General features: G+C 45.5%; 1 protein-coding gene across 1 annotated transcript; it reads left to right on the top strand.

The window, feature by feature from the left end:
- The first annotated feature begins 202,015 nt into the window (after positions 1–202,015).
- Positions 202,016–483,707, top strand: RALGAPA2 (Ral GTPase activating protein catalytic subunit alpha 2). Its single transcript, XM_060031295.1, has 40 exons — positions 202,016–202,227; positions 224,571–224,681; positions 229,854–229,906; positions 249,167–249,224; positions 258,980–259,023; positions 261,619–261,796; positions 262,655–262,770; positions 265,948–266,086; positions 267,748–267,947; positions 275,019–275,249; positions 282,954–283,121; positions 284,120–284,257; positions 287,584–287,732; positions 291,887–291,998; positions 298,594–298,831; positions 302,045–302,209; positions 312,362–312,499; positions 313,968–314,065; positions 318,830–318,920; positions 320,270–320,446; positions 329,648–329,841; positions 330,648–330,746; positions 330,977–331,132; positions 353,178–353,306; positions 357,057–357,185; positions 358,283–358,341; positions 363,552–363,660; positions 367,808–367,918; positions 369,199–369,267; positions 370,041–370,178; positions 370,653–370,836; positions 375,719–376,490; positions 377,327–377,398; positions 381,921–382,044; positions 384,375–384,530; positions 390,048–390,206; positions 407,810–407,937; positions 462,091–462,212; positions 477,535–477,568; positions 480,529–483,707. The coding sequence occupies exons 1-39, from the start codon at positions 202,122–202,124 to the stop codon at positions 477,540–477,542; spliced, it is 5,628 nt and encodes a 1,875-aa protein (XP_059887278.1). The 5' UTR covers positions 202,016–202,121; the 3' UTR covers positions 477,543–477,568; positions 480,529–483,707.
- Positions 483,708–487,587: the final 3,880 nt, after the last annotated feature.

Consider the following 487,587-nt stretch of genomic DNA (forward strand, 5'->3'; position numbering starts at 1 on the left):
TAGACACCCCGTTCACCAGTCGCCAGCCCGACCTGCTGCCTTGGCCCATGGTTGGTTTACAGCCATTTCTAGTCTGCAAAGACACGAGTCCCACTCCTGCAGTGACCACTGTGGACTTTGTGGTGTGTATCTCTTAATCTTGTGGTTTGTTCTGGGAGCCATATTTTCTCCATGGACTCTCGGGAACTCCCTTTGGGACCCATTTAGAACCCCAGACTGGGGAACTTCCCCCAGCAATGGGGCAGTTCATCTGGAATGCATGTCTATGCAGAAGCGGCTGCCTGACACCTTGGCATCATTTATTCCCAACGGAGCTCTTCTCTGCAAAGGTGTGGAGAAACCTGGAAACAACAGGCTTTTATTCAGCCCTGCCGTGGAAACCCCTCTATGCAAACCTCCTGGGAAACCCCTTTCTCCTCGTTCAGAATTGACCCCGCACTATTCTCCCCACCCTCTCGAATCCCCTGTCCCACCTTTCATAGTAAATGTCAGAATGCATGAAATCTTCACGAACGCTTGTTTCTTCTGTGTTGATTGCTTCGGTGATATCTGGAAATTTAAGTTCCCAGGCCCAGCATCTTTTTATGTTTGTCTCATCTCTTTTTTTCCCTAAGACCTTTCCCAAGACCTTTCTTTAGTGTCTCGTTCAAACTAAATCTCTTTGAATTTTGCCAAATTAATGCTTTGTTTTCTTTAGGAGTTTCTTAGACCAAGATTTTGACTGGATCCACAGTTTGTCCACAAAATAAATAAATTTACCATCAATTCAGTCAAACTAGGGCATTTTCTTTTCTATTTTTCATTTTTTCCTTTGTCAAGTGAGACAAAATGATCAGACTAGAGTAGGGCTGTCTAAAGACTCTGAAACATTCTCACTGGATTGTTTTGAAATTTATATGAAAGCCTGGTTATCATTACAGGTGATTATTTTATGTATAAAGAGGTTAGTAGTTGCGAGCGGTAAAGAACAGATTTAAATAAAGCAAAGGTACACAAGTGTCTCCTGTGTTGCAGGAATTTCCCTTGCTTTCTTTGAATCATCTGCACAAGGAGGCGGCAGCTCCATGGCCCCAACGTCAGGGCGCCATGATGCTATGGGCTCTGATAGAAATCCATCATCTGTACACATTTAACCAGCATACATGTTGATTCACTAATGAAGGGAATTATACACACACACACACACACACACACACACACACACACACACAGCTATTCCAGGGAGGGCTGCTTTCAGAGAAACATGCCGCCATTTGCCTATTCAAATTCACAAATATGCCACAAACCATTGTCCTTGGTGACTTCCAGCTCAACCAGTGAGGCTGGGAACAGTCTCTGACGAGAAGGAGGAGACTGGTACCTCGTGGAACTGTGATGATGCTTCACATCCAAATGGCTTGGAACTTGCTTGGCGCGGGGGGGGCGGGGGAGGTTCTTTTACTGAAAAGGAAGATGTCCCCCAAGTGGGAGAATGATCATTTACTACTATGTTTAGGGAAAAATGTCCTCACTTAAAGCTGTGCCTTTGACCCGTTTGGACTTTGTCTTAATTCAGAAATAAAGGGAAGCATGATGAATTCAACAAATATTTCTGAATGTGTTCTATGTTCCAGCGCCTGGTAGGCACCATAGGAAAGTCAAAGATGAAGCTGACTTGACCTCTGAATTCTAGGAGGGCACCGCCTTCCAGGAAGAAATTTCATGTGTGTATATGTGTGCGCACGCACACACACACACACACACACACACCCCCAGTACCATACAATGCCTGTTAAGATATAGATTCTGAGGATCTAAGAGCACAGAGGAGGAAGACACAGCAGCAAACTACCTTCCGCAGTTCATACAACAAAGGTCTGGGTATCCCATCCTGGGTCCTGGCGAGCTGTCCTCACTCACGCAGGGGCTGGGCTGCTGGAATTGCCTGTCTTCTGTAGCTGCCTCCTCTGGATCATGTGGCTTCTGAGGTTGCTGTGGTGGGAGGAGAGAAGGACTTGAGAGCTGTGCTCTTCCTGGAAGTGTCCCCATCACTTCCGTTCACCATCACTTCATTGTCAGAGCAAGGTACGCTGGGAGGGAGGCTGGAGAGTGACAGGGATCGCATGGATAACAGCAGAGCGGTAACTGCTCTGCCCCAAAACTAAAACTCGTGAGGTCCTGCTGTGTTGTCTGCCTCCCGACCCCCCGAAGGAAAGTGCTTCTTGTCTGTGCCTTGAAGAAACAGTAGGTTCTAAAGTGGAAAAAATACATGAAGAGAAAGGAAGAAATTCTATCACAGATGCTTGTGGGGAAAGGGTTGGAAAGAAAGAATAGAGCCGCAGCAGGTACAAACTTGCAGTAATAAGACAGAGGAATCCTGGGGATGGAATATACAGCACGGTGACTATCGTTAACAATACTGTATTGTAGACTTGAAATTTGCCAACAGTAGATCTTTTTAAAAAATTAATTTATTTTTAAAAGTTTATTTATTTTTATTTTATTGGAGTATAGTTGATTTGCAATGTTGTGTTAGTTTTAGGTGTATAGCAAAGTGATTCAGTTATACATATACATATATTCATTCTTTTTTAGATTCTTTTCTCACATAGGTTATCACAGAATATTGACTAGAGTTCCCTGTGCTATAGAGTAGGTCCTTGTTGGTTATCTATCTTATATATAGTAGTGTCTGTATGCTCACCTCAAGCTCCTGATTTATTCTGCCTTCCTACATTTCCCCTTTGGTAACCATAAGTTTGTTTTCTATGTCTGTAAGTCTGCTTACAGTACATCTTAAAAGTCCTCATCACAAGAAAAAAAAATTGTGACAATGTGTGATGATGGATGTTAACTAGGCTTATTGTGGTGAGCTTATTGCAAAATATATTTAAATATTGAATTATTATGTTGTACACCTGAAACTAATAATGTTATATGTCAATTACATCTCAGTTAAAGAAAAAATGAAAGAAACTCAGAGCAGGTTTGGGAAATGGGGAGGGATCCAATCTTTAGAGACGTCAGGGCTGAGCAGCAGGTTAGAGCCGGGCCGTGAAGGGCTTGGGTGCCATAGTCAACTGTAGGTTTTGTCTTCCAGGCAATGGAAGCCTGTTGATGAGCTTCGCTCAAGGAAAGAGCACCTTAATTGTCATCGTTACAGGGGCCGCCATTTATCCAGACCGTCCAATGCAGTGGGCACCATGCTACATGCGTTATCTACGTGCATTACCTACATGCATTATCTCATTTGATTCTCATCATAACCCTGAGGGGCAGGTGCTTTTCTTATCCCTACTGTACAGGTAAGGAAACTGAAGTTCAGAGAGGACAAAGAACTTTCCCAAGGTGTCACATTGCAAGCAGGTGGTCGAGAAAACCCTATTTTCTTGAAAATAATTTAAAACTGGGTGGATTCATTGCTATTATTATGATTATAGGTATTTTTAAAAAACCACTGTTCTAGTTCCAATTTTAAGAAAGACCAAGAGCCTGCTAAGAGTCTTGTGTAATAAGATTAAAATGTGTATGCAGTTTACTTTTATTGACCAGTAACTTAAATGAACCCTGCATCTGGACAGAGGAGATGAACAAAACGGACTGCCAGGAGAAACACATGAAGGTAGAGAGTGAATGTGGAGACTATTTAATCGGCCAGGGGCACCTCCATTTCACTCTGGAAACAAGCCAAGCAATTTACATTACAAAGCCCTGTCCAATAGCACGTGATTTTGCTTACTGAATTATGGCTCCTTCTTGCAAACCTTTTTTTTTTCACTTTAACAGGGAGCTTGGGAGCTGCCCTTCTAGAAGGATCAGAGTTCCATGTGCTGCTACCCCTCTGGGATATGATTACCAGAGATAAGAATGCTTTGCTTGAGCTTTGTTGTCCAAATAGGGAAGCCACGTATAAGCAGTAGTTCCAGAAGGGAGCACTTTTCGTTTACATGACTTATAGGTGGTGGCTGCGTCAGAAAGGCTATGATTTGAAGCAGGGCAGGAAGAGTTTGTAGGGGACGTAGCTAGGAAGCAGCCCTGGGCGCCTGATCGATTCTCCACCCTATGGACTGCCTCCTGTCCCACCTCCTGGAGAGTGTAGCAGACACACGTCCTGTGGCTTCCAGTACCTTCTCCGTGCTCTTGACCAAAGACAAGGGATCCACAGGGGACCACTTTGGCAAGGTGGCTCAGCACTTTCCCCCTCCAGTTTTCAGTAACCAGCCTTTGGGACAGGACTACTCTTGCTTCTCATCAGTAAGCCCCCTTCCCAGATCCCATCCATGCAGAGCAGGTGTTTGGTGAGGGAGGCTGGGGGCAAGCTACAAAGTAGTGTTTCTGTCCTTGTTCCCCTTATGCTATAGAGGCGGAGAGAATGCACAGGTGCCTCCTACGTTACCTTAAAAATGTTAAATTAAAATGACACCTTATTAAAATCATACTGTACATATAGAGGCGTACACAAATGAAGCTCCCCCTGGTGTCCTCGTCCAGTTATTGCTGCCACCCAGGCAATCACGATCTCAACTTCTCATACCGTAGAGCAATTTTTCCTGCCTCCAAATGCTTAAAAATGGAATCCTTTTTGTACTGACCCTTGAAGTTTGGCTTCTTTCATTCAGCATCCTGTTTGTGAGATTCATCTGCATAGTTGTGGTTCAGTCGTTCTGATGGCTGTATACTATTCCACTGTAAACCAATTCCCAACCGCTTTATCCATTCTACTGTTGATGGGTATTTGATGATTTTCAGCTGGGCGCCACTCAGAAAGGATGATGCTATGAATGTTCTAGTTCACATCTTTTGTTAAACACATACGTGCATGTCTGTTGAGAATCTACCTAGGGGTAAAATTGCTGGTGTGTACGTGTCTGGTTTTCCAAAGTGGTTTTAGAAATTGACACCAGCAGTGGTTAAGGATTCTGGTTGCTCTAGATTTCATTAACACCTGGTATTTTCCAAATTATATATTTTGGCTCTGCAGCAGAATTACTCTCAAAGAGCAAGGATCTTTGATCTCAAAGAACAAGGCCTGGGGTAAGAATAATCTGATTTGGTTAATGTCCTGGAGAAGTACTCAACAACCCATCTCTAGCTGCCCTGCTCAGACCCAGCCAATGGTGCTGGTAGTGTGACCGTGACGATTTCTAAGCTCCAGCCCTCCCTGCTTCCTCGAACACCACAGAGGGTCCTGGAGAATCCTTCTAGAGGCAAATTTGTGCGGATAACTGAGAGACTAGTCAATGGCTATGCTTCTGCCAGAGTGGTCCCACCTCTTCCCCTCCCCGTCCTTCCCTCCAAGGCCAGCCCAGAAGGCTCTCGAGGAAGCCAACGGCTACGCCTCTCTCCCAATAACTCAGCATCTCCACTACCTGCCCGAAAGCCAGAGCCTCCTCTCCTGGCATGCTCTGTGCCCCGGCTTGCTCGTCAAGACAGAGCACGGCGAAGCCGCCACATAATCATTTCCAAACATTAAAATGGCCCCATTGTCATTATAGCAGGGAGATTGAATTCGTCTCATCAAAGCGGAGTGTGACAGGTGACTCAATAGGACAGTGCCAAGCGCGGAGGCAAGAAGATTAACAGGGCACTGATATCATTATTTCCGCCTATCACAGATTCGGCAGGGAGGCAATTGTAATTTCTGGGCTTATTAGTCTACATTCGGAGGGAAAAACCGAGTGATAAAACTCACGGTGACAGCCAGGCATTTGTGCAGCAAGTACCATTAGAAAATGCCAGTGTGCCTACGTCCTCATAATCCTCACTAATGGAGGTTAAAGCCGGGCACAAAGGTACCTTTATCAGCCATCAGTCCACTGATAGCATTTGCATTTTTAAGTTAAATATAGTAAGTAAAGGAGTAAAGTAGTTCTTTGCAGTTGGGACAGTTAATTTCACACTGGAATTAGAAAGCAAAGCCAAAAATTTCCAGTGGCTTCTATCTCTTCCGTCGCTTGCAGGAATCCTCCAAGTAAAGAGATGAGTGAACGGCATTGAGAACAATGTTACCAGTGGTATCTGTTGCCCGTGAAACCGTGGATATGAGCACATCACTAAACTCCTGAAATTAGATCTCTGTCCCCCCACTCCAGTCAACAGACAATGCAGCTCAAGGACTTAAAAACTAACAAATGCAGTGGAAAATATCTTCCCATGTTTAACAAACTCCCGTCTTAACCCTCTTGATGCCATCCAGAGCTATATTAAATCACATAAGGAGACTCCAAAGAGCTGGGGCCGGCGGGGAGCGGGGGAGACGGTATAACTATTGGTGACGACATGCAGTACCGCCTATTCTGAGGGCCACTTCCCAGAAAAGCCTTCCTAGCCCCGCTGATTTCCAGAAATCTCCTCTAATTAACACGTTTCTATATCAGCATTTTTCAGGGCTTTGGCAATGAAAGAGAAAATTAAGAGATTCTTTTTGGAGATAATAGCAGAACTAGAGTTTCATAGCTAAATATGTATTCATAGCTAGATGATTGAAAACATCATCTAGGTTGGGGGAAAATATTCCAATTCTGATTTTATTTTGTTGGAAAAATATTACAGGTGGCAAGCCATTACTTTTTCACATTTAAATAAATGAGACCAATTCAGAAGACTATGTAATTCAATTCTTGAGTGAGCGCCACTGAATTCAATTTGTTTCAGGTCAATGAATATAATGCAAAGTTATTAATAAAAAGGTCAGGGGCTGCATAGAAAGCACTGTACATCAGGGGTAATTAGTACACATTTCCAGTGTACTGTTGTGCTGGTATATGGTGGAGAAAATCTTAGCAGGAGTAGATGTTGATACATTTTCAAGTCCGTTTTTCCTCCCTTACCCCTCTTTAATAAAAAAGCCTTAAATTGCTCTCTCCAGCCATCTCTGTCTCTGTCTGTTCTTTCATCGTGCCCTGGAGACGGTTTAGGAAACCACCCATACCAGCGGGCAGGGCTGAGTGCACGCTCTGAGGATCCCCCTGCGCGGAGCGGCGTCTGACTCAGGAGAATGCAGGCACCCACTCGCCCCCATCCTGAGTTACAGAATCTGATCCAAGTTCACCGAACGAGACGAATGGGAGGAGCGGGCCAGGCACTTTCCTATTTTCTTTCGCGAAGGAGGAAGGAGAAACGTGGGGAGGAAGATTTGCGGCCCCAGACATTCAGGATATTGCTCAAATATCTCTGGGAGGAGGATGCACCTCATCTTCCATCCAACATAATGCGAGGCCGCGCCCTCGCCACACACCTGAGCCCTGAGCCTGGCGGTGCTCTCCCGAGCTTCCAGAATCCACTGTGGCTTCAGAGGCAGATGCGGACAAGTTCTCACAAGTCCCCACCTTGGCCCAAAGCCATCCCTGCTCAGCACTCTGCAGGCAGGGAGAGCCTGACTCTGGCTGAGTCCGGTGGGCCCGCTGTGGGCAGGTGGCGTCCAGTAGACTCTGATGCTCATTTTCCCAAGTCACCTTCCTTAGGAATAAGGTAGAAGAGGACGCTGGGGAGCCCACCACCGCCGTCCAACATCGCGCCAGCCCCTAAAGGGCTGACGGAGTTGACATCTGCCTTCCACAGCAAGTCAGGGGGGCTGAACACACCCGAGGGTCCTCCCCGGGCCCTGGCCTGCCTCACTTCCAGGACTGCCTGGCCTCACCTCCCACATAGCCCCCTGCACTTTCCTTGTCTCGGGGTTTACTTCTGGGGGAAACCAATCCCAGACAAGGGATGAGCAGCAAGTGGAGGGAAGGGGGGCAAGGTTGTGCTGACCCTCAGCCTGGGGTGGGGCTTGCTGGCCTGAGTACAGAGTGTGCTCAACCCACAGTGACTGCATCTGACGGCCTGCCCCCCGAAAGCTCCAGGGGTCCTCAGCAGTAACTGCCTTGACGGCCCATGGGCTGCCCTGCATGGGCTGTATCCCTTCCCTGTGTCCCCACCCCCTCCTCTGCTGGGGTTTCCTGGGGTCCTCTGCCAAGGGATCATCTGCTTGCACCTGGCTCCCCATCTCAGGATCTGCTTCTGGGAGAAGGCAACCCAAGACAGCCGTCAAGACACGGTCTGCAGTGTAGCCTCAAGAACTAGAACACTCCATGTCCTTCCCTGGAATATGCCAGTAGGCGCTTTTTATAACAGTTTCATAAACCAGTGTTGCATACAGGTATGAAATATTGATCAGCCTCAGTGTGTGAATAATGAAAAATAAAAACAAACCCAGCCCATTTTCCCTCCCAGAGATAATAGAGGGAAGCAGAATAACAGGAACAGAAATTCCCCATCCCCTCTGACAAGATGCAAATAGGAAACCAGAATATGAGGCTAGCGCTGCTGCTGACACATGGCTGAGACATTACTTTAGAAAAATGACTTGCTTTTCGTGCTTTTAGAGAATATTTAAAGATATCCTGTCACTCAAGATTGCTTTAAAATGGCTAACATTTTATTTAAAAATTTGTAAAAAACTGCATATTTGAAAGTAAATGAAACTGCCTTTTTTTAATGTTTAAATTTTTAATGTTTAAAAATTTTAGGATTTAAATTTTTTTAAAATTTTCTTTTCTTTTTTTTTAACATCTTTATTGGAGTATAATTGCTTTACAGTGGTGTGTTAGTTTCTGCTTTATAACAAAGTGAATGAGTTATACATATACATATGTTCCCATATCTCTTCCCTCTTGCATCTCCCTCCCTCCCACGCTCTCTATCCCACCCCTCTAGGTGGTCACAGAGCACCGAGCTGATCTCCCTGTGCTATGCGGCTGCTTCCCACTAGCTATCTATTTTACGTCTGTTTAGTAGCGTATATATGTCCATGCCACTCTCTCACTTTGTCCCAGCTTACCCTTCCCCCTCCCCAGGTCCTCAAACTCCCTTCTTAAGTGTTTTTAAGCAAGAACTTAAAAGTTTGAGTTCTTTTTTTTTTCTCCTCTCGGTTTCCATTCTCATTGTGGCCTGTTTATATGTCAATAATTTGAAGGGTATGTATGTTTTATAGGTGGTTTATATCCTTTGTAAGTGTAGTAGAGGTAGCTAGCTGTTGACCAAAATCAATACTTTCTGCCCATAAGATTTTGTTGTAGTTGGGAAGTGGCTGCCCAGGAAGGGACTATGTTTCTCAGTTTTCCTTGCAAACAAGTGTGAGCATGTGACTGGCTTCACAATGGAATGTGGGTGGAGGTGATGTGTGCAAATTCCCTGCTAAGGCTGTGAAGAGAGGGGGCTGCTCCCACTGGGCTCTCTCTCTCCGGCTGTCGACTTAGTAAAAACAGGTGAGGTCTTAGGAGATGATGGGGCCACAGGTGGAAGGAACCGGAGTCCTTGGTTCCTTGGTTCCTATGACATGGAGTGTAGGTGTCAGCCAACCGCCAGATGAATAAGCAACAGTTTCCTATTGCATTTCAGTCCTAATATACATTTTTGGAGTGTGTGTGTTATAGTAGTTTGACTTACCCTAACTAATACAGTAAGGAAAGTTGCAAGGGTAATTAAAATCTGACATGAGAAACGCACGATTCCTTGCAGCAGGATTCCTCGTCAGGCAACTGGTTTGATGATGTCCTTGGTGAGATTCCTCTGATTTTTGGGAAACCCCATTAATGTGATTGGTTTTGATGTATCTCTTCTTCTGTGTTACCCTGGGAAACTCCTTATTCCTATAGAACTGCTTCAAGTATCACCTCCCTGATGAATTCTTCTCTGAGGCTCCTCCCTCCTTTTTTCACTATAGTTAATAATTCTCTTCATTTTTAAAATTATTGCTCATCACTCTGTTTTTGCATCTTTAATATACTATTACAAATACTTGCCTACATCTGTTTCTCTAACAGACATGCTATGGATTGAATGTCTCCCCAAAATGTGTACGTTAAAACCCTAATCCCCAGTGTGATAGTATTTGGAGAAGGGGCCCTTGGGAGCTAACAAGGCCATGAAGGTGGATCCTGCGTGATGGAATTAGTACTCTTTTAAGAAGAGACATGGGAGAGCTTGCTCTCTCTCTATCTCCCTCTCTCTCCACCATGAGCAGAATCCAGGAAGAGGGCTATCACCAGAACCTGACTTTGCTGGTACCCTCATCTCAAACTTCTAGCCTCCAGAAATGTGAGAAATAAATAAACATTCATTGTTTCAGCTCCCGAGTCTAGAATATTTTTGTCACAGCAGCCTGAACTGACTGAGACAAGATGTAAACAGACAAATGAGTTCCATGAATGCAGAAATGACATAGTATTCAGTTTTGTACCACTTCAATCTATATGGTGCCTTGCCCAGAGTAGGGATGTAATATAGACGTTTAGAATGAATAAATAAATGGATCCAATATTTGCTAAAAATTGTTGATTTGATAATAATCAGAAGGTAAAGAGGATAATTCTGCAGTGGTGACTTGGAGTTTTAAATACTCTTGATCCCCATGATTCCTTGCTTGGGGGCACTGGTTTCTGACTCAGAACAAAGGTGACTTCAGCTGGCAGGCTATTCAGTTGGGTATCACAATGTGCCCAAGCCGAGATGTGTAAGGGCTCACAGAACGGAAGGCCCAGGGACAGAAGGGACCTGGCAGGATTGGTAACTGGGGATGCTTTCATCTCCATGACAGCAGGTTCAGCCCTTGGCTAGAGCAGATTTCCACCTTTGTTTGAGAAACACACAATCATGGGCTCCCTTGAATTGAGAGTCTGCTTAAGTCAAGCAGAGAATGCAAAGCGGGCTCTTAATGCGGGAAAGACCCTTAGGAATCGTTGGGTCCAACCTCTTTGCTAAGAGAGAATTATGGTTTGGCAATCTCTCATCTCTTTTCTGAGGTCTCTCTCTACAGTCCCCGCGGTTATAGAGGGATCTGCCCTGTTACTTGTGAATGGAATCTTGACTATAGTTGATTGGTGCAAAGTGAGCCAATTAGAGTCTTTCTCTGGGAATTTTGGAGCTGAAGTGTGTGTCTTCCTCTTGGGGTCTGGGTTTTATGACATACTAGTTGGAAATTATCCAGAGCTGTACAGTTTTACCTCCTGGGCCAGAGGGACGGAAGAAGTAAATCCGTATCTATAGAGAGAAGAATGCTGCGGATGTAGAGAGGGACGTATCCAGGAGATGCAGAGAGTCTCCTGGGACTGAGCTATTGCTCCTGAAGCCAGGAGTATTCCTCTCACAGCTCTAGATGGTGGCCCTTGTTCCTGCAGAACAGGGGTCGCTCTGTATTTATGCCAGTTCCAGTTGGAACTGGAATAGGGGCCGCTCTGTATTTATGCCAGTTCCAGTTGAGTTTCTGTCCCTTGCAATCAAAACAGTCCTAACAAATAGGCTCCAAGTTTTAAAGAGGAGGAAGAAGAGCTGAGGAGGAAGGATGTATTTCATCACGTGACATTGGCTGTAGATTCCATCCTGAGAAAAAGAGCATTCTTTAAATTACAAAAGTCTGTACCAAGCCACGGCTCAGAATATTAATGGCTTCTTCAAAGGGACTTTACAATAGAAAAATTTCCATCTCTTTTGTCTTTTTTTGAGGGAGAAGGTGATCATGGGGAACCTGGGCTGACATGGAGGCCTCAACCTCCTATCTGTCCATCAGTCTTCCATGGTCATCCCACAGACCCAGGCTTCCAAGGAAGTGGTGTGGACTCATGGCATTGTGTAGGGTCATCAGGAAGCTGACAGCCAATCCCCAGACACCTCCTTCACCTCTTGAGGTGTGAGCCCAAGCCAAAGAGTGATTATAATTCTCTCCAACATCTATTGAAAGAAAGCCGTTTCCATTGTACATGGGCCCAAAATGGGAAATTGGAAAGAGTTCTGAGGTACAGCCAAGTGAATTTTCACATAAGCTTTGGAGTATATTCATATAATACAAGGCACCTTCTTATCAGCTACAGGAAAGTAGGCACAGCTCTCCTCTTAAAATAAAGAGAAATTTATGGACAAAGGATTATAGCTGCCCAAGCTGCCAAAAATGCTATGTTTGTAGAATCCAAGTCCTTTAGACACTCTTCCAAATCCAAGAACTAAATTTTGCTTTTGATATTTGTGTTGGACCTGTTACCCTATGCTTCCTGCCATGTGTGGTGACTGTGCATCAGGAAAGGCCATAACGTTAAAAGATGCTCGAGGAATTTCTTCTCTGTACTTCTACTTCTGAGGTCGGCATCCTCAGAAATAAATGCCGTATAACACATGAAAATCATGGTGGTCTTCCATGAGACCACTGTAGGTGGGTAAACAAGTTAATGAAAAACGAAACAAAACACCTCAGTGGCTTAGCCATGGAATAATGGAGCAATCTGAAGCTGTAGAGTGCATGAGCCCATTTTCTACCCTGAAATACACGCCCTAAGCCTGCCTCTCATTTTAGCTAAGGTAGGTTTCTCCTAAGTACGTTTCAGTGTCTTGTGTCAAGGGCCAATCAAACAGCTCTGCATGCCTCGTTAGGGTTCTTAGAGCCATGGGAGCTCGCTCAGCCATGGGTGCCCCCAAGTAGGCTAGAACCAGGGATAACCCTCCAGCGGTGGCTGATAGGACTTAAAAGATAAATTTCTCAACTTCTAGTCTTTAGAAAAGACAATACAGAAGTACAATCTGCATGATTTCCCGGCAGAACTGAGCCTCAGTTGCCTGCAGCAATAACAATCTCAGCACACAATTTACAGAATTTTTCTCTCCTATAAGGTTCTCCCTTTTCCCTCCCTGGAATCACCTCCCAAATAAACTACCAGCACCCAAGTCCCTAACTCAGGCTCTGCTTTTGCAGGAGCCAAACTAAGGCAGTGTATAAATCTATCTCCTTGTTTTCATTATCATATTGTCTCAGGCTAAATTTCTGCTCCTTGGTAAAATCGAGCTGCCCCAAAGACACATGGTCTTTATTATATGCTGGTGCTCTTTATTCTTCTACCCCAGAGTTTCAGGTGAAACCATTCCATTCTCATAAAGCTCTCAAAATCCGAGTTGCTAAGACTGTGCCACATGGACTTTCATGGGCCGTATGAACTATGAACCATGGCCAGTGGGACATCCCATTGGTAACATTAATAGAAATGACTACTTATTTAACGGCAGCCTGCTCTGTGTCATGCCCTTCTGCTCTGTGTATTTATTTGGAATGTTTTGGCAATGTAGGCATTAACAATCCCACTGCACAGAAGATGTTGAGCCTTGCCCCACCCAGATATGTGTGGATCCAAAGTCCATGTTCTTTCTATGGGTCTGTAATTTTTGAGTTTCCTCCACATTCTTCTACAAACTTTTCCTGTGTCCTATTTGGTTTTCATTCAATTAGACCACATTGGCCATTTGCCATAATAACATGCACTAGAGAAAAGGAAATATCCAGAACTTTAGATTGATAGAAATCTGAGCTGACATGCACACCAAGGGATCCCACCCCTATTGGAGTGGGATTTATGCAGATCAGGTGACAATATGAATTCTGGCCCACAGCCTTAACACAATGTTTCCAGTGGGTCCTCCCACGCATCTTAAGGTTATTTTCCCAGTACTCACGTGCATAATCAGGATGGAGATCCTTACCAGCTGGCAGAATCTTAATTGATTCCCCATTACACAGATGGAAATATTATGAAATGGTGGACCAAGTGGAAGGCCCTGAAATGATTCCTCCCCTGTCCTGGCCAAGGTAGTGAATCAGAACACACCCCAGGAGGAATTGCATCAACTCTCAGAGACTTAAGAATACAGGGGTGGTTGTCCCCACCAAATCCTCATCTAATTTACCTATATGAGCTTCTGCAAAAACCAGGTGTATTATGGCAAATGACAATGAATACCGTGAACTTAACCAAATGATAGCTCTGATCACAGCTGCAGTGCTGCACATGGTATCTATGGGAACAGATAAATGTAGCCTTTGGTACTTGGCATGAATTGATTGCACTTGAGTATGTGTTATTTTCAATCCCCATCAGGAAGGAGCTTCAAAAGCAGTTCACTTTTACACGGGAAGGACAGCAGTACACATTTCCCTGTATTAGTCTAGTTATTAACTTCTTATAACTGAGGCTGGATAAATGATTTTTTTGAGAGAATGAATGGAAATACTGAACCCAGGAAGCATCCAGATTTCTAAAACTCAGGTCACTAGGTTTGCTCTTATCCTCAGGATCTATTTTTTCATTTATTAGCTCAGTTTAAGTGAAAGCTAGGACCTTCCCCAGAGTCCTTCATTACCAAGTAATTATGGTACAGAACATTTTTCTTTTAATTTTTTATCTTGATGTAATTTTAGACTTATAGGAAAGTTTTAAGATTAGTGCAAAGAATCAAAACTACAGTGAGCTACCACTTCACATCTACTAGGATGGCTAGGATAAAAAAAGACAGAAAGTAACAAGTGTTGGTAAGGATGTGGAGAAATTGGAACCCTCATATGCGGTTGGTGGGAATGGGAAATGGTGCAGCCATTTTTGGAAAACAGATTGACAACACCTCAAAAGGTTAAACAAAGAGTTAGCAGACGACCCAGCAATTCCACTCCTAGGTATACACCCAGGGGGAATGAAAGCTTTGTCCACGCAAAAACTTGTATATGGATGTTTATAGCAGGATTAATCATAAGAGCCAAAAAGTGGAAATAATCCAAATGCCCATCAAATGAAGAATGGCTAAACAAAGTGTGGTATATCCATGTAACAGGATGGTATCTGGTAATAAAAAGAAATGAAGAACTGATATATGCTACAAGCCTTGAAAACATCATGCTAAGGACAGAAGCTAGTCACAAAAGACTACCTATTGTGTGATCCCATTTATATCAAATATCCAGAATCAGCAACTCTACAGAGACAAAAAGCAGATTTATATTTTGTAATATTAATACTTTTGAAGGATGCTGATCAGCTATATTGTAGAAAGTCCCTTGCCCTTTTTAGGAAATAACACAAACATTGATGCACACTCAGAACAGGGACCCGGACTTTGACCCCAGCAGAATAAAACTCATTGTCACTGCAATCAAATGCTTCTCCTCTACATTGACCATTATTTGAGGCTCGGATGGTCATTTAGTCTTTGTGGTTTTCTCACCTTTCCCCAGCCTCTCCCCTTAGTGAATTCCTACACCTCCCTCAGCTCCTGGCTTAAACGTCATTTTCTCAGGGAAGACTTTCAGGACACCAGGTGCCACCCTGGCTGGATTAGCTCTAGCTGCCCCACTGTCTGATCCCTGAACTGTTCCTTTCCTAATCACACCCCAACACTAATGAACTGACATTCGGTGTGATCGTTCTGTGGATGGTGAGCTCACTCCCTAGATCTCAGGCTCCACTGTCCTGTCCCCGCTGCAGCCCTGGTGCCCCCAGCACGGTGCCCACGAATCAAGATTGTCGATGGACAAACGAGTGAACAAATGGGTGATTGACAAGCGCTTTGCCAGAATGTCCTGCATGTTGTGATAGCTGAATCACGGCCCCTCTATGGATGCCTGAGTCCTAATCCCCGGAACCTGTGTATGTTACTTTATACAGCAAAAGGGACTTTTCAGATGGGATCAAGTTAAGGATCTTGAGATGGGAAGATTATCGTGGATTGTCTGGGTGGGCCCTGTGTATTCACAAGGATCGTTAAAAGAGGGAGAGATGGGGCCATGAGGACAGAAGCAGAGTGGGAGTGAGACAGCCTGTTGTCACTAAAAACTGCAGGAGGCATGGAATGGGTTCTCCCCTGGAGCATCCAGAAGGAGCCAGCTAAGTTGACCCCTTGATTTTAGCCCGTTAAGATATGTTTTGGATTCTGACCTCCAGAACTGCAAAAGAATAAATTTGTACCATTTTAAGCCACTAAGTTTGTGGTAATTAGTTACAGCAGCAATAGGAAACTGATCCACCTGTCGAATATAACTGAGCATTTCACAGGCATTCACAGGCATTGAGATAGATGCTAATGTTGATGACCCTCACCTCTGTCTCTGAGATGCTCTTACTGGAGATCCCGAAAATATGTTTGGCATTGCGATGACACATCACATTATTTGAGACTCAATGAGCCCAGTAGAATTGCTGGAAAGAGACAATTATCTGCTAGTGAATAAATATAGAATTCAAAGAAATATTGTTTTTTAAAAAAGAATCTGTTGCAGCTTTCTTACCTCTGCTATTCATAGGGAAGGTAGATCTAATTTACTAAAAGATAATATCAGGAATTCATAACTGTAGGTTTGTTAACACTCCCACACAGGTACAGTGATCCTGTGATATAAAGCGATACAAAGACGCCTGGCATTGCCTGGGAGAGGAAGGAGCCAGATAACTCGGCGCCATGGGCTAGAGCTCTGGACTAGGACGGCTCTGTGTCTATGCTGTGCTCCGTGATTGGCTCCATCTGCTCCTTCTGGGAATGAATCGGGAGCCACAGCTCATTTCAGGGACCCAGGGGAGGTTGCCTTTCAGCAGAGCGAGGGTTAGGGGTCCATTCGTGGGCATTGTCTGCCATCCAGATAAGTTGCAGGGATGTGACTCCTGGGGGTGACCCTTGGGGGCTCGAGGCTCAAGTGTTGCAGTGGTCGGAGGGCCAAGAGGAGGCTTGGATGATGGAAATTTCTGTCCCTCCTTCTGTGAAAAGCTGCCATGAGGATGGAATGGATGGTGCTATTGAAAACACTAGATCAGTGGGGCCGTGTGCAGGGGACGCACACACCACTTCTGCATTGTCGTGGATGTGGGCATTTTGGGATGGGGGACAGCAGTCATCCGCCGGAAAGAAGGACTCTGGTGGGCACTTAGGCAAGGAGGTGCGTAGGGGCAACGTTTCAGGAGGCACTGCCCTGGCTGTCTGGCCCAGGCCTGGACTCTGGGGCCCAGCCGTGATGAAGAGCTAGAGGCAGATGCCCGGATTCCAGGCGTGGCTCTGCAGCCACAGGCTGAGTGACCTTGGGCGAGTTCTTTTCGGGGTCTCGTGAGAGCCGCTATCTCAGGGGATCTCGGGGAAATCAAACGTCAGATGCTTAGAACAATATCTGGTGTGTAGCGATGCTCACATCCTGTTAGCTGTGATGACTTTGATGATCACGACCGTTCAAGGCCATCTGAGAGTGTTTCAGATGTTGAACCTTTGCAACCAACGATAGGCAACAAAAGCAAGAGAAGACCCACACCCTCCCCACCCCCGCAACCAGGATTGTAACCAGTGGAGCTTCCTGGGAAACTGGAGGAGGAAGACCCCGGCGGAAAGGACGGCCTATCTCTCCATCCTTTTGTTCTACATTTTCCCACATTTGAAACCCGGTCACAAATGCCTTGTGATTCGATGGGCTTCCTCCCGGGCCACCAAGGGTTCTCCTTGGCTCTCCTGTCCAGTGACCTTAGACCTTTAAAAGCCCTTGACTCTCCAGCCAGTGCTCTGGCCTCTGAGATGCCAATTCCCCTGCCGACGGCGACTACGGCGCCTGCCCTTGCGAGAAGCGGTCCAGAGCTCACGGGCGCACAGGGCTGCCAACTCCGTGCGCTCAACAGGTCCTCTCTGCGGACTATTAGGGCCAAAGGATAAATATTGACACATTAGACTATTTCCTCATTTATATTCTGTTGATTGTCTGGGCAATCTGATGGGGCAAAATTCCACTTTTCTGATAACCGATTCTCGACTAATAGAAACAAATAAAGTAAAAGCTTCTGTCCACAATGGGTTGGGCAGACCCATTGTGCAGAACTGCTAATCGGATTAAAGCAACTCCTAGCTCTATTTGCAGCCACCAGACTCCCCGGAACATTTGCCACTTCCCAAGCCTACCCATCATGGTGGCTCTCTTGCCCTTGAAATCAAATGGAAAGAGGCAAGCAAAGGCTTGAGATTGCAGTAAATCCTCTCTTTAAGCAAACAAAGTGCAGGATGAGGAAATATACGTGCCTACCCCTTGCCATTAAGTGGACAGGCAGAGAGAGTGGATCTGGCCAACGAGCACAAACCAGTTTTCATTCTTGTAAAAAATTGATTTTTTTCTAATTTTCTTAAAAAAAAAACGAACAAGAAGGAGAGGAGTGAACATGGTCTGTGCATCTACAAGAAAACTAGAAGGCTTGCAAGAGTCCTTCTGATCCAGCATTCGGGGGCAATGCATCTTTCTGATTTTGCCAATTTATCTAGAAAATATTACAATTTAATCTGTGTTAATGAAAGACCAAGAGAGTAACAACGCCTGGGGTTTTATGTGTCTGGCTGGCTTCTATTAGCATTTAAATCTGCATCCGTTACATTAGTCCCTTAAAATAAACACAAACATTTATGCGAGTGACGATTCGAGTTAGCCTTAGTCAGTCTTAAATAATGTCACTCAACTCGGCATTTGGACCGAAGCCTGTGAATCATGAGGTATATTTTTGCCTACAGTCTGATAATTTTCAAAGCTATTGGCAACCTGGGAATTTTCCTTCCTTATCACCAGGGCTCAGCTAACTTCACTAAGACTAATCAGGCCGGGAATCATTCATTCAAGGATTGCGTGATCATGTTTTTCTTTAGCTGTGACAGCTGCCTCGGCCCTATTAGCAATGCAGATTAGGCAGCCTAATAGGTTAATGCAGAGCACGCGAAAATTAGGTTTAATCCCCAGTGAAATAATCTAACATTTTCACATTTCTTGATGTTGGGATAGAGACATTGCTGGTGACTCAATTAGGTGTAATGTAGATCAAAGCAAATTTACCTTCTGGCTGAACCCTCCCAATAGTTTAGACAGAAGAATGTAGCAAGGGCCCTTTACTAATTGGTGAATAGCCGTAGGGAAAATTGCACGGGGAACATGGAGGACGTGAGCCGAACTCTTCGAGCCTGGGACAGACGAGGGATGCATTTTGCAAGCATCCGCATTTATCCCTTGACTAGGCCTCCAAATGATGCTGCAGCTCGGCGCCCATGCAAGCACCTTGGACCAACCCATTCATCCTTCAGGCATAACTGCCAAACGTGGGACCACACACTCTCTCTTCCTCTGCACCTTTTGCATGGCCTGTCTAGGAGCATCACGACCGTGTTCTGAGTGGGCCTGCATTGTGAGGGGCACAGAAAGAGAAGGAGTGTGTCTAATGTTTCCATTCTGGCACATAGCACATCAAATGCTCATCTCTTTCCATCATAAAGGGAAGGAAACAAAAAATTACATGCCCTCAGTTGACAAATTATTTTTTTGCCCTGACATCTTAATTCTTAATCCTTGTGTGTGGTCAAATCAGTCTACTATAAGCAACCAATCAAGCAATTATTTCTAAATTATATTTGCCCAACTCACATTGATTGGCCATTCTTTTCTTATTGGGTTAGCTCATTAATTCTGAGCAGCTTACTTATTATGCCTTCCACATCATTTTCCTCCTGAGCCTATCTGCTCCAACCAGCCTGCTGATGTTTCAAGATGCCATACAGGGGGAAAAAAAAAAAACAAAACCCGACCAGTGATCTATGCATTGTCTCCTCTAGCAATTACAATTCACATTGCTGATTAACTTTGATGTGAGAACTAATGAGATAAGACAAGTTATCAAGGCGGGCCTGATCGTCATTTCATTTATGCAGCATTTGCCATCGGTGAGTGACAAAAAACTAATGAAGACATATCTGACAGCAGGCTGAGCCCAGGCGGATTTCGGTTCCCCATCAGCAAGAGTTGTGTTCCCTTCTCCTGGTCTATCTGAGACACGTTGGAATTAGCTTAATAATGAAAACACTTCATCTAAATAGACACATGTTTACATTAAAATAACTACATGATAAATAGATGGCAGAGATTTTATGCCTTCTTGAGTCTAAACAACAAAGTAAAAATGTGTTCTAGGATTCACTAAATCATTCGGAGGGAAATTCAATTTCAGCTATTATACTTATCACTGAGTGAGTGTCCCCCTGTTTATGGGTAACAAATGTTGTTTTTCGGAGGGTTGGGGGGAAGGGATGCGATCTAGGCAGAATAGGAATGATTTACTTTTGTTAAGATGGTAATGGGCAGATAAACAGAAGCGTAATATTAGTAAAGCTAATGAACGATGTTGACATGGTAATAACTTAGGGTTGAGAAGATCCCAAGGAATGACATTTCCAGCTGGACATTTTTATACTTTGTCTTCATTTTCTGAACCGAGACCTCGGGGTCTCTGCTTTTTTACACATGTAAATGTAGTTCCAACGTTCTCTACATGTAACATGTATGACTTTAGGAGAATAAATCCAAAGCATTTCTCTGGATATATTCATGTGTTTTTTTTTGTTTGTTTGTTTTTGTTTTTACTAACAAATACAAGGAAAGGCAGATACTAGGCAGGAAATGTAAATTTTCCTTGGACACAATTTTTTGGGCTGAGCATTAAATAATATGAAAAAACACACACTTTATTAAATTGGTTAAATAAAGTGGTTACATGTGAACTTCAATAAAATTCACAAGTATTCATATGGTGAAAAGGATTCCAGTGCATTTTTTTGTCTCTGTAATATTTTACCTTGTAAGTAGGAAAGGAAGTAAAACGCTGTTTTCACAGATGACACGGCTTTCCCAATGAGTCTTTTGTTATTTTGATAAATCAATTCTAAAAATGGAAAAAAAGGAAAAATGTTCACTTTCCTAGAAAAAGGCTTTCTTCCCTAAAACATGAATACAGAATACATGCAAGTGTATTCTGGTTTTCACATATAAACATCATGGCATAATATTACACACAAATATCATGGGAAAAGCCGGAATAAAAAAGCAAAAACAAATTGTGGCATGTTAAAACGTATTTTTAAAGTCTCCTTTTTAAAAAATTGGTGGTAGTTCTTATTTCCTTTAGTCAAATATGATCCAGAATATTTGCAGGCTACTGCTCATAAATATCATTTCCAGTTATATTTTTTTGGACTTAAAAAAAGAAGAAATACATGAATGATGTTGGCATCTATACTCAAAATTTCTCCCCCTCCCCCAGCCACTGTCCCCATCCCCAGTCATCACAGACAACAACAACAGCAACAAAACAAAACCCGGCAGGAACACAACCCTATGTTTCTTGAGGGGCTATACTAAAAATCTACCGAATCTGATGAAAATTAATCGCAAGTACTGTTTTAAGGGCGAAAAACAAATTAGGGCTCCAGTGAGGGATTAAGTGTAACAGCTCTTCTCAGAACCGCAGATAAATCCTATATATTAGAAGACACTATAAAAGTACTTTCGTAAGAGCTAAAGGCACAAGTGGAAAGTTGACCCCCAAGATGGTTTGATGATGGTGTGTGCTCAGTTTATAAAATTCTCCCTCTATAAAAGGAGCCTGTAAGTACAGTGCCCACTAAACACAGAAGCAATTGTCCTAGAAAAAGGGTTTCCAATTGTGACTCAAGTGACAAAATTAAACGCATCTGAACAAGGGCTGACAGATTTCTTCTCTGGAACCCGCCTCCTCGCCCTCCCCCCCATACACTAGCTTCTCTGGTAGCCCATCTCTCTCTCTCTCTCTCTCTCTCTCTCTCTCTCTCTCTCTCTCTCTCTCTCTCTCTCTCTCTCTCTCTCTCTCGAATTCTCCCCTGGTTGTGTTTACCACTCAATTCTAATGTTAATTAGAGACACACATCCGTATTAGTAACCCCCGTTTTCATCGGCACAGCCCAGCCTGAGGAATGAAAGCCCCGGAGTGTGACTTCCTGGGAGCCAACAATGCAGGGGAGGCTGTATTCTTGCACACATATATGTGACATTCTTTCCTCCTTGGTGTTAATTTTCCCTTTCTGTGTACTCTTATTATGCTATCTCTAACATGAGTGGCGGATTCCTTTTTAGCCTATTTCTTTAATCTATTTTAATAAATAATTACAGGCTGCAACAGAATTTATTCATTCCAGAGGGCCACCTCCTTCACATTTTTTCCTGGAGGCTCAGCTCAAGGAGACGTGGTGATAATCAAGGGGGCCTGGAATCCCTTCTATACAATGTCGCTGGGAGCTCCCATTTAAAATGAAAAATGTATATTACACTTAAAAGCCACACAAGGTGAGCGCCTCTTCCCTGGGGATACGTAATAACAAGGGATGCTCTGGTCCCGTCCTCAGGAAAGGAACCGAAGGGAAAAAAATGAAAAAGAACAGAAATCACTACAAAATATTTTAAAGCTATGAAACAAACCCCCTCCTTGAGTGGAAGAAAAAGACTCACACCCTTTGTCTTTCTTACAATCGGGACTCTTTCCCTGGGTTGTTTGAGAATTTTATTCTTAAATTAATCTGTTTTGTTAGTGTAATATTTGGGTTTTATTTTTTTCCTTTTATTCAAAATAAAAAGAGATCTTCTATTTTTTCACAATGTCTTCCATGTTCCCTAAGATGTATTGATTTAAATGCTCACAAAATAGGGTTTCCATCCCAGGGCTGGAGTCCCAGTCACCCAGCCTTTGTGACCCTCATACTACAAACTGGGTTTTATGGTGCTGAGCCCAGAGCTGAATGTTTTTCTTCATTCCTTCAAAATGCCCCCGCAGACAAACACACTGGGTACATTTCTCTGATCAACTTCACTTCTTCAAAATCAAGCTTTCCCCCGTCTTGTTCATGCATACTTAGGAGTGTCTGAAATAGGAAACTAACTTCATCGTTTTGCTGCTTAGCTGTCGAGTGGATTTGTAATATTTATCTTTGGAGGATTGAAAGTAAATTCCTTTATTAAGTGCCTGCTTGAAGTGTGTTGCTAAACAGTTCCCCCAGTATGTATCCTAAAATTTGCTAACTGTGCTCCCTTCCCATAAATGATTTGATAACGGGAAAAAAAGCCTTGCTTTGAATTTATATATATTTCAGTCCTGACAAATGTTTTATTTAAAACCATTACGGTGCACCTTTTGATTTGGCGTTTAAAGTAAATAATATTTGTACATCTGAAACATACTTAAGACAAATGAAAAGCCTCTAGATGCTTTTGTGTGAGGTGTTGAAGGGGCTCTACAAACTTAAAAGGACAACCTCGGTGAAGCTCATCTTCATCTGGAAAAAAGTAGCAACTGAAAGCTGAATATATTAGATAATACACACTTGCCGAAGAGCATTCTCTTAGTGATTTAAAAAAAAATTTTTTTAAAGGAAAAAAAGAGAGAGAGAGAGAAATATTCTTGATAACCAACCCGAAGCTGGCCCGAGGGTCGCTCCATGCTAATTTTGTTTGAAACTGTTCAACTAACTCTGAATAGAGATCCATATTCAACAAAGACATAATTAATGGCAACATTTTCTTCAGCCCTGAGACATCATAACAAGATGCAAAGTACAAAAAGATTTTTATGGGAACTAATTTAAGGACAAAGGGTTGACCTCTCCCATTTCATTAACCAACTGAGAGAGGAAGAGAGAAGGCAGTGCTCATCCGCGGTTATTTCAAGCAGCCAATTTCAAAATGCAAATCGCAATCTGCAGATGTTGGAGGCTGATACAGATATTTTAAAATATCATTTGTTCAATTTAAGGACATCAGACATTTGAATTTTAAATAAAAATCAAAACCAATTTTAGGATTCATTTTTAGCCGGGGAATGAATGTATTCATGGTGCGTCCAAGGTCTTTAGGTTAGCTATGTTTTCAAGTGTCTAAAACTATTCTTGTAAACCATTAATTTTATATATTATTTCCAAAACCTTTTAATGGAGAAGCTCCATTAAACTACACATTATTTCTGATTATTGTACCCAGTGAGAAGTAGTGTATTTTGAGTACAGAGTTGAGAAGGATGAAAGCCACCGTCCTAATCAGACACTTAATTCATGGATGTATTAAATAAAAAGCAAAGCTGTGCTCTGGACTCTACAGTTTGCTTTAGGCGGGACCTAAAATAAAATCTGAGAGATTAGCCTTTACAAAACATGCCTTGGGCATGAAAAACGGTTAAGTGCGTTACTCTTTTTAGAATTTTGACCTTTCCTAACTCCATTTTGGCTTTGATTTTTTTCTACAGCACTTTTCACTATCTGACTTACTATGTACAGTTTTGCTTGTCTATCTTTTTGTGTGTTCTCACTCCACTCACTGGGGTGTAAGTGTCAAGAAAGCAGGAACTTTTCGCTGTCCCGTTCATTGCTGAATCTCCAGTGTCTAGGCTTGCCCTGTCCAATATAGTAGCTGCTGGTCATATGCTGCCATTAAAATTTTTTTTCTTCCAGTTTTATTAAGATACAATTGACATCCAGCACTGTATAAGTTTAAGGTGTACAACATAATGATCTGACTTACATACATCATGAAATGATGACCACAAAGTTTAATGAACATCCATCTTCTCATATAGATACAGCATTAAAAAAAATTTTTTTCCCTGTGATAACTCTTAAGATTTATATTTTAGCAATTTTCGTTTATAATGTACACCAGTGTGAATTATATTTCTTGTGTTGTACATTACATCCCTAGTACTTATTTATCTTCCAACTGAAAGTTTGTACCTTTTGACTAACTTCATCCATTTCTCCCTTGGCCATTTAAACGTAATTTAAAATTCGCTAATATTAAACAAAATTAAAAATTCAGTTCCTCAGTCACACTAGCCACATTTTATGCACTCAATAATTGCACGGGCCAGCGGGTCCCATATCGGACCCTGCAGATACACAGTGCTCTCATTGTCCATAATTCTGTTGGAATGTGCTGGTCTAACAGTGCTTGGCACATAGCAGGCACTTAATAAATATTTGTTGAAATTGAATCTGAAGGTCTAGAAAAGGCTATTTCCAGGGATAAGGGATGTCTGATAACGTTCCCCTTGTGGTCATGTGCTTAGACCGAGCGAGGAAAGCATGGTTTACCAGCAAGCTCTTCCCGTGTTGTCCCATATAGTTTCATATATTCCATCAGTGAAGGTAGATGCCTGCTTCATGACCTCGCTTTTTTTCGTTTAGATTAGAAAAGACCATTCAATTCCTTTTTCATTTCTTCATGGAGGGCTTATGAGGTTGATTAGGGAAGATATTGTCCATCTCATTTTCAGATGGGAACAAGGGTTCCAGGGGGTTAATCCCCCTCCCTGTGAGACAGTGACCACTGTGGGGCTCATGCCTCCTCCAGAGTTTTCCCAATAGGGCATCCTCCGCATGTGCACCCACAGGAGTTTTGGGGAGGAACTTAATAAATGCTTCGGGCCTTCCCTGGTGACGCAGTGGTTAAGAATCGCCTGCCAGTGCAGGGGCCACGGGTTTGATCCCTGGTCCGGGAAGATCCCACATGCTGCGGAGCAACAAAGCCCGTGCGCCACAACTACTGAGCCTGTGCTCTACAGCCTGTGAGCCACAACTACTGAAGCACATGCGCCTAGAGCCCATGCTCCGCAACAACAGAAGCCACCACAATGAGAAGCCTGCGCACTGCAACGAAGAGTAGCCCTGGCTTGCAGCAAGTAGAGAAAGCCTGTGCGCAGCAACGAAGACCCAGTGCAGCCAAAACCAAATAAATAATAAATAAATAAAGTGCTTCATTGAGTTGAATTAAGCAATAACATTAAAAATAATGAAAATGGGTTTCCACTCATTAATTATCATCACCACCACAACCATGTATTAAATTTGACTATCTGGTGAGCACTGAGTGAGAACACATATTCTCTCATTAATCCTGACAGTAGTCAAATAATGTAGATAACGCTTTCTCAGACTGACCCCGGAGGAAGTGGAGATTGTAGGGAGGGAGGGGTGAGATGCAGGGAAGCATCTAGAAGAACAGTCCCGGGACTTGGACCAGAACCGTGGGAGTTGTTAGTCACTTTCTGCATGAGTGTTGAGGATCTGAGGTCAGATTTACTCTGGTTGACATTTTCACTTCCTTTCACCTTAGAACATCTTGTCTTCCTTTCCCCTCATAGATGGGGCCATGTTAGGGTGCAATCAGTCCTCCTGATATTGGGTATGAGGAAAGACAACATAGACTTTTTGGTGCCAAGATAGGGAGAAGAGTGTGTATTCATTGGGACCCGCCAAGGTCGGGGGGTGGTGCTGTCCAGAGTGATGCTGAGAGCACAGGAGAAGGGGGACCACGTGGGAAGGACCGTGTCCTCCAGTCCTACCTGCGCCCCTGCTGCTCATCAGTGCAGCTGGTTGTTATGATGATGGGGGACCCTGAGTGGGGACAGTGGCCCTGGCAATGGGAGAGGGCTTTTTGTTTATATAACCCTGGACAAAATATGTTCCCTTTGAGCCAGGCTCAAACTGTCCACACTGCCTCATGCTGGAAGGCATTCTCACACCACTGGCCCGATGAGTCTCTTGTTGCTCTGTTTTCTTCACCTTATCCTTGGTACCACAGGGAAATGGCTATAAAAATGGGGGAGGGTAAAAATACGGTTGGAACCCATGTAGAAATAGAACTCTGAGGTCTTGAACATATCAATACACAATCTTGACCAATGAACTGGCCTTTTGGAGAGATGTGGACTAAATATATATCTATGGATAGATTTGGAATGAATGTAGTAAAAATTACTAAGGAATGCTTTCTACTTATACTGCAAGGGAAGATTCTATCAGCAAAGGACAAGGGATGGTGGGAATTCATGATTCTGGGGACCAAATCTCACCACCTGGAGATATTAGCCTTTGGGATTGTTTCCAAGTAAGGGGAAGTAGGAGGCTGAAAGATTCTTGAAGACTCACAAAGAGGACAAACTCTACAGTGAACAAACATCTCTCTCCATGGCCACATATTTTAAGCCCCAAATTAGGACATCTGGTCACAACTGGTTAGCAACCAATTTCCAGGCCGCTTGAGTGACAGGCTGGGAGATAAAGTTTGAATTTCTAGGTTGTAATAATGTTGCTGGGAGCACAATTTTTAAATCAAGGCGATCCCCGAAAATTGGGGATTTACGGATTTCGCAGATCCTATCCGTTTTGGGGTTTATTTATACCCTGTTTTATTTCTAATGAACTTGTTGTGACTTCATAAATAGAGCAACCGACCACATTTTGCCAAGAAAACATCTTAATAAGAAGTATAGTTAATACGAAGTGTAATGACCCAATGGTCAAAATGAAATAAGCCTGAAAAAAGAAAAATAAAATTTAAAAGGTATCACAAGAGGTAGACTGAGCCCTGGAGACAGTCAGCTGTAAAATACAATCCAATCGGGCTTCCCTGGTGGCGCAGTGGTTGAGGGTCCGCCTGCTGACGCAGGGGACACGGGTTCATGCCCCGGTCTGGGAGGATCCCACATGCCGCGGAGCGGCTGGGCCCGTGAGCCATGGCCGCTGGGCCTGCGCGTCCGGAGCCTGTGCTCTGCAACGGGAGAGGCCGCAACAGTGAGAGGCCCGCGTATCGCAAAAAAAAAAAAAAAAAAAAAAAAAAAATACAATCCAATCAGTAAGCAACAGAAACAAAACAGCCCGGTATCGAAAGACTCATTTGGGGATTGATTTGGGTGACATTCTGAAGTGGAAGGAATCTGCTTTGCTTGAGGGTCCCACTGCTGTCCTTGTCAGCTTGTCACATGCTTCTGTCTCGTTCTGTTTTGATCACCATCAGGGCTTCCTCAGCCTCCCTCTGGCCGTGTGCTGGGTTGTCCGAAGGTGGTGGCTGTCACAGAATGGGTACTGGAGGACCGAAGAGAATCGGGGGGACGCAGGCAACTTTCGTTCCAAGGTAGGCCGTGGACGGCTGTCTAGTGGAAACACGGCTGTCGCTGGACAGCCGTGAGGACCCGAGAGGGACACACCTGGCCCATCCCCTGACTCTTTCATGTCTTGAGTGCAACCTGGCTTAGTGGTCACTGTCACGGTGCCAATTATGACTCCCAATCCACTTCGGTCTCTCCGCTCGCCCTACTTGTCTTTTATTCTTGGCATGTTTTACCCTCTACGGGACTGTGCACTTGATTTATTTCGGTTTACTGTTTACTGTCTGCTTTCCCTGCTGGGATGGAAGCTTTATGAGGGTAGAGATAGTTTTCTGTTTGGTTCGTAGAGACATCCTAAGTGCCTAGAACAGTAGCTGGCGTATCCTAGGTACTCAGTAAATATCTGTGGAATGAACGGATGAATGGATTCCTTATAACTCCCCAGCTTGGCTGTGGACAGCAGTCTGTTCTGGACTTCTCTCTTGGCTTCTGGGCCTCACCGTGGCTTGTCCTTCCCTTCCTTGTGTGATCGGATCAAGGCAACTTTCATCTTCTCTCCCAGAGCGGGAAAACTCTGCGAGTTATGCCTCTGAATCTTCTGCCACAGACCACACCCGTCAGCTCCCATCTCTCCCTTCCTTCCTGTTACCCAGGAGGCAATATTAGTAGATCTGGTTTCTGATTTAGAAAGACATGAGGCCCCCCCAGAAGCTGGAAAAAGCCCCTGGGTTTCAAGTAAAAGATTTCAGTTATTGATATTACAGACTATGATCTCATTGCATGAGCTTCAGGCCAAGACACGCCCCTTGCTGGGGGGCCCAGGCTCAGCGTCTCACCCTTTGTCTCCCCAGGGTGCTACCTTCTCCTGGGTGCCTCTCCTTGATCCCCGTCATAATCATCCTCCACCCCACTATCATCATTGCATCCCTACTGCATATTTCAACAGGCTGTTTCTCTATCCCCCACCCCCTCCCTTGAGTGTGCTCTGTAAAAGCCTGAACGGATCCAGCTCTATTGGGCATGATTCTCGTGCCATACTCCAGTTCTTCCTCCTCAGCCATTCAAACACCTCCCCTGGGTCCTCAGCAGGGCTGGTCCCTGTTACAACTATACAGGAGACCAAGCCAGGCTTCGGAATTCTCTTGCCAACATCCAGCCCTAGATGACATTCTCATGCTTTTTCTTCCTTCCTTCCTATCAAGCTGCTATGGTGACCAGAGATGCCCGCTGAACTCTTAGCAACTCCAAGAGTATCTGGATGCCCAATAAGCCTGCTAGGAAAGGGCATTGCTTACCACCCCCTAAGTTCTAAGGATGGCATTGCAGGGCGTGGGATGATGGTGGGGGGTCAGAGAGGCTTTCCTACATCCTTCATTCCGTATCTGGAGCACCGGTGCCCATTCTCAGCAAGGCACAGTGCAACAGTTTAGCCTGTGACCTAGGGGCGTGACCTAATCTCAGATGTTCTCTTTCTTTGTGAAAGCAGAGGAAGAACCTCCCGCTGGCATCGTTTACGGATGCTCTTTGCCTCCCCAAACGCCCAGCTCTGTGCTCCCGATAGTTTCTCCCCAGGGTGTGCTGAAATACAGGAAAAGAATCTGAAAAAAAAGAGAAGTGGGTCTATGTATATATATAACTGATTCACTTTGCTGTACACCTGAAACTAACACAACATTGTAAATCAATGTTTTGTAAATCAACTGTACTCCAATAAAAATAAAAAAAACAAACAAACAGACCCAAAGGTGTGCTGGAGGTGGATTCCCAAGCGCTTCTTCTGACCAATGAGAATACAAAGGGGCCGAGCAGCCATCACATGGAATCATTTTAAAATGATAACTTTGTCGATGTTACATATCTCCTCACCCACCCATATATACATACCCACCTACAAAAAGACATTTTGTGTTCAGGCCAATTAGAAAGAAATCCCATTAGAAGGAGAGCTGAGCCAGACGTTTTCCTTTTAGGTCTCAAAATGAAGCGTTCATTTTAGCAACATAAATTCCTTTTTCTCCGTGAAGGCATTTTAAGCATTATTTGTCTGGCTCTTTAATTGGTAAACGAGCCCGCGTCACCCAGTGGGAAGGCGAGTTCTGCTCTTGCCTCCAACAAAGCCAGGCCTCACCGGGAGCGAGGATGGCCACGGTCTGGCCAGGTTGCCAGCGCCCCTGCCTCTGTCATATGTCAGCAGCTCCTGCAGATGTCTCAGAGCAAAATAAATGACTTCCAGATGTGCAGAAAAGAACTGAACGCATTCACGCAGAAGTGAAGGGGGCATTGTTTTCCCTATGTTGGGGTCTCTTGGAAGGTATCAATGAACAACTGCTTCATTCTTAATATGTCACAGGAAATCTAAAATGGAATGCATTACCCAGCAAATAATTTCCTATTTTCCAGGCTGAGAAACCCAAACTTAATTTCTTGTGAAGTATGAAGACTTATATTCTTCAGGAAAACATTTGACGGCTTACCCACTAGCCTGATTTAACAGCTCATTATTCCAATTTAAATTTCAAAACAAATGCAAAGGTTGGCAGGAATGGCTTTATATGAATTTCATAAACCGATATCCCTTTTTTAGGTCTGCTCAATTCATGGAGGAAGGTCTGTTACCTTCTCGAAAATACTTTCAAAGTGGAAGTCCAGATACACACCATCTGCCTGTGTCATAAATAGATCATGTAATTTTCAGCGTTCGGGAGAAAACAAATGACTTTTTCTTCCTTCCAAGGTGCTACCATCTACAAGTTTTCATTTGGAGATGTGTGTGTGTGTGATGACGACAACGACGATGATGACGGATGTGTATTTTTAAAGTAGAAATCATGAGAACAACCAGGAAGCAAGACACAGTGAGGACGAAGCCAGCCCCAAGACAAGGTACCCAATCGTTGGCTTACGATCCATTATCTCTATAGACAGCACCAGACTCTCTTACACACACTTCCTCAGGATGGGATGATAATTAGATTCTGAAGGGCTTGTATTTCATGTGTCTAAACGAGGCATCTGAACTTGGCCTTATCCAGGTCCCCTCCGAAGTCAGAGCTCCACTGTGCGCCTGTGGGCAGCACTGCTGGATCTTCTTTTCCTCAAGAGTCAGGGCAGGAGGATGAAAAGCCAAGTGAAATACTGGCTGGAGCACAGCCCTCTGTGGTCCTCAAACCAGTTCCTGGTCTGAAATGAATTTGTTTCTTGCTTCCTTACTCTCGGTGTCCCCACCTTCCATGGGATTGGAAACCCGGGGCAGCTGGGTCTTCCTTTCCTTCACAGCTGTGTCCCTGGTTCCTGAAGTGGTTTCGGGCGCATTGTAGGTACTTCATATCTTTGCAGAATGAACGGATGTGGGCGGGTGTGACCCCTTCCTTGTGGACATCTGGAAAATCCAGGTGTCCTTTGAAAACATTATTTGGCACAAATATTTGGAAATATTGGCCAACATATATTGGGATGGGCGTGGTGCGTTCACTCATATCAATTTAGTGGACTAGAGAAGAAATTAATGTCTTCTTAAATAGAGACACAGACATAGAGAACAAATGTATGGATACCAAGGGGGGAAGGGGAGGTGGGATGGATTGGAAGATGGGAATTGACATATATACACTATTGATACTATGTATAAAATAGATTGCTAATGAGAACCTACTGTATTGCACAGGGAACTCTACTCAGTGCTCTGTGGTGACCTCAATGGGAAGGAAATCCAAAGAAGACGGGATACATGTATACGTGTGGCTGATTCACTTTGCTGTACACCAGAAACTCACACAACATTGTAAAGCAACTATACTCCAATTAAAAAAAAAGAAATTAATGTCTTCTTGCAAAGGACATCCTCAAAAGATAAGGTGGGGGAACCCTAGCATGTGCCACGTTATTAATACTGGAACGCTCACACAAATAAATGTTCTTTAAAACCAACTGGGCCCTTTAAAGACAACAACATCTAACTATGTTCTGCAAATTAATTCCGATCACATCTTGAGGTCCATTGACAGCCAAGCTCAGAGTCCTCCCCTTCCGTCAGCTGTTGACTTTCTAAGTGTCCCGGGCAGCTGCGTGTCTGTCTGTGGTTCCCTGTGATGACTGGCAAACCTCGCTTTCTTAAGTCTGCTGGCTTCTACAGGACGCCTTGACAGAGCCTCTGCTCTGTGGACGCCTCGAGGCCCCGGCATCCAGTCAGCCGGCTGCAGGGGTTCAGGGAGTCCCGAAGGCCTCTTTGAAACCACGTCACGCTCGTGGGATCACTGATCCTCTGTGCGTATTTGAACTGTCCCTCCCAATTAGTGGTAATAAGTGACTCTGTAAAGATGAGCCACCACAGCGGCTTCATTAGTCCGCACCAGCTCTGCACGCCCCCTCCCAAGCCTGCATTCCCTGCCCCGTGCCAATCAGCCCCAGAAAATCCCCAGAGCGTTCCTCCAATAGTGTTTGGAGAAAGCTAAACGCATCTTATTCCGAGAGAAACACGGACCGGCAAAAGGCAAATTAATGACAACCCATTTGAAGAGTTTGCTTGCAATTATTGTGTTCTGCCCATCCACCGCAAAATTGATTCCTCCCAGGGTAGGGGGAGAAAAGCCAAATCAATAGACTACAGCAAAATGGTCCAAAGCCATGCACGGAGCCCATTTGTTTTATCTGTTTACTGTTCCTCACTGCCCCCCTTTCCTGGTCTCCTCCCAGGCATCTGTCTGCCCCTTCTCCATCCACACACATTTTTTAAAGAAATGAGATACAATTTCCAGGGCAGGAGCTGTTTGGCCTTTCCAGATAAAGCGCTAATGGCAGACCAGGGAGAGCTGCGTGGTTGTACATCTCCCAGATGGACTGGGGCCTCTGAATTCCTCCACCCCAACTCTGCCAGAATGGAGTCTGGGTGACGTGGATGCCTCTCTCCGTGCCGGCCAGAGAGATGCGCAGATGAGCCTTTGCCTTGGGATTCCAGGCAGTGCGTGGTGCTAGCCATCCTCTTCCCCAGCCACCTGCCCAACAGGAACAGAAGAGCAGTCCCCTTGTGCCCAAGGGGGCCGGAAGCAGGTATGGCTTCTCCACGCCGGTTTCAATTGCCCCGTGATCTTGGGCGATGTCTCTGAATCTCACCTTCCTTAATGAAAAAACAAGAACGATGATAACAAATTTGGATTTTGTGCCCCCTTCCCATCTCATTAAAGAGCAGAGGGTCTCTCCAACTCTATATCAGAATAGAGTGCCACCTCCCTTACCTGGGATTCTAGCCCTCACAGTGACCTGGTGGCTTACGGCCTTCTGCACCCTCTACCCCCCTCACTCCAGCATCTCCGGCCGGCCATCCCCCTGCCTGGGCTCGTCGAGCCCTTGACCTGGCAGGCCCTCACCCCACTTCTCTCTCTCTTAAGATCTTTGCAATCATTTAAGGCCCAACTCATATTTAATAGTATCAGATGCTTCTCTGCCTGTGCTTGAATCGTCCATCAGCCCCGTCACCTGCTTGCACCCACATCTCTGTTATATCTTCCAACCTGCTTGAGCTCTTGACACATCCAAAACCTGTGATGGTATTTCTGCCCCTACCCCCAGCCCCATCTTGCGGGCTAGGGGACTGTGGGGTCAGCGCTACTGGACTCCCTGGACGGAAGTCAGATCACATCTTCCTTTTCATCAGTTGGAGCAATGCCCGAACCCATTTTAAAGGGAAACATATCTTTTTTTTTTTTTTTTTTTTTCTGGTACGCGGGCCTCTCACCGTTGTGGCCTCTCCCGTTGCGGAGCACAGGCTCCGGATGTGCAGGCTCAGTGGCCATGGCTCACGGGCCCAGCCTCTCCGCGGCATGTGGGATCTTCCCGGACCGGGGCACGAACCCGTGTCCCCTGCATCGGCAGGCGGACTCTCAACCACTGCGCCACCAGGGAAGCCCAAAGGGAAACATATCTTGAGGACCCTCAGAAGTCACTTATTTTTATTAAAATGAAACTACTTAAGTCTGTATGGATACATATTAATTAACCTTCTTGGATTATAGCTCTTGTGCAACTATTAAATATTTCGCAAATTCAAAGCAAAAGAAGCCCTGCAAAGCCAATACTGTTCAAATTGTCAAGGCTAATTTCACATCAAAGATTGTTTTGCAAAAATTTAAATCTCCACTCACAGTGCGAGCGGGGTCCTGGCCACTAGAACATTCCTTCTTCCATTTCCAGAACGGCTGCAAATCCTCTCCCCACTGCATACTCTTCCCCGATGGAATTACTCTCAGTCCTTCATCGGTCCTGCATTTGGGTGTCACTTGGGGCAGTGAGGATGGAGGATGCATTGGAAAATGAAGAGTGCAAAGGGACTGCTTAGGAAACCAGTGCATGCGATCTTGTCTCTCAGTGCCAAGCTGCTCCTTTCCACTCTGCTCTGTGATGCGAGGGCTGGGAATCGCAAAGCTCATTTCTGCTTCTCCTGGGCTCTGACAATCTGGGGGGGCTCAGAGGAGCCTGCCAGGCTAAGCAAGAAGGGACTTGCTCCTTCTGTCTTCTCACATGAACAGCACCTTTGCCACACTTCCTGTCTTCCATTCCTGATTACTTCCTGTTCTTTTTTTTTTAAATTGAAGTATAGTTGATTTACAATGTTGTGTTAATTTCTGCAGTACAGAAAAGTGACTCAGTTATACATATATATATGTATATATATATTCTTTTCCATTATGGTTTATTCCAGGATATTGAATAGAGTTCCCTGTGCTCTACAGTAGGAACTTATTGTCTGATTACTTCCTGTTCTTGACAGCATCTCCCAGCCTCACGTCGTCCCAGCAGTGGTCGCTCACCTTCCACTCAAGCAATTTGCAGATGACGTGACATTTGCAGAGCCACTCTCCTTGCTTCTGCTGGGAGACACCACCCCAAGCAGCACTGCAGCCCCGTGGAGCCCCTTCTCCATGCTTCTAAGGTCTGGTATTTCAACCTCTTCTCTTATATCCCTCAGCCCCTGAATGGTAGCTGTTTCCTGTGGTTGCTACTTCAGAGACTCCTGAGAGTTTACTTTTTATTGTTTCCATTACAGAATTTATAACTATTTCATTCCATTTCCACTAAAATATTACGTGAAGTTTCTGTCTTCTAACCACGACTGAAGCCAAGGGGGTGTCCTGGGCAAAGGAAAGAATTAGCAAGGGGAATGGTGGGAGGTGGGTGGGTTGGAAGAATATTTAGGAGGTTGATGAATAAAAAGCTCGTGGAAATTGGGGGATAGAGAAGAAAAGAAGATGAAGGCCTCAAGCTGAGCACTGTGGACTGAGCACCGGCTGGAAGAAAGTGTCAGAAACTACGGCAGGTGAGGGCTACTCTCTCCGGTACATTCATTTCCCTTTGCTTGCAAGTTGCACCCCTACTTTTGTTCCCGTATCCATCTTTAAGCTTCATTAAGATGGCACAGTCATCCTGAGGGTGGGGTGGGTGGTCCTGTCATTAGCTGGTCAGCACTTTCCTTCCCCTCAGCCATTGATTGGCTCAGGGATGAGTGGGTGGACTACATTGGTCCAATCAGGATAAAGCCCAGGAATTGATTTCATGTGGAAGAGATCCCACTGGCACCCGGCAGGAATGACCGTGTATTCAGTACTGGCCCACGAGGGTGTATCTGCCACAAATGAGACCAGCACTGAGAAGGCAGAGCCAGGAAATGGAAAGAATTATCCCGGATGCAAAGGTGGCATCAGTTTCCAGCCCATCAGGGAACAGCCGGCTTAGCCCGACTGTTATCTCTGGGGCGGAAGCACGGCTTTCACCATTAGCCCAGTCCAGCCATCCCCTTGCACCCCAAACTCGCTCTCCTCTGTATAGACTTGTGGTTGGATTGGAGGGTGGTGGTGAGGGAAGAGCATCTTTCACTGAATGACTTTTATCACACTCCTGCAGCTATAATAGTGTGGATCATGGGCTCAAATTAGGAACCAGTGGTCTACATGAGGCAAAGCGCCAAAGTGTTTCCAAGCTTATTTGAATGTTTTTATTTACAAGATACAAACGTATGATATTTCACACTATTGGTATGTTTTCCCCCTTTCTTCCTTTTACATCCGGACATTTTCATCCTCAGTGGCTAAGCCACAGCTCCCCCACTGAGCCAATTCTCACTCTTGGTATTTTCTCTCTAAAGGAACATGCATGGCGCAAATTGTACTTCCCCAAATTGGCCAAAGCGATATTTTTGGTCCCATGCACTTTTCCTGAACTTTGCCACTCTCACACCAAGAGATGGTGTCCATTTCCCCTCCCCTCCAAACCGGGCACAAAGAGACAGCAGGTAGGTTGTGGGGAAGTGACACCGTGTGACTTCTGAGGCCAGGTCATAGAAGACCATCGAGCTTCCACTGGCTCTGTCTGATTCCCAACACTGGCCTTTGGAACCCGGCTACCATGCTGTGAGGAAACCCAGGCCATGGGAGGGGCCATGAGGAGGCGTTTGGGTCACATCTCCGGCTGAGGTCTCAGCTGACAGCCGGCATCGAATGCCGTGTGTGGGTGACCAAGCTGTTAAATCTTCCAGCCCCCAGCCTTGGGGTCTTCCAGCAGAGGCTGTAGACCTTTGGGGTAGAGGCAAGCTGGCCCTGCTCTGCTCTCTCTGAATGTGTCACCCACAGAATCCATGAGTAAATTCAACGATTGTTTCATGCCTCTGAGATTTGGGGTCGTTTTTTATGCAGCTGGGCAGCAAGTCTTTCCTTGAAGGGGAGCTGGGTGGTGGATCTCTGCTCTCTACCACATCTCTGCAGGTTGAAGTCTCTAAAGTTACGGTAGGGATTTATGGCCTTTTGACCTTTTCTCTTTCTGAATAATGTGCCAGAGAAAATCAATCAGGGACCTTGAATCAAAGACAAAGATTGCAGTGTTCCCAGTGTTGCGGGGTTGGCCGGGCTGCTTTGTTTATAAACAATGGAAACAGATCTGAGTAACTCAGCAAACAGGGAGGTGCTGGAAGGCCATGGGACCTCTCCTGGGGCCCAAAGGGGGAACCAGAGCGCCTGGTCTTGGGAAGGACGGGGACCCAGACATCCAGGGAGTGGGGAGGTAATCACCGTGGGCAGCATCCTCACGCATCCTGGGGGACGGTGGCTCCATGAATTTCTCTGTCCTTTTGCCTGGTTCAAGAATCAAATTCCCAGCAGAAAGGGTCTGACTGGCCAAGTGTGGGTCACACGCCCACCCCCTGGAATGGTCAGGACACACGGACTTACGTTCCTACCAGGACTACAAGGACGGGGTGCGTGGTACTGCTCAGTTCTAACCCCAATTCAGCCCTGAGTGTGTGCCAGGCACATAGACTCAGTCACTTAACACTCAGCAGGAGGCAGTGTGTTATTATCTTTATTTTATAGACGAGGAAACTCCAGCTCAGAGAGGGTAAGCGGCTTACCCAAGGCCGCTCAGCTGGGAAGTGGTATCGCCAGGGCTCAAACACAGAAGCTTCATCTCCTGGACTCAGAATTCCTCATTCACAGCCTCTGTATAGGCCTTGTAGCTATAACACTGCTCATCGCCACAGTTCCCCAAGATAAATCAAGGGGGTACTTACCGCAGAAAGAGGAATGGGTGCTGGGTCAAGAGAAGGTACCACCGTAGACCCTAACTGCCCAGTGAGGGAGAGGAGGAGGTTTGGAGCCAAGGTCTGCGACTTAGGGCAGAGCCAGGACAGGCCCCGTCCTGAAGATGTGTGTGTTTATTTCACGTAGATTTCCTGAGTAATTCCTCACAAAGGGATGCCTACTCACCTTAGGGCCATAGGCATGAGAACTGTAGGTGGGTTGGTGTCCGTGGCTACCTGGGACCCCTGGCCTGACTCCTACACACAGCTGGATTCATCCAGATCCCCACGCGTGCTGCTCTGCCTGTATCTCTTTGTCCGCTAGATTTGCACATCCTCAGCAGTTCAACGGCGTTTCTTCCAATGGCCTTGGAAAGCACTTACAGGTGAATTCCTCCTTCAGGAGACATTAAAAGCATGTCTGGCACGCAATTCAGTGAGACACGTAACACATGCTCGATGCTCGATTCAGTGAGACACGTAACACATGCTCGATGCTCGATTCAGTGAGACACGTAACACATGCTCGATGCTCTATAGAGGGGGTGTCTCACCCCCTCAATTTATAAAGTGATTTCACCGAGAAGGGTCCTTCCAGTAGAACTTGCTGCTTTAAGCTACGCCTGTGCCACTCAGCTTAATTACAGTGGGATTCAAGAATTCGTTCTAATCCAAATGAAAGAGAATTTTGTTTAAAAAATGATAATCTCGACTCTCTATGTGCTGGTGGCACCCCTAACTCTGCATGCCCACCTGCCCGTCCTTGTTCCAAAAGGACCAGACTTGGGAGATCCTGAGAAGAGGTCCTCATCTGAATGGGTGTGAAGATAATTATGAGTGATTTTCTGATATTCCATACAGGCATCTTTTTATCAAAGACCAATGAAAACACGTTTTAAATACCTTTTTAATTTAATAAGAGGCAAGCGTTAAAACATTTTAAGTATATACAGAAATTCCCCCATCCCCCATTTTCTTTTTCCTTCTTAAAGTTTTGGGGCACCTGGCAAATGCTTTGTGATCCCGCACAGAGGCTCTGCCTTCTGAGCCAGACCAGGGAGACACATCTGTGAATCTTCCTGCAAAGGTGGTGCCTCTGGATTCCCAGTCTTGCCTGCTCAACCCCTGTAAATCGTCTACTCATGGAATTATGGGATTTTATAACCAAAATATGCCACAGTGGTTTCAGAAATGTCAATCGGGCCTTTTTCTGTGGACAGGATAAGGCGTTGGACCACGTTTGATCCACCTTCCACATAGGTGCGAGTGCTTTTGTTCAGATCCTTTGTTTTATGAACTGAAAACTAAAATCTGAAGGAGTGAAGGGAGGATGCTCATTCTAGATGTGCTTGTCCTGGATCTGAAAGTGGTGCATGTCAGGAACTAAGGCAGTTCTGGGGCTGTGTGCTTTTCCCCCAAGATCAAACCAGCGACCATGCTTTGTCAAGCTTGCTCTCCCACGGTCCACACTGCCCCCACCCCTCCACACTCCCCTGTTGGATAAGTACCTGTGATCCCTACATCCTACAGAGATTTACCTTACTTGGCACCTGTTGCCCACCCTGCTTGCTTCCACACCCACTTATTCTGCCTTATGTCTGGTTCCCTAGAGGGCGACTCGGAAATCAAGACGTGTGCAGGTGGTTGATTACGAACATGTTGCTGAGGGATCCTGGGGCGTGGGGGGATGCAGGATGGGGACAGGACAAAATCCCGGGGATGCTCCTCAGGCAAAGTCATGCGAAGGGCACTGTGAGCCTGTGAGTGTTATCATAAAGCGTATGTATAATTGATCTTGGCCTTGTTTCTGGCACAGAGCTCCTAAAACCCTGGGAATTTCCTAAATGATGAAAGGGATACCGGTGTCTTCTGTTATGTTAAGGAGGTGATTTTTGGACCCCACCTAAGGATGGGGCTGGTTGCCATGTGATTAGAGGGCTGGAACTTTCATCCCTACCCCTGACCTCCGGGGAGGGGAGAACGGCTGGAGACTAAGTTCAACAGACAATGGCCAATGATTGAATCCATTAGACCTTTGTAATGAAGCCTCCAAAAAACCCCCGAAGTTCTGGGTTGATAATCATGTGACGATTTGGAAAGAGGGGTGTCCTGGGAGAGAGCACGGAAGCTCCGCGCCCTTTCCCCACACCTTGCCTTGTGCATCTCCTCCATCTGGCCGTTTCTGAGTTGTATCCTTTTATAATAAACAGGTCATCTGGTAAGTAAAATATTTCTCTGAGTTCTGTGAACCGCTCTAGCAAATTAATAAAACCCGCGGAGGCGTCGTTGGCGCCTCCGATATCCCGCCAGTTGGTGGAAGCACAGGTGACCACCTGGACTTGTGACTGGTGTGGGCAGCCGTGTAGCACCAAGCCCCTAACCCCTGAGATCTGACCCCGTCTCCAGGTAGACAGTGTCAGAATTGAGTTTGATGGTAGGACACCCAGCTCGTGTCAGAGAACCGCTTGGTGGTGGATACTGCCCATCCCCCCAACACACACACACACACACACACACACACACACACACACACACACTCTGGAATGGGGTGCAAAATCTTGGGTCCATTTCTAGACACTCCCCAAAGCAGGGTCCAGTAGCCAGAGGGCAGTTGTCTGAGAAAGAGACAAGGGTGCAAGCTCTTGTTAGGAAAAGCACATCAAAGCCAGGAACCCCGCCTTCCCCCCAAAATGGTAAACAGTGATCTGAGGGGACCTGGGAGAAGCACCAGAGTTGCCACCACCCATTCTCAATGGAGAGAGAGAAGCTTGTGTGAGGGCGGGTGGGTGAGTGGCGGGGGCTCTAAAATGGGAAGTCTTCAGGAAAAGTGTAAGGTGCAAGGGCTCTCCAAATCTTTGGGTGTCTTCCAGATAGCCCCATACTTACTGGCAAAGTCTCATTCTCTACCAATCAGATACTTAGCCTGGATCGTGGAAAATGTTAATACTGGGAATTTGGCCCATGCTGCAATTCAGCAGTGCATATGACATTTTCAGGCTTACTCTTCAATGGACCCGTTGTGTCACCTCCAGGCAGGAAGGGCATCGTTCAGTAGGGTCACAATGTGTTCCCAAACAGCTGCACAACCCAGAGGCAGAACTCACTCTTCAGTGACTGGCAATACCTCACTGCTCTTTTGAGCACTCCTCTGACACCTGCAGCCCTGCACAGTGTATCCCCAAACCCCCAAAGCCTCACCTGCAAGGTGGTCTGAGTTATAAGAAACCACAAACTGTAGCCTGATGTACCATTGCATTGCTGTTTGAAATGGCATCTTCCCCTTCTGCCCCAGGTTATGAAGAATTTCTCACAGCCCTGGTTGCCTGTTTCAAATACCCTGCATTTCTTATGAGTGTCTGGCTCCAACAAACCCCCTCCCAGCACTAATTCTTTTTATAGCAAATCTCTTTGGTTACAGGGAACAGAGGTTCACTTGAGTGACTGAGGAATAAGGGAACTTACTGTAATTTATTACAATGTAAAGTTGAACTTGGCATGATACTGAAAGCTGCCAGGACTTCTTGAACTCTCTTGGAATCCCCGCTCTTTTTTATTATCTCTCCTCTGTTTTTCTCCGGTTGGTTGCTTCTGCTTGTTTATTTTCTCTATATTTTTCTCAGTCTCACTGGTTTCTGCCTATTCACACTTTCTGCTCTCTTATGACTTCAGCTTGAATTGGACCATCATGACCGCAAATTTTCTGTTTCCACTGGTGTCTGGCAAATCCTTGCCATTCTTTTACAGAGATGAGCAGAGGTTTGAAAAGTGCTTGCATATTAGGACTTGTCTTTTTTTGTTGCTCTTGGAACTCTTTGACCACCCTGACGTGAGTTAGCCTCCTGGAGAGGCATGTGGAAGATAACCAAGGTGCCTTTGTAATGGCCTGCCAACCTATGTCATGGGAGCGAGGCCATCCCCTATCACCCAGAACAGCTGAGCCCCAGCTGACTATAGTCATAAGAGTGAGCTCAGGCGGGAGTAGCCGGAGAACCACACGGCTGAGCTCAGCTCAGAGGACCAACCCACAGAACCATGAGCTGATACGTGATTACTGTCTTAAGCCGCTAAGTTTTGGAGTTACTTGTTATGCTGCAGGAGCAAACTGATACACCAAGCAAGTCAATGGATCAAGCCTAGTGTCAGTGGATATAATCCTATTACAGGAAGGGGAAACACGTGGTGAAGCTTGTGTCTTGGTTTTTTAATAGTCCCATCACCCCGCACAATATTGGCATCTAGTGTGTGTGATCAAATATTGGCAAGTAATTGTACAACACAATGAACAAAGGACATTCTCTGCCCTCAAGTTTCTTATTGTCTAGATAAGGAGATAAGGCACACATTCAAATAATGATCTCGGGAAGTTGAGAATCAATGGTGCCATGGAAATTCTGTAGGAGACTTGTTTGCCCTCCGACTTCTCTGTGAAGGCTACTCCCTTGGCTTGAGATGAACAGGGGGACACCCAGCTCTTTCTCGACTGCGGGAGTGCAGGACTCAAAGCAGCAACTACTCTTCAAACTTCCTCTCCTTCCTTCTTCAGTAGCCTCCAACCCCTTTATTCTACTTCTGTGGGTGAACAATTAAGAGTCACATAACCAGCGTCAACCACCTCTTTTGTAAAACCTACATCATGGTCTTGCAACTCACTTAGAATGAGCATCGATTGTCTTGAGCTGAGACCCACCTGAATATCTTGTGACCCCATGTTAAAGTTGAGGCGCCAGTGGCAGAGAAGGATGAAGTAGCTTCTTAAAAGTAAGTGGTAGAAGTGGAATCCAATCAGGAAAGTCTGGCGTCAGATCCCAGACTCTAAATTCCTCTACTGAACCATCTCATACACGTTTGCAGGAAAAGGACAAGTCTGGGAATAAACTCACCAAGATATTAAATAGATATTTTTAAGCAGAGGGATTAATTTTTATTTACTTCTGAGTGTTTGTGCATTATACCTTTTTTCAAAATATGTGTCTGTATATCTCTCTGTATTTATAATAAGTTATTTTTAAAGATTAGTAAAAGCATTCAGAGGCAGTTTGGTGTGATAGGAAATTGGAGACAAAGATAGTAGCTAAGACGATGTTGAAATAGTCAAGAAATAAGATCTACAACAAAATCAATTATAATAAAGCTCACCGAGTGTTTGCTGAGGACCAGACACTCTATTTACGTCATTCTAACTTGATCCCTCAACAGGCCATCATGCAGATACTCCTGTTATTACAAATTCATAGTGAGAACAGAGGTGTAAGTACCTAATCCCTGTCCAATCTCCTCAATTGATTGCAAGTCCCTTGAGGGCAAGAGCCAACCATGTTCATATTTTTTTCTCAGTGCCTGGGACAGAGTTGGCACATCGTGTGTGCTCAGCACATTTGCTGAGCTAAAGAGGACAAAGTGTTTTCAATAGCCAAGACATGGAAGCAACCTAAGTGTCTATCGACAGAGGAATGGATATAGAAGGTGTGATACATATATACAATGGAATATTACTCAACCATAAAAAAGAATGAAATAATACCATTTGCAGCAACATGGATGGGCCTAGAGATTATCATAGTAAGTGAAGTAAGTCAGAGAAAGGCAAATATCATATCATATCACTTACATGTAGAATCTAAAAAAAATGATACAATGAAGTTATTTACAAAACAGAAACAGACTCACAGACTTCGAAAACAAACTTATGGTCACCAAAGGGGAAACATGGGGGAGGGATAAACTGGGAGCTTGGAATGAACAAATACACACTACTATATGTAAAATAGATACCAACGACGACCTACTGTATAGCACAGGGAACTCTACTCAATATTCTGTAATAACCTATATGGGAAAAGAATTTGAAAAAGAATGGATATATCAATATGTATATGTATGACTGAATCACTTTGTTGTATACCTGAAACTAACACGACATTGTAAATCAACTATACTATAATATAGAATAAAAAATTAAATTAAAAAAATAAATTAATTAAAAAAATAAGAAAAATAAAGAAGACAAAGTGATGGAACTTGGAAGTGAAGTAGATGAGAGTAATGAAGTGGGAGGACCCATTATGAAAACAGGCAGTTGGGTGGCTGGCAGAAGCAGGGATGGACACCACCACATTCTGTAACCAAATCCCGTCATACAGAGGACTAAACACAATTTTAAATTACTTGAGTGAGAATATTAGAGAGTAGCCAAGAGCGAAGATAATCTTTAAAATGCATGTTCAAAGGTTAAGTACAGTGGGCCACAAATCTGACCTGAATTTTCTGATGGCCAGTGCAAGGAGAACAACTGGACCAGGCTCATGATTTGTGTCATAATACAAACTCGGAGTTCTTCAGGAGATTCCAGATGTCCCAGGTATTGAAACTAGAAATGATTTCCCACTCCTGGCATTTCATACAGCAATGTCCTTACAGCAGATACAAGCACACCTGTCATAAAGTTTAACATGTAATTGTCTCCAAGATACCTTGATGGGGTAACACCAAAGCATGATCTTGTAGCAACTGCCCTGGGAGAATGAAAACAATCCAGTCTTAGGATACAGCTCTGCCACCTGGGATTAATGCACAGACATCTTAGAGAATTCGGGCAATGGATGGCATAACTTTCAGGGAGTCCTCTGTAAATATTTTAATCAAGCTTTTGTTAAATATCGAGTGGCGGGAGTTCAAGGTTGCCTGGAATAATTAGAATGCAGCCATTCACTAGCCTGGCTCAATTCAGACTTTAGCAGTGAGTTTAGCTGCGAGCAGGACAGCTATGCTTCTAGGAAGTTTGACGAGCTTGACAAGGACGCCTGTCTCTATGGTGGCAATCCATCACTGCCATGGTAATGCCATGTAACAAGGCTTCCCACCACCCAGTGGCCTAAAACAGCGCTCGTTGATTCTCCACGTGTCCAAGGTGGCTGCTTCACGCTGTGTTCAGCTCCGAGAGCAGGTTGGGTCTCACTCTTCTCCACATCTCCCCTCCTTATTGCATCAGTGGATCAGCTAAGACACGTTCTTCTCAGGGTGCTGGCAGAAGTGCCGGAAGGCAAGGCTCAGGGCACGAGGACGTTACATGCTTTTGCTTCTATCATGTCCATTAACCGTCCATTGGCCCAATCGTTTCACCTGGCTGATGGGCGGGGACATGTACGCAGTGCACCATGAGAGGGAAGCTGGTAATGGTCAAGCCAAGTAATAATCTAAACAGCCATCTTCTCCTTAAAAAGCAATTAGGCCACCCTGGTGAGAGTGGTCAAAATTACAAAGGCTGATAAAACCAGATATTGGCAGGGAAGTGGGCTACCTACCTCTTGCACAGATGTAAAATGGGGCAACCACTTTGGAAAACAGGGTTTGTTTGTTTGTTTGTATATAATGTGTATTTGTAGTTCTAGAACACCTTTAATACATCAGAATATGTTAATAAAAGTTGTCACAATTAGTTTCTATGTGAGAGAGTATGAAAAAAATTTCTGGATTATTTTATGTATTCTCCTCTCTCTTACCATCTCCCTATTGAGAAACCCAATCTCCCCCTCTTCACTCTCCTTCCACAACTTGAATATTGATGGTCATCACCCATTTAAAGTACTCCAGAGGCCAACATTCTTCATACACTTTACTTTTTGAACCATTTCAGCACTCTACCACTTTCTGTGATCTCCAGCTAAATGAAGTATGCTTAATGTCGTAGTTTAAGGCATTCTGTTTATCTCCAGAATTCTCTTGAGATCTTTACACAGAAACACGGCTACCCTCATTCTCCATCTTTGAAACTGACTCCAAGTCTCTTCTTTAGAGGGTTTATTATTAAGATATTTGTCTGCATGATGTAGTCACCTAAAGACAAAATAATTTCCCGTTCCCTTTTTCCCTTTGCTTGTCCCTTAAAAGTTCCTCTTGTTTTCTTTCGATTCTCCTCTTTTCAGGCTTTACTTTTTGGAAAAGAGTTTTTAAAAGTTAAGCTATCGGCCATCCACTCCTAGGTATTTACCCAAGAGAAATGAAGATGTATATCCACGCAAAGACTTGTGCATGAATGTTCATAGCAGCTTAGTCATAAGAGCCCCCAAATATCTATCAGCAGGTGAATGCGTATCAAATTGTGGTAGATTCATCCAATGAGATACCACTCAACCATGAAAGAAACAAACTCTTGATATAGCCAACGAAATGGATACGTCTCAAAACATATTATGTTGAGCAAAAACCAAAACAAAACAAAACTAGACACGAAAGATACATACTATGTGAATACGTTTATATCAAGTTCAAGAACAGACAGAACTCATCCAAAGCAATGAAACCAGCTCAGTGGTTGCCTTTGACTGAAAGTGATATAAAGGAACTCTTTGGGGTATGGAAAACGCTCTATAGCTTGACTGGGTTGCTGGTTATATGGGTGTATATATTTGTCAATATTCATTTAAAACTAAGCATTGCACTGTATGTACATTTACCTCACTTAAAAGAAACCCCTTCCCCCAGTTTTGCGTTGATCTGGCACATGCAGAAGATTGGACTACCAAGGTCACATTTTTCATGTCACTGAGCCCGGCTAACCCGTATGTCAGCCACGTGGGAACTTCTCAGAAGGCACCCAATGGCTGGTGGACCTTGAGTAAGATACACTCTTCCGAGAAAACTGCTGTAGAACGTCCTTGTTGGCAGCTGTCTTACGGTGGGGTTCTGCAAAAGTTGAGCCTGAGACAAGGACTTGGATGCAGGTGGTTTATCTGGGAGGTGTGCCCAGGGAGCCGGGAGAGTGGGCAGGGAAGGAGGGGATGCCAGCACAGCAAGACCACGCCAGAGTCGGCCAGGCCTGGATTCCATCAGGAGCTCTGAAAAGGACACAGTGTTCCTCCCAGAACTGTCCAGAAAGGAAGAGTGGCTGGCACTCTACCACCAACTCCTGTCTGCGTTAGTTGGAATCCTCCCTCCCCTGGAAGTGTGTTTCCAGGCTGCGCTTGTGGATTTGGATGGAGCTCTCCTGCCATTTTAGGCTCCAGGACACAAAGCAGACAGTCATGGAGCACGTTCTTGAAGGCGAGGTGCTGTCAGCGTGACTCTGAGCTCACAAGGGGATGGTCCATCCTGGCTGCAGCTGACATGGGGGTAGGCTCAGGGGATGAGACGTGGGGCACCAAAGTGTCTGCCATTGTCACTGCATGGGCTGGATTGCTGCAAGGATCTGTCAGGTAAACTTGGGGGACCCACTGGTGTATTCACTTTGTGAAAATTCACTGAGCCATTTCTAATTTGTACACTTTTCTCCATATTTTTTAAATCAATTAAAAGTTTCCCCAAAAAGCAAGTGGAATTTTTTTATCCTACTTTTGAACACACACACATGCGTGTGCACACACACACACAGATCTTTATATGACTGTAAAACATGCTGGAAATGATTTAAAGAATACAAGTCAATATCTTCTAACTTCCCATCTTTCACAAAAGAATTACAAATGCAAGTTAGGAAATACACTTGCATTCAAATTGTTACATTACACTCTGATTCAGTACCAAGTCTCAGAATAATCTGGTAGATTTTTTCTTCCAGTAGATGTTATAAACCTTTGTCCCCACTTAAAAAATCACCTCCAAAACAGAAGCAGCAGAAAAACATCTAACTTTATCATTTAAGGATATTTAGAAAGCTGAACCAGAGAGGAATCTCAGATTGACTTTCTTAAGAGTTTGATATTATCTGATATTATCCTTGAGGTTTGCAGAGCAAAGTCATCTACCTTAAGAGCAAAAGGGAGTTTTTTTTTGTTTTTTTTGCGGTACGCGGGACTCTCACTGTTGTGGCCTCTCCCGTTGCGGTGCTCCGGACGCGCAGGCTCAGCAGCCATGGCTCACGGGCGCAGCCGCTCCGCAGCATGTGGGATCTTCCCGGACCGGGGCACGAACCCGTGCCCCCTGCATCGGCAGGCGGACTCTCAACCACTGCGCCACCAGGAAAGCCCAAAAGAGAGTTTTATACTTATTCTTTTGATGAGGATTTTGATGGTAAAATAGACAAATTCTGAAAACTCACATCAAACGAATTTTCCATTCCCCAAAACCAACAGGCATGCCTTCTATTCCCTCATCGCATCTCAACAATTACCTGCTTTAGACCCTGCTGAGTATCAGCTAAGGTTTGCCAAACTATCTGACCCACAGAGGGGTTGGAGAGGACCTTATTGGCTAATGCTCCCTGCTCTAGCTGTGAGTGTCTCACACTCAGAAGGCAGACTGCTCTGTGAAATGGACATACAAATAAAATATCAAAACTATGATTCTTTGCATCAAGGAAAAGCAGAATGCATTCCACAAAGAACGAAATGTCTCTGGTTTCTAGGTATGGAAATCTAAGGAAGCTGTAGGGAAGATGTTCTAGAAACCCGGTCAGAAAAATGAGATAAATCCCCAGGAATGAAAAAGTAAAAAATATAAATAAAACAAAAGCTGGGAAACAGCGAGGAGTGTCTCATGCCAAGCTGGTGGTGGCAAATCTTCCTAACAGGATGTTCCGTCCAAAGGGCGTTTCTTGTCCCTGTATTCCTTGCTGTCGTCATGGTCAAAGTTCCTTTTCAGGGAGCTGACCTTAGCAGAGCTTCTAAACCTCCTGCACAGATTTCGTTCAGCCAGGTGTCCTACCCACCCAAGACCACGCAGCTAGTTGGCAACTCAGCAGAGCACGCAGTGAAGTCAAAGGGACTTTCCTTCCACGTTCCTTTTGTCACCTTATGCTCTCAATGTCCTTCCATGAGTGGCCCTAAGTCAGTTCCTGGTGAGGAACTGGATTTCTCTTACAAATGGTGTTTGACCGTCAATTCTGAGGGTTTAAAAAGACACTTTCTTTAGTTATGTTTTCAAAAACCCTTTTTCTTAGCCAAGGAAAACCTACCTAAAGAGCCCACAGCACTGTATCGATCTGATGAATTTGTCCAAAATGAAGGCTGCCATGCGACCAGCTTCCAGGTGGAGAAGTAAAACATGACCACCCTCTTGTGCGCCCTCCCAGGCATCAGCCCCTGCCCAGGGGAGCCACTATCCGGGTTTCTGACACCAGAGACAGCTTTCCTGTTCCTGACCTTTCGGTGGACACATACAGTGCATGTTCTTTTCTGTTGGCCATCCCTCTCTCCACACCTGATCTGTGGTTCACCCCTGGGCATAAGTTGTGCTGAATCTCCTGCTGTTGAATATGCCTCCATCTGTCCACTTTCCGGTTGATGGAGGTGTAGGTGAGCTCCAGTTCGGGGTTATTACGGAATAGTGCCGCTGTTACGAACAGTCTGGGGCACGATACGCTTCTGAAAGGAAGGTCCTTAATGTTCAAATCTTGGTTGGTGTGAAATCAAGGTCCCTGGGAGACTGGACTTGCAGTGGTCAAAGATGTAATTTCTGAGCCCAACTGGCTTGGTTTGACTCCTGGATGTGTTGTCTGCTGTCCGATACTGGACATTTCACTTACCCATCCTGTGCCTCAGTCTCCACGTTTGTAATAGGGAATAATAACAGCTGCTCATAGGGTTTTCGTGAGGACTGGGTGAGTCAGTGCCAGAGAAGGCCGGACACATCCCAGGCACCTGCTGAGAGTTTTCTAATGAGTTTTCAGTTATCCTGATGCTGCCAACTTGACCTCTCATCCACCGATGTGGGATGGTCCCGGGTAGAAAGTGATGTGAAGTAAGGGGATTGGAAAGGACCACAGTAGCACGTGTCTCAGAGCTCGGCTGGGCACCACGACTGCTTGCACGTGGGCGCCAGCCTGTGGAAGTCATCCAAGCTCCCAGCTTGCCGCCTTCCTGGGGGCGCATCTGGGGTCCAGCATCCTCCCCTCCACTGCCTGCTGCCGCTGCCTGGGACCCTTCTAATGTTCTCCTAATTCCTTACCCACTGGGGAGGTTTCCACCCTGCCTAGAATACAGATTCTTTCCGGCATGACGCCATTAGCAGAAAGCAAGCCAGACCTGTAATAACTGACTGATTAAACCAGCCCAGCTGCTTCCATCGGGGGTCATAACACAGACCAAAAAACAAGGCAGCCGTTTTCTAAAATATAGTTTTATTTGAATAAGACCCGTCCACATGGGATTAATTAAATACATCCACAGTGAGTGAGTGGATGCATGCTGGTGGATTTGCTCGTCCGCCTTTCCTATCACGGCTCTGGACGGTTTAGCTTCTACTGCTTTTGTCTGCACGAGATTAAGAAGGAAGAGGTTGCACGGGGTTATTAAAAGAAAAAAGAGCATGCCTAGTGACCTAATTCCCTTCTGCATCTTTATCATGTACCGAGATGTACAAATCCCCATACGGGACAGCAATGCAAATGAGTTTTACTGGAGAATAAAACATTTGAGACAAAAAAGAAACATGAGTTTGTCATACAACATCACCACAACTCACAACGCTCAGACTTTTAAAAAATGACATTCTATTATGGCGTTTTATTTCCTGTCCCAGTGGGCGGCCAACCATGTATAGCAATTCAGAATTCAAATACTGTACGAGGATATACAGTAACTACGGTTCTCTGAGGATTTGAGCAAATGTCAGAAATCCAAGCCTGAAGTGAAATTTATTAGTTGGTGCTGATACCTAACAATTTTACGTAGCGGCTGATAAGGCCATCTGGGAATCCCTCACGCCATTAAGTGATTTAGGGGCTCTGCGGAAATTTCCTCGTCTGCTGCATTTCACGAAGCGTCACATCCCCCGTCCTGCACTGGCAAACCAGGCAAAATCAACAGCTCTAGTTATCGAGTCTTTCCAAAGGACGTATTTTTATTTAAATGCTTATTTCTATAAGACCCACAGATAGAGGGATTTCTCATGAAATCAGCCAAACCCAGAACGAATACAATTTTTCAATTTCACCACAGGGCTGAAAAAGAATGGTTCTGTGTCAGACCTACCTTCCTCCCCAGCTCACGTTTCCTGTTCGTTCCTAGGGTTCTGCCAGAAAGAAGTTGTTCCTGGTGGATGGAGGTTTCTGGCTTCATCTGGACTAGGCTTAGCTCTTGAAGGCAGCAGGAAAAAAGGCTGGGTGTCGGTGATCAGGGTTCTAGTCTGGACTGACCACTGACAGGTGAATGCACTCAGGCCAGGGGCAAATCCACGCAGGCTTTCAAGCTCTCAGCATGCAATTAATGCCTGGACCACCTGAGCCATGACATCTCCTTCTGGGTCTGAAACAGGGTTTCTAACCTGCGGTCCGCTGTTCCACCCCCGTGCTCTCGATTTCTCGTCTCCCTCCGGCTGTCATCCCCACCCCTCTTGCTTCCTTCAGAGAAATCGTCCACTCTATCATGACTCTACAATTATCTCCACCCTATAACTGCCAAAGTGTTCCTCAACGCACCCCGGTCACGTCAAGTAAATGACGAAATGTGGGGCTTTTTTCTGCTCTACATGCCTTGCATATTTGTTGAACTCGGAAACGATCTCAGAACTTAGGAATAAGTTTGAAAAGTCGGTTCAACAGCCTTTGGATTGGCAGGAGGGACAGAATAGGTTCTGGAATGTAAAGCAGAGATCTCCGCCTTCAGGACGCAGGGTGGGCAGGGAGAGGGATCAGGAAGTGGGTGGTTCCACGCCTCATGGACAGAAGCCCCCGAGGAAGGTTCTAGTGCAGCCTAGGGGGCGTCCAGAAGTGGCTTCTTGTCCAAGCTAAGTCTTAAAGGACCAGTAGGAACCATTGAGACAAATGCAAGGAAGGACTGGGCAGGCGTGAGTAAAAGAGAAGATGCTTTCACAGAGATATAAGTAGGCAGGCACTTCTGGAGAGGAAATTACAAGGCCAAAACTGGTGGGAGAGGAAATAACAGTCATGGGGCTCTCTTATGATGCCAGGGAACTTGACCTTTATTCTGTACTTAACAGGGCATGGGTCGGCTCAAGAACTTTAAAGAGCAGAGGATGTGCAGGGTGGGATTTTCATTTCCATTAGGTTGCTGTATTCAGGTGAACAGGTAAAGAGCAGATGTGTGAGGGGTTTGGAGGATGGAGGCCAGGTCAGGAGCTAATGCAGTAATAGCAGAGATGAGCCCCACAGGATCTGTGTAATAATCAAGGGCACACTGGCAGCCATAACAAATAACCCCCCAAATTTCAGTGGGCTTTGTACCAGGAAAGCTTATTTCTTACTCATGTCACAGTTCAACAGGGTGTGTCCTGGTCAGCTGGAGGGCTTTCCAGGTCCTTTCCCTCCTGGAGCTCCACAGTCCTGAGGACCTCAGGGTCCTCTGCACCGAGGCAGAGGGAGCAAGGGAGGATCGAAGTGGCCCACCTGCTTCTTGGAAACCTGGGTCTGGAAGAGACTCGTCACTTCTGTTTCCACAGTTGAGAACGGGTCACATGACCCCCTGAGATGCAGGGAAGGACTGTGGTCGTGACTGTGCTGCTGCCTATCAGGGCTGGAAAGTATGAAGTCTTAGAGGACAGTTGGGTGTCCCTGAGACAAATGGAGGGGGAGGCGTGGTGACGAGACACATGGAGGAGTTGTCTCATCAGGATTTGGGGAGCATTTCTGTTTGGCTGAAATAACACATAAATGGGGAAGGATACGACATCTTCTTTTCTGACCTAGACAGTGAAATGATACCAACTGCGAATTGAAATATGAAAGGAGGAACTATGGTTTTTGTTGGGGGGAGAGGGTGCATTTTGCTGGGTGTCTGTCTTAGGACAGGTTTGCCGGAAATGGACCTTGAGAAGAGGCTTCCTGTGCACGTGACTCATTAAGGATGGGCTCCCAGGGGGGAGGGGAGGAAGAGGCAGGACAGTGAAGGCAGTAGGTAAGCAGGGGCAAGACTCCAGGTCAGGTCCCAGCCTCAGCCTGGTCCCTCCTACAGCTCTCCGGGTGTGGAGGCAAAGTTCTAGCAGCCGGTTGTGGGCAGGCAGAGTCTGAACCACACAGAAACTGGAGAAGGAGAACCCAGAAATAATACAAGGGATCCAAGGGTGTCTGGGCAGAGCAGCAAATAATGTCTGCTACAAATTCCCCGTGGGTTGGTCCAGTAGGAAACGTGAGCAGACAATGGGATGTTTGAGGCCGGAGCCTGAAGGTTCAGGACCTGGGACGCAGACCCAAGACTCTGCACGCAGGTGGAGGTTAAAGCCGCTGCTCGGAGGAGACTGTCATGGGCCAGAATGTGTGATACGAGAAGGTGAAAGGGCTAGACTGGGGAGCACCAATGCTTGAGAGTTGGGAGAGAGATGAGACAATGAGCAAAATCAAGAATGAGCATCCGGGCTTCCCTGGTGGGGCAGTGGTTGAGAGTCCGCCTGCCGATGCAGGGGACACAGGTTCGTGCCCCGGTCTGGGAAGATCCCACATGCCGTGGAGCGGCTGGGCCCGTGAGCCATGGCCGCTGAGCCTGCGCGTCCGGAGCCTGTGCTCCGCAACGGGAGAGGCCACAACAGTGAGAGGCCCATGTACCGCAAAAAACAAAAAAAAAGAATGAGTATCCAAAGAAGCAGAAGAACCAGGAAAACAGGAGTCGCCTGTCTCAGAGGCGTTTTAGAAAGACAAGGACCAAAATTAAATCTGGGCATCAGGAACCTGTTCCCTGTTTGGGCAAGAGCAGATTTCCTTTCATTCTGCCAAACATCTCCTGTTCCTTTATTTAAAAAAAATTTTTAGTTTTTGGTTCTGATGAACCTAGGGGCAGGACAGGAATAAAGACGCAGATGTAGAGAATGGACTTGAGGACATGGGGGTGGGGAAGGGTAAGCTGGGACGAAGTTAGAGCAGCATGGACATATATACACTACCAAATGTAAAATAGATAGCTAGTGGGAAGCAGCCGCATAGCACAGGGAGATCAGCTCGGTGCTCTGTGACCACCTAGAGGGGTGGGATAAGGAGGGTGGGAGGGAGACACAAGAGGGAGGGACATGGGGATATATGTATACATAGAGCTGATTCACTTTGTTATACAGCAGAAACTAACACAACACTGTAAAGCAATTATACTCCAATAAAGATGTTAAATAAAAAAATAATAAAATAAAATAAAATGTTAAAAAAATTTTTTTATAACTTTGTATTTTATTTGGCAATGAATACCAACTTTGTTGTGACTTTGTAGGAAAATACCCTAAGGAAAGGGTTAAATAAATATTTTGGCTTATTATTAATACTCAAAGGAGCTCACTCTCTTGCACACCTAAGATATTTTATCATCCCGCAAGATAAGGGCTCCTCATTTCAATTAGTGGAAAGCTCGCCATTAGCTAACTAATTAATGCTATTCCCTTACATCTATTTTCTAATTACAGTCACCACTGAGACTTTTTTACCCAAGTGGCCAGTGATGCTGTGGATTTATTTTAAATTTAGTTTGACAATAACAAACACCTAATTAATGTTTATAAATATAATACAATCCCTCCCGACGAGTTGTGGGTATTGCATACACTAGCAACTGGTTTATTAAAACATTAATTGCATTTGGATTTGTTTTGGGATTCACACATAATCCATTTAATACATAGCGGGACTAACTCATTTTGAAGGGATTATGAATGAAATCCTCCACAAAGTCTATCGTTTAATTCACATTGTAGTCAAGGAAGGGGAAAGTTTGCCTTCAGAAAATTCTGTGGCTCTTCTGGGATCTTCAGTGTGGTCCTCCCTCCCTTCCCTCCTTTCTTCCTTCCTTCTTTCCTTCCTTCCTCCACTCAGTATTTATCCAGCATCTGTTGTGTACATAACTCTAGGAAGGTAGCCAAAATGTGTTCATGCGGTGTACAGATGAAAACTGCAAAACTCAATCAAACTTACACTCCTGGCTGTATTGGAAATTGGCACCCCCATGTTGGAAAAGTGAAAGCATTTCTTAAAGCCGAATACATGCCTACCTTATGACAGCAATTCTACTGCCAGGTACACACAGAAACGTGCCCACGTGTTCACCCACAAGACACTTATTAGAATGTTGGTTGCAGCACTATTTGTAATAGCACTAAAGTGGAAACTACCTGAATACCCACCACCAGTTGAATGGGTAAGTAAATTATAGCATATTCCCATAAAGGAATACTGTATGGTATAGCAACGAGAAGGAACAATCCACAAAGCTCAGAAACAAGCAAGACCAATGCACGATGCTAGAGTTCAGAAGAGCAGCTATCCTTGGGATGGCGAGTGAATGGAGCTTTTGGGGTCTGGCAATGTTGTCTCGATCTGGCTTCTGGTTATGTAAGTGTGCTCAGTTCGTGAAAATTCATTGATTATGATGGATGCATTTTTACACGTGTTATATACATTTTTTAAAATTAATTAATTAATTTTTGGCTGCTTTGGGTCTCTGTAGCTGCACACCGGCTTCCTTTAGTTGCGGCAAGCAGGGGCTACTCTTCATTGCGGTGCTCGGGCTTCTCATTGTGGTGGCTTCTCTTGTTGCAGAGTGCGGGCTCTAGGTACGCGGGCTTCAGTAGTTGTGGCACGCAGGCTCAGTAGTTGTGGTGCATGGGCTTAGTTGCTCTGCGGCATGTGGGATCTTCCCGGACCAGGGATTGAACCTGTGTCCCCTGCATTGGCAGGCGGATTCTTAACCACTGAGCCACCAAGGAAGACCCACACATGTTACATTTTAATAAAATTTGCAAAACAAACGAAAACTCAACACATTAGCTAGAGACTAGCCTTTGTTTTTGTGTGTTTGTGCTTATCCTAAAATAAGTGGCTACATGGTATTTTAAGTCTGATTATTCATTCATTCCACAAGCATTGATGGAGTACTTAATTATTTGTAATGCTGGTGGGGGGGATGTGTGAAGATACAAAAGCACATCAATCATGGTCTCTGTCCCCAAGGTTTTTACAAGGCATTGGAGGAGAGAATCATGTCATCAACTATAACCACACAATGTGGTGAATGCTAAGGTCACAGTGGAAGGGCATTTAGTCCAAGCTGGGTGGGTGTAGGTGAGATGGCTAGGAAAGGGGTAGAGGATGCGTCTGCCTGAGTCTCTCAGCGTCCCCTGGCTCTGTTTAGGCAGCAGCCCTGAGTTTTACCTGTGGACCAATCCATCCCATCAGCCATTGTTTCAGATGAAGCCCAAGCCCCAGGCTGCAGGGCCAGAGCATATGACCCAGGCCAAAGGCAGTGGAATATTCCTTCCTCTGGCTACACTCATTGGTTCAGAGGTGAGCATGTAACCTAAGCTGGTTTGATGCTAGCAAATTGCAGGAATTGTTTGAGAGCTGCTGGGAAAAATACCTCTTTGTTCTCCCTTGAAACTGAGAAGAGGGTAGTAGGTTAGAGCAGTAGCAGCCATCTGCCATTATCTGGAGCCTGAGAATGAAGTCAGTACACGGAGGTGAGCAGGGCTGAATCCAGAGGCCAAGAGAAATTATCTTCTGGTGACATCAACTGAGCCTTGATCAAGCTGAGCCTGAAGCCTGAAAACTACAGGACTTTGCACTTTAATGAGTCATAATTTCTCTTCTGTTCAAGCCCATTATTGTAGTCTTGTGTGTGTGTGTGTGTGTGTGTGTGTGTGTTTTAATGTGTAACTGAAAGGGATTTAACAGATACTGAGAGTTTCCAGTAGGAGGTAATGTTCAAGCTGATCTTAGAAGGTAAGAGGGGTTAGAATGATGAAAGGGGAAGCAGTACCCCCCCAAAATGCTACACTATGCCAGGAGGAAAGGGAAAAAACCAAGAAATTTGATACGGTTGTGGGTTTGATCAGAGAAAAGCATTAGGAGCTGCACACTGGGGCTGGAACACGCAGCCTGTGGCTACTGCTGTCCTGTCAGAGCCCCGCCCCGGGCGTCACCTTTGCTGTGCATGTGACAGTTTCCTCCGACAAGCGCCAGCCAGTCTGGCTGTGGGCGCAGCACTGCTCTCAGGCGGGGATGGAGTTCACACCCCAAGGAGCAGCCCTTCACCCAGGATGATGGCTGTTAGTGAATAAACACCTCTCAAGTCAGACCGCTCCCGGTCAAATTCGACCACCTCCCAGAGGCCCCGACGGACTGATCCCAGGTACCCAAACAGGACCTGCTCATCCGTGCATCTGGAGCTGAACCAGCAATCTCCGTACAAGTGCACCGCCTCCAAACGCCGGGGCTTCCAACAACACTTAGGTACTATTTCTCCCGATTCTGGGCTCGGGAATGTGTGGACTCAACTGGTTCTGCAACAGCAGGCGGGTTGGCTGGGGTCCTCACGGGGCTGTGCTCTGCTGAGCTGGAAGGTCCAGCGGGTTTCACTCCTGCCCGGCTCTGCCGCCCTGCTGCTCCACGTGGCCTCTCACCCCTGTGATGCTGCGTTGCCAGTGGTCCAGACAGAGGGGTCTTAGGGCTGGGCGGCAAGACTCCCCAGGTGGAGAGGAAGCAGACGCTGCCAGACCTCTACACCCTTGGTTGGGTGGCATTCCTGCCATAGCAGGTGGCTGGGCAGTTACAGAGCCCGCCCAGGTCCAGAAGCAGGGCACAGACTCCACCAGTGAGAGGAGCGGCGTGCTGCCCAGGCAGGGGAGCGTGGTGGTGGCCGTCCTTGGAGATGACACAAAGGCCTCTGCCACAACCCACCCCCGACTCCTCCGCCAGCACTACTTGGGGCTTCCTCCCAACCCGCTAAAAGCCTTGCCTCGGGGGACCCCAACCTAAGGTAGCCCAGTGTTGGTTTTAGACCTAATCTTTATTTTGCATCTTTAATCTCAACCTTGGAAGGCATGTGTTTATATATAAAACTGATTCTAGTGTGATGTCGGAACTCTAAGGTGGAGAATTTGCCATGCATAGTCACCAGTCACCAGGAGGCTGGTGGGATGACAGGTCGCCTCTGGGCTCCTGACCACTGACCTGCCTGAAATGTCTCTCTAAGGCAGCTCCCCTGCCAAGAGCATTTAACACAGTCTAACTTCCTTTTTTTTTTTAGGCCACACTGCGCAGCATGCAGTATCTTATTTCCCCAGCCAGTGATCTTAACCACTGGCTGCCAGGGGATTCCGTCGTCTAACTTCCTGATGGTGGCAATGCATCTTCACTTCTCTTTTTCTTGATCAGTTTTGCTCAAGGTTAATGAATTTAATCAGTCTTCAAATAGCCCACTTTTGGCTTTATGGATTTTCTCTACTGTACATTTATTTCCTGTTTCGTTGATTACTGCGCTTTTATTTCTTTTCCTGTACTTTGTGGTTCTTCGGGCTTCTAGACGTGGTAGCTTAAATCATGGAGTTTCAGCCTTTCTTCTTTTCTAATTTATGAACTAAAGCCTTCAGCTGCATCCTCCAAGTTTGATATTTCTTGGCTTATCTTAAATGCCACCAAAAGGTATCTCAGTTTCCCCCAAGTATTGATATTTCGTGACATAATTTTACCCACACGTAGTCCTACAGGCTCAGATCTGGAGGACCTCAGAGGAGGTTTCCTTGTCTTGCTTTCAGAATGGTGGTGTCTTGTCTAGACCACAGCTCACTCGTGAGACCCACTTACTTGAACAGAAACGATACCACAGAACTTCAGTTTTCAGGTTGTTTTCCTGCTGACTTATTTGATTCTATTCCAATTGTTCTTTTTTTTAAAAACACCTTTATTGGAATATAATTGCTTTCCAGTGGTGTGTTAGTTTCTGCTGTATAGCAAAGTGAGTCAGCTATATGCATAAGTATATCCCCATATCCCCTCCCTCTTGGGTCTCCTTCCCACCCTCCTTATCCCACCCCTCTAGGTGGTGGCAAAGCGCCAAGCTGATCTCCCTGTGCTATGCGGCTGCTCTTTTTGATGGTCTGGCCCAGCCTGACCACCAACCAACCGCCTGGTTCATGCCTCAGCTGAGCTACTCTCTTGGAGGGTTTTGTGTCACCCTCTCGGGCTCTTGTAACTTGGGTGTGTCACAGCCTCACTTCCGACTACAGCTGGCTTGTGTCCACTCTTTTCTTTCCTTGGCAACAACCCCTCTTTACTTGGGATGACTTGAGCCCCACTGCCCTTTCAATACCCTGCCTGGCCCCACCCCGCCCAGCTCCGCGGCCCCTGGCCCCCCGCAAAGGTCGCCGTGGCTCACAGCAGGACTCAGTTCAACCTGGTCTTGCTAGCTGGTCTCAAACAATGGAAACTCTGTAAAACTGACAGACCAGGAAGGAAAACTCTCTTTTAAACTGGGTCCTCCAGAAGCGGAGCCCAGGGGTGCTGGTACACGTGAATTGTTGAGGGAGGGGGTGAAGCAGGATGGGGCAGAGGGGGGAGGCCCCAAGGACGTGGTCCCAGCGGTAGCCTGATCCATGTGGTAGCAATGGGGTATTCAAACACGAGCTAGGCTGCACAGTTGCCCCCCCCCCGGGGCCAGGAATCCAGCCTTTTCTATGGCAGTCTGTCATAATAATAGCCGATGACATTATTGTTTCCCTAAGGGACTTAAGAGAACCACTTGAAAAATTACAACAAACAATACAAAAATTCAGCAAAGGAGTGCGATACAAAATTGATAATACGTAGAAACCAACAACTTTCATAAATACAAATACCAACCAGATCAAAGACACGACAGCAGGCCCTGCTTGTGAAAACATCAGTACAGGTGAAGCACCTACACAGGAATTGTGCATGGCCTATATGAAGAAAACCGTAAAATATCACTGCAGAAAACTTAAAGAAAGACACACCATGTCATTGGGCAGGAAATGTCAATATTATAAAGATGTCATTTCTGTTCAAATTAATTTAGAAATTTAACACTAAGCAAATCAAAATATTCTGGTTTTAAAAACTGGATTATCGGGCTTCCCTGGTGGCGCAGTGGTTGAGAGTCCGCCTGCCGATGCAGGGGACACGGGTTCGTGCCCCGGTCCGGGAAGATCCCACATGCCGCGGAGTGGCTGGGCCCGTGAGCCATGGCCACTGAGCCTGCGCGACCGGAGCCTGTGCTCCACAACAGAAGAGGCCAAAACAGTGAGAGGCCCGCATACTGCAAACAAACAAACAAACAAACAAAACCTAAAAGTAGAACTACTGTACGACCCAGCAATTCCACTCCTGGGAATATACCTGAAAAAAATGAAAACACTAATTTGAAAAGGTACACGCACCCTAATGTTCATAGCAACATTATTACAATTGCCAAGATATGGAAACAACCTCAGTGCCCGTTGACAGATGAATGAATAAAGATGTGGCATGTAAATACACACACACACACACACACACAAACACACACACACACACACACACACAATGGAATATTACTCAGCCATAAATAGAATGAAATTTTGCCATTTGCAGCAACATGGATGGACTTGGAGGGCATTATGCTAAGTGAAATAAGTCAGAGAAAGACAAATACTATATGATATCATTTCTTTGTGGAATCTGAAAAACACAACAAATTAGTGAATATAACAAAAAAGGAACAAACTCACAAATACAGAGAACAAACTAGTGGTTACCAGTGGGGAGAGGGAAGGGGGGAGGGGGTTACAGGTGTACAATACAGTAGTGATTCACAATTTTTAAAGGTTATACTCCACTATAGTTATTATAAGATATTGGTTCTATTCCTTGTGTTGTACAATAGATCCTTGTAGCTTATTTTATACAAACTAGTTTGTACTTCTTAATCAGCTGATTTCTCAGATAACAACAATCTGGAAGGGTCCCCAGTGGCCTGTGGAAGCACAGCAGCCGTTTGTGACAGCTGAGGGAGACCTTGGGGTCACTTCAACCTGGATTAGGGTCCTAATGCCGTCATTGGCTGACTGAGTGACCCTGGGCAGGTAGTTTAAACTCTCATAGACTCAGTTCCCTCATCTGTGAAATGGGATCCCACTGCTGGCTCTGTGGGGGTGGTGTGAGGGTGTGGCCGACTCTTTTGGTGCTCTGATCCTTTCACCTTAGCCTGTTCCTTTGTCTTTCTGTCTGAGGGCATTGTCTGGCCCAGCTAAGATGCAGACCTACATGCTAAAGGTCTGACCTCCACCCTCCCAGCTGCAAGAATCCTCAAACAGGGGACACAAGAAGGATACTAGTTGGTGAATAAATACTCTCAGTAGGACAGTAATAAGGTGTGTTCCCCACTGTGTCTCCAAGGGTCCTGATGAGATACCGAGTTCCCATTGCCCATACGTCCTGCTGCTCTCTTTTCCCTCCCTCCTTCCACACACCCTCACTCTGCTTCTGGGGACCACCTCCCAGGGAACCATGTTCACCCAGCGCTGTACTCGGGCTCCACTTTGAGATGGAGCGTCAAATGAAATGAGGGATGAACAGTATTCAGGAGACAGGGCAAGAGCCAATAGGTATATTATCTATAAAGGATGGCCAAAGTGAGAGACGTGGCAGACATTTGCAAATTAGAAAGGAATTCAGAATCACCAAGATTGGTGAAGATGCAAAGTCGAGGCAAACTTCCCCAGATGGGGGGCTGAAATAAGTCACAACTCCAGAACTGTACTCAGAACTATAGCCAGAGCTGCACTCCAAGTCATCAGGAATTGCTTGTATTATGATCACTGTATTTTCTTTGAGAAGGAGGAGATTGTGAAATCCATTTAGGAAAGAATTCCCTCAAAAATGGTTACATCTTTTTTTTTTTTTTTTTTAAAGTGGGCCCTTGAAACAGATGGTGAGCTCCTATTATTTTGGAAAATTCACCAGTGCGGATGGGCTCCTTTCTGGACAATGGCAGATAAATGAGCCGTGGTTGTTTCAGCACCTGTGCGATGTTTGTCTTGCCTCTGACGCAGCGTGGAAGCATTGTCAATGAAGTGGGTTCCTCATTATCCTGGCTATTGTTCCCGGAATCAAAGCTATTATCAGTGCCCACGCTTCATCCTGCATAGCTCAGCCACAATAAGGGGAGAAGTGAGAAAATAGGTGATGGAGTGAATAACACATTCTCAGGACCACATTTCCTGCGAACCACCACCTTCCCCAGCTGATTCTTTTTATTTTAACGTTTTCATTACCAAGGTAATACATGATCATCATACAACCGTGAACAATGAGAAGTGTATCAGGTGACAGCCCCTCTCCCATTCTCCAGCCCCACTTCTGGGATGAACCACGATTTCATTGTGTGAAACAGCCAGAGAGCTGTACCTGGGCACACACGTGTATTTAAAAATGACACTCGAGCATCTTGTTTTGCCTTTTCCACTCTCTCATCTATCCCTGCACTCTTCCTGTCACCAACATTCTATTCTTTGGAGGGTCTCACAGAATTCCATTGTATGGATGTCTCATATATTATCCATTCCCCTTTCAGAGAGTTAGCCTGTACAAGTATTTAAACAGTGGACATCTTTGTACATAACTGTGTATTTGTGACACAATCACTACAAAAATGAATTGCTAGGATAGGAATGACCAGGTGCAAGGGCATGCACGTTCTTCCCTTTGGCTTAAATATTTTCAAACCGCCCTCCAAATCAAGCCAAAAAATATATTTCATTGTTATTTTAATTTGCATTTCTTTTAGAATTAGTTAGTTAAGCTTTTCCCCTCCCACATTTATTAGTGCTTTGTATGTCTTTATGGACTATGTGGAAATAAACAAAAACTAGCTGAATGAGAACAAGTAAAGCCTATTTATTCAGAGCTTTCAATAGCAAGGGAGTTGGCCACCATTATTTGCATTTGTCAGAGACTTGAAGGCAGGTAGGAAGATGGGAAAACATTACAGTGAAGAGAAGAGCCAGCTTCAGCTCAGGTGTGCCCGGACCAGGGCTGCTGGGCTGGGGAAGCAGGAGGCGGGCTGACCAGCCATGTGCATCCTGTGTGGCTTGTTCGGTAGTGTGTTCGGCTCCTCTGCTTGGTCCCGTGTTGGATTCAGGGGCATAAATCAGGGAAGCTGTCTGTCAGTGACTTGCTCTTTCTTCCCGGCAGTTTGTAAACTCCGAGCAGGGATGCCAGCGTGTGGCTTCAGTCTTTGGGATTTTGCTGTATAATTAAAGCAAAGCCCATTTCTGTTGGCTCAGGGGAGACTTTTCAACCCTAGGGAGCACGTGTCACTCCTGCAAGGCAGTTCTGCGTTACTCGGGAGGAAAGGGGGAATTTCAACCCTGTAAAATGAAATGCTCTGCAGAACGAAGCCAAGCTGCCTGGTGCTCCTAGGAGGTGTGTGTAAGGTTGGGGTGGGACTAGGGACGGTTTATGGTGGCTTTACAAATTGGGACAGGATGGAATCCCCAGAACACTGTGCCTTGTGGTGACTCCAGGATGAAGATGCCACATGACCTTTCTTCTTGTCGTTGGTTCTGCTGTGCACAAGGCTTGGAGGTGGAGGTCTGGGAACACTCATCACGCCTTCAGACTAGAATTGAACATAAATATCACACATCCATGAATCTTTCGTCTTGGAATAGTGAGCACTGAGTCATTCACTGAAAAGTCTACATGCATCTCTTTTTTGGGGCAGCAGCAAGGGGTCAGAAAGGGTTGGGTCTGTCACATCAGCTGCCTTCTACCTGGCAGCCTGGAAAGTCCCCTTTGACCAACATCTGCTGTTCTTTTGTTTGTTTTTTTTTGGAGGACTGCCTTTGGGCGACTGGTTTCTGGGAGTTCACTGCCCCATCCCTCTCAACTAACGGTGAAGGGTGTGCAGATATGGAAGCTGCCAACCCGCTCTTCGGGTGGGGCTTAACTCCAGGTCCCTGTGGAATCCCCCCACAGGTGTCTGCCTGAGAGGACACCCCGCTTGACCCCCTCCTCTTCTCTTTCCTGCCACCTCCACTCCCTTCTGATACCCCTGGGATCACCTCCTTCTTACGTCACCTTCCCACCTATCATTGTTCAGGGTCAGCTTCTGATGAAGTAGACATCGATACCATCCAAATCCCTAACTCTGTCACAAATTTGTTGCGTGGCTTTCGGCAAGTATTACTGTCTCCTGACCTCTGCCCGCATCTAGAAAATGAGAGTGAGGACTAAATTATTTCTAAGGACTTTTAAAGAGTTAAAACACCACAATTTCCTTTAAATCATGACTCCATGTTATATTTCCTGTAGGGAAGTGCTTCTTAATGTGGGACTCATGCATAACTTTCAGATGGTCAGTGAACCCCTGGAAAGTGTATGCAAAATTGTGGATGTGATTTTTTTTCTGGGGAGAGGGTTCACAGCTTTCGTTAGATTTCTAAAGAGTCCATACCCCCCACCAAACGTTGGCGAGCACTCTTTACAGTTTGTTGTTTATAAACATCAGAAGGGATACGGCAAGAGCATTGTCACATGAATCTGTTCAGAGGAATAATGATCTCATTAAGACCACTTAATTCTTATTTTAAAAGGGTATGAAGAAGTATGTGCTAAGTGTATTTTTACAACTAACTCCATCCCCCTTGCTCAGTCTTCAACAGCTTTGTCTCTCAAGCCCAGTCTTTTGTAGGTTCAGGCTTTTTTGACCTTGCAGCGGGGATTTAATATAAACCACAACTTTTTTTTTTTTTTTCAGACAGTGTTGAAGCAACCAGCTGGGCTTTGCTAGAGAAGAAAATATGTTTTGTCTGTGATTAGCAAAGACTATGAAATGCACTTACTTGAGTTTCTCCCCACGTTCCTCTCTTTTCATTGACAGACAGACAGGTACACACACAATCTTGTGTGTCAGAAAATCATCCTTGAAGCTTTCCCCAAGGGCAGGACTCCATATCTGATAGCAACAAAAATACTCCCAGCTGATCATAGCTCTGTCCCACTTGTTACGCACACAGTAGGTCAGTAAATTATGAGCCGAGCAGCTGCTTCGGTTTTTAGAACCATCAGGTCCCACGAGTAAAGCACACGGAGGAGGGAGGTGTCAGGAGGCACAGACGGCTTTTCTTGAGAAATGAAACATTTCCTCTTGTGCATCTGGGTCAGCCATGGGTAGTTTCTCTCATAAAGGATATTTTATGAATCCGAATGATAAGAATTTATATAAATAAACACACACAAACTCACACAATGTATATGGAGGTCAAAAAGAACAAGTAAGTAATGGGGAATTAGATGCATTGAAGGGTTCAGCCAGACTTATCATAAACCAAGAGAGGAAGGCTTGAGTATGTGTGATGTCCCCTTGATACTGAAGGGTATTTATGTGTTTCAACAAGCTTCTATGGGCTGGACGTAAGAGTTGAAAGCTTTGGAGGGGGGCCGGACCCTAACGCTCTGCTATAGCCGAACTGCATACATACCTTCGTGATTTCACTCACCCTCTCTTGAGTTTGTTCATTAATTTATTGAATATGTATTAAGTAGATGCCAGGACCCAGACTCGCTGCTGTTCAAATGCTGATTACTGCCTCATGGGACTTACAGTTCGGAAATGAGGACTGAAATAAACCAGTATTTATTTCTCATGAATATCTAACTACTGATTGTGAAGAGAGTGATTTATGAGGGTGGTGGTGCCTGGAGAAATCAGCAAGGATGAGAGAAGTAGGACAGGGAGGGAGAGGGAGCCACCACGGGGCCGTCAGATAAAGTCTCCCAGAGGATGGCTGTGCCCCATCCCGCCAGGGACTCCGGAGTGTTAGCTGTGGCTGGAGTTTGTGCTGCCCAGGGAGAGGGGCTGGGCTTTCACACAGGTCCATGCGGATGTCAATTCCCAGGCACACTGGCTCTTGGGGGACAAAGTGCTCCCGTAGCTCGATGGTTATCCTCTGAAGAAGAGTCCCAGGCATGAGCCATGGGTAGAAGAGCTCATCCAGGCTGGGGAGAGACATACGGACACCGTGGAAGGGCTGGAGGGAATCTGTTGTGAGTGCTGACTGTGTCCACCCCAGGAGTGAGTGATGCTCAGATATGAAGGTGGTGAGAATCAAACATATAAGGCAATGCTGTAGGTTGAGGGTGGGGTGGGTAAGAGCATTTGAAGTGGAGAATAAAGCCTGTGCTGGTGCCTGAGGCAGGAGGAGACCCAAGCAGCCCTGGAACGGGTGGCTGGGTGAAGAACAGGCACTGACGGAGGTGAAGTGAGGTTGACGATGCAGGTGAGTCTTCTGTTCAAGTTGGGCATGGAGTCCCAGCTTCAGTAATCCCCCTTCCTGCATATACAAGGCAGTGATGCATGAGGTATGAGGAAACAAGCCATTGGCTGGGCTCAGAAAGGGATCGTCATCTCTGCAAACAAGAAATGGAAACAGAAAACAGCACACATAGAGAGCGAGCCTCCGGCTTGCTGGGCTGCTGTCCTGACAAAGGCAGCGACAGCTGGGACTCCAGTTCCTGGGAGGCCTATAAGTGGCCCCTTGAACGACCTGGACCTGATGCAGGCTCACTGCTTGAAGAGAGAATTCTATATCCCGAGAAATAAGGGCAGGAACCAAATAAGACAAAAATCTGAGTGGTTACGTTGTATGCCAGGCAGAAATCAACAAAGTTACAAACATCTGGCTTCCTCCTGGCAAGCATTTTGCACCACAGGGAAGGGAAGGCACTGTAGTCAGTGAGCCTGTGCTGTGGGTAGGCACGTTTATTGTTTAATACTCACAGAGACGGTGTGAAGTAGATTTTCATATGAGATCACTGAGACTCGGAGAAGTGAAGTAACTTGCCCGAGGTCAGAAGTCATAACTGGAATCTTCCAGAACCCATGTTGTTAATCGCTTTGTGATCTCCTTCAACCATCCAGACGGGGAGCAAAAGACCTCGTGCCAGAGAGGTTCTACCAAAGGTTGAGGGAATAAGCTGTGATTCACTCACGTCTTCCTTCACAAGGAAGTCAAAGAAAGGGACTGTCCACCACACGTGCAAGGATAAGAACAAGTCCAATGTCCTCTTCTCCAAGGACTACTTGAAAAAATGTGCTGTGGGCAACGAAGAGAGGGAAGGTAGAAAAGGAAGAAAACGGAAGGGAGGGAGGTTGGTGGGTTTCAGGATTTAATTTGTGTCTTTCACTAGATTCTCAGGTTGAAGCAGTTTTCTCAACCAGGGCACTATCAAATACTTATCAATCAACTTGTAAGATGCACTTTCTCGCTTTCTAGACACCCGTCACGTGAGCATGTACACCGTGACTCAGAAAGCCAAATTCTCATGCTTGGTGTCATCTGCGACCCTAGCATCACCTTATTCTCTCTACCAAAATGATCTATTAACTTAACAAATATGTATTTTTAAGTGAATAATACGGTTGATTTCAGGAAGATTATTGAGCACCCGCTCCAGCTTGGGTGTTGTACTAGGTGCTGGGAATTTCACAGCGAAGAAGCCAAAGTCCCTGCCCTCATAGAAATCACATGCCTGCAGGGAATAGGTCAACAATGGACAAACAGGCACATTGATCACAAGATCCTTGTTGGTTTCAGCAACTTGGTGGCTGGCAGTGCCATTTACTAAGATGAAAAAGACCTGGAAATTCTCAAATTAGGGAAGCCAGAAGTTTCTCATTGGACATGTTGAGTAGGTAGGAATAGATGCATCTAGAGCTCCAGGGAGAGGGGTCTGTTTGAGCTGGAAACAAAATGGGAGGAGCATCAACATATACTTGGTGTTGGGATTTGTGGGCGATATTATACTGAAGCTATATAAGATGTCACCATTGCAAGAAACAGGGTAAAGGGTCCATGGGACTCGCTACTGTTTTTGCAACTGCCTGTAACCCTATAATTATTTCAAAACTAAAAGTTAAAAATAAAACCACAGGGCCGGATAAGATTCCCTAGGGATAAATAAAGAAGGGATCACATGATAAAAGACTTAAAATCTACCCCATCCTGGAGTATCCAGAAATGTAGATACACAGTATCTCTGGTCTGTGTTAGCTCAGGTCTTCCAAGAAGTGGACGCCAAGATGACATGAGATGAGCAGGACATCTGGGGAGAACACCTGAGAAGGATGAAGGGGAGCCAGCCCAGGATGCGGAGAGCGGGTTTGGACCCCGATACAGGTCTGAGGGGTGAATGAGGTGGGGGAGGGAGGAGGGCCGGCCAGGAGAGGTTCAGACTGAAGCATGCGGCTCAGGAAATGTCAGCCATGCCCATGGGGAGGCCTTGAGCCAACATTACGGTGAAACACATCTCACTGGAAGGAGCCTGAATTAGCACCCCACAGTGCTCTGTCTTTGGGAGAAGCCCTGGGAAGCATGGCGTCTTGGGGATGTGCCTGGAGCCTTCCCCCAAGACCATGCTCAGGATAACAGGATTCCAGAATTTGCTGTCTACACAGCCCCGAGTCTGCTTCCAGGGTCTGTGCAGGCCCATACCAGGCCTGTCCTGCTGAGGGGACACTGGGCTGTGATGCACCACCCAGGACTCAGAGGTACCCAAGGAGCAGCTGTTTTCAGGGGGTCCATGTCCACATCTGGGCATTTCTCAGTGAAGGGAGGTTGGAGGCAGAAAGAGGAGATGGCCTGGTACCGAGACTGGGGACCAGCTCCCCCTGCATCACCATGTGCCTGGGGGAACGCAGAGGGTCAAGGATCCTACATGCAAACCTGGCCTTCCAGGTCATTTCACAAAGAATATTTTCAAGGTAGGAGGATAAACATGTTTTATCAAAAACCTGATGGGTAAGTTTTAAATATTTAGACAATGATACTGGCTTTCATTTGTACCTTGAGTTCGGCCCAGCCAATGTTAGGACCACTTAACAGATGCCCTGGTTTTGCTTTCCTGAAAAATCCATATATAGACAGAAGATGACATTGAAAAGATTTAAGAATTTTAAGAAATGGCAAGTAACAAAATTGTGTGAGCATATATATATATACACACACATAATACACATACGTAAATCTTTTTAAAGTTCTAAATAAGATATATATGTGTACCTTATATATATCATATATAATTATATAATATACTCTATATCTTATAATAAAATTGCTCACCAAGTAACAGAATTGTCATTAGTCAAGTTATTCTAATAATTCTGGATTAATTTTAGAAATGGTTAATATGACCTTTTGTCTAACTCAGCTGTCACGAGCTAGGTGACGCCTTGACTGCGTGGCTTAACACAGGAGAGCTCATCAAACTCTCCTTATTAAATTGGAGGTCATTAGGTTCCCAGCTCCTGGGCCATTTTCTTCAGCTACAAGGAGCACCGCATTGTAGCCTGCATATCCGGCATGGCAAGGACCTGGAGCTGCAGCTCCTGACAATGAGACTACTGACTTCTGAATCCCCCAGGATAAAAACCCCAGTAGAAAGAGTCAGTGACAAGCTAGTCCGTATGGGGCATGGGTGGAACTCATCTGTGCTGTCCGAGTTGCCCTGATTTCCACAGCCTGGCATGGCACTGGTGCTCAACACACGTTGACTGATTGACACAGCTCTCACTCTACCAATTCAATGGCATCAAAAGGATGATTTAGCTACAGGTCTGCCCAAATCCTCAAGTTCACCCAGCTCTGGGAACCTAAACAAAAGGACTTCATGTGGGTGAGGCTGCCAATACTCAATGATTGGATTATGCTTCTCTTTTTTCCTTTTGGACGCCCCCCCTTCTTTTAAAAATTCTTGCGTTTGTTGGATTAAAACTTTCAAGTTCCAATGAAAGCTCTAGAGATGCAGACTGAAAGGAAGTAATACAGCTGAGTTTACAATTTCAGAAAGGAATGGAGCTGAGATGGGGATTTGATACAAATATCTCTTCCCCCTCTCTTTGTCAGAGAGCACCATCTTGGCAAAATCCTCAGGTTAGGTGGGTTTGGGTCTTAGCTTGTCTCGAATGTGGCCAGTAGCCCTATGAGTTGAATGTTTTCGGTAATCTCTCCTACTCACAAATTAGATGCAATAATGTTAAGATTGGTGGATCAACTAATCAAGCATGAGAAACGGTTCCTAGTTAGGCAAAAAAAAAAAACTAAAGAAAGGAGAGTTCATAAGGATGCTTCAAAAGCTCAGGGACAATGAATTTTCAGCTGAGGTGTCGTAAATGTATCAGACGTTGGGACCCAGGGAGGCCCAAGATGGGAGGGGTGGGAGAGAGCAGAGCGTCCGTCCACTACAGCAAAGCCCAGAGACCTCTTCCAAATCAAAGCCGGCAGATCAGATAACACACAAAGGCGGATAGGAAAGCAAACGACCCCTTCTATTGTTCACTGCTCAGCCTGCATTATTCAAAGACAGAGTTTTAAATATGTATCAGCATTCCAGTAAACAGGGTAAGCTTGCTAATAACACTGCAATTCAGCCATCCATCGCTAACCCAAATAAATACATTATAAATGTCGCTACTCTAATCAGATTAACCGTTGTCCTTCATGTTATGCTTTGAATAATCACCAAGATTATTCTTAGTGAATTTGGTAAGTACATTGTCTGGAAATGAACTGAAGAAATAGTGTTTCTCTAGTATTTTTCCTCCTTAAATACACTTCTTAAGCGCTTTTAAATGCATTGATTTTTCTTCCTGTAAAGGCGACTTAATTTGGTAAGACCAACTGTGTTCAGTTTCACAATTTCTAGCACCAAGATGTAATTTTTATGCTGGTTTTATTATTCATTACAGTAGTTCATGCCTTTTATGAGAACAATTGCTATGATAGGTTAAATGCCATTATTTTCAAAACTACCCTCAGAGATTAGCTGCAATGTCACCTTCTGGACACTTATACTTGAATATCTGAACCATAGCCCATAATTGTATTATTCACTAGACTGATTCTTCCTGCTAATAACGCCTGTAAATGCTTTTTTCAATAGCTAAGGATCCACTCCTGTGAAGCAAAACGTCTCTACCCATTTTGGCTTTGGGTGACAGCTGGGATCTTTTGTAAGTAAATTGAGATCTAGTGATGAGTTTATTTTCTATTGCAGTTAATTCGTGATGTGAAGGCCATTAAAATTCAGACTTGTGCTGTCAGATGTTCAACATTTTTTAACTCATGGGATTTAAGAGGGAGAAGTACTGTAATCATTCATTAAAATAATTTTTCTTACCAAAAAGAAAGTGCTCTTTTATGCTAAGAAAATGTTAAGGAGCATTGATACTTAATAAATAGTTATATTGAACTAAGCTTCAACAAACATCTAATGAATACTTACCCTCTTCCAGAGTGGAGGTAGGAACTTGCACACATGCTAATAATCCATCTAAGAGGTGGACCTTTAGCTCTAACTTGACTTTTATTTATTGGGCTGGCCAAAAAGTTCTTTCAGGTTTTCCTGTAACATCTTATGGAAAAAACCCCAACGGACTTTTTGGCCAACCCAATATTTCGCTTTGTCTGTTTGTTTGTTTCTTTCTTACGCAGGCCTCTCACTGCTGTGGCCTCTCCCATTGCGGAGCACAAGCTCCGGACATGCAGGCTCAGTGGCCATGGCTCACGGGCCCAGCCGCTCCGCAGCATGTGGGATCTTCCCGGACCGGGGCATGAACTCGAGTCCCCTGCATCGGCTGACGGACTCTCAACCACTAGCGCCACCAGGGAAGCCCCTGTTTCTTTCTTTTTTGTAATCACTTGACCTTTTTTTCCATCATTCTTTTCTATCCTGAAAATATCAAAAGTCATGATCTATCTATATATGGGGAAATGGAAGGAAATAGTTGGATATTCAGCCAATAGCAGTTGCCCCAAAGTAGCGATAGAACAAATCACACAGTCCTGCATGGATTGTCTATTTCCTTCTGCCTCCTTCACCTCTCTCCCCCATGCACTGTCTATTCCTCAGCTTCAATGATGCCATTTCTTAGTAACTGACTTTCTCAGGTACTTTTGCCTCTGGTGGTCACACCTGTTCCCAATAGGAGTCCTTGCCATCCCACAATGTCTTGAAATGCGTAGGCTTTTCAAGGACAGGCTTCTCTTTCAAGAGAAACTGGTGTGGATTTAGAACCAAAGCTGTTGCCAAATTTGCAAAATGAAGTGGGGGAGCACAACTTGGTCCCTAGCGTGAGTTTCTGATTGTGGAAATGTGCAGAGAAGAATAGACCCATACTTTACTTTTTGCAACTTACAGCACCATAAAAAGGAAACATTGACTCTGCTTTTTGGAATGTTTAAGATTTCTTTGAATGGACTATCCATTTTCCCAGATTGGCTAAGATAAAGAATTATAGGTGGGAAGGAAAATTTTAGTTCATCCAGTTCCTTAATTTTGCACATAAGAAAGTGCCACATAGGGACTTCCCTGGTGGCCCAGTGGTAAAGAATCCGCCTTCCAATGCAGGGGATGCGGATTCGATCCCTGGTCAGGGAACTAAGATTCCCACATGCTGCAGGGCAACTAAGCCCACGCACCACAACTACTGAGCTCGTGCGTCTCAGTGAGAGAGCCTGCGTGCTGCAAACTACAGTGCCCACGCGCCCTGGAGCCTGCACACCACAACTAGAGAAGAGAAAAAACCCGCACACCACACTAGAGAGAAGCTCGCACGCTGCAACGAAGAACCCGTGATACAACGAAAGATCCCGTATGCCTCAACGAAGATCCCACATGCTGCAACTGAGACCCAACGCAGCCAAAAATAAAAATAAATGAATAAATATTTAAAAGAAAAAAATAAAGTGCTGCATGGTTCAGCAGAGGCAGACCTCAACCGTCCATCCAATCCTCATTCCATGACCTTAGGACAAAGAGGAATCGTTGAACCAGAATTGCAACTCTATCAAACCAGGATGTTCAATTAAATCTAAAGACATACTCTGCATGTGAGCTAAACTAGTATATATGTGTCATTTATATATATATATATACACTACTGTATGTAAAACGTGAAGTGTCCTCTGGTTGAAGTATTCTTATGTTCAGTGGCAATTTATAGACCATCAATTACTTGGGGCTCTGAGCCGCGAGCTAGGGCTGCAGCAGGGAAGACCGTGGTCTCTGACCTCCCAGAGCTCACAGTCCAGCAGAGAAGTGGGTATAAACCTCAAGAATCCTGCTGAGTAGAAACTATCCACCCAGTAAATAACTGATGTTAAAAGTACTTCATTGGTCAAAATGTCAACTCCTCTGAATTCAGTGGAAGCCACTCAAAGAAGGACTTTCTTGAAGTGTGTTTATTGCCATGAAAAAAGAAATAGCATATAGAATTAGCATGGGATTCATTTTATTGCTTTGTGTTGAATTCAAAGACTGTGTATGGGGAGAGTCAAATGATAAGATGAAAACCAGGAGAATTGTAAATTATCTAAGAGAACAAGGTGGACTCAACATATACAGGAAAACGAATACAAACAGCATTTATTTGCAACTAATTATTGCGAGATTGGGAGATTCATCAGAACTAGCTAGAAAGATCACCTTGCGGGCTTCCCTGGTGGCACAGTGGTTGAGAGTCCGCCTGCCGATGCAGGGGACACGGGTTCGTGCCCCGGTCCGGGAGGATCCCACATGCCGCGGAGCGGCTGGGCCCGTGAGCCATGGCCGCTGAGCCTGCGCATCCGGAGCCTGTGCTCCGCAGCGGGAGAGGCCACAACAGTGAGAGGCCCGCGTACCGCAAAAAAAAAAAAAGATCACCTCGCATATTTTAACCTTGGACCTCAGTACATGAATTTTGCTGAAGGCCCACTTTGAGCATGACCCCGTCATGCTGACACCACCGACGTGACCCTCAACTCAGTTTGTAATAAATGGCATCATATCACACCTGTGAAAGGCCATCCTGGTGTGATTCCTCTTACAAAGTAGAGAATCCTTTTTGAAAGTAAATCTGCAGCCCTGTCTCGGTTAGAGGAGGCTCTCTGCTGCAACAAACCATCCTCACATTTCAGCAGCTTAACCAGTGGAATTGCTTTCTTGCTCAGGTAACGGTTCCATGTGGTTATTCTGAGGCCAGTCTTCTCCAGCTGGAGGTCCCACCATCTCTTGGAACCTGGAGGTCCTTCCTGAGACCTCTGTTCCCACTGGCACGTGTGGGGAGGGAGAGATCATGCGACGGACCCAGCAGGCTGGGAGGTGTGGTCCAGCTACTTGTCAGAGAGAAGGGAAACTGAGTCAGTGAAAAACTCACCTGTCTGCCAGAAGTCCTGAATGTCTCTGGTGTGGCTTTCATAAGAGGAGAAAATGTATCTGCATATTAAAATCATAACAGGACAGATTTGTTTATTAAGTATGTGCTATTGAATGTTATCTTAATCTTTAAAGGTCTTCATTGATTTGATCTTCAAACCAATAAACCAGCTAATAAAAATAGAAAGATTAGGAAATAATTTTGGCCAAATTACTTTTGCATCATTTAGTTGACAGCCCAAGTCCATCAGCAAGTATTGCTGGTACTGAACTTTGATCCATGAAACATAACCTTCTTTAGAAAAGAACTCAATGGATCAAACATCGAATAGTGTTCATAAGCAGGGCTAAAGGGGACATACTGATTTAGAGTTATCTCCAAGATGGACATTTAAGTGGAAAAAAGCTACAAAGCAGTATATATAGTACACGACTTGCATTAGTTGTTGTTTTTTTTAAAAAATATAGTTGATTTACAATGTTGTGTTAGTTTCAGGTATACAGCAAAGTGATTCAGTTATACACATATATATATATATATATATATATATATATTTTCTTTTTCAGATTCTTTTCCGTTATAGGTTATTACAAGATATTGAATGTCATTCCCTGTACTATACAGTAGGTCCTTGTTTATTTTATATACAGTAGTGTTGCATTAGCTTTCCATCACTGTGTAATAAATGACCACAAATGTAGTGGCTTAAAACAACACAACTTTATTATTCACAGTTTCTGGGGTCAGGAGTCCAGATACTGGCCAGCTGGCTTCTCTGCTCAGGGTCCCACAAGACTGAGATCAGGGGCTCAGGGCAGGGGTTGCAGATCTCACCCGAGGCTGGGGGCTCACTGGTTGTTGGCTGAGCCCGGTTCCTTGCTGACTCTCAGCCTGGAATCGCCCTTGGCCCCCGTGGACCACACTCAGCCTTAGCAGCGTGGCCCTCCCACGCACGGCAGCACTTCTTCAAAGCCAGCAGGGGCACCTTCCTCCAGCCCGTGGTGGCGAGTCTTAGGTGAGGAGACTTACCTAATCACGGGAGTGACACCCCAGCGTCTTCACTGTCCGCCACACTCCAGGGGGCATTTCAGAGGAAGCAGGAATCTCAGGGACCTCCCACACTGCTGGTGATTTTTAACAAATAGGACAAGCAGACGTGAGTGCAGGAGGAACTCACCCCGGGCGTGGCTCTTTGTATTATGCTTGTTTGAATAGTTGTATCTACTGAATAGTTGTATGTTGTATCATATTCATGAATTACCTGTTCCCTTGAAGCAGTCAGTGAGAATAAGAATAGCTGGCTGGTGCTTCTCTGGAGGAAAGCTGTCCTCCCCGGAGCCCACAAAGCAACATCAAACTGCCCCAGAGAAGATATTGCAGGAGGCTGGCCTGGCCTCGGCCTCTCCCGGTGGAGGGACTCCTGCCTGAGCCTGGAAACGCCAGCCCCCGGGGACAAGGAAGGAAGCCTCTTGTCAGGTGAAGGCTCCCCTCTGAAAAGTCCTTCCGAGTCCTCACATGTGGAGCCTTCAGTACAGACCGAAGTAGTAAACTATACGTCCATATGCCTCAGCTCACCAAAGCTGGCTGGGAGATACCTTAGATGATCAGGTGACTCATTTAAAAGAGACCATCTTGCAAGACACCCATCGTTTCATCCAGTTCTTTTTTCAGTATCTATTTTAAAAATGTTAAGGTCCTTGATCCAACTAGGGTACACCTAGGAAACTATATACTGACGATGCTCTGCCGCTATTTATTCAGTTTCACCTCTGGCCTTACAGTGGTTTTGCCGACGATGAGGTGAGCCAGAACATGGTCATGCAGGTAATGCCACCCTTGAGTGTCTTTCTGTAGCTCAAAAATCGCCCACAAAGTAGGAGCGTAGTCTCCCTACATTGTAAATCTAATCACTCTTAAGAAACAAGGATTTCTAACAACTCTGCCCTAAAAGGCCTGTAGGCATGCTCATCTCAGTAAATTAGCATCCGATAGAAGGATCTAACATTATTGGAGGATGGGTGCCATGTGTCTGAGGATACCTAGTCAAGAAGCACATGTGACTCTGCTTTTGGTTTCCATCATATGTGGTGGGAGATGGGATCCAGCAAACAGAAATGCTCACCTGCGTCTGCTTTCCTCCCAGATGCTGATGGGAGTGGGAGACGGTCATTGGCAGTGAATGAAAGAAACATTGGGAGACCCTGTGAACCAAGGAAAGGAAAGGATTCGACAAAGGGAGCCTTAACAAGCAGGTTCCCCCCGTGGGCAATGGATCTTCATCCCCCGGGGGCCCTGGGGGACAGGGCAGAGCACACGGAGCCCCTGCCCCGGGGACGTGGAGCTGGCATTCCTGTACCAACACCTCTCAGCCATTATTTGAGGGCTGATCCCCGAGAAGGGGTGCTGGCTTCCTAGTGCTTCTGCCTGCCCCCCAACTGTGGACCAGAAAATGCCCCAGCAAAGTGGAGAAGTCACAGGGTGGGCGGGTAAGCTGTGGAGAACGCAGGGGTGGGGTGGGGTGGGGATTACAGGCAGATGGTAGTGGTGTGCGCTGCACCTGTGTCTACAAATTAAAAACAAATGCTCCACCTTGGCTGCAATTCAACCCCATGCTTTTTGTTTGTTTGCTTTTATTTATTTTAACTGGATTCGTTTTATGTATTTATTTATTTTTGGCCATGCTGCGTGTAGCATCTTAGTTCCCCAACCAGGGATTGAACCTGTGCCCGCTGCAGTGGAAACACAGAGTCTTAACCACTGGACGACCACCACCACCAGGGAAGTCCCTCTTTGCATTTAAATTAATAGATTTATTTTTAAAGAGACTTTTACAGACAGGTTTACAGAATCTTTACAGAAATTTAGCAAGCTTATAGAAAAAAATACTATACTTCCGAAAGTATTATTACTGTATCCTACAGAGTTCCCAATGCTTTTTAAAAACCTGTCGTTTTTAGCAATTCATGAAGGAAAACCCCCATGCACATTTGAAAGCCTTATTACAAATTCAATTCTGATTTGTCAAAGAAGAAATCAATGAGGCAATTATTTTGGTTGAAGAAGATGAAAGTACCCTCAATTCTTCTAGGATTGCCAGGATGTGCCTGGTTCAAACCTTTGCGGACAAGGGTCTGTTATGGATGGAATTGTCTCCCCTCACCCGCTCCCCTGCCCAAATGTATATATTGAAGCCCTAACCCCCAATGTGACTGTATTTGGAAATGAAGCCTTTAAGGAGGTAATTATGGTTAAATGAGGTCATAAGGGTGGGCATGACAGTTGGATGGTGTCCTTAAAAGAAGAGGAAGGGGCACCAGAGCTCTCTCTCCCCAGGTACCCACAGAGGAAAGGTCACGTGGGAACCCAGTAAAAAGGCAGCGTTTACAAGCCAAGGAGAGAGGCCTCACTGGAACCCAACCCTGCTGGCACCTTGATCATGGACGTCCAGCCTCCAGAACCGCGAGAAGATTAATTTTTGTTGTTTAAGCCCCCAGTCCATTATGGCAGCCCGAGCTTTGGGAAAAAGCTCCAAGCAAAAGTTGGGGGGCTGCACATCCTGCTTTTCTGTTTGAATCAGGAGGAGATTGCCAGGGGCCCAAGGCGAGGCCTAGAGCTAGGCATTTCTGAAGCGACACGGAGACACTGAGAGCACCGCACAGGCCCCCGGGCTCTCTGCAGCTGCCGGTCCTGGAGGGGGCCCATCAACCAGTTGTCATGACAAATCCGCAGCTGCGATGTGAATCGCGGAATAAGGCTGTCAGTCCTCCTGACTGGATGACACGTGGCCCCAAAAGTACGACATTGGAGAAATGTCACCGTGCGATGGCCAATGAGCCCCACCGAGCCCCCTGTCAAGTCCCCGCACCTCCTCCCGCGCCCCCATCACCGGCACTGCTCTGGTCTCCGTCCCGGTGTGGGTGCCGTTCTTTTACAGACATGTTACCTAAGCAACAATTTGGGTGACAAGAGCTCACCCCCCCTGCACCTCCTCACCAGAGCACCCTGTGGTGTGGGGTTCCTCCCCACCCAGAGCTCGTCCCTCCCCCTCTCCACGGTTTCACTGCAAACACGCTCTATGAACCCCAGACCCATTTTGCAAACTCCCGAGAGGAATTTTGTGGGGCTCTGTTTTTAAAGTGAAAACACATTTGCGAGAAGAAACCGTGGGCCGTCTGGCTTGGAAGCAGCATTATTGACTAGTTAGGGGTGAAGTAAGATTAACAATATGCCAGGAGCTGCTTGCAAGGGGCGTTGAGGTTTTTTACCTGAATCAGTCGAGGGGGCAGAAATCAGCATCGTCTAAGTAAAAACTGGACCAGGAGATTCAGGTTCAGACATAGAGCTTACAAGCGGCTGGGAACACATCCCACCCAGGCAGTTCTCAGTTTATTTCGTCATTTCTTAGGGTCTTGGTCAGTCATTAAGTTTCTCCGAATCAAACAAGTCTCCCCATCATGATGGTCCTGTAAAACCAACCTCCTGCTGCTCTGAGAACGGTGGAGAATGGCCCCATACTCGGAAGTCTGAATATACGCTGATAAAAATCAGAGTTTCCGCATTTGATGGATATTAAAAATACCAAACTTTTATGACGTTTGAATGTTAAACAGCGTCCACGGGGCCAAGGTGACCCCGAGGTGTGCAATACGGTAAGAAGAAAGACGGGGCAGACGGCCTCGCATCTCTCATATCGAATAATTTCCCTGTTCAGCCTCCAACCACTATGGTGTCTGAATACAGAGGCTGCCTGGCCACAGCTGTTTTTTAGTAAATATTCCTTAAAGCCGCTGCTTTCCTGGGGCCTCGTGGAGCCCAGTCAACTTGCCTGCATCACAGAGGCCCAGCCAGACCACCTTCCATTCTGGTTTCCCTCCTGACACCAAGTTAATCTAAATTCAAGGAGACCAAAGCCTTCCTAGTGGTCCTGGTACGTTAAGGATTACCACCACTGAAAGGGTTTTCTATGATCAGCTTGTTACTGTCTTTGCTACTTAATCTCTTTCTTTCTGTAGCTCAATGGCATCTTCGTACTTTCTCTCTGACTGAAGAAACAGGAGGGTTTTTTTGTTTTTTGTTTTTAATCTCTCTCTCTTCCCTTTTTAACAACTTAGGAAGTTAAAAGCCCAGCTCAGCCTGACCACCTGGCAGGGCGGGAGGCGCCAGCAGCCAGCTGTGACATTGTGCCCGGCCAGCTGTGTTAGGGCCCAGCCCGTGCGATTGTCCCGGCTCCCTCAGCAACCCCCCAGCCAGGGTCCCATCCCCATTGTCCTCAGCATCCCTTGTTTAATGCTGTTTTGCATATTATGGACACTGGAGTCCGTTAATCAAGTTCACGTCCCGTGTAAGGCCACACAGGAGAGGCCGCGCTGGGTGGACAGCCCACTGGAAGGGCCGACTGTCTTGGCCGTGGCCCTTTCACATGCCTAACGAGATCATCGTGGATCACTAAATACAAGCCCAACCTCGTGACCCTCTGCGGAATCACAGACCCGTGTAGGACACCAGTATTGTCCCTCAGCCCCTGCTCCGCTGCCTTCACACCCCAGAAGCTCAACCTGTGCTCAAAGGCCTCTAAACCTGCTCTGGTCCCCAGTCCCCAAGCCTCAGGCACCCAAGTGAGACCCCCCCACCCAGCCTCAAGCGCTTGGGAACCGGCAGGGCAGCACATCGGCCAACCTGACCACCACCTATCCAACCCACGTTCTCCTCGCCCTCCCGTGAATTTAAGCCCACATCCTCTGAGCATCTCACTGCCAACGCTGGCTCTGACCACAAAAAGGAGAGGGGGAAGCTCATGCCCAAAATGTCTCTGGGGTCTACCCTCTGGGAGGAGAACGGCAGAGGCCCAGGCCTTCCCACCTGAAACATTGGATGGTGGCGGATGGAACCGCTGTCCCTTCAGGCCCCGGAAGGTCCCCAGCACCGCTCACCCATTTACCCTCGCACCTCGCCTCCCACGCCGCCCACACCGCACGGTTTTCATGCGGATGACCAAACTGGACAGAACCTAAAACTGAAACCCTTCCTTCCCAGAACTTGAGCAAATGAGCCTCACTCTCTCAGGTTACGACAGGGCCTTCTCGGCAGCTCAGACCATGAAATCGCCCTGTCGCCTGGGCCTCTCCACTCTGCCGTGTGGGATCGCAGGAAGCCTCTCCCAGCAGAGAGTCACACGTGCTTTATATCATTATTTCTTAAGTAAAAACCGAGGTTTTCACCACCCAAGAGCAGCTTTCCCCCCATGACTTAGCAAAGCAGTGTCCCTCTTCCCAGAGACCTGACGTTTTTAAAACATTAGTTTTGCTTCCCCTGCTTGCCTGACAACTCCGAGGGCACGACTAAACCTGGACAGATAAGGAAAGCAGGAAAGGTTTTTCATTAGATCCTTTTCAACTTTTATCTCAGGAGCAGGAAGTTTCATGAAACACCGATTTCAGGTTCAGGGAGCCGGAATATTTGGGTCTGTCTTTGAAGAATGTGGCTTCGTCTGAGAGGCTTTACTGCTTGTTGATGACATATTCCTGCTTAGTACTGGGCTCTTCCTCGTTCATTTTGCTGTAGCCACACAGCCTTCCTTCGGGCTCCTCAACACCCCAGGGCTGATCCCGCCCCAGGCCCCTTGCACATGCTGCTTCCGCTGCCTGGCTCTCTTTTCCCTGTGCCTCTTTCCCTCAGATCTCAGCTCAAATGCCTTCTATTTGAGAAGGGCTCTGACTATCTTAGTACAAGTAGTTCCTAAACCCACTCTGTTGTCTTAGAGGCGTCTTTTCCTCTTTGCATTTGTCTCATCTGACTGTCTTCTGTTTGATTGCCTGCCTGTATGTGGACCTTGCCCCTTGCTCTCCTGGAACAAAAGGCCTGGTACACAGTAGGCACTCAATGAATGTCTATTGGAGGAATTCTGCTTGGAAGGTAAGGGAAAGCCACATGATATCCTTGTTGGGGCCCATTTGGATATTTCTTGCTTCTCTTATTTTTTTTAATTAAAAAAATTATTTACTTATTTATTTACTTAATTGAAGTATAGTTGATTTATAATGTTTCAGGTGTACAGCAAAGTGATTCAGAATATATATATATATATATTCTTTTTCAGATTCTTTTCCATTATAGGTTATTAGAAGATATTGAATATAGTTCCCTGTGCTATACAGTAGGTCCTTGTTGTTTATCTATTTTATATATAGCAGTATGTACCTGTTAATCTCAAATTCCCAACTGATCCCTCCCTCCCCCGTCTTTCCCTTTGGTATAACCATAAGTTTGTTTTCTATGTCTGCGAGTCTATTTCTATTTTGTAAATAAATTCATTTGTATCTTGCTTCTCTTTTAAGATTATATTTTATGATAGCACCAAGCAAACTGGTCCACTGGATTTGCCCCCATTAAAAAAAATATACATATACATATAGATCTTGTTATCACTCACCTTTAGTAACCAAATGTCGGCTGTGATCTTTATCCTCACGGTTATTATCTATAAAACTAAATCCACTTCAAATTGCTACTATGTGGAGAAACCATGAAAACATGTGCTATAAGAGCTTTGAAGGATCATTTCAAAAATCCATTCTACTAAGTTTCCCCTTCTCTCCTTCAGAGCTCTTTTTGCACAGAAGCACCATCTCCCGAGCTGCGGAGGCTTCTTGGGAAGAAAACACTTCAGGCCACAAGATGTTTGGACCAACACTTTCCTCCTTCACTGTGGTTACTCTATTCATAAAATACAGTAAAGTTTACTCATCTCTGTTTATATTTTGATGGGGTCCAGGGCAGGCCACCCCCAAATATGCCACATTGGCATGTTGATTATTTTGAATTAAAGTTACTTAAGAAGCAGCCGGTGCAGAAAGGGCACGCTGACCTTCCTCTGTCCCCATGAAAGGGAGAAATATTTCTCCCAGGTGAAAGGTGCCCTCCTGCACCAGGAGGTGGAGAGATACCCTTGTCACCAGAGACGGGGTTCGCAGGCACTAGAGGCTACGTAAACTAACCTTGTTACTTCTTTGCTAATTTTTCACTGCCCCAGCCCAAACATCTCTGTCTGGTCAATTCCTCACAAATTTATTGTTTCTTAGTCTAAGAGGTATAAAAGCTGCCTGCTTTGGTCACTTCTTTGAGTCATATTTCTGTGAGTGCCTGTACATGTGAAATTAAATTGGTTTTTTTTTTCTCCTGTTAATCTTTTTTGTGTCAATTTAATTATTTGGCCAGCCAAAGAACCAAGAAGGGAAGAAGGAAACATCTTCCTCCCCTACAATTTCATGGTACTGTTTTTCCATATTGTTGTTCATTTAATTTTTTCTGAGTATGTGAAAATTAACATGGTTCAAGACCTGTGGTTGCCAAAGGGGATGGGGGGGTGGTGGGAGAGGGAAGGATTGGGAGTATGGGATTAGCAGATGTAAGCGAGTATATATAGGATGGATAAACAACAAGATCCTACTGTATAGCACAGGGAACTATATTCAATATCTTGTGATGAACCATAATGGAAAAGAATTTGAAAAAGAATGTACATAGATGGATAATGGAATCATTTTGCTCTACAGTAGAAATGAACACACTATAAATCAACTATATTTCAATAAAATAAATTTAAAAAAAAAGAAAATTCACATGGTTCACAAGTCAAATCTACACCAAAATGTGTTCTAAGAAAAGTGGTTCCCCCCCGCCCCCATCCTCACCTCTCCATTTTCACCCCACTTTCTCTCCACCCTGTTCTAACACGTTCCCTATAGTAACTAATCTTGTTACTTTCTGGTTTACCCTCCCTGTATTTCTTCCTAAAAAAAAAAAAAGTTGCCCGTAAATGCACATTTTCTTATTTTCCACTTTTTTTTACACCAAAGGAGGGAGGCTGCAGAGACTCCTTTGCACGTGGCTTTCTTCACTCAACAGCATATCCTGGAAATTGCTCCATGGCAGGTCACAGGCATCTTCCTCAATGTTTTCTATAGCTGCTCCTCTGCAGAGATGTATATCCTTTATTCAAATACTCTCCTGTGATTGGGCCCCCAGGAAGGTTTCAGCACTTTGCAACGCTAAACAATGCTGCAGTGAGTAATCTCACGTACGTGTGCTTTTGCATTGTTCAAGCTGCGTCTTTAGCGTAAATTCCTTGAATTGGTGTTGCTGGGTCAAAGGCAGGTGCCTGTGTAGTTTTGTTCGCCGTTGCCAGGTTCCCCTCCTCCAGAGCGGCAGCAGCTCGGATTCTCCCTGGCGTGTCTCAGAGGGTCTATTTGCACCACAGCCTCATTAACAGAGCGTGCCATGGAGCTATTTAATGTTCTCCGATTTCACAGATGAGAAATGGGGTCAGCGTCATTTTAACTTGCATTTCTCTTTGTATGAATAAGATTGAGCATCTCTTCTCATATTTAAGGGTCTTTTTTATATCCTCTCGTTGTGAGCTGTCTGTTCATATCTTTTGTCCATTTTTCTATTCAATTTTTGCTCTTTTTTCCTTTATGTGTGAAGAAGCCTCCCTATGTGAGTGACATTAGCCCTTTGTCTTGATATATGTTGAAAATATTTTCTCCCAGTTTATCTTTTGACTTTGCTGCTGGTGCATTCTGTCAGGCAAACTTCAAAATTTCTTCTACATAGTCACACTTGTCAATCTTTTCCTTTATCACCTTTGGATCATGAGGCACAGTTAGCCTTTTCAAAATTGCAGGTTATATAGGAATTCACCACATTTTCTGCAAATGCTTGTATAGCTTCATTGTTTTACATTCAGATCTCTAATTCTTTTGGATATTATTCTTGTATACAGTGTGAGATCCCCAAACTATTCAGTTGTCAGAGCATCATTGATTAAAAGTCCCACCTTGAGAGGAGCCCTTGGGAGTGAGGAGGGATAAGAAAAAGGAGGACAGGAAGGGGCAGGAGGACACACCTTTACATCTGTCCTCTGCACGTTTCTCATCGCAGACAAACCCAATGCCCAGCACACCCAGCAAGGGTGTGTCTGATTCTCAAGGGGCCTGGGCTCTGCCCCCACCACTGAGCTGTTCCTACGCAGGCCTGAGCTTGAGTCCAGGACCTGGAGGTGGCTAAAACCCAAGTTCAAGTGTCCAGTTGTTTGTGGGGAAGAGAGACCTGGGGGCAGCGGCTCAGAAGTGACAAAGTTCCCTGCAGACTCTGTAACGTCCGGCCTGTCAGAGCCCGCATGTCTGATTTGCTGGCCCCAGCTGGTCGCCAGTTTTACCCACACAATTGGGAGAGTCAGAAAAAGCCCCCGGGCCCCCAGACTCTGGGCTGGAAGGCTGCGGACGATGAGACACCGCTGATGAAGAGATGGTAGGAGGCAGTGGGTCCCCTGTCCTTCTTGGTGCCTCTTCTCTCTCCCTCTCTCTCTCTGATCCGTTTTGGCATGGAAGTCTCTGGAAGCTTTGACAGTGGGGGCTTCCACACTGAACTGTCCTCCAGAACAATAACAGTGCCAAGAGCATCCCCCTGCCCTGGGGACTCGCCCTGGTCTCATATTTTGACACTGCCTCCTGGGTCTTCCCACAGCCTCCTGAGGTTTGATTTATTATTATAACCATGTTGCAGATGGGGAAACTGAGGCTCAGACAGGTTGTCGTTCTTGCTGAGGTCATTCAGTGGCCAGTAAAGTCGACCGAGAAGCAGGATTTAAATCCAGCTCCCACCTTCACAATGCCCGAGACTGCTCCTAGGGAGACCGGTTTCTCATTGTCACCGTGGTTTTTTTAAAAAAATAAATTTATTTATTTATTTTTGGCTGCATTGGGTCTTCGTTGCTGTGCGCAGGCTTTCTCTAGTTGCGGCGAATGGGGGCTACTCTTCATTGCGGTGCACGGGCTTCTCATTGCGGTGGCTTCTCTTGTTGCAGAGCACAGGCTCGAGGCGTGTGGGCTCAGTAGCTGTGGCACATGGGCTTCGGTAGTTGTGGCTCACGGGCTCTAGAGCACAGGCTCAGTAGTTGTGGTGTACGGGATTAGTGGCTCTGCTGCATGTGGGATCTTCCCAGACCAGGGCTCGAGCCCGTGTCCCTTGCATTGGCAGGTGGATTCTTAACCACTGCACCACCAGGGAAGCCCCATGTCACCGTGTTTAATAAGCAAAAAAATATCTCATGGGTTTAAGATGCTGACCTTTTCATTGCTCATTTCACTACGTGCAAGAAGTCAATTATGTCCCAATTTGCACCCCAGCTCTGGGTTGTTACAACCAACCCCAGGCCCAGCCAGCAGGAAAGTCTAAAAGAAATTGACAGGCTGAACTGTCCAAATGACATCTTCAAAATAACTAAGTGCTTTCCAAAGGTGATACAATATTAAGTAAAAAAAAAAAAAGATTTCCTGGGTAGACCAGGTGCCAGTTGTACATTTAAAATGCAAATGGTCTGAGCTAGGCACACTTAAAAAGTCCAGAGGTACGACTGACTAACGTCAAATACAGAATGTCCTCCCATCCTCGGCATTCATCTGCCGGTCACATTGTCGGTTAAAAGTAGTCATTTTGAAAGCAGTAATTCACTCTCTACAGTCCTTCCTTAACACAATTTCAGCCTGCAATTTAGATGATAGGAAAATTACAACCTCTGTGCACTATATTATGTGGTATAAATGTTATTACAATTAAGCCTGCTATGAACACACACACACACACACACACACACACACACGCACACACACAGACCCCAAAACAACTGGTATTTGATTTAGTCTAAATAACGATTTCCTATAAACCAAGGGGTTTCTGTTAGTTCAGTGGAAAATGGGGCCCAAAGAGGTCTCAAACAAGAGACCAAGTGTCCTGGTTTGGATAAAAACTGGACTGGAATGGGACCAAGCAGGAGATGATCTGAGAAGGTCTGAGTTTTACCTTTGTTGGTCAGGAAATGAGTATTGGTCTCACCTAACATGGTGAGTGTTACCAGCCAGCATTAATGCCAGAACTTCAGGGTGATCCAAGAACCTTCTCCTTCAGCTCCAAAGCCACTCGGGAGCGGTGATTTCAACCTCCCAGATCTCTTGATCCTGCCCTGTCATTTACACCCCAGAGCCACTTTATTGGATCAGCAGGTCACATTTTGTTCTAGATTATCACAGCTGCTCCCTAACTGTCCTCTTAGCCAATGATATATTTGCTCCCCAGTTTATCCTTAAGACTGTTGTTCAAATGATGACTATCAATTGCAAATCGAGTTAAGTTACTCTGTTCTAAATCCTCGAAGGCTCTCCGAACACTGTTCCATGCCACAGTGTCGTTCTTTGTCAGGAATGCCACTCCCCGACTCCCCTCCCACCTTGGACGTTCCTTGTCATCCCTGACAGCTGGGTCAGGACCCTCCCTTCCAGGAGATCTACTCCACTAACCTCCCCAATGGAATACATCTCTCTCTTCACCCATCTGTGCTCCTTCTGTATCTGCGATACACATTTATTGTAGCACTTAATGGAACTGTGTGTGTTCATGGCTGGACACTTCTTGGGAGCAGCGACTGTGAGACAATCAGTACTATTCCATTTCCGGGCCTTCCTCATATGGTTAAAAAATGAAAATAAATTAGGGAGTATCAATACAAGGTTTCAAAGCCTGTTGGGTGTTGTATGGTTACCGTCTTCTTTTAATCTTGTTGGGTTAATTCTGTGATTGTGTGCAGAGCCTCATTTGGAGTTAACCTCAAGGGGCCAAATCTAAAGCTTTGTAACATGTGAGTTTCGGCCAAATGGTCTCCCGCTGCCTACCTGGATTTCCCATATACGATAGGTGCTATTCATCCTCCATGTACTTCGTCCCACCTCCGAACAGCAGAAGCCATCAATAAATGTTGTTGAAATTGAATTTGAAAGAGCAAAGATTCCTTCAAATTCAGGTAAATGAAAAGGAGCTGTTCTTTTCATACATTTTAAAAAATATATATTTTTATCACGGCTTTTCTCTCTAGACAAATTAGACAAACCTAGCTGCTATAATAAGGAAATTAAAAGATGAAAAGTGGCTCAAAGACTACAGAAGTTTGTCCCCCTCATGCACAAAGTCCAAAGAGAGTCTCTGACCATCAAGGCATCTCTCCTTCAAGCATTAATCCTAAGGCCCAGGATCCTTCAATCCCTTGGCTTTGCTATCTTCCACACGTGGCTTCCAAAGTTTCACCAAGTTAGAAAAAGAAGAAAAAGCATGGCTGTTTATAGTGGGAGGTTTCCACTCTCATCCCGTTGGCAGAATGTGTGCATGTAACTGCAAGGGATGCTGGGAAATGAAGGATAGCTGTGCTCAGGAAGAAGAAAAAACTGGCTTAGTGAGCTTGCAGTTAGCCTTACCAGTGTTTTTACATAAGATTTGTACAGTTAGTTAGGGCAAAAGGCAATGGCAAGTCTTAGCCAAGAAAATAATAACAATAGTAATACCTATGATCTCCTGAGTGTTTACTACATACAAGGCACTGATCTTTACATACATTGCCCCATTTTTGTTCTTGAATAAACTGCAAGGTAGATATTATTATCTCTTTCCTGAAGATGAAAAAACTGAAGCTCAGAGTGGGACAGTAATTTGCTTGAGGTCACACAGCAGAGCAGGAATTCAAATTTGTGTCTGACTGAGCTCAGAGTTCAGGGTTTTTATTTGCTATCATGTAGTGCTTCCTTTAAAAGATTAGCCTTCAAAATGGAGGAGAAGTTTCAACCTACAACAGAGTGAATTTTAGAGAGCAACAACGTGTAACTTGTTAGAGAGAAAAGGAACTTTGGGAAGACATTGACTTAACCTCCTTACTTTACAGGTGAGAAAATTATGGTTCAGAGAGATCAGACATTTAATTAGTGGTAGAAGCATGGCCAGCCCCCAGAGTTCCTGATTCCCAAGCTTTACAAGCCCAGGGTCTTGTCCAAAAGAATCATGAGACCAGGAGATTAAGCAATAAATGTACTGTTTGTGGTGATTCTCAGCACCACCTTTTGAATCGGCAGGTGCGTATATCTTGGTAGACATGAAACACGGTGTCCCTTCTAGTATTGGATCCTAACATAAACTACCATCAAGAACGGCTAAAAGAGGGCTTCCCTGTGGCGCAGTGGTTGAGAGTCCATCTGCCGATGCAGGAGACACGGGTTCGTGCCCCGGTCCGGGAAGATCCCACATGCCGCGGAGCGGCTGGGCGCGTGAGCCATGGCCACTGAGCCTGCGCGTCTGGAGCCTGTGCTCCGCAACGGGAGAGAGGCCACAACAGTGAGAGGCCCGCGTACCGCAAAAAAAAAAAAAAAAAAAAAAAAGAACGGCTAAGAGAAGATGATGTGGAATGGCCTCAAATTCTCAGGCTCCTTGATTACAGTTGTTCAACTAAGGGACAACCAGAACCTCTGTTTTCTAAGATCGCAATGAGCTTGGATCTCTTTGTTTGAGTTTCGGAAGCAGATGTGTCTTAACCTACCAAGGAACATGGCGGCTTGATTCCCTGGGATGCCTTCAGTTTCTTGTGCCTGGAGGGCAGAGAACAGGAGTTTTCCCTGCTCGGCTGCTTCTTACCACCCACCCTCAACCCTCCACCAAAACACACGATATTAGATACTTCATGCAGGTGACTGAGTTTGAGAGGAGGGAATAGAGAGGCCGGTGCTGAGCCACAAGTGAACCAGAACTTCTGGCATGAATACAAGAGTCTCTAAATTTTTTCAGTGTCTCCGTAACCAAATACATACATTTCTTATTCTTCTGATACAGATGAAATGGTATTTCCCTGCCCCAATTTGCTTGTAATGTAGTCAGATCTGCTTCACTGTGTTTGCAAAAATAATAGCTAGTTTTGATGATCTTTTTCTAACTCTTTGAGTTTTACTACTTTTTCAGCCTGATGTATTAAGGAACACATTTTTATTGTGGCCCAATATGAAAGTTCAATACCTTTCGCTCTGCATTCTATATGTTATATAAATAGAACGTATTTAAATAGGAAAATGGCAACAAAGAAAAAATCGTGGCATCAGAGAGGATTCTACTTTGTGTCCTGTCTTACTGTCTTCTCCTGACCCAAGAACCACTTTTGACCTGACTTAAAGTTAAGGAGATTTCCAAAGCTGTAAGAAAGGCTGCTAATTCAGAAAATCAATCCTGACTTACCTGGTTTTCAATTAGTCCTTAGGAACTGAGCTAATTTGCATTCTGTTCAGACTTGTAAATGTTTCGCTGCAAACAGAGCCCCAGCACACCGCTGGAAGGACAGCCGTGCTGAGGTTTACTAGTCACCTAGGAAAGGTTTTCTAAGCGAGCCTAGGGTGTGAAAAGGCCTAATTTTGATAGTGGATGTGCCCTTCTGGGCTTTTAATTCTGTGTTTAATTGGGCACAGAATTCAGGCTCTCAGATTGAGCGTGGGTGCTGGCCAGAATAATCGAAACCACGGTCAAACGGCACGGCAAGGGACTACCAACTTTGATTCAACAGCACCAAGAGAGCTCTCAAGTGAAGTCTGTGATGTTCAAGTCTCTAAGGACCAGAAGACTGAGAGAGATCGTCCTGATTGGGCTAGGAGCCTCGCTGACGTGAAGAATGTTCAATAATAAACAAGGAACTTTCCGACTCTGACTGTGGCCACAGCTGCCACATCCCAGGCCACCAAATGCGGCCAATAGTGCTCGCCTAGCTGGACCCGCATGAGCAAACCAGGCCGGTGCCAGAGCTGCCAGCCTCCCCACCCTCCACCTTTACCTGAGATCTTGACATCATGACAGGTGAGAGGCGGTCCGCCTACAACGTGGGCTCAGCACAACTTCTTTCTGATTGAACAAACTGAAATGTTGTCCGTTTTGAAAAGACACTGTTAGTGGTTTGAACATGTGTTTTTAAATAAAGTGTTTATCATAAACCATCGGTGGGTAACCAAAATTTCCATAGAAAAATGAGTCATTTTCTGTTTTCTTCTGTTTTATTAATCGCTCTTTCTACTGTAATTCTTTACCTTCATGCCGTTCTTTCTCTTACGACTTACGTCTTCCTCCCTTCTTTCCTTCTTACGTCTTCCTCCCTTCTTTCTTTCTTCCTCCCTTCTTTCCTTCCTCCCTAAAACAACAAAATTTTATTTCTCACAGTTCCAGAGGCTGGGAAGTCCAAGAGCCAGACACCAGCATGGTTGTGTTCTGGTGGGAGCCCTTTTCCTAGTTCTTAGTTGGTGTCTTCTCATTGTGTCCTCACATGGTGGACTTACTTCCTCTTTTTCTTTTTTTTTTTTTTTATTTGGCTGCACCGGGTCTTGGTTACGGCATGTGGAATCTTTAGCTGTGGCGTGTGGGATCTAGTACCCTGACCAGGGGTTGAACCCGGGCCCCCTGCATTGGGAGTGCAGAGTCTTAGCCATTGGACCACCAGGGAAGTCCCCCTCATTTTCTAATAACTGCATTGAAGATTAAAATTTTTCTTCTCAGTATAATTTAGCTCTGCCACACATATGTTGACCTGTAGTGTTTTGGTCATTTGGGTCTAGATATTTTGGGGAAATTTTTCACTATTTTTTTTTCTTTAACCCATGAATTTTTCAGGTGGGTGTTTTCAGTTTCCAAAAAGCGAAAGGTGTTTTGGCTGTCTTTTTAGTATTAATTTCTAACTAAGTTTCATTTTAGTCAGAGAACAGGCTTCTAACCTATCAACTCTTTGAGGTTAGCTAAGAATTTCTTCACTTAAATATTTTGTGAATGGGGCTTCCCTGGTGGCACAGTGGTTAAGAATCCACCTGCCGATGCAGGGGACATGGGTTCGTGCCCCGGTCCGGGAAGATCCCACATGCCGCGGAGCGGCTAGGCCCATGCACCACAACTACTGAGCCTGTGCATCTGCAAGGGGAGAGGCCGAGACAGTGAGAGGCCTGCGCACCGCGATGAAGAGTGGCCCCCCCTGCTCACCACAACTGGAGATAGCCCTCGCACAGAAACAAAGACCCAACACAGCCAAAAATAAATATAAAAAATAAACAAATAAATTAAAAAAAGAAAATATTCTGTGAATGTTTTAAAAAAAAAATCTTCTCCATAGGGTCAAGGTCAAGACATCTAAATACATCTCTTAGATCAAGTGGATTGGCACTATTCTTCTGTGTTATCCTGAACAATTTTCAGTTTGCTTTAATTTCTCTGCTTCTGAGACTTGGGTTACAATCCCCCATTATATTTGTAAATTTATTTACCCACGCTCCTTGGTCAGCCTCTGCTTATATACATCAAGGTGAAATGGTTAGGTTTATGAATGCTTTCTCATACGTAAGCATATTTCCTTTACGAAATCTGTCATGTCTCTTTTCCTGTATTACCTCTTTTTACCCTAAATTCTACTTTTGTCTGCTATGAATACAGCTACCAGCTCTCTTTGGCTTAGTACTTACCCAGAATATCTTTTCCAGTCCTTTATTTTCAACCTTTCTGTGTCGTTTTGGAGCAATTTATAAGTACTCTTGGACTTATTTTGTTTTTCAAAAAACACAAAGAGCTTTAAGATCACTCAGTAATAAATCTAGACTAAGGCTCAGAGATAAAAAGAACTGTCCTCAGAACGAGGTTCTTCAAATACTTAAAACAACTTGAAAATCTATAGGAATTACAGAAACAAAATTAGTTCCCTTCTTTATTTGTCCATCTCGACTTGGGAGTTTTTGAAACCTGAAGCTGCTGGCTTTTTTTTCCCCCCTTATCTTTCAGGGAAATCTTGGACAACAGCCCTCGGAGGTTGAATCCTAAAGATCATTTCCCCAATAGGAAGGCAATAATGGTGAAACAGCCCTCCACGCCCTTTGGGGAGTGTTATATGTTTAGAAGAGAAAAACATCCCTAGAAGCATTTGTGAGAGATGACTGAGTGTTTTTATCATCAGTGATAGGGACTTTTTCCCCATAAATATACGGCATTCAGTAACACAATCTCCTTTCGCAGCTATATGCACTCGTCCTTCAAAGCCACTCTTCCTTCAACCATGTGACCATTCAGCAGAGAAAAATCAGCCCGTTTACATAACAGCTGTTAGTGCGAGAGTTGACATATTACTTCAGGGCCTTCTGCCTATAATGGGTTTTTCAAATGTGCTGCCATGTTCAGTTGATTAGTTGTGGGTGATCTGAAATGTCAAACTATTAGCCTTGACAACTACTGCCAAGGTTACTATCTTCGGAAAATATCTTTTTAATAATATAACTGTTTGTAAGTGGAAAAGGTGATGCTCAAAATACAAAATAACAATAAGTGTGGATTACGAACCACTGATGGCTTCGGTTTTTCATTCTCCTTGGTGAGGCGTGGTCTGGGGGCTTCTTTTTAATGAGAGAGCACCACCAACCCAGCCCTGAGCTGCACACATGGGGATTGCAGGATGGGAAATAGACCACAGGGAAGAAAGGGAGAGCAGACAAAAACAAAAATTCTGGATTAAAGAGTTCTACCTTCTCCTGTGGGAACGACATCTGTAAAGTCACTTCCAAACCCACCCACAGATGAAGGTTTGCAAAATCTGGCTCCAGTATGGAAGGGGGTCTTAAAATCAGAGTTTGCACATTTCGATCATCAAGGTGGTCCTGGCCGTCAGGGAACCTGGGAGGGAGTCCAGTTAGTTTTGGTCCCTCCTCTTTTTTTGTCCTTCACTCTCACCTGAACGGCACCCACCCAAGGGCACCCGGCGTTTTTATCAACTGCCTTCTAATCAGTGATATCTCTAATTATAGTCAACTCTTTCCTGGCCCTTTGCTCCACATGCACTAAGTTTCTGTCACTGTCCACTTCTGTTCCATCCTTAAACTGGCCTGCGTGACGGTCATTACCAACAACTGAACATATGACACAGGGACATCGAGTGGGCTGTGACTCTGCCGGGCATCCAGGATGTACCGTCACCCTGTCAGTAAGGGGTCAATGCATCTGCCCCTCTTGGGAAAGATATTTCCATTATAATCCAGGCTTCCTGGAAATTGCACATTAGCCCAGGGATCTCTGCTGGGCTGGGAAATGCTGGTAGAATAAACCAACAAACCATTCTGATCTTCCTTTCTGATCAGAGTGACACCGAAACTTACCCAGTAAGAGGAAATCCACCAGGAGAATGACCACCACCAGGAGTTCACAGGCTGGGGCCTGGACTGAGCCACATAATCAGGGATTCAGCAAAAGGAGAAAAAAAAAAAACCCCACACATCACGACATCTCCATGTGAACGAGCACAGAGAAGCTGTGATGTTTTCTATTTCTTGCTCTTCACAGCAAGGCCGATTGACCTCTTCCGCAGGAATCTGTCTTACTCAGTGGGTGAAGGGGGGAAGGATTTATACAAGAAGAGAGGAGGATTGAAGAAGCATTTTATAATCTATAAAAATACGAGAAACAGTACATCTTTCCTGCGTTTGGTTTTTTGAAGCCAAGGCTCTAAAACCACGATACCTGGATCCCAAGTCAGATTGATAGTGGAGATTTCAGGCAATGTGTCAGGCTGGTGGGGAGGCTATTTGGGGGTTATTTTGGGGATCACTTGCTATTACAGTTTGAGGGACCCTAAAGAAGGATGTCAGCTCTCCAGGAGGGCTGGGATCACAACATCACGTGAAGACCCGCGCAGGGTAACTCTGCCTCAGCACGACTCTGCCTTTTCACATGTGCCCCGCACCCCAGCCCCCTTTCCAGAATACCTGGAGATGTGGAGAACTCACTGTGACAAAGAAAATTTTTTCTGTAAGATAGATGCAAATGTCAAAATGTTGTTTATTTAAGCATCACAATACAAAATAGTGATTAATGAAAAAAATTTAATGGACACAGATTCTGAAATTTGTTATAGATTTTAGTTAAAACAGGTACATGGGTGGAACTTGAAGAAATGCTGAGTTAAAATGAATGCAGTCCAAAGATGGCCAAACAAATTGTGTCAAGGGAGTTATTTTAAACGTGTATTTTTGTTACTTGTTTCTAAAGCTGAGATCTCTACTTCATTTTATTGAAAACCATCTCATTTAAATCATGAAAACCATGTTTTAAATGCATAAAATAAAACTCAGAGAATTAGGAAGGGATCCAATACCTTAAAATACAGTATCAAAATATTTTAAAAACCAAATGTGTTTTATGATCATGCATGAAAGTAATGCTTAGGGCATTCAATCACGGGATCTAGGGTTGATCTGTAATCCCTGTAATTTTAAGGTAGTCATGAGCATAAATGGTAGTTTGTTATCTCTGCAACAAGTGTAACATGGTGTGAAAATATCTGATTTCTATTGATGACAAAGTCATGGTTACTATTGATACCACTGTGGTTTGTTGTCTGTATTCGGAAATGCCAAATTTTAGTCAGAGATTTGCAAAAAATGATAGAATTTTTTTTCTCATTCAAGTTCATAGATGCTCTGAATTCCAACTGTGGACCTCACGGGGGTCCACAGACCCCTGATCGCGAACCAACATAATTCTAATAAGTCACATCACTTACTGCGTTCAGGGTCTAGCTTTTTTAAGAAAGGCACCGCCCCCTTCCTGTTCCAGCACAAACCCAAGCCCTGCCCTTTAAGGCTCACAGAGGTCATCTTGGAAACACTGCCCTTGCCGTCACGGGCCCTCGGTGTCCAATCACAGACCTTGAGACACTTCTTCGAGTCACAGATGGCTTACCTACGGGAAATCTCAAACGTTTAACCATTTCACTGTGACAGTGGAGTGAAACATTGTTCACATCTACAATTCCTTCTGGAATAACTGTTGAGCCTGGAAGTTCCACAATTTCCCCACTCCCGATCAGAAGCTCCAGCAGAAAAGACTTCTTGGCTGCTGAGTTACTGAAAGAGAAAGAAATGGATATTTTTTTTCTCAAAATTTCTTTGACTCAAAAAATTTTAATTAATGCCATTAATTAAACCATCCAATAATATCCAATATCTAGTCAATATCCAATTAAACCCAAATTGGACTATACGAGAGGTAATGTAACATGGTGGATGTGTCTTCAGGGTCAAACCGATCTGGGTTCAAATTCCAGTCAGATGTTTAATAAATATGACCCCGAGTATTTAATCTCCCTGAGTCTCAATTTCCATAGAAGTAAACTATAGAGAGTAGCACATACCCCAGAGCAGCGTTGGGAGCACGAAATGAAGTAGTGAGATGCATGCAGACACTTAGAGCCTTAAACATCAAGGTCAATAAAGCAAATGTCGTTATCACTCTCTCCAAACACAATTATTCCTGCCACCTCCCTTTTTTGTTGTGTGGCTCCTTCTAACAACGGTATAGATGTCAATTTCCTTATCAGAAAATGCTGTGCTCTACTCCTGAGATTTCTTATGAAAAGGTTAATTGGAGAAACATATTTTTATAGCATATGTCAACTCCCCCACAAGGAATAAATGCCAAGTTTCTGGCACAGAGAAAGAACTGCAAATATGGGGGTGGAAGAGGAATTGGAGCAAGAAACTTTCAAAACACACAAATATTACATTGATGGTCTAATAACAAAATTGCAAGGAGGTAAACTGCGTTCTGAATACCAGACAAAAAGTTGGCTCTTCATGGGAACAGGGCTATTGATTCAAATAACAAAGAGCGCTGTGTAAATTGCTGTTTCTCTTTTATTTTCAGTCTGGTAAAATCAATTCCTTTAAACATTGCCTCAAATCCACGGCAGCTGCCGATTTAAATGCAACCCACTATTTTAAGCTCCCTCAATTTTAAAAAATTCAGTTTTGGGTACCTATTTGAGCCAATGATTAAAATATAACCTAAAAGGATCGATGCTGGTGAGAGACCAAAAGAGTTGTACCACATCATGGGTCGTTCTTGCTGTTTCTCAGGTCCATTTAGGAAATTTGGGTCAAATCGTGAGAATTTAAATGTAAGGTGATCACCTATAAAGTAAGCAACGAAAAGTAACCTCCTTCAGAAAGGATGCTTCTTTCCTGCAACTGTTGTTCAAACACCTCTAAATCGATAGTAATGATAACAACCAACATTTCTTGAGCATTTACTTACTACATGCTGGTCACATGAATTGCCTCATTTATCCTCCACAAAACCCTAGCAGGCAGGTCCCATTATCATCTCATTTTACAGATCTGAAACTGGCTTATGGAGGTGCAGTTAATGCAGAACAGAAAGCAGAAGGGAAAGTTAATGTATATGTTAAGGTGTGTCCGTGGGCAAAGACCATTCAACACAGGCTTATTCTTGCATCACCAACTAAACATGTCACAACTAGCCATCTTTCCACAGCTCTTCTTCTTTTTTTTTAAATTAATTAATTAATTTTATTTTTGTCTGTGCTGGGTCTTCGTTGCTGCACGTGGGCTTTCTCTAGTTGCAGCGAGCGGGGGCTACTCTTCGTTGCGGTGTGCGGGCTTCTCATTGCGGTGGCTTCTCTTGTTGCGGAGCACGGGCTCTAGGCGTGTGGGCTCAGCAGTTGTGGCTCGGGGGCTCTAGAGCTCAGGCTCAGTAGTTGTGGTGCACGAGCTTAGTTGTTCTGCAGCATGCGGAACCTTATTGGACCAGGGCTCAAACCCGTGTCCCCTCATTGGCAGGCAGATTCTTAACTACTGTGCCACCAGGGAAGTCCCTCTATAGCTCTTCTTTAATGAAACTGCAAACTCCCCCAAATAGAGTGGTCCATCAGCTTTGCCCGTCCCTGGCAATATTTGTGTGGAAATCCTCAGTCCAGGAGATGGAATTTCTGGCATCAGAACTTGCCTAACAGACCCAGAAGATGAGGGCTCCGTGGCTCCCCGAGGAAATGGGGAGGACCCACGGGGGCCAGGGCATGGGAGGAAAAACCCCAGCGATAAATAGCTGGACACCTCCCCTCCCCCTTAGCAACACTGAAATGACGGTAAATCATTTTGCTCTTCAAAATGTTTGCTGTGAGGGGTGTGAGCACTGCCACAGAAAGACTTCTGGAAGAGATGCAAAGTAACAAGCATTGTCGGAACGTTGACTATGACAGCGCGAAAGCACTTTTCCCAGAGACGCCTAGAGGTTCTGGGGCTTGTTACTCCTCCTCTCCCCACATGTGATCTCCTACACAGTTTTTCTCCTAGAAATGCTGGTATCCGGTGAAAAATCTAGCTTTGGAATCCTGGCATTCTCACCAAGAGGCAAGGTGCTTGCCGGACAATGCTACCAAAGACAGGTCTCTCTTCTAGATCATTGAGTGTAAGAGTTTCCTTTTCTAAATCGTGTCTCTTTGCTGAGATGAAGCATTCAGGACATTGCTATTGTTTTTTCCTCTGGATTAAATCAGGCTTAGATATGTAAATTGATGAAATTGAGAAGTTTTAAATCAACGTCCTACCCCGGTTGTCTTTATTTTGGCTTTGTGATGTTAACAACGAAGAGAGCAAAGTTTAATATTTAATTTACCAAGAATCTTCCCAACCCACTAAAGAAAACTATACATTTTCATTATACACTTTCATCCACCTTACTTTATAGAAATGGGCACAAAGGTCAATGAAGGAAAGATCAAGGTTGTTAACGCCATGGAAGGACCATTGTACTCAAATCACTAAGCATTGCTTGTTACCTTCCAAGTTCCCGGTGTTTCTATAGGCACCGAGGAATGAACGAGAAAGGAAATTCATAGTTACCTTTACTGAGTACTTTTACACGCCAGGCACTGTACTGCTCACGTTGCACAGACATTGATTTGATTCTTCCTTTTTCTCCGGGAGGTAAGCATAGTAATTTTTATTTGAGATACAAGGACACTTCAAGTCAGAGAGGTGAGTGACTTTCCAAGCTCCCACAGCTGGTAAGTGGTTGGGCATCCCATAACCTCTGCCCTGAAGAAACGTACGTGCAACCTAGGGAATAAAACGCAAGTGCACAAAGCCAGGCCATGCAACCTACTTGGGAAAACACTTAGGCGGAGGTCTGCAGGTATAGGAAATCCGCTGGCTACAAAATAGGCAGATCTGTTATATGGCTTGCGTTCAGGATCATCTCAGCAGGATTGTAAAGCCCAAATTTCTCACATTCTGCCAAATCCCCATCAGCGGTAACGGCGTATGTATTAGAGTTATACTAATTTATTGGGGCAGCTTTTCCCATGTAGACCATAACAAATAGGCTTTAAAAACTTCCAAAGTAATGGCACTTCTTTTATATTCAGATGGACTTCTTACAATATTCTGGGGAATTACTCAATAATAACTCATACAGCATCTTGATGAAAAGATAATGGTATATCCATTGCATATGGGGCCATGGATGAAAAATGAAGGCATCTAAAGGCTAATCACGTTATCTAAGGTCTAACAGCAAATCAAATGAAATTACGCTGGTGTGAAAGAGTTTGCCGGAGTGGAGAGCACGACCAAATATAAGGTGTTATCATGAAGAAGCCCGATCCTCCGTAACGTCTGGACCACCACACTCGACATGCATTTTCCTGACTATGATCTGGGACCTGCTGTCAGTGTGACCTTCTAGTTCTTTCACTTCTTTAACAAATACTCAAATGCCAGACACCATGCTCTTGAACTAGGAAGCAGAGGACACCTCGGGGAAAGGAGAGAAGAAGAGAGGAGCTTTTCTAAGCGCGAGGAAGAATCAGAGTTCAGGCTATCGGAGATTTTATACCCATGACATCCTGAGCTGAGAAACATTGGTTCCATTTGGCATCTACCAGGCACTCAATAAAGGGGTATCGATTAATTGCCTAGCTGAACCAGAGTCCATGAGGCAAATTGGAAGAGCTAGATCATTTAAAGCGGCCAAAGGAAGTTTTGGCTATAAATCACTCATGATTTTCTAATGCAATGTATCAAGAGGTGTAAATCGTTTATAAAACAGATTTTTGCCAAATAGCTTCTTTATAACTCTCCCCTCAGAGCAATGTCTCCATCATCTTGGAATGTGGTTTATCCATTCTAAGAATTTGAATGAGTACTTTTTTAAAGAAAGTGTTACCCACCGCTATCTCACGATCCAGCCAGCAACACAGGGCCCTTCTGTCTTTACTTGGGAGATTGAATTTATGGAAAGGCTGGGCCTCCCCTGATCACAGCCACGGAGCCCATCCAAGCTCCAACATCTCCACCTTCAGGAAATAATGCAAAACTCAGCTCGGTTCCCAGCTCTTTTTGGATATAGGATCAAACGGTACATCTTACAGCACCCTCATCTGCATTTCTTTTTTCCTTTTTTCCATTCCCAACCCTCCACCTCACTCCCCATAGAAACACCCTGATTCTTAAGGCCGATCTCAGACACCTGCTCCCCACCAGTCATGAGAAGACAGTGGGACGAAGGGAACATTCCAACCTCCTCCTTGTCTAAACAACAGGCCTCCTTCAAGGGTCCTTCCAGACGACTCAGCAGACACTCAACACCCGAGTCAGAGACATCCCTCCAACTACGGTTCTGGAGGAAAAGGGGAACACAAAGAAACATTCCAGGATTCCACCCGTTTCTCTGACTGTGTACAAAGTATTGGCTAGAGTTTCTGAGAGTTGGGAAATTAACAACTGAACGATCTCAGAAGAGTGCAGGCCAGCAGAGGTGTTCCCATGGTGTACATTTCTTTCTGTCCCATAATCAAGGGCTGTTGGCTTCAGCTGGAACCAGAGCACGATTCTCCCCTGACACTAAGCTCCACCAAGGTCGGGAACAACCATCACTTCAGAGAGGTCACACTGCCAAGGCGCCCTGTTCCTCCTCCCAGCACTTACATCCACGCCAGACAGTGCTGTCCAATAGAATTTTCTGTCAGGATGGAAATGTCCTTTACCTGCTTGTTCAATGCAGTAGCCACTGATGACGTGGCTCGGGGAGTACTTGAAATATGGCGGGTGGAACTGAGCAACCAAATTTGCAGTTTCCTTTCATTTAAATTAATTTACATTTCAATAGCCTCCTGAGACCAGCTGTTAGTGTCTGGGCCAAAATACTTGAAGCAAAGTACAGTTAGAGTTAGGAATTTGTCAGCGTGAAGCCTGAGATGGTTTCTACCAGCTGTATCTCGACACCCATGGTTTCTCTCCTTCCCTCTCTCTGCTTCCACGTGCGGGTCCATTTTTGATTTTCATTTTCTCACATGGCCATCCTTCACAAACGGCCCCCTTGCCAAAAACCAGTCTCAAGCCAAAAAGTAGGCAAACTTCCCAGAGAGAATCTTGGGCTTTGCAATGAAAGTTTGTTTGTTTGTTTTTTTCAGAAGTTACACTTTGTTTCCACACCTTCTACGTTATAGAACTAGAGTCAAGCTAGATAAATACTCCATGATATAATTTGTCACTTGGGCCTCTACTGCCAGGTGGCAGGTTTTCCAGAGCTGCAGACACTCTATCTACAGCTGCAGCCTAGAGCCCTTCTAGGGGATGTGGGCAAAGCCATCACCTGTGGCTTCCCGAATTGCCTGATGGTCAGAACCCCCCGTGAGTTCCTTCCGGGAACTTTCCAGGGCCCCTTCTGGACCCGAGGAGTCAGAATACACAGAGGTGGCTCCCCCCTTTAGATTTTATGAGTTCTCCAGTGCCTGGGCAGCTCTGGGGAAACCCTGGCCTGTCCAATACTGAGCATGAAACCCTCAATAGCATTGTCCTCCCCTCTCCATCCCCCAGCAGGTCCAGTCGGGGGTTGAGCGGAAGAGAATTTCTATGGTGTTACATTGAAAATGCTGTGATTTCAGGGGAGAAAACCATTTTCAACCTAAACTTTTATCAGGAAGTTCTTTCACCCCTAAGGATTTTGAAATACCCGTCTTTCCATGGAGGTGCAGCAGCAATTGCTGCAGAGACAACCAAGGAGCACAGACAGATGCTTACCCGGGATGCAAGGTAGCAGAAAACCAGCTACCACACTGGCCGCCATTCCTAGGGTTGCAAGAAGAGCAAGAAGCCAGCTGCGCAGGAGACCAAGAAGAGAACAACACAGGCCCTCGGAAGACACCAGGAGAAGAATTCCTCCAAGCCTCTACAATTCTGCCAATTCCTTTATGAGGAGGAACTAGCTGTATATAATCAAAATCTTTTAGTTTGTTATATTTCCAGTTTAGTTTCCGTGCGGTAAAATGCACATAGCGCTGACTTTCTGGACGTGGGTCCAGTGATCTACGAGTGCATTTGTCATCTTCATAGAGACTCCAAGCTAATCAGTCTTGCAAGAGGGGACTAGGTGTGGTGGCCAGGACTACATGGACCACGTCCTGTCGATACAGTCAGGATTCTGGGGTGCAAACAGCTGCCCACACGGAATGGTGCCCTCACTCAGGTTCATTTCTATGATGGGACTTGAAGGCATAATCTTAACATTTTGAGGACTAGAGTCCAAACGTTTTTCTATTGCACCTTTCCTTTCCTTCCCATTATATTTCTACGCCCCAAACTAAAATATCTGCCCAAATTGTGGGTCCATCTTTCCCCTCCTCTTCAAGAACTCTCTGGAGGGAGTGCTGAGCTGAGTTTTCCAGAGCTTTCTCCTACAAGTGTGGACAGGGAGAAAATGCATGACATCAGCCACATCGACGGAGCGGGAGGGGACGCACAAGTTAGTTCGATGGGGCCATGCTGTAAGCCACACCTATCTGGTCTAGATTTTCTTTGGTCTCTAAGAATTGAGGCTGAAATAGGTAAATGTGTCATTTCGCCTGAATTTGGGTGGATATTAGGGCCTCACTCTCCAGATGCCTTTCAGTGCCCTAGAATTCAAGAGCTTTCTCTGTATGCCTCCACTAGAAATTTCTTGGGGTTTTCTGGAAGTGGAGGCCTGAAACCCAAGAGGGTTTCCCTTTCACTGGTGGTGACTCTGACCTTTTGAAGAGTTGGCTGTGCCGGACATGACAATGTGGGCAAGACGGTCAGATGGCTGCATCCTTTCCCTGCATGACCACACACTAACTGCTCATCGAGATGCCCTGGGCTCTTGTTTTCTACTGTTGAACATTTCTGTTCCTGCCATATTACGCCTCTATGCCTCTGTTATTAGCTGCATCTGCTCAGACAAGTTTGCTTTCATTTATCTTATTTACAGTAACATCGAGCGCACCATTAGTGTAACTGAGAATTACCCTGGCTCCATGAAGATACCCTAATAGTTTTGAAGGAAAGCCATCCAAATTACAGTTTGTAGGGGAGAGAGTTCACACCAGTCTATAAACGTGAAGACCTTCAAGCACTGTGCTGGATTCTTTTTTATCTGTTTTCCCTGGAGTAGGTTAAACCTCTTGAATTAAGAGCCACACTCAGATGCCAACGGGGAACGGAGTGTGTACCAAAACAGATACGTTTACTTGAAAGTGTTTATTGCTTAAGTGCCATTTTTGCCTTCTCATCTATTTCATTGCCTTTTCAGGCGTTCAGAAAGGAATCTGGTGTTTACGATTATTTTATCATCTCTCTCAAATGTGTGCTCTTTGAGTCGGCTGGGAGCCATAGCAAATATTTTCTTTCTTTTTTTTCTTTCTTCCTTTTTAAAGTTATTTCTCTGGTCAACTTGTAAAATAATGGTTCTGGAAGCTTTAGGTGATTTCTGATTTTTTTTTTTAACAATTAAGAGGTGCTATATTATTGCGTTCAGTTCCAAGAGTAAAAAGGACTTGTATTGCCTTTTAGGATTCTGCACATTTTTCTAAGTCCATGTACAACCTAACTCCACTGTCCTTCTCCCCTGAATTTGTATCTTGCAGAGGCGGGAGAGAATTGTGGCCAAAAGTGAAATTGCAAGCGGTATGTTTACCTGCGCGATGATTGCGCTTGTGTGCCCCCTGCTGGCCTAGTTTATGGCAACCGCTGTTGAGGAACCAGGTCTTTGGAAACAGGTGCTTGGGTAGAAAAGTAGATGAAAATGAAGACGACGAAAATATCTTCTGTTATCTAAACATGGAGGGGCTTAGACTCTCCCCCAAGTGGATAAGAATAAATATTTCTAGAAACTTTCTGACTTTCAATGGGCCGTCCCAGGAGATTAGGTTCCCATGCTTTTAAAGCAACTGTTGAGTGCTATTTAATTTAATTAATTAATTAATTTTATTTGTCATTTTTATTAATTATCTGTTTTATACATATTAGTGTATATATGTCAATCCCAGTCTCCCAATTCATCCCACCTCCCCTCCCCCACTTTCCCCCTGGTGTCCGTACGTTTCAGAGAGCTATTTTAGCATTTATCACCGTAGGGTCCCAGGCAGGACGACTGGGCACGGGGAAGGGGTGTGTGTGTGTGTGTGTGTGTGTGTGTGTGTATGCGCCCGTGTTTTAGTCCAGCTCCGGCATTCCCATCAGCTTCTCCATTTTCCAAAATAATATGGGCAACAGGCATTTCCTCAAACTTCTATATAAAGTGTTACACAAATGTACCATCAGGCCCTTCCAGCCAGATGACCGCTTCCAGGCAGAAACTGTGGGCCACCACCCGACTTGTAGTGTCCTGCAATGTATCTGCTTAACTGTCTGGTTATATGTAATGGAAAGGTTACCAAATGGTGATTCTGAAATTTTCTTGTGCCTCCAAAACATGGCTTATTTTCCCTCACAGTCACTCTCTGGTAACAGCCAATTCCTTAAGTATGAGCATCCCACCTGGAGGGAGCTGGCCGAAGCCCGGACTCTGTTCATGTCTGGATTCCAGCCTTCCTGGGCACATCTGGAGGCTGGTGGGCTGACCTGGAAGGCACACACTGGAATGAGATGTTTGTAGTGGAGGTCAGAGCTCCTTTGGGGCTGAGACCTCAGACAACAAAATGGTGACAACAGGGAGATAGAATCTCCTTGGATTGGGACCGAACAGATGTGGCTTCTGGTGCTTGGTCAACATGGGCTCCACTGAAGTGCTTGTTGCCCTGGCAGGGGTGGCCTCCTGCCTCCCCATCACGGCCACAGCCCCGTCCCTGCCCCCACTGTGTCTCCTGCACCCCGCAACAGCCTCTCTACCGCTCTCTCCATTTCCATTTGTCTTTCTTGTAACCTGCAATTCCGCTCTGAGTCAGAATGTCATTTACACGTCATGCCAGAGTGTTCATCTAAAACCCCAAACTGGTCACCTCACCCTCTGGATTAAAACTTTCCAAAGATTTCCACTGCTTTTAGAATAAAGACTAAAATCTTCCGTGCAGCTTGTGGGGCCCCTTATCTACCTTTCCAATCAACCCCAATTCCAAAAATCTTCTTTTGTTCGCATTGCTTATTTCCGGAGAACATCTAACATCAGAGTCTAAGCTCCATAAGGGCGAGGTGAGAGCCAGAGTTTGAACCAATCACTGTATCCCAGTGCCCAGCACAGAGCTTGGTATAGAGTCGGTTATCAGTGATTATAGCTATTCACTGAATAAACAAATGAATAACTAACTCAGACGTTGGCATGGAGAGCTTCAGCAGTGCCAGGAACAAGCGGCACCAGCCCCTCTAGGAAAGGGCTCCGTTGGCAGGAATATTGGTGACAGCAGCCAGGCTTCCCACTCTCGTGGCTTCACTGGCAACACAATAATCAACCCCAGACATCGCCCAGTAGGGTCAGAGCAGACAGGAAGGAAGATGGCGGGCACCACGCTTTAACTTGGAGAACTTGGTGGGGAGCAGAGCTGAGATGCCTTCTGGCCATGTGTTGACAAATGTTGGGAGGACTGGGGTTCCAGAAACTTCTCTGGCAAGGGACCCCCGAACTCCAAGAAATATGTGTTCTCTTCTTGTTATCACTTGCCAAGATTTCAGAAGCAGGCATCTCAAGTTACCAAGCAACAGGTATCTTCCTGGTACTGGGATGTAAGGAGATGAGTAGAGTAGTTCAAAGAAAGAACAACAAAGACTCGATGAACTTCAAGGGTTTTAGCCAACACCGAACCACGGGATCCCATCACAGAAGCCCGCTTTGGTCATTGAGATGTGGTCTGATCTGACTACACTGCCTCTAATCACATACCAGAGGCATAAAAATGCTCACAACTTCAAAACACGATCTAAATGTATCTCAACACTCTTTATAAACCTATGTTTCTGGCCTATTATGGGGTCTTTAAAATGTGTTTTCTTAGATCTCTTTTGTCACTTAATTGTCACGTCAACCTTGGGGGGTGGGGAGACCTCTGGATTCACCTCACATAGGTCATGGCAGCAATAACTCACTTGTGCCCCTAGTAACCTTGTAAAAGTCAAGTGTACACGGTTAAATCATATTAAGCTCACTCAGATTGCCTAGAGTTATTGAGTCTCTGTGACATAATCGGAGGCAACAGAAAGAGGGTGATCTGGATTCCTCCAACTCCAAACACCACCAGTGTAGACACTAGACAATACCAGGTCTCTGCTCCTAGAACATCCCTGGGTGAACCCCTGGGAACGGGACCTGCTGGAGCCTATCCTTCTTCTCCTCGGCAAAGCTGACGGCCTCAGTATCCTCTCCTGCACTGCTTAGAGCCTCTTAGAGAGAGTAGCCACCTCTCTTACCCTGCTTCCAACTCCAGTGATTTTCCAAAATAACTTGAGTCAGTAAGTGTGCTCTGGGCACCAAAGGTCCATTTATCTGCACCCACAGAAAACTCTAGATGACCGTGAAGCTCCAGGCTCTCGCACCAATCTAAGCAAACTAAGAGAAAAACAGAAACAAAAGATGAACAATCAGAAGGTCCTTTCGACCTTAGGGAGGAGGGTTCTGTACACTCTAAAGTGTTATAGTGATATTGTTTCTATTAACAAGCACCCCTGTGAGACAACAGTAATAAAAATAATAATTTATAAACATTACCTATTTTATATCCATAAATTTATATGTACTTATGTATTTTACACATACATGAAATGATTTATAAACATTATAAATATTCCTTTAGAACATCACATTCAACATGTCCAAACACTCATGACCTTCCTCTTCCAAACACAGGCTCCACCCTCACCTCTCTGATTTCGGTCAATGGCAAGAAGGTTGGAAAATTATATTTGATTTGTTTCTTGTTTCATTCATCCCATCAGTCCTCTGGATAATTCCTGCAGGTTCACTCACATCCACTTCCTTTGCCCCATTCCCATTGCTACCTCCTGGGAATGTGAAGGAGGAGGTGGAATTTAAAGCAAATCTGTTAAAAACACACCCCAATGGATCTTTGAATTCAGCCCTCCCCCTCTTGCAATGTGTCTGCACAAAACCAGCACATTAATTTAGCACAGCTCCTCGGGGCTGGGTCAGGAGCCCCGCTCAAAAACTTTCAGCACCTGCCCATTGTCGACTCATTCAACTCCAATCCCTTTGCAGATGGGGTTGCAGGACTCTGCAGACTGGCCACAACCTGTCTTTCTAATCCCCACTCTCAGAATGAGTCTTGTTACTTCCCATTTGTGCCCCTTGCCCTCTGCATACCTGTCTCTCCCGATGGTGGACACCATGGTGTAACTGCGGGCGCTATGTTTGAGCGCCTCCGTATGCCTCCTGGCCGGGGGGTTCTTTCAATTCAGCTAAAGGAACCAGCTCCCCTGGTGTCTCAGCACGAATCGCTCTCTTTGGCTTCCTCCCCCAACTCCTCCGCAGTGCCTTCTGAGGGTCTTTGTGTACCTGCCTTAGAGGGGAGTCACCTTCCCCTCTAAGGTTAGGGGCCACGTTTTTATATATTCCCACCCCTCCCCCATAGCGTCTTACTTGGGAGGCACTCGCACAGATATGGAGCTGAGCAAAATGGTTGAATTAAGTTAAAAAAAGTAAAGAAAAACAAAATATATATACCTATAAAGAGAGAGGCAGAAAGAATATGAGGGACGTTGAGACCTACAGATCTGTGCAGCTGTGAACGCTAAGCAAAGTCAATCTGTGACAAAGAAACCCACCCACCCAGACAAAGCCTTTAGGCTATAGCGTTTCTCAAACTGGAATCCCCGAGAACTCTCGTTTGAATACAGATTCTGACTCAGGACATGTAGGGGGGAAATGCCCCCAAATCTGCATTTCCAACCAGGTTGGAGGACGTTGCTATTGCTGGTCTGTGGACCACATTTGGAGTAGTGAGGCAGTGGACAACCAAAGGATATTTCAAATAACCGAATCCCTTATTTTGTCATGAGGGCAGAACACTGACCAGATAACAAAGTTGGGACTTGCTTATTTTTGTTCTTTTTGCCAGATAGCCTAACCCCAGAAAGTACACAAACATATTATCACCACGGAAATGAATTCCAAGTAGGAAGTAAGCAGCTTGGTAGTTGGCAGCCTACTTCATACACTGGGGAAAAAGTCGGGTTTGAAAAATTATATGGAAGCAATTTCATTCCCATTAGATGTTTTAACTGATTTCTTTATGACTGCTGATGTAAAACAAATGTACTCAGATGGATCCGGGAGGAATCTTGAGTCTTCACACATATTATTTCATTGCTTCACAGATGATGGAAGAGGGGGAGGAAAGCAATCCATAAACCAGGGATAACTGCTCCAGATTCAGTCTGCACAGAGATGCTCCAGTTCCTCCGTGGGTGCAGCCCGAGCACATTTTGCCTCTTCGTGGGGAAATATAAGATGTATTCTTCCTTCAAGCTATTGACTATGGCTCAGATGTTACTCGGCCCTCCAGATGTTTACGGAACAGAGCGCTAAAGACAGACAGACAAAAGGAGGGCAGCTGTGCATCAGAGACACCGAGGGCTCCGTTCATCCGAGAAGACCCGCTGCCATCCCGTCCAGCCTGGAGATTTGTGTTAAAGTCACCCAGCTGCTGAAGGTTGTTTCCCCACTGCGGGGTGGTCCAGGCAGGAGACATCAGAACAGAAGTGGAGGTACACCTCTTGCCAGGATGCAGAAGCCACACTCCTGAATCTGCAGTCACTCAACGCTCAGGCTCAGTTTTTGAGCCTGAACCCCTGACGGCCGTAGTCCTATTTGCTTCCCCTGCGCAGTCCCTTTTTCTGAAGGATGGAGACCCTCACTCTCCCAGGGTCTTGAAAACTCAGAAGCCCCAGAAGGATGAAAATAAATGCAAAACCTCTTCTTGTTTTCCTCTCTGGAGCATTCTGTTCAGAATGAAGAAAGTTATTTTGTCAGAGCTCACCTATCAGTTTCATCTGGCAGGTGGAAATTAAAGATGGTTGGTATCTTCTGAGAAAATGAAAGTGGTCTCCAATCCCTGTCTGATAAGCACAGGCTACTGCTGGATGTCACACGTGGGGTTATTGCTCCAAAGAGGGACACCTAAGCCACTCCTTCACGTTTACACACACACACACACTCGCAGCCCTGCAAACACACATTCCTTACACGTCCACACACAGACTGTGGAGTAACAATCACCCTGTACTTTTAAATCCAATAATGTCCTACCAGGGGCCCCAACACAAAAATGCCCTGACTGGTTCCCCATGTCAGATTCCCCACGTCCGGGGTCTGCCGTTTTCATATTTAGGACCACACAATAGGCCTTCCTAAGATGGAAACTTAAGAAGCCTGAGGAAACTCTGAAACAACTCCATAGTTCCGCAACACTTAAGCTACCCTGGCTTCTGTTTGCCCTCAAGAATCCTGTGCCACCTGGAGCCCAAATTCACATCCAAGTTCATGCCCTTGCACCTGCACCTCTTTCCCCTGTGTCCGCCTCCTTCTTGGTAACTGTCACGTTCTGGGGACACCGCTTCACACTTGCTCTGCCCGTGGACTGGTGCCTGGTCTCTGCAGCGGGCGGAGGTCCCCAGTGCTGACCCCCCGCCAGCTCCCTGCCCCAGTGTCTGAATAGAGCCTGCCTGCATGGCCTGTCTCTGTGTGCACAACAGTCCCATCCTCTGGACCCATGGTCTCCCCTAGGTGGATGTCCCCCAGCCCCACTCGTTGCCTGGGTGACCCCTGGTTGCCTAGCATTGTGTTTGATCAGCCAGATGGGCTTCCTGTCATTGGGGATCTGGGTCCATCACTACCCTTCAACATATGGATCACCAAGCTCTATCTCCCAGCCACCCCAAGCCCCATCGATCTAAGTCAAGAGATAAAATTCTTAGATAAAGAAAAATAAGACAATCCATTCTAACAACCTACTCAGCTATGGACAATAACACTGCCGTGTTATTTGAACCAAATGACACCACCTACCCAGAGATGGGTCACAAAAGGTGCCCCTCAATCTCCTTTTGCAAATTTGTATCCTTTTCCCAATATCCACCTGCATCAGAGCTCATAGGCCTCACCTTGACAACGTGGATGTGACAAAAGGCACACAGGGTGTTCCCAAGGAAATAAAAAGAATTCAAACTTCTTAACTAAGCAAACGGAGAACATGTTTTAAATCAATCTAATAGTGTTCAAGGAGACAACCCTCTATACCCAAATTATGTCACATCACGAAACAGATAGTAGCCACTAAAAATAAACTTTTATTGGAGGAAAAGTATATATTTACAAAGTAGAAAAACAAAACTATCAATAGCTTCTACTAGAAGACGCTTGGTTTGTGGGTCTGTGTCTGTGAATTTGAGCTGTTTCCTGAAGCTGATTGTTTGAAATTTCTACAGAATCCTTTGTTTTTTAAAAAAATAATACTTAACATTTATTGAAGGTCTTTTTTTTTTTTTTAGGGAAGGATTATTTATTTATTTATTTATTTATTTATATTGGGTCTTTGTTTTGTGTGAGGGCTTTCTCTAGTTGCGGCAAGCGGGGGCCACTCTTCATCGCGGTGCGCGGGCCTTTCACTGTCACGGCCTCTCTTGTTGCGGAGCACAGGCTCCAGACGCGCAGGCTCAGTAGTTGTGGCTCACGGGCCTAGTTGCTCCGTGGCATGTGAGATCCTCCCAGACCAGGGCTCGAACCTGTGTCTGCTGCATTGGCAGGCAGCTTCTTAACCATTGCGCCACCAGGGAAGCCCCATCTACAGAATCCTTTGAATCCACACTTTATCTTCACCACGAAAAGGACAAATCCGGGTCCCCAGAAAGGATGTGCATGTTTGGGTCACTTGCATCAGAAAGAAGTGACTTCTTTGGAGAGAAGGAAGGGAGCTCAAGGTGATGTCAACAGCTTGAGACCTGGAGGAGAGGGAGAAACTGCAGTGGGAAAGAGAGAGGAGCTTCTCCCTATGACACTGGGGGCTTCTCCTCCCCAGCTCCTTCCTCCTGCTCCGGGCTGGGAGGTCACTGAATACACGGCCGTGAATCAAGAATCTCAGCCCCACCGGGGCAGGCAGTACAAGCTGTCAAGGAATTTTACATGTAAAACATTATAAATGTACATTCTCCTGTGAAACGCTTCACTATTTCTAGACTGAGTAGAGAGACTACTGCACTAAACGTTGTTTAAACAAAAAAACCTCTGAACTCCCTGGCCCTGGTGGACGTTGACCAGGCAGCAGATATGGTTACAGTCATGACTGCTCTTCCCCGACAGCTGTTCTCACCCCTCTCGACCCCCTGCTGCCCGCAGCCCAGAAAGCACAGAAAATGTCAGAGGAAAGGGGCGTGTGTCTGTCCATGATAAAACAGAAATGAGGTTTATTCCTTTAAGGTGCAAAATGGACATGAAATGTAAGCTGTAACCCACATCCTCAGAGTCCGCTGACACCCCTGCTCCACCTGCAAAGATCCTGGGTGAGCCCACCCTTCCCTGCCCACCCGAAAGTATGACACTAGCCTCCCAGGGGGCATGTGGCTGTGCACTCCTTAGCTCACCACTCAACTGTTTCCACTGTACGCATCTTCCCTCCGAGCCACGACATAAGCCCCTCAGACAGAGGGGCTCTCTTTTGTCTTTTCTTATATCTTCGGAGCATTAGGCATTGTTTTCGTCTGTCATAATATAGTCTCATCCTTAGTGATATGTTCTTGTAAGATGGTTCTACTCGGAGATGACCGTGCTCTGACTGTGGAACCCCACCCCTGCAGGTGGGTTTGAAGGGGAAAAAATGAGAGTTTGGGACCACGCCCCCTCTGCCAGTGGTTCGCATTCTTCTCTCTCTCCAAGGAAGATGGGTTTGGAATCAGAAGAGCCGAGTTCAGTTCGCAGATCTATTGCCTACAAGTTGTGTGATCTCAGGCCTCAGTTTGCCCACCTGTGGGATGGAAATATTGATCACCGTTCTATGAACCTCTTAGGACTATAGCAAAACTCAGATAATTTCACATGAAAAGTGCTCTGTTATGGTGACACTGCCCACCCATCACCCATTTTTATTTACCAAGAGGAAATAAAGCGCCCTGGGCTGTGAGAGCCTTATAGGGTGATTTGAATGAGCTCGTCTCCACCTTGTTCATCATGGACTCTCCGTGGGTGAACTATTTAATATCCCAAACATTAACCACTGAAGAGCCAGGGAGGAGGGAGCAAGGTGCTCCCTGGAAGGTGGAGCTCAATGTCAGGACTCCAGAAAGGTCTGGACTCCCACCCTGGAGGGACTTGGGTGTGAAGCTGGGATTTAAGTCTAGTCCACTAGCTGGATTGGTGGCGAGAAAGGAGACCTGTGTTGGGGCAACGGGTGCCCTGACCCTATCGCTTAGGGATCCTTGTTCCTGAGTCACTGGTATCGACGGGGCCTTGGGGACCAGGGTCTGATGGGGGACGGGGGACTTTACACAGAACTCAGATGATTAAGGCAGCTCATCATACCTGCTTCCCAGAGGGTTTGGTCTGGGACTGAAGGCAGGGCTGGACACTTTGGACTGGGGGGTGGGTTGAGAAGTAGATTTATTGAAGAAACTCGAGACAGGGCATCTGCCAAGTGACGTTAACAAGAAATTGTCCACTAGAAATTTCCAAGCAACGTGCATTTCCCAAGAGGATGCAATGATTTAAAGATCACTTGAGGGCTTCCCCGGTGGCGCAGTGGTTGAGAGTCTGCCTGCTGATACAGGGGACACGGGTTCGTGCCTCGGTCCGGGAAGATCCCACATGCCGCAGAGCGGCTGGGCCCGTGAGCCATGGCCGCTGAGCCTGCGCGTCCAGAGCCTGTGCTCCGCAACAGGAGAGGCCACAACAGTGAGAGGCCCGCGTACCGCCAAAAAAAAAAAAAAAAGATCACTTGACCGCAGAAACTGAACTGCAGCCTTGCACTGCGAAATCTTTGATCCTGAGAGCTCCCAGCAAGTGAAAGATGCTATTAAGGGTAAGGAAACTATGTTAATTTTTTATTTGCATATGAATGTAATTGTGCCAATTTGTTTCATAACGGTTAATGGTACTGAATGGACTGCACGTCCATCCACTGGAGCTATTCCCATCAGCGTGGTTCTAGGTGAAGAACGCTCTCGCCAGAACTGTAGGTCAGCCACATCCTGCTTCTGCCACCTAACAAGTCATCCCTACCTTGGTGGTGAGCACAGCCTCGGGGGTACCTGGACCACACATCCCTTACCCTTCAGCGGCTGCTCCAGGCTTTCCTGTGGAGGTTGGGCTCCAGGAGGGAGAAGAGAGGCAGGCAAGACCTCCTGAGACTTAGGCTCTGCCACAGTCTATTGACCAAAGCAAGTCACAAGGCCAGTCAGACTTCAGGGGTGGGAAAACAGACCCCACATTTTGAAGGGGGAGCAGCAAAGTCACATTGAAAAGGACATGGATACAGTGGGGGGAAAGAATTGCAGCCATTTGGGGAAGCACTTGACGAGATCCTCATCCCAGGGCAGATCCCAAGTTCCAGTCCAGACTCCGGACTCTGCTCCCACCCTGTAATGAAGAACTCCACCTCCCTCGCCCACACTTCCCCGAGCCCTCCAGGGGCTGGGTTGGAAGCTTCTGGCCCAACTAGCCTTCCTGTGGCATTCAGTGGGTCACAGTCCTCTGCCGGCGGACTTCTGGCTTGGGACACTTTACCAGAGGAGAGGACCATGAGCTGGGGGGCCTTCTACTCCCCAAAGCCACACCCGTGGCCGACCTCCCAGCCCAGTGTCCTGTGCTCTCTGCCATGTTGTTCTGGGCAAAGTCTCTTGCCTGATGTGAGCGAATATGAAAAGTGCCTACTCCTCCCAAGCTCTCTCTGTGCATTCAGGAAATGCTTTCAGGAGGAAAAAATTAGAGGTTCTGATGGTTCATTTTATGGGTCAACTTGGCAGGGCCACAGTGTCCAGGTGTTTGGTCAGACATTATCCTGGATGTTTCTGAGAAGGTGTTTTTTGGATGAGATTGACATTTAAATCAGTGGACTTTGAGTCAAGCAGATTGTACCCCATAATGTGGGTGAGCCCCATCCAATCAGGTGTCTTAAAAGAAGACTCACCTTCTCAGAAAAGAGGGAATTCCTCCAACAGAGCACCTTCGGACAAAAACTGCAACTCTTCCTCGGTCCACCCTGAAGATTTTGGACTTTCCAAGGTTCCATAACCATGGGAGCCAATTTCTGAAAATCAATCCATCTCTCTGTCTCTCCACATCCTGTTGGTGCTGTTTCTCTGGAGAACCCTAAGCTAGAGATGATTTAAACACTCCTCGAAAGAGCCAACCCCATCCTGGTACTCAAGATTCTGAATTACATGAGAAGTTTAACAACCGAATCTAAAAATGGTAACATTTATAGTATCCTGGGTTAAATATCAATACTATTTTGTTTTATCAGTGGGTTAAGGGGAGAAAGAAAATTTGCACATGAAAGGAAGGAGGGAAGGAAGAAAGCATTTGTAAATCCTCTTCTCATATTATTCCAGGGAAATTACTAGAGTGAATTGAAGTGAATTACACTGATGGTCACGCAGATAGGCCCTACTTATATTTTCCCTTTTTTTTTTCTTTCTTTTTGCGGTACGCAGGCCTCTCACTGCTGTGGCCTCTCCCTTCGCGGAGCACAAGCTCCGGACGCGCAGGCTCAGCGGCCATGGCTCACGGGCCCAGCCGCTCCGTGGCACGTGGGATCCTCCCAGACTGGGGCACGAACCCGCATCTGCAGGTGGACTCCCAACCACTGCGCCACCAGGGAAGCCCCAATTTTCACTTTTATTTCCATTATTTTCTGTTTGCTTCATTATGACTGGAAGGTTGTTTAAAGAGGATTCCTTATGACATGTCCCCCAAAGGTCTCAAGCGTCTTTTACTTACATCTAAGTCAGCTGTTTTGCCAAGAACAGGGAGCCAAAGATGAATATTTTAAAAAACAATATGACCTTTTTTTCATGTTAACCATCCTGGGAACAAGATTTAGAAACAAATGCTTTTAAAAAAAATAATGTAAACTGGCCCTTAAATTGAAGATTTTTTTTCCCCATTGGGTTGCAGTAAAGTTGCCAAAAATCTTTGGGTTTAGACAAAGTACAACAAGGCTGTCCAAAAGGAAGAAGCAGAACCCAGAACGAGCTACCTAAGTCCAGTGAAGTTAAGGAACTCGGGGAGATCACCCTGGTAACACCAGGCCTTCTGAGCAGAGCATCTCCCCGGAGCTTCTGGGCTGGTTGGTCTTTCCAGACGGGAGAGCCTCGCATATAATGTGACTCTCTTGAGCCCCTTATCAGAAGCCTTCTGCTAGAGAACTGGAAGACGTTTTACCCCGAAAAGCCTGAGCTCTGGAAAGACACATTTATTTTCTGGTCCACACTGCCACCTGCTGGTCTGACCATCTCACTACATTAAGCATTTGCTGTTTCTGGGTAGATCCAGCGGTTGATATTTTATTCTAAAATTCATGTACTTGACATGTTACTTCACTCTATTTCCAACACAGTTAAGGGAAGCACTTGATTAAACCAACTCATCAAACAGAAGTTACTCATGTTGACTACGAAGTGAAGCAAAATAACAGTCAAGAAGTGAATAATAACTTCCCTGTCTCATTTGGATAATTAGTACCTACACGTGTCGGTGGTTAGATGGCCCGGTAATTATAGTGTGAGTTAAACAGGTAAATCTGATGAATCCACAAGCGCCGTTGATGAAGCATCTCCTCGGCACCCTGTCAGAGCCCCATGGCAATTAGTGAGCTGTTACGGGGGTTTTATATATGCAAATAAGTATTTAACAAGAAAATGTCTCTAGAAGACAGACAGCAGGTTCATGAGAAGTGGCGATTTACCACCAGCGTGGACTTCAGTGATGCAGGTAGTCAGGAAACTGCCAACATGCATTTGGAAAGCCATTTCAGGGGGGTTTCAGAACCGGGATATTCATTTAACTGCCACACACATAACAAGTTTGCAGAGTCCTTCAGAGGTTAATCATTCTTGTCCTCCCCCTTTAGCCTGAATTTTATTCTCTTCTCATCACCTCTCACTGATACATAAATAAAAGGAAAGGAAAAGAAGGAAGGGTGAGGGGCTGGAAGAAGAGAGAAAAGGGCATGAAGAAAAACACACAGGAAGTTCCCAAGGAACAGGCATACAGCTGATGCATTTAGGTGAAACTCCTATTCCCTCTATAATATATTCTGAGACAAAGGGAGAAGCCTGCATTTTCTCTTCTCAAAAAAGAAAAACTGCAGGAAATGTCTGCAATAAATGGAGAGCGTCTCCAACCTGGCCCAGCGAACCTGGACCCTTCCCCGCTCCTACTAAGATGATCGACAGGCCACCACGAGGTTCTGAAATAGCACGACTTCAGCAGTGGCCTCATCCCGCTGTCTCAAACTCCCGGCCCCGCTGGGCAGCAGGATGCCGTGTGCAGGACAGTCCCCTCCCAGCTCAGACTCCCAGGAGTGTGTGACTTTGCAGCGGCCGTGCAGGCCAATCGGCTGGAATTATTACCACGTCCTTTGCTCTCAAGCCTAAGGAGCTTCGCCACCTTTTAAACACCAGAAGCTTATCAAGAGGACCATTCTGATATTTCTTTTTTCTTTCCCAAAGATAAAAGAAATGCATGAGGATGGGAAAAGAAAGGAGAGAAGAAAAGAGGGGAAAAAAGTGGAAACACCACGACTCGTCTTCCACCTCCCCATCCAGTGGCAGCCACGCCCCTCAGCCACAGAGGCCCCCCCATGGCCTCTGGTTTCCTCTTGCTCTTCCGGCCACCTCTCCATCCTTATCTGGAAGGCTCGTCCCTCTCCACCTGGCCTTAATCTGGTGGACCATTTTCTTCTCATGTGATACTTTCTCCCTAGGCCTGAAGTTCCAACCCTGTCCGTAGTTACACTTGCCTGGGGGCTTTGGTTATCTACCAATCCCTGGGCTCCATCCCAGGCCAGATAAACCCAAACCTCTGAAGAGGGGGTCTGGGGAACTCAATAGTTTTAAAGGTGTCCCAGGTGATTCTTCCGTTCAGCCAGGATGAACTCCTGGATCCTTCCCCGCTTAAACTAAGATGATCAGCAGACCCCTGTCAGTTTCTGAAATAAGCAGGACTTCAGTAGTGGCCAGGTGTGGCATCCAGCAGGGGAACCAAAGTCACAGCTCCTTTGGGCAGGGCCACTGGTTCTCAGATTTGGCCGCACAGGTGGAATCGGGGGGGAAGGTAAAAGCTTCTGAGGGCTGGATCCAGAGTGCCCAGGTCCAACAGGTCTCCAGGGATGCAAGACTTTCAGTATAAAACCAGGAAAGTCCTAGACATCTTGGGCAAACTGGGACAAATCACCCTACCTGGATCCTGGCCCCAGAGATTCTGAAGTAATGGTATGGGACGGACGTTGAGGATTTTGAAAGCTCCCAGAGCGATTCTAGTGTGCAGCAAAGCTTGAACCTTCCTGTGCATCGGAATCCCCTGGAGGGCGTGTTAAAACACAGACCCCCAGCCTCCCTGACAGCGTTTCTGACTCAGTAGGTCTGGGATGGGACCAGAGATTCTGCTTTTCTAATGAGCTTCCAGACGTTGCCGCCACTGTCCAAAGACCACCCCTGGGGGCTCTCGAGTTACCAGCCTCACGGGCACAGGGGCAGCGTCTCTGTCCAGCCCCTTCCTCCAGCTCCGCAAACGCGTAACCAGCTGTGCACTTGGCGTCTCCCCCCACCCGGACGGCACCTCCAATTCAAAATGACCACAGTGGGGTTCGTGGTCGTCTTCCCCGAGCCTGGTTTCTTCTGACGGTCTTCATCTGCCACAACTCAGAACTAGGAGTTTCCCGGGACAGAAATCACCCTGCCCTCTGTCCATCTCCACACCCGAGTCATCTCCAAATTCTGTTGGTTTTACTACTTCAGGACTCTGCGATTCCACCTATTTCTCTCTTTCTGCCCCTCTTACCCCTCACCCCTGCCCTGTCTAAGCCCCAGCACTGCCTTCTCCCTTGGGTGCTGGGTCTCCTAATCTCCCCCTCGTCCTGCAGGTGCGCCCTCCACCCTGTTGTCCTCACCTCTTGCCAACAGCCAGATTCAGTCGTGCCCTCCCCTGCGCAGACCCCTTCCAGGCACCCTTCTCTCCGGGCCCTTCCCCGGGTCCCCTGCCCTCCCTGCTCTCAGGCCAGGTTGCCCCACGCACTGGCCCATCCTCACTCCGCCTTGTCCCACACCCCCATGGCCCCTGTCTTCTCTCCTGGTCCTCAGATGTTCCCTCCTCATAGTGGATGTGAAGCTGGAAGGCTCGCGTCCACCCGGCCGAGCCGAGTGGGGGCGGGGTCCTGCGCCCCCAAAGCCCTTCCGTGCGGAGCCAGGTCAGCGCCCCCAGGGAGGGGAGGGGGTGGCCGTGCAAGTGATCGCCGTGGGAGCCTCCTTCCTCTGTTGGCCCTCACCTGCTGACCAGCTACTCCGCAGGGGAACCCTGCCGGGACCCGGCTCCCCACGCGCTCGCCAGCGACCACCACGGCCTCCCAAGCCCCCACCACCACGAACCCCCCCAGGAGCCTCCCCACGGCCCCGCCTTCTCCCCGAGATGCCACCTGAGACCCTCCGCAGGAGCTCCCCTTAAGGACGCCACAGCCCGAGGCTCCACGTGAACCGGGCGGTGTCTGCGTGGCTCCTCCCACGCCGCCTTCGTGCCCCTGCGTGCCCGGCTCCCCATCTGTGAAACTGTTACCCCCTTATCTACCTCTTGGTCCCCTTGGCTCGCTGGGCTCTGCTTCCTTACATGAGCCCGACTGATACGGCACTGGGCCCAGTTCCCGTACATGCTGGTCTCTCAGGCATGCGGCCATCACTACAGTTTAGTTGACCTTGGGGGTCAGATAACTGTTTGTTGGGAGAGCTGTCCTTTGTGTCAGCTGCATCCCTGGCTCTACCCACTAGATGCCAGCAGCACCCCCTTCCCCAATCATGACAACCAAAGACATCTCCAGGCACTGCCAGGTGGCCCCTGGGGCACAGCCTGCCCTGTTGAGAGCCAGTGCCTGGACTGTAAGCTCTGAGCAGGCGGGACCCAAATATGTGTCCTGGGAGCTCCTGGTGATGATGCAAAAGGACAAAAGGGGTCCTTTGGTGTGCAGAGAACACGGCACAGGAAAGGTGAGGAAGGGAGATAGGGTGGGAGTTTGGCAAATAAAAGGTACAGTTATTAGGTCACATCACTTTGGACCCCAGAGTGCCGTGCTGTGGGGCAGCATAGCGACTGTCCCCAGAACGATGCCACCAGCAGGGCAGGCGGTGGGAGGGGGCCAGTTAACTCCCTGGCATTTCCATCCTGCTGGGTGAGCACAGAGATGCCCGCTGAGGCTCTAAGGAAAGTCCCCCCGGGGCTGGGGTGCCCTGACCCACAGGATGTGGACCACTGGCCCAGCAGTGTCTGCTGCAACCTGCTCCCAAACTCTCGAATATCTGGTTCCCAACCCAGGTGAGCTTTCTCATAAATGCCTGTCACCAGCCACCAGAGGGACCAGACAGAAGAAGACAGGCGGCTCCAGGTAAAACCATCCACCCCGGTGAAAAACAGGCCAGCAATGAAATATCGCTCTGCTTTCCCCATAGATGGATTAGGTAGACCTCACTGGGTATAACCTAACGGTCCTGAGATTTTTCTCTGTAAGTGGAAATTCTTGCAAATCCAGTACTTTCCTTAGAGGTTTTTGAAAGGACTCCCTTGTGACAACTTTTGACAAGCAAATGGCCCTGCCAGTTGTTCTGGGGTGGGTGGGACAGCATTTGGGTTTTTCATAGAGATACAGGCAGACCGATTAAGTAGAAGTCCATTAACTTCGAAGAATGACGGGTGCAGAGCAGAATGTGGGTTCCTGGAAGTTCAGGCTCTGGAGAGAAGGGACACAGTGTGTGAGGGACCAGGGCGTGCTGAGGGGACACTTAGCATGGAGTCTGCGTCCCCGGCTGAGATAAAGGCCATCCCAGCTCCAGGGAGACTGCGGTTCAGCGGTTCACTTTCAGGGCGCCCTGACTCCATGTCCATACCCCCACCTCCCAGTCGCCTGGGACGGGCCGACTGCCCCACCATGGGGCATTTCCTGAGGCTCTTCCGCTCTGCCCCACTGGATGACAGCTCTCCAGCGGCCCTCTCAGGTTCAGACTCTCTTCTGTAGGACCTGACCCAGCGTGAGAGCTGTTTACCTAACATCGGCCGTCGACCCTTGTTCGTAACGAGAGGACGCGTAAACTGCTTTTTCTAGCGGGAAACGCTCCTAAGAGGACCATGCTCCACGTACCTCCCCTTCCCTCGGCCCCCTCTCAAATTCCCACAATTCAACAAATCTCGGGGTTTGGAAGAAAGCAGTTCTGCTAACTAAGGAGGAGCCAGGATGCAGAGACAGAAGGAAAGAGAAGGACGAGGAGTTCAGGCTCAGCTGAGTCCAGGAACTAGCTCACCACAACCCTGTGGACGGAGGGGTCACAGAAGAGGAACTGTGGCCCAGGTTTCCTGGGTTTTTGCCTGAAGTCCCACAGCTGGACGCTGGGGATGAGCCTACGTGACGACACTGGTCTTTCCAAACTGCGAACAGCTAACGGGCTCAACTCTCCCAAGGAACTGAACCTGCGGCCAGAGGTTCCCATAATGAGAGGAACCTAATGGGCTTCATGAGTTCAATGTGACAGGCAGACTGTGCTAAGTAGGTGTTATACTTTCAGTTCTCCAAAGAACTCAAGGGAAAAGGCAGCTCTCGTTTGAATTTATACACACATTACGAGGGGGAGAGCCAGAGGGCTTAGAGGACGGAGTGCTGGATCGGGGCTGTGGTTTGGTTGCTGTCTTGGTGACTCAGGTGGTGTGGCAGCCGTGACAACGTGCCTCTCAGGGGTCCTGCTGCAGGGAGCAGAGGGTGCAGCTGACCAAAGGTTCCAGGTGCTGGACTGACTTCCTGCCCTGAGGCTGCTGTCAGCCAGGGACTTAGTACAGCAGGTCATCAAGACAGGTCTGTTCCTTGAGACCCAGGCAGTTTGGGCTGAAGGACTTCCTGTCAGACGTGCTGGTGCTTTTTGGAGAACTGCAGTGCAGAGACTTTCCTCCCCAACCTTCCCGCCGTCCCTCTCTCCTCCGCAGGGGTCAGCCCTGCATCCCAGTAAATCTCCTAAAAATCTAATTCATCTTGACACCTGTTTCTTGGAGGGCCTGGACTTATACAATCAGTGAGAGGAATTTGTTAGAAGAGCACGGGGCGGTCCATGAACTCTAAGGAAAACCTCAGCCAGTGCCCAGGGATCTAGGCAGTGAGAACTGGTGGGTGGTCAGTCAAGGCCCCACCACCAGCAAGAGGCAGTCCCAGTCCCCTTCTGCCTCACAGGACGGGATTTCACTGGCCTCACGTAGGTCATGAACCCACAGTTGGCTGGGTTTGCCAGGCCCTCCAAGGCTGCCTATAATGGGAAAGCAGAGTCCCCTAAGGAGAAGTGGAAAAGAAGGAATGGCAGCTGGAAGGACAAGGATGACAAGTGTCCTCACCATGCCTGGTCCAGGATGTTCTCTGCTGAGTCCTGAAGCTTCAGCATAGAACCAAGCTCCACCGTGTCTACAGAAGAGGCTGGCAGCACCCTGCCCAAGTCCCCACGCCTTCCCCTCTTTGCCTGCCTGAGTGCCAGCAGCCTTCACCTGCTTTTCTTCGTCTCAAAACTTTCTCTGGCACTAGAGCTCCTTTGCCTGTCCCTCTGCAGGCCGGGAGAGCCTGGGAATGACCAGCAGCCCTCAGCCAATGACTAAAGGGAGTTGGCGTATAAACACCCCAGCCCCTCATCCTTCCAGGGAATCTCTCCACTGTCTGCCAGAGGTACTAGTGGGGTTGAACACCAGTGGCCCATGGTAATAACTTGCTCGACAGCACACCCATTACCGGCTGCCTTCCTTTCCTGGGCTCATTTGCTCATTCACCCACCAGGGTTTCCTTCATCTCCCAAATACGCTACTTACTCGGATCCTTGATTAGGGTACGTTCTGGGAGAACCCAATCTGAATTGTGGTGCATTGATACAATGGGAGACCGTACTGCAATGATAATGAATGGTCCACAACTGCATGCCACCATGCAGGTGGATCACACACATGTGATACAGAGTGAGTGAGGCCAGACACAGGGGACCCTCCCACCAAAGGAGGACCCACTGACATAAGAAGGAGGAAGAAACGTAAATACATAATAATTCTAAAACAAACAAAAAAAGAGAGAGAGAGAGAACACACTGAACGAGTCTACTTTAAGTACAAAAGGAGGCAAGGGAAACCATGCTGTCAGTGGTCACCTTTAGGGGTGAGTAGTGACTGGGTGACTGGTGAGGGAACAAGGAAGGCATCTGGAAATGTTCTACCTGTGGATCTGGGCGCTGTTTACAAAGGTGAGTTTAATCTGAGAAAATTCATTAAGCTTAACAACGACTATTTTTTCACATTTCTGTACATAAAGAAGTCTTAAAATGTTTTCAAAAGATACAGTGAGAAGAAAAAAGATTGTGTCCTTGGTTTGTCTATCTGTCTGTCCATTCATCCATCACATCATTAAATCTGAGCTCCAAGGAGGCATGGGTCTCCCTTCCTCGAGAAAACTACAGTCTCATGAGCGAGGCTGGCCAGTAAACACAGGAGGAGGGTTATGTTTCAATGTGGAAATATGTTGTTCTGGGCAAAAGTTTCCACATGCGTAATACTGAGTGAGTGCCCTGGAGAATAACACTTCTCTGTCACTTGAGAAGGCAGATATAAAAATAAATTCTGCATTTGATGGAACATCCTTAACCCCTTCGACTGCCAGAATGAATGTCTCTACCCCCCACCCCCGCCAAGCAAGATGGGGCTGGAGAGGCAGATCCCCCAAGCAGTGGCAGAAGCTGTAATTGATGACTAATTTATCACTGGCCGACAGCTCAGCACCCTCCCGGCAGGCAGAGCCCAGCACCTGGCGTCCCTCTGCTCCCAGTGTCAGGCTGGGTGATTCTTATCTTGTGCCCCTCCTGACACCAGACTGGAGGCAGAGCTCCACCCTACAGAATGTCACCTGACAGCTCACAGCCTGCGCCTTGGGGGGAACGTGCTGGGCTTTGGAGAGATTGCTGTAGATTCACCACCAGAAAAGACCAAAAACTTGCAAACTACTTATGACCCATCTTTAATAAACAGTTGTATTTGTTCTCCAGCAGAGGGCACTAGAAAGGAGCTGGCCCAGCCTGAGGAACACTGACCACAGGAGTTTGGGAGTAACATATACATACTACAATGTATAAAATAGATAAGCCACAAGGACCTACTGTATAGCACAGGGAACTCTACTCAATATTCTGTAATAAGCTGTATGGGAAAAGAATGAAGATATATATATATGTATATATAATATATATATATATATATATATATGCGCGCACACACAGACACACAGACACACACACACATAATTGAATCATTTTGCTGTACACCTGAAATGCTCCTGCACATCTGCTGACAGAGTAGGAAACAGAGCTTGGAACATTTTTCTAATCAAAAAAAAAAAAAAAGAAAGTTGTTTATAAACGATGGTCATTGTCTCATGGGTGAGATTTTGGGATGCTTGGTGCCCAGACAACTTTATGGTGACCCTTGGGGTCACACATTTGTCTGCAAACCTCAGAGGGGGTCTTCCTTTACCAGCTGAGTCTTTTTTCTCCTTTGATGGAAAATACGGGGTCAAGGCAAAGGGTAGTTGTGCAGGACAACCCAAAACTCTACCACTAGAAGGGTCACTCAGATCTTCCCTTAACAAACTGAGTTGTTTTGATATCTCTGGGGACCATTATTACTATTATCTTAAGTAGTAGTATTCTTTGAATTGATTTCTTAACCTAAGTGTATCTAAATGATGAGTGATTTTAGCAAACGTTTACAAAAGGTAGGAATTTTTAAGAAATTAAGCCCTGTTTTCTAATTTTATTTTTTCTAACTTGTCTTTTTGTCTCTGGGGGCCTGTAGAGTCTTCTATCTATTCTTGGGGGTTGGAGGGAGTGCTGGGGTGCACTGCACAGGTCCCCTTTGGGAACAAAGTGTTCGTGTCCCCAGCAGCAGGGAGAATCGGTATTCACAACTGACACCCTCTCTGGAACTGACCTTGTGGCCACGTGCATCCAATGTCTGGACAATATGGAGGTACAAGGCTGAGTGCCCTTGCCTCAGCTGAGGATGATGCTAAAGGGACATCCTGGCTCCAGGGCTCCCAGGAGGATCAGCTGAGGCTCTGCCTTGCCAGACGACACATGCCCCCCTCCTCCCAGGATCTGGCCCCACCTTCCTGCCTGGAGCAAGAACTAGGGTCATGTCACAACATACCCCAGTGGGGGGAAGGGCTGGGTCTGCTAGGTGAGGAGGGGGACTGTTTGGTGATGGAGATACAGGAACCAGCCATCATGTACCAGCAGGAGCCGGAAGGGTGGTCACGACTGCGCCCTGAGGGCACTGGACCAAAGCGGGTAGAACGAGAAGTTGGATAGTGGAGACTCCATTAATATGGGAACACTTGCTCATGATGGGGAATTTAGCAAGGATCCCAAAAGGAGGTGCTAACATACTGGTAGGGTGACTTGGAAGCCTATAAAAAGTGGTGGCCACGTTGAAGGCAGTAGAAATGCTGGAATGGGGTCAAATGCTCAGGGTCGGAGCATGCGCGAGTGTATGTACTGTGTACAGTCAGAAACCCACTAGGTGACCAGGGGCCGTGGACCAGCCCAGAGGACACGCCATTTACCAAAGCAACGAGGAGTGTGCTGCTGAGAAGGACCCCAGATCTTCGAGACGCTTAGTGGTGGCTGTTCCCTGTAGGGCAGGGCTGGTGGTAGGAAACGGCATTACAGAACTGGGCTCCCTGATAACAAAGACGATGAGAGGATCTGGAACTAACAGAAGTCAGGTGGCAGCCCTTGTTAGCAGCAAGGTGGGCACAAGTATTATAATGAGTGGCAAGACTGGAGGGGCAGCCAGGGTCCCTTGACCTCTAGAGAGCTAAGGGGATGACCAGTAAAACATGGTGGTCTGGCAGCCAAATAGGTGGTCAGTTGTGTCAGTGGTCCACAAGACCACCCTTAGGTTCAGTGATTCACTAGGACTCACAGAACGTGGAAGGGCTATTGTTCTCATGGTTATAGTTTATTACAGGAAAAAGGTACAGCTTAAAATCAAAAGCAAAGGCAAGTGGAAAGAGTGCAAGAGAGACCAGGTATGACCTTCTGGTTGTCCTCTCCCAGGGGAGTCATACGGACAGTGCTTCAGTCTCCCAGCAATGGTGTGTGACCACACACATGGAGTTCTGACAACCAGAGAAGCTTAGCTGAGCCTTGATGTCTAGGTTTGGGGTTGGTTGCATAGACACGGAGTCCCATGTGGCTGACCTTAGTTGCTTAGTCCCCAGCTCCTCCAGCGTGGCCTAAGGCTCCCCCCATAAGTCACAATGTTAGCATTAACTATCTGTGACCCAAGGCCCCAGGTATAAAGTCATTCTTATCAGGCAGGATATTCCAAGGGCTTAGAGGTTATCTCCTAGGAGCCAGTCGAGGGCCAGTTTCTTTGGGACTGTGCATGGTTTGAACCCCCCAAACCTGCTGAGTTAACCCCTTCACTGCACATCAGTCTTGCTTTTTTATACAACCAGAAAGAAATCAAGGATGGATGGTGAAGAGTCCAAAAGCAGTTTCCCCCAAGAAGGGTCACAATCCCTTGCCCAGTTTCAGGACTTGCAGTTCTGAGTCCTGGAGCCCACTGAGGAAAGGAGAGGCTGGGCCTCTAGGAAGGAGGACCCTGCCCCCTGTGGCAAAGTGTATGGTGGTCCTTTCCCCCAGACCTTCCCTAAAGGGGTCTGCAGCTACTTCCTCAGCTAACTGTACACTGGGGTCAAGGGAACACCCAAGCTCGTCAAGGGCTATTAAACACGTGGACTGAGTTGGCACTGATACCTGGGGGCCAAACATCATCCCAGCCCCTCGCCAGAGAGGGCGCACACGGGGGCCATGCAGCAGATGGAGTCCTGGGTCAGTCCAGCTCCCAGTGGGTCCACCAGGCCCACTGACCCAGGTGGTGGTCACTTTCAAGTCCCTGAAAGTATCACTGGAGCACACACTTGATAGTTGCCAGAATTTTCACACTCTTTCCTTGAACTGCGGGGTGAGAGCTATGCTGTGAGGACCAGTGATGCCCTGGAAACTACCCCCTCCCAAGCTGATAAAATACATTTTTACAAAGTCACATTCAACACACTGCTATATTTAAGATAGATAACCAACAAGGACCTACTGTACAGCACAGGGAACTCTGCTCAATACTCTGTAATAAACTAAATGTGAAAATAATTTGAAAAAGAATAGATACATGTATATGGATAACTAAATCACTTTGCTCTATACCTAAACTGACACAACATTGTTAATCAACTATACTCCAATATAAAATAAAATTTTCTTAAAATCCACTTTTTACCTATCGCTTTGTCTCTCACTGAATTCTTTCTGCAATGAGACATAAAGAACCTGAGCTTCAGTAAGTCCTGAGACCAGGAACTAAGGCCCCTCCCAGGTGGAGGATGGAACGATGGTGCTGACCCTCCTTCCTTCAATCAACTAAAGCTTGGACTCTGTAGACCTTTGCCCCAATTCTATGCTGAATTCTGCCCTGCTCAAGCCCCCTCATGAGTATGCATGTACCCTTAGTTTAAAACTTCCCAATTTTGCAGTTTGGGGAGACACTGCTTTGGGAAAAGATCCCCAGTGTTCTCCTTACTTGCTGCAAGTAATAAATCCTTCATTCTCCCCCCACCATGCCCCGCAAAAAAAAAAGAATGTGTGAATCACTATATTGTACACCTGTAACATATAATGTTGTACATCAACTACGCTTCAATAAAAGTGACATTCAGTGATAATGGCAGAGACTCAAGCCATCCTTAGAGATTAAAAGGATGTAGTGCTGGTGGTCCTAATGACGTCGTCATTTAATTCCTTAGTCTGTCGCTTGCAAAAGTGGATCAGCCCTGGTGGATGACAGTGGACTAACATAAAACTAACCAAAGAATACCACAATTAGAGTTCTGTGCCAGGTGTAGTATTTTTCCTAGAGCAGATTAACCCAGCCTAAGGGGCAAGGTATTCACCTTTGATATGGGGAATGTTCCTGTCATTCCTGTTCTAAGAAGGGTCAGAAATGCTTTGTATTCACGTGGGATGGACAATCATACACACTTACAGCCTTGCCCTAGGGCATTGTGTTAATTCTCCTGCTCTCAGTCGTGGCTGTCTTTGAAGAACATGGGAAATCCGGACATTCTGCAGAATATCACCTCTGCCTATTATATTGAGGGTGTTAATCAGACCACGCGAGCAAGAAAGACGGAGGTGTGGTAAGACAGGTACACTCCAGAGGGTGGTTGATAAACAGTTTGAAGAGTAAGGCTCCTGGCACGTCAGTCAAACTGTTCATGGCCAATGATCTGGGGCATGTCTGGACCACCCTTTTAAATAAAAGATAAACTATTACCTCTTAAACCCCCTACCACTAAGATAAAATCACAATACCCTGCGGGCCTCTTTGGGTTCCGGAGGCAGCATATTCCATAACTGGTAACTTTCTCTGATCCATTTATAGAGTGACATGAAAAGACCTAAGTGGAAAATGAATATTGGGCAGGCATAGCAGGTGAGTGGCTGTCAGGAATCTCAGCAGACTATTTTCTTAGTCCTTTGGAGACATTGGAGGATTCTGAGGAGTGAGGTGATTAGGTCGAGAAGATGAACTCGGCAGAACTGTGGGAGAGACAGAGGGATGAGCAGAGGCTTGTGCTGTGTGACCTTTCCCTAAAGGGAAGGAGGCAAACACATGTGGTCCTCTCTCGATCCCCTGCACTGAGAGATGCCGTCCCTGCAGCACTAGAAGGAACAGGCCTGATGGTCATGAGAGGTAGTGTCAGCTGTCACGTGATTAGTAACTTTATCTCATCACACTGAATATCTCGTTTCTTCTTTACTCCTGGAAAGCCACCTGAAAACACTTTCTCTTCTGTCTTTTGCCCTCATTCTGACACTAATGCCAGGTTTTGTTTTGTTTTGTTTTGTTTTTTGCGGTACGCGGGCCTCTCACTGTTGTGGCCTCTCCCGTTGCGGAGCACAGGCTCCGGACGCGCAGGCTCAGCGGCCATGGCTCACGGGCCCAGCCGCTCCACGGCATGTGGGATCTTCCCGGACTGGGGCACGAACCCGTGTCCCCTGCATTGGCAGGCAGACTCTCAACCACTGTGCCACCAGGGAAGCCCAATGCCACGTTTTATAATTGAATAGTATTTCAAACCCTGTTCAATTTGAACCATGTTCAGCTGCCCTTGGAGTTTTTGCCCTTGGGGAATTTGTCATCACATTAGCACCTACTCATGGACTTTGTAGTCACAATCGAATAGGCGTTTACATCAGGGAGGTGGTCAGGAGTTTTATGACTCAATAAACTAAGCCCAGATACACAAAACAAACACGGCAGTCCTAAATAAAGAATACGGGCTAGTGTGCACAGGATTTATAATAAATTGTAGTGGAATCCGTTGTCGAGCTGATGGGACTTTGAATTTAATCATTACAATACTTAGGGACCTCTTTCAATAGTTTACTACCTGGATTTGGAATATTGGGATTTCTGAGATGTTTCAGAGGTTTATGGGGACAGTAGGATGGAGTATTCGAAGTTGGAATTGTTCTGTACAGGGCCTTGGCTCCCTGCCTCGGCTTTCCACACTGTGCATCTTCAAAACTGTAGGGCTTGTGTTTGAACTGCAGTTTCTTTGATAAAGGGACCCACAAATGGCAGGATGTAGTTCATTGCCATCAGCACTAAAAGTCAAAAGACTGGCACTAGTGTAAGGAACGGGATGAAAGGGCCGGTTTTCAGGCCACAGACTCTTCGAGGACTTTCAGGGACTGAGCTACATAAAAGCAAGCCTCGCCACGCCGGCTGCTTGGAGACGGCATAAATCGAATCAATCCTCGGGGCACCTCATGTTCGCCCAGACTCATACCTCACATAAGGGGCGACCTATATGCTTTAAACCCCATAAAGATATATTTTCACTTTTGTGTTTTAAAACTTAGGTCTCTTATGAAAGAACATGATTCTGCTTCCAAAAAGCAGATGTAGAAGTAGAAAGGGGATGTCCCTGGCGGTCCAGTGGTTAAGACTTTGCCTTCCAATGCAGGGGGTGCGGGTTCAATCCCTGGTTGGAGAACTAAGATCCCACATGCCTCGTGGCTAAAAAACCAAAACATAAAAAAGAGAAGCAATATTGTAACAAATTCAATAAAGACTTTAAAAATGGTCCACATCAGAAAAAAAAAAGTCTTAAAAAAAAAAAGAAGTAGAAAAAATTCCATTCGTTACATCACCAAATTGCATTTATCCTGTGGGGAAGAATTTTGGTTTGAGTTGGGCACTTTGGCCTCTTTTTTTGGCTAATCACCAACATTAAATGTTTCTTTTTGACAATGGGTTTCTAGCAAAATGTCTGTTTTCATTCAGTGAACTACTGAGAATTATGAATTCCAATATCTGGGCAGATCGGTTAACAATGTGATAAACATGGTTTCACAGCTACAAAGATGGAGACAGGGTCTGCATTGCAGGGCCTGGTCCAAAGGATTTATAAAAAATTATAACAGGGCTTCCCTGGTGGCGCAGTGGTTGAGAGTCCGCCTGCCGATGCAGGGGACACGGGTTTGTGTCCCGGTCCAGGAAGATCCCACATGCCGCGGAGCAGCTGGGCCCGTGAGCCATGGCCGCTGAGCCTGCGCGTCCGGAGCCTGTGCTCCGCAACGGGAGAGGCCACAACAGTGAGAGGCCCACGTACCACACACACACAAAAAAATTATAACAGTAAAAACAGCAGATCTTCATCTGAGTTCAAGAGTGAGAGTTATTCTTGCTAACAGAGATATCACCTGATTTGCCTACAAAAACATATTCATGAATAAGGGCAAAACTAGCAGAGTGCAGGTGAATTTTTGGTGGCTGAAGGTCAAGGTCTCCTCTGGCTTTGCTCGGCTCCTCCCCCTTCACATTCCTGCCATATTCTACCTGTAGGGTAATCTTCCCTTTAGTTTCTAATATCTACCAATCCCTCCATGAAGGCATCCCAAACTAACATACAGGTGATGTCGAGGTGCTTGCTATGCTACGGTAGCTCTCATACAGGTACCCTAATCCCCTTCCAACCAGATGGCTGCCCCTAAGCCCTGCCTGTATGAAATTTTGGATCAACTGCTGCTTAGAGAATTTAGTGTATCCCAAGCCGACAGAAGAGGCTTCTCTCTATATCGCTGCAAAGCTGGTGAACGAACCTGCCTGAGGACCAGGCACCAGCCAGACACCTGGAGAACAGTGAGTCTGCTCATCTTTGGAAACCCAGAGAGATCCAACCAGACCTTGAGACCTTTATGATGGCAAAAGTGAGAGAGGACCTTTGTCTGGAGCGTGAGCAAGGCCCTTGCTGACTCTGACACCTAAACTATGGGGTTGCTTCCTGCCAGGAGGGCGCAAAGCAGAACAATGGCTCAGCCCAGCTTCCCGGGGCCTCCTGCCTCAGTATCCAGAGAGGGAGGCAGGAGTGCTTAACGCAGGGACCCCTGGCCAACCTCCCCATCACCACGGTCAGCTGTGGCAGGACACTGTCATCTTGTCTTTGGAGAACGACGGGCATAAAACATGCAGGGAGAAGCCCAAACGAGGACAGTGGCATTTGCTCATTTGGTAAATATTATACCAACTGTATGCTGATCTGACCCAGCCATCAGGCGAGGCGCCGGGGATCCAGCCAGGAGGGGAAACAGTGCCTCCCCTCAGGGAGCTCTGTGGCGGAAAAAGAAGAGAGAGAGGTAGTTGATGGAGATGAGCCAGTGTTGGGTGGAGGTCTTAGGGGGGTCCCTGAAGATGACGCCACGCCCCACATCCTCATGCTCACTTGCAGCTGGTGGGCAGTTTCCAGGCGCACCGACAGCTTCGCACCTCCAGCACCTGCCCGTCCCTCCCTCTTCTCTACCTGGGGATGCAGGGCAGCTGATGCCCCTAGGGCGACACTCCACCAGGTGGTGGACACTGCCCTGGCTTCCTCCCCAGCCTCTGTGGGGCGGGGCCAGGCTGAGGCAGGGCCCACCCCTCACCCAGGGGCCCAGCAGGAGGGAGCCCTGGTCACCCACACACCAGCTCACTCATTGACATGGACTTTGTCGACTCCCCTTCCTGTCAACCCCCTACCTCACAGGGCCTCCTGGGCCACCTCCCAATTAGCCCCTTGGCTCAAACCCTTGCCTCGGGCTCTGCCTTTAGCGGGGACCCAGGCTAAGGATCGGCACATTGCACTTTTGTGACCCTCCCGAGGAGAAGGCAGCCGGCCCCAGGTGCATGCTCGGCTGGGCAGAGTGGCCCACCTTGGACGATACCCCAGCTGCTTTTATGACCAAGCAAATTTGCGCAGGTCACAGTCTGACCAGTTTTACACAGCCATCCTGCAGAGGTGACTGCAAGAGGGTTTATAAAGGACTTGGGAAAGCTTGCGCATCTGGAGCACTTAAGGTGGCCCATCTTTTCCCAGCTCCCCACATGATGTGTACCTTTCAAGTGGTACCCATGGGGTCACTGGACACCCATCCTACTCCTGGTGTCCAGGCCTAAAGAAACACAGCCCCTCCCTTTCCTGAGACAGGAAGCACAGGTGCACGATCTCCCAGGCAAATTCCTTAGGGCCAGATGTGTTTCAGCATGTTGGAAGGATAAAACCCTACGTATACCATGTAAGACATCTTGCCCCTGGTAGGGTCTCCGACCACATCCCCTGATCAAATCCCCTGATTTCTGCAGCTTTGTGTTGAACACGAGTTTGTCCCAACCCTACAGAAACTTTTGGTTCTCAGAACGTTTCAGATTTCAAATTGCAGTTTAGAGATGGTGGAGCTGTCCCACATCCAACCCATCCAAGTCCTATCACCTCAAGGCCCACTGCCTGCCCCTTCTCTGACTTCCGACGGACTCACAGGATCCATAGTCTATGACATAAAACACAGCCCTTGGGCTTCCCTGGTGGCGCAGTGGTTGAGATCCGCCTGCCGATGCAGGGGACACGGGTTCGTGCCCCGGTCTGGGAAGATCCCACATGCTGCGGAGCGGCTGGGCCCGTGAGCCATGGCCGCTGAGTCTGCACGTCTGGAGCCTGTGCTCTGCAACGGGAGAGGCCACAACAGTGAGAGGCCCGCGTAATGCAAAAAAAAAAAAAAAAAAAAAAAAAAATACAGCCCTTGATACTACTTTACCTTATATTGTTCTCTCATTGTTTTCATGCGCTAATCTTATCTTCCACTGCAATTATAAAAATCCTTGAAGGCAGCAATTATGTTTTATGCACCATCCTGCATTTAGTGGGACTTTTTTGGTTGCAGGAAAAATGAATTCATATTCAACTTTTAAAAATTGAATTTTTGCTCTCATAACTGAACAGTGCAGGAATAACCCCTGATTCAGGTCCAGCTGCATCCAGGGGCCCTACCAGTCCATCAGGATTCTGTCTTAGAGCTCTCTGTGTCTCCGGGTGCTGCTCCTTCTTTGCTGATGTCATTCCTGACCAGGCTTTCTTTACGTGGCAGCCCCTAGAGGCTTGAGGTTTACAACTAGCTGAGCGGTTTCCAGGGAGAGACAGCTTCTCTGTCCTAATGTTTACACAAAAATTCCCACCACTCATTCCCATTGGCCAGCTTGGTCCTGAACCTATCTCCATAGCCAAGGGCAACAGTGCTTTCCTTGACCAATCTGGCCACCTGTTTCCCCATGGAACAAATGCTTCCAGACATGGCTGGTAGAAGACAAAATGGGACAGCTCCTCAGGAGGGGAAATTACATATACATTTACCTTTTGACCCAGAAATCCCACCTCTAGGGAGCCGTCCCACCAACGCAGTGGCAAACAAATGCGATATGTGCACACAAATTATTCATCGTAGAGCTACTCATGATTGGAAATAATCCAATGTTCATCAGCAGGAGACTGATTTAATAAACGAAGGCACATCCATGCAACGGAGCTGCTAAAAGGAGTAAGGAGTATTGTGATGGTTCATTTTACGCATCAACCTTTTTGGGTCATAGGGTGCCCGGATAGTTGGTTAAACATTATTCTGCGTGTGTCTGGGAGGGTGTTTCTGGATGAGATTAATGTTTAGATTGCTAGACTGAGAGCTGAGGGAAGCAGATGACCCTCCCTAGCGTGGGTGGGCTACACCCAATCAGTTGAAGGCCCGAAGAGAACAAAAAGGCGGACACTCTTATGAGTAAGAGAGAATCCCTCCTGTCTGACGGGCTTTGAGCTGGGACATTAGTCTTTTCCTGCCTTTGGACTGGAGTGTTCGACGTCAGACAGTGCATGTAAACATCGGGCCTTACGGTTGCTGAGACTCCTAATACTGGTCCCATTGATACACTCAGCAACGCTTCCTCCGTAAATGGATGTGTCAGTCAATTAACCCACATGGGAAGGTTGATACTGCAGAGGTTATTTAGCCTGGAAAACAAGAAACTACTCAGACTGGTATCAATCTATACCATGGCTCTTCGGGGTCTTTTGTGTCTTCATACAAATTAAAAATTTTTGGTTCTAGTTTTGTGAAAAATGCCATTGGTAGTTTGATAGGGGTTGCATTGAATCTGTAGATTGCTTTGGGTAGTATAGTCATTTTGACAATATTGATTCTTCCAATCCAAGAACATGGTCTATCTTTCCATCTGTGTCATCTTTGATTTCTTTCATCAGTGTCTTATAGTTTTTGGAGTACAGGTCTTTTGCCTCCTTAGGTAGGTTTATCCATAGTATTTTATTCTTTTTGATTCAATGGTAAGTGAATAGTCAATAAATTGGGAGTTTGGGACTGACATATACACACTACTATATTTAAAATAGATAACCAACAAGGACCTACTCTATAGCCCAGGGAACTCTACCCAATATTCTGTAATAACCTAATCGGGAAAAGAATTTGAAAAAGAATAGATACATGTATATGTATAACTGAATCACTTTGCTGTACACCTGAAACTAACACAACATTGTTAATCAACTATAGTCCAATATAAAATTAAAATTTTTTTTAAATAAATAAATCTATACCATGGATCATAAGCATTGCTGGTTGTAGGCAGGAGGGGGGACCAAAGCAAGCAAAACAGTGGTCTGACTCAACCTTGCAAGATGGTGAAAATATGAAAGGCAGGAAAACGTGCAGGTCCAGAATCATTTAGCCACAGGGTCTGGGAAAGAATCTAAGGATCTGAAACGGGGACTTGTCACAACTCACACTTCATCTTCGGAGCAGAGCGAGCCCAGAAGCCACGTTGTGGGAGCTTTGACACAGTATCTTCTGAGAAATTGGGCCATTTTAAACTCTTCCTACTGTTAAGCTAGCTTGCATCCAACTGCTTAAACTCCTTTGTGGACTTTCTAATCAAGCGCCTGCGAGGGATTACTCTAACGCTCTGCGGTAATCCGTCATTCCGTGTAACAAGACGTTTCATGATAAATCACTAAAAATGTCCACTGCGCCATGCAAAGCAGATCTCTGTTTGGTGGTGCATGCACGGATGAAGGAGAGGTGGTTTGTGCTGGACATCCCACCCTGCTGATCCCCAGCAAAGCTGTAACAGGTGCAACCACCGCCCTGACTGGCACAATTGGCCGAGCCCTTGAATGCAAGATTCCAGCCTCCTTGGCCCCTCAAAAGTGGCTTTGGATGATGACGCTCCAGGAGAAAAACAGACCAGATTTGCTTCTGGTACTATCTGAGTCCATTCGTAGTCTGTGCTTGCCCACCAGGCCCCCGGACAGGGCGAACATCACCTACTTGTTGTGGATTTGAAATAGGTAAATGGAAACCTAGGTGACTAGACTAAACCCAGCCTGGGGCCAGGGTCCCTCTGCAGTGAAGCCTGGAGGTAGAAACCTTGGAGCAAAGACCCAACAAAGGAGGAAGGGGGCTCACCCAGGACTCACCCGGAGGATCCTCGTCCCAGCAAAGGTTCCGATCTTTGTCCCTTGGGTGGGACAACATGGGGACTGTGACGTTTCCCACAGTGGTAACCTCATCATGATCACACCCTGTATTGGCTGCCTCCCCATCCTTCCCCACTTCTCAAATCCCTGGGATGAGCTGATTACACAGAAATGTTTTCCTCAGGGTCTGCTTCCTGGGGGACCAAGTCAGGACAGTCCCAGAGGCCCACAAACCCCTCTGAGCCCAACAGCACGTGGAAGGGAGTCCAGACTCTTACCAGAGAATCATGCCAGAGGCAGTGTTAGTGCTGTGAGGAGTTGACTGAGAACCATGGAGACAGATCAGCAGGACCAGTGGTAACACAGGGGCTGAATTCTGTAGAAACAATGCAGGCAGAGACTGATATTCCTTCTGTACGATGTGGGTATGAGAGTGAATCCAGACGAGCCCAGCCAAGGCTGGTTCCTATCAGCAGAACTGTCTACTCCTGAGCAAGAACAAATGGTGGTTTTTAGACCTGGAAGGTTTGGGGTCATTTGTTATGCAGCAATAGTAACTGCTACATGATATTGAGGTGTAATTGACAAATACGATTGTATACATTTAAAGGGTACAATGTGATGATTTGATATACAAGGAAAAAATTGCTCCGGCTGTTACCAAGTAAGGAAGAAAATTGTAGGAGAGTGCCACTGCCTCAAATGAGGTGGAGAGTGAGGTGAGAGATCACAGCTGGCCTGAAATTTTTAACTAGTGGCATAAAAGGACTCCAAACACTTCCTTCCTTTAATGTGTTGTTGGTTGTACTGGCAGAGGCTCAACTGTAGGTACCTTCTCTGTCATCTACCCCAAATATTTGCTCTGGGGGCTGGGGCTGTTTAGATAACTGTTACCCACCTTCAGGCAGACGGTGAGAAGGTGTGTGTAGTAGCCAGGTGTTGCTTCGCACTGCATGGTGAGACATATAAAGGCCCTGAAACCCTAGGGGTGAGATTCAACTGAGATGTTTCCATCTCACGGTCGTGGGAAAGAACCAAAGGCAGGTCTGGTAAGAGAAGCAGCTCCTAAAACACCAGGGGCTCCAGAATGGAACACACCAGCCTAGGAGCACCGTCTGCCCTCCTCAGTTCTCAAAACGCCTCCATGGGGTGTAAAAATGGGAGAAAATATTTGCAATACCTATATCCAAAGAGAACTTGTATTTAGAATATATAAAAAATTCTTTTTTTAAATATAAATTTATTTATTTTTGGCTGCGTTGGGTCTTCACTGCTGCACGTGGGTTTTGTCTAGTTGTGGTTAGTGGGGCTACTCTTCATTGCAGTGCGCAGGCTTCTCATTGTGGTGGCTTCTCTTGTTGCGGAGCACGGGCTCTAGGCATGTGGGCTCTAGAGTGCAGGCTCAGTAGTTGTGGCACACAAGCTTAGTTGCTCCGTGGCATCTTCCCGGACTAGGGCTTGAACCCATGTCCCCTGCATTGGCAGGCGGGTTCTTAACCACTGCACCACCAGGGAAGTCCAAGCATATAAAAACAATTCTTGCAACTCCATATTAAGACAACTCAATTTTTTAAAAAAACAGGCAAAAGATTTGAACAGGTACTTTCACCAAAGAAGATTTTAAAACGGCAAACAAATTCATGCAAAGATGTTCCACATCGCTAATCATCAGGGAAATGCAAGTTAAAATCTTACCGAGATACCACTACTAATCCACTAGAACAGCTAAAATTTAAAAGGCTGACCATACCAAGTGTTGGCAAGGATGTGAAACAATTAGAACCCTCTCACTCTGCTGATAGAAAGACAAAATTGTGCAGCCTCTTTGGAAAATAATTCGGCAGTTTCTTTAAAAAGTTAGACTACTTCCCATATGAACTAGGTATTTCATTCCTGGAGAGAGGAAAGCACTTGTCCAGGTAAAGACGTGAACGTGAATGAACATAGTGGCTTTAAGTGGAAAAACCGCAAGCTGGACAAAGCCCAAATATTCCTCAGCAGGTCAACGGATAAACAGACTGTATACAGTGGAATACTACTCAGCAATAAAAAGGAACAAACTACTGATACGCACAGCAGGGATGAATCTGACAATCATCGCGGTGAGTGAAAGAGGCCATATTGTATACAGTGTCTATTCTGTTTCCATGTATATAAAATTCTAGGGGTTACAAAATTAATCTAAAGTGGCAGAAGGCAGATCAGTGTTACCTGGTACTGGTAGGGTTGAGGGAGGGAAGGATTATAAGGACATAAAGGAACTTTTAAGAATGATGTCTGTGTTTATTGCCATAATCGTGTTGTTTCCGTGGGCATATGCATGTGTCAGAACTCATCAAATTGTATGTGTTAAAAATATATATATAGGAGAAGTGTGAAGGCAGATAAAGGCATATGGCACCTGGCACATTTGGTGCTCCCGCTCTGGAAAAATTCATAAGCAAAGTGGAATGGAGTAAGGTCTTTGAGCCGCATTCTGCAGGGGGCCTGGTGACTTCAGAGCCCAGAGCCAACCTCTGTCCCCAGCAGACGAGGCACATGAAATCTGTGTGACTTGTCCAAGGTCATTATTCAAGTCACAGCCAAGCCAGTGATTTGCCCTCTCAGATCCCAGCTGTGGACCTGTGCTCAGGTCACCCGGTCAACCCGGCTTCTCAAGCCCTTCGCAGCCGCCCGTTGTTTCTCTGGCGTTGTGTTTTCTCTCCGAGTGTTGGACCGAGAGCGTTTTTCTCTGAAGTTCAGCGTTTTTAAGGGCGCTCTTGGAAACCAGTCCCGGTCTTCAATGAAATGGTATTCCTCATTCCATTGTATCCCCAGGTTACAGATAAACAGCTCTTTAGTCCCCCTGAGTCGCTTTGATCACTGGTGCCTTTATCCCAGATCTGCACCCAGCCGGCCTCACCCCCCTAGACCCCGCATGGGCCCAGACTCCGTCAGGGTAATCTGTGGATCAGTGCGACATGTATATGCGGAGCCGGAGTCATAAATGCCTTCATTATCCGGACCACCCAGCTCATATTTTATCTTCAATATGAATGCCCTGGCCCACAATGGCCCTGTTGTTCTGCACCCTTAGGCTGCAGCCAGGCCCCGCCGTAATCTCCCTGTTCAGAAAGGACCCCCAGGGCTCAGGTTATCCTTTCTACTTTTGTGAGCACTTGCAAAAGCCTTTGGGAAACCGGTGCCGTTGACAGCAGTGTCTCATGCCACTTGTCTCCCCAGCTCCTCCCGCCCATTCAGGGGGGATTTCCAAGGGCCCCGAGCACCACACACAGAGTGGCCGCCCACCCGCCCGCGCCCACGTGCCGGGACCGCTCGGGCTCCACCCAATGCTGGATGCTGGGGAGGCCGCCCGGTCCCCTCTGCCAGGCTCTCGCCTCCCACTTTCTGCTTCTGCCATCTCTCTTGAAAGGAGCTTGGCCTCTGCACACAGAACAGAAATGCAGGGGGGCACGAGAAAGAAAAGCCACTGGCCAAACAAAATTCATTTCATCTGCGTCCATATACCCTGGAGGAGATGCCTGTCTGTGTGGACAAAACCCCCTCCTGTCTGCTTATTATTCCAGCGGTAAAAGTGACTCTTTGCTGCTTCCAAACTGTGGCTGGAAATCTTCAGTTTTAGGTGCTGAAAAAGACGCCCTTTTTTTTTTTTTTTTTTTTTTTTTTTGTGGTACGCGGGCCTCTCGCTGTCGTGGCCTCTCCCGCCGCGGAGCACAGGCTCCGGACGCGCAGGCCCAGCGGCCATGGTCCACGGACCCAGCCGCTCCGCGGCACGTGGGATCCTCCCGGACAGGGGCACGAACCCGCGTCCCCTGCATTGGCAGGCGGACCCTCAACCACTGCGCCACCAGGGAAGCCCAAAAGACGCCCTTTTGCAGAATTGTCCGCTAGCATCTTGACTCTCCGCGTGGTCCATAGACCCGCGGCATCAGCGTCACCAGGGAGCCTGCCAGAAATGCTGACTCTCAAGGCCCTTCCCAGTTTTACTGAATCAGCATCTGTACTTTCATGAGATTCCCAGGTGATCAGAGCCGATAAGATCTTCTCCCCAAACCACTGTTGAATATTCTAAAGAGAGAAAGTTAATTGGTCACCTTGATACAAAAAAATGGGGAGAGGGTGGTTTTTTCCCAGGCCTTTTGGGCAACTTTTAGCAATCAAGAATTCCCTGAAGGGTTGATTCCCCAGTGGCCCCGGTGAGAATGCTTCTGGAAGAAAATAAAGAACACAGCCCAGGGTGGGACACAAAGGACGTATTTGGGGTGGGGCCGGGGGGCAAAGAGAAAGCCACGGGAGATGTAATCTCACCAGGGCCTTGCTCAAAAGCCACCCGAGGGTCACCAGCTCAAACAACTCCTGCAGATGACAGCTATTTTTACCAATCTTCAGAAATCTCAATCACATGCCACGAAAACATGTCTATTTATGATGGTGCCCCTTTGTGGAGGTAGTGTTTGTTCCTTCTCTTTTTAGATCCCTTTTTCCATAACGCACACATCACACACATATCCAAATAAACGTGTTCAACGTGGACTACCGGAAAAAGAGAAGGGGAAAAGTTGTCTCTGCCTAGCTAAATCTCTCTCCAGGAAAAGTCAAGTTAACGCCGCTGCCCTGGGGTATTCTTTGCTCTGTATCAGCTTGTTCCCTCTGGACCAGGGTTTCTCAACTGATGGGGATTTTGTTCCCCAGCAGACATTTGGCAATGTCTGGGCACATTTTAGGTTGTCACAGCTAGAGAGACGGGATGCTACTGGCATCTGATGGGCAGAGGCCAGGGATGATGCCAAACATCCCACAATGCAAGGAACAGCCCCAGGAGAGAGAAGGGTCTGACCCACAGTGTCAAGTGCTTCTTGGAGAAACCCTGCTCTTGGCCACTCCTGGTCCAACCACATCCATGGCCACTTAATGTTTATCCCACCAAGAGTTGCTTCTTCCTGCTCTGCCCAGACAGGGCCATCTCTCTCCCTCCTTAGGGAAGACACAAGGGACTTAATAAGAATCTCAAATCACATTTATTAAATGCTGCATCTATTCCAGGCATTGCTCTGGGTGCTTTCCATGTTCTTTCCAGCAAATCATTTACTCTTTTCAACAAATTTGGGGGCTACTATTATCATTATATCATTATTATTATCATCCCCCCCATCAACAGAGGAGGAAACTGAGGCCCAGAGAGGAACACTTTGCCTGAGGCCTCCCAGCTGGTTAGGGGCAGAGCCAGCATCTTCACGCGAGTGGATTGTCTCCAGAACCCATACTTTTAACCAGAACACAATTTCAGGAAGTAAATACTTGCCAAGGAACTGAGGGTGATGGACAGAAAGCGTGCTGCACGCCAGCCAGGACTTCAGGAGACCCAGCCCTTCCTTCTCAGGAGACCCAGCCCACCCTTCCTTCTCAGAAGAACATGCTCTTTATACACATTGATTTCCTCCTGGAGCCAGGCTGATCATGGGAAATTGGAGGGAAAAGCGGCAGCGTTCATTACAGGAAACCCCAGGGTGAAGAAATTTACAATGTCTCTGGGAGAAGGCATCCCATTTCCCTGACGTTTATTATGGAGTAATGAGGGAGAGGAACAGAGTTGGGTCCTCAGGGCTTGTGGCTGCTGATGGAAAAGATGAGGAAGTCGACTGCAATCTGGCCACCTGGCTTGTAAAAGGAGAGGACAAGTGAGCCACGGTGATTCCGTTCTTAGGGTCTGAGGAACAAAATGCAGTGCTGGCTGATTTGACCTGAGGAGTTCCAGTCTTTCTAGGAGAAAAGCTTATTCACCCTCAAGGAAAAGGTTCAAGAGAAGCAAACGTTTTATTCTGGAATCGTGATTTACAAAAGTACCAGCCCCTTTGAGTGTTTCACCAGCCGTGTGGCTAAATGGGTCCTTCCTTACGGGTCCTCCTGGCATCCACAACCTCCCCAGCCCACATGGCAGCCAGGACAGTGCTGGGTGGTTCACAAAAGACAGTCAAAAACCGGTGTGTGGTAAGTACAGCCATCCACCAGGTTTTATGGAGAGAAATTGAAGTTCCAACACTTAAGTTGTATTGAATCGTACAGCTTATTTCATTGGCACAGGCAGAATTTTTTTAGATGAGGCTTTCCTGATAAGAATGTAAACCAACACAGTGATAATATCAACCAGGAATGAACAGATTCCCGAGTGCCAGCACCACCCTCACTATTTTACATGCAAATCTCCTTTAAAACTCACAACAACCTTGCCACTCATGGATGAGTAAATTGAGGTTCAGAAAGGCACATTAACTTGCCCAAAGTCACACAGCTGGCCAGGGACAGAGCTGCAACTCAAGCCTCGTTCTAATCGCCAGGCTGTCTTGTGACCTCCTCTCAATTAAGCTGTCCTTAAGATGTTCACTCACAACTTGGGCACCCAGGGTCCAACGGCACCGAAGTTGCAGCTCCTTTCCTCTTACAGTTTCTCAGAGTTGTTCAGCAGCATCCCCACATCGCTTTGCCACCAGTCTGGCCTGTGGAGCATGAATTGCCTTCCCAAGAAAGTAGGTCCTGCTTCCCCTCCAAGCAGCTCCTGAGTTGGTCAGGGGCTCTCAGAGGAGAAGAGAGATGTTTGTTCCCTTGGAATAAAGAAGACAACACAGACCAGGCTTCTTTGCCTTCGGGGAGAAGGAGTTTAAAACAAAAGTACCAGGAAGAATACACTGATGGAGGAAAGGGAAGAACTCGCCATGGTTACTCTGGTGCACCTTTCTTGGGATGCTTTACTTCTCTCAATCTGTTGAGCTGCCATAACAAAATAGCAGAGACTGGCTGGCTTCTAAACTATAGAAACTTATTTCTCACAGTTCTGGAGGCTGGACATCTGAGATCAGGTGCCAGCAGGGCCAGATGATGGCCGTCTTCGGGGTCTTCTTGCTGTGTCCACACATGGTTGAAGGGGGCAAGGGCACGAATCCTATTCATGAGGACCCCACCCTCATGACCTAGTCACCTCCAAGGCCCACCCCCTCATTGAGGGTTAGGCTTCAACATATGAATTTGGGGGAAACACATTCATACCACAGCAACATCTGTGTCCGTGGTTCTCAACTAGGGCATAATGTTTTGGCAATGTCTGGGGACATTTGGGTCACAACTAAGGGGTGAGGGGTGGTAATATTGACATGTAGCTGGTAAGGCCAGGGATGCTGCTAAACGTCCTACAACGCACAGGACAGCTGCCCACCACAAGGAATTACCTGGCCCCTGACAACAGTGCCAAAGTCGAGAAACTCTGCTCTAAGTAGTAAAACATGGGCTTTCCAAACCCAGGTCAAGGGCAGGATAGTTGGGCCAAAACTGCAAATTACCATCAGCTTTGAGAAACACATCCTTCACTCTTACCTGCCCCCATTTCTCTCTCTGTCAACAAATGAATGGGATTCAGACATTTTCAGATTCTCCATTCCCCACCCCTGAATCTGGACACAAAAGAAAATGATTCCCAGGGCTCACATGCTCACAGGCCTGACGTGCATGACAATCGTCCATGAGGCTGTGACCCGTGTACTTTTCCTTATGGAAGTGGGGTGTGTAAAACAGTCAGCCTGGCAAATTGCGGGGAAAAAATGGAAATGGGGACATGCCAGAAACACATTTCACAGGGACCTCTCACTCCAAGGTAGCTAAAGTGGAATGTATAATTTAAAAAAAGAAAAGTAAATCTAGCAAACACCCAATGAACAACAGAAGTCAGAGGTGCTATCTTTGCAGCCTGAGATGTTTGTAGCTGGCTCTGCAAGTTTGGGAGAGAGCATCACTGTGCCAGCCCAGCCGGGAGCTCTGGGACCAGGGCTGCCCCTTCGAGGAGGCCCAGGCTGGAAGGAAGGGGCCAAGCCCTGTCCCTCCACCTTGCTCAGTCTTTGGCCATCAACCACCCACATTCCGGGCACCCAGCACCTCCTTTCCTAAAGGGGGAACTGAGCTGTGTCTCCCCAGAAGCAGAGATTTGTGGGAAAGGGATTTCTGAGGAAGCGCTCCCACCCTGGGAAGAATCTGGGGTGGGATAGTGGTCCAGAGAAGGGAGGGAGGCTAAGCCAGGTGAGACCTTGGGCAAGATCCCCCTGAGAGACTTTGGCTCAGCCCTGGTGAAGGGCAGGCTGGAGCTGACCAGTCAGGGCGGCCGCCACTGTCTCCATCCTTGTACCTGTCCCCCAACTCCCCACCCCCACCCCTGACACCGCGAGTCACAGGGCGGGGTCCTAAATTCCCAGGCACTTCCGGTCTCTGCGCAGCAGGCAAAGTGAGTTCCGGCAGTTTAGGGACAGCCCCGCGGAGACACTCAGGTGCCTGCTGTGGGTTTGGAAACCTACCTGGGCAGGTGTGCTTGAAAATGTCAAGAGCCCAAGGGCACAGAGTAGAGCTCTGGCAGCACCCAGCCCAACCTGAAACCCAAATTTATAATGATTGTGGCAGAGAAGGAAAACTGAAAATAGAACCAATGATTTTAAAAGTTTGTAAAACTACTCACTTAAAGTCAACCTGCACTTTTTTTCTTTAATAAATTAGGGTCTGAGTGTAGGGGGAGGGGAGGTAAGGAGAGGTTGGTAAAAGGGTACAAACTTTCGCTATGGGATGAATAAGCTATAAGGGTCTAATATGAACTATGGTGACATAGTTGACAACACTATATTTATTGTATGATTCAAATTTACTACAAGAGTAGAACATAAATGTTCTAATAAGAAAAAGGTACGTATGTGAGGTGATGGATATGTTAATTAACTAGATGGTACGAATTCTTTCCCAGTGTGTGTACATGTATCAAGTCATCACAATGTGCGTTTTAAATATCTTACAATTTTATTTATCAATTATACCTCAATAAAACTGACAAAAGAATCAGGGAGCTATTAAGAGGCTTCGGGCTTGCTGAGAGAGTGCAAGGAAGCACAGATAATGGTGTCATTTACTGAGGGGAGACGGCTGGGGGCCTGGGTCTGGGCGATCCTGAAAGTAGATCCTGCCACAGGAACTTGGGTGCCTGAACTGTATTTGGAAGGTGGTCCCAGGAAGCTGAGTCAGGGGTGGTGATCGGGAATAAGAATCAGTAAAGGATGTGCCTCCAGGCTGGGCATCACTGTGGACCACTGGACTCAGCCCCACTCTGGACCCTTTTTGTGGGACGTGCTTCCAGGTTGTTCCTCTGAAGGATGAGAGGTTAGGATGTTTTCCCACCAGCCCCCATCATTCCCTTTAGTGGAGATGGCCCCCCACCCCAGGCATGAACTCCCCTTACCTCCTGCCCTTCCTGCACCTGCTGAGGACTGTGGACTCCCGCAGCTTTGGAGGCAGCGCTGGGGCAGGAAAGTGAGGAGGCCGTGGCGACGGCGGCGGGATGCGTGCATGCCCTACAGATGCAGGACCGTCAGAGGTGGGCAGAGGCACCAGAAAAGCGGCTGTAACGAGAAAGATCGGGTTTCCAAGGGTGGGATGGAATTAGGCTTTTTCATTTTCAATTTAATAATTATTTATTGAGCATGTAATATACCACAGTGCATTCCGCCCAGGTGCATGGGAGGTAGACATGGAATAGACACCAGAGGGAGTAAATACATGGTCCCTTCTCTCAGGGAATTACATCTAGTGATAAAATATAATATAATATGTAATGTAACATAATATAATATGATGAAATATAATGTAACATGTAATAGAAAATATAACAATGTAATATGTAATATAATGTAATATATAATATAATGTAATATGCACTATAATATGTAATATAATCTAATGTAATATATAATATATGTAATATATAATATAATGTAATATGTAACAAAATATAATGTAATCTGTATTATAATATGATGTAATATAACATGATAAATAGCACTGGCTATGGAGTCATGCGCATCAAATTGAAGTCGGCTATTTTCTACCTACGCAAAGTTAAGACACATCACTTGGCCTTTCTGAGACTATTTCTTCATTTGTAAAATGGGATAACATTAGTTCCTCCCTCAGAAGTCTGTGTTGAGTATTACATGAAACCATGCACGTGAGGTGCCCCGCACAGGGTCTGGCACCAGCAAAACACTCAGTAACTATTCCGCGCTATTGTTGTTGCTGTGGTTAAGAAGAGAGATGAGATATTTGCCACGATCCTTATAAGGCAAAGAGATTTTCCATATCAGGCAAAGATTTTATTTATCAACCTTCTTCTAGTTCCTTCTAGAATTTTTACGGGAAAAAATTCCTAATACATGATTATCTAATAAATTCCTTATGGCTACAGAATGAGGAGTCAGCCCAAAAGAATCATTTAAGAATATTTTGCTCACACTCAGCCTTACCTCTTTCCAACTTCAGAATTTAGTCACTGTAGCTTTAGCACTCCCCATTTGTATCAAGAAGTGGCCTGACAAGAGCATTTCTTTTCCACAAAAACTGTAACCCACGCCACCATTATTTAATTGCCCTGATAGCATTACAGCTTATCACTATCATTTTTAGTCTTTCTTTTATAGATTGAAATCAGTGACTCTCAATTTGGAGAATGTGTATCTGTGGATGTATATGTATGTGTGTGGGTGGAAGGAGGGGGCTGTATCAGTTATCTTCTGACACGATAATGCTGCATAAATAACACAAAACTTCGTGCCTTAGAACAAGAAGCTTTAGTTAGCTCACGTGTCTGTGGGTCAGTGATTCAGGCGTGGCGAGGCTGGGCAGTTCTGGTTTCAGCAAGACCCACTGACGTGTCTGGGAGACAGCTGGCGTTGGCTGATCAGATGGGCATGGACTTGGCTGGAATGGCTGGGGCAGCTGGACTTGACTTCATAAGCTAAGACCTGGCTTTTGATATGATGCCCCAGGACATCAGTCCTGAACTGCCGACTCCAGGGATGCAGTGACAGAGAACGATGAACCACCCTTTCCTGCAAGAGAACCCCCTTGCCTACCTCCTGGTTTCTCTAAAGTGCTTCTTCCTGACAAGCATGTGAGTTCAGCTTTGCGAGGGATGAGAAATCAGCCTATGAAAGCTGCAGGTGGTCTCACTTGGAGCCCAGTCTAGAAGCCGAGGATCATCTCACGTGGAAGCTGAAAAGTAGCGGGGAGGTATCTCCGGTAGCTTTTAAACGTGTAAATTCATCGCTCTTGTCTAGCTGGCTTAGCCACGAAGGTCTTCAACAGAGGCTTGACGTGATTCGTGTAGTATCTGGACTTCTGATTCTGGGATACAAATGCAGGGGTCTTCAGGAAGTGGACAGGTAATGTCTAGGAGTAAAGTGGCCAGACCAATGTATTTCATATTAAGCAGGCATGGCCTTTGCTTCTAAAAGAATCATGCATTCTCCCATTTTTCTTGAAACACATGGCTTTCTGTATCTAGCATTTTGCCTCTTTGAGAGAGATGGGAGCATAAAAATTATTTGATTTCCCTCTTCCCTGTATGTGAAATAACAGAGCAAGTGAGTTGATAATTGACAACTTATATCAGCTTAGACACAAGGAAGGGGGTGAAGTGGGGTGGGGGCTGGGATAAACTGGGGACGGCGTGTGACATCTTGTCAAAGATAAACAAAGCTGGATCCCGGTTAAAGTGGTAAGGACAGGTTCTAATCAGTAATAACTATTTGTCCAGAGGTGACTAGGGGTTTTAAAGGGAGAATGAGGGAATTGGGAGAGGGGATGGGCAGGGTCCCAGTAGAGCCAGGGAAGTGAAAAATTACAAAAGCAGGAAAGGGAGTGTTGGTCTGTGTGACAGCCATCTGGGTTTGCTCACTGACACTTGTGGAAGTTAGGCTCCTGCCCTCCCACAGAGGCTGGGAGACGGGGCCTTATCCTCAGGTGTCGCTGGAACAAAAAGGAACTTCTTCTGGCAGCCCTGAGCTTTCTCGGGCAGGCACTTTAAGGGGGTCTTGGGTCATTCTAGGGATGTGGCCTTGAGCTGTTAGGAACTGTTAGTGTTTCTTCACGTCTTTTCAGGCCAAGTTTCAGGCCTAGTGGAGAAGAGGCTCAGAGGAGCCTGGCCAGAATTTGGTCAAGGACAGAATCTCCATCAGTCTCCATGGTGTGTCCTCTGCTCAGCTCAAATGGGTTATAGCCATTTGGGACCCAACATTGCTAGGACTTTCAATTTCTGAAGGAGAGCCAGAAATGCAGATACTTGCATGAAATCTCCCAATATTTAAATTTTGGTAACCTATTCCAATACATATATTTTTAATATGGTGCAGTACAAGCTAACAAAACCTGCCTGTGGCTGGGCTCTGGCCCTTGGGCCACAAGTGCGCAGCTGTTGCATAAGCTCATGGGGGGAAAGTTAATCCTTGACCTTCCTTCTTGCCTCTTAAACATGTCACCCTTTGGCAATAGCACTTTCCCAAATCTTTATTTTGTGTTCACTTTGATTTACGATGCACAAATAAAAATACTTCCGGACATGTGACCTTTTACCTCCCAGGAAGGTAGATAGGGACATTTTCCTATTTCATTGCTAATTCTAAGGCTGATGAATCCTTTTCCTTTAAGAACTTGCCTTTATCTCATTCCTTTGGGCAACATGGCTACTTTGCTGAAAAACTTGGCAAAAGATTCTATTTAGAAAAGTGTATAGCCAAGCAAATTCCCCTATCAGCTGCACCGAAACCCATGACCCCACAGGAGGAGAGCCTGCATCCTGCTATTTCTGCCTGTCCTCTGGAGGACCTGTTATTAAACACTGAATTGGGTACTTCTGGCTTGTAGCCCTAAGAGAAGTTTATAAGCACAGATTTAAAGGGACATAATGAATACCTCCCTGCAATCATTGGAATTGCCTGACGTTATTGTTACCTTAAATGCCAGAACTTTAAAAAGAAAAGTTCTTGTGAAGGAAGAGTCAAACTCCTTCCCTCCTCCCCCATCTAGGCCAGGAGTTCATTTCTGAGCCCCTCCTGCCTGCATCCACCTCCTTGGAAGCAGCTCCATTGATAAGGTGCTTGAGCACCAGCCCGCAGGAGGACTTCACCGACCCCTCACGCTCATGGTGTGCTATGGACTGAATTGTGTCCCTCCTCAAGGTCGCACGTTGGAGTCCTAATCCCTGGTACCTCAGAACACGACCTTATTTAGAGATAGGGCTTTTAAAAAGGGAACTAAGTTAAAATGAGGTCAATAGGGTGGGCCTTGATCCAATATGACTGATGTCCTTAATAGAAGAGGAGATTAGGACACTGACACACACAGAGGGACCACCGCATGGGAACACAAGGAGACGACAGCCCCCTGAAAGCCAAGGAGAGAGCCCAGAAGAAATCAGCCCCCCTGACACCTTGATCTTGGTCTTCCAGTCTCTGGAACTGTGAGAAAATGCGTTTCTGTTGTTGAGGCCTCCAGCCTATGGTACGTTGGCACCCCTGGCAGACTCACGTATGGGGGCCTGGCTGCTTTGGCCCCTGTGCTGCTACCAACACTCACAAACTTACCCCTGAGTATCCTAGACCATGGCTTGTGCTGACCCAAAGCTTCTGTTTACGGAGCGATTCTGTGTCCTCATGCTTCCTCCTGTTGGGCAAAACACACAGACCAGCCCTGCTCTCAGGTTGCTGGGTCAAGGTTTGCTGCCCTTTTCCATCTCTGTGGCCAGGAGGTCACAGAGTATGCTTGGAAGAGACCTAAGGCCGTCTGCATTGGCATGAGGCTGTGGGAAGAGACTCCCCTTCGAAAGGCGTGTGTGTGCACGGGTGTGCGTGTGTCTGTGCATGTGCGTTCATGCATGTGTATGTGCACGCGTGCTTGTGCCCGTACGTGTGTGTATGAAGCATGCTTATAGTCGGCCCATGGCCACGCTCATTTATGCAAAAGCCACTTTATTCTAGAAAATTCAAACTATTCTGCTGTGACAATGAGGTGGGGGAGGGGGAGGGGTGGAAGGCAATGAGGTTTGAGGATGAAGAAAATGCTTTGTGTTCTGACTGTAGCCATGATGTCATGAACTTACCTTTCAAAAGCTCATGAAATCCTATCCTTTACAACATGGAAGCTGTTGATTGTATTAAATCAAACCTAAAATATAACTTCAAAAAAACGTTGTTGTTTTTAAAAGCCATTGTCTGAGGTTAGTTTCTAGATATTTGGCACCTTGGGGTGTGACAATGAAGCCTGAAGGCTTAGGCCAAGCTTTAGAGAGAGCTCTGTGGAAACCTCCTTCTGTGACCCAAGAGTGTGATTTCTCCACCTTCCTGGCCTGGCGAACCGTGAAGTCGGTTGGCAAGGGCCGCCTGCGTTGGGAAGAGAGTGACTGAATGGGGAAGTCTCAGTGGACGACAGGGAGGGAGTACAGTTTGCACAATGTTCCCGAAACCTCTGATTCAGGGAGAGTCGCAAGAAAAGACCCTCTGGTCCGAGTCCTACTTTTGTTCAACCCCTCCTTGTTCCGGAACCAGGTTTTCTCAAATTTCTACAGCAAACCTAGCTCAGTTTCCACTTTGATGTGCAGGCTTTGATACCCGCCCCATCAGCATGAGTATTTATGAGGCGGTGTTGATTTCAGCATAACCTGGAGTGAATCCTGTTAGCGTCAGGAAGGGATGTGCCCAGACCATGCCCAAGGCCTGGCTTCACTCGCCGTGGTCTCATTTTAAATTCTCAGGCTGGCAAGCGTAGATGGAACCAGTATATTGCTGCTAAACCAAAAACAGTAGAGTTCAAGGATACAGTCAAAATTGAAGGAAAGTGTTTAAAAAGCAGAGAAAGAGATTTTCACCAGATGCTCCTTCTTACAAACACTGTATTGAGCTCCAGGAATGTCACAAATGGCAAACGCCTGGGTGAGCATCGGATCAAGAGAGAGAACATCACCAGCAATGCTGAAGCCCCCTCATGCCACCTCCCTGTCTCCCCCTCCCCCAACCCAAAGATGACCACTACCCAGACTTCTGACAACATTAAATAATTTTACCTCTTCTTGACATTCATATAAATGGAATCTTACAAGATGAATTCCTTTGTGTCTAGCTATTTTGTTTAAAATCATGTTTGCAAAATTTATCTGTATTTATCTGTACTTACCGTCATAGATGTTTACTCCCATTGCTGTATAATGCTACTCTCTGTGATTACACCACAATTTATTTATCCATCTACTTTTGCTGGGCATTTGGATAATTCCAGATTGGGGGCTAATATGAGTAGTGCTGTTCTGAATATTTTAGTACATTCTTTAGATGAATACATGTTCAGAATTCTGCTGAGTATATATCTAGAAGTTGAATGGTTGTCTTGGATGATCAGTTTTAGTAGATTCTACCAAATAATTTTCTAAAATGGCTGTAGTAATGTTCACTTCCACCACCAGTGTGTGTGTGGAACAATTCCTGTTGGTCCTTGTCAACACTGCTTTTTTTTTTAAATCATTTTTTTCATTATCACCATTCCAGTGGGAATCCAGAAATTCCTGAATTCCAGAATTTTCCAGTGGGATTTATAAGTGTAAATCTTCCTAACTTCGGATTAAAGAATGGTTTCTTAGACCTGACACCAAAACCACAACCAAGATAAATACATAAATACATAGGACTTCATCAAAACCAAAAGCTTTTGTATTTCAAAGGAACTCTCAAGAAAGTGAAAATACAACGCACAAAATGGGAGAAAATATTTGCAAAACATATATCTGATAAGGGACTTGCATCCAGAATATACAAAAAGCTTCTACAAATCAACAATAAAAAACAAATCACTGATTTTCAAAATGAGCACGGAGTTTGAACAGATATTTCTCCAAAGAAAATATACAATGGCCAATAAATACATAAAAAGATGCTCAACATCTTTAATAATAGAGATATGTAAATCAAAACAGCAATGAGATACTACTTCATATCCACTAGGATGGCTATTGTCAAAAGACCAACAATAATAAGTATTCATGAGAGTGTGAAAAATTGGAACCTTCATGCATTGCTGATGGGAATGTAAAATGGTGCAGCCACTTTGGATAGCAGTTTGGCAGCTCCTTTAAAAAGCTAAACATAGAATTACCACAAGCCCCAGCAATTCTACTCCTAGGAATAACACCAAGAGAACTGAAGGCATAGGTCCACACAAAAACTTGTACATAAATGTTCATAGCAGCATTATTCATAATAGCCAAGAAGTTGAAACAACCCAAATGTCGATCAATGGATGAATGGATAAAGAAAATGTGGCACGTATATCCAATGGAATATTATTCAGCCAAGTACCGACATGTGTGCTACAAGTTGAATGAACCTTAAAAACATGCTAAGTGAAAGAAGCCAGACACAAAAGGTCACACATTGTATGACTCCATTTATATGAAATGACCAGATAGGCAAATCCACCAAAACGCAAGTAGATTAGTACTTTCCAGGGTTTGGGGGTAGGCGTACAATGGAGGAGTGAGTACTGATGCAAGCAGGGTTTCTTTATGGGGTGGTGGGAATGCTCTGGAATAAGGTACTGGTGATAGTTGCACAACTTTGTGGATATACTAAAAAGCACTGAATCATACATTTTAAAAAGGGTGCATTTTGTGGTATGTGAATTATGTCAGTTTAAAAAAGTTCATCTCTAGGGAGGGTGGGTGGGAGGGAGGGAGACGCAAGAGGGAAGAGATATGGAAACATATGTATATATATAACTGATTCACTTTGTTATAAAGCAGAAACTAACACACCGTTGTAAAGCAACTATACCCCAATAAAGATGTTAAAAAAAAAAAGTACAACAAAAAGAAATCAGGAGATAAATAAAAGAAACTTGAGAAAAAAAAAAGTTCATCTCTACTTCCACATTGCATCATGTGTGCATACAAAGTCATGTTGTGTTGATTGACCCTCCCGATGACACTTTCATTTTCTATATAAATTCTGGAAAATTCCCATTCTTCCACCTTCCAGCTCTATTTACTTACAGCATTTTAGCTTTGGCACAAAGATATTATTCTGTTGGAAGGTTTTTTGTAGCTTAAGAACTAAATAAACTACAGTCACCGCGACTCAGTTTGAATTCAGATCAACTGAATTTTTTTCTTTCCTGCTAAGTAAAATTCTGTGAGTTATTTCTCTTCGTCTGTGGTTAATCAAACTTCTTAGATATCAAAAGTATGATCTCGGCCGACCGTTCATGTCAACTCTCACTTCGGAAAATACGAATTTACACATTTTCTTCAGTATCATTTCCAGTATCCTTCATCATGCCATACTTACACGCTGTCAATTAACAAATACAGCCTTCATTAACAGACAAAAGTCTTTGAATAAATCGTATATCTCATTCATGAAAATCATTTTTAAGTTAAATTGAACTTTGTTGAAAGATTGTGTTTTATAGCTTAACTGGACATTTTTTAAAAAGGAAATGAAAAGCAATTATTCCAATCCAGTTTTTATTGAAGTCTTGTCAGATATGTTCCTATTTCCAAATGTTTCTCAAACTGTGTTATGAGTTGAATTGTGTCTCCCCCAAAAGATAAGGGGACCTATTATTTGCAAATAGGATCTTTCCAGAGGTAATCAAGTTACAATGAGGTCATTGGGGGGACCCGACTCCATCGGACTGGAGAAATTTGGAAACATGGACAGACACACATGGAGGGAAGAGAGCATGAAGAGACACAGGGAGAACCCCATGTAGAGGCAGAGGAGTGATGTACCTAAAGACAGAGGAAACCAAGGTGGCCAGCAAACCACCAGACACTAGGAAGAGACAAGGAAGAGGCCTTCCCTGTAGGCTTCAGAGGAAGTGTGGGCCTGGCCACACCTTGATTTTGGACTTCTAGGCTCCAGAACTATGAGACAACAAATTCCTGGGGCTTTATGTTTGTTTGTTTGGTTAGTTGGTTGGTTGGTTTGGGGCCTTGCTGTGTGGCTCGTGGGATCTCAGTTCCCTGACCAGGGATTGAACCCAGGCCACGGCACTGAAAGCTCAGAATCCTAACCCCTAGGTCACCAGGGAACTCCCAAATTTCTGCTGTTTTAAACCACCCAGTTTGTGGTACTGTGTTAGGGTAGCACTAGGAAACTAATACGAACTATGTAATTTCTTTCCTAAGGATAGTAAATGTGTGTGTGTGTGTGTGTGTGTGTGTGTGTGTGTGTTTATGTGTGTTTTAAACAAATCCGGACTATTTCATTGTTTCTCATTCAAATTCCCTTCTGCTATTTTTCAGCTCAGTTACACGTCCAGACAACAGCATGGTGAAGTTAGTCTCATGAGCAGGGTCAACGGCCTTCTGTAGTGATGTAAGTGATAAGACACCATATCTGTCCGTAAGTGTCTCCAGAGGTGTGTACAGTGGTTGAGATGACCCTTTAGGGGTAATGGCACTGTCTTTGGTTGAAATCGCCTCTGTCAAAGGCCTAAGGACTCACATCCAGGGGACAGACAGCAGGATATCCTAACCTGGATTCTGTAGGCAGTGGGCCCAAGATGAGGCTTGCATGCCGGGCTCTATTGGAGGTGCGGTCACAGGGCAGCAGGAGTGAGGGGAGAAAGGGAGCCAGGGTGCAGCACGCAGCTGAGCTGACCTTCGCTGCTCTAGAAAGTGCAGCTGATTGCTCAGCCTTTCCTCTGGTCTCCCGGAGAGGCCATGAAGAACACATAACCTCGGAACAGCCTGTAAGGGAAAGGAAGGGAGAAGCATCTATTGTGAACCCTTCCTGTTTTCCACTCATCTGCTTCCCTCACGAGGTGTTAATATCTCTGTGCTTCGGGGCGGTCTTACATTGACCCTCCAGTAGCTATTGAGAAAGAGAAATCCCATGTCCAATGGTGTTTCAATGATCTATTGCTTCATAGCAAACTACCCCCAAGCTTAGTAGCTTCAAACAGGAACAACTTGATAAGTTTTACAGTTGTAGGTTGATGCGCAGGTCTTATGCTGGCTTCACCTGGGCTTACTCTCGAGACCAGATTCAGCCAGCAGGTTGCCCAGGGCAGGGCTCTGCTGGGGCAGCTGGTCTGACTCAGGTTCCCCCTCTGGTGTCTTTTATCCTCAGCTTCATCCCAGCACAATGTTCTCAGGTGAGGCCATGAGAGGTGGTGGGGGCAGAAGCAGGCCAGGCTCCTGACACATCATTTCCACCACATGCTACGGTCTAAGTGGGTCACATGGCCAGCCCAGAATCAAGGAGAGGGAAACAGACGCTAGCTCTTGGTACTTAGATATTTCATCTACTGTATATGGTCTGGTACTTCCTCGGAGTCCACTTGTGTGGGGAGGAGCCAGGTCAGGCTGCCCCCGGGTGCCAGACCTGCTGGGGCTCCCGCCCTGATGGGTGCCCTAAGGCTCAGATGAGGACCCTCTCACCCAGGGGCACCGAAACAACAGCAGTTGTTGTTAGGAGACCAGGGAACGGCAGCTGTGGCCAGACCTCCCATGTCTCAAGGGCGGCACGAGGGGGTGAATCCTGACACTCACATATTACGTCCTGTCCATAGGACTCACGGATACAGGATGACAGATGCTGTTGGGGTCAGAGGGAGTGTTGAGAAGACCCAGAGTAGGACTTAGGAACTGGAGTGAGGGGTCTGGGAAGGGAGGAGGGTCCATGGGTGGCGTTCAGCACAACCTGAGGGTCGCCCAGAGCAAGGTGAGGACGCTGGACACCTGGCACATCATCGGAGGGCGAGGCCACCTGGTAAACAAACTTTCCTCTGGCCTCACCTCTTTGCCTGGTGCTGCCCCTGAACAGAATATATCTGAGCTCAAACCAGAGTATCAGTGAAAACATTCTTTAATTCATTCCATCATTAGACTTTCAGTTGTTCACATAATTTCAGTGTTAAAGAGACCTCTAGGTACTGTGTCAATCATAGTCTCTGTTCCCCTAGAAGAGACCCTAAGACAATGACGAGGGTGCAAGTGTTTATTTTTGAGGTGACTTTAGGAAATGGTGGTGGGGAGAGGGGACAAGAGTCAAGGAGAGGAAGCAGCCAGTAAAGGCTGCGTAGTTGACAAGTTACCGCAGGCCTCACGGGGGCGCTCCTATGGGGCAACTTTGGGGCACCTCGTGGAGCCCACCTCTGAGTGACCTTCACCAGTGGGCAAGTTTGTTGGGGTCTTTTAAAAAATTTTTATTTTATATTCACTTACAGTTGATTTACAACATTGTGTTAGTTTCAGGTGTACAGCAGTGAATCAGTTATGCATATAACTATATCCACTGTTTTGGGTTTTTTTAGATTCTTTTCCCATTAGGCTATTACAGAGTATTGAGTAGAGTTCCCTGTCTATCCAGTAGATCCCTTTGGTTATCTGTTTTGTATATAGTAGTGTGTATTTGTTAATCCTGAACTCCTAATTTCTCCCTCCCCCTCCCTACCTTTCCTTGGGTAACCATAAGTTTGTTTCCAAAGTCTGTGAGTCTGTTTCTGTTTTGTAAGCTAAGTTCATCTTCATCATTTTTTAAGATTCCACATATAAGTGACATCATATGATATTTGTCTTTATTAAGCAATTCCCACCATCTGTGGGTGGAGGGCCACTCCTGAGGATGGAGGGTCTCCAGAGTCCCAGGAGGTCCTGGGGGTCCACAGCTGGGAGCTTTTGGGTGGCATGCCCAGAGATGGGGGACACTGAGGGGACATGGGAGGTATTGGGTGTTGCTCTGGTGACCATCCATGTCTTTAGAAACATACAGTTTATGAAATCAACATATGAAAGATCAAATCCACACTTTTGACAAATACTATCACCTTCCAATAATTTCTTTCCATTGATTTCCACCCTTCCCACATCTGAGTCTCAGAAAACACAAGTTACCAAAGAGTGGCTGTAAAAGCAGGGCCACTGCGGGGCAGTGAACAGAAGCCACAGGCCGCAGGGATAGGTCATAGTTTGCTCTAGGCTGAAAGGACTTACGTCTTGCTCAGTAATACAGAGTTCACGGAGCAGTTGGCTCATAACTTCCCTTTTTAGGGTCAAACTTCCTGGTTGGGCAATCCTAGCTTCTTGGGCACCACCTGCAAACCGAAGCCCGCAGGGTAAGGATCGTCAGGTTCCTTGACAATGTGCAGAGGATGGTCACTCCCTAAGTGGGAGGGGTCTGGCTCTGGTTTCATGGACTTTCTAACTGAGCTGCCTGCCGTACGCGTGTCTGAAAGTCAGTTGTGCCGTTTCTGGAGGCTGCCCTGGCCTGGTTCTTGGTGAGCTCAAGCTCCCGCAGGCAAGGAGATCACATTTTACCTTGTCTGACTCTGTTAATAATGTCCTGATCCTCCCAAGGCCTTCCCGACAGCCAGAGGTGCCCTTCCATAAAAATAACCACCAGCAGCAACACGGGGATTGCCATCAGCTCAGTGAGCTGTCATCTCACAGCACGAAAGAAAGAGACAGGTGACGGGGTGGTGGGGGGAGAAGAGTGTGGGGTGTTAAAAAAGCAGGAGAGAAGAAGGAAAAAGGAGAGAGAGAGAGAAGGAAAGGGGTTGAAAAAGGGGACAAGCATTGGAGTGCAAAGAGCTTCTGTGAGGAGTGAAGGCCGGCCAGCACGGAAGGGACCCAGGGCGGAGGCTGCCATCAAAGCTGTGATCAAGCCAGCTTCCACGGCGGACAGTGGAGCTTAGCCCCAGCGTGGACGATGCCCCTCGAGTTACCCCCGAGGGGGAGGAGTTGGCCCCTGTATACACCAATCTATGGCAGCCGTTGTGTGCGGGCTGCTCCTGAGGGGTCTGAATTCCCTGGTGCTTCCACCCTGTCACAGGAAGTGCTCGATGGCAATGCAGGGAGTGCCAGCTGGAAATGAGGCCCCTGGGCACAGCAGGGAGGCAGAGAGGGTAGAGGGCAGGGCGGCCAGTGCGCGCCACAGGTTTCTGCCCAGTTTCTTGAAGCTTCTCATCTTATAAACCTCTGTCATTGACATTTCAAAGGAAAATAGTGATACTACCTCTGCTTGACTTGAATTTGATTCCAACACTTTCTTATAATGTCCCAGACCGAGGGGACCTGGTGAATCCTCCCCCTGGGAAGCTATACTCCTCCTGGGAGAGCACAGCAGGGAGGAGCACCTCTGGGGACACAGCCGTGGAGTTGCCTTCTGACTTGTGGTAAACTGGTCTCAGTTTCAATTCTTGAGAAAGGGAAAAACAGAGATATGTACTTTATGTGAAAGCCTTTCAGAAAAAATTCTCATTGCTTGAGGTGACTCACGGCAGGTTGTCTTAAGCAAATAAGAAAAGAGCAAAGAATGGGAGCTTTGGAAAAACCCTTTTGAGTCACAGCCAACGAAGTCCCTTTACTGAAATAATCAGAGCATCTTGTATGGTGGTCTCACAAGATGGTTTGATGGCTGGATTTCAAGGGCAAGTTTAATGTGTCTCTAAGTAACATCTGACCCAATGGAAGTCTCAAAATGATGACTAAATCACTTGTTTAAGATACTCATTCATTTAACAAATACTTGTTGAGAATCCCATAAGAGCTGGGCTCTGTTCTCCATGCTGGGAGAACAGCAGTGAACCACACTCACAAAGACCCCTCCCCTGGGGGAATTTCTTGTCTAGTGCAAAACCGACAATGAATAAATAAACGAAATACAGAAGAGGTCAGATGGTGATAGATGCAACTGAAAAGGACAAAGCAAGGCAAAGAGTGAGGTGGAGAAAATCTGGGAGCTGCAGCTTTAAGCAGAGTAGGTGGGCAATACCTAAGCTGAGTCTGGAAGGAGGGAGGGAGCCACTGGCACCAGTGGGGAAGGGCCTTCCAGGCAGAGGAAACCTCAGGTGTGAAGCCCTGAGTTGGGAGTGTGCCTGGTGTGTTAGAGCTGCAGCTGCAGGCTGGTGGCCAGGACAGACCACTGGGGGGCTTGGACAGAGGAGTAGTGTAGTATGAATTCGTTTTCAACACAGTCCCTTGGGCAACTGAGGTGAGATCAGGCTGGTGGGGGGTGGGGAGGGCGGGGCGAAGATGGGAATAACTTAATCTCCATCCTTGGTGTCAGTATCTGACTGTGGTCACTTTAGGGGTGCTAATCATGGAAGGAACTTTTGAGAGCTGGCAGAGGAGCAATTTGGAAAGAGTCAAGGGCTCCTTTATGCCAGGAAAATGTCCCACAAAAACTTCTTTACATTTGGTGATTCTAGTCCACATATATGGCCAAAGAGAGTGAGACACTAACTTTAAAAGGCAGGCTGAACCTCGTATAAAAATGAGCCAAAGGGGCTTCCCTGGTGGCGCAGTGGTTGAGAGTCCGCCTGCTGATTCAGGGGACACAGGTTCGTGACCCAGTCCGGGAAGATCCCACATGCCGCGGAGCGGCTGGGCCCGTGAGCCATGGCCGCTGAGCCTGCACGTCCGCAACAGGAGAGGCCACAACAGTGAGAGGCCCACATACCGCAAAAAAAAAAAAGGAGCCAAAGGCCTTAACAGACACCTCACCAAAGAAAGGATACAAATGGCAAAGAGCATATGAAAAGATGCACCACATCTCCTGTTATCAGGGAAATGCAAATTGAAACAACAAAAGATATGACTGCACACCTCTTAGAATGGCCCAAATCCAGAACACTGACAACACCAAATGCTGAGGAGGATGTGGAGCGGCAGGAACTCTCATTCGTTGCTGGAGGGAATGCAAAATGGTTCAGCCGCTTTGGAAGACAGTTTGGTGGTTTCTTACAAAGCTAAACATACTCTTACCATATGATCCAGCAATCACTATTTGCTCAAGAGTTAATGAAAACTTACGTCCACACAAAAACCTGCACACAGATGTTTACAGAAGCTTTATTCACCATTACTAAAACTTGGAAGCAACCAAGCTATCCTTCAGTAGATGAATGGGTAAATAAACAGTGTTACATCCAGATAATGGAATATTATTCAATGGTAAAAAAGAAATGAGCTATCGAGCCATGGAAAGACATAAATACATATTACTAGGTGAAAGAAGCCAAACTGAAAAGTCTACATACTCTCTGGTTCCAACTATACAACATTCTGGACAAGGCAAAACTATGGAGACAGTGAAAAGACCCATGGTTGCCAGGGTTTGAGGGGAAGGAAAGGATGAACAGGCAGAGCACAGAGGATTCTTAGGGCAGAGAAACTACTCTTGTATGATCCTGTCATGGTGGATACAGGTCAGTATACATTTGTCCAAACCCATACAGTGTACAACTGTCAAGAGTAAACTATAAACTCTCAGCAATAATGTGTCAGTGTAAGCTCATCAATTGTAGCAAATGTCCCACTTTGGTGGGGGATGTTGATAATGGGGGAGGCTATGCTTTGGGGGAGATATAAGGGGAATCTTGGTACCTTCTGCTCAATTTTGCTGTGAACTTATAACTGCTCTAAAAATGAAAGCCTATAAAATAAAATAGGTTGATATAAAGTACTTGCATATAAATTGTTCTCATTAATTAACACGAAAGGGGAAATTAGCATTTGATGACCTGCCCTAGGCTGGGCATCCACCGCACCTGCTGTTTCGCTGTCACCAAAGCCCTTCAGGGTGGGATGTAAAGCTATGCATCCTCTGTGATTCATCTCCACCCACCCTACCCAGCACTCTCCAGGCCTCGGGGAGTGGGGAGGGGTGCAAAATCCAGCTCGTTCCAAGGAGAACTTTTCTTTGGACTTTATTTCCATGAGTTTGGCTCTCTCTGGCCAACTACAGTCAAGTTCTCTGGTGGAGACCAAGGCAGATAGAAAGGTATGCCCAGAATGGAGGGTTCTGGTACCCACTCGATGAAGTTTTTTTGTGGCTGTTTAAAATAATGGTTCTGATGACTATGCAACAATATACGAAATGTTTGGGGGAAAGGTAAAACAAAATACACAGTTGAATTCATGCCACAATTACCAGTATACATTTTAAGAAAATTGACAAGAAAAAGAAAGAGAGTGGGAAGAGCATGAGTATGAAGTGCCACAGGGTCACGTGACTAAAGCGTTACAGGGCTATGATCCCTGTGAGTGCATTTTCTTTTCTCAGTTGTTTCGAACTCCTTGCTTCCTGGTCTCTCCTTTGCTACCAAAGAAAGTCTGCTTTCCGTGAACTGACAGTTTTAAAGCGTTTGAACATCAGACTCTAGATGGCTAAGTGGGTCTGCTTTCTCCTCTCCTGAATCTGGAAGCTGAGACTCAAATCTTATTCCAAGGGCTCCTGGTCCCACGTGGGAGGCCAACCTTTGAGTCACTCTGTCCCTTTCAGAGTTCCGGGGACAATCTAACAATTTCCTGGCAGTAATCGTTTGTCATCATCAAATTAAAGGAACAACGATACCTGATACTGTCTTTCCTCCTTCCTTCTCTCTTTTCACAAATTTAGTCCAACAGGAACTTCTCAGGTCACCTTTCTTGCCATGTGACTTTAACACCCTTCCAACAACCTCAGACACTTTGCTGCAACTTTATGAACGAACAATCCCTGCTAACAAATGTCAAAGGAGGAAGATTCAACTCTTGAGCTTTAACTAGAAAAGGGGGTAAAAATATGATTTATAAAGAAGTCTGTTCAGACTAAAAGGTTCAGAATAAAAGGTTTAAGGTACTAAGTCCACATGTTTATGCCTATAGGAAGGCTGCCATTTACTTCCATCAATGCATATTTTGTGTGTGTGTGAAGCAATTTATAGAATCACTCAGGACCTTAATTTTTCCTTCTATGGGAAGTTTTTAAAACTTGCTGTCCAAAATGCCCTCTGGTAGTACTACAGTGATAGTCATTGAGTATTTATACTACCCAAAGATTTTTGATCTGCGAAACTAGTTGTCACACTGTTTCGAATGCATTTAAAAAGGATTCGATTTATGAAGTCTTTATTTTCTAGATTAACCCCTAGTAAGACGCTCCCATGTAACAATCATGTATTTTTACGGCCATTTCTTTCTCCTCCCTGCGCCCCCTTCCTTTCCTCCCTCTCTGCCTTCTGAATTAATCATTTGTCACTTGTGCTCCTACTGCTGTATTTCTCGTAATACTTAAATTATTCAGAGTATTTAACAGGCAAACATTTTTTTTTTACTTTTTATTAGGTAAAAATGCAATTAGTGACACTCTCCAGTATATTTCCTCTTGTCCTCCTCTCCTGCCTTGTTTTTCTTACTTTGCCTTTGTTCTCTTGCAAATAGGAATGTGGGAAAGCCCAAGATATGGGGGGAGATGTAGTAAGGCTCCATCGCGCATTAATGCTCTAATTAACGTGGTAGTTGGCAGCGCTCTGCTAATAAACTGCTGCATCCTAGTTCCTCAGCTGTGACCTCACTCTTTGATGTAGCTGCTGTGTGGCTCTGGTTCCAACCTTAGCTGTAAAAGGTAGACCCCGGCATAAGTTGGCACATGCGCGTGGTTGCCATCATCTCCTGGCCCTCCTACAGACGCTGCATAGTTCCTGCTCTGCTCTGAGCCAAGCTGGCTTGTCCTTCCTCTCTTTCTTCCCTGGTTCTGCAGTTGGACGTGGCTGGCACATAGATGACTGTGATTCGAAGTGAACATTTCTAAGAGTTGTCTTTGACAAGATTAGGTGTCTCAGTGGCTCCCCCGTACCCTGGCTTCCCTGCCATCGGAAACCTGACCCTCGCACTATTGTAACCTCAGTCTGACTCTGAGCCCCAACACCACTTCTCTCAGGTTTCCTCCCGTCCAAACAATGACCCAAATCTGCTGAAGAAAGAGTCCAGATATTTAGACCAAAACTCTTAACACTTCTTCTAAAAATAGCTATCAGGACCCACTTTGTATACAATTAGCACAGCAGGAATTGTATAGGCCCATGCAATGTCCAAATAACTCCATTTATTCTGGTGGCGGACATCCAGAATTTACAAATAGTGCACACATGTTATAACTGGATTTGTTCCCAATAATATACTGGTCCCAGTGTAGCCATTTACTTGCAGCAACGTTTACTACAGGATTTGAAATAGCCACATGTTTGTGAGAGAAACAATCCGGTGCCTCTGTTTTTGAGTAATTTGCCAGCATAGGGGAAGCTTCTGGGTCATAGAGTATGTACTGGGTTGGCCAAAAAGGTCGTTCCGGTTTTTCCATAGGATGTTACGGAAAAACCTGAATGAACTTTTTGGCCAGCCCAATACATATCAACCCTCTTAGGGTCCCTGGCTGGGTCTGAAAACTAGATTGATGAAGATGAGCAGGAGAAAAGCAGACAAGTTTATTTATTATAAGTTTTACATGACATGGGACACTTTATAAGGAAATGAAGCTCCAAAGAAACAGATCTATGTACCTTAGTGCTGGGCTTGATGAAGTGTGGACTGCCGCGGAAGAACACGATAGGTTAAGGAATACGAGGAATTGTAATAACTGCAGGAACTTAGCAAGGCCTGTTTGCTAGGAGTCTTTTCAGTGTCCCTTTATTTTTGGAGAAAAGGATGTTGCTTTCTTGGGGGCCGGGCACACCTCTCACAGGAAGGTTTTATAGCCTGTTCCAGGGAAGGGTTAGGTGGGAGGAGGTCCGAGTGACCGTCTTGGTTTTGTCTTTTTCTCAAATTCCTTCAGCTTAAAATATTCAATATGCCAAGGTGACATTGTTTGGGGTGGCATGTCCGAAATCCCATCAAAACACAACAGTGAGTTTTAAAATATCATCTTTTGACATTGCATTTTGCTTAAAACTACTTAAGGTGACATTTCTGCAGGACCTGAGCACCATTTTCAGTTCGAACTTGTGTGTTAGGTTGATTCAGGTGGTTGCCGGCATAGAGATTTGAAGAGGAAAGAGGGTTTTCTTGAAGTATAAAAACATTTATTGAAGTATATTAAAAAAAAAAGAGTATGAGGTATATAAACAAGAGAGTATACATGTCAAGAGTATACAGTTCAAACTGAACACACCCTTGGAACCAGGACCCAGATAGAGAATCAGCACCTTCCCCATCCCCAGACACAACTCTCCAGCAAGGGTAGCCATACCCTGACTTCTAACAGCACAGATGAATTTTTTCTATTTTTGTACTTCTTTCTATTTTGTACTTTCACTCCACATCATATTTGTGATATTTACACGGTTGCATGTAGTTGTAGTTCGTTCATTTTTATTGGCGCAGAGATTTGCATTTCCGTGATGTGAATAGACCTAGCATCCATTCTACTATTGCTGGGAATTTGGTTGTCTTGTTTTAGCTGTGACAAAGAGCTCTGCTGTGAATGAACATCCTGGCATATGTCTTTTGGTGCATTTCTAACGGGTGTGCTAAGGTGACATTGCTGGATCATAGAGTATGGACATGGCGGCTTTATTTGACATGGCCAAGCTGTTTTCCAGGGTCGTGGTGTGTCAGTTCACACTTCCATCAGCAGGCCACGCGTGGTCAAGTTTCTCCACATCCTCACCCACACTTGGCATTATCTGTGTTCTTCATTTTAGCCATTCTGAGGGTGGCTGTAATTTGCATTTCCCTAATGACTAATTAAATGGGGCAAGGCCCGTATATTCACTGACCATTTGAATATACCTTGGGAGAAAGACTTTTAATATTTCCAAGGAATGTTTGCTTGTGCCATACAAAATGAAGTAGAAGAAACATTTTGCATGAAAAAATAAAAATGTAAAACTAACTTTTCACCCTCACTTAACTTTCCATCCAGGTATACAAGCACAGGTGGACATCACTTTCCTGGCGGGTAACCATCTAACTTAGATGGATTCATGAAGAGCCTTCCACAGTGGTACAGGCGGGATTCACCGGAGAGTAAGAAGCACCCAGGGACACACAACAGTGGGAGCCATTAACACCCCAGACCTAAAGAGGCAAAGGGAACAGTCCCAGGAGACAGGTGAGAACCGCTCCAGGGAGGAGGACCTCCTGGCAGAAGCCGTGGTTGTGACAGGATACAACCACTGCCAGGAAACATTGCCCAGAGCAGAGAGGAAATGGGGAGGAGATACCGTAACCCCTCTCTTCCCCTGCCCTACATTCCTCGGGTCGTGCTGGCCACTGGCCAAATCCAACCAAAGTCCAAAGAACAAAGGAGCCCCGAAGAGGTGACCCAGGGCTCAGAGCAGGAGAACAGGAGAGTGGAATGGCCCTGCGGGGGATGGAAGTGAAGCAAGGAGATTAACCAGCACACGCAGGTGCTGCAGAGTGATGGGAAGGGTACTAGAAGCTCTGGACTCTTGTCACTCACTGCTGTGTCATTGAGAAGATAAATCATCTTTCTGAGCCTCAATATCCCAGTCTGTAAAAGAGGTTTGCCTCAACGGTCTGTGAGGTTCCTTTCTGTCCCCTGACTGTGTTTTTCGAAAATCATTGAGTCACTGCCATCTTCATCAGGATGCGCGAGCCAGGTCCCCAAGGTCCGCACCCATCCTATACAGCACCCATTGGCTTTTGGGTTTACAAACCATGGCCTAAGCTGTCTAGGTGGAAAGAATCTCAATGAAAATCTGCTCCTGGGTAAATCTTATATTGCCACCTATAAATAGGTTCCTGCTTCATTAAAGTAGTGCCCAGTGAGAAAGAAATGATGCAGCTAGTCTGGGTTTCAGACGCTCCATCCTTCTCCAGCAGAGAGCAGTCTAGATGCAGGGCAGGCCCATTGGGGAAGATGATGTGGCATAAAGCACAGGGTGGCACTAAAGCCACCAACATAAGGTAAAGTAGAGGTCCAGCCCCATATGCTAACCAAATACAAGGAAGGGGGAACGGAGGTTCTCAAAAGCACCCCTGCAAAATGTACCAGTAGCTTTTAAAATCTGAAAAAACACACCCCCTATGCTCCAGCAATTTCACTTCTGGATATATCCCCTAAAGAAAGCCTCGAGCATGGTTTGCTGAAGCTAACTTGAATTGGAGTTTACCCCTTATTACCTCCTTATCGCCTAGCCTGTGTGGTTAGAGTGTATTAATTGACTAATAATTTATCTTGACACTATTTGTGGAGATTGTTCTTTGAACTTCTGTTATAAGCTTGGTTTCTGCTGTGTATTGGAGTGTTTCTGTTAAGAGTTATGCCATCCAGAGAAACTCAATGCCAGGAAGTGTTGCCCAATAGATAGAGGGCCAAAGGGAAAGCCGGAGGGCCAGCTGTCCTAGCCAGCTCCTCTGCTATTGCTGGCCGACCTTGGGTGACCTTTTCACTGCTCCTGTTCCCCTTATCTGGCGCTGGCAGGTCTTCGCCCCAGATCATGAGGTAACTTTCATTTATGAAGAACCTCAGGAAAACCTTAGGTCTTTCTCTGCTTCACGACGACGAATACCTCTGTGACCGTCTAAGGTGGATGCCTATCCTTTCTTTGGCCATACTTGCAGGATCTTAACTCACCGACCAGGGATGGAACCCAGGCCCTGGCAGTGAGAGCACAGAGTCCCAACCACTGGACCACCAGGGAATTCCAGGATACCTATTCTTTTATCAGCTGCCTTTGCATTGTTGATGTACAAAATAGCTGTTCAGACATCATCCCATGGACGTTGTTTATTAAATGAGACTAAAGTCAAATTGGCATTTATGGCCTCAAGAAGTCAGTGAACTTATGCGATGAAAATTTTATCATCAGCCATGTAGATTTTCATCTGTCTTCTAGCTTGGAAGTGGACATGCCACTGAATTTAATAATTGATGAATAAAGAGTTCTACTGAAATTATGAGTCGAATTATTCAAAATTTACACGGTATTGCAAAACATTATGTTTCCTCTAACGATGTGAGATGGTGGGATTCTTTTGATTGAGTCACTGAAGGCATGGAGTTTTAGCTTAGTTTCAACTCTCCAATTTTGTCTCCTACAAAAGATGAGCCTTAATCATCAAGGTTTTTGAGTTCTTTAAGAGGAAATTGTATAGTTAAAAAAGTAAGAAACACACCAAGATGGTTTTCACAGACATAATGTTGGGCAAAAGAAATTGAACACAAAAGGCAATAGACTGTAGGATTTCACTTGTGTGAGGTTCACAAACAGACCAAACTGGTCCAGGCTGACAGAAGTCAGAGTCGTGGTTACTTCCGAGGGTTGTAGAGGAGGACATGAGACAGTCCTCTGAGTGCTCAAAATAGTCTATATTTTGGTGGTTTCACGAGTGTCGACATATGTAAAATTTATCAAGCTGTATCCTTGCTATTTTTGCCCTTTGCTGTATAGGTTATAGCTAAAAATAAATTAATTACAATAACTTTTAAAGAATTGAGAAAAAAAAAAACACCTGGAACACAGTGGTAGATTAAGATGAGTATTTTGCAAATCATCCATCTATAATCTAGACTTACTCTGGTACTATTTTAAGGAACTATGAAAACGAAGAAAGACAATACACAAATAGTTTGAGCTATATTTAGAAAACAATTGATTTAGGTAATTAATAAATCAGTTTGTTGTATATGAATCTCTCAGAATGAAGAGGCATCATCTTTACTAAACCTGATTTATTTCTCAGCCATACAGAGAGCAATCTCACTGCCCAAGTTATCTGATATCAATGCTCTGGGTCCCATAGAAGTTTCCACGATATCACATATTTTAATTACCTTATTGTCCATAACGTCCATATCTAATTACAAATAATTTTCCTGTAATATTTGCTTGTATGTATTTGTAATATTTGCTTGTATGTATTTGCTCAGATAATATCTTGTGATAAACATTTTTCCTTTAATATGTTTTCAGAGTTGTACACAGTTTTCTGCAAAGCGTCAGCTGTGTTGCTAAAAATGAATCTATTTCTTGTGTTCTGCTGGCTGTTGGATGGAAAAAATGTTGACAAATTATTAAATTAATCTTGAAGCTCTAATTATTGTAATTTCCTTTGCAGCAATCCATTTGAAGGAAAAGAAGTGTCAAGTCCCTAAATTATCAGCGAGCCAAGAACACTTGTTAATAAATCCTGTACACAGAGCTTGCTGGACAGTTTTATGTTTATTTTCAATTGCATGCACAATGACTGTTCCCAGTTTATTTTTTCTAACTTCTGCCCTAGAGACCTGGCACTAGATAAAGCTCAGACGTACAAGAAAACAAGGAAGTGACTGATAAAAATCATGACATGGAGTCTAGAACTAAACTGCTTATTCTGTCCACAGAGATCATAAAAATTCTTGCTCGTGGTCATTTCTGGATGATTTCCACCACAGGGATTGGACAAGTCCCCATCTTCCTAAGCCACAAAGTTGGGCTACCTGAGGCTGGGGTGACCTACAGCAGACACTGTTAGCACCCTGCCCAGATTTCTTTGTACGCTCCTCACTGTGTTTACATGCCACCCTCACCAGTCCTCAAGGACCCCTCCAACTTCGGTGTGTTTTTCCTTCCAACAACCTGAGGCATGTTCTCTAGCTACCACCTTGCCCAAATGTGCAGACAGCCTGGAGAACTGGGAAGTTACTCCCCTCCAGTGACTGTTGGGTGTGGGACTTCGAAAGTCCAGCTCCCTTGTCTCAGGTTGGAACAAATTTTCGGATTAACTTACCCCCCAGAGTTCTTCGTGGGATCAAGCAGCAGTCACCTTCTGCAGGACTTTGCAAGACCCTGTATCCTTGCTTCGTGCCCTTCCTCCCTCCTTCTGCTCCCCGCGCTGTTTCCCCATTTCCTTAGTGTCTCCCCGGGGATACTTCCTTAATCAATCGCTCTCACATAAATCTTCATCTTAGGGCTTACTTCTGGGGAACTTGAACATGACCCTGAACCCTCATATGCAATCTGCAACGTGGGTTTCACAAATGCTGCATCATTACTGAGACTGGAAGGGGCTCAGGAGCTGAAGACTGCTCACCATGACTGCTTTTTCACTGCTTTCTTTTTACTATTGCAAGAATTCAGTTCTAACTTACCCCCCACCCCCCACACACACACTCCCTTTTACACATTCAGCACCTTTGGGATGTCAACTCGATGTTGCATACAACACCAAACTGTATGCAATTAGCATAGGCAATTGTATATAACTTCAAAATGACCTTGAGCGCAAAAATGTTGGACCCATCACCTACGTACCTAATTCACCTCTAATAGGTTGGGGGCAAAAACATAAATCCTTCCAATCAAGGTCTTACAAGTTCAGTGTTATTACGAAGCATTGTCATTACAAAGCAGCATACCTAGTTGAAATATAAGGCAAATATTCACAACTCATGAATTTAAAATATATGCAGTAAAGTAATACACAGAATCTGTTACGCATTTTTCACTCCATGTGCATGATTGTAAATGTAATAGTGAAAAACACTTCAACTCTTTTGGAGAAATACAGTCAAACATTCACTCATGAGGACTGATCCTGAATTCACAATATTCCTTACTATAGATGATTGGCTACCAATTTGCACTTTGTTAAGCCCAGGAGACCTTATTCAGCAATCTTGTTTGTAATTTCTAACATCAAAGAGAATTCTTCCTTTTCTAGTTACCTTTAAAATCTCCCTGGAACAATAGAGGGGAATAATTGGATGTGTTAGTGTAAATAATTAGGTGTCTATTTTTGTGAATATGTTTTAAAATAATCAACCAATCAAGTAATTGTTAAGTCCCTGAGATCACAGCAGATGTAGCATGCCTAAAAATAGAATACAAAAACAGAACCATTCTTATCAATTTAGTACTTTTTTCTCACAACTCAAGGATTAAAACAGAACTAGTTAGTTGGGTTATTAATCTCTGTTACAAACTATTTTTCTGAAGAGTAAGTTCTGGATAATTCAGGGGGCAGTTCTTGTCCCCTATTTCCCAACACTGAAATGAAAATAAGTTAACAGTGATGTCAAAGCATGGAAATAATTGACCCGATAAGTGGCCCCTCGTTCTTGATCTTTATGGAACTGGGTCTTTACCCAAGGGCTTCGGACATAGGAATTCAAGAATGACTGTCAGAACCCCACTATGGGCCTCAAGTTCTTTTTTTTTAAATTAATTAATTAATTTATTATTTATTTTTGGCTGCGTTGGGTCTTCGTTGCTGCGTGCGACTTTCTCTAGTTGTGGCGAGCGGGGGCTACGCTTCGTTGCGGTGCATGGGCTTCTCATTGTGGGGGCTTCTCTTGTTGCGGAGCATGGGCTCTAGGCGCGCGGCCCAGGCATCAGGCATGTGAGTGAATGAACCTCAGTTGATTCTAGCCCTTGGCCTTGGAGCCTCCCCAGCTGATAGAGAGTGACATAGAAATGAATTGTGCCCACCAAGCCCTATCCAGTTTACAGATTTCTGAGCAAAATAATTGTATACATTGTTTTAAGTTGCTAAATTTTGAGATAATTTGTTACGCTGTCCTAGCAAGGGAAACACCAAGTGAAGACAGAGTTTCAAGCTCTCCCTCCTGTCAAAGCCTGCTGGGGTCAAAATAAGATGAGGGCTGAGATCTCACCGCTGGGTTGATCATGTAAAAGGCTCTGGGAACACTGAAGGAGGGTGAGGGTAGAGCTGGAATGGAGTGGGTTTAAGAAAGAAGTGGCATGGAATTGTAAACAGCCAGTAAGGACAACCCATTCAAGGAGTTTTGCTACAAAGTACATTTGAGAAATGGGGCAGTGGCTGGAGAGAAAGTGGGATCAGGAGAGAGGTTTTGCTTCGCACGGCAAACATAATGGTACATATGTCGACAGGAATCAGCCAGTAAAAAGGGGCAAGTGGATGATGTAAAAGCGAAAGGAGAACATTGCTGGAGCCCATTCCACAAGAGGTAAGAAGGTCTGGGGTCTATGACTCTGTGACACAGCTGGAGAAGTTGGCTTTAGCTGGAGATGGGCAGTTCATTCATAGTTACAGAGGGAAGGGCACAGATGCAGACAAGTGGGTAATCACGGTGGGAGGAAAGATGAGTAGGTACTTGTCTGCTCACTTCCATTTTCTTAGTGGGAGAGTAGGGGGCTGAGGCAGTGTATGGGCTCACCGAGGAGTATTGGGGGCTCACTGGAGGCCCCTCATCATGAATTGAAAGGGAGACCAGGTAGTGTGGTCATGGTCTTGGCCAGCCACATTCAGTGGCCTGGGTGCAAGCACAAAGGTAGGGCATCAGACTTAACCAGGGGTATGGTGTTGCCAAGAGGAAACCAATAAGAGAGAGGGGCAAGGAAGCCGAGGGTCTTTGCAAGGGAGTGATTATACTGACTGGCTGTGGAATTTAAGCTGCATAAAGAGGAGAGGAGAGATGTGTGGGGCTCAGGGGCAGCAAAGACGCAGTAGGATCCACGGATTGTCGGTCACAGTAAAGTTCAAGAATTGCTTGAGTTCATACACCTTAATTACCCCCATTCTGAGAATGAGGAACTTCTGCTTAGAGAGATGAAATTACCTTGCAAGTGAAGTAGCCAGGGAGTGGCCAAGCTGGGGTTCATTCCCAGGCTGCCCAGCTCCTGTAATAGTGAGAACACTTTTCACAACCCAGCTTCTGGTCAGAAAGAAAGGAGAGGAAAAAAGAGCAATCAGCATTGATGGTCACCAAAGGCTCCAAACACCAGATCTGGAAAACACCAGATCTGGAAAAATCTCCAGGAGAGATCCCTGGGGTCCTGAAAGCTTGGTTTTAAGTCCTGAGTGAAATTATATTATGTGCTTTTTGAAAGATCTGAGCTTATTTTTTGTGGAAGTCAGTTCTTAATTGAGTTCTCTTTAGAACAGGGATGCAGCAGAAAGGTTGGCATGTGGGTATAGAAACTACAACTGGTCATTTCAGTCTATCTTGTGTGACTGGTACATGCATCCTTCCCCACCGAGGTATTTCCTGCAGCCCATGGAAGATTTCATCAAAGGAAGCCTGTGTTGGAATTACATCATGATTCCGATTGTTTCAAGTTTCTATTACAGCCAATTACTTATAATGAGAACCAGGGGACTCTCTGTTTCGTCCCTGATGAGATGCTTTGGTGGGTGGTTATCACGCCACAGTTATGAGAGGATGTTTGCAAGAGGAAGTTTTGTAAGAGGAATTTGACAAGGTCCTCATGTGTATTCTGCCCACCATTGCATTTGCAATAACATCTCCTATAGTTGACTGTCCTGTAATTCTAGTCCGGCGGCAGCTCTGACGTTGGTAATGTTTATTCCCGGAGGAGGTGGCTTGGCTGGGAAAAGGCGATAGCTAAGAGGTTGTTCGTGTGTGTTTAAAAAGGGCAGGTTAGCCTCAAGGTAATTATCTTCTCTTTCTTTTTGCTTGTAGGGAGAGAGAGAGGGGGAAAAAAAAACAAAAGAAAACAAAACATGGCTAAGTTCTATGATTTAGGAGATGAGCACATTAAAATAATTTGAAGAAAATTAGGTCATTCAAAACAAAAGTTGTAGGGAAGGAAGGATTTTCTCTGCCCCTTGCTTGGACCACATTTCTCCTACTTCACTCCACAAGCCCACCCCTAACCTCACCCCCACTGGGACTTTTGGGACCTCCCGTTACTTTATAAATACTGATCCAAGGTGCAGGGAAAAGAACATAAGTTTTAGCCTCAGAAAGACCTGAGTTTTCATCTAAATTCCATCTATGAATGAGTAGCCTTGAGCCAGATACGGCTGTCTGAGCCTCAGTTTTGTCCTCCATAAAGTGGGGGTGATAATGCCTACGTGGTAAGGTGGTTTGTGAGGCTTACATGAGATAAAGCATGAAGAGCATCTAGCTGCTCACAACTGGCACATTTTGTTGCTTTCTTCTCCTCGGCATGTCCTTTGATTCCCCCCACCATCTCGTCCTGACCTTGGTATGTAGTGCTTGAAATTATTTGGCGTGCCCTCTCTCCCTTTCTTTCACCCATTCATCCTCCCTTCCTTCCTTCTTTCCTTCCTTTGAGGCCCCCAAATTCCAGTTCTCTGATAAAGCCTTTCCAACTATCAGAAGCTACAGTTTACATATCAAGTTTCCCTTGACATTATATGTAAATTTCCATGACTCACATGATTTACTGTGATATCAATCACACGTTCATTATTTCATCCCAGTATCTGATTTACAAGATGGTTCAACATTTCCCTTCTTGTTTATTGCCTCCCCACATTTATATCATACCTGAAATCTTACATTTTTACAGTGTTTAATACTTTGTTTCCAGCATGCCTTATCATATATTATCTCAGTTGAGCTTTATAACATCCTGGGAGGTAAGCAAGACAGATATTATCATTTTCTACGTTGATAAATGTGGAAACAGGTTGAGCAGGCTTATCTACCCACCCAAGGTCAGAACTCTGGTTTCCAGAAGCTTGTTGTAGCCATCTTGACCCAAAGCATATGCATGACCTTCACAAGTCACCTCCTACCTGGTCCAATCTCTCTTACACTGTACGTGACCCTAATTCCATCAGTGGAACTCCCTGGCTGCAGAACCCCGGGAATGTGGGTCACTGTGTACCCAGTCAGTTTTCCAGGCTGCACAAGGACATGTTTGAGGTGCCCTTGATATTACATAAATCCTCATTTGTCTTTAATCTGAGATTTCCTTAAGTGCTGAGATAGACTTTGGTTTTGATTTTCTAACAGTTTAGGGCCATCAGAAGCAATATCTTAATCCTTATGGTGAGGACAGAAGATTCCCAGCAAAGCATTAGGTTCTGGCCTAAAGATTTGGCAAGTATTTGACCAAACAGGTTCAGCCATTCCTAATCATAATTCGTAAGTTCAAAAGTACCTGCCCGGTCACCATATCACATCCCCATAAACCAAAAATCAGAACACTCCCATACTGACACTACAATAACCCTCTAATTATATTTTGATTCCAGGAGAGGCTGTGTTCCAAGGGATTTGAATGGCCTCAGACAGGCCTGTGGAATCTTGATGACCTCATTTGTGTTGCATATGGCCCCATTTCAAACTCGAACCCCACCACGAAGTGCGTGAGCCTAGGATACAAACACAATGCTGAAAAATACAGTCAATGTTTGAAGCTTTTTAAAATGAACATGCCGGCAGTATAGCATGTTTCTGATTCCTCTCGGAACCAGCTTTGGACTCATATGTCGCTGGCTGTTATCCATTACCACCCCCGTTTTCTTTCAAATTTATCTTGACAAATTGTTATTGAGTATGTATTTGTGGTTTTCTGTTTTACCCTCCAAGGAAGCTTTAAATGATTAACCTGTTACACATAAGACCGAATTAAGGCAGCTATTGTCTCTTGGTCTCCGGAGCTAGTTTGAAAAGACAATCCTACATGCAGGAAGGAATATTCGTAAATGAACTTTCAATTCAACAATATGTTGCATGTTTACTTTGCAATAAGCGATGGGGGAAGGAAAAACAAAGATTTAAACACGGGCTTGTTTTTGGAGTACGTGAGATTTGTCCATAAAATAATTAGAGAAATATTACATATAATTTAAAATAAAATGCTAAAATGGAATATAACCAACGGATAGATGAGCTTATTTGTGCTACACCTAGAAGAAAAGAGAATTATCAATATGAACCCAAGTTGTTGAGGAATTGGTGCCCACTAGGGCATGCCAGGCACCTTGCCTTCTGGGTTCTCAGCATATTAGGTGTCTTGAATGATGGTTAAGGAAAGTACTCATTAGAAGCCTATTTGCAGAGTGAGAATAGAGACGTAGAGGTAGAGAACGGACATGTGGACACAGCGGGGGAAGGGGAGGGTGGGACGAATTGGGAGAGTAGGATTGACATATATACACTACCAGGCGTAAAACAGATAGCTATTTGGGAACCTGCTCTGAAGCACAGGGAGCTCAGCTCAGTGACGACCTAGATGGGTGGGATGGGGGGGGCAGGTGGGAGGGAGGTCCAAGAGGGAGGGGATATAGGTATGCGTATGGCTGATTCACTTCATTGTACAGCAGAAGCTAGCAGAGCATTGGAAAGCAATTATACTCCAATTAAAAAAAAAAAGCCAAGACATTTATTGAGTCTGTTTTGGTTATACTGGAGAAAAAACACTCCCAAACTTAGGACCTTGGAAACAACCAGCATTTTATTATCTTTCCAACTCTGTGGGTTGACTTGGGCTCCACTGGCTGCTTTTCTGCTCCATGTGCTGTTGGCTGGGCCTCTAGTCGACAATCTGGAGGCTTTTCTGAACTGTGTATCTGCCATGGAGAACTCACATGGCCGGTGGTTGACGCTGGCTGTCGGCTGGGAGCTGAGCTGGGGCCAGACACTGAGTGTCTCTGTTCTCCTCTCCTCCAAGGAGCCTTGGGCTCCTCAGAGCATGGTGATTGTGTTCCAAGAAGGGGTGGAAGCTGCCAGGCTTCTTAAGGCTCAGGACAGAAGTCCCAGAACATCACGTGCCATATGGTCTATTGACCAAAGAAGCCACGGGGCCAGCCCAGAGGCAAGGAGAGGAAAAGTAAAGGCCACCTGTCAATGGCAGAGTGACGTGTGCATAAAGGTGAGGGAAAGAATTTCGTTGGAGACTGTGTACCACACAGCTTAAGCAAACACACAAGACATGCACTCGAAGGCAAAAACTTTGCGTTGGTCCGCCTGCCAGATCCATCCACTGCTACCAGTTCTGCCACCAGCCTCTTGTCTTCCTCTTCCTCCCACCTTTTTCCCTTGAGTGAACTGAACCTACGACTTCTGAGTGCATTCCAAACGCAGATGCCTGCGCCTTTCTGGGGACTGACGGTCTTCTGTCATAGACTCACGTCCCAGGCTTGATGCTACTTCCTGCACCCCAGCCCCTCACAACTACCCTTAGTGTGACGGGTTCTCGCTCGGGCCTCTGCTTAGGGCCCTGATGCCTAATTGTCTCCACAGGGGTTTCATAGACTCTTAGTCCCACCTTGCCCTTGTCGAATCTCATCTATTGCTCCCAACACTCTGGTTCTAATATTGCTAGAACATGGGATGGGAGTGGATGGATAGCCATGAAAGATCCCATAGATCTTAACACTTTAGACAGGTTTTGACTGAACAGAGGATGAAAAGTCTGAGCAAAGCTGTACGCTTAGGACCAAGCATAGGATGTTTACAGAACAGAGAGGGTGGAGGAAACTTGGCTTGGAAGAGGAAAAAGGTGTGTGTGTGGGGGAAACTGGGGTATTAGGGCTGGATGATGACAGTCAGGCAAAGAACGTTAGATTTGCTGTGATAAGGAGCAGTAAGCCACTGTGCATTCTTTTTTTTTTTTTTTTTTTTTTTTTTTTGCGGTATGTGGGCCTCTCACTGTTGTGGCCTCTCCCGTTGCGGAGCACAGGCTCCAGACACGCAGGCTCAGCGGCCATGGCTCACGGGCCCAGGCGCTCCGCGGCATGTGGGATCCTCCCGGACCGGGGCACGAACCCGTGTCCCCTGCGTCGGCAGGCGGACCCTCAACCACTGCGCCACCAGGGAAGCCCCACTGTGCATTCTTGAGCAGAGTTTTGGCCTGGTGAAATGATGCTGAAGCGAGATTAGTGCAGTGGTGGAATGTCAGGGAGAGTGGAGAAATCGCAGTCAAGGAGGCCAGTGGTTACTGGGTTCATGGGTGTTGAGTGCTAGGATTAAGGGGGCTGCAATGGAAATGATGAAAAAAGATGGATATGAGACAATTTCAAGGAAAAAAATGTATAGGGCAGTGACTTCTTGGATATGAGAAATTAAACTAAAGATGACCAGGAAGTGGACAAATGAGATGGACAATGGGAGGCTGCTGTGGGGTGGGGGAGGGGCTGGAATGATTGACAGCAGTGTGCAGAAAGCAATGGACAGGGAGAGACCAGAGTGAAGGAAAAGTCAGACAGGAATGGCTCCCCATCTGGGCTGGTGGATGCAGAAATGAAGAAAGGTTGAGTCAGGAAATGTCAAAGGCAGAAGAGATGGTCCTTAATGAAAGTTTCAATTGAGAAGAAAAGGAGAAAGGATAAAATAAAAGCGACTTATCTGGATTTCAAAAATTTTGGAGCCATTGGCAGAAAGAGGGACACGGTGAAGGAAGGTTAGTTGGAAGGGAAAGTGAATATCATACAGGGTGAGAGGAAGGTAGCAGTTGGTACTCTGGTAGGAATATCTGGAAAGGCCAAGATGTGGGGTGAGAATTAGGTGAGGCAACATTAAAGATTAAGTCCCTTGTTCAGAGTTGAGATCCCGTACCAGTGTAGTTGTGGTGTTCACCTATACTCCTGGACCACCTTGGGTTTGCTCTTCACCATCTTGAGTCAAGGCTAAAATGTTAGGGTAAGAAGGCAGATGGTACAGGGATGGGACCGGGAGCCCCGAGATTCCAGCTCTTGCATTTATTCTTCTGAGTTCTCCATTGGGCTCCCCTATTGCATACCTGACCTCCATCACCCGGCATGAACTGTTCTGCTCACCAGGTCTGAGGGAATATGCGTACATTACTGAGGTATCCCCCAAGTGTGATTCACACCACTCAGCCTCAGATGAATTTGAAGCCATGGATCCCAGCCATAAGTCACAGGTGGAGGGCCAGGCTGAAAGCCTCACCACCCCTTATGCAAACACACATTGATAGCCCCGGACCTGAGGTGCTCCTTCATCCTCCTGCTTCTCCCCCATCTCACAGGGAGCCTGCTGCCTCCCAAGATGCCTGGGTGGAGCGAGCCCTTCCCCACCTCTTCTCTCCTCTCCTTTTGACTTGGAACATAGATGCTGCTCCTAGCTTGTCTCTTTGCCTGCTCGGTGGAATCTGGGGATCTGTCTTTTTCAGTCCTGTTCTCTCAATTAGCAGCCCGCATCTAAAGGAACTCCATGAACTTCAAACTTTTAATCAGTTAGAAGCATCCTTCCTTTCCTCATCAGCTGATATCAGGATTTTCCAATATCTTCTCTCTTCTCTCTCTTAAATCTTCTGAAGGTAAGTTGAATACGTCATAGCTTTTTCTCCTAAAGACTCCAGTGTATATTATTGAAGAATAGGGATATCCTCTCAATGACCAAAGCAATTATCAACTTCATCTACCGCCTTTGTAAACGTGATTTTCGAGTACACACATTAAGACAGAAATCCACTGTTTTCTTTTCAGCGATAGCACTACCGATAAAGCTACGTCTTTGCCCCGCCCCACCTCCAACCCTGGCTCCCTCCACCCTCCTAGATCTCGTCACTGCTGTAAGTCTGGTTTCTATCTTTGCAAAAGTTTATTTTATTTAAACAGTGTTACATACATAACAGCCCAAGAACAGTGTTAAACAGTGTTACATACATAACAGCCCAAGAAAAAGGCAACATATTTGAACAATAAAAAGGAACTACTGATATCCAACAACATGGATGAATCTCAAATGCATCACGCTAAGTGAAAAAAGCCAGTCTCAAAAGACTACATACGGTAAGACTTCAATCATACAACATTTAGGAAAAGGCAAAACTATCAGGAGGGAAAACTTATCAGTGGTTGCTAGTTGCTTTTTCTTTCGACTATTTACTTTAGATCTATCCAGGTTGATATGCAGAGCTTTAGTTCATTCCTTTTTAATGGCTCTACAGTTACTCTATCATATAAATACATAATTTTTCATTTATCTAGGGACATTTAACAATATTTTGCTAATATAACAAACAGCAATGAATATCATTGTGCACATTTGAATGAGTTTCTCTAGGATGGATATGAAAAAGTAGTATTGTCAGGTGGTAAAAAGTCTGTGCACTTTCAGTTTCAATAATTACTGTCAAGATGCCCTCTGATAACGGCCATACAAAATTGGACTCCCGTCAAAATGGTGTGAGAAGACTCACCTCCTTTAACGCCTTACAACACTTAATATTATCATAAAACATAAAAGTTCAAACATAAAAATTCACCTAGCTGCTTTTACTACACTTTCTAAAACATTTGAAATGACAATTTTTTTTTTTAACAGGGACTGCTGCTGTCGCCTGATGGGGGTAGGATGGAATGGAGACCGAGGGGGGATTCGCTATGGATCAGTGTTTGAAGGGGCTTGAGTATTTCTTTCCTATTAACTTTGGATGTGGATGAAGTCATTCGGCAGGAAGAGAGTGGAAAACTTGGGCTGGACCTTGGGAAATACTTGCTTCAGTTCAGGGAGTGAAAATAAAAGAGGGTGAGGAACAGAAAGAAGGGATCAAAGACAAGGACAAAACCAAGAGACAAAGAAGCGCTGGAAGGAGCTGGTCAGCAGCACCTGGGGTCAGAGGGCTGGTGGGAAGCAGGCTGTGCTCATGTCTACTGAGCCTTTATTAGGTGCCGGGTTCCGCACTGTTTTGCATGAACTTTGTGTCATCTTCACAATTCGCTTTGTAAGTTATTCACTCTGAGGCCTGTTCTGCATTGTTTCTTAGCTTCCCCAGGGGGATTAAGCCCCAGTTGCCCACAGTGGCAATTTGCTTAATAACGCAAGCTTTCCTGGTTTGTCTTTTCCCTGTTTACTCCCTCACTCCCTACAGTGATTCCCAGTGTCACCTCCCAAGTGAACTATTTGCACTCATATGCTTGTGTCAGGGTCTCAGCGGAGTTGCTGTGGGTAGCAGGCCCTGAAATGTAGCTTTCCCAGGCCCTCAGGGGCTGATGCACTGAGACCTCTGGGTGCAGTCCGGGGGGCAGGTAAGGGGTCCGCAGAAGCCGGGTGGATGTTTAGCAGCTGGGGGACTCGGCATGATTTGAGGGTCTGCATCAGGGAGAGCGAAGGCGATGTTAACCAGCCAGAGGACAATGGCTGACGGTCCTCGTGGGCATGGGAGGACAGACCCCGAGTCCTCCAGTGGCCGACTTTGCCCCCCAAAGGCCAGCCAGGTGCTCAAGAACCAGGGGCACAACGGGCTGTCGCCCCAGGAAGGAGTGAGAGGACACCATCCCCAATGACCCTAAATCTTCCTCCCAAACATCCAAAAAGCCATTTTGCAAAAGATTCTGGGAAAGAAGCAGAAGAGACAGAAATTGGAAAGACCGAGTATCGCTTCATACGACAGTGAAACGATCAGATGGGCAGAATTAAAAGTTAGCTGTTTTCTCTCGCTCGTTGGTATGGGAGGCTCAGGATCAAGGTCAGACCGTAGGAGGAGCTCCCTCTTCTCTGCACATATGAGCCACGTGGTGCGTTCAAGTGGGCGACTCCCCTGGAGCAGCCGGTGGGTCTGAGCTGGGGGCATCCACACTGGGAGCCAGTCCCCTCAGGGTTCAAATATCTTGGAGAAATGTCATGTGCCCCACCGAGGGGCAGAAACAGGAAACACACTTCACCACCTCTTGTGGACACGCTCAGATGTGAATTGGTCTCTTTCAGGGGCTTTCTTTGTTTGCATTAAAGCCCTTCTCCACCCAGGAGTTGTGGCCCTCCGTGAAGAGGATGTTATGCAATTAGGCCAAGTTCTCCAGTGCTCCCTTTCCAGGAGGGCATCAACGTGCAAAGGGCACTTATTGGCCCTCTGTTTTGTGTTCCGCTGAAGTGGCTCCTCCTGCCGTCTGCTGAGATGGGAGCTGGCCTCCCTCAGTGGTGCGGGACCCGCTCCAGCCCCTCCTGGCCAGGGCTGGGGGACCACGGGCTTCCCAGTGAGACTGACCCAGAACTGCTACTGACAAAGTGCCCACGAGGGAAAGGGCAGCATCGAAGGCTTAGAGCTTCTGGCTAAATCACAACACAGATGTGATGGTCTTGGGGGACGGGGGGACATGCCGTTATAGAGAAAACTGGAGGCTGCTCTGAGGCAGGCACAGGGCACTTTGTGTTTAATTATTAATTCCCAGGCAGCCGGGTCACAAACGCTCAGCTGACAAAGCTTCGGCCCTTCCCTGTGGCCCTTCGAGGAAGCAGTTTGAACCCCCTGGCTTGAGTAAACACACAGTGAACTCTGCTTCCTATGTCCTGGGTATTATCTGTGAATAGGGCTCCAGACCATTTCCTTTCCTGGCAGAAGAGTGACTTTTCATGAGGACAGCTCCAAATGTAAGGGACAGAGGCCCATCTGCAGCTCACATCCGGGGAGTGGGGGGTGGGGTGGGGTGGGGTAACCATAGCAACAACAACAAACCGCCTCCAATAGAAGCAATTATGCCTTGAGCCCCTTCCACACGCCAGGCACCTTGGGCAACCTCCCTGCTCCAGAGCCACCCTTGATGATCACAGGCCCCACGTTACATTTGAGGAAACTTGGGCTCAGAGAAGGAATTTGCCTCAAATTTTAATCCTACCACTGCTAAGTGATTGAACCAAGAAGCCAACGTGACAGTCCAGGTCTAGTCACTAAACTGCCTTCCGTCGATATATCATCCTCTGTCTTTGCCTCTGTCTCTCTCACTTTTCTATGAAACTATCTTCAAAACCTTTGGTTTTACAAATCAAACACTGAGACGTATGGTTGGCAATTCCCCCTCCAAAGGTCTAAAATCAAGTCACTTCACTCAGAAATTTAAAGATTAAAGAATACCCCAAAATTCCATACTGGCTCAGAAAACTGGGTGTCGGTCACCTGCCACGGGTTTCGTTTCCTGCATGATGCGAGGTTAAGCAGGGTGGGTGGCTAAATTTCATGTACCTTTATGTACATGACGTTTTCGGTAGAAATTTTGTGCACAATCCCATGTTCCCCTCATGTTGGCGGACAAGCATGGTGACCTCTCCTTCAAGTCTCTGAGTGTCTGAATCTTCCTTTCTAGAACTTTTCCTCTTACGTCTCAGGTCCAGAAACACGGCTGAGAAACAAGGTCTTTGGAGGCGTTCCATGGAGTGCACTTTCCCCGTCACATCCCAGACAAGGTTAACCAACGCTCGGTTGTCTGTATCCATTTTAAAACCGTTAAATTAGCGAGTTCAAATTATACTTCAGACCCTATAAGATGTACCCGCGGTTTGGGTTCAATCACATCAATTTTATCTCACAGGGCAATCATACTGCAAATATATACACGTTCCATATCAAGTAGTGAAAAAAGACAAAGACGGCAGCAAGGTCACTGCATGGGAGTGTTTTCCTCAGCCCATCATTCACGGAGGTGAGCCACACCCTAGCTGTGTCACACCTCTTCTTTCTATGTGCCCACTGTCACCATGGCTGCAGGACAACCCCCCAAAACTGGTTCTGGGAGACCAGGTTGATCTAGCAAGGTATTACTTAAGTGTTTTTATATTTGGGGAGCAGAAGCCACTACTTGGTGGATTTCTGCTGGATTTCTCACTGCTCCAGGGTAAAAAGACAGACAAAATCACTGTTAGATATTTGTTAAAAGGTGACGTTTTAATGATCTCAGTCGGGCTTTTCTTCGTACATCAGGTCGTGTCATATCACCGTGAAGGCTCCCCTGTCCGAGACAAACTCTATTTGCAACAATTGTTCTTGACACAGCGTCCCGTTCAAGAAAGTAATTTCAACAGTAATTTCCACACTGTAGATTAGTCCGAAACTGTCAAACTACAGACTTGATTTAGGTTCCATCTGTTATCTTCCCAGGAGGACACCTCACATAAAATTCCCCCTGACAGTCCATGTGCGTTCGGTGACTATAAGACTGAGCACTGCCCGCCCTCCCACACCGGGTGGGGTGGTCCCACGCCACTGTCACCTCTGAATACCCCAAGCCTTGTGTGTAGAGCAGGAGCGCGATGTCTTTCGTTCCTGCTCAGGAGATACTCCGACTGGGTCAGAACGCCACTGTCAAAGGCAAGGGAAGCATAGAGGTAAAAACGCAAACAAACAAGTGTTCCTATAAAACTTATTCCTGCCAAATCTTGCTTTAGAGTTTGAAAGAATACAGCTGTTCTGCCTGATAGCTTACCTTGTCTCAACCATCCTAGTGGCTCATTACTTCAAACTTTCAGGGACTTGCTTCTTTTTGTAAACCACAGGAAACCTGGAAAGATGTCGCACAGCTTTTTGTGGCAAATATACATTACAAACCTGGTTCTTAGGCCTGGAACGTTTTGAGTGACAAAATAAATAATGATAACAATGGACCATAACCCATAGAATACAATCAACATCCAGGACTCCATACTGATATAAATAAATAATTGAATAAACAAATAAAGAGGGGAGAAGGGGGACTTCCCTGGTGGCGCAGTGGTTGAGAGTCCGCCTGCTGATGCAGGGGACACAGGTTCGTGCCCCAGTCCGGGAAGATCCCACATGCTGCGGAGCGGCTGGGCCTGTGAGCCGTGGCCTCTGGGCCTGCGCATCTGGAGCCTGTGCTCCGCAACGGAAGAGGCCACAACAGTGAGAGGCCCGCGTACCACAAAAAAAAAAAAAAAAAAAAAAAAGAGGGGAGAAGGGAAAGCTTTTCATTACAGCAGACTTCCAATTACTAAATGAAGAAGGAATGATGGAATGAGAAAATCACCATTTAGCAAACACCACAGTCATAATGATTCCAGATAAGAAACATCAATGGAAAAACAGGTGGTAATGAAAGTATGAAAACAAATTATTTGCATAGTCTCAAAGTATCTTCCCACAAAATAATGATTAATTTCAAAGGGCAAAGGTAGTAACTTTGGGGAAACCTGGAGACACCACCTTAATGAAATGAGCAAAGTTGACAGCACCATCATGAAACACGTTGGCATTTGGTACTTCCTGATCCGATGCACAGAGAAGGACACAACATCACTTCTGTATGTATTTCCCCCCAAATGCAAGACCTGAATTTAATCATGGAGAAACATCAGGCAATCTCAGATTGATGGACAGTCTCCCCCAAAATGGACTAGAACTCCTCAGAAGTGTCAAAGTCATGAAAGATAAGGGTTGAGAACGAAAGATTGCAGGAGACTAAGGAGAAACAACACCTGAGTGCAATATAGGGTCTCTGACTGGAGAACAAAGGACATTAGTGGGACAATTGGCAAAATTTGAGTAAGGTCTGTAGGTTAGTGAACAGCATTGTATGCATGTTAATTTGCTGACTTTGAACAATGGTTATGTGAGACCTTAACATGAGTGGAAGCTGAGTGAAAGGTATAAGAGAAATCCCATACTTACTGATTTTGTAACTTTTTTGTAATTATTTGAAAATGAAAAGTTAAAAAATTAAAGTAAACTGACTCTTCCACTAAATAGTTTCCCTATACATTTAAAACATGGTTAGAATTAAGAAGTGGATTTACCTAAATTAAAAACACTTCTATTGCAATTCTTATGCATTTCTTTTTGTCCGTTCTCTATATGATCAGTCTCTTCATTCCAATTTGCTATATGCAAGCAGATTTCAAAACTATTTGCATGGTAATATCTTGAAGACTCTCCCTCTCTGCTTCTCTGTCTCTCTCAGACATATGGCCCTGCACTATTTTTTCTTTCCCATACCTCTCCTGTCCTTCCCAATCAAAACAGATGGATGAGTGGGTAGATTGGTGGATGGATAAGGCCAAAGGGCATGCTCAGCTAGCTCTCGGGGACAGAGCTGAGGCCCAGATAGGGAAACCATGTCTGGGAATGAAGCTGTTTGGGAGGAAGACTCCAGAAGTCAAAGAGGAAGGCTGGGAGGACCCATCGCCATTTGGAAGCAAAGCAGGGCCATCTCAAGGAGTTCAGAGCACATGTTACAGCTCTGGAGAGAGGAAAGTCAGGGGTCGTGCCCCAGTGGAAGCACCGTGAGGTGGCAGAGGTGTGGCCTGATGTAGGGAGGTGACCTCCAGGTCACCCTGCAGACAGTTCTCCTCATTGCTCCCTGCATCTTGGTGTCCAAGGCTTTTTCTGGCCAGGAGGGTGGTGAACCAGCACAGGGCGGTATGAAAGTGCCCAGCTGGAGTTCATGCCACTGAGTGATGGGAATTGGTGGGTAAATATCTCAGCTTCCCTGCCGTATAGGACAACAGTGAGTGTGTTCCACGCATTTCCCCAGAGGGTCTCCAGTGGGATTGAGCTCCCATCGCCTATCCCACATGCCCTACCTTCCCTGATCACGCTCCCATTCCTTCACTGAGCTTCCCGAATCACCTTCCAGATCAACCACATGCATCCAAATCCTTGTCTCAGAGTCTGCCTTTGGGGAGACCCCCAGCTAAGACACTGGGGAGAGGGGTCTTTCCCTAACTGCACAGACACCGATGCTGCAGGCTCTGTCTGTCTCCGATGGAATGGCCCTGCTAATTCCATGTCTTCTGTCAGGCTCATGCTTCATGCCCTTTGAGGATGGCCCAGAGCACTTGACCTTGTTTACCTCCACCACTCCCTAACTTTGAGAAACAGGAGATTAGATTCTCCCTATGATTCTGGTCCAGCCTGGCTAAGCTGTCCAGGTCCACACAGCTCAGATGCTATATAGGTGATCATGTCACCAAACCCAGTTGAGAGAGACCTAAGGATCGACTCCGGACAGTATTCATGATGGTGAACTTCTTCACTTCCCCGGGATCAAAGCACAACCAGACCATCCTGAACTACTGGGGCGATCCCTGAGGAGGAGGAGGTTCTAATTACCCTGTTGGAAGGTAGTCAGGACACCTCCTGTCAGTAGCAATTAGTATAAATCTCTTAGTGTCCACTTAGTTTCTCTATTAGGTTGTTGGAAATGTTTCATTTTCTTTATGGACCTGTATAGGCTTGAAAAGGAAAATATTTTAGCAAAGAAGCTGAATGATCCAGGCAGAAAGTTGCCATGCTTAACTCTTACAATTAATTTGTTTCTTGAAGAGAATGCCATTCAATCCTCATCTGTTTTAAGTGATGTCTTTTTCTGATTGTCAAAAGGAGTATATCCTCATGTAATGAATCTGGAAAGGCACAGCTCTGAAAATAGAAATCAGTGTCTGCATAAAATCTAGGTTAACATTTTGGGGTCTTGTGTTTCCTTTTGTTGGCATTCTATAGAATTGTAGATGCTTGCATGTACTTACACAGAATTAGGAAATCTGTATTATATTGCACTTACAAAATTCTACTCTCTCTGTTTTAATCTGGCATTATAATATTAACATTTTACCTTGCCATGATTCATTTGTAAAGTAAGTTTAGTGGTTGCATTCCATTGAATGAATACACTATAACCTATTTATTTTCCCTATTTATTTTATTTTAACCTATTTATTTTATTAACTGTACACTTAAGTTAACTATAATTTTTGGTATTATTAAACAGTGCTTTGATATCTGTACATAAATGATGCTGTGATAGATATCTATGTACATATTTTGACTTTCCTATTATTTCCTAAGGCTGGTTTCCACATGGAGAATCATAAGGCCAAGAGTACAGACTTATTTAAGACCAAATTTCTTATTAAAAGGGCTGTCCCAACTTATGACCACCAGTGTATTAGTGTGCTCATTTAGCTGTTAATTTAAAAACAACTTTACTAACTTGATAGGAGAAAAATGGCTTCCCAGTTTTGTTTAATTTGTTGTTCTTTGCTTGGTAGTGAAGCTAATATTCTCTTCTGTGAATTTTTTGTTTATATTCTTTGCCTATTTTCCTATTAGAATTTTGGTGTATATAAACTTCAAGTAGTATGAAGTTTATATGCAATATAAATAGAAACATTTGGTCTAACACATTTATTGCAAATATTTTTCAAGTCTTTCATCAGACTGTAAACTTACTGTGCTTTCAGAAAGTTTGTTGATGTGCATTTCTAGCTTTTAAAAAATGATTTCAATTTTTATAGTTAATTCCTTACCATCTCCAGGATTTATTTTGATATAAATGGCCTACTTCTGTTTTATAAGGAAATTATTTTACATTTAAAACTATTTAGTTAATTATTTTAAGTAAAGATCACTAGAATTTTTCTTTTTTAAGCTGATAGCTAACGTTACACTTTGTCCAAGCTGAAGGTATGACACGCCCTGACTTCAGACTATACTACAAAGCTACAGTCATCAAAATGGCATGGTACTGGCATTAAAAACAGACACATAGATCAATGGATGTGTGACCCAGAAATAAACCCAAACACCTATGGTCAATTAATCTACAACAAAGGAGGCAAGAATATACAGGGAAAAAACAGTCTCTTTGATAAGTGGTGCAGGGAAAACGGACAGCTACATATAAAAGAATAAAATTAGAACATTTCCTCACACTATATATAAAAATAAACTCACAAAGGGTTAAAGACCTAAATGTAAAATCTGAAACCTCAAAACTCCTAGAAGAGAACATACACAGAGCACGCTGCCATAAAACATAGCAATATTTTTAAAAAATCTGCCTCCTAAGGCAAAAGAAGTAAAAGCAAAAATAAGCAAAATTTGACCCACTTAAACTTAAAAGCATTTGCACAGCAAGGGAAAACATTGACAAAATGAAAAGACAATGGGAGAAAATATTTGCAAATGCTATGACCAACAAGGGGTTAATATCCAAAATATATCAACAGCTTATACAACTCAGTATCAAAAAAACAAACAACCCAATGAAAAAAATGGGCAGAAGTCCTGAAAAGACATTTCTCTGAAGAAGACATACAGATGGCCAACAGGCACATGAAAAGATGCTCAACATCACTAATTATTAGAGAAATGCAAATCAAAACTACAATGAGGTATCACCTCACACTAGTCAGAATGGCCATTATAAAAAATATCTAGAAACAATAAATGCTGGAAAGGGTGTGGTGAAAAGGGAACCCTCCTTCACTGTTGGTGGGAATGTAAATTGATACAACCACTATGGAAAACAGTATGGAGGTTCCTTAAAAAACTAAAAATAGAACAACCATATGACCCAGCAATCCCATTCCTGTGCATGTACCCTGAGAAAACTATAAGTCAAAGAGATACATGTACCACAATATTCATTGAAGCACTATTTACAATAGCCAGGACATGGAACCAACCTAAATGTCCATCGACAGATGAATGGATAAAGAAGATGTGGCACATATATACAATGGAATATTACTCAGCCATAAAAAGTAATGAAATTGAGTTATTTGTAGTGAGGTGGATGGACCTAGAGTTTGTCATACAGAGTGAAGTAAGTCAGAAATAGAAAAACAAATACCGTATGCTAATACATATATATGGAATCTAAAAAAAAAGAATGGTACTGATGAACCTAGTAACAGGGCAGGAATAAAGAGGTAGACATAGAAAATGGACTTGAGAACACGGGGTGAGAGGGCGAAGCTGGGGCGAAGTGAGAGTAGCGTCGACTTATATACACACTACCGAATGTAAAGTAGTTGGCTGGTGGGAAGCAGCAGCATAGCACAGGGAGATCAGCTCAGTGCTTTGTGATGACCTAGAGGAGTGGGATAGGGAGGATGGTAGGGTGGCACAAGAGGGAGGGGATATTAGGACATGTGTATGCATATGGCTGACTCGCTTTGTTGTGCAATAGAAATTAACACAGTATTGTGAAGCAATTATACTCCAATAAAGATCTATTAAAAAAAGTCTACAAATAATAAATGTTGGTGAGGATATGGAGAAAAGGGATCTCTCATACACTGTTGGTAGGAATGTAAATTGGTACAACCACTATGGAAAACACTATGGAGATTCCTCAAAAAACTAAAAATAGAACTATCATACGATCCAACAATCCCACTTCTGGGTATAAATCTAGAAAATATGGAAACACTAATTTGAAAAGATACATGCACCACATTGTTCATAGCAGCACTATTTATAATTGTCAAGATAAGGAAGCAACCCAAGTGTCTATCAACAAATGAATGGATAAAGATGTGGTACATACATACAGTGGAATACTACTCTGTCATAAAAAGAATGAAATTCTGCCATTTGAAGCAGAATGGACCTAGAGATTATTATGCTTAGTGAAATGTCAGAGAAAGACAAATACTATATGATATCACTTATATGTGGAATCTACAAAATAAAACAAATGAATGAATATAACAAAACAAAAACGAACTCACAGATACAGAAAACAAACTAGTGGTTACCATTGTGAGAGGGAAGAGGGGGACGGGGAAGACAGCAGAAGGGTTTAAGGGATACAGCCTACTGTGTGTAAAATAGATAAGCAACAAGGATATATTGTACAACACAGGGAATTATAACTATTACCTTGTAATCACTTTTAATGGAGTATAATCTGTAAAAATACTGAGTCACTATGTTGTACACCTGAAACTACTATAATATTGTAAATCAACTATACTTCAAATACGTACATACATATATACATACATAACAAGTAAGTTACACTTTGTCCAAAACTGGAAAAGAAAAAAATCTGCAAATGCTCTTTGCTTCCTTGGAATTGTAGATTCAGATGTTGGAAAATGAATGACCAAAAAGCATTTCAGAGGCTTAAACTTTTCTAAAAAACTATGATGGGGAGGTAGAAAGGCTTGTTTGCCTCTTGGGGAAGCAGAGACAATCCAAGGCTTTGGTCCTGGGATTTTCTGAGCGCATGAAAACTCTCGGGCAGGCATTCAAATGCTGCTTCTTCACCTCCTTTCCGTAGGTCACACTCAGTTATAATTCTGCCAGCAGGTTAGGGACTGGAGGAAGCCACTTGTTACCAGGCAATTGTCTAATACAGAGGTGTTTGCCCTTCCTGGAATAAAGTGATGATATTTGTGTGAAAAAGGAAACACCAGGCACAATGATCTCTTGTTTGCTACCCATCTCTGGCAGGTTTTAGATTTAGTTTCAGCAAGAAAAGAAAAGGAAAAACATTCCTTACACAAACAAGTCCCCAGCCCACCAAACTGGAGGTCGCTAGCTGATATCAGTACATTTATCTTCTTGGCAAATTGCTGAGTGAGGGGTTGCATTTAAGTAGTTCATGAGGAGCTGGACTCTCCTGCATCATTTTGTCCTAACGCTGCAGCGGCCTCGTGGGTGTTGGACTCCCCTCCACAAGCATTTGCTGTATTTCGCGTGACAGCCCCTCATTTTCTTTGGGGAGCTCTCATTTCTCATCCTCTCACAGCTGGCTTGGTTTTTCTCCATGGTCCAGCCATGGTGATGGGCAGGGGGCCCAACGAGGGCCTATCCAGGGCTTTTGCATGAGCCCCCGACCTGCGGTGGCTACCCTACTATGGCGGGGTGCCTGCAAAGGAGCCAGCCGAGGGGGAGGACAGACAGCTGAGAGCCGGGAGGCCGGTCACACGTGAACCTTGAACCCTGAAGCCAACTCCACGCCTGACTTCTCACTTACGTGAAATAACAAATGTCCTTTTCTTTCTTCTCCCAGCTTGTGTTGGGCTTCCTCAGACTTATATCAGAAAAAGTCTTCTCATATCATTTTGCTGTTTTACTCCACATTCTGGCAGTTTTAATTCCTCCTTACAGTTAACCACACGGCTTTATCTCACTGTTTCACCTTGGGATTGTGGGGAGAGGGTTTTTTTAAATAATTTTTTTTTTTTTTTAAGATACAACAAAATAAAACAGTTCTGAAATATTCAGTTTGATGATTCTTGACAAATGTATGCAACTGTGTAATAACTGTCCCACACAAAATACTTTTCCCATGTCACCTGAAAGTTCTTTCATTCTCTTTCTGGTCAATCTCCACACCCTATATGAAGAAACCATGCTCTGATTTCTGTAACTAGAGAGTAGCTTTGCCTCTTCTAGAACTTTATATAAGAGGAATCATACAAGATGTGTTCTTCTGTGTCTGCTTTTTCACTCAAAATAATGTTTTTGAGATTCACTAATACCATTGCCTGAATCACTTGTTCTTTCCTCTTTATTGCTGAGTCATGTTCTGTAGTTTCGATGGGTAGTTTGTCTATTGTTTTTCCCATTGGACATTTGCATTGTTTCAGAGATCAGATGTTTCTTCAAATTCATGTCACACAAAACTCAGGAGCCCAGTGTGAACCCCAGAATATCACAGACATGAAAACTCACCCGCCATGAGTTTTCTCAACTAGGTGCTCATCAGAGAGGGTGGACAGGAGAACTAAAGGAATTGTGAAGACAACGGCCTTCTCTGCCCGAAACAGGCAGACAGAATTCATCTGTTCAACACACACTTATTAAATGCCCATTGTGCGCCAGGCATTCTTTTTTTTTTAAATTGAAATATAGTTGATTTACAACGTTGTGTTAATTTCTGGTGTACATATTCTTTTCCATTATGGCTTATTACAGGATATTGAATATAGTTCCCTGTGCTATCCAGTAGGTCCTTGTTGTTTATCTATTTTATTTATAGTAGTGTGTATCTCCAAACTCCTAATTTATCCCTCCCTGACCCCTTTTCCCTTTTGATAACCATAAGTTTGTTTTCTGTGTCTGTGAGTCTGTTTTATGTTTTGAAAATAAATTAATTTGCCTCATTATTTTAGATTCCACATATAAGCGATATCATATGATATTTGTCTTTGTCGGACACTATCTTTTCTTTTTAACATCTTTATTGGAGTACAATTGCTTTACAATGGTGTTAGTTTCTGCTGTATAACGAAGTGAATCAGCTATACATATACACACATCCCCATATCTCCTCCCTCTCGCGTGTCGGACACTCTTGACAGCAGTAATACAGCAGAATCCCGGCCGTCACGGAGCTCACGTTCTAGAGGGAGCTTTCATTATGCACAGCTGCCTGCACACACTTGAACAAGATCATTTTGGCTTATGAAAGTGTCCTGGGGAAAACGAAGCCAGTTGATGCTGACGGCGTGCAGGAGGGCTGGGTCCTGTTTTTATCTGGGGTCCGGGATGGGACAGGCCCCCAGGGGTGGTGATGTTGGGGTGAGGGTGGGTCCACCAGTCACCCTGCGCAGAGCCAGGATCAGCTTCCATCCAAGGTGACAGCAAGTGTAAAACCATGAGGCCGGAACATCCAAGGGAAAGAGAACCAACGGGACCAAGCGGGACGGCGGAGGGATTGGGGGTGGAGAAGAGGTCTGGGCAGTTAGAGCAGGCCAGACGGGCAGGACTTTGCAGGCCCTCGTGTGATGATGCCTGCTTAGAAGCTGGTCATGAGCAGAAGGACAACGTCTGGGATGTGCGGCCCACTTGGTGGGCCCCTCCCCTTCTCCTCCTCCCTCCTGGGGCATCCATCTTCACAGGCCCATTTGGGGTGAACAGGAGATGCTGGTGCGCCTTGTACCGACACCGCCACCAGGCACTCAGCTTCTCTCCAGCTCGGTTCTGTTTGTTCCTGCTCACCTCTGACTGAGCACCCAGGAAAACTGCCCTTTGCCTGGACTTAAGGGTCAGACTTGGAAAAACTATGCAAGCTCGGTTCTGTGCAGGTCGGCACTGTGTGGCCCCAAGAGTGAAGGCCCCCTAAATCTCGTGTCCTAGGTGCCTCCCCCAGGCCAATTTCCTCTTTGTCGCCCCACACTGGGACTTCACCCAGGACTCATCCTCTGCTCTGAATCACACTGGGTCATGTTCAGAGAGCTGGTGATTTTGCTAGAGAAGAAGTATCCTTTGAAAATTTAGCTTCTTATCGCATCTTACTTACAGCATCCTCTCCAGGGCTCGTCACGGAGCTGCTCTTTGGTGTTTTTGCTCTAAAGGAGTCTGGATCATTCCTAACTCCAAGCCACCCAAGAACAGCTGGTAATTTTTGTCTTTTCTATTTCTTGGGAGCAAAAGGCCATCGTTTACCTCCTTCTTCTAACTTTTGATCTTTAGATGGGCCTTATCTCTGCTCCTGGGGCAGGGCTTTCACATACATAACATCCATGCCCTATAATATTTATCATTTGCAACTGTTGGCTAGCACTCCAGAGGCGGCTTGGTAATTGAGAGAAATGAGATTCTTGTATAAATTGACAATAAACTGAAGAAGGACCTTGACTCCCCCTTTTATTTTTTTGTAGAAAAGTAGTAATTAATATCTTGGGCTTCACAAGAAGATGATCTGGATTAAAACCTTGGCTCTGCCCTTAGATAGCTGTGTGATTATTTGCAAGTGGTGTAGCTCCCGTGAGCCTCAGGATGGCAAAGGGATCAAGAACAGGAAGCGAAGAACCAGGCTGCCTGTTTCGAATCCTGGCTCTAGCATTTACTAGCTGTGCACGTTTAGGTGAGTTACTTGGCCTCTCTCTACCTCAGCCCCTGCATCTGTACAAAGGGGATAATAGTAATCTCTACCTCATAAAGAGACTATGTGGATTAAATGAGATAGTGTAAAAAAAAAACAGTTACAATATCTCACACATATTAGATGCTTTATGAATTTTAGCTATGAGTATTTTGAAGTCTTATTTCTATGGACTAGTTAAGGTAAGGTATTGATGGCCTGATAGCTGCTAGCATGGAAATGCCCTAAAGGGAACACTCAAAATGAGGAGGTTTCCATTATCCAAGGTATCACCTCTAAATAGCAGCAGAGTCCTTGCTGACTTGATTAGTTAATCAGTGCCCGCAAAACAGCTGAATCATAGCCCCAATTCCTCCCAGTGGAAACTCACATGGTCATTGCGCTCACTTTCTATTTTTGAACTATACCTTCATGGGTGGAATTTTTGGTGAGGAAGTGAGGGAAAACCTGGGCTACCTAATTCAGAAACCTTGTGTGCCATCACATCAATTTGGCGAAAAGATCTTTTTATCAAAATCAACTGATTGGAGGTGGGAAAGGAATAAGGGCCATTTAATCTCATTTCTAGTAAGAATAAAGAGGTGAAAAGGAATGAATAAGCCAAATCAACCTATTATCTTAATCAAGTAAGCCAGAGCAAACCAACTCCTGAGTCACCTTCCTGGCCAACTTTTTTATTGACTTGAAATAACAAAGGATGAAAGCCTGAAATGACCTAGGTGGCTTTTCTCACAGAGCTGCCCACGGATAAAGCTATCCTGGAATTCCCCCAGAGGTGAGGACTGTTTACCTAAGTCAATATTCCGAAAATAGATTTTTTTTTAAGTTGGGGGAAGAAGTTAAAGTCAAAGAAAAATTTCCTGTCAGTCACAGATTTAAGAATTCCTTTTTTTAATGATTGCTTTACTAACTTTGCACAAAACTGATTCTCTGTTTCTTTAGTACATGCTTCTTGGAGACATCAGTGCTTGAGAGGAAGTTTTAACAAATAAAGGCAACAAGGTAAAGCCAAGAAAGAGTTGTCTCTGGGTCAATTCAAAACCAGAGTAGATTTGTGTATTTTTAAATTTTGAGCAATGTACTTCAGGTAGGAATGATGAGACCAACATCCCTTGAACAATCACTCTCCTTCCAAGGACCCACTCTTGCTAAGCCCACCACCAGAGGTGACCACTGTTGCAGATTTGTTGTTTTCTACCCGTGTACATAACCTAGCAACCCTGCATGGACATACCCACACAGGCACACACACACGCGCGCACACACACATGTGCACACATACTGCGGCACAGACAGGAACGTTTGTCAAAGCATGGGCTGCGATCATGAAATTTTAGAACAGTTTGAATATCCATCTCCAGGAGAATGAACCGACACATTGTGCAGTATTCGTGCCCTCGGACTATGATGAAGCAACTAAAATAAGAGCATATATATCCAAACTGAAAAAAAGTCTCAGATACATAATATTGAGCGAGCAGAGCAAGCTGCAGGAGGGGAGCCATAGAGAACGATGCTGTCTTTCTATCAGGCTTCATGCAGTGTCTCAGAGTTAGGTGGGCAAGACTGGAGCCTCTTTCCTCAAGTTTGCAGTTTGCCCTACTGCCCCAGGCTAAGGTCTAGACTAATAGGTCATGTGGATGGCTGGAGCCATCCTTTCTCCGTCTGTCTATCTGTCTATCTGATATCTGTCGTCCATCTAGAAGCCCTGAGATTTGTCTTGTTTGAATCTCATCAACGTAATTCACTTTCTTTTAACTTATAACATTGGTTTCTCCTTCACGGAACACAACACTGGCAAAGAAAAACTGGTATCCTAGGTATTGTTCTGTTAACAACCACGGCCGCTTATTAACCTGACTGTGTTCTCTTGTGAGACTGAGTGCTCTCTTGGGTTGAAACGGATTTGAGAGCAAGTAGTTGATTTGGGAGGGGATCCCAGGAAACACTGGGGGAAGTGAAGAAGGGAGACAGAGAGGGGAAGGTAGCCCATATGGGGTTCATGACCAAGCAGGTAAGCACGACATTCCCATTCCCGTCATTCCACTCCCAACGCGAGGGAGCTGGGCTCCTTATCCAGCACCTCCCTGTCTGGTATTGCTGAGGGCTGCTTCTGAGAGCACGAACTCTCCTGTGTTAGTGCTGTGCACGGACCAAGCATGCTCCCACAATGAAAAAAAAGCCTTCGGACAGAGAGTCACAGTTTTTGGTCGTACGTGGCCTTTAGGCAGAGGTGAGTGCCAAGGGTTTGGGTGGAACACCAAGAATCTCTACTCATTCCTGAACCTTGACCTTGAGGGCATTGTGATAAGTGAAATGTAAGTCAGACAGAAAAAGACAAATATTGTATGATCTCTCTTATATGGAGAACCTAAAGAAAGAAAGAAAGAACCCCCAAAAAACCAAACTCATGGAAAAAGAGATCAGATTTGTGGTTACCAGAGGTGGGACATGGGAGGAGGAAGAATTGGATCAAAGTGGTCAAAAGGTACAAACTCCCAGTTATAAGATAAATAAATATTAGGGATGTAATGTACAACATGACAGCTATAGTTATATAGTTATGACACTGCTGTATAGGATATATTAGAAAGTTATGAGAGTAGATTCTAAGAGTTCTCATCACAAAGGGAAAATTTTTTTTTCATCCTTTTTCGTATCTGTATGAGACGATGAATGTTAAGTAAACTTACTGTGGTAGTTACTTCACCATTTAAATCAAATCATTATGCTGAACACCTTAAACTTATGTGCTATATGTCAATTATATCTCAATAAAACTGGAAAAAACTCTGAAGAAAAGAATCTCTGTTCAGCTTCTTGAGTGAATATCATCGGGGAAGTTTTACGTCTGCCAGTATTTTCTAATCAAGTTTAACTTATCCTGTGGTATAGCAGATCCAGTTAAATACAAGTTGCTGTTTGCTAGGATTTCACTGTCCAAAGCAAGAGACATATAAACCATATAAACATTACATTGAATGCCACACTTTAAAAAAAATTCCTTTGTGTCAGGACACTGAACATACGTCCGGGGGTCAGGGCTTCTAGAAGGTGGGACTTCTCATTAGAGACTCACCTAACGTAGGTCCTGCAGCTTGAGAATTGTTAACCTGGGAGGAAAGCTAGTGTCCCCAAGGGCCTCACGAGGTCTGCACGTATCGGTAGGATCACTGTGAATCTGTGTCTGGGGTTTGGTGATGCAGGTCCAGAAGCTCAGGGTTACAATGTCTGCTTGTGGTTTTCAAGCTCTGGGTGACTAGCATGGGCCAAGCAAGCCAATTTGTAAAAGGCTTTATCAAGTCAGGCAGAGTAAGAGCCATGGGGATGGGCAGTTCTCAAACAACACTTCCCGCCTTCCAGAAGTTTCCACTAGAGTATGATTGACACCTGTACTCTTCCTCTCCTGGGAGTCCTCGGTCAACACTGGCAATGTCTTACAACCAAATCTGCCTTCTGATTAATCAATCATCCAAGTCACCTTTCCTTTGTCATCTGAAAAGTATAATGTAATTAAATCTGCTGCAACTGTCTCATTTGAGCAATTCCTTCCTGAGATTACACCTGGGTCTCTTAGCAGAGACTGGGAAAGCCCACTAGCCTTGCAACCAACGCATTTATTCCCTGTCTCCTGGTGTTACTGAACCAAACTTGGGTCCACTCACTCACTCGCGGTAAAGCCAATCTACCGGCACTGGATTGTGGTGAAGGGAAGTGCAGTGTTTATTGTAAGGTACCTTACAAGGAGTCTGGGATACCTAGTGCTCTAAACACACGAACTCCCTGATGGGTGTCGGCATAGCATTTTTAGAGGCCAGGTGAGGGAGGGGTGTCCCAGGGTCTGTGATCAGCTTGTATACAATTCTCTGATTGGTTGATGGTGAGGTCACAGGGGTTAACGTTATCAATCCTTAGGCTCCAGTAGGCTTGGGGACTATGTACTCTTGGTTATCAAGTAGTTAACGTCTTTCATTGGGTGGTGATTTTAGCATCTGTAAAGCAGCTCAGAAATGTGCATCAGATACCATTACCTGGGTACTTCAGCGAGGAGCTAAAGCAGAAGATGGGGGGAGGGGTCTGTCCCCGGAAGGCCCAATAAGGTCCTGTTCCTTTACATCAGGGCAGCCTCCTTCTCAGACTCCAAAGTCCAGTGGTCTATCTGGTGGGGGATTTTGAAGGATGGTCATAAAAGGACAGTCACGTGAATGGCCAGGCTGAAATATGAGCTCCTTCAATGTGGATAAAGGACTTCAGGGTAGGCAGGATAGCAGGCACTCCTTAGCGAAGGGGAAAGATTCCTTTGTTTCAAGTCCCCGGGGTTAGGAACACCGCCTAACAGACAGAAGTTCCTGATAGATCCTTCGAAAATCTCCCTTTGTCCATTTTCAAGGTTGATTTTTACAAAATACCTTCTTCGGCAGATTGATTAATGGCCATAATTCTTAATCCCTCTCTCTATCCATTCGTTCCCAAGACACTCCTCCCCTGACTCTCAGCTCAGCCACAGGAGTTGCTTTGGCCAATAGGATAATAGCAAATATATCACAATTAGAGGCTTATAACTGCTGTGCAATGAGGCTTGCTCACACCTGCCCTTTGTCATTATCATGAGAAGGACATGCCCAGGCTGGTCCACTGGGCTCGGGACGAGGTTGAGAAAAATATGGATCAGAGCCAGGATACCCTAGTCATTCCAACCAAGGCCACCCTGGATCAACCAATAGGTAGCGAACTCCCAGACATGGAAGGAGTCCCAGCCAAGAAGAGCCAAGTCCAACCCAGATCAGATGAACCCCATAGACTCTTGAGCTGAACAAATACTTAACTGGTGTATGCCACTGACTCTTGTGGTTGGTCGCCATACAACATTTTAGTGGCATAGCTAATTGATACGCCCTCTTCCCAACTCTTCTGGAAATTTCATCTATGTTCTCGTCTGCTTACCTGCTGCAAGTAACTAGTTACAAACCCAGCACATTTTTAAGTGATTCCTATAATACTGGATGAATCAAAAGTCAATTTCTCAGGTCAATTTCTGTTGCCCTGCCTGTTTCAGGTGTGCCCCATGCTTTTCCTATGAGTATTCTACTATTTACTCTGTAAATACCCTAATATCCTCTATGGAGACAAACTCTGGGTTTCTCTCCTTGCTGCCAGCAGCCAAATTCTTGAAGCTGCTTCTTTTGTCTGCCTCTACCTCTGGATGACCTTTTGTCCTCCCTTCTTGCCACTGACATTCCTGCTCTTTGATGGGTAGAGCAATCCCTGTCAAGCCAGTCACTTTCTGGGAACAAAAATCTAAATTATTATGTGGATACCAGGCTAGTCTGAGGTCATAGGGACGAGCCATGGAGAGAGTCATAGGCTCAAAGAATTTGAGCACCAGGAAGATGCTGGAGATAAGCCATCAGAGATAGTGTCTGGCTTTGTCCAGCTGAGGAAACGAGTCTTTGAGACTTGTTAGTTCCAGATCCTTGGGGCTGCAAGCAGATAACCTCCTTGTTTACCACTCTGTAACAAACAATCTCCAAACTCAGTGGCTGAATGCATTTTGTTTATTTTTTCGGAATCCTGAAATTTGAGTTAGGCTTGGCTGGGACAGTTCGCCTCAGCTCTGATGGAGAAAAATGTCATTTGGTACCTTTTGGATACATTACGTAAGCCAAAATTTTTAGTCTCTGAGGTGTTACTTTGTTGTTTTTATGATTATAAATGAGTTGTTAATCTCATTTATAATAACCTGAATTATTAATTTAGCTTTGCAAAGACCCATAAACCATTCTTGGGTTTGGTCTTAACGTAACCAGTAAAATATACCCAGGACAAACTGCTGGGTCACATTATTTAGGTCCATGAGCCTTTGGCCAGCATTCTTAACCCAGCATCATTTAAGGTCCAAAACGATGCAGCTATTTCACCTGGTGTGATGGGGATGTCAGTGAAAATACCCCTCCTTGCCAAGGGGTGCACATAACAAAAGCGGGGTATAAAAGATTCTGGGACACTGCTTCGACCTATTTTGATGGTGTCCAGTGTAAACCATGGAAAGCCATGGAAAACCACAGCTGTGTAAAGCCCTCCTATTAAACACGTTTAGAAATAAAATGTGCACACAAATGGACAATCTTAGTAAGCAGGAATTTCGTCGTTTGTATTTTCTGGGAGTGGGAGAGAAGGGAGAAACAAAATAATCTTTATTGAACGTTTTGGTACGAGGCATTGTCCTCGTTCTTTTTATGCTGATTTACTCCTTAGAATAAATAGCCCAATGTAAGTTTGTCTCCATTTTCTAGATGAGGAAAACTGAGGCTTGGAGAATTAAGTCACCCACTTAAGATCGCACAGCTAGTAAGCGGGGAAAACTGGGAGTCAGAGCATTTGCCTTTGCTGTCATCTCATCCTGCCTTCCACAGATTCGGAAGAAGTTCACTTGTCTCTTCTCACTTTGGCATCGCCACCCTTTACTTTCGTTTGGTCCTGCTGTTTTTACAAGGCTACGAGAACACACACATTTCTGCAATCCCAAGAGTATGCTGAATACTATCGCAGCACAAATAGCAACCATACAGAACCAAACTGCTTCTGGTGTTCTTCACACAGCCCTTTGCATCTTACCTCCTAGCCTTGCCTGGGGTGTGTTCAGCTTCTTTCCCAGTTCAGGTGTCACCTCCTCCAGGAAGCCTTCTCTGAGCCCTCCACTCATGGCCACTCCCCAGTCCTTCCCGCCATCTCCCATAATGCCTTTCATGAATCACTGCTGTGAATTACTACTATCTAGTTAGGTGTCTGTCTCTTCCATTAGACTCTGACTTCTCAGGGAGTTGAGGCTGCGTCCTCATTATCTTTGTAACTCCCAGAGCTGCATCAGTATCTGTTTTCCTAGTTATTTTCTAAGCCTGGTTTTCCAACCTCCCTTTGATTTTGACAGCCAACATTCTTCGAATGAATTTTCTTTTGCTTAAACAGCCTGTCAATTTCTGTTGCTTGAAACGAAGAATCCCATCTGAAATACCAGGTAAAAATAGTCTCAGTTTAAGACATAGGTTTATATGTATATTAGGAAAAGAATTTGTATTCTTGTATTGTTTTTCCCAAGGATGGTTATGCTCTCCAATAATTATTTTGAGATTCAGTTTTTCCCAGAAAATTTCAAAAACTTGCAAGTAAAACAAACTGTATGATGATGTTCTCCATTTTGAATGCATAATTTTTGTTGACATTTCATAATCTGCATTCATTTTTAGAAAATCTAACACTCAGTTCAAAATTAAGGTGTATATCTGATCTAATAGTAAACCGAATGGTGGTACTTTGTATATTGGGGGCAGATGTGAGGTAATGAACAAATTTTTGCAGACTTCTTACCTTATGTAACTCTGTCTCTCCAGCCTCTGTACATCATCTTTTATTCAAGTTTTATTTACTGTTTAGATAGTTTCCATGATTCTTGATTTTTTTTATCATTATCATGCAAAGATATGTTTTTTTTACTTATAGATGTTCTCATGTGCTTACTTCTGTGCTTATTTTTTCTAATGTTGATGTATATCCATGATTTAATACTGAAATGTTATTACTGTTTTGATGATAAAAAAAATGAAAATATATCCCAAGCAGATGACATCGTGGTTGAAATGCACAGCTGTGAAAACATCTGCTTGAGTACATTTAGAAAAACGATTCTGTTTCTTTCCCTTCGGGCATTACTTTGTTATCAGGAAGCCATCAGACATATCAAAATGAGTAGAACATTTTCAAAAACTTTTTCTGAGTCTTTTCTGAATTGAAATTCTCATATAAAATGATTTATAGTCAAGTTTAAAGTTAAGTATTAAATCTCCTTGCTTGACAGATATTTGGAAAGAAAAGAAACTAATGGGAAATATTTTTGGAGGAGAAAATAATATATATTTTTAGGGTAACAGTAATACATCATCTGGAAAACAGAGACCTTAGGTTTCTTGTTCCTTAAGGACTGGGTTTTGCATTTCATTCTTATGAAGTGTCGTCATCTCTTCTTTTCTGGGAATTTTAGGTAGGAGTAGAGTCTCAGGAGCACAAGATACATGTTGAATATCTTAAGTCAATGTTTCAGGGTGAAAGCTGATACAAGAAAAAAAACCTGAATTTATTAGGTTGTAGCTTTTTGTAAGGGAATAAGAATGCAAAGTGTCCCATGATCAATAAAACAGACAACCTGGGGTTGATGTTTGCAGCAATAACATTCAAATGAAGATCCACAGTATGTCTGACCCACTAAAACATCTTACGCTGGAGGACAGGCACAACGAACATATCTGACAGGAATATTTGAGGCTGAAAGTTGATTTTTTCCAGATATTAAAATTAACATAATATTCATGACTATCAGGATTAACACGCAGGCATGAGGTATTTTAGTCAATCTAAAAAAAATTCTTCCAATCCGAAAAATTCTGATGCATGAACTATTTGGAGATAAAATACATTAATGTGTAGGTTACCTGGAAACCACAGAGCTGGCAGATCTAAGTATTTGGAATGATTCCAACTGTGGAAGTTAAGAAGACGAACAAATTGTCTCTGATAGCAATGACTGAGTTTTGGGGCAAGATATGGTCAAAATTAGATGGGGGAAGCCTACGAGGTATTTCTCCTTTGTTGCTAGTAGGAACACCAATGAAGGAAGAGATGCAGGGGGCCAGAGTGGTAGGGGGAGATATATGATGGTTTCATAAACAATGAACAGTCTGTTTAAGGAGATGTGGATTAATGTACAGCATAGAGAATATAGTCAATAATATTGGAATAACTGTGTCTGATGACAATCTAGATGGTGACTAGATTATTATGGTGATCATTTCGTAATGCATAAAGATATTGAATCACTATGTTGTACACCTGAAACTAATAGAATATTGTGTGTCAATTATAACGCAATAAAAAGTAAGATGGGGAAAACTGAGGTATATTTTAGAAAGATTTCTGAGAAAAGGAGGGTAGAATTTTTTTAAAATAAATTTTATTTATTTATGGCTGAGTCGGGTCTTTGTTGCTGCACGTGGGCTTTCTCTAGTTGCGGTGAGCAGGGGCCACTCTTCGTTGCGGTGCGTGGGCTTCTCATGGCGGTGGCTTCTCTTGTTGCGGAGCATGGGCTCTAGGTGTGCAGGCTTCAGTAGTTGTGGCACGTGGGCTCAGTAGTTGCGGCACACGGGCTTAGCTGCTCCATGGCATGTGGGATCGTCCCGGACCATGGCTCGAACCCGTATCCCCTACACTGGCAGGCGGATTCTTAACCACTGCACCACCAGGGAAGCCCAAGAAGGGTAGAATTTTAAAATATGGGTGCACGGTATGTTAATTAAATCAAACCCATTGTACTGAACAACATTCTCTAATTATGCTGACTGAGATATTAACGAATGAATGAATGAATGAAGTAAAATGAGAACATAGGACATTTTCTCATTACTTCTTATGGTGGCACAGCCTTATGTGGATGGGCTGGGTTCAGTCAGCTACTCTCCGGCGTGCGCGTATGTGCAGAAATTTATTTTCACACAGTTCTGGAGTCCAGAAGTCTGAAATCAAAGTCAAGGCTAGGCACCCTCTGGAAAACCCCTAGGGAGACTCCTTCCTGGCTCCTTCCAGCTTCTGGTGACTGCAGGGGTTGGCTGTGGTCACATGACTCCAATCTCTGCCTCTGTTTTCACCTTCTTCTTTCTTTGTGTGCCTTCTCTTCTGTGTCTTATAAGGACACTTATTAGATTTAGGGCCCAGCCAGATAATCCAAGATGATTTCACCTTGAGATCCTTGACTTGACTACATCTGCAAAGATCCTTTTTCCAAAAAAAGTCACTATCACACATTCTGGGGATTAGGACATGGACGTATCTGTTCACCCTGCTATACTGGTTATTATAAATAATGCTAAAGGAATAACCTTCCACATGTGGTTTTATATATTTGTGGAGGTATATCTTCAGAGTAGATTCTTAGAAGTAGGATTTGTGTCAAAGAGCAAGTTTCTGTAATTTGGCTAAATTCTCCCCCATAGGAGTTGTACTATTTTACACTCCTATTAGCTGTGTTTCTCTACAGCTTTGCTACCAGAGTGTGTTGTCAAATCATGTTTTTGTTTTTGCTTTTTTTTTGAAAACCCAAATAGCATTTCAGGGTAGTCTTAGTTTACATTGTAAATTTTTAACTCTTGATTTCATTATCTGTATTTATTGATGACAGCAGGACACTTTTTCAACAGTACTCAAGCGTCTACAAAATACTTGGCACTCTGAACCTCCAGGGATAAAAATCGATTGCAAAGCAGGTGATGTTCTCAAGAAGTTCACGGTCTAGCAGGAATGATTTTGCGGAGCAACAGAGAATAAGAAGTGTCTTTATTTATTTTTATTTCACATGGAATATATATACATGGTGGGTGGGTGAAAAACCTCAAAATAATAACTTATGTTTCTTGATTATTTTAGAGAAGACCTGGAGTTCTACATTTTCATCAGTGAGTAAAGGCTAGATACGATGGATGAGATGAACTTGTATGCATGAATGCCTATTTCTGTTACTACCAAGTTTTGACCATGTCATGTGTTCACTGAACACTGTTGTTTATCTCTTCATTTATCTAGCTGCTCTGCCCTCAACTAAATTGGAAGCTTTGGAGGTAAGGAGGCTGCATCTTATACAGCTTTTTATCCCCAAGGTTTAGACTCATGCCTTGCACATAGCAGGTGCTCAACAAATGTTTGACTTTGATGATAGGTTGACCTGCGATAGATAAATTGAATTCCCTAAGACAAGTGCATCCTATTTTTTTTCCATCAATGCAATGAAAGTTATCTTCCCCTAAAAGAATGGTGCGGTGAATATTGTGACTTACTATGTGTAGCCAGGTACAGGCTAAATTTCTGCAACAAAGACACCCAGAATGCTTTGACTTAAGAGAGAAGGTTATTTCACTCTTGTGACAGTCTTGGAGGGTTTGTGGTCCTGATGGAGAGGTCATCCAGGAACCCAGGCTGGTAGGGCAGTTCTGTCATCCTGAGTGTGGGGCTTCCATCTCTGGGTCTGAGATTCATCCATGCCATTGGGTTTATTGGTTGTCTATTCCTTTTTACTGCTGAGTAACATTCCTTTGTATGAATATATCCCAGTTCTATCAATGCTATTTGATAACTTGAAAAATAGAGGATCTAACAACCAAGAGATATTTTTTGCATGCCTGGATTAAATATGTAGGATTATTTTAGCTTTTTATCCCATTTTATTTAACGAACTTTTATTGAGTGATTCGAGGTCAAATACAGTGCCCAGCGATGAGGCTAGAAGGCTGTGTAAATCGCTGGCTCTTCCCCCAAGTTACAGTTTAGCCGAATGAGGAAAAGACAGTTGTGCTGTCCCAATTTGATGGAGATCACGTGATTTTAAACAGCCAGCTTAAGTGTTTGCTAAAATGTTGTCAAAATTTGAAGCATCAAAGGATCCAGATGCCAATAAATAACCCTGCAGATCTCCAGACCATCTTCCATCTCAAAGTCTTGCCTCAGGTTACAGGCACCTGGCCTTAAAAAGCATCCCAGCCTGAGAGTAAGGTCCCTCAGGTTCTATTTCTGGTTCTGCTACTGTATTGCTAGGTGGCCTTGCACAACACAGAGAACATGCACTTCCTACAAAGCAAGAGGCAAGACGTTGAGGAACCTGCCAGTGAGGCACTCTCACATCCCAAGTGAAGACGGGTCCCAGGAACCAAGGGGAGTGGGGCTGGCCTCCTCTCCCAGAGCCTAGGCATGCCCTTCCCTACTGCCAAAGCCATTCATTTTAGTGTGTAATTGGAGCTCCGATTTTGGTATGATCAACGGGATTTCCACTCGCTCCCTCACTCCCTGTTGTGAGTTTCTGTGGTTCACGTTGCACTAGAGGGAACTGGGTGGGCGCACAGGCCGGAGACTACAGATACAGAAGCCTTGGGCCTCCCGGGGTAGGGGGCGGGCGGATGCTGCCCAGTGACCGGGACCCTGGAAATGTGGTCTCAGGGTCTCGCCTCCTGGAGAACTACCTTTCCCAGGAGCACTTGCGGCCCACGGAGGGGCGGAGAGGGGGCACGTGCTCAGAGCCGGCCCACTGACTCTCATCGCGCCGAAAGCGCGCCAGCCTGATTGGAGGGCTCTGTCGCGGTGCATCCCGGGACTTGGAGTACAGCGTGTGCGCGGGGCCCGCTTCTTTGTGATTCGCGGCGCCTCCTCGGAGCCCGGGCGCGCCCCCGCGAGGCGGGTCCAGACGACGCGCGCGTGCGCTGCGCCCAGGGGCCGGACGGCACCTCCCGTGGGGCGGGGCGATGGGTTTAGCGTCGACACCGCCTTCCTGCTCCGCCCCTCGCCGGCCAGGCCCGCCCCTCCTTCCTGGAGCTACAGCGGTAGCGGCGGCGGGCGGCGGCGGGCGGCCCGGGAGACACGCGCCGGCCTGACCCTATGCGGTGACTCGCGCGGCGCAGGCGCCTCCTGCCCCGCCGGCGGGGCCCGGGCTCCCCGCGGCGGGATGTTCTCCCGAAGGAGCCACGGGGATGTGAAGAAGTCCACGCAGAAGGTGCTGGACCCCAAGAAGGACGTGCTGACCCGCCTGAAGCACCTGCGGGCGCTGCTGGGTGAGGCGCGGCGCGGGCGGGGGTCGGGGCGGGATGCCGGGGCGGGGGGCGCAGACCCTCTGCCCGGGCCCCGGCGTTGTTCCCGGGAAGCGGGCAGCCTGGCCCGCGGGCTTGCCCGTCGCCCTCTAGTGTAAACTTACCCCAGATTCTCGCCGGGTGGCCTCGGGACCGGGCGCGGCCGGGACGGTCCCCTCCCCAGCAAACCCTGGACGCCCGGGGGTCCTCTCACGCACACATCGAACTGTCATCTTCCCTCCCAGTTTTTAATTTTTATTTTTAAGTCCGAGACCCTAAGTAGACTGAGACCCCAAGTGGTCCCAGCACGGACTTAATTGAACTGTCATCTCCTCCTCCCCCCCCCCCACTTTAATTTTATTTTTACTTTTGAGTCCGATTCCCGAACAGACTGAGCCCCCAAGTGGCCCCGGGTTAAATGTAAGTGCCGTCTCTCTTCCCATGGGTCTGGCTGCTTCATTTTCTTTGTGTTCTTGGTGTGAAGGGGGCTCCTCGTGTCTGCTTGGAGGGAGGGGTGACTTTCCTGGGTTCAAGGAGGCTGCTTCTCCTTTATTATCAGGATGACACTGATGGTTATGTGCCTTCTTCCGTTTTTATGAGCCCTCTGGGTGGAGATTCTGCAGAGCCCAGGTCGGCCTGCACTTGACCTGGGATGAAACTCACCCCTGTGGGTGTGAAGTGTTCCCAAGGCTTCCTCTCCCCTGCCACCTGTGATCTGTAGCTGGTTTGCTATTTGTTTTCTCTTCTTACCTCCTTAGTCTTAACTTGTGTTTAAGGTGGAAACACCTTTGCTGTCTATAGACAGACTTGTCTTTGTGTTATTTGCGGGCTGAGAAAAAGATACTTTATGTTTCTTCTAGATGTCTTTTTTTTATTCTTAAAATGAGCAAAATCACCTGATTTAGGGCACAGAGTCTCAATGTGTCTGTCACGTGAGGAAATATGGTATAACAGAATTCATCATATAGGTGAGAATTTTAAATAAAGATCTTGTTCATGAGATTAAAATTTGCAGATGATTTCTATTTATACTCCGTGAAGTACCTCTAAGGAAAACAACAAATCCACACACCTGGTTTTGCCAGGTGAAGTTTTTTACATTCTCGGATTCCTTGAGATTCCGCCCATCTGGGTCAGCTTGGAATGAAATGTAAATTAAGTACTGTTAGAGGGATTAGTTTTCAAGACTTTTGAAAGTGAAATTTGGTGTTCTTGGTAAACTGAACTTTCTACTTCCTGTACTAAAATACCAGGAGCACACAGGACGCATTGTGTGGGGTTCTTAGTAGTGACTGATTAACACCTCCTGCAGGGACATTTTTTGATAAAGGAGAGTAGAGTGGTATTTTAAAGCAGTTGATACTTGGGGACTTTTTCTGTGGTAGAGAGCTTGAACTTTTGTTCTGTCCAAGTCTACAGGATTAAGTTGGCTACATTTTGCAAAGGCAGACGCAATTAAACCTAGATGTTCCTTTTCTTAGAGACACACAGTACATTGTTACTGTTCTGAGAAAGTAGTTAGTTTTCAAGGCTCTGTGGTTTCAGTTGAAGATGTGTGTCTTATTTTGAGGAACTTTCTTTTGTCCTTTCATTGAGCCATCTGACCTCAGTTTTGCAGCGTGGAGAGGCTCTGTGATATTTCCTTATGTATGTTGGTTTTTGTTGATGCATCGCTGGTGGACTGGCCCAGTTTACTTCATTTATTACTGTAATCTTATCTGTAGGTACTAGATTTTTGTAAATGTGTCTGAGGAGTTCTAGTTCATAAGGTTTCATGTAAACTTTCACTTACGACTGTGGTTGAAAGGCTTTAAAGAAAAATAGTACAGCAACGTACTAGTCCCACCACGTCGCATATCCTACTGGTTTGCTACTTTAAGGAAAAGTCTACTAGGAAAAAAGTCCTTTTCATCTGAAAAATAGGATTTAGCCAAGATCAAGAAACTATTTGAATTGGGGTTGACATATACACACTACTATATGTAGAATAGATAACTAATGAGGACCTACTGTATAGCACAGGGAACTCTACTCAATACTCCGGAATGACTTATATGGGAAAAGAATCTAAAAAAGAGGGGATATATGTATATGTATATGTATAACTGATTCATTTTGCTGTACAGCAGAAACTAACACAACATTGTAAATCAACCATACACAAATAAAAATTAAAAAGAAAAAGAAGAAGAGACCAGATTTGTGGTTACCAGAGGCAGGGTGTGGGGGGATGATTGGATGAAGTTAGTCAAAAGGTACACACTTCCAGTTATAAAATAAGTCCTAGGAATGTAATGTACAGCATGGTAACTGTAATTAACACTCCTGTATGTTGCATATGGAAGTTGTTAAACGAGTAAATCCTAAGCATTCTCATCCCAAGGAAAAACATTTTTTTTCCTATTTCATTCGTTTTGTATCTATACGAGATGATGGATGTTCACTAGACTTTCTGTGATAATCATTTCATGGTGTATGTAAGTCAAATCATTATGCTGTGCACCTTAAACTTATACAGTGCTACATGTCAGTTATGTCTCTATAAAACTGGGAGAAAAAAAAGTATATTTGCAAAAAAAAACAAAAAAACTATTTGAAGGAAATGAATAGAAATTATTATTGTATTTTTATTTGTATATTTTGATAATACTCTTGCTTTTCATATATTTTCCAGTGATAATAACGATGTTATTTTTTATTACATACAAAGTTAATAGCACTTGACCTGGATTTGTAGCCTGCAGCTGCATGAGTTTGGACCAATTACTCAGCCTGTCTTTGAATCTGTTTCTTTACTCTGTAAATGGGTATGGTGATGTCTGCCTCATAAAGGTTATTGGGAGTGTGATGTATAAGCCACTTCAGCTTGGAGTGGACATGGAACAGTTTCCTCTGTCATTACTGTTTTCCTGTCGTTAGTAGGGTGGGACAAGCGTTTTGGTAGGTTGTCCCTTCTCCTTTCTTATTTTAATAATGGTGATGGATTTGCTCCCTCTTCATAAAAATTAGTCTGTATTTAAGACAGCTGGCTGAGAAAGATACAGTTAGCTGTGAAAGGTAGAGTATTTCTTCATATCATGGTAATGACTCCAGTTAGAACTTGCTTAGCTACTTTGACCTGCCTATATATTGTAGATTGGCCTGGTATTATTAACTTTATTTTATTTAATTTTAATTTAATTTAATTTAATTTTTTTGTGGTATGCGGACCTCTCACTGTTGTGGCCTCTCCCATTGTGGAGCACAGGCTCAGCGGCCATGGCTCACGGGCCCAGCCGCTCTGCGGCATGTGAGATCTTCCCGGACCGGGGCACGAACCCGTGTCCCCTGCCTCAGCAGGCGTACTCTCAACCACTGTGCCACCAGGGAAGCCCTTAACTTTATTTTAAAGGGGGAGGGGAAACTGAGACACAGGCAGGGCTTACTGGGGGCCAAGCCATGCACTCAACGTTGTGTATGTATTATGTAATTTAGAGGAAGAACAAAGAGCTGATAGGTCCCCTGACTCCCAGGTCTCCTTACATTGTTGAAATCATCCTTGGGAAAATAAATAAGTAAACAAAACAAAACTAAAAAAACATTCTGTAAACTGCTGTCTTGCTGCAGCAAAGATTCCATGTCTAATTACAAGTTGAGTGCCTACTGTGAGTCCCAAAATAGGATTTAGAAATGGTGTTGATGTGGCAGGAAGAATAGATGTAAAATACCAGTAAGCACGTAGTGTGCTATGTAATTAGATAGTGGCTTATATACGGTGGACTCCATTATAGGATTTCTAGGGGCAGAAAAGATCATTAAGAACAAAGATAGGGGCATCTTGAAGGAGACCCTGAAGAATGGTTAGACTTGTTCTGTCCAATAGAAATAGATGTCAGCCACAAGTGTGATTAAAAATGCTCTGGTAGCCACATCTAAAAAAGTAAAAAGAAACAGGTGAAATTAATTTTACTAATATCTATATATTTTTAACCCCATACATCTAATATGTGTTAAATCAACAGGTAATGAAAGTAAAATGTTCAGTTTTTTCCATCATTTTTTGATAGCAAGTCTTTGAAATCCCATGTGTACTGTACGTGTGCAGCACGTCTCCGGTCGGGCCAGTGGCATTTCGAGAGCCCAGGAGCCACAGGTAGCCAGCGCGGCATGCTGGACAGAGCAGGGTTAGACTTGGGGAGAGTCGAGGGGGAGAGCATTTCGGGCCGAGGTGGGGAGGAGCTGGTGGTGGAAATACACAGTGATGATGCGGGAGGTTGAGGAACCTCGGGCACTGAGGATTGGGTGCTGGAACCCTGGCCCTGAGGGCGTCCACAGTGTCAGAGCAGTCACCAAAGTGGTGTGTAGGCCAGGGGTAAGGGCAGGACAGCGAGTTGGACTTCGGGGTCATGGGGGAGGGGAGGAGAGGTGGCCTGACCGGTAGGAGCTGAGGCAGGTTGGGGCCAGATCAGAAAGGGCCTTGTTTGCCGCAGTTAGAAGCTCAGATCTTATCCTGCAGGTGAGAGGGCCCATTGGAGAATTCTTAGCAGGTCAAATGGTAATATTCAAGCACTGCCTCTCTGCCGGCAGGGCCAGGATAAATGGACGGGGCCAGTGGGAAGGCAGGGAGACACTGAGAAGACTGGTGACGAAGGAACAGACAGGGGCTGGGGCCTGGAGAGGAGGGGCGGGGCCACGAAGGACCCTGTGGCAGGACAAGCGATTCTCAGGGAGGAATGAACATGAGGTTTGCAGAAGCTGGGCGAGGAGTGATTAATCTGAAGGAGAAGTGGTTTGGGGTCAGGGGCCACAGGCCAGTCAAATCTAGTGACACCAGGGTTCAGACCAAATATCTGGAACCAGAGAGGAGAGAACAGTTGCTCACAGAGGCTCTATACGCCCATAGAGCAAAACTCAACATTTTGACATGTTTCCTTTTGTGCATCTGTTGCTTTAAGTAGGGACAAGTTCACTTACAATTTTAAACGTTGCCTTTTAAGCTTACTTTTAGCATTTCCCCATGTTTTGTTCCTTTTATTTTTATTAACTACAGATGTTTGTTGAGGCGATGTACCATAATTTAGCTTACCATTTCTTGGGTAGTTAAATAGTTTCCTTCCTTCAGCTCTCCCTCTTTTTTTCCTCTCTCGCTTTTTCTCTCTTTTTCTTTCTTTCTCTGGTGTAAATAATAACTACTCTGAACATCTTGGGAGGCGGCTTCTCCTGCATTTTGCATTATTTTCTTGGATTAGATTCCATGGAGGTCAGACTGCTGCGTTTCTGCCTCAACCCACAGTGCTGTCCCACAGTGCTGTCCTCAGTGTCGCTCCCATTGCCCTGCAGGCAGCGAGGGTTGAGGCGGCCACTTCCTTTGCAATCTGACTAGCAATAAACTGCGTTGTTAGAATTTGATAATTGGTGTTAGGTATTTGGGGGAGTGGAGGTGTCTTGGATAGAGCCAGAAGAGTTGGGAGGAGACTCTGGCTAACGACAGAGCAAGATGAGTTTGGTGCTGATGTGTGTTGAGTTTGAGAAGAAGGTGAGATACAAATGGAACTGTCTGGGAGGTGCTGGATGTGGTGTCTGGAGCTTAATGAGGGGTTAGAAAGCTATGGCATGGTTATTAGCATTGTGATCTCACTGGATCGTCCTACAACCTGTGATGAAGGTAGTGTTCCCACCCCCGACCTCGAGATGGGGAGACTGAGGCTCCCGGAGGTGGGCTCCTTGTCTGCCAGCTCCCTGTCTCTAAGGGGCAGAGCTGGGGGTCATAGGATTATACAGCCCGTGTCGAGCTTTTGCTAGTTACCTGACGCAACCATATTTACATACCAGAAAATATATTTACCCACCAGAGTGAATGTTAACTTGTAAACAAAAGCCAAGTAGTTTTTGCGCGTCTCCCAGAAATGTTGCTTTGAGTTTTGCTGCTCTCTGCCTAGTCTGCTTTACCGTATTCTTCTAGGGAGACTTGAGGCCGTATTTGACTTGAACATGGCAGAAGATAAAAAGACTCCTGTGTTTTCGTGTTCACTGACCTCTCCGTGCCCTTGGCAGGCCTTACAGGTGGTAAAATATTTGCATGGACATTAGTGCCACATGGACATTCTGCAACCAGAGCAAAGCTGGGGGTATAACTCCAGGCCCTTCAGACAGTCTTGGGATGGTTTCTCTCAGTTGACCTCGTCTTAATTAAAGCGATTTTGCCCTAATGCTCCCTTTGCTCATTTTTCACCGGTTAGTAACATTTTATATCTGTAACTTCTGGAATGTAAAATGAACTTTGGACACATATATGTCACACAAATACGCCGTCCCTGCTCCTAGTGCTTGAAATTGTCTAGCCTTCTGAAGTGAGAAAGGTGGACCTAGGATAAAAGTCTGACTGAGCTCAGATGTTTTGTTTGAGATAACTAGAAAAGGTTGCCTTTGACCTTTTATTCTGGGAAGAGAGATAATTGGTAGGTCTGGAATATTTTGATGTAAACTTTTATAATTTGTACTTTTATTTTGTTTGTAAGTGCTTTATTTGCAGCTGGACATAAATACTTTTACTAGCTGTTTAGAGCACTGATCTTTGGTCTCTAAGTGCCACAGATGAAACTAGAGAACAGTTTATTGCTTTCAAAATAGCAAATTGATTCAATTTAAATTTTAAAATTATTTTTAAAAGAAGGAATATGTTACTCTACTGTAAAATCAAGAATAATTAATATATAAATGTAGTAAGCAACTATCTTTTTCTTGGATTTTTAAAAAATTCAGTTTCACGTACATTTTTTCGAGTCCGTGTGTGTGTGTGTGTGTGTGTGTGTGTGTCTGCTTGGTAGGGCTGTGTCTTCAGAGATCAATAAGGCACAAGCCCAGGATTTACTGTTTGTTAGGGGAGACAGGTAAACAGCTGCATTTACCACGAGGATGTTAGTGCTGGGGTGTGGGGATGGGGTAGGGGTGGGGGAGTGCGTGTGGTGGGTGGGACTGTACAGGTGGCTGCAGGTGTAGAGGAGGCACAGCAGAAGGGCCCCTTGGAGAGGCTGCCAGTGCTTCCTTAGGGGTGCGGGGCTGAGGTGGGTCTGGAGTAATGAACACGGGTTTCCCAGGTGGGCAGCTGGGGGCAAGGGGACTGCCGAGAGAGGAGCTTGTGCAGAGGTGATGGTGTGGCCACCACGTGGCTAAGTGCACACTGTCCTTTACCCTGTGCCATGGGTGGACGTTTGGAATCCGGGGAAGAGTTTTAAGCAGAGGAGCCACCAAATCCAGTGCCTTCCCTCGGTGATAGTCCAGGAGTCCCAGTCTCCCTGAGGTTTGAAACATGGATTCCTGGCGGGTGAGAGCTCCCATGCATTTGGATTACAGACCAGGAGGATGTAGCCTGGGCTGCCAGTGTTCATCTTTCCCTCCATGTGGGGAGCACACACCTCAAATTGAATTCACAGTCAGAGGGAAGCAGAGCGGAGAGATGGAGAGTGAGGAGCGTCCGTGGACCCTGTGTGAGCTGAGGGGCTCAGCCCTGTCTGTGCCATCCCCACCCCGAGCTTCTCAGTTATAGGAGCCTGGAGCACCCTGTTTTTGCTCTAGCCGGCTTGAGTCATATAAGATTTCTGGGCCTTGCAATGGGAAGAGTACACATTAATATGCCAGGAAGAGACTGGGAAATTACAGATTGAGGATGGATGGGTCTGTGTGTGTATGTGTATATATATTTATATATATATAAATATAAATATATATGATGTGTATCTATATAAATAAAATGGGCACAGTTTAAGTGATGTGGATGCTGCCTGCCCTTCCACTCAGCGACCATGTGCCTGCCTGGCAGCATGAGGAGGGACAAGGGACTTCGCTGTGTCCTCAGAGGTCTTCTTTCCTTCATGTCTGTCACTGTGGGAACATCTTCCCTGCTGGGTGTGCCGCTCATGTTTAAGGGTAATTGTGATTTTCTCCATTTTTACCTTTCACGTGACTTAACCCCACCTAAGACGTAACTTGACTGTATCCATAGCTCACATTCATGTAGCACTTCACGCTTTTGCAAATGTTTTCTCGTATTCTCATTTGATCAAATTGCTGTCTAAGGATTTATTACCCTCTAGGTTCTTAGCAGAGCTTTGTTTCTGCATTAGTTCTGAATCCTCATTCCAGAATTTTAACTTTGATATTTAGCAAAGAGATGTTTCATAACGATTTTATGTCCTTTGTGTTGTTTTAGAAACTGAAACCACGTCTGAAAGATACTGAACACTATTTTAAAAGTAGTTGTAATCTTTAAAAGTAAATATGTACTTTGATCTTGCAACTGTGGTTTAGTTAAAAAAAAATTCCTTTTGAAAAAGATAAGGAACCCGTTGATGTTGTCTTGTGTTTGAGTTTCAGTGATGTCATTTATTTATTGAGGCTCAACCTGGCTTTCAAGGGCACAGGAGGTACTAGGGACGATGCTTGTGCCCAGCTGTGGGAGCTGTGAGGGTGAGCATTCAGATCAGCTGTGCTCCGGGGAGCGCCACTGGCCGTTGCTCCCAATGCTGCCCTTGGATTCACCACCACTGTGTAGCCAAAGCTGAGCTCCTCCTGGGCTCCTCCCAGCCAGTTACTGAACACGCGGGGGTACTGATGTGGCCGTTCCTTTGAGACCCAGATGCCTCTGAAGGGAGACTTTGTCTCAAGGGCTCCCTGTTGGCCTGGCCGGCAGCTTTTCAGACCTGTGCTGCCTCTTCCTCCTCAGCCCTCCTCCCCTCCCCTCTTCTGTGCAGGGGTCAGACCTTCCTTCTCAGGTCCTCCCCTTCATCCTTCACAGACAGCTCCCTCAGTAAACCTCCTGCGTGTACACTCCTGTCTTGGTGTCTGCTTTTCGGAGAACCCAAACTAATATGCCGTCCCTTTTCCCAGAGGTGTCATCCAACCTGTCATGTAAAATTCTTCCAGGAGCCGGCAGAGGTATATTACATCTTCACACAAAGTGTCTTCGTCCCTTTTCGCTGAAATGATCTTTCCTCAGAATTCCCATAGCATTTTGTGCCTTTCATTTGGCATTTATAGCCTTTGGTTTTGTATTCTACTTATCTGCGTTCTGCCTGATCTCTCTCACTAAGTGATATTGATACTAAATAACGTTGAGAACACCAGCAGCTTTTTGTACATCTTGATTCCTTTTGGTGACATACTTTCTTATTTGTAATAATAATAAGTAGCATTTAATCAGCGCTTTCCATGTGCCAAGTACCGCAGAAACACTTCACATGTGTTAATGCATTAATCCTCTCCCAAGTGGGATAGGGAATGTTATTATCCCCATTTTACCAATAAGACCCAGAGAAGTTGAGAACGTTGCCTACGGTTGCACAGCTAGTAAGTGACAGAGTCAGGATTTGAACCCAGGCAGCTGGCTCCAGAGTCCCTTTATTCGTTTAACAGTTATTTTTTATCCAACCCCAACCATGTGCCAGGCATTGTACACAGCACCGGGCACGCCTGAGCTTGCATTCTGAAAAACCAAGAATGTGATTTCCGCATAGATGGATCTCAGTCTGGGGGAGAGTAGCGGCCACCGCTATGGATGTTTAGAAAAATTTCTAGAAGCCTTCCTACCCCAGCCAGAAGTTCCCATCATTAAAGTAATGATTCAAGGGACTTCCCTGGCGGTCCAGTGGCTAAGACTCTGCGCTTCCAGTGCAGGGGGCGTGGGTTCGATCCCTGGTTGGGGAACTAAGATGCTATATGGCGCGTGGCACAGCCAGAAAAAAAAAAAAAAAGATTCAAGACCACGAATTAAGTTCTCCTGACAGAGCCCTCTCTCCTCCCATGTGTGCGTGCACTGTCAGACCCACCCCCTGGATCCAAGGGGAAGAGCTTTAAGAAAGGACGATTTCTGTGGACAAAAGGGAGAAGAGGTTGGGGAAACCTTGACTGGGGTGGAGGTTGAGGGCCAGCGGGGCCAGAGGGCTGTGGGTAAGGACAGGCTTGGGTGAGGCTTAGGCAAGTACCCCAGATATTTTTTCATGGAAACAAAATGGGAGAGACACTGTTGTCAAATTTTAAATTTACAAAAACCAAAACTGAATTACCATCCCCCGAAAAGGGCCTGTTATAACTAGTGGTGAACATTCTTCCAGTGAAATCTTGATAGTATTTTCAGGACTGCATGGAAGAGAGGGGAGCTGAGGACGCATGTTGCTTCCTTACAGCTTTCTAAAGGGGTTAGCGTGTTTTCATTCTGTCTGGTCATATTTCCGGTGCCGACAGTGTAAACCTCTTTATTCCATGGATTCTGTATCTGATAAGATGAGGATGTGTTTGGGCCAGAGAGGCTTGGTAGAGTAGAGCTTATGCTGAGCTCCCAGAGTGGGAGTAAAGTATTACATAGTCTTTCTGTGTATGTGTGTGTGTATGTGTGTGCGCGTGTGTGTATGCATGTGTGTGTATGTGTGTGCGTGTGTCATGTTGCAGATACTTACTTTTGAGAGAATGGTTCCATTCCTTTCTTCCTGCTCCTAAAATAAATACATATACAAACATATCATCTTTAACTGAAGCAAAAAGTAAATAATGAACTGGAAAAATAACTTGAAACTTAGAGGAGAGGAAATAGTTATATCCCCCAAACATAAAGAGCTCCTACATATTAATAGGAAAAATTATAATAAATAGATATTCAAAATGTATGTGTACACCTAAGTCACAAATGAAGAAATGACACCTAGGGAGATGGCCTTTGCCCCCAAACGGAACAGTGACTGCAGACAGAAAAGAGAAGAGGGGAGAGAAAGAAGCAGTGCTGGAGAGGAGAAGCCAGCCGTGGCCGGGGAGCCCTAGCTGGCACACGTGGCTGGTCCTTCCTTGTTGCAGCAGTGGGTCCTGATAAGAAGACAGGCCAGGACCACCGTGGCCAGTGGGGCAGGAATGCTTGAGTGCGCCAGACGTGAGATGGGGCCACACAGCAGACCGAGCTTGTGATAGTGTGTAGATGCGCTTACTACGTCGCCCCAAATTCTAGTAAGAGCCAAAGAGTAGGTATCTTTGAAAGTGCCCTGATGCTGACAAGAAATGGAGATCAGCCAGTGGCTGGAAATGAATGAGCACAGGAAAACGTTGATGGGTCAGTGCAATGTTAATTAATCTCTGAATGGTGAGAAAGGCAGCAGACGGGCTCAGTTTCAGGTACCTGCTAAATTAGAACGCTGTTTGTGCTCTAAGTTGTGTTTCTTTTTTTAAGAACTTGAGCCATTTCAAAATAAATTTTGTTTGTTTGTTTTGGCTACCCCCCCACAGCTTGGAGGATCTCAGTTCCCTGACCCGGGATTGAACCTGGGCCTTAGGTAGTGAAAGCCCGAATCCTAACCACTAGACCACCACGGGACTCCCTCTAGGTTGTTTCTTAATGCAAAGGCCTGAGGGAGTCTTGGTCTTTGGCTCAGTGTTAATTGAAAAGACGTGTGGTTTCTAGGACCTGGTGTTGCTGCTGAGCGTGCGCCGAAGGGGAGTCTGCTCCGCGGTCGGTGATCAGTCCAGGTTTAAACAGGACTTGACGTGTGCTAAGGCCACCAGGTCTTGTAAGTGAACCTGCCGGTGATTGGAAATTTCATCACCTTTTTGCATTCAGAGGTGTCACACCTTTGCTTGTTCCTATTCAGTTCAAGCTGTTGAGTGGCTGGACAGAGACCGTTTCTTCCTGCGCGACCTATCATTTTTCTACCCTTTCCAGTAAATGACAATTAGAGAAACATAGCTTTCTCTAAAGACAGCAGAAGTCCTCTACACCTAGATCATTACAAGGCATTGTGTACAACGTACGTGTTATTACAGAAGAGGTCTAACGCCAATGTTGGGCAGAGGAAATTTAAATTATTTTCTGTTTTTAGGGCATTTTAGTCTTGGCAAAGATACTACGGTACGTATTGTTTAGGTCTTCAATGTTCTTCAAGTTTCAAAAGTAAGACACGTTTGGAGGAAACTATGGCCGATGTCATGTCTGCTGTTCTTTTTTATGGTACATAGTCAGGCTTTGAAAACAAGTTCTTTCTAAATACTCTGGCAGCTTTTTTTTTCTGAAATGAATAATAGTTTTTTCTGAAAAATAGTAGTTGTTTTCTGGTTATAAAATTTTACATACTCATTATAAACATTTGAATAATACGAATAAGCAAAAAATAATTTAAGTATGAAAAAGCTCTTCACATTCTGCAGTCCTCTGATAACCATTGTTAAAATTTTGGTAAACATGCTTTCTGTTCTTGTTGTTGCTTACGTGCAACCTCTCTCTCTGTGTCTTGTAGGTACACACATAAACACAGTCTTACATGAATAGTTGTTATACGTGGGCTGACACTGTATTTTTGACCTAACACGCCTTGGACATTTTTCACATGAGTAAGTGAAGGCTTACATGATACTTAAATGGCCCTATCGGGTCCCACTGGACTCACGCAACAAATTATCCACTGCCCATTCTTCAGGTTGGCAGTGCCAGGCCCTTCCATGCTGTCAGCAGACCCCGGCTTGGGGGGAGCAGGGTGACTGCCCGGTGGCCAGAGGGGTGTTTGGTTTCTTATATGAGGATGAGTGGGGCTGACGGTGTTGCAGCTGCTGATGCGGCAGGGGACAGTGGGATGATTTTCTGGAAGTAAAGAGAGCTCCTTGGGGAGGGCCGTCTCAGTCTCTGCGGAATTAGCTTCATAGAAAGGCCGCCCTTTTAACCTATCATGGAGGAAGGCCATTCCCCTTGCAAGCTGGCTCTGGTGTCCTAAATAAACCAACTTCTGGGTCCTCCCTGGGGTTTAGTATCTATTTAGTTCCGGGACATCTACCAGCTCTCTCTTATGGACTTAAAAATCTTGTGTTTCCAGGTGTACTTCCCTGCCCCTCCTCCATCACTTTCAGCTAACGTTAGACGTACTTAGGTAAGCGGTGCGGGAGCCGGACTGCCTGGGTTCGAGTCCTGGCGGGGACCTAACCTCTCTGACCCTCACCTGGTGGTGGGACAGTACCTGCTTCCTAGGGCTGTTGGAGGTTTAATTGAGTTAATATATACAAAGCCCTTTTGTAAGCCGTTATTATGCTTATTAATAATAATTATTTGACGTAAGTAAGACGGCTCTCTGCCCTCAGCACCACTTTTCTGCTGCCTTACTTGTTAGAAATGGAGCGGGAGAGGTTACCATTTAGCTCCTGTTTTATCTATTTCTATCTCCAGCTCTTTCCCTAGTGAGTGGTTTTGACTGTAATATAGGCCAGTTCAGATCAAGAAAAGTAGAAGTAGTTATGCATCGCCTCAAAAAATCGGATGAAACTTGATTCCTACAAAAGAAATAGATATATGAAAATATAAACTGTTATGTATAAGTTAAACTACAAGGATATATTGTACAACACAGGGAATGTAGCCAATATTTTATAATAAAGTATAACCTTTAAAAACTGTGAAATACTATATTGTATACCTGTAACATAATACTGTACATCAACTATACTTCATAAAAAATACATGTATATGGGCTTCCCTGGTGGCGCGGTGGTTGAGAGTCCGCCTGCCGATGCAGGGGACACGGGTTCTGTGCCCCGGTCCGGGAGGATCCCACATGCCGCGGAGCGGCTGGGCCCGTGAGCCATGGCCGCTGAGCCTGCGCATCCGGAGCCTGTGCTCCGCAACGGGAGAGGCCACAACAGTGGCCCACATACCGCAAAAAAAAAAAAAACATGTATATAAAACACATTAGATTTGAACATTATATTTCATTGGTGTATATATTTTTGTTTTATTGTGTTGGCACTTGATATCCGTTAAAAATAATGTTTGAGTCCTGCTTTTGAGACAGGTGTGTCAAAAATGTTTAAGATAAAAGTAGCTCTACTTTTAAAAATTAGAGCTCTGGGTACGTGGAGTATATCGTCATCAGAATCACTTTTACATGGGGACTATCAATCCAGGATAACAAAGTGTTAACATCTTTCTGACTTCTAAGAATTTTACTTTCTGCACCTAGCTACCATATAGGTATAAAGAAATGAAAATAATACATCTTAGGAAACAAAGTGGGATGAATATAACTTCTACAACCTTTCAATTATACTAGGATTTGTTTCCTGTTCTACTGTCAGATTTTACTTCAGTATCTACAAGGATGTTTTTGGATATAGGTAACAGAAAACCCAAATATAAACATAAATGATGAAGAATTTTTTCTCCTATAGAAAGCGGTCCCAAAGCAGGTGGCCCCCTGAGCCAGCTGGCACGGCAGCTCAGTGACGTGCCCATCCGCACGCTCTCCCCTCCCTGCTTTGCCCTCTTTAGTGTCCTCTGCATGGCAGAGGTTTGTCCCCTCAGTGGCAAAATGAACTGCAGGCATCGCACCCGGACGGAACAGCGTCCAGAGGCAGGAGGAAAGAAGCACTTCTGCTTTGTGTCCCTTTAAGAACAATGACCCGTTTCCAGGCATCTCCACCAGAATTCTTCCCCTTGCTTGTTGGCCAGCACTGGGTCACAGGCTTGAGTCTAAACTCATAGCTGGCAGGGGACTAATGCCACAGTAATTGGCTCAGCAGCATCAGGTCCCAGCCCCACGAAGGGCACACGGATTTGCGGGGTGGATGGTCCCTGAACAAACAGGGGCTCCATTAGGAAGAGGAAGGGTCTGCCGTGGGAGTGGCTGGGCGAGGGGGCAGGAGGGAAACCGGGAGCGTTTGCTCCAGGCCACTCTCGCTTTCAGTTTAAATTCTACAGAGATAGAACAGTCCAACATGGCTGTAATAATGTATGTAGGAAACACAGTTATCAGCAGAGCTAAAATGCGAGTTCATTTCATTTCCTACAAACAGGAATATGTGGTTTAGGCCTCCAAGTGCTTCCAAAAGTATTATGTCGGCGTTCTAGGCTCCTCTTCCTTCCGTGGCGCTTGGGCACAGAGGTGCATGCGCACCAGCTATTGGCCCCAGAGAGGGCTGAGAACTGGATGAATGGTGTGGAGCCCCGTAAAGTGGGGGTTGGGGATGCTTGGTTGAGTTGGTGAGTGGGTTTAAAGTGCTTGTTTTATTATACAGCATCAGTTGCACATGTACAAAACATTCTTTCACATCTATTCAGTACTTAAACCAACAACTTAAAAAAATCTTTGCTATCTGGCACATGACCTGTGCTCAAATAAATACTTTCGGTTGAATTAAGGGTGAAACTGACTGGGTTTTTTTTTTTTTTTTTTTTTTTTTTTTTTTGCGGTACGCGGGCCTCTCACTGTTGTGGCCTCTCCCGTTGCGGAGCACAGGCTCCGGACGCGCAGGCTCAGCGGCCATGGCTCACGGGCCCAGCCGCTCCGCGGCATGTGGGATCCTCCCGGACCGGGGCACGAACCCATGTCCCCTGCATCGGCAGGCGGACTCTCAACCACTGCGCCACCAGGGAAGCCCTGACTGGGGTTTTATGGAGTGAATATGATGCAGGGGGAAGGGAGGTGATTGAGGGACAATGACAGGGCTGATTAAAAAGGTGGATCGTGGAAACCAAATTAGGAAGAAAAAAAGAAGTGAAGACTTCAGAGGGGTCATAGATCATGACAGAGTGGTGAGATCATTGGATTGAAGGACCCAGGAAGGTCGAAGAGTTGGTGGAATTAGGTTTCCAGAAGGAGGGAGCAGGGGAGGTAGGGAGAATGGGTTCAGAATTGGGAGGCAGGGAGGTTAGAGGGATGCCCGGGCGGGCCTGGGGGCAGAGGTTGCGGAGGGGGCATGGAGGACAACCTCAGTGGAGATAAGGAAGTTGGGCATCACCTGTGTAAATGTGGCAATCAGTGCTGGCTATGAGGGCAAAGACAGTGAGCCAGGCCCTGAAATCTTCTGGAGAGTGTCCTGGGGGCGGGTGGGCGGGTGTAGACTGTAGCCACTGAAGCCGGAGCCTCCATCTGCCATGCAGGTTAGCGCCCCCATCCACACGAGGATTTTGTATTTGCATGTAATCAGCACAAGGACGCTTTTAGGTCTGCACATAGATGCATTTTCAGACGTGAATTTCTCTTTAATAATAATGATGACCATAAAAGTATTGCGTTACCACTGAAGCATAGTCAGCATACCTGCTGTCTTATGACCCGAATACCTGCTGAGTCTTGAAAGGGCTTCATTATGAGGACTTTACCTCCTCACCAGGTGAGTTCCAGGTCAGTTACCTGCCCTTGGAACAGCATTGCACACAGGAGGTTCTAAAACCTACCGGCTGGTGTCAGAAAAAGGAGTCCCTGCCTGCACTCTAGTTAGTGTTGCAGAAACTTTCTGTTGAGGAAAGTGTGTATCAGCTGGCAGCTCTTGTTATTCGGACCCATATTGTCTCCTTTTCCTTCTTTGACGGAGGTGACAATGTGTCGTACTTGGGGCACCTCTTCACGGGCTTGCCGGCTCTCATGGCCGGTGAAACTTCTTGGTGATGAGTTGCTTTTTCTTCCCCACCAACATTTTCACAGCAACGGTGCAAGACAACCCATCCCAAACCTCAGGCTTACAGAGACCTTACGGCAACAAGCATCTGTTTTATTCCCTCACCTATCTGCATTGCTGCGTGCTACTGCCCTGGCTGCAGGTTGCCTGGGGTTGGGTCCTGCTCTGCTCCATGAGTTTCCTCATTTCCTTTGTTTTTGTTTTTTAACTTTTTATTGGAGTATAGTTGATTTACAGTGTTGTGTTAGTTTCAGGTGTACAGGAAAGTGAATCAGTTATACATATACATATATCCACTCTTTTAAGATTCTTTTCCCATACAGGTTATTACAGAGTATTGAGTAGAGTTCTCTGTGCTGTTACAGTAGGTCCTTATTAATTATCTATTTTGTATATAGTAGTGTGTATATGTCAATCCCAGTCTCTTTGAACCAGAGACTACTCGACACTCTCCAGCCACTGCTGCGTCGGGCTTCTAATGACAGGTTGTCCACAGCAGGTCGGGAGATCAGCCCCAGATCAGTGTGGGTGGGCATTTTCTAAAGGAGTGGATGGAGGGCGGGAATAGTTCGTGGCATTATTACAAAGTACTTAACGCAAGAGGGAAGGAGGGCAGGGAGCTAGGCAGTTGTGAAAAGGTGGAATCACCAAAATCTCATTAGCCCTTAAGTAAAGGCGCCATACTCATGACATTTTTCCTTGTCAGTGTTTTCTGTCTTGTGTCTGACTCATTTATTTTCCTTGTTCTCACTGTTTCTAAATTACGTTTTATTAAGTCGCCACATTCGCCTTGAATTTTTCACTCACCCCTTTTCCCTTTCACCGGCATGTGATCTTGAGCATCGTGCTTCAGTGCCAGTATCTAGGGAATCTGAGTAAAATAGCAAATGACACCGTCTTCATCTACGTGCAGACGTGTAGGCAGCACTGGGATGGCTCTTGGCCCTGGGGAGGGTGGGGGACGGAGGACAGGAGGATTGGGGGTCACTCCCTACTCCAGAGGAGCTGGTCTGAACCCCTTCTTCCTCTTGACAGTGTCCACCGGGACCCCCAAGTCTGAGAAGGACATTCCCTCCTCCTTTGGTGCTTTCAGGGTCTGCAGCAGGTTTTTATGAGGCTGGGCTATGATCCTCCCAACTAAAAAGGAGTAAGGTTGCTATTGGGAAGGGTTATATGTGGGAGGAAGTGGAGGGACAGTCCCACTAGTTTTGGAGCATCTGCTGCTGAATTGGGATTAAGTGCTGTGCCTTTTCCAAAGGTCTCATTAAGTGGGTGAGTTTCACGTATCATTGAGTTTTATGGCTCCACAGGTGAAGCTGGGTTATTCCCACCTCGTGAGATGGCCTTTGCCTGGAGCTAGGTAATTGGAAAACAACTAACATTTATTTACGTAATGCTGACTACACACTTAGGAGCACTTTGCTTATGTTCATTTTATGGGCCAGGAACCATCGTTGGCCACATTTCTCAGGTGAGGAAATTGAGGCACAAAGTGTTTTAAATAACTCGCCCAGGTCTTGTAGCTTCTGGACTTGAACCCAGGCAGTCTGCTCCAAAGGGTCTGCCTTCAAGCTTTGCTATTGTCTTCCAGCTAGATGTGGGGAAATCATTGTCAGCAGGAGGCTTAGCTGGACAAAAGGCCAGGGGAGGGTAGCTTCTGGTGTGGAATATAGATTATTTTTCATATATAATGGGAAAATAATAGAAACAGTTGATTGGCTGTTGGTTGGTGGTAAAGGAGATTGCTTTACAAATCCCAGAATGACCCCCAGCTCTGTAAAGCTGGCTGCTGGTTGCTTCTCTGTGGTCAGTGTGAATGCACTTGCCTGGGTTTTGTGATGCCAGCCAGGCAGCGTGCTAGCGTCGGTGCCGAACACACCCAGGCTCATCACCTCAAAGGTGGTCTACAGCCTGGGCTCTGTACCTGGGGACTTCCCCTCCTTCCCGCTTCCTTACTGGCCCCACGAGGCCATGGGGAGGTTGCTGTGAGGTCATTGTGGGGAGCCGGGCTGCGTCTCCCCTCATGTCTTACCTGTCCTCTCATCCCCCTGCTCTTCTCCCTCGGGCTCTCCTGCACATCCCATCCCCGAGGGGACGACGTATTTCTCTATATTCCTGACCCAATTTCTGGTTTTGACTTCTTCCGTCTGTTTCTGAGGCCTTTGTGTAGCTCAGGTTTGAGCTGGAGACCCGGACAGGAGTCTCTGACTGGCCTGATACCTTGGGCAGGTTACAGACGATTCTGAACCTGAGGTTTCTTTGTCTTAACCACACCTGCCCCATCCCCCTCACAGGGTTGTGGTGAGGGTCAAATAAAATACAGTCATGAAAGTGTGTCTTTCAAAGCGTACATGTACGGTGTTTTTAATGTTCCCAACCTCCCCAGGTGGCCTTGTCACTCCCTGCTTTGATGCCCTGCCTGAGCTTCAGGCACGCTGCCGTCTCCGTTACTCGCTTGTGTTCCTGTACCCTGGAGGGCCCTGCACTGTATTCTCTTGGAATTTCCCAGCATTTGGCGCAGGGCTATTTGGCAGGGCTCAGGACTCAGTCTTGTTTGAATGAACAGATGAAGAGTGTCTTTCGAAAGGAAGTTTGTGGTCATAGGCTTTTTTTTTGTTATTTTCCTGAGCAGTCTTCCTCCTATATATCTTTGGTTCTCGAAGTTACCTTGTTACAAAGTAGACCTGTGATACTCCCTTGTGTTCCCTTCTGCAGGACGCTAACTCCCAGTGCCCGCCTTCTCCAAGATCTATGCTTTGTAAATATTCATCTGATGAGTCTTGTTTTTCAAAAATAAGACATCATGGAAACATTCTAGGTTTTGAAGTAGAGATAGAAAATATTTGATATTTATTTTTTGTTTGGTACCTTTCAGGTACCAAACTCTATTCCTGGGGCTGGAAGTACAGCAGGGAACAAAACAGATGTGATTCCTGCCCATATGTGGCTTCCATTCTAGTGGAGTGCTGGTCGGTGGAGAAGTAAATGAATAAATGAGACAGTCTCCACTAATCTTAAGTGCTGTGGGCAGGGATCACGTGAAGGGGACTCCCAGACCAGTGAGGAGTCCTCACATGGGTAAATAAACTAGTCGTTACAGATGTTACACCCTTCGTTCACTGTGTGCTGGGTGACCTGGAGGGCATCTGCTTGTCTTGTCCTGAGGACTTTAAGCTCCATCCACTGCTAACCCACAAGGAAGACAGTGAATGGCTGAGGAGGAAGGTGGCTGCCGCCTGGACTCTGGCCTCATGAGGGTGTCTCTGTCTGCATGAAGCCCCTCAGCCTTGACGAGGACCCTCTTTGCTCAAGTCGCTGACACTCGAGTGTTTCTGAGGGACCGGGGAGGCGAGGGAAGGTAGACTGTTGGTGGCCCATAACCTTTCTGTGCTGTCTTGCCGTACCTGTGTACCCACGTCCTCAGCGTGGGGATGCTTTGCTCGCTGCGGCCCATTCACAGGCGAGCAGTTGGCCGCCCACCTGCCAGACTCCGTGAAGGAGGAGGTGGGTGATGGAGGCCATGCTTGGGGACACGGGGTCTCCTTAGATTTCTCTGGGGAGGTTGTGTGGGGTCCCAGCTCTGAAGGATGAGAGGGAATGAGCTGGATGAAGATCAGGGTGGGGAACACGTGTGGGAAGCTTGGGAGATGGAAAGAAGCCACGGTGGCCAGAGTGCAGGGCGCAGAGAGAGTGGTGTGGGACGGACTTGGCCTTGAGTGGAGGAAAGCCCGAAGGGCCGCCAGGCTATGGTAAAGGGTTTGGATTTTATTGTAAGCAGAACTGGAGGCTGTTGGAAGGTTTTGAGTAAAAGAATGGTCTGATTTGGTTTATTCCATTTTACTGTTGACGGCAGTGTGGAGAGGGGACCGTGGAGGGGAAATGGGGATGCGGGGACCCTGGGCAGGGATGAGTGGTGGGCAGGGATGGGGGTACAGTGCCTGGTGGGTCTGTGGAGGAGCCCACACCCCAGACACGGGCTGGGAGGAGCCGGGATGGGGACTAGGTTTCGGCTTGAGCAGCGCAGTGGGTGGTTCCTGCGGGAAGAGCAGAAAGTGAGGGTGAGAACGAGAAGCCTTTAGACCCTCACTTGGAGCAGGGGCCGCGAGAGCTGGGGCTGCAGAGCGGAATCGGGCGTCCTCAGCAGAGGGTTGACATTTCTCTCCTAATAACCCCAAGGATCTGAAGAAGGGTCAGGCCACTTTTTCCCATCGGCATGAGATCTGATGGGTTACAAGTTCTGGTCACTGTCCTGTGATTGTATATTATAGGCTGTTTCTTTTATTTAGTTCGTTCAAGAAAATATTGAGCTAAATGCTATATTCCCTGCAGGGTGCCTGATGATGCAGAGACATACAGGAGGTCTGTGAGGGTGGGGACTGTCTCTAACAGAGGAGACAGACCCTTCCATCGGAACCAAGTCAGGAGCTGCACCAAGAGTGGAGTACAGTGTGACACCGTCTAGGACGGGGAGGAATAGGGCTGTGGGCCCCAGAGCAGAGGCCCTGACGTGGCCTGGGGGGCGGGGGAGGTTTCAGCGGTCCCGGGAGCAGTTCGTGTTGGCATGAGCATGAACAAAGCCCTCTCTTGGAACTGACACATCCTGCAGAAGGCACTTGAGGATTCCTTGGCAGGGTTGTGTAGCTCGTGAGAATGGTGATATTCACATGGGTTAAGGACCCTGATGTCATTGTTACCTGCTTGGGCGAAGGTAAACTGGTTAGTTGCTAGGAACTTCCACTGCTCTGTGCTCAGTGTTAATTTGTGGCAAGAAACAGAAAGTGAAATTGGCAGTTCCTATGACTTTACCAACACCTTATGTGCATTGTTTCAAAGAACCAGGGCAGATTTTTGCATGAAAGGCGCTGTGTAGTTATCAGAGGGAGACAACTCTAGACTCACCAGCAAGAGTGTTAACTTTATGGAATGTAAGCATAGCAGTGGGTGTGTTCATACAAATTCACATTAGGACCCTCCAAAGCTGATACGACTCTGTTATAGATTGAATAGCAACACACTTTATTTTCTTGAGTAGTCTTGTAGAACTTTAAGGAAGCTGTTTTTAATTTTCCTGAGGTTTCCTAAGGTGTATTCTTCCAAAGAGCTAACACCTTGGTCAGGACACTGCTGTAAACGCACAGACAACCTTGTTTGCTAAGGAACCTGTACAGAGGTGTGTTGACAGTGGGAGACTGACCGGAGCTGCGAGGGATGCTGGCTGTGTTGTCGCTCAGCCCCTGCGGGGGCCAGGGCTGGTGGTGGGAGTGCGGGGAAGCTGTTCTTGGGCTAAGTTCCCTGCACCACCTGCCGATCCACCCGCAGCCCTGGTTTAGCAACACTGGTGCAGCTGGGAGACACACTGCTGGGACGAGGCTAGGAGCACGTGGCAGGTCTGCCGTGTCCACGCAGGGGTGGGGCGGGTCACGTAGAAGCTGGAGGGACGCAGTGGCAAGTGGCCCAGGTGGATGTGGGCAGGTGTCGGGGGAGGGCCTGCTGTCCTCTGGGTGGTGGCACGGGAGCCAGGAGGGAGGGAGGAGATTCTGGGTCATGCCGGGCTCCTGGCAGAGTTGTTTCTCAGCCGTACAGACTCATCCCTCTTTATGGTCTGGGTCAGCAGCCACCTCTTCCATGAACTTTTACTTCCCCACCCCTAACAGGAAGTCGTCTTGTCCCTCCCTGGACCCTCACTTACCCCTGGCCTTCTAGCTGCTCGTAGGTGCTGTGCCCCCAGGCTCTGACCTTGAGGTCTGGGATGGGGAGGGGAGGTGCCCCAGGCCACCTCAGAGCTCTCCTTAGGTGGAGAAAGAAGTGGACTGGAATACACTTTGTTTTGTCTTATAAGGGGATATGGCTCGTTTTTACATTCCTTCATTTCTGAAAAGATTGTGAACTCTGATGGTTGTGTAAGTTTGTCATAAATGGGAACTTTTTCTTTGCAGATAACGTGGATGCAAGTGATCTTAAGCAGTTTTTTGAGACCAACTATTCTCAGATATATTTCATCTTCTATGAAAATTTTATAACACTGGAAAATAGTTTGAAATTAAAAGGTAAGAATTTCTACAAAATGTTTTTGATGTACAAAGTTTTTTGTTTTTTTAAATAAACATTCAGGAAGTTCTGAGAGGTTGTGTGTGTCATGTGCCACAAGTTACATGCTTTTTCTTTTTGCGGTACGCGGGCCTCTCCCTGCTGTGGCCTCTCCCGTTGCGGAGCACAGGCTCCGGATGCGCAGGCTCAGCGGCCAAGGCATAATTTACTCAAAAAGAAAGAAAGAGAAGTAATGTATGCACATCATTAAAAAAAATTCAGATTCCACTAAAGGGTTTGGAATGAAAACTGATGTGTCTGTTTGCCCAGATACCCAGTCTTGCTGTGCAGAGGCAACCACTATCAAACTGTCCTGTATATTTTATTAATATACTGTGTTTATATATGTTTATGGTTATGCCCATACATATTGGGTTGGCTAAAAAGTGCCTTTGGTTTTTTTAAGTAAAAATAAAAGACACGTTTTTCATTTTCACCAAGAACTTTATTGAACAAGGTATTCACCCTTTAGTTCCACTACCTTCTGCCATTTTTCAGGCAACTTCATAATTCCATCTTCCCAAAACTTTTTATCTTTTTGAGCAAAGAACTTTTCCAGGTGCCTTTTACGGTCTTCCACGGAATTGAAATTTTTTCCATTAAGAGAATCTTGTAAAAACCGAATAAATGGAAATCCGAAGGTGCAATATCTGGTGAATACGGCAGATGAATCAGAACTTCCCAGCCAAGCTGTAACAGTTTTTGCCTGGTCATCAGAGAAACATGCGGTCTTGCGTTATCCTGATGGAAGATCATGTTGACTAACCTTGGATGCTTTTCGTCGAGTGCTGCTTTCATTTGGTCTATTGGGAGCAGTACTTGTTGGAATTAATTGTTTGGTTTTCCAGAAGGAGCTCGTAATAGAGGACTCCCGATCCTACCATATACACAATATCGCCTTCTTTGGATGAAGACTGGCCTTTGGTGTGATTGGTGGCGGTTCATTTCGCTTGCCCCATGATCTCTTCCATTCCACATTATTGTACAGTATCCACTTTTCATCTCCCATCACAATTTGCTGTTTTCCTTACGTTTAAGTAGGGAATCTCATGCGGAAATACGGTCAAGAAGGTTTTTTTCACATAACTTATGTGGAACCCAAACATCAAAGCGATTGACATAACCAAGCTGGTACAGATGATTTTCAACTCTTGATTTGGATATTTTGAGTATGTCGGCTATCTCCCAGGTGGTATAACATTGACTGTTCTCAATTAATGTCTCGATTTGATCTCTGTCGCCTTCAGCTGGTCTACCCAACAGTGGAGCATCGTCCAGCGAGAAATCTCCAGCATGAAACTTTGCAAACCACTTTTCACACATTTGATCAGTCACAGCACCTTCTCCATACACTGCACAAATCTTTTTCTGTGTGTTTCAATTGGGTTTTTACCTTTCTTGAAATAATAAAGCATAATATGCTAAAAATGTTGCTTTTTTCTTCCATCTTCAATAATAAAATGGCTACACAAAAATTCACCCATTTTGATGTCTTTTTTTAAATGCATGCTGATGTGACCTGTCACAATACAATCTAGCAAAATTGTTTCGAATGAAGTTTAAGACAATTAAGTGCTATTAGACCATCTTACGGAAAAAACCGAATGAAACTTTTGGCCACCCCAATACTTACATGAAATATTCTTCGAAAACCAAGCCAATAAAGTCACGCTGCACATTCTGCTCTGTATTTATGTGGCAGGATAGAGTAGCCCGGGGAGCCAGACAGGTTTGGGTCCTTGCCCTACCCTTCTAGCTGTTTCTCCTTGGACAGGTTACTTCATCTGTGACTCAGTTTCCTTCTGTCAGCATTAAGTGGGTTGACACGTGTCCTGGGATTCCAGGACAAAGCATGGCACGTGGTCCGTGGTAACTGTTGGCTGTCATTATCATCATCATCTTTCACTTTTATGTAATGTGTTTTGGAAATCCTTGCACGTTAGCACCTGTATATCCACCACAGTTTTAAACAGTTGCAGCACTGCGTTGGGCAGAAGTGCCGTTGTTCTGGGTGACTGACTGCTGAGTGACTGAGTCAGGACCACAGAGTTTTAAGGTTGGAAGGGGCTCAGGAGATTGGGTTTTTCACAGTCATCATTCTAGAGTTGAGAAAACGTGTCCAGAGAGGTTATATCACTGGCCTGAGGCCACACAGATTGTTTAGTTAACTGTATAGCCGGAATTGCAACCAGGCTTCTTGATGCCATGTTCAGAGCACCTTCCCTGTACCAGTGGCTCTCAGAGCGCCTTGTGGTTTTTAGACTAGCAGCACGGGTATCACCTGGACACTCGTTAAGCCTCCTGAATCAGAAACTCTGCAGGTGGAAAGTCAGCAATTGGTGTTTTAAGAAGCCCTCCGCTGATACTCATGTGCTCTCAAGTTTGAGAAGCACTGTTCTATTTCATATTTCTCCCATTAACTAAACAACACAGATGATAGGTTGATGGATAGACATTGAAATGTCATCTGTGTTGCTCACCCACAGGCAAGAGCATCTTCTACCTGGGGCCTAGACCATCCATGCTTTAGCATCCTGAAGGGTGCCTTTCGCCCTTGTGGACCCTGGCCTTTTGGACCCTGGCCCTGGCAGCTCTGTCTCCCTCTCCTGTTTAATTCTTCATTTATTCACCCATCCAGGATTTGAAGCTGACGATGAGCAAGGCACTGGGCTAGATTCCTGAGAGGAATCCGGAGATGTATCAGATGCTGAACATGCGTCATAGGTGGTGGTAGTTGCGGATGGGTCAGGGAATAAGCCATAGGCGTGGTTCACTGTGGACTAGGTCAGAAAGTAGATGTGTTGTCAGATATAGACACCCCGTCTGTGGCTGCTGATTTCCCGTAGAGTGCATGAGGGAGGTCTGGGGACGAGGTGGCCTTGGGGACGGAGGGTAGAGAATGAGCGACGGCAGGGAGGCCATCTCTGGGGCATGTCTGGGGAAAGCATTTCTTTTTCTCTCGACATCAGATGTATGAAAGAGGTTTATGCTTGCCTCGTGGGGAGCCTGCAATTCCAGGTTAAGGCATCTGAACTTCGTTCTTTGAGTGGTCAGGGCTCTCGAAAACATTGGCTACTAAGACAGTGTCTTATAATGTGGTGAGTGAACCGGAGGGAGGAAGACCAGTTAGGAGGCTGATGTTGTCATCCGTGTGAGGTCTGGGGACGCCTGCTCCAGGGACGTGGCAGTTGAGGGCAGAGAAAGTGTTAGGGGTCTGTGGGTGCACCGACCGATCGTGAGACGTGGATATGGGAAAAGGGATCCCAGAGGGGGAAGCCAGAGATGCTTTCAGGATGTTGAGTCTGGTTCCTCTGCTGCCCTTGCAGCAGAGGGAGCCCTGCAGGGGAGTCAGGTGTGAGGGACGAGAGGGTGAGCCCGGTTTTTGGCAGTCTGCGTCTGCGGGGCCCGGGGCACACCTGGGCTTAGGTGGGCTGTTAAATTATAGGGACTGGAGCTTGGGAGAAGGGAGGTGCAGTCATCCTGTTGCCAAGGGAGAGAGTGTATGCAGAGCGAGAGAGTGGCAGTCAGGGATTTGGGGGAATTCCTTCTTTTATTGGGCAGACAGAGGAAAATAAGGGGGGTAGCCGGGAGGGTGCCAGGAAGCCTGAGAATAGAGGAGTTCAAGGGATGAAAGGTCAGCAGCGCCCGCCAGTGCAGAGAGTTGAGTACCAGCAGGACGGGGAAGGGTGTTGTCATTGAAAGGAATGTTCTGAGCGGCCAGCGGGATCAGAAGGCAGACAGACAGGGATGGAGCAACGGGCAGTGAGACAGTGAGCTGCACGGGAGGTGGTCTTTGCGAAGCTGTGAGGATGAAGCCAGAGGAGCTGCGCAGTCCCGGGAAGGTTTTAGGGGCGCGTTTCCCTGGTCGCAGGCTGAGGAACAGGAGGCAGCAAATGGTGCCCGGTGTGGGGATGGGCTGAGACAGGGTCATATGGAAAGAAGAGGCCGTGGAGAGGAGCGTGTGGACCCCTGGCTGTTCCTGTGAGACTGAGGCAGAGGCCGAGCATGGAGGGGGGCTGGGGGAGGCCACACAGCTGATGCTCAGGCCCTGCAAGGGGCGCTGCTCCAGCCTCTAGTAGGTCAGGTCACATGTGGGCATGTACCCAGCATGCCAACATGTGTTCTTTTTAAATGAATTTCTCAGTTTTTTCCCCTGTGATTTATAAATTGGTATAAATCTTGAACTTAAATTTTTTTTCTTGCCAAATGTGGTAGATATTTCAAATATGAAATTATGTGATTTTTATCTTGCTTCCTAGCTCTGTTCCACTTCACTATTTTTCACAGGTGTGTGGAGGAGACAAATGTGATATTACGTATGATCAATAACAAGGAAAAAAATTAAAATCCATATCTGAAAAACCCCCTACAACCTAGAATCCTGTTTTTAAAAGGCCACCCCCTCCCCCCCTTTGCTCCTTCTATCCTTAGGAACATGTAGCGGTTCAAGACCATCAGTCAGTTTGTGCTGTGTAACAAATTGCACAACAGACCATCCCAACACTGAGCACCTTAAAACAACTACCAGTCATTTAGCTTGTGATTTTCTGGGTCTGTTGGACAGTTCCTCTGGTTTGGGCTGGCTCACGCCTCTGACCAGTTGGTGGCGGGTGGCCTCATTCACACGTGTCCTGGTTAACAAGCCATGCCCAGGGTGCCTTAGTGCTCCTCCATGTGGCCCCTCTTCCCCAGCTGGCAGGCTCTCTTGGGCTCCTTCACACGGTGGCCTTAGGGCTCCACACTCACAGGTGCGGAAGGCTTTTCAAGCTCGCTTCACATTTGCTGTCATCAGGGAGCAGAGCAGGTCACAGGGCCTCTCAAATTCAAGGGCTGGAGAAGTGGACCCCTCTTGTTGCGGGGGAAGATGCTCCACTGTTGATTAAAACTTAGAAAGCCTGGAAGCTGTGTGTCACCAGCTAGCAAGGAGCAGCTCTGCTGAACGCGGCCCTGGGCAGTCTGGCTCCGCCACGCATCTGCATCCGTAACGCAGGCTGCACAGCACCTCCCGGGATCTTTGACTGAATGTCTGTATGTTGAGGCTTGAATGTTTTAAGATACCTTTTAGCATAATTTTTAATATCCTAAAATTTGTACATTGTCATGATAACTGATTTTTTTTTTATATATTCCAGGGAATAATAAGTCACAAAGGGAGGAGCTGGACTCCATCCTCTTTCTTTTTGAAGTAAGTTTTTATTAATTCATTTAGCTTTTAAGATTCTTGTCAAAAATATGGTATTTTAGATCTTTAATTTTACTTGAAGATAAGTAAAAATGATGGACATGTATACCCTGCCTTCCTCTTTTACAAACAATGCTGCTAAGAATGTTCTTCTGATTTGTTTTCCTTGTGGGAGAATTTTTCCTGTATGGGTACCTAGATGGGAAGTTGTATGCACATTTTAAATATCGATATTGCCAAGTTGCTCTTCGAAAAGGTCATATAAACTTATTTATTTTTTAAAATATTTATTTGGCTGCACCCGGTCTTAGTTGCAGCACGCAGGATCCTCATTGCCACGTGTGGGATCTTAGTTGCGGCATGTGTGTGGGATCTAGTTCCCTGACCAGGGATCGAACCCAGGCCCCCTGCATTGGGAGTGCGGAGTCTCACCCACTGGACCACCAGGAAAGTCCCCATATGCAAGTTCTGAAGCGTGAGGGTAAAGCTTGCGTGCTTGTCCCCCCCCCCTGCCCTCCCCCCAGTTTAAGATCCAGAAGCGGCAGTTGCCTCTCCCCTGACCCCATCCCTTCTCTGCTCCAAAGGCAGGCATGCCATGCCCTTTGTGCCATTCCCTTTCTTTTCAAAGATGATTTTCCACAAGCATTTGTACCCCTAAACAATGCACCATGGGGTTTTGTTTGGTTTTGAGTGTCATAAACATGGTCTCATCTGGTGCACAGTCAACGTTATTTCTAACCTTTATCTGTGTGTTTGAATCTAGTGCTGGTTCGTTCATTCCATTCCCACTGCCGGGTCAGGTGGATGTATGATTTAATTCCAGCATTTCATCTGTAGATGGTTTTGGTTTTCTTGGTAGGTAGGCAGATGGTCTGGGAATAAAGGTGACTCTGGTCTCCTTGTCTTCCTCCACTGGCTCGGCCCTGCAGCGTGCTGGCAAATGGGAATGATAAAGGTGGTCTTCCTGTTTCTGATTTAAAGAGAGTTTTGTTAATGTTTCATCATTACGAATAATGTTTTCTGTAAATTTTTGGTAGTTACTCTTTATCATAATAAGGAAGATTGTTTCTATTCCTAGGTTGGTAAGATTTATAAAAAATCATAGATGGGTTTTGAAGTTTTGAAAAGTTTTTTTCTGCATTGATTAAGACGATTCTTCATGAATATTAATGTGGTGAATTCCAGTTCTGAGTTTTGGGAAGGCTAGTATTATGTTTGCATTTTTGGATGTATGTTCACAACTGAGGTTGGTCTGGATTTCCTTTCCTCATACTGTTTTGAATGATTCTGTTACAAAGGTTACAGGACCTGTTGTGAAGTGTCTGTTCTTTTTCTGTTATATAAAATAGTTTGTATAAGATTGGACTCATCTGCTCCTGGAAATTTTTTTAGTCTTCCCTGTAAAAACCATCTGAAACTGGTGCTTTTTTGGTTATGTTTTTTTTTAGTGGGAGGACTTTAACTACTCCTTCCATTTCTTTAATAGTTTTTGGATTACTCTATGATGATTCAGGTTTAATATTTCTTCTTGATTCTGGTTTGGTAAATTATATATTTTTCTAAGAATTCAAGGCATATGGTCTTATCACCAGTTTTAAAACTTATGGGCACGGTCCTTCTTTTAAGAGCCATACATAATCCCTTCAATTTTATCTGCTTTCGATTAATCTTCGCTGTCTCCACACTGGTGCTATTTCTTATTACTGGAAGTAGTAGTAGTAATAAAAGCATTTATGTTACACTTTACAGGTATGATCTTACTATCTTTCAGTTGCCGTCGCAGCAGTTTTAAGCTCTGTTCTCAGTCTAATTGCTGTTCCTTTAAACGCCTTTTCTCTCTGGCTTAACAATCTTGTCTTAATTTACCCTTTGGTTCTGCAGTCTCACCACGAAATGTCTAGTTGAAAATTTCTTGCTTTGTATCTGTGTGCTTCCTATATTTCTGGATTCAAATCTTTTATAATGTCTGTAAAATTCTCTGCTACTTTCTTCTCAAATATTGACTCTTTCCTCTTCTTTCTGGCCGTATTTTCTAGGATTCCCATGCAAACTTCTTGGTCTGTCCTCCGCATCCCTCAGGCTCACCTCTGTCCTCCCCACCCTGTCTCCTGGCCTTGTGCTCTGCCAGGCGGCCTCGGCTGTCTCTCCCCAGGGCACTTTCTCCATTTGGGTCTAATCTGCTGCTTCACTGTGCTATTGAGCTTTTAATTTCTATGTTTTAACTTCTTTTGGTTTGATATTCATACGTGGCTGGTTGCTTTTGATGGTCTCTTGATCCTTGTTCATTTTTAGACATCTTTTATTTTCTGAAACATTTATAATGGAAGAGTTCGTGCTCTGTATCTGATCATTCTTCTATCCGAAGTATGTCTTTGGTTGTCGAAAGCTGTTGGTTATTTCTACCATCTCTCACGATGGCTTCTTTTCTTGTATGTTTTGTGATATGATTTTGAGATCAGATTTCATTGGATGCAGATTTAATCTGCTTGAATCCTGTTTTTCCAGAGGGTTTGTCTTTGCTTTTGCTAGGGGTCTGGTTTGAATCCCATTTTTTTCTGGAGGGTTTGTCTTTGCTTTTGCAGGGGGTCTGGGAGTGCTCTTGTTTGGGATCACTTTGGCTCCACTTGAGGGTCCTGGTTCATTACTGGCATCCCTGGTTCAGTTCCTCACACCCACCTTGGGATGGGCACAGGTGTCTGGAGCGCGCAGATGTCCATAAGTCCTCCTGTGTACTTGGTGTTCCCTCCCCTCCTGCTTCCTCTCACACTGCTTTTTAAGTCCCTTGCTAGTTTCCCTGTGTCCTCCGAAGCCCAATAACAGTTACCTTTGCTGTCACTGTCCTGCAACAGGAAAGCCCATCAGAGCCTGTGGTCCTGTACCCACACAGAGGGGGTTTCAACACCTTCTCCTCGTGTCCAGAAAGTCTAGATTAAGGAGGGTGTTACTCCCCATACATTACCATCTACAGGGGATGTGTTGCCTATGTAAGAGAACAAATATATATTACTCAAAGCTTCATAAAACCTTCATTTGGCACAGTAAATATGAATGAAAAATGAACTTGCATTGCTTTTGTTTTTGTTTATGTTCTCTCTCTGTCTCTCGCTTCAGAAGGTAGGTTGTAATTTGTATGGTTCATTCTGAGAATTAAGTAACTTCATCGCTACCTTCTACAAGTTAGTGCCACGTAAAGAGATGGTTTATGAGGATTTGAAGGTAACTACTTATCAAGGTGTAAATAATTGGGAAAGGCTTCCTTTAGAAGAAGTGGTATTATTAAGACATGTTAAATCACAGAAGGGATACCATGTAAAGACTGTCTATAAATAAGAAATGGATTGAAAGAAAGCGCAGAGGTAAGGGAGTTAAGAAGGCAGGAAAGAGGAGTCTTAGGAGAGCTGCTGCCTGCTTTGTGAGTCAGGGCTGGTTGGAAGGGAACCTTTGAGAAAGGAAGCAGTCATTTGTTCAATGTAGTGAGCTACCGAAGACATCACACTGCTCGGATGAAGCAAGTGGCGACAGTCAAGGCTGCCAGCCCAGGCCGAGTCTCCTTCAGGCAGCGGGTGGACCTTCCCATCCTTATGTTGGGTGGCAGCACTGTACCCCTCAGAAGCTGACCTCCAGCTACCGTTGCCTGTGGCTTCAAATCTCTGTACCACTTGGAGTTTCTCTTGTTGCTGGTTCATGGAGATGTGTGTCACGTCTAATTGAGGTTACGGCTCCTTAATTTTACTCTTCTTTTAAAAAGATATTTCATCTGTCATTGCCATATGTTTCAGATGGGCCTGTAGGATGATGGTGTGGTACCCCATCAAATGAATCAACGTTGCTGACTTGACCAGAATATAAATATTTTACTCAGGCCATCCTGTTTAATCCTTTCCCTCGGAAATAGGTTCAGTCTTTCCAGTTTTTATCAATGGAACGTTGGGGGCTTGGTTGTGTCAGGTGACTTGCCCAAGATTGCACATCTGTCCAGTGGTAGATAGAGATTTAACCTCTGGTCTCACTCTAGAACCCATTCCTTAACTCAGCGCCAGGCTGCTCACCACTTAGAAGTCTCGATATTCAAGCTGTATTCCATGGGCCACCTATGCCAACACATGCCTATTCTTGTACAGGTCATTCATTCATTAGACACATTTATTGGGCACCTACTGTGTGCCAGGCACACTTCTAGGTGTTGGAGGTATGGCAATGGGCAGTGGGATGGATGGAACGCCCTGCTCTCATGGAGCACGTCCTAACGTTTCATGGTAAACTGAAGAGTCCAGTGGTGAGAATGGATATGTCAGTGCTCCAGTAACCACCTTATGAGTCAGAAAATTCTGAAAGGCCCTTTTCAGAAGTGACACTTAGATGGTGGCCCTTGAGGTGGCTGCCTACATAGGGGAAAAGGAGGGTTGGTGTAACAGTGTAAGGCACCTGGTGAATGGGTTTCAAGATCAAATAATTCACTTGACTTTGAGCAGCGTCTGCATTCAGCAGTTGAGAGGTGTTCATGGTTCCTGGGATTTGTTTTAATCAGGTATGGTAAGACACACAGACCTGAAAATGATTGGCATGAAGGAAGACGTTATTACAGTGCATCCAGTGCCTTAGAAGCAGGAGGCATGGCGCGTCAGGTAGGGCCATAAAGAGAAGCTCCAAGGTGAAAAGAGCAGGCAGAGAGGGCATCCAGGGCTCTAGTGGGATCTCTGTCTGAGAGGTGGTTTCTGCAGGAAGGAATGGGCCAGGCGAGGTTGCCAGCAGGCTGAGCAGGTTAGGATTGGATAGTGTGAATAATTGCTGCGGCCCCCAGCTTTCAGTACCTGGTCGCCAGGCGATGCGGGCAGGGGATAGTGTCCCAGAGTGTGAGATCCCATTAAAGGAGGTGGCTGAGGTGTGGATTTGGGCTTGGCTGCTTTGCATATCAAAGGTGTGCTGGCAGGTACTCCCAGGAATTCACTAACCTGGGAGGGCAGCTCCTGCCAGGGCAGCGGGACCCCAGGTGTCAGAGCATCGACAAAGTGAGAGAGTGGCATGGACATATACACACTACCAAACGTAAAATAGATAGCTACTGGGAAGCAGCCGCATAGCACAGGGAGGTCAGCTCGGTGCTTTGTGTCCACCTAGAGGGGTGGGATAGGGAGGGTGGGAGGGAGGGAGACGCAAGAGGGAGGAGATATGGGGATATATGTATATGTATACGTATAACTGATTCAATTTGTTATAAAGCAGAAACTAACACACCATTGTAAAGCAATTATACTCCAATAAAGATGTTAAAAAAAAAAATACAGAAAACAAGAAGATACAGTTCTTAGATTGTGTTTCAGGCCATCTGCCATGCTGTATGTCATCCCCCCTTTGGTAGAGAAATCGGGGAGTTTGGATAGAGTTTGATAGCAGGGCATTTCCCCAGCCTCCCAGTCCCCAATTAAAATGTACATCAGCAGAAGAGATTTCATATTAAAACTTACACATATCCTGGCCTCAGAATGCTACTTATTCATCTGTTTTTCAAATATCACAGAGTTAGAAATCACAGATACACGGACATTTAATTTCTAGATCCCTTGTTTTTGAATTTATCTAAATTACCCCACCAGATTAAATAAACCCTGTTTTTTTCCCTTCCTAGAGGCTGAACGGGTTCTTGTTATCCTGTGAAGTGTGGCGGGAGCTGGTCTCGCACTCGGAGTCCCTGGGGCTCCCTGTTTGGCTGTTGGGGTCACTCTATGAGAGCACTGTCACCCGCACTTGGCTTGTTGCCCCCTGGCCTCTTTGCGCACAGTTTCACTCCTACCTCTTGGTGTATGGAGCTCTCTTTTCAGGGCCTGCCCTTTGCTCTCCTGCTCTTCCAGCCCAGTCTTTCAGGCTGTGTTCAGACCCCTCGTTTCTCCTGGCAGCTCCAGCTAGAGGTGCCCGTTCTCTTCTGTCAGCTTGTATAATGCACTCCCACTTGGTACCGTTGCATTACAGCCGGATGTTCTTGGTTTTCCCTCCAGGTGTCTTAGATTCCTACGGAGACTAGGAAGTTCCTGGGGCCCCTTGTAATCCTTTGTGTGCCCCACACCGATTGGCACTTGTTAATATTTATTGTTGGATTAAAGCCTCTTAAATTCTCGACTTATCTCCCATGGGGTTTATGTGGTATTTTTCTGTTAAAACTATTTTCTTTCCTTGCCTATAACTCCCTGGACAAAGGGGATGAGAGAAAGGTAGCAGAAGGGCTGGCGAGGTTTGGATCTGGCTTTGGCACAGCGCGCCGTGCGGCCCTGACTGAGGCAATGAACCTTCCTTTGCCTTGGGGTCCGCGTTCCTGCGGCAGGGGTGGGACCAGATGAGGTCTGGGGGCTCTTCAGCTCTGCCAGCAGCCTAGGGTCCCACAAAGGTAGCTTTGATGGAAGTCTCCAAACAAAGACGTCTTCAAAATAAGAAGTTCACGGGGGAGTCTTTTTCAGCATGAAATTTAGTTTCATGCTTTTATTTAGTTTTAATATCAAATCACTTTGATCAGCCTTTGAGTATCTAAACACCTCAGTTGCTGTCTTCTCTCGAGCAGCTCTGTTCACTAGAACTTTCTGGGACAATGGGAATATTCTACATGCAGCTAGGTGACCACTCGCTACATGGGCTACTTTGTGCTGGGAATGTGGCTGGTGTGACTGGGCAACATAAATTTTAATTGTAAGCAGTTTGATTTGATTTAATTTTTTTTTTTTTTTTTTTGCGGTATGCTGACCTCTCACTGTTGTGGCCTCTCCCATTGTGGAGCACAGGCTCCAGATGCGCAGGCTCAGCGGCCATGGCTCACGGGCCCAGCCGCTCCACGGCATGTGGGATCCTCCCAGACCAGGGCACGAACCCATGTCGCCTGCATCGGCAGGCGGACTCTCAACCGCTGCGCCACCAGGGAAGCCCCCTTTTCATGCTTATTTTAAGATGAAAATAATAGTATAAACCAGGGACAGTCAAATGGGTTTGTACTTCATCTTGCCCCTTCCCTCCAGCCACCCATCGAGATAAAGAAAACACTGTCAGTGTCCTCCCAGGGCAGTGCCCGCTGGTCCTCACCCTTCCTGCGGTGGGAGGTTCTGGTTGGAGAGGACTGGACATCAGAGCCAGCGGTGAGCTGCCCAGAGAGCGCAGGTGATATGGGGCTTCTTCAGGGGCCAGCAGAGGAGGAGGGGTGATGCTGGGGTCCTTAGGTTTTATTTTTCCGTTACCAGCAAAGATGACAGTTTGTCTGACAAGCCTCCTACCTAGCGTCTGTGGGAGTGATGCTGGCTTGGAGGGCACTCGGGGGTGGCAGCCTTGCTGGGCACGCTGATGTTGGAGAATTGTTACTGACCGGCTGGGAATCCAGGGCTCTAGTGGAATCTCTGTCTGACGTTAATGGAATTCAACCCAGGCTCTCCGGTTCTTCAGTGTTCCAAGGGAGCTTATACAGAAGTGGGTTCAGCCTCAGATTCTTTTCCTCAAAATAGGGGAAAGGACTTTTAGTAGCTTCCCAGATGATGATAATTCAGCTGGACTGGTGAGGTGCCTGGGGTTGTGCGAGAGGAGGTGACATGATGTGCTGGTCTTCGCTCTGTGCAGGTGCTTTCCCTGTGCCAGCCAGCGATTTGAGGATTAACTGTATTTACCACACACACACATTTATTTATCTTTTCACTCTTAATTACCTCATTCTGCTCCAGATATTAACAGTGAAGAAGAATTGCCTGAAGAGAAACTAGAATTATGGATATAATAGGATTATAAGCAATGCTGAGATGTTTGTCCTCCCAACTTCTCTCCTCCTCCCCCACCATCTTTCTTCTTTTGGTGGAACTGTTTATCTTTTCCAACTGTTTGAAAATGAAAACAAATTAGAAGCTCCTGTGGAGGTTCAGGGGAAACGCTTGGACTGAATCATGGCCAGGTCTGTGCATTCAGGGCAGATGACCTGCAGGATATTAAGTCACGACCCTCTTTTCTTCTGAGCAAATAACACAGAGCAAGGCAGCAGAATTGTATTTTTACAATTAACTAGTTTCCACAGCCCTGCTCGCCCCTGCTTTATTTGTCATTAGTTATTCCAGACTGTCCAGCGTGCAGAAAACCTCCAGGGCTGCTGCCCTCCCCACGCTGAGGGGAAGGACTTCGCGGGCCTCTCACACTGTTAGTGCTTTTTATTTCTTTTTCCCGTAAGGACCACTTTACTGCTGGTGAGTGGAAGAGGGACAAGAACAAATAAAATGCACACGAAAAACAGATTCCTCTTAAATTCTTGGAATTTAAGTACTTACTGAGAATTTCAAAGATTTGGATGCTTCAATGGACTTTTTTGCTTGTTTGTTTAAAGGAATGATTCCAACTTTGAATGCGGCTCCTCGGTCATTGCCGTAAATTTAAATGACTGATTGCAGCTGAGAGAAGTCAGGGTCAGCTCACAGTTCCCGGAGAACTGGGCCGACAGATACTCCTCTCCATCCCCAAAGCTGCCCTGAGGTCCGGTTGGCAAGCATGACCAGGATACTTGGTCATCTTTCTGACATCGGGGTTTACTTTAATGTGTGACATATATTTAAAGTGATCATATAGAGACATAGAATTGCTCTGGCTTTCTTCATAGCGTTAGTCATGTTTGCTGTTTTTATCAACATTGGGCCCTTGGTTGGGGGCAACTCCAGGTGGTGACGTTCCTGTCACGGCAGAGTGTGACCTGCTCCCCGACAGCCCCTGAGACTTCCTCGGCCGGAGTTGCAGTGGAGGCTGGGTGGCTCGTCGTGCCCTTTCTCCCTGGTCTCAGATGTTGTTTGTGGTGGTGAGTTAGCTCAGTAATCGCCCCTCAGTGCCGGGTCCTGTACGGGATGCTGGGGACATAACAGAACACAGGGCCCGGGTCCTCTGTTTCTGTAGCACATGGTTATCCTGGTGTCTGCTTTTGATCATGAAATGTTTATGATCTCTGCAGACTGGAAGATGGAAGCAAAGCATAAACATCGAGTCCCTTCTAGAATTCTGTGAATGCATTGTTTGCAGTTACAATTTGATTATCTTATTACAGCGTGTTAATAATTTGAGATGAGTGTCTGTGTTGAAAGGAGCCATTTTCAATGGACATTTTAACTCTGAATTTAATACCAGGACTACAGTTTTCCTTATGCCTTGTGACTTCCAGGTGAGAAACTTGGGATTGACCCAACAGGATATACTGAATTGCTCAGTTTACCTCGGAGGAAGGGAAACTGGAGATGTCTGGAGCTGTTTGCGGCTGTGTGAAATTACATTCCCCCTTTTCTCTGCCGCAGCCCGGGTGCCCTGGCCCCGCTCTCCTGGGTAGCTGACACCTTCAGGAGTGGGTCGCCCAAAGGCAGCACCAGCAGATGCTTCCAGGAACCCTGCAAGGGCAAAGGGTAGAAACTGCATCAGGACTACACGTATGGAAACCTCACAGTGAAACTCGAGCACGTTGTATTTACTGTTAGAACAGCAGGAGATACGTAAAGAGCTTTTTCTCTCCCTTTAAATTGATTGGAATTCATATGGGAACACAGTTTGGACGAGTTGGTTTCTTTGTCTGTCAGTTTAGGAGGTAGTTGTACACAGACTTGCTGTGTTGTCAGTTTTCTGTGGCTTGTTTTGCTTGGATATGGCGTGGTGGCTGTCACAGAGTGACACCCGGTGTGTGATGTGCTCCCGACACAGGATAGGCTGTAAACCTGCTGAGCACCAGCTGCTCCCACAGACCCTGGCATTCGCCGGATGAACTTGGCAGAGGGGCTAGTCGTGAGCCAACTGCAGGTCTGCGACACTTTGTAACTGTGGGGAAGCGGGCGTTTAAATCCTCGAAGGTTCTGGGAGGGTGGGGACCACGTGCTGGCATCTCACTGGGGGGCCGTTACTTCTCTACTTTCCACTTACCTGGAAACGCTCTGGAAGTGATTTTTTTTTTTTCATTTTGTGAAAAATGACACAGAAAAGACAGACAACTGGTTGTGTTGGTATCAAAATTGAAAAGATCTGAAAAATACAGTTTTTAGCCAGAAAATAGAAGCTGGAAATGAAGAGCTCAGCAGATTTGATTGTGACTGAGGTTTCCTGTGTCAGATCCTTGTGTGAAAAGAAGACTCCTCTTGGGTGTGTTCCAGTGAGTGTGTTATTCAGGGCAAGACCACATATTATGGGTAGAATTACCTGCTACTCTGTCATTTTCTGTATTTTATTGTTCATCTTTCTGTGTTTGAAAGCCAGTTCTGATTGACTTGGTCTTTGGTAGAGGAATTTAACTTATTTATATTTATTATTTTTATGTGATAATTAACATTAAACTTTTTTTTTTTTCTACTTTTGTTTTTTGTGGGAGAGGTTACTGACTTTCAGTGCTTTGCAGTTTGGGAGATATACTTTCACTTTTCTGTCATTCCAGTAATTGTCTTTAAATTAGCAAAATGCTATTTGAACCTTTTTCTTTCTGTTATCCATATCAAGAATAAAGCAGTGTTTGGTGGTACTTTTACTCTAACACCACATATCTTTTGTACTTCTTACTTTTCACCTATTTTAAGCATTTTATATCCAGATTATTTTAAGGTTTTTTAAAATTTATTTCTCTTATGTTAATGATTTTGAGGATTTACTCTATTTTTCATACCCACATTAATTCCAATTATATAAATATAGCTCATTGTTCATAGTGTTTATGCACCTGCATCCTTGTTTTTGGATTGTTTATTTTAACTAATCTCTTTATTTGCTGGAACATGACTCACTTAGTATGTTGAGGAAGTGAGGTGTGTGTCTGATAAACTCCCAGCTCTAGAATATCTTGTTTTTTTAAACTTCAAACACATACAGCTGGCTCTACGCTTTTCAAATCATATTTTTTTCTCAATACTTTGAATCTTATTTGCTTTTCAAAAGAGCTGTAGTTTACTCTAGTTCTGTGTATCACATGCTGGATTCACATGTAGGCATCTGGTTTGCCGTGGGACTCCTGTCCTCCATGTGTGTCTGTGTTCTGGTGCCCCTTCTTCTCGGCCTGGCCTGCAGTGAGCAGCTGACCACGCTGTCTTCTGAAGCTTAATGTTGCAGAGAGAAAGACTGAGGTCAGCCCGGGTTTTGTTCCTTTGTGGGTAATCCATTTGTCCTTTTTACATTTGTGTAGGATTTTTAATTATATTTTCAGTTTGCAGCTTGGAACGTGCTGCGTCTAGACATTTATCTACGTTCAGCTTATTTAGTTCTAGGGAGGCCTCGGGTTGTGCATCGTCTCAGCGCAAGGTTATGGTGGGAAACCGCGGCAGACTCTAGATCCGTGTTTTCCAGGTTTTCATATGCACGTGATATTTTCTGATTTCAAATGTCACTTACTTGTGCATCTGCTGCCTTTATTTACCTAGATCTTTAAAAAGATTCATTGTCCTCTTGGGTTTCTTAAGAATGTGAATCAGAATTTCTAAAAAAGTATCCTCCTCTTGCAGCAAATCTATTTCAGGAGGAACCCGTTCCTCTTGAGGGTGGTCTCCTCCTTTGCTGCATATTCTAGGTATGTTCGGCTTTCACGGGAAGGGGCCCCCACCCACCACGCCTCTTTGCAGTTCCCTTTATGCTTTAAGCAGTAATTCCTCTGAGTGTTTTGCTTGTAGATGGGATCCTTTACCCTTTCTGGGTTTTCATTATTTAATGAGGTTTTCTAACATTTTTATATTGGTCGATTTCTAGAATACAGGAGGATGAAATTAGATGCCCCTTCTCTTTTTTTTTTTTTACATTCTGTATTTCCTTTAGATGTCTTTGCCTTGTGTTTCAAGTCTTTTGAAATATTTTTTTTTCTCATTAGCCGAGAAAAGTCTTGCCTTTTGAATGATGATCTAATCAAGTATTAAGATTTACTGTAAGGTTGTAAGCACAGTTGTATTCTCCTTTATCTTTATCAAATGCCTGCTCTCCAGGTTCTGTGTTTCTATGATGTCAGAGTATGAGCACCTTCCTTAAACGTGGGCATTTTCTTGTGTCTGCTTGTACACATGCACAAAATTAGAATGCCCTTTGTCTTCCTTTCTTTTTTTTTTCATTTTTCATTCATTCATCTATTTGTGCATGCAGTGCTCATTAAGAAACATTATTGCCAGCCACTGTTCTGGGTGTTAGGGGTACCAGGTGGCTCATAGGGGGTCTCTTCTCTCAAGGAATCCAGGAGCTGCTGGTGGAGCGGGCCCAGTGCCTGTCTCACTGGGGAGGGATGTGTTGGAGGGGAGGTTGCAGTGGGCCCTTCTCAAGAGGTGAAGTTTGAGTTCGGTCCTAAAGACTGAAAGGGATGTAGGAAGATGGAGCTGTGTTTTCCCAGCTCAGTAACAGCATGGCGAGTGATTAGCTAGAAGGGGACGTGGGATAAGAAAAAAAGCATTACTTTTTTACCTAAAAATATAGTCACCTTATTTTTAAGATTATGCAGTTCGTTATTTTAGCTCTATTTCTCTTACATTTTGAAGTCCCAAATGTTGACACTCAAAATTCAATGAAAAGGTTTTGCCCGCATTAGATAGTTGGGTCATTTTTAGTGAGAGAGGAGTGGCCAGGCCCAGGACAGCTGAAGGACACGTTGCTGTGTCCGGAGGTCACCCCGGGAGTGTCCAGGCCGGCGGACTCCTGCTCACAGGGGTCCTTCTGAGACCACCTCACACGTGGCCCAGGCATTCACAGGATGTTTCCTGTGAAACCATCTGCCCTGTCTCATCATAAGTTTTTCAAACATTTATTACTCAAAGGGCCAAGCGACTAAGACTTCCGTTCTTCCAAACTGAACTTTCTGTTTTCTCCCTGGTCAGTGTTTTCTGTACCTAGCACCCTTGTGCCACGTGGCTGGTTTCAGGGAGAGTTGCTCCCATGTTCTGTACTTGTGGGCATAACAGGTTTAGTTGGTCATCGTTTACAGACGTTACCTTGCGTCAGTGAGTATGTCATATTTTCCTTCTTCTTCACTGACCTACCCTTCTAAGTGGAATCGAAATCAAATGTGAATCTACTGGGATATGTTGCAATCATCTGGGAATAATTTGAAAAAAAAACAAGTTGCCCACACAAATTAAATGAAGATCAACAGTTTTAAAGTACACGATAGCATCTTGTATAAACTACAGCTTCCATTTCACATTATTCCTGGTCATGCAGTAGGTTCTGGAGAAAAAAGGACTATGGATAATCAGTTAAAAGACTGACAGATTCCCCGATGTGCTGAGCAGTAGTAATACCTAATTTCGATTTCGAGTGTGCTATAATGGATTACCATATAGATGGAGCTGATCACTGAGCATTAACTACGGCCATGTGCTTTTCAGAAAAGTAATATTTATTCACACTGTGTGGCTTTCCTGCACTTTTAAAATTTTACTCTCAAGCGAAACTACAAACAAGATGTCAGTAGCTTATGTGGCATTTGCAGTAGTGTAGCTTGGAATGTGGGCTGCAGTAGCAATACCTTACTGTGTTTGCCTCCATAGAGGTAGGCTTCATCTGGGGCTTTCTGAGGGACAGGCTTAGCATTTAGACACAGATGGTTGTTTGGGGCTTCATTTTTATTGACCTCATAGACTTTAATGCATAAAAAAGGGCCCTTGCCATGTTTGAGTGCAGAAAGCGTCTGTGTGGGTAGTTCCAGCCTTCTAGTTGTTGTATAATATTACATCCATTTGGGAATAGTCTTAGTAGCTCAGATATCGGGCATGGTGTTTCCTATCCAAACCTTACTGAGTTTATTTTTGAGTATCTTTAAAGTCCATCCATTTTGTAAATCTGAAAACTTTTATCCAGAAGTGGTGATGATGATATAGACCCGTCCTCAGAACAAGTTGAGTCTACTTGTGGCCAGCTGAGGGCATCCAGGCATCCAGATGCACGCCACCTTGCTGTATCCTCTGTCCTTCTTTATATTAAAAAGACACTTGTCTTTGTTGCATACTAAGAAAAGAAACCTAAATCAAGAAGACCCATGTGTATTTTGGAAAGCTGAAGAGCGTGATTCAGTGCCCACTTGGTTTCCTGACTACAGTGAATACCTGAAGAGCCAGTGGGCATGCCAGGCATTCGTCTTGTCCAAGATGAGCTCTCTCCTAACTCTTCAGAGTAATTTTCTCAGCCTCATCTGTACGAAATTTTTAGATTAAGTAGCAAGATGGGCCCAGGGGATGATCCCGGAATGTAGGTGGGGTGCCAAATCCCCCTGGAGGAAAGCATGACAGAGGGGGACACCGAGTGCTGCTGTCCCGCTCACTCTGGGAGAGCGGGCTGGATGCAAGGAGGCAGGAGATGTGCAGGGATGACGCAGCTGTCCAGCTCCCGTCGCCTTGAGGCTGCAGCCAGCAGAGACCCCGTCCCCGAAGTAGGGTGCACTTCTTTAGGACTTCAGCCTCTTGATATGAGAATGTCCTGATTAGTCATTGGAAGATGACCGTGGCAGACAGAGACGAGTGCAGCTCGAATCCCCTCCAGCCTGGCTGCAAGGAGTGGGGTCACCCCAGCCCCCGGCTGTCAGCGCCGTCTTCAGCTTTCCAGCCACGGCCATGCTCTTCCCATCACGACCCCAGCCAGTGACTGAGCGAGGCAGTGGTACAGTGGCCTGGCCATCGTCAGGCACGTGGGGCTCCTCTAACATACTGTGAGCTCTGTGTGGGGGTCTGTTTCTCTTTCACAGATGCTATTCCCCATAAACCACTAGGGTTTCTAACTGCACACAGGGTCTGTTTCCCAGAGAACTCAACCTGCAACCATGATTATTCATTTGGTAGCAAACATATTGAAATAGCCTCTGTAGTAAATTTTTCGGTAAAGAGAAAGGATGAGTTAAAGAATCCTAAAACTTAACAGCATTATTTACAGTTGCCAAGGTATGGAAGCAACCTAAATGTCCACCGACAGATGATGGATAAAGAAGATGTGGAATATATAAACAATGGAATACTACTCAGCCATAAAAAAGAATGAAATATTGCCATTTGCAGCAGCATGGATGAACTTGGAGGGCATTATGCTGAGCGAAATAAGTCAGACAGAGAAAGACAAATACTGTATGATATCACTTATATGTGGGATCTACAAAATACAACCAACTAGTGAATAAAACCAGAAAGAAGCAGACTCACAGATATAGAGAACAAACTAGTGGTTACCAGTGGGGAGAGGGAAGGGGGGAGGGGCAATATGGGAGTTGGGGGGAAAAAGGGTTATTATGAGATTGTATGAAATCATGTGTGTGAAACTTTTGAAAATTGTTAAAGTACTATAGAATTTAAAGACTCATTTAATAAAAATTAAAAATAAATAAATATTGACTGAAAAAAAGAATCATAAAACTTAGGCACAAATGGAAGCTGTCTTTCTCTCTTGAGTCTGGAGAGCCCCCAGCCCACCCCCAGATGTGCTTGTTCTGGGCTCCAGAGCTGCTTGTTTGGCTGGACAGCAGCCCAACTGCTGATACCCTCATCTGTAACCTTGGTTCCAGAGTAGGTGGTTTTCTTGTACTCACCTCCTTGCTTGTGATATTCTCCCGCAATCCATAGACCTCTCTCTGGGTTTTCTCTGCTGTCGTGTCTTCTGCAGCTCATGGGGACATTCAGGTTTACATTCTGATGGTAGGACAATGCTTGCATTGGTTCCTGTTAAAATGTTATGTAGAAATCTGACTTGTTTTTTCTTCTTCTTGTGATTCCCTTTTAATGTAATGGAACTTAACAAGACATAACCCAGTTTTTACATTTAGTTCCTTTTGTGTGTTATCCATCTAAAATGCATGTTGGTATAATTGCAGAGTGAAGACCTTTTTTGATTTTTTCCCCCCAGAGAGCCACTTGCCTTCATAGAGTTTATAGACTGATAGATCCATCCTGCCTGGCACTTGGTGTTTGGCCGACAAAGGTTGTGGGTTCTCTGGGCAAGGGAAACCATCGAGCTCACTTGATTTAACGCTGAAGCCACTTTGTTATATGGCATCGATTTCCCCACATTTCCAGCATCTTTAGCTTTTTCTAACTAGTTGTCATATCAATTAGTCATACGTATTTCTGATCTTTAACACAATAAGCCTACAAACACCCGGCACATCCAGAGTTTCTCCTTTGACTTGTGCACGCTTGCTTCTAACTTCTGTTCCCCCGTCCGGCCCCCCGCGTCCTTACCTCCTTAGCAGAACTTCAGGAAACTGTTAGTGCTTGGGTTTTATCTCATTTCATTTCAGGCTCTTTCCCTGAAGGGTCTCATATACACACACCTTTAACTGCTGCCTGTTTTCTGTTACCATCCAGATCCCATTTCTATATTCTAGACCCATATACCCGATTGCCTATCAGAACATCTTCAGTAAGGTGGTCCACTGACACCTCAAATTCCAGGATGTCCAGAGCCAAACCTGACATGCTTCAATTATGGAATTCCTTCTGGATTTGACATCTTGGATTAAATTATTGCCATCTACCGAGCCCTCTGGCGGGGGGGGGGTGTCATTCTTGAGTCCTCCATTTACCCCAGCTACTCAACCTGTCCACCTTGACAGTTTCCCCTTCTGAATGTCACTGTGCCAGCTTCTCCTCTTACCCTGCTGCCCCTGGTCCAGGCCATTTCACTCCGTCTGAAATACTACCACTGCTTCTTCCTGCACGCCCCTGCCTTTCTTCTCAGCCGTCTTACGGAACCTGCTCCAGGGAGAGCATCAACCCCGGCCTCGCCTGCCTCTCCAGGCCCATCTCCTCCCTTCTCAGCCGCCTGCCTGCTACGCTTACTGCCTGCTGCTGTCTGCCTCTGAACCTTCACACACGCTTCTCCTCTGTTCCTGCCCTCCACTTGGCAATTTAATTAATCTCTAAGTCTTAGCCCAAGTGTCCTCTTTTCCAGGAAGCAATCCATGAAGTCCCCACTGATGGGAGGCGCTTTCCCCTCACCCGTGTAACACGTCATACAAATTTCTGTCAGGCTTCTTTTTTTCCCTGAATGATATTTTCCTTACCGTCTCTCTTGCCCATGAATCATGAAACCCTTGGAAGTAAAGACAAAGTATTTTATTCATAGTTATTTTATTTCTGCATTTCAAATACCAAGTCTTGTAGATATTTTTCACTAAGTGGGATCTGGTGCGCGCGCGCGTGTGTGTGTGTGTGTGTGTGTGTGTGTGTGGTGTGTGTGTAGGTATGTTTGAGTGTATGTCAGCATTATCACATAGTAAAACAGATTTAAGATACCCTTTAGAATTATGGGGTTAAGAGATAACAAACCAACATGTTCTAGGGGAAGTCTGAAGTGGAAAAATGGAGGAGAGAATTTAGTGATTTTCAGCATGTGGTCAGCTATGTACAGCTTTTAATATATAATCAGAAATAATCTTTGATGGTCTGTGTAGCATTTTCATCTTGTGTAGTGTGTAGAATTCATGACAAATTATGTAACTTAATACATTTATATTTTATGTTTATCAGATTTTGAAAAACTTAGTTCTTTTAAATGATACAGCTTTTATTTTTGGTTTGGGTTTTCTTTACTAGGTTCAGGGCTAAAAAACGCCCCCACATTTTAATGTATTTTAATGTAAATGCCATCACTAATTCAGTGATGCTTAAGGAAATATAAGGTACATATTATGTCAATGTGAATATAAGACCGTAGCAAAGATCAGGATTACCTATAAAATTCACAATTTCACAAGTAAAAAACATTCAGAATTCTTTTACTGAATATTTATTGAGCACCGACTGTGTGCCAGGCATGCTTCAGGCCCTGGGGATATTTCAGGGTGTTCTGGCCTTCATGGGGCTTCCAGTCAGCCGGGGTGAGGACTGTGCCAGGGACGATGGGACAGGTGATGGAGGAGGTGACGTTTACAGTGAGGCCCAGCTGCTGGGAAAGACGTCCAAGTCGGGACAAGTCGTGCCCTTGATAGTCACCCACATTGGATCAGGTTTACCTGTGGTGGCTTTCCCAGTAGACGTTCTTACACATTGCTTTATTGTCAGGTGGGAACAAATGAGGTAAACACACTTGTATGTTGCTGACCCAGTTGGAAAGTTATGACAAGAAAACCAAACCAAACCCCAAGCTGGCTTGAATGGAAAAGGTGGTGTGTCGATAGCTGCCTGGAAATATACTTATTCCGGAGGTCTGAATATATCAATAAGTTTTTTACCTTAATTTTTTTTTCAATTTTTTAATCATAGGAATCTGATATATTTTTTAAAATATTTGTTTATGTATTTATTTGGCTGTGCCAGATCTTAGTTGCGGCACTTGGGATCTTTGTTGCAGCGTGCGAGATCTTTAGTTGCGGCATTCGGGGTCTAGTTCCCTGACTGGGGATCCAACCCGGGCGCCCTGCATTGGGAGTGCGCAGAGTCTTAGCCACTGGACCACCAGGGAAGTCCCTACCTTAATCTTTCAAAATGTTAGACTGTTAGGCTAGATAAACCTAGAATGAGGATTTTCATAGTAAAATAGAAATATATTATCAATACCAAGGAATGAATTTTAACCAGTGTTTGGATTTTCTACATTTTTTAAAAAGACAGTTACAGATAGAATACAAGGACTTTTATTGCCCAAGAGTAACTTGCCAATACTTGTTGTAGAGTGAAAAAAAAGTCTTTCTCGTTTGTTTGGGTCTTTTGGGAACAGCTGCTTTCATTCTCCAAATACTCTTGTATATGGTAAATTTTGTTCTTTATTGTATCTACCAGAGGCAGCGGTGGGGGGATTCATAACTACAATCCTAAAACTAATTTTTAGCTATTAATTTCAAGAAATTCTTGCCACCAATTTCATTTCCTTATTCCACTGAGTAAGGTCTTATCCTCTTTGTTGTTCATCTTTCTTCCCAATTCCGTTTCTTGTCCAGAGACCAGTGAGGATTTTAATGAAAATGGGAAGTGGCATTTGAGATCTGGCATTTGAGAGCTTATTCTTGTAATATTTAAGCAATGCCTGTGATTTAATTAAGATAAAATGATCACTTCAGGTTTTTTTTTTTTTTCTTTTCTTTCTTATAGGGAGAATTCAAGTTGGGACAGTAATCTCTTTAAAACATTCAGAGAAGGAAGTTTGCTTGGGGCAAGTAAAAGAGACTGTCCCATTGGGGTCCAAGATAAAGTGCAATATTTATGTTATTACAAAGTTTTTTTTTCTTTTCTGAAATATATCTATATAGATATATATAGATATACAGCATGTACTATGGGCTAACATGAAAATATGTAATTTCATTTGTTGTTTATTTTCTTTTTATATCCTCTGAATTTTCGTTTGTTTGTTTTATAGAAAATACTGCAGTTTCTACCTGAACGAATTTTCTTTCGATGGCATTACCAGAGTATAGGTAAGAACAATTACAAAAATTTTAAGTCATACAGATTTCTTCCAATCGTATTTTCAGTATTGTTTTGTATAATCAGCACCATCAAGACAGGTTACAGCAGGGAATATTAATGTGCGCCAGTTAAAGCTGAGGCAGTCCCGCCTGGCCTTCAGAGGGAAGTGCGTCGTCTGTCTCCTGCTCTAAAAGGGGTTCACAGACCAGCAGCCTCAACCTCACCTGAGAGCTTGTTAGAAAATGCAGAATCTCAGGCCCCAGCCAGACCTCTTGAATTACAGCCTGCTTTTCCAACAAGCGTCCCAGGGGATTCCTGTGCACGTAAAGCTGATCTGGAGTATTTTACTTAACTAATTTTACATTTTTTTCTTGCAAGAATATCTTGTTCTTCAGGCCTTTATCATGGACTCAGAATTATTTTGTTTGACCGTTTTAGAATGTGGCAGCAAGAGGGAACTTGAAATAAAGCAAGTTACCGTGGCTGCCCTTCTGTCCCGTTCTCGACATCTCACAGTTTACTCTCAATTTACTATTCACAGTACAACAAGAGTAATTTGTGGCATCGATTGTGAATTCTACCGTATCTTTAAATAGAGTGTCCGGTTCAGTCCTCCTGCCTTAGAGGACTCTGACATTTCCTGTAACTCTTCTGCCTTACCAGGTGGTCATATTTGAGGAGAGCATGACCTTATAGTGGAATCTTAACTATTAGATCATTCATTCATTGAAATATTTATTGAGGGAGAGACTATTATTGAGGGAGAGACTTTTCAAATATTTATTGAGGGAGAGAGGCAAAAACAGAGCATCTCACCATGCTGTATTATGTAAGCTGATTGCCTAATGGGGATTAGGTGAGAAAAAACGAGTACAGTATGATCGTTGCTCTACAAGAAGTGTAATGGGAGCAAAGAAGAAAAGTTGAATAATCCTATTCAGAGGGATTGAGGAAGCCTTTGAAAGAGGTCATTTCAATCTGAGCCTTGAAAGATGAGTGTGGGAAGGGCTTTCCAGGTAAGAGATCAATAGGAAAACGATAGGGAACCTGAAAGAATGTGGCACAGTCAGGGGATGTTCCAAAATTCAGGGTCCTAAACTTAATTTAGGATTATTTATGTGAAAACTGTAACCGATCTTTATATAAACTGAATTATTTAAAGTTATATGTTATAAATGTTATAAGTGTAAAGAAGGTAAAGTATATATACTAAGCACACTATTGAACTGAATGAATAAATCGTTATCTTAAGATTGTGCCTTGGTCTTTCAAACTTTCAAACACACAAAGAAAGTTTTTCTTTAAATTTTAGAGTTGTTGATAGCCTTTCTGTTTAACTGATGCTTTGACCTTCTGTATTTAAATTAAGGTAAAAATTAAAAAAAAATTAAACATTAAGTATAAGAGTGACATCACGGGGATTTGTGATGCTCTGCGGTACAGCAGGAATGGATGACAGTGAAAAATACCTGCATGCAGTGTTTATCTGTGCTCCCTATAATCCTTCAATGTTGTTTATGTCGTCTGTATGAAAACCACCCTCATTTTCTTCAGATAATACTTTACAATGTCTGAAGACTAGTAGGCTCCCCTCAGCATGAATGAACTTACTAGAACTATGTGTGGAAATTAACTTGCCACTTGTGTTGTGAAACTTTAGGTACCCATTAGGCAGTGTGTAGTATCACTTCAACTCTGCGCAGGACCTCGTGGGCTGGTTACAATTGCTGGTACAAGTAGCGTTGGTACCCAGTTTAAGAGTATCTCTCTGAGAACAGTGACTTCTGGCTCGGGGGACTGCAGAGCGTCAGGTCTCCTGAGCCCCTGGGAGAGCAGGTGTTATCTTTGTCCATTGTGTAGAATAAGCCAGCTCTGTAACTCAGTCAGAATGCATCATGTCTAAGGACGTTCAAGAATGAGCATTTGTGTATCAAATCATCCTTATTATTGACACTTGTATACTTAATGCTTGAATCAAACAGGCTTTTTTCAGATAAGTAAATTTTTGCGCGATTTATCGAACTGGGTAGAAGTTGGTGTTGCGATGGGCCCACATCCCTTTTCTGATGCTCTCCAGGCTAGATGTGGGTTGAATCAGAGTTTCTCAGATTTCAGAATGGCAGTGTGGTGCGTGGATGTATAACGACCATCGAATCAACATTAGTGTCTGTAAGTAACCCCCAGGGGCCTGGGCAGCACCCTGTAACCCAGAGTGTCAGGTTTTCTGTAGCCTGAGGTGTAAGTACTCATCATTGTGAGATAACTACACCCCAAATAGCCTCAGGCTAGCCCGGTGTTGCCACCGCATGAGTTCACGTCACGTCAGGTCTTGTCCACTAAAGAATTACACAGAAAGAGAAAAACAAATATCGAATATAATGCATATATGTGGAATCTAAAAAAATGGTATAAATGATCTTATTTGCAAAGCAGAAATAGAGACAGACATAGAGAACAAACGTATGGATACCAAAGGGGTAAGGGGGGGGTGGGATGAATTGGGAGATGGGGATTGATATCTATACACTATTGATACTATGTATAAAATAGATATCTAATGAGAACCTACTGTACCGCACAGCACAGGGAACTCTACTCAGTGCCCTGTGGTGACCTAAATGGGAAGGAAATCCAAAAAGGAGGGGATATATGTATACGTGTAGCTGATCCACTTTGCTGTACGGTGGAAACTAGCACAGCATTGTAAAGCAACTATACTCCAATAAAAAAAATGAAAATGTAAAACCAAAAAAGAGTTACACAGGAAAGTTTCTGTTTTCATAGCTTTTTGGATTTTGAAATCGCCAGTAAGCGACTGTGGATTTGTAATTCTACACTTTTTTTTTTTTTTTAATACCTCAGCTGTACCTCTTGCATTCTTCCCAGTTTGTTTGGACCTGTTAAAACTGTTGCTATTTGTCACTCAAGATCTTGACCAAGTTCGTTATAGAAAGTAAGAAACTGTAGGGAAATACCAGATATCAAAGGGAAGGAATGTGCCTTGGATCTCTCCTTAGCACTGGCGTCTTGACGTGTGCAAAACCTCTGGGGTCAGGGCAGGAGGCTTTTCCCAGCGCCCGGCAGTTTAGGGACCTAAGCTCCCTTATTGCAGGCTTTCGCATTCTATATAGATATCTGGTATTCCTTACCTAATAGGAAGAACACTGCTGTGTAAACCTCTTAATTAAATGTTAATTGGGCCTGGTAGGGGCCGAGGTACTCTGAAATACTGGGTTAGCACCTTGGAGTTTGGTTTTCACAGCACTGACACAGCATGCTTCCTGCCCCACAGTACGAATGACAATGTTACTAGCACAGAAGCCGCAAATATGAGCAACTCCTGAATCTGCAAGTCTTAGAAGCTCTCAGACCCACCCGATAGCCACATTTTACCCTGAGAAGGAAGGAGATAATTCGAAACATCAGTTGCCACAGTGTTTGAAGTCGGCTTCTTATCTTGTCATCATGTTTTGTCCGTAGCAAAGAGAGACATTCTATTTCACTTAAAAGTGTTTTTAGAGGGAAAAAATACGCTGTAAGGTTGTTGTTTTTTTTTGTTTGTTTGTTTTTGCGGTACGCGGGCCTCTCACTGTTGTGGGCTCTCCCGTTGCGGAGCACAGGCTCCGGACACGCAGGCTCAGCGGCCATGGCTCACGGGCCCAGCTGCTCCGCGGCATGTGGGATCTTCCCGGACCGGGGCACGAACCTGTGTCCCCTGCATCGGCAGGCGGACTCTCAACCACTGCGCCACCAGGGAAGCCTATCTGTAAGGTTTTTAAGGCTGGCTCCTTGCTGTAAATCTGTGAACAAGGAACATATTTGAACTCTAAGGCTTGCAGTGTGAAATGAACACTGGCTCATTATTCTGAGCATCTGGAGATACTGATTCAAGTGATGTTTGGAGAGTAAGGAGATTAGGGAAGTGGCTGACACAGCACTTATGAACTCTGTGATATATGCTGGCCTGTTACTCAACTATTTGCAGATTTCCATTACTAATTACAAATGGAAAAAAATTTGTTTATTAGATTTTTCTTGAAGTCCATTTTAGGCCAGTAGTAAATCCTGGTGGGTAAACGTGGCTGCTTGAAGCCTTATCTGAGAGTAATACTGAGAACTGACAGGGAGTGAGATGATGACAAAGAATGACACAGCAGCAAACCAGGGATATTTGGTACAAGGGCAGGCTGTGGCACCCCTTCATGTGCCCATGTGTCTTAGCACAGGACTCAAGTTATACATGTGTTCGCTTTAAGAAGGTTTACTACTCCCGAGCTTCTGTAAAGATTTTCTGTCCCATTCAGTGTATAGTGCTGCGTCTGTACTCAGTAAATGTTTGCCGAGTGGATGAAAGTATATATTTCATATTAGAGATGTTTTATATTAAAAATGTTAAAAAAATAAATAACCTTTGGGCTTAAAGGAGCAGGCTCAATTAATGAAAGTTCACACATGTACAAAACTTCATACGTGGTTTTTATATATGAGTCACTGAATCTAGTTTGTTCAACTAGGTTTTTCTTATACGTAGTATAAAAACCAGGGGCATAACTAAACTGCAAATATGTTTATGGCTTTTAAAGAGTATCCTTGCATTGGGTATACCCCAGGCTACCCAGTGGACTCACATTGCCTGGGATGTGAACACTCTCTGAGGCTCATTTCTCATAGTTTCTGCTGCTCACTCTTTGGGAGTCTGAGTCTGACAGCCCTCCCAGGGCCCCACCCCCTCAGCCCACTCTTCCCGAGCGAGCGGGGGCTCCCCAGGCACTTCACGCAAGGACTCCCTCAGGGTGCATCACAGCCAGGCTGGGCTAAGTCCGGGGCCCTGTGTGCCTCGTGCCCACCAAGGGTTGGCTGGGCCTGATGCCCTGTCAGCTCACTTGGTGTCCTCCCAGCATCCTCCTTCGGGTGCTTCCCCCATCACTGCTCTGCGTTTCTTCCCCTCCTTCGCCTTTGTGCTCTGCCCTCCGGAAGCCCTCTTCTTGGGTTAAGCAACAGCCCTACAGCCTCGGCCTCTTGCTTTCACCTCCTTGGCTGCAGAAACCTGGGTTTTCTCTGATGCTTCTCTGTCTCCCTCAGGGGTATGGGGGTGAGACCACAGTCTTTTTTCCTTCAAGGCCCACTCCAGACCTCATCCACCACCCCCTCTACGGAAACCTCTCTCCCTTGACGATGCTGCCTTCTTCCCCTTGTTGTTGCCATGTCCTCTGATCTTCTGCTCACTTGCTTTTCTTTTTTAACGGCTTTACTCTCTCTCAGTCCTTTTCCTTCATGGCAGCCATAGCTACCCATCAGCCCCTTGACCCCCTCGCCTTCTGTGGCTTCCTGACTTCTCTTCCAACCCTTGTCATGATGCAGATCTCTGTCTGACCACAATCTCCATCCCTGATCTTTCACTCAGTCATTTCCAGGCTACCTGCTCTGTTTTTTTTTTTTTTTAAATACAGCTTTTTAAAAGTATAATTGACATAAAACAAATTGTACATGTTTAAAATATACATTTTCATAAGTTTAAGCGTAGGTATGCACCTGTGCAGCCATTGCTGCAATCAAGATAATGAACATAGCCATCACTCCCAAAAGTTTCCTCCTGCCCCATTCCACCCTTCCCCAGCTCACCCCCCAGTCCCCAGGCAACCACTGATCTGCTTTTTGCCCTTATAGTTTGATTTTTTAGAGTCTTATAGAAATAGAATCATGCAGTGTACTCTTTTTTGTTTGGCTTCTTTCACTCAATACAATTATTTTGAGAGTCATCTGTGTTGGTGCATGTATTAATAGTTCATTCCTTTTTATTTCTAAGTTGTACAGTAGTCCATTGAATGGATATACCATCGTTTTTTTATCCATTCATTTGATGATGGGCCTTTGGGTTGCTTCTAGTATGTGGCTACAAATAAAGCTACTGTAAACATTTGTGTACAAGTCTTTGTGTGTGGACATGTGCTTTCCAGTCTCTTGAGAATGGAATGGCTGAATCAAATAAAGACATATGTTTAACTGCCAGACTATTTTCCCAAGTGGTTGTACCATTTTACATTCCTGCCAGCAGTGTGAGAGTTCCGGTTACTCCACATTCTCATCAACACTTAGTCTTATCAGTCTTTTAATTTCAGCGGTAGTGGTATCTCGTTGTGGTTGTAATTTGCATTTCTCTAACGACTAATGATCTTGAGCATCTTTTCATGCGCTATTTGCCACCTGTATGTCTTTGGTGAAGTGTACCTTTGAATCTATTGCCTATTTTTAAATTGAGGGTTTTCCCCCCTAATACTGAATTTTAAGAATTCTTCACATGTTCTAGTTGTAAGTGTTTCAATCAAATATATGATTTGAAAATACTGTCTTCCCGGCTCTGGCTCATCTTTTCATTTCTTTAATAGTGTCCTTCAAAGAGTAGAAGTTTTTACTTTTGATGAAATCCAGTTTATCAGTTTTGCTTTTATGGATTGTGCTTTTGGTGTCATGTCTAAGGAATCTTTGCCTAACCCAAGATCACAAAGATCTCCTGTGTTTCCTTCTAGAAGTTTTATAGTTATATATTTCACATTTCGGCCTTGATTCATTTTGAGATAATCATTGTTAGTTTCAGCTTCCCCCGGTAGACTGCTGCTCCCCTGTGCTTAGATGTTGTAGTGCCAGAAAGTCCTGTGCTTCTGCTCCACTGGCACTTTCAGCAGAGCTTGTACACCAGCACCCACTTGGCATTTCTCCATGTTCTTGCCCCTTCTCTGATGTCATCCTGCCATCACTTATTAATTGGCTTGAGGCACGATGCATACACAGAGGGAGGTTTCTTTAAATTAAAAATAAATAAGAAAGAGTTTTATAATGTTAAAGTTAGATTTGACACGTCTTTGTGAAATTGTGGCCTTAAAAATATCTTTAAAAGATCTTGAAAAGATTGCCACTTTATCAGGAGAAATCTTCAAGCACTGCAGTTCTTATCAGTGAGATAAGCAAAGAAGTAGACTTTGAAAACATTGATTAATTTGCTTCCATTAAAGCCAGGAAGGTAAAATTATAATACATTCTGTGTTATAAATATTTAAACTAGTGTGATTTTTCATAATACTTTTTCATTTTTCAATATTGAGCTTTTTGATTTTTCAGTATTTTTCAACTACTTTACTGTACTCATTCATTTATTCTTTTTTCACATGAGTCAATATAGTGGTAATCGGTAGGCTTGAAGAGGCACATAAAAGAGATGGAGGTGGGTATAATCACAGTTTGGTTGAGGAGTTTAAAAATACACACAGGAATGATATATACAGAGAGAAACTTTTTGAAATTAAAATGAAACTGATTTCATAATGGTAAAGTAAAAGTAGAAATATCTTTGTGAACTTAGGGTCTTTAAGAAATACTTAACGTGACCAGGGAAGGCTCTCATCACCAATTCTCATGTTGAAAGCCTCTGACATGTGCCTGCGCTGCACGCATTTTTCTTTCTAACGTTGATCTTATTTAAAAAGAGGTCCTTAGAGAATAGCTGATGCCCTGTCTTCCGGGGGGAATGTGCTTCGCATGTACCAGACACTGTTCTAAGCATGTATATGAACTCATTTAAACCTCATTACAGTGCTCTCTGGTAGGCGCTGTTATTATCCCATTTTACAGATGAGAAAACTCAGGCATGGTGAAAGTAAGTAAGTGACCCAGGTTACACAGTAAGCACAGAACCTAGGTTTGAACCCTAGCAGTCTGGCTCCTGAATCTGGCTTGCAACTGCTAAGCTGCACTGCCTCACACATCTGAGAGTTTCTGAATACAGCAGGATGGAATAGATCAAATATATATATATTAGTTTTCTATTGCTGCTGTGACGAATTAACAGAATCATTTCAAAAAGTAGGGTACTGTTGACAGATATGGGCCATAGATTCTCTATGTCTCTTTGTAAAGTCTGTCCTTTTCCTATGTATTTTCTCCTCCCTGTGTAGGGAAGTGTGGATATAGGCAACTATGGGTAGGCTGAGAGTTTAAAATAAAAATGTTGAGCCCATTTCAAGAAGGGGAAGGAAGGACTGACAGCCCCGCCGTGGTCACACACAATGAGCAGGAGAAAATGTTTCTGAGAATGTGTTGCAAGATGATGGATTTGCCGGATGTCTGGGGAGAGAGCTGTGCAGACTTTATCCCGAGTCTCCCGGGAGGTGAGGTTCTGCCGGCTCTGCCAAGCCTTGGGAGGTCCACATGGGCATAATGGAGCAAATACTAAGCTGAGGCAGAGTGGACTCGGTCCAAGGATGTTTGAACAGGGAGGCGAGGGACGAGGACCAGGTGGAGGACAGGTGTGGGATAAGTAGTCCCGTGAGCACAGGCACTCAGGGCTCGGCTGTGAGAGAGCCCAGCCTAGTCAATGCTGACTCTGGACCCCAAATCACTAGACGTGCTTTGGTGACAGATGTGGAGGGAAGTGGGCGTTTTAACTTCCTACTTCATCACAAACCATTAGTAATTCAGTGCTGCAACCTAGTCACGACGATGGTGAGTTCCCACCGAGCCCAGCATTAGGTGTTATCAACAGTACAGCAGATGGCTGTACAAGGTTCCTTCAGAAAGCCAATGATTTCATTCCAGGTAATGAATTCCTAAAGTGTATGCATTTAACTGACATACGTGTATCTGTCCACATAGATATAACCTGTAGCAGTTGTCGAGGCACTGGCTCTATTTCTTCAAAATATGTTGGTAGTGTAAAGTGACTTGATATCCAGTTTTAAAACATTGCACAAAACTTTCCATCAGGAAATCTAAATAATTTTTTTTTCTCATAAAAATTGGGAAAAAAGGTTCTCTCGCTTAAGACTTCCAATTTATTTTTATTTTAAAAGATTACTTCCAGGGCTTCCCTGGTGGCGCAGTGGTTGAGAGTCCGCCTGCTGATGCAGGGGACACGGGTGCATGCCCCGGTCCGGGAAGATCCCACATGCCGCGGAGCGGCTGGGCCCGTGAGCCATGGCCACTGAGCCTGAGCGTCCGGAGCCTGTGCTCCGCAACGGGAGAGGCCACAACAGTGAGAGGCCCGCGTACTGCAAAAAAAAGGAAAAACAAAAAAAGATTACTTCCTTTTTGAGGTTGAGATCTCATTTAGGGGCTGCATGTGATACTGAGGTGTGGTTGCCAAGCCATCTCTATGCTAAAGGCATGAACACATCTAGCGAGTAATAGGTACTATGTCTCCGTCCTCATGAGGGAGACTTCTCCCCCAAGTGGGCTGCAGCACCAGCTGGTGTAGTTCTGTGGAAACCTTGAATTCCTCTCCTCAACAGTGACCTAAGTGCTCTGCTAGATGATTTATTGATGGACAGAACCCATAAATGTGGTTGTCATTGCAAAGAGAGAGACATGCTGTCCTGAATATTTGCAAAATGGTCTTGTAAAAATGTTTTGTGAGTGGTAGTTTTATATTATGTTTTCCTTTAGAGATTTAAAGAAATCATTCATTTTGTGCCTGACAGAGACATTTGCACATAATCCACTGTGGGCATCTGGGTTACCTTAATATCAATCACTTTGACTCTTTTAAAAGAATTTTGAAGAGGTTCATACTTAAAGTATTTTTATCCTAACAACATCTCTCCTTCTCTGACATTGCTTTGCTTCTGAAGGTCAGCCTTCTTTCCTTTTATTTTTTAAAAATGATATCTTTTGTCATAAGTACACTTTTTCTTTCTAAAACTAATTTTTAAAAAATAGGTCTTAGATATGCATTCACATACTCCATTTCTAATTCATTGTTTTAAACTTTCAGGCTCAACGTTAAAGAAGCTTCTACACACTGGAAATTCTATTAAGGTATTTATTTTAGATGAAAGTGTAATGGCTTTTTTCATTACTCTTAAACTTATTCATGCCATAAAGTGACAAAATTAGGCCATTTTGAAAAAAAAAATCTTTAAAAGCCATTTAACTTAATTTTTATTTTAATTGAGAAATGATATGACAAATATTGTTAGAGTTTTTATACTTACATCATAATTTATTGTGCTAGACATTTTAAACATTAGTAGGAGAAAGTGGCTTGGCATTCGGAGTTTGGAATCCTGCGTTCTAATTTCGATTCTGCCGTGTGCAGCCGGGGCACCACCGGCGAGGTGCTGACTGCTTCAGCTGTATCATCAGAAAAGAGAAGTTGAACCAGATCCTCCCTAAGCTTCAGAGCTAATGTGCCTGATTCTGTTCACCCCAGTAATCTTGTTGTTAAAAATTATAGTTGTCTCTCAATTATTTTTTTCTATTTTTTTTTTGCGGTACGCGGGCCTGTCACTGTTGTGGCCTCTCCCATTGCGGAGCACAGGCTCCGGACGCGCAGGCTCAGCGGCCATGGCTCACGGGCCCAGCCGCTCCGCGGCATGTGGGATCTTCCCGGACCGGGGCACGAACCTGTGTCCCCTACATCGACAGGTGGACTCTCAACCACTGCGCCACCAGGGAAGCCCTATATTTTGCTCTTTTTGAGAACACTTGTGGGGAAAAAGAGCAGCAGAGGCTGACTCTTGAATGTTTATTTGCAGCGGATTGATCTTGTAATTTAGGTTAAAATTGGCTTATTTTATAATGAATGTGCCTTTTATAAAAGTATACCATTTGATGCTGGAATAAGATGACCCTAAAACGTAAGTGGCAAAAGAAGCCAGCCTGGGATGTATGTTTTATGGAAGATAATTCACTTCATAGCTATTTAATTTATGTGCGTGCCTTTAATAAGCTAATACATTTTTGGTTTTATATCAGTTTGGTTTTATATCAGTTTATATTAGCCACTCAAACTGGATAGGTTCACTCTCTCTTACCTGTTGGAAAAAAGAGATGAGCTGTCCCTAGTTTCGTGACTGTTCCATATTTTGTCCCTCCTATTTTAATGAATGGTCTTATAGCTAAAACTTACCAACTTATCTTCTGTTTATTATTGGACTTATTTATATTTAATTATCTTAATGCAGTTAACATAAAAAATTGGAGATTTGTGATCGGAGTATGTAGAAAATTTTCTCTTGTTAAATTTGATATAATTTGGTTAGCTATACATAGAGCCCTGTCATTTTTTGTTGGGTGCTGAATAGCATTATGTATTCAGCATCGTCACCGCTCATCTTACCTGCTGGGCAGGTGTGAGCGGCTGAGCAGAGCAGAGCAGAGCAGTGCTGAGTCCAGGGCATGTCTGGAAGGGTGTCATGGGATCAGTGTTGATGGGGTATCTGTCTTGGTGTATTTGATTTCTCTGGGGGGTCAGCCAAGCTTTTCTCTCTCCCTCTCTCCCTCTCTCCCTCTCTCCCTCTCTCCCTCTCTCCCTCTCTCCCTCTCTCCCTCTCTCCCTCTCTCCCTCTCTCCCTCTCTCCCTCCCTCCCTCCCTCCCTCCCTCCCTCCTTCCCTCCCTCCCTCCTTCCCTCCCTCCCTCCCTCTCTTCCTTCCTGTCTCTCCTCCTCCTCTTACCTTTCCTGCAGAGCCTGGGGCTTGGCTTGAACACTTGCTGTGGAGGAATCAGCACCACTTTGGTGTCACTGAAAGGAGATCAGGCAGCCCCTCAGTTACCTGTATTTGGAGCTCACTACGTCTTTCAGCTGCGTCTGACATTTTTTTCATCTCCTTTGCTTATTTAACCTCTTTTATTGACATCATCTTCCCAGCGATTTAGGAATATAAAAATGGACTTACCTGTGTTTATGAATTCTAGGAATGGGAAGTTGAAAGTAAGTGCAGAGGAGGAAAAAGGGCACGTCTGCCTATATTGATATTTTCTACAGATGATGCCAACGATTTGGCGCATGGCAAAGGGTAGGAGAGAATAGAGTAGGGACACAGACAGGGGAGCCAGGTCTTCAGGGTCTATTCAGCTCTAAGTGTTCTGATTTTCAAGAACATCATACATGTGCATAATGTAGTGACATGACAAAAATTCTATCCAAAGCACAGTGTAAGTTTGGAGGACGATTCTCTTTGCATTGTTTTCATGAGTATTCAAGCATTGACGGTATGGATGCTGTTGCCATGAAGAATGAAATACTGCTTATAGGAAATGCTTAGGTAGCACTTATGTGAGCTGGGCAGTTCTAACTCACTTCACCCCATACCAGCACTTTGTGGTAAACTCTGTTATCATCCCTGTTTTACAGATGGGGGCGACGAGGCACAGAGGAGTTAAGTGGTCCTCCACGGCTCACAGCTAAAGCTAGAAAGTGGCTGAGGCTGCACTGGGGCTCAGGCACTCTGGCCCTCGTGCTGGGTTGCAGTGCCCTTGCTTCCTGGTCACTCAGGGAAGGACTTGGTGCAGGACTTCAGTAATGCTTTTAGCTTCTAGTTTATTTTCCCCCAGAACCAATGCTACATTGCAATGCATTCCTACAAATACATGTACGTATTCACTTTTGTTGCCTTTGATATTGTTTCTAGATAAGATGTGAAGGAATCAGGCTGTTTCTCCTGTGGCTCCAAGCACTTCAGACAAACTGTGCAGAAGAGCAGGTGCTGATCTTTGCTTGCCTGGTGCCCGGTTTCCCAGCCATCATGTCGTCCAGGGGCCCCTGTACACTGGAGACACTCATCAATCCCGGCCCCAGCGCAGCTGACGGTGAGCGATGGTGGCACATCTTACAGGTGGAAACAACCCTCCAAGTTGCGTTGAGGAATTCCTTGGTCTGTCCTTTTCCTGAATAGAAACCTTGGTTTCATAGATGGGTAGTCATGTTTTGTACTCACAGTAGATTCTTACAAACATTAGAACTGACAGAGTTGGAGCCTGTTTTATATGAAATGATGACAGGAGAAATTTACTGGAGTGGTGGAAACAGGAACGGAAGGGAGGGGATGGCTGTTGGCAGGAGCAGAGACGCATGGTACGTCCGGAGTGAGTGCTTTTGTTGCTGTTAATGAGATTTAAATCCGCCTCCCAAACTGCTGCCTGTTGCCCTCATCGCGATTGTTCTATAAGTGGGCGTTCATCTGCTCCCCCAGGCTCTTCGTTGCCAGCTGTGTATTTTCATGCAGCATTCATGGAAGGGCAGTGGTGGCCTCACCGGACTATTAATGCCAGCCGTTTGTGCCCAGTGAGTTTTCAAGGAACTTGCTCATTAGGGCCACTGATTTATTACTGCCTATCACTTTATTGCCCAGTGACAGGTATTTGATCTTGGGCTGGCCAGAGCAGAATGTGAAAGGGAAAAGAATGGTCCAGTGAGGGAGGTGGCTTCATGGGCCTCTGTCCCCTGTGTCAGATGGGCCTGGCCTGAAGTGTGAGCAGTTCCAGTGGTTGGTACATATATTTTATTTTATTTTTTTGAAATTTTTATTGGAGTGTAGTTGATTTACAATGTTGTGTTAGTTTCTGCTGTACTGCAAAGTGAGGTACATGTATTTTAATAGAGCTTTTTCAAGCCCTGTTTGAAATTTAACTTTGGTGAAAGAGGTTTCCTTATTTTCCACTCTGCAGCAAAGATATATCCAGAAGAAATCACGCCACTCCTGCCAGCCATATCAGGGGAAAAGATCACTGAGGACCAAACATGCTTTTTTCTTCAAATACTGTTGAAATATATGGTTACTCAGGTATGAGTAAAATTGTGGATAATTCAGTGATGGTCGGATTCTCAGTAGGAAAGAGAAAACATTGCCTCTTTTCTTCCTCTTTGTTCATATTTTATATTTTTGCTTTTTCTTTGAGGTGATTTTATTTGGTATTTCACTAAACATAGAATGCGTGCCAGGACACTTCAGCAGAGACCAGGCCTACATACTAGTATGTGTGTGTATGTGTGCGTAAAGGACGCAGTTCCATCCTCCATCCGTCTCCTTTACTTTCATATGGTTTCACATTATTCACACAGAACACTTCACTTATGACACTTCTGCTCACCAAACGTGTGGGATTTGAATCACCTAGTAATTCTCTGCGACACTAGCCGGGTGTCTTAACAATTTAACTCACTTCCGACACTCTCTACCGGGAGGTGGCCTCAGGTCTCACAGGAAAGGACTCAGTCCTCTAATGTGCCCCCACCCCACCAGATGCCAGTCGCAGGGAGTCGGTCCCCAGGTTGCCCACGACTTCTGTCCAATCTGCCTACAAATCAGAGGTTCACATGACTCACTCCTCAGGTTCAATTCATTTTCTGAGTGGCTCACAGAACTCCGGGAAACATTGATTTACATTTCCCAGTTTATGAAAGGATATGATAGAGGACACGGGTGAACAACCAGATGAAGACACACACAGGGTGAGGTCTGGGGGCATCCGGGGTGTAGGGGCTTCTGTCCCTGTGGATGGGGGTGCGTTCCCCTCCTGGAGTGTCCATGTGTTCAGCCTGGACACTCCCTGAAACCCAGGCTGTTGGGATTTTTCTGGCAGCTTCTTCACGGGGACATGATCAATTATTAACTCCATTTCCAGCCCCCCTCCCGCCTCTGGAACAATGGGGCAGGGGGCGGGGAGAGGTTGAAAATTCCAAGCTTCAGACCGAGGCTTGTCCTCCTGGTGACCAGCCCCGTCCAGGAGCCCCTTCAGAGTTTCCTAGAGCTCTTGTCACTTAGAAGTGACCAGGGTGTTAGGGCCTCTGTGCCAGGAGCCAGGGGCAGAGACCAGTATAGGTATTTCTGTTATCTCAGAGTATCTGATGATTTTTGTCTGTTTGCTCCTTTCCTGCCCCTGTTGGTGGGAGGATGGGGGAGGAGCAAGCCTGAGGCTGACCGGGCGGGTCCGGAATGATTGGGCAGAGCGGGCAGGGGTCCTGGAAGGAAACCCGTGGAATGATCTCATCCTGCCGTCAGCACAGCCTGCCTTATGGCACGTGGTCCTTTCTCAGAAATTTACCAGCTGAACACAGAACTAAACTAGGGGATTTATGTCTCTTGGTCTGTATTTCTGAACAGTGATGAGGTTTGGAAAAAGCTACTGCTTCTTTTCTCTCAGCGAACACGTCCCTGGTCCCTGAGCTCCTCCGGGGTGTCGTCCAGGCTCTGCCCTTCCCGTCACAACCTGGCTTGTTGACGTGTAATCTCTGCCGTGTCCGCTTCCTCACCCAATGGGCCTTTGACACCCGCTGTCGCCTGCCTCTGCCCCGTCACCGCGAAATCAGGGACCCGGGATGCACAGGGTTCTAGTGTCAGGTCCAGAGAAGGACACTTGAGTGTTTGTCGTCCTTGACCTTCCGGGTGATTCCAGGGGACCCCCTTCTTTGTCAGGGTCTCTCCTCCTGTGATGCTTCCCCTCCCATCCTTTCCTCCTTTCCACCTTTCTCTAGGAGACTGTGTTTCTCACTGCCCTTTCTGCCCACCATGTCCCACGGGGCGACCTTGTGTGCTCTCCTCTCCCCGATTCCTTTAGCAGCACCGCAGGCACAGGACTCCCACATCCTGAGCGCCTGGCCTGGGTTCTGTCGCCGTCGGGGAGCCCCATGTCCTAGCTGTGCGGCCCCTCCTGCACGCCTCTCAGCCCCATATGTCAGGAGTGGTTGGGTCGGGCTTTCCATCCATCCCAGGAGAGCAGCAGAATAGCCAGAACCCGGATGTGCTGGGGGACTTGGGTTTCATTCTAGACGTGTGACCTCAGATGAGTCCTGTAGCCCCTGGGACCCCATCAGAGGAAGGATTGGTAGAGGGTGGAGGTGACCCCCCTCCACTGTGTGCAGGATTGTGTGTGCGTGTCCGCCCGCCCCCTCCCTCCCTCGGCCTGTTGGGTGGGTGGGTCCTCGGAGCAGAGCTTCGCCCTTGCCTCACCCCGGGGGGCTTCTGACAGGTGGGAGACATGGGCCCCTCTGCCCCAGGTCGGCCACGGCCCCTCCTCCCTGGACCGCAGGTGCCCCGGGGGGGCCGAGTCAGGAAGGTGTCGGGAAGCTCTGCTGTAGAGCGCGCTGTGGTCTCACAAGCGTGACGGCCAGTGGCAAGCATTCTCTAAGGGCCTGTTCACGCCACGTTTCCCTCAGTCGTGGGAGGACCCCCACCCCGCTCCGTCACCATCTGGGCTCCTGGCCTGTGTGGGCCCCTCCCTGCGGGGGAGCTGTTTGCAGTGCTCCCACTGGGGGATGCGGCACTGGTTATTTGAGGGGGAAACAGTGTCTTGACACTGTGAAAGGGTTAAACTTAATCAGTAGCTGGGCTGGCAGGCCAGGTTTATCCCAGCCTGTGGATTGCTCTATTTTTTTACTTGAAATACAGTTGCTTTACGATACTGTGTTAGTTTCACAGTAGTGCTGTGAAGTGATTCAGTTATACGTGTAGCCTATGGATTGCTTTTCATGCCCTTTCCAAGATTCCATAGCTTTGTGTTTTGATAATGATTTTGCATGTAGGTAACATTGGATGAAATTCTTGCAAGGGATTGTTTCCTTAATTCTTGTTTACTGTAAGTGGCCTTTTTTGAATTAAAAAAAAACACCTGATTACTTCTGACAGAACATTTTAAGGGCACAAAGAACATTAAATCATTACAGACAACATGTAGAAAAAAATATGGGCATGATGTAGTAGGACAAGTTTAAAAAGATAGGTATTATTGTTTTATTTTTTTGAATATCCGGTAAAAATTCTGTTTTTAACCTAGTTACTGTTTTGTTTTGAAGTATTCCTTCTTGTCATCTTTTGAGTTTTAAGATGTTATTACATAATTGTCACTATTTCTCACGTTTTTTATTTAGGATAGGGATTTTAATAACATAGCAGCATTTCAGTTGAGTGTTCACTAACCTGAAATGTAACTATATATATGTTTTTCCCATGTGTTATCTGAAGGCCGCAAGCTTGGAGTGGAAGCACAAGGAGAATCAAGAGACTGGTTTTAAATTTCTTTTTACATTGTTTAGAAAGTATTACCTTCCTCATTTGTTTCCATCATTTACCAAGTTAACGAACATCTACAAGCCTGTGCTTGGTAAGTACTGAGTGGGCTGTGTGTCCCGCCTCTTCCAAAGTGGACTTTGATTATTTTTAAATAAAATAATCATTCTTTCTCATGTTTAGTGATAACTTTGTTGTAAGAAGTTTACGGTTTCCTAATGAATGATTTTAACTATTTGTACAAACTAAGATTTACCTCAGTTCACAGCAATAAAGGGAATCTGTGGCTCCGGTACTTAGAAGTAATTTGATATATATCCTGGTATTTTTGGTGTCATTACATTTAATAAAATTTTTAACGTAAAAAAATCCTGAATTTCCTGAAGTGTACTCTTACGGGTGGTGGGGTGTGGAGACCCCAGACCTTGCCCAGGGATGAGGCCAGCACAGGCCACAGAGCTGCCCTCAGTATGACTTTTTCAGCACTGGATCCTTCATCCAGCAGGTGCTACTCACAGCTTCTAACGGAGGGACAGATGTTTGGGTGACTGGGGAACCGAGGGACGGTGAGCCCCCGAGAGATAGGAAACGTAAGGGATTTCTAATTTAGCTTCCAGGGTTTTCCTTCTATAAGAGGTGAGGACGCATAGGACAGAAGCATCCCTTGCAGTGGTGGCGGAGGGAGTGGGGTGGTGGACAAATCTTTCTCTCCCTATTATTTTAAAATGAGTGAAAACAGTTCAAATAAATGATCAAGAACAGTTTTGGAAGAGAAAAGGTCACAACAGCCGTTAACACATCTGGGGAGTGTGGACAGCTAATTCAGTTACCTTTGGGTGTCTCTGTGTTCACCCACACACCTGGGCAAGGAGAAGCAGCTGAAGCTCGGCTCACTTGGAAAGTGGTAGAAGTGCTGACTTTTAGTGGTACCAGGGTATGTATTTTGTTAGCTATATATTTGTGGGTAACTTTTTCAAAAATTGTTTCTGATTTTATAAGTCCTCCATTTCATTGTAGAAAACATAGTGTATTGTTACTATCCTTAGATTAAAAGGGATTTGTTGAGAACTTTTCTGCCGCAGGTATTTCTGTAAGAGAGTTGAACTTAGAGCAAATGGTATCTCAGATTCAATACCATATCATTTTCATATTAATTATGGTATTTAAAGAATAAGAAGTGGACTTCTTATTAATTCTTCGGAAATGGTGGTGTCTGATATCTCCAAGATGAAACATGACTGTCTGAATTCTTTTAGACATAAAGTAGATTATACTAATTCTATGTCTTTGGATGCATCTAAAGGGAGAAGGATATAAAACTAAAGATTGATAGATTTGATCAGTGTAACGTTAGGTGATAAAATACCTAATGCAATAAAAAATGTCTATATATGCTTTTACACCTATTCTAGTCATAAAATAAGATTAAATTAGTTATATGTGAAAAGATTTTCACGATTGTAATCTCACGTAATTTCTCAAATTCGTTAAAAAGAGTTATGACCTTTGTTTTTCCACAGCTGCCTACATAGTTGTATGTAGATAATAGCAACCACCACCCCGCGTTGGTCAGACTGCAAGGCAGACCCAGAGACGAGCCTACCAGAAGATGCCATTTTTAATCACTTGGGTTTTTAAATCTCAGCTGCTGTTAAACAACCAGATATATGTCTATTTAATTAGAAACTGAAACATTTGTAGGGTTACATGATGTTAAGACTCACTAACCTGATCATGTGTTCTTTTGTCTTGCAGACATCCCCCACTTGAGACCAAAGCCCGTGTATGTTGCTACAACTCGAGACAGTGAGAACACTTACAGCACAAAAACCCCATACATGGCAGCTCGAGTTGTTTTTATTAAGTGGATCGTGACTTTCTTTTTGGAAAAAAAGTATCTAACTGCAACACAAAACGCTAAGAATGGAGTTGATGTATTGCCCAAAATCATTCAGGTATGTCATTCATCACTTTTTGTCTTTCAATTCTGGTGTCATAACCTATACTAACACCAAAGTAATTGACTGTCAGGGTTATTGGCTCTCACAGGTTGTTGGTCATAGGGACTCAATTTACTGGTTCCTCTGTCTGTACTGCTGAGGTCTCAGAGGAAGCCGTGAGTTGGAAGCACTTGCTGTGCTCTGTTGGTGTTGCCATGACAAGGCGACCCTGGGGCCGAGGGAGGCCTTCTGAGCAGGTGGCTGACCTGTGCGCTCCTGGCTCCCTCTCACCTCCCGTGCTTCACTCGGGCCCCAGTGACCTTGAGCATGACGCCGAGGGCCTCTCTTGCCTTGTTCCTCCCAGCCCCAGCAGGGTCCTCAGGAATTGTGAGGTGGTCCATGGAGAGGACCCCTGAGACTGCTAGGATCCCAGGTGCCCTCTGGGATCTCAGGGAGGGAAGGGGTGGGTCAGCAGCTCAGGATTTCGGGTGGTTGTTGAGCCACTGTGGGGTCCCCAGAAGAGAGGGCTGTGTCTCCCTGAGGCCTGGGTGAAGCCGTCTTCTCACCTGGGGGCTGCGGTGCTTCCCTCTCTCAGCGGCATTGGTCAGACACGTGGGGCTTTCCCGGCAGGCTGTGTGGCTTCAGGCCTTTGTGCAGGCAGAGCTGGACCACTTGTGGAAGTCAGAGAGGCCGCTGTGTGGAGGAGTCATGGTTTCGTGTGCTTTGTTTCACTGGCGCCAAGAACAGGGGCAGGAAGTGTGGTCCACTTAGTGCCGGTTGGCTGCTGCTCTGCAGTTCCCAGATGTGTGATGTCGGCCTGGGCTGGAGGGTGCGCTCCCCGAGGGGCACTCAGTACCCTGATGGCAGCGCACCGAGCCGGTCCAGAGCACAGGCTCCGTAATAAGAACAACAAAAGACTCGCTAAAAGAAAGTTTTAAAAACCCTTCAATTTCTGAATTTAAAAATTTAGTAGGTAAACTCTAAATGGTAATGATCACTGCTGAGAACAAAATTGGTTTTCTGACGAAATATCCCACAACACTGATAAAAAAATCAGAGATGGAAATAGAAACTAATAGATAAAACCTTAGGTGCAGACCTACCTTGCAGATATTGTGAGGACAGAAGGAGAAAAGAATGAGAAGTAATAATCGAACGAACAGTAAGAAAAGTTTACCTAAGCTAAAAAAAAAAGTCATGCCTTAAACTGAAAGGGCTTTTGAGTCCCAGGAAGAATTAGCAAAACAGACACCAACCTAAGCAGACATTTGACATCCAGGGATTAAGGAAAAATGCTAGACTTCCAAACAGGAACTGCAGTTATTTCAAAAGAATGACACTGAGATTAGCACCAAATATCTAATGAAATCTGCAGCGCTGGAAGCCAGAGGAAACTGTCTGTCTGTCCCTCGGTCTGTCCCTTTCTCAGAATCTCACTTCATATCACGTACATAAGTACTTGGTCACATTGGTTTAAGGCCTAAGTTGACTTAAGGTCTAAATATAAAAACAAAGTGATAAAGAACTTAGGAAAAAATCTAGGAGAATGTATAAATTTGGGAAGTGGGAGACCACCTTTGGTAGAGATGAAACCCGCAAACCAAAGACTAATCGAGGTTTGACTTTATTTTAAAAAATAGGGCTTCCCTGGTGGCGCAGTGGTTGAGAGTCCACCTGCCGATGCAGGGGACACGGGTTCGTGCCCTGGTCCGGGAAGATCCCACATGCCGTAGAGCGGCTGGGCCCGTGAGCCATGGCCGCTGAGCCTGCGCGTCCGGAGCCTGTGCTCCGCAACGGGAGAGGCCACAACAGTGAGAGGCCCACTCACCGCAAAATAAATAAATAAATAAATAATAAATAGAAAAAGATTTCTAATGTCAAAAGATAACATAAAGCCAGGCCCAAACAATAGACTGTGAAAACATTGGTCACATCATGCCTGTTCATAGTCTCTGCTGTATAAAGAGCACCTATGAATAGACATGAAGACAAATAAGTTAACTGAAAATGGACAAAGGAGGTGAAAGGCAATTCACAGAAGAGGAAATAAAAATGGCCCTGGATCTCTCCAGCAGTCAGGAAAACACAGTTAGTTCTGAGCCACAATGAGAGGCCTTTATTCACCCATCAGGTAGACAAAAGCTAAAAATCCTCAGGTAGACAAAAATCTGTAGGAAATATAAGAAACTCAGTCACACTCTGATAAATTTTTCATGGCGTCTTAATGTGGTTATGCAGGCAATTCAAAACGCTATCGTAGAAAGGATGTAATTTTTCCTGCCTAGTTTCAAAATTTCAGAAAATCATCACCTGTATTTACTGAAAATAAGTTGCTCATTCTTGAAAAATACATTTGGAGGATGAGAAGTAGCAAGACTAGCAAATTAACCACTGCCTCCAGGTTCTAATTTTTTTCCTGTTGACTCTTCACACTTGTGACTCATTTCCTTTTATTATATAGCTAAAAGTGTCATAAGGTTCTGACCTCCTGAGTCGGTTAGGAGAGTTTTAGCACCCTAACAGGAAAAAGGCACCAGAACTCAAACTGTCATATCCATAAAAGAAATGTTTCAGTCTCATAAAAGAGCAGCTCAAGGTGAGGATGGCCGAGGCTGTGGCTGGTGCCTGCCCTCTCCCTTGTTCTCTCCTTCGCCCTTTCCCTCTGCTCCTCCCTGAAGGTTGCAGCAGCAGCTGGGACCCTGCTTTCCTAGTTCATGTTTAAAGACAGTCCAGAAGTGCAGAGCCCTTCCCTTTTGTCTTTGGGGAACAATTTAGGTTACCTGTGTGCTCTGAGGACAAAAATAAGTTGCTGATTGGTTCAGATCTGGGGATGTGAACAGCCCAGGGGGGCGGTGACCAGCTTCCAGGAAGCAGAAGGCTCCCCTGGTGCCGGGGCTCAGCTTCCTGTGAGGCAGGTGCGCTGCATGCGAGGGGTGAGGTGCCGAGCACTGGGGTTCCATGAGGGGGGAAGGGATGCTGGGCAGACACCATCCAGGCCCACGGCTACTGTGCCCTGAAGGTGGCCATGCCCAAACATGGCCACTGCCGTGGTCCAGGCTGTTAAGACACCTTGCAGTCAGTTGTTATGTTAGTTTCCTGCTGCTACTGTAGCTAATCACCACAAATGTGTTGTCTTACAGCTCTGGAAGCCAGAAAGCCAGAACCGGTCTCAGTGGGCTAAAATCAAGGTGTGGGCAGCTCTGTGTTCCCTCTGGAGGTTCTGGGGCGGGGAGGGGGTCCATGCTCTTGCCTTACCTGGCCTCCAGAGGCTGCTGCATTCCCCAGCTCACCGCCCCTCCTCACATCATTTCTCCCTCTATTTCCATCTTCACATCACCTTCTCTGTGTCTGCTCTTCCTGCCTCCTTGTGGGTCCTTGTGGTTACATTGGGACCACCCAAGTAATTCAGGGTCCTCTCCCTATCTCAAAATCCCTAATTTAGTCACATCTGCTCAGGCCCTTCTGCCACGTAAGGCAGCGCAGTCAAAGGTTCCGGGATTCCGGGCGCGTAGACATCTTGGTCATTATTCAGCCGACCTGTCTCCTTGTGTTTCCGTTTCTGCCTTACAATTCTGTTTTCCCTCTCATCTCACGTGTGTCTACTGTATGTTCTGCTCCTCATTTACATCATACAGGAGAAAAAGCAGTTTAAACAACTGAATATTAAATTTTGGAAATGGAGTTGCAGGAATAAAAGCACATGTAATTGTATTTATCTCCTGAAAGTTTTTGTTTGGAGTTTCAAGTTTAATATAATTTTACCCGTGTAAAGTGAACATCACTGTCTAAGTCAGGTGATCCAGAATCTCTTTTCAAAGAAAGTACTGCTCTATAAAAGCCCTTTTAAACAATATTTTAAATGCTGCTTCCAAATAGAGTTCACACTTTTGCCACTATTACTGTGTTAAAGGTCATGTATGGGGGTTTTTGTGTGTGTGTTTTTCCAAAGTGAATTTACTTCCTTTTGATCTAGAACTAATAACTTTGAAAGTATTTTTCACCAGGGAGGAAAGGAATTAGCTCACTTAGCCCTCGGAGAATGTGGTTTGACAGATATTCTTGTTTGGTGGCATCATTCATGGGAGAGCGAGAATACGGTTACCTGGAAATCTGGTACCATGTTGGCAACAATGACCACAAATCCCCCTTTCAAACCTGAACATTCTTGGTGCTTCATCTCAGCCGAAAGTGTTTTCAGTGAACTATTATTTATTCCTTTCTAATTCATTTTTGTATGATATAGAAGTACTCCAGCGCGTATTAGAGGAAGCGGAGTCGTGATTTTAAAATTTCAGTAGCACATTAATTAAGCATTAAAACCCAAAGAAGTCCATGAGGGAATGAAAAAGAGTGTCCGATACTAAGACAGTTGATCGCACTTATTTGTATGATAACTCTTTAGTTACAGTGTTAAAGTACCACTTTTACTAATTCTGAGCCAGCCCTTCAGTAATGATTCATGGGCTATGGGTTTCCCGAAATTGTTGTATCTTATGGGGTGAACAGTTAGAAAAGGTGAATCACACAACTTGACACCCCTGGGGAAGCTTGTATATCACACAGACCCACCTGTCTGTTGACTGCCACTCTAGTGCTCTGTGTTCTTACTTCTATCAAGGCAAGCGTAGGCTGCCTCCAACCCCGTGGGCAAATCATGACGGGGAATTGAGTGGCATCAGGCATCACCAGCAGAACGGCAGCTGCATCCTCGTTTCACACCTGCTTTGTGCGTGTCCTCATCTGGCCTGACCCTGAGGGTGAGCAAGTCTCAGTATGAGCCATGGGTTGAGAGGAAACCAGGGTGGGGAGGGGAGGGATTAAGTGGAGCCTGTATCATGCAATTTCCTGAGCCCTAACAGCACAGACCTAGTCCAAGCAGATATGTCTGCTTCACTGGCTAAGCCTTCATCATATGGCAAAGAGGTAAAAAGCATCTTTATATTTACCACCAGAATCAACTAATACTAAATTATAGTTGAGAATTCCAGCTTGATTGTAGTGGGCAGAAAATGGACCTCTGTCTGTAGTTCATTCGTATTCATGCTTTTATTGTTAATCTTCAGAAAAGAGGCAAGAAATGATTAAGCTTGAATTACCAGTTTGTTTCCACTCTCATCACTTACTATAATTATAAATGTCTGTTAAATCATACAGATGTTTTTGGAAAGCAGCCTTTTGCTGGTGTGAACTAGTGGAGGCTGAGAAAAGCACTGTTTTATCAAGAGTAGTTTTCAATTTATGACATGATGGGAAGTTCATCTGTGTTATCATTATGTTCTATTTGGATCACAGAGCTCACTTTTTAAAAACAATTTGGTGCCTTTAAACATAATTCTTTATGTACATGATTTTAGTTATCTAATTGCTGTGTTATCTAATTCGTTATCTAAGGACCTCAAAATGGAGTGGCTTAAAACAACCACCCTTTAATCATATTACTTATTTCCCTTTCTGGGTCAGGAATTTGGGTGGGATTTGGTTGGACAATTTGTGTACTTCATGTGGCATTAGCTGAGGTCAGTGGGCGGTGGTCAGTGGCTGGCTGGTCCGGAGGGTCCAGGATAACTTCATTCCCGTGCCTGTTACTCTGGTGGGTGCAGCTGGAAGGCTGGGCTCCACTGGGCCTCCCTTTCCACGTAGCCCCTCTAGCGAGGCAGTTGGACTTCTTCCCTGGCCGCTTAGGGCTCCGAGAGCAAAAGTTCACAGAGATGCCAAGCGGGAGTGGTCAGCCTCCTGGGCCCGGGGCCCGAGAAGGCACAGGTCCCCGCCACCCTTCCGTTCTGCTGGTTAACTCTGTCCCCCAGCCAGTGGGGATCCAAAGGAGGGGATGCAGATTTCCCCCTTCTGCAGAGGGAGTGCCAAAGAATTTGTGGCCATTTAAAATTTTCTATGTAAGTATGTGTGTACTTTTTTTTTTTTTGGCCTGTTGGGAAAATGAAAGTTATTGATCAAAAAGTCACAGTTTATTAAACCATAAAGGACATTAGATTTAATCCAACCTCCATGCTTTACAGATTAAAAATGTGTGTATATCAGTAAAAATGAGTAAAATTTTATTTTTCTCTGCAAGGTAGTTGACCCATCGAAAAGATGAAATAATTTCTATAGGGTAGCTCACTGCACAGTGTGGCAGTGCCTTTGATAAGCCACACAGGCTTAATATCCCAGGCATGAAGAGAAAAGTTACTATCAATATAATTTTCTATTAATTTTCTCTAGAGATTATTTCTTGGATATCTGCTTTGCTTTCAAACTGTCCTTGGTAGTTACTGAAGTTATTTTGTACGACTCATTTCTTGTCACTTCTTGTAAAAAATATTCACAGTAGGTAGAATTTTAGTGGTATTTGGGTTATATATTTTTGACACAAAAGAATACTACTACTGTCATTTACAAAGATTGAAGCAAAATTACATGTATCTTGTGTTTGGAGGAAATCTTTAATTCTGGGGGAAATGAGAGCAAAACACAAATTAAACTTTGTGAATGCTTACATAGATTATTTTATTGCTTTGTGCTCCTAAAGCCTCTGAATATTTAAAGTTTTATAAATATTTTAGTTAAGTTTGATCCGAGATTCTGAACATAAAACTCAGATCAAGGTCCTTCTCATAAAATACTCTTTAAAGATATTGACGCTCCTCCGATCAAGGTGTCACTTACTCATGTGAATCAGATGAAGCTTCCCAGCACTGTGGCTGCAAAAAGTCCAGCAAATTTTCAAATCTCTGTGACGGTAGATTAAGTGCTGAAGGGTGGAGACCAGAGGTGAATTCATTTACACGTTAATTTATTCTGTGATTTTACAGATATAAACCAAACGTTTTAGGCTGATAACATTTCGCAGCCTCCCTCCCTGCAATGCTTTTCCCATTAAAATAACTTAGTTGGGGAGGAGGTTAGTTGGTGAATTAGAAAGTGGGTAAGTGCAGGTCCTGGAGTCCCTTGTGCTCCGAGCAGGGCTGCGTTTCAGCTGCTCTTCAACTGCATGGTAACCGGAGTCCCTGAAAACAAGGCAAGCCTTCAGTCTTGCCAGGTGTTCTGGAGTCTGGGAGGATCACTCAGGAGCGGGTGCCTTTCTTGCAGACCGTCGCGGGTGGAGGTGCGGTGCCGGAGCGGGCGCCAGAGCTGGACAGCGGCGGGGCGACCGAGCAGGACAGAAGCCACTCGGACAGCAGCACGTTGTCCGAGCGCCGGCTCAGCAGCTGCAGCGTCTGTGGCGTTGAGGAGGAGCACCGCGCCGTGTACGAGATGGTCCAGCGCATCCTCCTGTCCACGCGTGGCTACATCAACTTCGTGAACGAAGTGTTCCGCCAGGTGAGAGTGTGTGTGTGTGTGTGTGTGTGTGTGTGTGTGTGTGTGTGTGTGTGTGTGGTGACGAAGCTGAAGAGGTTTTTGTTCTTGTTCTTTCACTCACACTACTCCAAGAAATATAATCGATAAGTTGGGCTCCATCACACAACTCCATAATGATTTCTCTAATCCCGCATTTAATGTGTCATGTGGAGGGGTATGATTTGGGCTTTTTGGTAATTTTTAATTTTGTTTTTATGACTTTGGTTTTTGTAAAATTCCTACACGGGGTGGGAAGATTTTTATATTTGAACAAAATCATCCTGCAACTACCTTGTGTTTCCAAAACAAACTTTAAACCCAGAGGGAGGCAGGGAGAAAGCTGTTCCTGAACCCCCCCGCAGCGGGCGCGCGAGCACAGCCGAGACGGCCTGAGGCTGGGTTGTTCCAGGGCTGTAGGAGCTCAGGAGCTGCAGGTTCCTGCACAGCTGGACTTTGCCCACAGAGGCATATATATGGCAGGCACCTCTAGTAGAGGTATTTATGGCCTGAGGGGAAAAAGGAGGCTGGGGAGGGGATTCAGAGGAAGGAAAGGAGCCGAGGCCAAGACTTTGAAATAATTGACCTTTGGTGGAAACTGGCAGGTGAGAAGGTGTCGGGATGAGCAGAAGTGCAGACAAGAAAACAGGTGCAGCAAGGGAGGATGCTGGAGAGGTCAGAGCAGCCGGCGAGCAGCCTGCCCACCGCTGCAGCTGATTCACTGTCTGGACATGTGTGTGACTGGACACGTGTGTGACTGTCACAGTGGGGAGGGAGGTGCTGCTACTGGCATCTAGTGGGAGGGAGCCTGGATGACTTTAAGCATCTGTGGTGCACAGGACAGCATCCCCTCAACCCCCCCGCCCATGACACATGTGCCCACAAGGCAGTAGTGCTGCTGGGCAGAAACCCTCAGCTGCAGCTTCGGACATAGGAAGCAGGACCTTGATGGGGTGAGACAATGACCTGGCACATCGGAGCAGCCGTTGGCCACCTGTGTCTTGGAACCGGTGCCCCGGGAAATGGAGAGCTTGTATGTGATGAGCGGATAGTCACTTAGTCTGTGCCCTGAGCAGAGGGGGAGGCCCTCGGATGGCAGAAACCTGTTGGGGGGAGAAGAGGAGGAGCCTGTTCACACATGAGCGATGCACGTGGACCGCCAAGAGCTTCCCACGGAGGCGAGACCCGCGTGGGGAATGAGGAAACCTTCACCTCTGAGACTTATAGGAAAGAAACATCCACCGAGAGTGACAGTCCCAGCACAATCCACAGCAGTCTGGAGGTTTTACTGTATTTTGTATTTTAATCAATAAAACATTTCTACTTAAGAAAATGGTGAGAAAGTGGCCACAGACAACATGGAACAAGCAAGCATGGCTGTTTTCCCGTAAAACCTTACTTACAGAAATTAAGTGGCAGGCTGCATTTGCATGTGGATCATAGTTTGCTGATCCTGATCTAGAGTAATGTTTTAAACCCTTGGATACAAATACTTAAAATCAGATATCATTAACAAAGCTTCTCAATTTTGCACGAGAGAGAAGTGCTAAATTGATGTGGTTCTACCTGTATTGCGTATTTATTTATTTATTATACACAAAGTTCCACTTGCATCCATTATTGGCATTCCACCCCTGGCAATAGTGTGTTCTAAGTTCTAGATTCAATCAAAATCCTAACTCCAGTGTAAATTCAGTTTTGAAGTAGAAACTGCATCATTGAGGTAACTGCAGACTACTTATGCCTGAAGTTATGAGCCATCTTTGTATCATGAAATTCAAAAACGTTTACATTTTATAATTATTCTTTTTTTTCTTTTTTTTTTGCGGTACGCGGGCCTCTCACTGTTGTGGCCTCTCCCGTTGCGGAGCACAGGCTCCGGACGCGCAGGCTCAGCGGCCATGGCTCACGGGCCCAGGCGCTCCGCGGCATGTGGGATCCTCCCGGACCGGGGCACAAACCCGTGTCCCCTGCATCGGCAGGTGGACTCTCAACCACTGCGCCATCAGGGAAGCCCTATAATTATTCTTAATCAAATATAATTTGAAAGCTTATATGAAATTTCAAATATGATTATTATGCATTGTTAAAATACTGAAATAGAGACATTTGGGAAAAGGGGCATGGGTTTGAACATTGCGTTTTATTGCCCTCTCTTGGTCAATGATGAAGTTTTCTTTTATGGAAGACAAAATGTGACTTCTTTTATAATAATTTCTTTTTTAATTTTAAATTCTTCAGAGACTAAGCCTAAAGGCTGTTAAAGTTTAAAAATGTGCATTCATTCAAGAAGTGCCCGTTTTCAGTGTGGCGTTAAGATGTGTGTGTACGTAACAGAGAACAGCGCAAGAGGCAGGTCAGATGTCCACACGCATGATGTGGGAGCAAAGGCCCACGAGGACCACTGGGGGCTGGGCGGCTCAGGGCAGGGCTGACGGAGCAGTCACCTCAGCCTGGATGGTTCAGTGAGTTGAAGGCGGTGGCCGTAGATGGTTCCTGAGGGAGATGAGGCTTGGCAAGTTTCAAGGCAGTCTCCAGCAGGCAGGCTGGGCGGGTGCAGTGTGTCAGGAGTGCGGTTCTGATCCCTGGGTCACTCCACCAGAAACTTGTCTCCTAACTGCTGTTTTTCAGGCTACCTTATGTGATCATTTGTTGGTCATGAAATCAATGTAGTGGGTCAAGAGCCAGTATTTTTTTAAAAATTAATGAAATAGAGTAAAATAGAACAGACCAAAAAGACTCACAGCACAGTGCATATTGTAAGAATTAGTATTTCCTTGTGAAACTTCTGACTTATTTTTGTGTATACTACATACACAAATGCATATATCCTTATGGAAAATGTCTTACTTAGGTTATGATCTGAAATGAAAGTACTGCTCTAAAGGATGTTTGTTCACTAGGTTGTTTTGTTGGTGGTTTGGTTTTATTTTAAAGAGCAACTTTATTTTTATTAAAAAAAAGATGAATTCATTAGATAAAGATAGTATCTTTCTATAGATATAAGTATAGTGTAGAAAGCCAAAAACAAATCACTCAAACACTGCCATCCAAGTAACTGTTATCAGTGTTAGAAGAGCATCATTCTCGGTATTTCTCTGTGTGTATAGATGGCTGCTGGCCTGGCAGCATGAGAGACCAGCAGAGAGGACAGGGTGAGACAGGATATGAACAGACAGGAAGCAGCCTGGTGGACGGTTAGACAGGAGGGCTTACAGATGAGCTGATAGACATAAACGAACTGGCAGGCAGGCGTAGAACAGACAGGAAGGTGCAGACTGGTCAGCCAGCAGAGGTGGAGATAAGCAGGAAGGTGTAGCCAGACAGGTGGGTGGGTGCAGGTAGACGGGCAGACAGAGGTAGAATTTGGCTGGCAGGGATGGGTAGACAGGCAGGCAGGCAGTCGTGGACAGAAACAGGAGAATTAGACAGAGGTTGACCAAGGTGAAGGCAGGGGCCACGACAGGTGTGTGGAAGTGGCAGGGTTGGGGTGGGGGACCTCAGAATAGCTTTATGACAATGGAACCTTTAATTCTGAGTGAATCTTTAATGCAGTTTTAATGGGTAGTTCTGAATTTTATTTTTACCTGAATTTAACAGAAGAGAAGACAGCAAACCCGAAGGAATTGTTGAAATTCCAGTAAATATTCCTTTACCACAAGAAATATTAATTGCTAGAAGACGTGTCTATAATAAAAAGATTATAATAGCATTAAAATATTGGAATCACTTTTTACCTGCATGTTTTAATGTTAGGTGGCACTTGATTTCTTGTTATGCAACGTGAAGAGCTTAGCAACCTTGTATTTTTTTGAGCCTCCTCTCCCCATCTGCTGATTTCATTATATTATAAATTTATAATATAATGAATATATAAATATGCATTATATTGTAAATTTACATTTGCAGTTGATTTTGGAATCCTGATGGGCAGAGGCATTTAATCTTTGTTCTGTATTTTGACAAATTCGTTCCTCCTGGTGTCCACAGCCCTAAAATACTTGCTTTGATTGACTTTTTGGTTGGTCTCGTTTTGTCACTGAGTGGTGTTTTCAAGTAGTTGTATTGGCAGCTCTATTCCCTGAGTCCTACTTATTTATTTATTGAACTATAGTTGATTTACAATATTGTGTTAGTTTCAGGTATACAGCAAAGTGACTCACTTATATATATATATATATATATATATATATATATAACATATATTACATAGAATATAACATATAGAATATAACACATAGAATATGGAATATAGAATATATATGACATACAGAATATAGAATACAGAAGATATATATTCTTTTTCAGATTCATTTCCATTATAGGTTATTATCAATACAAGATACTGAATGTAGTTCCCTGTGCTATATAGTAAATCCTTGTTGTTTATCTACCTTGAGTCCTTTTGTGATGGATAATGTTTTCTTTTTGCCTTTGCACATGAACAGTAGTTTAGCTGGTTATAATAATTTCAGGTCACTTTCTTCCTCTTAGCAATTTATACATCAAAACTTTTCTAGATAAACAAATCAGAAGAGGCAAGAAAACCTCACAAGGATTTCAGTTATACAATTGAGACTTTAGAATGAATATGTTTAACACGTTTAAAGAAATAAAAGACAAGCTTGAAAATGTTTGCAGAAAACAAGAAACCATAACAGATGACTAAGCAGATATGACTAGGAAGAAAATAGAACTTCTAATGATGAAAAAAATGTAATAATTGAAATATTAAAGGAAAATTTCAATGGGTAGGTTTAATAGCAGATTAGATACAGCTGAAGAGGGAATGCATTTGATGACAGGTCTGAAGAAATTATCCTGAATGCACCTTGGAGAGACAAAGAGAGGAAGAGTATGAGAGATTGAGACGTGGAGGAGAGTGAGAAGGTCTGATATATGTGTTCAGCTCTCTTCTATCCTTGTTATTTTTATTTTTTTGCGGTACGCGGGCCTCTCACTGTTGTGGCCTCTCCCGTTGCGGAGCACAGGCTCTGGACGCGCAGGCTCGGCGGCCATGGCTCACGGGCCCAGCCGCTCTGCGGCAAGTGGGATATTCCCGGACTGGGGCACGAACCCGTGTCCCCTGCATTGGCAGGCGGACTCTCAACCACTGCGCCACCAGGGAAGCCCTATCCTTGTTATTTTTGTCTGCTCTTTTCTCAGCTGAGAAATATCCTACTCTGACTGTGGGTTTGTCTATGTTCACAGTTTATCAGTATTTGATATATATGAATATGAATTTTACTAAGTAAAATTCTTAGTTGCAATACAGATTTAGAATTATTATATGTTCCTTTGAATTGAATCTTTTATCATTAAGAACTTTTTTTTTCTCTAATAATGCCTTTTTTTTTTTTTGCCTCAAAATTGTTCTTGCCTGTTCTGAATATAGCTCTCCAGTTTTCTTTTGGTTAGTATTTTCATGGTGATCTTTTTCTAACTTTTTGCTTTCAACGTTCCCTTTTCATATGTTTTGGATGTCCTCTTATAAATGGCATGTGGTCTTTTTAATAGTTTTTAAAATCCAACCTTATAATCTCCATCTTTTGATTGGAGCATTATTGCATTTACATTTAATGTAACAACTGCTATAATTGTGTTTACATCTACTATCTTTCTACTTTCTGTCTTAATTTTTTCAGACTGATTACATTTAGCATCCTATTTTTCTCCTCTAGATAAGTATTTTTACACTCATTTGTAATACTTTAAGCATTAACAATATGCATCCCTAACTTAAAATCTAGCTAATTTCAACTTTTATCTCTCGGTATGCATTTTAGTTCCATTTACTCCTCCTCAGTTTATATACCACTGTTATGTATGTGTATGCCATTTAATGCCATATTATGAATATATAATATGTATTGTATATACACAAATATATATATACATATACATATATATCATCTCCTTCAGAACTACTATAATTATTTTATCCAGTTTTATTCTTTTTATTCATATATATTCATATATATATATTATTCATTCAGATTTATCCAAATAATTACCATTTTTATTGCACTTTATTTCTTCCCAAATCTCTGACCTGGAATTATTTTCCTTCTGCTTAAAGAATAACTTTTAGTATTTCCCTTAGATTAGGTCTCTTGGTAAAAATGTTCTCATTTTCTTATCTGACAATGTCTTTGTTTTGCTTTTATTTTTGAACTATTTCTTTATGGATGTCAGATTCTACTTCGGCAGCTGTTTTCTTTCTGCACATTGAATATTTTGTTCCATTGGTTTTCGGCTTTCATTGTTTCTTTGAGAAGTTATGCTAAGTTATGTGGTTATTCCTTTGGAAGAAATGTGTCTGTTTTCCCCCTGGCTCCTTTTAAGGTTTTCAGATTGTCTTTGGTTTTCAGCAGTCTTAGTGTAATATACTTTGAATGTATCCTGCTTGTGTTTCTTTGTGATTATTGAATCTGTGGCTTGATGTGTTTTATCATTTTGGGTAAAATTCTCAGCCATTCTATCTTCAGATATTGTTTCTGCTGCTTTTGACTCATTCTTTCCTTCTGCATCTCCAGCCATGGAAAGGATAACCTTTGCATTGAGTTCTCTCTCACCTCTCTTCTGATGGAGCCATCCTTTGTGCTTCATTCTGTATATTTTCATCGGATTTTTTTTTCCAGTTTACTCTTCAGCTACGTCCATCCTACTGTCAGCCATTTACACTGGGCTTTTAATTTGGGTTATTTTATTTTTCAATTTCATATACATCTTTTTCTGATACTTTACCTAGATCTCTTATATGTTTAAATTATTATCTATTTTTAATGTGATTTTATTAATGTTGACTTCTTTTCTCACATTTCTGATTTTTTTATTAATGTGCTATATATCATATTAATCAGACTGTGCAAATAATTTTGGTTTTACTGTGCTTTTATTTTCCTCCAGAGGGGATTTATATTTGCTTTCTGGGAGGAAGGTAATATTGAATTTGGGTTACATAGTTGTCTATGTTTGGATTCTGACCACCTTAAACAAAAATTCTGTGTACAGATGTGTAAGGGGATTCTTTAATGTTAAAAAGTTCACATAAGTATGCATAATGCTACAACTGGCCAGTTGGACAACTGACTCTCAAGAAAAGAAGGGAGGGAAGGAAGGAGGAAAGAAAGAAGGAAGGGAAAGGAAGAAAGAGAAAGGAAAGGACAGGGAAAGGCAAAAAAAGACAAAAGAAAGAAAACAAAAGCCCTGATTGGTAACATTTGCCAACTTCTCTGTTGCCACTACTCCCACTATGGCCAATTCAAGTTACCAAAACAGTGTCACTGAATGTGAACTTGGGAAGAGACATGACAACTGGCTGTACTATAATCTCTACCATCTCATCATCTATTTCTCATTTGTGGGGAAAAGTTCTCAGTTGTACAATTATTATTGTTCATACAGCAAATTAATATATCTCTATAGGTATGCATTTTGGTTATTTTGTGGAAAAAAAAATTGCATTTTGTTTTCTGGCCCAGTTACACAATTGGCCCAATTGAAGCAACTGCCGTAAACACAATTGTCTTTTTTCCTCAGATAAGTTTGGTGTGCACAGGAACATGTGGCCCTGTGTAGTCTGTGTTTCAAAGGAAAGTCTGAGATTGGTGCTGGGTGTTGAAAATGTCTGTTGGGCTCTTTGGTGACCTGAACTTGTGTTAAAGGGAGTTTCTCTTATCATTTTAGGCATTTTTGCTGCCTTCCTGTGACATAGCTGTAACCAGAAAAGTAGTTCAAGTGTACAGAAACTGGATCCTCCAGGACAAACCTGTGTTCATGGAGGAACCAGACATAAAAGAAGTTGCCCAAGAAGATGCTGAAAAATTAGAATTTTCAGAGACTGATAAGAAGCAGGTAATATTTTATCACTTAGTGTTTGAGTTGGGAACATCTGTATTAAAATATAAAGCAAAGTATTCTGCTCCGTCAAAGGTCGCAGTCAGGCCACCTCTTTGTTTTCAGCTCTGTTGCTCTCGGGTTGCTGAGTTCCATGATGAGCGCCTGCTTCAGGGAGGCTGCTTCTGTTCTCTGTTCAAGGTCCTCTGTCACATCCTAAGCTCAGGCTTGGCCACATGTGCGTGGCAGCTTCTTTATTCACTACTGCATGAGAGTCTTTGAATAAGCCAATATACTTTGCATGTCTCTGTATGAGACTAAAAATGTCACTGCCATATCATTGATATGCTTAAATAAGTAATATTCACTTAACTAAATTTAGAATGTTTTGGCAGACTTTCCTTGTACAGTGGCCGTACCAGCAACAGTCCAATGTGACACACAATATTAATAAGCGAAGTGAGCCTCGCTTCAGGGCTGGGTGCTGTTCTCAGAGAGGGGTGCTATCAGGATGGACCTTTCATTCCATGTTAGATAAAGCCACAGGTGCGAGTGGGCCTCTACTTGACGCACAAAAAAAACTTAGGTCGTATTTATATTTCTGGTATGCTATTTTGACATCTAGTCTAAGGATTCTTTCTAAAAGTGGGTGTTTGTCATGGCAATTAACACCAAACATTAAAAAATACTTGTAACCAGAGGTATATCACTTTTAAATATCTACATTAATTCCCTAATTTGATTTTTCAATATTGAAGTCATCTTAATAATTAGTCATGAGATCAAAACAAATCAACAGTCATGTTCACTGGGTCACTGGACAAACGTTATCTATTTCTTCAGCACATACTAAGTGCTAAGCACCATTTTAGGTGATGGAGGTAGAATGGTGAACACAATAGAAGAGAGACTTGCCTTCTAGAACCTGTAATCTCATGAATTCCGGTGAGCGTAAGGAACTAAATACACAACATGTGCTTCTCCCCACTCTGTTGACTGATTGTTATTTTCTAAAGACCTCATCTGAAAGTTCTGGTCACAAGCGATCTTCCAGTTGGGGACGAACTTATTCCTTCACGAGTGCTGTGAGCAGAGGGTGTGTGACCGAAGAGGAGAATAAAAACGTGAAGGCTGGGGCCCAGGCTATGCTGCAGGTATGCTCTGGCCACAGACGGGAAGGCTCCCGGATGGAGTCAGCTTGAACATTTTGTTTATTGGGGGTGACATCGTATAAAGTATGGTGATGTTTTTAGCTATCCATCAGTAAACAGCCCTTAAATTCTCATGCTAAGTTTTCTTTCTGCTTTCCCACCTTCAATTTATAAAGATTTTTTTTTTTTTTTTAGTCAGAGAAGCATCTGAACTGGTTGCAGTTTTTTGAGAGGGATTGTTAAACAGTGAATATATGACTGAGATTTCAACCTTAAAAGTATCTTCTTTTTATTTATTTATTTAACATCTTTATTGGAGTATAATTGCTTTACAATGGTGTGTTAGTTTCTGCTTTATAACAAAGTGAATCAGCTGTACATATACATATGTTCCCATGTCCCCTCCCTCTTGCATCTCCCTCCCACCCTCCCTATCCCACCCCTCTAGGTGGTCACAAAGCACTGAGCTGATTTCCCTGTGCTATGCGGCTGCTTCCCACTAGCTATCTGTTTTACGTTTGGTAGTGTATATATGTCAATGCTACCCTCTCACTTCTTCCCAGCTTACCCTTCCCCCTCCCCGTGTCCTCAAGTCCATTCTCTACGTCTGCGTCTTTATTCCTGTCCTGCCCCTAGGTTCTTCAGAACCATTTTTTTTCTTTTTTTAGATTCCATGTATATGTGTTAGCATACGGTATTTGTTTTTCTCTCTCTGACTGACTTCACTCTGTATGACAGACTCTAGGTCCATCCACCTCATTACAAATAACTCAATTTCTTTTCTTTTTACGGCTGAGTAATATTCCATTGTATATATGTGCCACATTCTGAACACATATGGGTAGTGAGTTACCTGGATTCTAATTTGTAAGACAAACTTGGTGATTATATAATCGTATAAGTAATATTCCTCTTAAAACTTGCCTGTGTTTTTGAAGAATGATGATTAATGCAATAATTTTTAGATATTTATCTGAATGAATATATGAAATACCATTTGGGAACATTGGGAAAAGCAGCTTTGGCTTATCACTCAGTCTCCCCAGATCTCAGGATTTGATCTCAAAAATGGAGATTTATCTCAAAAAAAAAGATTACCTCTTGGGTTGAACCCAGTGTGAAGGTTGTTAGAAGTATAAGTGAAAACACAGGGTCCCTCTCTTTCCCCTGATCCCTGGCACCCCACCCTCCTCCCCATATCCATATGCACGTTCCTCTGTGTCCAGTTAGGCCTCCCACACAGAGGCTGGGCGTAGGGTCTGGGGCAGGAAGGCATGGTACCCAGTTTTCAGTGATACCGTGTTTCTGTCATCTGTCTCTTGAGAGGATTCCTTATCGTGGGATCCTTTTTGTTTTTAAATTAATTGGCAGTTTAATATACTGTAATTAATGAATTTTCTCATTTTTCATTGAAAATCAGCAAATAATTTGAAAATCAGCAAATAATATTAGCTTTAAAAAACTCAAGATGATTTTACTTGAATAGCTTCAGAGAATTTTGGCGCAGCTCCTAAATGTCACCTGTGTGCCCACCAGAGCAGTGGTTGCAGGAGTCCCCGCCCCGCCCCCTCCCCGCAGAGCATCCCGTAGTCGGCCAGTTGGGGTTGCGGGTGCCTGTTATTTCCCTGAGTTCAGGTGAGTTATTTATTCTCTAGAAGGAGAACTTAATCCCCTTGGCTGAGCCAAGAAAGAGAATTTCTACTTGATTATAGCTTTACAGTTTTAAAAAATATTTTGTTTGGATTTAGATAGCTGTTTTTGTTCTCATTTTATCGAGTACCTTGGTCCTTGATTTGGTTAATGAGGAAAACGTGGCCAAATGAAGGTTTGATAAGATAGTACTGTTTTATAGTTGCTTCTGACAGGTACAGTTTGGACATACTCATTTTGTTGATCTATTTTTATCCTAACTGATACTAACATGGTAATAAATAGTCATGGAGTCAACATTTTTGATGTTGTTTTGAAAGTAAAGTGAAAGAAATATAATATATGAAGACTCCTCACTTTTACTTTGGAGTATGCAAAGGTTTAAAATTAAATCAAGGAGCCAAGTACATTGAATTAAAAAGAATCTGTATTGTAGTATATCATCTATGGCGTACTTCTTTAAAAGACATAGTCACTAAAGCTATAGTTCGCTAGTCAAAAGGTTCTTTATTTTCATTTTTCTTACTCGAAGCTTAGTAAATCTTCACAAGTGCTGTTATCATCTGTTATCAACTATTACAGTGCTGATTTTGTGATTCTTCCTAGAAAATTGGGACACGATACATTTTTAATCTTGCATAAAATTATCTCAGAGGCTGTCAGCATTTTAGTTCGCCCACTTGACTTTTGAGTGTGCTCATTTCAGTTCCTCTGGTCAGTTTGTGCATCTGTTTTGAGATGCTGTGTTAATGGATTTCGTCCACAAGTGAGCCAGCTCTGTTTGTCCCCAGATCATTGGTGTCTGTGCTGTTGAATAGAGAGGAGAACTAAGAGGGACTGTAGGTCTAGAAGGTGGAGAAGCTCCACCCTTGGCACCAGGTTGACAGCTCAGAATGTCCTGACTCTGTGTAAATGATGACACGTTGTTATGCCGCAGCAGTGCCCCTGGGCAATAACTCCCTACAGGGTAGCCTGGATCCGTGCTCCCCACAACTCTCTAAGGATGGTACAGGACAGGGGACTTGTATCCTAAAGGCAGAGTGTAGAGCAGTTGGCGTACTTTCTAAATTTTGTTGGAAATCTCAGTTTTTATCCTAAGAATTTCCTTAGGTTTTGTGTTCTGCTGCATATTGTATTTCTCATATTGAAAACCCATGCTCCTGGAAGGTGTGCAGTGTTGGCCACACGCCTTTGCCCCTTTGCTGGCTGCCCTTTGGGTGGTACTGGCTGCCTCCTGTCAGCAAGGCCTTCATGTCAGCAAGGCTGGAGACTCAACAAGAGCCAGGTCTTTCTTTCCAGCCGCTGTCTGACCCAGGGCCCCTACCCTCTCTGCCGGCCCCCCAAGGTTCCTCACCCACAGGCAATGATCCTGTCTTATCTTTTTAAAAAATTTTTGAGGGGGTGTCAAAAAGAAATCTGCAGAAGCCTTTCTGATTCATAAATTTCCAAATCTGCAATATTAATATGTAATAGCAATTATTTTTCTAGAAAAGATCTTTCAAGGATCAGTATTTAAGTAATTCTAAGGGGTGAACTAGAATAAATTTGAGTATGTGTTGGTACCACTTGTCTTATTGAAATAGCTCAAAGGTGAAATAAATATCATTCCCTTTAAACAAAATTTGTTCAGGTTTATCTGTTTAATTATATCTTCTCATGTAAAATGTGTTGATTCTAAGGTATTTTTGACAAACGCTGCAAACGTCTTCTTGCTGGAACCGTGTGTGGAAGTTCCCATGCTCTTGAAGGAGCAAGTTGATGCGTGTAAAGCTGTTCTGATGTTTTTTAGGCGCATGATAATGGAGCTTACAATGAATAAGAAGACATGGTGAGTATCTTTTCAGTAAATTAACACTGTAAAACAGATGTTTCTGTTTTCAACGAAATAATTAAAATGCTAAAGGCTTCGTTTATTAAATAGCTCTACAAAGTGAACGATGAGATGATAATCAGTCTTTTGTAACAGAATTATGAAGGTAAGTATCCAGTACTTCGACAGTTCATTTATTTTCATTATTGGTTTTAAAAAAAGTTCTCAAATTAAGAGAAAGCAGTCATATTACTTAATAGTAGATTTTTCCATTTTAAACTGTCGTCAAGCAGTTTGTGGAAAAGCAGTAACTGACGTTTCATAATGTCATTCTTCATAATCCCAGGAGGGTTGGTTAATTGCTCCAGAATACTTTTAACTGATTTGATTGTTTTAAACTTGAAGTTTTAAATTCATTTTAGAAAAACAGTTATTTTAAGTGATAAATTGTCAGAGTGCAGTGAAAAATATAGTGGCGTCATTAAAATACACGTATATGAAGTGTTTTCCTCCTGGTCGTTCATTTTTGTTTGGTGTCTTTGTGTCTATAATGTCCCAGAGGTAAGCAGTGCATTAGAGTTTCCCGTGATGAGTGTCTGCACATCCCTCCAGCTCCTAAGGTTTGGGGGGTGGGGGGCAGCCTCTCCCTTCTACTTGTCCAGTCCGGTCCTTGCAGGTTCCTCCCACCCAGGGAGCACCCTCCCTACCTGCCTGGCAGTGGTCAGCACCTTCAGACCCGGGCTGGTGGCACCTGCCTCCCAGAAATGCTCGGGGTCCCTGTTCCCAGGCCTGTGCTCTGGAGGCTGGAGCCGTTGCTCAGGGAGCCATGGGGGTGAGATGGGACTGAGCCCGCAGGGCCTCCAGGGCCTTGCATCCAGCCCTTTTCTTTCTCAGATGAGGGGGAGCGGGCCCAGAGGAAGCCGGCGGGCCGAAGGTGCACAAATACAGGAACCACAGATGCCAAAATGGTCACTTGAAGCTGTACCTTCCGGTGTCATCTTTCCCAGACTTTTACACTTAGCACTGTTTGCCGAGAAGCTGTTGCTAAAGCGTCACAGGGATGAACAAGGCAATTTAAACAAAGTTAAAAGCTGTGTCAGTGATGCTGAAAGCAATGAGAAATGCTGGAAGCTTTCAACTGAAATATCTGCTCCACATACCAGTTGTATCAAGTGTTTTTGATGCTTTTTTTTTTCCTTTGAAAACTCTATGAATTCTGTATACCAGTGTATCAGTAATATTTTGATATTTTTGATAATCTTTTTTGGGGTGAAAATTCTAGGAAATAAAATTAAACAATGCTTCTCTGTTTCTTTAATAATTCAGAGATTTCCAGGTAAAACTATAAAAAAATCAAAATATAGGAATAGATGAAAATACTCACCGAAAAAAAAAAACTAAAGTCAGTAGAGCATAGACCAGGGATGTGATCTATTTGCCTAGCAGATTTTCCTGTGTATTGAAGTACCGGACGATCAGTGAATTCCCTCCCTCCCTCCCTCCCTTCTTTCATCTGGTAAGTAACTAGGGAGCTTCTACTGTGAGGACAGAGGGTAAACTAGACAGACAGGGTCCCTGCCCTCCCGAGGCATCCGTCCTCATAGGCCTGAGAGACGCGATGAACACAAAAGTGGGGTCAGGTGGGGTTCAGCGCTAAGAACCGTGGAGCTGGTTGTGGGGGGCAGTGTGGAGGGTGGGAAGGCCTCTCTGAGCAGAGCCCAGAGGGAAGAGCATCCCCACGAGGAGGAACTGCAGGTCACAGCTGCTGGGTTCCGGGCAGGATGAGATGGCGGCCAGTGCAGTGGGGGGCACCCCAGGCCAGGGGGCACAGGGCCCCGCGGGCTGCAGGAAGGTCCCCGCTACCTCTGCTTGAGCGCGAGAGTGTGACACGACCCGATTTATGTTTCCAAAAGATCTCTGGCTGCTGCGTGGAGAGAGACAGTGCCTGGAGTGCAGACTCTGTGGCGGTGGATGACGGTGGCTGAGAGCAGGCTGTAGCCTGGCAGGTGCCGAGTAGTGGCCCCCAAAGAGGGGATAGCCGGTGTTAGTGAGTAGGTGTGCAAGGAGATGGGGGCAAAGTAGAGAACAAAGAGGCAGCAAGAGCCGCTCCTCCGCCACTCGGGAGCACACATGGGCCGTCCTGGTCTCGCTCTTCAGGCAGGTCCCCTTTGAGAGGAGCGACCAGAGTTAATGTTTCTCAAAACACAAAGGAACAAGCAGAGATCAGAACTGTTAGCAAAGATTTTTCCAAACTGGAGGTAGTTTTCCACCCCCATTCTCTTCCAGAAGACTCCGTGTGGGAATGTTGTGGTTCCCAAGCTTTCTTAGGTTCAGAAGTTAAACCTGCCTTGTGTCTGTGTCGGTCTTTGCCTCCATCAGGTCTGCATCTTTGGTAACAGTTCCCATGACTGAGGTTTTGGCTGAAAGTTACTACGTTTCTTGTTCTCACGTTCGCACGATGGGTGTGGAAGGGGCTGTTTTTCCTTGTCTTGAGCATCACACAAGGTGCGCAGCAGAGGCGACCCTGGGTGCAGCCCTCCCTTCCCCCTGTGACAGGGCCCGGGGGACGCTGGCCGGGGCGAGCGCAGGCTGTCCCAGCCCTGGGCCATTTCTCGCCTCATCCTCCTCAAAGTCGCCAGCTGCTCCAGGCATGCGTGCCCCGATCCTCTAGTCCTGAGCCTGCAGGGTCCATGGGTAGGGGGCCGGGCGGGCAGGCAGAGCAGAGCACAGTGGGAACGGGCACCTGCAGAAACCAGGACAGAAGTCGGACAGGGTCAGCCACGAGGAGGGCAGGAGACCCTGGAGAAGTTTAATGAGATCCAGCATCGTGTTAAGAGAAAACATTGTTCTCAGAAATGTGAGAAAACTATAAAGGAACCATGATTTGAGATCTTATTATCCAACCTGGACCAGATTACTTTGTCCACTTGGTTTTATCACTGAAGAGCCAGGCCAAGGAGGAAGTTACAGAGATGAACGAACGGTTCGTGCTCAAGACCTCGAAGTAGTTAAAGGGACCGGGGTGATTTCTCTCCATTAACAGAAAATAATGTGTTCTCCGTTTCCATGGCATCTGGGGGAAGATGTGAAGAATGTAACTCAGCTGTGAGAGAGAAGAATGCCCTTTGGCTGTGCTAGAGAACTTACCATCATCATCACAATTAGCGGTGCTATTTTGTGTCTCTAGTGTTTTATACTCTTCAAAGACTTTTTACATAAAATGCCATCTCCGGGACTTCCCTGGTGGCGCAGTGGTTAAGAATCCGCCTGCCAATGCAGGGGACATGGGTTCGAGCCCTGGTCCGGGAAGATCCCATATGCTGGGGAGCAACTAAGCCCGTGTGCCACAACTACTGGGCCCACGTGCCACAGCTACCTAAGCCCGTGCGCCTAGACTCGTGCTCTGCAACAAGAGAAGCCACCTCAATGAAAAGCCCGCGGACCGCAACAAAGAGTAGCCCCTGCTCGCCACAAATAGAGAAAGCCCACACGCAGTAACGAAGACCCAAAACAGCCAAAAAAAAAAAAAAACACCGTGCGAGGAGTGCTGTGATGGAGACATTGTGACCGCGGTTCCGAGGGGTGCCCTGTTTGCAGAGTCAGGATCTTCCAGGCACAAAGCTCTGTACCCTAAGCGTCCAGTGGTGACCTTTCCCAGCCCTCCTACCTGTGGGAGTGCTGTGGAGCGCGGCCACCCACCACTGCCGACGGAAGACCTCCCCAGGACGAGGACCAGAAAGTCCATGTTGTTTACTGTCACACAGAGAGATAGGGAGGCCGCTCAGTTTAAGTAAAATAATGGATGTGAAAGTTTGAGAGTGCTGCGTAAGTTCAGTAGGCACGTTCTCCCCGTGTGCCGTAGGTGCTGGCACAGGTGGAGAAAACGCGTCGCCTCCATTTTTACAACCGGGGGGTGGTGGTCAAGCTGGGATGAGACCTGGGTTGTCCTGTCTACTGATGTGGGCACAAGAGGCGTATTTTTAGAACTGTGGTAACATAAGCTAGCTTATTTTGATAAGTATGGTATTCATTATGTAATGGGCATTGAGATACTTCTGAATGATATGTGATTATCAATTTTGCTGAATCCTTAAGAGAATTTCATGTACCTATAAATGTAAGTGCTTTGGAGATGTGATGAATAATATGAGCTTTTATTTTGTGTGGCCCAGGGAACAGATGTTGCAAATACTACTCAGGATAACAGAAGCTGTCATGCAGAAGCCAAAGGATAAACAAATAAAGGACTTGTTTGCCCAGAGCTTGGCAGGGTTACTGTTTAGGGTAAGTTTTTTTTATTAAAACACTGCAAATGCAAGAAATGAATTAGATTTTACAGCAAATTAGTTTTAATCACAGAATTTCAAGAGTGAAATTAAACTAACTTTAAATTTCTAAAAATTTAATTAGAAAATTTCCTTCTTAGCTTTGTCTTGAAGGTTGTAATCTTGTCTTTACAATTAGTGCTGCTCTTCTCTTAGGCCTTCCCACCTTTCTGCCATCTACTTCGTCTTTTGATTTGCTGAAGGTTGCTAGAAATTAGGAAGATGACAAGAGCTGATGCCCTTGGTGTCGGGCCAGGTAGATTTGAAGAGATGAAGGATGGACAGAGCATGGGAATAGGAATAGGATGGGAGAGGTTCGGTCTAGAGATAAACGTGTGAGGGCCATTGATGTGCTGAGCGATTGTGTTTAAAGCCACAGGGCTGGGTGGGATCACCTGGGGAGGGAGAGTGTGTCAGAGAGAAGAGGGCCATCTGCCGATGGTCAGATGGAGAGGGCCAGCCAGAGATGCTGAGGAATGGTGGCCAGTGACCTGGGAGGGTCACTGGGGGCGCATGTGTCCTGGATGCCCTGAGAGCAGTGTTGAGTAAGAGGAGACAGCCAGTCGACTGTTGGCTTTGCCAAGATGTTGGTGGCTGAGAATGTTCTAGGGGAATGAGGCCCACCTGGAGTGGATGGAGGAGAAAATGAGAGCTGGGCAGTGGAGGTCCCAGCTAGAGTCACAGCTTTGCAGAGGGAATGGTGTGGAAGGGAGCGGGGAGGAGGGGGTGAGCTGGAGCCAGCGGGGATGTGGGGAGCAGGGTTTCAGGAAGGTGGCGGTAAAGTATGCTCGGTCACCAGTGGGGATGATCCAGGGAGGGAGAGCAGCATCGTCTGGGGCAGGGAGAACCTCAGAGGTGAAGTTCTGGACCAGGTGAGGAGCCGGGTTGGCCTCCAATGGGAGCGGAGAGCCAAGGAGATGGCTGCGGTTCCTGCATCTCATGGCAAGAAGGGTCTAGCGCAGGAGTCTCTGACGTCACCCTAAGGGGCAGAGAGGAGAAGGCAGGTGAGGAACTGACGGCCTGGAAAGAAGTTGAAAGGGTCCTGAGGGCGGCAGCCTGTTGCAGCATTTCTCTTTTCTAGAATCACTAGTATTTATGGAATGCATGGTTGTTATGAAATATTTCTGACAGAGAGCAGTGTGAAAGAATGTGACGTTCTATCCAATAAAGGCTGTGGTCCAGTGGATGGGCCTGACTTTGAGTAATCCAACAGGAGAACGAGGGTGGACCATCAGCTGGGGTGACACTGCAGGGACAGAGGTGGCTGCCCTCCTCGGGGACTGGAAGGTGGTTTTGGAGGTTATGTGTTAAGAGCATATCCAGAATACAGGTAGGTTCTGTGGGTGAAAGTGACAAAAAAGAGACGTTAGTACTCTAAATAAAGCCAAATATTCCCTTTGTAACGCAAGAGAAGCCAGCTGTTCATATTAATTTTGAATAGTTTACTATGACTGAATGATCCTGACCTGACGAGAAACGTAGGAAAGGCTGCAGGAGTAATTGGCATGAACTCAGTTAACCCCTCATGGTATAATCACCTTTATTTAGTCTGATAACCTTGCCTTCACTGGATGGGTGAAGTGCTCTGCACACCCTTCTGTGTGTCCCACTTTGCTGTGCTCTCGCCTGTAAGGTGGCACTGACCACCTGCCCTGCGGTCTGCCTGGACAGACAGACCCTCTGCTCACCTTGCTCTGACTCTGGGGCATCTCACTGTTCGACATTCCTGACCTCCCCTTCTTTTTTTTTTTTTTTAACATCTTTATTGGGGTATAATTGCTTTACAATGGTGTGTTAGTTTCTGCTTTATAACAAAGTGAATCAGTTATACATATACATATGTTCCCATATCCTGACCTCCCCTTCTTGATGGGACTGGAGCTGCCATGTGTCATGGATGGGGGCTGGGCTTAGGCGGTGGGTGCCTGGGCCCCACTCCTCACCAGTTGTCTAGTCCCATATCTATTGTGGGTCTTGGAATTAGAGTGAGAACTTGTCACTAAACTAAGCAAGAGTGTATTGTAGAGTGTGGTTTCTGTTTGTTTGGTTTGGGTTTGGGGAGGGGGGCAGAATCCTCCTCATTAATGGAGAAGTCTTGTCAGATCTTACTCGAAGATGAGTTTGGAGTCCATGATTATTAATGATTTTGATGTCGTTGTTGTTATTATTTTGGCAGTGGTTCAGCGCATCCAGAGGAATGCTTACATTAATTAAGAGCTAACCATAAAGTAGCAGAGAGAAGATGTGCTTTTTAGACTTAGACAGATTCTGGGTTCTGACACCAGCTCTGGTACTTCCTGGCTTGTGTGGCCTTGAGCAAATCACTTCATCTTTCTGAGTCTTGTCCCTCATCTGCCACAGTCAGGAAAGGGCTCCTTCCTACCTTCCAGGGTTGTTGGAAGAATCAGAGAGGATGCACCTGGATTTATGATCATCTGTTGGCCTCCCAAGTCCTTTTGTGAGACCCCAGGAGGAGGGAAATGTGAAAGATCAGGGCAGATCTGCCAGGCAGTCAGGCGGCTCCATCTTAGTCCCATCCTACAATTAAAATGTGCTCTCTGGATTCCCTGGTGGCTCAGTGGTTGAGAGTCCGCCTGCCGATGCAGGGGACACGGGTTCGTGCCCCGGTCCGGGAGGATCCCACATGCCGCGGAGCGGCTGGGCCCGTGGGCCATGGCCGCTGAGCCTGCGCGTCCGGAGCCTGTGCTCCGCAACGGGAGAGGCCACGACAGTGAGAGGCCCACGTACCGCAAAAAAAAAAAAAAAAAAGAAAGAAAAAGTGCTGTCTGATCATTATTTGTGTGGTCATGCAGCCTGTCTACAATTGCCAGATACTTGATTTTTAAAATTTTGAATAAAGAGACTATTAAAGGGGACGGGGAATTTTAAGTTGCCATTATCCTTTTATCTTTTTCTAATTTTTCCTTTAGCGTTTAGTTTTTTCTCTGTCAGTAAATAAGTTGGGTTGACAAATTTTCTTGAAAGGATAGTTGAGTTTTACTTAGTTTTAAATACTTACCAAGTCATGCTGATTGCCATAAATGATGCTTTACATACTTCCATCAGTGCTAACTGTGCCTCCTGCTTGAAGCTCAGAAGTATATCAGGAAACTTGGACTTCGGTCCTTCTGTTTATAGCCTGAGCCAATACCTTAAAATTATGTCATCCCCTAGGTGAGGTGGGTAGAGAGACATAGAAAGTGGTTGGTTAGGAAACTTTGTAAGAAAAGGAGTGATTTACCAGTGAAGGTGTCTTTTATACGTCTTGTGTGCCAAGACATACTTGATAAAACATGACTTTCAGTGCCGAAGGATGAAATTAGGGATGCCCTTATTCAGCTTTTTATCTTTAGAGAGAAATAGGACTCCAGAAAAGCCACGTAAATTGTCCAGGTCACAAACCAGGTTAGTGACAACCGAGTCTGAGGCCCTCTCTTCCCCTCTTCCTGTTAGAAAAGGGGGCCCTGGGCTTACGTCTGCTGACTGTCCTTAGCTGTGAATGAGAATGAGGTGTGATGTGTGATGATGCACATGTTTGTGAGATTTGTGGAGGTGAAGCCTATAAGCTGCAGGAAGTCATGGTTCTGTCCTTGTCTAATAATTAGTCAATAAAGCGAGGCCGGTGCAGGACCCAGGGGGCATCTTATACACACTCCTCTGCTTTTAAACCTGAAGCCAGCGCCGTGACATGTGAGGCTGAGTCCTGGCAACTTGGCCAGTCTCTGCATTCTCCTACTCTGGAAGATTATATGTATATTTTAAAATTTATTTTATTTTATTTCTGGCTGTGTTGGGTCTTCATTGCTGTGTGCGGGCTTTCTCTAACTGCGTCGAGCGGGGGCTACTCTTTGTTGCCGTGTGCGGGCTTCTCATTGCGGTGGCTTCTCTTGTCACGGAGCATGGACTCTAGGTGCGCGGGCTTCAGTAGTTGTGGCTCACGGACTCTAGAGCGCAGGCTCAGTAGTTGTGGCGCACAGGCTTAATTGCTCCGCGGTACATGGGATCTTCCCGGATCAGGGCTTGAACCCGTGTCCCCTGCATTGGCAGGCGGATTCTTAACCAGTGCACCACTAGGGAAACCCCTGGAAGATTACATTTTTGATCTACCATTTATTAATTTTATTGTGTATATGCACTTTATGGTAATGACCTCAAACTCATTTTGAAAACAGGAGTGTAAAAAATGAATAAACAGAAGCTGGCATTTTAGTCAGAATAAAAATGTATAATAAAGTACTAATAACAATAAATGGTAACATTATTTTACTTTTTCCTTTTGCATTGTCCTTAATTTTTAAAAAATTCATTCATCTTAGAACCAGATTTTAAATATGAGTGTTTAGAACCTTGTTTTCAATACACTCAACTATTTTAGCTCAACTTTAACATTTTTACCCCTTTAAAAAGTGTAGTTAACATGAATTAAAACAGAGAACAGGTACATTGTCGTGAGGGTCACTTTATATATGATTTTTCAGGTGGTCAGAGCAGGCTTGTCTAGGTACAGACTCCTTTCTTTTTCTCAAAGTTTTCCTAGGTCTATATTAGAAAAATTTCTTTTAATTAAAAAGCAGTCTACGGCCATACGACCCTGAACCCGTCTAATCTAATCTAAATTAAAAAGCAAATTCACCCCCATCCCATGCACAGTACAACTCCTGACAGCAGTGGGAGCCTATTTGCATCTGGGTTGGGCAGAGATATTGGCAAGTTGGCACCTTACCTGGTACATTTTAGCTCTGACAATAGATCAGGGAAGTTACCCAGACTTTGGCTATAAAGATTCCCTCTACTAAGATTAGGAAAGCATCTGGGGCTCATCTGAGATGGACTTGGCACTTCTTTCAAGGGAGATACATTTTGGTTTTTTGTTGTTGTTTGTTTTTTATTTATTTTAGTTTTAGGCTGTGTCGGGTCTTAGTTGAGGCACGCGGGATCTTCGTTGAGGCATGCGGGATCTTTCGTTGTGGTGTGAGGTCTTCTTTCTGGTTGTGGTGTGCGGGTTTTCTCTTCTCTAGTTGTGGCGCGCAGGCTCCAGGGTGCGCGGGCTCTGTAGTTTGCGGCACGCGGGCTCTCTAGTTGAGGCGCACGAGCTCAGTAGTTGTGGCACGCGGGCTTAGTTCCCCAACCACGGATTGAACCCTCGTCCCCTGCGTTGGAAGGCGGATTCTTTACCACTGGACCACCAGGGAAGTCCCGGGAGATACATTTTGAGTTGAATTTTAAAGGATGTGGAATATTTTGGCAGAGGTAAGGAGCTGGGCACCTTGGAGGTAAGGAAATACCCAGAATACATGCATAATTGTCTTGTTGTAGGGTTGCCCCTGCGAGCAGCTGTAGTACTGTGGACCGTGAGACCAGGGGGACTGAGGGACTCTTAGGGAAACGAACTCCGATGGGGGAAATGCAGGCTGCTTCCTGGAGGCTGGGGGTGGGTGACATCAGGGACACCCAGGAGGAAGTGACGTCCAAGTTGTGACCTGAAGAGTGGGCGGAAGTTAAAGAAGCAAAATGAGGAAAGAGAGGGAGGGAAGGGTATGTGCAGAGGCCGGGAGAGGAGAGGCCAGGTGGAGGGCCTGGAGGGCTCTCAGTGGAGGAAACTGAGTTCTTTTCACAACTACGCTGCGTGGCAGGTGCCTGCAGGACGTGGCATGTGGGCTACGAGTGAGCAGAGAGAAGGGTCAGGAAACCAGCATCTCGAGAGGTCTGGGTTGAATGTGGGCAGCGAGCAGATGGTCATTGGAGCCATGAGAACGGGGACCAAAACCTAGGCAGAAGGTGGGGTGGCAGAGGATGGAGTGAGTGTGGAAGATGGAGTGAGTGTGGGCCATTCTTTCAAGAAATTTGGCTTTGAAAGGGGAAGAAGGGGCTGTAGCTCGAAAGGGACATCAGGGCTCAAGGGAACTTCTGTGGGGTTTTTTTGAGATAAGGAAGAATTGGATCATGTTTACATGCTGATGGGTAGGAGCTGGGGAAGTAGGATGGGCAGGGGGTCAAGGTGAGGTGGGGTTAACAGAAATGCAGAGTCTGAGGAGGAGGCCGGGAGCAGGGGTCAGGGTCGGGGGGCACGCAGGAGAGCAGGGCCCCCTCCCTGCACGGCCTGCAGTGGGGGAGGAGCTGGGCAGATGCAGGCCTAGTGGGCGGAGGTCCAGGGCATTGTTTCCTGGGGTCTGTGCTCTGAAGTCTGCTTTGAGCTCATCTGCTGCCAGTCAGGCAGGAGCTGGTGGAGGTGGAGGTTTACCTGCAGAATACAAGGCTCAGAGTGGCCCCTGCAGGGAGTGAGGGGGCGAATAGGCTTCCCAGGTCCCGCCAGGACCAACCACAGACACTAGGATCATTTTGATCAGTGTCTGTTCAGAATGATAACTAATTTCACAGTAGCTCAAATCTTGATTACAGTGGATCAGATGCATTTTGAGAAATTAAACACAGTATCCCCAAGCACTTTTTATGTTAAAATTCATTTTATTAATAGTGATTTTCAATGTTTTGTCGAAAGTACACTTCTTCCAAATGGAGATGATTGAATTCTCCTGTTGACTGGTCGTTTTCAGACGCTCATGGTGGCCTGGATCCGCGCAAACCTCTGCGTGTACATCTCTCGGGAGCTCTGGGATGACTTCCTCGGGGTGCTGTCCTCCCTCACAGACTGGGAAGAACTCATCTACGAGTGGGCCAGCATCATGGACTCCTTGACGGTGGTGCTTGCCAGGACCGTGTACGGAGTTGAGATGACAAACCTACCTCTGGACAAATTAAGTGAACAGAAGGAGAAGAAGCAGCGAGGCAAAGGTATTTCCTGCCTGGCTGGGTGGCACCGGGCGTCTGAGTCTGGGGAGGAGTGTGTATTAAACAGCAGGCAGTCGACGCATGGAATTTCATAGTCAGCTGAACCAGCTGTACGGACAGTATCTTTTTTTTTTTTTTGTGGTACGCGGGCCTCTCACTGCTGTGGCCTCTTCCGTTGCGGAGCACAGGCTCCAGACGTGCAGTCTCAGCGGCCATGGCTCACGGGCCCAGCTGCTCCGCAGCATGTGGGATCTTCCCGGACCAGGGCACGAACCCATGTCACCTGCATCGGCAGGCGGACTCTCAACCACTGCGCCACCAGGGAAGCCCCGGACAGTATCTTTTAACGGTGGTGTTCAATCGCGTCTCCTAGCACTGTGTCCCCTTAGTGAGGATGACGGACAGGCTGGGAAGAAGGAAGAAGGAGGATTGGGAACAGTAGTGATAGCGGTGGGGGCCGGGTGCACCTTCTCTGCCTTCACCCTCAGGGGAGCCTGTGATGTCCGTGCCACTCTCCCCACATCACAGACCAAGAAACTCAAGGACAGAGTCCACAGGGATTGGCTCACTCGGGGTCACACAGCTAAGAAGCGGTAAAGCCGGAAATCAAAGCCAGGCAAGTCCCACACAAGGCGCCCCACTATTTATCATCTATTCTGCTGCGCCCCACCCCCGGGAAGGTGGAGAAGTTCTGAATGCTTCACATGGAGTCATTCTGGCTTTTTTGTGTTTCTGGGTGAAAATTGTTTTGAGACCTGGAGTCAGATCAAGGCGGGAAACCTCAGTACTGATCTCTGTTGGGGATGACACTCTGCAGCCCGTCTTCATTACTGTTTTTAAGGCTGTGACGCAGTCCTTGGATTAGTTCCCTGTACTCCAGCTTATTGTGTAAAGATTTTGAGGCCGCTCATAGAAATACACATAATACAATGGATAAAATACATAAGGACACTGGGGCGGAATGAACAGGGGTGGAGCTCCAGGCATGGATAAAATGCCAGGATGCACAGTGAAGAGCCTCGTTGCTGCTGGGGAGGCGGGAAGGGGGCCACTGCAGATTCAACTCCGATCATCACAGAGTAACACGGGAGAATCACAGAGTGCAAAAGGTGTAAACAAGCTGGTTGCTTGGCTTGTCCTGGTCCTGGGGCCTGTGAGGAATTTATCCTCCAGAGACTTACAAAAAGCATGTTACTTGCTGTGGTCAACTACAGCCTCGACAGTGGTCTTAGTGTAGATGGTGTCAGTTAGCTTTGCTGTGTGACAAAGCACCCCAAAATATAGCGACTTCAAATAACACCATTTATTCAGATCATGATTTTATGGGTTGGCAGTTGTGTTGGCCTCACAGCTGCGTTCGCAGTCAGCCGGGCTGTGACATGCTCAGCGAGCGGCAGTTCCACTGCCAGGGGTTAGCCGGCTGTCAGCTGTGCAGTAGAGGTGACGAGGCCGTACATCTTTCATCACCCAGCAGGCTAGCTCAGGCTGTTCACCTAATGCCTTAGGGTTCCAGGAGCAGGGGAGGACACACTCAGATTTTCAGGTACATTTCAAATCTCTGCTTGCTCAGTTTTGCAACCAAAAGTCATGTGCTGAAGCCCAGAGTTGATGTGGGAGAGGATGACAGAGGATGTGGATACGGGGAAGTGTGAACCAATTATGATTAGTTAACTGCAGAGCCATGTAGTTAATGTGACTGATTCCTAGAATGTCTTCATTGCAGTCTGTGAGTGGCTTGCCAAGGCACCAATTAGTAAGAGCAAGTCAGTGAGAAACCAAAACTAACTAGTTGAAGTATGGGGCATTCCAGTGGAATTGTCTAATCCCAGTTTGGATTTAGACTGTCTAATGCAATGTTCTCACATACTTTAGCAGAAGATCCTTTTTTCTCCCTAGTTGAAGTTGTAAGGAGCCCCTTCCTAAAAAAAATATATTAGTTGGAGATTTGGGATTGAAGTCAGGGCAGGGAGCCCAGAGCCTGAGCCCTGGGCCTCTGTAGTGTCCTCCATAGCAGCTCTGGGGGCCTCCTTGTAAACCCAGAGTCTGGGAGGGTCTAGGTGCTTCCAGCCAGGAACTTGGCTCCCTGGACTGTGGCTCTCAGTCCCGAAGAGTCTATCTGACTGGGGCACCTTTCAGGATGGAGGGGAGTGGCTGAGACAGAAAGTAAGGACTTTCTCAAACTAACCATGTTCCCTGCCTCCTGGAATTCTTATAATCCACCCTCCCCTTCAGCCCCCAAAATATTCTCTTCCCTCCCACTATGTGAACACAGATTCATAGGGAGAGATAGGCTTGTCTTAGGAAGGTAAACAACTTCAAAAAATGCTATTTTCAGGAAAGATACAGAACAAATTTTACTATTTAATTAATGACCATGGCAAATATTTCTGATTTATTTATTATATTGCCTTATTCTTAAAACACATTTAAATATCCATTATGGAAATACTTGCTGTACAAGCACTAGATTTGTGGAAACAAAGTACACTCTCAGAAGAATCTGGGTGTGACAGCGAGCCACAGGTGGCAGCCGCCAGCCACATCGCACGTGTGCAGAAACCTCTAAGTGGCTGATCCTCTTTTCTTCTGTCTTTCTTTTGATCCTTGACCACTTACTTAAAATACTCGTCCAGAGCAGTATGAGAGGAGAAAAAAGGTGATTCACAGATCTGCAGTATTTTACTATTTGGAGCTTCGCTTAAAATAGGATTTTGTATTGTTTGTAGAATTTCATTAACTTTGCTTATTTGAGTATAATTAGAGTTTATGGGCATAAATTTCTTTCAGGGATTCATGGAGAGGTTGGCGTCTACAGGATGGAATACTGTTCTCAAATCAGGATCTCTAATTTACTGGTTTATAGAAGCAGTTTTTGGAGTATCCTGAGAGCCGTGGTGTAACTTCCTTTGACATTGTTCTTATGTTGAGGAAGATTTATTAATTTTTTTTGTATATTGGAATGAGTACCGTGAAGATATGTGAATTTTCATGAGACCATTGAAGATGCTTGAAAAATACTTTGGCAACAGGAATTTTCAGATTCCTGATATATGAATAACTCCCTAAATTGTAATATAAGGAAGTGGCACCTAATCTGCAGCAAAAGAATCTGCTGACTTATATACATCATTCTATGTATGACATTTGCTGAGCAGCACAGGCTATGAAAGAAATAATAATGAATTCAGTCTCTGGATTATTTTCCTTGTCTCGTAGGCTGTGTTCCAGATTCTCAGAAAGGAACCACCGTGGGGAGATCCTTTTCTCTGAGCTGGCGGAGCCACCCCGATGTGGCCGAGCCCATGAGATTTAGGAGTGCCACCACATCCGGGGCGCCGGGAGTCGAGAAAGCGAGAAACATCGTCCGCCAGAAAGCAACCGGTAAGCACGTGTTCTAGTATTTCTCAAAGGAATGGATTTATAGGAATCAAATGTTTTTAAAGTTTTAAAGTTCCACTCAGGACTTAAAACACCAGGCCTTTTATTAACTGAGATGTCTCTGTATCTTTTCAACTTTCTGTCTGACTACTTTCCGAATCAGTTTGTGACATTTATTTCTAAATCCTTCATTGTGAAAAAGAACTTGAGATGTTAATATTGAGTGAGATATTTGTGCAAAAGAGAGAAAATAGATGTTTTGTTTGACCCTTGAAGAAAATAGATTCTTAGTAATCACACAACCAGTTGCATTGTTGTTGCTGTTGAACAATGCTGATCTGAAGAGAGGGTGGAAACTTATTCCAGCAAAGAAAAGGAGAATAAGGGCTTAGTTTTCAGGACTGGAAGGAGACATTTACATTTTTTGCTTCTTTGGAAAATGGAGCTTTACATGCCTGTAGATGTTGACCTTACAGGCTGTTAGAATTAACAAGAACTTGACCGGGAACCTCCAGTTAATCAAACTGTTGCTACAGTTTACTCTTAAAAAGAGAGAACTCTTTAATAAGTAAGCTTGTATACAGTTTTTAATAAGAACAAATAAAGCCCCGAACCTTCCCAGTGACTTTGAGGCTGTAACTTAAGTTTAAAACAGATTCCTATGAGTTTTTCTCAGATTCCTGTAGTTTTTCACATCAATAATACCATGCAATTGTCATTGATATTCAGCATGTTGACCGCAGAGAGAAGGTCACAGTTTCCTCTGGTCATAAATCAAGGATTCATGGACACTCAACATTTTTTCCAATGCTTAGTAAAGGCTTACTACAGACGGCTTAGAATCCTGTTGGAGTTTAATGAAAATATATTACGCCTCAACCCTAACTCCTCCTTGTTTTCACCATAGTATTTGTTTGTCATTGTCACCTTATTTATACCCTCCTTCTTGCTTCCTCCTCTCCCTGAGGAGAGACCTAGTTTCTGGTAACAGGCAGCTTTGGGGGAGGCTTATTCACGCATTTCCTTTCTCATCCCAGCTCCCAAAATACCTTTCTTCCATCACTGGATCCTTAAAAGGGATCAGAAGAGAAGTTTGTGACAAAGGTGGCATCATGCCTGAGCCGCCCAGACTTCCTGCTGCCTCTCACAACCCCTGAATTACAGAGGTGATAAAAGTGTTCATTCAAAGCACTTTTTAAAATTTTATTCTCACATTTTAACGAGCAGCAAATGATTGTATATTGCATGTTCCATATGCCACTACTTGGCCAAAACACAGCCATAGGAGAGATTGCATCTTCCTTTTTCAAGAGGTATTCTAGACCAACAATATGGTAGAGGCGCCAGTAGGTTTTAGAAAATCTTCTGTGCCTTTACGCCCGTGCGGTTCTGTTTATCAGTGTTCTCAGGGGCCTGAAAAGTCATACAAAGCTAAGAGCTTTTATTGGGTTGGCCAGAAAGTAACATCTTACAGAAAAACCCAAATGAAGTTTCTGGCCAACCCAATACAAAGTCATGTAAAGGTCCTTGTAGAGTATGTCACTTCAGCACCATAAACCTGGCCTTTGTAGGATTCATTCAGTTAAAAACACTTGGAAGCATAACCTTTAAAAGAGAATGAAGATGAGAGCTATTGAGTAGGACAGATCTATTATCTTCATGTATTCTACACACATACATGTATGGATACGTATATATGTATTTCCTATTTTATACTTTTTAATAATATAAACTATTATGATTCTTGTTGCCTGTGAAAACAATGGTTTTTGAATATTTTGTTACGTCCTGCTGTTTTATAAATGTAATCTGCATAGGCTACACGAGCTTTTACTCACTTCTATTATTTTTACGTATTTTTAGTCTTTTAAGAAGGCCCAGAACATTTTTATGGTAGATTTTGGTTGTGCAGAGGCCACCTTTTAATGAGAGAACAGGAAGCAGCTCATGACATTAGTTTGTGCACTGTTATCATGAAGAGTTTTTATTATGGAAGACCCATTTGAAAGTGACTTTTTTGTCTAATCCCAGTAAGAGAATATTTTAAGATTATTCTATTATAATTTGCCCCACAGACTACACTTAGACTGAGAAACTGTCAGTGATGGTGGCAAGAGGGAAATATAAAATCAGCAGGTGTGGAGTAGGGGCGTGACAATTAATTTAACAGAGAATGTACTCGTTTGCACCTTAAAAGGACTGGCAGGGGGAGTCTTAAGAATGACAGAGTCAGCCTCCATTCCTGAGTATGAATGATGCTAAAACTTTACATGTCTAAAGTGAATGGTTAAAGCAAGTCAATTAATTTTCACACAAAATAATCTATATTTTATTATCTCTAAAATATCTAGTGATCAATTTTAGAAAAATGCACAATTATTTGAATTATAAGAGGAAAACCTTTTTTCTTTTTTTTTTCTTTTTTTTTTTGCGGGACACGGGCCTCTCACTCCCGCTGTGGAGCACAGGCTCCGGATGCGCAGGCCCAGTGGCCATGACCCACAGGCCCAGCCGCTCCGTGGCATGTGGGATCCTCCTGGACCAGGGCACGAACCCGTGTCCCCTGCATCGGCAGGCGGACTCCCAACCACTGCGCCACCAGGAAAGCCCAAGAGGAAAACGTTTTAAAAGCAACACTCAAATGAAATGTCCCTGACATTGAGCATTAGACAAATCTTTTAGGAAATTTGAAGTCAGTCAGTTTGATGTTTACACAGAAGTCGTTTTCACCTAAATAGTATCTTATACGTTTGTGATTATGCTGTAGTCAGTTCTGCAGACAGTTCTGTAGAGCTGGGAATTCTGATAGAGAGTGGAGGAAGACAGGAAAGTAAAAAGTTTGTTTTGCTTTTTGCAAATGTGTCACTACCGTTTGTAGTTGTATTCCGTTAATGTTAAATAAAATCATGTGAAAATAGTACAGCAAGTAAACCTCCATATTTTTGTTTTAAGGATAAAACTGGTTTTACTAATGGTGGTTTCATATGTATGAGGCCTATTCTCTTCCTGTGTCTATCCATTTTCTCAAATGGTTTTGACTAGCAGTACATAGAAACTTAAGAACACCGTAAATTTTGTACTAAGAAATTGTGGATTTAATAAGCACGAAATGTGATTTAAAAGGATGGGTTTCATGGAGATTTTTTTACCTTTTTCCCAAATATCAGACCCTTGAATGTTCAACTTGACTTTTATGTGTTCTGAAGCTTTTAGGCTCTTCAGTTTACTAAACGATTTGCTTCTGAATACAGTCATCTCTCAGTAAACCAATTTTTGAATTATTGATTATTTATGAAACCATTTTAATCTTAGGTTAGATTTTCCGTCCCTCACCGTGGCCTTTTTTTTTTTTACTCTTTTTTTTTTCGGTACGTGGGCCTCTCACTGCTGTGGCCTCTCCCGTTGCGGAGCACAGGCTCCAGACGTGCAGGCTCAGCGGCCATGGCTCACGGGCCCAGCCGCTCCCCGGCATGTGGGATCCTACCGGACTGGGGCACGAACCCGCGTCCCCTGCATCGGCAGGCGCACTCTCAACCACTGTGCCACCAGGGAAGCCCCTCACCATGGCCTTTTTGTTTGGACCCATTAGGAAGAGAAAACTGGTTGTAATGTCTGCCCAAGTAAACAAACAAGCTAAATGTGAATCTGATACACAGCAGAAAAAAAGGAAAGGCTCAACATACAAAGCATTATAAAATGAGATTGATTATTTGTGAAAGTCCTGTGCTCCCATGCCATCAGAATGACTGAAAGTTGGCTGTATTTAGAGACTATCATTAAATACTGTGCTTTGTGCTAACTTCCTTCAAAGTTTGAAATGACCTCCTTTGAATATTTAAAGAGAGACCAGAAAAATAATAATAATGAAAAGGAAGTGAAAGATCCTGCGGTTCTTCTGACATGATTGTTGCTTTATCTCTCCTGGAAGCTAAGCGAAGCCAGTCTGTCAGCAGCTGTGCCCACCTCTCTGAGGCTTTGCCCGCCACTAAAAGCGTCCCGCTTCTCCTCCACACCGTGAGCGCTCTCTTCCCTGGTCTATCTTACACCTCTTGCTCTCACAGGCTGTCAGGTACTGTAATGCTGTCTCATGTGGCACCCCCACGTCCCTGGGCTGCTCTCGCTTGCCTCTGCGCCTGGCTTCCTTTGTTAATTTCCCCACGTCACGCATGCCTACCTGGCCATTGCACTTTGCCTTTATTTTCAACGAATATCAATTGTTTCTATGCAGTTAAGATGCTTAGTAGCAATTGGATAGTCAGGCAGAATTTCTGTAACACCACTGGTCTTTGCATTCCCAGCTGAGCACGATAGTTTTTACGAGGGGAAAACAGTGATGCCTGCCTCGTGTGCCTTCAACAGGGAGCCTACAGAGAGGAAGGAAGTCTTCATAACATTCTGCAACACTTACGAGTGTGCCGATGTTAGCATGTTTGCTGAGCCTCCCCCGCAAAATGAATAAACTGGAAAAATTCTGCAGGCTAGACTTCCTTGGAGTTAGTAAATCATGTAATAATTCATGTTTAAAGTAATGATCAGTTTATACAGATTCATACTGATTATTGAGCTTAGAGTCAAAAAAAAAATGAAAAAAATGGCTAATTTCCAAAACAAAGAAATGTTATTCCTGGCCTTCAGCCAGTTAAAATTGAGTTTAGCTACCTGTTGTTTATATACAGAGCACTTTCTGGTTTATTAAGATGTTACAGCACCAGAAGAAATTTTTGGCGTGGACACCTCAACAAAAGGATTTACTTTGCTCTACAGTGAATAATTAGGTCTATGTGTACTTATTTTTCAATGATCCTAAAATGAACTGAATCTTCTTGCGAAAGCGGGAAATATTTCCATGTTCTTTTTATTTTCCAAAAGATGGTATTATAGACTAGTACTTATTTAATACTGGAGATAGCTTACTTGTGGCTTTGAATGGCACTAAATCATGTCATATTGTGGTTTAGCAAAGCAAAATTAGCTTCATTCCCCTGATGAGAATCTAAAATATCATATTATTTAATTTCTAGAATATGAGGGAAGACTAAGAACTGTGTTTCTCAGAAAGCTTTTTTTCCCTAGTAAATACTGAAGTTGGAAAATAGAAAGAACGGTACAGGAGAAGATGGCCACCAGTCAGTTAAATTACCGATGAGCATTAACTGCTTCATAATTTGGTTTTCCAAAAAATACTCCTGCCTGGAGATGATTAATAAAGTATTTAAAATACTTCGGCTTTCTATTTGGCTGATATACATCCATAAGGAACTTTTTGCATGGTGAAAAGTTTTCTTTTTTCACAACCCACTTTTTCCCATTTCGTTTAAGTTTTTTTAACTAGTTTGTCCAGAATGTGTTCTCACAAGAAATCTTTTCCTGTTAGTAATTTCATTTTGGAAGCTTTTTTCTCATTCATTATTATATTTTAGTTTACTCAGATTCTTGATTCCTATATTTACATACACAGTTCCAGCAGAAGCAGAATATGATTTAGAGCAGGGGTTCTCAACTGGGGACGATTTGCCCCCCGGGGAACATGTGGCAATGTCCAGAGACATCTGTGGTTGTCACAGCTGGGGTCGTGCCACCGGCATCCAGTGGATGGATACTGCTAACCATCCTACAGTGGAGAAGACAGCCACCACAGAGAACCGTCTGACCCAAAATACCAGCGATGCTGAGGTTTGAGAGACCCCGACTTAGCGTGGCGTGAAGCAGGCCATGCTTGCTCCGTGCTTTCCGGCCTCTGCCATCCTCACTACCGGTTTTACAGCACAAAGGGTGAAGGGACCTAGCCCTATGGTGAATTTGAGGACGATCTGCTGATCTGTTTCCTCTGAAAACCACAGTCGCAAGCTCCTCCCTCATCTGAAGCCATTTCTTCTTTACCAGAAAAGTGAGCCACAGTCCCGTGTAACTGTCCTGGCAAGAGTCTGGGCCCAGAGTGATGCGGTCAGTCCCCAGTCTGAGATTGTACATCTGCCACTGACTGGCACACGAGAGAATTAAACGTGTGCTCCAGTTTGAATTCTGGTGTTGGCATATCTTGCTAACCTTTTGCTGAATACAGATGTAGTAGGCACACATCGCATGTGCATAATACACAGGCAATTTTAATGTTGACCTTCTGGACACACGTTCTTTACTAGAAGATGATTGCTAATTTTGTTTTCATTTAAGTTAACATTTCTTGGTTTTGTTCCTTGTCTATATGATTATTCAACCCACCAAAATTGTTTTAATAACCGAAACTACAGAGAGTTACTTACCTTCACCCACTGTGATGTCTTATTCTGATCCCTTTGGGGCTCTCTATTTGGTGGCAGCAGAACTTTGGGACAGTCACAACCACCTATATTCCGTTAATTAGTATGAATAGCTGCATAAGCGAACACGTGGGGGTGGAACTGGCAGTTTCAGTGATTTCCTTTTTTTCTCCTTTGTGGAAACAATTCTTTCTAGCTGTTTTGCAATTTTAACTGCTTTTATGTTGGGACATTTATCGATCTGTAGCCCTTACAGGCCATGCAGACGGTAGATTTTATTTTACGTTGGGGGATATTGTAATAGTCGTAATTAGAGGATCAGTGATCTTCCCTCATTCCAAAAGAGGCTTCATGGGACCTGATTGAAAGTCTCACTTTGCGGCGTCTGCATCTGGTTCTCTGGCTTCCAGGTAGCGCCCAGTTATCAGGATGTGCTTGTGGGCAGGGTTCGGGCTGATTCACCTGTGGTCCTTGTGGGACACGTCAAGATGCTGAGTTGATTTATGTCCCTTGTGCTTTTCATAGGGTCAGCTTGCTTTGTGCCCAGTGCTTTAAAAGTTAGGAAATGGCACAATTAATTGTGCTTGTGCAACCTCATATGAGGGGTAAATGGAACCCAGAATTTTGGTGATTGAAGAAATGAGTCTCAGTATGTTTAATAAGATGGATGAAGGAAGGCTTAGATTAAAGAGTGAATGAAATTTCTTTTGAAAAGTAGTCAGATTCTTGAATAAATAGAAGTTTCTGAAGAGTTTACACACTTAATTTAATCATGCCAATTCTTCTCTCAGTGTGGGAAAAAATGAAATTAATCCTTACTCGATCATTTTTCTGGTGCTTTGAATGAGCTTTAGAAAGCAATGATTTAGTAATGGTGTTGGTATTGTGTAACGTACACTATCAAGAAGCTAGAAAGTTGGTGCTTTCAGAGTTTGGGTTATTGGGTTAGCTCTGCTTGAGAGAAAGTAAATGATTCGGTGAATCTGACATAGAATTCAGCTCTTTGGAGTGATTCAAATTGTGTGATAGTCAAAACAGAGAATGCATTAGACCTCCCAAAATTTATAACGCAATTTTTATGTAACCTAGACTGTCCTTTTTATATTTTTCATATCAGATAATCCTCTACCTTGGTATTTGCATATCAGTGTTAAATGGTTTTAATCTGTTATGAAAGAGCATTTGCTACAGCTGATCCTGTAGAAGGGGTGCAGCCTTAACAAAAATAAAAAGCCAGCAGAGGGAGCTCGAGAACTGTTTAAAAAAGAAAGGAAAAAGGTATTAAGAAAATGTTTCTGATATTCATTTGTTCATCTATACAAAACAAATCTTGAGTATATACTTAGTACAAAGTATGAGAAAAGGCCAAAAAGTGTACATATGTATAACTTGTGGGATAAGGAGAATTTATATCCTTTTTTTCACACTCTGTCAACATAACAGCCAAGTATAGGGACAGCTCAGGGCACCGTCCCCACACAGCCTGACAGATCCCTGGACCCATGGTTCTCCCCTTTCCTCCCACTCTTCTCGGCGGTTCCCGTCCCACCTCTTCCCATGGTTTCTTCAGGCTTGGACTTCCTCCATCTGAGAAGGCCCTACCAACAGGTTTACAAAAACAGAGCATTAAAGCCACATCAGGCCAGCCTGTTGGGAAGGCAGACCAGCTGGCCATGGCAGGCTCTTCGTCTGTCTGTTGTCTGAGGACCAGTGGGGACACTCGAGTTTGGAAGCCGTGGTCCTGTGGCTCTGTTGCATCCCACCAGATGGCGTCATTCTTTATCTTGAAAATGATGCTGCCACTGTTGGCCCCGCTCTTATTTGTTTCTGCTAAGAGGCCAGAAACCAATATCTACCAGTTCTTGGCATCACGTTTAAGGGAATAAAACCCACTCTTCCCACTGTCCATAGAGACCAGCGGGTGCCAATTATCTTTTAGAGAAGTAGGAAGCTCTTGGGCTCCCTCTGCTGACCTGCTGACTGGGATTTACAAGCAGGTTCATTAACAAGTAGAAACCCTTCCCAGAAGGTGTCAGTATCTTGCATAACTAGAATAAACAATGAAAGAAGACAGTGGGAAGGATGGTCCGCGGGGTCATCTGGCTTCTGTTGCCCGCTGCTGAGGAGCCTGGGAGTAGAGCCGAGGGGGCTGGTTTCTGCTCCGGGATGCTGGGCGGAGCGTCCCAGAGCACTTAGGATGTCCGGTGTTTCTCGTGGCTGTTCAGGAGCAGGGAAGAGCAGAGACAGCCTGGAAAGACGAGGCTGTAACGGGTCTGTCTGCTCCTGCCACCTTCCCTTACTCTGCTTGTCCCCTAAGCCCAGCTTCCCATCAGTATCTGAATGGAGAATGTGGCCCAGGACTTTGCATTATAAGCGAGGGATCACACACATCTCACGGTTTTGAGGCCTGGTAACTTGTATCAGTGTACTTAAAAATGGAGCTTTTATGTGGATAGTAAAAGTAAAAGCAGCAGTCCTTCGGTGAAATCCTCCGTGTTATATTCAGAACCTTCCTACATACACCTTCCTGGTTGGGGCCGACCAGCCCTTTGGATTGTGGCTCTGGTGAAAGGGTTACACAGAATGGGGGCACCTTGGGGGTAAGTTGCATTTCAGGTGAGGAAGCAGGTGACACTTCCAGGTAAGGCTGAATTTTGATGAGTCCCTTTTTAAAAGGACTGAAACTTCAGCTAATGAAAATTTGGGGAAAATCTGGGTGTAGAGTGCCGTGACTGCACAGGGGAGTGTGGAGCCTGGGGTGCAGGCAGCGGTGGGGGTCACACGCAAGGACCACGTGGCAAGTCCTACAGGAGGGGTGCCTGGGCGGCCTGGGGGAGGTCAGCCTCGAGGGGGGAGCTGCAGGGGCTGTGTGGGCGGGGCCTGCTCAAGACTAAAGTGAGGGAGAGCTCCTGGTGGGGGATCAAGCCTGTGGGGTGACCTCTAGGGGCCCTGGAGTGCAAGCCTGACGGACAGTGATGGGGGCCTGGGGCCTCTGCAGGAGGAGTGGCGCGGTCGCATCTCTCTTGTAGCGGGACCTCTCTGAGGCCACAAGTTAGGAGTCTGATGGTAATGCCAGAGCAGAGGGATGCTAGAACCCCAGAGCTGCAGAGAGGTGATGGGGTGACTCTTCAGCACCTTGGGTTGTCTTTGGAGATTAAAATGAACCGTGAAGTTTAGAAACGAGCTCGGAGGGACTTCCCTTCTTTAGGGGAATATGGTTCATAGATATCGTAGCTGGGATCACCCAGTGGTCAGTGCTCAGCTGTGGTTTTCTATTTTATGACATATATTTATTGATTCTCTAAAAACACCAATGGGTCGTTTTTGTACTTTAGTGATTAATTCAACCTTGCATTTGGTGAAATGTCATTAAATAATTACAGTATTTTATTTTAGACAGTTGTACATTTATCTCTTAAAAAGAATAATCAAGTTGAAATTCCCATTTCTTTTTATCTTCCTTTAGGGTGTGTGTGTGTGTGTGTGTGTGTGCGCGCGCGCGCGCGTGCGTGCGCGTGATGTCCCACTCTTGCACATGTAAGTGACCTTCCCTCGCATCTCCCGGCTCCCTCTTCCCTTGACATGCCTGTCCCTGAAACGCCAATGACTTTCACAGTTCTCAACCATTCTGCTCGCTCTCCCTTCTTGTTTTCTTCACTTTGATTGAAAGAAAATGTTTTGTAGAACTGAAAAAGCAGATGTACACTTGGAGTGGAATATTACTGTTAACAAGTGTAGAAAACTTTATGTTGTGAAAGACAATGATCTTACTGCACAATTTTTGTGGAAAAAAATAGTATCTAAAACTATGATTTTGAGAATCAGTTGTTTTAAGTAGTGAAATTATTTTTAAAAATCTTGAAATACATCCCTGCATGTTCTGTGTCAATGCCCACAGAAGTGGAAGAATGCCCGCAGCCGGAAAATGCAGCTGCAGCCGAATCCGGCCCCCTGGCAGCAGCCGAGCAGCAGCCAATGGTTCGGAGCAGCAGCAGCCCTGACGTCACGGAGCCACTGTGCTCAGAGGCCCCTCCGGGTACCAGCAGCTTCCCTTACTCACACGGGACCGTAGATTCTGGCCGGGAAGGGGCTGCATGTCGTGTGGCTTTCTACATTTATCCTAACTCTACTCTATTTATTTCAAGGGAATTTATAAGTTGATTTGCAAGGATGTAATTTCTGGCAATGAAATATTTTAACTACTTATTTTAATCTATCCAAATTGTGTGTGTGTGTGTGTGTGTGTGTGTGTGTGTGTACTTTTTTCAAGTGTGGCATGTTTGAGGACTAGAAAAAAGTCCAGAGTGGCTGGAGTGGGCGGGAGGTAGAGAATGTTCACCACGGGTGAGGGAGGGCAGCAAGTTACGGCGGAGGCAGGGAGGAGAGGTGTGAGGGGTGAGGAAAGGGCTGCGAGGAGAAACGTCGACAGTGAGAGTGGAAGGCTGACCAGACTCGTGAAGGAGTTTATTAGCAGTGTGCAGAGTCTGCTGAGGTTGAAGATGATAACTTGTAATAGCATTAACCCACACAGTTTCTCCAACAGCTTTTAGCAGCAACTGGTGTGGAGGGCAAAGAGGCAGATGGTTAGACCTGTAAACAGTGACTAATGTATTTTACAGTGAAAGCACATGTTTAAACGTATCTTGCAACAGTGAACACGCTTATTTAGTTTCATGGGTTAGAGAAGAAATCAACCCAGCCATCCCCTAGTCCTTAATGTCAGCGTCATGCCAGCCTCATCAAATGCGTAGGAAGTATCCCCTCTTAGCAATCCTCTTGAAATAAGAAAATACGGTAAAAATAATTTGAGAAATGTATTATCTGAAAGATTTTCTCTTCTCCAAAAGTTTTTGTGTAAGATCATTATGACTTTTTTTCCCCCTTAAATACTTGGTAGAATCCATCGGTTGCTTGGAGTTTTCTTCTAGGAAGATTTTAAAGTACTATTCAAATTTTTAAATCACTATAAGACTATTCATATTTTCTTTTTCCTGTTTTCTTTTGGATAAGTTGTGTTTTTTTCCTAGGAATTCGTTCAATTCATGTAATTTTTTTTCAAATTTATTGGCCCCAGACTACTCATAGAATGTGATCTTTTAAATTACCTTTTGCAGGCTTGGTGGTGATACTCCCTTTTTTATTACTGACACTGGTTATTTCTCTCGCCAGCAACGCTGAGCCACCTCACTGCTTCCTTTCCCCTTCAGCTTGCCTGGCTGACTCAGGCAGCTCTTGTCTGAGACCCCTTCCCCGAGGCTCCGGGACAGACCTTGTTGCCTGCCCCCTGGGTAACGTAACCCAAGACAGTGAAGCTGTCTGTGCGTCAGAGACCAGGTCTATGGAGCAGACGTGATCCATAGGCTACCAGTGTGCTGGGCCCAGATCTCTCTCTTTTGTGTATCTTAGGATACTTAAATTTAATAATTACCTACGTATAAAAACCTTTTCCAGTTTTACCATCTGAAGTATTCCTGCTGTTGATTCTCCCTCTCCCAAATCTCTAGGTCAAAAGGTAGAAAATGCACAGAATGCGAGTTCTTCAGAGCCCAGGCCTGTTCAGGAGAACAAAGGACATGAGAAGAAAGAACATGAAGGAATAACAGTAAGATCTTTTCAGAATATATCCATTTGTCATTAAAAATAAACATACAAATTATTGGCACAATACATAAATTTATTAGTGGTGTGATGCTATCTTTTAAAACTTTTTTCCATTTGGATGTGTTTTAGGGCCAAATGACCTTGAGGCCTTTTAAAGCCTTGCCTACTTTCTATGTAAAATTACAGTCAAATTACAAACATAGGGAAAAAATAAACATGAAAACAGAATTTACCATCTGGTCTGTATGTGCCCTTTCTATTTTTAAGGAGCATCCTTACCTTCAAACAAACGTTCAGATTCCCTATTCCTGATATCACTTTAGGTTGTAGCCTCCACCTGACACGAGTTCCTAGATAAGTGAGATGCTGCAAAGATCTGTTACAGTTTCTTTTTTTTTTTAATCTAAAATAGCATTTATTATTTTTTTAAAACACAACTTTAAAGTATAAAGAAGAAAATTAAAAAGTAACCCTAACTCATTCATGCAGATAATTCCTATTTATTCATTTTCTAAAATTAGTATATATGAATAGAAAACTCAGACATCACTGAAAGGTACAAAATAAACAAAGAAAGTCTCTCCCTACTCTGCCCTGCCTGGAAGCTAATGAGTGTTAAATTTCCTCTGTCTTCATTTCTGTAAAGGACATATACCAGTTTGCACATTCCATATGTATATGTATATTATATGTGTATATTTCAATAATCAGCTAAACACCCAGAGGCTCACCACCAGCTTAGGAACTAGAATATCTGCAGTGTTGTTGTCGTGACCTGTGGGCTTCATCCTGGTCCCTCAGAGAGCAGCTTTCTGTTGGCTTTGTGTTTATCGTGTCCTTGCTTTGCTCTATAGTTTTGCGCAAAATGTATGTATCTCCAAACAATATGTCCTTTAGTTTTCCTTATTTTTAAACTTTACAAAAGTGGTATTATTGCTTTGTTCACTCATTATTATGTATTTCTAAGTCCACATTGCAGCACGTAGCCCTAGTTCATTGCTTTCTTTGCTGTATGATACTCCACTGTGAATAGACCACAGCCTACTTTCCCATTCTCTTGTTGACAGACATTTAGATTGTTTCACTTTTTTTTTAAAATGAAAAATGAAGCTATGTACATTCTTCATCAAGAATGTGAGTGGAATTGATGAGTCACAGAGCAGCATAATGTTGTTCTTTACAAAAGAATGTGTCTTTTTCCAAAGTGATTGTACCACTTATGTACCAGCGGTGTGTAGAGTTACCATTCATCCACATTCTTGTCAACACTTACTATTGTCAGATTTTAAATCTTTTGAGTCAGGTGGGTGGAAATGGGATCTCATTTTATTTTGCATTTTTCAAATTACTAATAAAGTTTAAAATCTTTCCTTATGTTGATTGGCCGTATGTCTTTCATCTGTTGAATGCCTACTGATGTCTTTTCCATTTTCCTATTGATTTCTTTGTCTTTTTCTCTTTTATTTGTACTAATTCTTTATATAATCTGAATACTGATCCTATGTTGGTTATGTTTCTGGCAAATATCTTCTTCCAATGTCTGGCATATATTTTCACTTTCTCTATGTTGTCTTTTGATGAACAGAAGTTCTTAATTTTGATATTCTTGGTTATCATTTTTGTGGTTATGTTTTATGAAAATTTTAAAATATCAACTGCACAGGGATAAAAGTATTTACCTTGTATTTATAAGTGTTTCGGTTTTGCTTTATACATTTAAGTCTTTCAGCTACCTAGAGTTGATATTTATGGAGTGAGGTGGAGATCCAATTTCATTTTTCTTTCCCCACATGTATATCCACTTCTGGGTCCCATATATTGAATTCGTTTTTCCTTTATTAATCTGAATGCTACCTTTCTCTCATATATACTGCTTCCCAGATGTGTAAGGCTTTATTTTGGTGCTTCTTGAATCATTGGTTTCTTTGTCTCTCTGTCTTAATTACCATAGTCCCCCCACTTCCTTCTTCCTTCCTCCCACCCCTTCTAATGGAAGCTATTTTTCTACTATCTTTTGTCTTTCATTGTTGCTGTTGAGAGGTCTTCTGTTCATCTTGTCTATTTGTTGTTCCTTGTTGTTCTTCATCCTTGTCCTTCAGTTTCACCACAGTATATTTAGGTGCATTTTCTTTTGGTCTATACGTTTGTCCTGTTTTGGATATGGTATATGTGCCATGTGTCTTTGAACACTTGTTCTTCCATTGCTTCTGGAAAATTCTTGGTAACCATTTCTTCAAATATTGCCTCTTTTTTGTTCTCTTTGGCTCTTTCCTTCTGGAATTCTGGGTAGAAATATATTTAGACCTTCTCATTCTGTCTTCCATGTCTCTCAAGCCCCCTTTCATATTTTTCATTCTCCTTGGCTATGTGGGTGCATTCTGGGTAGTTCATCAGATCTTCACTCAGTTCAATAATTCTCTCCTTACTCATAAATAGTCTGCTGTTTAATACTTTCATTCAGTATTTTGGTTCAACACTTACACCTTTTGCTTCTGCAAGTTCAGGTTAATTCTTTTCAAGTATATCTTGCAATCTCTCATAATCTCTTGTTGCTTGCTCATTTTTGTGATTGCCATCTTTTATTCCTTTAAAATAATCACAGATTATTTTATTCTAAATTCTAAACTCTTTATCATTATCTGAAATCAGCCTGATATTTGTTGTTTCTGAGACTCTTGTGCCTGGTGGTTTATTTATTTCCCTTGCTGTTTGGTGATCTTTGATTGTGAGTTCCTACCTGGCTCATCTGAATCTACAGAAAACCTGGGTATCTGAAGTGATGAAGTTTCACCAGGGCAACATTTTCATTTGTTTCTTCCAGGAAACAGGGAGCGCTGTTAATCCTGGACTCTTGGTCCTTTTGCCACAGGGAGTGGTAACATTAGATTTACCCCTAAAGTAGCCCCATTTCACTGCCCTGGTTTCAGTTTGCTTTGTGGGGTAGGGAGAGGGTGTGGATCACTTGGAGGTTTATTTTACTTCCTGTGAGCCCCAAATTTTTATGTAGGTTCTAGTTCTGTAGTGGGAGGATATTTCATCTCTCAGAGAATCAGAAGCAGAAGAGCCCACATTCTGCTTTGCAATTAAGGAAGTATCCTGGGTATATTTCCATTGTCATATTAGACATATATTATCCTTCCTTAAGGCTGAGTAATATTTTTTTCATATACTGTTAATCTTCTAAATATCTTATTTATGACCTACTTCTGTGTTTTAGCTTAATAATTATTCTGTCCTTTAATTATACATCTTAGTCCCCCCTTTTCATGTGTTTGCTTGTTTAATATTCATTCCTTTAGTTGGCTCATTGAATCCCATGTTTTTTGTATACTCTGAACTGGAGGGCCTTAAATATATATCTTCACTTTTGGCTGTATCCTCCATCTCACCAGTCGTGGATTTTTATTGCACACTTATAGCACATTCTCTTTAGATATTCAGCCCAAAGATGAAAATTAAAATATCAGAAACTTTCTCAAGTTCCTCTATCCATTGTCTGTCCATCCATCCGTCCTCCCTCCCTTCCTTTCTCCCTCCCTCCCTCCCTCTCTCCCTTCTTTCCTTCTTTCCTTCGTCACCATCATTCTCATGGTCCCCTAGATTCATATCCTTCCACTCCCATGTACAACTCTTATATAAGCTCTCATATAAGCTCTTGACTGTCATTCTGCAGCATTTTTAAATTTATCTTTTCTTCTCCTTTTCTACCATCAAAAGCCTTATCTCCTCACTCCTGAGTCACTGTAACAGTTCCATAGCAACTTCTTAACTCTGTCCTGCAGATAGCTACTCGACTTAACCTTTCTTGTTTTGGTTTTAATCACAATAAGCTATTGTCTGGAACAGACAGTTGCTCATTTTGTCAATACTGGGTTGAAATTCCTAAGCCTGATGTTGGCAGCCCACTGGCAGCTGCCTCTTGTAGAAGGTGGTCGCATTTTCTTCCTACCATTTTCACCTGACTGCCCTGCATGGCCTGCTATAATCGGCTTCTTTTCCCGCACATAGAACTTGCTGATTCCTCAGTGCTTCCTGCCCTGAGTCCCCTCCTGCCTTCTCTCTACCACCTCATGTCTGTTGCTTCTTGAACAGCTACTGTCACTGTGAGCCGATCAAGGTAATGCTTTATTCTGCAAACCTTTTAGAGAGAGTTGACTCGCATATTTTGCTACTCTGCATTGTAACCGCTTTGTGTAATTTGTGTATGTTTTGTCTTTCCAAGCCAGTTATGTAAATTTTAGAGGATGCGAATTGCCTCACAGTGTTCTAGTCCCCTGTTTTTAAACCACGGTCCGGTGCTGAGCGGTGCTCAGGAAAGCCTGCTGCACGCGTAACAAGGGAAGCACTGAATGACCTTTGGGAGTCTGGGTGGAGTTTCTGCCTTCCCTGCCAGCACCCTGGCCATCCACGGGGACTTAGGCTTCCTGGAGGATTGTATCCCTTATCCATGTGTGCCAGAGCAGAGGTACAAGTAGAATTTCAAAATAAATTTCCATATAACTTGGCACCCCTCCTCAGTAGACCATTTTAATTGGATGTCAACTGACAAAGTAGAAGCCTTAAATTTCAGATCTTGTGTAATTTATAATTCAGTTATGGTAATTTGTGAACCCGTATCCTTCCAATGCAAAACGTCATTCAGTTTTTTTGTTGCCCGTTATTATTGTTTGTTTCTTTTTCTTTAGAAATGTGGACTAGAAACTTACCGGTCTTATAAAAATGAAAACTTCCCTGTACCAAATGCAATATTTCTTTCTGTCTGAAGATCTCAGTACGAAGAAGCAGCAGCCCCGCTGAATTGGATTTGAAAGATGATTTGCAGCAGACGCAAGGGAGATACAGGGGGAGACAGAAGAGTGAGTGCCAGCAAATGTGGTCTGTGTTCCTCCAGCTTCGGCGAGGCTGCATTTTGTTCCCTTTTGACTTTCTAACTCGAATGATATCTTATCATCTGAAGGCACGTGGTCGTGAAATGGGACATCTTTATTCCTGGGATCCCAGGATTGAAGGGTGGTTAGTGTGCACATGCAGTTGAATAGATCCAGTCAGTTACCTATACCTTCGAGGCCTGTCTTTCCAGCCCTGGGACTTTCTCCAGGTGAGAAGCACAACCAAGGTTGATGTCTGGGTGAGCAGACAGACCCAGAAGGAGAAACGGCCTTCCCCAGAAAGTTTCGCCAGGTTAGGAGCAAAAGCTTCAGAAGTACCTTGAAGTCAACGGCATAAGTATTTAAAAAATAAAATCTGACTGGGATGCTGAGACGTACCATCACATACTGTGAAATGCAGTCCCTGATACTCCGCTTCCCTGAGGTCCACTGCCAGGGCCCCTCCTTCTTGGCGGATCCTGGTGGAGGGCGGAGCAGGGCCTCTTAGGCTCCACCTTCTAGAGTCCTGGGGCAGTCAAAGTTAGGGACCTAGCAGGTTGGGGACTGGGACAGCTGTCAGTTCTCTGCAGGTGAAGAGCGGACAGCAGATTAGAAGCGGCAGGGCTGGGGGACTGTCAGCGGCAGATCGAAACGCAGCCGGCAGAGCTGCAGGCAGAGAGGGCGGACACCCCGAGTCCTTGTGGAGCAGACGGGATTTGGGGGGCAGGCTGGCTGGGTCTGTTCTGTGTCAGACTGAATAGTCCTGTGAGGCTGCACAGCCTTTGAAAGCATCCTTGTATCGTGACAAATTAGAACTTTTTAGTGTTTAAAGGGGAGAGTCTCTACTGAAGAAAACCTTTTGTGTGGGACACCTCATCCCCCGGTAATCCTGGGTGATTCACCCCAGGTTCAAGTCTAGACATCAGGCACGAGGTGGAAGCCATCCTCGGGCTCTTCAGCCTGCCAGCATAAACTCGCTTCTGTGGTGGAATCGATTCCCCTCCCCTCCTCCACCCACCCCCGTTTTGTAGTTGAATAAGTCAGGGTAGAAAGCGTAAGAACTCGAGGTGATCTTCTCCGTACCTGGGGGAACTCAGTTAAGACCCCTGAATAGGGTGCGGCTTGGGCTGTAGGTGGCACGGCCCATAAGGACTGCTCGTGCCCCACGCCTGGAACCTCTGTTTCATTGACCAGGAGCCCCACGCAGGCACCTTTTGAGCCTCTGTCCTGAGAACGATTCCTGCTGGGACAGCTGCTTAGTTCCCTGTGTGCTGGGATTGTGGACATGCTGGTTCCCTGCTCTTGGCTGTCTCAGACTGTGTCTCCCATTGTGCCAGGTGACAGTGTCAGCAGTGACCCTGCTCTGGGCTGCAACACCGAGGCAGAGCTGTCCCTGAGCCCGTGGCAGATCTGCGAGGAAGACCCGGAGCTGAGCACGCCCACGGATGCTGTGACTGACTCCGATGCCCGCCACTGGTTACAACTCAGTCCCACGGATGCTTCCAACCTCACAGGTAACCAACTGCGTCTTTGAAAAGAGGCGCCGGTGCTAACACCGGTTGGGAGATCCCAGGGTTTGCCAGTTGCAAGAACTCTAGGGGTCCCTCAGCACAGTGATAATGGGGGCTCCCTCCTCCCACATGGGTGCGCCGGCCCCAACCCCCTGTTCATAATCAGTTGTGAATTCGCAGAGTCCTATGTGGAGAGGGTGCTGAAACAGTGGCCGAGAAGGGAGGAGGCCTGCCATGCCGACACCCACTGTCCACCATGGGAGGAGGTCTCTGATATTCATGCCAAGGCTTTGCGATCTGTGACCAAATGTGATTTACTCTGGAAACAGAGAAGAGTGATTTTTCCAACTGGCATGTGTCCTAAATCCAGGATAAGTTAAAGAATTTGGATAGCTTATTGATTACTATTTTCTTTAACTTTACTGTAGAATGTTTGATATATACAAGATAAGTTGTGAGGCATGTGTAAGTTAGGGACTGTAGTAATCAAATGAACACCAGCAAACCTGCACTCCGTGTAAGAAGTAGAACAGCTGCCCCACCAGTGAGGCCCCAGCAGGCCCTTCTCAAGTCCTTCCCCTCCCGTCATCCTGTGACCCTGTCCCCAATTCTTCCTAAAATCATGCCCTTAACTTCTTTATAATTTTACCACAATATCTGTCTCCTCAAACACTACATCATTTAATTCTGGTTTTAAGCTTTTGAAAAATGTTGTCATATTCTGTATTTTTGCAACTTTTTTCCCTCGAGTATCTGTATTTCTAAGATTCATGAACAGATTACAGAGCCAAACTTTCTGGGTCTGCATCCAGACTCTGCCAAGGAATGGCAGGGTGGCCTTGAGCCAGTGAATCTCTCTGTCCTTCAGTTTCCTTTCTGTAGAGTGGGGATAGGAATCGTCTGTATTATGGGTTGTTGCAGGAATCAGTGAGTGAGCACCTGAGTCAAGAGCGCAGAGCAGCGTGTGTGGAAGCACTCTGCAGTCTTAGCTGTTCACACGCACACACACACGTCCTGTGACCCTGGGAAAGTGAACCTCTAAAGGCTCAGTTCCCTTACCTTGTGACAGGGGAGGACGGGGACACCAAGAGAAGTTGGGTTTTTGTTTTGCTTTGTTTTGCTAAGTGTCAGGAGAGACTAGTGTTCTGAGGAGCTCAGCGAGGGCGATGGCGACCACGGCCACGTCCCTCCTGGCCCACTGCATTCCTGCATCCACAGACGTCCTTGATGAGAACAACAACAGCAAACCACAAAGCACGTGTTGAGTAAAAAGTGGTATTAAAATGCTAAAAGTCATTTTAAAATTAGAAGTCAAGGCAAAACTTTGAACTTCGTTTTTGTTTTTGTTTTTTTTAACCAGGCAAACTGGTTTTCACTAATGACAATATAAAATTTAACCAGCCCCTGATGTTTTTGGAAGTTCCTAACGGAGTAACATAAAAACTTCGTAAAATTTAGTTTTTGGTAAAACTTAGTGTCGGATAAAATCTTTTATCTATGAGGTAGATAAGACCAAGGAGAATAATCTTCATGTGTATTTAATGTGTATCTTAATTAAGACTAGAAAAACGAGCAGAGAAAAACAAACCAGTTAACTGTAAATGAGTAACGCATTGCCCTATAATGCTGTATATGCCGTCCTTCAGAGATAGTGGACGTTTTTGGTCTAAGTATTCACATCTGCCAGTGGTAGGAGCCTTGCAAAATCAATGAGAGAATGATTGGCAAAGCCATGTGCTGACTTTTATAAACTATTGGGTAGTATTGATAATTTGTGCTTCTCAAATGTGTGGTTCTTTTGGAAATGATTTTAAATTCTTCGTATATATAGTGATACATAGACATGTATAATGATTTTGAATAATAATACCATAAACTTATAAGGGATTTGACAGTTTACAAGGAACTTTGAGGCATCCTCTTTGATTTTTATGGTAAGCAGGCCAAGTCATACAAATTCTGTTCTAGGGATGGAGAAGCTGAGACCTAGAGAAATTGTGTTGTCTCACTGGGGAGTAAGTGCCAGAGTTGGAACTGGCTTCCAGAGTGTTCTGACTCCAGATGCAGTGCTGTGCCTACTCCTTTCTTCTACGCTGCTGTTAAAATTACAGCTGCAAACCCCTCTGAACTATTTGAGAATTATTAACACATTTATGGAATAAATGGCTTCTTTGGGTCCAATATACAGATTGTCCAACGGAAATCATCTTCGTGGTACTATCAAAGGCAATACTGAATTTTCTGTAAGTTGAATTTACTTAAACAAGGACTAGTTTTAATTAGTTTTATTGAAAGGAAAGAAAATTGGGTGATTATGTCTTTTGTCTGTCCTCTGGGAAGATTAGTTCTGATCCCATCTCAGAGTGTGCATGGGACCGCTCAATTTAATAAACTCGTGTGAGGTAATTTTATATGATGCACTCTCTGTTGTGATTAACTCCTCCAAATACTTAGTTCTTCTTTGAAATTCTAATATCGAGAATCAGTACACTCAGTTCAATAGTTCATCTTGTCATCTGTGAAAAGGACAAACCGTAATATGATAAGGTTTAAGGATTATCGCAGTTCTGAATTTAACTTTCTGTTCTTAGGAGAACAATTTCTTCATAAATGGACAAAATAAAACTCATGTTACCCTGATCTCCAGGACACACAAAGAGAGTGACCCAACAATTTGAGTGTGTCTCTGTTTCTCGTTGAATAATCCTACCAATTATCAAATGCTTAGAATAATAAACTGCTTCCAAAATCTTAAATTCCTTTATCATTGGCAAGCTAACAGTTCAGTTTTATATTTGCTTTCTTATTTAAATCATTTCATGTTTTCTGAGAATAGCAGCTAAATTTATGGTGCATTGTTTCACAGTGTGTCTGGGATTTGTATGGCAAGACATGGAGACATAGAGATGATTGTCATGAAGGAAGAAGTTTATAGAAATAGGGGCACGACATGCCATGCAGGGGGGCACATGAGGAGGCACAAGGGTTAGGGGCAGGAAGACAGGGGAAAACGTGGGCAACAGTCTTTACTGTCGTTTACATGGGAAAGGGAAGGCAAGGCAGGCTATGCAGACTCAGGAGCGGCTAGTTGGGATAATTTCAGCAGATCCTAGAGCACAGACACTGGCCCTGGTTGCCTGGTGCCAGACCTCATGGTGATGAGGGCACAGGGACATCCCCTTGATGGCAAGAGCTGGACAGAGGAGGTAGGTGGGAGGCCTGGGTTTGGGATTGTGGGGTTCGCATGTGGAAGACACACTCCCTGGGGAGTTGTTTGCTATCTCTAGGAATTAGCTAACCCTGGGACGGGCAGTCCCTTCCTGGTCAAGGAGGCCCCAGATGCCAGAGCGTCAAGAATACGGAAAATAAGAAATTAGAGTTGACTCGTGCGTAAGTTTTGTTCTGTTGAGCTTATGATTTTCTAGGGGGGAGTATTTTTGACTCTATAGGTAAGAACCAGTATTGCTGTTGACCTCATCTCTTATTTAGCAAATAAGCTTATAGTCTAGAAATACTGAATTTGATGCTATAAGAAATAAAAAGATGAATAAGTCATAGCCATGACTGACTTACGAGGTTACCAAAAATAAGACATTTATCCTGATAAGGACAAATAATGCAATAAGTGCTATGTGATTTATTTAAAAGGAGTTTTAATCACAGGGATAGACGAATAGACTAAGGGAATGGAGTATAAAATACATACTGGATCCACACAGGCACGGAGTCCTGATACACGAAAGAGACAGCATTCCAGGTCTGACAAGGGAAGAATGGACTGCCCCCACAAAGGCCTGCGGGACAGTATTTAGCCACAGGGCAGGAAATGGGACAGATTCCCTACCTCCCACCTTGCCCACAGCCAGGTCCCTATGGATAAAATACTTAAATGTGGAAAGGAAAACTTAAGAACTTTTGGAAGAAAATATCCTCTAAAATTATGTCTAAGACCTTGGGGTAGGGAAGGCTTTCTTAAATGGGATGGAAAAAAAAAAAAGCTAACCATAAGAAACGTGTCAGTCATTAATTCAACTTCAGCATAAGGAAAACTTTCCTTTCATTGTCAGAGAAACTTTAAGAACTCAGGGTTAGCAGAACACTGCAGGTAAGGGCCAGCTCTGTTGCTCCTTCCAGGTGCCTGTCAAATCACTGATACGTTTTAAGATAAAGTTCAGTAAGAAGTGGTTTTCAGCATTTTGCTTTAGTTGGGGAAAGGTCAGTGGTGTTCCCCGCCGCCCCCCGCCCCACCGTTGCAAGGTAAACTTCAGGGGCAGGATTGTCATTGGTCATTGCTCACTGGTCATGTTCACAGCTGATTCTTGGCTCCCAGGACACTACGTAGCAGGAGAGGAATAGTCAGTAAATACTTGAATCAGTGAATGAATAAGCTTTAAGCTGCAGGCTGTTGTTTGAGTTAGCTAAAAACAGCAATGAAATTTTAACCTTTTTTGATAATAAAAAATATGTACGATTGCGTTTCCAAGTCTCTTGTTTATCACAGCCCTGCCTCTAGATGTTGTTATCAAAATCCTTTGACCATTTCTGCTTTTAATTATAACTTCTGCTTTTAATTATCACTGTTACCTGCCACCAAAACCATTCACAGGAATGGTGTGTCAGCATCCTCTGCCGTTGCAGACATTTTTGGCATTTCCACCAGGCTTTGATCTATTTTGAAAACATAAAACTTTCTAAAGAAAAATAACGATGAGAAGTACCGTGGGGTTGCTTGCTCTCCTTTGTAATCTTTAACATGAATGTTGCGTGTGCCTGGGAAGCAGATGAGGAAGGAGAGAGAGGGTCAGGCGGCAGTGACGGTCAGCAGAGTGCCAACCTGTGCCTTCTCCACTTTTAATCAAAAGTCTAGGCCTAATTTTTCTGGTCCCAGAATTAAGGTGTTTCTGTTGAGCCTTTGGGTTTGTGCCTTTGGTTAAGTTTTCAACTCAAAAGGGAAAATCATTGGGCTTCCCTGGTGGTGCAGTGGTTGAGAGTCCGCCTGCTGACGCAGGGGACGCGGGTTCGTGCCCCGGTCTGGGAAGATCCCACATGCTGCGGAGTGGCTGGGCCCATGCGCCATGGCCGCTGAGCCTGTGCGTCCGGAGCCTGTGCTCCGCAACAGGAGAAGCCACAACAGTGAGAGGCCCGCGTACCGCAAAAAAAAAAACAAAAGGAAAATCATTTCCAAAGCACCAGCTATGTTTCATCAACCCTCCACCAAACCTACACGAGACTGCTGCTGTGTGAAGCCGCCCTTGGGTCCTAAGTGCCTGTTTTACTGATTACCAAGACTTAACTCACGGCTAAAATCCTTTGCATATTTGCAAAGTTCTGAACTTTAGATTGCTCCTGTATTAAAGTCCTGTATGTGTTGGGAGAAAGATGATATAACTTTTATTTGTTTGCAAGACTTCCTACTTTAACAACAAAAGAATGTTAATGTCTCTATAGCATTTAATAATAATGGAACAAAAAGATGCTAGGCTAGCATACTAGCTTGCTCGTGAAAAAGAAAATGAACTAAGTGTTTGGTGTTTTTAAGGTGAACATGAAATTTTCAGAAATCTCTCAAATCCCAATTCTTAATTAAGTGCTGCTTCACTGAGGAACCATCCACATGCAAAATGTCAGCATCTGTTCTGTTACTTATGCCATGAGTGGAATAATTTTGGGTAAAAACATTTCAACTCATTAAAAAATTTTTTTCACAGTAATATTGAGCATGCGATCGTTTCAAATACCTCGAAAAGACTCCCTGTATTTTGATAATGTGATGGGGGATGCTACCTAGAATTTTATCACTGAGGAATACATTTTTCTGAGAGCAAAGCAGTATTGAAACAGTTTCTTTTTTTGGAGGGGGGGATCCTTCCATAACTGAGAATGTGTTTGCTGGCAGGTAGCAGGGAGGTGTAGGTGATAAGACACCTGAACTCTGTTTACTTGGAGCTGTCACTCAAGGGAAGTCCCAGCCTGACTAGAAGGCTGGAGGCTAATCTCCACCTCAGATGGCTGCATTTTGGGGGTGATGGTTGGGGATGGAGCAAAGCTCTAAGTCACTGAGTTCCCTTACTTTTTTTACCCCTCAAGGAATTAAAGACTCATGGATGAGAATTTTTCTCATTCTTCTTGAGAAGAATAAATGCTGTATCATGCTGCTTGTTCACTTGGGAGCTTAGGTTGGTTCGTAAGGTTCATTTGAAGCTTCAGCAAACCTCCTTGGACTGTCAGATGCTTGCTACTGCACGCATCTTACAGAGTAAATGTGAGGAGGTCGAGCCTGTCTTCTGAGGTTTTGTAAAAGGCAGTCTGAGAGCCCAGAAGGGCCGTAGTCAGGCTTTTGCTGTCTGCAGGCACACTGTGTGGGATTCCGGCTTGGATTATCTGTGCCACCTCAGTTGATTGTATGATACGGATGTGGGAAATACAGGTGTGTTTTGCTCTAAGAAGGAACAGTGCTCCTGGATTTGGGAAGATCTGTCCGTGACAACATGTACCATCCGTATCAAATCCTCTGTTTCAGGGTCTTGGCATCTTTCCATAACGAATATATTGATAATAAGCTGTCAGCAGCTGTCTCGGGCACAGTGCGGGAAGCGCACGGAGCCCGCCCTGGATTTGCCCTGGTCCCTCCTCCACCCGCTCCTCCTGGTCCTTGCTGGCTCTGCTCATCCCTCTACTTGAGCTCCTTGCATCCGTAGACTGTGCTCCCATTTCTATGGTTAGGCCCCAGCAATATATGCACCCAAGATGATGCTCAGTGGTGGTTAATGGTTGACACCGTGTCTGGGTGGGACACAGCTCTTTAAACCCCCTCCAAAGATTCAAAAGAGAAGCAAAGCAGAGGTGACTTAAACGGAAAGCCAAAAGTAAGATGTGAGAGATAAAAATCAAATAAATCAGCAGCTACAATAAAAATAAACAATTTAAACTTGCAATTCAATTCAGAAACTCTTGGGTTAGGTTGAAGACATAAAATCCAGCCATATGATGTTTACCAGAGGTACCCCTAATACATAATGTACAGGGAGATCCTAAGTAAATAAATAAACACATTGATACATAGGAAGAAAGGTGGACCAGGGTGTAGCTCTGTGTGTGTCAGTCACATAAACTTTAAAGCAGAAGTCATTTATTAGTGACAGCAGTAATTCTGAATTTATATGAACTTCATAGCCTCCAGATATATATGAAGCAAAATTTGACAGAATTACTAGGAACTACTGATAAAACCATAATCATAGTAGGAAATTTTAATATCAGCTCTCATTAATAGATGAGTTAAGCAGAAAAAATATTAAAATAGAGAAGATTTACACAATACAATTAATCTTGATTGAATGTAGATCTATATGTGTAAAATTTTTTGAACTTAATTTAAAAATACCTGAGATTTTTTTTTTCAAGCACATGGAACATTTACAGAAATTGACCAGTTAGATCATTAAGCAAGCCTCAACAAACGTCCATGATTTGAAACGGTATTACATTCCATGAATATGATGAAATAAATTCAGAAGAACAAAAAGAAAAGAGAAGAAAACGACATTAAGAAACTGAAACTGCATTTCAAATAAATTAAGTCCAAAAAGAAATCAAATTTTGAACTGGAAAATATTTCAAATTGACTACAGCGAAATGTAGCTGAGTACTGATATGGAGGAAAATATGTGGCCTTAGGTGTGTACACTAGAAGCAAAAAACGCTAATTTATTCAATGTCTTATTCAAAAAATTAGGTAAAGAATGGCAGCAGAATAATATACAGAAGTTGACAAAAAAGGAACTAATAAAGCTAAGTACATAACATATACTAGAAAGCAATAGAGAAAACAAAGACCACTCTTTAAAAACATGAATAAAATAGACAAATAGGCAAGATAAATCAAGGAAAAAATATTGGGAGTGAAAAAGGGAACAGAGCTGCAAAAACAATATAAAATTAAAAAATAATACAATAGGTTAATTCTAATAGAGTTATTTAAAATTAAGAGGACAATTCCTAGCTTTACTGAAGCTTCAAATAAAAGAGAAACTGTCTTTTTCAACCTGTTTCAGACAGGTTGATACTCTCCGGAGTTAATAATTTTGGTTGTCACCCAAAACAATTTCAAGAATTGGAATGCTGCTGACTCTAAAATTACAAAGGAAACTACAGGAAAGTGAGCACTTTTCCAACACAGAATTCTGTACCCAGCCAAACTATGAATTACAAGTCAGGGACCCAAAACTTTCAGACATGAGGACGTGCGCCTTCCTCAGGCAGCCACAGGAAGACGTGGTCCACTAAAAGCGAGAAGCAAGCAGAGAAATACCGTGTGCCGTTTGTGATTCTGGTCTTACAAAGAAGAAATGTAAACGTGTTCACACAAAAGCCTGTATGCAATTGTAGCTTTATTTATAATCACCAAAACCAGGAAACTCTCCAATGTCCTTCATCAGGTCAGTGGATAAACTATCATACCTGTGGATACACAACCTCGTGGATGAATCTCTCAAATAAACGCATTATGCTAAGTGAAAGGAACCAGACAGAAAAGCTGCTTACTATAGGGTTCCATTTATCGGACATTCTGGAAACTGCAGAATGTAGGGACACTGTAGGGACAAAAAACAGCAGGGGTTGTCTGGAACAGAGGTTCGGGGAGGGGACTGACTGTGAAGGGGCACTTGTGGAGTGAAGGGGCTATTTCGTATCAATTATGGTGGCAGTGTGTGGTGACAGTTACACCATCGTATACCTTTCTTACAAGTCCTTGAATCCAAGGAGGGTAAAATTTATTATAAGCAAATTATATAACCCCCCCATAAACCTGAATAGTAACAGCCACCACAAATGTCACTCCAACCATGAGGCCTCCCCGGCCACCTTTTTTCATGGCCCTGTTCCCTACCTATCGTGCTCAAGTTCTCCTCGCCACCCCGCTGCTGCTTTATAAAGCCCTTCACAGGGTCTCCAGGAACTGTTCTGTCATCTCTGGGCTGTTGTCCTTTTAGTTGGAAAGGAGCAGAATCATCTAACCTTTCCTCATGGAGCCCACTTTTCTGTCCTTTTGTCCTTCCAAGTTGTCAGCCATTTCATACTTCATCTTATTTTACTCTGAACATGTAAATTTTCAAGCACAGGTAATTTGCATGACAGAAAAAAAGGCTGTAACAATGAAATCAAAATTGCATTTACAGGGTTAACACACATCTTTCCCCACAGATAGCAGCGAATGCCTTGCTGATGACTGTAGCATAATCGCTGGGGGGACCCTCACGGGTTGGCACCCAGACTCGGCCGCCGTGTTATGGCGAAGAATCTTGGGAATCCTCGGAGACGTGAATAATATCCAGTCACCCAAGATCCATGCCAGAGTGTTTGGCTATCTCTATGAACTCTGGTACAAGCTAGCGAAGGTAAGTCCTGCCGTCACCTTTTATTCTAATACGGGAACATTGCCTTATCACTTGACATAAAAACTGTGTTGCACGTAACTTCTGAACAGAAGTTTAGATGTTTAGACAAAGTACGTTTGACGATCCAAGAATAAATAATAATACTTATAGTTTGGTCATTTTATAAATGCCTAAGAGTTATTTCGTTTAATGTGCAAGTAGACTGTTACTATAGGATATTAAAGAATGGGATATTATACACTAGTTTTAGTTACTCCCTTTATCAAGTGATACTGGTTTTATTGTACAAAATTGGAAGAATGTAGAAAAATGCTAAGAAGACAATCTCACCATCCACAGAGAAAGCCAATATTAATATATAATCTTATTTCTGTGGATAAACATATTTTTATAAAAGAACTGTCTTAGAGTCCATACAATTTTCATTCTAGTTTTTTGTTTTTGTTTACAACATACATTTTCCCCATGCTAGTACTTTTTTTTTTTTTTCCAAAAACACAGTTCATGTTTATACAGTATAACCTGTGAAACCATTCCTTATCATTTGGAGTTCAGGGAGGCCTCTCCAGGCATTAAGATTGAAGGAAAAACAATGCCCTTGTTTTGTATTAGATCTAAAACCACCACACAGTTCAAAAAGACAGTAGACCTCGTGATAAAAGAAACACTTGTAAATGTTGTAGCTTTTCACTCAACTTACAGAAATTTAATTGGGAGCAGCTGTTTGACCATGGAGCACGTTTCTGAAGTATCATTGGGATAAACTGTGTGTTGCCTTCCCTAAAAGTCTCCTCTTTGTGAATTAGATACGGGATAACCTAGCAATAAGCCTGGATAACCAGTCTTCTCCGTCTCCTCCCGCCTTGATCCCACCCCTCAGAATGTTTGCATCATGGCTATTTAAGGCAAGTGAACATGTGTTTATTCCTTTATTGTAATTTCCTCTTCCTTCCTAAATTGAGTTTAAAAAATGTAATTGCCCAAGACTGCATGTTTTGAGGACAGGCTGGATCTCACTCCAGCCAGCGCATCCCACATCTCCATAAACAACTTTATGGAAAACTGAAAAGTAAGTGAATGGACAAAATGCATCTGCATCTGGAGTTGATTAAATCTCTAAACGTCTCCTTGGCAGGCGACAACGCTGCCCGATGCATATAAGGAAGGCAAACTCCAAGCCTACAAGCTGATCTGCGCCATGATGACCCGACGCCAGGACGTGCTGCCCAACTCGGACTTCCTGGTGCATTTTTACCTCGTCATGCACCTGGGACTAACCAGCGAGGACCAGGTATCTGGGACTCCGCCATTGCGGTGGCCTGTCGTTCGGAAAGTGCATGTCACTCTTTGCAGGTGAAATTGGGGCTTATGAAAGTACCTCCAAAATGTTGAAATCCTCATTAGTTCCGCGTCTTCTACACCCAGCAGCACCAGCGGCCTTTCAGAAATGTAAGTCTGACTTGTCTCACCTGAGCTGCTTCTCCCCGCTGACTCTGCATTTCACCAGCCAAATTTGAATTTTACCCCTTGGCCTGTCCAGTTATGTATCATTTAACGTCTGCCTGTTGTCAGCCTCAGAAATACTTATCTCACCCACTTTTTGTTGGGGTTCTTCATTAGCTATGGTATGAAGAAAATGATTTTGGTCATTTAAAAATGTTCGAAAGCTACTGTCTTAGGAGTTAGGATGTTTTTGTGAACAACCTCACCTATAGATTAGGGATCCTGACATCTCTTGATAAGGAGTCTCTCAAAGAAATGTGATTGGTAGTTAAGTTGAAACAGAAGGGCCAAAGGAGCCACTAGCAATCAGCCTGTAGCCCTCGGCCTTCCTCCCTCTGGAAGTCCCCTGGTGGTGGGCAGAGGACCTGGACCGGCAGGAACACTGACTTTTGACTTGCTGTCTGAATATCAAGCAGGCAAGTGAAGAGGTTGATTTGTGAAGCCTGAGGTTATTCTGGACACTATCTGGAGGATGGATTTAGAGATGTGACAGTGGTGGGGTAGAGTAGGAGGCTGGGCCTGGAGGTTAATTAGGAAGTGATTAAACAAATATAGATTTTTTTTTAAATGGCGAGAACTAAGATGGTAGCACTGGAGATGGGAAGAAGGAAAGGGAAAGGTTTAAGAGGTTTGAAGGCATTTAATTTTATCACTGAGTCTTCTTGACTGATTAGAGATTTGAGGAGTGTTTCAGAATTTACCCTTTAAATTGTAGATACTTACCAGTGAACTTGAATCATTCGTGAACTACCAAGTAGCCATCCTTTGTGTCTTTATTTGATGCTTTGAATATATGATGCAGACACACGGACCTTTTGATACAGGGAAGAGGTCATTCTTTGGATTTTCCAGCCTTACCTTGGGCCCTGTTTAAAACTCTTGTAAAATATTCCCTGATAAACACTTTGAGCTTCAGTCACTGAACTTTTCTTCTGAAGTAACAGCCATACTGTCCTACTGAGTTGTCTCTGTCATATTCGCTCCAATTCCAGCAGTGTGCCACGGACATCTGTAGAGCAGAGACTGGACTTAGATGCACAGGCTCGTTTATTTCCTAAACAAATGTAGAAATAGAGACACATAAGTAGACCTGTTCGTACTCCTTGCTCAGATATTTTGCAGCCATCATTGCGGATGGAAGCATGTTTTACAGAATGATGCAACTCAGGGCATGTGGAAGATTAAGGGGTAGAAATAGGGAAGAGAATTAACTCACAGATAATAATGAGATCCCTCAGTGACAGAACCAAGAGAGGAAGGTTTAGTTAACAACACTGTACTTTAAAGCAGTATTTTGCTAAGATTTGCAGGAAAAACATCTACTTGGAAATGATAATCAACTGTAGAATCTTCTTATTTAATAAAAACAAATTTGAAGTCAGAATTGGGAGATTGGGATTGACATACAGTAATATGTATAAAATAGATAACTAATAAGAACCTGCTGTATAAAAAATAAATTAAATTAAATTTTAAAAAAAATTTGAAGTCAGCTGTAAACAGTATTTCTAGAATGAGCTTTCCAGAAACTCACATAAGGAGGTGCGTTTAGAATCCTCTTTCTATTTTAAATTGTGTTGTAGTGAAAATGAAACAATAAAATGAGATGAAATCTGTATAACATTTGAGTACCCAAAACATTATTTCAAAAATGGGATTTTGGGACATCCCTGGCAGTCCACTGGTTAAGATTTCGCCTTCCAATGCAGGGGGTGCAGGTTTGATCCCTGGTTGGGGAGCTAAGATCCCACATGCCTCATGGCCAAAAACCCAAAACTTAGAAAAAACAGAAGCAATATTGTAACAAATTAAATAAAGACCTAAACAAATTTTTTTTTTAAAAAATGGGATTTTACAGTGTAGAAAAAGGAGTTTTCAAATTTTATACTTAAAATAATTTTCACGTTTAATGTATCCCTTATTTTTGGTTAAGTTTGATCTTTTGTAGTTCACTGTAAAATGTGTCAGTCTTAAATGATGGCCCATTGCTAGCAGTAATCCCAACATTCAGACTTCTAAGAGAAAACGGGGATATCATAAATCTCTATTTTCTAATCAGCCTACTGTTTCGACCATTAGAAGCTTGAGTTGTTATGCGTTTCATAGAATTGACTGTTTTGCTTTAACCTTAACAATTATTGGTATATGTTTTAGAAGCCCTGACCGTCTGCCAAACAGAACTACTCTAAATAAACTTTATTCCTTTGCCAGAAGAAAATTACACGGAAGGCTTTCTAATGAAAGAAACTTTTCTCATTTAAGTAAGAAATGTCTCCGGTAATTAGTTTAACTTTTGGTCCACATGTCTAAACAGGTCATGGTGGTTGCTCCAGAACTTACATGACTTCTGGAAACACATGTTATATTAATTGTAAGAAAAGAAAGCATTTGCTCTAGAGAATAGAGTTAAATTCAATGTTTTAGTTGACGCACTGCGCACCTGCAACTCGGACCATCTCAGGGCTGTTTCCATCTTGTGAGAGTTTTCAAAGAGCTACACTTCTACGTAGCCTGGCACTAAAAGCCTTCGTTCCTGCAGAGAGAGCCTTGTTAAAATGTTCCTTATTTTTTAATAAGTAATAGCAAATCATTTTTAGATTTTTAATATTTATAATTTTGTCTTCCAACAAAATCCAAAGTGAATTTCCTCCTTTGGCCTCTGGGTGGCACCCTTGTCTGCAGGACGCTCGGCTGCCTGGTTCATGGACCACACTGAGCCTTAGAACTGCTGGGAGACCCAGCGCTGTGGGAGCTCGGTGCTGTGGCCTGGCCGCTTTACAGATGCTTTCGTAGATCTGAGAGTAGCAAAATCATGCCAGTGGTGACTAATAAAGTGTTGAATTAGAAGTAAGATCTAAAATGTGAAATATCTTTATTCCAAACGTAAGAGTGCTTATAGTAATTGAAGATTTCTTCTCGTTAAAAGAAAAAAATTGTAAAACAGGTATGATTGTGTTGTGTTACAATCATATAAAATCACAATTTCATCTAATATAATAGCAAATTAATTATTTAAATAAATACAGTTATTTCTATATTTTAGAAAGTAATAATACGTATAGCAAACAGCCAGAATTCAAAGTGTAGCATATTCCAAACAAACTGTTCTCAATGTTGCTTGGACCAGTTTTTTTTGTTTTGTTTTGTTTTGTTTTTTGTGGTACGTGGGCCCCTCACTGTTGTGGCCTCTCCCGTTGCGGAGCACAGGCTCCGGACGCGCAGGCTTAGCGGCCATGGCTCACAGGCCCAGCCGCTCCGCGGCATGTGGGATCTTCCCGGACCGGGGCAGGAACCCGTGTCCCCTGCATCGGCAGGCAGACTCTCAACCACTGCGCCACCAGGGAAGCCCGATTGGACCAGTTGTAGCTATTCCAGTCACTCAACAATGTCATAGATAAAACAGGGGCCTTACCGAGTAGTATTTCCCACAGTACGTGTACAGTGGAAGTTTACAGTTTATTAGTATGATTGAGAAAACGCTTTGAAATGGCTTTATTCTTCCTTGACTATGAACTTTTAAAAATTTCATTCTGTTACTGATTTAGAAAATATTTAGGATCATAAAAACTTTCGGAAATAACTATAAATTATGAATAAGATTCAGGATGACGTGCAGGACTGCCCAGACTGCCTGTGAAGGGGTCTTCCAGCTGGCTTCATTCTGTCCTGCTGCTTTGTGTCGGGGGGGGGGGACTGGGCAGGGGGGTGCGCGGAGGGTCTTAATTTCCCCAGCACCCCAGCGCCAGACTGTGTGCTGGGAACTCATGATGTTGTCCCATCAATTCTTCTCTGCAGTTCAGTTAGATAAATATCACAACCCGCTGTATAAATAGCTAAGGCTCAGAAGGTATTGAGGACGTCTGCCCAGTGCCACACATAAAAAGGGCTGTGAGAATTCACAGGCAGCCCGGCTTATTCCACACGGTCTGCCTTGCCCATTGACTCACACCAAACAGATAAGCTCACCCGACTCACATTGTGCAAACAAACAGGCCCTGGTCGTATTCCTTCTCCTTCTTGTCTCCGCTGGGCTTTGGCCTCCGTCCTGCCCCACCTCCGAATCCTCCTTACCAGACTTTCCTCCCACCCCAGCCTGCAAACACCTTCCCCAGTGGCCCGCCCGGCTCCCCACTGCCTTCTGCTTCTCTTCCAAAGCTGTTCCCGGTTTCTCCTAATACTTAAGCAGCTTTTTCACCTCAGTCTCCCCCAAAATATTTGGACATGAAAGGATTTGGATTTATTAAATACAGGTCCTATTAATTTCATCATTATTTAAAACATATGGAAAGATCAATATGTGTGAAATGGAAAAGGACAGCTGAGGAAAGAAATTTTATTTTTATGTTTCTGAGAACATATATCAAAGACTGGAAAGTTTTCTTTGCTTAAAATAAGTAAACTATTTTTTAACAATGACTTACAGATTTAATGTCTTAATGCGATTTGTCTGTTAAATACATCAAAGTTAAATTCACTTTTAAGTGCAAAGTTTACATCAATGCAAAATTATTGTTGCAAATTTGCATATAGAAATTTTGGGAAATGTGGGTCTATGTCGTTTTCATCTATGATGTTGTATTATCGTGACTTGCAACAAACCAAAAAGCACGAGGCCTCTCTCAGGTGGGGAAATAGGTTTTGTTCCACCCCGAGGTGACCATCCAACTACAGACTTGAGCCCTCACCATGTGAAGTCATGATACTGTCAGGTGACAGTTAAGAGCGTGGGCTTCCAGAGATAAACCCATGCACCTATGGTCAACTAATCTATGACAAAGGAGGCAAGGATATAGAATGGAGAAAAGACAGTCTCTTCAATAAATGATGCTGGGAAAACTGGACAGCTACATGTAAAAGAATGAAATTAGAACACTCCCTAACACCACACACAAAAATAAACTCAAAATGGAATAGAGACCTAAATGTAAGACAACACTATAAAACTCTTAGAGGAAAACATAGGAAGAACACTCTTTGACATAAATCACAGCAAGATCTTTTTTGATCCACCTTCTAGAGAAATGGAAATAAAAACAAAAATAAACAAATGGGACCTATTGAAACTTAAAAGCTTTTGCAAAGCAAAAGAAACTACAAACAAGACGAAAAGACAATCCTCAGAAAGGGAGAAAATATTTGCAAACAAATCAACGGACAAAGGATTAATCTCCAAAATATATAAACAGCTCATGCAGCTCAACATTAAAAAAAAAAAAACAACCCAATCCAAAAAATGGGCAGAAGACCTAAATAGACATTTCTCCAAAGAAGACATACAGATGGCCAAGAAGCACATGAAAAGCTGCTCAACATCACTAATTATTAGAGAAATGCAAATCAAGACTACAATGAGGTATCACCTCACACCAGCTAGAATGGGCATCATCAGAAAATCTACAAACAACAAATGCGGGAGAGGGTGTGGAGAAAAGGGAACCCTCTTGCGCTATTGGTGGGAATGAAGATTGATACAGCCACTATGGAGAACAGTATGGAGGTTCCTTAAAAAACTAAAAATAGAATTACCATATGACCCAGCAATCCCACTCCTGGGCATATACCCAGAGAAAACCATAATTCAGAAAGACACATGCACCCCAATGTTCATCGCAGCACTATTTACAATAGCCAGGCCATGGAAGCAACCTAAATGCCCATCAACAGATGAATGGATAAAGAAGATGTGGTACATATATACAATGGAATATTACTCAGCCATAAAAAGGAACAAAATTGAGTCATTTGTAGAGACGTGGATGGACCTAGAGACTGTCATACAGAGTGACGTAAATCAGAAAGAGAAAAACAAATGTCGTATACTAACGCATACATGTGGAATCTAGAAAAATGGTACAGATGAACCGGTTTGCAGGTCAGAAATAGAAACACAGGTGTAGAGAACAAATGTATGGACACCAAGGGGGGAAAGTGACAGGGGGGTGGTGGTGTGATGAATTGGGAGATTGGGATTGACATATGTATAAAATGGATAACTCATAAGAACCTGCTCTTTAAAAATAAATAAATAAAATTAAAAAAAAAAAAAAAAAAAGAGCCTGGGCTTTGAGCCTTTCTGAGTACCAGGCTTGGTGTCCCTCTGATGAGCCAGGTGATCTGACCTCACTGTGCCTGGGCTCCCTTATCTGCAAATGTAGGTAATTAGAGTGCCGCCTTGGAGGGCCGTTGGGAGACTTTGAGGGGGCAGAGCGTGTAACGCACTCAGTTCAGGGCCTGGATGCGACAGCGCTCAGTGAGCACAAGCCCTCGCAGTGACACTGAGGACAGGGATGGGACAGCAGCCCCTCGACCAACCAAGCCCGTTTTATTTTTCCGATATCTTAAGGTGTTGATGTTTTTCCCCTTCCCCATATATTTTCTTACTTTTAAACATAATAATTTGAGTAAAAAAATGTAACTAGGCATCGTGGAATCTCAGACCATGGGGAGAAGTAACCCCTCCCCCTGCCATGGGTCAGACACAAGGAATGACATCCCCAGTTACCCTTTTGTGACTCGGTCGTTTCTTGTGTGTCCTTGGCCGTTGGCTCCGCTTCCACCTGCTCCCCGCCCCAGGCAGCGTGCCCGCTGTGGGATGGATGCCGGAAAGCTGGACCCTTGCGGCCCAGTCGACATCCAGCCAGGTTCCGGCCCAGCAGGGGCCCCGGTGTGGCTCTGGACAGCGGGCGGGGGCGGGACAGTTGTGCCGGGGCTGCTGCTCGGGCACCTGCGTCACTGGCAGCCGAGACCCCGTGGGAACCACTCCCGGTGGCTGGGTGCCTGGCTGTGCAGGGTTCCCGAGTGGGTCCTCCAGCATCCTGTGAACCCTCTAACACCCTGGTAGAAACCCCCCTCATCTCAGTCTCAGCGAGGGGAATCTGTCGTCTGCAAGTAAGGACTGACTTTACCAGTGATGCCCGGCGAGGCACCGGTAGTACGGGTTCCACACGGCTCCATATTTCAGGCGCTAAAGGCACTTGCAGCATTTCTTGTTTTCCCCTTTAATTTGTTTTGTAGCCAAGAATATTTAACTTGTTTTAGGAACATTTTGCTTTCATTCAACTTTACATTTCAATTCAACTTTTCATTCGACTTCATATTTTAATGCACCTTTTCCACACCAATGTTAAAGAAAACATAATTCTAACATCACGTATAGAGTGATATTCTGTCACAGAAGTCAAAATAGTTTGTGATTTTCTTAGCGGATGTTACAACCTCCTCTCATGAGGTATATGATGGAATAATATCATAATAAACATACATTTGTAAAAAGATCCCAAGGGGGCCCTCAGTGAGCATAAGACTCAGCGGTGAGCCATGAAAGCAAGGTGCAGGGGTGACACTCGTAAATTGGCCATACCTGACTCTTAATAACCCCAGACAGCCTGTATTATGCAGTGATATGTAATAATTGCATCACCTCTTCTCAGACAGAGAGTTGTTCTTTGCTGGAAATTTAGATATAACTAGAACCATGTATGTTAGATATACATAAATTTATAAATATATTTAAGGCTAAACATAAATGAGCATTCAGCTTCAGAAAAAGTGAAGAATTACATGTCCGATTAAGGACCTGATTTGTCTCCTATCCAAGGAAATAATTCTAATACATCTCTGAAGTACTTCTGTACAGTGAGTGATTTTTACCAAGGTTTGAATTCATGGGATTTTAATTCAATGCTAGCAGGACAAAGTGCATATTTATAAATTTAAAGGTCCAACTGATAGTTAGAGGATTAAATAATAACCTTAATGTGTATCAGTAGAGGAACTTTAGAAGTCTACCTTAAAAGCTTTACTGAAATACAATTTTTAAAAACTGTAGGGTTGTACAATGAGTAAAAAAAAGACTAATTCCAGGCCTTATTCCTAAGGTTTTTAAGAATGGGGAAATGTATATTCCAAGACTTCAGGATATCCTATGGCTTCCAAATATATTCAACTTTGACTTTAATGGAGGACAAGCCTAGTACTGGCAACTCACAGACCTGGGCACTAGATTCAGCTCTGTCCCCTGCCGGCCATGGGGACCTTGCCTGACCACAGGTGGTCAAGTGGATGAGATGGACTGGAGGACCTCGGAGGCCCTCTCTTGAGCATTATTGGGTCCTCTGATTTATTGTTAGGCATTTTATTATTAGGGTCACATTGTCCTTTCCCAAATACAGTAAAAACTTGAATAATCTTTTCCTGTTGAATATTTTTCCCCACCACAATAAAGATCTAGTCCAGTTCCGAGGGCATATCCAGTGGTATGAGACCCACAAATAATGAGTATCCGTGATATCCATCCACTTGTGAAAAGGGCCAAGTGAGTGACACACACACACTGTAGGGAGGGAACTGTGCTCAACACCCCTCGAGCTCAGTTGGCTTGAAGGCAGCTCACAGGGGAGATGGAATTTGAGTAGGATGTTCAACGATGGTTAGGATGACAAGAAGCAGGGTGGGATTTCACGGGCTGTGTTGAAGGAACAATGACCAGAGTGGTTTTGATTTAGTGCCACATACGTATATGGACGTAATGCATGGACGAGGATCCAGGCAGCACTGGAGGGAGCCTTGGTTCAGAGCCACGTTCGTCCCACAGATAATGGGGAGCTGAGCACAACACTCAACACGACCAAAAGGCATGTTAAGAAGTTTAAGGCACAGTGGTTCTGTGGGACGGATTAGGGTCAGGAGAGAGTGATGGCAACAGGCATAGAAAGGGACCAGGTAACGCGGGCCCAACAAGGGTTTATGTGTGTGTGTGAATTTATTTATTTATGTGTGTGTATACCTGTCTGTGTGCATATATATATACTTGTGTGCACGTGCGTTTTGTGTATTTTGTGTGTGGAATATCGTGGACCAGTGGGGTGTCGGACTGAGTGGTAAGTGCCCCGAGAAGACAAGGTCTCCTGACACTATTCTCGTGATCTCTCAAAGCATACGTTGGTTCAGAAAGGCAAGGTGATGAATTGAGAAAAGGTGAGGGCAGGGTAGGACGGGACCCCCTCCTCAGCATGGACATCGCAGCACCAGGGCAGGCTCCACAGGTGTGTCAGGATACAGCCAGGGGTGTCCCCAAAGAATTCTCACCTGTTGGGAAGTAGAAGTGTACGGGAAAGATTTCCAGGCACATTTTCTCTCCACGTAAGAGAACGTGTTTTCTAATCCTGTCGGAATTCAGATGGATGATGTGCAAACTGTAGATTTATTTATATAAACTAGAACTTGTAAAAGTCTCAGTTATTTTGTGTTATATTAGCCAGTTTTGCTACTGTTTGGTTTTGAAAGTAATTAGACACTTAAAAACAAACTCTTTTATTTTTCTAAAAATATAATTCCTATTAGTTTGAATTTACTTTAGTCAAATTAAATGATCTTTTATTGAAATAAGAGTTTACTGTAGCAATAAACAAACCTTTCAAGTTTGACGTAGGTTTGACGGAAGAAGACCGTATATAAGGATAGGCAGTGTATGTCAGTCCTCTCTTGACATGTATCGTTAAGTGAATAATAATTCTTATCACGTGCTTGTTGTACAAACTCAGAGTGATGAAATGTAGCCTGTATCATAGAGTTAGTCTTCTATCATCAAGTAACATCCACTGGTTCCTGAGTGTTTCCCCAGAAGGTTTCGTGACAATGGACAAGCCATAGATTAGTCAAGTTTCATCAAAGAAGATTTTATTATAACTTTGTTCAGCTCTCAGTGGCCATGGAGACTTAAGATAGATGACTGCACCAAAATAACAGGCTGGAGAGCTTTTTCCTTTTCTTTTCAGTTGTAAAACCAGTAATTATTTTCATTAAGCTGCAGACCGAGCCCACTGACACCTAAGTAAGGAAAGTGGAAATATGTGAACGGTAACAGATGGCGGAGGCTTCGGTTATGAGGGTAACACGTGTGCAGCGAACTTGTTCCACAGCTTTAAAAGGTGTAAGGTGATAGCATGGGGGGTGGTCCAGAGAGGAGAAGTCCACCGGAGAGGCGGACACTAGAGTTTTGTTTGATTTCCCTTTCGGAGCTGAAGATGTCAAGACTTTCTTTCAAGTAAATGCTATCAGTGAAGGATACGAGTTATCTCTATTTAGCCATCAGAGTCTAATAAGCACGTACTGCGTGAAATACATTAAATAAAAATGCAATATAATAGCAACTCAATATATGTGAAAAATTAAAAGATTTTATTCCTACTAAATACACTTACCATGTAATGTATAAGCTGGCCTGCATTTTTCAGCGGAGAAAACGTTCTTTGGCCCTGAGGTCTCTCTGGAAGAGAGTCTGCTGTGGTCTCTTGCAGCCCAAGTCACCAGAATCTTCCTTCGGAGACTCTTCCCAGACAGAGTGGGCACTCCATCAATGTGTCAATTGACGGAGCGTCGAAGGACTAACAGGAGAGCTCCTTAACCCACATGCGTCCCGGGGAGGAGTGGTGACCGTGGCAGCTGAGCTGGACCTTTCTGTTGAGCTTTCGGCTCCGTCAATTTTAAAGCAGGCGTTGACCTTGCGCAGTGGGGAGCTCACCCACATTGATGGGAGAACAGTGATTCCTGAGATGCGTGGGGACTCCGGGGACATTGGGCGTGTCTGGAGACGTTCTGTTTGTCACGTGGGCGGGGGCTGCACTGGCATCTAGTGGGTAGAGGCTGGGGATGTCACACACCCTAAGGCACCTAAGCAGAGACTTCACAGCCTGAAGTGTCAGCAGTGCTGAGGTTGGGAAACCCTGTCCTCGAAGAGAAGTTGTTCAGGTGCCACCAGGCCCTGTGAATTAACCCACAAAGCTTGGCAGGCATCAGAGGATGAAAGGCAGCTCTCAGTGTAACCAAGGACGTGAAAGCACACGAACGTTTAACCAGGGAGACTAAAGCAAGAGAGGCAAGTGTTTTAGGTTGAACTGTATGGAAATTGCCAACATGAGACTGTTTCTCCAAAAAGGGGGGTGCAGTTTCCTACGGTTGAGCTGGTAAAGTTCCCCATTTATTTAGTTTTTCATTAATTAATTAATTTATATTTGGCTGTGTTGGGTCTTCGTTGCGGTGCACGGGCTTCTCATTGCAGTGGCTTCTCGTTGCAAGCATGGGCTCTAGGCATGCAGGCTTCAGTAGTTGTGGCACGTGGGCTTCAGTAGTTGTGGCTCGCAGGCTGTAGAGCGCAGGCTCAGTAGTTGCGGCGCACGGGCTTAGCTGCGTCATGGCATGTGGGATCTTCCCGGACCAGGGCTCGAACCTGTGTCCCCTGCCTTGGCAGATGGATTCTTAACCACTGTGCCATCAGGGAAGCCCCCCCATTTATTTTTTACTTTGAAGAAGTACAACATGGAGTGAGCTGATTAATTCAGAGTCAACGAAAAATATCTGCAATGTGTTTTGCCCAGAGCCCAGTCTGAATGAGGGGTGGCGCTGCAGGCGTGAGTGGAGGGGCTGGGGGCTCGGTGGGGTCCTCTGCTCACCCACGCAGGCCACCCGGGAGCCGACAGGGAACAGGTGACCAGAGCGCAGACTGCGTGGCGCAGAGTCAGCCCGCAGGCACAGATGATCGCTTTCTCCAAATGTCCAGGGCCCCAGTTCAGTCCGGGCAGGTGGCCCATTTGGGGTTTGCAAGCCTCTCACACTCTGGGGAGTCTTTCCAAGGCCACCTGGCCTGGCCGCCACACGGGCAGCCTGGGGAGAGGGACGTCCACTTTGGAGCTTGAGCCCTGACCTTGCGTGTAGGTCCCTGTTTCCTTGCGTCGGTGACCACACGGGCTTTTCTAGCTTGAGGTTCTCGTCCTGTGAAGTGGGGTCCTTACGACTCTCTCAGGGGCCTTGGAAAAGTGAGCACGGTGAGGCCCTGGTGCTGGATGGCAGAAGGGGTTCCCTGTGGCTGGAATATCGCTTGTTGACCTAGAAGATCATCTTTTCCCATTTAGAATTTGACGAAGATTTTTAAGAAAATTCACATTTTTTCTTTAGGCAGAGAAGAAATCAGAGGTCGAGAAAGAGATGGTTTCGACCATTTCAAGTACTAAATGGTTACTTCCGGCGAGGGATGCTTTAACTCCCCTTTGGAAGGGAGTGATTTTTGAATGTAAGAGATTTTCAGTCATGACTGTGATTTACGATCCATCAAGGTTGGGTTTGGATACGATGAAATAACATCAAGAAGAGCATTTTAAACGGCAAGTTTTGTTTCTTTGAGAAAGTGCTCTTCTTGTGGGGAATCTCTTTTTGTCTGTTGATTTCTTTTTAACACATAACAATAAGTGGCAGGGTAATAATTGCAGATTGTTCAGCTATTAACGCTATTTACTGGAACACATTTCAGAGAGAACATTGTTTTCTGAAGACAATCAACAACAGTTTTCTTTTGTTCTTCCATGGAAAAATATCCTTTGGTAGGTATATGTGGGCTAGAGAAATATTAACACGAGAGACCCTTTTAGTAATAAGACATTAAAATAAAATACCTACCTTTTTTTTTTTTTCCCCTTCTCTTACTTGAGGCTTGGGTTGAGTGTGTGCAGTGTGGTGCTCCTGTCAAGACCCAGTGCCTTTGGGTCACCCATTTGCCTCCCCTCCTGGATCCCCCTGGAGTACTGGCTGTTCCCCAGAGGATCCCTGTGCTCTTGGTCTGGCCTCACTCTCAACTGTACATCACTGTTCCCTGCCTCTTAGAGGACATTGCTGGAGGCAGGGGCCCTGCTTTACTCTGCCTCAGACCCCTCACAGCGCCTGCCATGTACCTTCAAGCCCAGTGTGCACCCGAGAAATTTGTCAACTTGCTGTTAGCTGTTTTTGTCTGGAATTATCAGAATGACTTGGCTTTCATTTCAGACTCTTTTTTTAATGAATAGATTTTTAATCCAGTCTACTTCAAGTCAATTTTCAATCAATCCTTCAAAAATTAATATTTTAATGAGATTACGATTCAAAATGCTGCTGTAATTTAATAATAGCCATGATGTATGGGGCTTTAGAATTTACAAAATGCTTTCTCTTCGTACATTAATTTTTAAATGTTGATCGGGTATTCCTGGAATTTGAAGCGATGAGTCCTGTGTCGACTCCTTAGAGGTCAGTTAATTATTCCGGGTGGCCTGATTCCCTCCCGTTCTGCTCTGCTGGGATTTGTGCCAAATGGTCTCCGTCGCAGGATGGACAGCCGGGCTGGGTCTCAGGGTCGCTGATACTGCTTCTTTGTCAGTGGTTCTGGCCTGAGGTTTCTTCAGAATCGGGTTGACGGAGCTGGCTCGTCTGGTGATTTTTCTCTCAAATCTCAGCTATTCTTGGGAGCTCTATGTCCAGAAGGAGTAGCAGTTGTACTTCTGTTGCCCAAGCGGAAACCGAAAATGGTACCAATTTGGACAGCTCTTGTCCTCTGTCCAACGCTGGCGGGATGGTCTGTAGGCTCCCGGAATTGAATGACCACCGGGTTGTCCTCTTTTTTTTTTTTTTTAACAGAACACAAAAATGTTGAAAGCCTCATTTGTGCTCCTATGTGCATGTGGAATAATTTTACTTTTAAGGAAGCAAATTAAAGAAACATGCATTTTGTGTTATCATAGAATGAAAAGAGTGAGTAATCATCACATTCCAAAGTTTTTTTATTTTCTGGTGTGAGAACACACCAGAAGACATGGAAGCTCCAACAGAAATAGTTTTTCGTCTTTAACTTGTTCCTGGTCATGGGCTGGGAGACAGACAGCAGATCTCAGCAGCACCAGGCGGGCCTGAGAACCAGGCATCTCGTCTCCAGCAGGTGAGGGGGGGTGGGGGTAGACGCACTGGACGCTGGGCTTTAACAGCGTCAGAAGCCCTGGGTCTTGCAAGCAGAGTTGAAGCTACAGGTAAATGAACACAGAAGCCACACCTGTTGTAGCTTCTCTGCATTTTCAGGGAAAAATACAAATCTCGATTTCTTGTTGCAACCCTAGGCAATTTCTTGGTGTCTTTCCACCGAATATTTCCAACCACCCGCTCCCCACACCCGTGCCTGTGCACGCACACACACGCGCACACACGCACACACACGCACAGAGTTCGTTTCTAGCAGTTTCCTAGGAAGAATGCTTGGCAAAGTCTCCTTCTTATTCAGAAGGTCGTACTCTGTGAGCCGGTTCCATCCTGTGATTGCACTTCCGTGCCAGTCAGGGCTGCATGTCTACTGTATACATTCCAGAAGCACATTTTTAAGCCACAGCAGCCATTTGTTGATTTCACTTGAAAGTATAGCTTTAAAAATACATGTGCGTTTTTCAATGATTCGTGGGCAAAGTGAATGAGTTGAAAGAATAATCTGCACTGGAGAGCCCTCCACGTGGTGCTGTGCTCCACGTGTGAGTCTCGCTGCTTATGGGTGTCCACTGGTGCCTCATGGACCACAGGCTCACAGTTTCTCTTCCAGTAAAGACAAGGAGCGCACCTGGATTTGTGTCCAAACCTTGGGCACTTTCTGGCCTTGATCGACCTCCTACTCCATGTCTGTGAAATGGAAAGATCGAATGATGACCTTTTAGATCTTCTCTAAGTTTTTATGGTCCCAAAGGAACAAGGTAAACACACTGCCACCCAGATTCATTAGAGATGTGTTTTCCCTCCTGGATTTCTGTACTTTGTCCTAAGATAACAGGAGTGTGGGTTGGGTTCTAGCGGGTCCCAGCGTGAGGGTGAGGAACTATTCTGCTTGGCATCAGGGGGGATGTCGATTATACCTGCCCTGCGCCTTTGCCACGGCCTTGGGTGGTGCCTGAGTGTGTTAAGCCTATGGTTTCCTCCAAGAATTTCTTTTCAGTATCCTAAGAAGAATATATTTCTAGCTGATGTAGTCCTGAGACAGGATGAACAGTGAATCTGGGAACAGTATGGCTGCCCGACTCTTTGGTATCTACATGAATTAGACGTGTGCATGGTTCACTCGATGGGGTGATTACTACCTTAATGATTCTGTAGGTACTCGCGTGATTAGGCGCCGTCTGTACGTTGCTAACCATCTTGTTATTGATGATGCCGTGACTCCCTACTTCTGCTTCTGCTGCAGAACATGGTCAGAGCTGTAGAGGATGGGGCGGAGGAGACAGTGGAGAGACCCGATTCAGTTTGGCCTCTTCTGAAACGAGCAGCCAGTTGCCGCAGAGAAAGCAGAGTTTAGTATCCTCCGACCCCCTCCTGTACCCCACCGCCGTCCCCTGGTAAATTCTTGGAACGCACAGATGCCTTTCTACGCAGACTTGGCTGTCAGGGGCGGTGGACCCTCTTCCAGAGTATGGAGTCCATGTCCGGCGAGCTGAGCGCGTGGTCTGTGTGCACGCGAGTCTGACGCAGCCTCCAGGCCGCCCCCCCACCAAGCCCCCGCCACTTACCAGCAGCAGCTCCTTGAAGCCCTCACTTGCTAAAGTCTCGTCGCGAGGGGTTAATCACTGCTCTGGAGCATCTGCACCAGCCTCATTAGGCCGGCCTGTTGTGCAAACTGTCATGTTTCAGATTTGAAGCTTATCAGGGTCACGGCTAAGACAGTCCTTACAGAGGCAGGTCGAGGCATCTCCAGGGCCTGGGGCAGCGGGGGGCGGGTGGCAGCTGGCAAGTCACTTCTCTCTATGACCCTGTGACAGTGTCCCTCGTCTTGTGGAATCATAAATGTGCCAGGATTTCCTGATGGGTTTGCCACCTCCCTGCCTGTCTCCCCTAGATCGTGGTGACAGCGCACAATTCTATGAATACGTTAAAAACTACCAAGCTGTACACTTTAAAGCGTGAATTTTATTAAAGGTAAATTACATCTAAAGCTTTTACAAATAACAGAAAGAAAAAGAAGCAGTTAAGACAACGCAGTAACATATCAACTCCAGTATCAGATAAAATTCATATAGTGTTTCTTAAAATCAGTTAACCAATCAGTCTCCCCCTTTTCCTGAAGCAGTCAGTCAGTCTTCATCAGTTTAAAGGCGAGCTGAGTTTTTCTTCACAGATGAGGGATTAATTGTAGAACAATCATAAAAAAATATTTGAGGCTCTCCTTTAGGGCTTGAGGGTTGCAGTGATTTTCTCTGCCATCTGCCCACTTGTTCTGTCACTGATCCTATGCACAAGGTCAAAGCAGCAGCTCCTGCAACCCTCAGAAGTTTGTTTTGTGTTTGTCACTCCCTCCTTTGCATGCTGCCATGTCTTCTCCAGAGCATTCCTCATGGCGAGAAGTGCGAGGTGATTTTGTTTCTCCAGCTGCAGAACCCAATTACTCTGTCCTGTCGTATTTCTTCCGGCCTTGGTAACAAAGTTACACCCAGAGAAGTAACATTTGTCCAGCATGTATAAAAATCCCCGCCTTTTCTCCAAACGGATTACACCACGCTTAGCCTTTTGAACAGAGAATGTATCGTAGGTACCACGTATGCCTTGGCCCAGACCTTGAAAGTAATTTTTACGCTTGTCCTGCTATGTTTTTATTTCCAGTGACTTTTCTGGAAGGGCAGTGCCTGTGGCATGATCTGTTGTGCTTTTCTTAAGGGCTATAATCATAAAGCCTTTCTTTTTATCAACAAAAACCCCTCCCTGAACCAGTGTAGAGCCTGGACAGGCCAGGTCGCAGCTCATGCTGTGTAGAGGAGGTCTGTGCTGCTTCTGAAGGAGCAGAGACCCAGCAGCAGAAGAGAGAACACCAGGCCTTGGACTTGGAGGGCTCTTCAGATCTGTCCTTCCTGTAACTAAGACTTTTTTGTCACTCAGCGTATCTGAGCCTCGCCAATAAGGCGATAACATATACTTACAGATTTGTCTTCGAGGTCCTGCAGGATCACGTCTGCCTATTTAATTGTTAAAGAAAGCTTCAGTTATATCCAGGGGTAGTGTTAAAAGTATCCCTCTGCCTTCACATCTTCTGCTAATTAGTAATTCCACTTGGGTGTGGAATGAACGGGATCTTTCTGTTAACTAGATTAATGGGATAACCAGAGCCGAACAGTCCCCATCTTCCCAAACAAAAGAACTTCCTGTAGAATATTCTAGATACAAGGTATCTTCTGAAAAATAGCAGTGAAATCATTAATTGTTTAACATTTTCGTTTTCTTCAAAGTGAAAGGAGGAGTCCAGTGACTTTGCACACAGGGGTTCTATTTCTGAACAATTCCGTTTGGCCTCCTGGAAGGTCTGAGTGACTTTCGGTGGAATAACCGGATCTGTTTGCTCCGAGGAGAGGGCGCAAGTCCTCTGAGGAAGCAGGGAGACAGATGGCCAGCTATTGTGTTACCACCATCATCTGCTGGGCCGTGAGCAAATATTAAGTGAATAATATATATGTAATTGGTGTGAAAGTACAGTCGCAACATTTCTAATTCCGTCTGAAGGATGGCTACTTCTTGAACATTTGTATTTCATAGAATACTATATTGAAATGTTTCTGTTTACAGGGTTAATCCATTTTAAACCGCTTTAAAGTGAACATTTTCCCCCATTTTTGACACCACTGTGCAATATTTTGAATTGAAATGGCCCGTAATGGCCCTTTTTTATTTTCCATAACAACGTGAGCACTGAATTATAGCTGTGCAATTATGTAAACAATGGAAATGCTTCCAGAATGAATCCTTCCTTTTAAAGTTTCATTTTGTGTAATTGTTGGAAGGTTTGGAGCCATAATAAACAAAATTATTGTACACATTTATCGTTCTAAAGGTCAATTATAAGAGAACTAAAGAAACAACACTATGCAAAATGAATAAACCAATTTCTGTTGCCATCGCCATATGTTTTTCTTATCACTTATGGTTTTTCCAGTTACTGTGTACATAGCATTCAATTAAAGCGATTCATTTACTAGGCTGAATGTGGTTTGTGTTTATAGAACTGTGCTTTGGAGGGGAGGAAACAACATGCCTCTATTTGAATTACCTGATTTTTTTGTAAGATCAGTGATAAGAGACAGATGTTCTCGCCAGTTACTTTCTCATAAACCTGAATCTCTGGATAAGCTGCAAATTCACAGCTATCATCTTACAATCCAGTTTTCACACTCGGTGTGTAGCATGCGTGTGGACTTGTAACCAAAAATGAGAGGAAAATACTAGTTTGGTGGTCCGTTCCTCATATTACAGCATTTTGCGGATTGAATTTTATTTCCTCTGAACAAAAAGCATGCGAAAGAGTTTCATGCTGGTCAATTTTCAAGAATAAGCTTAATTCCTATTTTAGAGTCCGTCTTTTCATTGAGCTTATAGTTTTGCTTATTATTTTCAGTCTGTTTAGAACGTGGAAAAGAAACTAATTTTTGCTACCAGACTCACTTGATTGGGTATCTTCTAGAACTCCTTAGAAGCATGGACTCTTGAATATCTAAAACAGAGCATTTTCCGGTTTTTATTTCATTATTTGCCCTATAAATTATATACACTATGGCTAATTGCTGTAACACTTTGCTAAGGATGTTATTGGAGAGAATTAGTTTTTAGGGTTTTTTAACTTTTGGGAGAATGTAATCTAAGAGGCTTTGGGGACCACCTTTGAAATGTTTTAAAAAGCTCTTTCTGAGTATCAGCAAAATAGTAGTTCACGGAATTCTACAAAGTAAATTCTAGAAAGTAAAAATCCTTCATAGTCCTTCCCTTTTATTTTTAGTCTGTTTACTTCTGTGTGACCCTCTTCAGTTTACAAGGCGTGTTCACATCTCTCCCGTTACCCACAAGTCCAGGGGGAATCAGTCCCTTCTGTGGAAGAGAAACGAGAAGCTCTAAGCTCGACGTGACCTGTCCACGGTCACATACACGAGGTCTTGACCCCAGGCCTGGGGCTCTTTTCACTCTGCCAGAGTCTGACTTGAGTACAGAGGCATTTTCCACCATGATCACAAAGGAGGGGGCACTGAATAGCCCTGAGTCGAACCCGGGGTGCCATGGCCCTGGCTCTGCCAGCCCTGTGACTCCCGGACAGGTGGCTGGAGCGGGCACAGAACTTCTCTCTCCACCCAGGATGCAAACCATGCTGTTAACAAGGAGAGCCTCCATCTGACGGGGATGTTTAGCAAAAACTCAGTCGCCTTGGTTTACCATAATTGTACTGATTTAAGGGTTATTTTCTACTTATGACAGGATACGAGTTTTCCAGAATACTCTTATTTACATGAAAAAAAAGTGAGTTACTTTGAGAAACAGACAAATCATGTTCACTTTGGACTTGAATAGGACAAAAAGCCTAAGGGTTGTACGTGAATAATTTGTGTTTGGGAAGCACCATCCTGTTCGGTCTCCCTGAAACCCCAGGGACCCAGGAGAAAGCTTCAGTCTCAAGATTTTCATTTTCGCAAGGATTCCGGCTATCGCCATGGTCTCAGTGTGTGGACAGGAAGGCTCCTACCAGAAGTGCCGGCAGCCCTTTGTGGACGCCCCTCTGCTGGGAAGATGCAGCTGCTCTCCTTTGAGCACCACAGTTATTCCTAATTTCAAAATGTTGTCACAAAGATTGTCATCTTTGGGTTGTTCCATTTCAGTGTGGATAAGCAAAATAAGCAAGCATATGGCCCTAACTTGGCCGACTGGCCATACAGCCCCCTCTTTAACCCCCATATTAACCCCAGCCCAGAGCTGCTGTAACTGGCGACCTCACTTCTCCTGGGGGCCGCCTTCCGTGGGTGGCGGGCAGGCTAGGCCAGCCATCTGTTATTTTGCCTTCTCTTTCCAACCTTCTCGCCCGTAGAAACAGGTTCCGTTCAAGAGACTGGCCGGGGTCCAGGGGGTGGGGAGCCTGTGACTTTCTCTTGCTGCACACATTTCTGCTTCCTTCAGCATCAGTGGCAACTTAGTCATTTCTGGGAATGCCCCACTTCCAGCTCATTGCCTTGACGCATCTGAATCTTGTGAAGCAAAATGGATTTCATGTATAAATTCTGGCTTTAGCTTGTTAAAGGATTTAGTTCAGAATTCCCGTAAACGTATCCCAGAAAACCCTTTTTTAAAATTAAACCTCTCAATTCCAGTGGTGAAAAATCTGTGATTTAAGTATGTGCTAAAGGTGTTAAAAACCCACACGGTTCAAGGCTCGGTTCCTCCTCTCAACAGATGGAATAAACACAAACCTAACAAAGTTAACATCATGGTTGTTTGCATTATTAATCTTCCCACGCACGGCATTCTACTACCTTGCGAGCCAGGTTTGCACGAATCCTTTCGTGGCAGCAGATGTCAACAGAAGCGTGCTTCCATCTGCTGCCCGAGACCTTGATGCCTGATACCCCGAGACGAGGCCCAGCACAGAGCGTACCTCTGTGAGTAATTACAGGTGTGTGGTGAGGAGTCCAGGGCATTAATCAGAGGCTTCATTATGAAAAAGGTGGATCTTTTGTTCTGCGCTCAGAGCGGGAGTTGACCACACACTTTCTAAACTGCAGTGTCCATCTGCTCAGCCCCTAGAATGTTTGCCTTGGTTGATGTGGACACTGAAATGTATCAAAGGACGTGATTACAGCAGGTTTAAACATTAACCCGGGGGAAGCGTGGTTCGGGTTTTTCTTTCCTTTCCTCCTTCCTTCCTCCCTTTTATCTGTCTATTTATCTGTTTGTCTCTCTGTTTATTTTTGGTATAGGAAAAAGTCTGCTGCAATGCTAAAACCTTAAGTTAGTACTTGCTAAATAATTTACCATATAAGAGTTCTAATAAAGCACTGCGCCATCATCTTAAGGACACACGCAGCATGATTTGTAGATGCTAAATGAGCCTGCTATGTGAGGAAGAAGTCTTAGAAAAAATGTTTTGTGAACACCTAAAGGTTCTCTTTTAAGATACAAGTTCTTCAATAAGGTTATTTTTATGAAAAAGGACTTAAGGTGTTAGAATCGAGCACACTGCTATCCCTTGCTCGAATTTAATCAAGTTAAATCAGGATTATTTTAAAGGATTTTCGAATAGCTACACTGAAATTTGAGAAAACAAACCAGAGGTTTTGGGGGGCTTTTTGTCGTTGTTGTTGTTTTGGTATTTTGCTTCTTGTATTTTGCGACTAACTCTAGGTTATATAACTACAAGTCCCATAGCTACAGCACTTCAGTGCATTTGATGAATGCATTTGGCCTAGAACTGCATAAAAGCAGTTTGTGGTTTTCTTACTAATCCCCTTTGCACACACTCGCACAGATGGCTTCAGAGACGCGGCCTGGCCGTGGATGGCACGAACGCCGTCCAGGAGAAGAGCCCTGGTCTGCCACGGGCTGGAATGAGGCAACGCCTCAGAACAGAGCTGGCGGGCAGGGGCCAGCCGGCCACCCACCAGTGAAAGGCCCTTCCAGACCCAGGGACACCAGGTGTCTGGGGGCAGATGGTCCACACGCAGCACTGGGCACACGTGCCTTGCCACCCACTTCTACCCGGAGCCCCACCGACCACCTGACTTTGGCGTGTGACCCATCCCAGCGGGACCCCCACTCCCATTGTTTCACACGGGAGTTGCCCGAAGAATGCAAGTTTCCATCTCTGCCTACTTCAGGAGTTTGTAATAGACCAGTGTGCTTTGACTTTTGAAAATTGAAGAAGATAAGAAGTGATAGCTGCTTGCAGGTTTAATTTATTTATTTACCTCAGCACTCCTGTAGCTTGTCCGAGGAGCCCACCTCTACATGGAAGATGGAAGAGTGTCTAGTCCCAATGCCACAATTCAGGTCTTGGACAAGTCACCTCACAGTGTCGGGTCTCCATCCTCTTACGTGTAAAATGAGTACAATAGCCCCTGGACTAGCTCATCTCCTGGAACGCTTTTCACTGAAAAAGTTCCGTGGTCTGTGTTCTTTCAGATAAGCTCACAGTAGTCATATGTACAGACGAACTGATGACTTTGGAATTTTGGAAACTTACAGTTGTGTTTTCTTTTCTCCCCTTCTAGGATATCTTAAATACCATTGTAAGGCACTGCCCACCCCGCTTTTTCTCCCTCGGTTTGCCCGGCTTCTCCATGCTGGTGGGGGACTTCATCACGGCCGCCGTCAGGGTCCTCAGTGCAGACACGCTGGCGGTGAGTGTGACAATGCTCAGCATCCCAGCTCCCAGGAAGCTTCACAGCGGCTAACAAGGTTCAGATTTCTCCACTCCTAACAGGTGTTGACTCATTAGTGCAACGTGAAACCGGGCTCTCGGGTAGATGCCCTGGCAGCTGACGTGTGAAATTGTACGATAAGATGACACACTGGTAGTGGAAAGGCGTTTCATCAAAAGGCCAGAGTGTGAGAAATCATGTCCTCACTAATAGTGCAGCACATTTACACAGTCAGAGGCAGGACTGGTCTCCTAGAATCTTACTAGCATTTTTCAGTAAATGGTGGCACAGACACTAATGTCTGTGGTCAAGAGAGATTTTTTTTTTTTTTTTTTTTTGCGGTACGCGGGCCTCTCACCGTTGTGGCCTCTCCTGTTGTGGAGCACAGGCTCCGGACGCGCAGGCTCAGCGGCCATGGCTCACGGGTGCAGCCGCTCCGCGGCATGTGGGATCTTCCCGGACCAGGGCACGAACCCATATCCCCTGCATTGGCAGGCGGACTCTCAACCACTGCGCCACCAGGGAAGCCCAAGAGAGAATTTTAAGTGTACATCATCAATAAGGTTTTTTTTCTATTATTAAGTCTTAGTTATAAGTCTAATAGAAAATATTTTCTTAAAATGTTAGAACACTAAAATTTTTAACCGGAAAATTAATATATATCGTTGTATTCATATGCCATGAAACTCTGGCAGAATTCTTGTCCTAAGTAATGAGAAGCAAGTGGACTAAGTGAGCGCTAAGGGCTACGAAAAGAATTGATTTGTAGTCTCCACCTTTACCTCCACTATTAGGGCGATGTATTAACGCCTTTGAGAGGACACTCTCACCCATTTCAATTTGAAGGCCTCTCACAGTTGTGCTCTGTACAGCTGTTACCTGTTCAGAGCCAGCTTTCCCTTCTTTAAATGGTGTAAATAAAACTAGCTTTACTGTTTGCCAGGCACTTCTATTGAAATCAGTGTGAGTATCTAGCTACCTAAATTCTGTTTGACATGTTGTTACTTTCTTATTCTACTTATTTCTTCACTGCAGGGCAAATTCAAACTCCAACCCTGGGTTTTGAATTAAATTGTTTTTTGAATGCTTTGTATAGCTGGTATTTCATGCGCTTTTTCTTCTAGGGGTAAATTAAAAAGCAAAGGGGAGGGAAGAGAGACAGGAGCAAAAGGGATGGATGAGTGAAAAGAAGGAAGAAAGAAGGAAAATGTTGAATTTGTTCATCTGTTTTTCTTTCTTGTAAAGACTATGACAACTTTTCATACTTATTTCTGAAAAACTTTTTGTAGGATAATCATTCTCAAGGAACCTTCTAATTTACTTTTAACCATTCAAATCAACATTGAAAAAACTTTGGGAAAAAAATTGAAAAACTTTGGAAAAAACATTGAAAAAACAGGATATAGGAAGGAAAATACTTTATTGCAATTTTCCTTACTTGCTCTGAGAGTTTCCTGTGAAAATGCGGGCGCCCTTTCTAGTGATAATATCATGCACGGTGGTCATTCTCTGTGAAAATTTATCTTTCGGCTAGATGAGCTATTAAAGTGGCCTTCCAAAACATTTGTTTAAAGAGAAAGAGAGAGAGAGAAAATATGAGAATGTGAGTGTAAGATTTATGTTACATAAAGGAACAATAACTCTGAATTACTTTGAATCACTCTCTGAGTTTAAACTTGAGGTTTAAAATTGTAGGAGAACTAGTGAGAGGTGTTCGGATAGGGACACACCTGCTCAGTCAGAATTTTCTGTTAATTACAAGCCTGGAGGACTCCTGCTACGTAGATCTGCCTGCTGAGGCCATGAGGGAAAGTGAAACGCGTGCACAAGTACCCAGGAGGTGGGGGAAGATCGTACTCAGCAAACATTGTTATCACAGCTCCAAACTAGAGACGATCCGAAAGTCCACCAGCGGCAGAGTGGATGCATCCTGATGTGCACACAGCGTGGGATATTACATGTAATTCTCTTCCCATTCTCCATCCTGCAGCCCTGCCCAGCCAGGCCCAGGGTCCTTTCCAGCATTGTGGGTACTAGTCATCCATCCTGGGGCAACAGACGCACAGGCCTCACTCTTCTGTGTGTAAATTGGGGCTCACCACAGGCCCAGTACCCAGGCAAAAAAATTGTCTAGATTTACTCCGTTCTTTGAATAAAGCTGCGTAACAGCTCTTTATTTTATGTAGGAGCTGTTGTTTTGTATCCAGTGGTTACAGAGTCACACACGACTCAGGGGAAAAAGTCAGCCTCAGCGAGGTTCAAACCAAGACTATATGGTGGGTCAAGGGAACCGTTAGTGAAGGCCGAAAGAACAAGTCTGTGCGAGAAACACTGACTGCGGATGTACTATATGCCAGGACCTGGCCTGCGTAAATGTGACAGGGAACCCATCCTCCGGGAATCGGACAGGTAAACTAAGCGTTAATATTTGCACATAAGTTTCTAGCAGCCACAATAGAAGCACCTCCAGGACCCAGAGGGGTGCCAGTGTGGGACCAATTAATTCTGCGTGATGAGAGCTGGAAGGGAAGGCATCTGTTAGAAAAGTCTTCATGGAAGAAGCAAAGCTGACGCGGAGACCTGCAGGGTGGGCCCTGTCCGTCCGTGAATGAGAACCACAGCCACCACCTTGTCCCCAGGTGGTGCTTACTGGGCATCCTCGGGGGAGAGAAGTGACGAAGACTGTCTGCCCCCTGTCTTCGTGGGGAATGCAAACATCAAATGAATACATAATGCGTCGTCAGGAAGTGATGAATACCAAGGAAAAACCCAAAGCAGGGATGCTGGAGGACACAGAGGTGCAATGACGCAATGTCTTGAATTTGCTTTAAAACTGAAAGTGGAAAACTTTTAAACATTTTAAATATTGAAATGAAAAAAACGGAAAGGAGATAAATGAGGCAAGAGTGGTAACATCTTGAGTCTAGGCATTGGGTGCATGGATATAACATTCTGTCTACTTTTACATTTAGAGATTTTCTTAACAGGAAAATAGAGGAAGGTACAGGTAGCAGGTAAGGGGGCAGTGATGGAGGCTGGGTGGTGTCACACAGAACCATAGCACCCTGTGGCGAGGGGGCGCTTGTCAGGGGAGATGGCTTCTGGACCCCGAGTGGAGATGGCAAACAGGTAGTCGGATCTGCAGATCTGGACTCAGGAAGGAAGCCAGGGCTACCGAGAGGTGCTGAGGGGTCAGCGACACGTAGGAGGCATTTAAACCCTCGGGTCTGGACATCCCAGACGAGTTGAGTGTCGATCTCGGAGGGAAGAGGGCCGAGAATTGCACTCAGCACCCTGGAGTCTATATCCTGAGGAGGCGAGGGGTCCCAGCAAGGAGACTGTCAGGTCCCCTCGGGAACCAAGAAAGGTGTCCAAGCGATGGAAGGGCTCCCAGGTGCGCGGGAGCTGTCAGCTGCATCCCCTGCCGTGCGGGGTCGGGTGAGACCAGGCCTGGATGGGAACTGGTGGGTCTTGTGTTGTGGGGGTCATGTAACGAGAAGCTGTGTGCTCACTGACCAACTTTGAAAAACCTGAACATTTTGGTGTTAGTAGTTTCAAATCTTTCTATTTAAAAAATGAAGTAAAACAGGAAACAGTAAACTTCACCCCTGATGCCGTTGCCCCAGCAGGGCTGCCTCAAAATCATGAAAAAGTAAAACACATTGTTGCTTATCTAACGTTTATAACCAGAAGGAAAATGTGTGTCTCATTTCCCTTTGCCATGTGCAGGCCCCTCGTTTGGAAGCTCTCACCATTCTCGGGTCTCTGGTCTGCTTTCCCAACACGTACCGCGAGATCCCTCTGTGGCAGCCGGTGCCCGAAGTTACTGAAGTCACCAGGGGAACGGAAGATGTCAAGGTACGTGATGCAATGACCGAATCTCAGGTTAGCATCTTCTATAAATTTATTTATTTAGTTAGTTATTTTTTATTTTTGACTGTGTTGGGTCTTCGCTGCTGTGCACGGGCTTCCTCTAGTTGAGGTGAGCGGGGGCTAATCTTCGTTGTGGTACGCGGGCTTCTCATTGCAGTGGCTTCTCTTGTTGCAGAGCACGGGCTCTAGGTGTGCAGGCTTCAGTAGCTGCTCCGCGGCATGTGGGATCTTCCCGGGCCAGGGATCGAACCCATGTCCTCCTGCATTGGCAGGCGGATTCTTAACCACTGCGCCACCAGGGAAGCCCTGGTTAGCATCTTCTAGCTCGAGCTGTGTGGTTCTCTCTTCCATTATTATGCATTGAGCTGCTTATCCCTGAAAGTTTGGCTATATCGTTTAGATGTATCAGTTGTTTTTTTAGAAGGCTGGTTTTGGGGGGATTAAATGAACTAGATGGAGAGCGATGGTTAGGTTCCTCGGGTGTTTTTTATTAGATCTGTTTATCATGCCTACGGATCATGATTATGTAATGAATCATTCTTTGTAATAATTTTATTAGTGTAACTATGCTGCATTAGTGCAGCAAATGAATTTATAAGAAATAATTGAAATAAGCAAAACATTCCATCCCATTGTTGGCCTGATTAAATACTACTACTATTTGAGGTTCTAAATTAATCCTTGGAGAATAAAATTAAACAGTCTCTCCTCAGCTGACTTTGGGGCAAAGAAAAATGCTTTTCAAATCAATCAATTAATTTATCTATCTATAGTACACAAGTACAACGTGTAATTCAGTGTACGATGTATAATCCAGTTGAAGTAAAAGAAAACCGAGATTTTTCCTATGACGAAGAGTCATTTGCTCTGCTTGGTTTTTATCGTATACACAGAAAAGCTCTTCCCTAGGCAGGCTCCAAGCCCTGCGAGCCCCCGGCTGAGACCACCATGCTGCTCCCCTGAGCCCCTTGTGTCCTTCCCCCAGTCCTTCAGTGGCCCCTCACTGCCTAGAATGAGGACAGAACATGTGGGAAATCAACTACTAAACAAGGTTTTTATTTTACGTCATTTTGTGTTTTTAGCACTACCTCATAAGTATTTTACTGAAGAATGCCACAGAGGAGCCAAATGAGAGTGCAAGGTAAATGCTAAATAAAAGGTAAACTAGTTTAGAATTTTAAGATACACATTCATGTGTAATCAGTTAATGTTAAAAATACTTATTCTTTCACATTACTCTTACACTAAAAAGTACAGTAAGAATTATGTGGGGAAAATGCTTTATTAATTTTTTCAAAGGTGCCATTATTAAGTGAAAAGCACAAGGTGTAGATGATTGTGTGTAGCACATGCTACCTGTTGTGTAAGAAAAAGCAAGATTGCGAATACCTAGGTGTATTCCCTGATATTTTTAACAAGGAAGAAAATGGAAGGATAAACCGAAATGTATAAAAATGATGTACTTACAGCATAGTGATTCTCAATCAGCAGTGCTTTTGTATCCCAGGAAACATTCAGCAATGTCTGGAAACATTTTGGTTGCTTCCACCAGACATCTGAGGTTGCTGGCAGTCTGTGGCCAAGATAGGAGGTTTTCTGGGGCACGTACAGAGTGAAAAGTTCCTATCTGTTCTCCCCAGGTGAGGCCCGGAGCTGGGAGCACTGGTGGCGGGCACAGCAGTTTCTGATCCTCAACCTCCAAGCTTGTAAGGTCACCAGAACCCCAGCTCCGCCTCTTGCTTGTGTCCTGCTCCCTCCGGGCCGGTTCCAAGCGAGCAGCGGGCACTTGCACTGTCTTGTTAGCTCTCCGATCATTTTCAAGGGTTTTTTCTTTTGTATTTTGTCTAACTTCTTCACTTACCTTCAGTGGACGGTTTAGTCACAATTTTCTAGTCTGCCATTACCAGAAGCTGTAAATTCATGATCAATTTGATAATATTAAATAACCTTGCATTTGGGGATAAACACAACTTGGTTTACACAGCACTGGATCTGATTTGACTAACATTTTGTTCAGGAAAGTTGCATTTATATTCATGGCCTTTAATTTTCTCTCCCCATCCTGTCCTTGTCAGGTTTGATTACAAGGTTGTATAGTCTCACAAAATGAGCAAAGTGCTGTTTCATTCTGTTCAGTCAGCAAGAGTTTTTGTAAAATTGGACTTGATAGTCTTGTGTATTTATTTAATAGACCTTGATAGTAAAACTATCAAGGTATTTTCTTTATAAGAAGGTTCACCACGGACTCATTTTCTTCAATGATTTTAAGGAAAAGGTTTTTTTCGACAGTTTAGATAAACTAAAATTTTCTAAAAACTTGTCCATTCCAAGTTTTGAAACATTGTGGCATCCACGGTGTTTCCATTATCCCTTTGCTATCTTTTATCTCTTTCACTTCTATAGCTATAAGCACTTTTTAATCTCTGACACTTTTTGTGTGTTCTCTGATTTTTCTCACTAGTCTTACCAAATATCTGTCAATTTTATTGGTCTTTTCAAAGAAGGGACTTTTGTCTTTGTTCAACCTCTCTATTCTATATTTTAATTTCCTACTCTCTGCTCTTTTTTTAATGTTCATTCTACTTCCTTTACATTCTATAATTCTTTTTCTCACTTTTGAAGTTGTATACTTAGTATATTAATTCTCAGCCTTTCTTTTATGCAAATATGAACAGTTAAGTCCATATGTTTATTTCTAGGTGCTACTTTGTCTGAGTTCTTTAAGTTTTGATATGTAATATTTTTGCACTACAAAGCTTTTCCAATTTCCATTATGATTCCTTCATTGAGTCATGATTTATTGAGCAATATATTTCTTAATTTCCAAAAATATCATTCTTTCTATTTATCTTTATGCTGCTGATGTCTTAGTTAATTGCATTGTGGATCAAAAATGTTGTTGGTCTTTGGAATTGTTGAGATTTGCTTTATGGTCCAATATGTAGTCAGTTTTTGCAAATGTCCCATATATGCTTGAAAGAATGTATATACTATTCTTCAGTTGTTGGGTGTAGTGTTCTAGATGTGTCCATTAGATTAATTTTTTAAATCATGTGTTTCAAATATTACACATTCTTTCTATTTTTTCATCATCTAGATCATTTACTGAGAAAGATATGTTACAAATCTCCCAATTTTATGGTGCATTTATATATTTCTCTTCGTATTTCTGTCAATTTTTGTTTTATATATTTTGAAGCTATGTTATTAGCTGCACAGAAGTGTAAAATTATCCTATCTCTATAGTTAATCAAATCTTTTATATTTATGTAGTGACCTCTTTATCTTTAAGGGTGATTTTTTTTGTCTTAAAGACCAGTTGTCTGATATTGATTCAGCTATATTTTTAAATAATATTTTCTTTTAAATTAACCTTTCTATATTCTTCTCTTTTAAATGTCTTTGCAAAAGCTGTACATACTTGATTTTATGTGTTTATCCTGTCTGATCTTTAGCTTTTAACTGAAGCTTTAGTTCGTTTGCATTTACTGTAGTTACTGATATATTTGGATGTAAATCTTTCATCTTATTTTGTACTTTGCTATTTGTCTTTTTCAATATTTCTTTCATTTTCTCCTGTTTTTTTACCTTCATTTTTTTTCACTCACCTTTTCTTCCTTCCTTCCTTCCTTTTTTTGGGAGTGATTGTGGTTTTTTCACATTCCATTTATTACCTCTATTTTTTTAGAAGTCATAGACTTTCAGTTCTTTTAGAGGCTGCCTTAGAAATTTTAATATGCATACTTATCTTGCTAGTTCTTAGTCTGTCTTTATCCTCCTCCTGAACAATGCCATTTCCTTAGGATGTAATATTCTGATTTTGCTCCTCTGTCACTGTAGCTGTTCCTCTCCTGTCTGCCTTCTCTACCTACCTCTGGGGGTTAGAGTGACTCAGGGTTTAGGGCTGGCTGTCTTTCCCTCTGCATGACGTTCCTAGGTGCTCTTATTCATTTCACCAGACTTTTTTAACAACATCTGCTTGCTGATGATACTGAATTTATTTTCCTGGCCCCTTCTGTCAACCCCTTAAATATTCAGGCTTTTATATTAAACTGCCTACTTGATATCTCAACTTGGATGTCTTAACACATGTAAACTTAACACAACCATAACTGAAGCCTTGAGTCTGCTGTCTGCCCCAGAGCCTAACTGTCCTCAGACATCATCTCAGTACTTGTCACCATCATCTGCCCAGACTGTCAATTCAGAAACTTGGGAAAATCCTTGATTTCTCCTTTACCTGCACCTGCTGCATTCAGACCTTCAACAAGTCTTGGCAGTATCTTTCTTCCCTCTTTTCCTTTAGTGTAGAAAGCCAAATTCCTGTGGAGTTAAAAGTGGAATAGAAATATGTATAATATGGTCAGTCTTTCTTAGTTGTGTGTAAAAGGAGTTAGGCAATGAAATTAAGGTCATATGAGTGTAGGTAAGCAAGCAGACTGAAATATGATCAAGATTCAAATAAATGGAGGAGAACTGAGAGAGAATATAGTTATAATTGTGAGTGATAGTAATTCAGAAAAATTAAGAAAAAACAAGAAGTTTTTGTTATATAAATTGGAGTGGTATGAGGTGGCATAGTAGCAAACAGTATTAAGAGAGTGTATTGGAATACAGACTGAGAGTAAGGTAATACTGCCATTAGCTTAAAAAAGAGTCTTGATAGATAAAACTCATTCACAATCACGAAGGACATCCTGGGGATATAGAGAACATGAGGAGTCACTGGGAGTGTAAGAATAGGAAGATGCTAAGTGAGGATGTTAAATGATGAATTTCAAAGAGAGAAAATAGCAGGAAGGGCTGTTACAAGCGAGTGTGGCTTAAAACTCAAGGCAGGTGAGAGTAGCTTAGGTTATAAAACCATTTTACAGGTCACAGTATTCTCCATAGTGCAAGGCTAATAGTTACAGAGAAATGCAGGTGTTCCTAGAAACGAGAGCTCTTAACAAATTACACTTAACAAATAGGTTAATGGGTCATAAAAAAAAAAAGAATATACACACCTATATATACACACATGCACTCAAAGGAAGAGCAGCTCTTAAAATGGTAACAGTATGATTTGGGGCATAATTCCAAGTGGTATAGTTTTCATGGGTCAAACAATCAGTCTGAGTTCGGCTGAGGGAAGATAAAGAGGCTTTGGGAAAGAATATAGAGTTCTTGGGAATGACTATAGACTAAGATGCAAAGGGCAGTTTCTAGGAATTGGGCAAGAGAAGAGAGACATGTAGACAATTCTAGACAGGAAGGTGTGGAGGCTAATGCCGGCGCCGGAGAAACAAGAAAGGCCCGGCACACACCTTGTAACCGAGGCAAAAGCACAGCTGTTACCGAGGGAGTTTTGGTAGAAGGTGACATGGTCGCCAAAGGGGTTTTAATTAACTGGTTCGGAAGCACCTAGTCCATTCTGATCGAAAGAGGTGAGAATCCAGTGAAGTATGGTGGTTTTAAAACCTGAAAATAGCTTGATTTTAATTGCTGAATTATACTGATGGCCTTTAAGGGACGTTCAGTGTGGAGGGATGGGCAGTGTGTCCGGTTTGACTGGCCCTGGATGTGACCTCCTGCTACAGAGAACAGCATATTACATATTACAGCAAGCATCTCGTTCCAAGTAGTGGTTTGAAGCCCCTTTTTGTTCAGAAAGTGAGCAGGTTGGAGGGCAGGCATTTAAATTTCATATACGTGCATTCAGGAAACGTTCAGAAGAATGTGACTTTTTGATCATTGCAAAAGATATTGAGTGTATCAATTCCAAAGAAAATTACCATCCAATCTTGATTTATAATTGAGAAAGGTAATTTTTAAAGGAGTATGCAACTTAAAGAGTATTTTGTCTTAACACATTGTTTAAAAGAAGTAACAGTGAAACTTATTTTGAAAGTTGTACTCAGGTATTCTTTACGATAAAATACAGGATTTGTCCTCTGTTTTTGGTAAGTGTTGTGTGTTTTATTGTAAGGAAAACAATTACAGACTCAATTTCCAACAATCTTCTAAGATTCATGTTTTTGATTCTTCCTCAGAAATATCCTGAAGCAAGAAATTGTAATAAAAAAATTAGTTTCAGCAAAAATAAGTGATAATGTGCTGTGACAATTAACAGAAAATATACCATTTATTTCATTAAATATTTAATTACTAACCATTATGAATATTTCTATTTGTCCTGCAAACTGGTCTGTTGAGGGTACCTTATCTTTTTTCTCAAGAAGACATTTTGTTAATATGTCTGTAACTTTTGTACTTTGTAAACAAGGCTTAAAATATTTTGTCATTTGAAAATACCAAGAAAATGCATCTCTTCGTGAGAGTTTTCCTCCTTGTCTCCTTCTTTTTCAAAAGGTGCATTGCCATTTGCTCCCTTGGGGTCTGGATCTGTGAAGAGCTTGCACAGGGCACGAACCATCCTCAGCTGAGAGAGGCCGTCAACGTGATAGGCGTCACTTTGAAGGTATTGCCAGTTCGTCATGTGTATTTGACATTAAGCTGTTTCCCAGGTATTCAACCCGTTTTAGTTTGAATTAGCCCCATTTCTATTTCCCCCTACATTACAGAGAAGTTTTGATTCAGAAATCTTTTCTCTCAGAGCCACGTTGGACGTTCTGTGAGGGGTCCTGGCAAAGCCACCCATGGTTGCTTACCCACTGGCGGCTGCGGCCTGGCTGTCCATAGCCTGAGCTTCGTGGACCGGCCCAGTGGGTTCCTCTGGTGGCTGGGCAGCTCCTGGGGCAAGCAGGATGCCTGTCACCTGTGGGTTGGAGTGACAAGAAAGTGGGGTTTCATGCCCTGGCCTCCTCGGCAGGACCAGGAGAGACCAGGCAGCTCCTGGGCAACAGCCTGAGTGCTTCACGTCAGTGGGGCCTTGGGCACTTTGAGGATGTCTGTCTTCCTTGGCTTTGTTAGTAAGAAGAGCTGCCATGTGCTGCGTGCTCACCTCATGCTGGGCCAGATTTTTCTTAGTATTTCTGTAAATTTTCAAAAAGTTCTTTAATTTTTCTGTAATTATGAGGAGAAACATTAAGGCAGCAGAAGAGAATGTACCTGCCGTGTCGAGCCCTTGCCCTGTCAGGGGCGTCCCAGCGCAGTGCACGGACTGAGCCATGGAATCCCGCCACCCCTGTGGACACTGCTGCTTCCCCCATTTTAGAAATAAAAGAGAAGGCGACTAAGGGGAAGGCCAGGGAACCTGCTCCAGCTTGAATTGCTGAGAAATCAGAGGGCCAGGATCAGTCAGATTGGCCTCCCTTTAAACACTGTAAATAACAGAGGAGAACTCCTGGACAGAAGTCCTGGGCCCTGGGGCAGCTCCGTCACCTTTCAGTGCCTGTGTCGCCGTGCTGGTTGGAAGGGGGAGCACATCAATATAAGAGAACCGAGGGCCAGAGAGGAAAGAGCAGCCTCAAGGAACATGGGGGACGATGAGCGGCCACTCTGGGAAGAGGGCCTTAGGGGGCTTGGGGCTCTACCAGGTGGAGGAGAGCGCAGGGGAGGGGAGGGGGAGGAGGGGGAGGGGAGGAGGAGGAGGGGAGGGGAGGAGGGGGAGGAGACGGGAAGAGGGGGAGGGGAGGGGAGGGGGAAGAGGAGGAGGGGGAGAAGGGGGGAGGAAGAGGAGGGAAGAGTGCCTTAGGGGGCTTGGGGCTCTACCAGGGGGAGGAGAGTGCAGGGGAGAGGAGGGGGAAGAGGGGGAGGGGAGGGGGAAGAGGGGGAGGAGGAGGGGGAGAAGGAGGGAGGAGGAGGAGGGAAGAGGGCCTTAGGGGGCTTGGGGCTCTACCAGGGGGAGGAGAGCTCAGGGGAGAGGAGGGGGAAGAGGGGGAGGGGAGGGGGAAGAGGGGGAGGGGAGGAGGAGAAGGAACAGGGGTAGGGGTGGGGGGGAGGAGGAGGCTCGGCCCTACCTGCCCGGTTGGCAGCAGGGAGCACGAGTTCTGCCTGTGGGCTTTGCATGGCTCCGTCTCCGGGCTCTGCTCTGCTGGAACCGTGCCCTCCAGGAGCGCTTGGCGAGGTTGACATAGGTGTCCCCTCAGGCACGGGAAGGGCATGGGCAGCAAAGCTAGGGAAGCGCCCGCCAGGGGGTGTCGATAAAAAGCAGCCTCTGGCCGTGACAGCGATGGGAACAAAGGGCTGTGCAGCCTCTGGAGAAGTCCACTCGGCTACTCGTTTGTTGCGGGTGGGAGCTCGTGTGGGCAGCGGGGTGGGACTCTGCTAAGCCAGAGCCAGACTTACAGACTCCAGCGTCCTCATGGGCGAGTGGCAGCATCGGCGCTCGGGCCCTGCGTTCCTGCCCTCAGCCCCACTGTCCTCCTTCTCTTGCTCATCTTAGGAGCCATAGTCGACTCTCCCTTCCTCACCACCATGGTCCTGGTCACCGGGTCCTGAACGGCCTTCGATCACTCCCGCCTGCTGCCCGGGGCCACCCCTCCCACAGCTGGCTCCCTCGGCCTCCTCCCCAGCCCACCCCCACCCCGACCCCCATGGCCCGAGCCTGGACCTGCAGATCTGCCCTCCGTGCTGCTGCCAGAGAGGGACGTCCGTGAGCGGGCCCCTGTCTGCTGCACCAAGCTGCCAGTTCCTTCAGAGCAGGGACTGTGTCACCCTGTACCTGTGTCCTCTGTGCTGCTCATTCAGTGCCGAGTACATTGTTGGTACCCCGTGGGCATGTCCTGGTGAGCAAGTGGGTGATACGTTTCATCCCCACATCCCGCAGCCCTCCACATGTCAGGAACACCACCGCCCTCGCAGACCTCCACAGCGACTCTTCTTGACTCTTCTTGCCTTGGTGCCTGCACCCTGGGCCCTGGGCCCACTGCCTGGAAGGAAACTGGCCCCTGCCCGACCCCACGTTCTTCCCAGCTCAGCGCAGCTCTCCCCCTCCGTTCCCCCACCCCCCCCCCCTCCGGCCCCAGTGGCTTCTCTCTGTCATCTACCCCCACCTCTCACGCCTCATCCCTCTCTGCCCTCTTGTCTGCCATGTCCCTCATTTCACCATTGTCACCTTGTCTGTCTCCGGCCATAATGCAAGAGCCATGCCAACCTTATGTTTCTACCATGTGACCCGACCAGCGGGACGCAGCAGAAATGCCCCCAGTGCCCACTCTTACTCTTCCTCTCCCTCCACATGCCGACGTCCCCTCAGACCTCCTTGGGGCTGTGCTCAGCATTAGGAATACGACAGAGAATAAGATGCAAGAAGATAAACACACAAAACAACAAGCAAACAAACACAGGATCAGCTCTGATAGCCCTTAATGCCGTCTAGAAATTACAGCAGGGGAGGAGGATGGAACGGAAGAGCTGGAGGGGGTGGGCTCCACGCCTTTGGACAGTCTTGGTGGCCTCATGGGGGAGATGACATCTTGAGTCGTGATCTGAAAAATGTGGCAGCACCTGCCGAGTGCAGACCTGGGGAATGAGTGTTCCAGGCAGAGCAAGGAGCAGGTGCAAAGGCCCTGGGGCAGAAATAAGTCAGAGTGTTTGAGGAGTGGACAGAGGCCATGAGGGTCAGGGGGCGGGAGATCTGGGTGGCTGGAGGAGGCTGTGCAGAGCCCCTTGGGGCAGATGCTCTCACCCCAGGTTTCCTTGTGCCTGTCAGGAGGGGAGCAGTCAGCAACTGTTCTGTAGAAGTAAAACTGACCACCTTTCCCTTCTCATACTGTGATTTGTCACTGAGGTGCTAAATGTTGACTTCTGTTGTTTTTGTGGCCCTCTGGTCAGTTGGCATCTGCTTCCTGCCACCTGGAGCTCCTGGGGTGGAAATAGCTGAGACGCAAGTCCAGAGGTCTCCCTAGACAGGGACACAGATTTGGTGACAAAGCGTTCTGCCCTAGATGGTGGGGTGTGGATGGCAGTGTGGTCCAGGGTCTGGCCAGGGAGGGAGCACTGGGAGTCCTCATCCCTCCCCCACACCCACAGCCCACAGTCCCTGCGAGAACTGCCCCATTGCTGTGCCATCTCCCAAGAAACAGGGGCACCTAGAGGACCCTGAACACACGCCAGACGCAGAAAACAGATGCAATAATAACTGAATATCCCTTAACTTTGAATTATGTTCTCCTAGCTTCACATTTTTCACATTTCTTAGAATGTCATATGTGCAGGTTAAGTTTAATTTCATCGGATAGAAAGGCTTTTGATCAATCCTTGTTTCTCCAAGTGTAAAATGAAGATAGCGGCTGCCTTATGGAGCTGTTAATGAAGAGTTATCAAGGCGAAAATGAGCAGAATTCTCGTAAAAGGTTCAGTACACGGGGGGTACTCAATAATGTACTACATTTCAGTTTCCTCCAGTCGGCAAAACTATCATTTGTGTGATCTGAATAAGGCATTTGAATTTACGCTTTTAATTTCCAAATGATTAAATGGCAACTACTTGTTTCTATAGAATGTTATGTAAATTAGTACAGCTAGTCTAGCAGAAGGCAGTTACAGGACAGTGACCGCATACAAACTGTCTGGTGATAAGATACATTTTTCATATATTTAATGCACAACAGGGACATGGATCCCCAAATGGAGCTGGAAAGAAATCGTTGTGGGTTCTTCTTTAGGAATACTGCACACGTGAAGTGAGGTTATTTCGTTTGGGGTTTTGTTTTCTTTTCTAGTTTCCTAACAAAATCGTGGCCCAGGTAGCTTGTGATGTGCTTCAGTTGCTGGTTTCCTACTGGGAAAAGCTTCAGATGTTTGAAACCTCTCTGCCTCGGAAAATTGCAGAAGTAAGTCTTTTTCCCATAATGCTCAAACATCAGCATGTCCCTTTTATTACATTGGATATTTAATTAATTCTAGATACTCAAATAATGGTTGGAGAACCAACCATTAAACTGCCGTGTGAGTCACCCATTTTCAGAGTAAATTGCGCTGGTTCTTCTCAGCTGCGATTTCAGGCACCACGTAAGAAGCCACCAGTGTTCCAGGGCAGCCTTACACTTGGGGAGTTTGAAAGGCAAACACGGCCACAACAAAGAGACCTTTTGTCGATTGGGCTTCATTCATCCAGAGTAATTTGGATGGTGCCAACAAGGAGTCGGCAGCTGGTTGTGATGCCCTGTGTGTGTGGGCGGGGGTGGGGTGTGGGGGCCTCTCCCAGACCGAAGGCCCGGACCAAGCTTTCTGCCATAGCGTGATCGCCCGGCTGTAATGAGATTACGACTGTAATACCCTCCGTGGGGTCACTGGTGGAGGACGGGGGCGAGAGGAACAGGAAGAACATTCTCCACGAAAACACCCCGGACGTCAGTGGCACGTGAAGGTGCCGGCTGGCACAGGGGCAGGTACCCTCACCCTGTAGGTGTGGTTGGTAAGGCTCAGCCGTTCCTGCCAGGTGTTGTCGCTGCCCTTCTTTAAACATGCCCTGTTCTGTACACACCCAGTGCAGAGGAAGGGATATGATTTATTTTCTCTCAGCCCTAGACAAATTTCACCCGTGAGGTCACTTTGTTCTCTCAGAGATACAGCAGAAATCACAAGCGATTTTCAACCTCAAGGAACCTAGAGTGAAACAGAACTTTGGACGATAGGCATATAAGCTGCTGCAAAATGTATAGTTGGGTTTTAGGGCGACCATATAATTTATCACCTAAACTGGAATACCTTTGAGAATGAAAGTGGTGCTGTTACCCTGCAGCCGCAGGTGTGGGGAGACCTGGGGTAATTTATAAGAAAAGTAAATGGGAGCATCTTCAGAATTACTTTTGCAAGTATTTGTTGCTTTCCTTGTGAGAAGTGGAAAATGGAGATTGTGTGACTGCAGAGAGAAATACTCCTTCCTCTGGGCCCCCGATTTCACTGCCAGCAGAGTGGAAACAGGCATGGCCATCGCCTTCTGGTTTTCAGGTCACACAAATCTCTGAGGTGACTCTTCGCTTGATGTCACCTTCCTCTGGGAGTTGGCACCAGGCTGGCTTTAGTGGCAAGGCCGTCCTGGGCCTCCTTTCACGCGGCTTCCAGAACTGTTACTGGGGTCTGTTTGATTGGGAATTTGTCTTCTCTGCAGATCCTCGTGGCCACGATTGCTTTTCTTTTACCAAGTGCAGAGCACTCCTCAGTGGAAGCAGACAAGAAGGTAAGTGGCGCATCGGCCAGGTCCTCCCTAGACTTGGTTTTTTTTTACACAATGGCACTTTTTTTTTTTTTAGAATTTTATTTATTTTTTTATACAGCAGGTTCTTACTAGTTATCCATTTTATACATATTAGTGTATATATGTCAATCCCAATCTCTAGAGGGTTTTTTTTTTTTTTGCGGTACGCGGGCCTCTCACTGCTGTGGCCTCTCTCGTTGCGGAGCACAGGCTCCGGACGTGCAGGCTCAGCGGCCATGGCTCACGGGCCCAGCCGCTCCGCGGCATGTGGGATCCTCCTGGACCGGGGCACGAACCCGTGTCCCCTGCATCGGCAGGCGGACTCTCAACCACTGCGCCACCAGGGAAGCCCTCTAGAGTTTGTTTTTTAAGAATGTAATAAAACAGATGGCAAATACTATCACATGCAGGGCTATCCTTTATAATATCCCCTGTTAGGGGCTGCCGCGGAGCAGCTGGGCCCATGGTGGCCGCTGAGCCTGCGCGTCCGGAGCCTGTGCTCCGCAACGGGAGAGGCCACAACAGTGAGAGGCCCGAGTACCGCAAAAAAACAAAAAACAACAAACAAGGATATCTATAATATCCCCTGTTAGGACTGGCCCTAACAGCCTCTCTGTGAAAACCTCATTCATTTCTGTGTCCCTGAACAATGGCTGCGATGCCGGGAAGGTTCTGCTTCACTGAAGGTTTGCTGTCACTTGGGGTGGAGTCTGCGAGGCTGCAGCCTGAGGCTCTGGGTCTGCTTCGTCTTCCAGTTCCTCGTGTCCCTGCTGCTCTGCCTCCTGGACTGGTGCATGGCGCTGCCGGCGGGCACCCTCCTCCACCCCGTGTCCACAGCAGCCCTGGACGAGCAGCCCGCGGCCCGGACCCCCTTGCTGGATTACATCTACAGGGTGAGTCTCCCCCAGGCCTCGGGGCATGGAGCGTGGACTGCAGCATCAGAGAATCACCAAAACAGGTTTTAGGCATTCCCATACTTATCTGTGCCCTTTTGACAAGGATTTATGGGGGTTCAGCATTTTAAAAGAAATGAATGACTTAAGGAGTGAGAGCAGAACAGTTATCATAGAGAAGCAGTGGTTGCCCAGTTCACGATGCACTTTACCCAACTGCTATCGTCAAACAACTGCAGTTTGGTCAGAATCCCCCAGTGTTCATGGGACGTGGTCTGTATCTGCTTCGTTATGAAAAGAACTGTTTCTGTTGTAGGAATATCCACAGCCTTAGTTGGACAAAATCTGTTTATCAAAGGAAGAAAAAGTATAATGGTCCCAGTTATCTCCTAAGTGCTGTTGTAGTTTGACAGGTCGTCAGGGGGCAGGAGGTTGGGGGCATCCCTGGCACACAATCCCTTCCGTGCTTCACAGGTTCTGCACTGCTGTGTTTGCGGCTCAAGCACTTACACCCAGCAGAGCCGCTACACCCTGACCCTGGCTGACCTGTCATCCGCGGATTACGACCCCTTCCTCCCACTGGCAAACGTGAAGAATTCTGAGCCGGTCCAATTTCATTCATCAGCAGAACTGGGCAACCTGCTTACTGTCGAAGAGGGTAAGATTCTTCAGAATAGTCATCCCAGTTGACAGGAAAAGGAAAGACGGTAGCCATTTGTTAATACTCGCTGTGTTTCTTTTTAAGAATCTGGTGGTTGAAATCCAGGTTTCTAGAGTGCTCTGTGATAGCAAGTCCTTCCTTCCTCGTTTCCTCTCTTTTTCTATTCTCCTCGCCTTTCTTTTCCCATCTTAGTTAAATTTTGTATTATCGAGGACCCACGGGACCCACAAACCCACAAACACAGTCCATTTTCTGTCCCCAAGGAGCTTTTCATCTCATGGTGGCGGGGGGTGGGAGTGGCGACAGGATTCAGGCAGAAGGACTCGTGTGTGGCCCGGCAGCACCATAGGGGCTTCCCACGGAGAAGGACCTAAGCCAGACTTGGAAGGACGGGCTGACTTTGCGAGGAGCTGGTAGAGCGTCGGGACCAGGCGGGCATCACAAAGGGATGGTGTGAGGCCACTCTGCTCCCGGCGGAGGGCCCATCGTAGACATGTGGGTGTGTCAGGACCTCGGGGCTGTGCTTACCCCCCTAACCACCTTCTCCCCAAATGACAAGAGCCCATCTCTAGGCCTTGGAATATGAGTCAGCATGTGGATGTGTCATCTGTATGTGTGATAGATGCCATCTATATGCCTAGACTCACATACACACACGCACTGAAACTAGTGAACTCTGAAGACTGATGAATTCTTTCGGTGACAAATGTGATAATATACTATTGTTACTCAAGATGTTACCATTCGGGTGAAGGATATCTGGGCTCTCTCTGTATTATTTCTTACAAGTGCGTGTGCATCTTCAGTTGTCTCAAAAATTAAAAGTTAAGGGGCTTCCCTGGTGGCACAGTGGTTGAGAGTCCGCCTGCCGATGCAGGGGACACGGGCTCGTGCCCCGGTCCGGGAAGATCCCACATGCCGCGGAGCGGCTGCGCCTGCGAGCCATGGCCGCTGAGCCTGCGCCTGTGCTCCGCAACGGGAGAGGCCACAACAGTGAGAGGCCCGTGTACCGCCAAAAAAAAAAAAAGTTAAAAAAAAAATGTGGGTATAGAGTGTTAGATCATCCATGAAAATGTTATGGACTTTGCAAGTTAAAAACCTAGGCCTAAGAACAGAACCTGCGGGTAAAACTTCCTTAAAGAAGAAGGAGCGAGGGCGTGTCACCAGGAAGACAAAGTCAGGGAAATGGACAAAGAACCAAAAGGAGTCATTTCTAGGAGGTCAAGGGAAGAAAGCAGACAAGGAGCTGAAGAAGGTCAGCAGGGTCACAGGCTTCCAGAAGCTCGGGGAGGGTGAGACCAGAACAGCAGCTGTTTTATTTCCCAACCAAGTGTTTGGTGGTGGGTTTTGCTGAATACTTTGCACAGCGTGGTTGGTCTGCAGCCAGACAGCATGAGCAGGTGACCTGGGGCGTGACTGTTTGGAGCCCCAAGACGGTCCCCTGTGGGGCCTCCTGGGAAGGGAGGAAGGACACAGCGGCATTAGCCAGTGAGGGTTCAGGTCCAGGGCTGTGTTTGCAAGATTGCAGAGTGCAGGGTGTGCTTCTGGCTGGGAGTGGGGCGCCAGTCGGGAGCGAGGCCTCATTTTAGCTCCTTTTATAGATGAGCAGACCAAGGCAAAGGGATTTTCCCAAGGGTGTACAGGTCAGAAGTAACAGAGGTGGAATGTGGATTTAAGGTTTATCCACAGGGTCCTGGAACAGTGAATTCTTCACTCGGGGTTTTGCATAGTGGAGACAGAAGACTGATCGGGGCTGTGTTGCTGGCTGGCAGCACGAGACACCTCGTCACGTTGTGTTGCCCATTTGCTTCGTCATTTGTGGGTCTCCTTCTGGAGTCCCCTGTTCTTTCCAGTTGCAATCTTTTCTTGACACTTTTTTCCCACAGTTGTAAATTCAAAACATTTTTTTTTTCAGTAAAATGACCTTTGATCTATTTCTTTTTGCTGTTTCCTACCTTGTAGTCCAAAAACAGGTTCCCTGCTGATTATGACTCTTCACAGAAAAATGGCAGAAGATTAATAGGGTAATGAAAAAGGATAAACCTAAAATTGCACATTTAAATTTTTGTACCACTTTCTTTCAATGTCCAACACTCTTTGACTTGACCATTCATTCTCCAGAAAACCTCAGGACCTTATGCAAACTTGTCCTAACACAGCTCTGTGTTACTGAAAATGAGGTTTAAACTTCTATGGCAAAGGAGTTTTGAAATTCTCTAACATATTTACTAAGTTAAAAAACAAAGCTTAAAAACGTACTAGCACCCACAGCCTCTCTAGCCAAATAAGTACATCCTTGTTTAGAATGAAGAGGAGGGGCTTCCCTGGTGGCACAGTGGTTGAGAGTCCGCCTGCCGATGCAGGGGACACGGGTTCGTGCCCCGGTCTGGGAAGATCCCACATGCCGCGGAGCGGCTGGGCCCGTGAGCCTTGGCCGCTCAGCCTGCGCGTCCAGAGCCTGTGCTCCGCAACGGGAGAGGCCATGGCGGTGAGAGGCCCGTGTACCGCAAAAAAAAAAAAAAAAAAAAAAAAAAGAATGAAGAGGAAACATAAAGATATAGGTATTTCAGGTTAAACAAAACATGCCCATATTTGAGGGATGTTTTCATTCAGTGTCATTAATTCATCATTTATAACCACACTGTTTCTACTCAGATAACGTTTCTGATAAGCAATGTTATATTTTTATCTATTATTTTCAGATGATTCTTTCATAGACCATTTCCCACATTTGATGTAATTACTACTTTCAAATAGAGTTACAAGCGGGAGAGACCCAAGGGGAGGAACCATCAATGTCATGACACCTGCTCACTTTTCTCATCATTAATACCTAAGTGCTTAAGAAGAAGGGAAGGGAGGAGCTTTAAAAAAAAATGAAAGTTAAAGGACAACCTAACGTTACTGTTTTTATATTTCATCTCTAAATTTAGAAAAATAAATATTTGGAATATATTTTTGCATACTTTTTGGACGTCACAAGCTTGTTTTCTCATAGATGGAGTCTAGACTTCCTCTTTATTTTTCAGGGCAGCCCTGGGCAGTTGATGCAGCTGAAGTCTGCCAGGGAAGAGCAGTTCTTATTTCACAAATACTCCCTTCCTTACTTTTCAGTACCAGAGATATTTGGGGTTTTTATTGGGTGTGTCATGGTTTATGACTTGATTAACGTGACTCCAGGTTAACTTCCCATTGTAAAATTCAAGCACATTCATTAAAATACAAATTTGTATTTACTGCAAGTTGAAAGTACAACCTATGTAAGTAAAAGTAGAGGAAAGTCGCTTTTCCAGTTGTTGTTTTCTGCCATGGCCTTTATCCAGTTGGACCTTTCTTGTTAGTTTCGTAGCCTGTGCTACTGTGTCATCACCATGCGGTGTCTTACATTATGGACTTCTGAGCCCCCAGCTGGCTGCACCTTTGTTGTTGGAGCATTAACATTTCTGATGCAGCGTGTATTCATATGGGATGATAAGCATGAATAAAAAGCATCTGTAACTTTTGAAAAAGTTAATATGGACACAAAAGCAAAGGCATTCATAACTGTGATTTCAAGGGAATGAGTTGAGGTGTTTAAATTTCTCAGCTGTATGGAAATCATGCGCACTTCAGAGGGTCGGGAAGAAGCATTTCATTTCAGAGACAGATGTAGATGACCTTCTCTGCTTCTAAAAAGTTACGATTTTTAAATGAAGTTTTATTTTTCATTGTTGAATACAGGTGATTTCCTGTTCCTCAAAAAGAAAAAATTAAGAAGAAATCCAAGAAAAGTGAGGACAGTCTGATTCTCACTCATCACACAGAATTTCCTAGATTCTAGGATTTGATCGTTTCTAGGATTTTTACATCATAATATTGATGATGTATAAATAAGTCAGTTAGATTTCTGCTGTCTGAGAGGGAGGATGGTTAGCATGAGAAAGCATATTTATAGTTATTGATGTTTTAATTAATATTTGATTTTTCATGCTGTGAATTTAGAAATCAAGTATTTCCTAAACCTTTAAGCCCAAATTAGAAATCTTAGTTTGTTTAAATGTCTAGTGATTTTTTTTATTAAAAGGTTTTATTTTGACCTGTTCTTAGATTAATGCACAGTTCCCTTGTAAATTTGGTGGATTAAGATTTCCCTAACTGTTCTCAGGCTTAAGTAATCGTTTCAGTCCCTACTTGTGGATTTCATCTGCTTCTCCCTCATATCGCAAACGTTTCACACAGCCCCCTTTCACATGATATTGTCCAAGTCCTTCTATACATCTGAAGTCTTAAAAATTTTATAAATTAGTTGCTCCTGGGCATTTAATCATCAACTACAAATTCAGTGAAAGCCTTCTAAGTAATTCCATGAATTATTAATATATCAGATTCTGTTAAATATTTAAAATGACCTCACAGCAAAACATAAATAGCCACAATAATCCTAAAGCAAATTGCTTCAGATATATTTCAACAGTCCCAGGCTCAGTTCATCCCTTATGAATGTCTCCCGTCACCCACTGAGGGGAGCGAGGCCAGCTCCCCAGCCCCCAGCCCTCTGCGCTGCCGTCCTGTCCAACGGCAGATGTCCACCTCCTGGAGCTCCTAGAACTGTCACCCCTTCAGGATCGGGATCTGTCTCTGGTTTATGTCTGTATCTACACGTTTTTAAATATCCCTTTCCGAATGAGATCTTCACGTAAGTTGGTTCTTTCAGCCATCTATCTAACTTGTGCTTTTAAATTCAAGTAGAATGAATGTCAAAAAGAGAAAACGGGTGGAAAAAATCCCCAGACTAAAAAAAAACAATCCACCGTGCTAGGGACCGATTGCAATCCGGCGGTGGTCCTTTTTCACTTTCATTCTCCACTGTCTCTCGGTGTCCCTGTCCTGCTGTCGGCAGAGAGGAGGCGAAGGAGCGTGGAGCTGATCCCGCTGACTGCGCGCATGGTGATGGCACACCTGGTGAACCACCTGGGACACTTCCCCCTGCACGGGGGCCCCGCCGTGCTGCACAGCTTGGTCAGTGAGCACCACGACAACACACATGCCGACGCTGCCGAGCTCTCCCCCGACGTGTTCAGGAGCCCGAACCTGCAATTGTTTGTGTTCAACGATAGCACCCTCATCTCCTACCTGCAGACACCCGCGGCGGGTCCTCCCGGCGGGTCGCCAGAGGGCACCCCCTCGGACGTGAGAGTGATCGTGAGGGACATCTCGGGGAAGTACTCCTGGGACGGGAAGGTGCTCTATGGACCTCTGGAAGGCTGCTTAGCCCCAAAGGGCAGAAGTCCCTCGTTCCTGATCTCGGGCTGGCATCACCAAACACCTGGACCTCAGAGGGATCTTTCTCAGACTGAGGAGGGGGAGGACGTCCTCAGCAAATTACTTGAAAACATTGGCCACACGAGTCCCGAATGCCTTTTACCGTCACAGCTCCATCTCAACGAGCCTTCCCCACCCCCGTGTGGAATGAACCGTGCCCAAGAGAAGGAAATCACCGAGATCCTCCTGCGCCAGAGCGCACAGGAAGATGAGTATGTCCAGAGGTGCGACTTGGACGTGGCCATGAAGGTTGCCAGCCAGGAGCCGCCATCACCGGTGGAGCCCCGGGGAGCCTTTTACTTCTGCAGGTTGCTGCTCGATGACTTGGGAATGAATTCCTGGGACAGAAGGTAACGATCCACTGCAGACCTTCAACTGTCTTCTTATTTTTGTGTGACAGTTCTTATCAGTTTGGGGTTTGGGAAGCAGAACAGAAGTGGAGATTTTTCTCTATTTCAGGATTTATAGCTTATTTTCTGCTAAATTAAAGCTAGAAATGAAATTAAGTGGGCTGTACTGATGCACAGATGGAATTCCCAACATCGGTTGTGTATTTTAAAGGGTATCAAGCATTTACTCTGTGTGTGTGTTTAAATTACTGCTCTGTCCATTGTTGCTTCTGCCATCATTAAAGATGCCAGTGGACTACAGAGATGAATAAGCCACAGTCTCTCCTTAGCTCTGGTGAGGGAAGAAGACTTAATATTGAGTTGGCCAAAAAGTTTGTTTGGGTTTTTCTGTACCACAATACCCGATACAACTCTGATGAAAGACAGTGTGACTCAGGACCTCTGGAAGAACCGCCAGGCCATCCAGAAGTAGGGGGCAGTGGAGCAGACTCTGTGGAAGGGGTGGGTTTGAGCTGCAGAGATGGAGAAGAGTCTCATGGCAGAGCTGACAGTGGAAACAGAGATACAGGCACACACACAAGTCATACACTCATGGACCACAGCCACCCGTTGTCCCTGGACAGTAAACCGGATGCAGTGGAGTCATGATGCCTTCGAATATCTTAAGAATGAAGTTCATTCTATAGGCTTCGGCCACAAATCTTTGGTGAATGATGTAGTTGTGGATGGGTAGACAGATGGATGGATGAATAGGTAGGTTTGTTCATTGACTGATTGGAAAGGGCAGAATTGATCCGTGATCACACGACTTTTCTTCCATTCCTTTTCCTTTATAGGAAGAATTTCCATCTGTTGAAGAAAAATTCAAAATTATTGAGAGAGCTAAAAAATCTGGACTCGCGACAGTGGTATGTGAAAGTATATCAAACCACCTTATTCCTGTCTGTCTTTGTGTGTGTGGGATGTCGGATATGGCTGCAGAAGTGATACCCCTGCAGAGACCTGGCAGCTGGTGGCATTTGCGCAGGCCATACCTTTGGTAGTTTTACTCTGTGCAGTAAACTTACATGTTTGCTACACAAGGAAGAGGTCCCCTAACCTCTGCCTTGATTGAGAGCCTTTCAGCCAGTGGACACTTGTTCTCATTTCATCTCTGCAGCCCCTCTTGTCCCGCCGGCCCAGGTCACAGAGCCGCCCATGTTCACGGACCTCGTGGTTGGGAGCCTGTGAGTCTGACTCCATGGGCTGGCGTGCAGTGGTCTCTGCTCTGCGGGGTAGGCAAGGTTAAGACCCCGGTGCTGTAATCAGGCGCTCTCTAGCCCTAAACCTCGTTCTCCAGAGCAGGTCAGATCTCAGATCTACCTCTTTTCTGTACAATCTTAGAAGCAGTTCCAAAGATGAGCTCCAACCAGTGTTTGATCTGGGGAAATGTGTGCTTCCGAAAACATCTTAGTCCGGAGCTGGTGTTGTACCGGGTACATAATGGGTGCTTGGAAGAAATGAATACACTGCTGCCTTAATCTTGAGTTTTTAAAAACTGATTTAAAAAAAAAAATAGCTTTCTGCTCCTCTTGTATTCCCTTTAGGAGCATCGTTAGACATCTCATTAGAGAAGAAAACCTGAAGCCGTTATTCCTCACACTGTCCTTCCCCACATTCAGTTTCCTAATAGTTGTTGTGCTGCTTTTTCTCCAGAGGAAGAGACTGAGTTCTCTGTGGAAATTTGGGGGGGTGGATTTTTGCTGAAGGGCTCAGGGATTCACTGCCCCTTCCCTCTTGTCCTCCAGTAGGAAACAAGCAGTCACTTGGGTTCCAAACTCAGCTTTTCAAACGTACGCTGAATTATTTCATGCTCCTTCGTATTAAGTGAAGACATTGGTATCTTGTGATTGTGGCCAATTTGTTGGGTGTTAATGCACTTTAGTTGCATGAGGTACAATCGAAGTCGCTCCCTGGCGGGGCTGTTGCAGTATAATATGGCTTTGGAGAGCTGATTGGCAAGTCCTCTCCCCCCCGATTAACCTTCACCTAAAACCCCAACTCCTGGATTGAATGTCTTCTCAACATCTAAAAAGGTATCCACTTACTTTATGGTAAAGGGTGTTTTCAAGGTTCTTTTTAGAAAAAAAAAAAACCAGAAATAAGTTGAGGGCTCTTTAGCTCTGAGATCCCACGTACCAGTAAGTTAGCAGGTAAGAACATAACCTCGGCCCTCAACTTCCAGTCAAGATGTTTCTATTTATTTCTGGCGTCAATTTATTTCCCTGCTGTCAAGGCAGAGTTTCTGCTTAGCATGTTCTTAGGAAAAGGAGAGACCACCTCACAGCTACGATTTGTATACTGTGAAGTTAGCAAAGCTGTAAATAATGTGATGAACGTACATACAGATTAAAGAAGGCTCCCCTTTTCAATATTAACACCTCTTGCCACCACATGGTAAAGTGAAAGTTACAGTCGTGTTTCTTTGTTTGGCTTTTTAACGTGACAGCACAAGGAAACTGAGCGATTCTGGTCTATTCTTAATAAGAAAGAAAACTGCATTCTAATGAGGAAGAGGAAATGGTTGCTTTTCTGTACGTGTGGCCCTGAATTACCTGCTCCTTCGAGCACTGGCCCAGCAGCTTGTGGATATGAAGTGCTGTTGATGTTGCTAATTGTCATTGCAAAAGCCTGGCTCTAATAAGGCCAGACACAGCTTCTGCATCCTCCCAGGCTCTCTGCGGCGCTAACATTTTGGAGGCTGTGAAATTTGATGAGTGTTTACAGCTAAAGGTCACCTTTGCTCACACCTCCATCAGTCACACAGTCACCGGGCCGAGCTCTCTCTGCTCCACATTGAGTTGATGAGGACCTGTAAGCAGCTACAACATAAAAAACTTGGACTTTAAGGAGAACAAACAAAATCATTTCAGATAAACCTGAGATTGTTTTATGTATGTCAAGTGTATAGAATAGAGAAAAATTAAATGCTGAGGACTTTTAAATATATAGACAGAGCTGCAGAAAGGAATTGAGTGACTATCCTTTTCTCTCCATTTGTTGAAAGAGACTGTCTTTTAGTTCATAGGTTATGACCTCTCTTACCATCCAAGACCCCACATGATTACAGCTCTTAGAATAAGCTAGTCAGAGTCCAGACTGCTGGCCAGCCCTGCCTGCAGTCTGGAAGGAAATGATGTCACAGTTTTGGGCTCCACGTGCCTGAGGACAAGCTTTCCGACAGGCTGAGAGCACAAGGTCTCTGCTAGAGCACCGCCCACTAGCATCCATCACCCCCTATGTCTGTTCCCCTGAGAGCAGCACCCCACCAGCGTGTCCGTCAGGGCCTTCAGGACACCCACCTTCCCCACTGGCAGCAGGACAGTACACTTCAAAAGCCTTAAAAGTGGGCAATGACCGAGGCTCCACGTCCATGAATTTATTTTAAGGACATACCAAAGATAATGTGAAAACGTCTTTCAAATGGAAGCAACCTAAATGTCCAATAGCAAGGACTGAGGATATGGAATATGAATATAATGGAATGTTACACAACCATTATTAGTAACTTTGTTATACAAGCACACGGTATAGAAATGTTCACACTCCAACACGGTTTAAATGGTGACTTTTCGGTTATGTATATTTTATACAATTAAAAAAAGTGTTCACAGATATTTTAAGTGAAAAAATTAGTGGCAGAACACAAGATAGACTTCTCATTTTGTATGCAAAAATGCATCCTGAAGTAGTAACAATTGTGATTTCAACATAGAAGCGAAGAACATTAGTGGGTTTTTTGGGGGGAGTTTTTTTGTTTTGTTTTGTTTTTTGTGGTACGCGGGCCTCTCACTGCTGTGGCCTCTCCCGTTGCGGAGCACAGGCTCCGGACGCGCAGGCTTAGCGGCCATGGCTCACCGGCCCAGCTGCTCCGCGGCATGTGGGATCTTCCCAGACCGGGGCACGAACCCGTGTCCCCTGCATCGGCAGACGGACTCTCAACCACTGGGCCACCAGGGAAGCCCATTAGTGGTTTTTTTTAATTCTTCTTTTTCCTTTCTATATTTTCTAATTTCTCCTCTAAGTGTGGTAATTTCATGTAAATTATGGAGGGACATGAATAAGCTATCTAGACAAATAAAAGGAGCGTACTCTTCTCCTTGATTTATTTTTATGAGTTTCCAGTTGAGTTTCAATTCATTCTGCTAATTAAGTAGAAAAATAACATTCCTGCAGAAGGAGATATTGGAGAATATGTTAAAATACAGAGCCCAGATTCCACCACTATTGATGTCCCATCGGATTATAATGTTGAGGTATTGAACGATAAGGCAACAGAAACATTTCCATGTTGTTGAAGTGCTTGGTAGTTTTTCCTATGAGATTTTTTCAAAGTGTATGGTAGAAATCAGGAGAAGCGTGGAACTGCTCTGGAAATGATAATCTAAAATTTTAGAACATAGAGACTGGAGTCAAGGTCTTGGGTGATGGAGCTGCGGAATGGTTCTTGATTAAAGCTCTGGTCCAATAAGAGCGGTGTCTTTGCCTCTGAACTGTCTCCAGATCACTTGGTGTAGGTCTAGTGACTTTGACACTTTACTCCAGGGTATAGTTTATAGAAATGGTTATTGATATGTTCAAATATATCATCGTATCTCTGGTCAATTCAACAGAGTTTTAACTGAGCAACTTCTATGCACCAAGGACCATGCTAAGATGCACAAAAGGTTAAGAAACAGGGCTGCTTTCCTCAAAGTGGTGTCACATTTACCTGATTTAACAGCAAAGTGCCCCAAATCCATCATGGAGGAAGTGGACGAACAGTTTGTATGTCCAAAGAAGTTTCCCTGGACAGCTGTCCACCCTGAGGGTGCCGCCCCTCACAGAGAAAGTACCTAAGTGTGTTCTGCTTTGAAGAAGTAGTTTCCATTTCTCACAAAGTCTCGGCCAATTTTACAGTTCCAGTCAGGGAGCTCCCCGGTTTCCTTATCTCAAAGTGTAGGAAGAAGTGAAGTATGTGTGGTCACAAGGATCTGTTCACGACTGATATCTATCTGAAATGCTTTCAGAGGTATATTTTTACCGAAGTTGGAGAGAATTTGTCAAGCCATGTGCTCTTACATGCTGTTCGTACATCATACCTGTGAGAGAGTGGCCTCAGGAGCCCAGGCTGCCCTGTCTCAGCTCCCGGTGTCCTGCTTGCTACAAGTGCTTTTCTGTCACTTTCTGTGCCTCCTTTCCACCGTGTCCATGAGGAGGTGATGATAAGACCTGTCTCATTAGGGCGTCTGCAAGGATAGATGAGACGTGTGTTGAGCCTTCTTGGAACAGTGCCTGACCCCTTGTAAGTTCTCAGCAAGTGTAAGCTGTGTAGTAGAAGCATAGGTGGCAGCAGTAAAACAAAACTTTGTACGTAAGTATTCTAACTCCTTTAAATCTAAAAATTTACAGCCGTGAAACGCACAAAATCGCCGTGTTTTACGTTGCTGACGGCCAAGAAGACAAGTGCTCGATCCTTTCCAATGAAAGAGGAAGCCGAGCGTACGAAGACTTTGTTGCTGGACTGGGATGGGAGGTAATTCATTTCATTCAGGAGGCGTTTATCGATCAGCGCTTTTTAAGGATGTATGTAAACTAGTCATTCATGGTCTAAATTTTTACTTAGGTTTTTACATTCAAATATAGCATGGGTAGAGTTCTGGAGTTGAAGAATATATCGAATTTGACATCTTCTATCAGTTATTTTTGTACTTTATACACAAACTTTTGTTTCCCCTTAACTTTCTTCTTAATATGATTTCATTTGCTTTTCATCAGAACTGAATAGTCAGGTCGGCTCTCCCAGCCATAGACAGTGTGTAGTAAGAGAGGACAGTGGGCAGGGAAGCAATGGCTTTGGTCCCTACGTGGAGGCTGGAAAAGAAATCAATGGTGAAAAATGAAGAGTTGGATGAAGTTAAAAGTTGACTTGACGGTAGCCATGATGGTTTAGCTCTCAACCTGTTTCCCTAAGGTAGATCCCAGGATGGTTGATATTTTAAAATTTTGTTTTCTCTTTACTAAGTCATACTCTGACCAAAAGACATCTATACATTTATACACATGCACACATACACACACATATATCTGTCTCCAGAACATATTCCCAGAATCTAAAAGAATTCAGAGTAGTTAAAATGGAAATCAGCATATCTGAAATAATTTTCTTACTTTTTCTTACTTTTGTTTTGGTTTCTTGGTTATCTGTGTTGTGGGAAACTCTCTGGGTGCCTAAGCGAGACTTACCTCTGAGAGCTGAGTGTTAGCGAAGGGACCGATGTGGAGGTGGGGACAGGGTAAGGGTACTTCAAGGTCAAGACCATATACTTTCTGAAATGTCAAGTCGGTTTTAGTCTAAAAGAGTTACTGAACTTTCAATAAACTGTTCTTCTTACCAATAAGATGACTTCTTGTCATAGAATATACTTACTATTTAACCAACATTTTTTTTTAATTAGTTAATTATTTATTTTTATTTTTGGCTGCCTTGGGTCTTCGTTGCTGCGCGCGGGCTTTCTCTAGTTGCGGCGAGCGGGGGCTACTCTTCGTCATAGTGTGCGGGCTTCTCATTGCAGTGGCTTCTCTTATTGCGGAGCATGGACTCTATAGTCGCATGGGCTTCAGTAGTTGTGGCACACGGGCTTAGTTGCTCCGCAGCATGTGGGATCTTCCGGGACCAGGACTCGAACCCGTGTCCCCTGCATTGACAGGTGGATTCTTAACCACTGCGCCACCAGGGAAGTCCTAACCAACATTTTTAAACCGTACATTTCTTTTTTGTTTGTTTTTTGGGTGTTTTTTTTTGCGGTATGTGGGCCTCTCACTGTTGTGGCCTCTCCCGTCGAGGAGCACAGGCTCCGGACGCACAGGCTCAACGGCCATGGCTCATGGGCCCAGCTGCTCCGCGGCATGTGGGATCTTCCCGGACCGGGGCACGAACCTGTGTCCCCTGCATCGGCAGGCGGACTCTCAACCACTGCGCCACCAGGGAAGCCCAACCGTACATTTCTTAACTAGAGTTTTAAGCAAAGATTAGAACATTAATTCAGTGTACGTATAGATTGTCTTTAGCACAGAAGAAGTTCTTCCATTTCTTTTTCTTTTTCTAATTGTGTTACCACAGGTGCTTTACTGAAAGAATAGTAGTTTATGAAAAGTAAATAACAAAAAAAGAAAATACCAAAATGGAATCTAAGCACTGACTAAGTGAACATTGACACATAGCTTGAAAAAGAATTATAACTCAGAGACTTTTGGCAGTGGTATAAGTTGGAACAACCCTTTTGAAAGGCAGTTTAGGAATGGCTGTTAAGTTTGGAAACTTTTGTACCCCTTGACCTGAAACACTGCTTTGAATGCTCCTTCTGGTTTGAGAAAACAGAAAATCCCACAAATCCAGCAATAGGGGAGCTCCGTGTGTGTCTATACATATATACATATTTATGTATAGGAGGGGATAAAGTTGGAGAAATATGCACCAAACTTTTTTTTGTTTTGTTTTGGTTTGGTTTGGTTTTTTTTTTTGCGGTATGCGGGCCTCTCACTGTTGTGGCCTCTCCTGTTGCGGAGCACAGGCTCCGGACACGCAGGCCCAGCGGCCATGGCCCACGGGCCCAGCCGCTCTGCGGCACATGGGATCCTCCCAGACCGGGGCACAAACCCACGTCCCCTGCATCGGCAGGCGGACCCCCAACCACTGCGCCACCAGGGAAGCCCAATGTCATCTAACTTTGTATTACGTTTGCTTATGATCAGAAAACTATAAAAATGAACATACTTAGATTTTTTAAAAACTCTGCATTCCTGCTAAGTGAATAAGAACGGCTCCCGTTTGACCTCCACTTCTTTCCCTCGTGCCTGTGTCAGGTGGACCTCTCAACCCACTGCGGGTTCATGGGCGGACTTCAACGCAACGGCAGCACAGGCCAGACTGCCCCCTACTATGCTACCTCGACCGTGGAAGTGATTTTCCACGTTTCAACTCGGATGCCATCAGACTCAGATGATTCGCTCACCAAAAAGGTAAAGGGCCTCCTTGGGGACCATGCTTGGCGGCCCTGGTTTGTAGGTGAGGCACACCTGGGACAGAGTGAAGGCCATGGCCTGAGGTACATGGAGACTGGTTTCCTTTGGATGCGACCTTGGGGTCGCTCTCCTCAAGCTACACTTGTCATGGGTCTGAAATATCCAGGTGGCACAAACTAGGTAAAGAAATGCATGAAAAGCAATCAGTCGTTTAAGTCTTAAATCCTGAGATTAAGATTTAGGAAAAGGAAGGGTCTTAAATGTTGTTAACTTTGGATCTTCTCTCACATGACTGTTAACTGAGAGAAAATGATGCTGTCAACCTCTCGGGTTGGCCAAGGTCATCTGACGTAAGGACCCTGTACTGATGGGGTCAGAAAAAGCAGGGGCCCCCCAACCAGGGCTGCTGGGGGGCAGCTTAGCAAACGACTGTCAAGATGGCAAGCGCAGGTGCGCTGCTGCCTGGCTGCCCTCCTCTCGGGCCCCCACCTCTTGTTCTCCAGAGTTCAAAGGAAACCTCCTCCACCTCTGAGAAAGCTCTGCAGGGTTCCCCCTATGCTTTCTAACCTGCAAGATGTCCACCTCAGGTAACTTGCAGGAAGTGAGGGACATCCTAAGAGAAGAGGACTTTTTACTCTGGGGAGAAAGCCTAGGAATCTGACCCACGTCTCTGTTTGCAGATGAGAACATCTGGGCCTCGCCTGCTGGTGGGTGGCAGAGCCCGGAATCCCTGTCTCACACCCACTCTCTTCCTGCAAGGATGCCAGGAACCTAGGGCAGTAACTGGTGGGTGGAAAGCAGACCATTCCCATGCCTGATGGGCGGTGGCAGGAGGGCGGGGGGGGGGGGCGCGTCTAGCATGGTGGCTGTAGCCAGGGTTCAAGTGTGTCTCAAGGTACTTCACCAGCCTGTGCCTCAGTTTTCCGATCTATTAAATGAGATTAAAAACACAGCCCACGTCCCAGGGTTGCTGGGCAGTAGGTGAACAAGGCCTGTGAAATGGCAGAGCGTGGTGCCGTAGCATCCCTACCCGTCAGCCCCCGTTGTTGCTGACCGGTCTGATGGACTCTTTCCTCCTGGCCTGTTAGGCAGGTGATTGATACTGGCCAGAGGGCCTCACTGCACCTGCCTCATTTCTCTCCTCCGTGGTTTTGCTCTTTCATCGCTGCAGCCACAGACGTCTGGACCATGTACACGGTGGGCGGCAGAGCTAGTTGTATCTGAGAAGTTGGGTCACAGCATGAGCAGATCCCTGTCACAGCGACCAAGGGTATCGGATGGACAGAGCATGACAGGCTTTCACTCGGTGGCCACGTGCTGGCTCCCGAGGGCCTGGGGAGCTGCCTCCACATCTTAGGTTTTGGTGGCGGCGGTGTTCTTAGCGAAGGGGACTCTGCCCGCAGGGATGCCACCTCAGATTACCAAGACCCTAGGCAAGACTCACACCTTTTTATTGGCTGTACCTTGTAAATCACTGCTACTCTGCAAATGTGTCACCATATTCTATGATTTTCATATGACTGAAAACTATTTTGTTAAAAGACAGCTTTATATTTTAAACATTTTAAAAATTATTTCCTCAGTAAGAGTGTCTTTTTTTTTTTTTTTTTTTTTTGAGAAAAGACAGTGTTTTCTTGATAAAGCACCATGTTATGAATACTTTTTCGGGGCTTGGCCGGGTTGTAAGTTTCCCTACTGTAATAATCAAAATGCAGCTGATACCTTTTGCAGCTCCAAGATTTAGCATCATTAGTGGCAAACTCTGTCAGGATGTCTCACAGCTCAACTAAAAATCAGTCACAGGAAAAGCAGCCCCACAGTTCCTTGACTTATTCTGACTAAATTGCCCCTAACAGCTTAAAAATGAGCTGCAAAATTCTAAAGTGATGCATGCTCTCCCCTGCCCCCATCACGGGGGCACTTTTTCAACCCTGCAATCTGGTGGCAACCCCATACTGAACTTTTGATCCTTCACTGCAGAAATTTGTTAGCTCCAGCTAGATTAGATTTTTCACAGCTAATCTAACTGCTGTAGGGGTTTGCAGAGTGGGGACAGAGCTGTGCTATTGGATTTGTCCAATTCATTTGACTCCAGGACTATAATTGCACTTATGTCTTACAAGGCTTTTATAGCCTCAGGCTGCCCAGCCACATAAAAAACAAATTGGCAGTGATACAGTGCGAGTGGATGGGATGAAAGGCCCACATTATCAGACTGCAGGCAGCACTGTTCTGGCAGGAAGTTTCTTGGTTAATTTACAAATAAAACTTAGATTTTAGGATGGGCACACTGTCAGCTGAACAATGGGGATGTCAGGCCTGCCTGTTACTTAGTTAAAAGTAGCAGCCGGGCCCACTGAGGAGCAGGAATTCTTCAATCACACAGACGACTCCTTCTGGAGCCAGCTGGCGCCGTAATGCAATTAGTCGGGGAAGGAGGTCAGCCCATTAGGTGTGTCCCAGGGCCAGTGTCACAGTGCGCGCCGCCTGGCAGCGGCGGGCAGAAAGTCCCGGGCAGAGGGACTGCAAAACTCTGTCAGGATGAGAAGTGGCAGCACACGAGCTGATTTCTTAAGGCTTAAGCCCTGGGCGCTCGTTCCGAGCCTCTTGTGTGTTTGAAGTAGTAGCTGGCGTGAAGGACGGCTCCGTCCAGATGACACACGACTCTGGTCAACGTGACTTGTGTGCACGGGTTTCTCACTTGAGGGCCTGTCGGCAGAATTCTCCAAAACTCACAAAACAACGTCTCCGTAATGAAACCCCCTTTAAATCGAGTGACACTTGGAAGCTTCCAGAGTATTTCCGTGTGTTCTGACATGGTTGACAGTTTGGCCGGGTTGATCGTACTTGTTTTACCTGCCTGTGTTCTTGTCGTGGGCAGAAGAGGGTGTGTCCTTGCTCTTTGTTCAACGACCGGTCCCGTGGCCTCAGCTCTTAGTTCTGTGCGTTGCCTAATTAAACTGACGCGTGCGGAGGTCTGAGGCACATGACCCTGAAAGCAGCTTTCAGATGATGAATCTCGTGTTATCACCACCTGCAGAATCGCCACTGGGAGGGTGGGCCCATTCCTGTGATGATGTCCTCCCTTGCCCCCGTCCTGAGGATATAGTTGCAAACAGAATTAGGAGAGACTTCATTGGGTTATGTAATCGAGTTACCTAATTTAGAAAAGGGAGGGTAACTGCAACATTTCAATAGTCACCGTATTACCTCAGAGCTAATGCCTTGCAACTTACACGTCTGGCCAGGGAGCTGTCCCAGGTTCTGGGGTGCTGGCCTGTGGCGGGACAGCCACACAGGAAGGCTGTTCCGTAGGTGTGTTGGTCCCATTCAGAAGTTCATGCCAGCCCTGCATCAAGGGGCACAAAACTACCCAGAAGGTTGGCTCTCTCTGTGGGGCGAGGAGAGTGGGTTTGCACCCTGGGGCGGCCCCGGCTCTCACAGTCCCCTTCTGCTGCTCTAAATTCCTCCCAAAGTTTCCATCTGAAACTACTCCTATTTCCCTCAAAAACATGCCTTTATTGTGCTGCTGGTGAGCTGCTACCACGTGTTTGACTCCAAAAGGATTGAATTTCAGGAGTGCGTCGTGAACTCCTTGCATGCTTTACTGAAAAGGAAAAAGAAAGAAAAATGGAAATAGAGAAAGAGAGAGATAGATGCCTAGTGTTACTGTGAAAATCCGGGGTCTTCTTTTTTAACTATTTATGTAACGGGTTGGTACACCTTTTGCCTGCTACCCTTTTAGTGTTTATATGTAAGAGAGGAGGAGAAGGAAAAAGACATGTACTGGGTGATTTTGCATTTTGAAAGTTGTAGACACCGTTGAATTTTTCTGCACTGTCGTGGCTCATGCTCAACGCCTGCAGTGGCATGTGTCGCAGAGCCCAGGTTCAGACTCAGCTGAACAGAGCGCCTCACCTAGGAGCCACCTGAGCTCGCACCTCACCGTAGGTGCAGAGGTACAGTGGTCCCCAGAGGTGTGACAGAGGGAGGGAGAAGCAGGCATTGCAGCAAACCAGCCTCCTTTGTGACCTTGTAAACAGAAAGGAGACCTATTGGGGTGATCTCAGGTTTTCCCTTTGTGGTCAGAGAGTCTATAAAGAAATTGTATTTATATTAAAGTGTTTTAAATACATAGTACTTCAGAGCATCCTTTTTTATACTTTAAGACAAAACCAAAGCATTAGCTTTGACATAACATCTCTGCTGTACTAAAGTGCCTCCGAATCTAGTCACTTTTAGGGTTCACCTGTTAAATAAGCTAGGAAGCAGGACACACTTTGTCATGGTGGTAGATGGCCTCCTTCTGCAGTGTGTGCAGGGCCGGGACGTCACATCCTTAGGAGGCGTCCAAGGGCCTTCACCAGTCAGCCTCTGTGGGTTTAGGACTTCAATTTCAGCCAGCATTTTAACCTTTACAATCGAGTTTGCTTGAGTCACACTGCCAGGCCTGCCCAGATGACCTCACCTGCACCTTCTCCAGCCTGGGAGGCACAGTCACTGTGCAGGACCTTTGTCGAGGGTGTTCTTGCATTGGACCCAGCTGGGCCCTGAGGGATGCTCACAGGTTCCCTTCCTTGGAGGCATGGGAAGCCCTCCTCGAGAGGCCAGGAGTCTCAGACTTGGTTTTGGACCACGTGACCTCTTGTGTATAAAGTGATACACGAGAGGGCTGGGGGAGTTGAGCTGTGACAGGGCAGTTGCCCTGGCTACAGCTTAGATGGCCATGGGCAGTGGAGGCCAGGTGGGTCAGAAGCCCCAGCCAGCTTCCGGGCCGCCCTGCCTCCTACACCGTGGCAGGGGTGTGCCCCGCCTTCCTGAGCCCCCTCCCCTCCTTATCAGACAGCATAAAGATAACGTGGCCTACCTCAGAGAGTTAGTGGAAAGACTGAACAAAATGTATGTGTGAACAGACTTTCTCTACAGTAAGGCACTCTTCAAATGCTAGGTACTAGTGCTTGGTATTAGTCTCTTATGAAATTTAAGTTACACATTAGTTTCTTAACAAAGGTAGTGTTATACATACTTAATGGTTTGTCATAAATCTAGTTTTTATGCATTTGGTAAGGATTGTATTATAATGGCTTCTGTTCTCTTACACTCATCTTCTGTTTTTCTTAATAACCATTGAATTCAGAGCCTACTGAAGCTCTACTGTAATGTGGAATAAAAGTCTCACACCATCCACTGTGTAGAAACATGCTCAGCCACATGCTGCGTCAGGCTTTGCTGCAGGAGTAAAATTAAATTTTTAACAAATCCTGGAAAAGGTCTTGTACCTGCGATGCTTACATGCCTCTCTCTCGGTTCCAATGTGTTTCATAGCAGGGCGAGCTGTGTTTTTTTCGTGTACCTGTGCTTTTTTAAAATCCCCACAGAAGGCATCGGTGTTGTAGCCTTTTTTGGTGGTGAATTATTTTTGCCTCTGTGTATAATAATTCAATTTGTAAGCCACGACCCCTCCTAAAGTGCTGTTATCGCTCTGATTAATAAGGAGCCAATTTGCCGTTGCAGCTCCGTCACTTGGGGAATGACGAGGTCCACATCATCTGGTCTGAACACTCCCGGGACTACCGCAGGGGGATCATCCCCACCGCCTTCGGAGACGTTTCAATCATCATCTACCCCATGAAGAATCACATGTTCTTTATCGCGATAACGAAGAAACCCGAGGTACGTTTTCACCGCGTTATTCTTCTGGCTCGTACAGGCGTTTGCCGTATGATTCGCTGTTACTGAAAAACAGTGATACCAGTATGCTAAAGGGGCCACTTTACATGTATGTGACTTACACATGCTAAACAGGAATTAAATATGAATTGGGATTTTCAAAGAATCTTTCATCAGGAGCACAGAATTCTGTATTTTATTACTGAGACTCTGAAAATTATAATGTAAAGACACGTATGGTTTTTTAAATGTTTTTAATTTTTAAGATTTTATAATTTAAAGAAATTGTCATTTAGAACTTGGGGCATGTTGATGAATAACAATAAGAGTTGAATGAGCCCCTTGTCACATCTAGCATTTTGTGGGTAGCTGTGGGTACGGGATCCAGCCTTGCCTCTGCCGCTGCTAACGGGGGTCAGTCCTGAAGGATCGTGGAAAAGTCCTAAAGAGCTGGGCCTCCATGGCTCGGCCCATGGCGGGGCTTCTAACAATGGACGTGCCTTGCCACCCGTCAGTTCAGCCGGGTCCATTGGCATCGATCATGGGAACAGCCGGAACCATCCAGGGCCTGAGTGCCGGGACCTGGATTGGCTTCCGTTTCTGTCTTTGCCCTGCCTTTAGTGGTGGTTTAACAGTGCTTGATACAGTGACTTGATTTTATTTGCAACTACTAATACAAGGTGAGTTTTTTGGGGTTTTTTTTTTTTAGTTTTTTAATTAGACATTTAGTGTATTAATTCTCTCCTTCTCAAGAAAATGACTTGATATTAAATACAACCTTCATTTCCATTCCAAATTGTCCTCCTGCAGGAGCTAAAAGTTACTGTTCTAAATACTCGCTATTTTTAAGCTTTAAAAATAGTAGGTAAAGATTTCCTGGGATTTATAACCTAATCTAGTGTTCAAGTTGTGAGGATTAAATGAGCTAAGAAATGGAAGGTGCTTCAAACAGTGCCTGGTCCAGAGGAAAAGCTACTTAAGTGTTAATGATAATAATAATTATTATTATTGCTATTATTTTCTTTGTTATTGTTACTACCATGAAAATAGAATAAATAATGACAGTGCTAGTCAACTCCTGAACTCAGAAAAGCCCCTACTCTGGCTGGTGAGAAGCCTGACATAAAGGGAACCCTCTTTTCTATTCAGGGAGCAAAGATGCCAAAGTTCTTCGTGTTAAATATTTGTGTTATCTTTGGTTCAAGTCTCTGTGCGTGCGAAGTGTTCACGTTTGTATAAGAAAATGGCTCTTAGTGCTAATAACATTTGCGTGTGTCCGTGAAGGACATTAATTTAAAAAATTAAACTGAAAATTTTAATATTAGACAACCAATAAATTCAGTATCCTGTAGCTTTCAAAACTGGAGAATGTGTTTCTTTAATATTTAGTATGGATTAACTGGCTTTATTAGTTCATTTTCAACACGGCCCTCTAAAATGTCATTTAATGTCCTAAAAATGTCACTTTTATTTTTATAGTAAATTAAGAACATAAAAGGCATTTGAGTTCACTTCATAGTGTCAAAGTGATTTTTGAAAAGGTACTATAATGCATGAAAACAAGTTTCTTTAAAAAATGTGTAAGTTTTATAAATTTGGCCATAAATTCTGACAAGATGAATCGAGCAAATCGTTTTCTTAATATTTCAATTCAAAAAGCCTAAAGGGAAGAAGAGAATAATGGCCAACTGGAAATTTAGTGTTATCCCCACATTTAAAGGACAAACCATTACAATGTAATAAAATTAATCCAGACATTTCCAGGGCAAGTGTGGCTGACCTTTTGTTCACCAACCACTGACCCCAGGGTGAATGCGAGAGGCTTGTGGAGGGAAAGTCTGTTTGTTTGGCTTCGGTCCCTGGTATTTAAATTGCATTCCCTAATCAAATGAAAAGGCTGTCCTCTCTATCAGGTTACAGAATCCATGGCAACATTTGGCCTTTTATATCCATAATGTTAGCCTTTTTGTTCGCATCTAAGTAGAGACACCTGGAGCAATGTTAACATTAACCGATTTAGCATTAATAGCTTCATTATATAAGAATTTCTGATCAGATAGCTGTTACTTTTGTTATATTGCTTCAGCTTGTATTGTTGTCATTTTTTATCTCCCTGCTTGGCAACCAGGCAATGATTTGCAAATTTTTTTTGTCTTGATTAATTAAGCAATATAATTATCAGTAACCACGATGCAGCCTTTGCTCAACAAAGCTTCAGAGAGAAAACAATGGTAAGTCTGTTAGTATGAATGCATTCCACGCGTCCCAGATGCATGAGGATATTATGAACAATGAGGGGAAAGGCCGCCTGGGAGCGGGGACAAAGGGTGCCACGCAGACTCGACACACTGCGCATACCGCCAGGGACGCGCCGCGGGCTCCCGGGGACACAGACGCCTCGTTAGATTACAGCTAGTCAGCAGAGATTAATTCTCAGCCATTTGGTGCAATAATTTACCCATTCCCCAGTATTTTAACCAGAGCGCCTTACCACGGAAGGGAAGGCTTTGTACTTGAAAGGTTTAGTTAACCTTGCCTACTTTTAGGGATCGCCACCAAAATCAGTATTTTTGCTTAGAAATTGTCATGACGCAGCTGTTTGAAGTTGAGGAAGCTCCTTCTCGGGAGGGCAGGCTGTGCACGAGTTTCCAAAATGATAGGTAGCATCAGAGCTGTCTGTGGAGGACCTGTATCTTTTATCTGAACGTGGTGTGACTTTGTGGTCTGAGTACACTTTACCAGCCTCTGGGTAGCCATACTTCTCTAAGAATAATTTTAATCCTTCTTTAGGAGGGAAAAAAAAAAAAAACAAACCTCATCAGTACACAAAAGTCCTGCTCACTGGATAGAGTCATGCATATTCAAATTGTACTTTCATTCACTGGGCCTCATTAATAGCCTGTGTAATAATGTGAGGCTGTTTGTAATACAAGCTCACAGACAGCACTGCTTCCAAGGCCTTTGAAATTTAACATATTTCGCTTTTTCATCCATACACCTCCCTTAAATATACAAATTATGTGCCTGGCAGAATCCGCCTCCTCTTCATAATACAGCCTTTGCAAAACGGTATGTCGAAGGACCACGGCTGTGTTCGTGTCAGGCAGGCATCTGAGAGGGTCTGCTCCCTTCTTGAGCTTTTCATCGAACTTTTTAAAAGATACATTTAAAAAAAATCAGTGTGCTGAGAAATGTAATACCATTGTTAGGTTACTTTCAAGATAAGTCTGTCTCCATAAATGTGGATACCGTAGCCTTTGGTCACGGAAAAGAAATGTGCTGTTGTCAGACTTGTGGTTTTTCCTACTTGTATTACTAAGTCGGTAGTCAGAGAAGACGTACACATGGGGCAGAACGTGAGTGATATACAGGGTTTGTTAAAGCGCCCAGTCTGTCCTGCAGAAAAGTGATTCATAAAGTCTCCAAACTGCAGGAGGTACCCGTGTTACTTTCCTTCTTCCAGTAATTGGAAACAGTACGGGTACTCAGCACATTGGCTTGTATGAATTCGTGAAGGTACGTTTTAGCATTTTTGTCATGTTTCTCTCCAGGCACATGAGTGACTGGCTGGTGACTATCTGACCAAAGGGTAGATGAGCGGAAGAAGCCTTGACCAGGAGCAGTTAAGACAAGAGGAAGCTGTGGGAAAGCGTCCTCTTTGTCACCCCAACCAGTGTCCATTTTGTAGATGAAAAACATGTTAACATCCTCTAGACTCTCCTTACTTGGCCATGGTAGTTATGGGCCTGGGAGGAAAACAGGTGATGATTCAGTCCTTTCTAAGAAGCACAGGCAGGAGAGAGTAATAGGATAGGAGCTGGGGACCGCAAAGTTCCAGTTCCTGTGCTGCCACAGTGGGGGGTATCTTGGGCAAGTCTCTTAATGTCTTTGGACCTTAACTTCCTCAGGTGTAACATTCAGGTTGGGGACCAGGGTGTCTACAGTCCTTCCGGGGATTCTAAGCACACTTTAAAGAGGATGGGCCCTCCTTGGGTCCTCGTGTTCCTAGATGCCCATCCTTTCCCTAAGTTGCCCTGAAGCTGCCGTTGAGGTAGTTTCTGGCTCCCTTGCAGGCTCAGCAGCTGTTGTGTGTGTGTGTGTGTGTGTGTGTGTGTGTGTGTGTGTGTGTGTGTGTGTGTGTCTCTCCAGAATGACACCTAGCCCAGGACCTTTCCCTGGAGTAAGTGCTCAAAATGCTAGTTAGGGCTGATGCACCAGAAGCCACAAGAGCACCTGCACATGTGAGACCAAGAGGAGCCAGTGTTGGCACCTGTGTTTGGAAGGAAATCTTTTCCTAGCGTGGCTTTATTATAAAGGGAATGTGTTTGACTGCAACATGGTTATGTAAATTTCCTCTTATTTCAAATGTTCAATTTTCTTATTTATCTCAACCCCAACCAAATAACTTTTTTGAGATTAAGTCATACATTTTAAAATACTTTGGGACATTCTCAGGGAAAGTAAGTTGTTAGTTTTTGAATATGTAAAGAATCATTTATTTTGAAAAGATAACTGAGAATACTGAATAACCAGAATTCACTAAATATGTTATTAAGTGGATTACTGCAATATGTTCTGTTTTGGTAATTTATTATTATCGTTATTGGGAGTTTTTAAAGTAGAGGAATGACACTGGGAACTTTGTGAAAAGGCAGCTGTCATTTGCAGATGTTATATCAAAATCAAATTTCTTCTCTAATTCATGGCCACTCCTAATCTGAGGCATTCCCTGGATACAAGAGATCTATATTATTCCTTTTGTCCAGTTTTGAAAGACTATCTGAGTCACCCACAAACAGTTGCCAAAGAATAATAAGGAACATTTATTTATAAGATAAGCCTCAGTACAGATGGAAAAGAATCTGTAGCCTATTATTAACTCATAGCTCCTGTTTTATCTTTCACAACAATTTGGCTATTAAGAATTCCTTCTCAATTGATTTTCCTCAAAAGTTGCCATTGTTTTCCCTTTTTTTCAGTTGGTCTTTGATAATACATCTTCCTGCTTTTGCCTTATCCTCCTCCTTTGGCCAGACCCAGCCTGTGTAAATGTATCCTGAGTGGCCATTGGAAGAGCCCGCTTTGTGTCAGAAAGTAGGACAGTTCTCATCCTCTGCCCCAAGTGACCTCAGCAGGAAAGGCCTTCGGGCCCACGATGCCCACTCTCTGACCCCTCGGCAGACACGCATGTGCCTTTCAAATCTCCTGCACGCGGCTGCACACACCCTCGGCCAAAGCTGGGCAAAGCAGGCTGGGGTGTCAGGAGTGTAGAGAACTCCTCCATAAGCAGGACACTGGCCCAGCGCCCCCAGAACAAAAGGCATACTTTCTGTGCTGTACTTGAAGTTCATTAGTTTGTTGTATTGGGTTTTTTGTTGTCTAGTTTTCTTCATGAATTCTTTTATCACAGCTCCATCTCACTGATTACGGGACTGCTTTTTAGGGTTAGGATGAGGGTTAGGGACCTCATGACAGGTCCGTGGAGCACTTCTCCCCCACACCTCACCATGGCATCAGCCAGACTTTTGTATAGTAATAGGAAACAACCAAAAGAGCTGCACATCTGAGACCTTATCCATGAAGTCTCTAGAGGAACCCAGACACAACAGGGGAGTCAGAAACGGAGGCATCCAAGGAAGCTTTAGCCTCTGACACCTTCATCTACAACTTCAGCAAACCATAAACACAGCCTGACTCCTAGCCAGACAAACATAAAGCCTTACACTAAAGGCCTATTTACTTCAGTTCCTTTTACCTGGTATATCATGTCCAGCTTTCAACAAAAAAATTACAAGGCATACTAAAAGGCAAAACAACCCCCACAGTTTGAAGAGACAGAGCAAGCATCAAAATCAGACTCAGATATGGCAAAGATTTTGAAATGATCAAATCACGAATTTAAAAGAACTACGATTAATATGCTAAAGGCTCTAATAGAAAAAATGGACAACATGCAAGAAGAGATGAGTAATGGAAGCAGAGAGATGCAAACTCCAAGAAAGAATTAAAAGGAAATGCTAGAAATCAAAAACACTGTAGCAGAAATGAAGAACGCCTTTGATGGGTTCACCAATAAACTGGACGGGTGAGGAAAGGAACTATGAGCTTGAAGACATGTCAATAGAAATATCAAAACTGAAATGCAAAGGGAAAAAATGATCAGAAAACTGAACAGAGCGTTCAAAACCTGTGGGATAATTATAAAGTGTTATATACCCCTAATGGGAATACTAGAAGGAAAAGAAAGAGAAAGAAACAGAAGAAATATTTGAAATTATAACTTAAAGATATTTTTATATAACGTATTTTAATACAATTATAATATGTGAAAAATTTCCAAGTTGATGACAGATACCAAACCACAGATCCAGGAAGTGTAGACAACACCCAGGAGGATAATACCAAAGTATCTACACCTAGACATATCACATTCAAACTGCACGTTGCAGACTGAATGTTTGTGTCCCCCCCCCCACCCCCCAGAATTCATATTTTGAAATCTAACCATCACTGTGATGGTATTTAGGGGTAGGGGTAGAAAGATGATTAGGTCATAAGGGTGGGGCCCTCAGGAGTAGGATTGGTGACCTTATAAAAGAGGCCCCAGAGAGCTCCCTTACCCCTTACTGCGTGTGAGAACACAGAGAGAAGACAGCCGTCCATGTACCAGCCATCTTCTGACGTCTTGTTCTGGGACTTTCCAGCCTCCAGAACTGTGAGAAATAAATTTCTGTTGTTTATAAGCCAGCCAGTCTATAGTACTCTGTTAAAGCAGCCCAAACAGACACTACCAAAAATCAAAAACAATGGGAAAATCTTAAAAGAAGCCAGAGGAAAAAAAATAACAACTGTAGAGGTTCAAGGATAGGTATTACATTGGACTTCTAGCCAGAAATCATTCAAGTTAGAAGCAAATGAAGTAAAATATTTCAAGTGTTGAAAGATAAAAACGACCAGCATGGAATTCTGTATTCTTCAAAAGTGAAAGAAGAAATGAAGACTTTCTCAAACAAAAATTAGGAAATTTGTAGCCAGGAGACCTGCCTTGCAAGAAATATTACAATAAGTTCATAAAAAAGAGAGAAAATATTACAGAACAGAAACACAGATCTACTTTAAAAAGGAAGAGCTTTAGAGAAGGAATAAATGAAGGTAAAATGAAATGTTTTATCTTCTTATTCTTAATTGATCTAACAAATAACATTTTGTTCCAAACAATAATAGCAATAATGTATTCAGTGATTATAACTTATGGATAAGTAATGAATGACAGCAGTGTTATAAGGATGGGAGGGAAGAATTAGAAATATTCTGTTATATGGTACTTGCACTACCTGTGAAGCAGTAAGTGTTATTTGAAAGAGGACTTGGATTAGTTATAAATGTATATGTCAAACTCAAGGGCAAACACTAAAAGAAGTAAAGTGTATATAAAATATACACACACACACATGTATATGCATGTCTGGAGGACAGGGCCATGCCTCCCCCTCCACATCCCACCCTGGACCATGGAGCACATGAGAAGTGCTTGGAATTTAACACATTTTAACTTTTTATAAAGTTTGCAGTCCGTGGACTTCTCAGTCTTTCTGACAAATAACGTAACTGATATTTCTTTTTTCCAACGGAAAAGTTGTTATACTTAAATGCAATTTTTTAAGCGATGTATCTGTCACCCACTTTGGCATCTCAGGCACAAATGCAGGGCCAGAACACACCCTCTCAGTTCAGAAGTTCATATCGTGGGATCGTGAGCTTCCCAGAGGGGGAAACTGGCAGGTCCTGGAATCCTAGACACGGGGGGTAGAAGCACCCTGAGAAACCACCGGTTCTGACCTCACTCACGCACGGATGACCCTGTGAGGGCCAGCCTGTCTGTGCAGCCAGCATCCCTGGTGCCTACAGCCCTGTGAATAACCACGCCCAGAAATCACTCCTTTCCCTTCGGCCTCTCATTTTGGCCCTTCGTTATTTCCAGTCTGGCACTTGATTCTCTCATTGTTCATTATAACTTTTTGGTTGTTTTAGGTTGACTTTGGGTATCTGGTCAGAAACGTGAGAAACTGTGTTGTTTGCAGTTTTCATGAAACGCCCCCAAATAGGTTCTCTTCTCCTCGGTTCATAGGCAGGATTTGGGGCAAGGCACGTGGTGTCCCCGGTGGTGGGGCTGCTCCGCCCTGGTGCCTTGGTTGGTAGACGTGAAGGCCTGCCCCTCAATGTGAGCCTTGTAGGACCACATCTTCAGGGACGGCCCCCGTCCCCATGGGTGATGAGGCGGTTCTGGCTTCGGGGTAGGTAACCAGACGGCTTCTCTGGGGGGGTGGGCATCTCCCCGCATGCCTAGTCGCCCGTGTGTAGGAGCTCTTTTCTTCCATGTCTTTCCTTCCTGACCCCTTATTCTAACATTATTTTCCAGCTCACAAAGTTCTGTTCATAGAGATTGTGGTCATTATTGCCATTACTCTTCACTTCACAGGCCCTTGCTTTACTCCCATCTTTTTGTAATGTGGCTTTTCCCTCCGAGTATAAAAACATGCATTCTTCCCTGCCTGACTTCTGCGTTTGGTTCCTGACCACTTAGTTTGCAAAGACCATCTCCAGGTTAGCTCTGTGGCCTCTGCCAGGTTGTATCTCCTAGCGACACGCACAGACTTGAAGAGCACGCTTTCATCGTGGCCTTTTCATCTCATGAATAAATGTAGAAAATTTACCTGGGGCTCTGTGTTGCCTGCATTTGGTTTCCCAGGACATTAGGTGGGTGGAGAGGCTGCAGGTGGGCAAATATAGCAGCAACGAGTTGTGAAAACAAGCTGGTTATTTCTGCTGGGCGTTCACGGAGTCTGCTGTCAGCTGGGTCCCCCGGCTGTTCTTCAGTATTTTCCTGTATCTCTCAGTGATTCTGATGTGCCATGCATTTCCCAAGGTACCAATTCCAGAGCTTTTCAGTCTTCTCAAGTCCACAGTCTAGGCTTCCCTCCTGCCTTACCTCCTTTAGTGCCCAACCTCTGACTTACCCAGGAAGCCCCTCGGCAGCAGCGTGCGGGCTGTTGCCCGGTTCTGTCGACACCCTTGCTCTTTATTTATCTGTAATCTTTTAGTCACGTCTGTTCACACAACACCAACTAATGCTCAACTGGATTAACACCTCCTGACGTACGCGGTGGGGAAGCTGCCTTAGCAAAAGAGCCAGTGCCCCCTCACCCTTTCCTTCCAGTCCTACACTGTTTGCCTGGGGTGTACCTCCCCTCCCACCACCAGTCTCTGCTGACACCCACGGTCATGACCGCCTCCTACAGGAAGGTTTCCGAGGCTTCTCTCAGCTAGAAGAAGACTCTCTCTGGCTACAGAACGTTATGTCTGTACTCACCCTAAAGCTCTTTTTTTCTCTTCATCTTTTTGCCTTCTTGAATACGTATTTTTATCTTCCGTGCAAACTGCCTGTGGGCAAGAGCCGTGATTTATTTTTCTGCATTCCTCCATAGCCCTCAAAGCAGGCAAATACGTAACTATGAAACAGATGAAATCTGATCTCCCTGCCCCTTTCAGCCTAGAAAGATTCTGTGTACTCTTCAGAAGTTTCAGGCAAAATTTGAGAGTCCTCTGATTATCCACTTTTTCCAAAAATTACCTTCTGATATTTAGAGAACATATTTATACATATACAGAGATTAAAATATTTGGAAATAAACATTCTCCTTCTCAGAAACATACCTTATATTTCTTTTAAAGTTTTCACCCTTATCTCAAAAGTATATGATTCTTCTACATTCCCTCTCATTAGGACAGTACTGTTTGCACCGCACTTATTAATATAGCATTTGAACCTTTCAGCCAGTCTGTGAGGGCAGTAGGGCAGACCACACTGCCCCTGGGCTCCAAATACGTCCACAGTTGGTGCAAGTGTAGCAAACTTGGTTTCCGGGTAGCCAAACCAAGTCCAGAATTTGAATCCCAGTAGCACTGATCTCTTTCTGAGCAGAAGAGTGTTAGTTTTCACACCTGTGGGCAGCGGCTTATTAATGAAGGACTGTACACTTTACAGGCATATGTGCGGAATCCTAGACCTTTGATTAAGTCACCCACCTCTTACATGAGAAAAGCAGTGTCAAAGAGCTGGGCACAAAAATCATGGCCATATCTTTGTTATGAACAGATGCCTTTAGTTTTAAAGGGAGGCATAACTGACCAAACTTGTATCATTTCACACCACCCAGACTCTGCCTTTACAGCTTCCAGCACAGCCTGGAGCTCAGCAGGCCTGGATCTCGAGGCAGTGTTCCAGTTCTGGAAGCTAGAGGTCATCCATGAGGAACTGGAACAGACCTCAGTTGTTGATTATCCAAAATGTCTCGACTGAGTCCTTGAAAGATTAATTCCCACAAATCAAATGGAGATTTCCAATCACTTTGTGTGTCCCAAAGATTCTCCCTTGTCCTTGCTCCAGCAGCTGGGTGCACCCCTGTGCTGTTAGGCTGCACAGTGTTGCAGCAGGAACTTCTCTGCAGATGCGAGTCTTCTCTGCTTTCACGGGATCTGGCCAAGAGAACCTGGCTGTGAAAGTGCCTTGGACTAGACCCGGGCCTGATGAGGAGAAAATCACTGGGTCTGTACTTTCCAGCTTTGTGCTTCCTCTCACAGCTGTTCTTCCTTTCAATGCGGAGCACGTGAGAGGGGCTCCACATGCATCTCCTAATTTGCAGCTGGAAAGGAAATCTAGTTTGTCAGCAGTCTTGGAAAATCTTATTAATCTCCAGGATTTGGTCATCATGCAGAAGCTTTAGTTGGTTGTGAATATACATGCTCAACAGGGACGAAGTGATGAATTGAGGTTGTGATTAGGCCTAATACTTGATGTAGTCTTCCAATAAATTTCCCGTTGGGCATGGGAGCAGGACGGGGTGCGCAGGAGATTCCCTTTTCCCCGTCCCCGTTGTGTAGCAGAGCCACTCACCCAGGCCACCCCAGAACTCCCTGTACTACCTTGCTGTCCAGTGATCTGGGGAGCCTGATAACCAGGGGCAGTTTCCCCTTCCAACTGAGGGGAACCACAGTGCCTTCTTCTGGTAGGGTTGCTGCTCCCTTCCATACTAAAAACTAACATCAGAGACCAGCATTGTAGGAGCAAAAGAAAAAACTTACATGTGGGTCAGGAGGAGTAAAGGGAGCAGCACTCTCCTTCCCCCGCTATACCTAGATGTGAGTATTCTGATTATGGAAGAAAGGCCACCATGTATTGGTTCCTGGTTCCAAGGACATACCATATCTTATAAGTCAGTATCCCACCCTCACATGGCAGTATGTCCCAGTGAGCATGGGAAATGAGTTTTCAACAATCTTCTTGCATGTAGGCCCCTCCACTCAGCTCCACTGGGTCCAGTGGACCTCTGTCACACTGTCTTGCTTCCTACACCTTGTGGTGTAACTTGCTATAAAATGAGGCCAGCCCCTACCCTGTTCTCCCTCAAGAATGTCTTAGCTTTTCCTGGCCTCTCTGATTCCCATATACATTTTAGAATCAGCTCATCAGATACGGTGTGTTGAATCCGCAGATCAGTCTGGGATGGGAAATAACAAATGCTGAGTCTTCTAGTCCATGGACAGATACATCCTTCCATTTATTATATTTAGACTACTGGAACGTCTCTCAGTGAAGTTTTACAGATTTCTGTATACTTTCCTTGTTAGATCTATTCCTGTGGACTTCATATTTTTATGCAGTTGTAAATAGTATCTCTTCATTTCATCTTCTAATCATTGGTTGCTGGTAGATAGAAATGCAGTAGGGTTTTTCTGTTTATGCTGTGTCCATTGACCTTGATAAACCCTCTTATGAATTTGGAGCGTTTTCTGTAGATTCTTTTGGAGATTCTGTGAATATAATCGTGTCATCTGAAATAATGACCGTTTTGCCTCTTCATTTCTAATTCATAATCTCCTATTTCTATTTCTTGCATTACTGTATTGGCAAGAATCTCCAGCACACATGTTGATAGATGTGATCAAGGGGACAGTCTTCTCTCTTACATACATAAAGCTTTTAATGTTTTACCCTTAAGTTTAGTGGTTTCTGTAGGGTTTAGTAGATATTCTTTAACAGATTAAGGAAGTTCCCGTCTATTCCAAGATGGCTAAGAATTTTTTTTTATCATAAATGAATTTTGAATTTTATGAAACACCGTTTTCAACATCTGTTGAGGTGATCCTCTGACTTCTCTCATTTCTACTACTAATGTCGTTAAGTATATAGATTGATTTTTAATGAAAACCCACACATATTCCTGGGATATACTCAACTTGGTCATGATGTTTTATTATTTTTTGCATGTTATTGAATTGGTTGGCTAGAATTTTGCCGGGATTTTTGCATGCATGTTCATGAGTGAGATTGGCTCCTGGTTTGTTATTAAGATTACACTAGCCTAATAAAATGAATGGGTTTGGTTTCCCTTTTCCTATACACTGGAATTATCTCTAAAATAATAATTTGTTCTTTAAAGGTTTTGTAGAATTTGCCAGTAAAGCTATCTGGGATGGCTTTTCCTCTTTAAAATAGTTTTTTTTCACTGTGATTCAATTACTTTAAAGCTTATAGAATTATGGTTTTTATATATCATCTTGTATCTATATTAGCTAAGTTGTATGTTACTGGAAATTTAGCAATTTCGTCTAAATTTCCAAATGAAGAGGCATAAAAAGCTATACACGTTTTCTAAGCATCTGTGGTCGTGTCCCCCTTTTATTTTTAATATTATTTATTTGTACTTTCTTCTTTTCTTGATTCATCTTGCCAAAGACCTATCAATTAATTGTATTAGACTTTTTTCAAAGAACCAACTTTTGATCTTGGTTATTCTCTCTATTGTGTTTCTATTTCATTAATGGCTACTTTTGCCTTTTTTTTTTTTCCCTTTACTCTTCGAGTTTATTTTATTCTTTTGGCTTTCCAGTATTTCTTGAGATGGATGCCTGTCTCATTCAGTTGCAGCCTTTATTCTTTCTAATATAAGCATTTAATCCTACACATTTCCTCTGAGTACTGTTTCAACATGTAAGTTGTAATATCCACTATTTTCATTATTATTCAGTTTAACATATTTTAAAATATTCATTTCAGTATTTTTGTTGGCCCCTGAGTTATTTTGAAGTATTTCTTCATTTCTAAACATAGAGATTTGTTCCGGTTTTCCTTTTGCTGTGGATTTTTAACTAATAGCTCTTTGGGCACAAAATACGGATCGTATGAGTTCAACCCCTTGACGTTTTTTGAGACTTGCTCTGTGACCTAGAACAGGGCCCAGCTAACTTTTTCTTTAAAGGACCAGGTAGTAAACATTTTGGGGTTTGTTGCCCATGCAGTGTCTGTCACAACTGCTCGGCTCTGCCGTTGCTGTGTGAAAGCAGACACAGGTGAAGAGGGTGGCCATGTTCCAGTAAGACTGTATTTTGGGCTGATTTTGAGTTTCATATCACAAACTATTTTTTTCCAACCATTTGAAAACGTAAAAACCATTCTTAAGGTTGCAGGCCATTCAAAAAAGGCACCAGGCTGGAATTAGGCCCCACGGGCTATATCCTTGGCCTAGAATATGATCAATTAAAAAAAAAATTCTGTGCATGCTTGAAGAGAATACGTCTTCTGCAGCTGTATTTTGTATGTATCCGTTAGGTTGAGTTTGTCAATTGTGTTGTTGGAATCGTCTATATTCTTACTTGTCTTTTAAAAAATATTTTCTTTGAAATGTAACATAAAGAAAAGGGCACACATTGTAAATGCACAGCTTGATGAATGTCTTCAAAGCAGACGATTTATTTATTTATTTGTTTTGGCCACGCCGTGCAGCATGCGGAACTTCCTCAACCAGGGATCGAACCCACGCCCCCTGCATTGGGAGCATGGAGTCTTAACCACTGGACCACCAGGGAAGCCCCTCAAAGTAGACAATTTAATACTACCCAGATGTAAACACAGGATATTACCAACCCCCAGAAATCACCAATCCTCCCCAAAAGTGGCCACTATTCTGATTTCTGTCAACGTTGATTAGTTCTACCTGTTTTTGGATAGTATTATATAGCATGAACTTCTTTGTGTCTGTTTCTTTCACTCAGCGTTATATTGGGGCATTCCCGTGATGTTATAGATTTGTTCCTTTCATTACTGTGGACTATTCTTTTGAGTCAACATGCCACAAATTTTGATTCATGCTCTTGTTGATGAACATTTAGGATATATACACTTTGGTGGAATATGTGTGGCTTGCCTTTTCACTTTCATGATGAGCAGAATTTTTAAAATTTTTATTGTCCAATTAATTTTTTTCTTTCATGATTGGTACTTTTATTTTTTATTTTTATTTTTTTGGGCTGCGCCGGGTCTTAGTTGCAGCATGTGGGATCTTTTAGTTGCAGCCTGCGGACTGCTTAGTTGCGGCATGTGGGATCTAGTTCCCCGACCAGGGATCGAACCTGGGCCCCCTGCATTGGGAGCCTAGAGTGTTACCCACCGGACCACCAGGGAAGTCCCTGGTTGGTACCTTTTGTACCCTAAAAAATCCTTGCCTCACCCAAGGTTGCAAAGATTTTTTCATGTTTCCTTCTAGAAACTTTGTGGTTTTAGCTTTAATATTTCAACCTATAATCCATCTCAGTTTTGTGTGTAGTATGAGGTAGAGGTCAAGGTTCACTTTTTAATATGTCTATGCAGTTGTTTCAGTGTCTTTATTGAAACAGACTTTCCTTCCCCATAAAATTGGTATGTTGCCTTTATTGCAAATCAATTATCATATATGTGTGATTCTATTCTTGGACTCTATATTTTGTTCTGTTGATATATTTGTCTATCCTGGTTCCAATATTATGTTATAGTCATTATTATAGTTTTATAGTATTTCTTGAAATCAGGTAATATGTCTTATTATTATTGTCTTGGCTAATCTATGTATTTTCATTTCCATGTAAATTTAAAATCAGCTTGTCCATATCTATAACAGCAGCTTGTTGGAATTTTTATTTGTTTTGTACTGAATCTATAATTCAGTTTCAGAAGACTTGACATTTTTATAATATGGAAACTTCCAATCGATGAACATTGTACATCTTTCTGTTTGTTTTGGTTGCCTTTAATTTATCTCAGCAATGTTTGGTAGTTTTAAGTACAGTTGTTTTGCATATCTTTTGTCAAGTTTATTTCTAGGTATTCGACGTTTTTGGTGCCATTATGAATAGTATTTTTAAATGTCATTTTCCAATTATTGGTTGCTAACATTCAAAAATACAGTTATTTGGAGGGTATATTGTATACAGTGACCTTTCACAATTCACTTATTAGTTCTAGTTAAAGTCCTTTGGATTTCTCATGAACATAATCATGTTATCTGTGAATAAAAATTACTTTACTTCTTTCTAATCTTTATGCTCCGTTCGTTTTTCTTCCTCTCTTTTATTTTTCTTTGTTGTACTGACTAGGACCTTTAAAAATGTTGACTAAAAGGGGTGAGGGTAGACATCCTTGCCTTTTCAGGTCTTTAGGTAGAAAACATTTATTGTTTTACCATGAATTATGCCATAATTTTTTTTCCCTCGAAGCTTTCATCAAATTGAGGAAGTTCCCTTCTATTCCCAGTTTGCTGGGAATTACTTTTTTTTATCATGAATGAGAGTTGAATTTTATCTATGCTTTTCGTGTTTCTATAAGAAGGTCATATGGTTTTTCTTCTTTATTCTACTAATGTAGTAAATTGCATTGATGGATTTATGGGTATTGAACCAACCTTGGTTTTTTTTTTTTATGGAAAGTACACTTTGGCCAAGATACAGTGTCCTTTTTATATATTGTTGGATTTAATTTGCTAAAAATTTGTAAAGGGTTCTTACATTTTTGTTGAAGGATATTAGTGCATAGTTTTCTTGTGTCAGCTCCTCATGTCAGTTCCTCTGGGCAAAGATAGTCTTTCATTCACTGTGTATGCCAAGCCCCTCCCCCAATTCTAACCACAGAAAAGGTGTTCTACAGATAAATAGTCTTTGACACGAGTCAAAAGACCTAGGCTGGAGACCCACATTTATTAGTTTATTTAAATTATTTCAAATATTAATGAATTTTACTCATTTGCATTCCAGCCGTGTACCAGGGTCAGTGCTGCCCATTGGAGGTATTCCTCCTCCACGTGCAGCCACTCCTCAGCGTTATTCGATAATTCTTCCTCATGTCTCTAACCTCTAAACATTGGAGGGCCACAGGATGTAGTTCTTGAGCCCCTTTTCTTGATCATCTGAATACCCAGCCTGGGCTATGGCCATACCACCCTGTACGTGCCTATTTTGTCTGAACATCCAGCCTCATGGCTGTGAGCACCAGGTGTCAGTGAATAACTCTTACAAATCTGCAGCCTGAGCCTTCCCCCTGGCTTGCCACTCGATGTGTCCACTGCCGCCCTCGAGCATCACCACTGGGCAGTTAAAAGGCATCTCAAGCTTAGCACGTCTAACACTGAGCTCATGGCCTTCCCCACCAGTCTTTCATGACAAGGTGGCTCCAACCTTCCAGTCGTCAGGCCACACACCGTGGCATCAGCCATACCTCTTTTTCTCTCCCACTTCATTAGTAATTCTCTGCAAATCCTCTCAGCTCTACCTCCCCACTTCCCCTGCTACCACTGGCATCCAAGCCAGCATCACCCCTCGCCTGGATCACACAGTAGTTCCCTAACTGGTTTCCATAATGCTCACTCTTCGCAGTTTTCCCAACTAGCAGCCAGAGCAATACCTTTAAAGTGCAGGTTTGGAACTTCCCTGGTGGTCCAGCGGTTAGGACTCCACGCGTTCACAGCCAAGGGTGTGGGTTCAATCCCTGGTCGGGGAACTAAGATCTTGTAAGCTGTGCAGCGCGACCAAAAAAAAAAAAAAAAAAAAAGCAGGTTAGATCATATCCCTCACTTCCTAAACCCTCCAGAAGGCATTTGCCTCACTCAGAGCGGAAATCCAGATCTATAAAATTCCCCTCACAGCCCCTCTTATTACCTGTCTGACTTTATCTCCTTCCATGCTTTCTCTCGCTCACTCGACTTCAGCACTGTGGCTTCCTTACTGTTGCTGAAGCATACGGATTCTACTCCCACCCAGGGCATCGTACTTGCTGTTGCCCTGCCTGGGATGCTCTCCCGTCAGCCATCCTCGAAGCTTGAGGTCACCCCTCCCTCTGTCCAGTCCTCTGCTTGCAGCGCCCCCGGCTGTGCGACCTTTAACTGGAGGACCCCCCCCCCCCCCGTCGAGAAAGAGCCCTATTGCTCTTCCCTGCTTTCTTTTTCACCTTAGCACTTTACTACCTGACATATTACATATTATATGTATTTAAACTGTGACAATCTGTCATGAGAAGTTTAGCCAAAGAGTTCGCAATAGAGGAGCGTCGTGGAACAATCCTGCTTGGCTTGATCCGAAAGCCCTGGAACTGGGTCCAGGTCTAGCATCCAGTCTGTGGGTGGCAGCCTGTGCAGTTGTGACAGGTCCGAGACATCAAGCAGCTGTTCTCATGTCTTTGGTTTGACTTTTACTGGTTTTTTTTTTTTTAAATTAAGTGGTTTTGTTTTGTCTTGAATCAACAGGTTCCGTTTTTTGGGCCCCTGTTTGATGGAGCAATCGTGAGTGGGCAGCTCCTGCCAAGCCTTATCTGTGCCACTTGCATCAACGCCAGCAGGGCCGTGAAGTGCCTCATCCCCCTCTACCAGAGCTTGTATCTTTTTGCGCTAAGTGTGTAATGTATTAACCGTCCCAGCATCCAGCTTCCAGGCACCTTCTCGTGAGAGGTAAGTCTTAACAACTGGGTGGAAGAGGGAAGAGGGAATTTTTTTCAATCTGGGTTGAAGAAAACTATGATTTTCATACCATTCCTTAGTTTATATTAAATATAATAATTGTGTGCTACATCAAACTTAGAAGAGTTGATTTTCATAATCAAGTCACATATGTTTATGCTAAGAAGTGGTGCCTATGACAAGATGCTCATTCCTCCTGGGGTATTTCTCCCCGAGTTCGGTCTCCTCCTCCCTCCCTGTTTGCTGCAGTCTGTTGTGTGTAAGGTGGGGTGCTGAGAAAATGCAATGGGGTCACTCCACGTGCCTACCAGAAACGACACTAATTAATCAAAGAACGTGGCAGGTGCCACCAGAGAAGCACAAATGCTGTTCCAGGAGGTCAGGGGAGGGGAACATTGCGTCTGCTCGGGAGGACGGAAAGTTGTACTTGAACTCATCAGTAAGAATGGCTGGAATTCCTTTTGTCATTTTCCCAAATCATTAATATCTCCTTCTCGCATTTCTGGTCTTCTCTCTAAAAACAGAAGAAATTTCACTAGCGTAATTGTTTTTTCTCCAACATTAGTTGGCATGCTGTCATCTTTAAATTCAGGCCTGACCCCTGACCATAAGAAAAAGAAATTAAGGCAACTTCATAAAATCACTGCAAAAAAAAAAAAAAAAAAAAAAATCACTGCGAAAGGCATCTGACCTCCTAATAAAACTCAGGATCTCTGTTTCTAATTAGTATTGGTAATGATGATAAGCGTATTGTGTTTGACCTCTGTCTCTGTACTTCTCGCAACCTTACCATCAGTGACATGTTGCCGGAGAGTGGGGGTGAGGGGTGGGTGAGAAATATAACGTGTGAATAGATACAGTTCATGAAAAATACCTTTCATTAAAATCCTGGTCACTTCATTGACAGATATTCTGTCTTTAGGTTAAAAAAAAAAAATACATATGCCATGTGGCAACTCGGAATTATCATAGAAATTAGTAGTAGAAAAGAGCTATTAGGTCCCATCTGGTCCCTCCCCGGGGGCCTGGGCAGCATTATCCCCTCGGCCTGTTCCCTCCTGCTTTGTCCGGTGGTGGTGGTGTTTGGGAGAAGGCGTTCTGTGCAGTGATCTCCACGGCACTCTGGACTTAATCTTACGGCTGGTGTCGATTCAGCCTTCCGCGTGGCGTTTTTATTTCACAGACTCAGAAAGAGGTTCTTGGCAGAAATGAGAAAGACCTTTTTAGCAATTGGCTTGTCGGTTTGCATGATGAACTGGACACTTATCAGTCAAGGACGTTGGACCAAGGCATGAAAAAGCCATTTGCAAACAGGAAAATTCCGTCTTGTGTAAGTCCATTGTGATTTTTGTCACCCCACCTTCTCCACTTACGGAACTGCTTGTTACGAGAGCCACGCTTTGCTGTGTTGTTGGACGCACTGCTTTCTCAAGTCAGAATTAACGTGGCTTCAGAATAATCAGGTTCAAGGGAAAACGATATTTTTAAAAGTTCAAAGGATAGGATTCAGCATCACTTTAAAAACTCTCCAAGCAACCACACTTGACTAAAGTGGGTGCCGGCTTAGGGCTACTGATGCCAACGTGAGTTAGAAAATGCTGTATTCCAAAGTCACTCATAAACTAGCCAGGTCAACATCTTGGAGGATGACTTAGTACAGAAATTAGGAAAAAGAAAGTAACAAAACTTACTATGTTGATCATTATAAAATGTTAAACATTTTTCTTTTGCGTTATGCCTTGAGGAGATGTAATTGGTACTAATAAATTATTTGAGACAAGATATAAAATATTATAAATATTTATAGAGATGTAATTAATGGGGAAAGCTTTGCAATCACTTAACTACTCTATTCTTTAATTTCTGCCTGCGAAAGAGCTAATATTCAGGCTAGAAACCAAAGGTATTAGAGGAAGAAAAGTTAGGAGAAGTGGAAAAAAATAAGAGAAAATGAAGGTGGGGCTGTTTGTATTTTTGTTCTTTAAAAAATTACTAATTTAAAATTTTTTTAATATTTATAGATATCTGCCTAGGCTATTAATAATGAATTGCTTTTTTAACATTTTATTAAAACATCCTGGTCCTCACATGCTTTAGCAAAAGTCTAAGCTTGTTGGTGTCGCAGCTAATGTCTAGAATTCACTGCTTCACTGAGATAAGCCCTAGATTTGAATTTTGAAAAACACTGAATAACCTAACACATCCTAACATGGGTGTCGTCTTGCACTGATTCATTTATCAAACAAATAGTCAGTGTGGACTCAGGATCTGCCCAGCCCAGTGCCGGGCTCGAGATCCACGGGGAGCAGGCAGGCACGGTCCTTGCCCCACGCTACCCTGAGAAGAGAGGCAGACTAATCAAGTTCCAGGGCAACTGGGGAACGGGGCTGAGATGGCCAGGGAGAGAGCTGGTGGCCGAGCTGGGGGGATGCGAGAGGCTCTGTCCCCCAGGGAGCAGGGGCGGGTCCCAGGCGGAGGGCACAAGAGCAAACACAGGGACTCAGAGTGTTCTCAAGTGGTCAGCCATAGGAGTGAGCTTCCAGCAGAGATGGTCTTCTGAGCGGGACCAGGGGAGCTGAGGGGACCCTAACTTTCACCTCATGGCCACCTTGAAAGTTCACATCCTAGGACAGCATCACAGCCGCCTGACGCCAGGGGAAGAGGTCAGGAGTGGGTGTAGGGTCCACTACCCCAAGCCCCTGCAAGCCCTCCCAAGGGCTGAGAAGATCAGTGATACCTGGGACACCCCTGAAACCATGGCTGGCTGTATAACCTCTGGGTCCCAGTGCAGAATGAAAATGTGGGGTCCTTTATTCAAAAAGCAGGGAAAGTGCCTTTAAAGATGCTAAAATAGAAAGCTTTTTCCATTCTCCTGCAGTTTTTCTCTGACTTGTCATGGTGTTTTTTAATTTGCTATTTATTATCAGTTTAAGTAAAGAAATACAAAAAATTTAGATTATTAGCATTAATTTTATCATTCTTTATATTGTGCAGTGCCAGTTTAATATGCAAATATAAAAGCATTTAACTCATGTATGAAGTCACCCGTTCGTACTTCATAACTTGTATGTGGATATATTTTGTTTTGACTACGACGGTGGAAACACGGCACAAAACACGGCAAAAACTGGTTTTATTTCACTCTTCCTATGCTCTAAAACTTACCCTCAGTTTACGGACGAGTCAGGAAGGACTGACCGGAAAGGGAACCACGGTGCCGTTTTCCCCTTTCCTTCCATGTCATCATTCTTAGAGTAAATTGTTGGCTAATACAGGGAAGTAACACAGCTAAGGACACACAGGGTTCCTTGGCTGTTCACGTTTCTTAGGACACTGTAGCCGCCTTTCTGCGTTCACTGCAAGTTCTGGTTCAGATGGGGAGCATGGCCTCCCCAGGGAGCCAGCCCCCCACCCCAGCTAGCGACTGATACTCAACTGTCTTCATATACTGTCCACTGAGATTCAGTTCTGTATAATATTTAACTACTTCTATATCAACTTTGTTCAGTAATGTTCAAGAAAATACGATGTTTGTTATTAAGCTGAGGACTGGGGGCGTTGTTGGAACGAATTTGCCTTTTGGAGATCTTTTCTTAAACAGTAACTTCAGCTTAAAGTCAATATCAGAGGAGTTCTCGTTTGGGGTAGCCTCGGCTAAGTGATCACACAGTTGCAAGTGTGTGTTGAAGGCTCATAGGAGACTGAAAAATACCATTGTCTCATGTGATCCAAAAAGAAAGTGAAGGCGGTAGGGATGTTTGGAAAGGGCCCTCAGTGACGTCTCAGCCGGGCCCCTGTGCCTCCCAGGTCCCTGGTCACCTCCTCCATGGGGGCTTCCTAGTCACCCACTCCGGGGGCCAAGTCCAGTCCATCGAGTGGAGCCTTCATCTTGCAGCCCCCGCCCTCCTGAGCGATGAAGGCCAGCTCACCTGCCATCAGCTTTCCCTGCCCCCCGTGGGCAATCAGAGGGCCCAGGCCTGTGTCTGGAGGGCTTGGATGGGGAACTAGCCACACGTGGTGTGTACAGGTCCCAAGCCAACTCGAGATTCCAAAATCAGACCATGGTCTGCTGAGAGAGGTTTCCAGAACCGTCGGGCCAGGGCTCCGTGCTCCTGCTTGGAGAGCTTGTATCACGAGAGGTTGCCATGGCCCGCGGTGTGCCCATTAGGAGGGGTTCTCCCGGAACCACACAGATGGTGGCTTTTGAAAGTGCACGTCCCCTCCGGGGACACAGTGGTCTCAATGATGTCCCCCGCCTCCTCCCTGGAACTGTCTTCATTGATGGGGAGGACCCAGCTGCCTCAAGAAGGTAGTTGGCCTCCACTCTTTCACAGGTGAAAGTTAGTTTCATTTTCAATTAGCAGATAGACTTGATGATTCCAGAGCATCTCTCTTAGACTCATGACTTCTTTGTATCTTTGCTCAGTCGTGTTCTCAATTTACACACTTTCAAAAGTGGCCCCTCTTCCTAAAGCTGACACCATCCTGTTTCTTCCCTCTCCCCTGGACTTTTGGTTCTTTCTCCTGGGAAGACCTTACGTTCCTCCATGTGTCTTCACACACTTAAGTGTAGGAGAAGGACTCTGACGCGACAGCACAGAGCGAGTTACGCATCTGTCAGCATTTACTGTGCTCTTCCACATGCCGGGCACTGTCCTGGCCACCCAGAATAGGAACATGAGCACGATATTCCAAGTGAGGAGACGGCATTTACTCGGACCAAGCTCTGGGAGAACGCATCATGTTTGAGAACCACGGATGCTTCTGTACGGCAGCGTGTGGGACGGACACGCAGACATGCACACAAACACACACGTGTATATGCATACGCAAGCATACACACAAACACATGTATGCACATACACACGCACACACACAAACACGTGCATACGCATGCATACGCGCACACGTGTGTGCTCATACACACAAGCACACACGTGTATACGCATACACGCATACGTGCGCGCACAAGACATGTGCACATATACGGGCATGCGTGCGTGCACGCATACGCACATGCATGCGTGCACACATGTACACATGTATACTCACGCGTGCACATGCACACACACTCCTGGGAAAGATCGAGGTGATGAAGGCATTGCAGGGGCAGCAGAAGGGTCCTGAGGGGAAGTGAGGGCCTGGTCTGTGGCCTCATCGGGGGAGGATGGGCGCCTCCACCAGGCAGGTGGACTGATTGGGGTGGGGTCTGCTAGATGTGCGGGTGTGGGGGACAATGGGAAGAGGATTAAGGCCAGACTCCCTGGAGCATCACCTTTGAAGAGGAGGCTTGGGAGGAGGGGGAGAGAGAGAGGTCTGTGGAGGAAAAGGAGAGAACAGTTTCCCAGAAAATCGAGGCATAGGGAAGGGGAGGGCGGTCACCTCGGCAGGGCAGTCAGGCAGGACGCGTGTCCCCGAGGGGCTCAGCCATGGCTGGTACCCGAGTGCCCAGTCTTCACCTGGAGAACTGGGTAAAACAGGACCCAGAGCAGAATCACTTCAGGAAAGAGGCAAAAACATACCAGATAACAGCAGTACCTCCGAGGAAGAAAACGCTCCCGGGTGGGGTCAGAGTGCGGGGGATGGAGAATGCGCCGGGTGGGGAGTTGCAGTCCACGTGGGGCGTGCGCCGAGCCGCCTGAAGGTAAACCAGAGCTGTGATAGGGAGTTCGGCTACTGATACCGGCTCCAAGGTACATCCTAATAAAGGCAGGAAGCGTTTGATAAATTCTTGGCTATCAGACCCTCTCTCAGAAGACAGAGGAAAACTTTCTGTGGGATAGAAAGGGGGGAGGCCCCAGGCGAGCAGCCAGTGGAGCCGCAGGGCGTGCGGTCTGCGGAACATCGGGTTAAGAGGGTCGCTCCGAGCGGTGCTGCCTGAGGCCCTCACCGTGGACCCCATCCCACTTGTCCTCCAGCTTCTTCCTCTGGGAGGTGGCAGAAAAGTGTCACTGTGTATCAGTTAAAACTCAAAGTACTGAGAACACAATAATAATAATAATAATAATAAACCAGATTGGCCCCTGCAAGTAACTATACCCCAGGTTGTAGAACAAATTTACAACAGCGATCTCAGAACCGTAAGAACTGTTTCATCAGAAGTCATGTAAATTAAGGAGGCACCCAGAACTGAAAACAGGAAAAGATTTTCCTTGTTTTCAAATAGAATTAAGGGTGAATTTTGGAATGTTGCCTGGGTCCCTTGTAAAACTGTTAGACTTGATAAATATTAAATAGCTTGTGAGCCTTAAGAAAAGAATGAGTTCACATAGAATAAAGTCTCTCAAACACACTCATGGTGTTTGATAAGATCACTATTTTCAGAGATTAGAGAAAGCTTGTAAATATAAATCTTAATTTTGGTAAAACACAAGATAAAGTATCATAATCAGCTGGCAGATGGGAGAGGGTTTGGGCCCCTGGGAGCTGGGTGACTTCACTGCAGCCAAACCTAAATGCATTCATTCACAGACACCGATCAACTGGGGCCCGCGCCTCTGGTCCCGTGTGGGCCAAGGCTTGGCTCAAACCCTCTTCCATCTAGCAACTTTCACAAAGGTCTAGAGCACCTGTTTATCAAAATAAATACCATTTTTAAGGAGAGCTGAGAGGGCTAACTACCTTGACCCAAGGCAAAACCAGAAATGAGATTATCCCAACAGACGAGACTTCCAGGCCCAAACCAACCAGATGAGACCAAGGCCGTAGCCTGAAAAGCCACACCTTGGGTTTAGCTGGGCCCCTACAAGCCGAGGGCGCTCAGCGTGGCAGCAGGCGGTGTCCGCAACAAACACCCGAGGATCGCGGTGGAGCATAGATTGGAGATGAGGGACACGACCAGGAGGGGCAAAGGCACGGTCCCTGTGCCCCTACAGCCTCGAGTCACATCTTAAACGGGGTGCCACTCCAGGACCACATCATAAGAGAGCCCCACCCACCTGCAGCAGGTACAGAGGGGCCTAACAGCTCAGGGAACCCATAAAACCAGGAAGGAGTGGTCTCAGGAGCTTCGGGGGTTCAAAGAGGAGACAAGACTGCAGAACGGGGAGCAGTGAACAGACACAGCCGGGAATCAGGTTTTAGCTCAATGTCAAAGCAAACATGCAAAACCAGAGCCCACAAACGAGCTGCCTGCAGGCTGAATCCAGCCCCCAGATGGGTTTCCTTTAAGCTGTGCTGGCCTCCAGCATTGCTCATAAAAATTGAGTTTGTCAGCCACGTCGAAATCTAGATTTCTGATATTTCTTGAAGAGTCAGAACCTCTGACCCCACTAGGCCTCCTTTGCTGTTGGCAACAAAGGCAGCAGTCAGCCTGGGCCCCCCCTGTTCACCACAGCCCCCTGGACCACGGCTCCCCGGCGCTGGGGTCCGGAGCCCCAGCTGGTCCCCCTCGGAGGGAGAGGAGGTGGTTAGTGGGCCACGCAGGGGGAATAGTGCCCGGTCCTGGGTGAGAGCCCAGTAAGTGTCACCGCAGTTGTTACTGTCACGCTGCCAGCCTGGCGCCCGTAAATATCAGAGTTTCAGACCTCTGTTGTAAAATGTGGAAGCGCCCGTCTGTGGAGTTAGGTCTCGGAAGTACTTTTCAGCATCGCAGGTGCTCAGATGAAGGCTGGAGACCGCTCCGCCCTCCCAAGTGTAGAAGGTGCCCCCTGGGCGGGGGCGGGGGGGTGGTGGGGGGGTGCTGCCTCCACCCTTGGGGCCTGGGAACCAGGCCTGTGAGAAGCACGTGTTTGTGCAGGGGAAGCTTCAAGGAGGGAGAGGAAGACACCACTTTGCTTTTCCGTTTTTGCTGCAGATTTGTGACTCATCACTGTTAGACAAAAAGCCATCCCTTCAGGAAAAGTCAGCGTAAATCTAACAATCTGTGCAGAAAGCAGGCTGCCGCTTTGCTTCTCACTCAGATCCGTGGCTAGGCTGCCCCATCTCATCCCATCCTTTGCAGGGGGTGCTCCTCCCTACTGCAGGGCCTTTGGGCATGGGACTGCCCCCCAGCATTCCCCTCCTGGCCACGCTGGTGGCCTCCGCCCCCAGCGGCTGCCCCCGGGTCTCTGCTGTGACCCAGTTGCTTCCCCTCCCGCAGCCGTGCACGCCCTCCACGCGCTCCCTGCCAGACCCGGCCGCCTCCTGCCTCTTCTCTCTCCTGATTGTTCCAGAAGCTCCCCATCCTGTTGCTGTCCCTCCCACATATTCCTGCTAGGACATTATGAATATGTATGTGTGTGAAGGGAGAGACAGAGGGAAAGAGAGTGATTTGGTTTTAAAAACAACAACAAGGACTTCCCTAGTGGCGCAGTGGTTAAGAATCCGCCTGCCGATGCAGGGGACACGGGTTCTATCCCGGGTCTTGGAAGATCCCACATGCCGCGGAGCAGCTAAGCCCGTGCGCCTAAAGCCTACCAGCCACAGCTGCTGAGCCCACATGCCACAACTAATGAGCCCACATGCCACAACTACTGAAGCCCGCTCACCTAGAGCCCGTGCTCCACAACAAGAGAAGCCACCACGATGAGGAGCCTGCACACGGCAGCAAAGAGCAGCCCCCGCTCGCCACAACTAGAGAAAGTCTGTGCACGGCAATGAAGACCCAACGTAGCCAAAAAAAAAAAAAATTAATTAATTAAAAAAGCATTTTGGAAAGCAGAAGGCAAAAACAACTCATATTTGGTAAAACTGCATTTTTTTAAAAATTGAAAACCTTTATTATCCAAGAAATATAGCTCTACAAACAGAGTATGTATCTCTTTATGTATAGATAGATACATTTTTAAGTCCTTTTTGCTCATTTTTGAGTGTTTAGTTTACAGCCGGATCCCCAACACTTGGAACAGCGTGCCTGGCACATAGTAGGTGCTCAATGCACAGTTCCTGAGTGAATCTCGTTGGCAAAAACACATAGATGGTAGTAGTCAAGAGAAAAACACGTTAGCATTTTTACTGAAAAATTGGATTTTGTGTGTATTTTTCTTTATGTTGAACGATAGAGTATTTGGGGCATCTTGCTTTTCTTTTGCGTTCTAAATAATAATGCTTCCATCACCACCCCAAAAAGTTACTGAAGGACGTTTAGGTGGAAATCCCGACAATTAGAATGACGACTTCATTCATATTTGATTTTTAAATTAATAGAATTTTATTGAGAGCCATGAAATGTAAGTGACGGCTATTCAGTAATCCCACATTCTTAGAGCTGTAAGTTTAGTTAGTTAGAGGGAGAGATGGATTCAAACAGTGTTAAGGTCAGAGAACGGCAGCTGGGAAGGAAGTAGGAAGGAAAGGAGGAAAGGCACAGTCAGGAAAGCCCAGGTCTGCGGGGAGGGGAGTGGCCCTTCAGTCTGGAGACCTTAAATAACACAGGCCTCAGAGTCTGTTTCTAAATCCTAGCGACAGGGACGTAGTCGTAGGGTTGTTGTGAGCCCTGGGGAAGCCCTTGCAGTCCAGCCTCAGCCACTGGCCAGGCCGCGTGGGCAAGGCTGTCAGCTGAAGTCACTTGTTGGGGAGTCTGCAAACTCTGGTTACAGCTGCGTGTGTCAGTAGCTTTCAGGGAAGTGTAATCAGCCAGAGAGATTAATTTGCATCTCAATTAGAAAAGAGTCGGGAGGAAGCACTAGGGTCTGGTGCTGGAAGGTTGTGGAAGAAATCTCACCAAGCACAAAAGCCTGGCCGCCTGTCCTCCAGCTGAGTGGAGGACAATATTGAGTTGCGTTTCCATAGGGACCAGAAGCCTGCTGGGCCCCGCAAGAACCTCGGTTTGCACCGTAATCATTTGGTCATGATGACACAAATTCCACTGTTGTTCCCAAATACACTTTGCTATTAGAAAGATGTTAGAAAAGTGGAAATGGTCATCCTGGCAAAAGCAGGCGAGAAGGTATTTGCTGACCCCTACCCACCTTTTTTCATAGTGCCGCTAGGATTTCTGGGCATTTCACATTTATTAATGTCTGAATATCCAAAGAGCGAAAGGTCATTCCATAGATGACGAGGTTTCCTTAGCATCCGGATGGTTATTTTGGGACTGGCACAGCTTCAAGGGAGCCATTATTCCTGATTCTGCCACACTCTTCAGCAGTAGGCAAACAAGAGTATGAATTTTAAAATGCAGGTGAGGAAGAAATATGGACTCTTCTTGCCATGGAGCATGGAAAAAATTTTGGCCGTTACAGGTCTTTTTATAATCCTAGCGAAACAACAAGAGGTATCCCTAACCTTAACTGTAAAGAGCACAAAGTGATATTAATCTAAAATTTTTCCTTCATGTATTATCCAGTAGTCATTTTCATAGCCTTTGATATCTGTACCTTTCAGAGAAGATCTCCTGGGTCTCAGAATTCTGTGCTTGAGCTCGGTGAGAGCTGAGCCCGCCTGAGCCATCTAACACGTCCAGTCTCTCTGCCAGAACCAGGGGGCTCACCCTTGGCGTTTTGGAAGGAAGACTATTTATTTTTTTAATTAAAAAAATTTTTTTGGCCTCACCATGCAGCATCTGGGATCTTAGTACCCCGACCAGGGATCGAACCCATACTCCCTGCACTGGAAGTGCAGAGTCTTAACCACTGGACCTCCAGGGAAGTCCCTGGAGGAAGACATTTACTTCTAGTCAATTTTGTTCTCTCTCAAATAGTTAATTCATTGGTTTCAGCTTCAAAGTGAGAAAACAACAGAGTGAGAAAAAACTGAATCCTACATTATAAACTGTTGCATCCAAACTGAACTTCTTAAAAAATCAAGGTTTTAATTTCATCCTCCCATCTTGGAGAGGGGAAGACAGGAGCTTCCTAAGGACAGTCTCTTCCAGTGCCCACAGACTGAAATAATACATCACAGCGAGACATCAGAACCTCTTAATCCAACATTAATCAGATTTCAGTTTACTAATTATCGGTCCCATTTTAAAAGGAACATCATGCCATAAACAGCATCCCAGAATGTTAAGTTGACTCTGCAGTTGTAAGCAATATATTCGAAAGTGAGACTTTCTGTTATTTACATCTCCACAAAGGATAATAACACATGTCTTGTTATAATAAGAGATTGTGCAAAACCGAAGAAGGACAGAGCAGCAAGTCCAAATGGTGACCCCTTCTGGGCCCGTCTGCCTTAGTGTCTGCAGTGAGGTCCCAGCAGGTTTCAGCGCTGGAGTAATTTGCAACACACTCCAGTAAATTTTTTAATCAAAGGGGGATAGTCCTTTGGTAATCTGTGGGTGAGAACAACCTAAATGCCATCATGTGAGCCTTGAAACGGTGTCCTTTCTAGTTCACTCTGTGGAATGAGTACTTTGTTTTGTTTTTTTAAAATAAATAAATAAATTTATTTATTTATTTATGTCTGCATTGCGTCCCCATTGCTGTGCACGGGCTTCCTCTGGTTGCCGCAAACAGGGGCTACTCTTCATTGCAGTGTGCAAGCTTCTCTTTGTGGTGGCTTCTCTTGTTACGGAGCACGGGCTCTAGGCACGCGGGCTTCAGTAGTTGTGGCCTGTGGGCTCAGTAGTTGTGGCTCGCAGGCTCTAGAGCACAGGGTCAGTAGTTGTGGCACATGGGCTTAGTTGCTCCGCGGCATGTGGGATCTTCCCAGACCAGGGATCGAACCCGTGTCCTCAGCATTGGTGGGCAGATTCTTAACCACTGCGCCACCGGGAAAGTCCCTAAAATGAGTACTTTGAATGCTGTGCTTCGAATGTTTCTGGGGTCCTGTGCTTTGAAAGCCTTTTGACTTTATTCCCTGAGGCTTGACAGAGACCCCTGGGGCCAGTGGGGGGAGGTGGAAGCTCTGAGGATCAGCGCCAGTGCCTGCACCACTCCCTCCTCCACCGTGATCATGATGGACTCTGTGTTGTATTTTGCACATGCCTTTAACTTGAGAAATACAGCTGCCTCAGTTCAAAACGCCACAGTATTTTAACGTGACACCTCCATGGACATTGCTCGTTATTACTTACAGACACACGTCTCGTATCACAGATGTCCAAATGACCTTCTCATCATTTTCATCAGAATCACAAAAATGAAACTATACAGTATTTAGTGGTTTATGATATTTCTCTTTCTTCAGCTTATTTCTTCTAATGCTTCATTCCAGTCTCTGAGCTTCCTAATTCAGTCATAGGATGTAAAAGGGCACCAAACGTGCCCCTCTGCTGTGTCCACCCGTTTAAACTCTCCAGTGCAAAGCTTTCGTCCTTAATCCATCCGTGATCGATGTAGAGGCTGCCTCCTAAAAAACGGGGTCTGCTAGTCATCTTAAGCCAGCCCTTAAGATGCCAAGTCCCTTTGGTTCTGCCTTCATTTGCCTATGAAGTGGGATGTGAGTCTATGGGCACATCCTGGCTTGGAGGCAGCTGTGAGCCTGGAAGTGCAGGCTCATACCTCCACAAAGGGAAGCAGGCCTGAGCGCTGATGGGATTCTGAATTTATAAGCAGAGTTCCAGAACTCCCCCAGGGCCTACTTTTCAAAGGCAAATTAGTATGTTTGCAACTTGATCCCTGGGCAACTTTTGACAGTTGTTCTAAGAATAATAAAACAGATGGACAGAATAGATTTTGGGGTCTCCATCCAAACTGCCATCCTCAGTGGAATTTAAAGGAGGCAAAGACTCGATGGGAGCCTCTGCCACTCACCATTGTGTTCTGCCTTCGACACCCGAGAACCAGAACTTTCTCCCAGAAGGTGACAGTCGTCATCATGCTGTTCCTCCTGAGGAGAGTTCAGCTTGGCTGGGAGAAAATAAGTAGGATGTGTGTTTCCTTCACATTTTTAAAATGATATGAAATGAACTGAGATAAATTGAATTCATACTCCCAAGAAATCAATATGAGGTTTTAATATGAGGAAGAAATGGAAATTCGTTTTAAGTTTAAGGAATATTTTCAGAGGATTTTTGACCCCTTTAAGTAAAGGAGAGCCTCTTTCGAATGTCTTGGAAATACTGTCTACTCATTAATTTGGGAAAATAGGATTTACGCCTCTCTGACAGGATAAACATTCTCTGCATATAACCACATATGTACACATCAGAAGTCTACATCAGAAAACAGCATTTAAATTATCTTAATGAAGAAAACAGATTATTTCTGTGTTTTTGTGCTGTAACTTTGTCCCCCAGATGCTTATATATTTGTGCATAAACACCGCACATAAACTGCTCTACCTTTTGTGGAATTTCAGACTTCTCTAACCGTTGGTTTTAGCTCAGATCAGGATGGGATGTGCTTTCCTTTTAATTTATTGGCTTCCTCTGAGATAAACGTCCATCCTCTTCAATCACTCCTTTTCCTGGATTCATTTGCCCCAATTACTGCACTTTTGGCCGTCAAGAGTACACAGGGTGGCAGATCAGCTGTGATTTGAGGGGTCCCCAAGCTGCTTGAGCGACCGACCGTGAGGTACACGTACTGGGGTCCCCCAATTTCCTCGGTGGGTTTGTCATTAGACCAATTGTTTAACCAAAGTTCCACTGATGACAGCTCAGTAGGAGAGTAAACTTTTTTTTTTTTTGAGAAGACACATTTAAAACCTGTTGCTAGCTCTTGTGTTGGACAGTATCCCTGAGCATCACAGTGGACCCTCCCGGTCAAGTCTTGATTCTGACTAAGAAGCTTTCTTTCGGGGACATTCTCTTCCCTCCTCAGCAGCGATGTTCCTACCAGGGCCAGGTGTATTGTCAAGTGCGTCTTTTTGATGTAGTGCTCAAACTAGCAGGTGATGCCTGGGGGCTGGCCTCACACAGACCCCGGGTTTCGGTTTCAGTGGAAAGTTCTTTGGTTTTTAACAAGTATCTTTACCTCGATCAGTTTCCTTATCTGTAAAATGAGGGTAGTAATTCCTCACAGACAGATTATCGTAAGGATGTATGGAATGAAGTATATATAAAATGAATCAATCCACAAAACATAACCCCAGTCCGGCTGCCTCACCCCACCCCGGGTTGGGTGTCCTCATCACTCATCTCTCCCTGGGCTGGTGCCACAGCCAGTCCCTGTCTCCCTGGAAAACTCACCAGCAGCCAGAGTTTTCCTCTGAAATAGAAATGAGAGCGTGTCACAGTTCAGGAGCCTCCAATTACTTCCCCCTTTTCCCTGAGGTAACAGCTAAGGCTGTAGTGCCAAGCACAGCCTCCTGACTGTGTCTGGCTTCTGCCCCGCGTCTGCCCCGGTCTGCACTCGGCCAGCCTGCTAAAATGTGGGTCAGACCACAGTGGCGGCCCTGCCCACACTCTCCAGGGGCTCCGCCTCACTCAGAGTCAAGGCCAGAGTCCTCCCGCGAGGCCTGAGTGCCCAGTGCCCTGGGCCGAGAACGCTGTTCTCCAGATGTCCATTGGCTCAGCCTCCCCGCGTGCCAGGACCTCCTCCACCTGTGCACACACCTCCACCACCCCCCCACCCCCACCCCCGCTCACCTGCACCCTATTTACTATGTAAATTTACTAATTCACTTTACTCATTTGGACGTGAGGGCAGGGGTTTTGTCTTTTATGTTCACTGAAGCTTCCGAGGGTTGAAATATCCAACCTCAGGGACCTCAAGGGCACCAGTGGGGCGCAGGCAAGGACGCCACCCATGCGGGCACTCTCCAGGTGAATACCAGCCCTGGGTGTGGCCTCCCCACCTGTCACAGCATCCACATTTTGTTCCGTAAATAATTGTTGGATGAATAAATTCAGCCCCTTGTCATCACAGAAAAGGTTGCCAAATTTAGAACATTTGTCTTTCCATCAAAAAGAAAGATGAGTAATTCATCTTTGTGTTCAAGAGCTTTTATAAGAACTTTCCTGGGAGATAAAGATCAAACCATCACATGGTACGAAAGATTTGCATCTCCTGCCCTGCCTCCACACACTAGATGGGAGGGGTGATACTCTGTAAGAATAAAATTCAAAACTTCGGGGACTTCGGTCCCGTGGTTAGGACTCCGCACTTCCACTGCAGCGGGCGTGGGTTCGACCCCTGGTTGGAAAACTAAGATCCCGCATGCCGTGCAGCATGGCCAAAAAAAAAAAAAAAAAAATTCATAACTTCAGCATGGAGGGTCGTGTGAACCTCGATACAGCCCAGTGTGGTGAATGAGGGAGCCGGGCTCAGCCCTGCCCAGCTCACCCTCAGGACCGGTCCTGACCCGGTCGACTGCAGATGACAGGGCAGGAAGAGTGCCTCACTCAGGACGTGTGTTAAATCGCAGTGAAGCTGAATTTCCTTATCAATTTTAGATCAAAATGTTTTAATTTTAGCAGAATTTTAGAGTTTAATACAAGTCCTAGCCCATCCTCTCGCTTTGGAGGCCTGCGGGATAAAGTCAGGTCACCTGCTGAGGCTTGAAAGGGTGGTAGTGGAGGGGAACTTGCGCGTCCGCCGGCCTGGCTGGGCTCAGCTGGGTGGTTCGCACACGGGCCTGGTGCCTGCGCTGGACCAGCTGCGGGCCGGCCAGGCGTCCTCGCTCTCTGGCAGCCTCCGCACTTGGCAAGCTGGGATCGCCTCACAGCAAAGTGACCTCCCAGCAACCAGACTGAACACACGGCTGCCCAGGGCTCCCAGAGACCCAGGCAGGGGAAGACACGAGGTTTTTCACCATCTAACTTTGGAAGTCCCAGAGCTGTTGGCCAAGGCAGGTCCCCAGGCCAGCCCAGACTCAAGGGAGGAGGGTCAACCTGCCGAGGGCAGCAGTAGCCTGCCATGCAGGGAGGGGGGCGGCCAGCGGGCACCCCCTCCTGGCTTCCACAGAAAGTGTGGTCTGACCACCTGGGCCAGGGCGCGCCCTGATGCACCTGCCCCCCACGCTGGGCAAAGACCACATCTGCCTCGTCTTTTAGTCTCTAGCATCCGACCTGATAAGAACTCAGGAGGTGTTAGATCAATTAAAATCTGAAATGCAAACACTTTAAGGAATTTCTAATAGGGGAAAGTGGACTCTAGCACCATCTATTTCATGACACTAGATGTCTTTATGCTGACAAGGAGGAAATGACTTATAATGGATCCCAAAGAGAGATAAATGATTATAAATGACCTCTTGATCCAAAGAATTTAATCATAAAAGCAATAAAACTGAGTTTCACTCTGCTTTCCTGTCCACAGAAACACACATTTAAAGGGTTCATTTTGTTCTTAGCATAATTTCTTTGGGTTCCTTATTTTCATTTTAATCTGCTCTCATTAATCCTTTATTTAATTTTATATTGCCTCCAAGAATCACGAATTGTGAAGTACTTCATAATTTTACTTGACTTTTTTAGATAACTTTATGTGTTTATGCCTGTGGACGTTTGTCTTTACAAAAATATTTTGAAAGCCGTTTATATCATTGAGATGCCCTTAAGGAGAATGTCAGTTTGGGCCAATTTTTAAATGCTCTGCTCTAAATGGGGGGAGAGATCAACCTGGAGTGCGGAAAAGGCTTTTGTGTTTTCTAATACGAGTTGTCCTCCTGGCTTTGGCGAACCTCTCAGACGTTGGAGGGATATTCTCGAGGAACTGCACATTGCTCTCACAGCTTCTGGACGTGGCCTCTGGCAGTTCTCTGTGGCCCTGGTCTGTCTGCCTTGAAGGAATGCACAAATGCCCATCCTAGGCTTCCGTTGCCATGTTTTTTATAAATCCCAAGATTTTACTTGGCATCCTCGGCTTCTCTGAGAGGTACTGTGACAGCCGACACGAGAGGAGGTGGCCCCAGGCCCTGGCGTTTGGCCCGGCTCCCCGCACCCCCCCTCCGTGTGCCCCGATGCACACAGCACAGGAACTCTTCCAGGTGCTGTGAAGGAGCGCTGACCTTTGTCTGGAAGCGCAGCCCCGGGCTGCGCCGGTCAATACCGGAGCTGTCTGCTCTGCCGCTCACCTTCCTTGTGCACAGCGAGACCCTTCCGCGAGAGGGTCGATAGCTCTAATAAGAGGCAGCCTGCGGCAGGTCATGCGAGGAGGCGCTCAGGTGATGGTCCTGGGACTGTGGAGGCCACAGCTTGTGGCTCAGATTCACAGCGTCCTTCCTAGGACCACATTCCACGTGGCATGTGCGCTCCGTATACTCTCGCCCATGGATCTGCATTCCGCTGAAGCTTATCAAGGTCGTGGGCTGCTGGGGGCGTGTGTATGTGAATTTCAGACACACATTTTGCCCCCTTCCCAAACTCTGCCAGCTCTCTCTCTGCTGCTCTGGATCATAACTGCATCCTGGACTGTGTTGTCTGGTCCTGAGCCTTGTGCTGTAATTATTTCTATCGTGGGTATTTTTTTTTCTTTTCCTTTGAAAAACACAGCTAAAGATTTTCTTTTTTTTAATTTTGACTGTGTTGGGTCTTCGTTGCTGCGCGCGGGCCTTCTCTAGTTACGGCGAGCGGGGGCTACTGTTCGTTGTGGTGCGCGGGCTTCTCATTGCAGTGGCTTTTCTCATTGTGCAGCACGGGCTCTAGGCGCATGGGCTTCAGTAGTTGTGGCACGTGGGCTCAGTAGTTGTGGCTGGCGGGCTCTAGAGCGCAGGCTCAGTAGTTGTGGCTCACGGGCTTAGTTGCTCCGCAGCATGCGGGATCTTCCCAGACCAGGGCTCAAACCCGTGTCCCCTGCATTGGCAGGCAGATTCTTAACCACTGCGCCACCAGGAAAGCCCTCTGGGTATTTTTTAAATGTTAAAGTTTTCTTTTTTTAATCTTTAAAATCCCAGTGAGTGAAGAGCATTCGTATTCCAGCAACTGCTTTCCCACAAAAGATCATTAGAAGATAATGAACATTGTGTGTCACTCCCATCTCTGAATGGCTGTGACCAAGAGAAAATCTGAGGGTTGAAGGCCCGGCTCTTCCAGGACCACTGATGCCTCAGGAGCCCCCGCCAGGGGACTGGCTGTTGACCTGCTGCTGACTGTGCATCCTCCGGAAGCAGCGGGAAGTCAGAAAGAGCCCGTTCCAGCCCTCACTTCCATATCTAGTTATCCTGATTTTGTCTGTGGAGTTCTGGATGCTACAGAAATTAAGGGCTGGATGTAAAGACAGCAAATAGACAGGGGATAATGAATTTGAACCAGGGACAGCACTGGCTGCTGTGCCAGCCCCGCCTTCGAGGAGTAGCTGCGGTGGCGGGCAGAGCCCAGGGTCTGCTGCTGCTGCCACTCAGAGAGGACAGAGACTTCCTCCAGGAATGCAGCTTTCCAAATTAAAACATGCTTGAACTCATCAATGAGTTCCACACCGTATTTCACACAGAGTTCCCTAGGATATTTATCACTGTACTTCCTTAAATTTAACTCTCCTGGCATGAATCCTTGTTTCAGTCTTTATAGCCTCTGAAACTCTGCGGCAGGTCTTGTCACAGATCTGCACGCCATGGGCAAACGCGTGCTTTCTATTTTTCAGAAAGTACCAACGTCACCTTGGGAGACCCCCTGAGCTGGCTGACTTGCAGGAAGACTCGGGGGAAACCAGGTTTGCTCTGAGTACCAGGCAGTTAGTTCCCTCATCGTATTTACACACCCCCAACCCTAGGAAATGGAGACGGAAGTGCATTTGCTGCTGGAGCTGATCTGTCCATTAAATGTCTTTTACTTAAGAGCTTTTAAAAAAAAAAATCTTGCTGAAAAAGTGATCAGCAGATTCTGAGCATCTCATTCACACTCCCAGGCCCCAAGTCTGAACATGACAAGTCTAAAACGCAGTTGTTTTCATCAGTTTACTCGTTCAACAAAATATCTGTTGGCCATTTCCTGTGCTCTTGCTGAAGGTCACAAGTGGAAGGCAGGGTACCAGGACCCATCCTCACGGCTCCTTGATGAGTGTGGAAAACATCAGGGAAGAGAGGGGTATAGCTTCCTAATGGCTCTGCCGGAATTCAGCCCGGAGCCCAAAGTGGAAGGCATCCCTAGGAGGGGCCTTGCACCTGGCATTTGGTGGGCGACTAGGAGTCAGGGGACTTGATCGAAGGAAGGAGTAAACGCCTCCAGCAGAACTGAGCTTTTAGGAAACCTGGAACCTTCAGGGAACTTAGTGGTCTGGGGACCCCACATGCCACTGGGAGGGCATACCCACCCATCACCAGTCATCACACGGGGTCCCCAGGGCTCCACCCCTACTCCCCTCTTCACTGCCAACCCATCTTGCCACGTCTGCCAGTTGCCTTCCAACCCCTGATAACGGGATGCGCTGCTGCATTAGACATCGGGAAAAACACAGCTAGGAGGGGAAGCAACTGCCGCCTTGGTTCCAGGAAGAGCTCCCCCCGCTTGCTCTGTCCCAGGCACTACCAACGTCACACATATGTACCATCATTTGGTCCTTACAGCAATGCTGTGCGGAAGGTACAGTTATCATCCTGCTTTAGTACATTATGCAAACATAGTACAGTGTCTTATTTAGTAAAGTCTGTTACGTATCTGATTTTATTTGAAAATGTAGTTGAGGGCACCGAGGCCCAGAGAGGTTAACTAACACGCCCGAGGCCACGCAGTTGTGTTAGTGGTGAGCTAGGACCTGGACCCCACAGTGGCTGCCGCCACTCCCCGCGGTCCCTAAAGATGCCCGTGGAATCATGCAGACATTTCAGTGCAACTTTGTAGAGCACGTCGGGTGCGTTGGGTGGATTTCTAAGCTGCGACTTACAACTGATTTTGATAAACCACAAACACCAGGATTATGTTTTAATGAGACTGAAGGCATGAGAGAGCAGACCCGCTCTCGAGGCTGTTGTGGAGACACAGGACGCCGCTGTCGCCCCTCTGAAGGCCGGCATTGTCGCCAGGCCAGGCTCATTAGCATCCGCGCGCGGCCGGCCGTGGAGCTGGCTGGCTTACCAGCTGTTCTGCTGCTCCGCACAATGTTGGATGTGTTCAGCTCACTGGGTCCCTGTCCTCGCCGCCGGAGGAGACAGCCTTTCCACTGGGGATACCCACGTGGCTGCCTGTCAGCGGTGGCACCGAATAAAGTAATAGGCCTTCGCATGGCATATGGTGTCTGGATTCGTACAAGATGCACAACTCTTCTGCTGCTAATGCACGATGACTCATAGCATTGCTAATTTTTCAGACAAAAGCTGACTTCCACACCCACGCTTTTAACCCCTGCGGCTAAAAAGTCTTCAGTTGCAAAGCTCTAGAAAGGTGGCTTCTGGACCGCTATGTAAAATGTGTTACACTTACTGAAAGCATCTGAATGTCTTGCTTTGCTTTGGGTTGAGGTTAATTTTATATTTCTGGACCTTTTTTTCTTTCCTCCAGAGAAAGGGAATTTTTAAGCTTAAATTTTGTTCCTTTCTCACAATGGAAGAGTCTAACAGTTTGGTTGATTGATTTTTTTTAAGCTGTTTATTAGAAAACCAGTCCGAAGGCACCATATTGGTAGAACACTAGAAACTGTTTCTAAATTAACTTTCTCGTTTAAAAGTTCCATAGAAACTACGGCCGATCCTGTATCGACCCTGTGTATGGAGCGTTCCACATTAGAATGTCTCTAAGTCACAAGAGAATGTTGGTTCTTTTGTCGAATATGGTGTTGCGGTCCCTAGGGTACAAAATGCCCAGCTCATTTAAATAATCAAATTCTACCAAAACAAATTTAGCTTGTAAATTTACATTAGAACGGTTTTTCAAACTATCATATAAATATGTGGGGCTAGTCTAAAAAATGTTCCTACTAAATTATTTAGGATCAGTTGTGCTAATAGATGTCTAAATGTAATCTGAGATTTTATGTACTAAAATAAGGAAGTTATTTGCATTTATACAATCAGGACCCCCTTCGAATTCATGATCAAAATATTGGTTCTTTTACAAATAATCCTTCATGGAACATTTTATTTAAACATTTCAGAGTCAAGAATGGCCAACAGAAATGATTAGACAGTTTCTAATTATGGACTGAATCACTGAGTGTTTTGTAGTCAGTCTGGCACATGAGAGCTTTTGCAATCAGAATTTGGCGAATGCATGAATTTTTAAAGGAACTTTACCCTAGGAGGATAATACAGATTTTTTTTAATTGATTACTTTTTGCAACCCCAAAAGATTTCTTTGGGGGAGGGGACTGGAGACTCGTATTCTCTTTATTAATATTTCCTTTTGATTATATTTTGAAATCCAAAATTGGTGCTTTCTTTTCTACAGATGGGAATTCAGATGTGCATCTGACTTCCTACAAAAGGCATTCTGTTTTCAGAAAATGAAACAGAATATATAAACTTCCTAAATGTGCTTCGCTTTCTAGATCTTAGTATTTGATGTGGTTTTTCTAGCGTGTTTCTAGCATTCTTGCCCTCACCGTTGGAAATGAGCTGGTGTGTATTCTGTGAACCCAAAAATTCATTAGACACTTAAAATTCACCATGACAGTGAAATTAAAACTAAACAGGTACTGAAGTTTTAAAAATATTTCCCTTGAGTTTACCAAAGAAAGGATTTCCAGTTTTGCTTCTACTGCCTGGAGTTTGAGAGCTATGTTTGTCATTAATAGTGCCAGTACTTCAGTTTTTTTCCTGTTCCCACTCATTTTTATGAAATGTGGGTGCAATGCAATGGAATATCCAAATAATTGCATAGGCATAGAAACAGGGACACTGCTAAGACTGAACTGTTGGTCAGTAGTTTGTATCTGCAGGTGACCAATAAAATGTTCTCCCATCAGCTGAGGGACCAGAAGCATTTGCAGAACCAGAGGGCAGTTTGGGACAGCGGTAGGTAATGTGCAGAAGCACAGCCTGATCAAAGGTGCATAAGATGAGGACCACTGGTCCACTGTTCTGCTCTTAGTGACAGCCCTGCAGAATAGGGCCGTGTTCATCCAGCCACACAGATGGAGAGAGTGAAGCTGGAGATGCAGGAGTCTTGGCAAAGGCCCCACAGCCTGGGCAGGGCCAGGATGGGAGCCCAGACCAGCCTGACTCTGAGGCCTCCCTGCTGTTTCTCAGTGGTCCACACTTTTGACCTAAGAACAAGAGGCCATCAAAATTATGTAGCTTTGATCTTCAAAAAATTAAAAATAGAACTACCGTATCATCTAGCAATTCTCCTTCTGGGAATACATCCAAAGGAAATAAAAGCCCTAACTCAAAAAGATACATGTACCCCCATGTTTATAGCAGCATTATTCACAACAGCCAAGGCATGGAAACAACCCAAGTGTCCATTGATGGATGAGTGGATAAAGAAGTGGTGGCATATCTGTATACACACACAGTGGAATGTTACTCAGGCTTTTTTTTAATATTTGTTTTAAATTTATTTTATTTATTTATTTATTTTATTTTGGCTGCGTTGGGTCTTCGTTGCTGCACGCGGGCTTTCTCTAGTTGCAGTGAGCGGGGGCTACTCTTTGCTGCGGTGCACAAGCTTCTCATTGCGGTGGCTTCTCTTGTTGCGGAGCACGGGCTCTAGGCGCGCGGGCTTCAGTAGTTGTGGCACGCAGGCTCAGTTATTGTGGCTCGTAGGCTCTAGAGCGCAGACTCAGTAGTTGTGGTGCACGGGCTTAGTTGCTCCGCAGCATGTGGGCTCTTCCTGGCCAGGGCTCAAACCCGTGTCCCCTGCGTCGGCAGGCAGATTCTTAACCACTGCGCCACCAGGGAAGTCCTACTCAGCCTTTTAAAAACAAAAAAATTCTACCATTTATGACAACACGGATGGACTTTGAAGGCATTATGCTAAGTGAAATAAGTTGGATAGAGAAAGACAAATACTATATGATCTCACTTTCAGGTGGAATCTTAAAAAAAAAAGAAAAAAAAACTCGTACAAAAAGAAATCAGACTTATTAACAAAGGCAGGGTGTGGGCGGAGGGGGAATTGGAGGAAGGTGGTCAAAGGAACAAACTTTCAGTTATGAGATAATTAAGTTCCAGGGATGTAGTGTACAGCATGGTGACTATAGTTAAAAATATTATGTTGTATATTTGAAAGTTGCTAAGAGAGTAAATCTTAAAAGCTCTCATCACAAGGAGAAATTTTTTTCCTTTTTTCTTTTCCTTTTTTTCTTTTTCTTTTATCTGTATAAAAAGATGGATGTTAGCTGGACCTTTGTGATAATCATTTCACAATACATGTAAATCAAACTGTCACACTGTGCCTTAAACTTGTGCCGTGATGTATACCAATTATTTCTCAGTAAAACTGGGGGGGAAAGTATATCGCTTTTAAAAAGCAAAGCAGTCCCACTAGTTTTAGCCTATTTCATCATTATGGTTAACAAGAGGTCTTAGCCCTTTAAATCTTGATTTTATGGAATAAAGATGACAACAAAACTATCATAAATTCGAATGGACCCATTCTGATACCATATGTACATCCCTTGAACCTAAGTACATGTGGCTTCCAAATTAAAAAGCAAAGAAAACATTAAGTGTACATATCCTCAATGACCTATCTCACAACAGAGTCTAGCTCAAAACAAGGACCTGATTGGCATGACTTATTGTGCTTTTGCGTTGATAAATGATTGAGAACACAGTTCTATCAAGGTGATATTGGGTCTTGCAAGCAAGACATTTATTTCTATATGTTGACTCTATTTATATTCTACCTCTTTCCAAAATAGGTTTTAATTTGCAGTAAAGGTCATGTGTCCTGAGAAAGAGAAAATCAGCACCATGACATGGGGCGTCCCAGTGGGGGCCGTGGTGACAGAAGCAGGGGTCCCCGTTAACTACTGTGACCTCTACAGCAGCACTATAATGTATAGTTTTCAGTTTCTGTTAATGAGATTATATTGTCTACATTGGAAAACATAATACTGTAGATCATTCTAAAGAAATATATTCTTAGTTTCAAAATGTTATGTTCCAGACAGTAACAATATATTTAGAGCAAATTTTTCCCATGAAAATAATTTCTCTTCTACCCATGATTCCGACAAATATCTTTTGAATGATACACAAGTCCATGTGCAGCAAAGACTAATTAGGGCCCTAAAAGGAAAAAAAAAAGTTGAGAGTTTGACATAGCTGAAAAAGTAAAGAATTAATTAGTGATATGGAAAAAAGTATCATTAAAAAGATAATTTTAATGCCCACATTTTCTGGATAGCTGCTAGCCCAAGCACCTGACATTTTGCATCTGTGTTTTTCTGTAAAGATAAAAGGAAACTTGAGTGTCTCATTCTCAGTAATGCACTGAATATGTGACAGAAAGTGTTCTGTTCCCTTCATTTCCACGACCAGGCATTTTCGTAGTATTGCACCACTGTCATTTCGTGCTTAACCCTTTGTGGACCAGACTGCTTTCCTCAGCCTCCAGGGACAAGCTGGGCTGGAATGACCTCAGAGGTTTTGTGTATCAGATACTTGCGCTCACACTGGTCTTCTCGTTACCATGTTGCAGGACTTGTTGCCTGATAATCCAGCGCTTGGGCAGGCTTGTTTACTTGTGATTCCTATGTAATCATTCATTTTATGGAGCCTCATTAAGGACTACAAACCTCTGTCCCAATTTAGCGTCGTTGGAGCGTAGGTAGCATCCATCTGCTCCACCCGCACTGTTTAATTAATGAACTTCGTCACGTGCTCATTGCCTGTGAAAAGCTCTCTGTCTTCTCAGGTTGTTGAATGGGACCTACGTTCCAGGTTCCCCTGGTGAGATTCTAGAAAGCCCGCCGTGCTTGGTGCTGGCTGTGGACTCACTCACTTCTGTTGGTCTGGATTTGAAAGCACATTTACTTTTTCTTTCATTATATATTCATAAACCCAAAGGCAGATCGCTTTTTGAGTAAGTAAATTATTAATCAATTTGTATAGTTTCTTGCTCTTCGGTGAGAGTAAAAAAACACACATAAAAGCTCTATTTCCTTTCAGTGCAGTGAAAATATACTTGTTAGTTTGAGATTTCCCCTTCTGAGATTAAAGTTAGAGACATGCCCAAATACCAAAAATGACGATACTGTTTTCCAGTATCTCTGTTTTATGGAATTGCCTAAGAAGCTTTGTAGCATAGATTTTATTAAAAGTAACAGAATAAAACCTGAATCCACTTCTTCTGGGAAAATGGTAAGACTCAAGTAAAACATTTTTAAAACTTCATTACCTTGAGACTTCCCTGGCGGTCCAGTGGTTAAGGCTTCGCCTTCCAATGCAGGGGGTGCAGGTTCAATCCCTTGTCAGGAGCTAAGATCCCACATGCCTTGTGGCCAAAAAAAACAAAACATAAAACAGAAGCAATATTGTAACAAATTCAATAAAGACTTTAAAAATGGTCCACATCAAAAACTCTTCAAAAAAACCCAAATAATTCATTACCTTTTATTTTTAGTATATTATAAAATTCTGTCTGGATTTAGAGGTGTTTTGTGAGCACCTGTTCAAAGACCTGATAAATTTGATAAATACAACAAAAGGTATGAACCTAGCTATGTTCATTTATTTAAAACATCTTTTACAAACTAAGACCTGGGGTTTAATCTTGATTTAAAAAACAAAAAAATACATACCTGTGGACTGCCCTGCTGGCGCAGTGGTTAAGAGTCCGCCTGCAGGCTTCCCTGGTGGCGCAGTGGTTGAGAGTCCGCCTGCCGATGCAGGGGACACGGGTTCGTGCCCCGGTCCGGGAAGATCCCACATGCCGCGGAGTGGCTGGGCCCGTGAGCCATGGCCGCTGACCCTACGTGTCCGGAGCCTGTGCTCCACAGCGGGAGAGGCCACAGCAGTGAGAGGCCCGTGTACCGCAGAAAAAAAAAAAAAAGAAAAGAAAAGAAAAGAATCCGCCTGCTAACGCAGGGGACACGGGTTCGAGCCCTAGTCCAGGAAGATCCCACATGCTGCGGAGCAACTAAGCCCGTGAGCCACAACTACTGAGCCTGCGCTCTAGAGCCTGCGAGCCACAACTACTGAAGCCCGTGCACCACAACTACTGAAGACCACGTGCCTAGAGCCCGTGCTCTGCAACAAGGGAAGCCACCACGATGAGAAGCCCACGCACTGCAACGAAGAGTAGTCCCTGCTCTCCGCAACTAGAGAAAGCCCGCGTGCAGCAACGAAGACCAAACGCAGCCAAAAATAAAATAAATAAATTTATAAAAAAATAAAAAATTAAAACCATACCTGTGATTTGTGTGCCATTTCTTAAAGTCTATTTAATGTACGGATTAAACTCCGTTCTGCCCTGTCAAGAGCCCTCAAATCCTAGAATTTCTTTCCATCCTGAAATATGAGAGTCTCACATTCATACTGTATTCAGTTTTCTTCTTTACAGTATTAGCTCCTATTCCTATAATGGCAAAAAATGTCTGAAGATTTATTTCTTCAAAAAAGCATTTTTACCTACCTCCACCAGAATTAGAGGGAAAACTATATTTGTGTTCTCACTTAATCATTATAAAGTTAATAAATTTGAAAATCAATGTTAAAGTTGTTCCAAACTAAGTACCCCTGTACATCAGCATAAAAGCAAAAGGGATTAAAGAGCTGCAAGAGTACATGGGACCAAGGCAGCTAGAACGGGAAACGCTCGCGTGTAGATGAAGTGGGATTATTATCCAGAAGGGGGCGCACTTGGCTCTCCCTCCCCCAGCGTCCGTTGAGCAACATGTGGTTGGGGGCATGGCACCCTCCTTGGCGATGTCCTTGACGGGGCTTGGGGTAGGCCCTGAGGCCCTGTCCACGTGACGACATCCAGAACCATCCCGCCTGGTCTCTCTAAAGGTACCTGGGAAAATAGCTGCATGATGACAAAGAGACAGGTTGCAAGGTGAGCTCCACACCTTATTTTAAATTGGGTTGAAATACATGAAATGGTTGACCTGTGACTTTTTTTGGCCTAGTGAAAAAAGGCATTGTCAAACAATTCGACCTGATTTTTTGATTCCCAAAACGTGTATTACACATGAACATCAACTCCATTAACTGTGCAGAGAATTCCGTGTGCACGGGGGGCTGTGAGGAGGGTTTGACCACCTGCCAGGACACCTCCCGGAGCCCAGGGCCATGTCTGAGGGGCTGCTCGTTCCTGGAACCCCCAGTTGTTGAGGCAGCTACATCTTGAACCTTCTTGGTCTCTCTCTCTGAAACCATCATTTTCCTTTAACCTTCTATTTGTGTGGCTGGTTTTGGGGGGCCCTGTGCCCAATGAATGGTGTTTCCTTATTGTTGTTGTATGCAGTGCCTCCAACCCTGTTGTGTGACAAGGGCTTTAAAAATCAGTTTACAGATGAAATACATCTTCACCTGGGACACTTTCGAATGGCCTGCCGGGTTAGCGAACTCTCAAGACTGACAAAGACCCCGACAGCTAACCCCCTTCTGGTGCGGGGCAGTAGATAGTCCTCCTTCATTTACCAGCCCATAAAATGGGGATTTAAACCACCTGTATATCATTGCAATCAAAATTGTAAATGGAAAAAAGTACCTCTGCTTTATACGCAATTTTTAGTAAAAATATTAAAAATCTACGAGTGAGATCATTAAAATACTATGCCTGCCAGTCAGCTGGGAGACCAGTTTAAGTGGATTTTGAATCATGGCAAATGGGCCATCGAACCAAAGTCCAGCAGAACCGTGGCAGCCAGAGGGCTTCAGAGCAGGATTCAGCCCCAGAGTGAGCAGTTGAGCACAGCCAGCCCAGCTGATCGGTGGGAGGTTACCCAGTGTTCCCAACCCCATCCTGGCCCAGACGTTTTGAAGTCCCAGGACCTATAAGTCCAGTCTAATAAGTCACGTTATCATTTATACATAAAACCATCGGGCACTGTGACATGTTTGGCCGCTGCACTGTACCCATGGCAGCCCACGTCAGCTGCATTCTCTGTCACCTGGGGCACAACGCAGCCTTGCTCCTTGCTGCATGAATTCAGGTAGTTTCCACAGTGGTCTTGTGACCTCACGGCGCTGTAACTGTCTATGCCGCTGCTCTCCCTTCTCTCTCCCCTCCCTCCTGCCCCTCCTCTCCCCCGTCTCATTAATTTCAAAACCTGGCTTGAAATGTGCATCTCTCACTGTCAGAAGATGTGATGCTTTCCAAAAACAGGTTGATAACCTGCCACCCTATGTGTCTAACTAATGTAGAATTCATTCAGAATTGTCTTCTATTTCTCTAAATGATTTTCACTTGTTTTTAAGTGAAACTCTCAACGTGGAGAAATTGAGAGGAGACAAATGCCAAATTTTTCTGTTTTATAACGTTCAGTTTTTAACTGTACACACCTACTAACTAGAAGCACATACATCCACTCGACAATCCAAGGAGGTCACAGTTTTGATCTCTATAAAGAACAGGTAGTTCAGTAAGAATAAAAAATGTTGCTGACCACGGCTTCTGTTAGAACGAGAGGAAAAGGTCATCCAGCAGAGGAAGTGATGTTTTTGGCTCTAAGAAGAAAATCGACTGTATTTATAAATTCAGTCATGAATGTTTTTTTCAAAACAGGCAGGCATTGTTGCATGCTAGCGACTGTGTTAGCATCGGCTAGGTTGTGATTTCAGCTTTTCAGGAAATGCTTACAAATTCAGATCTTCGAGTGCTTTCAGAGCAGTTGCTGGGTTTTGCTACTTTTCTTTTTAAGAGTATACTTCTTTACAGGCTGGTTCTCAGAAGGGTAAACACATTGGACAAGCTGATAAAGTCTGGTATAAATTAAGATCACTCGAACTGTGTGTCTTAAGGCCTGTTTGACAGTTCAAGGTCATGCGAGTGTTTGGTTCTAGGCAGGGGAGGCACTTTGGAGATCATCCCGGCCAGGTGGCCCTGGGGAAGATGGCCTTGTCTAGGGTGGCAGGGAGGAGGTGACTGGGCTTTTCTGCTTTTGGTTTGTTTTTAAAATAAGATACTGCAGGAGCAGTCCTTTCCGGGAGATGTTCGCCTGGCAAGGCCACAAGCTGAGCCAAAGCCAGAATGAGGTTAAAGGCTCCCCTGAGCTTCCGAATACAGTGGCTCAGCGAACCTCACTCAGCGGCCCTCATACCCGGAGCCAACCTGGGACCAATAGATTTGTCCTGACCTCTGCCCTCCCGCCATCCTGACTTCAGCCCTGTGGGCATGAAGCCTTCTCTGCCTTTAGGAATCTCCTTTCAAGACTCAGACACTCCTGGGATAGGCCGACGTTATGTTAGAATGTCTCCAGTTGGGAACCCGGCGGCCGGCGAGCCAGGGTGCAGGCAAGTCCAGCGAGAAGCTAAGCTGCCTTTGCAGACCAGCAGCAGTGCTTGGTGGTTAATCATTCACAACACCTTTTACTAAAGTAAACACAAGCCATGAATTTGCATTATCTTAAAGATAAGCAACCTTGCTTGCTTGCAGGCCTCTCGGGGCCCAGCTCCCAGGCCCCTGGAGGTCCTGCCCTCCAGTCCTATAACCTGTGCCAGAGAAGGGCTCAGGGCAAATGCTCGTCTGCATTGCCCTTAGCCACGGTTCTCAACCCTAGACCCGCCGGGAGAATTGCAACATACCCTGATGCCCAGGACCCGCTCCCCTGATGCCCAGGACCCACTCTGGTTCCCTGGGCTTGGAGTGGGGATTAATCAATGCCCAGGTGATGGTAATGCACAGCCAGGCCTCAGGCAGCACCCTTCTCAGGAGTTCACGGATGCCTGAGGAATGGGAGGGAAGACCTGTGCTGCCCGTGGGGGTTAGAGTCAGGAAGCTCCCCGCCCGCACCTCTTTGGGGCTCAGGGCTCAGTTTGTGCTGGGTGCCGGACTCACTCCTCCAATGGGACCGCTGCATTCACTCCTCACCCACAAGGAACCCGAGACCCGAAGCGGTGGCTGCCGTGCTGTGGAGCACGCGGCTGGCTGAGTGGCAGGGGCAGACCCGCGGCACGGGCAGTGTGACCGCAGAGAGAGACTCCACTGCACGAGGATGCCCCGCAGTGGGACTCAGAGTAGCAGCCCGGCCGGGAGGCAGGGACGCCGGGAAAGTGGCTGGAAACCGTGAAGGGCAAACAGCACCAGCTTCACAACTAGGCATCTGGTCTGGGGCACCCGAGGCTGGAGAGGGACCCAGAGGCACAAGGAGAGGAAGGTGAAGGGCAGGAGGCATCCGGAGACACCCTTTCCTAGTCGCCCCAAAATAACGCAGCATTGGAAGACTCACTGCCTGGGTGGCCTCAGTTCTAGGCATCTGCTTGCTGGAGAACTGACTCCCCATCCCTGCCCAGAAAGGTGCTTCTGCACCCTTCCTCACCCAAGGGTCCAGTCTAATCCCCTTCAGATCACCTCCCTGTGCCACTGTAGTTGTGTAAGGCCATGCGATATCACCATCTCACCTTTTCAGACCTTTGACAATTGATCAAAGGGTTAAGGTATAAAAAGTATGCAGCTTTTAGGAAAATGTAGATCTTAATGCCTTTCTTTAATCTCTGACAATGACTGGTTTTAGTCAGAATGCTTCAAATGCAGCTATTGTCAAGTCCCTGCCCTTGTATCAGTGGTGAAGTGTCCTGGCCCATTGAAATAGCTTTAAAAAGGGCAAAGGCTATACTAGCGTGTCTTTGTCACCTCATCTTTTAACTGCAAAGGAAGAAATGTCCTTGTATCAAGGCTCAGCATTTATGTGAAAAATGAAGTTGGGTTCAGTTTGTGCATAGATTTTTCAGAGATTAAAGTGGACATCACACAGTTTTTCTCCATAAAAGGCTGCCTTTGATGCGCTTTCTGTCTATTCACGCAGAAGTGTCAGCCATTGTTTTTGAGCTGCAAAAGAGCGTCTGCTTGTCACCGACACATCCTCATACCTTTGTGTGGGAGCCTCATTCCAGGTGGGTCTCATAATTCAGAGATAATGTCATGAGAGCCGTACACTGTGACCAGGCAGCAGGCTGCCTCGGGAAGATAAATGCCAAGGCAAAGCCAAAGCGCTTATCGAAAATGATCAGGAAGCAAAACTAAAACATTTATTTCTCAACGTCCGATTGTAGTCAGGGCTCTTGGTGTTTCATCAGCCACAAAGCAGAAAGTTGCTCTCTGGTGCTGGCTTTGTTCTGGCCCTGGGTTCCAGTTTGGTTTTGCCTTTGAGGTTTTACTGCAGAGGAAACTAGTGAAGTGGTTGCATGATGGGGCCCAGGGGCCGGAGCGCGTGCTCCCAGCCCGGCTCAGGCCAAGACCAGGGGAGCAGGGTGGAGATGCCGGGGGTTGGGCAGCTTCCGCAAAACATCCTCTGAGCATCCACCCTCGGCGAGACCTTGGGGTGTGGGGACACAGTCAGTCACGACTCACAGTGGGGTTGCTGCACAGAGGGTGTTGGGGTGGATTGGCTAAGCCTGTGGGCCGTTGGCGGAGAGGAATCCATAATCTTAGCCCCCGTGCGCACCCCCGTCCTCAGCTCCCCAAGTGCACTGTCGCTAATTGCTAAAACTACTCACATGCAGGACTTTGACTTTGCCTATCAACTAAAATTGGCACCTGTCTTCCTAAATTTGTTTAAATTTGCTTAGACCTTCTTCATCTCTGAGAAAAGGCAGCGTTGTTTTCCTTAAATGAAAGTGAAATCCAATAGAAATTTTTATGTTCTCTTTGATAATCGATGTGTACTTTAGGATAATCTAACTTTCTGATGTTTTTGTTAATGCTACCTCCAAATTAAAAAAAAAAAAAATTCTGTTTTAAAACAACCTCCCAAACAGCTAAGGCTAAATCCTTAGGACAAGGTTATTTAACCAACTGTTGGATCTCTGTTCACCTTTGTTTCCTTTATGTTCCCTCCACTTTAAGCTTTGTCTGTACATTCAATCCGTGAGACCGGCCTGGACATCTAACCATAGGACACTAAAGCCTGCTCGGGAAGGGAAGAGACGGCCCCTTCGGGGAACCCCACCCCTGTCAACTCCTGGAGGGGAGAAACAGAAGGGGAGGAGGGGAGGGGGCTCCTTTCTACCGCCGTCCCACTGTGACCCGCCGCTGCCCACTGAGGCCTCCGCGAGCAGCTCTAGGTGGGGCGGGAGGGGACGTCCAAGCCACCATCAAATTCCACCCACACTCACCTCCCCAGGACCACCTCCCACCTAAGCCCTTCCCCAACTTAGAGATTCTTGACCCTTCACACGTCCTACTTTTGTTTCCTTCTCTTCCGTTTTCTATCATGGAAACGGTGATCATATGAGAGACCCAAAAAAAAGAAAAAGAAAGAAAAAGCATCTGATGTAAATTCATGCCAATATATATGAAAGTCCTCCTGCAAAAAAAAAGGGGAATGTGAATTCTCTGTTAAAATGAGAGAGACTTCATTCTCTGGCCACTCAAATTCTGCTTTTGTTTGTTTTTTATTTGCGAGTGAGCATTAACCCACATTAAAATGAAGGCAAAGCTACACTGTTCTGTCCCGAAGAAGCATTTGGCCACTCAGTAAAAAGAGCCAGGATCCATGTATAAATTATTCAGAAATTTGGTAAATAAACGGGCAAACTTCTCACTGGGGCTATCGCTATTGCATTATTCAGTCCAATAAAGAGAATTTAATTTAATGGGTTTTCAGCAACATTGTTCAGCGATCAACAAAAGGCATAGTGTCCTTTATGAATAACTGATTTTCCCGGGGCGTTCTGAAGAAAGTGGGTCCTCGTTAACCCTAGAATGGCCAGCTCGTGTCATTGAAGCACGACCACCTGGCAGGGAGGTTGCCCGTCAGCTGTCAAGGGAGGGCCAGCCTGGAGGACCAGGTGCTCTGTCCGCGCCGTCTGATTGTTACAGTGGAATAAACAGTGTGATTGCACAGTGTGGCTGGGGGCGAGGATCCAAGACTCCTGCCAACTGGGGAGCCTGCTTTCTTCCCGGCTCGGCGACCAGGGGCCTGAGAGCGCCTCTATTGAGAGCAGGTAACGCTGACAAAGCTGCGACGCTGTCTGCTGTAATTAGGACGGAAAAAAAATCAGACCGTTGAGAACAAGGCAGCAGTGAGCCTCAAGTACCTGTCTCTGCCTCATAGGGAGCCTCCGCCTTTCAACCCAGGCTGGCGAGTTTCAGCATCAACATGTAGGAGGAATTCTGGAAAGGAACTTACATCCCGAGTGACCCCTGTTTCTTAAGGCATGTTGGCTCGATGATGCTGCCTGTTTGCAAGTCTCACGCCAAGCCATCGCCAAATGATAAACTTTATTTAGGTCCGAATTCCATGGCAACCCCAAATCCCTGGTTCTTTGATTATCCTTAATAAACTGCTGGTCGTTTCTCTTTATCTTCCTTTATAGAGCCCTACGAGCATCTATGTTTAACCAACTGAAATAGTCCTCATTCTGTGCTGTTGTTTATCCTCAGTAATTTCTTTAAAGCACTGCTCCCTGCACGGAGGTATAAAAGAAAATTAGCATTATTGGACTTCAAAAAATTTAATTAAGAAATAAGCATTACGACCTTTCTAAGGGGTTGTGAATGTGAAACGGTTCATTAAGTTCATGTTAATAGACAAGTAAAGAGCACTTCCCCCAAATGGCAAGAAAAAAAAAATCACTCTCTCTTAACACATTGATTTATTTCATTTGCTAAAGCACAGGAACCATGAAATGGTTCGTCCCCAGCAGCACGTTAAATATGTGCAGAAGTAAAATTACAGCCTGACGGTGCCTTGTACTTTGTACTCATGATGTGTACATTTCAATACGCTGGGAGGAAAAAAACAAACTCTGGAAAGATCCTTTTATGAAATTAAATTACCTGTGTCGCGTTGCTCCGAAGCCGTGCGTGTGGCTGTTGATTCAGAGGGACTTTAACTGTGGCTGGTAGCTTTTCTGTGGGTTAATCCCCCACCCAGGTCAGTCTCTATCATTAGAAAACAGAAAGGAGAAAAATGTTTCCAGTCGGGCATCTAGTCTGGCCAGGGGCACCTAATTATAAAGAGTTATCAGGATTGCTTAAGGGCGAGTGCCAGCTCTGCAATGTTTTCAGCGCTACTTAATCCAATGGTAGTCAGGCCTCTAAATTATAAATTGGGAGAGGGGCTTGAGCCACGTCAGGTCATGTGTCCTGGCTCAGTTGCCACATCTGTGAAAAGGGAGGGTCAGTGCAATGGTCCATAAAAGCTACCAGTGCAGCAGGGTCTGCAAGGACGCTGGCTTCATAAAAGTAATCCCCTTCCTCCTGCTCACACATGGGGTATTTTCCAGTGGAAAATGACCCCGTATCATGCCTTTCTTTCCCAAAGGATGTATTTTTCAGGCCCCACTTTACAAAAAGGACTCTGTAAGGACAAAGGGAATATATATGAATGCAGTTGTTGGAGAACAGCATTTGTTTAGCTACCTTTTCATTATAGGTATTACATATAACACGTGTACTAAAGGATGGGTTCTGTAATGCACCCATTTTACAGAGGCAACCACGTCTCAGGGAGGGCGAGAACTGGCCAGGGTCCTGCAGGCAGCATTGGATCTCTGAGAACCACCCCCGCAGTCATCCTGGAGCTGGGGGTCTGGTGCACCCAGGGCCCTGCCCAGTGCCGGCTGACGCACAGGCTTTGAGGCCGCGGGCTCCTGGCAGGATGGAGGTGGGGCAGGGCCGTCAGGATGGTAACTCTGCTCCCTGCCGTCCGGGTCGTTGAGCACGGCGTCTCCTTCCCCAGGACCCGATGGCCCTGACACAGCCAGGGCTCTGTTCCTTCTGTTTAGTTGGCTCTCCCGCCTCCACTTTTAGGGCGGCAGAGTCAACAGTGTCATCTTGTCACCTTGCAGAGCCATCCCAGTGCCTGCCTCCCGGCCCTCGCTGCCGTGCTGCTGTTTCTGTACCTCTGTGCCCAGGCCTGACGTGGCCCTGGCTGCCCGGCCGGGACACGGGCCTCATTACCTCCTTATGGCTGTAGCTCCTAAGTACACCTTCTCCGTCAGCCACCAGTCTGTTCTTCCTTCCTGGTAGGAACTGTGTTAGGAGGGGGACTAGGTGACACCTTCGAGAAAGGAAAGATGTATTTCTAATATTTACAAATCCACTGAGATCTTCTCAGGAAACTCATGTGAAACCTATCTGTAAAGGCCTTGAGTTGTGGGGCTGGGACATAACGGCACCAAGGGTTCAGTCTCTCAGTGGTTCCTTTGTGGGGTTTGTCTGAAGGGCTCTGAGAGCACTACGTGCTGCAGGCCGCCGAGTGCCCAGGCGAGCAAGTGGCCTGTGGCCTGAAAATGAAGAAGCGGCCACAGGTGAGACTGTGGCCAGGCCAGCTCAGGGGGAGCGTCGTGGGCCGTGGGCCTTCCAAAGCGATCCAAGACTGAATCAGGTTAGACCATGTGGAACTGCCACTTTTGTAGGTCAGAAGCCAGCAGTTTTGCATGATTCAACCTAATGCGTCATTCGACCCATTTTCAGCAGCTACAGTATTTCTAGGACTGTCCTTTTCAACAGAATTTGGAGCAAGGAATCTCTGAAAACTTCTACTAATCCTGTCCACAGACCTGATCTCGATTCCGGTCCGTGAGTGTTCAGCCTGGAACAGTCCCTGGAAAGGGAATGGAATGCAGCTCCTACCTTTTGGGCGAGGCGGGTGGGCTGCCACAGACGTGCCCCCTCGTTGGGTCCCTCGTTCCCCTAATGGAGAGAACAGAGCCCCCTCGTTTCACCACAGGGCTCTGGGCGGTCTCCCCACAAGCCCACCGTCAGCCCAGCTCCTTCTTTGCTGAGAACGGAGCTGCCCGTCTCGGCTCCCCTGCCTTCCCCTCCCCCTGCCTGCGGGGGCAGCGTCCTCAGCTCTGCACCAACGACCTTTATATTAATAGTAAGAGGATGGCCCTGTTCCCTCCTCTTCTCCCTCAGATATAATTTAGTGAGCTTGCATTTGATTGCAGAGTATTCTTTACTCTCCTTCCTTTTTTGCTCCACATCAACTGCATCTGTGTATATTTTCCTCCGTCAAGGTGGAGCCGGGGGAAGCAGGAGCCCTTGTGCGCCCCTCTCTCCTCCCTCCCCAGCGGCACCCGCTCGGCTCAGGGATGACAGAACACGCTAAATTGACAATCTCACTGCCCGCCCCCGCCTTTCCATCGTGGAACTGAGTTTCGTATTTTTGCTTGGTTCTTCTCTCCCTCCCACTGCCTCCCATGGCCATGCCCTTCACCGAGGGCTGAGCTGAGGCCCAGGGGTCTCCAGCAGCAGAAAGAGCATCTCATCGATACACAGCAGGCTGGCGTCAGCACGCAGGACACCGTGCAGGGCCTCCTGCACGGACGGGGGCTGCAGTGTCCCCGGCTCCTGGTATCAGGTGAGCCCCCTACACCTCAAGTGTTGGGACAGATCAGATTCTGGGACTGCAGGTGGAGATTCCCCAAAGGAGCCACCTCTCTGGGACATCCTATCTGATTTCAGGGCATAGGGGTGGAACACGTAAGAATAACTTGTGTAATTGTTCCTAAGTTCCCCTCGGGTTTTTTTTTTTTTATTGAAGTATAGTTGATTTACAGCATTTCAGATGTACAGTAATGTGATTCAGTTATACATATAGTTTTTTCAGATTCTTTTCCATTATAGGTTATTACAAAATATTGAATATAGCCCCCTGTGCTATACAGCAGGTCCTGGTAGTTTCGCTATTTTATATAGAGTATACCTGTCCTAAGTTTACTTTGAATGCGTCTCTCTAGAAGGAATTTAAATACGGTCCTCTGACTCGAAGTGATAAAAGATGATGTCACACCGCTTCAAAACGAGCGTGCCCCATCGGGAAGACAGCCTTCCCCTGCCTTGTCTTTGCCTCAGAGCATTTAGCTGAAAACACCTCTGTGTTCTAGTGTTGGGATGTCCATGACTTGCCCTCAGCAGTTTCTGGGTACAGCTGAAACAGAGCCTGCAGAACCCGATGGGGTGCGGGGGGAGCATCTCCGCTCGTGGCTGAAATGCTCTTGCCGTTTCCCATCCACTCTGGCCTTGAACTTACTGCTTTCAAAGCCCAGGCCCTGTGGAGGTCAGTCTTAACCCAGCGTCTTCCCCAGAAGCATCACTAAGAGAAGATGCTGCTGCTTCTCCCAAATCCTCGCGCGAGGCTGGTGTGTGGGGACAACTTTTTTTTTTTTTCTTTAAAAATATATATATTTAATGTTCAGGATTGGAAAAAAAGACTCTTTGATAATAAACATATTCCATTCCAGGTAAACACAGGCTCCCTAAACTGATGAATATTTAATTGCAAATATTAATACCCTAAGTTACACTTCTATATAAAGGAGAAACTCCAAATTCTGTTCTTTAGGAAGATGTGGAAGGCAAGTAATACCTTAAGAGCAACTACTGCTGTTTCTCCCCTTTCCTTGGGTGATCTAACATTTTACACAGATTAGTTAAAAAAGGAAATATTAGACTCCATTGAATTTAAGCCCAAGACACAGCTAAAATTTATCACTGAGAGTACTAAATATTTGATGCTTATGAGTGTGAATAAATAAGTTAATTAAATATTAGGTACAAGGCAGATTCCAAAACTAACTGAAGTATGAAAAAATAATGGTATAAATACCTAATAGTCAGTTAATATAAACTTTGCTATTGGATATGTTCCAGGACAGCTGTGGATACGTTCCACAGCTAACCGTGTGATTAAAATTTGCTTTACTTTTTGCTTTCCTTGTGCTTATATACACCTCATTCCTCACTGCCTGGCCTGCTAAATGACTGAGGTTCCGTTCTCCAGGGTTTTTCTCAGATACCAAGTCACAGTCACCCCATGCATTCCCACTCCCCTTTGTTCTCTCTTCCTTCCACTGCAGATGCTCTGCGGCTATGTGCCGTGTCTCAGATGCTATGGTTGAAACCGAGGGCTTATGATGGTACAAAAATGTAATCAAAATCTTTATCTACATTTCTGTTAAGTGCACTTCTCTTCACTATATGCAATACACGTTACGGAATATTGTATTTCTTATTTGATCTACGTTCTGTTCTGGAAAGTGTCAGAATTCCATCACTGTGGACTGCATTTCTAAACCATCTTAGCCCTTAATCTGTTGCGCTTTGAAGCCGAGGTTCCCGGCCTAGTTCTGTGTGAATGTTGTCTTCATTCTCAAGAAAATATCCCGACTGTGTAATTTGTCAGGCAAGCTTGTCTCTGTAGTCGTTTGGGTGCACGATGCTGACGAAAGGGAGAACACGTTAATTTAAGAGCTTGCTTTAAGTGAGCTGAGTGTGTCTGTGCATGAATATTTACAGTTGTTAGACCTTATCAGAGAAATATTTCAATCTTGTGATATAAGTCAAACTGTTGGTGATACAGTTTTTCAGAAACGTACTACATTTTTAAATTGAATTTGTGTTTATTACTTCCGTCAGAGGGCTTATTCCTGATTTGTCGTAGATGGGCAGCCTCCAGAGGTGCATGGCCCAGCCTCTGCAAACACTCCACCCCAAGCTGGGTTTAGGTCCCTTTCCTAGTTTCTTCCACCTCTTTCCAAATATTTTGTGGGAGGAATGCAGTACCCCCCAACCTCCCACCCACCCCGGCTCTGGGCAAATTATTACGTTGAACCATGAAAATACCAACGTTCAGCTAATATTTAACTTATTAGAGACTCAGTTTCTCCAGCTGTAAAGTGAAAATTGCAATACTTTCTCTTCATAGAATTTTCCAAGAATTATTCTAATAATCCTGGCTCATGGTTGGCACATAATAGGATTAATAATTATGTTTGTAGATGGACAGATGGATGGACAGATGGACGGAAGGATGGATGGATAAAAATGTTTGTGTTTGTGGCATGAAGTGACAATGGCTAACGGATTGTCAATAAATTTGAATGGTCTTTCTTAAATTAGCACGGGCAGGATACACCTAGGAGATGTGGGCATCCAGGGAGCTGGAGTGGAGATTCTGCCCTGATGGAGATGCCGGCAGAGAGCAGCTGCTTCTCATATGGGCAACTCCAAGATGGGCAATTTCAGGACTTCGTGTATTTAACAATGATAGAGAATCTCCCTGGCAAAAAGAGGAGGCCAGCTAGTTTTAAAACAACAACAACAACAAAAGCCAGAGACAAAGCTATTTGGAGGGAGATCAGAATTTTTTCTTTCAAAATAAATAATTTGAAGTAAAAAATAATTATTTGCCTTCTCATGTGCATACAACATGGCAGAATCTGTTTTCCCAACATTGAATTAGTCCGCTGGTCTCCCTTAAATAATTAACTTTACATAACTGTTTTCAAAAGGTATGCCATGGCCTTTACTTTTTTCTCTTATTTTTAAATTTTATTTATTTATTTTTTTTTACTGACATATAATTGATTTACAATATTGTGTTAGTTTCAGGTGTATAGCAAAGTGATTCGGTTATACATATATATGTATATATCTATATTCTTTTTTCTTTTCTTTTCCATTATAGTCTGTTACAAGGTATTTAATATAGTTCCCTGTGCTATACAGTAAAAGATGTGGTGTGTGTGTGTGTGTGTGTGTGTGTGTGTGTACACACACACACACACACACCATATACACAGTGGAATATTACTCAACCATAAAAAAGAATGAAAAATGCCATTTGCAGCAACATGGATGGACCTAGAGATAATCATACTAAGTGAAGTAAGTCAGACAGAAAAAGACAAATATTATATGATATCACTTATATGTGGAACCTAAAAAATAGTACAAAGGAACTTACTTATAAGACAGAAACAGACTCACAGACATAGAAAACAAACTTTTGGGTACCAAAGGGGAAGGGGTGGTGGAATTAGGAGTATGGGATTAACAGATGCACACCACTATATATAAAATAGGGAAACAACAAGGATTTACTGTGGCCTTAATTTTTGATTCTCTCCAATCAAGGGAATTGTTTGGCATTACTAAGTGATTAAAAAGTCCAGGTAGGTGCCTCTAATTTGTCCTCCAAAAAGTCCAAAAATAAAGCTCATCAGGTGACATCGCTCAACTCTAATAAGATTAGCGTTGTCACAAAGCTCGGGGGACCACCGCGGGGTAACTTCTGACCCTTCCCCCAGTTTTTGTCTCACACGATCACCTGGCTTGTGACACCAGGCAGCTAAGTCTATCACCAAAGGAAAGCCCTGGCAGTCACTCGTTACCAGGTTCAAGAGGACAGTCACATCCTCGGACCATCTCTGTAGAAAATGACCCAGGCATTTCCTTCTGTAGTGAAAACTGTCAGAAACCTCAGTTTACAAAGTAAATCCCCAGCACGCTTGATGCGGTTCAGGATCCGCTGTAGGGGGGAACCAAGTTTCCATCATTTAAAGTGACTGCTCCCCTAGTCCCTGGTCCTCCTGTTTCCATTTTTAACGGAGGAAAACATCTCCCCTGAAGTGTTTCCTTTTGCCTGTTGGAGGAAGCGATTTCAGGCTGAGGACGGAGGAGCTTTCCCACACACGGGGGACCTGCCGCCTCAGCCCTCGGCAGGGCTACGACTCTGGGCCAGTCGCCTGAGCACCAGCGGCCAGTAGGCGACGGATCAGCCTGCAGCTCCAAGCCCATCCTGCCTTCCACCCTCCGCTCCGAGACGCCGGGTTCCACACACCCCGGTGCTGCTTTGCCAGCTGTGCCGGTGGGTTCCACCTGTGGGTGCTGCAGGGGCCGTGCGCTCTCACGGGCAGGTACTCTGCCCGCCCAGACTCAGCACACACGGCCTCTGTTCCCGCAGGTCACCCCGGGACCCCCTTTTCCGGAGGAAGGACCGAGATCCCAGGAGGCAGGATGCTTGCCTGGGGCGACATCCCAGGGGGGGCTGACCTTGACCATGCTGCCTAGCACCGCACGGGATGCAGGGCCTGTGTTTCTAGTCCGAGTCATTGCACAGATGCTTTAAACCTCTCCAGTGTTTTCGAATGACACCAAATGGCACATAATTAAAAATAAGGATTTGCCAAGAAGCTTTATGACCCTTGGAAGATAGCAGTTGAGGAAGAACAATCCATTCTCATCGCGGCTCAGTGTTTTAATTGTGAAGCAGAAGCCAAACGGACCTCCCAGCGGACAGAGCTGCCGTGTCCAGTGTCCTGACCTGTCACCCCTGCCCAACAGTGCTCAGCCATCCTCTCCTCGAAAATGTCCACTCGAAATAGCTAATTAATAAAACTTTAGAATTCCGCACTGGTTATCTTCAAAATGTGACCAGAAATAAGCACAGTAAGATCAATTTGGCTTAAACAAACTCTGACGCATAAAGGAAAGGATTGAATTAATATAGTTTATCACTCTGTATCCTGGCTTCCTAAGTCAGTCCTACAGATAATAATTCGGCTAGGAAGTCACCATTTATGCCAGATTAGCTATAAAACTTGCCAGTTTCTTTTGTGCCACTCTTGGCTCTGGAGGGAGAGAGAAGGATCTAATTTGTCTGTTCTTACCTTCATGTCAGCAGCAAACAACAGTATTTGTGAATTAACTTAGCATGAACATTGCAAACTCTTAACTAATATTCATACTAAACTGAGACAGTGTAAGAGAGAGGCAGAGACCAGCGCTGGGAACAGACTGGCCTGGGCTTGAGTTCGAGCCGCACTCACTGCTAGCTGGATGGTCTCGGAAGAATCATTTCTGTTCCATCTCCACCTTATCATTTGTGGATGGAGATTTCCAGGAGGATCCAGTGGCTCATGGCTACAAAAGGGCAGAGCCTTATACCAACACTGGGTAGGTTGTTCTTACTTATTACATAAAGAGTGTATCTTTTATTCTAAGAGAGCTATCATCCCAACAGAACTCAGGCTAATGGTAATGTAACCTCACCACGATGTGTTTTAGAATCCCCCCAGAATAATACTGTAACACTCAGTGTGATGGTCAGGTATTGTAGAAGCCAAGACTTAGAAGAGAGCTGAGCAGCAAGGAAGTAGTTTTCTTACAGCTGAAGGAAGAATAATGGATACATAGGAGGCCCTTAGTAAATATCGTATGGATGGATGGATGGACGGATGCGTGGATGGGTGGATGGATGGATGAATGGATGGGTGGGTGGCAGACGCAATAATTGGAAGAAATAAGAAATTGAGGGAAGATAGACCTGGGCTCTCTGCTGTGCATGGCTACCTCATGGGGATCATACTGGCCTCTTGGTCTGGGGACCTGTGATACAGTTCTGCTTCACGTTTGACTTGTGAGGAACATCTCCATCTCTCTTTAAATAAAGTACAAAATGGCTCCAAAGGACATTTTCCTCATCTGGGCCATGTCTCGTGCCATTAATATAAAACTGATGGCTTAATGGAGTTGCTTTTGATCTGTCAAGAAAAGACACACCTAATTCAATTTTGCTATTTTTCCAAGAGTAAGTGTCTTAATTTGCAAGAGAATGATTAGATTATAATTTTAAGTAATACTGCAGTTATATTTTTAGTCACGAAGATGATATCGAGTGACTCTATGAGACTCAAATGTGGAAAGTCCCAGAGAGTTGTGTGAGTTGGGAATTTTATCTTTAATGGCATTCTGGGTTGTTTCTGTGTGTAATGTGACGAATATATTTTAGTCAGAATGAACGGGCTCTCTGACAGGGAATTTTGAATATAAAATATAAAAACAGGCAGTTTTCATTTAAAGTATAAAGTAGAATTATCCCAACATATAAAACCATATAAAATCAAGATGTAAACACCCATCCTTTTTCATCTGTATATCTTCTTTTTAAAGTGTATGTTATTGTGAGGGATTTTTCTAATTCTGATCTTTGTTCCCACTGGGACAGCCTTGTTTCTTTATTTCCTTCTGCATTACTCTTAAAAATGGGAAATTTTGGGCTTCCCTGGTGGTGCAGTGGTTGAGAGTCCGCCTGCCGATGCAGGGGACGCGGGTTTGTGCCCTGGTCCGGGAAGATCCCACATGCCGCGGAGCGGCTGGGCCCATGAGCCATGGCCGCTGAGCCTGCGCGTCCGGAGCCTGTGCTCCGCGACGGGAGAGGCCACAAAAGTGAGAGGCCCACGAACTGCAAAAAAAAAAGAAATTTCTATATACTCAAAGGTACCTTTTAAGATGTAGTGTAGACGTTGAATCTGTTGTCCTTCATGGATGGAACTGGGCCTTCTGTTGGCTGTGGCTACACCAGTCTCTTCTCTTCAGGGGAGAATTCTGAGGTCAAGAGGCAGGGCCGCGTCTGGGAGCTGGGGCCCTGAGTCAGGCGCTGGGTTGGGGTCCAGGCATTGGCATTTACCATCTCGAGGCCTGGAGCCAAACACTCTGCTTCCTGCTCTCCAACCTGCTCCTCTGGGAAAAGACAGTAACAGTACAGACCATACACGGGGTCGTGAGGATAAGTGAGGCAGATACGGCCTCCAAAAGGCCTCACACAGTGCTGGACCCTGCAAAGCACTTGACCGTTTCCATCAGTCTCACCGTCTAAACAGAGCCTGTGACGGGGGAGCTCACACTCGGGGCACCTTTGGATTTCTGTGCCACCCACAGGCACCTCACCTGAAGGGCTGTCTGAGTTCGTGAAAGCGCGTCCTGTACTCTGTGAGGTGCCCCCTGTCTCTGAGAACCTGCAGCATCCGTGCTGGGTGCTGGCACTGGGCGTCCCCCAGGCCTCCTCGGCTTCATCAGACGGCGTGTCCCTCCCCCGCCAGGAACACACGGCCACAGGCGGGTCCTTACCCAGCGCTCTTCACTGGGGCCTCATGAGGAAGTGTCATTTCTCTCCTTTTTTTGGAAGGTGCTGGAAGGACCACTCAAGCACCTAGACTCTCCTCTAGACAAACTGTTTATGACAGAAGTGTGTGTATGTATTTTTTTCTCTCTGCACAGCCTAGAACTAAGATAAGCAGAGGTCGTAGAACGCCACATCGAGTCCCTGTGAAACCAGAGTCATTCCAGTAACCCCTGGGAAGTCTGGCCAACCTTGAAGGCAAAGCACAACAATTTCCCACTACATTATTTAGGTGACTTTGTATGCTTCCTGATCATCACTTTGTTTTAACCTAACACTGATCCAAATGCTGAGACAGGTGTAAAAAGAGCAAAAGAGATGCTTTTTGCCCTCCCGCTGCTCAAAACCCCTTTCCCGGTCACAGAACGAACAAGGCTGGGGTTCTCCGGGCTTCTCTGGCCCCTGTGGTCAGCTCGGGGCCCGGATCCATGGACAGGCCCGGCCGTGCCCACAGATGGGCAGCCCTTCAGAGGGCTGCCTCCGGGGCCACTCGGCAGGACCGCTCAACCCTTGTGTCCACTTTAGCGTAACCTACGTGAGCCCCTGGCATCCCACACTGTTTCTAATTGCCAGAAATTAGTTGCTTTAATATTATGTGGCAAACACAGTTTTGCTACTGCTAACCACGGAGGAGCTTTGCATTATTAGAATTCCCCCAAATTTCCAGTTAGGTTTCGATCACTTGGGCAGTATTTTTTCGCTCTAAGTGATAAGTCTGTGGGTGTATTGAGTTTCAGACACAGGTCAGCTGCTGTGGTTCAGGTTTGCTGTGAGTGACGCCCTGTTTTACCCACTAGAACTGAGTCTGGATGGGCCCCGGGAGGCCAGTGTGCCCCCTTCACAGGCGCTGCTGTCCTCAGTTTCCAGGTCGCTTGCATTTGGTAAACCCCTAACTTTTCTTGGAGTTACTTCTTGTCATTTGATAATTTGGTATTAAGATGAGTATCTTCCTGGAAAACTCAGATGCCATTAAGCTATAATTATTTCACAGAAATATAGAAATACTATTTTCTGTTTTCAGATACAGTCTTATTTATCGTTTTTAAATACAGCTCGAAGTTTTTAAACATCATAAAAAGGAGTATTTCCTCAAAATTGTTTTTGGAAATGAAAACTCAAGAAAATCTGTACAGAGCTTGGTGCAAATACTTGGGACTGCAGAATTTAATTCTGCCTGAGCCCACCCTAACTTCATCTGGGCCCAGTGGGTTGGTGACGGACTACAGTTGAAAACATTTCAAGAAAATTATAACCAGAACATCTGCCACAGAAGACTTTTTTTGTCCTTTTTGGCTTTGTTCTCTTATCTATCGTGTATCATCATGAATCCATTTTACTTTTAGAATCAACCCGGATAGAAACCAAGCCATAGGTCACATGGAGCTGGCTTTCTTCTCCATAGTGACAGTGGTTGAGGACTAAATATTGGATGATTTAGTTCAAATTACGTTGCACTAAATAATACCTGTCACATTTTTTTTTTCTTTGTGGTACTCGGGCCTCTCACTGTTGTGGCCTCTCCTGTTGCGGAGCACAGGCTCCAGACGCGCAGGCTCAGCGGCCATGGCTCATGGGCCCAGCCGCTCCGCGGCATGTGGGATCTGCCCGGACTGGGGCACGAACCCGTGTCCCCTGCATCGGCAGGTGGATTCCCAACCACTGCGCCACCAGGGAAGCCCTCACATATATTATTTAATAACTTGTCCCTTACAGTCAGCGATGATAGAGTTTAAAATCCACGTGTACTGCTATTTAATTGTCGACCCTTTTTATTCCTTGCCGCAAAGAGAGTCTAAGACAGAGACAGTTCCGCATTTCTAATTGTTTTCCATTTGGTCGTAACTTCGTGGATATTAAACGCCAACAAATTGTCAGCAGTGGTCATTTCTGTAACTGACGTTGAGAGCACATTTGTTAGCTCCTAACACACCGTATCTCTGGGATGAGGGAGAACCTGTGAAAGAGAAACAGTTCAGGTGACACCGAGTCCCTTCCACCCAGAAACCAAGTTATTGGCATCCGCCTGGCCGACTGTCGTCCATACTGATCAGTCACTTCTTGGGTCGTTTCATCAGCGAAGCAGCCAGCGGGGTCTCTGCTGTCTCTGCTCATTCACTCGACAGTGCGGCCTCTAGATGGGAAAGAGGCCAAACGCCTGTTTTTCTCATCACTTACGTTTTTACTGAGGTGAGGCTTGGAGGGACGGTGTCACAGGGCCCTTTCTTGCCTGGTGATTTACGGAAGGTGAGACACACGGGGCGCCGGGGAGGATGGAAATGGAAAGCGCGTGACTGAGGGTGTGCTCCTCCCACATCGGACCCTGCGAAGAGCTGATGTGAACGTTCCTAATCAAACTGTACATCAGTCCCTCGCACCCTCGGAGCACCTCCCATCCTAAGAGCAAGACCTTCCTTCCCCTACGCCTATGAGAGCAGACCTTCTCCAAAAGTCTGTAATTTAATAGCCTGAAGAAAATCTATTTTTCCCCATTTCCATTTACTCTGGTCATTTCCTCAGAATTATTCTTAAACTTGGTTAAATGTGTCTTTTCTCCTTTCTTAGCAGTGGTGCACTGTTTCCTCTCCAGGAGTGCACCATTAGGGTCTGAAACCTAATCTAATATCTTATGTGTTTAATTTCCTTTTCCCAAACATCTATCTCTTCAGCTACATTGTTCAGTGAAGTCGTCCTCTTTATCCGTTTCCAGGCTGTGACATTTACTTTGAATGATTCATTTATTTGGGGTCTTAAAGAGTCCTAGAATTTCAATTTGCATTATATTTGAAAGACAAACAAAATCTTCGTAAAAATGATGTATGGCTTTAGGCTGTACCTGGCACCTGCTCCTGTCTTGATTTATTATGGAATTTCATCCATTTATTTCGGATTATCAAATGCCAGCCCAGCCCACCTGTGGAGCATCCCTCCCTCCGGGTGGCAGGTACCAGGGAAGAGGTTAAGGGAGCAGACCGGAGACGTGAGCGGAGGCCCCTCCCTCCAGAAACACATGGCCCCGGGCTCCTGCCCTCCCTCTCCCGTCGTCTTGTTCCCTCCTCCGCGGGCTTCTGCCCCCACTCCAAAGTGGGGAGGAGGGAGTTCCCAGCGTGCGTCCTCCCCTGGTCTCCTCCAGGACCGGCTCCAAGTCCGTGACTCGGGGCCGTCCATCCGCAGCCCAGGCCTCGGCCGAGCCTCTTCCCCAGCACTGCTCCCCCGACACCTTCAGGCCCTGCACACTCCCGTCCCCTCTCCATCGTCTGCATCAGCATCTGCACATAAGCCACGGCCCCGCGGTCTGGCCAGAGCGAGTGTCCCCACGCCCACCAGAGCATCCTGTGGTCCACAGCACCTCCATTCCCCTCCACCTCTGCTCTCCAGAGGCCCACATCTCCTCCCTCTTTCTGACTAGTCGCCCTTCCTCTGGGCCCTTCCACACACGTCCCTCCCCTTGTTCCATCCCCACCGCCCCGCCCAGCCCCATGACCTCTCAAGTACAGAGTAGACCTGGCTGCTGTTGCAGAACCTCCAGTGGTGGTTCTCCCAGGGGCTAGAGACCCTGCGCTCCTCCCATCACCACAGGCCCTCAGGGAGCCCCTCCACCCGCTGGGTCCCTGTGCCCTATGCAGGTCCTGCCCGCCTGGCAAGTGATGAGTTTGTGGCTGTCTTTTCAGATAAGCTGTGGGTACCGTGAGGGACAACACAGCCTCTTTTTGATCCTGGTCTCTCCAACTCCTAGAAGAACCCCTGGCACATGGTTCAGGGATCTTCCGTGAATAAACGCCACCTTTTAGCATGGCCAGGCCACCTTTCCACTTGTTCTGCATTGTGGTCAGTGAGGACCTTTTATCAGAAGACCTTCCCCACAATGCATCGCATGTACCGTGTACTCAGAGGCATTTGGGGGGACAGTTTTTCATTGAGGTATAATTCACATACCCTAAAATTCAGTGGTTTTTAGTCTCTTCACCAGATTGCCCGATTCCAGAGCATTTTTGTGCCCCCATCCCCATCAGGAGTCACCTCATCCCCTCTCCCCCCAGTCCCTGGCAATCACTAATTTCTTTTCTGTCTGTGGGTTTTCTTATTCTGGACATTTATAGGAACGGGTTCACACAGTGTGAGGCCTTTTGTATCTGGCTTCTTTCGCGTAGCATAGTTCCCTTCTCAAGTTTCACTCACGTTGTAGCATGTTCAGTATTTTATTCCTTTTTTATGAATATACGAACAAGATTACATTGTCGTCAGTTTATGGACAGTTGGGCTGTTTCCACTTAGGGGCTATCACGAATAATACTGTTGTGAACGTTTGTGTCCACATTTTTGTGTGAAGGTACGTTTTCAGTTCTCTTGGGTACATTCCTGGAAGTGGATTTCCTGGATCATATGTGTAACTTGATGGGAAACTTCCAAACTTTTCTACAGTGGCTGCACCCTTCTACTGTCCCTCCAGTGTCTCCGCACCCTCACCAACACTTGTTCATTCTTGTCCTTTTGATCAGTAGGTGTGAGGTGCTATCTCACTGTGGTTTGATTTCCGTTGCCCCGATGACTAAAGGGTGCTGAGCACCTTTACATGTGTTTGTCGGTCATGTAGATATCTTCTTTGGAGAAATATCTATTTAATTGTGCTGTATTTTATTATTGAGTTATAAGTATTTTTATATATTCTGAATATGAGATGCCTATCGGGTAAACGATTTGCAAATACATTCCGTCATTCTGTGGGTTGTGTCTTCACTCAGTTTTCAGAGTCCTTTGAAGCACAGAAGTTTTTATTTTGATAAAGTCTAATTTTCCTATTTGTATTTTGGTTGCTTGTGCTTTTGCTGTCATACCTAAGACCAGTAGCATTTTAAAGCTTTATCCTTTGGTCAATATTCAAAACATCACCTGAGAAATGAAAATGTGTTATTATCATCCTCTGCATCTATTCCAGAAGCTCCTGGTCGTGGGCCCAGCGGAAGACATCAGCTCATTCATTTCCTAGTTTTGTAAACTATCCTTAGCCGTTCCTTCTCAGAGCTCAGAGCCTGCCACTGTGGGCTCATCATCGTCCTAGGTTTAAAGTATATCTGTGGATATATTCAGGGACGCTTTCCTGCACCCACAGCTGTCCTAAGTAATCTCCTTCTCCCCGGGTTTCTGTGAGCCCGGGGTCTGTCCTCGTGTGAGGAGTGTCCACTCTCTCACCTGTACCTCTTCCTCCCGCGGTCACCTGGTTAGGCTACTTCCTCCCCTGCCTCTGCCTAACACTCTCTTCCTTCCAAGTCAGGGACATCCACCAACCTGACCATATATATGTCATTCACTTCTGAAATTAGGCGAAGAATAAGTCTAAAATATTGAGACGTTTGTAGAAGCGCGTTGCTTGAACATAGAGATGCAAGTCAGCCTCAGCCTCTACAAACCTTGAGGGTGCTCTGGACTTGCCTCAGTGCTGGCAGATCTTCTAAGGGTGAGCAAAACACCTTGGGAAGACACTACTGCTCCCGTGCCTCAGACCATGCAGGCCTCCAGTGACCCAGCCAAGCCTTTCAGCTGCACCTTCCGCCCTTCCTGCTGCCCTGTGGCTCCCGCCTCCTTCCCCTGAAACTCCCCGCTTCCAGCTCCTGATTCCTGGTGCCAGAGATGCTCTTATCATCCCCGCTCCCGGCCCTCACAGTGGTTAACCCCTTCCCTGCCACCTCCTCAGAGAGGCTGCCCCTCTTGTCGCTATGTCCTACCTGGCACTAACGTGAGGACAGTGGGCCTTAGCCTGCAGGCTTGTCCCTGCTGGAACGCAGGCTTGGCGAGGGCGGGGACAGCATCTCTGACCTTCTCCCAGTTGCGTGCCCATCACCGGGCTCACGTGGGCGCTCAGTACTCATTTCTTGAATAGGTGAACACTTGTGTGAAGGTGGACTTGCTTTTTGGAAAGGGCAAAGTCACTCGAGATCAGGTTTTCGAAACAGAGCGAGATAGTACGTAGAAATCATACGCATGGGTCCACGGATATCTGTAAGATTTTGACCACTCTCTAGTTCAGCCCATTCTGTCATCCTTGGTGCATAGCAATTCTAGCAAAGAATTTCTGTAAGAAAATGTATTTTTTTTGCAGTCGTACCCCCAGCCCCCTGAATGGTGTGTGTATCCATGTTTGACGCAAGCTCTTTAAATCCCATCTGTCAGAGTTCTCCATGACATTCTGGAAATTTTGAGCTCTAATATTTTGGCCTATTTCTGGAACTAATAAAAATAGCTAGACCCTGGTGGCCTAATGGTTAGGATTCTGGACTTTCACTGCCATGGCCCGGGTTCAGTCCCTGGTCAGGGAACTGAGATCCCTCAAGCCACGCACTGCAGCCAAAAAGCAACAACAACAAAAATAGCTGATATTTTTAGCTAATATTAAAAAACTAAAAATGGCACTGGCTGTTTTCTGCTTTCCCCGTGTCTGAATCAAACGGACTTTTCTACCATCATTATCCCTAACAACCAACATACCTTTCCTATCCCCCCGCTATCCCCACTAGATGGGAATCACTATTCCTATCTAGTGATTTCTAGAGAAATCACTTGAGCTCTTTGGGCATCCATTCTTGATCAGTAACATGGAGACCACAGGACTCACCCCAGCTCATGTGGGTCTAGCATAAAGGAGGCTGTTTCCTAAAGCCTGACGCAGAAGACCCCCTCATTTAACCACCATGTTCTTTCTGGAAGACAAACTCATAAACCCACATTGGGGATGAGGGGGAACAGGCAATCCACATTTATGGTGCTTCTCTTGTGTGCTGGGACTTGGTCAGTGCTTCCTCCGATGATTCTATCCAATCTATCTAATCCTCCCACAGCCCCGAGAGCTGATGTCAGCGTCCCCACCGTACACAGAAGGCAGCCGAGGCTGGGGACTGGGGGGGAGTTGGCAGGTGGGGTTCAAGCTCCAGCCCATCCTCCTGCGAAGAGCAAGCTCCTTTCTCACTGTCGTGCTGCTACTGTCATTGCTAAAAATTAAAACAAAAATAATCAGAATAAATTTGGGGGCTTGGCTTTGGATTCTCAGGCTTTTGCAGCCCAGCAGAGTTTATCTTGAGGGTTTAGGAAAGTTCTCTTGGAGGTTTGGGGGAAAATGTAACCAGTGAAGACATATGGCCTCTTTATTCAAGTGGAGGAATATTGAGTAGACAGAGTAGGTCATTAAAAAACCCAAAAATATCCGGAAACCGAGATGGATTTCTAGTTAGTAATTTGAATGTTCTCTGAATTGAGGAATCAAGGGGAAATTTTCTCTTTAAAAAGTACTGTGTGTGGTATTTAATGAGGTAATAATTCAGGACAGAATATAAGTTTCACATTTGTTAGTGGACTTGCTGACAGCAGAAGGGCAAAGGCTGGTATTGAAACAGGTATTGGATGTGTGACCAGGTGCCTCCGTAGCCACCTGCTTCTGGTCAGAGGTCACTAATCATCCACTGCCTGGCATTACTTCAGCATTCAGTTCATGTCTTGTTTTGTTTTTGTTTGTTTGTTTTTGCGGTACGCGGGCCTCTCAGTGTTGTGGCCTCTCCCGTTGCGGAGCACAGGCTCCGGACGCGCAGGCCCAGTGGCCATGGCTCACAGGCCCAGCCGCTCCACGGCATGTGGGATCTTCCCGGACCGGGGCACGAACCCGTGTCCCCTGCGTCGGCAGGCGGACTCTCAACCACTGCGCCACCGGGGAAGCCCATCAGTTCACGTCTTAACATGTCTTACGCATGAAGAGACAAACGTGATAAAGCCTTTGATGTCTAAATTATAAATGCCTTTTTGAATAGAAAGCAACCAGCATTGAAGCCCTAAGGATGTTAGGTAAGAAAATGATGGAAGACACTGCTCCTGGTTAGTTGCCCTTACTAGTAGTGCTACTAACAAATTCCGTTAAGATCCCAGAGCTACATTTTCTTAAAGCTACTTAAAAAAAAAAAGATTTTGGCAGGCATGAGCTCCTTGGCTGTTTCTAAATGGTGCCAGAGTTGGGGTGATGTTTGTTTTCTCTCTGTCATGGCGTTTACATGCCCTGGCTTGGGCTGTGAGTGCAAACGCATGTCATGCTCTCCGGGTCTCACCCCATTCCCTAACACAGGTTTGTCTGAGAGACGACACCCAGTTCAGCACGGCATAGCCCAGCCTGGGGTGGGGAGTGTCTGCTCCACATGACAGCCAGGGAAGCTTCTAGGAAGCAACCCTTCCTCGAGGACCCTGTTCTGGACACACCTTCTGTGCTCTCCCATGGTACCTCCATTGAGGAGTCAGACTGTAAATATTTACTGCACCTGAGAATCTCAAAACTGGATTATTAACCCAAGAGTCCAGTGCTGGATTTGCCCTCAGGAGCCCAGATCTCTCAGCCTTGACAAGGGACAAATTTATGGACAATAGGAGAGTGTCGCTCAGGACGGGGCTGCCAGGCCACCCTGTGGGTCCTGTAGGTGGTGGTGTACACGGCGTCCCGTTGTGGTGGATGGTGAGCTCGGTCAGCGTCGCGGCCGCCCCTCCAGATGTGTGGCCTCCGCCGTGTCTTCAGCCCAGCGCATCCTCACGTCTGAGCACTGTGTGTGGGTGTCTGGGCGCAGCGGGGCCTCGGGACCCAGCAGGACGGGCCTGCAGAGGCCGAGAGCAGGCTGCACTGAGAGGGGGCCGGGAAAGGGCACTGACAGGGCCACAGGCTCAGGTGGTCTTCAGCCGTAAGTTGAGCTCAGCTTTTTGAGTAATTTGTCACGCCTGGCTTGGCCCCTGCTGGGCCCGCACGTGCCAGTTCAGTGTCACAGTGCCTGTCCTCCAGCCGGCCGTCCAGGCCTAGCGTCCTGCTGTTCGCGGCCCAGCGGCTCGGAGGGCCGCACCCAGTGACAGCCAAGTGCTGTGCAGAATAAGCGTGTTCATAATGAGACGTGAATGACATTAGCGGGTCCCTCCAGGCCTGGGCAGCCTGTCCGGGAAGGCGAGTCACCCGGAGTTCAGCCCGCCATGCAGGCTCACGCAGCCAGGCCTCAGGATGCCGTGACCATCTCTGTAAACCTTCATATATCATCAGAGGGGCCACTTTGGAACCTTTAAACTCATGTTCCTCTTTAAAAGTTGCATAGAGCCAACCTGCAGAGAAATTCTGGAATAGCGCAGCCCAGGAAAGCTTTCCCCAGCGATGGGTGTGTCCTGTATCTGCACAGTCCAGGCCGGTGGCCCCTGGCCACACGTGGCTGTGCATGCTTGAAATACGACGAGTGGGACAGAAGAACCGAATTTCTATTTCTTTGTATTTATTAATTTAAATTTCAGTGTAGCTAGGCACCTACGGCTCGTGGCTACCACGTTTGCACAGCCAGCCCTAGAATGTCTCTGGTCTCCTCCCAGGGAGAAAACCTTTCCCTGAATGTAGTTAAAGGAGGAGGGGAAGAGCCCATCCCAGGAAACTCGTGAGCATCCTCTGCCAAAAGAATAGAAAAATATTCTCCTCTTTTAAAGCACGTGCTTATCGACAGCTTATTGGAAGGGCATAATTTTCCCCAACTTACATTTTTAAAAGAGGCCATTTTGAAAAGATCGCTTTAAAATATGGTGAGAAAGGCTAGAATTATTTTTGCCCTTCTGGAGCTGCAAATAATAAACTGGTGGTGACCCGCATTCCCCCTGTTCCTGGAGAATTAGCACGATTTTCAAAAGACTAAAGCGTGTCTCTTAACTTTTGCGTTGATCACGGGAAGGCGGGGTAAGACATCACGCCGACTCCCCCGAGTGTTAATTCATAAAACCCTACGTGTGGCACCGCCATCCGCTGTCAGATTGTCCTGACGTTATCCTGTTATTGGGAGGCATGATTCACCTTCCGAGGAAACAGAAGCCACACACAAAAGGGGAAGATTTGCTTTCTGCCCTGTGAAAGGCTGCCACACGCAGGGGTCCTATTAAGACAGCTGGAAAGTTGCTTCAGCGTGTTACGCTTCTAAGTTTTATTGGTGACTGGTTTTTGATTACACATTTGAATGTGTGTGTTGCAGACTGCAGTTTTAATTAAAAGGCAATAGTCTTCTTTTTTAATATTGCATTGTGCACTCCCTGCTAGATTCTCCCCACTTATTCTTATTTTCTAATGCTCGTGGCTTATCTCGGCTTGAGGCTCTGGTGCCCTTCAGAGCATACCTTCCTGGCCTTCCCTCTCCCCAGTGGTCTTATTTTTTAAGTGTGTGTCACCAATTATTGCTTGGAGTATGGATTCATTTTATCAGTAGGCTGAGAAGAACATTTCATCCACAGAACTAAGAAGGGGCGATCCAGCGCTGTCCCACGGTTGTGGATAGAAAGGGATGAGGCCGCTACCAATGTCTCTGTTTTTGTTTGTTCCAATCCAGTTGATGACCTTTTGCTGTGATTCTGGAACTATTGGTTTATATATTTTTTCAGTGATACTAGTTTGGGTGCAGTTGAAATCTAAGGGAAACTTAGGCCTCCAAATTGGAATGTTCTCATGAATTATGACTAATATTTAATTCTCCAACAGGATGTTCACTTGCAAGGTACCTCTTCCCACACAAGTGTAAAAAATGCGTGATTGTATTTAAAACAAAGTGAACGCTGTCACTGTTCTGCGTGTCATTCTGCATGAGCACTTGTTTCCTTAACCGACTCCTGCAGCTACGAGGAGAGAGCTCTGTATCTCGAAGCAGTAATCCAGAACCATCGCGAAGTCATGACGTTTGAGGATTTCACAGCCCAGGTCTTCTCCCCGTCTTCCAGCTACTCCGTCAGCGGAACTGGTGAGTGGCCGCTTTATTCTCCCCTCGTGCCCTCCAAACGCTCGAACCGCAGATGTACACCTGTTTTTCACAGATAAATGCTTTCAAATTTACGAAGCAGCGCATTCTCCCCCTGAATCCACTAATGAATATCAAAAGGAGTGATGACATTCATTCTGATTTGTTTTGTATCCAAGCTGTTCGCCAGTCCTTTTCTCCGGCCGTTCTGTTAACCTCCGCATCCAGCAAGGTTAATGCACTTGTTGTCAGTCATGTGCTCCGGTTCACTTGGGGGTGTGGATTGTTTGAGAGCGATGCCCGAATCAGTGCTTACTTGTCAAAAAAGAGTTCCTCGCCGTTGAAGCCGTTGCCACTGATGCTTAATGGGGATTATGCTGCTGAGATGCTCGGGTCAGGGATTAACGCGGGAGCAATGAGAGGACAGTGTCCCTTGGCCATGGTGACAGCAGCGCGACGAGCTCGCTTTCTGGAGCGGTCTGCGTCCCCGGGACCATCCGCCAAGAGCAGCACCTGGTGTGGACCTGCTCCGACACTGGCTCACAATCACTTTCACTTATTAGGCCAGTGGAAATTTTCAAAAATGTTGTTTCTAGGTTTTACTCTTTTTATATTTCCAATTTAGGAAAGAAAAAAAATATGTGCTGGCACTTAAACTGATGATATGATTATTGTGGGGTTTTTTTTCCCCAAAGAGTAGAATGACTTGTAAATTTCTGTATGTAATTACAGATTAATTGCCTTTCAGAAAGCAAATAGGATATGGAGTCAATGCACGTTGAAATCCTTGATGAGGGGCTTCCTTCCTCTTCCACTAGGGCGGGCACAACTGTTAGAGGGCCTAATAGATTTCTACCCCGTGTCCGTTGCCTCTGATCGCTGCCTGGCTTCTCCCATCCTGACTTGTTAACAAATATCTTACACACAAAGTGAAAAAAATTAAATTCGGTGAAATAAATCACTTACAAATAAAATCAGCCATGCATCATTGTTGAGCATCGCTGGCTCCAGTCCTGGCCTCCCCGAGCTTTGTCGGGAGATAAGAGGGAGAGGCTGGCCCCGCACGGGGAGCCAGGAGCAGCAGGCAGAAGGCCTGGGAGATAAGCGGCCACGGAGGTGCGGGAGCCGCGAGATTAACATAATCACGCCTCTGCTTCCCTGGCGAGGCGTCCAGAAACACAGGGATGGCCTCTATTGATCTTTGTTGAACTGGAATACTAAGCAACATGAGAAAAGCTTATAACTTAAAGCTTTGATTAATGTTTCTTACATTAAAAAAGTAGAACAGCTGTGAATTGAATTCTTTTATACACTCTGCCAACATTCTATCTAAAACCAAAAAAAACAAAAATCGGTTTCAAGGGAAATGAAGATTTCATACCCAGTCTGGCTAGAGGTTTAAAATCGCTTCAATTTATAGGTGAGAAAACATGAAGGATCTACAGCAAAGCTAGTTTTTTAAAGATCTCATTCAGCTTTTTCCCATCCTCATGAAGTACTGGGACTGAAGTTTTTAGTGCAGCGTAGTTATTTTTTTTTTAATCTCGAGAAGCCTTTTGGTTTTTAAAATTAAAAGAAATTAAGTCATAACTAGATGTTTCCACTTCTTAACTGTTATGTTCTTAAGGCTCTTGATTAAGATGTTATTGAAACCAATATTGAGGAACTTTATTTTCTATGTATATTTTAGTCTCTATATAAATTAATTTGCTCTTTCCCAGAAGTTCATAATTATTTGAAGCAGTTCAAATGAGTCCATGTGTAGGCAACATCTTAAGTGAGCCTCTAGGAGTGATTTGGGGTTTTTAAGACTTGCCGTTTGGAGACAGGCTGCTATAAGAATGTCACTGAACAGATAAAGGTTCAGACAGCTCGTTAAGAGTGGGCATGGGAACCTGTATGAAAGGAACATGAGACCAAAGATGAGATATCAAGACAAATGCCAGTCCTTCCTCTTTTCATATTACTGACAGCAGCGTCACATGTCATAACACGCAGGGTTCGGGGTATTCTGTGTGGAGTGATAACATTTTCTACGCATACAGCACCAGCCCACGAGCGCGATTATAAGTCTGGGCTTAATGTTCTCTTTCAACGCTTTGCGTATCTGCCCACGACACCCATCAGGAAAGAGCTAGAAATGAACTTGGTTTGCCCAGGAATCTGAGGGGTACATTTCTGTCCCATTTACAGGCCCACTTTCAGAACCACATCCTCATTTTCAGACCAGTTTTGCTTTTGAGGAATCCCTATTCCCTGCCGGTTACCACTTTGACAGATGAAAACATTTTTCACTGTGTTTTATTTTCCTGGGACAAGTACAGTCAAACCCAGATGAGCCAGGCAGCTTAAACTAAGAAATTGAGGTGAGGCCTGCTCTTCCAAGCGACAAGCCAGCTGGAAAAATTGACCCTGAGCGGCTTAAGCTCCCACAGCGTTCTTAGGATCCGATCACACCATCTCAGCAGCGGTGTCTTCAGAGCAGGGCCTCAGGCCCCCGCTCACAGGCACAGTCTGAGGAACTCGGGGCTCAGGTCTTCTTTGTGTCCTTGCAGCAGGGCCCTGTGGTCAAGCACAGGGACAGTGGCCTGAACACTGTGTTCGGCCCACACTGTACCCTGGGAAATGCCTCCCCTGCTCCCCAGGCTCCCCTACCTCAGCACTGCCACCTGTCACCCAGGGCAGCCCAGAGGGGCATCTGGACTCACTGTCGACACCAAGACGTAGGACCTTCTATTGTTAGGCTAACAGGTGGGTGCTCAGCTTATTAAAAGAGGTTCAAAACAACTATTTTCCCAGTCAGAAAAATGTTATTTTAAACACCTCCTGCCCTGTATCTCTTCTGCCCGTTACTCATGTTGATAACGCCCAGAGCATAAAAGGCATTTGAGCTGACTTTCCACCCAGCTCTGTAGTTTGCATCTCTTTTGACTCCTTCCTTATTGACCAGCAATTTCTAAAAGGTGACCAGTGATAAAATACGGGCTGCAGTGAACACACACACACACACACACACACACACACACACACACACACACACATACACATATAAGTACATATCTGTGTTTTATGCGTGTATTTATATGTTCATTTCACACACACACATACACGGGGGTGAGAGACTAAGTTTGTGTTTTCAAGCATGTTTCCAGGCAAGGGGGTGGCAGAGAGGCCTTTAAAGAGTTAACTGGAAGGGGAGGGACTGATGTAATCACTGCAGCTCATAGCCAAGTGCATCTGTTCACCATGAGGTCATTCTTCTGCATGCTAATGATTTGGAAAATCAAGTCTAATGCTTGACATTATCGGAAAGGCTATAAATAGTACAAATCTTTACTTTTTGGAAGCTGCTCTTATAAACTAAAGGAGAAAAAAAAAAAAGAGGGACTTTAGCGTGGCCTTGAGATTTTTTTTTCCAGAGCTGCTTTAAAGATCGTGTCTGGACCGTAAAGTCTTGGAGGAATCCACTTATGTCTGTTGATAAATGAATCCCCAAATCACTATTACAGTCACAGCTAGCAATTTGGGAGTGCAGGACTATTGGCATGTGTACTTTGACGTCTGATTGTAAGCATTTTCAAGTACCTTGCTCAGAAGTTGACAAAGATGGGTTTTTCTCAAAGAATGCCTGACACCAGGTTAAATGAGGGGTCCTTCTCCGGAAACGTGAATTGACTGCGTTTGCTGAAGATGGCTTTCTGCTTTAATGGTGCTGTCGAGAGCCAGCAGAGGGAGCACAGATCTTTGTTTATTTGTTAGCCCTGCATAAACACATCTGATTTCTCCAGATCTGGTCGGAAGCAATTCCTCCTTCACAAAAGGCTGGATTGTAAAGGCTCCAGGATTTAGAGCAAGTGGAAGGAAATTCCTCACCAGGCCCCATCAGACTCTGCCACTTTTCATGTAGATCATACTTGGAGCTTAAACCAGATTAGCCTGAGTCGGTGTCAGGCTGCTGCCACCGCTGCAGCTACTGTGCAAGAACGGCAGACTTGCATCTGCACGCCCAGGAGGGTGCACTCCTGGTAAGGCTTACTGTGCTCACCTACCTGACGAAAAAGACTTGTCATTCTTTTCTACAACAAAATCACTGTTTTAAGTTTGCAGAAGCTATCAGAGGACCCTGCCTGGGACCGCTGGGTCATTCTGGTGGCCAGTAAGTGTCCCCGTGAGACTGCAGATGTGTTACACATTGGCCCCAAAGTGAACCTGGCGTGTGGATGCTACACAGCCGGATAGCCCACCAGGCTTTGCCTCGAGCAGGAAGCTGTACCCAGCTCTCACTTGCTAAGAACCCCAATGGCAGGTGTCCTAGCCCTTCTGCAGTGACCCCGTCACGGCCATTTGCTGGGCGGTAAGCCATCAAGTCAGTCAGCAGAAACAGCACAAGGTGGAACTAACTCTAACCCCCCAAAGAGGAAAGGATTTCCCTGTTCGGTGAGGGTGGTCACTTCACAGATTCATTCGATATGTCTCCCTCTTTCCCTCCCACCCTCCCTGTAAAAGTGGTCTGAATAGGGTTTTGCTGGATAGCACTTCTTATGTGTTCGCCTTCCTCATAAATTTGCTGAAACCAGCCAAGAGCATTGTAGACCGTGAAGCTAGAAGGGGCTTCAGGAGACCCCACGTCCAGCCCCTCACATTCTGATAAGCTGCACCAGCAATGAGGAACGACCCGGAGCACCAGCGTCGGCCCCTCCACTCTCTCCTCCTCTCTGTGAGGTCAGCACGCGTGTCAGGACAGCATCCCAGGCTCAGAGGGTGACCGCTTCCCTCGGCCCCCGCTGCCTTGGGTGGTTTGTCACCTAACACTAGTTGTTGGTGACCTTGGTCACAGAGCTCCTGACCAGCCAGTGAGAAGGGAGTTTTTCAGTTTAAACAACCCGTGCAGCCTCTCTGGGAGGAGAGAAGCGAACACTGTCTCAGTGTGTCTTTTGGAACCGAGCCTGCTGGGGAAAGCTATTTCTCCTTCTTTGTGGTCCTTCAGGAAGCCTTCATGAGATGAGAGTGGGGTTTGGGAAAGACGCTGACAGGACCGCAGGAACTGGGGCTCCCAGCGCATGCCCTGTGATGCTGTGGGTTCTGTTCCTTCCTGTCACGGTGGCAGTTTCTGCGTTTGTCGGCCAGTACGCCCGTGGGACCATGAAGGTCTGTGGGGTCACCTAGCAGCTGTAGCTACAGAATCCTTCTAACCGACCACATCGAACAGATCAGGGAACTGAAGCCCAGAGTATGCCCCGACTTCATACAGTCAACAGACGCACATCAGATGCTCCCAGGTGCCCGGGTAGGTCAAGCTCTAGGGCTCCAAGGGGCCGTCCCAAGGCCGCGAGGGGCTTCAACGTTCTGGGGGTGCTAGGAACGCAGCAGGATCCGGGCCCCGAGTACTGGAGTGGAGGGAGAATGTGGAGCCGTCAGCCAGCCTCGGGCCACCCTTCGTGTCCCAGGGTTTGTATTTTCCTCCCTTGGTGCTGGATACAGTGCGGGCTGGCCTGCCCTTGCTCCATCCTCAGATCCCACTGTCTTCCTGTCCCCCGACCCCACGCTCAACACTGGCCAGAACCTTCCAGTTCCAGCCTGGAGCCAGCCTCCCCAGCTGCAAGGGGGATGTGTCCTATCAGAGGCCAGGCTCTGATGTCCCCTTCGTCCAGCCTGTGGCCTCGGTCAAGTTCACGTTGCTCTGCAGCCCATAGTCCAATTCTGTAAAATGGGTCTAACAGCAGTACCTTCTACATAGTACCCAATGATACGAACTGAAGGGCATTCGTAAGGCTCAGCAAGTTAGTATGTGTAAGGGGCTGAGGATAGTGCCCGGCACGTAGGAGCCCTCCACAGACGTCCCCTGGGCGGTCCCCTCACCACCCCGCCAGTCTGGGTTTTTCCTCACTCCGTCCTGTGCCACCCTCTTCCCTCCTGTTTCCACATGGAACTTGTGCCTCCTGGTTCCTCCTCTTGTCTTGGAGTCCCCTCCGCCTGCGTTGGCCCGTCTCTTGATGGGGGGGGGGCGTGCAAATGGGGCCACTACCCATGAGATGCTGGCCAAACATCCCGCCTGTGGGGACCGTCCCAGACATCAGACCCACGGCTACAGAGCAGGACAGCCCAGAACTATACTCAGGCCAGCCACAAGTGTCCCCCAAATACAAGTTCTCTGATGTTGCTGTCCGTTCAAGAGCTCGGGGCCACCTGCTCTGCCCGCAGCGCGCTGGGCTGTATCTGAGCCGCGTTGCCACCTGGCCTGAGAACCACCGACCACCCCGCAGGGGCTGTGAGACCCAGCCGCCCCCTCCCTCCCACGTCACCAGTCGGCTCAGCCTGACCCCTGTGCATAGGACGCTTCTTTAGAAACTTAAAATGCATCTTCTTGGACAGATGGTAAACATCCATGGGAATTTTTTTAACCCATAATCCCATACCCGAACCCGGTGGTGCTGGCTCAGCTGTGCACGGGGTCACCCTTGAAGCCATACCATGCAGATGGTCCCTCCACCAGAGATTTGGAGTTTTGGGTCTGGGCATGGGTGGGGACTTGCTTTTAAAAACTAAGCAGTGCTGAGAACCACCGTCCCGCACGCAGGCAATTCTGTGATACTTCCATCCTTGGTCCAGCTCCCTTTAACTTAGCTCACTTCTTGATTTTTCTCAGCACATGGAAGGCAGGCTTTGTCTTGTGTGTGTTTCCTCTATCTATAATGGGCTGTAATCTCTTTAAAGAATGATGCGTAAGTTTCTTTCTTACGTCATATGCAACAGGATTGCAGTAGAAATGCAGGCAGGAAGGAGTCTGGCTGTTGCCTTAAGGGGTCCAGGTGTCTCTAGACCACAGATGTGTGTGAGGCCTGATGCAGGAGCCAGACCAAACACCTGGAATCGGCTGTCATTCTCCGCCCCCCGACCCTCCTGGTCTCCTAGTGAAAGTGGACCAGTGAAGGGCAGCAGGGGCTCTCCGGGTGTGGAGCAGACAGGGCAGCCAGCAGCCTGGTTACTGCACATACTGGGTACCACAGCTGGAATAACTGAAACCTGGTTAGGATGCTTTCCTACGTGATATTGAGGGTTTTAAAGAGAATGTTCGACTACCCTGTTTCGCACCACATTTTGCCTCGTGCTTATTCATCCCTTTTTCCTCTAAAACTCCTTTACTCTCCCTGGTGTCAGCTCCGGAAGAGGGAAGCAAGAGATGAGACAAACATCTGTTCCAGTTGATCGGTTAGAAAACAATGTCACCCTCTCGCAGCCGCCCCTGAGCAGGACTCTGCGGCGCGTTTCAGGGGAGCACAGAGGGCTCTGGAGACCCTGCACTCTGTCTCTCCCCTTCCCTCCTGGAGCTTGAACTCTTGTTAGGGAAAAGCAGACACTCATGAATCACCAAAATTGGCTACTTATTAATAAGCGCAGATCAGTTAGCTCCAAACCACAGCTACATGTCACAAAGGTTCATCAAAAAAAAAAGACATTTAGTCAGTGGCTTGGGTCAGTTGTTGAGATTTCCCTGAGCCGGCCTTGCCGTCTGCTTCCTGAGCCTGGAACGAATGGAAACTTGCCTGATGTGTGTCAGTTGTCCCACTCGGCGTCCTGCTGGTCAGCCTGTAAGTTTCCCACGCTGGCTGAGATGGGGACTCTGAGAACTGGAAGGCCCGGTGGACAAGAGAATGAGATGCAGAGAGGAAGAAACCAGTCCTTCAGAGCCAGCGGGGGGACCCTCCTGCCCTGGGCAGGCAGGCGCGGAGGCTGGTCCCAGGTTCCCGGGAAAAGGCGGTACCCGAGACGATTCATTCCAGAGTATCGACATGACATTTAATGTGTTCCTTTGGAAGAACTTGAAGCTGCTGCTTTTTCTGTGAAATGCTGCTTTAGGTTTGCCCTGGTTTCTCAGCCTTGCAGGGTTTTAAGTGCGAACGGCACCCTCCTCCTGCCTCACTGTTAAATACGGCCCCCGGGGAGACACAGCAGTTGCCAGGAGATGGTCGGCAGGTACCAAGAATTTTTCTCACAGTCAGTTTTTGGAAAAGACTCTTAAAGCTTATTTGAAATGACCTTGAGAAATTGTTTCGGAAGAGTCTGGAGCTCCTGACACCACAGGTTCACATGCCTTGTGAGCCATGGCTGGGGCCCTCACCTCCAGAAGGTTCTAGCAGGTGGAACACGGACAGCCTCGGCCGTCAGGGTGGGTTCCTGGAAGCCTCGATGGTTTTGCCTGAATTTCTATTTAGCAACAACCAAGGCAGAGGCCAAATGGGACCTCTCTTAGTAACGTTGCAGACAGCTGAAGAAAAAAAGGAAGAATATTTTATACCCTCCTTTTCCTGAAGAATTTATGATGATAACCAGGAAATAAACCTCTAAATAGCATAGTAGAGAGAAAAACTGGTTCCTCTTTTCCCATTGGCCTTTAAAGTCCCTTGAAAGGCTTTAAGGAAGCCCCTTAAAAATGGGAAACATACCAGTCAACTTTGTAAAAAATTTAAAAAAAAAAAAAGATTGCATGAAGCAGACAGCATTGACGTGGCCAGAATTCGTTTCTCAGCACCTGAGAAACCTCGTAGCATCAGTGCAGAGAGTGTTGAGAATGAACAGGCAGAACCCTATCCTCTGACCGCTTCCAGAATATGAATCCCAGCTGCACAGGACACGCTCCACCTACCTGGGCCCCCACGCGGGCCACCCAGCATCTCTCCTCCTGAGCGGGATGGGCTGATTCGTGTGGTCACCTGGGGGTGAGGGAAGCCGCCGGGTCTTCAGGACCCTCTGGCAAGGTTCTGCCCCGCAGCCCCGATCCTGGGCGGGACCATGAAACACACGGCCTTGCGTGGCTGCAGAAGTGCGCCCGGGCAGACGCTGCAGCTGGCGTGTTCCCAGCCCTGCAACCCTGCTCCCTAGCTGCGTCCCCAAGGCTGGGATCAGCCCGGTGCCGCGTAACACCAGGGCCCTCCGTGACATCGGGCGTGACATGCGGCTCTCTGAGGCCGGGCGCTCCTGACCAGAGGTGTCTGCTGACCCAGGAGCATCAGGGACGAGGGTCCCGGAGGATAGAGGTCACCACTGAAGAAAGGAAGCAGCCAGAAATAAGGGTTCTCAGGCCACTAGGCTGACTCTACTCTCTATCCCATTACCCAGAGTTGGTGACTTGCTAGAGGCCATATTTAGATACTCGGGTCCAGCTTGGGTCCCGGGACCCACACACCTTTGATGCAGCTTCAGTAGATGGGGCGACAGTTCCGCTTGATCGTCACACAAACCCCACGGGGCCGGGGCCTCCACACACATTCCATAAAGATTGGGGATAGTGAGGGGTGCTAAGGAGGAAAAGCACGAAGGAGGGCCAGGAGTGCTACGGACACATAAAACAGGGGTGGGGTGCACTTGAAATGGGGTGGCAGCGGCGGCCTCCCCGAGACGGTGACGTTTGCGGGAAGCCTTGAGGGAGACAAGGGAGAGGGAGCCATTTGGAATTTGGGGGAAGCAGTCCGGGCAGAGGGAACAGCACGAGCAAAGGCCCTGAGGCCCATGTGAGGAGCAGCGAGGAGCCCAGCGAGGTGGGGACAGAAGAGCAGGAGATGGTCAGGGTGGCCCTCGACCCAGGCACAGACCTCAGCTGTCACTCTGGTGAGACTGGCAGCTCCCTGGGGGTGTGAGGCAGTGGGTGACATGTTGTGATTCTTGTTTGAAAAGATCACTCTGGCTTCTGCGGGGCGTATTCCTCAGGAGGGGTGGGCGGAAGGCCAGCCAGGTAAAATGCACGCCCATCACCTGGCATGCGGCAGGCACATGGTTCATGTGTGACTAAGGAGTGAATGTGGGTGGTGCAAAAGCTGTTCTCCCCAGACCTTCACTGTGGGCCCACAAGAGAGACCCCCAGAGAAGCCCCCTCAGCCCGGTGCCACGGAACGCAGCCCTAACCCAGCCAGCACAGGTGGAGGGAGCACAGTAACACCCCTCCTTCAGGGGAACTGGGCAGGATTCTGACCTGTGCTCACCCCTTTAAGACCCCCAGACTCACACCAGAACCCACGAGCTTGCATGAAGGACCACGGTGGGTACCTCTCCATCGTCTGGAGAGACTTAACATGACTCCCAGTTACCCAGAAGGGCTGGGACATGGGGTGAGCTTCCCTGGCATTTCTGATACAAATTGTCTCTAGAACAATCCATGGACAGTAATTCTTTACATCCCCGTGGGGATTTGCAGCTTCCTGTCCATGCTTCCCACCGTCTGCCCTCAGCAGAGTAAGAGTGAGCCCTTCGGCAGTTTGGAGCTGTTCTCAGCCTTGGGTGTTTTTTGTTGTGTCAAGGCCAGGGTCACGGCTTAAGTTTCTCCCAAACGAGACTCATCACCCACCCCGAAAGGACCCCTGCTTGTGGGGAGCACGCTCACAGAAGTGAAAAGCAGGGTGCAGGGAGGAGGCCTGCCTTAGAGGCAAAGGCAAAATGTTCCTCCCCACAGGCAGAAAGGACGATCTCGGAGCCTTTATGGTCTGTACAGGGTGTAAGGTGGCAAATGCACCCCCTCTTCGGCACGGATAACTGAGAAATCCAACTGAAAGCTAACCAAAGTATTTCCTACGTTAGAAGTGGGCAGCGCAGGAAGACTTCACATGTAGAAAACAGCTGTGGGCTAAAGCAGCTTCCTTCACATCTGAAGACCAAAGGACAGCTTTTATCCGTAGGACCCAGACAGCCCACTGCACCCTTACTGCTTCCTCAGAGCATTACGGAGAACTCACCGTCCTCCCGCGTGTCACCACAGACGTAACTTCTGTGTTTCCTGGAGCTGCTTATTACTGGGAAATTTAAAAAACAATGCCCAGCAGCACACAGAATGCCAGTGTAATCCCACCTCACCGCCCAAGGCCACGCCTCTCACTGTTGTGGCCTCTCCCATTGCGGAGCACAGGCTCCGGCCGCGCAGGCTCAGCGGCCATGGCTCACGGGCCCAGCCGCTCCGCGGCATGTGGGATCCTCCCGGACCGGGGCATGAACCCGTGTCCCCTGCATCGGCAGGCGGACTCTCAACCACTGCACCACCAGAGAAGCCCTCACTCCTGAGTTTTTATAAAACAGACGAAGTTAGAATAAAGCTGGGAGACAACCTTGCAGGGAGAGCAGTGTGTCACCCGAGGGGTAGCGCCGTTTGCTCTGCTTTGAGGATGGTTCGCGGCGTGCGGCGTGGCTCGGGAGGACCCTGGCTGGGGCTCCAGCTGAACCCCACAGCTGCCCCCGGCCCCCTGCCTCCCTGGGTCCCATGGGGGATTTCTCCCTGCAACTTGGAGCCACTTCTGTCGTTTCCCTCTTGGAAAGGCTCTGGCAGTAGTGGTGCCCAGGCCAACTTCTATTCTTTCTTGTCACTTTTGAAAAACAACGCTATTGAAATATAATGTGCATCCCATACAATTCATCCATTTAAAGTATGCTACTCAGTGCTTTTAGTATATTCACAAAGTTGTGCAAGCATCACCACAATCTAATTTTAGAACCTTTTTATCCCTCCTGAAAAACAAAAACATAAACCCACTAGTAGTCAGTCCCCGTTCCCCCCACCCCCAGCCCTAAGCAACCACTAGTCCACTTTCTGTCTGTCTGGATCTGCCTATTGTGGGCGTTGCGTGTACACGGAATCAGACAATACGTGGTCTTTACTGACTGGCGTCTTTCACTTAGCACGTTCTCAAGGGTCGTCCGCGTTGTAGCCTGTATCGGTATTTTACATGTTTTTGTTGCCAGATAATATTCCATTCCGACCACACTTCGGTTCCATTCATCATGTGGTGGACATTTGGGCTATTTCCACTTTTTAGCTATTGTGAATATTGCTGCTATCAACATTTCTGTACTGTTTTTCCATCTTGAGATGTGAAGAATTCAGTCTGGTAAAATGAGCAATCTCTCCATGGCCGGGATAGACGGAGATCTCCGTGTTCACACTCTGTGAGCTAGCTGGAGGGTCTGGAAGCATCTTTCTCCACGAGGGCCTAACAAGATATTAATTTTCAGTGTTTAGTTAAATACAGTCATAGATGCATAAATGTACATTATAGTCATGGAAGGGGGAGAGAAAAATGCCAGACAAGCGTTTTCAAGAACGTTCCACCCGCCGGCCGGGCCCCCGCACAGGTGGGCGGGCACAGTGCACGCACTTTCTCTGCCCGTCTGTCTCTCGGCCCAGCTGCCCTAGCTTTCTGCTTCAGAACCCAAGTTGATGGGCCAGACCAACGACCAAAAAAGAAGCCAAGCCCAGAGCCAGGTCCGGGGCCAGGACACAGCCCCTTCTGCTGGGTTGGAAATTCTGGAAGCCATCCTTGGGCCATTTGGCCATGGTAATCAGGCTGGCTAGTGCCCACTGGCCTTGGGTTGCCAGTGCTGCGTTGAGTGTGTAGGCTTACCCCGTTCCTGGTCCTCAGAGCCATTCCAAGGGGTCTGAGTAGCCCAGACAGCTCTCTGATCTCCCGCTCAGTCCGCCTTCCTGCTGGGAGGGTATTTAGCGCTCACCTAAAGCTGGAACCCCAGCCCACTGTTTCTCTCCCTCACCATGGCAGCTCTCAAAACCGTTCCCTTCGCTAATTATCCTGAACCAGCTCATCATTTCCCACACTGATGGCTCAGTACAAGGACCCAGGGAGAGCAGCCACTTTTCTTCTCTGACCCTGCCCAGCGTTATCCCGGGGGACAGTCCTGGACGGCAGCCTTGCCTCAGAGATAAGACGCCTGGTGCAAATCCTTGCTCTTTTGCTCTCCGGTGAGTACAGCCAGAGAAAACAGGCCACAGAAAGGCCCACCGGTTTTCGGAAAGCCTCCGACAGAGCTGCATAGAACACAGCAAATCTCCAACCAAGACGGTGGTTTCCTGTGTCTCTTGAAACCCTTGTGGATATCCAGGTGTCAGAGGAGCCTCACGAGGCCCAAGAAGTAGGACATCTTTCTCTAAAAGCAACTTCTGGAGTCTCCAGACGCCCGCTCTGTGTCTGAGCCGCTGAGTGACCGCAGTTGGCCCGTTGGCATCCAAGTTACTCCTGAAAGGGTCTCCCCAGGGGCGTCTCGCTCAGCTGCTCTCAGATGTGAGTGGGGCCGACTCCTGATTCCCAGCACCACTCACGTGTAAGAAATCTCTGAATTTAAGATACGTATTAACCCGTACAATCAGTGTTTCTCCACCTTTTATTCTTCCTGCCGTACCAGGGAGGCTTCTAAGACATTTTTATTTCCTAATTTGTCTCCTCCCCTGAAACACCACAGAAATACCGTCTACCTGTATATTCTCTGTACTTCTATCTGCGCTTTATACAGAGTAAGATATTTTTGCCCCCCGGTGGCATGCCGTTAACTTTGCCACCACAGCTTTCAAAGGCAGGGGTTTCATCTGCTCTGTTCACCGCTGTCACCTGGAGCCTAGAACAGTACCTGGCACATACCAGGCACCCGGTTGATGAAATAATTAGGGTTGGCGTCTCCCATGCCCCTGGGCATCACGCAGCTCCAAGCACCGTGGTCTCTTCTGGTGTCTCCACCGCTGCCCAGGGTGGTGGGTACCTCTTGCTGACCCCCAAGGAGGCGTCAGGAAGCTGACAGCCTGCTCCTCTGTGCCACGCACAGGGGCCCCGCCCTTTGGTAGCACTGTCTGTTTGTCAAGGGCAAGTGACATTTGAGCCCCATGGAATAATTACGGCAGCCCCCAACTGCCTCTGTGTTTGCATCTCCTTAACTCGCCCATGGATTGGCAGTTCCTGAGACATTCTGTCTGGTCCAGCACAGCACACCGGGCTGCATCTGGGGACACACCGGGAGAGGGGCAGGCTGTCCTCATCAGCAATTACAAACAAGCCCTCCATTGTCAGACGCACCATCTGTTTGCTTGCTTCCACCAATCGGCTGCCTGTACGCCCAGCATCACCAGGGCCGAGGGGCTGCAGGGGAGGGGGATCGAGAAGCCCCTTCGTGGGGAGAGGGTCAGCAGCACGGGGCCCTGGGAAGCCCAGCCCCTCCACTGGAGGAAGACCCACCTAGAGATGTCCCACGATTGCCGTCTTCCAGGAGCACATGGTGCATTGGGGGAAGACAGGCAATCTAGATCATCGCATTGTCTAAAGGTCCCTCAGAAAACATACCAGTCCAGCACCAGGAAGCAACACTGCCCGAGAACTTCCTGTGCCCCTAGAGCTCGATCACCGTGTAAAGAAGGAGCCGTTACCAGTGGCTAGAAATCAAGTAAGACAGAGAAGCCTAGTCCACATCGCGATCAGTTATTTATCCTGAAGTTTCCAATCCCACATAATTTTGGAGGGTGGGGAGGAGTGAAATTTTCATTGATGGACTGTACAGTACAGCTTCAGAGAAGCCCAGATTTCTTCCGGAGAGCCCCACCTAAGATCTGTCGGTGGTCCCTCCTCCGACGGCATCCGTCTTAGAAACTGGCCCTGGTCACCATGCCTGCCTTGCTGGTGAGGTCAGCAGACAATCCAAGTTTACAACGGCGGCCGGACAGACAGCAGTCCATGTCATTGATAAATGTCCTTTGTCCAGATATGATGGTGGTCTAGTGACACTGAATCGAGGAGCATTGTGGCGGTTAGGGTGAGGAGCTGTCACCTGACGCGGAAAGAGACTGCGTTTGCTAAGGAAACCCACGTGGGAAATAGGATGGCCGTGGTGAGGGGGGAGTTGGGGGAGTTAAGAAAAACTATCACGAAAGAGCTCAGAGCCTCTCTGGGGTCTGGCAGGACTGCTGGGGTCCTGCTACTCTGTGCGCGAGGGTCCGATGTCGTCTCTGTGGGGTCCCTTTCGCAGCCACACTCTGCACAGCACACTGCGTGCTTCCCCCCTGGGGACTGTCACATCGCAGGTGCCACCCGTACTGAACTGACACACTGCGTACCACTCAAAACCTGTAAAATGAAACTTGGAGACATGTAAACTCGTACACTTGGAGGGTGTCAGTTATTTTTTCAAGGCATCCATAGAATTCCAATTGCTGGTCTTGAAAACTCTTCTCTTTGACTGTATCTTAGACCAAATATTTAGGAAACATCAGGCAGCAGGGACAGGATACCAAGGTCAGTGCCACCCAGTGTCTGCGGGGCTCCCAAGAGCATCTCTCACACATCCTGGGAGAGCTAACGTTACCTTCGTTTCACACCTATCTGGGTGACACCAGCTAGAATTCTGTCCTGCCGAGGGACTTGTAGGGGAATTTCCAATTCGTAATGATCTCTGAAACTGCAAGAACACTCAGGCCGCCCAGGAATAAACGTATTTTTAGCACTGTGCTCATATCAAGTTGGGCTGTGCGTGTGCCAGGCTTGCATTCACTTCATTTTATGTTCTTTCCCTTCAGATACGTAAAGGCCTCGGCGCGGTATTTGTACAAGGTAAGACTGACACTTCAGCGGATTGGCCAACCACCCTGCTTATTCACTAACCCATCTCCCTCCGTGGCTGACTCAACGCCGAGATGCCCACAGGTTCCTACCTCCTGCTCTCCTCCACAGGGGCTCTGCCCTGCGTGTCTGCGCTGCCTGCCCACCCGGGAAACCCAGGCTGGCCTTTCTTCGGCCCCTGTACTCCGGGTGGAATCCCACACCAACACCTGCCATCCCAGAAAATGTCTTTGTCACCCGCCCTTTTGTGTGCGGGGCCTCGGGGAGCCAGTGGACCCAGGGCCGCCCCCTTTTTTGTCGCCGAGCCAGGAGGAGCAGGGTCTTGAGATGGGCTGATAAGACGCAGCACGTGCGGGCTGGCCTTTGACCGTTGGCCTTAATGGGGCCTCCGAGGCCTGGGCTGGGGAGGGCAGGTCGTCCCGGGTCTGCTGAATGGAACAGCTGGGAAAGGAAGAGCAGACAAAAGCTGGGGGAATCTCAGAGGGTGGAGAACCCCGGGATTGCTGTGGTTTAGGACCCAGAGGGCAGACCAGCCACGGCAGGTGTGACCTCCGTGCGCCTCCCCTTTCTGCCCCGGTCTGGAGTCCAGGCCCTTCCTGTGCGCCCCAATGGATGGCAGACACCCCGCAGCAGTGCTGCAGAAAAGCCTCTTGGGGTGGCCTGGGCTGTACCCACTCATGGGCTCATAGGTGGAAGGGAGAGCAGATGATGAGGAAGATGATGGGGCAGGTCAGGGAGCGAGGTGTCATTTATCAACCGCGTCACCCACAGTGGGGCCGCAGCACAGACACCGTCACTGCCTGAGTAGATGTGGAGGGGAAGTTAGGGTCTAGAGTTCTTGGTTTAGCCGAAGCACTGCCCACCTCCCGCAGGCAGGGCCACTGCCACAAGGAGCTGACCCTCCAACCCAGCTGCCCTTCCTTAGCCCCTCAGCCACGGAATTGCCCCAACCCCGGGCTCACTGGGGCCAGCCCCCAGGGCGGCATGAGCCACAAAGCCCAGGTGCCCATGTCGGCCGGGCAAAGCAGCTGTACAGTCCCCTCCAGCAGTGGGGATGCGTGCAAAAGCCTTTATTTGCTGGGACCCCGCATCCACACGTGTCCTCCTGCCCCTCCACAAAGGTGGCCAAGTGGGGCTCCAGTGTCCTTTGAACAGACCCCCAGCTTCCAGCTCGAGGAAAGGCCGGGCGGGGGCAGCGGCTGTCAGCAGCCAGGAGTGGAATCGCCCCTTTGCGGCCGGCCTGCTCGGTCCGCAGCTGCCGCCTCCCCATCAATCACGGGGTACAGTGGGCACAACGGGAGCCAGGGAACGGGCCAACAGAAAGGTGGGGACTGGAGGAATGCCGGGGGCGTGCAGGGCAGGCTTCTGCCCGGGCGTGACCTTCCTGGGGCACCCGGTGGTGGGTCCACTGCCCTCAGATGCAGGAAAGCCGCTTTGCTGCAAGAGCTTCGCAGCTCGTCAAAGTTGGCATCACCCTGCCCACCCGCCACGCCGCAGTGCAGGACCGAGAGAGGCCCCCTCCTGCCTCCCTGGTAGGGGTGGAGGGTTAAATGTTTCCCTTCTGGCCCAGAAGTACTCTCACTTAATATCAGGTCTTTGAACATCACTTTATCTCTTTCATTTACTTGCTTTTTTTTGGGAAGGGGGGTCCCTCTCCCAACCTATCTGATTCCAAAGTGGGTGGGGTGGTGCCTAGTTAATAACGTGAAGTCTTACACAATTCGAAGTGAAGGTATTCAAACTAGAATCGTACCTGGGATTCAGTCAGGGCTGTTCGCCCTGCGGCCCGCTCCCCTGGACTACATGCTGATGTGATGCCCACCTCTGGCTCCAGGGCGATGGGCCGATGTAACCAACACTGCCTCCACCTCTGATGGCAGTACAGCTCTGCTGCTTTTAGCGAAAGCAGCCTGTTTTCAAAGACAAAAACAGCAGGAGAGAGACCCACAACTCTTGTCTCTGCCGCGACCTTCCTGGGACCAGAGGGAGGAGACAGAAGCCCGGGCTGGGGGACCTTAAAGCTGAATTTCGGAACAGCACCGGGGAAGGTGGTCTCCTTGGCTCCAGGCGTGTTTGCAGGTATTGATTCCAGAGGCACTCCCTGGAAACAATGAGGTCAGATCCGAAAATGACAGAAGATGCTGTGAATAAGGTCACTGCGTACATTAATTTCAAAGGCCAGTAATGATGGAAATGGCAGTAGCCAAAGCCCCAGAAGTGAAGGATGTCGGGAGGTGGTTAGAAAGCCTGCTTTTGAGGAAGCTGGGGTGCAGCCCAGCAGCGTTTAAAAATAGGTTATTAGGAGGGTGACGAAACGGTCCTCCCTCGAAGCACTGCCCAGGGGACCTGCCTCAGCAACCGCGGCCCGGTGTTGCAGCAGCGGGCGCCTGGGTTCCTCCGAGCAGCCCTGGGGACTGGGGGCACGGCGGGCACGCAGCCTTCAGCTTCATTCCTTTTTCCCTCTGGAGCTAAACAGCTGTAGGCACTTCTGGATGCATTCAATTAGTCCTGACCTCCTGTCTCAGACCCCTTGGGGAATAATCGAGTTTTAACTCCTGGTGTAAAGTACCAGCATGTAGATCTGTGTAAATAATAACACCGACCGGTCCACGAGCTACCCCTGAAGTTTTTCTTGCTCTTTCATTGACTCTGGGCCGTGCTGCTCCTTTGGCTTCCCCCGTTCCCCGCACTGTCATCAGTGCCTTTTCTCTTCATTCTTTATTGCAGATTGGACGGTAAGGCCCAGTGAATTTCAAAAAGATTCATAGCTCCCTTTATGCTGCAGGAAAGTCCAGAGCAAAGGCTGGGAAGAAAGACCTTGGTCTGTGGGTTCATTCAGCAAACACTCCTGCACGCACAGCTCCGGGCGGGGGTCCAGCCCTCTTCCAGGGGCCGTGGCATGTCCTCCCTCCAACCTGTGCCCACGTGGGCCTCCCTCTGCTTCCTTCCAGGGCCCTGGCCGCCAGGCTGAGCCTCCTGCACGGCGCCTCTCGGGGAGTGTGAGACGGCTGAGAGTCCCCCACTTCCCCACCCGAATCCCCAAACCCAGACTCCGGGAACATCGCTGCCCTGCTGGTGCCCTCAGCCGGTCTCCCCGTTCACCGTCTTCTGAAGTTGAAGAGGAATCCCACCGAAATGCTGTGGATCGGACTTTCAAACTAGGCGGTGGCATCTCAGGAACCCTGGGCTTCGAAGGAAGAAAAGAAAAAGTCGCAACAACCGGAGACTCGCCCACTGTCACGCGGCGCCGGTGGGGCTGCCCTAGCAGAGGAAAAAGGAGAAGGTTCCGGGCTTTCCGGGAGGGCGGGGGGCAGCTGACTCTGTCCGCCGGTCATTTATAAACCCATCATGTCTCACCGAGGGGCCGGTTGTTGGAGGAATGTTCCCTGCCTTGATTTTGCTCATTCTTCTTCTGTTAGGATTTATGGTTAGTCCAGAATTTCATCATCATGGAAATTGGCTTTCCCTAGAGTCTCGAGCCCGGGAGAAGTTTTACCTCCGTTGCTGTGTGTATCCCACCTGGTTCCTGATGCCCGCTAACTGGGGAGAGGTTTCCTGCCCCTGGCCCTGCTGGAGGCCCTCCAGGTGATGATGGTGAAGCTTCTATCACAGAGCGCTCAGGTGATTCTAGAAACACAGGGTCCTGTCCCCGCAAAGCTCCCTTCCAGGCACCTCCGAAGGCTTTGCCCTGTGGTGCCCTGCCGCTGGGGCCTCACACACGTTTCCTGACACACAGAGCTTTAGGGTGACAGATCCCGAGTGGAGGGTGTGTGATCCCTACTTTGTACCCATTTGCCTCCCCAAGGAAGGCCTGTTGCATCTTTTTAAAAAAAAGAAAGAAAGCAAGCAAGCCCCACCTTCCGTCTGTGCTTGCCGGGCGCTCTTGCTGGGGTCGGTGTGTTGGGTGCAGGCCCTCTGCGTGTCATCTAGGCCCTTGGGCCATCTGCGGAGTAAGCCCAGGGCTCAACAGGGGAGCCGCCAGCTAAGGGCTTGGAAAGGTCTCCGTGCAGGTGCTTCCCCACCTCTCCACTCTTGCCCTCACCTGTGCACACCCCCAGCCTACCTTGGCCACCTTCCCGCTGAGCCCACTCTCCCGCAGAGCTGCCGTTTCCCCTGACCACCCAGGTCCAGGTGGCTGGGCTGGTACCCGACGTTGGCAGGAGAGGTGGGCAGACCCGGGAGCCAGCCTTGGTGTGGGGACAGTGGAGAAAGGCTTTCCTGGAAGGAGGGGACTTCTAATTCTCGAGGGAGCGTGTTCTTCTGTTTTACAGAGGATTGCAGGTAGGACTTGAGGCCAGGCCCACAGAAAGGGGGAGCTCGAGCACCGCTGGGACCCGAGAGAACCAGGTGCATTCCAAACAGAGGCCGTGCTCTGGGCCGGCCTGTAAACGGGGCCGATCTGTTGCTTTATTGGGGACTCAGTGGCAACATAAAGGGTGACTGGAAGTGACAGCCTTTTCTGCTGTGTTAGCAGCTGTCACGATTCTTATCTTCCTGGGCACCCCCTCCCCGACCTTAAGTGATGTGGGCTGTCTGCTTGGTGTGCTTTGGCCCACGTGGCTCTGGACTCAGCACGCTCGCCGCTGCTCCGTGGTACCTCATTCCTGCGGGAAGGGCATCACATGCGCCTGGGCTCCCGAGTGCCACGGAAGCTCTAGCTTCTGGGAGAACGTGTCACCTTCAGGCTCTAGAATACCCCTGTTGCAGAATTCTTGGATTTAGTCAGTGTCAGGATTCAGAATCGTATTGAACCCCCCCGGACTCTTGCACCGTGATTCCACTTCATCTCCAGGAACCAGTCCTGACCTGGAGTGGGCAATCCGGTTCTAGGTAGCAAATAGGTAGACCTTCCTATAATCCCTCATGATCTTTGGCAGCCCCGTGGCCCTAGAGGACAGCCGGAAGTTCTATGGCTCTTAGCAGTAACAGCTTTTGTTTGGAGATTTGGAACCGGGAGACAGGAACCCTAGCGACCAGTTTTGCTTGCACTCACACGCACTTGAATCGTTCATGTTATTTGGGGTGGAAAATTGAAATGATCAAGTTTTTTTTTTTTTTTTTCACTTAGAAAAGCAAATATCGAGCTTCTGTAATAAATGCCTTTCAGCAAAATTGCCGAGGATCACTCATCCGGTGGGGACCCCACCGGAGTCACAGTGCTGACTCGTCACTTCAGTAGGTCAGCATCTGTAAACAGAAGTGTCCCTAAGCGGCCCAAAATAGATAAGACTTGCTGGCTTCCAGGCAGGGCCAGGCCAGTCCCCTCACTTCTCTGCACGCTGATTTCCATCTGAAGCAAAGATGTTGTTCTATAGTCTCACTGAGTAGGTTTTTGTCCTTAAAAAAATAGTAATTCCACAAAATGATGACATTTGAAGTGGTAAAACCTTAAGTAGACAGCAGTGGGGACGTGTAGCTCGGGTAAGCGACTGTCACAGCGTCTTCCTGCGGTTAAGGCTGCAGTTCCCGACGGCCGCTGGGAAGGAGGGGGTTTCAGCCTGACTCTATGAGCGAGGCCGGCTTATGGGACCTTAGCCTTACCAACAAGATCCTGTGGCTCGGCAGACAATGCAAATCACGTCTTCCCGACCTTCCTCAGGTGTGACCACTTCGTTCACTGTCCTATCTGTATCATCTGGAGGTCTGAAGGACGCTTTCATGTTTACTGTGATGTCGTAGATGTAACTGTGCTACCTTCATAGCTACTGAAGGGGAATGTCCACATCCGAAGGGAAATTCAGCAGGAAACAACCATGTTTTAGTTGCACTCAGTACCTATGTATGACATAAACATTAAGTGAATGTTTTCTTGTGTTTTCAGGTCTACAATATTTAGTACATGTAAATGAGGATGAAATTTGATAAACCTGGTAAATTAAGTTATAGGGTGTCATGTGATTTCTATCTTGCTGTCTCTTATTATTTAATTTTCCTGATGCTCCACACCTGGGCTTATACCTCCATCGGTGTAGACTTTGCCTGTAACCCACTTGGCAGGCACGGTGCCCCGTGGCGAGGGGTGACCCTCGCCCAGAGAAGCACACGGCCCACCGATGGCCACTACCTGACTCTCCAGTTTGCCCTCTGTCTTTAATTCTGATTTACTGTGACGACTTAATAAAGTAGAAACACAGTACTCACGTGCCACGTTTCTCTTATTTTCATTATCGTTTGTAGGAAAATAAAGTTTATCCTGGCATCTAACAAAAGATGGTTTACATTTTTGTCAGACGAAGTTGTTCAAAAGCATTTTTTTGAACCAAAGCCTTAATATGTATCCAGAATCGTAGCCAGTATGGATACAGGGAGGTTTGCCAATGTATTCATGTAAAAATTGACCTCTCGGTTCATACCCTGGAATGCCAAGACCAAGCATCATTGATCGCCTATATCCAAGTCCCTCCTGTTTTCGTGATTAAATAGCCAGGTGTGTATCAAAGCCCACAGTGAGCCCCAGCCTGGGCTCCCGTCTCTCCAGGGCAGCCTCTGCACCAGCCACCCTTCCAGAGGTCTGGAGTCCCTGACCCTGCTGAGCAAGAGGCCAGCTTTGAGGGTTTGTCTTGTGAAGAAGTGGTAGGAAGGATGTAATAACGCCTCCTGTTGGTGCGCTGAAGCCCGGTTGTGGCCCCAACTCAGGACTCCAGCCACATTCGGACCACCTGGCCAGGTGGCCCCTGCCAGCATCCTGAGCTACTCCCATGCTCTGGACAGCAGGGGACTTCCAGGACATTAGACAGTCAAGCTTTGTAAAACGCATCCATTCGTCCATCTGCAAATATTTGTTGAGTACCTGTTACTTACGAGACATGTAGTGACCTCCACAGGGATCCAGCTGCCTTCCTGGGAGCCGAGCAGAGCCTGAATCCATTTGGCTTTTTTTTAGCTTTTGACTGTTAGCGAGAGCTCGCTTGAAGGTATGTTGTGCCTTTAATACTTGGTCCCTCATAAAAGGAAGCAGGATGATTTTATTCGTTACAGAGGCTTTGTAAGATGCTGAGTCCTACCCAACCCCCCCACCTAGATTCCCATCATGAGGTCTCGGTAGAAACCCATCGTCTGTCTTTTTCAAGCCTCCCAAGCATTCTGATCTGCAGAAGGATTGGGGTTGAGGCGCTTGGACCAGCCCCATCGAGATGCATTGGGCAGCTCTCACCTGCAGTCCCTCCCGCATGTGCATCTTGGAGGGGCCGGGAGTGTGAGGCATTGGGGAGACCGAGAGCGGCTGCCTCAGGGCAGCACCCGCTCTCCTCTCTAGATGCAGATGTTTGTTCACTTCTGTACACCTCTGAGGTAGTGCTATGGTCCTGTGTCTGTTTATAAACTAAATCGGGGCCACTTGATTTGTTAAACAGTGTATGTCAAGGGGAACTATTATCGTTCACCTTCTTTCTATAGATGGCAATGGTTTTAATTGCCTTTCATTTTTCAAATCAAAAAGTGGAAGTCATGAATGTGGAGCCCAGTGGACGTGCTCTGATGCACCCGGCTCACCGAGACCCAACTGTCTAGTCGGAAGGGCCATCCCTCCACTCCCACCACCTCCTTCTACAGCTGTTGAAACCCAGGCTCCCTGGAGCCCCGCAGCTGGAAAGTGGGGCTCCAGGCAGGGGCCCCATTTCTTGATGACACTTACCTCAGCAGCAGTCGCTGTTCTTAACCAGTGTACGCGTTCCTTTCGGCTTCGTGAAAATGTAGCTTCGTGTTCCTTTCAGCCACCAGGCACATTTCCCTGAGGCCAAGTCTGAAGCCACCTGGCAGTCCTCACGCAGACCAGGCCCAACGAAGACCAGGGAACTTGTTTCCTGGGAGACCCTCCCTGTGGGCAGAGAAGAGGACGCTGGGCCTGGCCTTTCTCTGGGGCCCCAGGAACTGCTGGATGGTACCTCTCTGGAAAGATGAATTTGCTCACATCTTCAGATCTGAACAGTGGGCTTCTGGTGAAGAACCGGCGCGAGAGCAGGCTTCCCAAGCTTGGTGGCGGTGATGCCTGGGCAGGCCTGCCACCCTCTGGAAGGACCCTCTGCTCTCTGCACACACATATCCTCAGAGTCATTGAGCACTTGGGGAAGTTTGGCCAAAATTTTCTGTTCATTGTCTCCTGAAAAAAAGTTCTAGGTTCAGGAGTTCAAGGGAAAGGAGGGAAAGACACATCAATGGCCTCACATGCCCTTAGGGTGGCCCTCGAGTGCAGTGGAAAGAAGCCTGCTCCCAAGACCTACAACAGAGGTTCTTTGTACTCAGCTCCAGCCACACCTCCTGCCCCAGATAACAAAGCATGGCCAGCTGACACCCCAGGGCGTCAGGGGCATCTATAATCATAGGAATACACTCTTCCCCAAATCAAATGCTCTCCAACTCGCCCTCCACTACAATCCAACAGTAGCAACAAAAGCATCTGAAATGACATCATCTGAAGTGATACTTTCTGAGCAATATTAAAGAATTTTCTGGAATTGGAGATTACATCCTTTTTGTCGTGAACATTTTAATTGAAAAATACTTCTGCTACCTAAGTCTCCACTAGCCTATGTTAAATTGGATGAGATGAAAGGGGTGAGAATTTATAACCAGCTGTCATGGTAAGAAATATTTGTCTGGAAGATTCTGCCTCTTACAGAACAAGGGAGAAATTAGGAATTCTCCCTGGCGGTCCAGTGGTTAGGACTCTGTGCTTTCACTGCCGAGGGCGCAGGTTCGATCCCTGGTCGGGGAACTAAGATCCCACAAGCTGCATGTTGCGGCCAAAAAAGAAAAGAAAAATTAGGAATTCTCAGCAGCCTCCCTTCTGGACCGTGTCAGATATAAAAACACTGACTAGATTCTTTTTTAAAACATTCAAACCAAAATATTCCCAGCACAAATATCAGATGACATTGTCTATGTGATCAAAATTCTATTTTTAACATTATTTTAGGAAATAAAGAAAAAAATGAATAAATTCTGTCTGGGACAAGAATACAGTTCCCTGTGTGTCCCGGTGTAATTTTCAATCTTCCACTTACATGTCCCACCTCACCCTCTAGCAAGACACGTGTTAGGTTTGATGGAGAATCTTTTCTATAAAGAGGTCACGCTCACCAGCTTCCACCTTGAAGCGGGGTCCTGGGGGCCTGAAAATTGGAGTGTGGCTCTTGGGCGGGTGTGAAGTGGGCAGGGGCTTGCTATTAGAGCTCCTGAAAGGATCTTTCTGGCTTCGGAATAGAGGCTGGCAAAGAAAAGCTTTTTTCCATGAATACTCGGGGACTGCCCTCTGCTGCTCCGATGGCAGAGGTGAGCACTTGTGATCAATATTCCCTCAGAAAAGGCCGCTGGGCTAAGTGCAGGCAGAGGGGCTCCCAGCAGGCCTCCCTCCCTCCCAGCAGGCAGAGCACCCGCAGCAAAGCCCTCCCCCTGCCACGCGCCCCCAACACCTGGAACCAGCGAGGGTGGCACGTGAATGGCATCACCTCCCCCTCCCTTTAAAAACTGTCACCTCGTCTTGTCCTCCATGTTGATGGCTGATTATGGGCCACTGGAAACAGCTACGTCCATCCCCTTCCTCCAGAGAGGTTGTGGCATCTTCATTTTAGGCACCGGGAAAAGGAAGGCCTGCCGCTGTTTCCCCTGAAAGAGAGGGCAGTGCCGGGAAGAAAATGCAAAACCGTGGCTTCTCTTAATCAAGGAAGATTGATTACTGATCAGCATTGAGATTTTAATGAAATAGCCAAAGTACAGATTTGTACTTTACACCGTGGGTTCTATATTTTTTTCCTTCTAAAACTAAACATCTGCCCGCCGCCCGTCAAACCCCCGATCAGTAAACAGATTCTCTGCAGATTAATGCAAAGACACAGGCTTTCCTTTTTTACCGTAATAGCATTTGACAACACACATCATTCTGTAGTTTTCTCTTTAAGCTTTGCAATATGTCATGGGCACCCCTCCCTTAATTTACCCTTTTAATAGTTGCGGGACTTTCCTGGTGGAGCAGTGGTTAAGAATCTGCCTGCCACTGCAGGGGACACACGTTC

The sequence above is a fragment of the Delphinus delphis genome, chromosome 15 (genome assembly GCF_949987515.2).
Source record: "Delphinus delphis chromosome 15, mDelDel1.2, whole genome shotgun sequence".
Classification (NCBI taxonomy): Eukaryota; Metazoa; Chordata; class Mammalia; order Artiodactyla; family Delphinidae; genus Delphinus; species Delphinus delphis.

Bases quoted from the DNA above. Each gene is read 5' to 3' on its own strand.
- RALGAPA2 (XM_060031295.1), top strand. From the start codon at position 202,122: ATGTTCTCCCGAAGGAGCCACGGGGATGTGAAGAAGTCCACGCAGAAG. The intron at 262,771-265,947 runs GTATGAGTAAAA...TGTTATCTGAAG, and splicing joins TGAAATATATGGTTACTCAG to GCCGCAAGCTTGGAGTGGAA. The intron at 367,919-369,198 runs GTAAGTCTTTTT...TCTTCTCTGCAG, and splicing joins TGCCTCGGAAAATTGCAGAA to ATCCTCGTGGCCACGATTGC.